At 40.7% G+C, this 503,971-nt stretch overlaps 1 protein-coding gene, 1 long non-coding RNA gene and 1 pseudogene across 21 annotated transcripts; 1 reads left to right on the forward strand and 2 right to left on the reverse strand.

Annotated features, from left to right (window-relative positions):
* Window positions 1–48,014: 48,014 nt before the first annotated feature.
* RAPGEF2 (Rap guanine nucleotide exchange factor 2) lies at window positions 48,015–321,066 on the reverse strand. 19 transcript variants are annotated; one of them, XM_086346931.1, is made up of 31 exons: window positions 320,160–321,066; window positions 236,687–236,757; window positions 229,286–229,342; window positions 210,225–210,308; window positions 172,989–173,064; window positions 170,980–171,147; window positions 168,604–168,621; window positions 103,936–104,067; window positions 94,395–94,572; window positions 88,313–88,449; window positions 87,540–87,698; window positions 79,920–80,072; window positions 79,490–79,654; window positions 77,267–77,374; window positions 76,975–77,178; window positions 76,766–76,874; window positions 76,037–76,283; window positions 70,376–70,533; window positions 69,520–69,760; window positions 67,222–67,605; window positions 64,987–65,198; window positions 64,771–64,894; window positions 64,133–64,156; window positions 62,823–63,046; window positions 61,014–61,214; window positions 57,029–57,181; window positions 56,013–56,135; window positions 54,633–54,858; window positions 53,545–54,104; window positions 51,079–51,357; window positions 48,015–50,045 (listed from the first exon to the last, which is right to left on the reverse strand). In XM_086346931.1, exons 1-31 carry the CDS (start codon window positions 320,226–320,228, stop codon window positions 50,020–50,022), a joined length of 5,070 nt encoding a protein of 1,689 aa, XP_086203057.1. In that variant the 5' UTR covers window positions 320,229–321,066; the 3' UTR covers window positions 48,015–50,019. The 19 variants fall into 19 exon arrangements, with proteins under 19 accessions (XP_086203057.1, XP_086203039.1, XP_086203047.1 ...); XM_086346930.1 differs by having other exon boundaries at window positions 48,021–50,048; XM_086346913.1 differs by lacking the exon at window positions 56,013–56,135 and having other exon boundaries at window positions 48,015–50,048; window positions 51,079–51,354; window positions 320,160–321,065.
* On the reverse strand, window positions 318,053–319,174 carry LOC147355216 (uncharacterized). Its single transcript, XR_015144374.1, has 2 exons — window positions 319,038–319,174; window positions 318,053–318,423 (listed from the first exon to the last, which is right to left on the reverse strand). It is a non-coding gene; the product is annotated as an uncharacterized LOC147355216 (long non-coding RNA).
* Window positions 321,067–358,261: 37,195 nt separating the features above from the next.
* On the forward strand, window positions 358,262–358,612 carry LOC147355217 (small ribosomal subunit protein eS27 pseudogene; annotated as a pseudogene). Its single transcript, XR_015144900.1, has one exon. The product of XR_015144900.1 is annotated as a small ribosomal subunit protein eS27 pseudogene (transcript).
* Window positions 358,613–503,971: the final 145,359 nt, after the last annotated feature.

The following is a 503,971-nucleotide window of genomic DNA, read 5'->3' on the forward strand; positions in this document are numbered from 1 at the left end:
CTAGATTTTGTTAAAGGAAAAAAAAAAAGCCTGTGAAAGGGTTTCACCAGTTAGTCTAATTTTAGAAGAGCATTTGACAGTTCAGAGGGAAACAATTAACACTAGCTAAGTTGATTCAAGTTGGTTTGATTGCAAAGAGAATCACGTTCTCCGGGGAAGTCAGACGAGCCCACCTCAGGCAGAAAGGGCTGTTAGGGTCTGTTCTGAGGGTCAGTCCCACGTCCATTCCGCACTCCAACCCCAGCACTCCAGCTAGCAGGACAGCCTCCTCAAGCAATCGGGTGGGGGCTGAGTCACCCGGCGCCTCCACTCTCCGATCAAGGGAGCACATGCCCATGGACGTGAATGGTCTCAGCCACAGATTCCCTTTGGCTTGGAAGCATCATTATCTATTCTTTCTTTTTCAGCTGTGCTGGCTCTCCATCGTGGCACTCGGGCTCTTCCTCCTGGCACACAGGCTGCTCTAGTTGTAGTTTGTGGGCTTAGTGCAACTAACATGTGGGGCCTTAGTTAACCCACCAGAGATTGCACCCTGCATTGGAAGGCAGAGTCTCAACCACTGGACCACCAGGGAGTTCCCTCAGGATCTATTCTTGATTGACCCCGTGACCCCCCTTTGGTTTTCCTCCTGTGACTCTAGACCTAGTTGGCCTGGGTGCCTCCAGCATTCCATCTGTTAGGTGGGGAAATGACAGGACTTTCAACACAGAGATGCCGGGTGGGTTAAAGCTTGTAAAAGACCACCTCCCCTTGAGAGCAAGCACCCAGGAAAGATCAGCTGTGTTTATGGGGAAATCTTTACTTGCCAACTGGAAGCCTCTGTCTACTCCTGGTCTCTTCTTTGCAGCTGCTTGTCTTGAATCTCGGTTCATCTTTCAGTTTAATGAGCACATAGAACTTCAAGAGTTTTGCTTCACACACACACTCCTCACGCCTACACCTACCACCACCACCAGCCCTTGAAGACTCTAAGTCAGAAAGGAGAAGGAAAAAAAAAAATCCTCCAGTGGCACCAGAAAGTTAAATATCTGAAACCATTATCCATCCCCTCCGATACTGAATCCATGGACAAGGCTGGTTTATTTGGACTCCCCACCTCAGGGCAAGAAATAGCTTGGCCAAAAATCTCACTCAAAAAAAGAATGAACATTTTGGCCAGCCCAGTATCTGTCACTGCTTGTCCACAGCCTGGGAGTTTAAGGAGAGACTTATTTTTCAATTGAAGCGTATTTGATTGACAGTGTTGTGTTAGTGTAAGGTGTACAGCAATGTGATTCAGTTATACATACGCGTATGACTTATTCTTTTTCACATTCTTTTCCATTATAGGTTATTATGAAATATTGAGTAGAGTTCCCTGTGCTGTACAGTAGGTCTTTGTTGGTAATCTATTTTACCAACAAGTTTAGTTAATCCTTCTCCTCCCCCTCCCCTTTGGTAAATAAGTTTGTGCTATATGTGAGTCTGTTTCTGTGTTGCAAATGACCTCATTGGTACCCTTTTCTTTCTTGGATTCCACATATAAGTGACATCATATGACATTTATCCTTCTCTGTCTTAGTTCACTTAGCACGATCATCTCCAGGTCCATCTGTGTTGCTGCAAATGGCATTATTTCATTCTTTTTATTGCTGAGTAATATTCCATTGCATATATGAACCACCTTTTCTTTATCCAGGCCTCTATGGATACTTGGATTGCTTCCATGTCTTAGCTGTTGTGAATAGTGCTGCTATAGACATTAGAGGTGCATGTATCTTTTTAATTTAGAGTTTTCTCCTGATATATCTCAGGACTGGAATTACTGGATCATAGGATAGCTCTGTTTTTAGTTTTTTGAGGAACCTCCATACTGTTCTCCATAGGAGTTACACCAATTTACATTCCCATCAGCAGTGTAGGAGGGTTTACAAGAGACTCTTATCCCCAGATTTGCCCAAGAGTTACTGTGTTGAGGCCAATCTAAGGATCAATTTAGCCAAGCCTTGTCTCCCAAAGGACTTACAGCAGAGAGGAACTGACACAGAGGCGGCTGACAGGCTTCTGTGCTCTAGGGTGGGTTTCTTCTGGATCTCAGATGTCTATGCTCAGGATGGTTCTTTTAAACAAAATGGCATTTCCCCAAGCTAGGACAAGGCATCTGTTACAGTTGAGGTGGAAGGGGAAGTTTTCAGCTGAGGCTGCTCCTACTGTGCAAAGGTCAGCAGGAATACGGCCTGCATTTGTGGGGACAGGCCCGGGGCCCTCACCGCTCTCTCCTCTCACAGGCAGCGATGGGCAACGCCAGCCTGCGCAGAGCCACATCTGTGACTGTCCTCAGGCCTGATGTCCCCAGAGTCCAATGTCTGCTCACGTCCAAGAACATTTTCAAAAGCCAAAGTCAATAAACAAGAGAAACCTTTCTCCATGGCTCACAAGCAGATTTTCCCAAGTTTTCCCCAGCTATAAAAAGATATGTCAACGGACAGGAAATAGTTTCCTGACTGACACTGTCTCCTGAGGGGAAGTTTAAAACTTCTTGTCTCTCCCTGTTTCAAGTTAGCTGGAGAATCATCCCCGTGTCCTTGGAAGGCCTCCTAACATGTTTGTCTTGGGTAATAATTAGGTGTTCAGATCACGAACACCATGATATAATCTGAACCCGGTAATTCTTTTAAATCACCCAACCTCTGGGAAGTCCCCATCTTTCCCCCTAATTAGAAATATTGTTTTAATTAGCTCAGAGAATAAGGCCCAGGTATATCTGGAGATTGTTCTCCTGCTAATAGGTGCCAATAGTTCAAGTGGCAAAATATTTGGCCCATTTCAAAAAGATCCACTTACCTTAATGTGTATTAGTTTCCTAGTGCTGCTGTAACAATTTGCCACAAATGCAGTGGCTTGAACAACATGAGTTTATTCTATTATGATTCTAGAGATCGGAAGTCTGAAATTCATTTTACAAGGAAAGCTGATTCCTTCTGGAGGGCCCAGGGGAGAATTTGTTCCTTGCCTTTGCCAGAAGCTGCACTGGAATCCTTTGGATCAGAGTCATATCACTCCAAACTCTGCATCTCTCTTCTCTTCATCTTTATTCTCCCTTGTCTTCTTGTCTTCACTCTGATCAGCGCCTTCTGGTTACATTTAGGGCTCATCCAGGTGATGTAGTATAATTTTCCCACTTCCAGATCCTTACCTTATTTTACTCTGTAAAGTCCCTTTTGCCAAGTAAAGGAACATTCTCAGGTCCTGGGAATTAGGAAGCAGATATCATTGGGAGACTGTTATTCAGCCTTCCACGTACGGCTTTTATTCTTTTTGAACAATGTGGACCAGCCTGCAATATTTTTTTAAACAATGTCTTGTTTCACACATTATAATATGGATCAATTGATAAAACCAAGTTTTTGCTGTCTGGCAGGAAGCCTCACTATTATAATAGCTAATTTGAAATTCTGTCCTTTACTCTGATTTTCCTCCATTATTTTTCTCTAGGACCGTAAAAACCTCATAAAAATATTCATTCCTCACCATGACCAATTATTCCAATTCACAGAAAAGAAGTTGTGTTAATCAAAACTCTTTTGGTGGCCAGTGTAACTCAGTTTAAACTGGCTTAAATTAAAAACATAAAAATAAGTATTGGCTCACAAAGCAGTGCAAGGATATGGATGGGATTGGGCCCAGGGTGAAGCAAGTACTTAATCTCATTTTCAGCAATTTCTTACTTGCCTGATCTTTTTGATTTGCATTCTTCTGGGTTGGTTTTTTCTTGGCAAAGGCTAATGCTTACAAGTATTTGCAAAGAAAAAAAATGGCTATCAGAAGTGCCAGGTATCAGGTTGGGCACTCTAACTGAAGAAGAAAACACTGCCTCATTCCTAAAAGTTCCAGTAAGAATTCTCCTAAACTCAGCTGAGGTCAGGAGCACATCATTAATGGGACAGGGTACTCTGATTGGCCAGGCTGAGTCATGTGCTCTCCTTGAAGCCTGGAGTGAGCGTATGTGTGGTCCAGGCTACATAATAGAGAGGAATGGGCTCACTCACCCAAATAAAGGTGCAGTTAACAGAAGAAGGATTCATGGATAATGACCAAACAAAATGAACACGTCCACTACACCTCTGTCAGATTCAAATGGCACCTTTTATGCAGAACATCTAATGATAAATCTGGACTGTCTCTGAAGGCAAAAGTAGCCGTTGTTTCTGAAATCCAGACCCTTACCTCCGTCCTTGAGCTACAGTGCCAATCAGTTGTTTGTGGAGTCTCAGATAACACTGGAGTCACGGGAGACATGGTCTTTTCCCAGGCTGAATCATGAAAAGACTATTTTTTTTTTTTTACTAAAATGACCAAATACTTTAGGATTGCAAAACCACATCACAAAAATCTGAGCCCATAGTCAGATCTATAAAGCCTGGGGAAATTTAAGCAAAAATAAGTAATTCAGTTGTCCAACAGATTAACTAACAACAATGAAAACATTATGTATAGAGCACAATACTCTCATCTTCAGTAAGACAGAGAATGGTAAGAGTAATTGAACCAAGAGTAATTGAATCAAGTTTCTTGATTTTCAAAACTCTCCTGACTAAATGAAGGAAAAAAGAGACCAATAAAGCTTTCCATGTCATGGTCTTCATAGACTTTTAGATTTTCATAAACTAGTCCTTAGATTCTTGAAGTCAAAAATCTATTTCTAGATAGGGTATTCTCACTTTATCCAAGTGTAGGTATATATTTGTAGTTTGATGTAAATTTTTCTTTTATTTGGAAGAGAAGACGTAGAGAAATAGGAAAAATTATTATGTGGATAAAGGAATCCGCAAGATCACGGTTAAAGCATTTTTCATATTGATAAATTTGCTACTTCTACTATGACATTATAGCCTTGGTTTCTCCGTTTCTTTGTTAAATGATTGCAACGTAGTATAATCAGACACGTGTCTGCTGAATTATGGAATCAGCCTGAAGGGGGAGTTGCTTCCATGATTTTTCTATTTTGAGTGACAGAATTTTACTGCACTTTACCCAGTGGGATTAACTATGAAAATAACAAAGGGGGAGTTTATAATGAGGATGTCATATAAACAACTGAAAAGTTAACAAAAGTAAATCTGAATCACAAATTCTCATAAATATATGTTGTACTAGTGCACAAAGGATGCACAATAAGTAATAAATCTTGAGATTTTGACATTCCTGTTCTTCTCAGAAGCCACTTCAACCCATGCACAGTTAAAAATATTTTACTCTTTTCTGATTAACTATCTTTTTCTTGATTTGGGATTCTTCTGTTTCTAATTTTAAGTGAAGTCTACAAAATTTTAACTTACAGTTGCATCAACTTGCAATCTTAAATACAAGGTATCTATTCTCTATCTGGTGGCTCAGTGGTAAAGAATTGCTTGCCAATGCAAGAGACACTGGTTTGATCCCTGGGTCAGGAAGATCCTCTGGAGAAGGAAATGGCAACCTACTCCAGTATTCTTGCCTGGGAAATCCCATGGACAGAGGAGCCTGGTGGGCTACAGTCCGTGGGATCGCAAAAGAGTCAGACACGACTTAGTGACTGAACAACAACAACATAGCTGGTTTAAAATGTTGTGTTAGTTTTAGGTTATAGCACAGTGATTCAGTCATATATATATATATGTACATTTTTTATATATGCATATATATTCTTTTTCAGGTTCTTTTACCTTACGAGTTACTATAGAATACTGAGTACAGTTCCTGTGCCATACAGTAAGTCATTGTTGATTTTCTATTTTATACATTATAATGTATATATGTTAAGTTTTATCCCTTCAAAACATTCTGTAAAATCCCTGCTATAACCTGTCTGCCACTGGAGTTGTCTTTCTCTAGCAAACTATGGGAAACCCTAGTAAAACAAGGGGCTCCTTGTTGCAGCAGGTTTCTGCTCACAGCTGCATTCATAAACACCCAACCAGAAAGCAAAAATATTTTGAAAGGGAATCCAATATTTTCTTGCACATAATGAATAATATTGAGAGAGACTAACACTGGGAAACCCAGAAGCTAAGTTAAAATAATCTCCAAAAGGCAAGGAATAGTAGATTCTTTACACAGAAAATAAAATTTCCTGAAGCCAGAGAGAGGTAAATGGGAGATGTGAACAAGGAATATTACACAGCACTGAGGCTTGTCCATCAAGTTTCCATAGCTTTCAACATGATGTATCAGCATTTTCTGCTGCTGCTTCTTATTCAAGCCTGTGAGACATCAACCAAGAACAGGGTTAGAAGGGATTCGACAGCCATCTGCTTTTTGTAAAGAAAAACTCCAATCTGAATCTGAACTGAAAAGTCTTCCCTATTGCCCAGAAATCATGGGTGCCAAGGAAATTTCAAGGAAAACAATTTGTGCGACATTTTTGGATGTAGCAATTCAAATGTCTACTGTCTAACCATTCACAGAGCAATGATTCAGAACATGGAATCTGGAGATAAGCTGGCTGTGTTCACATTCTGGTTCTAAGCATCCTAACTGCAGCTTCAATAAGATGCTTACCTTTCTGTGCCTCACCCTCTTCATCTGATAAGTGGTTAGAATAAGACCTTTTGTCTTTCAGGGTTGTGACAGATAAATCTGTCCCTAAATGTTACCTGATTATGCCAGTGCCAAGCACACAGGAAAGGCTCAGTGAACCTTGGGTATTACCATTCACATCCACTCTTGTGGAGGCTATGTAGACACAGTGCTGTAGGACATTAACATATTGTCTACTGTTCACGGTGTAAGAAGATTTCTATAGGCTCTAAAACACATATGCTGTGCACTTCTGGGTTCATATAAAGTATTTACCTAGACTAGAAAACCATAGTAATAATCAGAGTCTCCTGCAAGCAAGATTACCTCTCCTAAGAGAAAAGCTAATGTACATAGATGTCCATTATACATTAAAGGACAGAAATGGTAAGAACCTAACAAAAGCAGAAGAGATTAAGAAGTAGTAAGAAAACACAAATGAACTATACAAAAAAAGTCTTAATGACCCAGATAACCACAATGATGCGGTCATTCACCTAGAGCCAGACAACCTAGTGTGTGAAGTCAAAAAGGCCTTACCAAGAACAAAACTAGTTTTTGGAACAAAGCTAGGTGATGGAATTTCAGCTGAGCTATTTCAAATCCTAAAAGATGATACTGTTAAAGTGCTGAACTCAATATGCCAGCAAATTTGAAAAACTCAGCACTGGTCATAGTACTGGAAGAGATCAGTTTTCATTCCAATCCCAAAGAAGGGCAATGCCAAGAATATTCAAACTACTATACAATTGCACTCATTTCACATGCTAACAAGGTTATACACAAAATCCTTCAACCAGGCTTTAGCAGTACATGAATCAAGAACTTCTAGATGTACATTCTGGGTTTAGAAGAGGCAGAGGAACCAGAGATCAAATTTTCAACATTCATTGGATCATAAAGAAAGTAAGGAAATTTCAGAAAAACTTCTGCCTCATTGGCTACACTAAAACCTTTGATGGTGTGGATCGAAATAAACTGGAAAATTCTTGAAGCAATGGAAATATTAGACCATCTTACCTTTCTCCTGAGAGATCTGTATGTGGGTCAAAAACAACAGTTAGAAATGGACATGGAATAACTAACTGGTTCAAAATTGGGAAAAGAGTATGACAAACTGCATATTGTCACTCTGCTTATTTAACCTATATGCAAAGTACCTCATGTGAAATATAGGGCTGGTGAATCACAAGCCTGAATCAAGATTTCCAGGAGAAATATCAACCACCTCGATATGCAGATGATACTACTCTAATGGCAGAAAGTGAAGAGGAACTAAAGAGCCTCTTGATGAGGGTGAAAGAGAAGAGTGAGAAAGCTGGCTTGAAATTCCAACAATAAAAAGCTAGGACCACTGCATCAGTTCCCATCACTTCATGGCAAATAGAAGGGGGAAAAATGGAAGCAGTGACAGATTTTCTTTTCTTGGGCTCCAAAATCATTGTGAACAGTGACTACAGCCATGATATTAAAAGACACTTGCTCCTTGGAAGAAAGCTATGACAAACCAAGACAGCATATTAAAAAGTAGAGACATCACTTCGCCAACAAAGGTCTGTATAGTCAAAGCTATGGTTTTTTCCAGTAGTCATGTATGGATATAAGAGTTGGACCATGAAGATGACTGAGCGCCAAAGATGTTTTCTAATTGTGGTGTTGAAGAAGACTCTTTAGAGTCCCTTGGACAGCAAGGAGATCAAACCAGTCAATCCTAAAGGAAATCAATCCTGAATATTGATTAGAAAGACCGATGCTGAATCTGAAACTCCAATACTTTGGCCACCTGATGGGAAGAGCCAACTCACTGGGAAAAAACCCTGGTACTGGGAAAGATTGAAGGCAAAAGGAGAAGGGAATGGCAGAGGATAAGATGGTTAGATAGCATCACCAACTCAATGAACCTGAATTTGAGCAAATTTTTGGAGACAGTAGAGGACAGAGGAGCCTGCCATGCTATAGTTCATGGGATCACAAAGAGTTGGACATGACTTAGCAACTGAACAAGAGAAAAGCTGATATACATGGATGTTGCTTCCATAAATAAATCAGAGTGAAACCTTGATTGAATTTACCATTTGGCATACATATAGTTGGCAGGTGTCCTGCTCTTTCCAAATCTGAAGCTGTTGCAATTCCAGGTTCTGGGAACATGGATTTGGTGCTTACATTCCAATCTGAAATTTCAGTCTTGACCCCCAGAGCTGCTTTGGGATCAAGATTAGGCTCCATGATCACCTTGTTATAGCCCTGTTGGCCCAGTTTTCCTCTTTAGAGTACTTTATATTATTTGGCATAGAGCCTCATTCAGTGTTGCCACAGACTCCGATTCATTTGGTTAACTCCAATTTGCTGATTCTGAAGGTGGCTGTGTTTTTGGACTTTGATGCTTTTATTGCTCTTGGAAGTATCTTTAGTTTCTTCTCTTGTTTTCTGCTCCAAATTTGGACTTACGTTTTATCCTTTACTCCAAAATTACCATCCCAGATTATATGTATCTCTTCTTTCCAGTAGGAAGCAACAGATAATATGATGCATTGGTATTTTTAATTTCAATGAGAAATGGTTAATGTAAGAGTTCTGTATGAGTTCCACTCGATCACCAATAATGGGTAGGTCAGTCCACATTTTGAAATCATAGTGTTTTTATCTAAGGTTTTATCCAGAACTGAAAACATGCCTTTAGCAAGGTGAGGGTGCGCCTGTTGGTTTCTATTTTTCTGAGATTTTTATCATGAAAATGTATTGAATTTTGTCACATGCTTTTTCTGCATTAATTGATATCATCATGTGACTTTTGGTTTTGTCTGTTACTATGGAAAAGTTCGCTTTATAACTAAAGATATGGCCAAAAAAGGTTCGTCTAGTCAAGGCTATGGTTTTTCCTGTGGTCATGTATGGATGTGAGAGTTGGACTGTGAAGAAGGCTGAGCGCTGAAGAATTGATGCTTTTGAACTGTGGTGTTGGAGAAAACTCTTGAGAGTCCCTTGGACTGCAAGGAGATCCAACCAGTCCATTCTGAAGGAGATCAGCCCTGGAATTTCTTTGGAAGGAATGATGCTAAAGCTGAAACTCCAGTACTTTGGCCACCTCATGCGAAGAGTTGACTCATTGGAAAAGACTCTGATGCTGGGAGGGATTGGGGGCAGGAGGAGAAGGGGATGACAGAGGATGAGATGGCTGAATGGCATCAGTGACTTGATGGACGTGAGTCTGAGTGAACTCTGGGAGTTGGTGATGGACAGGGAGGCCTGGTGTGCTGCGATTCATGGGGTCACAAAAAGTCGGACACGACTGAGTGACTGATCTGATCTGATCTGATCCGATGGTCATTTTGGTATATGTTCCAGGGATACTTGAAGCTAATGTGCATTTGTTGTTGTTGAATGGACTGCTCTATAAATGCCAATTAGATTCTGCTGGTTGAGGGTGTTCTTTTACATCTTTGCTAAATTTCAGCTTATTTGTTCTATCAGTTATTTAAAGAAGGATATTGGTAGTTCCCTAGTGGCCTAGTGGATAGGATTCTGGATTTTCATTGCTGTGACCCAGCTTCAATCACTGGTTGGGTACTAAGATCCCTCAGAGCCATTCAGTGTGGTCAAAACAAACAAAAAACAAGGGTGTTGAAGTCTCCAATTATAATTATAGATATATCTATTTTTCCTTTCAGTTTTATCAGTTTTTGCTTCATGTATTTTGAAAGTCTGTTGCCTGGCAAATACCCATTCAGGGCTGCTATGTCTTCTTGGTAGATTGATTCCTTTACCATTATATAATATCTTCTCTGTCTCTGGCAATTTTCTTTGTTCTGAAGTCTGATTATCTATTACTAATATAGCTATTCCTTCTTCCTTTTGATTAATATTTGCATAATATATCTCCTCCCATCTTTTTTCTTTAAACCTGCCTATATTGTTGTTTCAAATGCATTTTTTTTGTGGACAGCTTACAAGTGGTTCAGGTTTTTTAATGCACTCAGCCAATCTTTATTTTTTATTTGATGTATTTAGGCCATTTACATTTAATGTAATTATTGATGTGTTAGACCTTGCCATTTGTTTTCTGCTTGTTCTGTTTTTCATTTCTTGGTTTTCTCTTCCCTGCTTGCTTGAGTGTTACTTGAATGTATTTTAGTATTCCAGTTTGGTTCATCTAGTGTTTTTGTTTGTTTGTTTTAAATACTGATTTATTTGGCTCCATCTGGTTTTAGTTGCAGCACAGAGGATCTTCTTTGTGCCATGTGGGATCTTTTCTTGTGGTTCATGGACTCCTCGTGGACTTAATTGCTTCAGGGCTTGTGGGATCTTAGTTCTCCAACTCAGGATTGAACCTAAGTCCTCTGCATTGCAAAGTAGATTCTCAACCCCCTGGACCACCAAGGAAGACCCCATCTAGTGTTTTTTAATGCATCTTTCTGAGTAGTATTTTAATGATTGCTAGGTATTACATTATATTTTCATAGCTTCATCCCCCGATGTCATTATTTTACTAGTTTAAGGAAAGTATAGAAAAGTTATCTTTATGTCATTTTACTCTCCCTTGTTAATAGTATAATTCGCTTAATTTTTTTTCTACTCTCATTAAGGACAATATCTAGCAGTGTTGTGACTTTTGTTTCAATTCTCAAACATAATTTGGGAAATCTAAAAGGAGGGGGAAATGTTTTATATTAATGACATATTTATATTAATGACATATTTATACTTTCCAATGTTTTTTCTTCCATTCAAATTGTTGGAAATTCCCTTCGATCATCATTTCTTTTCTGTTTTAAGAACATCTTTTAGCCATTTTTTTTTAGAATTGGTCTATTGGTGAGAAATCATCCTTTTTTCTCCATCTGAGAATGTCTTGATTTCATCTCCTTTCCTGAAGGATATCTAGCTGAGTATAGCATTGTGTTTACAGTTTTCTTTTATCACTTCAAAAATGTTGCATCACTTCCTTCTGGCTTCCATGGTTTCTCATGATAAAACTGTTATTCGAATTGTTTTTCCTGTAGAGTTAGGATGTCTTTCCTCTCTCACTTTTCAGCCATTATTTTTCAACCTTAATTTTTTAAGTGCTTTTTCACTTCTGTCTTCTTTCTTTGCTTCTTCTAAGGACTCTGGTGACAAAAATGTTAAATGTTTCATTATAGTCCCACAGGTTCCTGAAAGCTTGTCTACATTTTTAAATCTATTTTTCTCTGTTGTTTTAATTGGGTAATTTCTCTTGCCCTGTCTTCAAGTTCACTGATTCTTTCCTCTATACCCTCTATTCTGTTATTGAGCTCATTCACTGAGTTTTTAATTTTGGTTACTATATTTTTCAGTTCTAAATGTGCCATTTCTCTTTTGATAGCTTCTATTTCTTTGGTGATATTTTCAACATTTTTTTTGGTTCAATCACATTTGCAATGTTTGTTGAAGTATTTTTATAATGAATTCTCTAAGACACTTATTGGATAGTTTGAACATTTTTGTCATTTTAATGCTGGCACCTATTCATTGCCTTATTTAATTCAGTTTGAGACCTTTCTGGTGTGTAGTATAAGTGATTTTTTAAAATTGAAATCTGGACATTAAGTAATGGGATTTTGGATTTTATTTAAATTTTCTATTTTAGGTAATTTCTTCCAGAAAAGCAAACTGAAGTGGAGGGTGCACTGCCTCATTCTTCCAAGTGGGGTGGTCAAGGTTCCCACTTGACCTTCGCTGACACCTGAGGGGAAGGACTGCTCATTACTGTTGGAGCCTCTTTCCCACACTCAGCCTCCACTGCTTCCTCCCTGTGAGTGAGGTCAAAAGGCCTTGCTACTGCTCCCCTGTGGCCTCCACTGACATCACAGGGGAGGACTGGCCTCATTACTACTAAGTGGAGCTAAAAGTCCCAACTCTCTAGTCAGCCTCCTCTGAAACCACCCCAGCAAAGAGGGACAGGGCATATCGTTACTGCTCATACTGCTGGGCAGGTGTGGAAATCTATGTGGTCCCCACTGACACTTCCTGGGAGGGAGGAAAGCCCCAGCTCCTCCTCAGCTCTAACACTAGACCAGTAAGGGTTTTAGGGAGGTTGATGGCACTGCCATTACAGCCTGAGGGCAATGGAAGCTAGGCTCCCAACTCTGCCTTTGCTGGATTGGGTAAAGTGGGGCTCCAGTTTTTTCTGCAGTGTTTCACTGGAGCAATGCTGTTGTAGCCACGCGTTCTGGGAAACAAACTCACTCAGAAGGACAATGCAGATAGTGGAGTGCAGTTTATTACACCCACAGGCCCAAAGCAGAGTCTCCTCTTAGCCAAGGACCCCAACCAGTTTTTGTGAAAACCTTATATACCCTAAGTGTACTTGCTCAAACCCACCTCCCCAAATTCCTTGAAACTAGTCTGAACAAGGTAAAAGAGAGATACGATCAAAGTTTAACCCATGATTCATGTGTCACAAGACTAGATAAACAGTGGACATTTATCAATAGGACTGTGGTCATATCCCGATAAACATAATGGAATTTATGACTTTGTTCTGTTACAGAGATAATTAGCATATTCTTTTAGGCATCAGAGAGTCCAAGTCCTGAGGCTCTTTTATCCAGGGAGTCTGGTTTCCCATTGGTATGACGCTTCTATAGACATCGGGCACAAAGTTCAGAGTCCATTGGGAGGGTGACCATGCATGTAGCTTAATGTTTGCAGCCTGGCCTAAGATGGAGTCCAGTTCTGTCTGTTTCCTCCTTCAATGCAATTACTGCCTAACAGTTTTCTGTCTTGCTAGCTGCCCATTCCTTGGTTCTTTGGCTACAGAGCAGGCTTGTTTTGTTTGGTCTGAATTCACCGGCAATTCTGGGTTGCCGGCTCCTTTAGCTCCAAGTCAGGGATATATGAAGCAAAAAGAAAACACAGAGAGCACATTACCTCTGACCCTGAGATCTCAAGCCAGCTTGTCTTCTTCTCTCCACCTCCCAGAGTCATCTTATGTTGGCTTTATATATAATGTGAGAGTTTTTAGTTCTACTTAGTCAGGAAAAGTATGCACCCATGCTAAATCATTTCAGTCGTGTCTGACTCTTTGGCACCCTATGGACTGTAGCCCGCCAGGCTCCTCTGTCCACCGGATTCCCCAGGCAAAAATACTGGAATGGGTTGCCATTCCCTTCTCCAAGGGATCTTCCTGACCCAGGGGTTGAATCCACGTCTCCGAGGCTCCTGAATTGCAGGCAGATTCTTTACCACTGAGCTACCAGGGAAGCCTGCGAAGAGTAGGAAAAATACATTTATTCCATCCTCCCAGAGGAAGACTTTATTAAAAATGAAACTGCAGTAAGCTACTATAAACACCAGAGGTCTCTTCTAACATACTTAAAAAAAATTTTTTTTTTAATTGAAGAAAAGCCAGTTTTCATCATTTTCAGGCATAATCCTGAAGGACTAAATCAGTGTATTATTTTTCAATTTTTAAATATCCAGCTTTTCTTAAATTTCATCTTAAAAAAAAAAAAACAGTTTTATCTAATTATTTTCTCAAGATAACATTATCCAGTGGGAAAGATTATAGGCCCAAGTAAATTGTGGTATTATATTTATTCCCAGATGGCACTAGTGGTAAAGAACCCACCTGCCAATGTGGGACACATGAGAGACACAGGTTCAATTCTTGGATCAGGAAGATCCCCTAGAGGAAGGCATGGTGACCCACTCTAGTATTCTTGCCTGGAGAATCCCATGGACAGAGGAGCCTGACAGGCTATAGTCCATAGGGCCACAAAGAGTCGGACATGACTGAAGTGACTTAGCACACATGCATTATTATTCATCCACATTAATCAGTTTATTTTTGAAGTGTTATAGTCATTAAAGTTTTTGAGGGGCTTCCCCCGTGGCTCAGTGGTAAAATATCCACCTGCAGTGCAGGAGCCACAGGAGATGTGGGTTTGATCCCTGGATCTGGAAGATCCCCTGGAGGAGGACATGGCAACATACTCAGTTACCAAGTCCAAGCTCACTCTACTCACTACATGACAAGCCAATGAATCTGAGAGATAAGGTATTGAGACAGGGCAGAGACTTTACTCTGGGAGCCAGCAGACCAAGAAGACGGCAAGCTAGTGCCTCAAATTAACCATCTTATTGGGGTCTGGATTCCAGGTTCTTTTATAGATCAGAGACAGAAGCAATGAGAAACTAAAGTCAAGATGCAGAATAGAGAGGGAGAGGAAGTGGGGAAGTAAAGTGAAAGGGTCTTCAGTCTTGCAAAGCATCTCCAAGGAAATGGCCAGCCTTTGGAAGGGGTGTGTTAATCTCTTCTATTCACAGATGGCCAAGCACAAACTATCTCTCCATAAGCTGAACAAAGGCACTTTAGTTTACAGTCAAGAAGAGGGGCAGAGTCCCCAGGCAAGCCATTGAGTATGATTATAATAACAAAAGCAACAAAAAGCAAATCAAAGAAACAGTTTACAACATGGAGTCAGAATTGGCTTCCTCCCTGAAGGAAAGGGAATAGACCTCATAGTCAACAAAAAAGTCCGAAATGTAGTACTTGGGTGCAATCTCAAAAGTGACAGAATAATCTTTGCTCTCTTCCAAGGCAAACCATTCAATATCATGGTAATCCAAGGCTATGCCCCGAACACTAATGCCAAATAAGCTGAAGTTGAACGTCTCTTGGAAGACTTACAACACCTTCAAGAACTGACACCAAACAAAGATGTCCTTTTCATCATAGGGAACTGGGATGCAAAAGTAGGTAGTCAAGAGATACCTGAATTAACAGGCAAGTTTCACCTTGGAGTACAAAATGAGCAGGGCAAAGGCTAAGAGTTTTGCCAACAGAACACACTGGTCATAGCAAACACCCTCTTCCAACAACACAAGAGACGAGTCTACACATGGACATCACCAGACGGTCAATAACAAAGTTAGATTGATTATACTCTTTGTAGCCAAAGATGGAGAAGCTCTATACAGTCAGCAAAACACAAGACCAGCAGTTGACTGTAGTTCAGATCATGAACTCCTTATTGCCAAATTCAGACTTAAATTGAAAAAAGTAGGCAAAACCAATAGGACATTTAGATATGACCTAAATCATATCCCTTATGATTATACAGTGGAAGTGAAAAATAGAATCAAGGGATTAGATCTGATAGACAGTGCCTGAAGAACTATGGATGGAAGTTCGTGACATTGTATAGGAGGCAGTAAGACCATCCCCAAGGAAAAGAAATGCAAAAAGGCAAAATGGTTGTCCGAGGAGGCCTTACAAATAGCTGAGAAAAGAAGAGAAGTGAAAGGTAAAGGAGAAAAAGGAAGATATACCCATTTGAGTGCACAGTTCCAAAGAATAGAAAGGAGAGATAAGAAAGCCTCCTAAGTGAACAATGCAAAGAAATAGAGGAAAACAACAGAATGGGAAAGACTAGAGATCTCTTCAAGAAAATTAAGAGATACCAAGGAAATGTTTCATGCAAAGATGGGCACAATAAAGAACAGAAAGAGTATGGGCCTAACAGAAGCAGAAGATATTAAGAAGAGGTGGCAAAAATATACAGAACAGCTATACAAAAAAGATCTTCACGACCCAGATAACCACAATGGTGTAATCTCTCACCTAGAGCCAGACATCCTGGAATGCGAAGTCAAGTGGGCCTTAGGAAGCATCACTATGAACAAAGCTAGTGGAGGTGAAAGAATTCTAGCTGAGCTATTTCAAATCCTAAAAGATGTTGCTGTGAAAGTACTGCACTCAATATGCCAGCAAATTTGGAAAACTCAGCAGTGGCCACAGAACTGGAAAAGGTCAGTTTCCATTCCAATCCCAAATAAGCACAATGCCAAAGAACATTTAAACGACTGCACAATTGCACTCATTTCACATGCTAGCAAAGTAATGCTCAAAATTCTCCAAGTTAGGCTTCAGCAGTACGTGAACTGAGAAATTCCATATGTTCAAACTGGATTTAGAAAAGGCAGAGGAACCAGAGATCAAATTGACAACATTATTTAGATCATAGAAAAAGCAAAGAAATTCCAGAAAAACATCTACATCTGCTTCATTGACTATGCTAAAGCCTTTGACTGTGTGGATCACAACACTGTGGAAAATTCTTAAAGAGATGGGAATACCAGACCACTTTACCTGCCTCTTGAGAAACCTGTATATAGGTCAAGAAGCAACAGTTAGAACAGAACATGGAACAATGGACTGGTTCCAAATTGGGAAAGGAGTATGTCAAGGCTGTATATTATCACCCTGCTTTTTTAACTTATATGCAGAGTAAATCATGTGAAATGCTGGGCCAGATGAAGCATAAACTGGAATCAAGATTGACGGGAGAAATATCAATAACCTCAGATAGGCAGCTGACACCATGCTTATGGCAGAAAACGAAGAGGAACTAATGAGCCCCTTAATGAAAATTAGAGGAAAGTGAAAAAGTTGGCTTAAAAGTCAATATTCAAAAAACTAAGATCATGGCATCTGGTCCCATCAGATCAGATCAGATCAGTCACACAGTCATGTCCGACTCTTTGCGACACCATGAATCGCAGCACGCCAGGCCTCCCTGTCCGTCACCAACTCCCGGAGTTCACTCAGATTCACGTCCATCGAGTCAGTGACGCCATCCAGCCATCTCATCCTCTGTCGTCCCCTTCTCCTCCTGCCCCCAATCCCTCCCAGCATCAGAGTCTTTTCCAATGAGTCAACTCTTCACATGAGGTGGCCAAAGTACTGGAGTTTCAGCTTTAGCATCATTCCTTCCAAAGACCCCCCAGGGCTGATCTCCTTCAGAATGGACTGGTTGGATCTCCTTGCAGTCCAAGGGACTCTCAAGAGTCTTCTCCAACACCACAGTTCAAAAGCATCAATTCTTCAGCGCTCAGCCTTCTTCACAGTCCAACTCTCACATCCGTACATGACCACAGGGAAAACCATAGCCTTGACTAGACGAACCTTTGTTGGCAAAGTAATGTCTCTGCTTTTGAATATGCTATCTAGGTTGGTCATAACTTTCCTTCCAAGGAGTAAGCGTCTTTTAATTTCATGGCTGCAGTCACCATCTGCAGTGATTTTGGAGCCCCCAAAAATAAAGTCTGACACTGCTTCCACTGTTTCCCCATCTATTTCCCATGAAGTGATGGGACCGGATGCCATGATCTTCGTTTTCTGAATGTTGAGCTTTAAGCCAACTTTTTCACTCTCCACTTTCACTTTCATCAAGAGGCTTTTGAGTTCCTCTTCACTTTCTGCCATAAGGGTGGTGTCATCTGCATATCTGAGGTTATTGATATTTCTTCCGGCAATCTTGATTCCAGCTTGTGTCTCTTCCAGTCCAACATTTCTCATGATGTACTCTGCATATAAGTTAAATAAGCAGGGTGACAACACACAGCCTTGACGTACTCCTTTTCCTATTTGGAACCAGTCTGTTGTTCCATGTCCAGTTCTAACTGTTGCTTCCTGACCTGCATACAAATTTCTCAAGAGGCAGATCAGGTGGTCTGGTATTCCCATCTCTTGAAGAATTTTCCACAGTTTATTGTGATCCACACAGTCAAAGGCTTTGGCATAGTCAATAAAGCAGAAATAGATGTTTTTCTGGAACTCTCTTGCTTTTTCCATGCATCACTTCATGGCAAATAGATGGTGAAGCAATGGAAATAGTGACAGACTTTATTTTCTTGGACACAAAAATCACTGCAGATGGTGACTTCAGCCATGAAATTAAAAGACGCTTGCTCCTGGAAGAAAAGCTATGACAACCCTAAACAGCATATTAAAATGCAGAGATATTACTTTGCTGACAAAGGTCTGTCTAGTCAAAGCTATGGTTTTTACAGTAGTCACATATGGATGTGAGAGTTGGGCCATAAAGAAAGCTGAGTGCTGAAGAATTGATGGTTTTGAACTGTGGTGTTGGAGAAGACTCTTGAGAGTCCCTTGGATTGCAAGGAGATCCAACTAGTCAATCCTAAAGGAAATCAATCCTGAATATTCATTGGAGGGAACTGATGCTGAGGCTGAAGCTCCAATACTTTGACCACCTGCTGTAAAGGCGGACTAATTGGAAAAGACCTTGATGCTGGGAAAGAGTGATGGCAGGAGGAGAAGGGGATGACAGAGTATGAGAAGTTGGATGGCATCACCGACTCAACGGACATAAGTTTGAATAAGCTGCGGGAGATGGAAAGGACAGGGAAGCTTGGCATGCTTCAGTCCATGGGATCCCAAAGAGTCAGACATGACTGAGCCACTGAACAGCAACTGCAACAACTCCAGTATTCTTGCCTGGAGAATCCCATGGACAGAGGAGCCTGGCAGGTTATATACAGTCCATAAGGTTGCAAAGAATGGGACATGACTGAAGCAACTTAACACAAATGCATGCAAAGTCTTTGAAGGAAACACATCACTGCCTGTAGAAACTTTACAATCTGAAACTGTTAGGGGAAGCACACTGACTGAAACCACCCACCCTGGCCAGGCACCATAGTAACCATTTGCATGAGTTGTTTGACAGGAGATCCTGATAGGAATACGGAACAAATAAGCCACCACCAACCCGAAGAGTTTGGGAAAGGTCAAAAGGAGACACCGCGTGTCTGTCCACTTCCCAGAATCCCTCTCGCTAGCATCCATCTTGGCTGGGCAATGCGTGCACCACCAGGAAAGACTCTGAATTAGAATGATTGGCCAAAGACCACTCGGAAACTAATCCCATCACCATTAAATCCGAGACTGCAAGCCACGTAGCAGAGCAGTTCTCCTGGGTTCCCTTACCCTACTGCTCTCCACCCAGGTGCCCTTTCCCAATAAAATCTCTTGTTTTGTCAGCACATGTGTCTCCTCAGACAATTCATTTCCAAGTGTTAGACAAGAGCCCAGTTTCTGGCCCTGGAAGGAGTCCCGCTTCCTGCAACAAAACTACAAAGTAAAACTTAAAATAATGTTTCAGGATTTTGAAATTGACTTTATTATTTTATGTATCTTTAATTTAAAAATTCATTAAAAACCTAAATTATTCCCACAACCTGAAAAAAGGCAATTTACACACACACACACACACCTTTTCCATTTTAGCAAATCTTGCCAGCTGGAATGAGGCAAAAGATGTCACAATACTTGATTTTCTAAATTTTTGTTTACCAAATGCAGACCAGAACATGAGCTAAATATTGCATCTAGAAAACCTGAGAATTCTTGGGGCTATTCCAATTGATTGTCAGCTCCCACTGGCAGTGTTGCTGTTATAACCTCTCATCCACATTCTTTCATTTCCTTTCAGAATAGAGTGGTCAATCTTTTCAAGTGTCACCACAGAAATTCCAGTGGGAACTCTTAGTGCCTTTGGAAACATAGATTATCATTAGAGTTCAAGTGTAGGTAAAGGTCATAAACTTCTCTAACCCTGCTCTCTATCAGCCTTCGGCCATCCCAAAATTTTAAATCAATTCTTTCCCTTCAAACAGAGGCATTCCTATGATCTCTAACTGGACCAGCAAGATTTTACTGTTAAATCTCTTCTGAATTTAGAAATCAACAATTACCATAACAAAACCAGGATGCCATTTTAAACAAAGCTTCCCTAAACTTTTGACCTGTGTGCTTTTGTTAGTGAAGACAGTGAGGGAAAAACTGACTTTCTTCCAATAGAAAGCTTTTCAATTGCCTGTTACTCAGAATTAGTGGTCCCCCTTGACGGCTTGGGGTGGGGGGGAAAGTCTGCATATTGAAAGACATCCCTGCAGTGAGTTGAAAGTGATCCATGAAACAAAGGCAGATTTGCTTGGTATTCAGGATGCACTAGAGCGAACCTGCTGGGGTTTTCCAGTACCTTCTTCTACAGCCACCTGCTTACTGCTGCTTCTTACTCACCCACCGAAACCAATGCCTGCCTTACCTGCTTCATGGAGGGTGTGGAGGAACAAATGAGGTAAGGAATGCAAGTAGGATGTCGAAAAGTCCAAAATAATGTTTACGTTTTTTTCTGTGAACAAACTTTAGTCATTTTACCCTATAAGATAACTTTTTTCCGAAGCTGCAAGAGCCATTGCTGGAACTTACAGTTGGCTAGCAGTGTAGGGGAAGGAATCTGGTAAAAATAGAACAACATATAAGAAAGCACAGTCTTCTTACTTAACACACTGAAGGAAACACAGGTGGTGTTTGTACAGACAGAGGAAGAAGGGAGATTGAAGAAAGAAACAAAATCCAATTCTCAAGAAGCCTAGTTTATTTCGAAAGGAGTGTTTTCCTTATGCTTCAGTGACAAGAAGCCACGAAGTGCTTCTAAGCAGAACAGGCAAATGAATTGATTTACATTTAAGGAAGACCTTGATGTTCGTGGAGGAGCAGCTGATGGGTCAGACTGGAGGTCCCAAGATGCGTTGGAGGCCTGTTGCCAGGGTCCAGGAAGGAAATGGTGGAGTCCTGAGCTAAGGCAGTGAAGATGGGAACAGAGAAACTGGATTCAGATGTTGAGTAGAGAGAACTTTAGTGCTGCTTCTGTTGGGGGAGAAAAGAGGGAAATGAGAATGCCTCCCAGATTTTCTGACTTAGAAACTGGATGGATGGTTTTAAATGTTGTTGTTTATTTTTGTCCTCTCATAAATCTCTACGAATAGATTTCTCCCTAATTTTGATCTCACAATTTTCCTACAACATATAAAACTAAGGCTCTGCTATGCACTTGTACTTGTGTAAAGTTGTGAATCATCTCACCCTGATGTTATCTATGCTAAGTCACCTCAGTCGTGTCTGACTCTGTGCAACCCCATAGACGGCAGCCCACCAGGCTCCGCCATCCCTGGGATTCTCCAGGCAAGAACACTGGAGTGGGTTGCCATTTCCTTCTCCAATGCATGAAAGTGTAAAGTGAAAGTGAAGTCGCTCAGTCGTGTCCAACTCTTAGCGACCCCATGGATTGCAGCCTACCAGGCTCCTCCGTCCATGGGATTTTCCAAGCAAGAGTACTGGAGTGGGGTGCCATTGCCTTCTCCGATGTTATCTATAAGATAAATAAAACAGCATTCAAAAATAATTGAAAAAGGAGAGCATTTTATGTTGAAATGACATGATGTCTTAACTTTTTTTCAAAATATTCTGTCGAGAGACCAGGAGTACAATATGCCTACACATGAAATAATGTTGGCCATCTGTGAATAATTGATGAAAATGAGCACATGGAGGAGCAGCAGTATACTATCCTCTCTACTTCTGTGTATGTTTTAAAATTTACATAATGAATTGTGTGGTGCGTCGCTCAGTCATGTCCGACTCTTTGCGGCCCTGTGAGTCCTAGCCCGCCAGGCTCCTCTGCCCATGGGAGTTCTCCAGGCAAGAATACTGGAGTGGGTTGCCATGCCCTCCTTCAGGGGATCTTCCCAAAATAAAAGAATACTTATTTTTAAACTAATTAAAAACAAATTAGATAGTTGCACAAATTTCTTAAAATTTTATAAGGAAATTTTGTTGCAAAAAAAAAAAAACCAAGATGCCAACTTTAAACAAATGCACAACTTGAGAGTTGAGAGTTAAGTGTCATTTGGGGGAAAATGATGACTGCAGCCTGGGAGATAGCATCTCAGATAGCTCGGTAAACTGCTCCAAAGAGGCGGGGGAGGAGAAAGGTTAATATAGATGTGATTTTGGTGAAGGGAGAATACATGCAATCAAGCACATATTTTTCCAGATTTCTGCTAGTCTCATGAAGCTTTCTGCTAGTCCTGAAAAACAGTCATCACCATGAATAATTTTAGTGCTTTTCTAGATATGAGGAGATACAAAAATTGGACTCAAAATCAGCTCCTCCTGAAAATATGTATCTGAAGACCTGTCCTACCAATTTTCTCCCAAGCACAGAGTACCTCATTTCTGCTCTCCACCCTGAACTCCTTTCAGGGGTATTGAAGGTCAGTAGCTGCAGCAGCACATTGTTTAATCCTTGTGGAGGTAGATGGCAAGTGACAATTTGTAGTTGACAAAGAAAATGCCATTCTGAGAATCAGGTAGTAATGGCATTCAGCTTTTTGATCTCTCTGAATTTCCCTATAAAACAGAGCAACCAAGAAAGCAAAACCAATGACAGACCTACTAAATTACTATCACTGACTCCCTGAAAAGCGTGGTAGACTATTCCGAGAACCTCGGCAGAAATGGGAGGGCGCTTTGCGGGCCTTAAGGTGGGGAAGGTTCCAGCAGGGCTGCAGGAAGATTGAGGATGCTGGGTCCATCCAGGAGTTGGTGCCTGTGAATTGCTGATGGTAACAAACCAGACATACTCTCCCTGGCAAAGCCCTGTGCTGAGGAGAAGGTGCTGAGAACAGAGTCCTCAATAAGTAGGACAGGAACAGTAGTGGTGAAGCAAGGGAAGGTCCACATACGATCAGGAGGAGCAGAAGAGAAAAAAAAAAATCCCAGGAAGTTCACTTTCTGAAAACAACCAAACAGAAAAGCCTAGAATCGAAGTTAGAACCGCTGTCCTGCCTCATCCATCCCTCTTAAAAAGACAGAAATACTCATCTCACTTAAAAATGAGCTGCAGAAAAGGACTTGCTAAATCTCAAACCCAAATTCTCTGGTGGTACAGCAGATAGGAATCTGCCAGCCAATGCAGGGGTCATGGATATGATCCCTCATCCAGGAAGATTCCACATGCCGAAGAGCAACTAAAGCCCATGCACCAGGACCACCGAGCCTGAGACTGAAGCCCATGTGCCTGGAGCCCATGGTCAACAGCAAGAGAAGCCACGAAAATGAGAAGCTCACACACAGCAATGAAGAGAGGCCCCATTCAGAGCAACTAGAAGGAAGCTGGAGCACAGCTGCAAAGACCCAGCACAACCAGAAATGAGTAAACTATAAAAATAAGTAAATAAATTTAAAAATTTAAAAAACTGAAACCAAGATGCTATTATTAGAAAAAAGAGAACTAAGAGTTTACTAAATCATTACATGCTATGAAATAACGCCAGAAATTCAAGTTCACAGAGTAAATGAGAACTGTAAACTTAATATTTCAAAATACATTAAATAATATAAGGAAAACTATTGTATATTCAAACTAATATAAACTTGGATAAAACATAAGAAATCAGAATTTTAAAAATTGTATAAATAAGAGTAGAAAAAAAGAAAATGCCAAACAAAAAGTGAAAGAACTCAGAAATTACTTAGAAAAAAAATCATTTGAGAAACAAAGATAAACCAAATGAAACACAGTAAGAAACATAACACAAGATGCTTTAAGGGACATAGAAGACAGCAAAGAAGGAAATTTTTAAATATCAAAAGAAAATGAAGAAAGAGATAAAAAGATGGATCAAAAGTGGTAGCTATATATATATATATAATAGCAAAATAAGATCTAACCTGTATTATAGGGGACTCTGGGCTTCACTGGTAGCTCAGCTGGTAAAGAATCTGCCTGCAATGCAGGAGACCTGTGTACAATCCCTGGGTCAGGAAGATCCCCTGGAGAAAGACATGGCTACCCACTCTAGGATTCTTGCCTGGAGAATCACCATGGACGGAGGAGTCTGGCAGGCTGCAGTCCATGAGGTGCGAAGAGCTGGACATGGCTGAGCAATTAACACTTTCACTCTTCACTTTCACTGCAGAGGAAAACCAAATAACTTGAATAAACAAATGCTGAAATCTAAAATTCAATAGAATTTTCTTTAGGAAGGATATGAACTATTTACTGAATGTGCCCCCTGCCTGTATGAAATAGTAGCCAACCAATCACAGTGCAAGATTTATTTGAACAAAACTATAAATTTTCAGGGGGAAAATGTCCTTTTGGCATCAATGCAAAAAGACCACAGTGTAGTCAGCCCTCCATATCGAAGGGTTTCGTATTTGCAGATTTCAACCAACTTTGATTCAAAGATATTGGGAAAAAATTCAAGAAAGTTCCAAAAAGCAAAACTTTAATTTGCCATAAACTGGCAAGTATTTACACAGTATTTATATTGTATTTAAAGTTATTTACAAAATCATTTACATTGTATTGTAAAGTAATTAGCTTCCAATTAAAATAAATAAATTTATATTTAAAAAAGTAATCTAGAGATAATTTTAAAGTATACAGGAAGATGTGTTTATGTTATAAGCAAATACTACACCATTTAATATTAGGAAATTGAACGTCTGTGGATTTGGGTATCCAAGGGGGGTCCTGTTCCCCATTGATACCAAGGGGCGTGCATGCGTGCATTTGTGTTCAGTCGCTTAGGCCATTTCTGACTTTTTGTGACCCTATGGACTGTAGTCTGCCAGGCTCCTCTGTCCATGGGATTCTTCAGGCAAAAATACTGGAGTAGGTTGCTGTGCCCTCCTCCAAGGGATCTTCCCAACACAGGGATCAAACCCGAGTCTCTTATGCACTGCATTGGCAGGCCGGTTCTTTACCACTAGCGCCACCTGGGAAGCCCACCAAGGGATAACTGTACTTAAAAGGAAAAGAAACACCATTTGTCACCAGATTTTGAGTTAGCACTACATTATGCAAGAAAACAATGGCATACTCTTTTTAAGATGCTAAAGACAAGAAAAAAATGTGAGCTACGAATTTTAGATTGAGCCAAACTGAATTTTGTATGCCAGATCTTCCTCTATGAATCTTTCCTAACAAAACTTCTAAACAACTAACTTCAGGTAACCAAAATGACCAGAGAAATAGTATCTTAAGGATTGTGAAATATACCTAAGACTGTGAGCCTGGCCCATATCTTTCAGGAAAACATCTATAATTTTGCACCAGACCACAAACTTCTGGTTTCAAGCAAAGAATTGTTTGCTTTAGTGGATTTGACATTATTAGTTTAGATTCAGACAACTAGGTCAACTTTTACCAGCTTTCTAGGGAAAAACATTTCTGGGAGATTCAGGGTATGTTTCAAATAATGAAAGTAACCTGTTAGCAAACTGTAGATAATTAATACCTATTGCTGCCCAATAAATTACTCCTAAAACTTAACAAATGATTTCTGTGGTTAAGAAATGGAGCAGCTTAGCTGTTTTGTTGCCTCTCAGGCTTTCACGATGTTGCAGGCAAGTTGCCCACCAGGGCACCAAGCACCTCAAGACCTCAGTGGAGCTGAAACATTCTTCCAAGCTCACTCGCTTGGTTCTTGGCTGTTTTTCACCACATGGCCCTCTGCCTGGGCTGCCTAAGTGGCATCAGGGCATGGCACCTGCTCTCCCCAAGAGCTGTGCTCCAAAAGAAAAGCAAGAACTCAAGACAAACATCATCTTTTATAACCTAATCTTGGAAGTTATAGTAAGTTCCCAACATACAAATGTTCTGTTCTGAAAGTACATTCATAAGTCCAATTTATTTGTAAGTACAACAAATTTAGTCTGGTACCCAACTAACACAATCATCTATACGGTACCATATTGTAGGAGGTTATACTTTTCAAACAAATAATACATAAAAAACAAACAGAAAATAAAGAAAACATTTTTAATCTTATAGTACTGTACCTTGAAAAGTTCCCTAGTACCAGCTACAATGGGGCTTCCAGGTGGCACTGGTGATATATTATCCCTGTCTCTAAGTCATATATGACTCTTTCCTTCTCCAGGGGATCTTCCCAGCCTAGGGATCGAACCCCTGTCTCCTCCTGTGTCTCCTGCACTGCTGGCAGATCCTTTACCCACTGAGCCATCAGGGAAGCCCCAGTGATAAAGAACCCACCTGCAAATGAAGGAGGCATAAGATACTCAGTTTGGATCCCTCGGTCAGGAAGATCCCCTGGAGGAAGACATGGTAATGCACTCCAGTATTCTTGCCTGGAAAATTTCATGGCAAGAGGAGCCTGGTGGGCTACAGTTCATAGGGTCACAGAGTTGGGCACGACTGAAGCAACTCAGCACAGCACACACCAGCTACACCACCACTGCTTTTACTGGACATCCTGGGTGGGCTTGGAATAAAGACACGGTACTCTTGTACTCTATATACTGTATACAGTACTATACAATAAAGTGTGCGAAAGCACCACCACTTGTAGAGTATGCACACAGGAGACAATGTACACCAGACAAGTGAACTAACTTACTTGATTGGACATGTGAACATACGTTCATATCTTTGAAAATTCACAACATGAAGGTTTGTATGTAGGGGACTTAACTGTGCATAACTTCACTTCTGCCATACTCTGTCAGTCAGATGAACCAACACCCATTATGAAAGGGACACAAGAGTATAGAAAGCAGGAAACAGATTATGGAGGGCTATTTTGGAGGCTCAGAGATATAAATTTCACACAATTAGAAGCATGGAGATTCGGGTTTTAAGCCAAGATCTATGTGACTCCAGAAATTATTCCAGGATAATCAAATGAAGATAAAGTGTGGATTGTTAAGGTTATAGGTCTTTCTCTTACAATGAAATGACAAGAAAAATGGACTAAGTTTTATAAGACTATAATGACTTTTATAAGAGTCCCATATCTATATTTTCTACACATAAACAGGTTTTATCTTGTTCTCACGTAACCCTAGATATCTACACTCCTTCAAATTTCACCCTCACAGCTCAGCTGCTCATTGCTCTCAAGTAAAAACTCATAATTTTCATGTGTGTAACTTATGCCTAGTTGGTTTTAGTCAGGAAGAATAAAAATGCTCTGGATAATAGGATCTCAACCTAATTTATGGAAGTGGTTTTCAATCTTTTTATGTTGACACATTTCCTTATGTCTTAGTCTGGGCTTCTGTAATGAATTACCATAGACTGAGTGCTCATAAACAACAGAAAGTTATTCTTCAGAGTGCTGGAGGCTGGAAGTCTGAGACCAGGTTGACAGCATGGATGAATTCTGGAGAGAGCTCTCTACCTGGATGCAGACTGATGAGTTTTAATGTACTGGTAGGTGGAAGGCAGAAAGAGGCAGCAAGCTCCCTTTTGGTTCTTAGAAGGGCACTAACCCCTTTCAGGAGGGCTCCACCCTCATGACCTCACTTAACCCCGATTACCTCTCATAGGATCCTCCTCTTAATAACATCATATGGTGGAATAGGGTTTCATCATATGCATTTTTGGTGACACCATATCCAGTCCATAATATCAAATATCCAAGTCTGAATAATAACCATCATTCTCTTGGGGGAAAAATAAAACAACTTTATTCCTGAAGTTCCATGAAAAGAAGCAGCCAGTTAACCTTGTGGTAAATCAAAAAGTTGCACTTGATTTTTTTCAAGAAAGTCCCACTTTATTGAAATATGATTGACATATAAACAAAAAAGTGCTTTCTCAATCACTGAAATTTGGTGTGTAGCAGAAGTGCTTTGCTTATATTTCCGTCTCTTCATCCAGAATGTTAAAAAGACAAGTACTCAAGAGACATAATTTCATGAAAATTTAAACATTTTACTGCCTCATCAAACATTGATGTGTTTTTATTTGTTGGCTTGTTTGTTTTACTGAAAATACATGATTGTGAAAAACAATTCAGTTTGGTGTTGTTGGTTTCATTCTTGTTAAGGTACCACCTTTGCTTTTGAATGTAAGTAACATCAGTGCAAATGTCAACAAAGAGAAAAGAGCAAAAGATGTATTAGTGTTATTTCCATAATAATAAAACTTGTGAATTTTTTGACCATGCAGAATTTGAATGTCTTGAGAATAACTGCTTTCAAATTGGGACAACTGTTAGACTCTGATCATTTAAAACTTCTGCTTGACTTTGTGAGGGCTTCTGAGACATTTTCCTAATCCTGCTGCCTGAGCTCTTGCTCTGGGCTCACACTCCCACACCTGCCATGATGGTAGCCCAACCACATCCCATGCCAGGCAGACCATGTCAGCTGGCCCCATGCTCAGTCCAAGCATTAGGGAACCGGCAGAAGCGGCTACTATTCTTGTCCACCGTGGACCTTCACAAGAGGTCTGCTCTGTATTGGCCTCAGGTCCAATAGCAGAAGCTGTGGATTCCAGTTGTGCATCTGGCTTCGGGCCATGAGGTGATCTATTGCCAAATAATGAAAATCCATTGTCCTTAGGCATCACTTGTTCATTCACACTATTGCGTGTATTTGTGCACTTGTAAACTTCCCTCCACATTTCAAGAAAAAAGTCTGCAAATAATAAATGCTGGCTGCTGCTGCTGCTAAGTCGCTTCAGTCGTGTCCGACTCTGTGCGACCCCATAGACGGCAGCCCACCAGGCTCCTCCGTCCCTGGGATTCTCCAGACAAGAACACTGGAGTGGGTTGCCATTTCCTTCTCCAATGCATGAAAGTGTAAAGTGAAAGTGAAGTCTATCAGTCATGTCCAACTCCTAGGGACCCCATGGACTGCAGCCTACCAGGCTTCTCCATCCATGGGATCTTCCAGGCAAGAGTACTGGAGTGGATTGGAGAGGGCATTAAGTAAAGGGAACCCTCCTACTCTCTCAGCCACTATGGAGAACAGTATGGAGGCTCCTTATAAAACAAAAATAGAGTGGCCATATGATCTAGCAACCCCATGCCTAGGCATATATTCAGTGAAAACTCTAATTTGAAAAAATACATGAACTCCAATGTTCATTGCAGCACTACTCACAATGGCCAAGGTGTGGAAGCAATCAAATGTCCATCAACAGAGGAACAGATAAAGAAGATGTGGTACATACATACAATAGACTGTTACTCAGCCATAAAAAAGAATGAAATAATGCCACTTGCAGCAACATGGATGGACCTAGAGATGATCATACTAAGTGAATTAAGTCAGAAAGAGAAGTACAGATATCATATGACATCACTTGTCTGTGGAATCTAAAATATGATACAAATGAACTTAGTTACAAAACAGAAACAAACTCACAGACATAGAAAACAAACCTATGATTACATAGGTGAAAGGGTGGGAGGGAAGGATAGTTAGGGAGTTTGGGATTGACATGTACATACTACCATATTTTTAATGGATAACCAATAAGGACCAACTGTATAGCACAGGAAACTCTGCTCGATATTTTGTAACAACCAATATGGGAAAAGAAATTGAAAAGAATAGATACGTGCATATATTTTAAAAGAATTATATATACAATGTGGTGTGTATATTATACATACAATTATATATACAATGTGTGGTGTATAGCACAAGGAACTATATTCAATATCTTGTAATATTCTATAATGGAAAAGAATCTGAAAATATATATATATGTATATATATATATATGAAATAACTGAATGACTATGCTATACACTTGAAACTAACACAATATTGTAAATCAACAGTGTTGTTGTTGTTCAATCATCAAGTCCTGTCCAATACTTTGCAACCCCATGGACTGCAGCATGCCAGGCCTCCCTGTCCATCTCCTGGAGTTTGCCCAAGTTCATGTCCATTTATTTGGTGATCCCATCCAACTGTCTCATGCTTTGTTACCCTCTTCTCCTTCTGCCTTCACTCTTTCCCAGCATCAGGGTCTTTTCCAATGAGTTGGCTCTTCACATCAAGCATCCAAAGTAATGGAGCTTCAGCATCAGTCTTTCCAATGAATATTCAGGATTGATTTCCTTTAGGATTGACTGGCTTGATCTCTTTGCTGTCTAAGTGACTCTCAAGAGTCTTCTCCAGCACCACAGTTCAAAAGCATCAATCCTTTGGCACTCTGCCTTCTTTATGGTCTAACTCTCACATCTGTACATGACTACTGGAAAGACCATAGCCTTGACTACATGGACTTTTGTCAGCAAAGTGATGTCTTTGCTTTTTAATACACTGTCTTTGTTATAACTTTCCTGCCAAGAAGCAATCAGCTTCTGACTTCATGACTGCAATCACCATCCACAGTGATTTTAGAGCCCAAAAAGAGGAAATCTGTCATTGCTTTCACCTTTTCCGCTATTTGCCATGAAGTGATGGGACCAGATGCCTTGATCTTAGTTTTTTAATACTCAGTTTTAAGCCAGCTTTTTCACTCTGCTCTTCATCATATCAAGGGGCTCTTTAGTTTCTCTTCACTTTCTGCCATTAAAGTGGTACCTGCATATCTGAGGTTGCTGGTATTTCTCTCAGCAATCTTTATTCCAGCTTGTGACTCATCCAGCCTGGCATTTCACATGACAATAAACAGCCTTACTCCCCTCTCAATTTTGAACCAGTCGGTTGTTCCATATAAGGTTCTAACTGTTCCTTCTTGACCCACATGGAGGTTTCTCAGGAGACAGACAAGAGGATCTGGCATTCCCACTTCTTTAAGAGTTTCCACAGTTTGTTATGATCCACGTGGTGAAAATTTTTAGCACAATCAATGAAACAGAGGTAGATATTTTTCTGAAATTCTCTTGCTTTCTCTATGATCCAGCAAATGCTGATGATTTGATCTCTGGTCTCTCTGCCTTTTCTAAACCCAACTTGTACATCTGGAAGTTCTCAGTTCACAAATTGCTGAAGCCTTACTTGAAGGATTTTGAGCATAACCTTAGTAGCATGGGAGATGAGTGTGATTGTCCAATAGTTTGAACATTCTTTGGTACTGCCTTTCCTGGGAACTGGGATGAAGACTGACTTTTTCCAGTCCTGTGGCTACTGCTGGGTTTTCCAAATTTGCTGACATATTAAGCACAACACTTTAATGCCATCATCTTTTAGGATTTTAAATAGCTCAGCTGGAATTAAATCATTTCCACTAGCTTTATTGATAGAGTGCTTCCTAAAGCCCACTTGACTTCACACTCCAGAATGCCTGGCTCTGGGTGAGTGACCACTCCATTGTGGTTATCTGGGTCATTAAAATCTTTTTTGTACTTCTGTGTATTCTTGCTATCTCTTCTTCATCTTTTCTGCTTCTACTTCAATCTTTTAAAAATGCCTCAAAAACTATGCTAAAATTTGTTTTTTAGGAAGGGCTGTGTGATACTAAAAACCAACTACAAAGCTGAGACTCCGACCTCAGCAGAGCATTTATTTCCTAGAAAGACACAAGTACTGGGGGGCGTTACGAGGGACCCAAAGGACCACAGGTCAGTTTTTAAGGATCTCACCCATCATGAGCAGAGGGAAAGTGTGCCTGGAGCATCATCACTGATGAAGAATGTTTCATGAATGTTCCTTTGAGCCACATAGGGGCTCCTGCCATCACAAACCTTAGAGCTCCCTCTTTACCACCTGGTGGTTCAGTGGCCTCTGCTATGGATTGAATGGTACCCCCTTAAATGTATACGTTGAAGCCCCAATCCCCAGTGTGACTGTATTTGGAGATGGGGCCTTTAGAGGGGTTGTTGGGGTTACAATGAGGCATAACAGTAGAGCCCCAAACAGTAGAACTTGAGGTCTTTAAAAGGAGAAGAGAAGAGACACCAGGGATGCACTCACAGTGAGGAGGCAGCCGTCTGCAGCTCGGGAGGAGGCCTCAGAGAACCACACTTGCCAGCACCTTGACCTTGGACTTCTAACCTCCAGAACTATAAGAATATACTTCCCTGTGGTATTTTGTTATGGCAGCCCTAGTACACTAATTCAGGGAGCATAAAGGAAAGAGAGCAATCCAAGATAAACCCAGGGGCCTTTGTTTTCTAACCCCAGCCCTCTCCCTCTGCCAGCCCCCAAGCCATTATATAAACATAAATATAAATATACACATAATTATAATGTATGTTATATATAAGATACATTAATACAATAATATTAAAATATATTATATGTATATATATATATATATATATGTGAAAAGAAGTCCCCTGGTGAAAACAAAGCTTGTTCTCAGCTATATATATATATATATATATATGTGAAAAGAAGTCCCCTGGTGAAAACAAAGCTTGTTCTCAGCTATCAGTTGGATGCTCTGTGTATCTTCTCTTCCTCTTTCTCTCTCTCTCTAATATATATAAATATGTATTATGTTAATATTAATGTATATTATATTATATACATATTAAAGTATATTAATAATATACATATTAATGCATAGTAATATATAGCTAGAGAGAGAGCAAGCATAAAATTAGTCTACTCTCTTGGAGGAGAAATTCTGTCTGGAAGCTCATTTATGAGACAGGCTGAGACCTGGGACCTGGGACCCTTTGTTGTAATGGTTGCACCTGGACAGATGTCTCCTCCAGCAACAAAATACAAAGAAACTATTTAGGACTAAAAATAACTGCCTGCATGAGCAGTTGGGGCAAATTATGGATTTCTGGTTGTTCACTCACTATGCTGTGTCTGACTCTTCCCCATGGACTGTAGCATGCCAAGCTTTTCTGTCCTCCGCTGTCTCTTGGAGTTTGCTCAAATTCATGCCCATTGAACTGGTGATGCTATCTAACCATCTGCACACAATACCACCAAAGACATGGGCAGACCACCTAAGTCATGCCTCTGGCCTGACCCATGGACACACCTCTACCCTCACCCCATTTAAGGAACCTGCCTCCACCTCAGATAATAAGCAAGGAAACTTGTTATTTGGTTTGGCTTCCTCCTGCTGCAGCCAGGCCCCAATAAAGCCTTACCTGAATTTCTTGTCTGTTATCTGAGCAACTTCTATTGATTAAGTAGGCTAAGAAGCCTGGTTGACAACATCGATGCACAGTTTTATGTACACACACTACAGGAAGAGTAGGTACAACTGAAAAATTTGAGTCACTCACCATCTTGTACCTGACAGAGTCCTCAACAGACAAACAGTCCCTTTGAAGAATGCCCACAAACAGTGCACTTAATTTTCCAAGATAAAAGTTTATCATCATTTAGAAAGAAGCCAGGAAAAAAAAATGGTCTTAAGGGCTTTAGAATGTTTTCCGAATGCATTGTGGTACTTTGACAAAAAGACATTTTTTGAAGCTATAAAACATGGAAGTGTCTATTGTTTCCTTTTTTTACCCTCTTAACTTATCTTTTTACACCCCTCCCCGCAATGGCACCCTACTCCAGTACTCTTGCCTAGAAAATCCTGTGGATGGAGGAGCCTGGTGGGCTGCAGTCCATGGGGTCGCGATTGAGCAACGTCACTTTCACTTTTCACTTTCACGCATTGGAGAAGGAAATGGCAATCCACTCCAGTGTTCTTGCCTGGAGAATCCCAGGGCCGGGGGAGCCTGGTGGGCTGCCGTCTATGGGGTCGCACAGAGTCGGACACGACTGAAGTGAGTTAGCAGCCACTATATTTACTCCTGTCCTTCCTCGCCTGCACTCACACATAGAAACACACCTCATCTTCTCTCTCACACTTACATTGCATCAAACACACTCCCAGCTCTTCCACACTGCCAGGAGCTTCTCAGAAGACAAATACCAGCCTGATTTAACAAAGTGATAAATTAATTTAGCTAAATGCTGATGCTCATTTCTTGTGAGTAATAGCTTAAAAGGGGGAGAGACAAATGCTTATTTTGTTGTTGGGATGGAAAGAACTTTGTCCAGGCTTCTGTGTGGGGTGATGAGAGGAGGTCCTGAGCAAGAATAGGCTGCCAAGAGCTTCACCTGGGTTGGAAACACTGGTTTCAAAGATCCTTTTGATTTGTCAATAGAAGATTCACACTGAACCTGAGGAACTCATGTGTTTACAGACTTCTGCGATGAGAACCACCTTCAGTAAGGTATGGATCAGAGCAGAAGAATCCTTGAAAAGATGTGGGGCAGAATGGGAGGTGGTGAAGGAGGTGGAGAACACAGAGAGAAGGGTGGAGTGTAGAGAAGGGAAAAAGAACTGTTTTATGGTAGAAATACATTAATAGACTATTCAAAAGAGAAAGAAGTACCACAATGGTTAATAAGTATTACACACTTCTATCTCACTTGATCCCAAAAACACATTTAAAATGCTGGCTTGAAAGTCACTTCAGTTCAGTTCAGTCACTCAGTCATGTCCGACTCTTTGTGATGCCATGAATCGCAGCACTCCAGGCCTCCCTGTCCATCACCAACTCCTGGAGTTCACTCAGACTCATGTCCATCGAGTCAGTGATGCCATCCAGCCATCTCATCCTCTGTTGTCCCCTTCTCCTCCTGCCCCCAATCCCTCCCAGCATCAGGGTCTTTTCCAATGAGTCAACTCTTCGCATGAGGTGGCCAAAGTACTGGAGTTTCAGCTTTAGCATCATTCCTTCCAAAGAAATCCCAGGGCTGATCTCCTTCAGAATGGACTGGTTGGATTTCCTTGCAGTCCAAGGGACTCTCAACAGTCTTCTCCAACACCACAGTTCAAAAGCATCAATTCTTCGGTGCTCAGCCTTCTTCATAGTCCAACTCTCACATCCATACATGACCACTGGAAAAACCATAGCCTTGACTAGACGAACCTTTGTTGGCAAAGTAATGTCTCTGCTTTTGAATATGCTATCTAGGTTGGTCATAACTTTCCTTCCAAGGAGTAAGCGTTGTTTAATTTCATGGCTGCAGTCACCATCTGCAGTGATTTTGGAGCCCAAAAAAATAAAGTCTGACACTGTTTCCACTGTTTCCCCATCTATTTCCCATGAAGTGATGGGACTGGATGCCATGATCTTCGTTTTCTGAATGTTGAACTTTAAGCCAACTTTTTCACTCTCCACTTTCACTTTCATCAAGAGGCTTTTGAGTTCCTCTTCACTTTCTGCCATAAGGGTGGTGTCATCTGCATATCTGAGGTTATTGATATTTCTTCCGGCAATCTTGATTCCAGCTTATGTCTCTTCCAGTCCAGCGTTTCTCATGACGTATTCTGCATATAAGTTAAATAAACAGGGTGACAATATACGGCCTTGAGGTACTTCTTTTCCTATTTGGAACCAGTCTGTTGTTCCATGTCCAGTTCTAACTGTTGCTTCCTGACCTGCATACAAATTTCTCAAGAGGCAGATCAGGTGGTCTGGTATTCCCATCTCTTGAAGAATTTTCCACAGTTTATTGTGATCCACACAGTCAAAGGCTTTGGCATAGTCAATAAAGCAGAAATAGATGTTTTTCTGGAACTCTCTTGCTTTCTCCATGATCCAGCGGATGTTGGCAATTTGATCTCTGGTTCCTCTGCCTTTTCTAAAACCAGCTTGAACATCAGGAAGTTCACGGTTCACATATTGCTGAAGCCTGGCTTGCAGAATTTTGAGCATTACTTTACTAGCGTGTGAGATGAGTGCAATTGTGCGGTAGTTTGAGCATTCTTTGGCATTGCCTTTCTTTGGGATTGTAATGAAAACTGACCTCTTCCAGTCCTGTGGCCACTGCTGAGTTTTCCAAATTTGCTGGCATATTGAGTGCAGCACTTTCACAGCATCATCTTTCAGGATTTGAAATACCTCAACTGGAATTCTATCACCTCCACTAGCTTTGTTCGTAGTGATGCTTTCTAAGGCCTACTTGACTTCATGTTCCAGGATATCTGGCTCTAGGTCAGTGATCACACCATCGTGATTATCTGGGTCGTGAAGATCTTTTTTGTACAGTTCTTCTGTGTATTCTTGCCATCTCTTCTTAATATCTTCTGCTTCTGTTAGGTCCATACCATTTCTATCCTTTATTGAGCCCATCTTTGCATGAAATGTTCCCTTGGAATCTCTAATTTCCTTGAAGAGATCTCTAGTCTTTCCCATTCTGTTGTTTTCCTCTATTTCTTTGCACTGATCGCTGAAGAAGGCTTTCTTATCTCTTCTTGCTATTCTTTGGAACTCTGCATTCAGATGCTTATATCTTTCATTTTCTCCTTTCTTTTTGCTTCCCTTCTTTTCGCAGCTATTTGTAAGGCCTCCCCAGACAGCCATTTTGCTTTTTTGCATTTCTTTTCCATGGGGATGGTCTTGATCCCTGTCTCCTGTACAATGTCATGAACCTCATTCCATAGTTCATCAGGCAGTCAGAGCTCACCAAATCCTTCAATGCTCTGTCACCATGGGCTGAGCCCTCCTGTCTGGTTGGATAAAGCATGATTTAGGGGCACAGCAATGCCTCCAGGGCATTAAAAGCAGGAAATGGTGGCATTCCGCATCACTGGCATGAGAATAATTCCTCCAAGAATCTGCTACCATAATGTGATCTCCAGTGGGAAGTTCTTGATCAGTGTGAAGAGGGTAAAGGGGCAGCTTCCAGGAGAGCTGAGCCAGGAGGGAAAATCTCCCTTAGTTAGAGTCATTGGTCAGAGATTAACTCACAAGTTGAAGGCTTTTGGTGTGTAAAGCTGATCAATGCTGGGTTCCTTACCAGGTCTAGAGAAAACAATTGAAAACATTTATAAATATTTTGTCTCTAAAAGCCATAGATAAAGCTCATGCTTCTGCCTGAGCTGACCAGGTCAAGTGCAATGTCAAGTGAAGTGGGCCTGTGTAGCCTATTGTACCCTCCCTGTAAAGACCCCATCATTTGCGGAAACTCTGAGGATCTTGAGCTCCATGGGAGTAAAAGGAAATGTGGTTATTCAAATCTCTTAGGTTCAATCATACTTGACTGACCTTCAAAGGTGTTTGAAATCAAAGAGGAAGCCACTCTCAGTGCAAACTCTGGATTCTGCTGCCATGTGCAAAATTATGTACTCCAACCCTCAACTAATTCAATACACTGAGAACTGAAAGACACCATTTTTTGCTATTATCAGATGTATCCAATAGGTAGGCCACATTAACTATTATTAAAGGGTAAATCTCAGTGTCATTACTACAACTTCAAATGAGGAGGGTGCCCTGCTCTATACTGTGTATGTCAGCATTTTAATTTTGAAAAGAAGGTTTGCCATAAACCCACATCTGAATCACCATGGTTATTCTTTCAGTGAAGAAAGTGAGTGCAACAGAGTTCCTTACATTTTTTCTATTAAATGCCACAAAATACAACCAAAAGAAAAATCCGTTTCTTTTATTGATTTTTTCTCTTTGTTGTGATAATCATATTATCAATCAAGTGGTAAGATTTTCATGTATTAATACATGATATTGACTTAATTGGATGAATATGAACCCTTGTGATGTTTTCTTCTGTTTTGAAGATATTATTAATGTATTTCCACCATATGGTTCTTTCATATGGTTGCTTTTTCTTCCCACTCTCCCCTTACTCCTTCTTTCCCTGCCCCTCACACCTGCTTTCACCACTATTTATTATTTTTTCCTGTTTTTGTCCATGTCTTGTAATATTTGGTTATATTCTTGACATCATGTAATCAATGATAACATTGTAGAGAGTCTGGATTATGTTATTTGCCTCTGAAGAGCACTGGATTTTTTTCTTCAAACAGATTACACACAGATGCTGAGTTATGGGCTTTGTTGGTCAGAGGACATAGCCCTCAGTTTGGGGACATGGTTTTCACTCCTGCTAATGGACCTTTGCAGTTTTCACTGGAAGCCCCAGGTGCTCATGAAGTCCCTCTAACTTGATGAAATCCTATCCCCAGTCTCCATCTTCCTGGGCCCAGACAGCAGCTGGAGTGTCTGCTCAACTCCTCAGCCTCCCAGCATCTGCTTTCTGCTAGATTTCTTAGGGCCTCACTTTGGATGTGCATGGTTCTAGAGTCTGCCAGAGACTGGAAGGGCATTGTTATGCAGACTCAGCACTCTCTCCTCTGTGAGTCTCTCCTCTCATCTTCTGGAGATGGAAGTCTGACCTTCTTGAGCACAGTGGGACTGACCCTGAGCTTGAACTGTGTCCCAAGTGGGCCACAGTGACTGGGAGGGGCCACAAGGGAAATGCCAGTTCAATGTAGAGGTGACCTCATTTGCTTCCCTTCCTTCAAAGACTGTTGCCTGATCAATCCTGCTTTGGGTTGCTCTCCAGTGAATTCAAACTGTTTTGTTGTTTTTATATTTTGTCCAGCATTTATAATTTTTATCAGCAAGAGGGATAATCTCATACAAGCTATTCTTCCACTACCAGAATTGGAACTCCTACTTCTAATATTAAAGAACAGAATTTGAATTCAATCCTAATTGATGCTATACCCCCAGCTTGATTGGTTAGCTAGTAGATTTTCTGTTTATTTCCTTGCATCACACATATGTAGTATCTTTCTCCTTTCTTAAAGCATCAGTACAATGTATTGGACACAGGAAGTAAATAAGCAAAGCGTTTTTATTATTTTTTTAGATTCAAATGTTCTGATTCACAGTGTCTTTTTCATTAAAATGGGTGCAAATGCAAACCAAAAAAAAAAAGACTCACTTTTTATTTAATTTTTTGGCTGCACTATACAGCTTGTGGGATCTTAGTTCCCCCGACCAGGGATGGAGCTCATGCCCCCTGCTGTGGAAGCATAGCATCTCAACCACTGGACACCAGGGAACTCCCCTGATTTGCTTTCTTAGAGGGTAACATTCCTGGTTTCCTATTTTCACTCTGAGAAGGGGTTTGTACAATTTTGTTTCTACATCTGAGAGATGGGTATGAGGGACAGGATGGTTAGAATTATATATATTAATAGATGTCACATTACTTAAAACTAATGATAAACTAAAAAAAAACTTACGGTTGTAACATACACATAGCATAAAATTTGTCATACAATTGGACCACTTTTAAGTGCTGTTCAGCGGTTGTGAGTACATTCACTTGTGTCGCCAGCATCCCCACCATCCACAGACATGTTCTCACCTCGCACAACTGAAATTTCATACCTATTATACCATCACTGCCCCTCCCCAGCCCCTGGCAATTGCCATTCTACTTTCTATGAGGGTCATGATTCCATGCACCTCACATGAATGAAATCATATAGTATAGTATGTCCTTTTGTGATGCCTTATTTCACTTAGCACAATGTCCCCACTGCCATCCATTTTGTAGTGTGTATCAGAATTTTCTTCCTTTTTAAAACTGAGCAATATTCCATTGCATAGATACACATTTTGTTCATCCACTCATCTGTCAATAGACTGTTTGCTTCCACCTTTTGGTTAATATGAATAATGGCGCTGTGAACATGTGTGTACAAATATCCCTTTGGGTTCCTGTTTTTAGCTCTTTAGGGTGTAAATCCAAACATGAAATTGCCCAGTCATGTGATAATTCAATTTTTCAATTTTTGAGGAACCACTATATTGCTGTTTTACATAATCTCTGTACCATTTCATATTCCCCCCAACAGTGCACAAGGATTACAATTTCTGCACGTCTTATCACAAACACAAGTTACTTCCTGTCCTATTGCTACTTACAGTAGCCATCCTTTTTGTTCTTAAATTTTATTGATGTGTAGTTTATTTATAATGTTGTAATAATTTCTTCTGTACAGTAAAGTGAATCAGTTACATTACATATATATATATATATATGCATTCTTTTTCATATTCTTTTCCATTATGGTTTATTATAGGATACTGAATATTGTTCCCTGTGTTATACAGTGGCACTCCGCTGTTTATCCATTCTATATATAATAGTTTGTGTCTGCTAATCCCAAACTCCCAATCCTTCCCTCTTCCAATCTTTCCCCTTGGCAACCACAGTCTACTCTCTATATCTGAGAGTCTGTTTTTGTTTTGTAAATATGCTGACTTGTATCATATTGTAGATTCCACATAGAACTGGTATCATGACAGTAGCCATCCTAATGGGTATGAGGTGATATCTCATTGTGGTTTTAATTTGCATTCCTAAAATGGCAGACATCTTGCTGAATTGCATAGAATTTTATGCTTAACAACATGCTTTAATTACAAATCAATGTCTAGGTTATTAATGTGCACATACTATTTAGGAGAATACTTTGATATGATATAAAACCTAACGGCAGCTAACATTTTTCGATGACCTGTGCCACACGCTGTTTCTGTTTGCTTTACCATGGAGACAGATTCTATCATTTCATTCATTTTACACATCAGGAAACTGAGGTGTAGAAATTCAGGTTCTTTTCCAGGATCTCATGGGCGAAAAAATCAAAACCAAGCAGTTCAACTTCAGGATTCAAATGCTTGAGCCTAAAAAGAAAGGTAACAGGATTGTGAGAGAAACCTTGGCATCTATTCATTGCAAAGCTAACTTTTGGGGGGAAACATTTTTTTTTGGTTTGTTTTCAGCAACCTGCATCCTGCAGATTGGGTCAGGTCCCAGAACTCTTGGGTGGGAGGTAAGGATTTTAGCAAAGAACACCTGCCCTGTTTCCTGGGTGGTGGAGGGCATGATAGTGGCATGTGAAAGGCCAGATCACCTGTCTCTCCTCCCTGCCCTGTACCCCACCCCCTGCTGCCTCCTCGTTGGAGAGTTCAGGATGAAGGACCCCTCAGAGATTCCGGACTCTCCACTAGCAGGCCTTCATCCTCCTGGCCCTCCGGGTATGCCCTTTTGAGGTGAATCTTAGAAATTCCACATGGTAAATGTTCCTTTCTGGGCCTCATTTTGCATGCCAGTAAAGAGTTACACTTTAAAAAAAAAATTATTTTAATTGTGTGGGTCTATGGCCTAACCCACCCTGCTCACCTTGCCTGTCTGACTCTTTCTATTCTATGTATTCACATTCTATTTGGCTATTTTGTTTGGTCTTTTAAAGTGCTATAAAAAAGCCTCCCAGCTCATCCAAGATTACACCAATTCTATCATTGAAGAGTAACCCTGGGGTCCGCAGGGCTGGAAATAGCTTGGTTGGATGTAGAGATTTGAAACATAGACAGTGACATAAAAGGATGAATTGAACATGTGTTGGCAAATGCAGTGAATAAGCCATGTAACCTCACTAGGGTCTGTACCTCTGGAGGGGGATGGGGGTGTGAAGCTTCTTCTTCAGCACACACATCCCTTACCCAAGGATGCAGGAACTAAAATGGAGACTGTGCGGGGCTTTGAACCCCTGGACAAGAAGACTTCTTGACCTTGTTTTGAAAATTAGTATCACTTTCTCTTTAAATTTTTTTTATTGGAGTATAGTTGTTTTACAGTGTTGCTTCAGGTATGCATGTTCTTGTCCTCTGTGGTGTCTGACTCTTTTGTGACCCCCTGAACTGTAGCCCACTAGGCTCCTCTGGCCGTGAGATTTCCCAGGCAAGAACACTGGAGTGGGTTGCCACCATCCCCCAGGAGATCTTCCTCTTCCATCTCCTGCGTTGTTAGGCAGATTCTTTTATCACTGAGTCACCTGGGACAGCAAAGTGATTCAGTTTTATATATAAGTGTATCTATTCTTTTTCAAATTCTTTTCCCATTTAGGTTATTCCAGAGTATTTAATTTTTCCTGTGCTGTACAGTGGGTTTTGTTGGTTATATCTATTTTATACGTGTGTGTTAGTTGCTCAGTCATGTACGACTCTTTGTGACCCCATGGACTATACCCGCCAGGCTCACTCTGTCCATGGGATTCTCCAGGCAACAATACTGGAGTGGGTTGCCATTTCCTTTTCCAGGGGATCTTCCCAACCCAGGGATCGAACCCGGGTGTTCTGCATGGCAAGTGGATTCTGTACCATCTGAGTCACCAGGGAAGCCCACTTTATACATAATAGTGTGCATATGTTAATCACAAACTCCTAATTTTCCCCTCCCCCTTCCCCCTTTGGTAACTATAAGTTTATTTTCTACATCTGTTTTGTAAATAAGTTCATTTGTATCTTTTTTTTTTAGATTCCACATGTAAGTGATATCATATGATATTTGTCTCTCTCTGACTTACTTCACTTAGTATGGCAGTCTATTCATGTTCCTGCAAATGGCATTATTTCATTCTTTTTGGCTGAGTAATAAGCCATGGTCCAAAAGGATACACGCACCCCAAAACTCACTGCACTGCTGTCTACAATAGCTAACACACAGAAGCAACCGAAATGTCCACTGACAGATGAATAGATAAAAATCAGTATCATTTTCAGCAACGTCTCCACCTTTGTCAATGTTGCTTCTTTCATCTTAAGCACTCAAGCCAGAAATTTTAAGTTTCTTTCAAGTTTTTTCCTGTGTGTGGCAGTGGGAGAGGTGGCTTGATTTTTTTTTTCTTTCATTCCTCATATCCTGTTGGACATCAAGTACTACTGATTTTTTTCCCCTTGAATTGTTTTTGTTCTTCCCTCCTGTCTTGGCCCCAAACCTCCCAGCCTGGGCGACCCCCACTTCTCCTCTCTCACCCTTGAATCATGTTCTCCTCCAAAACAGATCTTCTTTCCAGATGGTTTTCTCATCAGAGATCCTTTCTTCTGCTCATTTCCTTCCTTCCCTTTCTCTTTTTATGAGCATTGACTGAGCCCCTCAAATAACAAATACAGTATCTAAAACATTTTTGTCCCATGTAATCGCACCCTTCCTTGCTCGTTCCAAATGATTTCTCAGGGTCTCCTAGTCCTGAAGCCTCAGCTAGTTAGGGTGTTTCCTTGATGTCCAGGCATCGCCCCAGTCCATCCCATCCTCCCGGATGCTCAGGAGGAGCCGAAGACTCTTCTCTGGATGCCTCAGCCTCTGTCCATTTTTCATTCATCTGAACATCTGTAGCCACACAGAACTTAGCTCCTAAACAGCCTCTTAGTCTTTGCTCCCCTTGTTAATCTTAAATCCTTGCTAACCTTGTCAGGAGTCACTTATTTGCCAAATATACTTCCATAAAGAAATTTCTGCTATTTATTTTACTCTAAATATTCACCAGTACTGGCACAGTTATAGACACCCTTCAATAAATGCATGTTGTAGAATGTATAGCACCAAGAGTGAACCTAATGTAAACTGTGGACTTTGGGTGATGATGACCTGTCAGGGTTGGGTTATCCTTTGTGACAAATGCACCACTCTGGTGCAGGATGTCAAGAGTAGGGGAGGCTATGCATGTGGGGGAATGAGGGGTGTGTGGGACCTCTGTACATTCCACTCGAGTTTGCTGTGAACCTAAATGTTTTCTAAAATATAAGTTTTTAAAGTAATAAATGCATGTTGGCTGATTTTGATGGCCCAGTTTATCTATAATTTGGGCATCTGGTCCCATCACTTCATGGCGAATAGATGGGGAAATAGTGGAAACAGTGTCAAACTTTATTCTTTGGGGCTCCAAAATCACTGCAGATGGTGACTGCAGCCATTAAATTAAACAACGCTTACTCCTTGGAAGGAAAGTTATGACCAATGTAGATAGCATACTCAAAAGCAGAGACATTACTTTGCCAACCAAGGTCCGTCTAGTCAAGGCTATGGTTTTTCCAGTGGTCGTGTATGGATGTGAGAGTTGGACTGTGAAGACAGCTGAGTGCCAAAGAATTGATGCTTTTGAATTGTGGTGTTTGGAGAAGACTCTTGAGAGTCCCTTGGACTGCAAGGAGATCCAGCCAGTCCATTCTGAAGGAGATCAGTCCTGGGTGTTCATTGGAAGGACTGATGCTAAAGCTGAAACTCCAACACTTTGGCCAATACAAGAGTTGACTCATTGGAAAAGACCCTGATGCTGGGAGGGATTGGGGGCAGGAGGAGAAGGGGACGACAGAGTATGAGATGGCTGGATGGCATCACTGACTCGATGGACATCAGTTTGGGTGAACTCTGGGATTTGGTGATGGACAGGGAGGCCTGGCGTGCTGTGATTTATGGGGTCGCAAAGAGTCGGACACGACTGAGCGACTGAACTGAACTGAACTGAAGATGTTCATTTACTAAAACCTCTACACTATCCCAGGCACTATTCTAGGTGCTGAAGAGAGTGGTAACCAAGAGAGGATGCACAAAGAGCAGAAATGACTCTCCATCTGTGTCTCAGGAAGAACAGCTCACAGAGCCCAGCTGCAGGGAGTGGTTCTGGGGCCAGACACTCACCAACCAAAGGCAATGACACCCTGACATTTGGTTGCTCCCCAGGAGACAAGTGTCTGCTGTACTCGGCTTTGAACACCCCTGCCATCAATGCATCACTTTCCTGACCTTGTAACCCTCTTCTCACGGTTTTTGCATTCTTATCACTTCTCTCGTCTCACAGCTTCTGCATCTTGACTAGACACAGCATTTGCTCTTTTTGCCTTCACGTAGAAATTCTCCAAAGAGAAAGTGATGAGTTCAAGTCAGTTTACTTTTCTTACCAGTCACGGTGTCCTTCTAGGAACTTCTTCTAGATGGTTGGCAAGCCAGGCAATTTTGGGGTCAGGCATCTCACATCTTCGATCCAGATGTGATCAAGGCTGATTGATAAGATACTCACTTACGATTCTGAGGTCATGACATTTTCCCCTCTCAGGTCTGAGAAATGGGAAACATTCAGCTAAAAGAAGACTATAACTGGAGGGCACTTTGGTGATATTTATTGGTGTAAATATCTGGCATTGAGAAAAGTGCCTGCACCATAGGAAATACACACAAGTAAAATTAGCTCATTAAACTACATCTGATAGGTTTGTACATATTTCACCTTCATGTTACATGTGACACTGACTTGATCAATTTTCAAATATTTATTATTTTTTTATTATTCATTTTGGCTGTGATGGGTCTTTGTTGCAGCTCGAGGGCTTCTCTAGTGGCAAGTGCCAACTCTAGAGCTCATGGGCTTAGTTGCAGTAGGAGAATCTTAGTTCCCCAACCAGGGATCGAACTGGGGCCCCCTACATTGGGAGCGAGGAGTCATCCCCTGGACCACCAGGGAAGTCCACCTAAATCAATTTTATAATTTTACTTGAAAAAAGGTTTCCAATCTATATAAATTAAGGAAAACTTCAAATGCTGGGATATGCCTTTACTGCATTGGTTCCCATCAGACCACACCACACGTCAACTATGGTCAGAGTTAATACTAAAAGTTCCTAAATTGTATTAAACTAGCTACAGAAAAAGAAAATGAAACTAGCTTTGACTTTTAGTGTTGAATACCCCACATGGAAATTACTTCATTAGTTTCTCTCTTCTGTAAAAATTGGTCATTTGATTCTAAATTTACTTCAGATTTTTAAAAAATTTACTTCAGAAATTATAGTCTATGCTTACTTTTTCCCATAATGAAAATTATTATGATCTTATTGAGTGCCCATAAAACAAAGCCATTTCTAAGATTTTTTAGCCTTTCATGCAATGTTTTGATAGCTTTTATAAACGTTCCTGTTATGTAGCCATGGCATTGTAAAATCTATGGGCAACATCATTTCAAAAACAGGCAGGAATTTTACTGTGCTTGCTTTGTCCTTGGCTAAAATGTGAATGTTGAAAAAAGTGCAATTCACAAATTATTATTTTGTTCCAATCAGTGTTTTTTCTCTGTCAGCTGGGCAAACCCTTATTCACTGTCAGATCTTTCTGAAGGGCCCTGCCCCCTTGGCTGCAGTATGCCCTACTCATTTCCATTCCATTACTGCCCACTTCAACCTCCGCTGCCTGACATTCTTTGTGAATATTTGCAAGATCATTCGCCTCTCCAATCAACAACTTGACCCTTCCAAGTGCAGTTGCTTTATTCTCTGAGTAAGCTATTTTTCAAGGAGAACAGCATCAGGGAATCAAGGACAGAGCTCCTCTTTTTCTTTGGCAAGAATGGAAGTGTGGTAATTCCTTGAAAATCCATAAGCACACAGGCCTACCAGATGTGCTGATACATGCTTGTTTAGCAGCTTGCATCTTTCAAGACCAGTTTGAGAGATTATCAGTGACTTGGAGATCAAATATATTAAAGTATGCTGCTGCTGCTGCTAAGTCACTTCAGTCGTGTCCGACTCTGTGCGACGATGAGCATAAACTCTACACCCCCCAGGAGGAGGAAAGGGTTAAAGCTGAGGGAACTATTTGGAGGGCTTTGACCTGCAGGTATGAAAACAGAACAGGTATGTTTAGTCTTTTTGATTAGGGAGGAGAGCTTTCTGCAATATTCCTAAAACACGGCAAAGTTCTGTTATTAATATGACACTAACAATGTCAGACTTTATCTTTCTGGGCTCCAAAATCACTGCAGATGGTGACTGCAGCCATGAAATTAAAAGACGCTTACTCCTTGGAAGGAAAGTTGACTAACCTAGATAGCATATTGAAAAGCAGAGACATTACTTTGCCAACAGAGGTCCGTTTAGTCAAGGCTATGGTTTTTCCAGTGATCGTGTATGGATGCGAGAGTTGGACTACGAAGAAGGCTGAGCGCCAAAGAATTGATGCTTTTGAACTGTGGTGTTGGAGAAGACTCTTGAGAGTCCCTTGGACTGCAAGGAGATTCAACCAGTCCATTCTGAAGGAGATCAGCCCTGGGGGGGTCTTTGGAAGGAATGATGCTAAAGCTGAAACTCCAGTACTTTGGCCACCTCATGCGAAGAGTTGACTCGTTGGAAAAGACCCTGATGCTGGGAGGGATTGGGGGCAGGAGGAAAAGGGGATGACAGAGGATGAGATGGCTGGATGGCATCACTGACTCGATGGACATGAATCTCAGTGAACTCCGGGAGTTGGTGATGGACAGGGAGGCCTGGCGTGCTACAATTCAGGGGGTCGCAGAGTCGGACACGACTGAGTGACTGAACTGAACTGAAAACATAAACACGTAAGAACAGGCATCATGGCTGACTGTCATTTTCCTTTATTTTCAGCAGAATACAAAAAATGATTAAGAGGTTATTCTTCAAAACATTAGTTCCTTAATATTTTTCTGAACACATTAGAAAAGAATAAGCTTTTAGAATGACAGAAATTGACAGCATGGGTTGCTGTTGTGATAGGGTATCCCTGAGCAAGGGTTTTTACAGTGAACAGCTGATGGTGGCGAGCACACGAGAACACAGGTGTCCACACAGGGCACCTGCATTCTGAACAGGTACAGCTGAAGCTACAGAAATGGTCTTAATTCTCCAAATTGTTGTGGTGGCCAGATTTTCACAAGACTGCACAAATGTCTCAGTCAGACTTTTAAGTTTTGGCCATCTTCCCTTTAGCATCAGGACTGAAGTCTGCCATCTTTCTAGACGCCCTCACATTTCCTCACGTTTTGCTTAACTGACTCTCACCTTTTTAAATATAAGTGCCCTTCTCATAGACTTAAGTATTATTCAGACCTACGTTACATTAGGACTCACAGACAGAACAAAGATATTTGATACACTCTTTGTTGCTATTTAGTTTCCAAGTTGTGTCCGACTCTCTTGTGATCCCACTGACTGTAGCTCTCCAGGCTCCTCTGCCCATGGGATTTTCCAAGCAAGAATACTAGAGTGGGTTGCCATTTCCTTCTCCGGGGGATCTCCCCGACCCAGGGATCAAAGCATGTCTCCTGCATTGGCAGGCAGATTCTTTACCACTGAGCCACCAAGGAAGCCCTGATGTACTCATTAGAACTTCCAAATTACTCGCTAGGTTGTACTAACTTACTGGTCATAATCTTGAATGCCAGTTTAAATTCTCCGAGGTCCTATTTCTTAGTATATATATTGGGAATTAAAATATTACATCCTGCAAAGATTTTTACTTGAAAAGAACTGGGAAGAGATAAATGCTATGTAGATATACAATGATACCATTTTTCACTGAATTTCATTAAACACTATGAATTCTGGACACATGAATGATCTTATTTTCTACTAACATGAATGATATTAATTTCTTCTCTCTTAGGCAATGTCATCTGTACCTCCTCAGTGCCCTGAGGACTTGCTCCTGCACAGCCCCAAGGGCTTTCTCACACTTCAGTTGGAAAAAGCATGCACGAGTCATTAAGAATACAGACAAGGCGGTATGTTATATTTATTTATTTTCCAGCTTGTACAAACTGGATGTAGAAGCATAAACATAGTACATTTCTACCATTTTCAACAAAAATATAACCAATATGTACAATTATTGTATTAAAAATACAAAAGGGATACAGACTCCACCAATGTCTTTCTAAAAGACATACAGGTACAAGTAGTATCAAAAGTATGAGGAAATCACCAGTTAATTGTACATTCTGCACTTGACATCACAGAGCGAACTGAGGTTACAGTCCTATGTTCTACGGTGACTTAATGCTTAGATAACATTTGTGCAACTTGTGTAGAGCGAGAGTTCTGTCTTTCTATATGCACATGAGGTCCATAGCCTAGAGAAGAAAACTGGCAAATAATGCATCTTACATGTAAAATTACAAATGCATCATTGACAATGTAATATATAAGCAAGTAGACAGATGCCATGATACAGGAGAGAATCATTAAATAAAGCACTGACATTGCTTTGATACAGTGAAAAAACACTGCAATTCGACTTTTAAAATTGGAAGCTATTTACGTTTATCTACTGATCAATATGATCAGCTGAATTTAATGGAAAAAAAATCCAAGACCAGCAGTTCCTCACATCTGAGTACTACCCGGATTGGCAGCCTTCACTTTTCCGGAGTCTGTGCAAAAACAACACAAAAATAGAGTGGAGGGTTCAGTCCTTCTGGGGTTAATAGCAGCTGTGAGCAGGTGGTTGCTACACTCAGGCCTTCTCCATCTCAGCGTCCGTAAAGCCACTTACGGGTCAGTCTTTGGCCACCAACCTGCCTTGCAAAGGCTGGCGGATCGCACCGGGTTTTGGACCTTTTTGATCTTTTTCATGTTAAAGGCTCGTGTGTTCCCTCGTGCCGATCGATCGATACAGGGAGGCTGTCTTGAAAGAGCAGTATGAACGGCTGGCGTTAGTGCCAACACCCCAAGCTGCTTTCACTGCAATGCTATCCAGTTATAAACGTTTCTCTTTAAAAACAAACAAGAGAAGCCCTAAAGCTAAATGAACAGAAATCAAAGAAACATAATTTAAAAAACAGGGGGTCTGCCGTCCGTCTCGATGGAGCAGGGCACGCCCAAGGGTGACGCTGCCCTGTGCTCCATAAGGCTCAGACACAGGACGCTAGGGTCCCAGTCCCTCCCCGGCCATGTGCAAACAGTTTGTACAGTAGAGCTCCAGCCCCTGGGGAAGGAGGGGCGGGAGCCCTGGGATCTAGGTAATTGGCTAACATCTCATGCTTCCAGGATAGGGCACTTCTGGGGGCGGCCAGGACACAGGAAGAGGGGCTGTGCCCCGCCTCCTCTCTTCCTGGTGTGGCCACACCCTGTCCGGCATATTTGGTTTTTGAGAAACCCAGGCTGGCAACCCTACTTAAAGGTTCAAAATAATACTGTAATCATTAAATGGATATAACATTTACTCTCTGAACACAATCTTTAAACTCATTAAAAAGGAAAAAAAAAAAAAAAAGAGGACATTGTAAACAAGCGGACGAGCACTGTACTCAAAGGATTTCGTTTTTGTTTTCCTTGGTGGGTTAAAGGCCCCAAGTAGTTCCGTGGCTGACTTTTCTCACGATTCCAATGAAACCAAGTGCTAGGACTGGATTGAAATCTAAAAGGGAGATTTTTAAAAAATCCTTCCCGGCGTGGGTAAGTGCAGCCAGGTTGAATCATCGGTGGCGATGACCTTGGAATCTGGAATGATGCTGTGTTACGTGGCAGGCAGCGACGGGGAGCTCGGAGACGGCTGCACTGTGCATTCAAGCAACGAAGTCGGAAAAGTGCCAGGGCGGTTTCTTCACAGTATTTCACATGCAAAGGGGACAGGAAGAGGGGTCAGGAGCCCCATGCTGCTTTTAAGGCAGGAAAGGAGGCAAACTGGTCCACCATCCTCAGAGTGTGAGTTCCAAGGCTCCGACGCTAGGGGGCGTCTTCTTGTGCTCTCCTTTGGGCGGTTGACTCGGGTCCAGAGAAGCCCGCACCTCAAACAGCAGACACTTGTTCATCTTCTGCTAAAACAACCGTCAAAGAAAGAAGGAAATCAATGAGTAAGCAAGTCATTTTCTTGTGCTTAGAGAGAATACATTCACCGATATGCTAAATAAAAACACCATAGCTATTTTCTAAGTCTAGGTCACTATACTGCAGCTAGTCGGACACGACTGAAGTGACTTAGCAGCAGCAGTCACTTACAATACTCATCTTTTTTTTCTCCCTAATGATTCACAATGAAAAGTTTAAAATAAAGTATATTGTATATTTACTGATTGGAAATTCACTGACGGTAAATTCACTGAAGTGAAGTAGCTCAGTCGTGTCCAACTCTTTGCGACCCCGTGGACTGTAGCCCACCAGGCTCCTCCGTCCATGGGATTCTCCAGGCAAGAGTACTGGAGTGGGTTGCCATTTCCTTCTCCAGGGGATCTTCCCGACCCAGGGATCGAACCCAGGTCTCCCGCACTGCAGGCAGACACTATAAAGCAGCACGTGACCTTTTATAGTATACACTCACACATAAAGTCTAGAAGGATGTATAACAAAATGCTAATGGTGGTTGTCTGTAAATGACAGGATTATAAGTAATTTTCATTAATTGTTTTGCTTTCTTCTATAACAATTTTTTGCAGAATAACGTAAAAGCAGAAGGGGGAAGGGGTGGCACAGTCTGCCCCTCTGCATTCCCACCCCAAAATGGCCAGCTGGGTTCACACAGAGAAGGCATAAAAAGCTCTAGAGAACTGGGTTTTTCTTCACTAGACTTTCATTTGGAACTTGTTACAAGTCCAAACATTCTCCCAGAAAATTGAGGATTAGGGAAGGAAAAGGAGCCATGCACACATGTTATTACAGGGGACCCCGCTGCAATGTTTAGTTATTCCTCAAGTTGCTTAGGAAGAAGCAAAACGCAGCCCAACTGCGCACACTAGGTTAGGGGTATGGGGTGTGGAGCCCTGCATGGGGAGCATCCGGAGGGAGAGCAGACCAGCCAGGATCGGGGATGCTAGAGGTGGGGCACAGGGGCGGGTGCGGGGGCGCATGTACCGTCCTCCTCGGCGGTGAGGCCCGGGGGTGCACAGGGGCCGGCGCGTGGGTCACCATCACCAGGCCGGTGCCACTGCGGCCTGGGGGCAGGCCTGGCGCTGCCTGGGGCGGGGGGTTCGGCCGGCCGGGCCAGCATCCTGGACCGCTGCAGCGCCACAGTGTAGTCCGGCGGTTTCCGGGCCGGGTGCGGGTGGGCCTCGGGGAAGTCAGTGATGGGGATGCCCACGTAGCCTGGTGGAGTGGGCGGCGGCTCCCGGTAGCGGCCCTCCTTCCTGGCTGCTGGGAGAGAAAAGGCACTGCAGTCAGCATCTAGGGAAGCGCATCCTGGGCCATGCGCACTCATCCAAAAGGATGAGGACCATGATCAACAGTGTGCCTGTGTAGCTGCACCTAGGCCTGCGGAGCGGGATGCGCGGGTGGTGCAGTGGGAGGCAGGACCTCTATCAAACTGGCTATTCACCGGTCATCTCTGGTGGCACAAGTGACTAAGCAATCTCAGTATCTGTAACTCTAACCGGGTGACTGCAGAGCGTCTCTGCTGGTCACAAAGTAACCAACGCCCAACCCTGGGGTTTACTGGAAACACCAGGCAAAGGAAACAGAAAGGCGCCCAGGCCCAGGCCAGCAACCCGGGAGAGGGGCCTGGCCAGGCAGGCTGTCACCCTGTGCTGGGCACCCACCCTCACCAGGCAGAGGATCAATTCCATGTTACTTTCAAGCCTGGGGTCTCACTTCGGAAAACAGGGAGTCAAAGTTGGAAAAGTGTACCAAAAATGATGCAAATTTCAAAACTTAAGATTGTATGTATGTAAGGTATGTATTTTTTCTTAAAATCCTTTTATAGTAACTTCATGACATAAAGGCAGGTGAAGGCCAAGTTTTCTTATATTGAACATTCTAGACTCAACTGTTAGGACCTTAGATCATTCTTTCTTTTGCAGTAAAAATTGTGTGTATTAGTTTGTTAAAGTGCTTTTTTACTTGTAATTGTCATGATATGGAAGCATTCCAAGTGTCCATCAACAGATGAATGGATAAAGAAGATGTTATACACACACACACACACACACACATACACACACTGGGATATTAGTCAATAAAAAGAATGAAATAATGCCATTTGCAGCTACATGGATAGACTCTGAGGTTATCATACTAAGTGAAGTAAGCCAGATAAAGACAAATATGATATCATTTATATGTGGAATCTAAAAAATAATACAAGTGAATCTATATACAAAATAGAAATAGACTCATAGACATAGAAAACAAATTCATGGTTACCAAAGGGGAAAATGGAGAGGAGGGATAAATTAGGAGTTTGGGATTAACATATACATGTGTATAGCACAGGGAACTATATTCAATGTCTTGTAATAGCCTATAATGGAAAATAATATGAATATATATATATATGAATCACTTTGCTGTACACTTGAAACTAACACCGTATTATAAATCAACTATACTTCAGTTTTTAAAAAGTGCTTTAAAAATTGCAACCTAAGAATAGGTATTGTTTTTTCCTTATTCATCTTGAAAAGACAAATTATATACCAGATTTCTCACTCTGTATCCTATAATGCATCCCTACACTTTAATCATGCAGATGTTGAGCATGCCATAAAGAATATATTCTGATAGGGTTAAGGGAAAATAAGAGACCTTACAACAAAAACAGCAGCAGCAAACTGAAAGTGACTTTCATGTACTTAGGAATTATTATCTAGGCACTAGTGTTCAGTGTTTTGCAGATATTTCCTTTAAAACTCACACCAACTGCACGGATAGAAATTATTAAACTCATTTTACAGATGAGGAAACAGACACCATTTAGTGACTCACCTAGTGTCACAAAACTAGGACAGTGGCAAAGCACCGATTCAGCACGACCCCAGCCAGCCTGACTCCCAGGCTCTTACTGATGACATTACCTCTTAGCACCCTCCCCACCATGTTCTATCCTGTGCAGAGGGAATTTGTGTAGCAGAGAAAACAGCTTACCTACATAAAAAATATCAGTAGGAGATTTTTAAATATGCAATGTGTAAAGTTCTAAATACAATTCAAGGGAACAAAATAGAATAATAAAACATTTAAAACCGATTCCAATTAAACAGAAAAACTTCCTCCTCTAGAGAGAATGACCACCCTTTCTGGTAACTTTCAGCCTAGATCAATACTAGAGCAGAGAATACCCATAACGACAACCTACTGATCCTGACAGCTACAACACATGGAAGGTTTCCTGTGCTGCAGAGTATTTATAAGCACTAGCACGCAGAACGTGGGCTCTTGTAACCATCATTCACTTCAAAATGCTGAGTGCACTGCTAACTTGGAAGCCCTAAGGGGCAATGGGTGGGACAGAACAAGGAGAAGACCCACAAACACATACTTTTACTTTTGAAATAAGTCAGGGTGCAGCCATGACCCACACGCGACAGAGCCCGGCGGTCAGCTTACCGATGAGCCCCTTGGCAGCACTGGGTGTCACGGCTATGTGGGCAGCCATGGCGGCAGGTTTGGCTTCCTCTGCGGTCACGGCTGTCATGCTGCTGCTGTCAGCGTCAAGGGAAACGTCCTTACCCCCCCTTCTCTTGATGGTGCCCGTGTCCCCTTCCGAGTCCTCTCCCCAGTACCCTGTGGACGAGGCCCAGCTGGCCCGGGACTGGGCCTGATCGAGACTCTCTCGGCTCTGACTCTGCCTGCTGTACTTTGCACTGTGGTCGGGAAACATGATTTGGTCCATATGGCTGCTCGAGGCCCACAGCCCTGCAGCATCCCCTGGGTAATCAAAGTGAGTGTGCCCAAAGGGGAGCGTCTCCCAGCTCCTCTGGTGCTGGATGGTCTGGATGTTATCATGGGAGCCGCTCGAGCACGACGTCCAGCTCCCCCGGCCACTGTCAGCAGCGTCCAGGGAGGCTCGGTCCCCCTGGTCCTGGGAAAGCTCCTCCGTGCTGGGGGAAGAGATCACGGTGGCTGCAGCATACAGGCCCCTGCTCTCAGACAGTGGCGCACAGGAACTAGGCGGCCGACGGGAAAGAAAAAGGAGAAAAGAAGATGAGAAGGAGGGGAAGAAAAGAGCAAGATTAACTAATCAGTCTACAATAAAACCCCCTTTTCCCTCAAAAGGTGGCTTCCTTTCCTCCCAGGAAGAAGATGAAGGCTCCACCGACAGCAGCCACTCTGCCCTGTTCAGTCTCCTCCCCCTGGCCCTTGCAATGTCAGTACACTGACACAGTGCGGAAAAGAGCAACCAGTTCTTATAATAAAGGAAGCTTCCCCTTACAGGGCTCACCACAGTCTGATTATTTGGGGAGGGCAGCTCATACAAAAGGACTGAGACACATCCCAGAGTTGCCCCCTGCCCTCAGCACAGAGAAACGGATCCCGGTGAAGACCAGCCCTAACTCGAAAGCATTCTGCCTGGCAGAGACAGCACAGCGCTTTCAGGAAATGCTGAGCATCAGAACTGGGATGGGAGAGCACCCACCACCTGGGCATCACACATAGTAAACAGCAGTGCACATGTGGAGGAGAGGAGCCCCTACCCCAGGCTGTACTGGTCAGGCTCCACCGCCGGCCGCCTCTCCAGCCGGCCTGAGGCCAGGCTGGTCTCCACGATGCTGACCGACGGCCTCTGGCGCCGCTCGTCAGGCAGCGAGACGGGCAATGAATCGAAGGAGGAGTTGCTGACGATACTGGATCGCGAGGAGATTTCGCTGTGGCCGGAATCTGAGAAGTTATCCACGGTGCCACTCGGAGCCAAAGTGTAGCCTGTGTAGGGACACACCAGTCCTTAGACACTGAAAGTTCATAGCGCCCACAATGCAGGCCACAGAAGTGGGGACTAAACACTCTACTTGTGGACTGAGATATCGCAAATTTTTACTCAAATGAATTTTAGCGTGTTTAATGAACGTTTAGAGGATGAAAGAAAACGCCATTATATGAGCCAGGAACTAATGCAGAGATTATGGCATGACCTGACTCATCTTAGCACTCTTAAATATAAATTATACTACACCCGTCTATACAAATGAAACTATGAAGAATGACTAGGATCATATTTAAAAGTATGTTTTTTTCCTCAACCTGAAAAGTGAGCAATTTTGCCTTCAATGGCATTATTATTTTTTAGAATTTTATGGCAGAGAATAACTCCATTGGGAAGATCCACATTATAAGTGGACATATAGGAATAATAAATAAGACCTGAAGAAGGTATCTTTGGGTTTTTGCCATTTGATTTTTCAACATTAATAATATATTGGATAAATCACATAAAAGCCAATTGTTTTGAAGGATTCAATGTACAAAATCTCCACTTTCTCCCTGGACCATCACCATGTCTAAACAAATGTCCATTTTCTGGTATGAAAGACACTTAACTCTCCTTTGTTGCTAAAAACAATTCTGAAAGCCACAAAGGAAGAAAGGCTTGTCCTGACATTTTTAATAACAACAAAAAATTCAAATCTTCCTTCTCAGTACTCGTTTCTTTTTTAGCATTACTAAGAATCTAATGCTACTTAAAATACTGATTTTATATGATTATACGTGTACAATGCAAAATTTTCAATGCCACCTACCTAATTAAAAAAAAAACAAGAAATCTAGAACACCTAAATGTTGCTCATTACTCTCTAAAGAGTATTTTCTCATCGTTTCAGTAAATTATGAATTCCTGATTTATTTTTTTAAAGGTTACACAGGTCTTGATATGATTTAATGTGTCCATCTATGAAATGTCTTTTATAAACCACACTATAAGTTCTGACAGACAAGATTTCCTAAACAGTCTGCCCAAAAAACACCTGAGAAAACCATCACTGAGGTGGTGCCCTGGACACGTGGCGGGAGGGACTGTTTTCCTCCGCTAATGAGCCAACTCCTGTCCTGCCCCCTGGCTCTGGCTCTGTAAACCCCACCTATCCCATAGGTCCGTGGTGCATTGTTATTCTTGTTCCTGTTCTCACTTCCAAGAGAAGAGGAGGAGCTGGTTAAATCCAACTGCCCGGAGCCAAAAGATCTCAGCTGACTGCCACTGTCACCTAACAAGGGACGAAAGAAGAGTTCAGACACACCCACCGAACACGGACTACAGACTGACACCACATAAAATGCACAGGTGTCCAAAAAAGCTAGAAAGTCAAGCAGGAACGGTATTTGTTGTACCAGTGAACTCTCACAATGGATTAATCTCTTTGGCCTTGTCTAGTGAGAATGGTCTGGCCGTTTATTATGGACTTATGCCCATTCACTGAAAGGGTAGGGGGTGGAAATAATTCTGAGGTTAGGCAGCAGAGAATTACCTAGTATTTTAAGATAAGAAAGCATTAATACTGGAAGGCGAGCCTGAGTGTCTAAATAAGACAAGATAGTAACAAAAAAGATAATCAAGACCTGTGTTAATACAATGAAAAAATAAATCAGGAAAATATTAGTTTTTCTTATGTTTATATAGCCCTTTACTCCATAATTAATGCTATATAATCATATTTAGTTAGAACTGTTAGTATAAAAAGAATTATTCCCACACTTATAATCAGTAAAAAATGAATTATAAAAATTATAATTATAACATTACTAAAAATGAATTTTATATAGTTATATAAGCTTAACACTATTTATAGTTATAATATTAAAGAATACCAAAATTCTTCAAGATTTATAAACTGAGGAGAAAAAAATCCATTGGGTGTTACACATCAGGTCGCTTTTGTTTTTCTGGTTGCAACTTGTGGGCTTGAGGAACCTTAGTTCCCTAAACAGGGATGGAACCTCGCCTCAGCAGCAAAAGTTTGGCATCCTGACCACTGGACGGTCAGAGAATGCCCAAGGTCATTTTAAGTGACTATATTGTCAGAAATGATGGAATCTCTAACTGGAATTTATCATGGCTGAAAGAACAGGTCACCAAGGAGAACATAAGTCACCCAGTCACCTTTCCGTGGGGAGCTCTGTGGGGAGGTGGGCGGAGAGGAGAGCTGGGAAGACGTGTTGGATATCGTGTCTTCTGCTGGCCTCCTATGGCGCTCCAGGCTTCCTTCTTCAGACAAAGAAAGAATTTTCTTTAAAGCTTGTGGAGAGTTGATGCCTGGAAGAGAAAGAACTTCAATGTGCAGAATAACCGAAGAACCCAAACACCTTTCTGTGCCAAGACTTCATATTCTATTCTGTTGCAGGCTGTCTGCAGTCTCAGAGGTCTGTGTGCTCTCCCCAGGTAAACTGAGGTACCTCACAGGAGGCACCAGGGACCGCAGCACAGCTTCTGACGCCCTCGGGGACGAGAGAGGCTGCTTCCGGTATTCCGTGCTAGGTTCTGAATCTTGGCCACCACATTATTCAACAATATGTTGGGCAGCAATGAAGACAAAAAAGAGACAATCTGGAAATACTTTAAGTTAGCATGAAAGCAGTGCAGCTCAGAATATTTATCAGAACTCAAGTTTGGGTTGGAAAGAGGTATTTTGGTGTTGGAAAAGCTAGCGTGTGGGAAGTGGGAGTGATGGTAGGAAAAGGATTGAGCCAAGAGGCAAAAGAAGTAGCAGGAAAGAGACTGAAGGAGCATTAAGGAATTCCTCACTAATATCTGGTCAATAAGCAGATGAAGGAGCAGCAGCAGGAGGGGACCTTGAAAGTGCCCGGAACCAGAAGTTGAGGGAGAAGGTGTCTGGGGGGAGCCATCGAGCACCAAGTGCAGGATCAAGCAGGAGGATGTAAGGCAGAAGAAAAAGGATTCCGTGTGCTAGTATCAGGTGGTTTTCCCCCTAAAAACTACTTTAGATGTGAGGAAGTCACATGAAGAGATTCTTACTAAGTCTGTAGCATTATTATGAGGCACTCTCAATTACCATATTTTGAACAACAAAGAGACCTAAGGAGAGGCATTAGAGGCTGAAACTACCTCAATTAATATTAGTTTTGTGGGGTTTTTTTGGCTGTGCTGGGTCTTCATTGCTGTGTGTGGGCTTTCTCGAGTTGAGGCCAGCAGGGACTACTCTCTAGCTGTGGTGTGGTGGCTTCTCATTGTGGTAGCTTCTCTTATTGTAGAGCAGGAGTCTAGGACTCGTGGGCTCAGTGGTTACAGCTCCCAGGTCCTAGAGCACAGGCTCGACAGTTGTGGCATCCAGGCTTAACTGCTCCAAGGCATACGGAATCTTCCCAGGTAAGGGATCAAACCTGTGTCCCCTGCATTGGCAGGAGGATTCTTAACCACTGGACCACCAGGGACGTCCTTAAATATTTACTTTTGTCAGCTTGGGTCTCAGTTGTAACATGCAGGCTTAGTTGCCCTGCAGTATATGGGATCTTAGTTGACCAGGAATCAAATCCTCAGCCCCTGCATTGGAAGGCAGCTTCTTTACCACTGAACCACCAAGGAAGTCCTTATGTTAGTTTTGATGTTCTCAGACTTAACAGAATCCATTAAAAAAGGAGGAATGAAATTTAACCAAGATTTAATCCTTCATTTCACCTCATGTAAGTGTCTGATACTACTTTTTAATACAATCTTTTAAAAATCATTTTTCAAGCAATCTTTTAATTATGCATACAAATAATAATATACACAGGATACATCAAAACACTAGTTACACTAAAGCTACATGAATAAATAGCTTTAATTTGGAAAAAAAATTCCCAGACAGCATCACACACAGAATGAAAAAGTGCTGCCTTTGAATAATGCAGATGGATGTGAAGATGCTATGCCTCAGAAAACTCTGTTCCACTCTGAAAGTACTTTGATGACAAAGACGTTAAAATAAGAAATGCATGAAGGGAGACCTCCCTGGCAGTCCAGTGGTTAAGACATAGCCTTCCAATGCAGGGCTTGCAAGTTTGGTCTCTGGTCATGGAGCTAAGATCCTACCTGCCTCATGGCCAAAACACCAAAATATAAAACAGAAGCAATATTGCAACAAATTTACTAAAGACTTTAAAAAATGGTCCACATCAAAAACAAAAAAATTTTTTAAGTGTATAAAGTATTCAGAATAAAACTTGGTTCATGAATGGGGGTGGTGGGTGAACTCAGCAACTCTAAGTTAATATTTTATAGTATGTGACTTTAAATGTTTATTAAACTCTCTTAAGAAGACACATGACTATTTCATCCATACTCCTGAAGCTCATAAATTCAAATAGGCCTAAAAATATTGGAGGGAGAGTCTCCTTGGGAAAGGGGGGGATGACTCTCTGTTAGGTGTGCCTCCATGTGGAGTAACAGGCTGTGTGCAGAAAAGAAGCAGAAAAGAGGCAATAGAGGTTGACTTGCAGGAGTACAGGGATATTCATAACAGGGAAGTGGAGGGACTTCCCTGGAGGTCCAGTGGTTAAGATGCTGTACTTCCACTGCAGGGGGCTTGGGTTCCATCCCTGGTGGGGGAACTAGATCCCATACGCCACATGGTACAGCCAAAAAATAAATAAAATTATATTTAAAAAATAACACAGTGGACAAAGGAACATTAATTCAGTTTGTTTGTGATAGAGGCAGCAAAACAAATATTTCGAAGAGGAAAATGTCCCATAAAGGGAAGATATTTCACTTTTCCCCAATTCAACAAATGGGACACCTGCTGATCAGGAGGAAGGAGCCAGTGACAGAGTACTCATGACAGAGCACATGTCACAGAGCACTCGTGACAGGGCACACAGAGCATCTAGGACTCCTGCCTGATGCATGGACAGCCTGCAGCCGGCCGGGAACTGTCCCAGCTACCAGTACCCTATTCTGTCAAGAGTCAGCTCTGCTGCCAGTTGTTTTTTAAAATTTCTTTCCTTTTATTAATATTGTTTCCTGTCACACAGACACACACACACATATATACAGACAGAAAAAAGAACTAGAACATTTTATGAAAAATAATTTTGCTCCATTTACATAAAAGGACTAAACTAGTCCATACTTTACTTTTAATAGGAAAGATGAAGCTCCTGTAACTGGAGCTGACTATTTTCCTCCCAAGTTACAGAACTGATGATTCAACAAATGAAAGTTACGCCTCCAGACAAATCATTTCACTTAGAAATATTCTGCCTAAATTCCAGCAACTCATTGATCGAAAGGTTAAACTAGTTTAAATAAGGTATATGGGCCAAGCAGCTTCTGTACTTGCTAAAAGTTAAATGAGTAAAAGCCCCATGGCCTGCCTCTGCCCCCATCGCTATGACAAAGGAGCATGACTGAATGAGATGCTCTATAAAAACAGTTCTTCCCACTAGCAAAAGTAAAGTTTAACTTCATCAACATTAATGTCTTATTAAGAGGGGACAATCAGGGAAAACTCAGGTATATCAGATGAGGTTATCCAAAATAAGCACTGTTCCCTAATCTGAGCAGCAGGCGGTGAATGAACAGTGCCAAAAGGGCGTGTGGGTTGTTTGCATTTTTGTCGAGTTGTGTGAGTTGTTCGGATAGTTTGGAAACTAAGCCCTTGTCGGTCACATTGTTTGCAAATATTTTCTCCCATTCTGTCAGTGGTCTTTTCATTTTGTTTATGGTTTCCTTTGCCATGTGAAAGCTTGTGAGTTTGATTAGGTCCAATTTGTTTATTTTTGGTTTTGTTTCAATTGCCTTGGGACACTGACCCAAGAAAATGTTGCTATGATCTATGTCAGAGAATGTTTTTGCTTATGTTCTCTTCTAGGAGTTTTATGATGATAGGTCTTATGTTAAAGTTTTCAAGCCATTTTGAGTTTTTTATTTGTATGGTGAGAGGGCACGTTCTAACCTGACTGATTTACATGGGGCTGTCCAGCTTTCCTAGCACCACTTGAAGAGACTGTCTTTTTCTTAATGCATATTCTTGACTCTGTTGAAGATTAACTGACCGCAGTAATTAACCCAACTTTGTAATTCAACTATACTTTGATAAAAAAATAAATGGGGGAAAAAAAAAGAGGGTGTGAATGGAGTCACCTACCGAAAGGTGGGAGGTCCTTTACGGGAACTTTCTTCCGTGAAGGGTAAAGGGACACGGCGGGAACCTGCAGTCCCTGGTTGAGTTTGTGTGGCGGCTGCGGCGGCTGGGGCTGCGGCTGTGCTTTCGGCTGCAACCCCGCTCTCGGGGCCACTGGGGAGGTCTCCGATTTGACAGGCTTTTTGTCAGTGGGATTCTTAGGCACTGGTAATTGTTTGGTTTGAAAATAGAACAAGAAGTTGAAGAGGTTAGTGGCCACATATAAGATAATTATAGAACTGCATGAGCGTTTTCTGCAGTTAGAATACAGAAATGTGTATCTTTTTTCCTGTTCCTCATAAAAAGGATAGAAACAAGGGCAGGGGGAGAACTTTTGTTACAGAAAAAAGGCATAGCAGGACAAGATTTACTTTATGAAGCTAGCCATCTCAAAGGATGATTATACTATTAAGTACCACATTAAAAAAAAAACTGTGGATAGTTTAATATGTTATGTCTATAAAAAACCCAAATATATTATAACATTGTAAGAGGAAAATTGTTAGAAATTATTTTCCTAAAATGGTACCCCAAATCCCATGATATGTTTTAAGTTAATGGATAATATTAGCTACAATCTTTTTACTACCAAATTCTCTCTCCTATGGGTTAGAATTATCTACGTTGCTAATAGCACTCAGTACTGCTTGAGTATTATACTGAGTGTATAATTCCATGGCAGATAGACGGCAAGCCAATTTTACAGGGCAATCAAATGCTGTATTTAAAGTGTATTAATATTCAAGACAACTCAATGACATATTTGACTTCCTCCGTTTTACACATTAAAGGAGCTTAAATAACCTGCCTAAGGTGGCATTGTTAGGACAAGGAACAAACACGATTTTAATTCAGACCAATCTGACTGCTGAGGACAAGCTCTTCTCCATGATACCTGGTGCTTTTCTAGTACTTGGGTAAATCTAATATAATAACCTGAATCGTCTCGATCATCCAGCATTTAAACTCTGTAGAAGGTATCTTCAAACTTGCCCATTGTTGTTAATTAGTTGCTAAGTTGTGTCTGACTCTTTGTGACCTCATGGACCGTAGTCCACCAGCATCCTCTGTCCATGGGATTCTCCAGGCAAGATTACTGGAGTGGGTAACCATTTCCTCCACCAGGGGATCTTCCCAACCTAGGGATCGAACCTGTGTCTCCTGCACTGACAGGTGTATTCTTTATCACTGAGCTACCAGGGCAGCCCTAAAAGATCCCGAAGTGTCCTAAATGGAAAATGCCTCTGTCTTACAAATACAAATGCCAAGAGAAAGAAAGCAGCCCCCATTTCTCACCAGGCCAGATCTATGCATTAGGCTGAGCTGAGGTTCCCTATGGAGCAGAATTTCCGCTGTACGTGGCAGCTGAACTGACTACTGGGTGCCTTCTGGGCAAAGGGGTAAGGGGCAGCTAGTACACCTCGGTCTGTGCCCCTCCCAGACTGCCCATCACTTTGCAGGTATCTTTGTGAGAAAACAAGGGATGGGAATGGGCGCTGCATCTACCCATGTGTCCCTTGCCTGCACCCTGGTGGCACTGGGATGAAACCAAATAAGCCAGTCACCCTGAAGTAGTCTATGGTGTCATGGTCTCCACGCTAAACCCCACTGGACACGAGCCCAAACCCAGGACTGCGCTGTGTGCTGTTAATTACAGGAAAGGCTAGCGTGTCTCAGGATGCTATGTGCCCCTGCAACCTGCCCTGCTGTGCTGGCACAGGAAGCCTATCTGCATTCCAACTGGACCTGCAGCCACTTTAAGGAGAAACTCACGTGTGTTGGTGGCCGGCTCACACTGCAGGGATAGCGTCTGAAGACTCTCCTCATCCATCTCGAGCTCCAGATTGGACAGGTACTGCTTCACTTTGCGAGCCATCTGGGCATCTTCATATAGCTTTTTGGCATTGAGAAAGGAGCTACGACGCACCCGCTTTTTATGCCCACCTGTCTGAGCAACATCTAGCACGGTTGCGTTTGTACTACCCTGGCTGAGCGACCTGGAAGATGAAAAGGCAGAGATGCAGCTTGCTCCAGTACAGGGTCACCGTACCCACAGAAAACGTGCCAAGACTTCTCTAACAGTCTAGTTCAAGAGGCCACATGCCTCATTCTGGTAAGTAAACTGTCACAAAGGAATATAGAATCATATCATATTTATATAGATTAAAATATAATATATAGATTTAAATGATTTTTTTTCAAATTAAAAAGAATTCTACATACACTATATGTATACATATACGTTTGGTACTTGTTCTGTTTGAACTAAAAATTCTACTTTTTTGCCTATAGAAAGCATCCAAGGTAGTTCTCTTGTAGAAGCCAGCAATTAATAATTATTATATATAAAAGCTCATGCAAGAATACACAGTTACAATAATTAAGAGTGACATTAAATTTATTTCTTCTAAAAGGGATGTCTTACATAGATTTAAAGAAATTTACCCACAATGTTCACAATAGTTTTCTTATTGCTTGGGTTAAGTGTAGTGAGTTTTTCAAGTAATATGGTCAATTTGTTAATAAAATGGTCATGCAAATGTAAAAACACATGTACAGGAACTAGCATATGAGTTGTTAAGAATTATTTTTGAAAAGGACTGGTTTATAGAATGAAAACAGTAGTTAGCTGAGCTGTAAAAAATTTAGTTTTAACATGTAGGGGCACCTTCTGTATTACATAGATTGACTTCACAAAAATCTGTGCAACAGTATTTAAATTGCACAATTTTCCCTTCTAACATCCTTTCTCCCCTCACCCCAGGTTAGACTTTTCTCATTTCAAAACACACAAATTGTATTAAAATTAAATCTTTTTGAAAGCTCAGGAGTAAGGCTTGGCCTGTGGTTCCCCAGAACAGTCATCAGTCATTTCACAGCTCTCATGGGTCATGACCTCAAAAGCAAAAGCCCCAGTAGATTAAACTTGAAGTCAGTTTGCCAACTGAAATTCTGCTAGAGCAAGAGGGTTAAGAAAAAAAAATGCAAAAATGCAAAGCGTCAGGAAACACAGCGGGTAAGAAAAACACAATGCCATGAGCAGGATGAGAACTGTGTGGGTGTGCAGTGCCCCCACCACTTACCCCAGACTCCTCCACTTCTTCTTCCTGTAAGTGAGAGCCGTGGAGGTTGAAGCATGGGTGTAGAGAGAGACAGAGAGATCACAAGCTCAGAAAGAAAGGACCAGACTTCTGGATAAGCAGTACTAGAAGCCCACAAACCATAAACTGCATAATCGCCTCACGCACACACATAACTGGACCAGCAATAGCTTTCTGGCTCAAAAGACAAATAAAAGTAAATATTCTGTTGTAAAGACTTTTTGTTCTCTCTTTCACTGGATTCATCATTTTTGGCTACACTGACAGCTCAATCCATTGTGTGGACAGTGAGACAATACCACTTGGATCATTTACATATTTTAGTTCATACTATCAATTATGCCTTTTAGCTCTGTAAATCAGCATTCTGAAAAATAAGAATAGTTGTGTCTCATGGTCAATGAAAAGTGTCTGAGGGACAAACTGTTTTCACTGACAGCCCAAAGTGCACCAGATGTGGAATCAGACAGTCATTCTGAATTACAGCTCAACAGAGATTCTGTACACACCCTGATAAATCTCGCCACAGATGGATGTATTCAAAACCTTCTCTCATTGATTAGGAAGCTCTAAGCTCAACCTTCTCTAACCCCAGGAACACTGCTGAGGGAGACACTCACCGAGTCCTGAACATGAGGGCAGGGTCCATGTTCACAGAGGCCATTCGGCCAACGTGACGTATTTCCTTTGCAATCATTCTTAGCTTCTCAAAATTGACCAGCCCGTCAACCTTGGAGTCATTCCCTGTAATTGGTAAAGAAGGAAAGGGGAATCACATGGCATTCATCCTATACCTCCACCGGTGGAGACAGAAACCTTCCAACTTACATATTTACCTTCGTGAAGGAACGTAAGATCCTTCTTGATCACTGGGAACAGGGGGATGATAGGAGGCTGCAGGTTCTGACTGTTGAGGACATTGCGGTATTTTGCCATGTTTCTGGAAGGATCAAACAGGTCTTGGAGATCTTGAAACAGCTTTTCGTATTTATTGGGAAGTTTCTCCCAGGTAGTTCGCAGTCTTGCCACCGGCGCCAGGTTTAGGCCACTGAGAGGGAAAAAGAAAAGTGGTATAAAATTAAATGACTTGTCCTATTGAAGGAAGGTAAGAATGTATTGCTTATTTATTAACACAGAACACTTCTGCATGCATGCTGTGTATACACAGGAATGTACAGGATTCAAAGGACTATTAATAATTCTGGGTAATGAGAACTGAAGATGGAAGCAGGGACAGGGCCTTGGGGTTTTCCTCTTTTTCCGTTTATAGCCTCTGGTCTGTCTACCGCAGGCAGAACTACTACAATGTCAAGTGTCATGAGGGCAGCGCTGTGTTTCACTGCATGATCTCCGTACATCAAGTACTTGGCACCAAGCAGGCATTTGATAAAGCAGATTAACAAATATCCTGTGACACTGGGTCATTTGTAGAGACGTGGATGGACCTAGAGTCTGTCGTACAGAGTGAAGTAAGTCAGAAAGAGAAAAATAAATATCGTATAATACTGCTTATATGTGGAATCTAGAAAAATGGTACAGGTGAACCTAGTTCTAGGGCAGGAATAGAGATGCAGATGTAGAGAATGAATGTGTGGATATGAGAAGGAGGGGGATGAATTGGGAGATTAAGACTGACATATATTAATAAACACTACCATGTGTGAAATAGAGAGCTAGTGGGAAGCTGCTGTATAACACAGGAAGCTCGCCTCTGTGCTCTGTGATGACCTAGAGGGGTGGGATGGGGAAGGAAGGGAGGGAGGTCCAAGAGGGAGAGGATATATGTATCCTTATGACTGACTCACTTTGTTGTACAAAAGTAAGGAACACAATGTTGCAAAGCAATTGTACCCCCAAAAATACGTATATATATATATATATATCCTATGATAATAATTTTAAAGCTATAAGAACAATAATAGTATGATCAAATTCTTAAACAGAAAAAATGACTAATTTAATCATCAGCATCAATTTTGTTCGTTGTTTCAAGCTGTATTTTCTTCCAGCCTCTAAGCACTTAGAGGAGAAGAAAATTAACATTTAGTAGGCATCCATCTGCCCTGTGCAACTGATGGAACTCTATACACATCATACTATTTAGGTTACTTGATAACTCTTTGGGTCATTGTTATTTTATATAGAAATAAATTGACATTCAGAGAAATTCAAATAATTTGCCCCAAGTCACAGAGCTAAAAAAAAAAGGCAAACACAGATTTTCTGGGCTTTAAATCAGCATACAAGGTTTTTTTTTTAAACTGAAGTACAGCTGATTTACAATGATGTGTTAGTTTCAGGTGTACAGCACAGTGATTTGTCATATATCAGTACACTCACATACACATACATATATATCTGTTCTTTTTCGGATTCTTTTCTGTTACAGGCTATTACAAAATACTGAGTATAGTTCCCTATGCTATACAGTAGGGCCTTGTTGTTTATCTACTTTAAATATGTTAGTTGCTCGGTCGAGTCCAACTCTTCGTGACCCGGACTATACCCTGCCAGGCTCCTCTGTCCATAGAATTCTCCAGTCAAGAATAGTGGAATGGCTTGCCATTTCTTACTCCAGAGGATCTTCCTGACCCAGAGATCAAATCCAGGTCTCCTGAATTGCAGATAGATTCTTTACCATTTGAGCCATCAGGGAAGCCCATTTTATATATAATAGTGTATATATTTTAAACCAAACTCCTAATCATCCTTCTCTCTCTCTCTCCCATTTGCTAACCATAAGTTTATTTCGTATGTCTATGGGTCTACTTCTGTTTTGTAAATAAGTGCATTTACACATAGATATATATATTTAGGTTCCACATATAAATGATACCATATGATATTTGTCTTACTCTGTCTGACTTTACTTACTATAATAATCTCTAGGACCATCCATTATAAGAGACTTTAAATAAAGCATTACAATTAGGATTCAGAGAAAAAGAATTATTCCATATGACGCAATTAAAAAACTACTACACTCCTACAAATTGTATGGCTTTCCTGGATTGATATAATATTTTTTAACCTGCAAACTGAATCAACTCTTACAATGAACGTGCTCTCACCTGATGATCGCAAACATGGAGTTAAAATTCTTGCACTCCCTACAGTGCAGAGCTATCTTGATGAAATGCTTAATGATCTTCATCCTCTTCAGCTGGTTTGTCTCCCGCAGAATCTCAGATGCTACCCAAAACGTCTCCTGGTTAATGACTTCCTCAAATGTCTTCAGGTTGGCACAGCTGGTTTTTGATTTGAGCTTGAATAAGTCATCGATGTACTCAGTGGGCTCGATGTTGCGGAAAAGCTCGAAGTTGCGCATGGAGAGCTGCGTGGCCACCTCCACGGTGCTGAGCTGCAGCAGTGAGATCTGGCTCTCTCGCAGCAGCTCCTGTGCATCCTCATCCGAGCAAAGGGTTTCCGTCTCCATGTTGTTTTTCAAGTAATACCTGTGAGAGACACAGAATCCAAAGCCTGAGCAGCAATCTCAAAACATTCCTGGAAGAACGCTGCTGTCTACAGAACAGCAATGAGAACGTGCTGCTGAATGATGCAGGGACTCTGCTTGGCAGACGGAGGAGGCAGTGGCTCCTCAGACGCCAGACCACAGAACCCCATCCAGAAGCCACTGATAGAAGCAAACACATCACACGGAACTGCATTTGTATCAACTGCAATCCATTTTCTACTACTCTTCCTTCCTTCTAGATTATTATTATTATTATTTTTTTTTTTTTTTTGGCTAATAAGGACAGAAAATAGCTGAACTTAGATAATCGGTTTAAATAAGGAAATGGGATCCAAGGAAGGAAGCGAGAATCCAACACAGAGTGACCACTCTGTTCCCCGGAGATTCTCTGTGACTACTGGTCCACCCAAGTTCACCTATTTATTTAAATACCAAAGGAACCTGTAAGCCATTTGCCTCTATTTGATGCTATGAGGAGAACGATCCTAAGACGGACTTTGACTTTCGAATATCTGATTTTCACAAAAACCCTACACATAAGTGGGGTGTGTGTTTTTCCTGCTTGTCAGATGAAGAAACAAAGGCTCAGAAAGATGAACACCAGCTGTAGAGAGAGCACTCAGGGTCACTGCGCCTTTCTCTTTGTCAGCAACTTGTCCAAAGAGAATGCAAATGTTTACTCTGTTAATTTTTTTTTTTTTTTACCGATTTTATAGAAAGATGCTTTCTTAAGCCAGACTCCATAAAGGAAGAAGCAGAATGAGAATTGTGGTCCTGTCAAACTGGCCTTCTGCATATTTCGCCAAAGCTGACGTGACAGAAGACACAGACCTCGGGGCTTGACAGTCATAGATGTTCTCAGCTTTGATCACTCACGAAGCCTGTGATGTGAATCCATTTATAATTTTGTTGAGCAAGGACTGTGAATCAGGACTCTGCACCTCAGTGGAGATCTGGAGAACTCCATCATGATCACAGACAGATCAATGATATTTAAATGATAACAAGAAAAATGGACACTACCTACCAGGGTTGGGGCTGGCAATAAAGTGAAAGTGAAGAAGAGCAAGAAAGTTATAGCTGACAGAAAGAAAACAGAAGTTCGGAATGAATTAAATCAGGTTTAGATGTTTAACACAAAAGGCAGGAATACAATGAAACACTCCATATGATGAGAAAAAAAGAAAAAATGTGATTTATGAAAACACTCATTTTTCAGAAAGTGCAAAATCTAGTCATTATACGAAAGCCAAGACATAACTACTTTTCCAACTTTCCCTAATTTGTGATTTGAGAATATCAATGGAAACACCATTTAAGAGACACAAAACCACCTGAGAGGCTGACAAAACCCCATACAATGTTTTCCTGCAAATACAAGGCAGCAGAAGACCAAGCCCTGAAGCAACTAGGCTTTGGTTCCAGTGTTAAGGATATTTCATTAGTGTCATGAACAATAATAGGCAGCTTTAGCCAACCACACTGTCATAGATATCTCCACCTAAACAAATGGAGCTCCTAGAAAAGTCAGGTAGGCAGAAGCAAATGGCAGAAGATGGTGGAAGGTGTGTTGTGAATGTGCATCTCCCAGGAGATGGCTGTGCCTTTCTGCCAGCCCCGTGTCCTGATGGGAGCACAAGCACTGGTGAGCAGCAAGGAACGGTCAGGTCACAGCACCCTTGTTTTGCACAAGTTCCTAAGAGATCCTTGTGAGGGTCAACCGTCTACTGTGTGCATTCCCTTTGATATGGCAATGCTCAGTGAATGAGGCAAATCTTCTTTTTAATCTTCAGGGATACTTATTTTAAAAACCCTTCGAAAGTGTTCACCGGCCATTGGTGTGGGATTTGGGGAGGTAGGGGTAGAGAAATCCAACAGGATGAGGAACGTCTACCTTCCGCTCAGCTGTATTCTGTCAGCAAGTTTGGAAAGCTGATCTGGAAGCCTTCTTTGCTTGATCACTCCCTCTGGTGTGACAGAGACTTCACAGAGCGAGTACTGATCTGGGGTGGCGGTCACGGCAAACTCCCGGATGGCCTGAACGACCACTTCCTTCGCCGTAGTGTCCTTACTGATCATGATGTATCGGCTTTGCTGGTCAGCCTTGAAAACCCTTAGCACTTGATCTGGCAAATCTGGTGGAAAGAAGAGTCATATGTCAGTAGAAAGGATTTCAGTACATGGTAATAAAATTAAACAAAGCAATGTGAAAAAAATTCTCAGAAAAGACAATGCTAAACTTCCATCTCTCCCTTACATCAGCAATTCTTCTTCAAAGATTGATTCAGTCAACATATAGGCACACCGAATGAACACATTTGCCCTAGGATAACCAAATGATCCACAAACAAACAGATCAGATCACAATAGCAGCAGTTAAAGTTGTCAGGTTGGCAGCAGAAAGGAAAAAATTTAAATCTAAAGTTCATCTTTATTATATTGAAAAATCCAGGAAGCTGATCTAAAATATGCCTCTTACTTTTTATTTAATATGACCTGATAATATCTGCATGATACTATATTAACTTCATTTTATGAAAGGGAACATCTGAGAGATCCATTTGCTTGTGGGCATACTAAATTAGTCTGAGTAATAATAAAAAAACCAGTTCCAACTGTTTGAAATTTAATCATGACTTTTAGCATCTGACAGAGTCCATGCCAAAGCAAGAGAGATACATATAGCACTACCATTACATTGGGGGGGGGGGGGGAAGAGAAAAAAACAAATCTATACGAGTGGTGCTCACCAGGAGTAGCACTGAAGTCTAAAATGCGATGGTGTGACTGCAGTAAGTCAGGATTACTGGACGATAAGGTTCCGCTGACAGGCAGTGCAGTTGGGATGTGCTTAGTCTGCCTTAATCCTACTATGCTGTCATCTTGAGACTGACCAATCCCGATATCACTGAACCAAGAAAAAAGGTACAAAATAAATGATCAGCAACTTAAAAAGTTATGACTCACCAATAGATAGTGCACGGTTTAAGAAATAAACCATATTTCAGAATACTAGCAGTTAATGTACAAATATTAATAAATTTGATTGTAAATTACAAAAGCTGCTACTGCTTGTGTATCCAACTCAAGTGCATGTTTCTTTAAAACCTGTCTTTTTAACTAGATGAGTCATAACGAGTATTAGTAGTTTCTGAGTTACAGACATATATTTAAGAAAAGATAAGTCCGAGTTAGTCATGGAAATAGAGTTAAGAAAAAGCACATTTTAAGAAAGGCATTTAGTCACTCAATTGATGACTTCTGCCTCAGAATGATAAGTTGTTTTATAATCTTATCTTTAAGAACTGAAGAAATTGAGTAAAATGAATGGAGGAAAAAAAGTCCAAACTGTCCCAATTTCATCCTCCAGTGTTTCAGAGAGATAAATGAGATCACGATAGAGTCAAATGTAAAGAAAGCCTGACACAGACATTATTTCTTAATTATATGGAGCATAAAAAAGTAGTGGTGCATGGTGACATTTCTTGGCACCAAAGAAGAGGCAGTGGAAATCCAATGACTCACTTTTACTTTTAACTCTCTACTTAAAATTTCTAGTTCTAGATTTAAGCTCCAAGAGTACTGCTTACTATTGATAGCTACAAACTCACTTCCATTTATAAAAGCCTGGGCATAACTCTTGAAACATGATTTAATAATACATAAAAACTATTTCTAGATTTGAAGGGCCAACTATTTCCAAAACAAAACATCAGAATAAAGCAGTAAGCACAAACACAAAATTAACAGAACACAAGCAAATGGTTATAGTTCTGACCAATTTCTATAAGTACCTTGAAGAGAAAGAAGATCATACTACGGTTGCGACATAAATCAAGGTGTCATAAAATTAAGATGCAGCATCATTACGTTTTTAGACATGACAGCTTGATCATAATACCTACTACCTACCATTTTTAATGGCTGTGCAAAAGAAAGAAAGAAAGAAAAACCTAGCAGCATTCTTCCTTTTTATTTGGGAGAGAAATGGAAATTACAAAGGCAAGTAAGTAAGGACAAGACTTGGGATGATGTTAGTATAAATTCTTCAAAACTCATATGTGAACATGGTCCAGAGATCCCACTCCTGGGCATATATCTGGAGAAAACACCAATCTGAAAAGACATATGCACTCCATTTACATTTACACTGCAGCACTATTTACAATGGCCAGGACATGGTAACAACCTAAGTGCCCATGAACAGAAGAACGGATAAAGAAGATGTGGTATACACACACAATGGCATATTTCTTAGCTATAAAAAAGGAAGAAATAATGCCACTTGTAGCAATATAGGTGGGACCTAGAGATGAGCATACTAAGGGAAGGAAGTCTGATGAGAATGACAAATCTACTATATTGCTTATGTGTGGAATATTAAAAAAAAATGATACAAATGAACTTATTTACAAATCAGAAATAGACTCATAGATATAGAAAACATATGGTTACCAAAGGAGAAAGGGGAGGGGGAGGAATAAATTAGGAGTTTGGAATTAACATATGCACACAACTATATATAAAACAGATAACAAGGACCCTCTGTATATAGCACAAGAAACTATACTCACTCTCTTATAATAATAATGGAAAAGAATCTAAAAAAGAATGAATACACAAACATATATACTTATAAAACTGAATCACTTTGCAGTACACCTGAAACTAAGAAATATTATAAATCAACTAGATTTCAATAAAAATTTTAAAAATTCTTAGCTATATTCATAACAAAACTATATTTCTATTTAAGTGCATAGAGGTATGTATATATAGACAAAAAGGATTAATGTCCATTAAAACATTCACATTATTAGTGGAATTTTATCTTTCAACCTTATAAAGCAGCCTTTACTGCCCAAAATATGAAAGGTCATACAGGACTCGAGACAACTGTGTGGACTCAGGCCAAAGACAGAGTCAACCGGGCTCCTGTGGCGCAGATGCTATCAGTACTGGTCAGACACTCTGGGCATCCCCCAAAGGTGGCCTTCTTCAGACCCGTTTCCCAGCAACATGTCACACCCAACATGGTGATCTAACACTCTACTCTCACCTATGTGTCTGCCATCCAGACACAAGAGTACTCCTGGATTGAAACTGTGTTAAAGTACAGATCAGGCTCAGAAAGGTCCAGCTCTGAGCGCAGCCTCTTCCTGCTGGACCTCTGGAACTCTGTCGTTGTTACTGAGATTTTTTTGACCTTGGTTAACTTTGTATGTAGTCTGTTGGCTTATTCTCTCTTTCCTCTGGGTTCAGCAGTGTTTCTCCACTTACTCAACAACTGGCCCTGAGCTCTACTGTCCTCTACTGTCCTCCCCCCTCTACTCACATCCCTCTACTAGGGCTGTCCTTGCCAGGTGGCCACCGTCTGGCACCTTAGCTTCTGTGATACTGATAATCTTTGAGAGAGAGAAAAAAAAACAAAAACAAAAAAAACAGTGTATCTAGAATATTTATCTGCTTGACTACTTTGATAAGCTTTGTTAGAAAAAAAAAAATCTTTGTAAACATATGCTGATTATTAGGAAAGATTTGCAATTTTCAGGCAAGAGTACTGGAGTGGGGTGCCATTTTCTACTCCAGGGGATCTTCCCGACCCAGGGATGGAAGCTGCATATCCTGCATCTCCAGCACTGGCAGTCAGAATCTTTACAACTAGCACCTAGGAAGCCCCAAGTAATGACTACTATTAAATCAAGTCTCTGCTGCTGCTGCTGCTAAGTCGCTTCAGTCGTGTCCGACTCTGTGCGACCCCATAGACGGCAGCCCACCAGGCTCCCCCGTCCCTGGGATTCTCAAGGCAAGAACACTGGAGTGGGTTGCCATTTCCTTCTCCAATGCATGAAAGTGAAAAGTGAAAGTGAAGTCGCTCAGTCGTGTCCGACTCTTCGCGACCCCATGGACTGCAGCCTACCAGGCTCCTCCATCCATGGGATTTTCCAGGCAAGAGTACTGGAGTGGGGTGTCATTGCCTTCTCCAAATCAAGTCTATATACCAACATAAAAGATCCTACAGTCTACTGAGCCTTCTTTTAAATATAATTATTCTTCTCAATTATATTACATATATAGATGATTTCAAATATTTTTCATATAAAATGTTTATTTTTTTTGAGTTACAACTGCTTTACAATGTTGTGCTAGTTTCTGTTGTACAACAAAGTGAATCAGCCATATGTATACATATATCCCCTCCCTCTAGGACTTCCCTCCCACCACCCGCCACCCCGCCCTCCCCCATCCCACCCATCTAGTTCATCAAAGAGCAGAGAGATCCAAATTTAAACTACAATGAGGTATTGTAAACTCACACCAGTCAGAATGGCCATTATCAAAAAACCTCAAACAATAAATGTTGGGGAGGATGTGGAGATAAGGGATCCTCTTGCACTACTGGTAGGAATGTAAACTGATAAAGCCACTAAGGAGGTTCCTTATAAAACTAAAAACGGAGCTACCATATGACCCAGCAATCCCACTACTGAGCATATACCCTGAGAAAACCATGATTCAAAAAGACACATGTGCAGCCTCAATGTTCACTATAGCAGTATTTACAATAGCCAGGATTGTAACTGACATCACTGACAGATGAATGGATAAAGATGTGGTCCATAATGAAATGTTTAAATGAGTCATATATGTTCTTCAATGTAAATTATTTAACATGTCTCCTCGGTGCTTCCAAATCAACGATCTATTTATCATCCTTTTTTCTTTTCCCTTTTCTAGATTTTGAGTATCTTTCCAAATACACATAATAATGTTATACATCCAAATACACAGAGTAATGTTATGCACAGTGTTCTTATCCTGTGTCCTTTGCCAACACCCTGTACTAGGGATGGATTTCAACTCAGCTCTTACATGTCACATTTCTATTAATACTCACCAGGGTCATGCTGACTTGTGTTAGATTGTTTTAAAGGTTCATATTTAACTCATGGTCAGATATAACTCTGTTTTTTTTTTTTAGTTATTGTGCTGCTAATAATTCTACATTTAAGTAATTTTCTTATCCACTTAAAAATGTGTTTTTCATTATGAAGGGTGACTTAAAAAATCAATTCCTATTTTCTGTAATGCCAGCAGGCCTAATCCACTGTCTCTTAGAAACTTACTTGGTACAAACACACTCTCAAGTCTATAAATACTTCCATTGTACACACTGCTGATCCTTAGGACTCTGCTGTAGCAGTCTTTTCTAGCTAATATGAAAGAATCAATCATTATAGTTTAATAGGGACACAAGTTTGATATTCAATCCACTAACAGCATATTCTAGAACATAGCTCTCAAATCTTTGTATGAAATTTTTATCAGAAGTGGAATTAGAAAAGACTCGATAAAGTCTGAATGGTTATATGTATTGCTCCTTTGTAAGACCTATTAGATCATGAAAGAAAGAAAAACAATAACCCTTATGTTTTCAACTTATCTCATATTACTATAGTTAGAGGAATATATAATAAATAAATTTTGGGCACCCATGTAATTTAATATTTTAAAAAATTTTGACTGATGGCAATTGGGATTTATGGGGCTTCCCAGGTGGTTCAGTGGTAAAGAATCCACCTGCCAAGCAGGAGATGTGGGTTGGATGCTTGGGTTGGGAAGACTGCCCCGAAGGAAATGGCAAACCCATTCCAGTCTTTTTGCCTGGGAAATCTTATGGACAGAGGAGCCTGGTGGGCTCAAAGAACTGGACACAACTTAGTAATTAAACCACCACCACCAACTGAAGTTTATAAAACATCCACAGACCTAGAAGAAGCTAAAGTGAAAAAAAAAGTGAGCAAACAAGCAAAGTTTTAAAAGTGTGACACTTGCAACTCTGTCTGGTATGAGCTGTTGGCATAAACGAACAGCCAAGAAGAGATTCAAGAATACACCTGACATGCTGACTGCAGAGCCCAGCAGGAGGAAAAAAGGAGTTCTGTGCTTGGTTGGTGATGTCTTGTCAACAGTTAAGTAACTGAAAACAGGAGAGAGAAGCAAAAAGAGAAAGGCAAGAGTAGATAGTAGCAGCTGGGAGCCGCAAAAACTCAGTTGGCAAAAGCAGATGCTGACGGTGGAAAACACACCTAGAAACAAAGAAACAAGAGCAGAAACAACCCCATCATGCCAGGGGGGAGACAGGAGTAAAGTCACATTCTTGCTTTTTAAAAGTCCAAATGAGAAATAAAATAGTTCAAACAAAGAAATGCTAACTATCTCTAAGAAGATTGGAGTAGGCAAGCAAGTGGCAAAAATGGGGTAAAAACAATTGTCCAGTTGCCTCTAAGATAGCTCTGCCATAAAAGCTAAAACAATTTTTACACTCCTGAGTAAACATTACATCATTACCTTCGCTTATTATTTTAATACAATAATAGAATGCAGAGAAAATTTATACAGACACTTACTTATATGGTTTCTGTGGCAAGATACTGATCCGAGTCTTGTCGAGTATCTTTTTGAGCTTGTTCCTTCCCCCAACAGTGTTGGCTTTGCTTTTCTTATTTACTTTTTCAAGTCCTATCACTTGCTCTACATCTACTGCGAGATCTGGAATGGAGTAGCGACTGGCCTTTTTGATGTCTCCAATTTTAGGGAGATGAGGGGCACCATTTCTCTTCTCTTCTGATAATCTTGTTAGAAGTTCTTTAAATACTAAAGAGGAAACAGACACCAAAAAACATCCATTACTGGAAATCTGAATAATTCAAAGACAACTGTAGAACTTGGAAACAGATACTAAGTATAGATTGCCATGATCAAAACTGTAATCCTGTAGAAAAACACTCCTACAAGGAATGAATGACACCAAGAATATGTTTTGTATGTTTTCTGCCATGTCTACTCAGAATAAGTTACAGGTATTTATTGACAGATTTTTATTCTTTACAATAAAATATTTATCAATAAAAATATCAATAAAATTAAATGTTATGGTCCTCAAGTAAGTAGGCTTTTATTTAAATCTAATTATATGCTTATATAATTAATTCTGTATCTATGCATTTTACTATAAATTTTCAATTCTTATGATGCTTGAATTATAAGCAATGACTTTTCATGATTAAGACATAAATGTTTAAATAAAAGACCAAAAGGAGAAAAATGAGACTATGCAAAAAATGCAAAATACTTACCAAATAAATTGGTTTTCACAGTGATAGATAAATGTGTGTTATTTCTAAGAATTTCCATGGCTTTTGATAGCTGAATATTTTCAAAGTTTTGACCATTTACTTCTAGTATCTAAAAATGAAGTTATAAAATTAATTTCAGTTTCCCAATTGACTGAAGGAAAAGAAGACACCAGTGTTCACCATTACGTTTGCAACTAGAAATGCCATACCTGATCCCCTCGTTTCAAGCCTGCTTCTGTTGCTTTGCTAGCTGAATCTACACTGTCAACAAAGATTCCAAATCCTTTCTCTGAGCCTCCAAGTAAGATAAAAGGCAAAGGAGCTTCTCGGGCTGGTTTCGTTAGCGTCATCAGTCTTCTTTTTGCTTTAGCTGCACATGCAATATTTAACAGCCTTAGATGTCCACCCATTTTCTACAAGAGTTCAAAAAGAGTGGTTTCAAGGATGGGCTGAATAAAATGAACTGAAAGCTGTGATTAAAAACAAAATCACAAATATTACCTCTCTTTCCAGATTATTTTCAAATTCTTCTAGAAATCGAGTCATTGCAGGATCTCCTTCAAAGTCATTGAAGTGATTATTCACCCACAATAATACTACCCGCGTAACCTGAAAAATCAATTAATTTTTAATAGGTTTTCTTCTTTCTAGTGCTAAAGATTTGTGGTTAAGGTCATTGCAAAAAAAGATATCCAACAAACAATTTACCTAACAACAATGAACACGAAAAACAATAACAAAACCTTTAGATTTTATTGATGAGGATACCTTTCTGAAAATATATATTAATACTTTAAATTTGGACTTTATATTGAAGGATGGTAATTAATATATATCTGGCTTACTCTCAAAATATATTTGAAACAGGTCACAACAAAAACTAAAGGGAAAAAAAGAATCAAAATAAATTAATACACAAGAAGACAGAAACTTTAATATCTACAATTCTGCACGAAAAGTGAGTTGCCTTTCCTTACTCTGCTCACATGTTTTCACTGAGCCCTACACCTTTATACATCACAATACACACACTCAGCTATGGAATATTTGCCTTATACCAGCAAGAACTATGCAACCTTCATTAGACTATAAGTTCCATGAAGACAACCTTATCTGTTATGTTCTAAGGGCATCCTTAATATTTATAACAACACCTGGCTCAGAGTAAACTCTCAATAAAATTTTACCAAATGAAAGGAGTATAACTGCAACTTTAAATTAAAAAGCACTTGTTTTACTTTATGTGAGTTTAACTTTCTCAATCTTGAATAATAAGATCAAAGAAATTTTCTGTAACATTGTTTTCAAGCATTAACTAACCTCTTAAAGCAGGAAAATGAAATATGCTATTCTAGCAGGAAAGAAACAGATGTGACAGTATGCATTTAATCTTTAAACTACAGTTAAAATACTGTTTACAGTTAAATACAGTGGGACAAAGTATAGTATATAATCTGAGAAAACACTCAGGAGTCAAGTTGATATTTATATTAATTTTTTGTCATTTATTATCACTATTGACCATTTTTCAAGTTGAAGAAACCAAGATTATTGTCTCTCCTGAACCTATATCCTTAATACCTGACCTTTTCATAAAATTAAAATTTTGTAGCTGAGACGCCACCTTAAACGTCTACTAGCCGTATTCCAGGTTAGAAAAACGAGATTTGTAAATCATGAATTGAATACTCCAACTACCGCCACCAATACCTTTAAGATTCAGTAAGAGATTGCTGTGAGCCAGACAGTACCAAGTTATTCATCTTCACAACAACCCCAAAATGACACAGATTACTATTTTACAAATAAAGAGATGAGTGACAGGAGAAAAATGGCAGAGGAAATACTCAAAGCAAGTTTTACAGCAGAGGACCTTAGCTGAGGTCTTCTACGCCTGTGACTCTCAGATGATGATATGAAGAGCATCACTGTCCAATGACTGCTCTCAGGCCAAGGGGTAGTCAGCAGCAGGGCCAGCACTGGAGCTGGAAGCCTTTTGCTGTTTGTCCCCAGTTCTGGGTTTCCCACCCTGCCTCTCCCATGTTGGGCCTCATAGAAACAAGGCCATCATATGGAAGGAGAAATGAGTACAGGCTAGTTAATTCTCAAACCTCACAAGACTAGGAACTTCATCACCCTCTCTGGCCTTGAAAAAGAGCCTGACTCAAGAGCTGGTGAAGAGGATCAGTTTATAATTATAAGACAGGGCCCTACCCACCCACACTGGTTGAGAGGAGATGCTGTTTTGGGGCAACTGAAAACCGATAACTTCTATGTGGTGTACACTGGCCAGCTACTGAACCAGAGGATGCACATTCCCAAGGAACCCAGGTGTTTGGGGGTTGTGTTTTAATAGAATTTTCAACAGAACTAGAGTCTAAACATTTGTTGAGGGGAAAGGAGATAGCAGAGGAGGATATGAAGCTCACTTCCTCCCAAAAATACATCAACATATGGAATGATTCTCACGGAAAATCTACTGAAACATTTGTTGTCCAATGTATTGGCTTTTGTGTTAAAAGAGAAAATTCTAGGGCTGAACTTAGAATCTATAACAAGAATTAGTATTTGTAGCATCCCTTTTCTTTTGCTTAAAAAATACATTCTCTTAACCCACCAACATAATTTGAACATAACTGGTATAACAACTGTATATATTAAAGTTCTTTAACTTTATATATGAATGTTTCACATTTGAAAGGAAACTAGAACGTATCTTCCAACCTTATCCCTGAGGCTCGGGTCATTAAACCACTCCAACAACTTTTTGCCCACTTCCATAGGGCTACAGAGAAAAGTCCTATAGGTCAACAGGAAGTCTTCTATGAACGTTGGATCCACCACTGAATGTTCTTCCACCAAATGCATCGTTAACCTTTCTGAGGTGCCCTGTAACAAATCAAACGTGTCATAAGCATCCTGCATGCGTGGTATCTACATGTACCTTGATTTCAAATCTTCAGCATAAGATGAACTGGGTAGGAAGATATACAATAATGAATAAGACTCCTATTCATCACAGAAATTCAAAGAGTCTTTACAACTGATACATTTAAGAGAAGTTACACTGAAAAATGAGGAGGGGGCATCCTAAATCATCACAAGCGATACTACCAAAACCCTCCTCCCTCGGGATGTGGCACGTTTGTCTCACCTTGATGACAATGTGCCCCTTTCTTGTTCCAGTCCGATCAAGCTCTCGGTGTTCCTTCACCATGACGATCTCTCCTTCCTCTTCAACTTTTTGCATGTTCTTTTCTACTTGGTTGAGGATACGGCAGTAATCTTGCTGGGCTATGCAGACAAACTAGAATAAAATGTAAGTCACATGTTAATGATAAAGTGCTTGCAAGAGACCTAGCTGCGCTAATGATTCAGTGTTTTAAATATTTAAGACTGACATTTTTCCATGTCTTTCCCATACTTTCTAAATGAGCTCGGTAATGAACCTTCATCAGACTTCTCTGCTTTTTAATGTATTTCTTCCTTGGTCAAGAAAAGTTTCATTTTTAGAATAATTATATGTAATTTATATTAAAAATCCTAACAATTAAAAATAATCAGAAGGTAAAATTAGAATATTCCTTCCTCATGTCCCTTTTGTGATGATTAGAAAACACTGGGGGAGTAGAGTGGACTCTTAGGATAGATACCTAAAAAAAAAAAAGATAGGATATATGCATGTGTATATATACACATATATATCTAGATATATGATTTACTTTGCTGTGCACCTGAAACTAACACAGCATTGTAAATTAACTATACACCAATAAAAATTAGAAAAAAAAAGTGCATATCCTTACAACTGTGGTCAGTCAGTCAGTTCAGTCGCTCAGTCATGTCTGACTCTTTGCAACCCCATGGACTACAGCATGCCCGGCCTCCCTGTCCATCACCAACTCCTGGAGTTTACTCAAACTCATGTTCGTTGAGTCAGTGATGCCATCCAATCATCTCATCCTCTGTTATCCCCTTCTCCTCCTGCCCTCAATCTTTCCCAGCATCAGGGTCTTTTCAAATGAGTCAGCTCTTCGCATCAGGTGGCCAAAGTATTAGAGTTTCAGCTTCAGCATCAGTCCTTCCAATGAATATTCAAGATTGATTTCCTTTAGGATGGAATGGTTGGATCTCCTTGCTGTCCAAGGGACTCTCAAGAGTCTTCTCCAACACCACAGTTCAAAAGCATCAATTCTTCGGCACTCAGCTTTCTTTATAGTTCAACTCTCACACCCATACATGACTACTGGAAAACCCATAGCCTTGACTAGACGGACCTTTGTTGGCAAAGTAATGTCTCTGCTTTTTAATATGCTATCTAGGTTGGTGGGCAGAGCAGCAAAAAACCTTTGGAGAGAGTCTATAGGTGGTTGTTTAATTATCTGTTAGGCTCATGGTCCTAACAGAAGAATATGGAAAGAATTCAGAATAGAAGGATGCAATAATGGATTTTAATCAGTCCATCAGGACAGCTGCTGGGCGCTGTTTCTGGTTTAAGAATTGTAATGTGCCACCTGAATCCAGGGGACTAAGCTAAGGAGCCACCACTTTTTTTAGGCTGTGACTTTTTGTTTTACTATCAGTGGGCAGGTAAAAAACTGGGACTCTCTGGTGCTTAAGAAATCCTAGCCTGCTAATCAAATCATCACAGAATTGCTTTTAAGAAGAAATTCTCTTAACTGCCCCCATCCTTCCTCACTGCGGCTTCTAGGGCCAGGTGAACTGATTCAGACATGAGCTTTACTACCTCTCACTGTGGAATCCTGAGAAAAGGATTTTTCTCAGGATTTTTTCACTGTGGGTCTTATTTTGCATCTGAAAAGGGGAAATAATCCTAATAGCACCAGCCTCAAAGGGTTGTTGTGGAGGTTTAATGAAATAATCCAGGTGAAGCTCCTCCACTGTGCTAGATACATAATATATGCTTGATAAATTTTATTATGTAAAAATGATGTAAAAACATAATTATCACTTAGTGGGTTTTAAGAATTTGAAAAGATTTTGAGAGCAACAATTTTTTAAAAGATAATTTTAATAAATGATATCGAAATTCAAAGATATCCATGCAGTAGATATTATAAATGTGTGATTATATTATAAAAGAAATCAGCTTAGAAAGGCTGTTCAAAAAGATCCACAAAGGAAGCCACATACTTTTTAAGCTCAAATCATTATTTCTCATAACTGATATTAAGGTTAATCCTTGCTCTTAAAGAAGTTAACAAAAATGTGCACATCAAACAATTACTCCTCCATGACCTCAAAGATAAAAAAATTCAGGACTCAGGGCAATCCATATAATTATATTTCTTAGTAGTTTTAAAGAAAGTGAAGAATGAATTCAAGAAATCACTTATTACACAAAGTAACCAGAAGCCAGTGAGGAGGTAAGAACAGATTTTTAACTTAAAATTTTTGTCTTCTCTGAATTTTGAATAATTTATTCTTATTTTAGAAATCATTTTTAGGGTAGGTCAAATATACTTCAATAAAATATACATATTTAAAATTGCAAAAAAATCATTTAGGAATGAAGGAAGAATGAACATTTCTTTTCTCCTTTAATGTGAAAGATTAAAAGAGAGGGAATGGCTAAATTATAGCACATGGCAGATAAAAGATGCTGCTGATGCTGCTAAGTTGCTTCAGTTGTGTCCGACTCTGTGTGACCCCATAGACGGCAGCCCACCAGGCTCCCCTGTCCCTGGGATTCTCCAGGCAAGAACACTCGAGTGGGTTGCCATTTCCTTCTTCAATGCATCAAAGTGAAAGTGAAGTCGCTCTGTCATGTCCGACTCCATATTCTTGATGTTACATCATTTTTTAAAACATTTTAAACCAAATATTGTAACAATGATTTTAATAGTGATGATGACATCATTATTATTACATTGTGGCTGCCTGACAGGAACTTTCTCACTTTATCCTCCCAACCTCCCATGGCATTCATGGGATGCCATGAAGGTGCTATTATCCCCACTGCACAGATGAAGAGACAGCCGTACCAACGTCATGCTAGTCTCCCAATGTCTCATAAGCATGTGCTCGCTAATTTAATATTATATACATGCATATAAAAATTGTGGAATATAACAAAATCAATTATTACTTTTTAAGAATTATTTATTTTTAAATAAAAAACGATGAATATTTTTAATGATAAAGGGTACCAATCACAAAGGAGAATGATTATTATTTCTGAGCAATGCAAATAACAAGCAATTTTCATTGTTTAACATACTTTTCTATATTTTACATACTTTCTGCATAATCAACAAAGCTTTTTTACAGAAGTAGCAGCAGCAGTTCACATGGAAGAAATAGCATACTACAACATTGCTTCTTCCACTGAGTTGGTTGATATAAAAAACTAATTTTTTTATTCGTTTAGATCAAAAAGTTAAAATTCAAAAAGCATAGGCTTTTGTTGTAAGCAATTATGGATAGCTAAGTAAAATTTTTTTAATGCCAAAAACTACCTCCAAACTCATATCTTTAACACTGACCACAGGTTTGCGTATATTTGAAACATGTGGTTCTTGCCTGAAAAATATTTTTAATTTTTTTTCTTTTTACAGGACAGCAAGTTGTTCTCAGTCTCCAAATAATTTTAGGTGTTCTTTCTTATACTAATTTTTAGAGAACATAATTATATTGTTTATCTCCTAAAAAAGAAATATATCCTTGAGTTAAAACAAGTAGAGAGATAAAAAGAAAATGAATTTTGAAATGTACTATAATTAATCCTCTTGACTAAGGACTTAAAGAAATTAGAATAAATTTGATTTGAAATTCTTAGTGTCTAGACAGACATTTTTGGCATTTCTTCTGCAGCAAACTGAAATACCATCCAAAAATGAAAAACAAAAAAAAAAAGGAATCCCAAATTGAATTTCCAATATGGCCACACAGCACTGACATCGCAAAAGAAATACACTTTAGATGAAAACATTAATTATTTAATTAGCAAATTTATTTTTGCTTTAAGAAATTTTTAGATATAACATTAAATTCAAAGAAAAAATAGGTATGATAAAGCCAGTTGAAAATTTGTGAGTTGCCAACAAAGATCACCGACCCAACGGACGTGAGTTTGAGTAAACTCCAGGAGTTGGTGATGGACAGGGAGGCCTGGAGTGCTATAGTCCACGGGGTCACAAAGAGTTGGACAAGACTGAGCGACTGAACTGAACCAAGGTGTGTCTAGTCAAAGCTATGGTTTTCCCAGTTGTCATGTATGGATGTGAGAGTTGGACTATAAAGAAAGCCGAATGCCAAAAAATTGATGCTTTTGAACTGTGGTGTTGGAGAAGACTCTTGAGAGTCCCTTGGACTGTAAGGAGATCCAACCATTTCTTCCTAAAGTAAATCAGTCCTGGATATTCATTGGAAGGACTGATGCTGAAGCTGAAAATCCAGTATTTTGGCCACCTGATGCGAAGAACTGACTCATTTGAAAAGACCCTGATGCTGGGAAAGACTGAAGGCAAGAGGAGAAGGGGACAACAGAGGATGAGATGGTTGGATGGTATCACCAATTCAATGGTCATGAGTTTGAGTAAACTCTGGTAGTTGGTGAAGGACAGGGAGGCCTGGCGTGCTGCAGTCCATGGGGTTGCAAAGAGTCAGACATGACTGAGCGACTGAACTGAAATGAACACAATTGTTTTAGAGAGGTTTTATACTTTAAGACGGCTATTCACCCTGTATGATCTTGCCACTCTGATATGAAATAAAAACTCAACTAAGCTTTCTCTTATAAAAGGGCAAAAACAATTTATGTCACAAGATAAGTTTCTTTTGGGCATATGACCTCACAGCTTTTATTTAGTAAACATATTGAAAATGACAAAATGAAGTAAAGTTAACAGCTCTCACAGTCTCAGGAAAAGCTGAGTCTCACAGATTTACCTTAAGAGGTGAGCTCTATTTAAATTGGTACTCTGTGCTTGCAAGGGAGCTATACCTAACTGTTCACATAGGCATTCAAGTGTTCCCTATCTGCTGAAGGGTACAGTGCAGGGTTAAGCCATGCCTGGGTGTTTCTGGCAGGCCCAAGACTTAGGTGGGGGAGAGGGGACGAGGAGACAGAAAGTGGAAGAGCAGGAAAGGAAAAGAGAGACAGGCAGAGGGTGAAAAAAACAAACACATGGATGGGGAACAGAAAACCCGAGCCATCATCTGGTACCAAAAGACGTCTGCCTGGTTCTGCCTTTGTCCTACAAATCCAACAGGGGACAAGACTGGGAAAAGAAGCACACAGAAGGGAGCAGGATAGAGCACGGTGTTGGGGGCATCACGGGACCTAAACAGGCAGAGATAAACATCATTTGAAGTATGGTTTTAGTGCTCTATGATGACCTAGGGGTTGGATTGGGGTGCAGGGAGCCTCAAGAGAGAGGGGATATATGTGTTGTAGCTGATTCATGCTGTTAAACAGCAGAAACAACCCTGTAAAGCAATTACTCTCCAATAATAATAATAGAAAGAAGTGTCCAGTTGAATCCACTCACACTGTGTCTTCAAGATTGATCATGGGCTCCATTTTAACCACACTACCCAAGATGTATTTTTGGAACCCACTGAGAGGCCAGCAAATGAGGGTCAACCTGCTAAGGTTGCTTCCTCTCAGAATGGACACCACCTTTGTTCATTTCATTCAATCAATACTGATTATCTACAGTGTGCTCAGTGGAATGACACTCTTGTGGAGGTCATTTTATGGATAAAAAATGTGATTCTCACTGTTGACTTTCCCCAACAAGAGGAGGATGAGATATGTGCACTTTCTGACAAATAACATGACATTTTAACAGAAATACAGTAAAAATGCTATCTCAGATAAGCATTAAAATATCTAATTTTTTTCTCCAAGCCTATTCTAATAAGGAAGGAGGGAACTTAGGGTCTGAGAGGGATGTGGAAGCACAAGGATGACTCTTGAACCTGATTTATTTCATGTTCCTTTTACAGCATGCAGAGTGGCCTACAGAGTAAGAAAAGACTTTCTCTAGCAGACACTGCACCCATGACCCTCTCTGTACATCCGGAGTCTCATATCAGGAGCTACAGGAGCCTAATATTACCTTTATCAGAGTTTTCATTCTAATTCAGAGTTTTCTCCTGGCGTCTACTTTACGGACCATCACTCTGGGTTTCCTGCTGATTCCTTATCCAGCAAATACATGAACTCTCCTCCTAATATCCACCTCCTCTTTTCTTTTCCACACACTTCCAGATAAATATTCAATGTTACCTAGTATGTCTGACATTAGTTAAATACTCTGTAATATTAACTCATATAATATCTTTATCAATTACTCTGAAACATTTCTAAGCCTCCTGTATCATTTCAGTTCCATGATTACAAAATTTCTAATAAAAGGGGTTGGCCAATTACCAGGTGATAGCATAGTAGCTGAATTCTCAGAAATAACTTTCACTCGCACTTTAAGGACAGAGACAGACTCGGGTGCTGTAGTAACTTGTAGAAGGGCTTGGGTTGGGTGTCGGGGGCAAGACTGAGAAGGACAGAGAAATCCTTAACAACTTTTCTCTTTATTTTGACTCACAGGTTGGCTTTGTTTTTTGGGGGGGAATATAATTCTAAAGCTGAAATGTCATATATGACCCTCTTAAAAGAAACAATTTGAGATTTTGAGGCCAAATACTTTGAGATTTATTTAGCATTTTGTTTGCCTCTAATATGCCAAATAATTGAGAGCCGGCTATATTTAGAATGCTCCTCTGGCATTACATATTCAACACACTGAATTCATAGCCATTTTTTTTGTTCTCTATAGTGCTCACTGGAGGAATTATTTAGCAAAATTATTCTCTAGGTAAGACAATTTTATTTATAGCCATGGTCATTTTTCTTTTTAGTAAGTAAACCACTTAAAATTGAAAATTTAAATGAACACTACTTTACATTTATCAGACACTATAAAAATTCAATGATGTTCTTTTAGTATAAACTATTTTCAGATGTATTTCAGACTGTAGACTAATAAATACAGTGAGCATATAACATTAATTAAGTCAACTTTTTTGGTTTACTATATTAAATATTTTACCTTTCAAGGTCAGTTTTTAAGACATGGAATTATAAATATGCAATAATAATAAAAGCATCTTAAATTTGTTTTGCACTAATATAGAGGTTACCTGTTAAATTGATCAAATTATATTTCACATTTGGTCTCAATATACTCTCTAGTCTTTTATTAAATGCTTTTATATAATGAATATTAACATAATATCAATACTGACATTGTATTTTTCATTGGCAGTCATTTCTTAACTAGCAAATATTTTAACTGATTCAACTATGATTAATTTTCATGACTTCTAAAGTCAATTCCTTATCTTGCATGTATTTAAATAAAAACACCGTGTAACTGTATCACAGCAACTTTACTATAATCTCTATATAATTTCTGTTCATGATGGGCATTTCACTTCAATACTTTCTGTTGACTAGATTATCTATTATTGATGGCAATTTTTAGATATCATATTTATAGAACACCTGTTTTTTAATAGAACACATTTATGGAATGCTTAGTTTTGTGGAGTTCAAATAACTTTATGGGAGATTTATTTTTAATTTCCTGGAGTATGATAACACTAAAAGTCATAGTTGTACTTTAAAATCTTCTTTATAATTCTAAAAGATGACCTATCTATACAGGTCAAAAAAACCTTACCACAACTACATATGTAAGTGTTCTTTGTTAAGCGTAAGACATACATTTTTAATGACAATTTATACCTGGCAGTCATCCACCTTTGTCCTCATCACGCCTTTCATGTACTCCTTGTCCATGGTGGGGGAGACACCAAAACTATTTCCCATACAGAGTATTTCTGCTTTTCCATCTGGATAAGTCACTTCCACAGAACCATTCAGGATCACTGACCATGAGTCCAGCTAGTTTCAAAAAACAAAGACAAAGCAGAAAATAATCATGATCATGAAGCTGTAAATCCTGGAATGCTCCCTACAAATGATTTAGGTCTTTTATTTTAAAGAGGGAAAAATACCCCAAGTACAGATGACCATTCGCCAAGTTCACAGAACAAGAACTAAAGCTCAGCCATCTACCCACAGGTTTCCAGATGCCTGCACGGGGTCCACGGCATTCCACTTTCCTAATGACTGGGTATTCTAAAATGCCACAAGAGAAAAAAACTTCTTCTGTTCCCCAAAACACACATGTAAACAAGATAAAATGACCGCTATTGCCTTGATAAGAACATCATTTTGTTCTGACAAGAGGCATTACATTATAAACATTTAAACTGCAAAATCTGAAAAGCTAAAACCTCAAAATGTTTCTATCAATATCATCTAAATATTGCAAATAATAGAAAATAAAATAGTGGGTTTGGAAAAGACTGACACAACAATGAGTGTATCAAAATTCTGAGTGATGCAAACTTATTGTTGCTCATTGTTTTTAAAGAAGAAAGAGTTTTTGTTCATTGCTGCATTGAGCGAGCCTCACACAGAGACATTGTTAAGTGGTATAAATATTTCCTAACCTCTTCACCGTCGTTTAACACGATGGTCCCAGCTCTTTCCACCACAGCGAACACCATCACAGCACACAGCTCCCGCCTCACCGACATCGTCATGTTGGCAAAAGCAGGCAACTGGTGCATGAATTCCAGAAGTTGTTCTGAAAAGCAGAAGGTGCGCAAAGAAAATGACAACTAATTTCAAAAACAAGCGTTCAGAAAGAAGGCTCTGGGGTCCTTTCTTTTTAAATGCTCTACAATTCTGCCTGTTGAACAACACAATTACTTTAAATATCTTTAGCACACTGAATTTCTTGCAGGTATACAAAGAATTCTGTCACTGTGGAAAGGGTAACACTTCCTTGTTGATTCAGGAGCAATAGGACTCAGTGCGATTCAAATTCCAATGAAGAGATCAATAAACTTCAATGGGGGATTGCTACTGAAAATGAGCTGTGATCTTGTTAAGGTTTATTACAGGATGAAATAATAAGCTGAAATGAAACAGAGCACTGGGAATTCTCCAGAAAGTCAGCAGGTCCATTCTGGTGCCTCTGGGCAACTCGGTGCCCAAAACAGATGGCAGAAACAACCACCCTCACTCTAAAGATACTCCAGGATTTAGAAAGCAGGGAATATTTTCTGTGGATCAGACAAACCCAGAATCAATTAACATGCTCACAACATTATGTGATGAATGCAAATGAAATGCATGTGCTAATTCGGATCTCATAGACTGACAAAGTCTGCTCATTCTTCCCAGTGGCAATGCTGTGGACAAGCAGATTCTTTTCAATAAGAGCTCCTTTCTAAGTTCCTTCCTCCTCACCATGGCTCTATGAAATGCATGGTTTCTTTTTCATTTCACAAGGAGGAAATCGAGGCTCAAAGGCACACAAGGAGGAGGTGGCAGTGAGATGATTCAGGACTGTCTACCTCCATGCTCAGGCTGGACCTCACAGGTAATGATGAAGAGCACAGGGCATGTGTTAGATAGCGTGTGGACACTTACTGGCTGAATTACTTTGGGGAAGTCGATTCGTTCCCTTTAGACATGTTTCCCTCACTTGAAAAAGAGTAATATAATACCTACCTTCACTGGACAGTTCTGAGGATCAAATGCAATTCAGATGATAAAGTCCTCAGCAAAGAGTAAATACTCAACAAATGAGAACCACTATTATTGTCATTATTATATATATTATATGATTATATATTCAATATTATATTCATGGCATTGTTCAAACTTTTGGCTAAATGAAAATTTCACTCCATTTTCCTTGTCCTCACATACTGACATTGTCTCTATGCACATTCCTTCTGTTAGGATTTAATGACAAGTTTTATGTTGTTCGATATAGTTTGCTAATTGCAAAAGCAATGTATAATAATACAAAGATATATTTTATGAAAACGTTACATTCCTACAAGGTCAGACGAGGCGGTGTTTTCTGGTCTAGCTTGGTAATGTCTGTTCTGTGGAGACCCTACGTCATCCCTGCTGTGTAAGGCTTTTCATTATGGGGGTGGCTTTGGTAATCAGAAGAATAACAGTGGTAAGTGGTACCCAGGGACTCTGTCCAACAAGACAGTGCTCTTCAACCTGACCCAGACTGATATATCAGGACATCAACTGACTGTTGCAACCAGCATTTTTTAAAAAGAAGGAACAAGAGTATCAAAGTGCATCAATCACAGAAAGAGTTAAGTTTTATTCAGTGAAACTTTTATTCCTGGAATGAGTAGATGTGTTTGTGTTGTGTCATAAAATATACCTGAGGGCGGTTGTGAGGCAATTTTGAATATCACTGTAAAAGATAACCCACATCTACTATGTACCTACTACAGGAGGCAGGACTCCTTGCTTTACAAATGCATATGTTTTGATATGCAACATAAAGGCAGATGAAGCAATCGTGGTCCTCTGGCTGACACATCACAGTTAACACTGCTGTTACCACTCTCAGTTTTCTTTAGCTACCATCCCCCACTAGCTCTTGCCTGGAAAATCCCATGGATGGAGGAGCCTGGTAGGCTGCAGTCTATGGGGTCGCTAAGAGTCAGATATGACTGAGCGACTTCCTTTCACTCTTCACTTACATGCATTGGAGAAGGAAATGGCAACCCACTTCAGTGTTCTTGCCCAGAGAATCCCAGGGACGGTGGAGCCTGGTGGGCTGCCGTCTATGGGGTCGCACAGAGTTGGACACGACTGAAGTGACTTAGCAGCAGCTAATACTAGCCATTAAAATCACAGCTAAAATACAGGTATTAAAATCTAGCTATAATATACATTTTATTTTTTTCCCTCTCCTGGTAGGAGCTAAACTTCCTTGGACAAAGACGTATGATGTTAAGAAAAATAGGAGACTACAAATTAATTGTCAGAAATATTTTAAATTTAACATGTCTAGACAAAAATAAAAGTTAAAGTACCACCACATATGGTGGGTGAATATGAAGCATATGAATGTATAAAGCATACTCACTAATAGTTGCAATAATGATTTGAAGTGCTTGCATGGACATTTGTCTTATTTTTCAGCAGTGTCCTACTCCATTAATGGGTCATGAAATCAGTCCATGATATATGAGTAAGTGACTAACATTAATAAAATACAATGGGATAGAAAATATCTGTATATCACATATAATAAGGATAAATAACAAAGAAGACAAAGAAGATATAATAATAGTAAATACACATTTTTCTCCAAGTTCAATTGAAAAATTAAACACTTAACCAAACAATATGCAAGGGCTTTTAAAACTCTCAAGGATTCAATAATGATATCATCAGTTGTGTGATAACTTATTTATTACATGAGAGGATTATAAGAATCTAAAAAATAAAGAATTTATATCACCAATCTTTAAAAAAACATAATAATGTAAAATAGAAGCATTTGATTCAGGAGCTCAACATAAACCCTGATGTCACAGGAAACATACAGAGTTACAGGGGTCATGGCAGCTGAGGATTGAGAGCATGCGACAGGTAAGGAGATAGCTCCTAGGGTACGGGGAGAAGTTTTGTGGATGGAGAAAGAGAATCACTTTATTCTAAATGGCTTGCAAGACTCTGTCTGAATAATACATCAGTGTGACTTCATCAGGAAAAGAATAATCCTGTTTGTAAAAAATATTAGACGCTCAATAAAACATTTTTTCTACTCAATGTAACACAAAGAAAAGCCTAAAATCAACTTATAGACACCAGAAGCTTTAGCCATTTCAGAAAAATCCTTATCTTATTGCTTTGGTTTAATTTTACATAAGAAATAATTACGGTAAAACTTGTGGATTTGTGTGTGGGGTACCAAGTGAGGAGAAGAAAAAAAAAAAAAGAGTTCCTTGAAAGGGATCAAAGTAGTTTTCTACCTTTATATGTCAAGTCCTCAAAATCTTTAAAAAAAAAAAAAAAGTATTCAATAATTGAGTACCTATAGAGTTACAAGCTGGAGAGCAAACACGAATAATGTGTCTTTCTTCAAAGTACGGAAACAAAGGCACACCCAAGAATCTATGGAACCCCAAGGGGAAATTTTTTAATTCCTGAAATTTTAAAAACATATTTAAATATAAGCAGCTTGATTTGACTAAACTTAAAACACAAACACACCCCATCCCTTGAGTCGAGGAACGTGGTTAGGCAGAGAGGCGTTTAGACAAAGCATCAGTTACACAGATGTCTGCAGTTCATAAAAAAGGTGTCTGCTTTAACTAAATGCTGGAGAATGATTTAGATTTAACAACAGTAACGGCAAACAAGCCAAAGTGTTCTCACATGTGGCGATATTTAAAGGCGATGGAATATAAGATCCTCCAAGCCCTTGTGTAGATCAAACAATGCCATTATGCCTTATTGTTAATGACCAATATTTACTACTTTAAATAAAAATATATTTGATAGGAGTAAGCGTCTGAGTCATCACTGCTTACAAGTGTATTGGTATTCAACTACAAGTAATTCATCCAGGGATTATATCAACAAGCACCTTAAAATAATTAGCCTGGTATTCATTTGTAGGAATCAGCATAGATCTTGCTTTCTAGAAATTCTAGAAGAGAAAACTTCTCAGATATGAAGTGATTGCCTTAAATTTCCAGGAATGACATGCTTCATATATTTTACTAATCATAACTTTCTTCCATAACTATACTAAAATGAGCATATTCAAACAAGGATAACCTTCACATCAATCTGTTCATAAGCAATGTTTAATCTATTTTTTATAAACTCTATGAGCAAGAATTTTTAAGATGGCAAACCAAACACACTACTTCCAACTTCATTCTCTCTTTAAAGCTACAATAAAGAGACAATGAAAACGAAGTCAGATCTCAAACTCAAACTTATGGTTACCAAAGGGGAAATGTGGGAGGAAGTGATAAATTAGGAGTTTGGGACTGACATATACACATTACTGATATATGCATAAGTGGTTCACTTTGCCATACACCTGAAAGTACCACAACACTGTAAGTTGACTACACGCTAATAAAATTAAAAAAGAGAGAGAGAAATCACAAAGACAAAGAGAAGTGAAGAAGGAGAGTGAAACACATTTTGGACAGTGGAAATCAGGTGAATGTGAGTTATCAGATGCAAGGAAGCTAAACCCTAAGTCTTCAAGGATGACACAGGACCACTTGACTTCATGCTGCAGAAGCCTCAGAAGACTTGTGACTATGAGAGCCTTTAGACCAGAGAGTGGAGCAGGTGGAGGAGGAAGTGGGATAAAGTATGGAGGAACAGGGATAGGTATGTGAGAAGCAGCTACATCCTCCAACAGAAACCCAGTAACCCACAAAGGGTTACTGCAGAGGCACTTCTGCGCTGGAGGTACAGGCACAGCTGGCTCCTCCTTCCTCTCTTCCAGGTCTGAGCTTCCAAAAGGGCGCTGACAGTCCTTCATTCCTGCCACAGCCTCCTGTTCGGTGCGCACCCTGAGATTATGACCCCAACCCTGACTCTATTCCTCAGAGCCAGCAGGATCAGGGCCTCCATGCTTCATTTCCACTGGGCTGCCAGGACCTAGGAAACTCTCAGTCCATACAAGGTGCAGCCACATTAGCCAGTGACTGAGTGCTCACCCCACATAACAGTCATCTCTAAACAGCTGGCAATTTCTATCAGTGCTTTCAGTGGTATTTTAGAATACCTGGCTTTCCAACTTCAATTCCCTAGCATATGTACAGATCTTAAATGGTACAAGGTTCTCCTCATACATAATGTTTGGCTCCCTTCAAACACAAGAAACAAGCCACTCACATATAACAATGGCCGTACTGTCCTATATCTAATCCTACTAGACTCAGTTCCTTGAATTTCTTTCAAATACATATTGGCCCCCAAAGAGCTGGGGGCATGGAAGAGCAGATAATTGGGGCTCAGGCAAGGGTGTTATAGACTCCAGACCTGCAGGGCAGAGATGCTCTCAGAGGAAGCTGGTCTCACTCCCAGCATCTAAGGAAGAAGAAGGGTCTGGAAGGCAGAGTCAAACACTAAACAATCATCACACAATCAACTCTTATTCTGATGGCCAAGCTGGGTCAAGGGAACCTTGAGGAAGGGGAAAGCGACGCAAACCCACTTAGACCCATAATCTTAAGGCACACTTAAAGCCCCAACCCCTAGGCTCATGTGGGGCTCACTTGACATTCTGCTCACTTCTTCCTCTAGCCTCTCCTCTCTATGGAACCACAGAGAGAGCACAGTCACTTAAACAACAGCTCTACCAACTGCCACCCGACTGATATTCACACAGAGAGAAGCTCGAGCTTACTAGGAACAGTGCTCACAAGAAGATTAACGAATGTGATAATGTTTGGAAGATGACTTTGACTTTTTTATTTTATTTTTTTTGCCCTAGAGTAGGCTAAGAAACAGCTCATGTTGGAAGGTTTTCATTTGGGAAGTTTTATCAGTTGTGGCCTCTTGAAGCTATGGACTGAGTAAAATTAATTTTTTCAAAGATGTTTTCAACAATGTTAAGAGAAATGACCTTTTAAAGCCTAATATCCTTGGGCTCTGTTGCACCAGATAGTCTTACTTCTAAACTCTTTAAATTGCTCTGAGATTTGTTTTCTCACCCAGACTCACCAATGTCATCGTCTGTCCTATCAATGGGGTCCTTCTCCAGGCAGTCTCTCACGATGTCTCTGCTCATTAGAGGGTCTGAGGCCCTCTCGATGTCCTCTTCATCATCGTCGTCCTCAGAGTCCACTGCTGTTTCTGGCAACCCACTAAGGTCCATATCACCAGCCTCACTCTCTGTGGCCTTAAAACACACCAAAAATAAATAGATGGACGGATGGGCAGACAAGCTGTTTTTAAGTAAATCTTATGTATCCAAAAGAAATAAGCTTGTTTGAAACATTAAATTTATGATATGAATCTTTCCATAATTAAGCTACATGTATTCAACATTAACAAATATTCATGCACTGGGCACTATGTAAAATCATGACATCAACAAAATATGAGTGATTTTTATCTCATGGAATTTTTAGTTAGAATTAATGGTTTTATCACAATCATTTTGATTTCTTACCTGAGTTGTCACCTGGCATTTGAAACACAGTAGAATAAGAAAAAGACAGTACCAGTTTTCACTCTATTTTTCAAAGAGGATGGCTTAAACTAAGAGTGTGAGGGTGACAATTCTGAACAATTCCTTCCCCCAAAGAAAAGGTGTAGGTTTATTAATGCCAAGAAGACTGAACCACTTCTCTCTTACTAAGAGTCTTTATGAAAAAGTGAATCCCAAGTCAAAGGTAATTTAATAAATATGCAAATAAAACATTATTAGCTGATTACTCCAGTGTCCACTTTCTAACTATAAAACACCAAAGGTGTGAAAGACCCTACATGTCTATAGGTGACAGTCTTTCTTCCCATTCCTCAACACTGCTGACGGCAGCACCAACCAAATTTCAAGTAATCAAGATCAAGAAAGAATGAAGCAAAAGTAAAATTATTTGCTCAGGAATGTCTTAAGGAGCCAGGTATAACAGGAATGAAAAGAAGGAAGAACATCTAAGTATACTGATATCTTTAGTCATAGCTGGAAATTGGTAGCTACCCTCTGCGGCTGAAAAAAGTGTTGTTAAAAAAATATGCAATGATCCAATCTCTTAAATTTTTTAGAACTATCTTTTTTAATTCTAGAGAGAGACTCTTATCAGGTCTAACATGGTTCTGTGATTAAAAACAGAAATATTTAGCCTGTATATATATATATATATATAGCCTGAATAAATATAAAAATATTTAGCCTGAATCAAGACTCACAGGTTTCAAAACAGTCTCTTCTGTTGGCTATCTCAAGCCTACAACCATCATCCTTGAAGGTTGTTCTATACGTTTTTGTGATGCTCATCTCAACAACAGTACATATGTGTCATATGTACTTATCTGTACTTATATATGTCATCCTCGCCTTATTTGACATTAGGTACCCAGATTTCACTAATTGCTTAAGAATAGTAAGAATGAGTACAATTAAATATTAACTGTATCAATCTCGAGCATCATAAACATGGCTTTCCAGAAAAAATAAGGAACTCTTAGAAACACTTTATTATAAAACTATTAATTTTGTAGAAAACATAAAGTCTACCAGCTTCAGATAACTCATAGCCCATATGACTTTCAAAGACACTAAGACATCTTATATTTAAGAATAAGCAAATACATATTAAAATATATAAACAAAAGAAGAAAATATAAAATGTTGAACCCAATAAATAAAAAGCCAACACCAAATACTGACAATATGCCAGGAACTGTTCCATGTGCTTCACATGTATTAACTCATTTAATCCTTCAAAAAAGTCCTATGAAGTAAGTGCCATCATCCACATTTATTATTCTCCAAACATTCAGGTAAAGAGAAATTATTTTTCCAAGACTGTGTTGCTGGTAACTGTGGAATCAAGAACAGAACCAAGAACTCTGGCTCCCAAGTCACAACTACAACCTAATCTGTTTCTGTATAAGAGATACTTAATACATGAATGCACCTTATAGAAGGATTTATATATGTATTTTTCTATCATTTAGCTTAAGTCAACATAAATAAATTGTATTATTTTCTTATCAACAAAATTTCCCCTTTCTAAAGTCTTAGTTTATATTATAGAACATACTATTTAATTCTATATTTTGAAGCAACACAAGCATGTGTTAATATTTTCTAAACTTTAACAAAAAGAATTTCAATCTTTAGGTATAATCTCCTGAACTAAAATATATACATTATAAGAAAAACATAAGGGGAAAATAACTGAAGACAGAATAAATGAAAATGGAAAACCCAACCCCTACAAAAGCTCTTTCAGCAGTGGCCTCTGAAAGAGCAGTTGAATACTGCTGCTCGTGTTAGAGCACGTGAGCAGAGATGCTCCTCCAGGTCGAAGAGCAAGAAGGCCTTGCCACCAAGGCTAGAGAATTAATTGTGTAGTGCTCAGCAGTACATCTCTAATTTATGATGTTTTAAAAACATGGAATTCTAGTTGACTTACAATGTTGAGTTAGTTTCAGGTGTACAGCAAAGGGATTCAATTATATGTATGTTACATATTTAACAATATATAATACATATAACATATATAAATCATTTATATATATATATCATATATAATTTATTCATATATATACACACACACACACATACATACACATATACATATTCTTTCTCATATTCTTTCCAGTGATGGTTTATTACAGGATATTGAAATACAGTTCCTAGTGCTGCAGAATAGGACCTTGTTGTTTATCTATTTTATGTATAGTAATTTGTATCTGCTCATATTTCTGACTTAAATTGTCTCTAGATTTTAGAATGAAACTGAAGCAGAACCGAGTGTGATATGGCATGCCAAGGCTGTGAGCAGAGAAACTAGGCCAATATTGTTGTTATCATCACCTTATTCCTAAAGCCTAGAAATGTGACAATTTGTTAATGCTTGCTATGATCACATTTCATCCCAGCTTCATCTTAACATTGGTGATTATTAGTCATCACCTCATATTTTCAAGTATACAGTCCTCTATATCCACATTCTTTAATATCAGCCTGGAGTGAAGAGGTAGTACTAAAGATGGAAATAAGAACAAAACATTTTAAAATAATATACAACTGGAGGCTTTTTAAAATTTTTGAACACTTAACATATGGTAGGGGAGAAGTATATTTTATACCATCCCAAAGAAGTCATTACTATCATTTAAATGAATTCTATTTAAGTCTTAAATAGAACAGATTTTCCAGTGTGAGTTGGATTAATCTCTGCAAAACTGAACCCCCACCCTACCTGTGTAAACAATCATTATTAGTTGTTTTCTAGTCCTGCTATGTGTATTCCATTCTTTAAGAAACTATTCATAAAATAACATTCATGAAACCAGTAACTTAGATTATTTTTATTTGAAATAAATATTCCTTTCAAACTAAAATATATATCCCTCTTATATTAAAATACTACAAAATTCCTTTTAGGGATACATCTTAAATAGAACTTGAACAGATTTTTAGGAATCTATTAACTTCACGAACAATGAGTCACTTGGAGACTGAGCTGAGTTATACGTTTAGTGAATGCTGACTGGCCAACAGGATGAGAGGGCTAAACTTGAGGGCCCAGAACTGAGGGGTCACTGGATTTATTTCGGCTGAATGAGCAGACAAACCAGGGGTCAATAGTTCAAATCCCGGCTCCAGCATTCATCGCGTGACTGTAACACAGTCCCTGAACCTCTACAGACCCAGTTTTGTCATCAGTAAGCTGGAGTTGTATCTCATCATTCATAGGACTGTTCTTGGATCAAACAACAGGAAAGGGAGCCAGTTACAGACCACATCAAAATGCCCTACCTCAAGGGGACAAGTTTCCACCTCTGTGCCTGCATCCCTTTACCTGGCCCCACCCTAGCAATGAGCCTTGAATAAAATTTACACTGGCAGAATTTGTCCTAAAAAAGAAAAAAATTTTGTTAAATATTCCAGACCCTTACATATTGTAAAAATCTCTCTCAGGCTAACGGCACCCCTTAAGTTCTGGCTAAATGACTCACACAGTAATTATAAAACCAGTGATCCTATAGTGAATGACTACCATGTATGCAGCACTACATCTGATGCTTTTAGTACATAATAATTAATCCTCATAACAATTCAGCAAATCAGGATTATTACCACTATTTTTCAGATGAGAAAACATGAAGGGAAACTAAACTGTTCAAAACAAAACCTAGTAATTGTGCAAGTAATCAAAATCAGGTTCAACTAACACAAACTACTAAACACTTTGTACTTTAATACTTCGCCAAGTTTTCTAAATAGACTGTATTCATAAAGAAAACAGTTAAAATATAATACAGCAATAAAATGTGTTCTGCTTTGCTTGGTCATAAAACACAAAATGTTTAAAAAAATTTTACATACAAATATTTATTTGTATGTAAACATAAACAAAACACCTGCTATTTTCTATCTTACTCCAAAATACAATACTACTGAGATTTATGCTAGTCTTTAAACCCTTTCATTCTAAATAAAGATATGCATACACTTTATATGTAAAAGATATCTGAGTAATTTGGGATTAACATATACACACTACTATATATAAGATAGATAAACAGCAAAGACCTACTGTATAGCACAGAGAACTATATTTAGTGAGTGAACTGCTTTGCTATACACTTGTAACAGATTTCCCAGGTGGCACTAGTAATAAAGAACCTTTCTGCCAATGCAGGAGACATAAGAGATGTGGGATCAATCCCTGAGTCGGGAAGATTCCCTGGAGGAGCGCATGGCAACACACTCCAGTATTCTTGCCTGGAGAACCCCACAGATAGAGGAGTCTGGAAGCTACAGTTCATGGGTTGCAGAGTTGGACATGACTGAAGTGATTAGCACACATGCGTACTTCAATAAAAAAGAAATAAAAGGCATCTGATTATATTGGTCTCAGGAGCAAGAATAAAGTCACTTAGTCAAATAACTCCTGTCCTAAATTAACTTATCTTCCATAAGTAAAACACAGATTTAGGTGCATATTACAGGGGCTTCCCTTGTGGCTCAGCTGGTAAAGAATCCACCTGCAATGCAGCAGACCTGGGTTCAATCCCTGGGTTGGGAAGATCACCTGGAGAAGGGAAAGGCTACCTACTCCAGTATTCTGGCCTTGAGAATTCCACGGACTGTATAGTCCATGGGGTCGCAAAGAGTTGGACACAACTGAGCGACTTTCATTACAGTTAAATAGTAATAGTCTCAAAAAACAGTAATATTCTCAGATCAATATTGAAAACTCTGATTTATTAAATCAAACATATACTTGTTATTATGAATACAGTTCTTAAAACTAGTTTATTTTGCATTTTTAAGGATATCAAGTAAATGAAAAAACTGAGGAAATATTAAACGTCATAAAGATCTAGAGAAGAATTAATTTAAAACCAAAACAATATAACTACTACATTGTTATCATTAAGTACTTAAAAATGATTTACAAAAAAAGTTTTTGCTTATTAAATATCCATCATTCACACATATCCTTATGTTTGAGGGCTGCTTAATAAGTAATTTTGATGGAAATAAATTTTGTGAGAATTTCAAACATACATATTTAACCCAAAGTCAGATTCTGATATAAAGTTAGGCTAGAAAGTTATATTGATGCTAAATTTAACTGAGATAACAAAGTAAGTAGGCACTGCAGACAAAACCATGTATGTGCAGAAAATATGAAAATGTATTTGGAAATAAGTATATTTGCATTAAGTCCAGTTTGTTCATCATAATTTACGCTGTTTCTAATTTTATACTAGGAATGCTTTTCTATAGGACACATACTTAAAAGACCAATTCTTTAAATCTCTTAATGGAAATTGTTAGGTTTCTTTTCAAGACCTACAATCCTAACAAGTGTAAAAATGCCTATAAATATTTATTATAAGTAAGAAAGTCTGTGCTAATTTGATAGGATAAATAGCTTCATGTTTAAATCTTTATATACTCAATTACTTATGTCTTAAATATTTATTTAAGGTATGGACATTTGCATGTTCTTGTGCAAATTACTACTCCTGCCTTTGAATACTGTTATAAAGTATTTTTCTTATTAATTTGCATAAGTGAGTTAATAGCCTGATTTTATATCTTTGTCTCAATTGACCTTTTAATTATTAAAATTTTTGATCATTCACTATACCATTAAGAGTTTGCTAAATTTTTAGTTTATCTGGAATGTAATCTTAATTGTGATATAAAGTAAGGTTATAATGTGGGCCCCCGAGACCATTTTTGAATAACCCATCACTTCATTATTTGTGAGGTTTCCTCCATTACATATCACATCCTTACTCATGAATCTCATTTTGCTTGAAGTCTCTGTTCCACTGATCTATTTTCATACACTTATTTCCAACCCACTTAAGTCATTGTTCTGATAATCACACCATTTAACCAGGACCTTATCATGGCTGGAAACTGTCCTGTCTCATGTTACCAACTCTGGCATTCTGCTTTCTATCATAACCTCCTACTCTTCCACTTGCTTCCATTCCCTTCTGAGGCAGCTATCTGTCCAAACACATATGATCCTCAGTCTTCCAGACTCTACCTCCTTCACGCTCTCATACTCCACCTTCAATTCCCTAGTCTAACACTACAATCCCATTCATCCAACACATCTTTCCTGAATGCCTATGGTTTCCTGGTGCTATTCCAGGCTCTAGAGAGAAGGTGGAGACAAGATAGAGATGTTCCTGCCTTATTCTGGGGGGACAGACATAACAAATTAGAAAGTAATAACTGTTTCCATTAAAGCTTAAAAAAAAAGACCAGCCAGGAAAGGAATCAAAATGTAGGATCTACTTTTCAGAGAGTAATAAGGAAAGAATTCTCTAAGAAGATGGTCCTTAAAAATGAAGGCTGAAAAGGCCATAAAGCTAGGAGAAAACATCCTGGACAGAAGGACTGCAAAAACAAAGCCCTGCATTAGAAAGAGCTGGACGTGCAGCTCCATCCGTCTTTCTGCTACATTTATTTAATAAGGCGTCAATCCCAGGGGAAGCCAAATCTTTGCTTTCTTTGTGCTTGCTGTGAAGAAAATTATTATCAGGGCAGAGGGAAATCACTCTGTATTTGAGTTCACCAACTCAATTGAGCTTCTAATGCTCTGGTCAATTTGCTCCCCTGCTCTCTGAAACTATTACTTCAAAATGTGTCTTTCCATGAATCTATCTGCCAACCCTCTTACTCTGAACAAGGGAATTCAGGTACAGCAGACACAAACTCCCCACTCCAAATCCCCTATTTAAACAGAGGACACTTCTTTTCTTAAAGCTAGTGACTCCACCTTGCTCTTGAATTCCTCCTCTCCAACCCTCTCGGAAAAATTATTCTACCCTTTTCTCTCCTGCACACAGCATTTCATTCCAACCTCTTTGTATCCACCTCATGAGCATTTAGACCACTCCATCATGACAGCTTTCTCCCAAGTCAGAACTGTACAAAGGTGGAAGGGGTTGCGATGGGAGCTGGTTGTCCATCACTGGAACTGTTCAAGAATCAACTGGATGCTTGATTGACAGGAAAGGAGTAGGGGATTCAAACAGAAGACTGGTCACTGAACCTGGTGCCTCTGCCAGGTTTCTTCCCACTTTAAGAATTTCTGATTTAAAGACAACAGAAATGGTGTCCTGGGGATCTTTAGTTAACGTTAGTCTTATATAATCAGTAGCCAAATCCTTGGATATAACCATGGATTTTTCCTTATGTAGGATGTAAACTTAACAGGATACATGCCTGTCATCAAGTTTGAAATGAATGGCCTTGAAATGCAACAAAAATAAATCAAAATACACAGGAGTCTTCTTTTCCAACTACATCCCCAAATAAAGTCAAACTGCAAGCTGTAAACACCAACCCCCTCAGAGCAAGGTGGAGTTCTCACCGTGGTCTGGATCTTCAGACATCCTGACTGGGGGGTGGGGGGATGAAGGAGGCAGCAGAACTACCATCAGGTATCTCTGCACACCTTTTCCCAACCTACCCAAGGTAATAACACATAAGCTGAAGTTCCCCTCAGCACATGCCTCCATAAAGGATATAGACAACTCACTTCATTCTTACTATAAATTGACCTTCTGGGCACTCTGTTCAGGCTGATACTATACCTGAAGAAAACAGGAGCAACTTCTATGATCTCAATCTGTGTTCTTACTAAAGATCTTCAAAGTGTACGATCATCTCAAAGTGTAGAAGGCAAAGGCTCTATCATGATGTTTTAATTAACACAAGCCAAAGCAAGACTTTTACTTACACTGTTCATTGTTCTATTGTAAGGAATACTCTTGAATAAACATTAAAAAAAAAAAAAATCAACTTCTAAAAATAGGTATTATGGGGGGGAGTGGGGAATGAAAATGAGATTACTTCTGAAAGATTTAATTACAAGTTAACATATAATGCATCAAAGTAGAAGTTTGAAAAGTTACTTTAAAGAGTCAGATAATTATATTTCTTTTTGCAAAATTTTTTTATAAAGTTCATAAATCAGCCAAGAATCTGCAAATAACTGCATTCGTGGCTTTCACTTATTAGTCCGTGAGCTCTCCACAACACTTCTGAATTACAGAAAAGTGGGTACCTAGTGTGTCCTGAAAAGAAAATTAATTTTGTAAGAGCTACTAAATTTAAGACTTAGAAAGAAATGTTTTGCCTGGACAGTATTCTGTTTAGTTACTTTTAGTTAAGTTGTTGTTGTTGTTGCTTTAAATAGAAACTGAGCATCATTTGAATACATCGACTATAACATTTCCAAGAAAGGTTCCTTTATGGACATCTCATATCACAATTCCTAAGGAGACAAAAATTATACTTTATAAGGTAAGTACTATTATGTTCTTTTGTCTGAAACCATCCAAAATTTCATATTAGCTGTGTGTACTGAGAGACTACCAAAAACAGGACCTTTTTTTTTTGCCTATTTTAGTCACTTTTCCTAAATTTGCATTTTCTAATCAAATGAACTCTACCTTGAAAACTAAAATTGTTTTGCTTTGAAAATGTTTTTGAAATTCCATAGTTCTAGTTTCTTTTCTATCCATAAGTATCATAAGAATTCATTTTAAACAAATAACCAAGTCTACAGTTAGTAAAAATAACACAAGAAAAATAATTCAGTGATCCAATCTTAATAATCTCTTCCTTTTGTCATACCCAAGGCTTTATTAAGAAAAACTTAGCATGGAAGCATAATAATGATGTCTCCCCCTACAATTTTAGTCAAGAAAGAGGCATAAACCTAGTACGTCTATAGTCAAATTATTAAAATATTTACTAATATTTTGGTCAAGGAAAACATTTCCATTGCGACCACTCTATTTAAAATTCTGGTAACAGGGCCTAGCAGAGGCAAATACAATCAGACTGTAATCTGACTTCCTAAAACAAACGTACAACATACTATATGTCTGTGTGAAGCATAAACAGTAACATTTATGTCCACTTGTGCACATATAATATAAACACATATATTTACCTTACAGATTCCATCAATGAAGAATCACAGAACTCCTCAGAACACATGAAAATGAAGCAAATGATAGGGAAATACCTTCCTACCTGGTAGATATCAGAAAGACTGCTGCTTCCAGAATCACTAGTGATGCTACATCCTGAGTGGCTGGAGGAGACGTGGGTCACCTGTGGGTGGAGACTGTCAGTGAGGTGTAGCTTTGTGAAATCTGCAGGAAGCTGGGGAAGGAGCAGGAGACACCAAGTTACAACTGGAATCAAGAACTCTAAGAAGACATTTAAAAATCATATTATACTCTATTTCACACCATTTAGCCAAAAGTACTATGAAGTTCCTTCCTTTTTTAAGTTCAAAATTACTAAACACTGTCCTATTTACCAAAAATCACAAAATTAAGCTTAAGGGCATTCAATGAGCCTTAAATCATATTCAATTCAATGCTTAAATAGGTGGGTTTAGTGCTTAAGATTAACTTGGTAAGTACTGAATCCAATGGGCTACAATTTTCAAATTATACATCAATGAGCAAATTAGTCTACTATTATTTGTCAGCCAGCACAAATGCAACTTTGTGGCAAGAGACAGCCTAAATAAGAAAACAGATTTGAGGTTCATGTATGCCCCAGTGACATTTAAGGGTTAAAAAGATGAGGATCTTAGAACTGAGGAAGTGTATGGTTACACAAGTTACTATGCAGGCACTATGGAGAAAACAGAAAAGAATGCTCTCAGAGAATGCAGAATCGAGAAGGTTATGGACAGCATTCATCTATCTCTACACAAACACATAAAAATCAAGATTCTACTCGTTCATGATTAGACTTCACATACAAACTGCCTCTATTGAACAGATTTACTAAGCGTTCCTCAAACGTTTCTATCAGTTCCCATATAGCAGAGAAAATGCACTGAAAAAGGAAACATTCACACATTTACCCATTCAACAAGTATTTACTGAGCCCCTTTCCTCTTACTATGTGCTAGTCAGTAAATGAGATGCTAAGAAAATGCTCCCTGTAAGATCTTAGACTCCTATAAGTTATTATTAATTCCTTTGAATTCAAAAAGGGTGCTGTTTATCTATAATATCACACAAACTACTGACCAATAAAAAACCTGATATTTCAAAACATATGTTAACCGACACCATGCACACTGATAACGTCTCTCTTTCCTGCTGGCATATTGATCCTATTTGGCTATTGAATAATAAAGACTAACTTCCAAAATAAAACTCAAGTAAGAGTTTGCCTTGGCAACACTCCCTTCTCTTTTAGGACCCTCTGCCCTTCTCTCCTTCCAAAACCAAGAGGCTATTTCTTCACAGGGGAGGTGATTCAGGTTCATGGCAAGGATCAACGAGGTTCATACCTGGCGTTCCAAACAAAGAGGTACAGTGTATCTATGCCCACCACCATTCACACCTGACTTAATAAGCAGATCAGGATATTTAATAGTACATAATACGTGGATAGACTGGGATGGCATTACGCTAAGTGAAATGAGTCAGACAGAGGACAAAAGTGGTATACTATCACCTACACGTGGCATCTAAAAAGCGCGACTAACTAGTGAATATAACAAAAAAAGAAGCAGACTCACGGCTATAGAGGAGAAACCAGTAGCAACCAGCGGTGGGGCGGCGGGGCAGGGAACCAGAGGAGTGGAAGAGAGGAAGGCAGAAACTACTGCGTGTAAGACAAGCTCAAGGGTACACTGTACAACATGGGGAAATAGTCTATATTTTGTAATAACTGTAAGTGGAAAGTAACCTTTAAATCATATAAAAAGTTTAAAAATTTAAAAATAAACTCTCTCTCTTCATAAAAAAACATTTAATAGTCTGCATAGAAATTGTATTTTTTAACATCATGGGAGACAAAATATACAAAGAAATTTAAACATAAATTTATTAAGGGGCATATAAACAGATGCCAAATAAACAGATAAAAAGACATATGCTGTAGAAGCTCAGAGAAGTGAGATATTTATACAAATGTGTGAAATCATTGCAAAAATGATGTATGTTTCACTATAAATGCTTTTTTACCCGATAATTGAAAATGTGAAATAGATAAAATTGGGAAAATAAGTTTCCCAACAAAGAATAGATATGCAAAAATTCCTAAATTGAGAATTTATATATTTTATCCACAATGCAGAATATATGCAGGATAAATCCCCTTCATCACCCTGGCTACACTTTGTTTAATGCAGTCACTTGCCACAAAACGTTCCTGAAGAAATGTGACTAAGTGGCTCAGTGACTTTAAAAGGCATTACTCAATACATGCAATTACAGAACAATAAATTGATTTCTATTGTCTTTTACAGAGATAACTCAGGTTGACATGTGCCACACAGTGTGACTTTTTAAAACTTAACTTGAATATGTCAAATAAAGATGTATCTATCTAATGAACTCTCTAATGAACTCATTAGACAGTTATTTATTCAAGTCTCAAAGGACACGCTTCTTTTCAGTGTCCACCAGCTGGTCATCTCTCCTGACTAAATGCACCATGAGAAGAGCACCAGGAGGCTTGAGCTCTGAAGCTAACAGTAGAGACACTCCACAATCTATTCATCTACGCTCACTTACACCACAAGGAGCAGAATTACGTGGCTTTGTCAGGCTAAGAACCAAAAAGACCACGTAAAGAGGGAAGAAGAAATACTTCCATGCTTAACTCGATTCTATTTTGTTAAGACTTATTGAGTACCTGCTATGTCAGACAGTCTGTTGGGAACAGGAAATACCAAGGTAAATATGACACCCCCAATTCCAAAGGTAATTCTGCTATCCCAAAAGTCATTGCAGTAGGTGTCATGCACAACAGAAAAATAAATCAAACATAGTTTTTTAAACATGGCTTTTCCTCTCCCCACCACTACTTTTGTTCTTTGCAGACAATGAAACGATGTTAAATGAATATAAATGAATATAAACTTCAGCATTAACTATTTCTTTATATTAGAATAGATGTCATGTTTGAAAAAGTGAAAGTTGCTCAGTTGTGTCTGACTCTTTGTGACCCCATGGAATAGTCCATGGAATTCTCCAGGTCAGAATACTGGAGTGGATAGCCGTTCCCTTCTCCAGGGGATCTTCCCAACCCAGGTATCCCGCATTGCAGGTGGATCTTTACCTGCTGACCCACCAGGGAAGCCCAAGAATACTGGAATGGGTAGCCTATCCCTTATCCAGTAGATCTTTCCAACCCAGGAATCAAACCGGGGTCTCCCACATTGCAGGTAGATTTTTTACCAGCTAAGCTACCAGAGAAGTCATGTTTGAGAAAGCTTTAAATGTTTTCCCACAGACAGGGATAACAGTCTCACGATTAAATGTTACTGACAGGATACATCAGTCAAGGTTATGGAATGGGAGGAGTGTGGAGGCTGTTCCCATAAGGGAAGAGTCTGAAATGCTCAGACGGGGCCCAGCCACACAACCAACAGACTAGACGCCCGAGTCCAGGCCTAGGGAAATGGGTCTTTCAGAGGGAAACAAACCAGATGGGAACTGGAGGCAGGGGGCAGACGCGGGCACAGACACCCACGTTTCAACCTCAGGCAAGAGTGACACCTGAACCTTGGGAGACAGGAACTCCCTGTTTGAGTAAATCATACCAAAAAAAAAGTATAACAGGCTAAAAATAAAAAATTCACTTATTCCTAGCTTTTCTAGGCTTGATCAAGGGCCTACTTAAATTACTACTATTCAGTCAAATTTCAGATTAAAATGAGGTTGTGAATTATCTTATGACTCTAGTCACCACTTATCACAGAAATTCTGTTCAAAAAATAAAAGTTTTTGAAGCCAGGACTACACACAGTAGTTACCTGAATAAAATTAAATAATAAGTAAATGGGAGATTAATACATTTTACACGTTTTGATCTTAATACCAATATATTTAATAGCAATTCATTAAGAGCACAGTTCAAAGGAATCTATTTATATATTTTTAAAATATTTGATTATATGAATACATTACCACTCAAATTTTTTCTGGATCAAGTAATCTATATTCCTAAAAAATGGTACTTGTGAATCACAATTGTATTGTCAAATGACTGAATCATAGTTTAACTATAAACACTACTAATTACATAAGAAATAGGAATGGTAAATGTATTTAAATCAGATTCTTAAATGCATAAAGTAAGCATAAACTTAATATGAATCACCAGGTATCAATTACTTAATAACTTGTTTGTTTTCTTTTTTCTGGAGAAACGAGGAGGCTCTAACAATTAGCTTTAAGTAAGAAGTGTTACAGAAGACTTCAGGCTCATATTAGAACAGGCATTTGATAGTCTTTGATTTATTTATTAATGTAATGATTGGCATTTATAAAATCACAAGCTACTGAATGAACTCTGTTTTGAACATAAATGAAATGAGTGATTAAGAACTGAAATCTCTGACATCTCTGGATAAATACTTTGCTGAATTGGTAAAACTACCCAAAGTTGTGCTAACATAGTAGAGACTAGGGTTTTACCCTTCCTCCCCCTCCTTCCTTCCCAGAAAAAAATTATATTCATGTTTTCCAGCTCTGCAAGAAAGGGCCAGTGTATCCCTGGATATGTAACAGAAACATAATAGAGTTTTACGGGCTGCTGAGAAATCCAATAGTTCAAAATAAAACAAAAAATACACTGTCACCATCAGTTGAAACTTACCTAACTAAAAATGTTCCCAACTAATCCCAGAATCACTTCATTTCAAAAAGTAGTTACAACACAACACACAAGGTTTGGAGTGACTGTCAGAAACTATCCAATCCTCCATGGCAGTTCATCTCAAGTAAGGACACCACCTAACGTAAGTGTTATCCTCCGTGACTACAAACTTCTTGTCGTTTAGTCGCTCAGTCGTACCAACTCTTTTTTGACCCCATAGACTGTAGCCTGCCAGGCTCCTCTATTCATGGGATTATACAGGCAAGAATACTGGAGTGGGTTACCATTTCCTTCTCCAGGAGATCTTCCCCACCCAGCATCGAAGTCACGGTTCCTGCCACATCCTCTGCATTGTAGGTGGATTCTTTACCACTAAGCTACAGGGGAGCTTCATGTAAGCTGTATCCTTAAGAATTTACCCAAATGAGTGGTCTCCCCAGATCATCACTGGAGTCCTGTGAGCACTGTTCATGCTCATGTTTCCAAGCTGGGTGGGGAGGAGCTGGTATATCCCTGAACACATTTCCCATTTTTTTCCTGAGGTGTTAGTGAAAATACAGTCTCCTATATTTCCCATTCATTCATTCATTTATGAAAAGCCTGTGTTGTGAGGATTAAGTGAATGACCGGGTATAAAGCAGGCAGAGGAGGGCCTGGCACTCAGAAACTAGCAGAGTGGTAAGTCGGCCATAAACTACCCCATGCAGACTCGGGGAGACACAAGGTCCCCCCAGTTCTGGATTCCTGTGGCTGGAATCCAATCCAGATGCCAGCAGGTACTGAGCAGCTCCCAGAAAGGGCCGCAACAGTCAGTCATCACCCAGCTCCAGACACTGTACCTCACCCACAGTAGGACTAAAGTTGTGCTTTCAAATCAAGTCATATTGGGACTTCACTGGCAATTTAGTGGTTAAGACTCCATGCTTCCACAGCAGGGAGCATGGGTTCGATCCCTGGTTGGGAAACGAGATACAGTATTGCACGGTGCAGCCAAAAATAATAATAATAATGATAATAAAATTTAAAAAGCAAGTTATATTTTCTGTGTGTGTGTGTGTGTATATATATATGTATACACACACACACACACACACTCACATACAGTTTTTCTTTTACCAAAACTCATCTAACACTGAGTTCTGACACACTCTGATCTATTTCTACATACAGCTTGAATAGGCAGGAATAATATTTGGTAGCTCAGTTTTAAGACCACTTTATACTATGGTCAACTTTTATTTCTATAATTCATAGTACTTAAGAACACCAGAAAAACTGAGCATTTAGATGAATATTATTCATCAGAAATCACTTTTACTTCTCATATCCCATTAAGACATGCTCTAGACGCAGGACCTATCCTTGAATAATACATCATCCATCACCAGTATTCCTGAACAGTACACAATTTCTTTTGTTCATAAAATTAAGGCAAGAAACACAGCTTTCCCCAAAGGGTCATGAGATAATAATGCAATAAATCTAATAATATTTCTCATTAAAATATAGGTAAGCATTTTAAAACATTGGTATGACTATGCTTTACAGGAACAGTTCTACAAAAATCTGCTTTTATCTAGTGGAGAAACCTGCCAACAAAAGATTAGAAATTTGTAAGAACTTAATATTCTCCCAGCTTCCTGTCAGGCTCAGAAGGCATAAGCCTCATTTTATATAATGAGTTATCTTCTGTCCAACTTCCTCCTAAGTCAAGCAACAATGAGCAAGTTAATGAACCCATGTGCACCTTACTTTCTTCTATAAAATGAATATATTCAATAACGTAGTCCAGTGGCTAAATAAAATAACCTGTAGACCACACCTAGTGGATTCCCAGATGGCAAGAGTGGGAAAGAATCCACCTGCCAATGCAGGAGACAGAAGAGACGTGGGTTCAATCCCTTGGTCAGGAAGATCCCCTGGAGAAGGAAACGGCTACCCACTCCAGTATTCTTGCCTGGAGAATTCCAGAGACAGGAGCCTAGCGGGCTACAGTCCATAAGGCTGCAAAGAGTCAGACATGGCTGAGTGACTAAATAGCAGCAGCAGATTCCACCCGCAGCTGCCCCTCTCCCCTCTCCCTTTCTATTCTCTCTGCCATTTTTCTACCAGCTTAAATCAGATAGTTTTCAAATTCAATGGGGGAAAAAAAAATCTTATTTTCGACAATGTCCTACCTACCATCACCTTTACAGTAATTTACTCATTATATCCCCCCAAAGTTTACATGTCACATTTAAAACAAATCACATATCTATATGGAAGAGCTCACTGTTAGACTACCATACTAAATTTTGCAAAGTAAATAACCTCATTGTCATGATAATGCTTACAGTCCAATTACTCTTTTGTATAAAAGTTCATAGTTGAGAATTCTCTCAAAGTGATAACACCTTGGAGAGTTTGTGCTTTTGTGTGAATAAGCCCATCACATTTGTTGTGTGTTTGGCCAGAACACAAGGTGCGTGGTTCTTGCCATCCTAGCACACCACCACTAGAGGACAGGGGAGGGAGTGGTGCAAGTGTGGTCATGCCTTATTCCCAAAGTTCCTTGCAATCTCCCTATATTAAAACAATGTTTTGGAGCAAGGTATCACAGATAGGACTTAATAATTAGTTAAAGTTTATATACATTAAAATTTCACTTTTCTGTCCAAACATATACTTCTATATGTGAGAATTAGCTCCTGAATTGCCGTGGTCACCCAGCCCTCTCTCCAGGGCAGAAACACCACCCTCATGTTTTTAAGGGTTGGTAGTACTCTTGCCTGGAAAATCCCATGGACAGAGGAGCCTGGTGGCCTGCAGTCCATGGGGTTGCAAAGAGTCAGACAGTACTGAGAGACTTCACTTTCACTTTACACTTTCATGCATTGGAGAAGAAAATGGCAACCCACTCCAGTGTTCTTGCCTGGAGAATCCCAGGGACGGGGGAGCCTGGTGGGCTACTGTCTATGGGGTCGCACAAAGTCGGACACGACTGAAGCGACTTAGCAGCAGTAGCAGCAGTAGCAGCAGCAACACATGAATCATAAACTTCACTGGCTAAAGTGGTATGTATTACAACCTAAAACTTAATTCCTACATTCATGAAATAAGCACAATCTGAACACAAATAGAACAACTAGGATCCCTGTTGAGGAAAATAAATAATTAAAACTAGTAAACTGATTGAAAGGTTGTTAGTCATATAACTGGTATTTTCCAGCAAATACCTTTAAGAAGCCTTTTCTATTGGATGTTGATAGAAAGCACTGAACAGAAAACCTGTGTGAACTTCACTTCAAAACAGAAAAGTAGACTCTTTATTAGGAGGAGAAAGTGTATGATCTAAGTACCATATATTACAAAATGTAAGGCTGTGGCCCGTTTTCTCCAGGAGTAGCCAACAGTAAGATCACCTATACACCAGTTTCTGTGTGCCAGGCCCTGTTCTTACAAGAATCTCATGAACTAGGTATTATTATGACTATTTTAGATAAAAGTACAATAAGATACAGAAAAGTTAAGTCATTTCCATCAAGACTGTAAAGTGAAAAGATGGCAGAGACAGATTTCTGGATGCCTGGCCCTGCAATGAATACACTTACGCATTAAACTTTAATGTATTTATTAATTTATTGGTTGACTTGAAAACTCTCATGGATATTGATGAAATGCTCAAATGGCTGCTTATAACAATTTATGAATGCCGTTTCTTATGCAAATTTCAAAATCAAATAGAAAAACAATAATCTGAAACAATTGCTCACTCTTACTTTCATGAAACAAATTAAAACTTTACATCTTTACCTCCAATACCAACAACATCACAACACCACTTTCTGAGCCATCCAGTAGAGTTTCCATTCCTTCTAAATTGTTTGAGACCCACCATTTTTTTGAATAGGTATGTGATATACCTTAAAACATAAGTGAGGTTGGTTTTTCATTTGTCCTGCAGGTTCTTTACAACATCATTTACTATTTATAAGCTAATCTTTAAAATGTTATGGTAATAGCCAGTATTTGCAATTTTGAGATCACATATCCAAGAATCAGGATTACATCTGTACGAAACAGGAAAATTCTGTAACTACTCTGTTCCAGTTCCACTGCAGACCCTTACATCACTCCAAGCTGGCACTGTTTGAGGTCATCACTCCTTATGTTCCTTATTGAAGAGTACTTCATTGTTTAAAAAATACAAGTAACCTGAATTGAGAGAGAACCTCATAATGTAAGATAGCAGTCCCCAACTTTTTTGGCACTAGGGACCGGTTTCACAGATAGGGGAGCAGGGTTCAGTTTTGGGATGATTCAAGCAGACTACATTTATCGTGCACTTTAGTTCTAACCTAATGCCACTGCTGATCTGACAGGAAGTACTGGTCCACAGCCCGGAGGCTGCTTTTAAGAGACAAAAGCAACTTCTTCTTTGGTAGTTAACTCTGGCAGAACAAAAGCTTGCCTAATATACAGTAACCCTAACATCTGACAATCAGAGAAAAAGTGTGTACCTGCATACACACACTCAGAGGCAGAGTCACTTATAAGCTCGTCAACTAATTTCACCACCTTAAAGAAAGACACCTGGCAGAGTGAGAACATTTATTATAGAACTGTTCTATAGAACACTATAGAACACTGTTCTATAGAACCCAGTTCTATAGAATCACTGAAAGTTTGTCATTTGAAAGACAGTTGCATTTTTTTTTCAAAATGAGAAGGTTTATGTGGGATCTAAAATAAACTATATAATCTTCCACAGAAATACTGAAGTAGTTGATTAATTAATCTGTATATCCTATTGTCTGTTAAGAAACATAGCTTCAGAATGGTTTTCAAGTTACAGCCACTCCATTCTCACTTGAAACACACACACACAGAGCATATAATCCCTTTTCTGAAAAGCACACCTTTCTATGAGAGATTTAAAAAAAAAAATTCTAGATCATTTAGTCTAAGACACTTTCAATAAAATACAGAGCAACTGTCAGCACTGAGTCAGGTAACTGAAAAAGCACTTTCTGGGTAGCATTTCACCTACAGAAATCCAACTCCTTTGTGCATATTCTCCACATGTGAGGAATAATCACCACTATTATTTGGGGTTCATGTATTACATGGCGATCAATGTGGGGAATATCTGAAGACTGCTTGTTCTAATATATATTAAAAAGTCCAGATACTACACTTAATTGTTGGAGGAACCAATGCCAACAAACAGCTCAAGGGGCATGTCCAAAGCTTCCAAGTACAAGGCTCCAAAAACTACACACTTTTCACTTTGTATCTTGACTCTAGAAATTTGTCATTTGGGGCCATATTCTAATTCAATCTTGATATCCATCTTCTTTCTCCCTTATTTAAACAGAAAAAATCCAGAAAAACATTACACTAATATAACCATAGCTTCATTTTCTATTACAAGAACAAATCTAATAGCAGTATTTTTTAGCAGAATTTGTGATTATCCATATGATAATACTCATCAGCAGTTACTAAAACTTGAGTTCTCATATTTTCCAGGACCAAGTGGGATCAATGCTCTGTAAGGAGTGATCCCCAGAGATGAAGTGGAGCCACTGGTGATATCAGAAGACAGGTTCTAGGACCAATTAGACAACACCCTTGATGAGCTCCCGAGGGAGTGTGGGCAGTTAACCCAGCTGTGAAAATGCTCATGGGAATGCGGAATTAGGGAAATGAGCGTTTACAGTCAAGGAAAAAAAAAAGATTCCTACGGGATCCCCAGATGTCTTAAGCTGCCTTTTTTTCAAACAAAAATAAATTTTAATAATTGGAGTGGAAAGAAAGCCTCGCTCAAAATTAAAGATGTTACCCCACAAGTATTCTTCAGCTCGTAACTGAGTTCATGCCTCTGGAGGATGACTATACAGAAGCAATGGACACTGTGTCCACACCCTACTTATTTATGGTTCCTACAGATTTGCCATGACCTTCTCCTCGCATCATGAGAGGCTCTGGCAGATGACACCGGAGCTTTGCGGGAAGGTGGGACTACTGAGACATCATGTGGAGGGGCCCAGACCCTGGAACCCTGCTTAGAGGGTAACTAACTGCCCACTAAGTGATCCAGAGTTCTTGCTTCAGACTCTATGCAACAGATAATAAACTTTCATTGGGCTTGAACCCTTGTGTTTTGTTTGGTTTGGTACAATGGCTCACATTCTCTGAACTCATACAAATACAAATATGATGATACTTTTTTGTGATTTATTTATGAAAAGTCTTCCATGGTGAAATTCCAAACCCTAAGGAGAAGTAGGTAGGGCTCTAATAACACCCTGACCTCATAGTCTCATGTATCATTTGGATAAAATCTACATTGGAGTTCCTTTACTTACTCAGTCAAACACACTTACTGAAAACCTACTTTATGCCAGGCACTATTCCTGGCTTTCTAACATAGCACCGAGTGAGATAAACTCCCTGCTCTCATGGATCTTACAAATAGTGTACAAAGACAAATAATAAAAGGTTAATGAAGAAAACTGTCAAATAGTGCTAGGTACTGCACTCAGCAAAGATTAAGAGAGACTGATGTGACAGAAGGGTGACTGGACAGCCAGGAAAGATCAAAGATATGACAATGACAGGAGAAAACTGGTTTTTATATTCTCAGTTGCTTCCTAAAGGGGCCGTTCTAATCATACTGCTTTATTAGATATATATGTCATTTTACTAGATAGATAAATGTACACACACATACAACATACATTTTATATCTTACACATATACATCTAATACACATATATATCTTATATAAATATACATACACATATACAGACATACATCTGAGCCACCAGGGAAGCCACACAGATGTATACACATACTTTATACATGTAATACATATATTACATTTCATATATTTATAAAGTATGTATTTGTGGCTGTGTAAAACACTCAATATGCCAGCAAATCTGGAAAACTCAGCAGTGGCCACAGAACTGGAAAAGGTCAGTTTTCATTCCAATCCCAAAGAAAGGCAATGCCAAAGAATGATCAAACTACTGCACAACTGCACTCATCTCACACGCTAGTAAAGTAATGCTCAAAATTCTCCAAGCCAGCCTTTAGCAACACGTGAACCGTGAACTTCCAGATGTTCAAGCTGGTTTTAGAAAAGGCAGAGGAACCAGAGATCAAATTGCCAACATCCGCTGGATCATCGAAAAAGCCAGAGAGTTCCAGAAAAACATCTATTTCTGCTTTCTTGACTATGCCAAAGCCTTTGACTGTGTGGATCACAAAAAACTGGAAAAGTCTGAAAGAGATGGGAATACCAGACCACCTGATCTGCCTCTTGAGAAAACTATATGCAGGTCAGGAAGCAACAGTTAGAACTAGACATGGAACAACAGACTGGTTCCAAAAAGGAAAAGGAGTACGTCAAGGCTGTATATTGTCACCCTGTTTATTTAACTTATATGCAGAGTACATCATGAGAAACACTGGGCTGGAAGAAGCACGAGCTGGAATCAAGATTGCTGGGAGAAGTATCAATAACCTCAGATATGCAGATGACACCACCCTTATGGCAGAAAGTGAAGAGGCACTAAAAAGCCTCTTGATGAAAGTGAAAGAGGAGAGTGAAAAAGCTGGCTTAAAGCTCAACATTCAGAAAACGAAGATCATGGCATCTGGTCCCATGACTTCATGGGAAATAGATGGGGAAACAGTGGAAACAGTGTTAGACTTTATTTTTTGGGGCTCCAAAATCAATGCAGATGGTGATTGCAGCCACAAAATTAAAAGATGCTTACTCCTTGGAAGGAAAGTTATGACCAACCTAGATAGCATATTCAAAAGCAGAGACATTACTTTGCCAACAAAGGTCCGTCTAGTCAAGGCTATGGTTTTTCCAGTGGAAATACCATACATACATTCCAGTCATGTATGGATGTGAGAGTTGGACTGTGAAGAAGGCTAAGTGCTGAAGAATTGATGCTTTTGAACTGTGATGTTGGAGAAGACTCTTGAGAGTCCCTTGGACTTCAAGGAGATCCAACCAGTCCATTCTAATGAAGATCAGTCCTGGGTGTTCTTTGGAAGGAATGATGCTAAAGCTGAAACTCCAATACTTTGGCCACCTCATGTGCAGAATTGACTCATTGGAAAAGACTCTGATGCTGGGAGGGATTGGGGGCAGGAGGAAGAGGGGATGACAGAGGATGAGATGGCTGGATGGCATCACCGACTCGATGGACAAGAGTTTGGGCGAACTCCGGGAGTTGGTGATGGACAGGGAGGCCTTGGCATGCTGCAATTCATGGGGTCACAAAGAGTCGGACACGAATGAGTGACTGAACTGAATTGAAAAAGAGAGAAATCTAGTATATCCTTAAGCCAAAGGAATACAATTACTAAACATCTTATGAAAAATTACTGGGTTCTCTGTGCAACTGCAAAACAAAATCAACTTATGATGGTACCTTATGACCCCAAAACAGTATAAAATAGATTCAGGTTTGTTCAGCACCCTAGGGCTCAGAGGGCACCTGGCCAAATTTCAATATGCAAATATTACATGATGGGAATGTAAGGCTTCCAAAATAATTATCTGTCCTCTAAAAGTACCACTTAACAGCTTTAATGGAAAATTAAGTCTAGAAGCCACCTACTTAGTCAAGTGATTTTAAGTACTCAAAAATTCATTGAACAGACTGATTGCTTGGGGGAAAAATACTTCTATTGAAATATAAGCTATATTCTTTGGAAAAATAGGAATTTATGAAACTTAATCTCCCTAGGAAGAAACTTGAATGCATTCAAAACCCTTGATTCCATAGAATCCTTTATTTCCTAGCATTTGTGTGCGGGCTGTAGGATGGTGGAGGTGGGGAGGGAAGACTATCAAACAGGTAAGAATACATCACGCAGAGGTAAGTAAATTGAAAGTGAAAATTAAGCAGGATATGGGATGTAGAGGGTGAGAGGCCTTACTCCTAAGATGTCATTTGAGTAAAGACCACAGTGGAGCGAATGCCTGCACCCTGCAGACACTCATGTGAAAAAACAGGCGTTTCATCAAGGGCACAAGCCACGGGCACGGCAGCCTTGGTATGTTTAGGAACAGCTAGGAAGTCAGCACCAGCCCCAAGATGACCAGAGGGAATTAGGGCAGAGAGAGATTCCATGGGAAATCATGTGGGGAAGCTGCAGGAATGATGTTGACTTTCCTCCTGAGTAAAATGAAAAGATCGGAAGGTTCTGAGCACCATGCAGCATCATGAATTTAAACATTTTCCTTAAATGGTTAACGTACACAAGTATTATTGCCATTTGGAGAAACATTCAACAGTAATTCCACATAACTTAAATACAAAGAAGATGTTTATTACAACTTGTACCAAGAGACCATCGACAAACAAGGGCCTCACAGCTCATCTTAGAGGATGTCCCATGGCAACGACTCAGCTGTGAAGCTGTATCTAGTCTAAGTCACGTTTTCTGGGTACATTGGCTATATACCTCTATTTACTGAAAAATCCCACCCCGTTCCTCTTATATCTATGTCTCACACACACACACACACACACACACACACACACACATGAGAGGAAACCACCTAGATTTCAAATGATATCTCAGATTCTACTGCTCGTGGTTCTAGATTTCACTCAAACACAACCACAACTGCTGCTTTCCCAGTGAGGAGTATTACAACCTAGCCAGACAATAATCTTTAAACCAAAAAATAATTAAATGTTATCCCTCTTAAGTTACTCACAAAAAAATAGTAGGTATGTGTCTAGTATTATCAGTTTTTCCCATTCCTGCAATGATAAAGATACTCATTTTAGCATTTATTTCCAAGGACTTCAGAGATAAGACATTTAATTTAACATCTATTTTCAAGGGCTTTGTGTGTCAACCCTGGCACACCAGATAATGTCATTGCTTTAGCTCTGTCTGGAGGGCACTGGGGGAGAATTAACTGAACATTTGCAGTGCATTACTCATTGCCTGGGGCCAGCAAAGACACGCTGCCAAAATTGCACAAAGGCTAACAGATTTTTCTTTTCCTCCAGTCTTCCTTTTTCATTTGTTTGTTTGCTTAGATTGGTGAACCTCAGACAGCATATCACCGGGCAAATAGTATGAGTGACCAGGAAACAGTGGAGCACATGTGACCTCACAAGAAGACTCCTTCCTAACATCCTCACTTCCGTCAAGGCTCCAGCATTTCTCAATTACTGTACTAAGTCGTTCAGTCATGTCAGACTCTTTGCAACCACATGGGATGTACCTGCCAGGCTCCTCTGTCCATGGAGATCCTCCAGGGAAGAATACTGGAGTGGGTTGCTATGCTCTCCTCCAGGGGATACTCCCAACCCACGGATCGAACCCAGGTCTCCCGCCTTGCCCGTGGATTCTTTACCATCTGAGCCAAGGGTCTATTTACAACATCAACTGAGCAACTGTCTTAGAAAGCACACTCTTCCTAAACAAACACCAACATCTAGTACTCTACAAAGCTTTTACTTGCCTAAAACTTCAACTACTTTCTCTGAACTTCTAAGTCTGTATGTGTATGCATATTCATTTATTAATTCCAAGTTTAAATTCAGGAAACAGAATCGTATTAATCAAGAAGATACACTTAGGGAATCTTATTATGAGTTTCATATAATCTGTGGTGTCATTAGTGCTTGCATGTGCATGCACACACACACACACACAGCATAAACAACCTGGAAACGTTCTCAGATACACACAGCTGACCTTCCGCAGCCTAGAAGTTACAAAGCCTCAATTCACCCTCAGCAGAACCAAGACCGCAGACAACTGGCCAAGCACCCACTGTGCACCAGAGCCTCTGATGGGGCTTCTCCCACTTCATCTACCACTGGGACACCCCCTCCTGCATCAATCTCCCATGTCCCTTTTATCTCCTCTCCAAGTTGCAACCAAGTAAACATCTAAAAAAGGACAGAAAAATATGCACCTGATCATGCCAATCCCCGGCTGGTAGCCAGTGAGGGAACCTCTTTACCGCAGGGAGAGGGTCACACCTCTGACCTCCGCACCCACCTCTTCTCCTGGTGATCTTTGCACACTCCTCTCAGCCCCTCATTCTCTGCCCTGGGTGTGGAAGCTCTTTATGGTTATTTAGTAATAAATATCATGCCGAGTTTCTCTCTCCTCAGCCTCTGTTGTTCCTTTCTCCTAGCAGAATACCCTCAGCCAGGGCAGCATAATTCCTGAAGCCTTCTCCTGAGGGCGGGTTCTTGTCAGACACTCCCGTGTTGCCCAGAGCTCAACACCCTTCACAGAAGCCACTGCTCCACCCTCCCCAGCCTTCCCTGGGTGAGTCCAAAAGGGCTCATGCGTGCCTTTCCATCATTCTTTCCTGTGCCTCAAAGAGCCAGAAATGCAGTCACTGCTGAATAAACACACAAATCACTGAACTATTAACCCTAGTCTAGAGCTGAAGACTCTGAAGGCCAAGACAAAATGAATCAGGATGCCTCTCCCCACCCAGTTCAACAATCACTCCTGTGTTTCAGCAATTACAGGTAAGACTGCCAGCAAAAGGTGCGAAGACAAGGAATAGAAGGAGACTGATGAGATTATACTAAACCCAGGCTAACAGTAAGCACAGTAAAGCAACGTATTTAGTTTGGATTTCCTGCAAGTCAGGACAAAACTTGTGGACTCAAAACTTTTTGAGTTCCTGTCTATATAGATTCCTATATAGACAGAGGAACCTGGCAGATGAAGAGTGTTTGAACTCAGAACTGTTAAGATTCATCCATCTACTTAATTATTTAACAAGGATTCACTGACTGACTGCGATAAGCCAGGCATGGTTTTAGGAGCTTGTCATTTGGCAATGACTGGCCCTGGTCCCTGGAATTGACACTTCTGGAGGTGGGAGGGTTTTGGGGTGGAAGGTGAAGAAGGGTTGAGTATAATAAACAAAAGAATTATAGATATCATCGGTTCTATAAAGAGAATACTGAAGGGCAGGTGATGCGATGGACCGTGATACCTATGACTGGGGAGACTATTCTAGATGGGGCACCTGGGGAGGCTGCTCTGAGAAAGTGACATTTGAGACAAGAGGTGAATACACACAAAGGATCCAGCCAGACAGGGAACCAGGGGCGAGCTTGACAGCTGGAAGGAACATAGAGGGCAGAGGCCCTGAGGTAGGAAGAACTTGGGGATGCTCAAGAAACAATCATGCTCAAGGTGACTGAAGGGCAGAGAGGTGTAAAGAGGTTCGGAGTAGTAGGAATCAGTCCTACTACAAAGGAGGCTTACTGTAAGGGCAATGGGAAGTCACTGGGGTTTTAAACAGGCAACTAACAGGATCCAGTAAGGTTTTCTACATCATTGTGTCTCGGTGAATGCATAAAGAACACGTGTACACAAATACAGTGGAATCCCAATGGACTACTCAGCCATGAAAAGAATGAAATAATGCCATTTAAAGCAACACAGATGGACCTAGAGATGATCATACTAAGTGAAGCAACTCAGACAAAGGAAGACAAATACCATATGATATCACTTATATGTAGAATCTAAAAGATGACACAAATGAATTTATATATCAAACAGACTCACAGACAGAGAGGAGACCTGTGACTGCCAACTGGGAGGGAGTTGGGGGAGAGATGGATTGGGAGTTTGGGATTAGCAGATGCGAACTGTTAGATGCAGAACAGATAACCAAGGCCCTACTGTATGGGATGCAGAACTACATTCAATATCCTGTGACAAACCACAGTGGAAAAGAAGATGTATATGAATAACTCACTTTGCCGTAAAGCAGAAATGGACCCAAGAGTATAAATCAACTATATTTCAATAAAACAAATTTTTTAAAAAGATAAACCATCCTGTTGGGGTGGTGGAGAGGGAGAATGGGAGGACTGTCAGGATGGAGTGGGGTTTTCCTTCAGGACCACAGCAAACAAACTTAACGACGGACTTTCAAAACCTAACCTAATGCTTACAGGTGCTTCTGGAACCAATTGGCTAACTTGCACAAAAGATAAAATTCCAATTATGTAAACTGCTATTGAGGTGATTACCTATGTGTCACTGATGGCTACACCACTTTTGTAATTAGCTGTAGCCTCCTGTAAGAGATGGGGGTGCCTGACCAAGTTTTCCAGGAACAAGGGATCAGATTATAAAAACTCAAGTTCCTAACTACAGAGTGATAATTTATTAAATATCCTCACAAAATGAGTAATTATTTTGACCAAGCTCCTAACCAGCAATTAGCATTAGGAGGTCATAAATTATAACATGAAATTGTAGAAACAGTACATGGCTGGTTCCAAGTGGTTTATGTGACTCAAGAAATCATTTTAATTCCTTACAGCTCAACTTCCTCACCCATGTAGAGGAGATATAACAAGGTTTGTCCTGCCCACCCCACAAGGCAGTTCTGAGAATGTAGGACCAATGTGAATGAACTCTAGTAATATAAAGCATTATGCAAATGCAACTTTTTGTATAAAAGAACCATTACAGACCTGGAAGGGTTTTTAGGGATTTATTTAGCATAATCTTCTCATTTTAAGTTGTGGGAACTGATGTCAAGAAAAGGAACTAGCCGTGGCACACTTGATACTAGAATCCAGATCTTACTTTCATATAATAAAATTAATTTGAATATTTTCCAATTTTTCTACAATGTAAATTGTAGCATTAATGTTTTTAAACAAGTATTCTGAAAAAAAAAATAGTAAAAGGGAAAAGAAACTTTTCTTTGAAAAAAGTTTATTTCTATTTATTCACTTATGCAAAGACAATATCAACACAGGAAGGAACACACTTTTAAGTTTAAAATTAATTTTCCATTTTGAAAGGTTTAGGATTTTGTCTCTTCTTTCTACCTTACTCTTTTAAATACTTCAGTCCAACAAAATTGCAGACAAATAAAAGTTTACTTTTTATTTTCCCTTACTTTTCTTAAGGTCATATTAAGATAATTAGATTTGACTGTTTAGAGTTTAGGTATCATTTACAGTAATCTGAAGATTTAATCACAGAATAAATACATGTAAGAATGTTATAGCATGCACACATAACAAAGTACAGAGAATTTTAAAAAGAACAAATTTCAGGGTGCTTTCAAATTCTGAGGCACAAGAAAGCCCTCTTGGGGATGCTTAAGTTAAAAGACTCTTCCCCTTAGATTCAGAATGAAGATTATTAGGGATTATAAAACAATGGGCACTGCTGATATGGCCCATAGAAGTTACATCAGGACAGGGCGATATAAAGCTCCCATTATGAGCTATTATGTTGTATAGACCAAAATTAAGGTAGGATTAGTTTTAACCTCAACTTCATGATTTATGTATATGAAGACAAATACTCTTAGAAGTGCAGGTAACTTTCATCATCTTAGACAGTCACGTTCCCACCACATAAAAACACAAGCAAGTACGTTAACCTGTTTCTGGCACTGAATTAAGACCTTTGGAGATTGATCTTCCATATGATCCATATTAATATTCTTTCCAAATAGACTGGATCTCTACAACTTCATGTTGTCCAAAATTCCTAAACAGTTTATACCAGAAAATTTTTGCTATTTATTTCCATATTTTATTAATTTTAATTAATTATAAAATTTCCACATTTTATATAATATTAAAGAATTGCATGACTTATTATAAAAAAAATTCTTATAGGTAACAGTGTTAGTCCTAATTGATTATAAGGATCGCTAATGCATTAGAAAACATTCAAGGGTTGATGTCTGCTGGGTCCTTACTGCCTTCAGCCTTTAGAGCTTATTTCGTTTCACCTAAGTTCATCTAACCAAGGGGGAAAGAATCTTCTCAAGGTGAAACAATGATGTCTGCCTATATCTGCATTGTTGTACTTTTTATTACTTCATTGGTCACATACAATAAATACTTATTAAAGGGCTTTTTCATGGTAAACATATCCTGGACACTCTAGATAAAGTGCTGTATCTCACAGTTGAAGTCCCTACTCTTGTGAGGCTTTACATTTCAACAGGCACATAATAAATGAGCAGTCAAACCATAACAGCAAGAACAACACGATCATATGAACATGCCTGACATGTTCACACAGGGTGAACATGCCTGACAGATCATGTTCACCCTGTGTGAAATGTCTGCATGGCTATCCCAGACTCACCTGGCAGGAGACCCTCCTGCACCTGGGATCAGAGAGTCTAGGAACCAGAAGGTTCCAAGAGACTGAACTTGGGCAAAAAAGAACAACTAGTGGAAAGACTCCATGGTTTGGTCTGTTCAGTGAACAAAAGGAAAGTCAAGGAGCTGGGGGAGTGGATAAGAGAGGAAACTAAGATGAGCCCAGTTCGTGCCCCAGCTCTGAAGGGAGTACAGATTTCATTCCAACTACTAAAGAGTTTTAAAAGAAAGGACATGGTCTGATTCATCTTTTTTAAGATAAGGTGGTTGCTCTGTGAAGAATGGCATGGAGCAGGGCGAGCACAGAAATCAGGGAAATGCAGGAGTCAGTGGGAACCGTCCAAGGAAAAAGATGCTGGTGTCCTGGACCAGGGTGATGACATTGGAGAAGGAACCAAGGCCAGGAGGGTGGATAAAACAAGACTTGCAGAAGAGCATGGAGTCTGGAGTAACCCAAAAGACCAAAGGTAACTCATGGGTTTGGGACTTTAATCTCTCAGTAAATGGTAATGTCAATAATGGGAGGGGAGGAAAACTGTACAACTGTAAGTCTTTGCAGCCTGCTTGGTTAGCTGGGTTTGTTTCTTGGGTTGGTGACTGAGAAAACACTCAGAAGTTTTATTTTGGTTGTATCAAATTCAAGGTGACACCATCCACATCACATCTCTTGGACAATGAAATATACGGTCTTGAATTTTATTATAATCAACCAGTGGATGTCTGGTTGTATGTGTGTGTGGGGGGGATCTGTGCAAAAGTTTTCACCTGCTCGTTAAGTGTTTCCAGGTTAATATACACACAAATAATAATAATAAATGATGATCCAGACAATTATGACAATGAGGAAGAGGATACATTGTTCTTCTACTGTGATGAGGTAATGATTCTGGAAGTCAACAAACAGATGGAGGAATAAGAGGCAGAAGGTCTCAAATTTTCTGTCCCTTTTGAGCTAAGTCATTAATGTAAACATATTAGATGTTGTTGTTGTTGTTCAGTCACTCAGTTGTGTCTGACTCTTTGCAACCATGGACTGTAGCCTGCCAGGCTCCCCTGTCCATGGGATTTCCCAGGTATGAATACTGGAGTGTATTGCCATTTGCTCCTCCAGGGGATCTTCCTGACCCAGGGATCAAACCAGTGTCTCCTGCATTAGCAGGCAGATTCTTTACCACTGAGCCATCAGGGAAGCCTCAAACATGTTAGATACATACTAGCAAAAAGCGGAAGTAACACGTGAATTCAATTATTTTAATGTAAAGTTAACTTCAACATCTTATTTTGCCTATGTCAGAAGAAGGCAGGGGCCTTTCTTGGTTGATTTGGGGGAAACAGTCCTGAAAGAGCAATGGTTATTCTCCTGGAGGTGCTACAGGAAGTAAGAAAAGAGACCAATAGAGCCAGTGTCAGGAGATTTTATGCCACTTTCCAGTAAAGAAACTTTAGCCTGAAGATGGTCACTTCTCTTAAATGAAAATATCAATGATTTTACTGAGAAACAGCCTGATATGGAGTATGTTACACTTAGCATATAAGAATTTCAGCACTCACACCTCTTCTGGCAGCAGTCTGTTTTGATGGCATGCAAATTTTGGGGGGAGGGAGAATGAACTCATGGCTCAAGAATCTGGCAACTGCTTGAATTTCACTGTAAAGAAGCATCATTAAGAAGCTAGGAATCTGAGTCACTTAATATCAGGCTTCAGCTAAATTCTTAAATGGTTACATAACGCCGCTAATTTTTAAGAACAAGAATGCATTTTTTAAAAATGTCAAAGCTTTAGGATTTCCTGTTTTTCATACTATAAAAATGTCCTGTCTGACCCCTCCAGATATGTAGATATTGCTTACTGCTTTTTCCTAAGAATGAAAGCTCTGCATCTTAAGATCCATGTCCATTATTTCCTGACTCTCCAAGATCAAGTCTTTCTTTAGGTTAATAACTCATCTCTCTTTGATAATACTTTATGTCTATAAAGTCAGGCAAAATATAAAGAACCCCATTGCAAAAACTAAAATATCACTAAAATCCCAGTTGGCTCATACATTATCAAATAACTGAGTTAAAAATGATAAATCAGTGCCTCAAATTCTGGAAGCTTTACCCCACACAGATAACACATTTGAATGAATAACAAAAGTTTTCACTCAAACTTTGACATTTTAGCATGAATTAGATATAAATTTTAAATTTTAGAGAATGAATAAAGAATATTTCTGAACATTAATTTTAAAAACCTTTTGAACTTATGAATAGCTTTCCCAAATTAACAATAGTAAAATCAGAAAAACAAATACATAAGTTCTATGCTTGTCATTAACCAAAGACATCTTTTTGTGAGAACAAGTGCCACAAACAACTAACATAATTTGCTTAAGCTGCAAGAGCTTCTTTTCCCAAAATTTTAAAAGGTATGAAAAAAAAGAGAGAAAACATATCATCACAACTTAATATATAACACTGTGTTTAGAACAACACGAAAGCAAATAATCACGTTCTCTTACATGCTCAGCATGAAATTATCTTTCACCAAGCAAAAGGCATTTTTTTGAACCGATAAAGCAATATGTACAGTTAAGAGGTATAGAACTCCCACATCCTGGCCTTTAAAATGTTCTTCTTCTAAGAAAGCAGCATTTATGAGTCCATAATGACTATTTTAAATCCCCTGAACCACACTGCAATAGAGAAATACTGTGTAGCATAATATATAACGGCATATTTAAATATGACCCAAAATCCCCTGCTCCCATAATCTATATTAAGTTGTGAGCAAATAAAGCCATTTCTACCTTGATCATTTCTCTAAGCAAAGGTTAACCAGAAAGGCCAGCCTTAGGAAGAAACAGAATACATACCATGATAGAGTCTCTTTCGTTAGAAACGGCAAGAAGAACAGATTTAAATTAAGACTTGGTGTATAAAAGCTGAAAGCATAGAATTTGTATCCACATAATGAACTGATGTCTCCTCTAAAGACGTCAGATTGCTGTTCAGCTAAACTATCTAAAAATACCTCCTTGCAAACACACACACACACACACACACACATGAAATGACTACAAAGACAGGTCTTACTAAGCAGCTCTGCTTGCACAAAATCACTTAATAAGTGGGGAAATTTTTTAAAGTACTTGTGAAAAATGAAATAGGAATTTTTCTTAGCAACTAAAATCTATTATGAGCTATTTTGAAAACCAGTACCAATCTGCAAAAAGTAGTTAATGATGAACCTGAAAGCAAATCATCACAGCTCTGTGATGTCCAACAGAGAGAATCGTATTCCATGAACTTAAAATTAGATAAGGGAAAACACATGTCTGAATCGCTGTCAACATTCTGTTTAAAAACGAAAGAAGGGAAATTTTCTGGCTGTAAAAGGGAGAGTCCAGTTCATGGATGCCACCATGAGCCAGACCCTGTGCCAGACATGGAACCCAGTGCCAGTCTATGAAGTGAGCACCACGAAGACAGCTTTACAGACTAGGAAAAATGGTTCAGAACACTTAATTCACCTGCTTAACGCCTCACAGCCATGAAGAAGAGGCAGGACTCCAACCCACACAGGAATGACCCTGGAATGCTATCATCTAACATTGATAACTGACACTCACATAGGCTTTATAGTTTGCAAAAAGATTCTGAAAGAATTATCTCTTTTTATATTGTTCTTATTTAAACTTCAAGTTTATCACCTGTAAGACTCAGAGAATCTCACTTCACCCCTAATCTCACTTTGATGACTGAAGAAAATACTATTATGTAAAGCACGAAGTATTACCATAATCATCCATAATCTTCAAATAATGTTGTGGGGGAAAACCAGGTATTGTAAGCATGATCTCTTTTGTGAATTGAGAAAACAGAAATTTCATGACTTGCCTAATAGTTGCACAGCTAGCCAACCTCAGAATAAGGGCTCAAAGCAAGTTCTCGGTATGTATTTTATTGTTCTACTAAACAAAAACCCTCGCCGGAATAGTTCCTTCCTTTCTACCACTATGGAGAAAGGCTCACAGCTGAAATGAAGCCGATTTTGCTCTAAATGCCCTTATCAGCACGCTTGACAATGCCAGGCACTGGAGCAGTGGTAATAAGTGAGTTTTGAAGCACATGACACTTCACTGTGCATCCCTTTTGCTGTGACTCAGGCTAATGCTGCAAAGCCACTCATTAATTTTATTATAAAGCAATTAAAGGCAGTATCTTTTTTCCCACAGCATCTTTGGATAATACTTGAAGGAGCGAAGAAAGGAGAGAGAAGAAATAATATATAGTAATGAATATACCCACAGCTAACTGCACCAGTACTTCATATCTATGCCTTGAAGGATGTTCTGTAGTCTGGCCAAGGATGAGGCCACACACACCCTTCTCTTTACTGAGGATTACACTGAACCCAGGCCCAGGAGCAGAGCCAAGACAAGAATTTTTTTTTTTTTAATTTTTATTTTATATTGGAGTATGGTTGATGTACAACGTTGTGTTAGTCTCAGGTGTACAGCAAAGTGACTCAGTTATACATGCACATATATGTATTCTTTTTCAGATTGTTTTCCCATTTAGATTATTATAGAATATTGAGCACTGTTCCCTGTGCCATACAGTAGGTCCTTGTTGGTCATCCATTTTAAGACACTGTATACATGTCAGTCCCAAACAAGTAAATCAAAGATAAATATCATATGATACCACTTATAAGTAAAATTAAATATATATATTTTATATATATAATATAAATATATATACACACACAAGACTGTTCTTAACACAAGACTATCATTGGATTTTAGATCACTTTGTGATGTTCAGTTGAAAGTACAGCTTTCTACAAGTTATAATTATATTCCACGATCCCAAGAGTATGTGTTAACAATGATGGAGCCTAAAGAGAATGTCAAAATTGTAATAAAGATGGACCTAATTATTATTCACTTATCTGTATTTTAAGATGGCTAAGACAATGTTGCTAAATCTGTCTGGATAAGAAAACTCTTTCATCTGGCCATATGCTAAAATGAGCTCCTTATAAATTACTTACGTAACTGGAAACAAGAGAGCAATCATATCATCCAAACAGTAAGTCAAAAAACAGATTCTTTTCTATTTTCAACTCTAAAAACAGAGTAATATAAGAGACCTCTGGAGAACCATACAGATGGGAAATCTCAGATAAGCATGGTAACCTTCCAGTAAAAAGCTGCATTAAGAAAACTTCCATGTAAAGAATTAGAGTATTTCTTCAATACAAAATTGTATCCTTGTGATTCTAGTCAACCTTGAAGGAGGATAAAATACATTCATTTCCTTCAAGATCAAAGTACTCTAGATTTTATGTTAAGAATGGTACTTACTACATCACGCATATGCAATCCTTTTGAAATTTACACTAAAGGAAATCAACTCAATGTAGGGGAAGGAAAAACCTGATCTCAAACTTTCTGATGAGGACTATAATCTGCAGGGCACACAGAAAACAAAGCATTGGTCCAACCTTGCAATAACATAACAGGAGCAAATTTAGGTACTTCACGGAGTTTCCAAAACTAGATCTGCATGTGCGCACATGTGTGTGAGCGCGTGTGTCTGCACATACAAGAAAAGACTGCCACTGGCTCCACCATGCATCAGCTGCGCGACTTTGGGAAAGTCACTTTAGCTCTCTATGCCTTCATTTCTTTACATATAAAAAGAGGATTACATTGTTGTGAGGACTAAATGATAATATATGAAAAGTATTTAGAACATTGCCTAAGAACATAGGAAGCCTTCAACTGTAGCTACTGACATTATTGCTATTTTTTTTAAACTCTAATGTTGAATTGATAAACAGAAGGTAGCTTTCTGAGTATGGAACTGTAGCGAAAATAAAGCAAACCATCTTACGGACAGGTCATCTAAGCAAACGGAAAAACTAACACAGTCTCCGATTCACCTGCACGACAGACTCCATTCTCCTTACTTCCTGGATGCTGTACTACGCTTAGTCGCTCAGTCGTGTATGACTCTCTGTGACCCCCATGGACTGTAGCCCGCCAGGCTCCTCTGTCCATGGGGATTCTCCAGGCAAGAATACTGGAGTGGGTTGCCATTTTTTTCTCCCAGGGGATCCTCCCAATCCAGGGATAGAACCCAGGTCTCCTGCAATGCAGGCGGATTCTTGACCAACTGAGCCACCAGGGAAGCCCACTTCCTGGATAAAAAGTACCTTTAAAAAAACTTAAGAATTGTGCTTATGGGCCATGCTTTCCTCTAAACATTTTACAGCGTTTACCTCTAATCTTCACATCACCCTTTATCTCCAGTTTACAAATGAAGATTTCATGTAGTAGAAAAGCTAAAGAACTTAGCCAGGTTCATACAACTTGTAGTGAAGCCAGAATATACTGGGTTGGCCAAAATTTCATTCAGTTTTAAGTAAAACATAAAAAAAAAAAAAAAACACATTTTTCACCAAGAACTTTATTGAATGTATTCCCCCTAACTGAACGAACTTTTTGGCCATCTCAATAGATCCAGGTTCCTGGCCTCTGGAGCCTTGCTCTGAGCACAAGGCTACAGTTTTTACTAACCTTTCTCTTCATGTAACTTTCTTTACAAAGTTTACAACTGGTCAGACTACAGTTTTCATCTTCTACACTGGTTATGTTTATAAGTGGGTTACTAGGAATACCATCACTTTCTCTGGGAGATTTCCCTCCCCTATCCCCTGCTAAGTTCTGGAAGCTCCAGTGGATTCCTGGATAGTTATTTCAATGTATTTCAGGATTCAAGTTCCTCCAAGGTAGGAACAACAGCATCTTACAAATGATGAGAGTATGGTATTGAAAGCAATGTGGGAGCAGGCATCTCCAACCATGTTTCACCTTGGGCTTCTCACTCTCCTATCAGGACAACCCTGATGCACTACTTGAAATCTCCGAAATCTGTCTGCCTGAAACACCCTTATTTCCCACATCCACCCTCACCCACTTGGCAGGCTCCAGCTGCCTGGCACATTCCCTGCCTCCCATCCATGAGACTTAGAGTAAGTGTCAGCAGGTCTCCTTCCTGCTACTCGTCTATGAGTAAGCCTAAGATAGGGACTAAGAACTGCTCACAAATATCCAGGATCAAACACAGGACACATTTCCCTAAAACAAGTGTTGTACATTTAGCTCCACAACTTACTGCTCACTACTATTATTGTAATACACAAATACCGCTACATTAAGCACATCGTTATACTAATGGGGCTAAGAGTACATTTCACAGATTCTAAGATGCATAGCTTTTATGTCAATCCCAATCATATATACACTACTGACACTATGTATAAAATAGACAACCAGTGACAACCTACTGTATAGCACAGGGAACTCTACTCAGTGCTCTGTGGTGTCTTGAATGGGGAGGAAATCCAAAAAATAGAGATTATATATATAAAATCTCCTCTCTATATATATATAAATATACACACACACACACATATACACATTACACAGAGCTGGCTCACTTTGCTGTTTGGCAGAAACTGTTCCTGCTTCTAAGAGCTTCAGTCATGTCCAACTCTTTGTGACCTCAGGGACTATAGCCCGCCAGGCTCCTCTGTCCATGGGATTCTCCAGACAAGAATACCGGACTGGGTCACCATACCCTCCTCCAGGGGATCTTCCCAACCCAGGGATCAAACCTGTATCTCTTATGTCTCCTGCATTGGCAGGTGGGTTCTTTACCACTAGCGCCACCTGGGAAGCCCATGGTAGAAACTAACATCCAATAAAATGTTTTCAAAAAATAAAATTAGTTTCTATACACCAAAAATAAATAAATAAATAAGATGCACAGCTTCTTTCTTATTTTAAGATCTTTGAAACTGGGATCCACCTCACATCAGAAAAGTCTGAGAAGAAAATACTGGGTCACTGACAATCAGGTGAACCAAGCCACAATGTCTTAAGATTGGTCAGCTAGGTGCAGATCCACAGAGACAGTGTGCCTACCAGCTACCCTGAAGGAAGACCTAAACATAAAGCCCGGACTTCAGAAACCAAAATCACGGACACTGGAATCCCGCATAACACTTCTATTTCCTTATATTCTACAGTGAATGGCTTTTTAATTATCACATAAGTTGACAGCATTAAGCCAAAGCTCTCTGACTGACATTCAAAGGCCTCTCCTGCATCCACCCACGTCCCCCAGGTGCCCCTCCACACCAGTCACGCCAGTCCACTCACTCTTCCTTGCTTGAATATGAACACTTAAACTTCAGTGCTTCAGCTACTCTGTTTGTCTTGCAAAAAGCTCCCCCTTCCACCACCGGTTTCCTTTTATTTTGTTTCCTACCCCTGTTTGTGGCACAGTCAAAGTCTTATTTCCTTCTTTGTCTAGTCGAATCACATCTGACAGTCCTGCCAGGGCTCTCCTATGTATTTTCTGTCCCAACTGCTCACCCACCCAGCATTTAAATATATGCTACTCCAACCAGATGCATGATTTTCAAACCACATTTTAAAATTATTTTTATATAAACCTGGATAAAACCCACAAGAAAACATTCAAAATACATTGCTTCATTATTAATCTTCTCTTTTCAAAAGACAATTAAGTAGAACATATAATTTCAAAACAAACACAATTAAACTTAGATAAACGAAGCACAAGAATAATGTGAGTAACTTTTTGTAATTTTTTATTCCCATTACAGTTCATGTTTCACAATGATTTGAGAATGCTGCTGCACTAGTCAAGGGTGTTCTTACAGAAGGATGCATTTCTTTAAATCCACATACTTTCGTATCAACATAGACTTCTTACCAGCTAGTAATTTAATGAGCGCTCAATTTATTTTGACATTTTATTCCACTAATACTGAAGATGCTTTTATTAAATGAGAACTACAATCTATATTCTCCTCTTCTGTTCTCTTGCTCTGAGAAAAAATGAGAGGCACGTAGTTTATCTATAGCTCTTCTTCTAGAGCAGAATAATCTTTTCATTTAATAGCACTACCATCAACCTTTGTGACACTTGTTCATCAAAGACATTCTTTAAATCTTAGTTATAAATCAGGGTGTTAATTTTGGGGGGAGGAGAGAGGCAAAATAAAACAGGAGAAGAAGTCTAGAAACATGCCCAACTAAAAGGAAACAGAATTTCAGTGATAAAAGACACACTCTACAGTGGAATGGGAAGAGGAAAGAAGCATTGTCACAGATGTTTATATTTTCTTTAGCTATTTAAAAGTTCACTTTTTCTTTTGACACTTTTGTATCTTAAAATTTTGCATAAGCTTCAAGAAAAGCACAACAGGATGACTACAGCAAACTTTATTAAAATTAGGCTGGATTCTTTTTTTCCCATATTGGAATGGAATTCTAACACTAATTAAAGCAGCTCTTAAGTAAATAACATTTCCCTCAATGTTTAATTTCTATATATTTCATATGCTACATTATCTACAACACACATGCCATGTTACATATTAATATATATTATATGGCAAACTTGAAAATTATAAAACAGACAAGGCAGATTATGACAGACGTTTCATAATAGTTAAAACGTGTCTCTTAAATAAGTTGGCCATATATATATATATGTATACACACACACATATCTTCTACATATATTTGGGGGGTGGGGGGAAATACAGAACAAATATTATTGCCAGATTTTATGCTATGGTATAATTCTACAATACAAAGATATGTATCAAAATGTTACCAATGATTTTATCTGGGTAGTAAAACAGTGATCCTTTTCCTGTCTTTGTCTATTTCGCTTTAATAAGCATATGTATAGCTATGTATTTTTAAATTACAAATGATGAACAAAACAAATAACAGACAAACCACAGACCAAACTACCACCTAAAACAGCCATAACACAAGACAAAACAAGCAGTAAAATTTACTGTATCTATTCGAAGGGTACCTCTTGTAAATAAAATGGTTTAAAATTATTTTTATATTTGGGTAAATGCTGCTTCTCTATTGGCTCAGCTGGTAAAGAATCCCTCTGCAATGTGAGAGACCTGGGTTCGACCCTTGGGTTGGGAAGATCCACTGGAGAAGGGAATGGCAACCCACTTCAGTACTCTTACCTAGAGAATCCCCATGGACAGAGGAGCCTGGGGGGCTACAGTCCATGGGGTTGCAAAGAGTCAGACACAACAGAGAGACTTTCACTTTTGGACAAATGTTATCCCTAAAGCTGTATGATCTGGGGACTTCCCTGGCAATCCAGTGATTACAATCCTGCACTTCAATGGCAGGAGGAGTGGGTTTGATGCCTGACTGGGTACCTAAGACTCCTTACGCTGCATGGCATGATCAAAACAAATACAGTAGTATGGTTTTGATATTTGATTATTCGCACAAATGGAAGGTTTCCATAAGGAACATGTGTGTGTGTGTGTGTTAGTTGCTCAGTTGTGTCTGACTCTTTGCAACCCCATGGATGGTAGCTCGCCAGGCTCCTCTGTCCATGGAATTCTCCAGGAAAGAATACTGCCACCCACTTTTCCAGAGGATGTTCCCCACCCAGGGATCAAACCCAGGTTTTCCACAGAGCAGGCAGATTCTTTACCGTCTGAGCCACCAGGGAAGTGCTCAATAAGAAATAGGAGGCCTTATATGTTAGTATGAAGGTATTATAAAAAATTCATATTTTTAAATTTCCATTTAAAAATGAAGAAAATAAAATAAATAAGTCTAATTAGCCATAAAGAAAAAAATTAATTTAATCCCTGACATTCTCAATTACTGGAAACCTGATGTAAATTGTACCCATCCCTCAACTTCTGCAAACCTTGCACCCTGCTGTACTAACCCAGCCACTGTAGCTCAGTAACTATAGAATCCTTCTGAATTCTTACTGACATCCCTAGGCAATCTTTTTCACTATTAAAGGTACTGTGAACATCTCAGTTCCAGAAAACTCAGAAATACTACATGGCATAACACTCCCATTTAACTCCAAAGTTTTCTTAATTACTGAGAAAAATGAAAAAAGAGTGACTTCACTTATTAAAAATACTAAGGAGTAAAATTGTTAGGTTGAACCCAGTCTTTTTTTTTTTCTTAGAGAAGAGAGACAATCAAAAGATTATAATTATATACCTTTTCTATAGCCATATTTCACTGTCTCTTATTATCAAAGGCATGATGGTGTACACTGGAACTTAAAATTAGTGAAATGTTGACCTATTGGAGATAACCCATAATAAGGGGCTCTCATCTTAATCCGTATTTTTCAGATCTCTAAAACAGAGCTTTCCCAGCTGAGCCACAAGCGAAGCCCAAGAATACTGGAATGGGTAGCCTATCCTTTCTCCCGACCCAGGAATTGAACCAGGGTCTCCTGCATTGCAGGCAGATTCTTTACCAACCGAGCTATGAGGAAAACCCCTGCAATGTCGGAGACCTGGGTTCGATCCCTGGGTTGAATCCCTGGGTTGGGAGGATCCCCTGGAGAAAGGAAAGGATACCCACTCCAGTATTCTGGCCTGGAGAATTCCATGGACTGTAAAGTCCATGGGATTGCAAAGAGTCAGACATGACTGAGCAAACTTCACTTGAAAATAGAGCTATAAGAAAATAAAATGGTTATCACAGAAGATCACACACATTTTCAGATGTCCCTGAAAACTGTTATTGTTACAGTTGCTAAGTTGTGCCCAACTCTTTAGACCCCATGGACTGCAGCATGTCAGGCTTCCCTGTCCTCTTCTATCTCCTAGAATTTGCTCAAATTCATGCCATTGAGTAAGTGATGCTATCTAACCATGTCATCCTCTGCCATTCCCTGAAAATTAGCCTCTGCCAATAAACTTACAGAATTCTAAGCTTTTTCTATATGTGTAAATTAGAAATAAATTTTGGATCCATCGTATTTACACAAACACACACATGCATGAAATAACATGTATACATATGGGGGTGTGCTTTATTTTACAATCAAACCAAGTCAATGTTATAAACCAATAATGTACTTCTCTATAGTTCACTAAGAATATGTACCTTAGTAGTTCAAAAGTGTTTTGCAGATTGGCACTTTACTGATCAAATATTGTAAAGTGAGTCTATGCCCACGATGGCTCTGAGAACAACCTTTATAATGAATATGTAGTATAGGTGATAAAGAGGGCATGGTATACTGATACAAAGTGAGAAGATTTGTAGCATGTGGGGATATTTGCACAATGACTTAAAGTACAGAAGAAACACTGGAGGTTGGTGGATAAACTGTGCAAATATGACATATCACAATTGGGGGCAGGAGGAGAAGGGGACGACAGAGGATGAGATGGCTGGATGGCATCACTGACTCGATTGACGTGAGTCTCAGTGAACTCTGGGAGTTGGTGATGGACAGGGAGGCCTGGCATGCTGCGATTCATGGGGTCGCAAAGAGTTGGACACGACTGAGCGACTGATCTGATCTGATCTGGTCTGATTGTTATATATGGCTTCCCCGATGGCTCAATGGTTAAGGATCTGCCTGCAATACAGGAGACACAGGAAACACTAATTTGATCCCTAGATCGGGAACATCCCTTAGAGGAAGAAATGGTAACCCACTCCAGAATTCTTGCCTGAAAAATGCCATGGACAGAGGAGACTGGTGGGCTATAGTTCATGGGATCACACAGAGTCAGACACAACTGCGTACCTGAGCATATACAAACGCACATCCTTATATTTCATGTACACTCTATATATAGTATAGATAGATAGATACAGATATGAGACAGAGAGAACACAGAATAATTAACATAAAAGATCCATGCTAGGGACTTCCCTGGTGGTCCAGTGGTTAAGAACCTGCCTTCCAGGATAAGGAGAAGGGATAGTTAGGGAGTGTGGGATGGACATGTACACATTGCTATATTTAAAATGGATAACCAGCAAGGATCTACTGTAGAGCACAGAGAACTCTGCTTAATGTTATGTGGCAGCCTAGATGGGAGGGGAGTGTGGGAGAGAACGGACACATGTATACATATGGCTGAGTCCCCTCAATGTTTACCTCAAATTGCCACAACATGGTTAATCAGTTGTAACCCAACACAAAATAAAAAGTTAAAAAAAAAAAAGAGTCCGCCTTCCAATGCAGGGGACACGGGTTTGATCCCCGGTCAGGGAACTAAGACTCCCACATGCCACAACTAGAAAGAGGATTGCGCGCAGCAACAAAAACCCGATACAGCCAAAAGTAAATAAAGATTTTTTTAAAAAGACCCATTCCAGAGGTTTGGTCAACAAGCAGAAATGGCCGAGGCTGACAACTGGCCCATCCTATGTGGCCAGGGTGTTTCCAGACCAGCAGGAAAGGGAGGGCCAGGGACCTCGGGTCTGAGAGGCCAGTGTGTGCCACGGTCTGCAGAAGGACAGGATACTTTATGAGGGGAGCTCTCTTACATCATTTCTCTACGTGCTTTAGTGTGTAAATGTGCGTTTATGGTCTCGTGTGTTTCTGAACAAGCTTCCTATCTATGTTCCCCAAAATAGACACTTTTATTTAACTCGTTCTGTGTAACACCTAAGGTAGTACTAATAGTCCTGGCATTTTAATACTGTACGTGGAAACAATCATAAGCATGTGTCAGGTCTCCAAAAATAAAGACCATTTCTTAATGGTGAAGAAAAATAAGGAGGTCATAGGAAGTAAAGATCTTAGAACAAAGAAATTAACAGAGACCTGGAGGACACTGACTAACCTTCATTTAAATCACACACACACACACGTTTGCACCCCACTTTCTCTCATAGGTATTTCTCTCATCCAGACACTCATTCTCCTTTGTTTTTAAAATCTTATTTTTTTTAAGTTCATAACTAAATCATAATACAAATAAAATACGTGGATAATGATAAAGTGGTCATTTGCTTTTAGTAGGAAAAGTTTTGAAAAGACTGCTACATACACAAGTTACTTTTTTCACTAGGTACATAAAGTAAGGGCTTCCCTGGTGGCTCAGAGGTAAAGAACCCACCTGCAGGGGACGTGGGTTCAATCCTTGAGTTGGGAAGATCCCCTGGAGAAGGAAATGAGAACCCACTCCAGCATTCTTGCCAGGGAAAATTCCATGGACAGAGAAGCCTGGTGGGCTACAGTCTGTGAGGTCACAAAAGAGTCGGAAACAACTTAGTGACTAAACAACAACATAAAGTAAGCACTAAAATGTACTTCATCAAGGATTTAAATTAAATAAAAATAATTTTTAAATGACTATTAAGCACAGGAAAAAGAAAACTTGAGTCATCACTCTTAGAAGGATTCTTAAACAGATTACCTGAATAAAATATTTAAGAGTATGGTCAGGCCCAAAATCAAGGACTGAAGAAATTTCAGGTCATAGTTCAGGGATAATTATATCTGCTGCTGCTGCTAAGTCGCTTCAGTCGTATCTGACTCTGTGCGACCCCACAGACAGCAGCCCACCAGGCTCCTCCATCCCTGGGATTCTCCAGCAAGAACACTGGAGTGGGTTGCCATTTCCTTCTCCAATGCATGCATGCATGCATGCTAAGTTGCTTCATTCGTGCCCGACTCTGTGAGACCTCACGGACAGCAGCCCACCAGGCTCCTCTGTCCACAGGATTCTGTAGCCAAGAATACTGGAGTGGGTTGCCATTTCCTTCTCCAGTTATATCTATATGACAGAGTATTTACTTTGGCTTAAATACCAACATTTCAAACATATAAAATATGATATTTTAAATGAGAAATTAAAACTATAGTTTTCATTTTACCATGATTAAAGAAGTAATTGATATTCTAAAAATATGCATTCTGAGAATTCTCTTTCCTACTAATCTTAATTGGTTTTATTTTTATGTAGTCTGTATTTAAATGAGTCATTACTAAACATTTAAATATTTAAATATTAAAAATATTAACTAAATATTTAAAAGCAAAGGTGGAAAGTATGCTTCTTCTTTTGACCAAAAGTAAGCATTTTTCTTTAATACGTCCTACAATGGGACAGAGCTTTCTTCAATCTCACACACATAAGCAGTGTATACAATGCACTAGCAAGTCCCTACAATATATTTCTTTACTTCTAACAGGGTAAAAAGATCTATTATTTGTTGTCAGGCTTTCTTGGCCCAAATCCAAGACAAGATGACCTTCTCCTTGAATAAAACAATAGTATATTGCTTCCTCTCAGGCCTCTGTGAGCTAGCACAGTGGAAAACCTCCCCCAAGAGATAAGTTTATTTCATCTCAGGAAATATATCTGTCATAATAGACAAAATGAAGATCAGATAAAGAAGAGGTGGAATCTTAACCCAAAAGAGGCATAGTCTAACAGCTATGATTAATCTCATCACTATCTTCCACACTGCTAAGGAAAATGCATCAGTAAAATTATTAAAAAGACACTCTATCCAGTGTTTATAGACAAGGTCAGACTGTCATGGTAGGATAAAAGCAATTTTTTAAAAATTAAGTTTTCTTAGCTCTTTTCTAGTTAAAGACAGACAGTTGGGAGTCGGGAAAGAGGTGGCTGGTTAACTCCTTTGCTGGACCTGCATATTATGGCCATTCATTTGTCAGGTTAACACCTTCCTCTGCCACCTGTATTGCCCTATTCTCCCTGACAATCCATTCCAACAGTGACGATCTCATTGTTTTTCTCATAACCTTCTAATTCCTCATATCCTTGGAAGCCTCACTTGTGACTCTTCCATCCTAAAAAAGCCTCTCCATTCTGTACTCTCAACAGCTGATAAACTGTTTTTCATTCCAACTGTATCCTTCACACCTGGTACCAGGAAGGTGGATAATTCACTCCGAGATACAATGTCTCATCTAACTGCAAAGACCAAACCAATTACAAAAATTAATAAAATTAAGAATTACATATTAAGTGCCACTAAATCATTCAGAGGAAGCAGAGATGAATAGAAGCAAGGAGCAAATGAAAGTCAAGCACACAGCACTGCAGGCTGAGAAGCAAGAAAAGAAAATGAGCCCTTAGTGTCTGTAATCAGAGCATCTTGTCCTAAATGAAAAAAGCACAGGTGGGGGAAAAAACGTGCTCCTTAGTTAGAAGGTAGATTACAGAGGGCCTTGGTGACCAGTAGGAACTTAGGCTCATAAAATGATGACTTGTGGCTACAGATGAGTCATGGCCAGTGTGGACTTCAGAGAGATGGTCGTGAGCAGAAATGGGGCTGTGGAACAGCCTGGTCAGAGCTGCCTATGGAGCACAGGTAGCCAGGGGCAGGCCATCAGAAGTTACAAAGGAAGCCGAAGTTGAGGCATCAAGTTTATGCTGAAAGAGTTAAACAGCAATTAAAACTGTTTGGTCCCAACAGGACCAAACACAGAGGAGCAGGAGGAAAAGGAATCGGGCCAAATGAGAACTGTTTCTGATCATCCCAACTCCAGCCTCAAGACAACATGGAAAGACACCTAAGCACTATTTTTTTTAACATTTTAATTTTCTTTTATTATGGTGAAATATAGAAAGCAGTGTACAGTTCTGAGGCATTAAGTACACTCACAATGCTGGGCAACTGTCACCACCATCCACCTCTAGAACTCTCTCATTTTCCCAAAGTGAAATTCCATACCCACAAAAAGTAGTCTCCACTTCCCCCTCCTCCAACCTGTAACATCACCATTCTGCTTTTTGTCTCTATGAATCTGACTGGTCTAGAGACCTCCTATAAGTGGAATCATAGAGTGTTTGTCCTTCTGTGACGGGCTGACAGAAGTATTATTATCTATCAAATAGTTTTACAAAACTATGCTTTTAAAAGTCTGTAAGATAATTTTGATCATAATATATGAACTTTCCCTGGTCACACATACCAGGAGAAACAAGAGTAGCAGGAGTAAAGCAAGCCTTTTTTTAAAGTTGTGTATTCCAATAGTTCACATCAGCTCTGGTAACTACACAATCCACACAACTGATTTAGATTAAACTTGGCCATAGAAAGAGAAGCAAGGCAGAGTGGTGGGTAAAGCAGGGCTATGAAATCAGACACACCAGGGCTCCAATGATGCTCCACCATTTACTAGTCCTGAGGAAAAGTATTTTTTTAATCTTTCTAATGCTCATTTTCAGCATATCTAAAAGGGTGATAATGAATCTTTCTTTAGAGGGTTGTTATAAAAATAAAGTCAGGGCATGTGGTACTGTGCCTGTCATACAAGTGCTCAATAAATGATAGCTATCACTGTTTATTCCCTGCATTTAAGTAGGCATTTTCTTATATCAGCCACTTTTTTAAAAGTATCATTTAATCACAACTGAAGTTTCACTTACTGTAAGAACAGAGCACTGCTGCTGCTGCTAAGTCGCTTCAGTCGTGTCTGACTCTGTGCGACCCCATAGACGGCAGCCCACCAGGCTCCCCCGTCCCTGGGATTCTCCAGGCAAGAACACTGGAGTGGGTTGCCATTTCCTTCTCCAATGCATGAAAGTGAAAAGTGAAAGTGAAGTCATGTCTGACTCTTTGCGACCCCATGTACTGCAGCCCACCAGGCTCCTCCGTCCATGGGATTTTCCAGGCAAGAGTACTAGAGTGGGGTGCCATCGTCTTCTCCAACAGAGCACTACCCATATCAATAATTCTACCAAGAAGTGCAACTGGAAAACAGATGATCAGTTCAGTAGTATCAAGTTGACTTATTTTAACTGACTCATTTAAAAAAAGGTACAAAGTTTCCAAGTCACTCTATAGGGCATAACTTTCAAAAGCACACTTAAGGAACCCTCTTCCCGCTAGTTCATCCAAAGTGGGTGAAAAGGAGGGTGGAAGGCAGAACAGCTCATAAACATAGTAACAACCCCTCACATGTCCCCCAACTTACTAAGCCTGTGAAGCTTTTCTCATATAACATCTATTAACAGTCTGTACCCCTAGTGTCCCATAGTAGTCTATTGGAAATGCAGTTTTATCACACATTTAAAATGCTAATAATCTCTTATTGTCAAAATTCCTCAGATCACAAGGCTCCCCTGGAGAGTGAACATGAGGTGGTGAGAAGAGAGCCCAGATGTAGGCGAGGTCTTGGTGACGCCCAGGTGTTCACCTCAGTCTTCACGCCTGGCCAGGTGGAGAGGACCAGTGAGAAGAGGTGACAACACATACGAATACACTAGTGTAAAGGGTTTAGTTCCAAACTCATGCACATGAAAAATCTGACAATGTTTAATGTGCGCCTATTAAGTGCCAGCAGCTGAGATGACACACAGAGTGTGACGGAGCAAGAATAAAAAGCCCCTAAGATCCTAAAGATTCTTACAAGGTACAGAAACTGAGTTCACCCCTTGGGCTCAGCCACAGCTGCAGCAAAAAAGCCCCCAGTGTAATGGTGTTGCCTTTCAGCATCTTACTCCCTTCTAAGTCAAAGAAACAAAGCCACTTAACAGCCACAAACTTTTTGAAGAGGCAAAAAATGGAAGTTACTTTTGACATTACTAAGTTTTTACTCACTTAAAATTAGCTCTGACATTATCCTCGTGAAACCTCATAAAACCTCACAGGGCAAAGAGGGGCGTCCCACTCACGTTTGCTCAACCACTGTTTACTGAGTCACCTACTATGTGAGAGCCGGAAAGTTATTCCCCTGTTCAACTCCTGCACAAAATTAAAATCTTAAAAGATTCTCCTGTTTCAACTCCTGCAAACATTCAAATCTTAAAAGTCCGCTCATTAGCCAGCAGAGCCTAGATAACCAAAGGCCTCATCAACGAGGACCAGGTAGCAAGACCCTGACAACCACGCCCCAGAGGCTGCTCTGGACAGAGAACTCCAGGACTTCAATCTGTCACAGAAGTGTCATGGGAGACACCCCTGACATGTTTTCTAGACAGCACTTGACTCGCAGAAATCTTATGGCTAGGGCTACTTTTATCAAAGCATTACCCTGGAATTTAGTAAAACATAAAGCACTTGTTAGGAAATAAATATGCTTTTGGGAACAGGCCTCTATGCACTGTTTGAGTGGTTGAACAGGTAATACCATATTCACAAATGTAGTCATAACTTTTTCCTTCCCCACCAGTAAATAGTTTAACAATTTTCTCTGCTAATTAAAATCATATTATTATTGCGACTTCCCTGATGGTTCAGTGGGTAAAGAATCTGCCTTCCATTGCAGGGAAGGTGGGTTCAATCCCTGGTCAGGGAACTAAGATGCCATATGCTGTGCAACAACTAAGCCCACAAGCCAACTAGAGAGTCTGAGTGCCTCCGCTACAGAAGACCACGCGCCTCAGTGAAGACCCAGCACAGACAAAATAAAATAAAATAAAAAATAATTATATTATTATTAGTTTCAGTAACCCCGTCTCTCCATTCTGAGAAAGGACCCATGAAAAAGGTAAACAAGGAGCCTGTGATTTGAACTTTGCTTCTAAGGTTCCTCAAGTGCTGTTTAAGGAACGTGCTTACTGGTCCCTGGAAAACTCCCGAGTGCAGAGCAGCTTCACGTCAGAGGCCCTGTTAATAAAATCTAACCAGAGTGGAACTTCTCTATAACAACATTTCTTATTAGTGAAATTAAGTATAAGGCTGGTCTTTTTTTGGATCTGATCCGAAGAGATTTAATTAGCGAGGTACCACAAGGATCTCATTATGACGGGGCTGGGCTCCGAGCCCTGCATCATAACACGCCTCCAACACGGCCACAGCCCAGGAACATCCGTGGCTCCCACCCTGGGACTGCACTCGCAGGATCCCAGAAAGCCTCTCAGATTTAGTTAATAATGTTGTTCATGATGGTGAACAAAACCAAATTAGACAAACAAATCCAGGCATCTAAATATTCTAATTCATGGCCTTCTGTCTATACATTTTTAAAGCCTCAGTGATTTATCTCCATTTTTGAAGTTTAACATCTCAACCATTTTAGTATACATAAAAGATAATTCCTATACTCTAGTAGAATACTCACCAGATGCCAGGATATAAGAATAGATGTTTTAAAAATATTTAGACTAATGACTATATAAGCTGCCTAAATATATGCATTTTCATTCGGGACAGTTAAATATACATATTTACACACATATGAATCACTGTGATGGCAGCAAACTTCCAACATGGTGATACGAAGGCAGCAAAGTGAGAACTTGCATTCCTGGAGCAGGAGGCTGGGACTTGGGATTAACCAGAGAAAAGTGTTTCTCGCAAACAGCAGTAGCTGCCTGTGGGATTTCAGCATGACAAATGCACGGCTGACTCATGGGATCAATTATAAAGAAGCAACACTCGTGGCATTAAAAAGAACCCTGTGTTCTCATCACCTGTTAATACACATTAAGAAGTCAGATGAGTCTCACTGATCATTTTATTACCAAATCAATAGCCAAAGCTCTCCTCCCTCCCCCAAGCCTACATGTGAATTCCGTACTACAGATGCCTGTTCCCAATAACCTTTTAGTGATCTCTCATGAAATTCAACTATGCAAATATTTTTAAGAAACTATTCAAGTATTAAGTTAAAGCTGAATTATCAAGCTTTAATTTCTGATTATAAAAAGCAGCCGTCCAATATCTACCAATGTTCGTGATCTTGCTTTAAGTGGACTACTGGTCTTGGCTTTAAAAAAAATTTTGTTAATCACAATAAAATTGGAAGAACAAGCCAGCTGTAACTTACCCTCCCTCCTCCAAGCAGAATGTCATACCCTCTAAAAACCCTGCCCCCCCTCGAAGAGAAGCAGTGATCATCCCCATTTTAAAGCCGTTCTCTATGACGTGCGATGGAAGCACAAGCAGCATTTGAGGTACTTACTGAATGTTTCTCCTGCTGGCCCATAACTCCATGGTTAGCTGGGATTGCTAGTGGTTTCATAATGAAGAAACATATGCTGGGCTGAATTTACACATCATGTAACAGTCTCTCATGGACGGCAAGTCACCCTTGACAGCAATGAATTAAAAGAAAAAACAGAAAGCAAGAAGAAAAAAAAAAAAAGGAGGAGGAGGAGAGTCAGCTGCAGCCTCAAGTCTCACTACCGGTGAGCTGAAAACCCTCACACTTGCGGACCAGAAAAGGGATCTGCCCGACCCTGCTGGTCTCCATTTTTATAACACAGAAACTCTAACCATCTCAAGCTATGGCGAGACCCAGGAAACCTTATCCAGCTTTCAGTCTTCCCTGAGAGCAAGATCATTTCTGAGACTGAAGAACAAGAGGCAAAAGAAAAGGAGGAAAGAAAAAAAAAAAAAGCTAAAATGGCTGACTGCACACAGACTCTCCTCCAAAAGGCTTCCTACAGAATGATATTAGGGTGGTGGAGGAACCAGTCTCCAGCATTCAGCCAAGCATTGTTAATACTCTTGTCTCATTTGCAATCACACGTACGGACCCCTCCGACCATGGAAAAAAGAAGAAAGAGGAAGAAAGAAAGAACCAGGGCAGAGCGTGTGAATCGGGACCTCCTCCCTGGCTGCCAGTGATGCTGACGGAGCAGTGACCAGTGATCTCTGTCCCACTCCGCTAACCAAGTTTGCACAATTAATCTGAGCGGCATGACACTGATGGACATTTGATCTAATGATGTCTGTCCCTCACACTCAACACAACCAGGACTGCCAGCAAAAGAGTCACTAACAGAAACACGGCACATGCACACACACACACAGTCTCAGAAGCAGGAGTCTGAATGCAATACACCAATATAATTACATTATTGTGCTTACTTTGGAGGACCATGGCTGCAGGCAGTTGGCATAGCAACGCACAAGGAAAGCCATTTCCTGGGTAGAGAGAAAGCTTCCTTTTCTAAATAAAAAATTCCTCTTAGGAAACAGGCGGCATTGCTGCTTCCTGCAGAAAGCAAGACACTGGAGTCTGTCTCTTAACCTGCAAGGCTCACAGTCAATGCAGTTCTAGTGATGTAAGTGGATTTCTCTCTCGCCCTCCCTCCCCTATATACACTGAAATATTCAGCTCAAATGGTACACACGTTCCTTAAGGCTCGCCCCCTCCTCTCCTTAACCATTTCACTCATTAAGGTAGCGATGGACAATTCAGATAAAGTAACGTGCTCTTGCCTGTGTGGTATCAGCAGCTGTAGGTTAAGCAAGTCTCAGAGGGGTGGAATCCATTGATTGCTGACTCCAAATAATATCACTGAAGACAGGGTGGGAAGGCAGAGCAAGGACTTACTTGAACAGCTTTGAACTAAAATATGATTTTTTTCACCAAGGTGAAGAAACAAGAACGGATGTGACCACTTTCCCCACCCTCAAATATCGCTGTGCTATAGGAAACCACCAAAAATTCACAAAATGCAAGCTCTGTACAAATTTAGAAGATGTGATTTTTCACAAACACCCATACATATGCGTGCACACACACACACACACACACACATATAGCACCTTGCAAATAATATCAAAATAAACCTGCTCAGGATTAAAAACAAAAAAACAAAAAAACTTAGAGGCAGAAAGTTAATATTTAATAAGGTTGTATTATTCTGCCACAGACTCTGAACTCCACCCAGGTAAGTAGGTTATGTGAAAAGAGAGTATTATGGTGGACATCTTAATCTGGAAGCCCTGGTCCATTTCTCACAGTCATCTCTACCCATAAATGGAGGACATAACAGAAAATAAATACGGAACATCTAGACTTTGGAGCTGCTGGCGCCTGCTGACTCCCGTTTCCCTCTCTCCCTACCTAAGCCACACCCACAGCGCTTATCTTCTTTCCTCCCCTCACACGTGAAGGCAGCCGGGCCCCCCACATCTCTATTTTGGATCCCCCTCCCCCAGACATGCCCTGTTCACAGACTTCTTATATTATCCATTACCCCTTCTCTCCCACATATACTCAACCTCTCTCTCACCACTAGAGGTTCTCCACACTGACTTTTGAACCAGTCAGGTCCTTCCCATCTCAAAAGCAAAACCAAACCTAGAAATCCTGCCGAGATCCTGCATTCTCCTGAGGTTACCAGGCTACTACTGTCTGATGGCTTCCCCACTTAACAACCTGACCTCTTGAGGAATCACCTGCTTTGGTTCCATCATCCGTCATCCCACTGCCCTCTCAACAGAGGACCGCCACGGTCCTGAGACATGACTGAGACATTGGCAAGTCACCCTCAACACCCTCTCCACATCCAATCCACCACGATACCCCAGTAATGATGTTCTCTCTAAAACTCAGATTTCTTTCCTCTCCATCACTATCATCACACTACAGTCATGATTTTGTTGCCTGGAAAACCACAGAAGTCTCCTTAGGAAACTCTCTGGGTTCAGTTCTAACTTCATCCACTCAACCAGTTTAACAAATGACATCTGAGATATTTTAAAGACTAAAAGCTGGTCATTTCACCTGAATCCACTAAGCCCCCTTTTCCACATCAAGAAAACCCATGGCTTCCCACTGCTTCCTTGAAGAGGAAGAGGACCTTTTTGCACCCTATTTCCTCTGCCTTGACCTCTCTATCCAGACTGACTCCTACTCCACCCCTCCCAACACCCTGGTGAAACGCCCTCAAGTTTACCACCATATTGTGGATCCCTTCTCTGCCATGCTGTGACCTTACACTTAATTATTTGAGCAGTTAGTATGTGCTTACCCTGCTACACGCCCTTGTCTATGAGGACTGGCATCATGCTTGCCTCTGTGCCCCTGGTATTGCAGTGTACAGCATGCTACATGGTTTTTGAATGAATGAAATCCTCAGTGACTAGGAATGGACACTGACAAGATCATATTTGATCCTGTAAACCAGTCTCTATCAAAATACCAAATATCTTTCTATAACAGACAGATAAACTACTTAAAAGTAGTCAGTGCTGATATCTGACAAAGGAGAAAAGGCAATGCAATAGACCAAAGATAGTCTCTTCAACAAATGGTGCTGGAACAAACAGACATCCACACGCAAAATAATAATAATAATCTAGAAACAGGCCTTACACTGTCTACAAAAATTAACTCAAAATGGAACACAGACCTAAATGCAAAATGCAAAACTATAAAACTCCTACAAGACAGGAAGAAATGACCCTGAGTACACTACTGCCTTTTTAGCCACAACACCAAAGACACGATCCATGAAAGAAATAATAAATAAGCTGGACTTCCCTAAAATTAAAAACTTTGGCTCTTTAAAAGACAATATTAAGAGAACTAGAAGACAAGCCACAGACTGGGAAAAAATATTTGCAAAAGACATCTGATAAAGGACTTGTCCAAAATGTGCAAAGGACTCTTAAAACTCAACAATAACATAAAATTTGATTTAAAAATGGGCCAAAGACCTTAATAGAAACCTCATCAAGAAGATGTACACATGGCAATAAGGACATGAAAAGATGATCCACATCTCATATCATCAGGGAAATGCAAATCAAAACAACCATGAGATACTGCTACACACCTATTAGGATGGGCAAAATCCAGAGCACTGATAACAGCACCTCCTCTGGTGAGGAGACGGAGCAGCAGCAACTCTGAATCACTGTCGACAGGAAGGCAAAATGGTACGCCACTTTGGAAGGCAGTGTGGTGTCTAACAAAACTAAACGTGCTTCTATCTGACGATCCAGCAACCCACCCCTTGATGTGCACCAAAGCAGTGGAAGACATATGTCCACATGGAAACCTGCACACAGGTATTTAAGCTATTTTATTCATAAGTGCCAAAACTTGGAAGCCACACCAAGATGTCCTTTAGTAGATAAATGTATAAATAGACGGTAGTATGTCAAGGTAGTAAAATATTATTCAACATGAAAAAGCAACCAGCTACGAAGCCATGAAATGACAAAGAGAAACATTAAGTGAGTATTACCAAGTGAAAGTAGCCAATCTCATAGTTGTATGATTCCAACTATATGACATTCTGGAAAAGGCAAAACTACAGAGACAGTAAAAGATCAGGGGTTGCAGGCGGGAGTGACGGGCTGCAGCTAGAATGAAGAGGTGGTGGACAGAAGACTTTTAGGACAGAGAGGAGACTTTTAGGACAGAGAAAATACTCTGTATGATATTAACATGATGGACACATGTCTCACTATACATTTGTCCTAACCCATCTGCACAACATCAGGATTGAACCCTAAGGTAAGCTAAGGACTTTGCATGAATATGGTAGGCTCATCCTAGGTTTTAAAAAAGGATGTACCATTTTGGTGAGTAAGACTATGATCCATGGAGGAAGAGATATCTGTGAAATCTCTGTACCTTTTTCTCAATTTTTCTGTAAACCTAAAACTGCTCTAAAAAAATAAAACCTTGAAAGAAAAAAAGTAAAAGCTAGTAGCAAACCAAGTACCCACCTATGAATGAATGTATATATAAAGCATGGTATAATTTATACATATGATGGGATATTCAGTCTTAAAAAGACCAAGATTCTTCACAAGCTACAGCAAGGATAAACCTTGAAGATACTACGCTAAGCAAATCATTTACTCACATAAAGACACTGTATGATTCCACTTATACGAAGCACCCAGAATAATCAACTTCATAGACACAAAGGAGAATGGTTGTTGGGAGGGGCTGGGAGAAGGGAGAAATGAGGAGTTATGTTCAATGGGTACAGAGTTTCAGTTTGGTAAGAGGAAAACATTCTAGAAATGGACGATTATGGTTGCATAACAAGGTGAATGTACTTAACACAACTGAACTGTACACTTAAAATGGTTAAAATGATCAATTTAAACATTATGTGTATTTTACTACTAAAACCACCACCACCACCACTACACACACACACACAGACACACACAGACACACACAGACACACACAGACACACACACACACACACACACAGAAAGTCAATGGCAACTCAAGAACTAAATGATCAAGTCACACGACGCTCACCATCTAGCCCATGTCCCACAGGTTCAGAGGACAGAAGCCCCTCTCCAAGATTAAGTCAAATGACCGCCATGCTGGTGGCCGCCGACCTTAGGAAGAAAGTTTCACATTGCTTGTCTTGGTGGAAAAACCTGTCACTTCTCTTAAAGAGGAAACTAAGCTCATCGGGGACCCTGGTAGATGAAGTCAGAATCACACGGCCTCAGGCACTGGATGCTTTTTTGTGCTAAGACTGCTGTGATTTCTCTCCCAAGCTGGCTCCACGCCTACAACCTCCACATTTTAAAAAACACATGATGGCAGTACTGAAATTCTACTATCCATACTACCTTGTACACAGAAATTTAATTACACCAGGTTATGATATGCCAAACAGAAAATATGAAGATTTAAGAGAACCCAGTATTACAGATTTTACACAAATAAGAAAAAAATCACACTTAGGCTGAATTTACTTATACTTACCCTATTTCTTAACCATCAAGGTTTAGCAAATAGCACTCAATAGATTCAGCTACTGAAAAAGGACCACGTAACAACTTTCTGCCTGTGTTGAGAACGTCTGTGTGCGTGCATGCTTAGTCACGTTCGACTCTTTGCGACTCCATGAACTGTAGCCTGCCAAGCTCCTCTGTCCATAGAATTTTCTAGGCAAGAATACTGGAGTGGGTTGCCATTTCCTTCTCCAGGGGCTCTTCCTGACCCAGGACTGAACCCATGAACCCATGTCTCCTGTGTCTCTTGTACTGGCAGGCAGATTCTTTACCACTGAGCCACATCAGTAACAATGACCCGAAAGACAGAGATTACATACACATCAAGAAATCACTTAATGTAAATCTCCATGCTAATGTAAAACCATCATATTCACTTATACTTTTTTCTACCTACAGTATTCCCTTTTAACTACTATGAAGTTGAGAAAAATGGTCTGCTCTTCTCAGTAATCATTAACCACATTTAGGATTAATATGTGTTTATTTATTTATAATATCTACAGTGCTATCCATAGATCTCCAAGTGCTTTACAAACATTTAATTAAGCTTGGTCAAAACCCAAGGGAAACAAAAAAATAATGTATTCATCTTTCACAGAAAAATAAAGTGTATAAGATTACACAGTTAGTAGTTTGGAAGAAGATAAAATAGAAACTACGTTTCTAATATCATTTATTTTACTTATCCACTATCCTATGGCCATTTTTCTTTTCCTCTCTTCTCCCTTCCTCAGAGGAAAAACTACAGAGGTTGGAGAAAATCTGTTGGAAAGGAAGGAAGAATTTATTCTTCAATATTGGAAACATAAAATTTTATAAACATAAATCCTAATGTTTTATTGTTCATCAAAGAAATGCCATTTTAAAATGCTATTTTCTATACGACCACACCAAATCCAGAAGCACCAAGCCAATGCAAAACCGTGCTAGGTATGGTCAAAGTTTCACTTCTCTTTTCCTAAACCCAATATATCCCATTAGTACTATGATTTCTTTCTTGAAAAAAAAGAAAGAAATGTTGATTTCACATAATCTAGTCCACCTTTGGGCAAACTTCAGACAGGTCCCACACATACATCCTTCCCACAGAGGAAATCTGGGCTACAATTTTTTATTTCTTCTACTTTGACCAATAAAAAGGAACTTTAGGTTCTTTGTTTAAAATAATTTATGAAATAAAATGAGAGATATCGACACTATGCCTAACGTAATAACTGCTGAGTAAATATCTGAGTTTGGTTTAATGCAGGCTTTAGAAAATACTTGGAACCATTACTTGACTTAGCACTTATTATCAGAAAGAGTCTAATTATGAGTTCAAAAAAGACATATGCTCAAGCCAGATATACTTTCTAGATATATAAACTTCAGGCGTTTAGGACTCAGCACTTTCACTGCCACGGCAGGGGTTCAATCCCTGGTCCGGGAACCAAGATGCTGCAAGCTGCACAGCATGGCCGAAAAAAAATGGCATGAAATGGAGACATAGAGACAAACGAAAAAATACAGAAGTCTGTAAGCAAGTAAGAAATTCCAACACACAGAATGGAGCTTTTCAAAATGCACTTATTTGAAAAATGAACAGACTTCAACAGCTGATTTCATAAAGCTTACCTCACTCTCTAGAACCTGTTTAAAGAAAAGACCAAACTTCATCTCAAATTGCTCAAGTTCAAAGGCAGAACCCTTGTAACTGTAATCATTTCACTGCTTTTTCTAAGGACAAGGCCTCAAAGTGGGCTCCTGACTGCAGTATTTCATAGAGCAACACTACTCCAAATATAAATGGCAATTGTTGTCTTTACTAGTAATTTGGCATGTAACCTATTCCATTATGATTAGTATGTTTGCATGAGCACAATATATTGCTAATTATCTATTTCTATTCAACAAAAGGAGAAATACTGACCACAAACTGGAATGTAAATTAGTTGAAGCCAGGGACCATACACATTTTATTTGTCTGATATGTTAATGATAAATTATGTTTTATCTCTACTACTTAACACATAGTAATTGTTTAAGTGAAGAATGAGTGCATGATTCCACTTAAACTTTTTCAAAAGTAACCTGTGAAATGTTATTGGATTCACCGAGAAGTTCATTCATGCTGTTCATGGGGTCGCAAAGAGTTGGACACAACTTAGTGACTGAAAACAACAAAAAGTGTGTTCAGTTTTAAGTAAAAAATAAAAGACACATTTTCCATTTTCACTAAGAACTGTATTGAACAATGTATTCCTCGAACGAATGAACTTTAGGGGCAACCCACTATTACACCAGCTGTATAATGAGGAAATAGACACAGGATAGTTGTGCAACCAAAAAATATGTCCAACTTGCTAAATGACAAAATTACGTGTTTTAATTAACTTGACAGGTGAAAAGAGTAGATGAAAACCAGCAAGTCTAAGTGTAGAGATTCCTTAAAAAACTGGAAATAGAACTGCCTTATGATCCAGCAATCCCACTGCTGGGCATACACACTGAGGAAACCAGAAGGGAAAGAGACACGTGTACCCCAATGTTCATCGCAGCACTGTTTATAATAGCCAGGACATGGAAACAACCTAGACATCCATCAGCAGATGAATGGATAAGAAAGCTGTGGTACATATACACAATGGAGTATTACTCAGCCATTAAAAAGAATTCATTTGAATCAGTTCTAATGAGGTGGATGAAACTGGAGCCTATTATACAGAGTGAAGTAAGCCAGAAGGAAAAACACCAATACAGTATACTAATGCATATATATAGAATTTAGAAAGATGGTAACAATAACCCTGTGTACGAGACAGCAAAAGAGACACTGATGTATAGAACAGTCTTATGGACTCTACGGGAGAGGGAGAGGGTGGGAAGATTTGGGAGAATGGCATTGAAACATGTAAAATATCATGTGTGAAACGAGATGCCAGTCCAGGTTCGATGCACGATACTGGATGCTTGGGGCTAGTGCACTGGGACGACCCAGAGGGATGGTATGGGGAGGGAGGAGGGAAGAGGGTTCAGGATGGGGAACACATGTATACCTGTGGCAGATTCATTTTGATATTTGGCAAAACTAATACAATTATGTAAAGTTTAAAAGTAAAATTAAAAAAAATTAAATTAAATTAAAAAAAATAATAAATAAATAAATAAATTCAACAGCTTAAAATGTACACCATCCAAATGTCATTCATACAAGTATTAACATAAAATAGGGAAGATCAGGCTAGAGGAAAAATTCATGGCGGGGTATGAGGTAGCAAAGGTTATCTGCAAAAGTGAGCTCCACAATGTCTGGAAACCGTAATATAATCTCAAGTTACATTATCAGACATATAAGGCGCACAGTAGGGACACAGTAAGGTCTGCTGTAGCTAGGATAGGAGAAGATGAAGTTGCACAACTTCATGTAACTGACAGCAACCCATATAGACATCAGGAGAGATAATGAGTAACTTGTTATCACATTCGAACAGCAGAAAATCCAGATGCTAAGGTGTCGGAGAAGTTACAAGAAGTTAGGAATGTTTAACCTAGATGACAGGCTGAACAAAGCAGGGTGTCCTGAAGCACAGTTACAGGAAAATGGAATATGAATATTTATTTGTGCTGCTTTAAGAGATATCTAGAACCTTCAAGAAGCCTAAACTAAGATTATAGAGAGGCAGATTTCAGCTAAGCGTGAGGAAAATTTCTGAATAATAAGGCTTTTCCTACAATAAACTATAACTGGTATGATTTACAAAACTTTCTTTGTACCAAGCAGTAGTGTGCAATTTTGACACATTGTTACGTATGGAATCTCACAAATATCAGCGCTAAGTGTAATTATTAATAAAAATATAATAAAAGCAAAGGATGAATGTCAGTGATTACATAGGAAAAAAAATAAATTGTATTAAGTGGTTTGCTGGCAGATTCCTAAAATCCTTTTAGGTTCTTAAAGTTATCTTACCTAACATGGCAGTTTCCAAACATTAGCTGGTAGCAAGATGGGGGTGATAAGAAGAGACAGGTAATAAGATAGAGAAGACCATCTGAATGAAAATGAATCTATCATGGGATAAGATTTCCTGGTGGCAACTTTCCTTTATTCTGAGATCTTTGTCCTCCTACTTTGGCAGCTGTTAAGGAAATACTAAAATGTCCTTACTTTAAAAAAAAAATTATAGTGATAATTGGACGATAGTTTAAAGGTTTTCTTGTTAACATCCCTTCATTTGCAAATTAAATGCTGTCAAACCTAGAAAAATGTAAGTAAAAGGTGTTTCTCTTAATGGTAGCAATAATTTGAATTATTAAAAGCTGTATATAACTAGACGATCAGTTTTATAGAAGGCACAATAGTCTTAACTACTACCAAAACACTACCAATATTTTCTCATACACAATTTTGTGGCAGTGTTTTTATCTCTAAAAGAATCATTATTTTTAGACAGTTTAAGAACTGTTTTGGTTCATTAGAAAGTCATACTTTTTACAAAAGATCTTTAAGAAAGATTTGGCTTAAGTGGATCTAACTTTTAAAATACACTAATTAATCACACAGTCATCCTTTGTTATGAAATGGTACTAGTTGCCAGTGAAAACCCATTTCTGTATTAGAATGAAGCTGCTACTGCTGCTGCTAAGTTGCTTCAGTTGTGCCCAACTCTGTGCGACCCCATAGACGGCAGCCCACCAGGCTCCACCGTCCCTGGGATTCTCCAGGCAAGAACACTGGAGTGGGTTGCCATTTCCTTCTCCAATGCATGACAGTGAAAAGTGAAAGTAAAGTCGCTCAGTCGTGTCCGACTCTTAGGGACCCCATGGACTGCAGCGCACCAGGCTCCTCCGTCCAAGGGATTTTCCAGGCAAGAGTACTGCAGTGGGGTGCCACTGCCTTCTCCAGCTAAATAGCAGGGGTCGGGGTTGGGGGGTGGGGGCAGGCCAGGAATGGTTTGCTTTCCTAATGAGAGATGCATGGTTCAAAGAGGGAAAACATCTAATTGCAACAACAGCAACAAAAAACTGATCAATCAGCCAGCACCTATAGCAGTGGATATTCTTGTTGCTGCTGTTCAATCATGTCTGACTCTTTGTGACCTCATGGACTGTAGCATGCCAAGGTCCTCTGTCCTTCACTATCTCCCTGAGTTTGCTCAAAGTCATGACCATTGAGTCACTGACACTATGTAACCATCTCATCCTCTGCCGCCCCCTTCTCCTTTTGCCTTCCATCTTTCCCAGCATCAAGGTCTTTTCCAATGAGTTGGCTCTTCGCATCAGGTGGCCAAAGTATTGGAGCTTCAGCCTCAGCTACAGTGGACGTTCTATGCTCCAGTCTATTTCTTTTAAAGGTACTTAAACTGTAGGCATCTAAGGTGGTTGAAGTATTTGAGATATATCTTTTAGATCAAATTTAAAATTTAAGTTACATAAAAGCAATATATGTTAAATTCATTTTAAAAAATAAGGAATTTCATGTACCAGGGACACAAAAGACCTATGTCTTTGTTCAACTCTATCTGTGTGACCATGAACACTGAACACATTACCCGATACCTCTGACCTTAGGATGCTTATCTCCTAACAGTGGAGACACCATCACCAAGCGTTCAAAACTGCAGAAAGATTGAGAAAATATGTGAAAAAACACCCAGTCGATGGACGGTCCTAGTGGTAGAGATGATAGACTCCTATCACTGGTGGGCAGTGAAGGGGGCATGGGTTCAATTCCTGGTCCGGGAAGATCCCACATGCCCTGGAGCAACTAAGCCTGTGCACCATGACTACTGAGCCTGTGTTGAGCATTCAAGTCACAACTACTGAAGCCCTCATGCCCCAGAGCTGCACACCACAACAACTGAGCTTTCATGCTGCAACTAAGCAAGCCCGGGTACCTGGAGCCTGTGCTGCACAACAGGAGAAGCCGCTACAGAGAGAAGCTCGCTCACTGCAACTAGAAAGCAGCTCCACTCTACAAACTATAGCAAGCCTGCACACGGCAACGAAGACCCAGTGCAAGCAAAACTTAGTAAGTAATCAGGAGAAAAACACCCAGCTGACTGGTGTATGTCATAAGTATTCAATAAGGGTCAACTTTATTCCTTCCAAGAAAATCGAAAAATTCATTGGCACTCAAGGTTTGGGCAACCCATTAATTAATGTTATACAGATGGCATATATGCTTATGTAGAACTGTCAATGCAGGTGGACCTGTGATGTCTCTCCTAGTGATGTTAACTCATGCTAATTCTGGGAATTTGACCCAAAGACCTCAGTACAGAACCACAAGACTGCTGAGGACCTACTAAACAGCATATATGTGGTGCAAAAGGTATGCAGTAGCATACGAGATACTATCTGCTTCTGAAGCCTCTGCTGACTCTTCAGGAAATTTAATTTTTAACAAACATATTTTCATTTTTTTAATCTGTTTTCAAATAAATATCAATATGTATGAGTTTTCATAATGGTTCAATAATCTTCACTCTACAAGAAAATAACAGTATTTCTAGAAGGCAGAATTCATCAATGGACTTCATGACCAGGAATAGAACTGTGACTGCCTGTCTGATGTAATTAAATATATTCCAGACAGGAAATGCTTCCAAGTTAATTTGCCTGGAAAATAATTAAATATAGAAGAGATGGTCTCAATATAGAAGATATTTTAGGTGCCACAGAAATTCTTTAAAGAAGCCAGCCTCCCAATATGACCAGGGGAGCTTAAGATAACAATATTCAATTTTCCTTTCCATAACTAAATGAATAAACAAACAAAGCCCAAACCACACATCTACTTTCTTCCTCTCCTTAAAAACTAAAAACACAGAGTACTTTACCTATTCATATTTTAGTTGTGCTTTGAAATTTTCAATTACTACCATGCAGATATTTTTAAAGAAAAATATTATAATTATAATATTTATTTGTACATATCAATACCAGGTAACTACAATTGTTAAAACTACTCACAACTGGCCAGATGAATCACATTTATGGACAATTATATCTCTTGATCACACTACACAGTAGCAGTTCATGGTATTAACACATAAACATAAATCTTATCATGAAACACTAAACAGAGTAAGTAGCATTCACTCATTCATTCTACACTTGACCTCCAAGACAAACTGGGATAGGAGAAGAAAAAAGAAATCAGAAAGAAGAAATGACCCTCAGAAATCATCCTGATTAGTAAACAGTGTGGTGGACATAAGCAAAATGTACAGTGTGTCACATGAAATGCTTACTAAAAGACTGCCCTGGAGCAAATGTATAAGAAAACCTACTTTTCTTGATGGCATGTTATTTTACAGGTAATGTTTTTTCAAGGAGGTAAAGCAAAAAACAAACAAAAAAACCTGTTGGGCCAAAGTTTTAAAACACACGATTCAATCCACTGGACTTTTTAAAGATAAAACCCAAAACTAATAAAATATTTATACATGCAGCTAAAAAAAAAAGAATGAAATAATACCATTTGCAGCAGCATGGATGCAACTAGAGATTATCATACTAAGTGAAGTGAGTCAGACAGAGAAAGACAATTACCATATGGTATCACTTTTATGTGGAGTCTAAAATATGACACAACGAATCTATCTATGAAACAGAAACAGAATCAAAACATAGAGAACAGACTTGCGGTTGCCAAGGGGGAGGAGGCAAGGACTGGGAGTTTGAGACTACCAGCTGCAAACTAGTATATACAGTGGCAGTCCTCAATCTTCTTGGCACCAGAGAGTGTTTTTATGGAAGACAATTTTTCCATGGACTGATGGAGATGGGGCGGGGTCGGGGGGGTGATGGTTTCAGGGGGTGGTGAGTAGGGCAGTTTTAGAATGATTCAAGCGCACTACATTTCTTATGCACTTTATTTCTACTATTATTAGATTGTAATATATAATGAAATAATTATACAGTTGTCACTTGCCACTCACTGATAGGGTTTTGATGTGAGTGCAAGCAACTGATTTATAACTGTCTCTGTGAGGTCAAATCTCTCTGCTAATGATCATCTGTATTTGCAGCCACTCCCCAGCGCTAAGCATCACCACCTCAGCTCCACCTCAGGTCCTCAGACATTAGATTTTCATAAGGAGCACACAACCTAGATCCTTCGCATGCGCAGTTCACGTTAGGGTTCATAATCCTATGAGAATCTAATGCTGCTGCTGATCTGACAGAAGGCGGAGCTCAGATGGTAACGTGAGCAACGGGGAACAGCTGTAAACACAGGTGAAGTGGCACTGGCTCAACTGCTGCTCACCTCCTGCTGTGCAGCTGGGTTCCTAACAGGCCACCGGTAGCGATCTATGGCCTGGGGGGTTGGGGACCCCTGATACACAGGATGGATAAACAAAAAGGTCTTACTGTATAACACAGGGAACAATATTCCATATCCTGTGATAAACCATAATGGAAAAGAATATGAAAAAGAATGTGTGTGTGTGTGTATATATATATATATCTGAGTCACTTTGCTATATAACAGAAATTAACACAACATTGTAAATTCAACTATACTTAAATAAAAAATAAACTTAAAAATTATTATACAAACTACTAGAAAGCATGTTATTTACAATAAAGGAAAAAATGCAATAAGGAAGAAAGTGGGACAGTCAGCTAAAGGGGAAATTTCTCTAAGCAAGAAGCGATGCAGTGACCAATGACCCTATAGGGAAGGCACATGTAGACAGACACTCCAGCTCTTACCAGGGCAAATCCACCATCTCAAAGTCAGGAGCAGGGAAAACTTCCAGCCCCTTCCCAAAGACAGCGCTACCCTTTCAGACATCTTGCCGGAGCAGATGATTACTGAGTTGCATTGAATTATAGCACAACCATGAGAAGAAAATCTTGTGAAGACAAAAGAAACTAGCCACAGGTGTCTTAACATAAGCAGGACAAGTAGAAAAGAGTGAAGATGGCATACTGATTTAGACCAAAAAAGAAAAAGGAAGCCAGTAAGAAAAAAAAAGAAGAAATACTCAAACTAGAGGATAAACACAGAATTCTAGAAAACTAGTAAGAAATTTTGAGAAGTTTTAAATACACTGCTAGGTACTGTTTATTTATTTTGCACTATCAAACCGAAACAATTTGTAATAGATTAAGTATTAATCATCCAAAGGAGGGTGTTGAAATAGTTTCAGAAAAAGATCCTGGTGATGATCTTTTTCTGAGGGTATGGGGGTGGTTAGGGACACCAAACACTAGTTTTATTAACATTATCATAAGACCAAAAATTCAAGTTTTGTAAAGGTGATCTAGTGACATTACCATTACAATATCATACTTTCATACCACACAAATGTTTGCATTAAAATTTTAAATATGTTATAATTTCACATAATGGCTCATAATTATCTTAATAGGGAAGAGGAGTCACAGAACTTTCTGGGGAGACCCCAAAATAAAATTCCTAAGGAGAAAAATGCTCTAAATGAGAAATGCTAAACAAATAAAGTAAAAAACATCTACCTTTAATGTTTTGGGTTTCCCTGGTGGCTCAGTTGGTAAAGAATCTGCCTGCAATGCAGAAGACCCGGGTTCAATCACTGGGCCAGGAACATCCCCTGGAGGAGGGCATGGCAACCCACTCCAATATTCTTGCCTGGAAAATCCAGGCAAGACCGAGGAGCCTGGCGGGCTACAGTCCATAGGATCACAAGAGTCGGACGCAATTGAGTGATTAACACTTTCACTTTCAAACAGTAACTGCAAAATGAACTACTGGCAACCATCCACTACAATTAATATATTTAAAACAATTATTTAATGTGAAACATTTTTAAATTCTTCTGATTCCACCCCAAGTTAGATTGGGACCTTTCCATTTTCTCCTAGAATCTATACGGGGATTAAGGAAGAAGGAAGAAGAGGTAAGGGGAAGAATTTCACAGGAAACGAGGACAGGCAGCCTCGCAGGTGTACAGTCTAAGGGCACTGCTCTCAGAAGGGCCCTGCACTTGGTTTTCCATGAAAACTAATTTTATGTGAAAGAAGACAAAATGGACAAGCTGGGGTTACTCAAAACTGGGTACGTGGCCCATATTTTCTTCTAAGTGAACAAACTGAGCTTGTCACCTTGAGGAAAATGGCTTATAGAACTTTGCCAAGGATAACATTTTAGCTTTCAAGTAAAAATTAGATGTTGGGAAAACATATCCAATACCATAAGCTTTATAGTTTCCCAATAATTAAGGCCTTTTAAAATGAGACTGGTAGTGTTATTAATAAACATGATATTTTTTAAAATATTGTATAACATGCCAAAATTTGGAAGACCTAAATTTAACGACCAATGCATGATATTATAAAATCACACATAAGTGGAAAGACCTATTCCATGTGTCAGTAAGGACAACAAGTTTTAAAAGTTTATTGACAGGGTGTTATATTCCTCATGGCAATGGAACCTTTGAGGAACTACCACTTGTCAAATTTTGATGGAGTGTAACAGTAAAATTATTTGAAGAAGCTGTTAAAACGTTCCTCCCTTTCCATACTTTATACACTTTAACCCAAAGAACAACATCACAACAGACTGAAAACAGAAGCAGATATGAGAATCCAGATGTGTTCCATTAGGCCAGATATTAAACATTCATAAAACTATAAAACACCACCACTCTTCTTATGTTTTTTTCTGTTTTGTAAAATATAGTCATCTTTCACTTTAAAAAAAAAAAACCTTAAAATGGGTTTATTATGTTTCATTAGCCAATAAATACATATTTTTAAGTTTTTCAGTTTCAATTTCTAACATGCCAAGAAATGATACAGATAATTCATATGACAAAAGCTGATGGAGCCCTCAGAAAGTTTTAAGAGTGTAAAGAAAAGAGTCCTCAGATGGAGAAGTTTGACAACTGCTGCTCTGAGACATGAACCAGAAAATAATCAGCCTCTTAGTTCTTTTTTTTTTTTAATCCAGTTGTCAGCTGTCCTTACATTCCTTGAAGACAAAACCCAGTAAGATTCTACCTCAGCTGAACTTCTAAACACTTAACCCACTTGCAGAACACTCGCTGCCCATACTCTCCCCATGGAACTGAAGTTAGTCCCAAAAGTTAGGCAAACTTTGCACCAAGGAGCAATATAAAGACTGAAGTACTTGTTAAGAATGTCCATTATTCAGGCTGGATAGGAGGGGAGATTGGGGAAGAATAGAGACACGTATATTTTTGGCTGAGTTGTTCACCTGAATCTATCACAACAATGCTAATTAGCTATACTCCAACACAAAATGTTTAATTAAAAAAAAAAACTGTGAATGTAGATGCAAAAAATTTAAACAAAATTTGAGAAAGTTAAATTCATGCTGAAAGGATAATGTGTCAATAATCAAATGGCTTTTACCCTAGGAACTCAGGGATGGGTTAACATTTGAAAAACAATATTTTGTAGTAAGTATAAATGGAGTATAACCTTTAAAACCTATGAATCACTACACTGTATACTTGTAATATGTAATATTGTACATGAACTATACATCAATAAAGTAAAAATTCATCCTTGGAAAAAAAAAAAAAAGAATGCCCATTATTGTCAAGGGCATCAATATCACCAAGAATATCACTGAGGCCCAAGCATTCTCTGCATTAGAGAATTGGGATGTGCTTATTTCAGAATTAACAAATGGCAACATGGTCTTTTTCCTAATAACATTTCTGAGTATTCTGAAATTCCTGATAATTCAAACAGGTTTTTTGAAGATTCAGTTTAAAATTCTGTATAAAGAAATGGATAAAAAGTAGAAGTACACAAATCAACTTATTTTAAGATTTAAACCTATCTTCTGACACTCCTAAATGCCTTCTGGACTGTACCAAAACCACAGGTGACCAATTAACACTATCTTCACAGATATCTGAGTAAGAGTGAAGACAGCCCAAATACTTTCTTTCTCATCTTCAAATTTTTCCCTTCGGAATTACCCCACCGTTTACTGCAATTAGCATTCATTTTTCAGATCCAGCCCACTCTGAGGTCATGTCATTTCTCCTCTAGGCTAGCAGTTCTAAACCCCATCTCACATCCAACCACAACCAATATTACACCTGAGAGAGAGAGAGGAAGACATAGGAAAAATAAAGGCTACTGACTGCATACTAAGTCCATAAGAAACTGTTCTAATACAAACAATTGTTCAGTATGGCTTTCTTCCCCAATAGATTCTATAATAATTTTTTTCTAAAATATCTTAAAGTTGTTTTTCAGCCTACATGTAAACAATCACCAAGGCTGAAAGGTACATCTGTTAACTGGGTATGCTCAAGTCAGTCGTTACTACTGATACTCTTAACACCACTGAATTGTACACTTAAAAATGGTTAAGATGGTACATTTAGTGTTACATATTTTTTATAAAACAAGAAAAAAAAAAGCTAAATAGGTGAACTGTGCGGCATATGAATTCTAACTCAATAAAGCTGTAATTTTTTTTTTAATCAGTAAGTTTGTTCCTAGTTTTTGTTAAAGAAAGGGAAAAAAGTTTCCTACTGAGATATAAATAATGACAAATTTTTTGAGAGGATAAGGAGGAAAATTTATATACATAAAAATGTACAAAATCTAGTAGGTGTTTAAAAACTGTTTTAATATGAATCATTAATATTTTCATTTCACAAGTAATGTCAATCTAACACCCATACATTGAATCACATGCTAGAGTTTCTCCCAGAGGTCAGTCAACAATACCTTCTAACTAACACAAAGGTATTTCAAGTCAATGATGTTTTAACACAGGATTCAAACCAAAAGAGAACATTTCTAGTACCCCGATATTGCAAATAGTGAAAACAGACAACTTAGAATGGATAACTTAATCCATTCAGTACTGGTAGGAAGGGTTCATTCAGCACTGGTAGGAAATAGGTCTGAATATCACAGTACATTTTTCCAAAGAAAAAAGACATTTTTCAAATCAGCATGTAACACTGCAAAATCTCATGACAAAAAAATAAATTAAAAAAAGGAAGGAAAAGAAAATATCACATAAGAGATGAAATGGCTGAAGACGAAAGGACCTTTGCTGTTGAAACTCAAAGTTAAATTTTAGCCAAGTATATTTACAACATGAACAAGCACAGAGAGCCACCAGTGTTCACAATGTGAGGCAGGACAAAGTGGCAGTGATCTTTCTGACAAATAAATTGCTTGAAATATTGCATGACTTGCTACACAACACCCTTATTACTTTCAATTTCCAAGTGCAACCAAAAGATGGATCCAATTATGACATCAATACAAGCTTTCTTTCAGAATGGAATGAAAGAACAGTAAATCCCAGTGGCCACGGGAGTTCTGCAGCAGCGATGATGTCATATATAAAAATAGACATCCTCTAACAGAAGCTGAAACTTGTGTAAACAGCACACTCCACACTATTCTCAACCACCTTGCATGAATCTGCAATGCCTGCTGTTAATAGCGCGAGATAAATCATTTCATGTTGTACACCATCTCCTGATTTACATTTCGACTTCTAAACAGACTTGATAGGGTAATTTCTCAATCTGTATAAATTAAATCAACATAAATACCTGATTATAACTGCAAGAAAGAGAAATGCTCCCCCCAAAGTAAGGAGACTGAGACCACTGCAGCAGCTTTCAGAGGCTGCATTTTGCCAGGAATGCAGTGCATACGGCACAGTGCTGTTATGTCCACTATTGTTCAGAGACCTTTCCACAGGGAGCTTTCTGCAGGGTTTTAAAATGCAACATGATCCAGGTGAGGAAGGGTGAGTAAACCGGCTGAAAATAAGCATGAAAAACAAAGGGTACTCTGGACACTTTCCTTTAAAAAAGTCTTTGAAGTTAATGTAAAATATAAGGCATGCACACAGCAAATAGTATCTACCAGAATGTATGGGTTTTTTTGTGTGTGTGTGGGAGTGTATCTATCACTCCTCTCTAACAGTCAATGCACATCCCCTCTTTTCACTCTTCACTCCCCAATTCTGTTTTTACATTTACTTTTATTGCACTATTGGGGATGAAAGAAGAGTTTCCTTTGAGCCAAGATAGTAAGGCCATTCAAGAAGCCAAACCTGATTCCTCAAGAAGTCTGGTTTTTGAGCCTGCACAGTATCTGAATTCCCTTCAATTTCAGCTGCCCATTGATTTATCTGTATTCTGTGTGAGACTGTAAAGTCAATGAGGGCAGACTCTGTCTGTCCTGTATACCTTTATGGCCATGGAGTCTGGCACAACCTTGAAGTAAGGTGAACAGTCATTAAATATTCATTAAATGAATAAAAATATATAAATGGAAATACTGACTGAGCTTTCCTCTGTATGATACAAGAAATACAACACACAAATTTTCTGAAACTCCATCCTACTGTAATTCAGAGAGGTACTGATGACTAAATTGAAAGCAAAGTCTTTAGATTCAATTAAGCAAACACACACTTGATGAAAGATGCAGAATAAAACTACTCAAATAATTAAGAAGTTTTCCTATACTTGAATAATTTCCTTATATGGATATAAACAAATGGTGTATATCATCATATGAACAAATTTGTCAAGTGAGATATGAACTGACTATTATAAGTTAAAATCCTAAGACCTAGATATTCCAGGAAATTTAGTAGATACACAAGTCACTGGTACACAACACATGTTCTTACTGATAAGTAGCATATATTGGCTTAAAGTAGGAAGACCTCAGTAAGAAATTAAAGAATAAGTGACAAAGCAAAGCCATGACATGAGGGAAAATATTGTCTATTTCTAACACAAGAACAACAGTTCCAGTCAAAAAGTCTAGAGTCAAATAAACGTGCAATCACACAAACACTGTAATTTTTTCATGTTTCAATATCTGCTTTTTTATAATTAATCGGTTACCAAGAAGTCCTTAACTGAAGATGAAACCAACTTAAATCTTATCACTTAAAAAAAAATCTACTTCAGAGATATATAAGATAAATATAACCTAGGAATAATTCTATAACCATTAGAAGAAATAGGACTTGTCTTATATTATTATGAAGAATAATCTTATTAAAAATAGGACTCATTTTTATAGGGCTTATTACAATTGGTGCTACATGTTAAAGATACTGTCTTATCACTGACTATAATAAAAAATTAATCCCATAATGTTTTATAATATTACACTGTATTCAACTTAGATTTTATCAATTTTATGAAGTATTGTTATTACTTTTGTATACTTGCACTAAGAACTTTAAAATAAGCCTAATCCACTGAAAAATTCGATATATAATTATTAAACAGTGTCTTGAAGAATATATTCCCACTGTAGAAAAGGATTACTAACAGAATTTGTGGGAGATACTTCTTTCTATAACTGATGAGTGCAAGTCACTCAGCCGTGTCCGACTCTTGGAGACTCTGTATAGCCTCTGGAACTCTCCAGGTCAGAATACTGGAGTGGGTACTCCACTCCCTTCTCCAGAGACTCTTCCCAACCCAGGGACAGAACCCAGGTCTCCTGCATTGCAGGCAGATTCTTTAACCAGCTGAGCCATTGAGGAAGCCCAAGAATACTGGAGTGTGTTGCCTATCCCTTTTCCAGCAGATCTTCCTGACCCAGGAATCGAACGGGGGTCTCCTGCATTGCAGGAGGATTCCTTACCAGCTGAGGTACCAGGGAAGCCTGGAAGCTATGACCAATGGGTTCTAGTTATTTCAAAAATTTTTCATTGATCAAGACTTTGTAAGTTTCATGTTACATTGTTTTTGAATCCTAATTCAAATTAATATGAAGTAAAGCCACATTTTGGGAGTTAAGTAGGAGTAGGGGTGGGAAGTCAATAAGAACCTCAAAGTGTAGAGGGCATCTAGTTATGCAACCAGCCCAGGAAGGCTGCAGAGGTAGGAACCATCAGTTGGTACATATAAACTCCACACTGTAGACAGGACAAGCTTTCTTTAGTCTTTAGTCTAATCTCTGTATAATAGGTATTTGTTTTAATAAAATAAAACATAAGAATGCATTTAAGAACCTGTGGGCTTCCCTGGTGGTCCAGTGGTTAAGAATCTGCCTGCCAGTGTAGGGGACATGGGTTCAATCCCTGGTCCAGAAAGACCCTTCATGCCGTGGGGCAACTAAGCCCATGAGCCACAACTACTGAAGCCTGTGGGGCCTGGAGTCCAAGCACCACGACAAAGAGTAGCCCCTGCTCCCTGCAACTAGAGAAAGCCCATGCAGCAACAAAGACCTAGCGCAACCATAAATAAATAAATCTTAAAAAATAAAAAGAATCTGTAATATCTATCTATCCATCTATCTAATTCAAAGATCATTACCTTAATATCTTCATACACCAATAACAAAAACTATGGACTTGCGTGACAATGAGATGTCGGTGTGGGTGCATCCACTGTCAAAAATATATGCTGCATTCAGAGAGACAGCCTCTATTAAGTGTAAGAACACGCACATGAGAAGAACCCTGAACGCCATGATCAAACAGACAGGTCAACAGTCCCCATCAGCAGTATACTATCTCCATATAAGTTCTGCTCTTTCCAAACTAGAAAGAGGACAGAACTGTTCTTTTTCCTTTTTTCTGCTTTAAAAAAATAAGAGGAATAAAAGATGATGAAACAGGCATGTGCCAGCTTCCCAATCCCTGCAGTCAGGTAAAAGTAAGAGGGTCCTTCCACCTTTTAGGGGCTTCCCAGGAAATGGCAACCCACTCCAGTATTCTTGCCTAGAGAATTTCACAGACAGAGGAGTCTGGTGGGCTACAGTCCATAGGGTCGCAAAGAGTAGGACATGGCTGAGCACGCACTCATATCTGCCTTTTAAGTCCTTCTTTCCACTTCTCCTCTCCATTTTTATTATGGAACTCATATTTTCTTACCCATCCAACTTCTAAAATACATTACCCATGACTGCAGAAAGAGTCTGTAATTAGGGGTAAAATAAACAGGTTTCCCCATCCTATTCTGAACCTGTTGACAAGATAAACTTGCCCAAAGTTCCAAATCAGTCTAGGAATGACCTCAATTTTCCAGCCTCTGCCAAGAATTTTATCCATGACCTGCCCCTCTACCACCTTTACCCACTAGAAGACTGAAAATTCATGTCACATCCTATTTTCTGGCATTCTTAAATACAGCTTCAATTCAACTCATCAAAATGTAAGAAAATGCTAATGAAAGCCATCTCCAATCTTGCCTTCTCACTGCATTTTAAAATGCTTATTCTCTGCAAATCTCGTACACTTGCCTTGAAAAAGTGACCTGAAAACACTCTACATGGACTATATGAGTATTCGTGTTACTGAAGAAAATTATTATAATCTGCCAAACTGTTGTGACACATCTAAGTTTAAAAAGTGTACATAAGGTATACATTGTAATTTAGTGCACATTTTCAATTAAATTCCTAATTCTAAATGGGAATTAGACTAACTGGTAATTTCTCATATTATCAATGAAAAAGAAGAGGATTAATTACATTTTAAAATAGTATCTTTTAAAATAGTAAAGTTACATACTTTTAAATATATACCAGACAAAAGCTCAAAACACAGGCGCAATGAAAAAAAAGTATATAATTTTATCAAAATTTTATCAAATTTAAAAACTATCATTTTTTAAGATTTACCACATCACTGAAAAATTAGCAGTGCTTCTAAAACACAGTAGAGCAATCATGTCACCTGTGCCATTTTAATATGCATCTTCTTACACAGAATGTAAAGTAACAGCCTCATTTTAATTTGAAAAGTTATCCAAATATTTTATGCTTTTAGGTGACGTTACTATAGTAGCCAAAGACATTATACTGACAGTAGCCCTCCTCTAATGTGAATTAAATTATCCATGATCTTTTTCCTGGGCAATAAGAAAACACAACCATAAAAAGTTTTTAGAGAGAAATCAGTTTTTCTTCCCTGACTCCAAATTCCCTGATAACCCCAAATTTGACTGAAAATTTCAAATGAGTAATACTGAAAATATACATTAGTTATGTACTGGCATGAAAGAAATGAGCAAACATATTACTACAGGACTCAATTAAAACAGAGAATGAATAAAAGCATGAAATCTGGTTAAAAATCAAGCACAAATAAGAAAATACAAGCGGATTTTAAATTCTTATTTCCTTTTTGACTAAGCCTTTATTCTGACTAAAATTTTACCAGTGGTCTCCCAAAATGCTCTTACATTGGGATTCCTGAAATTTAAAGCTTTCACCTATAGCCTTTAATATGTAAATGTCTAATGGATTTGCCATAGAACTTTCACACAAAAAGCAATGAAACATCCATGATGTCTATCAGCCTGTCTTTCTTCATTTTTTTAAGCACAAAGCAGGTTAGTTAAGAATAATGCTCCACTCATTCTTAAAACTATGTAGGCTGCAGTTTTATTCTTTCTTCAAACAAAGTGGGCAATTTATCCCTAAGTCTGCACAAATAAAGCAGCCTGTGACATCACTTAAACCACTGATAGTTTCAAAGTTGTAAGAGATTTTACTAAATCAGGGCAAAATACAAAAGAACAAGACCAAGCAAAACACGTCAATATTATAAACTTGTTAGTTACAATGCAAACTCACAAATGAACTGAGGTTAGTATTAGGAGACCACACAAATTACAATACCTGAGATTTAGTGCATTCCTTTGAGCCAAAATGAAATGAGTGCCATAGAGGAGGAAAGGAAAAGATGACATTATCAGACATGCTACAGTACATCTGCCAAAATGAAGATCATGTTAAATCAGGTTAAGAATGACCATACAGCATTGACTACATGTACGACGTCCTTATGTTCCTTAGCCATGCACCTGAAATGCACCTGCCACCACTGAGATCATCGGTGATGTAGGACCATGCACCTTTTCAAAAAAATTTTCACCCTGGTTCCTACCCTAGTTCTTTCAAAAGGAGTATTTCTGCTCAGAATAAGTAAAGGTGACTTAGGGCTAATGAAGAATAATGATCTTCTTCACTTAATTCTTTATACCCTGAGGTACCAAAAATTCAAAACAAAATGTTGTTGTTCGTATGTTAAAATCTTGTACTTCGATACAATAATAATATATGAATAAAACACAATTTGCATGAAAAGATGGGATTCAATATTTTCAATTATGACTCTGTTGTTGCCCATCTGAACTCATTTAGGAAAATTAACACGTCACATATATTAGTAACTGGTGCCTGATCCATCATTAAGCAAGTTAAATTTTTCACCATAGTACTAAATTTTCTGGCCTGTTGACCAGATAAAACACTTTTTTAAACCACTAAAAAAAAAAAAAAGTAATCTTGTTAAAAAGTACACATTTTTTAAAAAACTCAGATTAAAAAAAGAGAAGTCATGTATGGGAGGTGAGTAAAGAATTCCATAAAGGGGGAAAACGCAGGGATAGGAGAAATAATTATAAAGTGACCCTCCCAAGTTAAGTGAGAGGAATATATAACTATAAAATCATACCAATCAGCCTTAATACTAAATTTTTAGTAACTCACATTGCCGCTAAATATCTTAGCATGGACTATGATTTGGAAAAATAATTCCAAAGCAGAAAGAGTGTTAACAGTATGAGTAGTCTGTACTATTAATGTGTATACTATTTTTAATCCGTATTTCCTTATTCCATGATTCTACATCAACACTAAAAATACTACCTTCTTTTATAGACAATAGTAACAAAAAACCTTTCATAGGTTTAAAAAAAAAGAAAATACTAAGTCTCTCCAAAAGGCAAACAAAGCTGGCTTTATGATGAGCAAAAGCAACCCTTTCCAAAGGAGCTCAATGAAATGATTCAACTATGAAATTCATGTTAAATTAAAATTGTGCATGGGCAGCAAGAGGAGTAGGCAGATAGCTGGTGGTCAAAACTGCTTAAATATTCAAATACAAAGAGCTCTCAGAAATAGAACACATGAAGTGTGGGGATAAAATACATCACTTCAAGTTACCAGAAAATTAAGTTCATAATTTTACATCTATATACATTTTCCCATGTGTTTTACATTTATACTTATTTTCAAAAGAAAGAGGCTAGGTGAAAAAAACAAATGAGAAATTATAAAATAGCTGTGAATTACCTACTTTTATTTTTTCACATTTCCATTTTAAAATTAATTTCAAAAAATGAGTACTTGTTTAATGGTATTGTAAGTATAGATAAGCCATCTTTGACCTAATTATGATGTGGAAGAATTCAAGTTACTTTTTTCCTTGAAAACAGAAATCCTCAAATATATTTGCCACAATGTTGTGTGGGCCCCCAGAGGACATGGACGCAGTGCACCCAAGCAAAGAGAGAGGAGTCAGAAACACAGTCTCCCACGCTGACTACGCTGGGGTCTTGTATAAATCGCTCATTATCTTTGCCTCAGTTTCCTCAAACATAAAAAGTAGCTTATTAATCTAATGTGTATAAAATAAATGACAACTAGGTGGGTAAAACCATTGAAGAGAACCTCTGAACCTATTATAAATGCTTCAGATTATCTTTACACTGGAATATAAAGACACAACCTTTCAAATTAAGCTCTCATGTCATCATATTAAGCAAATTAAACAATTTAAACAAACAAAAAAATTCTCAGATAATATTCACACAATGGTATGAAAAGCTACGAGAATAAGCAAATTTTAGCTATCTAACTTTTGAATAAAAAAATAGGTATGATACCAGTCATTGGGAATGGGGAGGATGGTGACAAAATTTTACATTAAGGTAAGAAAAAGTATCCCAGTTACAATTGTACATGCTGATCACAAAATTGATCCTGAGAGCATTTTAAGAAATTAAAAGGCTAAACAACATCTTTTGACAATTTATTTCAAGGTTCCTTTAACTAGTCATATTATGTGTGTTTCCAGAAAAATCTGCACTTTGGACAAGTAATACCACAAAAAGAAATTACTGGTCAAAAATAGAAAATTCACATCTTTTCACAAAACTCCCAGCAAAAAATTATAAAGATAAATACAATTATTACACTTATATAACTTACCGTATGATAGCCTCTAGGCAAAGGTGGTTTGCCCACAGGATAAGGATCCACAGTGTCAATAATAGTTTGTCTTTCCCCTTTCTGGTTGATTTTTCTAAATCTCCTTCGAGACTGTCGATGAGAAGCTTGACGCTGAAAATATTCTTCATTTTCATCCATATAGTCTACCTGAAATAAAATCCCCCAAAATTTCATTTCCTCAAACACCACGTTCCATATTAAGATTAGACGCAGAATAAAACTTACGGGTAGTCCACATTCATTCATTGTGCAAAGACATTTGTAGACAAACTATCTCGACAGACTTCAACTGCTTTTGAGCTTCTCTGGAACTAATTGCTTTTGAGTAACTTTTCTTTATGAGAGGCATTTTCAGTTCCACTTAGGACAATATGGTTAACTCCTGAATTTCCTGTAGTTTCAAAGGGTAGGATATTTTCAGTAGTCTTTGACCTGATTTATTAGTGAAAGATCTCACAGGATTCATCACCATGTATTATGAAAGCAACAGCTCCATTGTCTTAACTAAAGCACAAAAACTCTAATGGAATAAATCTGGTTTTTGCCTTTAAAAAAAAAACAAACCCAAATCCCTAATGACTCAGACACTAGCACAATGACTTTGGTAGATTACTTAAGGGTTTTTCTTCCTACTTTCGTTCTATGGATTCAGTTTCTTCTTTTTATAAATAGCATTATTTTCAAAAAACAATTTCCTCATTTTAAACATTTAGAAAGTGATGAATGGACTAACAGAGAAGAAAAGTTACATATGGCTAATCCTCATCATGCTTACATAAGGAAAACGGGACTGCTCACAGAAAGAAGTATATTTAGATTCTCATATGGTTCTCACACTGGCAAACTTAGTACTTGGTATATGGACAAGTATACAATCCTCAAGGAATTCTACAGATCAAAAATCCTTCAGATAAACACAAAATAGCAGTAACAGAGACCAGATTCTTGAGGAAATATCTAAAACACTTTTTAAGACCCATGGCTGGAGAGTCTAACATATCTGCCTACACTCTTCCAATCCTAAATCTTTTCTCACCACCATGCCACATTTTTACTTAACAGTAAATTTTGTGAAACTTCACCCAAAGTTTCCACTGGCTTTGTGAGGAAGTTCCCATCTCTGAGGAATTCCTCTCCTCCATCATGGGGGAAAAAACCTACCTCTCATATGAAAACAGATATATTTACCAAATACTTTATTAAATGTGAATGAAAAACTCCCAACATCATCTCTTTTAGGACATCACTTATGGACAAAGTTTACCCTCCCAGATGGGTGCTGGATGGGAAACATAATGCACTTCAAATCAACTAAGTCTCTAGTGAGTGCTCTCTCCAACTTTATTTTTGTGGCTGATTTTTAAAAGGGGTACATATTATCCTATCTTTAAATCATGTTTATATATTAAGAATGTGACAAGCTTTTTTTTTTTTAAAAAGCATCAATAAAAATAACTATGTTGCTAATATCTTTTAACATTATCTTTTTTGCGTGTACCTTATCTCAGCACATTTTTTAAAAATCACACAGTTAAAACGAGAGGTTAAAAATCTCAACAGAATGTTTAACCAGCATAAAATTTCCCCAAATTTCTTTCAATTAGTTAAAGGAAATGAAGTGATTTCCTTATATTAATTGCTGCCTGAATACATACCACTGTAATTCATTTAAAGTATCTCATTCCAGTCAATATTTGGAGATCTAAAACCCTACACTTTCTCCCCAAGTTTCAATTAAATGGCATTTTCATAGATTTATAAAGTTCAAGCACCAAATACTTAGGTGCTTGCCCTCCTTTAAATTTTCTTTTTCACTTAACTGAATCCCATAAATAATTATAATGATTATGAACTCAAACTCAAAAGTTATGAAATAAATATATCTAAAGTTATAAAATATTTAATACACTATTATATACAGTTTGTGAAAATGCTTTTATTTCATAACTTTTTTCAGGGGGAAAAAGTCTTCACAGAAGTTTTCTTACCACAATCATTTCAGAAGGCTCTAACACAATGCATTCACAGCCACGCCTAAAGCTTCCTGCAGAACGCTTGCCAAAACTAGAAAGAAAAAAAAGATTTAAGAAATACAAATTGTGAATTTAGGCTAACTCTTCAGATGAATAAAAATAAGAAACAAAACAACTACAAAAAAAATGCACATTGAAGAAAGAGAAACTATCTCAAACCATTATTTACACAGAATGACAAGGAACCATTCAAATTTTTAAATCTCAGACACATTTTTCTGGAAAATTCCAAAGTAATCTTTTTGAATTCACAATGTAAGTACTGAAGAATCGCTGCGAATATGTTTTGTGTTAGTTGTTTTAGTTCACTCCCAGTTAAGTGAAGATTTAGAATATCCTAACAGGGGTGGGACCACTGAGGAGTTGCTAACTATCTAGCCATGTAATAACCAAGGGAAAAGACTGGACGCCAAGGGAATTTTACAAATTTAAGGATTGTGGCCTCTATTTCCTTATACACAGTTTCTAGCTGTTTATCATTTCACAGATGAAGCAACGTAGGAAGGCAAGAATTCCTAAATAATTGGAGTTGAGACCACTTATCAACTCTATAAAAGTAAGCTTTCAAATAAAAAGTATATCAATAGCAAATACAGAGAAACAGGAGACATAAGTCATTGCAGCCTATACTGCTGCTGCTGCTGCTGCTGCTAAGTTGCTTCAGTTGTGTCCGACCCTGTGCAACCCCACAGACGGCAGCCAACCAGGCTCCCCCGTCCCTGGGATTCTCCAGGCAAGAACACTGGAGTGGGTTGCCATTTCCTTCTCCAATGCATGAAAGTGAAAAGTGAAAGTGAAGTCGCTCAGTCGTGTCCGACTCCTAGTGACCCCATGGACTGCAGCCCACCAGGCTCCTCCATCCATGGGATTTTCCAGGCAAGAGTACTGGAGTGGGGTGCCATATGATTTTTATCAAAAATAGTTAGAACACATTTCAATTTTATATACTAGAGTTACTAAGAACTTATAAAAAGAATCGTACAAAGTGAATCTCAAATAAAAAGCTGACATACGCAAAGAAGCAAAAGGGGTGTGGGGGAACAAACCTGATTTAATTCCAAAAATGGGATCCTAAGGAAAACTACAAGTATGTATATATTTACACAGTCTATGAAACAAGTAGTAGTAACACAATTAAATAGAGAAGGAATTGGCAACCCAAGTATTTTCCAAGTATTCTGGCTTGGAAAATCTCATGTACTCCACTAGGAGTCTAGTGGGCTACAGTCCATGGAGTCATGAAAGAGTTGGACACAACTCAGCAACTAAACAATAACAGGCGTGGGAACTGGATCAATGGCAAACCATAACAACATACAGAGTATAAAATGCATATAATTCTCTTCTATAACTTAACTTGCTTAGGTTAAACATTTCTTTCACTTAAAAATGTATTTTTCTAAATTTTCATATCTACTTATTCTAAATCAGCTTAAGGAACAGGTATTCAACCCAGGAGTTTCAACTACAAAGTGACTTGAGTGGACATGCACTCTTAAAAGCCCTTTTTCTCCTGAAAACTGTACTGGTGACCTCAGACAGGGTACCTTGCCTTATCTATGGAAATATCCACCTAACACTAGAGCAGATTCACTCTCTCTGACATAGATATATGCCAACTAGAGCCACGAGGAGTTCTAAGTAGTCATGACTTGTTCTAACATACCACCTACCCCTGCCCATTCACTACTCCAAAAATTCTCTCTTCCTTCTAGTCAACATTTTAGTAACTTTAATTTTTGGGGGGTGTAGGGGGAGAATATGGCACCCCACTCCAGTACTCTTGCCTGGAAAATCCCATGGACGGAGGAGCCTGGTAGGCTCCAGTCCATGGGGTTGCTAAGAGTCCCCATGGGGCATGACTGAGTGACTTCACTTTCACTTTTCACTTTCATGCATTGGAGAAGGAAATGGCAACCCACTCCAGTATTCTTGCCTGGAGAATCCCAGGGACGGGGGAGCCTGGTGGGCTGCTGTCTATGGGGTCGCACAGAGTCGGACACGACTGACGCAACTTAGCAGCAGCAGCAGGGGGAGAATGTACAGTGAGGCATGTGGGATCTTAGCTCCCAATGATGAGGGATCAAACCTGTGTCCCCTGCAGTGGAAGCACAGAATTTTAACCACTGGACTGCCAGGGAAACCACAGTAATCATGCTTAATAATCTACCTTTGAGAAAAATATGAGAAAATAACTCTACCAAAAAACTATTTTATCGAGCATTTTCCCCCCAAGTAAATTAGATATTTGAGTGGCTCCTATGAAAATTTCCATAGGAAATTCATAACTTTCTCGGTGTCGTGGTAGTACTGAATGTTTCACATATTAGAACACAACTTGGGTTAGGGAAAAAAGTTGGGGCTTTCCAGGTGGCGCTAGTGGTAAAAAACCAGCCTGCCAATGCAGGAGACTTAAGAGACAAGGGCTCTCTTCCCTGTGTAGGGAAGACCCCCTAGAGGAAGGCATGGCTACCCACTCCAGTATTCCTGCCTGGAAAACGCCATGGACAGAAGACCTTGGCAGGCTAGAGTCCACACGGTTACACAGAGTCAGAGACAACTAAACTGACTAAGCTTGCTTGCTCGCTCAAGGAAGTAAACAGGTAAGTCAACATTCTCACTCTATCAGCTTGTGACCTCCAGCAAACCAGCTTGACTATCCTCACAGTCTAAACTACACTCATTTCTAAGGTTATCAGTGAGAATAGGCCATCACTTAAGTCATTTCCTGCTCCAAAATTCTGTTTCTATGGAAATCAAAGAGTCATACTTAGCATTATCTGAAAAATCCTTTAAAAATATTCACACATACACATTCTCATAAGCATACAAATATTAAAGTGCTTTTTTTAAGCTGAAAAAATAGGAAAACTATAACTATCTTATCCTGTTTGTTATGTTATTTCACATGTAATTAAAATGACCTAAAATTGTAAATATTCTTCTCTTAGTTTAACAATTAAATACCACTAAAATTACAGAAAATCCTCAACACACACAAAAATTTGCTTCTAGCTTTTTAAACTACTTACTTGCAATTTAATTTTTTTACAATGATGCTTATAATTTAATGATACACTACAAATTAAGAAATAATCTCAATGTGTTAGCAAAATATGTAGTAGGTTTCAAGCCATCATTGCCCATTTAATCCTGTTACAGGACTGGGTAAAAACATATGTTGCATGCTTAAAGTTTATTACTAAATAAAACAACATTAAAATCCAAAGAAAATCATGACTCTAAGCTTTTTTCCTATTTTATTACATTACAGAACCAGACAAGCATCACAAAAGTAATGATAGAGTGGTTTTCTTTTTTAAAAATTTCATGTAGTAAAAAAAAAAAAAACCCAAATGTATGTAATGCATACAACGTTCATATGACTAAATAAAAAATAAAAACTGTTAGAACTGGGCTTCCCTGGAGGCTTAGTGGTAAAGAATCTGCCTGCCAAACCAGGATCCCTGATCAGGGAAGATCCCACGTGCCATGGAGTATCTCAACACGCCCATGCACCACCGCTATGGAGCCTGTGCTCTAGAGCTTGGGAGCCACAACTGCTGAGCCCATGTGCTGCAGCTACTGAAGCCCGCATGCCCTAGAACCCACGCTCTGCAAAAAGAGAAGCCACCGCAATGAGAAGCCTGCACACGCACCTACAGAGTGCCCCCACTCTCTGCAACTGGAGAAAGTCTATGCAGCAGCAAAGACCCAGTGCAGCCAAAAATATAAATTATTTTTTTAAACTGCTAGAACTGAGTTGCTTATAAATTTTAGCAACAAAAGTAGGAACATCCATACGAATAAACTACATGGTATTTATTTTATGCCTAATTCTTACAACACCAACTCCCTACATCAGAATTAAGGCTGTTAATCCTCTTACAATTAGCTACTTGTTCAACAGAACTTTATGGCTGAGGTGATATTCACATATTTAGTTGCACTAACACTATTACTTCAGAGAAGGCAATGGCACCCCACTCCAGTACTCTTGCCTGGAAAATCCCATGGACGGAAGAGCCTGGTGGGCTGCAGTCCATGGGGTTACTAAAAGTCGGACACGACTGAGCGACTTCACTTTCACTTTTCACTTCCATGCTTTGGAGAAGGAAATGGCAACCCACTCCAGTGTTCTTGCCTGGAGAATCCCAGGGACGGCGGAGCCTGGTGGGCTGCTGTCTATGGGGTCGCACTGAGTCGGTCACGACTGAAGTGACTTAGCAGCAGCAGCAACACTATTACTTTAGAGATGAAACATGTGCATCCCCTAAAATGTGCTACCAAAAAAAAAAAAAAAAATGTCTACACCTTTTACAGTGTGAGCTGTGCTAAAATCTAACGAAACTCTTTTGGAGCCACAGAAGACTCAAGTTCTACGGACTGTCACAAAGATGTAAACCATAGGAGAAATAGTAGACTCCTGTCAGATTAATTCTTTGACTACATTGAGGGGGAAAAGGCAAATGCACAGAGAACACACTCTACCAAGGGAGAATAAATTACATCACTTATCCAAAAGTTTATTGTTTCAAACACAGTTAAGAACCTAAAAGGAAAGAGTGGCCTCAAAAAAGACAAAGCATAGGGAATTCCCTGGTTGTCCAGTGGTTAAGACTCTGGGCTTTCATTACTGAGGGTGCAGGTTAGGTCCCTGGTTGGAGAGCTACGATCCCACAAGCTGAGTAACGTAGCAAAAAAAAAAAAGAGAGAGACAGAGAGAGACAGGTATAGTTCACGAATGCATTCTCTGGGCTAATGCAAGGCCTTTTGGCTCCACTGCAAAGAGGAGTTACTCTTAGCTTACAATCCAGAAGCTATAAGGTAGGAATGAAATATGTCAGCTACAAATCCATTAAGCCACAAAATACTTCTGCTTCTACTATCTGATTCTTTGACTCAAAAAATATATGAACAAAAGGAAGTAAACACCATTATCTACTAAGTTTTGATCAAGTTGTATATAAATAAACTTTTAAAAATATGATACTGGAAAACTTAAGTATAGAGACAAAAAAAAAAACCCCAAGGGGAATTCCCTGGTGGTCCAGTGGTTGGGACTCTTGTGTTTTCCAGGCCCTGGTTTGATCCCTGTCAAGGAACTAAGATCCTGCAAGCTGCATGGCACAGCCAAAAAAAAAAAAAAAAGAAAACCAGATAGAGACATATAGGAGACAAAACACCCACAGATAATACTAAGATCAATTCGTTTAAATATTTAGATGATTTAGTAGAAAGAATTGCACAGAAATCTTCAGGTTTGCAAATGACACAGACATTTAGATAGTAAAGCACAGAACAAAGCTAGTAAGAATAAAGTACAAGACATTTTTATAAAGTTTTATGTGCATGTAAAACAGCAGTAAGGACCCAATCTGCACAAGGAAATACTCTATGTGAAAAGTGATCAAATATACACAGTATGTAAGATAAGACCAAACAACAAAGGGTTCTCGGGTTTCAGTTAGAAGTCAAATGAAAACTAGAAGTCTTTCAAGTCATTAGCACAGCAAACTGCATACATAATAAATAACAAATATTAAACAAAGACACACCTCAAAAGGAAAGACACAATAGGAAAAATAAAACCTGAAAATTACCATACGTACCATCATAGAAAACCACATAAATCTACAATAGAGCACTAGGCTAGAAAAGTTTCTAAGGGGAAAACCACAGAGCTGAAAACTTTCCAATGAAAAATTTAAGGACAACCAAAGGGATTCCTGTAAAACCAGAGGCATAATTAAAAGAATATTTCACTCAGTCTTATTAACAGCAGCTGAAAGTTGGTATTATTTAGATTGCTAAAATCATGACTTAAGGAAATTTAGAAATGATACAGACTAAATAAGAACTTGGTTAATTTTAAAAGTACAGCTACAATCCCCGGCTTCCCTGTTGGCTCAAATGGCAAAGAATCTTCCTGCAACGCGGGAGACCTGGGTTCAATCCCTGGGTTGGGAAGATCCCTGGAGAATGGAACGGCTACCAACTCCAGTATTCTTGCCTGGAGAATTCCATGGATAGAGGAGCCTGGTGGGCTACAGTCCAAGGCTGTCACAAAGAGTCGGACACAACTGAGTGACCTGTACTTCACTTCACTTCATAATACCTGAGGGCTTTAAGAAAAGTCAGAAATAGAAAGACTGTTCCAAAGTCATTTGACTAAATTCTCCTCCAAATGTTCCTTGGTGCGACTGTCAGAAATGAAGTTACTCCTATCAAACGCAATCTTTTTTGTTTTTAAGCCTTATAATTAAGGCTTTCTTTTTAAATGAACAATGCAAAGAAACAGAGGAAAACAATAGAATGAAAAAGACTAGCAATAGCTTCAAAAAACCTGGAGATACCAAGGTAACATTTCATGCAAGGATGGGCTCCATAAAGGGCAAAAATGGTAAGGACCTAACAGAAGAAGAAGAGATTAAAAAGAGGTGGCACGAATACACAAAAGAGCTATACTAAAAAGGTCTAAAGGAGCCAGATAACCACAATAATGTGGTTACTCAACCAGAGTCGGACATCCTGGAATGTGAAGTCAAGTGGGCCTTAGGAAGCATTACTATGAACACAGCTAGTGGAGGTGATGAACTTCCAACTGAGCTATTTCAAATCCTAAAAGATGGTGCTGTTATAGTGCTGCACTCAATATGCCAGCAAATTTGGAAAACAGCAGTGGCCACAGGCCTGAAAAAGGTCAGTTTTCATTCCAATTCCAAAGAAGGGCAATGCCAAAGAATCCTCAAACTACCATACAGTTGAGTTCATTTCACGTTAGCATGGTTAGGCTCAAAATCCTTCAAGTTATACTTCAATAGTACGAGAACCAACAACTTCCAGATGTACAAACTGGGTTTAGAAAAGGCAGAGGAACCAGAGATCAAATTGCCAACATTCACTGGATAATGGAGAAAGCAAGGGAATTCCAGAAAAAAACATGTATATCTGCTTCACTGACTACACTAAAGCCTTTGACGGTGTGGAAAATTCTTAGAGACAGGAGAACCAGACCACCTTACCTGTCTCCTGAGAAACCTGTATGCAGATCAAGAAGCAACAGCTAAAACCAGACATGGAACAGTGGACTGATTCAAAATTGGGAAAGGAATACAACAAGGCTGTATAATGTCACCCAGCTCATTTAACTTACATGGGGAGTCCATCGTGCGAAATGTCAGGCTAGATGACTCACAAGCTAGAATCAAGATTGCCAGGGGAAATATCAACTACCTCAGATATGCAGATGATACCACCCTAATGACAGAAAGTGAAAAGGAACTAAGACATAGTAAGCCCTTACTGACTTGGGATTTAGAGTCCAGGGGATGATATAATGGAAAGAGAGCAGCTATTGTAGTTGAGAATATTGTTTCTCAATACACTCTACTACCAGTTAGCTGTGTGATCTTGGGCAAGTCACTTCATCTCTCTGGGCCTTGGATAAGTATATTAAATAATAATGAAGAGTGAAAAAGCTGCCTTGAAACTCAACATTCAAAACACTAAGATCATGGCATCTGGTATCATCCCTTCATGGCAAACAGAAGGGGAAAAAGTGGAAACAGAGACAGATTTTATTTTCTTGGGCTCCAAAACCACTACAGACAGTGACTGCAGACATGAAATTAAAAGACACTTGCTCCTTGGAAGGAAAGCTGTGACAAACCTAGACAGCACATTAAAAAGCAGAGACATCACTTTGCTGACAAAAGTCTGTATAGTTAAAGCTATGGATTTTCCAGTAGTCATGTACACGTGTGAGAGTTGGACCATAAAGAAGGCTGAGCACCGAAGAATTGATGCTTTCAAAATGTGGTGCTGGAGAAGACTCTTGAGAGTCCCCAGGACTGCAAAGAGATCAAAACAGTCAATCCTAAAGGAAATCAACCCTGAATATTCATTGGAAGGATTGATGCTGAAGCTCCAATACTTTGGCCACCTGATGCAAAGAGCTGACTCATTAGAAAAGACCCTGATGCTGGGAAAGACGGAAGGCAAAAGGAGGAGGCAATAGAGGATGAGATGGTTAGATACCTTCACCAATTTAATGGACATGACTGAGAAAACTCTGGGAGATAGTGGAGGACAGAGGAGCCTGGCATGCTGCAGTCTATGGGGTTGCAAAGAGTTGGACATGACTTAGGAAGTGAACAACAAAGAGACTACACAAAGTGGCCTACAAATTCAATGGAATCTCCATCAAAATCCTCCCCAAAACATTTTTTTGCAGAAATGGAAAAAGCAATCTTTACATTCATACAAAAATGCAAGAGGCCCTAATTAGCCAAAACAATCTTGAAAAGCAACAAAGTCAGAGAAAGTATGCTTTTGATTTCAAAACTTACTACAAAGCTGAAATCAAACTACTGGGTTAAGTAGTACACCAAAACAATGAAGCTGGATCCTTACATCTCGTGACATACAAAATTAAACTGAAAATGGAGCACTGACTAAGTAAGAATGCCAAAAATGATAAAACTCTAAGGGGAAAAAAAAAGAAAACAAACAAGGATGAGTCTTCATTACCTTGGATTTGACAATGGACTCAGATATGACATCAAAAGCATCAGCAGCAAAAGGAAAATTAAATGAACTTCACCAAAATTAAAAACTTTGGTGCAAAGGACATTATCAAAAAATGAATAACACAATCTACAAAATAGGAGAAAATATTTGTAAAGCATGTATCTGAGAAGGGTTTAAGATCCAGAGTACATAATTCCTACAACTCAATAACAAAAAGACAACCCAATTAAAAAATAGGCAAAGGACTTGAATAGACTTTTCTCCAAATGGCTGACAAACACACGAAAAGTTGCTCAACATCCTTAGTTATTAGAAAAAAGTAAATCAAAAACACAAGGAGCTTCTCACCAAGTTGCCCACTCTCCCTCAGACTGTAGTGTACGGCTGCTGCTGCTAAGTCACGTCAGTCGTGTCCAACTCTGTGTGACCCCATAGACGGCAGCCCACCAGGCTCCCCCATCCCTGGGATTCTCCAGGCAAGAACACTGGAGTGGGTTGCCATTTCCTTCTCCAATGCAGTAAAGTGAAAAGTGAAAGTGAAGTCGCTCAGTCATGTCCGACTCCTAGTGACCCCATGGACTGCAGCGCACCAGGCTCCTCCGTCCACGGGATTTTCCAGGCAAGAGTACTGGAGTGGGGTGCCATTGCCTTCTCCCCTGTAGTGTACTACAGCTTAATAAATCTTGGCTATGCTTTCTACAGAAAAATAAATAAATAAAAACACAAAATGGGCTTCCCTGGTGGTCTAGCAGTTAAGAATACACCTGCCAATGCAGGGGACACAGGTTCAATCCCTGATCTGGGAAGATTCAACATGCCTCGAGCAACAAAGCTACCGAAGCCCATGTGCCTAGAGCCCATGCTCAGCAACAAGAGAAATCACTGCAATGAGAAGCCGGAACACCCAAAGAGTAGCTCCCACTGCAGCAACTAGACAAAGCCCGAGCACAGCAACACAGACCCAGACAGCCAAAAATAAACAAATCTTAACACACACAAACATACCACACACGAAACAAAAACTCACAATGAGATACCATTTCACATCTGATACTGCATGTGAATGAGATACTAGAATGGCTATAATAACAACAAAAAATAGCAAGTGTTGAAGAGAGACTGGAACCTTTCTGGAAATGTAAAACGGTGCCATAACTGTGAAAAAGAGTTTGGTAGTTCCTCTAAAAGTTACACATAGAATGAACAGAAGACCCAGCAATTCCACTCCTGGATAAACATCCAAAAAATATTAAAAATACGGACCCAAACATTTGTACACCAGTTTTCACTGCAGCACTCTCTGCAATAACAAAAGGTGAAAAACGCCACAAGTGTCCATCAACAGATGAGTGATAAACAAAATGTGATATATACAGACAATGGAATATTATTCAGCTATGAAAAGGACTAAAGAGCTCATAAGTGTTACAACATGGATAAGCCTTGAAAGCATTATGCTAAGTGCCACAGCCAGTCACAAAATGACAAATATGGTATAAGATTCCACCTACATGAGATATCTAGAATAGGCAAATTCATAAAGACAGAAAGTAAACTTGAGGTTTCCAGGCCTTAGGGGAATGCCTAACAGCTACAAAGTTTCTGTTTGGAGCTATGGAACATAAGTTTTGGAGACAAGTAGGAGAAGGCAACGGAGAAGGCAATGGCACCCCACTCCAGTACTCTTGCCTAGAAAATCCCATGGATGGAGGAGCCTGGTAGGCTGCAGTCCATAGGGTCGCTAGAGTCAGACACGACTGAGTGACTTCACTTTCACTTTTCACTTTCATATATTGGAGAAGGAAATGGCAACCCACTCCAGTGTTCTTGCCTGGAGAATCCCAGGGATGGGGGAGCCTGGTGGGCTGCCATCTACGGGGTCGCACAGAGTCGGACACAACTGAAGCAACTTAGCAGCAGCAGGAGAAGGCAATGGCACCCCACTCCAGTACTCTTGCCTGGAGAATCCCAGGGACGGAGGAGCCTGGTAGGCTGCAGTCCATGGGGTTGCAAAGAGTCGGACAGACTGAGCGACTTCACTTTCACTTTTTACTTTTATGCGTTGGAGAAGGAAATGGCAACCCACTCCAGTATTCTTGCCTGGAGAATCCCAGGGACGGAGGAGCCTGGTAGGCTGCCGTCTATGGGGCTGCACAGAGTCGGACACGACTGACGCGACTTAGCAGCAGCAGCAGTGGTAATTAATTGCACAATAGTGTGATTGTAAGTAACACTATTTAAATGATTAAAATAACATATTTTATGTGCTACACATGAGCATATTCACAATTTCTTTAAAAATGTATTATCAGAGAAACTTATCAAGACTTTTGTTTGTTTTAGGGGTTTTGAGTTTTTTGGCAAAATTCAGGACTTCAATTTAAAAAAGTAGTAATTCCACTTTGCCCAAAAAAGAACACACGTTAGGGGCAAAGGAAGTTAAGTTTGATGACTGAACTACACCACTGATTAACTTGGAATCAATCTCTTTTCTATACTAAGTCTGCAATGAAGTGATAGAACCTGGACTGGCAATCCATTTCATATATGATAATATACATGTTTCAACGCCATTCTCCCAAATCATCCCACCCTCTCCCTCTCCCACAGAGTCCAAAAGACTGTTCTATACATCTGTGTCCCTTTTGCTGTCTCGCATACAGGGTTATCGTTACCGTCTTTCTAAATTCCATATATATGCGTTAGTACACTGTATTGGTGTTTTTCTTTCTGGCTTACTTCGCTCTGTATAATAGGCTCCAGTTTCATCCAGCTCATTAGAACTGATTCAAATGTATTCTTCTTAATGGCTGAATAATACTCCATTGTATATATGTACCACAGCTTTCTTATCCATTCATCTGCTGATGGACATCTAGGTTGCTTCCATGTCCTGGCTATTGTAAACAGTGCTGCAATGAGCATTGGGGTACACGTGCTCTTTCAATTTGGTTTCAATTCTGGTTTCCTCGGTGTGTATGCCCAGCAGTGGGATTGCTGGGTCATAAGGCAGTTCTATCTCCAGTTTTTTAAGGAATCTCCATACTGTTCTCCATAGTGGCTGTACAAGTTTGCATTCCCACCAACAGCGTAAGAGGGTTCCCTTTCCTCCACACCCTCTCCAGCATTTATTGTTTGTAGAGTTTTTGATAGCAGCCATTCTGACTGGCGTGAAATGGTACCTCATTGTGGTTTTGATTTGCATTTCTCTGATAATGAGCGACGTTGAGCATCTTTTCATGTGTTTGTTAGCCATCTGTATGTCTTCTTTGGAGAAATGCCTGTTTAGTTCTTTGGCCCATTTTTTGATTGTGTTGTTTATTTTTCTGGAATTGAGCTGCAGGAGTTGCTTGTATATTTTTGAGATTAATTCTTTGTCAGTCGCTTCATTTGCCATTATTTTCTCCCATCCTGAAGGCTGTCTTTTCACCTTGCTTATAGTTTCCTTGCTTATAGTTTTTATTTTATATTGGAGTGCAGTTGATTAACAATACTGTGTTAGTTTCAGGTGTGCAGCCAAACGTTTCAGTTATACTTACACATTTACCTACTCTTTTTCAGATTCTTTTCTCATTTAGGTTATTACAAAATACTGAGCAGAGTTCCCTGTGCTATATAGTAGGTTAGTGTTGTTTATCCATTTAATATATGTGCTCAGTCACTCAATCGTGTCTGACTCTTTGTGACCCCATGGACTGTAGCTCGCCAGGCTCCTCTGTCCAAGGAATTTTCCAGGCAAGAATACTGGAATGATTGCCACTTCCTACTCCAGGGGATCTTTCCAGCTCAGGGATCAAACTCTTGTCTCTGTGTCTCCTGCATTGCAGGCGGACTCTTTAACACCAGCACCACCTGGGAAGTCCAATTTTACATGTAACAGCATGTATATATACCTACCCCCAAATTCCCAATTTATCTTCCATCCTTCATCCCTGGTAGCCTGAAGTCAGTTCTGAAGAGTCAATTATACCCACATTTTCTTTCACCCAGCATTATTCCATTTTTATTTTATTCCTGGTCATAAATTAGAGGGTCTCCCCATTGTGCCAGCCCAGTCTTCATATATATATGGAGAAAGTGGGAGAAAGAGAAAGATGCTCACTCATGTACAATTCTGCTTCCTATTTGTCTTCCAAAGCTTACTGGACACAAACTACATAATCAATATTGTTCACTTGCTAAGTCATGTTCAACTCTTTGCAGTTCCATAGACTGCAGCACCCCAGGCTTCCCTGTCTTTCACTATCTCCCAGAGTTTGCTCAAACTCATAAACTATGCAACCAACACAGAGGTTACAAGAAACTCACTAAATGTCACCCCTATTCTTAGTTTATATTCTATGGAAGATGAGTACACAAGAGGTTGGTGATAACAGGCAGAATAGCGAACTATGAGTTTCATAAAAAGAATGTCATATTTCCTGACTATAATGCATCTCAAAAACAAAATGAATTTCTTGAATGTCAGAGTTGAGAAAAAAAACTTAGAAAATCATATAGTACAGGGTCTCCTGGCCTTTTTTTCCCCTTCAGCTTCACACATGAAGCTATGCCAGAATCCAATGTGCTACATCAAAGGCCCTCAAACATTTTGATTTAGAAAAAGGCCCCCAAGGAGTTTTAATATGTATGACCCACCATCCTACTCTGCTCATGAGAAATGTTCAATTTTCATTCCATAAGCGGGAAAACAAAGCCAAGCTACCTCAAAATAGGTTAAAAGAGATGCCCCAAATCACCATCAGGCTTCATGGCATGGTTCTGTGATCTACACTGACCTCAGCCTCTCACTTTCTTCAACAGCCCTTTTCCACACTCAATAATATAAAAACTCTGGTCCTTGTAAGCTTGACATGTATGAGTAATAATTCCCAGATATCCTCAGGAATACTGCTATAGGGCATCACATTTACCTGTAAAGCATAATGCAACAATAAGTGGGGAACAGAGCTCTGTGGAAAGGTGGATTCTCAGGGGTTGGCTCACTCACTGGCTAGTTGAGTGAAAAAGACAAATCAGCTTTTGCGATTCAGAAAGCAATTCGAATTCAGCAAAATTACAAATGACCATCAAGTGTTTGAGGGTTACCCTGGGAGAGTCAAAGGTTTGAAAGTCAAATCTATAAAAACCAAGCCTCCTCAGGCAGCTGCTGCCAGAAATTCAACTACTAGCACATCTGCTTCTTTGAAATGGCACTCATAATATGGCGTTCCAAGATAAACAAAGATATTTTTAAAATTTAAGCTCCTTAATTTTTAAAGTGACACAGCTTTTTTTAAACTCTGAATTTAAATTCTTTAAAAAATTGTCTTCTGGCAACTTCAGCCTTTCTATGTACACATGCATTTGTGTATGAGACACAAATATTTATTTAACTGTCTTTCAAAAAAAGATGTAGGTAACAGTTATCAATAAGACTTGGTCTGAATAGTTAAAAAACCTGTTAGCTCTTTCTACACTTGATGCCAGCCTTTCACAAAAGTCCACAAAGTTAGAAAGAGATAAGGAGAAACAGAGAAGTAGGGCATTTGTGTTGTAAGAACACCATTAGGCTTCTGATTCTACACAGTGTGAATATTTAACTACTATAGTCTCTAAATCCTTCTAAATTGTTCTGTCAAAGGGCAGCATATAGCCTGGCTTTCAACTATTAATCTCAATGTAATTTCAGAACATCCTGATAATCTTAGACTAAACCACCAAAGATGACAACCAGAAGTGATGCAGACTCACTTTAGGTCAACTATTGGTTCTCTGTGATATTTTTTTAAGTTAAACTCACAGAAAATGATTAATGAAAAGACTACCTGCAGCATAACAAATACAAGATAGCTAAATGTTCACAGTCCTCAGTAAAACGAATTGAAGAATGGTTGTTCCAAAAACAGTTTAACAATCCAGATTTTCATTCCCATTAAGCTTTTTTTCCCTTACAGAACAAACTAAAAATTAAAATATACACGGACAAAAAATTTACTAAATGTAGTCTCCTATATAATGTAAAATAGAAAAAAAAAATGTTAATAGTCTGATAAACTTTCAAGTCCAAGGTTCACGACAAGAAACCCCAGTTGTCCGCAGGTATCAAATCTTACCTAGTTGTCACAGATACCCACAAGCCGTGATTCACCGGGCAGGGTTCCGCAGGCTCTTTCTGAGGTCAGGCCACCTTGCCCTGTGCTTCTGTGACCACATTTTCCCATCCAAGTTGAGTCCTGAGCGCTTCTAGCACTGTGTGTGTCTACAAAAGGCAGTGAGTGGCTGAGCACAGAAGCCTCTTCTGTCAGTGTCCCTAAACTTGCCCTTTGTATACAAGGGCCCCCGCATTCCTGCTGTGCGTCAGAACTGCCCAGTGGAATGCAACTCCTCAGTACTGGAATGTAAACTTTTTCATGTCAGGCTACATCCACACAGCCATCAGACTGCGTCTACACTGGTGGGCAGTCCTAATTTACAGAATGTTTAAATATGTGATTCTCCGATACCGATTCTTCATATCTTCATTTCTAAAAAATGAGTACAGTTGCTAAAATGTACTGAGATTTAAAATAAATGACTGGCCTGATGCTCCTAAAACAAAACCAATAATATCTATGTAGGACTTACCAAAAATACTCACATGAAAAACTGTCTTTAGATACCAGAACAGCATAAACAGTTAAGAAAAAGAAAAATCTAACAAGTAACTGCTGATGCAATCAATTCCATTCTCAAAATCAGTAGACTCTACAGGAATACATTTTAACAGAAGAGCAAAATGGTTTGAAAGGCATCACTTAATCTTTTAAAAAATATTTAGTCCTCACTCATTAGTTTAACAAACAAGCCAAGAAAAAAAAAAAAAAAGTAACAGCTATTTATACTAAAAACGTACACACTGAAGTTGTGTGTGTCTAAATTACAAACGGTTCTTAAACTGTGGCCTGGAACAGGCTATTTCAGAAGTAACTGGGAAAATGAAACAGGCAGCTTTTTGGAGGCTCATTTAGAAGTATTCTAATAATCATCACCCCGCACAGATGAACAGAGGTTTGCTCCTCTGCAGAGCGAATCTCCACATTTAACCTTTGCTTATAAAAATAGAGCGCAATAAAAAAAAAAAAAAAACCTGTTAGGGGAAGGCCTCAGAGCTATGTTTTATGTTTTCCCCGCTCTGTAGCCCGTGGTCTATTTAACTATATAAGAACTAGACATCTGAACCTGCACTGTCTTCAGTACCTCTGAAGCAAGAGCGCTGCCTCCTGCTAGAGGAGCCGGGTCTCTGCAGCCACCAGCTCGCCCCATCGTCCCTGTGTTTTCTCTCCCTGGGTGCACCGAGCTGCAGCCTGTGTGGGGAGCCGGCATTCCTCTCGGCGGCCAATTTCCTGCTTCAGTGACCCACCCACCCCTCCTGGCTGCAGTTCAGAGTTACGCATGCTGTGCAAGCGGGCACTGTTTCCGCATACCAGCCTCATGACCACAGCAGCTGCCTGACAGTCACTCCTTATCAATTTCTATTAATTCATTATCCACTCTTGTAAGTCAAGGGCAAGTAGGGAAATCTGCAGTGTCTGTTCTCCTCTGTGTCTTCAAGGTCAAATGCTTAGATGTGCCGAGCAGGGCGGTTTTGGTACTGACATTTACCCAACCTGTACTACACACACTACTCTCAACCACCAAAGGGATGCTGAACTGTACACCTGGCTGGAACAATTATCCTGGAAAAGATGAGCATACATATACATCCAAACAACATGGGAAAAGTTGAAAGAGGCTGCTTTTGCCCTTATTTTTCCCTTCTAGAGAAAAAAGGTGGCTCTTACCTCGCTGTATGGGGGTGAAGAGAGCAAGCAGCTTTTGTCTCTGCCACAATCTACCCAGCAAAGGATTGAACAGTGATGATGACTACACTTTGGTGGGGTCTGTGTCCTCGTGACCAGCTGCTGGAGGACAGCTCAGCTAAACTGATCCGCTGCTATCAGTCTACTCAATGCCATCAGTGGCACGAACGGGTCTCTGCTGATCACAGGGCTTTGCGCACAGATGGCAGCTGATCAGTTTGTATAAAAGTTATGGTCCATACAGCTCTCCCTTCAGCTTCTGGATGCATGCCTTATCCAAAATGCCTTTGTTACAGGGTGCTCCCTGTTTCATTGTGCAAAGCTCGCTGTGGAGAAGTTGGAAGAGGCAAGAAAGCTCTTAGCTCTGAAGTCTTATTTTACAATGTCTTGACTTTTATAAAATTCATTACAAGTAAAATAATTAAGAAGAAACTGAGGACTTCATTGGCAGTTCAAGGGTTAAAACTCTGTTCTTTCACTGCAGGAGGCACAAGTTAAATCCATAGTCAGAACTAGAACCCCATATGCCACAGTGCGTGGCCTATTATATAATTTTTTTTTTAATTTTAAAAAAGAAATAGCTTAACAGACCTATGTAACTTGCTAATGAGAAAAATGGTAGATGAATTCAAATGAATGGTTCGGATTGATCCTAACCAGTAAGAACCTGAATTGATCTCAAGAATCAAACATCTCAAGTAACTGCAACAAAACATCTGATATTCTTTTAAGGCTCATATAAATGGCACCAAAACCCAACCCCAGCCTCCCCCAAATCTGGCACATATCATAAAATATGCTGAAATAGCACATGTCTTTGTAAGATAGGACCTCAACAAGAATTTGGGTCACTTGAATAGTACTGCATTCATGAAACTCTTGGAAGTTAAAAGAACACTTTTCTAAGAAAGGAAAAGCATATATTGACACATGACTAGTTTCTCACAAAGATATCAAGTTACAAAATGTCAATTTTTTGAATTCATATGAATGAAATGTGAACTTTTCTCACAAATCATACTTATCCTGTTTTTCCTTGTTTTATAAATAATTGTTCCTTCTAATTCTACCAACAGTAACCCTGGCAATACTGTTTAACTTATTTCAAATCTGCTTTTATAGAATGAAGTAGTTAAAAACTTATCACGTATCATCAAAAAATAAAATACTTAGGAATATATTTAATGAAGGCTATGCATGACCTGTACACTGAAAACACAAAAGGATACTTAACCCTACAAAGAAAAATAGTAAAAGACCTAAATCAATTCTGAGCTATACCATGTTCATGGTTTGGAAGGCTCAACATTAAGATAGCAAACCCTCCCAAACTGATCCACAGATCCAACACAATTCTAATCAAACCCTAATACTGACAAGCTGATTTTAGAATTTATATGGAAAAGAAAAGACATAGAAGAGTTAAATAATTTTAATACAGAAAAAGGTGAGGGATTTACACTACATGGGTTTTACTATAAAACCACAGGGTATTGGTATTAAGAACTGACATGTAGATCAACAGAACAAAAGAGAGTTCAGAAACAGACCTGAAACAAATATAGTCTAAGTAAAGCGTGAAGAGTCCCTCAGTTGTGTCCGACTCTTTGAGACTCCCTGGACTATAGAGTCTGTGGAATACTCCAGGCCAGAATACTAGAGTAGGTAGCCTCTCCCTTCTCCAGGGAATTTTCCCAATCCAGGGATCAAACCCAGGTCCCTGGCATTGCATGCGGATTCTTTACCAGCTGAGCCACAGGTGAAGCCCAAAAATACTGGAGTGAGTAGCCTATCCCTTCTCCAGTGGATCTTCCTGACCCAGGAATCAAACCCGGGTCTCCTGGATTGCAGGCAGATTCTTTATCAACTGAGCTATGAGGGAAGCCCAAATATAGTCTACTGATTTTTTTAATAAATATGCTAAGGTAACTTAACGGATAAAAAATATTCTTTTCAATAAATGGTTCTGGAACAGGCAAATATAAGTATCAAAAAACATTAAGAAAACCTCAACCCTTATCTTACATCATACATAAAAATTAAATCAAAATGGATCTCAGGCCTAAATGGAACAGCTGAAACTTTAAAATTTCTACAAGAAAAACATGAGAAAACCTTTATGACATCAAGTTAAGAAAAGATTTCTTAAATAGGACACTACAAGTAGAAACTAAAAAAGAAAATGCTGACATAAATGAACTTCATGAAGGTGAAAAAGTTTTTGCTTCTAAAACATATAGTTAAGAAAAAGCCAAGCCATGGACTGGAAGAAAATTTTTGCAAAATACATCCAAAGGAATTGTATGCAGAATATATAAAGAACATACGCCAAAGTAAGACAGTCAATTCAATTTTTTTAGTGTGCAAAATCCAATTTAAAAATATGGTTTCAAATGGGTGAACTAACACTTCAACGAAGATACATGAATGGCCAATTAACACATTAAAAATTCTCAACACTAGTCTTCAGAGAAACACATAATAAAACCACAGTGTAATTATCACCATATATATGCTGAAGTGGCTAAAATTAGAAAGACAGATAATACCAAGTGTTGCAGAAGATATGCAGTAACCAGAACTCTCAAACTGCTTGTGGGAGGGCTAAATGTTACAGCTGGTATGGAAAACAGTGTGACAGCTTTTTACCAAGTTAAACATACATTTACCACATAACCCATCCATCCCACTCTCAGGTATTTATTCAAGAAGTCATGAAAACATGTCCACACAAACAGATGTCCATGAATACTGACAGAAGCAAGAAGTGGAAGCAACCCAAACCATCATTTTCAAACGGTGTTTTGTAAATGAATACTATGACTACTGCTGCTGCTGCTGCTGCTAAGTCGCTTCAGTCCTGTCCGACTCTGTGCGACCCCGAAGACGGCAGCCCACCAGGCTCCCCCGTCAGCGGGATTCTCCAGGCAAGAACACTGGAGTGGGTTGCCATTTCCTATCTTGCTTATAAAATTCAATAGGATTTATGAAATCTAGCACCCCTTTTATATAAGAATTGGCAATATACTGCACGACTTGCTTACAATAGTACATGAGATAATTTTACATTGGAATGAACAGTAAGGCAAAGTTTAGTTGTCAAAGCCTGTCCCTACAGCCTTCTGACCTGTACGGGCAGGTCAGAAGACCTTCTCTTTTTTTGCCTCTGTATTCTCCCTATTTACCTGCCCCTCCACCATATTCATTTCATCTCTGATATCCACCTACCTCAGTTCAGTTCAGTTGCTCAGTCGTGTCTGACTCTGTAACCCCACGAATCGTAGCACACCAGGCCTCCCTGTCCATCACCAACTCCCAGAGTTCTCTCAAACTCACATCCATCGAGTCGGTGATGCCATCCAGCCATCTCATCCTCTGTCGTCCCCTTCTCCTCCTGCCCCCAATCCCTCCCAGCATCAGAGTCTTTTCCAATGAGTCAACTCTTCACATGAGGTGGCCAAAGTTCTGGAGTTTCAGCATCAGCACTGTTCCTTCCAAAGAACACCCAGGACTGATCTCCTTTAGGATGGACTGGTTAGATCTCCTTGCAGTCCAAGGGACTCTCAAGAGTCTTCTCCAAAACCACAGTTCAAAAGCATCAATTCTTCGGCGCTCAGCTTTCTTCACAGTTCAACTCTCACATCCATACATGACCACTGGAAAAACCATAGCCTTGACTAGACGGATCTTTGCTGGCAAACTGATGTCTCTGCTTTTCAATATGCCATCTAGGTTGGTCGTAACTTTCCTTTCAAGGAGTAAGCGTCTTTTAATTTCATGGCTGCAGTCACCATCTGCAGTGATTTTGGAGCCCAGAAAAATAAAGTCTGACACTGTTTCCACTGTTTCCCCATCTATTTCCCATGAAGTGATGGGACCAGATGCCATGATCTTCGTTTTCAGAATGTTGAGCTTTAAGCCAACTTTTTCACTCTCCTCTTTCACTTAAATCAAGAAGCTTTTTAGTTCCTCTTCACTTTCTGCCATAAGGGCAGTGTCATCTGCATATCTGAGGTTATTGATATTTCTCCCAGCAACCTTGATTCTAGCTTGTGCTTCTTCCAGTCCAGCATTTCTCATGATATAGTCTGCATATAAGTGAAATAAGCAGGGTGACAATATACAACCTTGACGTACTTCTTTCCCTATTTGGAACCAGTCTGTTGTTCCATGTCCAGTTCTAACTGTTGCTTCCTGATCTGCATATAAGTTTCTCAAGAGGCAGGTCAAGTGGTCTGGTATTCCCATCTCTTTCAGAATTTTCCACAGTTGACTGTGATCCACACAGTCAAAGGCTTTGGCATAGTCAACAAAGCAGAAATAGATGTTTTTCTGGAACTCTCTTGCTTTTTTGATGATCCAGCGGATGTTGGCAATTTGATCTCTGGTTCCTCTGCCTTTTCTAAAACCAGCTTGAACATCTGGAAGTTCACAGTTCACATACTGCTGAAGCCTGGCTTGATTCAGCTCAATTCAGTTCAGTCGTTCAGTTGTCTCCGACTCTTTGTGACCCCATGGACTGCAGCACGCCAGGCCTCCCTGTCCATCACCAATTCCCAAAGTTTATTCAAACTCATGTCCATTGAGTCAGTGATGCCATCCAACCATCTCATGCTCTGTCGTCTGCTTCTCCTCCTGCCTTCAAATTTTTCCCAGCATCAGGGATTTTTCCAGTGAGTCAGTTCTTCACATCAGGTGGCCAAAGTATTGGAGTTTCAGCTCCAGCATCACTCCTTCCAATGAATACTCAGGACTGATCTCCTTTAGGATGGACTGGTTGGATCTCCTTGCAGTCCAAGGGACTCTCAAGAGTCTTCTCCAACACCACAGTTCAAAAGCATCAATTCTTTGGTGCTCAGCTTTCTTTATAGTCCAATTCTCACATCCATTCATGACTACTGGAAAAATCATAGCTTTGACTAGACGGACCTTTGTGGGCAAAGTAATGTCTCTGCTTTTTAATATGCTGTCTAGGTTGGTCATAACTCTTCTTCCAAGGAGTAAGCGTCTTTTAATTTCATGGCTGCAGTCACCATCTGCAGTGATTTTGGAGCCCCAGAAAATAAAGTCTCTCACTGTTTCCATTGTTTCCCCATCTATTTGCCATGAAGTAATGGGACCAGATGCCATGATCTTAGTTTTCTGAAACTAAACCACCCACCTCAACCCCTCTAAATTATGTTGTAGCTATCAAAGGCATCACACTGCCTGATATGCAAGTTCAAAGCATCTTTTATTCCATCCTCTCCCTTCTCTGTAATTCAAGTCACTAAATTCCATCATTAGTCTTCCTAAATTACTCTCACATGCACCTCCTATCAAATTCTATTTCTATGAAAACACTAGTCAGGTCCATAGAGATAGGGTTCCTGTCTCTGGTCCCAGCTATACAGCATCTTCCAGGATCTCTTCGTTCACTCATCATAAAACTGCAGTGTTTACTGGTGCCACAGTCATCAGCCCAATTGTTCAGTTAAGATCTGACTGACCACCTGCTTGTGAGCTTTGAAAAGAGAGGGTAAGGTCCAGCCCAGATTGTGGTGACTGAAAGTCTCCAGGGTCAGGGCCTCAGGGTAGTACCCATCCTAAGCCAAGGGAATCTAATAAGTGGCCCAGCTTGGTCAGTTATTGTTCATATTACCTCCTAACCATCTTTATTGCCAAATGCATACTCAGTCGTGTCTGACCCTTTGTGGCCCCATGGACTGCAGCCCACCAGGCTCCTCTGTCTGTGGTATTTCCCAGGGAAGAATACTGGAGTGGGTTGCCATTTCCTCCTCCAGGGGATCTTCCTAAACCAGGGATCAAACCCACATCTCCTGTATTGGCAGGCAGATTCTTTACCATCGAGCCACCGGGGAAGCCCCTTATTGCCAAATACAAGGACTCTAATCCAGGATCTTTTCTACTTTTTGTCTCACAAGCACTTTTTAAGAAAAGTTAAAACATACTGCTTAGGCTTGGATCATTATCAGGTAGCTCTTCTCCATATATCTGAAGGACTATGAGCGTCAGTCACTCAGTCGTGTCCAACTCTTCGAGACCCCATGGGGTGTAGCCCACCAGACTCCTCGTCCATGGGATTTTTTAGGTAAGAATACTGGAATGGGTTGCCATTTCCTTCTCCAGGGGATCTTCCTGACCCACAGATCAAACCCAGGTCTCCTGTAACTACTCTATACTCTGACATAGATAATAAAACCACTGCTTTAGCCACAATGATGCTTCCATATGCAACATTAACTATATATGTCTATATATTGATATGCTGCTAAGTCGCTTCAGTCGTGTTCGACTCTGTGCAACCCCCTAGACGGCAGCCCACCAGGCTCCCCCGTCCCTGGGATTCTCCAGGCAAGAACACTGGAGTGGGTTGCCATTTCCTTCTCCAATGCATGAAAGTGAAAAGTGAGAGTGAAGTCGCTCAGTCGTGTCCGACTCTTTGTGACCCCATGGACTGCAGCCTAGCAGGCTCCTCCGTCCGTGGGATTTTCCAGGCAAGAGTACTGGAGTGGGGTGCCATTGCCTTCTCCGCTATATATATTGATATAGACACACATTAACTATATATAAAATTAACATATAAAATTTTACTTAATGGGATACTTTATACTTAATGTGTATTGATATTACCTCAATTTTTTTTTAAAGTTCACTTAAATAAGATAATGATTTAAAAACCCAGAAGACCCTAATCACAGATAACTCTTCATTCTGTGCTTCCAAAATTATATAATAAGTTAAAATCCAAGATCAGATGACTAAATGGTAAACTGATATGGTCTCAAGATTCTGAATAATAATTATTATTTTAGACTATATACAGAACCATGGCAATAAAAAACTTTTGATATATATACATAAACACACATATGCATACACATATCCTGTATATGATTTAGACTGAATAAAATATTAATAGTTTTATTAATAGTGAAATAAAATACTAATAGTTTTCCTACTTGTAAAACTGAATTAAGTGTGAATACTTAATGGTGGTTTTCTAAATGCACCCTTTTAAGTATGCATTTTAGTTCTATATTTTTAGAACTAAAAATATAATAATAAAATATAGGAAAATGTTGGACAGATTTTGGGCAATGCCTGAGTTTTTAAAATTACCTGAAAATGCCCAAGAAATAGCAAACTTATCTTAATGAAACTGACACATTAAGCAGCTTATAGCTATAAAATGTAAAATAAGCCATTATAAAGTAAAAATTATCCTTAAATATCAGACTCATTCAAAAAATTTTAGATGAAGGCTAAACTAAGAACATCCAGTTATTAAATGTTTGTGTAGACCTGTAACACATCAACATTCAATACCAGAAATTATACATTTAATTGCAAAAATATCCAACACCTATTAAGCCATATATGTGACAAAAGAAAGAAATATCTAAGAAAACAAATCTTTTTTATTTTAAACTTACATTTCAATATTCTAATCAGTAATAAATATTAAGCATATAGTTTTTAAAGCCACATTATACTTAATTAAATTTTAACATAAAAAGGCAGTGATATACATGTCTAAGCTATATTTAAATTTATTTTAACTATTTCTTAATTCTTGAAGTACTTTTAAACAATTTTTAGCATATCTGAAAAACAAAATGTGGTACATAGTACAGCATAAAGTCATTTTCTTTAACATTGAAATATACAGCTTTGCTGTCTATTATATATATATATATAATAGATACCTATATTTCATACACACAAGTTTACAGTCATAGTAATTTTATAGTCATAGTAAAATAATAACAGAGGGTCCCGGGACTGTGATTAGTTAGAAATTGAATTTTAATAACGACATTCCTATTTTACGAAGTATAATTTGCTTCATCTATCAATTTCTCTCTTAGCGATAGCCTTACTCTTACCATTTTCGCTCAGTGTTCCCAACACTGAAAGGGTATTTCTTTATACAAAACCAAATTGAGCTGCTCTGTATTTTAAGACACCATGAATTCATACAGATGGAGCAGTAATTCACACACCCCTCCAAATCAACCCTTCCCCAGAACAACTGTGCACACACAAGGGGTGCGAGCTCCTTTGCCCTTAAGCAGTAAACAATTCCGACATTTTACGGAGAAAAACAATGTTGTATTTCATTGTTGTATTTCACTGACACATATCAAACTTTGAAACCTTTATGAAGTATAATATCTACTTTTGCAAGAGAACCAAACATCACTGCCAACACGGACTTCCAGGGTGAAATCACAGGCTTATTTATGCAAAGGTCCTAGATGACAGGCCCCCTGACTGAAGACTTTAAGCATCAGAGGCGCTAGAACATTAACTCTACATACATATACGTCAGAACGCTTCCCTTGAAGACTACTTACTGTATTAGGACACCACCAACGCTGGTATTCCAAGGACCACAGAAGCCTGACTTTTATGCACAGCTCACCTGTGCAGCTGTAGTTATAGCAACCGAATTCCCAACTTGACCCAGCCACGAGCTCCCTCTCCAGAGAACCACACTGCTCTGTGCATCAGGTATCACACTGGAACAGGGTCAAAACAATGCTAAATCAATGCTAGCTTTCCAGGATGAAGATGCTGCGTCCTACAGCAGAGAGTACAGCCAATTCCCAAAGGGGGAATGTTTTAGTATATCCCATTGTAGTTTTTAACATATTTCACTCTACCTTTAGACATCTACCTTATTTCAAATTTAACACAGGATATATTTACATCAAGCACAACTAAACTCTGCCTTCAATAGCATTAACTCTAGTCTAACCAAGTTCACATTTGCTTCAAGATGTATTTGCTTTATTTGGAATTCTTTCCCAGCTTCCTTAAAAATCTTTAACACATATGTTTACCTTCTGTGTGTGTCCTGGGAATACTTGAACCTGAGTCACCCTCAAGTAGCACAGGCAGGAGTTACAGATGATGTAAGGGCTGAGAAGGGAGGCACAGGGCTGAGGAACAGAGGATCTGATAGAGAAAGCTAACAGGGAGAGAGTGAGGGAAACTAACAGGGGCTGCTGGCTTCCTGCTCTAATCTCTCTCCGTAGAAGGATGAAAAGTCAAAGTGAAAGTCGCTCAGTTATGTCTGACTCTTTGTGACCCCATGGACTTCTCTGTCCATGGGATTCTACAGGCAAGAATACTGGAGTGGGTCGCCATTCCTTTCTCCATGGGATCTTCCCAACCCAGGGATCAAACGTGGGTATCCCCACTGCAGACAGATTCTTTACCCTCTGAGCCACCAGGGAAGTCTCTTAGAAGGATATTTGTAATATTATTATTTTCAGGGACACAATGCATCTCAGAATAAGACAGATCTTAGGTTCCTGGGTGACTAGAAGTGGCCATATGACTCCACCTGGACAATGTGATGTGAAAGGAAACTTTGTTTCAAGGACAGAAGTTAACTTTTTGCTCATCTACTTTTCTGCTGCTTCTGGCTCCCACTGCAGATGTAATGGCTGGAGCTCAGCAGCCAGTCTGTGCCCTGAATGGATGCTGAGTACAAGAAAGCTATGAGCCAAGAAGAAAGATGGGACCTGGGGCCATTCTGGCTGGTGATCTTCAGGGTTCTCTCACAGGAGAGAAAAAAGTAACTTCTACTGCATTTATGTGATTGCTTTATGTAATCTAAATTAATAACTTCACTGTAATTAATACAGAGAGCAAACAATATACAGTAAGATGCCACCTGCCCTTTCCCCTCTTTCACATCCCAAATGGATTGTGTGCTGCCCTCAGCCCAGGCTCCCCAGATGCCTTCTTCCAACATGCTGCAGCCCCATTCCCGCCTGACTTTTCTATACTAACCTGACTTTCAATAAATTATAGCTTGTTACAAGTGATTTCTCAGGGATTATGTTCTTATAGTATTGTTAAGCTCTTTTTTTAAGTGATTTTTAAAAGGGCACAATAAAAATAGAATCCTGAACCAATACGATTCAATGAATATTTATTAAATGCATGTTCTGGGCTAGGCCCTGCAGCAGTAAAGATGAATATACACAGCAGAGGCCTTTAAAGACTTTCACAATTGAGAAAGCATGTGGTTTTCAGTGGGTGAGGAGGCATGAGGGGCTGGAGGGGAGGCGGCAACAGTGAGGTGACCATCCCAGCAGAGAGCAGCAACCCAAGACCATCTCACTAAGGAGGCTGGGTGTTGCCTATTTGGCAGCTGAGTATCATTTAAGCTCATTATGCAAGGGATCAACAAGAAGAGTCTGGGCTTTTAAATGATGATATGGTTTCACTATGGAAGAGTCTTGAGAGCAAGTAGGGAGCTGCACAGAGCAGGTAACAATAAAGGCATTGCTGGTGGGGATGAAGGCAGGGGACCTGGCAAATGTGGTCACTGCTAACTCTAAGGTGTTATTAGCTAAAAGGAAAAGAAAAAACAAAAAACCTGTCAGAGGAGAAAAGAAAGGTCAGAGCTGAGACTCAAAGAAATTGCTCGAGTAGGTGACAAGCTGTTTATAAAGCCATTAATGACAGAAGCAGCATTCCAGATATGGTATCTCCAATCCCAGGGCCTAGACACCCTGCTCCCCTCGCCCCCCCGCCGTGTGCAAGAGTAACAACGCCCAGTAGTCCCTACACCCACCTGCCCCATGCCTGCCCCAAACACTTGCTGGGCTGGGGAGGGACATAAATGATCACATGTCAGTGACCACTGATATCAAGTGGGCACTCAACACTCCTTTTGTTTCACAACTTCTCTCTTGCCCAAACTCCTCAGCACCCACTGCGCTTCACAACCATACCTGGACCTTGACTCTGATCATGGGCCTATAAAAGGGTAAAGCGCTTTCACTCTTTCCAAAGCCAACACTTGCCCCGTCGTGGGCTTCACCCACTTCTGCACAACCCCCCACCCTCCTGTATAAGCCCTCTTCGCGGGGTTACTCACGACATACAAACACACTCTGGCATCTGCTAAAGAGATACATCCCCCACGACCCCTTAACTCCAGCCAAAACACCACTTCCTCCCTCCTCCCCACAGTGGAATTTCTGGAAATGATAAAATTTCTCTTTCACCAGTGCTTATCTCCACAAGTAGCCCCACCGCTTCACTGAGATGTGCTTACTCAGTGATCCAGGTCACCTGTGACCTTCATGTTGTTAAATCCAAGGTCATTGTCCAGTCTCACCCTAGTGATGCTCCATGAAAAAGCAGACTAACAGACCACCCCTCTTCTCAAAATGCCGTTATCCCTTGGCCTTGGTGACACACAGCAAGATCTCCATGTGTCAGCTCCGTGGTCCAGGCAGGCATTTGGAGGCTGAGTTACATTTGTAGGGTGGCTAAGACAGAAGATGCATATGAACAACTGCAGGGGAGCCACTCAGGACAGAGGTCACCATAGAATGGCCCATCCATACTAATTAAGCACCTCAGAGAGACATAACCAGCAGCCTAGGGTGATAGTTGATTCTGGAAGTTAGCTCCAGGCACTATGCTCATCACATCTGAGCACCATTATGGTCAACAGGTTCACGTATGCTGAAGCCTGGCTTGGAGAATTTTGAGCATTTCTTTACTAGCGTGTGAGATGAGTGCATCTGTGTTGTAGTTTGAGCATTCTTTGGCATTGCCTTTCTTTGGGATTGGAATGAAAACTGACCTTTTCCAGTCCTGTGGCCACTGCTGAGTTTTCCAAATTTGCTGGCATATTGAGTGCAGCACTTTTACAGCATCATCTTTCAGGATTTGAAATAACTCAACTGGAATTCTATCACCTCCACTAGCTTTGTTTGTAGTGATGCTTTCTAAGGCCCGCTTAACTTCACATTCCAGTATGTCTGGCTCTAGGTCAGTGATCACACCATCGTGATTATCTTGGTTGTGAAGATCTTTTTTGTACACTTCTTCTGTGTATTCTTGACACCTCTTCTTAATTGCCAACATCCGCTGGATCATCGAAAAAGCAAGAGAGTTCCAGAAAAACATATATTTCTGCTTTATTGACTATGCCAAAGCCTTTGACTGTATGGATCACAATCAACTGTGGACAATTCTGAAAGAGATGGGAATACCAGACCACCTGACTCTTGAGAAACCTATATGCAGCTCAGGAAGCAACAGTTAGAACTGGACATGGAACAACAGACTGGTTACAAATAGGAAAAGGAGTACCTCAAGGCTGCATATTGTCACCCTGCTTATTGAACTCCTATGCAGCGTACATCATGAGAAACGCTGGACTGGAAGAAGCACAAGCTGGAATCAAGATTTCCAGGAGAAATATCAATAACCTCAGATATGCAGATGACACTGCCCTTATGGCAGAAAGTGAAGAGGAACTAAAAAGCCTCTTGATGAAAGTGAAAGAGGAGAGTTAAAAAGTTGGCTTAAAACTCAACATTCAGAAAATGAAGGATCATGGCATCTGGTCCCATCACTTCATGGGAAATAGATGGGGAAACAGTAGAAACAGTGTCAGACTTTTTTTTTTTTGGCTCCAAAATCACTGCAGATGGTGACTGGAGCCACGAAATTAAAAGATGCTTACTCCTTGGAAGGAAAGTTATGACCAACCTAGACAGCATATTAAAAAGCAGAGACATGACTTGGCTAACAAAGGTCCATCTAGTCAAGGCTATGGTTTTTCCAGTAGTCACGTATGGATGTGAGAGTTGGACTGTGAAGAAAGCTGAGCGCCAAAGAATTGATGCTTTCGAACTGTGGTGTTGGAGAAGACTCTTGAGAGTCCCTTGGACTGCAAGGAGATCCAATCAGTCCATTCTAAAGATCATCGGTCCTGGGTGTTCTTTGGAAGGAACGACGCTAAAGCTGAAACTCCAGTACTTCGGCCACCTCATGTGAAGAGTTGACTCATTGGAAAAGACTCTGATGCTGGGAGGGATTGGGGGCAGGAGGAGAAGGGGACGACAGAGGATGAGATGGCTGGACGGCATCACCGACTCGATGGATGTGAGTCTGAGTGAACTCTGGGAGTTGGTGATGGACAGGGAGGCCTGGCATGCTGCAATTCATGGGGTCACAAAGAGTCGGACATGACTGAGCGACTGAACTGAACTGATGGTCAACGGGTATGTCAATTTTTTCACTGCTGCTGGGCTGGATGTGGGGAAAATAATTGTAGAAGATGGAGGGAAAACAGTCAAGTCCCAGAGGACCGGCTGACACTCATACACACACACACACACACACACACACGTGTACACTCACGTGTGTACACACACACACACCTTTATGCCTATAGGTGTGTATTTAATCCAATTATATCCAGTTATACATATGTTTATATGTACAGATCACATTAAAGCAAACAGAAGTACATTTCTATGACTCCCTGCCTAACCAACTATTTCATTAACTGGCCAAATACAGGTCCCAATCACCTGCTCCTGAAGGTGATAAAAGAGCATGATAATTGAGTACACAAACAATGCTTGAAATAAGCAGTTCTTATAACTTAATTAAAAGACGCTTGCTCCTTGGAAGGAAAGCTATGACAAACCTAGACAGCATATTAAAAAGCCAGAGACATCGCTTTGCCAACAAAGGTCCAGACAGTCAAAACTATGGTTTTTCGAGTAGTCATGTACAGATGTGAGAGTTGGACCATAAAAGAAAGCTGAGTGCCAAAGAATTCAGGCTTTTGAATTGTGGTACTGCAGAAGACTCTTGAGAGTTCCTTGGACAGCAAGGAGATCAAATCAGTCAATCCTAAAGGAAATCAGTCCTGAATATTCACTGGAAGGACTGATGTTAAAGTTGAAGCTCCAATAGTTTGGCCACCTGATGTGAAGAGCCAGCTCCCTGGAAAAGACCCTGATACTGGCAAAAGAAGAAGTGGGCAGCAGAGGATGAGATGGTTAAATGGTATCACTGACTCAGTGGACATGAGTTCGAGCAACCACTGAGAGATAGTGGAGTGTTAGTTAGAATAGACCACACAACAGCAACAACATAACTTATTAGCCCTTCTAACTCTGTTGTTACCTACTCACTTTAGGTCACCTCAAATATCAAAGTCTTATGGTTTCTCTTGGAAGGGAGCAAAGAAGGGAGAAAGAAGGAAGGGATGATGTTTTCTTTTAAAGAAATACAAGAAACTTCTAATAGTACTGGCTATAAAGGAAACTTTTGAGAAGCTTATGTATCACCTCATTTAATCCTGTTATACGTTACTGGTATCTCCACACGTGAGCAGGTATGTAAGATCAGTACATTATTTTTAAAACTCAGTGTGGCAGTTTAAGATGATTCATGGTTTTCTTTTGTTTTTCTATTTTCCCATCCCTCCTTTCATAACCTTCTGGGCTTCATCTGTGCTGCTACTGTTGGGATGTTGCCAATGCTAGGGGTAAACCTCACCTGTGATGAACAATTTCCAGCACTCTGCCTCTCACTGCCCTTCACACCTTTCGGATACAGTTCATGCCCAGTAAAGGTGCCCTTCCATGACATAATTCACCAGGCACTTATTTTTAAAATGCCAGCCTCCATCTCCAATATGGCATCACATGACAAAACAAATCTGTGCCCTTTCTGGAATATGACGTTCTAATCCTATGCAGCCCTTTACGTGGAATAAGGAACATTTAACCGTACCTTAAGTCCCTACTGCACAGACACAGAATCATTCTCCCATTGTTTCACCCCCTTTCACTACTGAAAACAACCAGCGAGTTCTCAAAGCGATCAATTAACTTATCACATACACTGGCAAGCAGAAGGGAGGCCCGCAATTTTTAATCTCCAGAAGTCATTGTTTGTCACAGGAATCAAAACGAGAATAGTTATTTCAGCCTCTCAGAACTGATTAGTTAAATGTCTTGTTTCCCCACTTATCCTCATTAGAGCTGCCAGATCTAATTTAAAATGTGATTATTGAAAGCACCCTAGCATAATTTTAATTTTTACATTGTGGGTGTATCTGGTATCAATGGAAGGGAAGTGCTAACGGTATGTGGACACGGCCACCGAGGTGCAAACCAACGCTGTACTTCCTCTTCAGCCCCTGCCAATGTCACCTGAGACCTAACCAACCAGCGGCCCTGGGCTGCCAGCCAAGGGATGCAGGCTTGTAAACTGGGCTCCCATCACCGCTACTGTCATCAATGCCTGGCAACTCACTACTCCATGCCTGGAGGTGCACTTCTACTCCAGAAAAACGATCCTGTTCGCATGGCCCTGTTGGACCTACTGCCCAGGCTTGGACTCTCCTTCACTCGTGTTCCTGAGCTGTCACTCACGCTTTTCTGCATCCAGATCTCCTCTCCAACCACTGCCCGACAGTCTAAACCATTAACCCAATTCCAAATTCCCTCCCTTAGGACTTCCCTAGTGGTCTAGTGGCTAAGAGGCCTAGCCCCCAATGCAGAGGGCCCAGGGTCAATCCCTGGTTGGGGAACTAGATCCCACATGCTGGAATTAAGACCAGGGCACAACCAAATAAATAACTTTTTTTTTTTTAAGATAAAATTCACTTCCTCAAGAGCCACACTTAACTACCATCTACATACATTAAAATACTCCTGTCTCAGAGAGGATTTTGCCTTTGGTGTGGCCTTAGCTAAACTGATTCACACTATACCATTTAATGATCCTATACCATTTAATGCAGTTCTTTCACACTGCACATAGGACTGCCTCATCTCCCCAGGCAGGTATTCAACTGCCTGCCGGCAGGGTGGAGACCACCATGCTTCCGTGTAGATGCCAGAACACAGAGACTAAATGGTAGGGCTTAAGGCAAGTTTCAACTAACATTGGAAATAACACAGAAATAGGCCTCAAAATTGGAACTCTACCAAACCCACTTCAGAATAAGAGAGAAAAACCCACAAATACGAAAAGCGTCAGTAAACCAATCCCAAATTTTGATGGCATTTCAATGTTTAGCCATTCCCACCAACAGCGCTTTCCAGTTACTGATCTGACTTCTTATGCCACATGCAGAGCACAGGCTGCTTCACCTACTACGTCTGCCGCCAAACAAAATCTGGTCCCCAGACCCTAAGACCCATGCGTGAGAAGCCTTCGCCCTTCTGTGTAGCCTCTGTCCCCAACCTTTTTTGGCGCCCAGCTTTCATTATGAACTTTCCCTTGTCATCACTCAAGTTCCAAGGCTCACAGCTAGTCTGGGCTTCTTTTCCTTCAGCCTGACATCTGGTTCTTCGTTGATACAGAAGGGTAGAGACTGCTGACTGACTCTATATTAAAAATAGAGAAAGTTTTTAACTGTCAGAGCAATAAAAATATTATCTGTTTACAATTAAATATGGTATGCAAGATCATTTCTATGGAAAGGCCCTTCCTTGGAGGCCTTTATGATTAAATTTACTCAAAAAATCAGATCCAGTGTTTTATTTGGCTGCATGAGGTTTTAGATGCGGCATGTGGGATCTAGTTCCCTGACCAGGGATTGAACCCAGGTCCCCTGCCTCGGGAGCATGCAGTCTTAACCGCAGTACCACCAGAGAAGTCCCTAGATTCAATATTTTAGTAGGAGTGTTTTTTATTTTCTTTTTGCCCCAAGATTATGACCGACATAAATTCAAGAAGAATCTGTATAACAGTAGAGCTTCATGTCTGTAACATCTAGTGTACTGTTTTGTTTTTTTTTTTTACTTTTTTTTTTTTTACAAATAGGTGTAAAAATGATTTTTATATTAGTAGAAAAAGAGTCCAATCCTATGAGTTAACACAAAACCTAGGTAAGGGAATTCCCTGGTGGTTCAACAGTTGGGACTTCAAGCTCTCAACGCCAAGTGCCAGCATTCAATTCCTGGTCAGGGAGCTAAGCTCCTAAGATCCCACAAGTTGTGTAGTGTGGTCAAACAAAAACCTAGGTAAACTATGTCCTTCTCTATAAACAATCCAAATCACGTTGAAAGTTTAGAAACAGTCTGGGCCTATCTTTAATACCTAAAATTATCAGCCTTTCAAAGAAGTCAGCAACTGAAAAATAATATTAACCCAAGTTACTTTTCTATGACTTTACTATAAATAGGCTTTGGTATTTGTAAAGTGGGGCAGTTTTAGAAGTAAGAAAATTTAAGAATATAGCAATTCCTATTACAGTTCCTTAAATACATGGATTTGGAGCACATTAGGGCAGTGAACATTATTAATATTGTCCTGCCCATTAAGTACAAAAAACCAAATGTTCCTTTAAAAACTGTTTTTACAACTGCACCTTCAGCTGAGATAACTTTCATCCACTGCTTACCAGCCCCACTGTAGCTACAAATGATGCCTCTGAAAACCTTAAGGGGAAAAACGCCTTCCTCAAGACACTTCACTACCCCTTGCCTGTCACTGTCTAAATATACCAATCCAGCTACAACGATGGCAGATGTAAACAGCAGGGCAAAGCCTGGACCACTTAGTGACCACAGCTGCTCTGCTTATAGGCTTAGAAAAATACACACAGTCTATACCATTTCCATTCATCTATGCAAGTGTCCACTCCGGCCTTTTCCTAAATGAGAGTGAGAACAATCCCTGCTGTACTCCTGCCTTACTTTGCTCACCCTCCTTCTGATCATACAAAAACACTAAATTTATTTTAAATAAAACAAAAACAACGATATGTTGTACATTGCTTCGAGAACCCAAACTGTACTCCAAATAAGAGTTTAGCTTTATATGTAACATTACTAAGTGATACGACAGCCACTGTGCAAATATCCATGTTTCAAAACTTGGTAAATATCTAATAGGTTTACAACGAAACTCATAAAACAACATCTCATTACTGACATGGTTTACAGTGCGGCAGAGTGGGCATGTTGTCACTGACAGCCACAAAGGAATTCATGAGCTCCACAAATGTTAAACATCTCAAGGAACAATACTCATGTTTGAACAACCAAAATAAAGAACAATCCTCATCTGTCTAAAAAGAAAACAAAAATAAAAAATAAACCCATAAAATGCTGGCCTAAATGTCAACTGAGGAATCCAATAAAGCTCATGAAATCTGGAAGCCAAACGGCAGATTTTCTTCATGGACACCACCCTACCCACTGGGCAGTATCAATGCAATTTCAGGAGAATTAGTTAAAAATATGACAATGTTGTTCAAAGTGTTTTGATACAGAACTAGCTGTTTAGGGTGAATCACTTTCAAAATGAGTTGAAACTTTCAAGAGAATGGTCAGGTTACTGATAACCAATTTCCAGGCTAATGTGAGAAAAACATGGTAAACAGAGAGAGTCACCCATGAACTGGACGTTTTATAAAACCAGACTGCTCCTAACACCTAGTCCACAGGATGCTCTGGCCAAACCTCAGTGTTTGCTGGACAGGGAAGCGCCTATGACTCAGTGTCAACCTTTAAGGCAGGACCAGCGGAGGGCCCTTCAGGACTGTTCCTAAGGCAACATCCCCAGAGGAAACAAACAAGTTGGACGCAGCAAAGGCCACCAGGTGCAACATGAAGAAACAACCTATAAATAGCTCTGGCTTGTCACTCAGTTGGAAACACCGTCCCTCCTCATCCCATTACAGCCCTGACTCGCCAGCATCTGACAGCCAAAGAGTAACTTGTGTCATCTTTGAAAATAATTAGAAATGGGAGCCCATGTGTTCATGGAATAGGTCTGAACTGCAAGTCCTCTTTCTTGTAGAACAGCAGTTTTCAGAACATTCGGTTCCCTTTTCACAAGTTACAACAAGCTGTCACTTGAAGCTGACGATGGCTGGCAATCAAGAAAGACAGCCATGGGGTTCCTCTGCCATGCTGGGAACTCAGTCTATAGATTTCAATCATAAAACAGACCTGGTATCACAATGATGAAGTTGCTAACCTCGGTTCTCTCTAAGATGCATAAACTTCAAAGCACATTCATTATAGCATTATTTATAATAAAAGGTATCAAAAACTTACCCTTTACAATTATTAACCAAATTGTGGGAAGTTCAAATAACTGAACATTAAACAGACATCAAAATGCATAATGAGTAAGCCTTTATAAAGAGTTTCTGACATTATGAGCCAAGCACATACATACTCTTTAATTGAAATTAGCAAGACCTTAAATTGTTTATTAAGTATGTTCTTAAGTATGTAGAACACATACATGTAAGGCTAAGTGGGAAAAGACTAGAATATTAAAGGATCACTATCTTGGATGAGACTTCAGGTAATATTTTCCTTCTCTTTGATCATTTAAACGGTAATTACCATTATTTTTTACATTAAAATTACATTTCATTTTTAACATATAACAATGCTTAAATATGTTTTGCCTCTACTCACTTCCAAGTTCAGAAATAGAGTCAGAGCCCCCAGAAAGGGAGCAGATAGTAGGTCATATGTTTGAAGGAAAGAGAAGAGTGTTCTAGTCAATTCTCTATCTCTTTGGGAAACAGAATCCCAGGGATGACAGGGCTCTCTCACAGGGTCACACCAGGCCTCCCAGGCAGAATTCCAGGATGGACGACCACCCACCAGCCTACACTGCCATTTAAATCAGTTATGAAATGCAGGTAACAACCACACCTACCTCAAGGGACAGTTATGAAGTTAAATGATTTATATATAAAGCTTTCCAAATGACGCCTGGCAAAAAAAAGCACGACTGACAAAGCCTGGTTCTCGCATCACTGCAATACCGCTACAACTATGACTTCTGTTACGATCAAGGCCCCATCAGCACCCTCAACGTCCCACAACTGGGATCAGTTACACTGTGAGAACAACAAACGAACAGGCAACAGCGCTTCCTTCCCTCATGGGCCATTCTCCCAGGAGAGTAACGCTGGCCACCAAGAGGGCGGGGAGGCTGGAGGCTGGGGGATGCTCCCATTGGAGGCGGTGCCTCTGGCCCTCCTTTCTGCCACCCCGACACATCCCCACACCTCTGTACCTCCCCCAGCCAATAAAAACTTCCTCTCCCTATCCTGCACACTCTTTCTTAGAAAAATGTGTAAAATACCTTCTTCACATGCCCCTCATCCATTCAGAATGACTTATCAAGAACATATCATAGTATGTTTTATAAGAGAGTTAGGTTATAGAAGGTGGAGCTTGGAAGGGCACCGATTGCTACCCTTTAATAAATTTAAATAAAGTATGTGTTCAGTCATTTTAAATAAAGATAGTTAAGATTTTAAAATCTTTAGACAAAATTAAAATATTTAATTGTAAAAAATATACAATCAGGCGGAAAAAAACAACTCCTGAAACTCAGTGGTCCCAGGAGGCCTCAGAACCCACCCACAGGCAATTGCATTTGTGGCTGGGGAGCTCTGACCCTCTCTGGCTATAGCTGATTGGAACCAGGTAACAGCTGTCCCCAGCCCACACCCCAGATTGTGGCCTGAAGATCAGAAGAAAAGACACAGACACAACCATCAAATGGTACGGATGTCAATGACACAGGTCACAAATCAACAGTCAGTACCTGGGAGCCAAAGCCACAGCAAGAGCCTGGGAGAGGGGAAGGGTCCCAGAGATGAGACCACAGGGGCCTGGGGGCAGCCCCAGCCAGCTGGGTTTCTCATCCCACATGGAATGAGAACCCCCTCGGCCTCTCGTTAGATGTGCAGGAGACTCCCTGTTACAGAGGCAGTCTTCAGTCCCTCTGAACAAACATGACCTCAACTAGCCTGCCAGGTTCACGGAGCATATCACAGATGTGTTCTTCACCCTTGCCCTTCGTTACAGAGGTTGGAACAGTGTGTACAACACAGAAGAGTCCTTTCTTAAGATTTACATACCAGCACCCCAAGGTACTGCCCTACTTTGTGTCAGTCAGTAGGATAGGAAATTAAAGCAGAGAGGAATTCTGCAAAAATACTCATTCTGCAAAAGGATTTCAAGCTCTATGGATCATCTACTCCAGAACGTCTATAGAATACCTGCTTCGTGGAAGAAACATGGATTCCTTGATGAACACGGAACCGGAGAGAAGGATGTACCAGCAGGTCCCAATATCATCAGGACTGGAAAGAAAAGACAGTAACATCAGATGATTATCTCCAACAAACAGAAATAAAAATAAAAACACACAAAGCACACTGTACCCATGTTAATCTCAGAATCCTGAAGAACAATGAAATATCATAAAACATGTACCTAAAATACCAGTCTTCAACCACTGGAATAATTTTTTTAATGATTTTTCACAGCCAAATAACCTAAAGATATCTATCAGTATATTTAAACCTACAGCATGTGCCATTTTCATTCCAAGTTTTATTTTTAATTTTTTGAGCTGAAAATATTTTATTTTGTTTCATAAAAAGAAAAATACAAAGAGGTAAAGAGTAGAACTGAGTTTTCCCAGCCATCTCCCCCAAGCCCCTACATTTCTCTACCACAGTTGTGAGCATCATTTAGAACTTCCTTATGCACATAAGGATGGACAAACACTCATTCCCTCCACCCTCTTTTCTTTATACAGAAAAGAGGGCATATGCTACGCTGTTCCTTCCTATGTGCTGACGCAGAGGTCTTTTCATCAGAAGACAGCTCTCTTATTAGACGTGGCTTATCTGACTTAAGCAAGTCCCTGCGTGTGTGCTAAGTTGCTTCATTCTCATCTCACTCTGTGATCTCATGGACTGTAGTCCACCAGGCTCCTCTGTCCATGGGATTCTCCAGGCAAGAATACTGGAGTGGGTTGCCCATACCCTCCTCCAGGGGATCTTCCTGACCCAGGGATCAAACCCAAGTCTCCTGTATCTCCTGCACTGCAGGGGGATTCCTTATTTATGACCACCAGGGAGCCACGCAAGCCCCTACTGGCCATCATTTCAGTGGTTTCTAATGTAGGCAATCATTGAAAAATAAAATGAAAACTGTAATGAATGATCTTGTACCTACAGGAGTAAATGTGATTAGTAACTAGATGTGCAGCTGCTGAGTCAAAGGGCACAGACAGTATAACTCTGATAAATATCGGGTGGTTATTGAGTAACTCCGGAGAAGGCAGTGGCAACCCATTCCAGTGCTCTTGCCTGGAAAATCCCATGGGTGGAGGAGCCTGGTAGGCTGCCGTCCATGGGGTCGTGAAGAGTAGGTCACGACTGAGCAACTTCACTTTCACTTTTCACTTTCATGCATTGGAGAAGGAAATGGCAACCCACTCCAGTGTTCTTGCCTGGAAAATCCCAGGGACAGGGGAGCGTGGTGGGTAGCCATCTATGGGGTCGCACAGAGTCAGACACGACTGAAGTGATAGCAACAGCAGCACTGAGTAACTCAGGAGCCTACCACCTCCCTAAGGCCATGCTAGTGGAGTCTATTTATGTAATAAATATTTAACAAATTTTCAATGAGGGCTGTTCTAGGTGCCTAGGGGACTTCAGGAAACAACAGCAACAAAGATCCCTGTCCTCCTGGGGCTTATATTTCGGTTGGACAATACACACAAAAATAAATACACTTAACTTCCCTGGCTATTCAGTGCTTAAGAGTCCGTACTTCCAAGGCAGGGGGCGTGGGTTTGATCCCTGGTCAGGGAACTATTAATAAGAACCCACATACCATGTGGTATGGCCAAAAAGCTAAAAAATAAATAAAAGAAGAAATAAACAATAAATATAATAAATTAGTAAATTACAAATCCATGCTCTGAGGAATAAGTTAGTGTAAGGCAAGGAAAATAGGAGTGGGTTGTGATAATTTTAAATGCTCAATGAGCAGAGCACAATGGTCTCATTGAAAAGAGCACATCTGAGCAAAGGGGATGAGGGGCCAGTAGCTCCCAGATGGTGAGGCTTGTCAGCCAAGGGCACGGAGGTTGTGTAGAGGCCTCTCGCCGGGCAGCCTGGCAGGGCGGAGGGGGTGCGGAGAGGCGAGGGGTGAGGGCATTCCATCCCTGAACCTGGTTGTTTATCACACTTTGGGGGTTTTGCCAATCTGCTCAACAAAAACTGTATCTCGGTTCACTTTTACTTTTCCTCTCATTATTGTAAAAGCACCTTTCTTCTTATGTTCACGAGCCCTACGCACTCCTTCTTCTGTGAAATCATAACTTTCAGCCAATGCTCTACAAGCCGTGGGACTTTTTCTTATCTGGAAGCACTTTATTAAAACTATCAGTTTGAAGACATGAGCTGTGACAACCTTCTCCCCAGGTTGCTGCTTCAGCTTTGACTTTGTTTAGTGTGCTTTTTGCCATGTGCTGAGTTCTTTGTATTTTAAAGAGCCAAGCTTATCAAATTTATTTGTCAGGATAGAGCTCAGCTTACTATGAAAACAGAAAGCCAAACACAGCAGTGGCTGAATCGCAGAGAAAGTTCATTTCTTTCACATGTACAGTAACAAGCGGTGTTGGAACCAGGCTCTTCCTGCTGTGTGGCTCGGTCACCCCAGCCCGTGGCCCCCATCTCAGACTCTAGGGGGCCGCTCCAAACCTCCGCACCGTGAGCACATTCCAACCACTGGAAGGAGGTACACACCCACCCATCTTTCCCGAGAGGACAGCATGGAACCTGCATCCTGGCAAACCACACTTGAACAGTCTGCAGCAACCTCTGCCAAATCTTCTGCTATTTTGGCAAACAGATTCTAAAGTTTTTAAAGGACACCAAGACCTCCCAGGTGGCTCTAGTGGTAAAGAACCTGCCTGCCAATGCAGGAGACATAAGACTGCGGGTTCGATCCCGGGTCAGGAAGATCCTGGAGAAGGGAATGCTAACCCACTCCAGTATTCTTGCTTGGGGAATCCCAAGGACAAAGGAGCCTACATGGCTACAGTCCATGGGGTTGCAAAAGAGTCAGACGTGAATGAAGCAACTTAGCATACAGGCACGTACACAAGTGCTATTTACAATTCTGAATAAGCTACTTAAAACACTAATTAACATCACCTAATCGTTTTCATTGCTATCTGCTTCTAACTCAAATCAACAATTCACTGTTTCCCCCTAAGTCCATACTCTGTTTTACAACTGCTCAGTCCTCAATAGCAAAGCCTCAAGAAAACATGAAGGAAAATTACTATCAAGTTTAGTTACAAAGAAACCATCAAAGTAAAATGATTTCACAAATGAAAATATAAAGTACTTCAAAAAATAATTTATACCTTTTTCTCTCCAGTCTTTAGTCATGAGCTTTTGCAATTAACACCGACTCACCTAATTTGGGGGGATGGCAGGGCAAATGTACTTCTCTTCCTATATGGTGACAATATATATTATTAATTTATGATTTCTGTCGAGTAAAACTCTGTTCTGTCAAATGCAAGAATGGTTTAAATTTTTTAACGACAAGTAATAAATCACTGAAACAAAAAGAAGAAAAAGAATTATCTTGTAAACTTTTCTGCTCTTGCACTTACAAGCTCCCTTTATCACCAAAAGACTGGTCGACAGAAATGAGATCTAGAAAAGTAGGTAATTGAGGCTGATCACCACTGACTGACTAGGCACGTGACGCAGTAAACACAAATGATGAACTATTATCAAGGGAAGAAGCACGATAAATGTCCCCATGGTCCAGATGAACCATGACACAGACAATATAACAAACATTCCCTGGCTTTTTAGTTATTCCATATAGGTCCATTTAGAAGGTAAAACTACTCTGGACAAAATGAACACAAGGTTTGTAAACTCAGCTTTCCCAGTGCTGATCAGAAAACACGCATGGAGAAGCAACCCACGTCCAAAATGGACAAAATACTGTGACAGTAAACACTCTGGTCCCCTGAACACCCACCGATTATCCTACGAATAGGGCTGATGCTTCATGCCAGGAAAGCCGCGCAAAGATTTAAAACGTGAAGATAAGAAACTGGTCCTCTAGACCTCTCCCACTTACTCTAATGTCATTTGCCTGATGGATGAGCTGCTTCTCTCCCTTTTCCAAAAAATTCAAATCTTAACTCACAAGAGCTGTGTTTGTTGCAGGAGGTATTTGCAGAGAATGACCATTGCCAACACTTGACTGGATTTGGTGGGCACATACTACTTGCCACGCCAAATATGACAGTCAAAATGCCTTGATTTTTAAAAAATTTTTAAAGTATATTAATCAGAGTATATGGATTTACAATAGCTTGTTGGTTTCAGGTGTAAAACAAAGTGAATCTGTTTTAATATATACATTTGTGAAAATGAAAGTTGCTCGGTCGTGTCCGACTCTTTGCGACCCCATGGGCTACACAGTCCGTGGAATTCTCCAGGCCAGAATACTGAAGTGGGTAGCCTTCCCCTTCTCCAGAGGATCTTCCCAACCCAGGAATCAAACCAGGATCTCCTTCATTGCAGGCAGATTCTTTACCAACTAAGCGACGCGTGTGTGTGTTTAAAACATAAAGTTATCTATTTTATACACAGTAGTGTGCATATCTCAATACCAATCTCCCAATTTATCCCTCCCCTCCATTACCCTCTGGTAACCATAGCTTATTTTTCTACATCTGTAACTCTATTTCTGTTTTGAAGATAAATTCATTTTGTACCACTTTTTGTAACATTTGTGGGTACCAGTGGCAAAAATTTTTATTTTGAAGTCCTTACTCTTTTAAAAAAAACAAAAACAAAAAACTTATTTTATATTGGAGTATGGCTGATGGCATTAGCTTGGCTCAGTGGTAAAGAATCTGCCTGCCAATGTAGGAGACACAGGTTAGATCCCTGGGTCAGGATGATCACCAGGAGAAGGAAATGGCAACCCACTCTAGTATTCTTGCCTGTAAAATCCCATGGACAGAGGAACCTGGCGGGCTACAGTCCATGGGGTTGTAAAGAGTCGGACATGACTAAGTACTGAGCACACAAATAGCCTATTAACAGTGTTGTGATAGCTTCAAGTGGACAGCAAAGAGACTCAGCCACACACACACACACACACACACACACACACACACACACACACACGTGTAACCATCCTCCCCCAAACTCTCCTCCCATCTAGGCTGCCACATAACAGTGAGCAGAGTTCCGTGTGCTATACAGTAGGTCCTTGTTGGTTATCCATTTTAAATACAGCAGTGTTGTATCCTTTTTTAGATTCTACATTTAAGTGATATCATATATTTGCCATTCTCTTAGTTCACACAATATGACGATCTCTAGGCTCATTCATGTTGCTGATAATGTCTTTATTATTGAGTTGTCTTTTTTAAAGATTCGTATCTTATCAGTCAGTTCAGTCGCTCAGTCCTGTCCGACTCGTTGCGACCCCATGGACTGCAGCACGCCAGGCCTCCCTGTCCATCACCAATTCCCAAAGTTTACTCAAACTCATGTCCATTGAGTCGGTGATGCCATCCAACCATCTCATCCTCTATCGTCCCCTTCTCCCCCCGGCCTCAATCCTTCCCAGTGTCAGGCTCTTTTCAAATGAGTCAGTTCTTCTCATCAGGTGGCCAAAGTATCAGAATTTCAGCTTCAGCATCACTCCTTCCAATGAATATTCAGGACTGATTAATTTTAGGATGGACTGGTTGGATCTCCTTGCAGTCCAAGGGACTCTCAAGAGTCTTCTCCAAAACCACAGTTCAAAAGCATCAATTCTTTGGCGCTCAGCTTTCTTTATAGTCCAACTCTCACATCCATACATGACTACTAGAAAAATCATACCCTTGACTAGACAGACCTTTGTTGGCAAAGTAATGTCTCTGCTTTTGAATATGCTGTCTAGGTTGCTCATAACATTCCTTCCAAGGAGTAAGCGTCTTTTAATTTAATAGCTGCAGTCACCATCTGCAGTGATTTTGGAGCCCAGAAAAATAAAGTCTGACACTGTTTCCACTGTTTCCCCATCTATTTCCCATGAAGTCATGGGACCAGATGCCATGATCCTTCGTTTTCTGAATGTTGAGCTTTAAGCCAACTTTTCCACTCTCTTCTTTCACTTTCAACAAGAGGCTCTTTAGTTCTTCTTCGCTTTCTGCCATAAGGGTGGCGTCATCTGCATCAGTTCAGTCGCTCAGTTGTGTCTGACTCTTTGTGAGCCCATGAACTGCAGCACGCCAGGCCTCCCTGTCCATCACCAACTCCCGGAGTTTACCCAAACATATGTCCATTGAGTTGGTGATGCCATCCAATCATCTCATCCTCTGTCATCCCCTTCTCTTCCTGCCCTCAATCTTTCCCAGCATCAGGGTCTTTTCAAATGAGTCAGCTCTTTGTATCAGCTGGCCAAAGTACTGGAGTTTCAGCTTCAACGTCAGTCCTTCCAATGAACACCCAAGACTGATCTCCTTTAGGATGGACTGGTTGGATCTCCTTGCAGTCCAAGGGACTCTCAAGAGTCTTCTCCAACACCACAGTTCAAAAGCATCAATTCTTCGGCACTCAGTTGCATATCTGAGGTTACTGATATTTCTCTCAGCAATCTTGATTCCAGCTTGTGCTTCATCCAATCCAGCATTTCTCATGACGTACTCCGCATAGAAGTTAAAAAAGCAGGGTGACGATTTACAGCCTTGATGTACTCCTTTCCCAATTTGGAACCAGTCTGTTGTTCCATGTCCAGTTCTAACTGTTGCTTCCTGACCTGCATACAGATTTTTCAGGAGGCAGGTCAAGAGGTCTGGAATTCCCATCTCTTTCAGAATTTTCCACAATTTGTGGTGATCCACACAGTCAAAGGCTTTGGTGTAGTCAATAAAGCAGTAGAAGATGTTTTTCTGGAACTCTCTTGCTTTTTCGATGATTCAACGGATGTTGGCAATTTGACCTCTGGTTCCTCTGCCTTTTCTAAAACCAGCTTGAACATCTGGAAGCTCACAGTTCAGGTATTCCTGAAGCCTGGTTTGTAGAATTTTGAGCATTACTTTACTAGCATGTGAGATGAGTGCAATTGTGCGGTAGTTTGAGCATTCTTTGGCATTGCCTTTCTTTAGGATTGGAATGAAAACTGACCTTTTCCAGTCCTGTGGCCACTGCTGAGTCTTCCAAATTTGCTGGCATATTGAGTGCAGCACTTTCATAGCGTCATCTTTTAGGATCTGAAACAGCTCAACTGGAATTCCATCACCTCCACTAGCTTTGTTCGTAGTGATGCTTTCTAAGGCCCACTTGACTTCGCATTCCACAATGTCTAGCTCTAGGTGAGTGATCACACCATCGTGATTATCTGGGTCATGAAGATCTTTTTTGTATAGTTCTTCTGTGTATTCTTGCCACCTCTTCTTAATATCTTCTGCTTCTATTAGGTCCATACCATTTCTGTCTTTTATTGAGCCCATCTTTGCATGAAATGTTCCCTTGGTATCTCTAATTTTCTTTAAGAGATCTCTAGTCTTTCCCATTCTAGTGTTTTCTTCTATTTATCTGCACCGATCACTGAGGAAGGCTTTCTTACAAAAAGAGAATAGAACCAAGAATACAAAAAGAATGAGTCGCTTAAGTTTCTCATAGTGAGATGCCACCAATAAAATCTGTTTTACTCAACTGGCCAGAAAAGTCTCCTGAGTTCGTTAGAAACCACTGTGATACCCTGCCCTCTCCTGCATTTATAATAATTATGTATCAGGCAGGCAGTGTTTCAGTGTAGACATAACCCATTTTTCTTCAACATCTGCAACCACGCCCCTTCCCACAGGGCACCTGTCATCGCGAACTCTATATTGCCAAGTAATGACTACTTTTTAAAAAGAAATGAAGAGAAAGAAATTACTTAGCAGTAACAGCATCCAACTTGTCTACACTCAGAAGGGAAGCAAAATGAATCTGAGATCTCGCTTGCAGACATATGTGGCAACGCAGCTGGCTAACAGAAGACTGACTAGTAGAATAATAATTACAAGCCTAACAGGAACAAATGGCCAGGGGTAAAAAATACCTCACGTCAGTCACTGTGGATACAACTAATTTTACTCACCAATGTTATTTATATTTTTCCCAGTTGTTTAATGTTTTAAAATTATGAGCTCAGGAGTCCCATAAAGGATTGCTGAAATGGTAAAAGCTGAATCTCAGAGTAACTGACCATTTGCAAATAACTTTAGTGTTACATCACCAGTAACAGGTAGAAAAGAGACACCTAGAGATTACAGAGGCCCCTCTGATCACCAAAATGGACACTCAGAGAAGACCTAGAAGTTTTAGACAGAGCTAAGAACTCCAACAGACAAAGATTTGATTCCAACACCTTCCATCCTACACCCAACAAGATGAAAGCCACAAAGCCCAGGGTATGATAAGGCCCTCAGCAGAGCTTCTGTTTTGATTCTGTCAACAGAGAGAAAACGAATCAAGCCAAACAAAACAAGCAAGCAAAATATAAACAGGACATCATAAAATGACCGATCCGCTATGCCGTGTGATCAGACAGAAGGACCCTAAAAAGCCATCACGACTGACCAGTCTAGGTGCCCACATCTCCTGGGCTAAACCAGAAGGGCAGGTGTAGCCTTGGAATGTGTAACCTGGTCCCTTTCCACCTCACTTCCCTCTGCTCCTCAGCACAAACCCCCTTCCTAGATGGTATCTCCCTACCTTCTAAGTCACCCTGCACCCCAAAGGAATGGCTCTAACACCACTTCTTCAATAAGGTCTTCTCACTGATTCCCACACTCCAAAATACTTACCCCGTCTAATTCATTCTGTTTCGTGCTTTTCTCTATCCATTTCTCATCCCTGAGCAACCTAGGTGTCTCCCTCCACCTGCATGGAGGCCCCCTGCAGGCAGGGCCAGGAGCTGCAGCTTGTGGGAACAGGTCAGGATCTTGGCAGCATCTGCTCAGGGAACCGAGATCAAGCCCCCACAACCAGCACCTAAAAGTAGCAGTCTGATGCCCTGCAAAGAGCAAAGGTTTGGAACACACATTCTGTCACACCAGCCATGTGATCCTGGTGACGTCAGCTCCTGAGGCTCTGATTCCTCAACTGTGAAATGGGGATATTAGTCCTTCACAACATCACTCTGATTTAAAGACACAATACGTACCAAGCACCCTGCATAGCAGGGACACAGAACACTGGTCTCTTCCTCTCTCTCACAACCACCTCTGAAAGGGTCACCTACACCTTTCCTCTCTGCTCTCAACCCCAAGAAGTCCTGGGCTTCAGACTGCATGCCACTCACCAACCTACACCATTTCCTTCCCCTATGCCTCAGGGCCTTCGAACAAACCTGCTCTTCCAGCTCCTAAAGGGTACCTTCAGCCTAGTAAACTCCTTACTCATCCTTTGAATTCCAGGTTAACGACCACTTCCTCTGAGAAACATTTTAGTACCTTCCAAATAAAGTGAGTCACTCTCTGCTGGGTTCCCAGCCACTTTGGACTTGTTCACAAGAAGCAGAGTATCATCATCTCAGAAGTCTTTCCTCTACTCTTCAGTAACTCCACGGACACACTGGACGATGCTCAACTTGCACTCAGATATTTTATTAATAAGTTAATTAATAGTTGAACAGACACTAACTCTGGAGAAGGAAATGGCAACCCACTCCAGTGTTCTTGCCTGGAGAATCCCAGGGACAGGGGAGCCTGGTGGGCTGCCATCTCTGGGGTCACACAGAATCGGGCACGACTGAAGCGACATAGCAGCAGCAGACACTAACTCAAGTGAGGTGTTAAAGTGTCTGAAAGTCAAAGCCATGAGTTTGAATTTACCAGGAATTAGAAAAATGAAGTGAGGGTTAAAGAACGTCCTTGACAATAACCTAGATGTCCACAGGGTGGCAGTGTCTCCCCATGAAAGGGCTTTGTGAGCAGCTGTGTTGTCCCAGGTTCCCCTTTAGGAAGCAGACTGAATACAGGGACCAAGCGCAAGTTGATGGAGACAGGGGAGTGGGGTGAGGAGGGGTGAGGATAATAAGCTAATAACTCAAAAGAAAACAGAATAAGTCAGAAAGGGAATTATCGAAGGGCAAAAAAGTAATTGGAGAGAAGCCACTTAATTCAGTTGCTAATAGAATACGAAAATTTAAGTGAAGCCCAAGTGGCCAAAAGGCTTCAAAAAGGGTAGGAGGAATGGGGTGAGGAAGGGGCTTCAGGCAAGGGCACTCCTGTCCTTGTGGAAACAGAGCTTCACACCCACCCCTGCCAGCCACAAACTGACATCTGGTCTGTGTGTGTGTGTATTTGGAGAGAGGGGATGTCAACCAACAGAAACTAGAGGAATGGTCCCCATGCAAAAAACATCATCAGGATGAGAATTTAGTGCCCAAGGAGTGCATCGGGTCTACAGGAAGGTTGTCTCCCGGGAGCAGGTGTCCCCCGGTAGCACAGGCAGAAGGGACCAGAGTGGAGGATGCCCTATGGGGCTGTATGGGGTGACAGCCACTGAGCATCAGGACACACAGATGCACAGAGGCGGCCACCACACAGGAACACGGCAGGTGATACGGCCAGAAACCTCCAGGGCCGGTGGAGAGAGCGCCCACTCAGGAAGGGGCAGGGACACGCAGCCACGTGGACCCATAAGCATCAGGTTTGGGTTTAGAACGGAGGCTGCACTGCATTATGCACACCACCCGGACGCAGCCCCAAGTGCACATAGCAGCGCCGGCATCTGGGAGCAGTGTTACCTCCCGGGCCTACTGGCTTCGTTCAGTAGGAACCAAAATGAAGACCATCCAAATTCCACCAAGGAAGTGGAGCCCACAAGCAAGGAATTCAGAGGGCCGGCCACCAGAGACCACGACTACGAAAATACTTGTTTCTTTTCCTACAGCTGCTGTCCTGGTAACATCATCCAGTCGAAGGATAAAACAGAAAACAGAAAGTCTTCCTGAATTTCTTCCTCTGCACAACCCACCACCACATCCTGTGGGGTCCCCTCCAAAGCCCCTGCTGAAGTCTGACATCTTATTCTAACCCCCTTTCCCCTCCGACACACACACACGGTCACTAGTCTCTCCTGACTGGTGCAGACGTGTACTCTCATGTATACAATTATACCAAAAACCAGAGCAGGACTAACTCTGCCTTCTGACACCAGATGACCCTGTACCTTCTCACGGGAGCCCAGCAGCAAGTTCAGACCAGAGATTCTCAGTAGGGACATGACCAGCCCCAGGGGACAGAAACTCATCCAGCTCTTCCACCACTAACAACCACCACGATGGAATCGAGGAGGATTTCCCATGAACGAAGTGTTTCAGGGCTTAAAATTGTAGCCCTGACAATTGCCACCTTCCAACATGCAGATAGAACAGATACGTAAGAATTGTGCTCTTTTTCACAAATGTATTACTACTGTCACTTCTGCTACTGGATTTACCAAAAAGTTTAATAAAATTTTTTGTTGCTCCCTGATGGGACTCTAAGCCTTATGCTCCAAGACAAAATATGTATGATACATTTTTGTGCAGCCAATGGCAGAGAGTAAGCTCACTAGAAAAGTTAAAGGAGCTGGGCAGTGTGCAACCCTGACAACACCAGATCACCGTCCAAAGAAAGCCATCAAGTGTAGGACACATGACAGAAAGAGTCCTCTACCAAGGGTTAACACACACATTCCTGACGTAAAGAACAGCAATACTGTTCTATAAAATTATATACTTCATAATATTTAATTATATACAAGCACATAACCACAAATTTCCACACTTATGAAAACACATATTACAAGCAGAGGCTGACTTTTTGTTCCATTTCCTAAAAGTTCCAAATCCTAAGAAGCTACTTCACTTTTATCACTAAAAACTCTGATGGAAAAACAGCATCATTATAACATTGTTTTTCAGAAAGTCCTTAATTTTCTCTCAACACACTATAGTGGCTTAAATCCAACAAATAGGATAAATCAGTAAAATCAGTAAGAACTCTGACAACTGATGGAAGTATTGAGGCTATTTCAGCTAAATACTTTGAAAATATTTTATTTTGAATATATTAAAGTATTTTGAAAATATTTTTATTTTTAAAAAATTAGTATTTTGAAAATGGGGGGAATATGTGGACATAATTTTTTTTAACCAGGGTAATTCACTAAACCAGCAAAGGGAATGATATAAACAACTAAAGAACTAGTAAAGCCAAAGATTCTACAGACTCAACATATAGTCATTCTTAACTTTATAAAATTCATTTTAAAAACAAAATGAAGGAGTGAGGTCTTAAGTGTCATGAAGTTACTCAATAAACTTTTTCTGAATTAAAGAAAAAACATCGACACAGATTACAATTTATGACAATCCATTCATCAGTGATTCAGCTATATTGAGGGCAGACGGCTAAACCCAAGGACTTGAGGGACAATTTCTCAAATTTAACAGCAGAAACTCTTCTGAAAAACACCAGTGGGTCATGAAATTCACACATCTGCATCTTTCAGTTACACACTACAGTTTCATTTTCAGGGTAAACCTGCTCCTCACCTACAGCAAACTGGCACCAGAATTTCTAAAAAGAACCTGCAGCCGTCCAGAAACAAACCCACACCAAACCTGCCCACCCCACTGCCAAGGTCAGGGTTGACACATACTGCCAGCTCAGAGCACTGTGGCCACACCAATCAGAAAGCACAGGGAGGAAACCTCGTTTGCTGACCACATGCAACTTTAAACAGCTGAATTTAAGAAGAGTTCAGGTTTTTACTAAGTAGTTTCATAGAAAATCAATACAAAGGACTTAACACTTAACCCTAACCCTAAACATGCATGCTGTTTTACCTGAAAGACCATAAAGAAGGTCTTTCTCAGCTGATCTAGCAAAGGAATAATTCCTTTCAAGTAAATGCAAAAAAATAACAATGAGAACAGACAAGATGCAAATGTCTGTGCTGGGCAACACAAGCGTAAATCTAACCCAATGTAGTTTCTGCCCTAATGGAGTTCACCAACTAAATACATTTTTAAATGATTTATTTTACTGCTCTTTGATTCATCACAAAAATAAAACATTTTCAAAGATTAAAAGTAAATATAAAATATTGTATTTTTTAAAGTATTGCTGCTGCTGCTAAGTCGCTTCAGTCAGACTCTCCGCGACCCCATGAATTGCAGACAACAAGACTCCTCCCGTCCATGGGATTTTCCAGGCATGAGTACTGGAGTGGGTTGCCATCGCCTTCTCCAAAAAGCATTGCTGAGAAACCTTAAACTATCACCATATGTACATAAAACAATCTTACGTAAGTCTATTTGTGGGTAGGCATGTATCCACGAGTATTTGAATTTTCGTACTTACACACAGCACATGTGTACATCACAACATACCAAGCTCACAGTTGAGCATCTTTATCCTATGAGTTTGGGCAAGGAATCAGAGGTGAGGGCGGTGGGGGAAGCAGCAGTGCAAAGCCATAGCTCCTCCTCCAGGGGGAGGAGGGACCAGGAGAGAGGAGGACCAACACCACAGAGAAGGGGCAGCTCCTCCTCCAGGGGAGGGAGATCTGGGGGAGAGGAGCAACACCACAGGGAAGGGGCAGCTCCTCCTCCAGGGAAAAGAGGATCTGGGGGAGAGGAGCAACACCACAGGGAAGGGGCAGCTCCTCCTCCAGGGGAGGGAGATCTGGGGGAGAGGAGCAACACCACAGGGAAGGGCAGCTCCTCCTCCAGGGAAAAGAGGATCTGGGGGAGAGGAGCAACACCACAGGGAAGGGGCAGCTCCTCCTCCAGGGAAAAGAGGATCTGGGGGAGAGGAGCAACACCACAGGGAAGGGGCAGCTCCTCCTCCAGGGGAGGGAGATCTGGGGGAGAGGAGCAACACCACAGGGAAGGGGCAGCTCCTCCTCCAGGGAAAAGAGGATCTGGGGGAGAGGAGCAACACCACAGGGAAGGGGCAGCTCCTCCTCCAGGGGAGGGAGATCTGGGGGAGAGGAGCAACACCACAGGGAAGGGGTAGCTCCTCCTCCAGGGAAAAGAGGATCTGGGGGAGAGGAGCAACACCACAGGGAAGGGGCAGCTCCTCCTCCAGGGAAAAGAGGATCTGGGGGAGAGGAGCAACACCACAGGGAAGGGGCAGCTCCTCCTCCAGGGAAAAGAGGATCTGGGGGAGAGGAGCAACACCACAGGGAAGGGGCAGCTCCTCCTCCAGGGGAGGGAGATCTGGGGGAGAGGAGCAACACCACAGGGAAGGGGCAGCTCCTCCTCCAGGGAAAAGAGGATCTGGGGGAGAGGAGCAACACCACAGGGAAGGGGCAGCTCCTCCTCCAGGGGAGGGAGATCTGGGGGAGAGGAGCAACACCACAGGGAAGGGGTAGCTCCTCCTCCAGGGAAAAGAGGATCTGGGGGAGAGGAGCAACACCACAGGGAAGGGGCAGCTCCTCCTCCAGGGAAAAGAGGATCTGGGGGAGAGGAGCAACACCACAGGGAAGGGGCAGCTCCTCCTCCAGGGGAGGGAGATCTGGGGGAGAGGAGCAACACCACAGGGAAGGGGTAGCTCCTCCTCCAGGGAAAAGAGGATCTGGGGGAGAGGAGCAACACCACAGGGAAGGGGCAGCTCCTCCTCCAGGCGGAGCGGGACCCGGGGGAAGAGGGCCAACACCATTTCCTCCAGGGGGAGGAACCAGGGGAGAGGGTGACCAACACCATGGGGAAGGGGCAGCTCCTCCTCCAGGGGGAGGAGGGGACAGAGGTTCAGGCAGATCTGAGCACAAAATGGCCACTGCAGTAGGAAGGGAATGTGGAGGGGACAGGGAGATGTGACATCTAGACACAGGGTACTGTGGAAGCCAGAAACCGCATCACAGACTGAAAAGACTGATAGGTCCTGGGAGAGGGGCAGCTGGGCCAAAGTTCTCCAAGATGTAGATTTAGATGAAAGGAACCATTTCCTCTTCTGCAACAGAGGGAGATGATCCCATATCTAAGTGCTATGAAAACTTTTGGAAACCAAAGCACCCATTCCAACATGTGTGTGGATAGCGGGCGTGCAGTACAGTTACCTGAGTTTATAGTGTCTGTGTGTGCTTTAAATTTAAGAAAACAAAACACATTTTGATGGTTCAATTTCTTATCCAAAGGTTTTTTTAGCACTTCATTAGATACTAAACCAAAATGGTGAGGATGGCTGGCCATTAAAGAAAAAGAGAATGGACACGTGTATTTAGCTCCTTTCTTAAATTCTCTGAAGTCCCTCAGGTATGAAATGTGTACTGTCCCACTCAGCACTTCCAAGCCAGCAAAACAACCATATACTCAATAACAAATGAAAGGAAGGGAGAATTTACCTGATGTTTCTGTCCACTGTGTAAAGCTCAACTAACGATACCTAACTTTCTAGGATAACAAATATTACATCCTAAATGGGCAAGTCTACACTTTAAAAATTCCATTTCATCAGAATCACAATTCTCCCCTGAATCGCAGTACAACTTAAAATGGCATTCTGCCTTACTGCTTATGTTAAAATAACGCCAGGGGAGTTATTGATAGAAGTTATAGATAGTTGTCATAATTCCTTCCTAAACAAAGCTTAAAGCAGCTAAAACAATGGGAGAACGAAATCTAAACGATGAGAACAGTGGATGGAGTGAGGACGCTGCCCACCACTGGCATTTCTGACTGCGCGTGCCTGCTCTGTGTTCTCCACACAGGGCCCTGCATATCAGCCTCACACTGGCACCAAAGCGGGGACCCTGTGATCATTCTTCCCATTTGACAGATGAGAACAGTGAGGCACAGAGGTGGATTAAAAGAGTACTAGATTTACCTGGTGAAATTATGATAGTCTTGATATTATGACATTATTATAGTCTTCGAAGTCACCAGCACACAAACATAATAAGGAAAACAAATACTCATCTCTTGGTTATAAAACCAAATTCTGAAAGTCTCTGATATTTCGACTACACTGCATTCTCCAAGCTCAAGCAGACAAGTCAGTCCCCCCATGAGGTAAAAACAAAAGGTCCCTAGAAAAGTAGTGGTATTACTAAATCATCACAGGAGTTTTACACACCCCAAATACAGACGTTCTTTCATTTTTAAAACTGGGCCTACACCAACTGCTCAGAGCAGACAAGCCTGTTCACGGATCATCATCCTTCACAGGAGGTCGGCCAAAGCCTGGGAGTGTGACCGGGTGAATCTACACTCAAGTCTCTGAACTTTTGGTCTTATGAAATCATGACCCACAGACTCGTCACTGCTCACATTGCCACCTGATTCTAATTCATCGAAAGGAACAATTAACACAATCAGCTCGGGCTGCAAATTCCAGCCCAAATGCAGTCAATGTAGGATGTTCCAAGTCATGGCTGTGTGTGATCAGCAGAGCTCACGGCCTAAACTGACTCTATTAAATTAAAAAAAAAGTATATTTAAAACACTGTAATCTACCTTCCATTTAAATGGATAATAAATAATAACTGTTAGGAAGCCAGGCCAATGCAGGCAGAAGGGCTGGTGAGTTGCAGGGGCCGCCCTTGCCCCTTGGCGAGATGCAGTCCTCACCCACATGCACAGGACACCATCTTCTATGGAGGCATGAAGGGGGTGGGGGTGCTGCTGCGTAGGGGGACAGCTGAGGCTGCAGAGTCACTATGTCTGGGGGGGCTGAGTGCAGACCCCAGGTTGAGCTGTGCTCTCGGGGCAGCTTTCTGTTCTCTCCAAGCCTCAGGGCCTTCCCACGTAAAACAGCAGTGATGAAAAGATCCGCCAGGGCGGCTGGAAGGAGGAAGTAAACTAATACACACAAAGCTTGGATTCACATATGTGGGATGGAGAGAGGGCTTGTTACACGTTTGCTGTTATCTCATCGTCAACACGGCCCAGATCATGTTTCAGGGGAAAAGGACAAACCAATAGAAAGCTGACACTGACTGCCACTGGACTGCTGAAACAAATTAATAATACTCATCAGAGATCATCAACCCTAACATACGTACACCCATTCCACAGGTAGCTTTTAATTGCTCCTAAAAGAGAACTAATAGTCTAAGTTATTTACATCTTGATTCCTTCAAGGATAAATATATTAAAGGCATTTGCCCCCATTGTGAGTTTTCTCATTACCAATTACATCTGGTTATTTTGTACTCTACTCCATCGGATGTACGTACGGCCTTTGAAGCCTAAGATGGATGTAGACAGCCAAGAACCATCCTGCATCAGATCCACCCGTGTCTTCTTCTAAAATCCATCCATGGGACTTCCTTGGTGGGGTCCAGTGGTTAAGAATCTGCCTTCCAATGCAGGGGACTCGGGTTCGAGCTAAGATCCCACATGCCTCAGGCAACTAAGCCTGTGCATCACAACCTCTGAGCCTGAGCACCACAATGGAGACCCAGTGCAGCCGAAATTAAAAAGAAAAAAATCCACCCCTGACTGTCCAGTGTCTGCTGTCTCTGCCCCAGATCAAGCACCATCATCTCAGATTCCGGCAGTGGCCTCCTGACAGATCTCCCTGCCAGTCCACTCAATCCAACGCTCCCCCTGGGCTTTCAGGCAGACACAGAGCCTATCTTTGAGGGAATGAGTGGGGCTGGAAGGCCTCTGGTCACATCATTTTGCTGCTTGAAAACTAGCCACTTACCTGCAGATTAAAAGACACTTAAGAAAGATACCAACCAATAAACAAACTGTACCAAAAAATTTAATTTTCATGGTATGAAAGAACTATGTTTTGAGGTTTGATGATAATACTGTGGCTAAGCTTTTTTTTTTTCTTCTTGGGTCTATCTTTTAAAGATAAAAACACATATCAAAACAACTTTGGGTGAATTGATATGTCTGGATTTCCTTCAAAATAATCTGCTGGAGGTGGAGTAAGAGATAAAGCACTGTTGGTGATCAGTGGGCAGTGTGGCATGATGAATCCATGGGGGTCTGTTTTATTACCATGTCACTAATACTGTGAACATCTGTGATTTTCCATAATAAAATGTAATTGAGAAGGAAGAGCACTCATTTTTAGTTGCCTAAAGAAGCAAGGATGACTTTTCTAACAGTACGTTCACAAGCAAACGTGACTGTGACCCACCTCTTCTCTTGACCCCACAAAACCCCAGGCCACTCGCACTATACTTGCCACACTGTTCAAAACGTGAGGCCAGGCCCTTCCCTCTCTGAGCCCCTGTATACATGGTGTCTCCTGCCAAGTCTCTCGAGACACCAGACACACCAGGAGACGTAGTACAGAGGGCCACTTCTCCCAGACCCTCCCCTGCACCCCTTCTCTGCAAACCTATAGTCTCAGTCATCCTGGTTGGTTAGTTTTTGTTGTTGCTGTTTTCCATTTTTTTCTGTTTGTATTTCTACCAAAAGATTAATGTCTCCTTAAGTGCAGATGCTGTATCTTATTTATTTCAATAAAGACTCCTTATAATATGCAGGAAAAGTAGTATTTATTTGCTAAGTGACTTGAAAAACAGGAAGAAAAGTCAACAGAACAACCATCACTCATGGCAAACATTATCAGCAGAATTATATGTCTAGTAGATCAGAACCCACACATCCTTAATACACCAATAATTATCTACTGCGTGCTTATCACATTCTTTAAGAAACTAGTTGCCATTGTTTCAAGGAGTGTGTCACACACCTTAAAAAGAATATCAACATGATTTAAGGAAGAAACTAAGCCCAGAGAGACACGGGCAATTCATTTTCCTGTTGCTGGTCCAGTGGTTAGACTGTATGGTTTCACCATGAGGGCCCAGGTTCAATAGCTGGTTGGGGAACTAAGATTCCATATGCCACAGAGTGCAGTCAAAAAAAAAAAAAAAGACAAGCCAAAGTATGGCATTTATGCTATCATTACCTCCCACCTGGTGTGATGGTGGCAATATATGCATTCTGTTCCTTTGGAAAGACTCCAGTCCAGACTATTTCTCATTTCATAAAGATAAAAGTCAAAATACTCCATAATGTCAAATACCATCTCTGAACTACACGAGAGACACATAAATGCATATTCGGACTTATCAGCAAAGGGCTGCAAACTTCTACTTTATGACCGGAAACAGCTGAAATGCTTCCCATTGCTACAATATGCAATAAAAGTTAATGCAAAATTAAGTAACGCCGACTTGACAAGGTGTCCCTAGTAATTCTCCGATACTCTAAGTGCATCATTTAGCTGCCATATCACGCACGGTGCAAAGAAAAAGGAGACACCTACTAGTACAAAACCTCATTGGCTTCATGTCTTTCGTATCTCACAGTTTCACACATCAACCTGTAAAACAAAAAATAAAGACATGAGTTCACCATTTGTCATTAAAAAACACACTAATAGTTTTAAATTGTAAATGAGACATTATGTAGAAAATTAAGATTATTTCTATGAATTGTCACAACCATTTACTGGCCTCAAGGTAAGTATTTATGGTACCTAGGTTAACAAAATAAAATGAATCTGGTAAAAAAAAGCTTGAAAAGAAACATTTCGTTAGATGTCAGCTTCACCAGATTCATTTCATAGAGAACAAAATTGTATGTGTTTTATACTTTGTAAAGGACATGTGGACAAATTAATGTTCTCCAAGGTAAATAGAAAATGAAAAGGAAGCTGAAAACCAGAAAGGAAACCTATTAATTTATAAAGTGATAACGTCATCCACAGTTTAACACTGATGTTACTTAACAGTATGGAATTTCAGACAAAAGTAGGCTTTCATTAAAGTCATTATTTTTATGACTAAAATGACTAAGCATATGCTTTATAACTTAAAGATTTGTTATTTCAGCTGATTCATCTCTGAAGAAAAAATTATGGAAAACATGAATGTTTAAGTATTCAAAATTACCTCAAGAACAGCATCTTCAAAAAACATCTTATTATATTAAGCCTGAGTAAAATGTCCCAAAAGTACAGAAATGCAAAAGAGAAAATGACTATTTCTTCCTAAGGAGAAACTAAGAAGGAATAATAAGGACTGGCTATAAAAGTGATTACTTCAACAGCATCTGCACTTTGGTCACTGGGGCTACCAACCAACCTCCAACCTGTGAAACACTGGGATCAACACACACAGATGTGTTCCCTGTCTGCAAACTCCAAACCATGCCACTCACTCTTGATTTCTTTTTCACTTGAAAACACTTCACCTGACTTCTTTTGCCTTGTTCTTCCTGCGACCACCCGAAACATTCGCTGAAATCCGGGAGGCAGCATGGGTCCTTGAACACACATTAAACACAGAGTTTTAAGAGACTGAATCACACGAATTCTTCCCAGGAAAGGATGAGACTTAAGTCATGGGTCTAAAAATACCAGGTCTTAAATTATATAACAGGCTCTGCCCTGTTTCCTGTCGCATCCTCTCCAAGATCTCAGTCCTGCTACAGTGGCTCCTGTGCTCCTGCACGCTCATCTCCTCCCTCCCCATCACCCGTTTCTCCCTCTTTCCTGAATGGCTTCCTTTGATACATAAATACACCTTAGGTCCATCGCCCATACAGAGGGAGGGGACACTCTTGAACCCACAGCCCCTCCAGCTACTATCCACGCTCTGCTTTTCCCATGATGGAAATTCTCTTTTTAGAGTTGTCTACATAAACTGTCTCCATTCTCTCATCCTCCTCTCCCACTCCCCAATCACTAGGTCCTTGAAACTCAAAAAAAAAAAAACCTCCAAGAACTACCAGCATCCTCTCTGGTATCTCAGTCTTTTCTGACCTTGTATCAATTCCACTTCTCAGTAGCATGTGATGACTCTCTTTTCCTTACAGCATTATCTTCTCTAAGTCTCCTGGTTTTCCTCTAATTCAATTCAGTTCAGTCGCTCAGTTGTGTCAGACTCTTAGCAACCCCATGGACTGCACCATGCCAGGCCTCCCTGCCCATCACCAACTCCCAGAGTTTACTCAAATTCATGTCCATTGAGTCGGTGATGCCATCCAGCCATCTCATTCTCTGTCGTCCCCTTCTCCTCCCGCCCTCAATCCTTCCCAGCATCAAGGTCTTTTCAAATGAGTCAGTTCTTCGCATCAGGTGGTCAAAGTATTGGAGTTTCAGCTTCAGCATCAGTCCTTCCAATGAATATTCAGGACTGATTTCCTTTAGGATGCGCTGGTTGGATCTCCTTGCAAACCAAGGGACTCTCAAGAGTCTTCTTCAACACCACAGTTCAAAAGCATCAATTCTTTGGTGCTCAGCTTTCTTCATAGTCCAACTCTCACAGCCATACATGACTACTGGAAAAACCATTGCTTTGACTTGATGGACCTTTGTTGGCAAAGTAATGTCTCTGCTTTTTAACATGCTGCCTAGGTGAGTCATAACTTTTCTTCCAAGGAGTAAGCATCTTTTAATTTCATGGCTGCATTCACCATTTGCAGTGATTTTGGAGCCCCAAAAAATTAAGTCTCTCACTGTTTCCACTGTTTCCCCATCTATTTGCCATGAAGTGAAGGGAGCAGATGCCATGATCTTCGTTTTCTGAATGTTGAGCTTTAAGCCAACTTTTTCACTCTCCTCTTTCACTTTCATCAAGAGGCTCTTTAGTTCTTCTTTGCTTTCTGCCATAACGGTGGTGTCATCTGCATATCTGAGGTTATTGATATTTCCCCAGCAATCTTGATTCCAGCTTGTGCTTCATCCAGCCCAGTGTTTCTCATGATGTACTCTGCATAGAAGTTCAATAAGCAGGGTGACAATATACAGCCTTGACATACTCCTTTCCCAATTTGGGACCAGTCTGTTGTTCCATGTCCAGTTCCAACTGTTGCCTCCTGACCTGCATACAGATTTCTCAAAAGGCAGGTCAGGTGGTCTGGTATTTCTGCCTTTAAGAATTTTCCACAGTTTGTTGTGATCCACAGAGTTAAAGGCTTTGGCATAGTCAATAAAGCAGATGTTTTTCTGAAACTCTCTTGCTTTTTAGATGACCCGATAGATGTTGGCAACTTGATCTCTGGTTCCTCTGCCTTTCCTAAATCCAGCTTGAATATCTGAAAGTTCACAGTTCACATACTGTTGAATCCCTGCTTGGAGACTTTTGACCATTACTAGCATGTGAGATGAGTGCAACTGTGTGGTAGTTTGAACATTCTTTGGCATTGCCTTTCTTTGGGACTGGAATGAAAACTGACCTTTTCCAGTCCTGTGGCCACTGCTGAGTTTTCCAAATTTGCTGGCATATTGAGTGCAGCACTTTCACAGCATCATCTTTCAGGATTTGAAACAGCTCAACTGGAATTCCATCACCTCCACTAGCTTTGTTTGTAGTGATGCTTCCTAAGGCCCATTTGACTTTGCATTCCAGGATGTCTGGCTCTAGGTGAGTGATCACACATCGTGATTATCTAGGTCATGAAGATTTTTTGTACAGTTCTTCTGTGTATTCTTGTCACCACTTCTTAATGTCTTCTGCTTCTGTTAGGCCCATACCATTTCTGTCCTTTACTGTGCCCATCTTTGCCTCAAATGTTCCCCTGGTATCTCTAATTTTCTTGAAGAGATCTCTAGTCTTTCCCATTCTATTGTTTTCCTCTATTTCTTACTAACCATTTTTTCTGACTCCTTTGGACTCCCTGCCCCCGCCCATTCCTCTACCTGACTTATTTTTTTCGGCCACATCATGGGGTTTGTGGGATCTTAGTTTCCTAACCAGGGATTGAACCCAGACCCTCTGCAGTAACAGTGCAGAGTCCTAACCACCTGACCACCAGGGAAGTCCCTACTTGACTTCTAAACAGACCACCTCCAGGGGCTGTTAGTCCTCTTCTCCTCTGTACCACGTAACCTCATCCAGTCTGTGATTTTTTAACGTCATCCATAACCTGATGGCTTCCAAAGCCACTCCCCACACCCAAGCCCTCACTGTGATACCCACTCTTCTAAATGCCTACTTGGTGTAATAGCCATTTCATCTTCAAAACATCCAAAAAGATCTTAAATTTATACCCCACAAATCTGCTTTTCCCCAGTCAGAACCCAACTGTTTAGGCCAAAAACTTTGGCATCATCATCCTTGACTCCTCTCTTTTGTTCACAGCCCGTCTTTCCACCAGTTCCTGTTTCAAAGAGACATCCTCCCAGGCTGACCACGTTCACCACCCACCTGTGAAAACCTGGTATCAGTCATCGTGCTCGCATGGCTCAGTCGCTCAGTCTTGTCTGACTCTGTGGCCCCAGGGACTATAGCCTGCCAGGCTCCTATGTCTATGGAATTATCAAGGCAAGAACACTGGAGTGGGTTGCCGTTTACTCTTCCAATGGATCTTCCCAACCCAGGAATAGGACCAAGTTTCCTGCAGCTCCAGCACTGGCAAGTGGATTCTTTACTGCTGATCCACCTGGGAAACCCGTCTAAGCCATCATCCCACTATTATCTCCTAGAGGACTACAGAGGTAGCATCTGCTTCTATTCTGCACACCTGTTGCCTGTTCTCCTGACATGCAGTCACAGCACCTCACACCTGCTCTTAATCTCCACTGCCTTCAGGAGAAAATCCAAGCCCCTGTCCTTGAATACACAGCCCTGCGCTGTTGACTGCACTGAGTATCCCAACCTACATTTGCCTTCCCACGGCTCCTGCCTGCTCCCACCCAGAGCATCAGGACCCATTGGCACCGTGGGGATCTCTGAGCGGCTGAGCTGACACAAATGTTCCCTCTTTTCAACCACAAAGTAAGAGTAGCCCAACATGCTAACATCTGAATGAAACAGCAATGGTCTACACCCCTAAATCCTGTCTGCCCCACTAGGAACATAAGCTCCGTGGCAGCAGGGGTCTGGTCAACTTCACTGTGGCATCTCCACGGCCGACCTGATTTCCAGCACATAGCAGGCTTGCAGGTGACAACTGCTGACTGCATAAATCAGCCTAACCAGCACCAACAGAAGATCAAGGCAAAATCATCTATGTGACAATGCTGTAAATACATGGGGAAAGTACCAAAATTTTTTTTCTTAAATGCTGTTAACAGATTGTTTGATCTTCCCCGAATTCCTAAAGAATATACTAGCCACATTTTAATTGTTCCTTAATGTCTAAGATTGCCTGTGTAATAATAATTATGCTCATCCATAATGCTGAAGAATGTATACATGGACACACACACATATACTATATACAACTATATATACAGCTTTATTTTATATATATATATACACACACACACATATATTTCCCCTCCCCAGCAATCTCTTGTTTCCAACACTGAATGGCCGCAGTTACTCTGCTTTTTAAAGATATTTTGGCCTCAACTCCCAACTGGAGCTTCCTCCTCCCCTTTGCAAATATGCTGCTTCTAATCCATATGGATTAAGGGAGTGAACATTAGAAAAATGACACTGTGTGGAAAGACATCCAGGTTTTGAGTGAAGCTCTGAAACCTTCAGATTGTGTGGAGTGAGCAACCTCACAGCGACAGAGCCAACTGACCGCACGTGGATCCGCTCGAGATGCACGCACTGGATGGCCCACAGCGCACCAAGCGGGGCTCCCGAAGAGGAAAGCCTCCCCACCTGCCCCTCCAAATACCAGTGTCCTGCCGCCCAGTACTGAGGAAACAGACTTGGAAAATCTTACGAGCTGCTATTTTTTGTTGTTTTCCTAAATTTGGAAAACTACATTACATGGAAGTCTTAACTGCTCTCTGTTAATCCCACAGGGAAAACTTTATTTATAAAATTCAAAGGAAGTAACATCTAAATAAGATGTATTTTTCCCAGAAATGGTGGTTACTACAAAGCAGTTTATCCAAGTCATTGAGTTCATCTGTACCTCTTTTCTCGCTATTATTCATTTTGGTATTCCAATCTTGTTCTAAAAAAGGACTTAGTTTCAGCTGATGTTTTTCATAAATATGAGAAACAAATAAGCAGAACAAGATAAACATCCTAAAGGTGTCTCCTTGTAAGTTCATGCCAACAAAGTTGAATGATCTCCAAAATGGACTTTTTAAGGTACAAATACACTAAACTATACTGTTGAAGTAATCAGTTATTTCCAGCCAAAATTTACTTTCGAAACAGCAGGAAATTCATGGTTCTGAAGCAGGTTAAGGGGTGTATGGGGCTTTATTATATTACCTCTACTTTTTTAATCTTGAAAATCTTCATAAGATGTATTAAAATTTTCCTTATTTTATTGCATAGAATTACTATTACCTTAAATAATTTTATGACCACATATACTACAGACACATATTATATAATCAATATAGTCTAATTATCAAAATATCACCCATGTGAAGTTTTATATGCATATGGCAAAGTGACATTTGCATTTGTATATTAATCAATTTGCATTTGCAGGTTAACTGCACTCAGTACAACAGATAATTGGCACTACAGGCTTTTCCTAGGATGCTGCTGCTGCTGCTAAGTCACTTCAGTCCTGTCCGACTCTCTGAGACCCCATAGAGGGCAGCCCCTCAGGCTTCTCCATCCCTGGGATTCTCCAGGCAAGAACACTGAAGTGGGTTGCTATTTCCTTCTCCAATGCATGAAAATGAAAAATGAAAGTGAAGTCGCTCAGTCATTTCCAACTCTCAGCGACCCCATGGACTGCAGCCTACCAGGCTTCTCCATCCATGGATTTTCCAGGCAAGAGCACTGGAGTGGGTTGCCACTGCCTTCTCCTTTCCTAGGATAGCTGCCATCAAAATTCATAAAATGAAAATTTCACACTTTAGAAATTATCCTAGCTTTAATTTGAGCCATCTTCTAAATTCCCAATGGGTTGGCCCTTTCTAATAAAACTTGACTGAATTTTTAAACACTTAACCTACAATCTATTTTAAATGATTTTCATTAAAAATTTAATTTTAGAAGTATTCAATCCTCTTGATATGTTTTTCAATTAACAACTAAATATGAAATTGACATGCTCAAAAATTAATTAGTGTTTAAAGAGTAAAAGGGAAATACATAGAAAAAGTATTCCTTTCATAATTAAAAACTGCTGGTATCAAAAGTTATCTGGAGATGGAGGAAAGAGAATTTTCCCATAACTTCCTAGTTGGTGTTTACCTGCAATCCATCTTCCCAAGGTCCTTTCTTTTCTGTTTCAGTTAATCACTAGATTATACAAGATGTTTTGATCTTTTAGTATAAGCCCAGATAACCACAAATAAGGCTGATGTATTGCTGTACAAGAGATGTGATGAGATTTTTACTAGTGGACACGCATAAAACCAACTATGGTATAAAGTGAGTTTCCCAGAAACGGGCAGACAACTTAATGCAATAAATATATTCCACACAAAGACCTAAAACAGCGAACTGAGTCATTCTCTGAACACTTAAAAACATTCTGGTTTCATATGTATCTGAGTGCTAAGAAATTGATTTTTATTTACCAGGATGGCAAACAATGCTCCTTCAGTGTATTCGCCAACTGGTGTTTATTACTTTAGGTGAGGAGATGGACAGGAAGGAGAGAGGTGATCACTCTGGCAGAAATGTCAAAAATTACCACATGGATGTAAAACTTACAAGGCCAGGTACAGAGGCCAGATGAGGCAGAGTGTTCAGAAGTAAGTTACCTTTAATCCCACTTCTACAGGATAATAAATGATCATATCAAATTCTAGCATCCCACTGTTATTCATCTTAGATTGACTTACCTAAGCTGATGCTCTCTCAGGTTGGACAAGGCTTCCATTCCATGTAAATAGGAATACACTATTTCCAGATCCTGTTTGAAAAAAAGACAGGAATTATTAGACTTATCAGGAAAAGAGGCTTCTAAAATAAGTCATTATATTTACAGACCAAATTAAAGATAGCTTTTTTCAAATATAAGTTTTTTAGACATCAAAAATCACATTTATATTAAGAGAAATCCTGGGCCTACACAATGTCATCCATCACAGCTGCCTTTGGGACACATACAAAGGCCATAAAAATATAAATGACACTGGCTCGAAGTTATGAAAATAAATTCCTCATAAGTTGTTACCAATTATTTTCTGGCTTTAACAGTAAAATATCAAAGGTAAGGTTTTAATAGGAAAGTATAAGTATTTGCCAATTCAGTCATTATTTTCTTAATTAATGCATGTTACTTCATGCCTACACTTAAAGATGAGCATGAATCCAATTTTTCTTTCCAATTCTTACCAAGTGACATTTCTTACATACAGAAATATTTAAATTTAAATATTCTTTTTAAAAAAGAGACACATGCCTTGTTTTTCCAGATCATGTTACAATACATAGAAAAAAGAGTCCTAGTAATTCATGAAAGTTTAAAACAGGTAAAGATTCAAAATCCTGTTTATATTGATTTACATGACAAGCCAGCAAGGAACCATCATTTTTTTAAATTGCGGTACAGTTGATGTATAATATTATGTAAGTCTTAGGTGTACATGAGTTAGTATTTTAAGACTCCAATGAATAGCAGCTTCTGATCTCAAGAACATGAATAGATATTTACTCCTCCTCCAAATCTTGGCCAAAATCTAAAACAAACATATTTTTAAATATCTGTAAAATTTTCCTCTTCCTTTTTAAAACAAAAGCCCTATTGAGATATTCACACTTTTTTTCTGGTGGGAGACCACAGGACCAGGTAGGGGGTGCAAAACCTCCACCCCCACCCCACACTGAGGCTACACCTCCTTCTAAAGACTCCCTGTAAGCAGGCCCAGAGGTTCTCAGATATGTTAGAACCCAAGATTTATCGCTTGTGAATGATTCCATGGTTGTCTTTGTCAAACACCACCATAATTCCTGGCATTTTACCACCCAAAAAGCAACCCGATAACCATTAGTACTCTCTCCCCATCCTCCCTTTCCCTAGCTCCTGGCAAGTATTAATCCGTTTTGTGCCTACGGAATTGCCTATTCTGGACATTTTGTGTAAATGGAATCTCACAATGGAATACACGCTCTTTTGTGACTGGCTTCTTTCTCTTGGCCTAAGACCTTCAGGGTTCATCTACGCTGCAGCAGGTAATGATACTTTCCTTTGTATTGCAAAATAATATTCCACGGTAGACAGATGCCACATTTTGTTTATCCATCCATCAGCTGATGGACATTTGGGCTTTCCCTGCTTTATGACTGGTATGAATATGCTGTTATCAACTCTCATGCATACATTTCTGCTTGCACACCTGTCTTTAGTTCTCATGGGAATGTATATACCTGGAGCAGAACTGCTCCTTCATAAGATAACGCTTGTCTTTAGCTTGTTTACCTAAGTGGCTACATCACTTACAATCCTATTAGCAGGGTCTGAGGCCTCTAATTTCCCCACATACATCCTTGCCAACACTAATGTCTGTCTTTTCTATTTCAGCCTTCCAAGGTGTGTTTGAAGGTGTTGCTCTGTATTTCCCTAATGACAATTTTTCATGTGCTTACTGGCCATTTACACGTCTTTGGGTAAATATCTATTCAATTCTTTGTTCACTTTTTAATTGGGCTATTTGTCTTCATCACTGCATGTTAAGGATTCTTTATGTATTCTGGATAGAAGGCCCTTTCCAGATACATTATTGGGTAACATTCTCTCCCTTTCAGTGGGCTGTCATTTCACTATCTTGGATAGTAACCTTTGAAGCACAGGGTTTTTAATTCTGATAAAGTTCAACTTACCTACTCTTTTGTTGTGTATGTTTTTATAGTCATATTTAAGAAACAGTTATCTGATCCAAGGTCACAAAGATTTATTAAGATATTTGCTTCTACAAAGAGTTTCTTCTTCTACAGTCGTAGCTCTTATGTTTAAGTCTATACTCCATTTTTAATTATTTTAATTATTTTAGTTATTTTACATATACAGTAAGGTAAGCATTCAACTTCATTCTTTTACATGTAGATATCCAGTTATCCTATCACCCTCTGTTGAAACACACTATTTTCCCCCAGTGAACTGTATCGCTACCCTTGCTAAAGATCAAAGGATCACAATTGTCAGTATTTATGTCTGTACTCTGAGATCTATTCCATTGGTCTACAAGTCCGTCCTCATGCCAGAACCACATAAGGTCTCATTTATGCAGCTTTGGAGCAAGTGTGAAATCAGAAATTGTCAATGTTTCAACCTTATTCTAGTTTCTTGGGTACATGTGAATTTTAGAATCAGCTTGTAAATCTTTGCAGAAAAGCCAGCTTTAAAAAGGATTGCAACGGAACTAAACATCAATTCAGGTAATGTTGCTCCTGTAACAATATTAAGTCTCCTAATCCATGACATGGGATGTTTTTCCCTTTACTTAGGTCTTCCTTAATTTCTTTCAACAATGTTCTGTACTTTTCATTGCACAAATCTTGTACTACGTCGGTTAAATTTAATCCTCTGTCTCGGGTAAGAAAAAATTTTTGTAACCTTAAGGGTACCTTTGAGAACAATTCAAACTATGCGTGCAATTAGATTTCATATATTAAGGGCACAGATAACGGATAATGATTGAAAGAATAAACTAGGCAAGGAAATTAAAACCTTTCTAAGAGGATTCCAAGAAGATTTTAGAACAATATTATGATGTGCTGAGGGTGGGGGTGGAGGGAAGACCTCATTTATGATTCTCAATTGCCCCAATTTAAAACTTACCAATACAGAAATTTAAAGTAGCACCTTCTGATGTTAAACTTTCAGATAAGGTGATGGACTTTCATTTTATTCATCTGCAGCTTTATTTACCACAAACCTTATGAAAGCTATTTACAGACTGAAATCTACATGTAGATCTAAAAATTCAATACAAATAAGAAAGCTAAAACAAAACCATCCCCACTCTCCAGTCCTAAACCCCTTCCTACCCCAGTCATAATATTTTTTGTGCAGGTAGGAAAAGCCAATACAAATGTCTCAAATAATGAGTTTTCTTTAATCCTCATAATGGAAAGTCCTTCTGAATAATGCTAAGATTCACATTTTATTTTATGTATTATAAATGTGTGTGCTGCTGCAGTCCTTAAATAGTAACAGAGAAACTACCCTCCCATTTCTGAAGAGTTTATAATCTGAGTCTAACACGAATGTCTGACATTTTTTTCACTGAAATATTGATCAGCCTGTTATAAGCTGCCCAAGGCCCACAGTACTTCTAACAGGCAAGACTATTTACATTCATTAACCCTAATCAGGCACATACATTTACACTGAAAAAGTCTATTTAGCAAAGGAGTAGAAAGAAATAGGATTTTTCAAAACTGCAGATCTCTGGGTCAGGAAGATCCCCTGGAGAAAGGAACGGCTACCCACTCCAGTATTCTTGCCTGAAGAATTCCATGGACAGAGGAGTCTAGTGGGCTACAGATCATGGAGTCGCAAAGGGTCAGATGACGTCCAGGGTTTCCTCTATTACTCTTAGAGTGAGTCTAAGAAAAGAAACTTGTGTCACATGGTCTGTGCCTCAAGGAGCTTGGAAACTCCAGGACAGACACCATGTTTCCACACGAAGCTGTCACAGGGAAGGCCGTTTCATCTAGCTGGAATTAGGTGACTTTACAGAGAGTCCACCTCAACCTGAGATCTCTTCTCTGTAACTAACAGAGTCAGTGTAACACTCTGACGTCTGCAAGCAACAAGTAAGTTGATGTAATGTTTCGCTTGTGACCAGAACAGGTTTGGGTGAGTCGGAAAGCTTAGGAAAAGGCATCAGGAAATCTCCGGTCTCAGACTCCCAGGGATGAAAGACAATGAGCAGAGAGGAGCCACAGAGATTCAGACTAAGAAAGGGGAAAGCTGCTGGTAGCCAGGCTTCCAGCAACACAGAGCCCAAGAGCCAAAGACTAGGTTTACTGGAGATGAGGGATTGCAGAGGACTTAAAGACACTGAAAGGCAAAAAGGAAGACAGGTTTTCTTCTCCTCTCCTAGGAGCAAGGTGGGCTGGGTGGTATTTTGAAATAGGCAATGTGGTCTTTTCTTTCTTATCAATTCCTTCTACCCTTTCCCCAGGTGTCCAGTGACCTGAATCACCCCCACCTTCAGTCTAGGTCCCCCAGGCTGTCTACAGGCTATCGAGAGAAGACCTGAAGCAAATGTGAGTGATCAGAGGGGTCTTGTATCTTCCCAGGGGAACTATCGGTCGACATCTACATTTCCACAGTCCAAATAAATCTGCAGGTGGTCGGAGGTTTCAGAAATGAAATACACTGGGGCGTGAGGGACAAGACCCAGGGATCCAGGCTCTGCCGGGAGCCCCCTCACTCCTCAGCACCTTCCCCTCACAGTTCCCCCACTTTTCACGCAGAGGTTTCAACCCTCATCACCCCTTCAGGGCTGGCCTTTGCCAAAATCACCTATGAGCTGGTACACGGAACTGCCTTCACCCAGCAAGGAAACAAACAGGCATAAGGGCAGGTGCTGAGGAGACTTACTGCTCAAACCAATCAGAGACCTGCCACATGGATGGCATCTCAGAGCAAACTCCCTCGTAAGAGGAACAAGGAAACACAGGCCCTTCCAGGACTTACATTCGTGGATGCTTTTTTTTCCCGTTTCTACACAAAGAAACATTCAGAGTGAAGTTTTCAACAAACTTGACTATAGGGAAAAAATTCTGGAGCCTTACATCACCTGAAATACTCCAACTGTCATTTGTCAAGAAACCATGATTTGCAAACAACCTTCTAACCTCCCGTTACACTTCCCATGACAAAATCCACATAACCACTGCTATTTTAAAAGGCCCTCAAAAATATAAGTGATCCTCCCCCCACAAAATTCTCTAGTCTTAGACACAAACAGGAACATGTTGCTTTAACCAGGAAGCAGCATTTTTCCAACAATAGATCTTTTCGAGGAAGGACATCCTTTTTTTCAAAAATAGATGTTATTTGAAAGCAACGAAAAGTCATAAAACTGCTATAGCCCTGTAGACAAAAACACTGATGGACCCACAGGAATGCAGTATTCCATGAAAAAGACTTTTTTTAGCCCCAAACATAAACCATGTATCAAACCCAAAAGTATTCTCTAAGTCAGAGGTACTCAACCTTCTGGTCAGTAGGGTCGAGTTTCATGGAAGACAATTTTTCCACAGACTGGGGCAGGGGGGAGGAATGGTTCGGGGGGCGGGGGTATGGTTCAGCCAGTAATGAGAGTGATAGGGAGCTGCAGATGAAGCCTCACTCACTTTGCCCACAGCTCACCTCCTGCTGTGCAGCCTGTTCTTAAAATCTGACCCCGGGGTTGGGGATCCCTGCTGTAGGTCACTGAGGAGAATGACTGCTCACAACCTAAGGAATCCTCTTGCTCAGAGTCTGTAAACACAACCCAGGGCCAACGTGAAGAAGTCAGGAAAGCTTTCCACATCCTGGGCGCCTTCTCTGGTACCTCTTAAGAGCCTCGCTCGGGAGGGAATCAGCCTCAGAGCAAACTTAAGATTCACCAGAACTAGGTTTTAATTCCCCTTGTTTACCAGCATGAGGACTGGCTAAGCACTAAGGGTGTATTTTAACATGACCTTTGAAGAGCTGAGAGAGGAGACCATCCCTCACCTTTCCTGTCCTCCTCCTTCAGAGATGCTCTGCAAATGCAAGCCTCCTCCACAGATGCTCTGCAAATGGAGTGGGCGGGAGGGGGAGGAGGTTTGCTACACTCTACTATGAGAAACAATATATCCTTCTCCTTTAAAGTGAGTTCTTATTTCATATATGAAGCTACATATTTGAACCAGAATCACAAGTAAGGTACAACCTTCCAGTTAGTTACAAGATCAATTTAAGAGGTAAGGTTGATTCCTTTAAAAATACTGCATCTCAATCATCACAGGAACTAAGGCCAAGACCACGCTAGAGGTCCAGGCCCACATGGTGAACCGCCGTGCCAGCCTCTCAGGACCAGAGACTGCAGTGCTGACCCACCGCTCTCTGTTGCCAAGACAACGAGGTACTGCATCTTTCCAGCCTTAGACCACTAGCAAGGAATTACAGTTCTGTCCTGCACAACAATGACAAGGAGGTTAAAAGCCAAACTATCCAAGGCTCAAGCTCCCGGCCACAGCCAGGAGGTGGATGACCGAAGTTGGGGGGACATCTGCTGGCTTTGCTGTGTCTACCCACACCAGGGTAAGCTTAAAAGTTAAGGTAAGCTTAACCACTAGCAGAAGCCGTGGTTCTCTAACTAAAACATTTAAAAACCACCCTTGGAAGGTAATGAAAAGAACATGTGCTCTGGTGTCCTCCTCCCCAATGCTGCAAAGGCCTGCAACCCTGGATGTGTTACTGAGATACTATTTGCATACCAGCATAAAGGTCATCTGGAAGAAGGTATGACAACCCACTCCAGTATCCTTGCCTAGAGAATCCCATGGACAGAGGAGCCTAGCAGGCTACAGTCCATGGGGTCGCAAAGAGTTAGACAGGACTGAAGTGACTGGGCACACGTGCATGCACGACTCTTCTTCTTGACTGGGTCATATGACTAAAAGACATAGAGCCTCATAATGACACATGGCACATACAGACCCTCGGGAAGCAGGGCAGCTGATTTCATGACCTGTGAGATTTGCAGAAAGGCAGGCACACAGTAACATCAATAATTACAAACTTTTAAATACTACCAAAACTTATATACTTTAGAATTTGTATATATCAATGCATCCTTTTCATATGTTTATGTGGCCAAAAAATAAGTCAAATTAATTATTTATAAAACATGCAAAAGGCCCCTGGATGACCATCTGTATTAATCCAGCTTTTATACCACGGATGGTATAAAGGGAGCCCACCAGCCTCAGAGCACAGACCTGCCTGCGCTTTTCGAGCCTGTCACCACCTGCTCCCAAAGCCCCCCAGGCTGCCTTCCCAATAAAGCCCCCACCAATAGTCTTTGCACCGCTCCCATACAGACAGCTGGCAGGGGGGGGCCCAGCCTAACACAGAGTCCCTCGAACACACTGGCCCTCCTCACCCCTGGGAAAGTGTCCTACAACTCTACCCACCGGCAGCAGGGACTGCTTCGTGAGCCACCCACATGGGCCCCCACGTGAGATCTGTGCAGCCACTTTATATTCCATCTCCTCCGACAGAGAAGAAACACCTCAAAGTCACTGTTTTACATGTTTTTCTAATCTCTGCATCTAGCAACAGGCTGTGCCGCAAAGAGGGAACAGGGCCACACTCCTGCAGAGCCGATGGTATCCATGACCTGCACACATGGTGAGCTCGACCCCGGGGAGTAACTGGGACAGAGGGCAGGGGAAAAGCTGTTCTCAGCCCCTGTACCCAGACAGGCTGAGGCAATTCTGCATGTGGCCACCAGGGGGCAGAGAGGACTAGCAGTTCTTCAAGGCCTTACACACCTAAGTAGGAGATGGATCTTCACATCATCCCTTAGGGTTGTGCAGAGACCACGACCATCCTTTCTCCTCTGTCCCTAAAGAAAGGGCATGGGGGATGGGAGACAGGCCCACCAGCACTCTTGATAAAATCATTTCATTTCTATCATCCCCACGAGGAAAAAGTCATATTTTAAACCTGTCCTCGACCCCAACCCCTCACAACTTGGTAAAGTACCAGAGCCTTTAAAACAAAAATATTCCATACTGTGATAACTGCTGTCATCACATACTTCAGGGAAATGTTACGGAAAAATCCATGGTGGACTGTTATGCTTTTGAGTAAAACTTTTTTTTTTGACTGTGTTATAATCAGTTTTTTGGACTTCCCTGGTGGCTCAGACAGTAAAGCATCTGCCTACAATGCGGGAGACCGGGTTCGATCCCTGGGTCAGGAAGATCCCCTGGAGAAGGAAATGGCAACCCGCTCCAGTACTCTTGCCTGGAAAATCCCATGGACGGAGGATCCTGGTAGGCTACAGTTCATGGGGTCGCAAAGAGTCGGACACATCTGAGTGACTTCACTTTCACTTAATCAGTTTATTAACTGTGTACAGTATTGTAAAATACTTGTAAAATATCAATAGGAGAAACTGTGAGGGGATATATGAGAACTCTTTGTACCAGCCTCTCAACTTTTCTGTAAACCTAAAACTGTTCTAAAAATAAAGTACCTTTAATTAATTTTTATTGGCGTATAGTTGATTTATAAGGTTGTGTTAGTTTCTGCTATATGGCAAAGTGATTCAGTAAACTTTGCTCTTAAACAAAGTTTAACTTTGTTCTTAAACAGCAATTTCAACCTAAATCTTATGAAGGCTGTTTCTGAGTTTACTATAACTTACACCCAAAAGGAAGACCATGCCCCAGAGCTGCGATTTCATTCAAATTCACAAGTCAAAATGCAGGAAAATCTGTGATTATATTCCAGTCATCTACAACTCGGTTTTGAGGCATTTCTTCAGCCCTGGACTCTTGAGCAACTGCATCTTTTTAAGACAGGCGGATAAGGAATTCTAGAAGTAAAAGATACTGATTTAAGTTATTGCGTTTGTCCAAAACTACCTCAAGGGTTCTTTAGAGCTTTTAAAAAAATAAGAGTTTTTGAATAGTTCCTAAACTTCACACAGAAGTAATTCTAAGGTAATTACCTTTTGAATTAACCATGAAAATTACAAAAGAGACCTCAGAGTTAGGCCGAGCACACCCTTGCCCCATGCTTCCTCTGCTTCCAGGTGGCAGGGAGCCCAAAGTGTCACATTTCAGGGGAGATGAGCTGAAGAAGGCAGAAAAGTACTTCCTAAATTCTAAGAAGCAGTGGAAGTACCACATCATCCTCAAAGTTTCTCTCTTATTGAAGAACACTTAAGAGTTAAATGATTCAGCAACAACCGCCATCCCGAGGTAGTTTCTATGCTCCTAAATGAGCAGTTATGTTTAGCAACTTAGACACCCATCGCACGCTGCGTCCATTGCCCTGTCCCAGGGGAAAACAGCCATGGAAGCAAGTATTGTTTTTGAGGATTAAAATTTCTCACTGTGTGTGTGTTTGTCACTCAGTCGTGTCCAATTCTTTGTGATGACACAGACTGTAGCTCACCAGGCTCCTCTGGCCTTGGGATTCTCCAGGCAAGAATACCAGAGTGGGTTGCCATTCCCTTCTCCAGGGAATCTTCCAAACCCAGGGATCAAACCCAGGTCTCCTGAATTGCAGGTGGATTCTTTACCATCTGAGCCACCAGGAAAGCCCAAAATTCCTCATTAGAAAAATCAACAATGGTAACTAAAAACTCATCCTGGGGACAGATAAGAAAAATATCAAGTGGCTAAATCACAGAGTCAGTATGAGCTTCAGAGCTGATCTTTCCCCTTCAGAACAATGCCCATGACCAAGCCGACAGCTCCCCGGAATTCACATCTCTCAGGCAGCGAGAACAAACATCAAAACAGATCTTTTGAAATAACTCTCTTATTTTAATCTCTCAGACTGCAAAATACGTAGTCAAATGTTAACTGCCCATGTATATAGATTAACACTCTAGAAAATGATTTGCCACGAACTGAATGCCAGCCTGGCTTTTGTTCTCTGTGAATAAGTGAGCAGGTAGTGAATGAGCACATTTTAAGTTAACATTTAAAATGTTGATTAAGTACAACTGAAAAGGTAAATCAGCTATACACACACATGCACACAATGCCCCCAACTCATATAAAATGATTCCTGGACCATCTTCCATTTCTTTTTTTTTTTTTTAAAGGAGCTATACATGCCCCCTGTGCCCAGTCCTCCTCTAAGGACACAGTTAAAACCTTGGGCCCGGGGTGGCACTCTTTCCCAGGGATGGTGTGGCTCCGATTAAGCCCTGCAGAAAACGAGCTGGTGTGGGGTGGGAGGGGGGGCCACGGCCCACTGAAAACCTGGCAACAGGGGCCCAGAGCTGCAGAACCACCCTCAGGACGCCTGCAGGTCCAAAGACAACCTAACTGCAGACGACCGGGCCCAGGTCAGCATCCCCACAGCGGTGGGTTCACACAGTCCTGGGAAAACAAAAGCCAAGCGGAACAGGTCACCGAGGACGCACAGGCTCTCCGCAGAAAGGAAGCGCTTCCGGATGAAAGCAGGTTTTAAATATAGAAACCTCATTGCTGCCATTTTTCTAGGACAAAAGACAAAAATAATTGGACATCTGTTTTTCCCATCTTGAATGTTTTACCAAGGAGTCAACCACCAGGAGTATTACTTAGTCTCAAACTTCTCTGTTTCTCAGGAGGACAGGAGAAGCACACAGAAATATTCTGCAGACACGGTTAAGCTTTCCAACTCTGTTTGTCAGAAACGAACTAAATGCTAAAGACATTTTAGGTACCGTTCAAAATTGATCTCTTTCAGATCTGTCCATAGAGATGAAGTGGCTGGGCGAGGGGAAGTTTAACCATCCCATCAGATAAACACTAGGGGCGGGGGCGGGGTGGGGGCACAGTTCACAAAAAAGGAAGTGCATTACTAGACTGCAGAGAAGACGTAAGGACCAGTAAACATACATATACAATACTACTAAGGGAGTGCTCCTTTAGAAAGAACCACAGCTGTAATTTCTGAAGCATCCTGCCTCTTGATGATGTTTCAAACTCTGCTTGGACACTAACGTCTAACATCTTTATCTTACATCTGTCCTACCTCCCACAACTGTACAGGGGGTATCACCCACCCCTGACAGCCTAAATCTGCAGATGTGTCCACTTGATCTATATGATGGACTCCATCACGTTCATAATTATGCAGCATAAATCAAGAGACCTTTGGCCGTCACAACAGCAACGTGCGCTCGCTCGCTCTTACACACACACACACACACACACACACACACACACACAGCCCTTTGGGCATCATTACCAAGATGCTCCAGAAACCAGAAGGAAGCAAAGAGCCCTTGGTGAATTTAGTTACCACAGAGGAGCCATTACAGCCAAAAGGGGAATGAGAAGGAAGGCAAAAGGGGCCCTCGCCCCCACATTTCCTAAACTACGTTCATAACCCAGAATGGCTGGCACTGAGATCAAAGCAACAAAGGGGAGATGGGTTTGCTGACCAGCTACTTCATCCCAGAACTAGAACATCCCCGTAGAAAGAAGGAAATGGAGGCTGTGAAATTTCCTTTTCCAGGTAAAGGACAAATTTCAAAGAGGCCCAGTGAAGGGGTTCCAAACATAGGTCCATAGCAAAGTTTTCACCAGCATTTGGCAAAGTGAAAGAACAAAGATGCTGCGTGAGATTCCTGATGAGCTGAAGGTACTTAACTTACAGAGCTCACTGGTCCAGTGGTTAAAAACGCACCCTGCAATGCAGGGGATGCAGATGTGATCCCTGGCCGGGGAACTAAGATTCCACATGCCATGGAGCAACCAAGCCCACATGCCACAACCAGAGTCCGCGTGTCACAAGGAAAAGAGCCTGCATGACGCCACAAGGATCCTGTGTGCCCCAACTAAGACCCGACCGACACAGCTGAATAAATAAATACAATATAACTTTAAAAAAATAAAGAGCTTGACTTTTGGGGAAGATCATACCATTTTTTTTGCTTTTATAATGTCATCCTTTGAAATCACATTGATACGAGATGATATAACTCATTGCTCTGTCTAGTATCACTAGTACAAGAAATTTTCTATAATTGCCCACATTATGTTGGCACCTCAATTTCTGAGTGGTGGTCAGGAAGATCAAGGGTCTGATTCATGAAATCCAAGAACCTGGGGCACCCACCTAAGAGCCTGCTAAATGTGGGGATGAGAAGTGACTACAAAGTCCCCGAATTATTCACTTCTTCCAAATCTCATTCTCAAAACTTTCCAGAGAAAAAGCACTCTAGGCATTTTGACCCTCCCCCAAAGAGACCCTCCCTCCAATACATTTTTATTAAAGAAACCTCTAACATTATAATCTTCTGGTGGAATACTGGGCCTTCAAACAGAATGGAAATTTTGCATAAAACATGGCAAGATGCTCTGGGCAGGGCAGGGGGTTGTGGCGAGCCTGCGGGCACCTCTCCCCTGGCTTGGCTGAGTGACTGGTCTCAGCCCGCTGCCCAGCCCCAGCCTGGCTCTGCGCCCTCAGCAGCCACTCAGCCTCTCTGGTTGTTTGCTCACCTGCAAGGTGGAGATGGTGACAGTACCTGAATGAAGATTTTCGCAAGGCGCTGAGGGCAGCACCCTGCATAGAACAGTCACCTTTCTGAGCACCAGCTACTATTTTTATTACTCCGTTTTGAAGGGCAATGATGGAAATCTTAAGACAGTCCGGTGCCACAGGGTGGAGGAGACAAGCTGCAGAGACCTCTGAGGGATGTGCTTGGAACAGCACTGGAGTTTTTCCTTTTTGTTTCCTCCGGGAATTTCTCGTTTCAGAGCAAAACACAATGCTGCAAGTTCAATGATACAGAGCTTAAGCAGCAGCAAATGACTGGACTTGAAAATAAAGAATCCTAAACACAATTTGTTTTTCCTAACACCAATGATGACTTCTATTTAGTTCCAGGTTTCAACAGAGACTAGGGGGAGAGACGATCCTAAAATCTGGTTTGTTTAGATGTTACCCCTCCCCGGCTCACAGACAAGCCAAGGCATGGAAGACCCACTCTGCACAGCCCCGCATGGGTGCCGACCTGGAGATGCGAAGACGGTACCATACAGCCTTGGTCCTCAAAGACACACTCGTCCATACAGAACAGATGACTGCTGAGGACCTAGTGCACAGCACAGGGAGCTCTACTCCACATCCTGTGATAAACCATCACAGAAAAGAACAGGAAAAAGAATGGATACATGTACACGTATAAACAAATCACGGTGCCGTATGCCCGAAACTCACACAACACTGTAAACCAACTATACCCTAATAAAAACTTTAGGGAAAAAAAAACAGGATAATCAACAAAGAATTGTTGTTGTTAAGTCGCTAAGTTGTGTCAGACTCCTTACGACTCCACAGACTGCAGCACGCCAGGCTCCTCTTTCCTCCACTATCTCCCAGAGTTTGCTCAAATTTATGTCCATTGAGTTGGTAATGCCATCCAACCATCTCATCCTTTGCCACTCTCTTCTCCTTCTCCAACAAACAGTTAGAAATAAGAAAAAAAAAAAAGTCACTCCGTCTATAAAAGCAGATAAAACTCCCTCACAGACAACTACAATGTGAGACAGAAATTCACTTAAAAGTCACGAGCATCAGAAAACGAGCTTTCTAACTCCCAACTTGAACAAATGCTCTCTGCCAACCCACCATCACTGCCAGCTGTTCATCAGAAGGTTTATCTGAGGACTTCCCTGATGGTCCAGTGGTTGGGGTTCTATCCCTGGTCCAGGAAGATCCCACATGTAACTAGAGTAGTCCCCACTCTCTCCAATTAGAGAAAGCCCACATTCAGCAATGAGGATCCAGCTCAGCAAAAAATAAATAACTTAAAAAAAATAGTAATAATAAAGTTTATCTGAATCACATCACACACGTGCTCCTGGGGGCCCGGAACCCTCACACATGTACGATGTGAGCTAAGGACACCAGAAATCCTAAGTATCTGTAACCTCACTCTTCACAACTTGCCATCAGGTACCCACCACGCACAGGAAAATGTGATTAGACTCTATATTTAGCTTCAAGTCCTTTTACTACTAAAAAAAGCAGTTCATTCCCAAAGCACATTTTTATTGAGTTATTTAAATTTATTACACTTCAATAAGTAAAATATACAGCAATGCCCTGTGACAAAAAGTCAAATAAATTCGCATGCCTCTGGGGATGAACCCCAACAGAGCAGAACCACTGGCCATGCTGAACTCTGGGGCCTGGCCTCTCACTGCCCTGCATCCCACCTGCTATCAGAGCTGAGCGCCAGTGATACAATGAATTAGGGTCAGAGTCAGACAGAGGAGATGGGCAGGTTGGGGCATAACCGCTCCCTCTCTGGGCACGGGCCTCACACCACCATCCACGGTCACTTCCAGCAGCTGACCAACCACAGAAGCTGCAAGTGCCTGAAGAGTATCTGTACGGCCAACAGGCACATGAAAAGATTCCCAGCGTTGCTAATTACTAGAGAAATGCAAGTCAAAACCACAATAAAGTATCACCTCACACCAGTAGAACAGCCATCATCAAAAAGTGTTTAAATAACAGTAAATTTTTTTCTCAGCCTAAGATGCTTGTCTCCAGGATACAGAATTCTGACGGATGGTCTCTTAATACTTTGAAATTATTCCTGTCTTTGACTTCCATTATTAAGAGTTAAGTAGTCTTGTGTCATTCTAACCATCATTTCTTTGCAAGTAATTTGTCTTTTTCACTGATTTCTTTTAAACTATTTACTTCGGAGATGCAACTCAAAAACTACAATAAGGTACCACCTCACACCAGTCAGAATGGCTGCCACTAAAAAGTCTACAAATAACAAATGCTGGAGAGGGTGTGGAAAAAAAAGAAACCCTCCTACACTGTCAGTGGGAACGTAAATTGGTGATGCTCCTGTGGAAAACGGTATGGAGGTTTCTTTAAAAACTAAAAACAGAGCTACCATATGATCCAGCAATCCCATTCCTGGGCAGATATCCAGAAAAAACCATCACTGGAAAAGACACATGTACAACAATGTTCATTGCTTCACTATTTACAACAGCCAGGACATAGAAGAAACCTAAATGTCCATCCACATGCGTGCTAAATCGCTTCAGTCATGTCTGACTCTATGTGACCCTATGGACTGTAGCCCACCAGGCTCCTCTGTCCACAGCGATTCTCCAGGCAAGAATACTGGAATGAGTTGCCATGCCCTCCTCCCCAGAGGATCTTCCTGACTCAGGTATCAAACCCACGTCTCTTTTGTTTCCTACACTGGCAGGCAGGTTCTTTACCATTAGGGCCAACTGGGTAACCCATCCATCCACAGAGGAATGGATAAAGATGTGGCACATACATGCAATGGAATATTACTCAGCCATATAAAAGAATGAAATAATGCTATCTGCAGCAACACGGATATACCTGGAGACTGTCACACAGTGAAGTCAGACAGACACAAACAGATACCATATGATCTCACTTACATGTGGAATCTAAAACACGACACAAATGAACTTATCAACAAAACAGAAACAGACTCAGACGCAGAACAGACTTGTGTGCCAGGGGGAGGGGGTTTGGGAGTGGGGTGGACCGGAAGTTTGGGATTAGCAGATGCAAACTATTATAAATAGAATGGATAAACAACAAGGTCCTAATGAACAGCACAGGGAACTATGTTCAATATCTTTTAATAAACCACAAAGGAAAAGAATATGACAAAGAATGTACACATGTGGATAACTGAATCATTTTGCTCTACGGTAGAAATTAACTCAGCATTGTAAATCAACCACACATCAATAATTTTTTTTAAGACTATCTAAAAACACATTCTTTTTGCATATTATCACTAGCAGTTTTTCTGAATACCCAACACCCAGAACTAAGCCTAGTGAACAAGTTGGTTCTTTGTTCCAACAGGGACAAAAGTAAAATACAATGATATGAAGTAAAGAGATAACCTAAGATGTTCACAAGAAACAGTCTAAAAATATTCTGACCAATAGCACCAGGTTTTCATACAAACTGTATCACTTGGAAATATGACAAACGCTAGGGATGACATTTAAGTACATTAATCTCTGCCTTACTTTAAATTTCACTTCATGATAGCAAAGCCTCATTTTTAGTAGAAAAAGTTAATAAATCAAAATCAAACATGAGATAATTATGGAATTCAATCTACTACATTAGACTACTTGTCCAATGTGTCATTTAAGCCTCCTGAACTCTAAAATATATGGTGGATAAAGACTATCTGTTACATTTCTTATTCTTCTGGGCCCAAAGCACAGTTTTATTCCTGAAGGTAATTATTAGAGGTTATTGAAGTGGCCCAAGTGTAACCTTTGAAATCCCTTGCTTCATCACGCAGGTGAGATTCTACCAGTTACATACATAGGCCTCACCCAAGGGGGCCAACTACCTTCTGAGTAGAATATTCAGTGCAAAAATCTGAAACACAGAAAACAGTCTGGTATAGCAGTAAAGTCCTGCTCACACCCCCAAACATTCATGTTGATCCTACCTCCAGTATGAGTGACCTGAGTGAAAATTAAATGTTTACAAATTTTAAAAGACCAGGAAAAAAAAAAGGGGGGATGAGTACTATTTCTTCTGTACCATCTTTTGTTAGTCTTTTCTGAAGAGTAAGCCATCCAAGCACACATACAGAATCACACACACAACAACCACACCCCCAGGTTTTTCAACTCTCAACACTGCACTCTCCCCATCACTTCCAATTCTCTTCTTAGAAACACAGGAGCTTCTGGCCGACCATCCTTCACTTGATCTTCAAAGTCCTCACAGCAAAGGTCTGTCTCTGCCAGGGTTCTGGAGTGACAGGTATATCCCTTTTCTCTACTATCTGTTTATTAAACAACCTTTTGGAATCTGATCTTTGCCCTTAAGTCTGCAGAAATTCCCTTCTCTGAGATCACCAACAATCACTTTTCAAAAAAGTAGCATTGCCTGTTCCCCCGTGCCAAGCACTGTTCTAGATGCTAGGGGTATCCTCACATACAAACCACACAAAACTCCTGACCTGTTGATAGGCCAGTCCAGTGGGAGGGAAGAGACTGACTAAGCAGTAAGAAGGCAAGACAGCAAAGGGAGGAGAGTACAGAACGGCAGGGAAGAGGCGGCACTGCCCACCCTTCCCCCGGGTCTCCGGGCCCCTCAAGGGGGCGTGAAGGCTGCACAAGTCTCCCTAAGGTCAGTACTGGGCTGGGCTCCTCTTTATAAGGCTCCTTTCACTTAGAAACTGTGCCCACTCTCAGCCCATCTTTACAAGTAACTCCTCAACCTTGACTGTCCTTATAAAGGACCAGTCACCCCCGATTAGTTACTGGAGCATCACTTCAAATGGCAGCTGAAATGCACACTAAATCCTCCCCCATCACCAGGACTAGCTACGTATTCTGATTCCTCTTCTGTCCAAGTTCAAGTTCTGCCCAGCCCTTCCAACAAAAACCCAGTAAGTTATCTTTCAAATGTAGTCACTACTTGAAGCAGCTCTTCTCTTTTTTCACACATTTAGTTTTTGCAATCCTGTTAAGCTTCCCATCATTCTTTTTCCATTCTATTTCCAGTGACATGGGCAGTTTCCAGGCTCTCTCCCCGATTATGCATCACACAAACAAAATAAGGGGCCTGTACAGCTTTACAGGCTGTTGTCACTTCCATTAGGGGAACACTTTGGTCCATCACTGATCTCCATCTCATCACACAAGCGGTTGGTGCACCTGAGGCCCCACCTCAGCCTCCTCCCACTTCCTGTGTCCCAGCCTCCACTGGAGGCTCTTCTGCCTCCCAGCCTCCTACCCAGCCCAACCTGATGGGCACCTCAATGCATATCCTCCGAGATGCCCATTCATACCACACTGCTGTGGCCTGACCTTCCTCATCTTTTAAGCATCAGCCATAAGCAACTGACTATATGTTTGTTTGTACCGCTGGCATTTTTCAACATACATATGAAATGTCTCTGGGAACAAGGCAATATGGGCAATACTAGGTAAGACCATATGCTACCAGGAGGAACTCTATCTTGTGCCTCTTTCTACTTGACATCAACACTCAGAAATGTCTAGAAATGGTGGAATCCAGAACCTGAGCAGATGAAAGCTCTGTGGCCGGCAGCCACACCAGCTTCTGTAGTCTGGCTGGTCCTGAGGCTCGGATCACTTCACCAAGTGATGCACTGAGATCCTGATGCAGAAGAAAGATGCACACACGAGTCTGGTCACTATTACATGCAGAACACGAGGAGCTTTCCTCCCAGGATGTGCACCCTTCACCTGCCACCCCCCGCCCCACCACACTCCCCACATGTCTCCTACCAGAGCTGCTAAGGGCTCCAGTTTGAGCCCCTGCTCTTTCCTTACCTCCCTGGTGGACTAACTCATAACTGGCCAGTTCCGACGCCCAATTTCTTATTTATCTTCCTTCAATTATTTTGGTTTTAACTGATTTCTCGTAATCTCTGCAATTTTTTTCTTTTAAATCTTCCACAATATCAACTGCCTAGAGTTTGATGGTACAAAGTCCAACATGCTTAAAAACAAACAAAAAAAAAAAACCTGCTTCTTCTATACTCAATCTGACATGAATTCTTCACTAATGATAATCCGAGTCTGAAAATTTTTAGACAAAGAGTTGATATGTTTAATTCTATTCATGTATACACATATACGTTCCAGCTGAGCTATTTCAAATCCTAGATGATGATGTTGTTAAAGTGCTGCGCTCAATATGCTAGCAAGTTTGGAAAACTCGGCAGTGGTCACAGGACTGGAAAAGGTCAGTTTTCATTCCAATCCCAAAGAAAGGCAATGCCAAAGAAATGTTGAAACTACTGCACAACTGCACTCATTTCACATGCTAGCAAGGTAATGCTCCAAATCCTCCAAGCTAGGCTTCAGCAGTACATGAACGGAGAACTTCCAGATGCACAAGCTAGATTTAGAAAAGGCAGAAGAACTAGAGATTAAACTGCCAACATTCGCTGGATCATAGAAAAAGCAAGAGAATTCCAGAAAAACAACTACTTCTGCTTCATTGACTACACTAAAGCCTTTGACTGCGTGGATCACAACAAACTGGAAAATCATTAAATAGATGGGAATACCAGACCACCTTATCTGCCTCCTGAGAAGCCTGCATGCAGGTCAAGAAGCAACAGAACTGGACATGGAACAACAGACTGGTTCCAAATCGGGAAAGGAATACGACAAGGCTGTATACTGTCACCCTGCTTATTTAACTTCTAAGCAGAGCACATCATGTGAAATAGTGGGCTGGATGAAGCACAAGGTGGAACCAAGATTGCTGGGAGAAATATCAATAACCTCGGATATGAAGACGATACCACCCTTATGGTAGAAAGCGAAGAGGAATTAAAAAGCCTTTTGATAAAGGTGAAGGAGAGTGAAAAAGCTGGCTTAAAATTCAACATTCAAAAAACTAAGATCATGGCATCCAGTCCCATCACTTCATAACAAATAGATGGGGAAACAATGGAAACAGTGACAGACTTTATTTTCTTGGGCTCCCAAATGATTATTGCAGATGGTTACTGCAGTCATGAAATTAAAAGACGCTTGCTCTTTGGAAGGAAAGCTATGACCAACCTAGATAGTATATTAAAAAGCAGAGACATCACCTTGCCAACAAAAGTTCTTATAGTCAAAGCTATGGTTTTTCCAGTAGTCATGTATGGATGTGACAGTTGGACCATAAAGAAGGCTGAGCACCACAGAACTGATGTTTTTGAACTGTGGTACTAGAGAAGACTCTTGAGAGTCCCTTGAACTGCAAGGAGATCAAACCAGTCAAACCTAAATGAAATCAACCCTGAATATTCACTGGAAGGACTGATGCTGAAGCTTCAGTACTCTGGCTACCTGATGTGAAGAGCCAACTCATTGGAAAAGCCCCTGATGCTGGGAAAGATGGAAGGCAGAGAACAAGAGGGTTGGATGGCATCACCAACTCTGAGCAAGTTCCTGGATATAGTGAAGGACAGGGAAGCCTGGTATGCTACACAGAATCAGATACCACTGAGCGACTGAACAACAATGCATATATAACATAAGAAAATTACTGCTGAAACATATCTGAGCTATATGTTTTCCTCTGAGTTAACTTTAGAGTAACAGTTACACCAGAAAGAATTAAAACTAAACTTTGCAGCAGGTGGCTCATTTTCTATGTTCTATTTGGGGCAACATTACTTTAAACAACACTCCTTTACAGTAAGTATTCATTTAGTCAATATCCAAATACCTTGAGAGCCAATAATAGTTCAACAAACAGCTGGAAATCAAATATCAGATATAATTACTCACAGCTGGCTTTATTCAACTGATGTCATATTAAATAAACTTATCCCACAGACCCTATCCCTAATCCCAATGGGAAACAAATTCCTTCAAGAAACATAGAAGGCTCTTTGTGTTAGATTTTTTTTTTTTAAGTTTACAGAATATATTCTAGTATTAAAGATTTTCAGCAAAAGTACATAAATTGAAGATTTTCAGCAGGGAACACTCTTTTTGTTTTTTAACATTCTGTGTGCTTGCAGTATTTCGGAACCTTGGAGCCTTGTTTTCCTTAAGACTAATACAAAAATAGCAAACCGGACTAAGTCACAAAACACAATGGACATTTGTATTTTTATGATGTGGCATCCAGTTAACTGTTTTGATATTGCACTTTACTATTTTTGTAGTGATGCCATGTCTCCACAGCTTAGTGATACTAATTATGAAGAATATTGGTTTCAAACCTATTGTTTCAAGGCATCAGATCATTTTCCTGTAACCTCCCATGTTATATGAAGGATAATGTTTTATTTATAAACAATAACAACTACCTATTATATGGAGGCATTGTACTGGATGATCTACATCTATTATCTGTAATTTCTGTAACAATTCCCCATGCAGATACTTCATATCTAACAATTAACAAAGGGAAAGAAATCAAAGACAGTTTGTAAACTGCTGACCCCACCCCACACATACACAGGCAAACATCAGACTCCACAATACTGCTACAGCAGTTTTCAAATCCCAAATAGACATCCTCAAATTCACTCTTCTCATTCTAATTTATTATCATACTCCCAGATTCATTCACACTCTCTCCCCACTCCTCCTTCTTTTCTCTCCCCTTTGAAAGAAAAAAACCAGCAGTGACACACGACATGGAAACCTAACCAACAAACTCAAAACTCAAGGAATATGTACTTTGTGAAACCTTACAATTAGTCCTGGTGTTGTTTCAACTATGATATAACATTCCGACAATCACCTCTCCAGAAAGCTAAGATTAAATGCATGCCTGTACCATTCTGTATTTAGCAATACGAGTCCAATCATAATATATAACTTCAAAAAAAAAAAAGCTTGTCATTTTAAAATTACTATGTATCTTGACATAAACCGAACTAATTTTAATTATACTCAAAGCAAGCGGCCACTTCCAGAGCCTGGGATTCAAGCTTTGGTCATCTTATATGTCCCACTGCATCCTCACACTCCCCGGACGCCCGCCATGGCTCCCACGGTTCCATGTCCACTCCATCTAGATCCTCTTTATCTTTTTATACAAGACAGAACATCCATGTCTACATCTTTTTATACAAGACAGCATGACTGAGCAGACTAAAACACACATAGGCCGATAATAAGCCCTCAGTTAAAATGTGTTGTCAATGAATAGAATGTTTCTTCAAGGGCACTGAAAAAGGTAGTTCTCATTTTCATGCCCACCAAATCGTATTTAAAGAAATTGATTTCAGACTTCCCTGGAGTCCAGTAGTAAAGAATCCACCTGCCAATGCAGGGGACAGGGGTTTGATCTCTGGTCCAGGAAGATCCCACATGCTGCGGAGTAACTAAGCCCATGCACCGTAACTACGAAAGCCCACGCTCTACAGCCTGGTGCTCCACAACGAGTGAAGTCACCGTAACGAGGAGCCCGCAGACCACAGCTAGAAAGCAGCCCCCACGCACCCCACTAGAGAATGCCACGCAGCAGAGACCCAGCGTAGCCAAAAATGAACACATCAATACAATTTTAAAACATAAATAGATAAATAAATTGATTTTAACACCAAATTTCCTTGGATTACCTTAGTCCCACTGGACTGATTTAACTCATGGACTCTAAGAAGGGCAAACATCATTTTTTAATCAGATCTTTCATTTTTCAAAGTGAAAGGGCTTCCCTCATAGCTCAGTTGGTAAAGAATCTGCCTGCAATGCAGGAGACCCGATTCGATTCCTGGGTTGGGAAGATCCGCTGGAGAAGGAATAGGCTACCCAATCCAGTATTCTTGGGCTTCCCTTTTGGCTCAGCTGGTAAAGAATCCACCTGCAATGTGGGATAGGTTCAATCCCTGGGTTGGGAAGATCCCTTGGAGAAGGGAAAAGGCTACTCATTTCAGTATTCTGGCCTGGAGAATTCCACGGACTGTGTCCATGGGGTCACAAAGAGTCGGCCACAATCAGAGTGTAAAAAATATGGACTCAATGCAGCATTATTCACAATAGCCAAAGTAACAATTTAAGCGTCTGTGGTTGAATGAACAGATCAAGAAAATGTGATATATATATATGTAGATATGTATATATCACATTATATACCTCACATTGTATATATCTCCTATGTGTATATATATACACACAGTGTGTTACTCGCTCAGTCATGTCCAACTCTTTGTGACCCCACAGACTGTAGCCCACCATGGCTCCTCTCTCCATGGAGTTCTCCAGGCAAGAATACTGGAGTGGGTTATCATTTACTTCTCCAGGGGATCTACCCAACCCAGGGGATGAACCCAGCTCTCCTGCACTGCAGGCATATATACACACACATATATATAATTGTGAGGTATTTTATTTATATATGTATAATGGAATATTATTCAGCCTTTAAAAAAAAAAGGAGGGGTACTCTTTCTACCCCCTTCTGATGCCTATGTCAGAAGCTTTCTCTATCTCCTTTATACTTTAATAAAACTTTATTACACACACACACACACACACACAAAAAGGAAACCCTCTCATTTGCAACAAGATGGATGACCCTGGAGGGCATTATGCTAAGTGAAATGGACCAGACAAAGAAAGATAAATACTGCACGGTACAGTATCACTGACATGTAGAAACAGAAAAGTGGATGCGGAAATAGGGAGAGGATGGCAAAGGCCCAAACTTGCAGTTGTAAGATAAATGAGGTCTGAGATCCAACATATAATGCAGTGACTATGGCTGACATCACAGTCGTGCTCAGTATTCTGTCGGGGAGACAGGGTGTCCAGAACCCCTCCAGGCACCAAATCTACAGACACTCAAGTCCTTTCCTTACAGGCAATGGGGAGGCACAGCTGACCCTTAACAACATGGATTTCAGCCGTGCGGGTTCACTCATACTCAGATTTCTTTCACTAAGCTCCTCCTGCAGGACCACAGGCTCTGGGGCTGGTTAAACCCAAAGAAGGGGAGCCACAGATACAGGTGCTGTGTGCTAAGTTGCTTCAGTCGTGTCCAAATTTATGTGACCCCATGGATTGTAGCCCATCAGGCTCCGCTGTCCATGGGATTCTCCAGGCAAGAATACTGGAGTGGACTGCCATTCCCTTCTCCAGGGAGCTTCCCGACCCAGGGATCAAACCAGCGTCTCTTATGTCTAACCTGCATTGGCAGGTGGGTTCTTTACCACTAGCGCCACCTAGGAAGCACCAGCTGTAAAGTCACCATGGATATTAAACTTACAGAGGGTAGGCACCCCTAAACTCCTCAACTTTCAAGGGGCAACTGTATTTGCATATAATCTAAGACTAAGTCATCTCAAGATTATTTTAATACCTTATACAAGATAAATGCTATGTAAATAGTCGCCAATACTAGGAAAACTCAAGTTTTGCTCTTTAGAACTTTCTGCAATCTTTTTTCTGAATATTTTCTATCCTCATTCGTGGAACCCACAGATACAGAGGGCCAGTCGTACTGAATAATTGAAACGTTAAGAGTAGAACTTAAATATTCTAAAAACCAGTAATAAAAATAAATCTATTAGGTGATAGATGTGACACTTAATTTCATGGGGGGACTCCTTTCACAATGTGTATGCATATTAAATCACCACAGTGTTCACTAAATATCTTACAATTTCATATGTCAATTATAGCTCAATAAAGCTGAAAAATTTTAAAGATAAAAAATGAACTGTGAAAAAATAAGGACATATTTTGAATGCTCTTTTGCATTTTTCTTGAACTTCTACAATTTTTCTTTTTTGCATTATTTTATCAATATAAACAACCAATTTTACCCTCAAAAAATAAAGAGAGCATCCATCAGTAAGTACAACGAACCCACCATCAAGATAAAGTGCTTATTAAACATTCACTGTTTACATTTCACAGTAAGATAACATTTCCAAGATTACCTCTCATTATATGAAGGACCAGCAGGATGTTATCGGGGTTGGGGTGTGGGGGGAGGTGGTGGGGAGCAGCATGGATTTTACTACAGTTTTATAAGTCTGTAAAATAGGTACAATAATAGCTTAATTCACAAAATTATTTGGGTAGAAGAAACAGTATTGCTATAAATAAAAAATTACTCAGCCATCTACTTCAGGCTCTCATCTTCTAATAGGCATAAATATCTAGTAATTAACCATTTTTTCTGGAATAATATGGTACAAAATTTTTAAATTAAAAAGAAATTACACGGCTCAGCAAGTGGTGCACAAGTCATCAGAAATGCTTCCTGTTCGAGGGGTCTTGGGGAGTATGAGATGGCAGGAAGCAAAAAGACCAGGGGTCCAGTGCATTGGCTGCACACTGACACTGCCCCAGCTCTCCCTCCCTGAGCCTCGTGATGAGACAAACCTATGACAAGGGGTGCTTGTAATAGATGCTTATTATTATCCTATTAGATGCTTCTGCAGAAGTGTGTCCTTGCAGGCTGGCACAACGAGTGAGAGATGGCCCTGGTGTCAGGCTGTGTTCAAGGCTTTTCCCCTCGCATGTTTTTAAACTGTGGACCAGTTTCTTAACCAGAGAATCAGTTCCATTTGAAAAAGTGGTGCTAAAATTAACATACGGGTCTTTGTGAGGATTAAACGAGATGATGTCAGCAAAACCCAAAGGTTCTGAGTTGATGGCTTGGGAGCCCAAGATGAAGACGTGGGCAGGGTTCATGCAGGTTTTGGTCCAGTTCATTACACAAACACCCCAAATTTTAAGTGTAAAGATTTAAGAGTATGCTTCCCTGGAGGCTGAAAATTATTTTCTAATAGTAATTATGATAGTTATCATAAAGGAATTTTTGCAACATAGAGAGACCAGATTTTTAATAAACACTTGAGACTGCAAAAAAATGAGCAGAACGAAAGGTTTACAGATGCCGGCATGCTCTGTTCTGAGGGTGTTCCTCTCCAGAATTTTACAATACTTGCTTTAAAAGATAATGAACAGTTAGAACATATCTGGGAAGTCATCTAAACTACTAAAGCTCTCAAAAAACAAGTCTTAACTGCCTCCATTAAGCAACCACTAGATTCCTGAAATGGATCACATTCCCTTATCCATTCATCAAACCTAATCACACACCAGGGATCAAATTTAATATGTAGGAAGATAAGCTATTCTGTAGGGCTATGATTAACAAACTACCACAACTGCCATCACACCCTAAACTATTTATTTCTTTCCATCAAAGAACACTTTCACAGAAAGAAAAACGATCAGGACACTACAAATTATGTCTGATGCAAACTTCTGAAAACACAATTTAACAATTTTAAAAGAAAACTACCTTCAAAAACAGCAAAGATCTCTTCTAACCACTTGCTTTCTGAATCCAAAATCACAGAAGAAATTCATTTCAAAATTTTGTTTTACTAATGGAATCTTTGTGTTAAGTAGTCAACTCCTGAAAATAACTGAAAAGAAAAAAAAAAAAAAAACTATCTCAAAATGTTTAAAGTGCTACATAACAATAGATTTTTAAGTTTACACCCAAGATTTTTTAAACCATATACATTAAAGAATGTCCTCAAGTGATTATCCTTTTTTCCTCTTTCCTTGCCCCACCCCATATAATTTACATATTATCTTTAAAAAAAAAAAAGCATTTATGTATTCAAAACCAAAGAACTTTACTTTCCAACTAGCCCTAAATATATGATCACAAAGAATTAGCAGAAGACTGAAAACACAGCGTGGGCGCCCCTGGTGGCTCAGTGGTAAAGGATCTGCCTGCCCATGCAGGAGACCTGGTTTCGATCCCTGGGTCAAGAAGATCCTCTGGAGAAGGAAATGGCAACCCACTCCAGTATTCTTGCCTGGGAAATTCCATGGAGAGAGGAGGCTGGCGGGGTACAGACCATGTGGTTGCAAAAGAGTCAGACATGACTCAGAGACTAAACAACAACAAAAATATAGAACAAACTATAAAAGAAACTGTTGAAGTATTTTCACCTTTTAAAGGTCAACATGGGTAAGTAAAACCAACTTGAATATGAATTCCTGTCTTGTACTCAAAAAGTTTCACTGTGAAAAAGACGATTTACAGCATTATATAGAGCCTACATTCCAACTAAACCAAGTCGGCTTCCTTCTGAAGGCACTACTTTAAAGCACAGAACAGCAGATGTTCACCCACACAGCTTCTAACATACAGAAACAGGTAAATTGCATACATGTTAAGAATATGCACCTGCCTCTGCGATCCCTGGGTTGGGAAGATCCCCTGGTGAAGGGAAAGGCTACCCACTCCAGTATTCTGGCCTGGAGAATTCCATGGACCATACAGTCCATGGGGTCACAAAGAGTCAGACGCGACTAAGAGATTTTCACTTTACTCACTCACACTGGTCTAAGCTCTACAGCCGGCACTGCAATCAACCAAAGCGGACTTTCTTCACGTGTGTGCTGTTGGAATAAAGGCAACAAATGCCTTTCAGCCACAGCCCCAGATCCCCACTACAGGGATCTCCCTCTGTTTTGAGCAGGGCTTTCAAAAATCAGGAAGAGATGGGTTTGAGGCTTGGTTCTACCATTACTAGCCATGTGACCCTGGCAAATTCCTCAACTTTCCTCATCTGTAAAATAAGGATAAAAGGTGTGTTCTTCATTCAGTTTGAAACAGGATTAAACCTGCCTAAATATTAGCCACTGCGAACATTTCATATAGATACATGACCATCAGTAATTGATGGGGAATAACAAGGAAGAATCAGTCAGTAAAAGGTACATGTCATAAAATATATAACATTTTAAAATGATAGACATGTCATTTACATACAGTTTACTTGATACACAAAGACTCTTCAAAGTCGGCCCAACTAGAATATTAACATAATGTTGACAGTTTCTTCATGAAAAAATCTTGTTAAACTAAAAATAATGTAAGGGTATAATTATGAGTTCAAAGCCACATTTCATACTTAGGTTTTAGAGTTAAAAGGGATTCTCCCTCCTTGCAGATTTACAATAATAAGTTGGACTAGAGGGAGATCAATACTACCTGTGTTATCCTTGTCTCACATTTTCCCACGAGCGTCCACCTGGAGATCTGAGAACAATGGGATTCATTCCTCCTAAATTAAGAAAAAGGATGCAGCTGCTTCCATCTGGGCTAGGACGCTGCTACACAATCAGACCACCATTGTTCGAGCCGTCAACTAAAATTACCCCCACATTTCTATTGAAGAGTTCCAGTTGTAGAATTGTTATCTTCTGTTAATTTTTTCAAAAGGAACAAAACTGTTAGAACTATGAGAAAGTACCTAACAAAAGAGCAAAATAAACCACAGAAAGCAATGAATGGGTTGATAAACACATGGGTGTTTCCACCTTGGCCCACCCAACGTACAGATACTTTTTAAATAGCAGATCATTAAAAATTCAAAGACTGGAAAATCTAATTTGTGAAAACACATCCATGAAGAATCTTGCAGTGGTCAAAGCTGATTCTGAAACAACGTTTTTCATAGACGCGTGGACACTGTGTGGACTTCCCTGGTAGTCCAGTGGTTAATAACCCACCTGCCAGTGCAGAGGTGTCACTCAGTCGTGTCCAACTCTTAGTGACCCCCTGGACTGTAGCCTACTTGACTCCTCTGTCCATGGAATTCTCCAGGCAAGAAGACTGGAGTGGGTAGCCATTCCCTTCTCCAGGCAATCTTGTCAACCCAGGGACTGAACCTGGGTCTTCTGCATCGCAGGCAGATTCTTTACCATCTGAGCCACCAGGGAAGCCCACCAATGCAGGGGACATGGGTTCGATTCCTAGTCTGGGAAGATCTCACATGTCATGGAGCAACTAAGCCTGTGCTCCTAGAGCCCACACTCCGCAACAAAGAGTAGCCCCCACACAGCAATGAAGACCCAGCAAAGCCATTAATTAATTAATTCAGAAAAGAACAACACTGCGTGTTTTTCTTGGAAATTCCTGTAAGGCTGACTCCACTACAAGTCCTAATATCAGAAGAATATTCTCCACACAGATTCAGGCAACACGTTTTCCCCAAGAGAATAATATGGGGGATGTCCTGCCACTTCGTCATATATTGGAATCTCAATTTACGAATTCTTGTTTGTAAAACGGAAGAAGGATGGTGCGGAATGTAAACAGCTGCATGATCCATAAGGAAAAAGCCTGAGGGAGACACTGCAAATGCCAGGGGCGGCAGAGGGTAACAATTAAGAGGAAGTACCTTGGCATTAGAACCCAGGTTCCGTCTCCGCTATTTATTTCTGAGAGATGCTGGGAGACTTCCTTAACAACTCTTAGCAGAAGCTTCACCATATGTGAATTGAAAATACCTACTATAAGCAGTGTGTATGAAGGGAAAGAGACACGTGTACCCCAATGTTCATCGCAGCACTGTTTATAATAGCCAGGACATGGAAGCAACCTAGATGTCCATCAGCAGATGAATGGATAAGAAAGCTATGGTACATATACACAATGGAGTATTACTCAGCCATTAAAAAGAATACATTTGAATCAGTTCTAATGAGGTGGATGAAACTGGAGCCTATTATACAGAGTGAAGTAAGCCAGAAGGAAAAACACCAATACAGTATACTAACGCATATATATGGAATTTAGAAAGATGGTAACAATAACCCGGTGTACGAGACAGCAAAAGAGACACTGATGTATAGAACAGTCTTATGGACTCTGTGGGAGAGGGAGAGAGTGGGAAGATTTGGGAGAATGGCATTGAAACATGTAAAATATCATGTAAGAAACGAGTTGCCAGTCCAGGTTCGATGCACGATACTGGATGCTTGGGGCTAGTGCACTGGGACGACCCAGAGGGATGGTATGGGGAGGGATAAGGGAGGAGGGTTCAGGATGGGGAACACATGTATACCTGTGGCAGATTCATTTTGATATTTGGCAAAACTAACACAATTATGTAAAGTTTAAAAATAAAATGAAATTTAACATGCAAAAAACAAAAAAAGAAAAGAAAATACTTACTATACACTGTTGCCATGAAGATCAAATGAATTACAGAAGGCACTTCCACATTGCCTATCATATGGCTATTGGCACTGTGTCAAATTAAAGGGAAAAAAGGATTAACCAGCCTCTACAATGCCCCAGCAAGACTGAACCCTTCCAGCAAAGTAGCCAATGACAAACTCTGGTTCCTTCAAGATTCCAGGTCCAATTTAACAAATACTGCTAGTAAGATTTCATCCTTTTTAATGAAGTTAAAATTATACAAAATGAGCAAACTGAAGACTAAATTTTGTGTGCTTTTCAAGACACTCCGGATGCTCATCTGAATGACTAGTAATCTCTGATTTTTTTTTTTTTTTTTGCAAACACCAAGGGGTGCCATTCATTGGTACTTACTTACATTTCCCTGTCCACAAAGAAGAGAACATTTGCACAAAACGTCCGATATGGAACTCTGTACATGACAGGGGTCCTGTACTTAAAACTAGAGATATTTAGGTAGGACATGGTTGGACACCTCTGATAACCTTTTAAGCGCTTTCCATAAAGATGGTTTAGATGGCAATGAAGAGTGGAGATTCACTAGGTGCGAGTAAGTCCCTACACAGGAACCTTCAAGTTTCAAGCTTTCAAAGAGGTGAACACGCGTTCACACATCCAATCACATAAGTGAGTTCCCGTGTCTTGTGTACACTGTCGTGTGCATGCATCCTCTACCAGTGGCTGTGCTTCTGTGTACCGTGCTGTTCACCACTGTAAAGGCTCCTCCCTCCATGGGATTCTCCAGGCAAGAGTACTGGAGTGGGTTGCCATTTCCTTCTCTGAAAGTAAATAGCACAGTATCTATCTCAAGCTGGATGTGCACAAGGACAACTTCACTGAACTCCTTGCTGTGCAACACGAGGAGCTCACTACTAACGACCTGATGGAATTGGAGGCCCAGAGACAGGACCGAGAGACAAGAGGAAGAAGCAAAAAGTGAAGAACTGAAGGGATTCATGATGCAGGAAATGGCAAGGGGATTTTATTTGAGGAGGCACTATGAGACTTTGAGACACAGGACCTCAACGGACAGTGGTGCATGAAGGTTGCAGCAGCCGTTCAGAATGCAACCCAGTGCAACAGCGTCATCTATGACAAGAAAAAAAAGAATTACTACCAGACATCACTGGATCGTTCATTCAACAGGGTAAACAGAACTGAATCCAGCAAGGAACCAGAACCTATGCCATCAACGTCAGGCATGAGTAACGCTGCAGCTTGCCCTCCATCTCCTGCTGCTGATGACCCTTCAGCTCTACCATCTCCCACCTCCTCTCCCTCCTCCAGTCAGTAACTCATCTTATCTGTTCACTCAATGCCAGCCCCTGTATTCCAGCAATATTGTATTGTACTACTGTACTGATCAAGGTACTGTACTATAAAAATGTTTTCTGTATTTTGTGTTTGTCTTTTGTGCATTATTTGTGTGAAAAGTATTATAACCTATTACAGTACAGCACTATATAGCTGATTGTGGTAGCTGGGTACCTAGGCTAACTTTGTTGGACATACAAACTCAAACAGAGCTCATTCGTTATGCAGGGGATGTGCTGTGGTCTTAAAAGCCTTCCAGACTCAAAGCATAAGAAAGAGAGCTAAGGGACGCTCTATGTCTTTTTTGCTCTTTGTCCAAACATAGTGTCTGTATCTGTGTCTATATTTACATCTAAGTAACAATGTTTTCCCAGAGGACAATGAGAGAGAAAAGAGCCCTGAATTGCAGCTCCTACAAAGTATTGTTGGGTGGGGAGTGAAGAGAGCCAGGAATAAACAGGAACTTTTCCTCTGCCCACTTTTGGCAAAAACGCAACACAGACACTCCTAAGACTAAAAATCATGAAGACTTTCTAGTCGACACATATCTCTTTAAGTAGAAAACATTATTCACTTTCAGTATAATTCTGAAATGCTGGATAAACCAATCAGGTGAACAATTACTGGGGCGAATCAACTTTTTACATGAAATGACCATATGCTACTTTTACTACAGGACTTCATTATGTCTTGCTGTCACTGCCCCTGCCTTGTTCCACACCCCAACGCCCCCAAACCTCACCTTCCCACCACTCCCACTGACACACGAAGAAAGGAAAAGGAGGGTGGAACGGTTTCAATCACTTAAGGGATTCTCACAAGAAAGAGGATTCCCTTCTTAGAATGCAACTCTAGAAGTAGATATATGTGAGGTTTTTTTTAAAAATTCAAAATGAGAAAGTCGACATTTTAACGGGCAGGGAAAGCCATCGCAATACAGAAATTAAGGTGATGTCTTAAGTTTCCCCTCCATCCGAAAAAATGGACTTAGTGAAGAACTGCTTTTCACAAGTAGATTATACATACCAATGCAACAAAACTGGTAGCCTTGTAAAACCTGTTCTTCCAAAAAGCCATTCATTCATCTTGGCTAACAGGTACAGTCAAGTCAAAGGCATGACTCTGAAACCCTAGAAACCATTTTAAAGGGTCACGGGCTAATGATTCCCAAACTGGAAAGTGAAGAATACAATGAACACAAAATTCAGCAATAGAGTATCCAGTAGTCACAGATGGAAACATGAATGCCCTCTCTCTCCCAGGCACTGGTCACCACCCTGCACTGCAACACCCTCCAGGCTAGCATTCCGCTTGGTATTGCATCCTGACTTCCTTCAGGCTCAACAACAACTGTCTTTGGGAGGCGGGGTGGGGTTGGGGGTGGGGGGCCTGACGACAAAGGCAGAGCTGCTGCCCTAACCTCAGTGGAGTCTGCAGAGCTTGAGACATTTACAGACCGTCCAGTCCCTTGTGATGATGTCTTTCCCTCACCTTGAATGGACAATACAAGAATTCTGATGGGCGAGACACAGCGGACAGCCAATGAACCAAGCTACGTGCCACGTGGGAAAGCTTCTTAAATAACACACATGCCTGAGCCCCTCTCCAGCTGTTCTAAATCACTGACCATGTAAGTCTAGGAATCTATATTTTTTACAAGCAGAATCTGTTCCCCCAGTCAGGGAATTCTGGTAATCAGATGAGTTTGAGAAAAACAGAAAAGAGGAAACACTTGAAGGATCACTGGCATCTTATATGCGACTTCTTCCTTGTCAAAAGCACCTAATCACTGCTGTCCTCAAGAATCTCATGCTGCTGGGTCACATTTGGAGGCCAGAATTTTCATTTTTTTCCAGATAAGGTATAAAAATCATGGTTTTTGTTTATGGTGAGTCAGTTTTATAGCTATAATATAGCAACATAAATAACCAAAGATGCCATAAAAGTTAAACAGAAAAAGTTAGCATAAGACATCTTATCTTAATGGTTACAGTGAGCTCCCACTAAATTTTTGGAATAAATGCATATAAGAATTTGTTAGTCCTTTAGGAAAACAGATACACAGCATAGCAGAGCATGGTAACATTAGCCTGACTTGGGAATTTGAAAGCCTGGATTTCAATCTTGGCTTTCCTACAAAGAAGCAAGTTACCGAACTTCTCATTTATAAAAAGGGATAATAATGATTTTACCATTATAATTAAGTAAGAAATAAGTATACCAGGATTTGCCTGGTGGTCCAGTGGTTAAGAATCCACCTTACAATGCAGGGGATGTGGGTTCAATCCCTGGTCAGGGAACTAAGATCTCACATGCCTTGGAGCAACTAAACCCACGTGCCACAAGTACTCAAGTGCGTGCTCTCTGGAGCCTGTGTGACACAACTAGAGAGTTTGTGCACCCCAATGAAAGCTCCCAGAGGAAGCAACAATATTCCACTTGGCAACTAAGACCTGATACAGCCAACTAAATATTAAAAAAAAAATAGCTGCGTCACTAATTAAAACATATTTGAGCACTCTTTGTGTGTGTGTGTGTGTGTGTGTGTGTTCAGTCATGTCCGACTCTTTGCAACCCCCATGGACTGTAGCCCGCCAGGCTGCTCTGTCCATGCAATTTTCCAGCCAAGAATACTGGAGAAGGTTGCCATTTGCTACTCCAGGGGATCTTTCTAACCCTGTGTTTCTTGAGTCTCCTGCACTGGTAGGCAAATTCTTCACCACTGCACCACCTGGGAAGCCTTATTTTGTACTAGACACTATTCTAAACTATTCTAACTATGCTCTTTTAATCAATCAAAGATGTATTCCATTAATTTTAATTATTTGTTTATAATCTCTCCTCTACCCAACTCCTCCCAAGCTAAAATATAACAATCATACAAACTCAATTATTACATTCAATAGTATCATAAGCCACCTGTTTGAAAAGAAACATTTCAATCTTCAAAGGAGTGTTAGGAGGCAGGTTCCTTCATTCTCCCCTATTATATAAATAAGAAAGTTCAGGCAGATTAGATAATTTGCTCCAGACCATACAGTTTGTAAATGAGACAATCTAGCATCCTTAACCACTGTGCTAAATGTCTCCAGCACAAAACATGCAGAATAGATTGTAGTCCTTTCTCCCAAGCTCCACTAATTCAGAATCTTGGGTGGTAAAGACAGATCTCATGCTTCTAATTAGTTTTACACATATTCCTTCCCCAGAACATTAAATGGAATTGCCTCCTGAAGCCATCTACCCACCCCATCTGGTTGAGCAAGGATTCCCTGTTGTCTCTTGTTAAGTCTGCTGCTGCTGCTGCTAAGTCGCTTCAGTTGTGTCTGACTCTCTGAGACCCCATAGACGGCAGCCCATGAGGTCCCCCCATCCCTGGGATTCTCCAGGCAAGAACACTGGAGTGGGTTGCCATTTCCTTCTCCAATGCATGAAAGTGAAAAGTGAAAGTGAAGTCGCTCAGTCTTGTCCGACTCTTAGCGACCCCATGGACTGCAGCCTACCAGGCTCCTCCGTCCATGGGATTTTCCAGGCAAGAGCACTGGAGTTGGCTGCCATTGCCTTCTCTCTTTTTAAGTCTATATAAGCCTAAATTTCAAGCTGAGGATGTCTTCTGCCTGTGTTTGTGCGTGCATGCTCTGTCGTTTCAGTCGTGTCCAACTCTTTGAGGCTCCATGGACTGTAGCCCGCCAGGCTTCTCTTTCTATGGGATTCTCCAGGCAAGAATACTGGAGTGGGTTGCCATGCCTTCCTCCAGGCAAGCTTCCCAACCCAGGAATCAAACCCACAGGTGGATTCTTTATCACTGAGCAACCAGGGAAGCCCTGCTTGTGTCTACCTGCCCTTTATTATTAATAATTATAATTTGTATTTACAATTAACACAGTCAACATTTCAGCTGGACCACACTCCACTAACTTCATACAAAGCAGTGATAACCTAAAAGCAAGCACAATTACTCTGCCTACTTTTGCATTTATACAGTGCTTTGTGAAGTGAGTGAAAGTCGCTCAGTTGTGTCCAACTCTTTGCGACCCCATGGACTATACAGTCCGTGGAATTCACCAGGCCAGAATACTGGAGTGGATAGCCTTTCCCTCCTCCAGGGGATCTTTCAAACCCAGGTCTCCCTCACTGCAGGCACATTCTTTAGAAGACAGCAATTCTCAGCAGGTTAAGTGTGACACCACTGAATCCAGTAACTGAATTTGGGTGTTAACTTCATTTTAGGCTAGAATCTCTCAGGAAGGGTTGAGTAGAACTACAAAGGGGAAATTATAAACAAAAAAGAAGTCAACTTCATAATATAAAGTTTTGATTGCCTGGAAAATGTGCAGCTGCTGCTGCTAAGTCGCTTCAGTCGTGTCCGACTCTGTGCGACCCCATAGACGGCAGCCCACCAGGCTCCCCAGACCCTAGGATTCTCCAGGCAAGAACACTGGAGTGGGTTGCCATTTCCTTCTCCAATGCATGAAAGTGAAAAGTGAAAGTGAAGTCGCTCAGTCATATCCGACTCTTAGCGACCCCATGGACTGCAGCCTACCAGGCTCCTCCGTCCATAGGAATGCCTATTTTAATTAAGTCAATCTTTCTCAAAGGTTTCAGGGCAAGGCAGTTAGAAAGTGACCATTTTCAAAGTAACTATTTAGCTCATCTACACTTTACAAAAAGATACATGACAAACATCTATTGTTTTTCAAGATCAATTAATCATCTTGCTCTTACTTTTAAAAATGAATCCACCTTGAAGTTTAAGGATGCATTCACCAATTGAATGACACAGGTGTGCCAAGACACAGACGTATATGCTTTTATTCCTTGAGAAGGAATCTAAAGACATACTTGAGAACTGTAACATCTGCAATACTGCTCAAACTAATTCCAGGAGTTTCACTTGTTCTAAAGAGAGAGTCAACTTAGCTGAACAATAAAATAATGCCCAGTTATAGCCCTACTAGAGAAACAGATAACATCACCTGTGCTCCGCTACCTGGAAATATCTCACAAAGAAGTCCACTATCTTTTTTCCACTAAATATTTTTCTTCTCAAGATAGAATTATACTCCTATCTTTGTTCAAAGCCAAAGGGAAGAAAAAATACCTCAACATTTAATTTTCTAATCCTCTTAGATCTTGCCAAAACAAGGAAGAGGAAATAAAAAATGGGCAAGAGGCTGATTGTCAATCAAAATGGAAAATTAAAACTGCTCAGCTTGAATTCCACATTGGCTTTAATTGCCAAGTGTCTCAACTTTTTCCTACTCATCTACACTTTTGGAAAACTTAAAAATCTGTCTCCACTATAGTTTAAGATTGTCCTCTATTTCCAAATTAAAAATCACTGTAGCCACACCAGCTAAATGTTTTCCAGTGTTAATTTCTGTGGTTGTGTTATGGAAATTACTGGACATCTGAATTCCAAATATCAATTCTTTTAGTACTGCTGAGTGTTTCATCCCTAAAAATTATTGCTTTAAATTAATATGTAGGCTACTGAAAAGCCATATATTTATAATAGATTATACAGTGGTTGGCTCCCTAAAGAGAATTGTTAACTATGGCACATGGGTTATATACTACTATCAAAACAAAACATCCATCTCCACCCTCTCGGTCTAACACAGGATTCTTATGAATCAGTGTGGTGACACAGAAAGGAATCCGAGACCCAGAATCAAATCTGAGGTCGTGAGCAAGACTTCAATTCCCTCTGGGTCTCTGATTCCAAAGGCATTTCTTTTTCAAATGGTGAAACCAGGGTCTCTAAATTCTAAAATCTCTTCAGTCAGTCATTATCAGTCCCCTATCCATCTCCAGAAAGTTTACCGTACAATCATCAAGTACATTAACATGGCCAAACATCAATCTCTAGGTCTTTCTTAAATGCCACATGCTATCACCGATTTCTGAGGCAATTTGAATTAAAAACAAAGGAAAAAAAAGAAAGAAACAAAGAAACAAACATAATGTAAGTAGAATGAGCAATTACATAAGAACGTGATTGTAATCTGAGTTCAAGGATACTAGGCATGTGCATTCACCAAAGCACAAAGACAACTCTGTGAGTGAAAGGATTTCAAAAGATGGGAGTGCAGATAAGAGGGTATCAGTCAGGCAATACTCAGCCAAAGGAGCACTCAGAATGGTGCAGAGGGGACCTCTACTGCTATGCTTTCCAAATCCCACTGTTGCCTTTGCACCAGGGGACTAATCCCACTGGCTTCTCTCAGAATTCTGACTCTTCGGGGACAAACTCTCCTCTGGGCCTCCAGATGAACTATCATTTGCTTACAGTTATACCATCATGCGTTTACGGCTACAGAGTCATAAATTACTAGAATCTGGGACTTTCCTGGTGGTCAAGTCGCTAAGACTCTGCACTCCCAATGGAGCAAACCCAAGTTTGATATCCGGTCAGAGAACTAGATCCCACATGCAACTGAAGATATGGAAATGCTACAACGAAGACTGAAGATCCTGTGTGCTGCAGCCAAGACCTGGTGCAACCAAAATAATAATAATAAGATTTTTAAAACAAAAGAATTATTAAAAATAAAATACTAGAACCTATCCAACTCCTTACATTATAAGGAAACTAAAGCCCAAAGAAGTTAATCAACTTACTGAACACAGACTCATTACCTTGCCAGCCAAGCAAGACAAATATCCCTACTGGCTATATTATAAAGGACTTAGAGGCAGAGACATGTTTAAAAATTAAAACAAACACATACATACTGAGTATCTACTATACACCATGCCAACCACTGAGACCTGTGTGCTTCCTTCCGATGAAAGGTTAACTAATTTGAAGTCTCATTTAAAACATGCACTACAAATTTGTACAGTACCCTTCCTTGAACAGTTTACAAGAATTACATAAATAACTTTCAAAGAATGGACATTTTTTCAAAAAAAAAAAAAAAAAGATCCGACATCAATAAGTTTTTTTAAAAAAACGCAAGGGCAGGGAAGGAAATGCTACATGTGCCAGAGAAAATCTAGGCACCCCCACACTCATATTCAAAGCTCTCACTTTAGAAAACCATGGCGAGTTCAGCTGAAAGAAGAAACGAGACTTACTACCTTTAGTTAGCTTCTAAATAATTAGAGCCACCGTTGTGGACATCTACTTTAAGACTGATGCTAAATGCGTCCCTGGTGACTCAGATGGTAAAGAATCTGCCTGCAATGCAGGAGACTCGGGTTCAAACCCTGGGTTGGGAAGATCCCCTGAAGAAGGGAATGGCAATCCACTCCAGTATTCTTGCCTGGAGAATCCCAGGGACAGAGAAGCCTGGCGGGCTACAATCCATGGGGTTGCAAAGAGTTGGACACGACTGAGCGACTACACTTTCTTTCACTTTAAATGCACCAATTTCATTCATGATTTGGGATACGCAAAGTAGAAATGACCTGGTAAGTCTGGGTCTTACTGCACCTTATTCACAGAAGGAAGAATTGTAATAGTGGTTCTCAAACTTGACTAGCATTAGAATCACCTGGGAAAACTTTCAAAGCCAGGTGCCAAGGCCACACTCCAAATCGATTACATCAGAATCCCTAGGGTGGGACTAGGAGTAGCTTTTAAATCTCCCCAGATGTTTGTAACATACAGTCAAATGAACGTTGACGATAGCAAGAGTCAATCTCATTCCAAAATTCTACATCTAAATCAACTCATGTCCACTGGAACAGGTAATTCTAATGTTAATAAAGGCTGGCTGCTGTAACTAAATCTCTGCTAAAAGCTGTAGTAATTTACCAACATAAAAGTGTGAACAATCAAAGTGAATGGCATATCACAAGCATTCAAAGAGTCACTGGCCACCTAACCAGAAAAATCTAAAATTAGAAAGTGAAAACAGAAGACAATTTGAGCCAAGAACACATTTCAGATACATAACACTTAAACAATTTGAGATAACACATGAGATCCAATTGTAATTTCCTAATTTCCCTCTCTCTAATAAATACTCATAAGACCTTAAAACGACATACCAAAGAATCTTTCTCTCAATAATCTCCTACCATAGTTGATGCTGAAAATAAAAGTCTTTAAGATGAAATTCTGTACCTGTTTTGTAAAAATTTATTTAAAGCCCTAGTGTTGGGCTTAACTTTTCTCATCTTCTTTATGGGCTTTCATTGCTAATTCACCTCACAGTGTACTTTGTCTGCCATATCCACTCCCCAAGAAAGAATAAAAACAGCAACAACAAAAAATTAAAATAATGATCTATAGTTTGTGTTTTATTCTGACTGATCTTTTCTTGAGCACTAGGTCAGAAAAAATATAAAATATGTTCTATCATCATGCTTTCTAATACCCTGCCTTTGCAAAATGAGACAATTATGTTTAGTCACTGAATTATTTTAAAATAACAATGCACACAAACCTTCAGTCCTTGGGCATCTAAAAGCCGATTTCTTCCCAACGTAGTGGGTCACAGAAAATACAAACGTATTTTAATATTGCAAGTAATTCTTACAAAGTCAGTAAGATAAGCATACTGAAAAACATATATATATATATGGACAGAGTGTTTATGCTCGTTGCAGCAAACACAGCACTATGTAAAGCCCAGATCCCTTAGCAAACACACACGATAGACTGATTCACCTTGAGATCAAGCCATCAGTCCATTCCATTCCATAATTAAAGCTTAATAGTCTGATATGATTCAATATTCCCCAACAATAATAAAATGCTGTTAATCTCTGCTTCCTAACCTGACTCTATGCTTCTGCTGCTAAGTCAATTCAGTTGCGTCCGACTCTGTATAAGATATTCTAATAAATCTTTGGGGACAGAGTCTACATAAGATTTTGAAGCACAGTGCCCAACTTTTATCAAATGGTCCCTGGAAAATATTTGTTCCAAAAAAGGGTGAACTTTTAATTCAACAATAAATGAGAAGGGGGTTATCAGGTTCAATGAAATTGACAATAAGTTAGATGACTATACTATTACAGTATCAGGAGAACAAACTGAAACAAAAGCCTGGCTATTATCTGGATTGTTTGTGGTTCTGAACCTGCTGTTATGTGTTCTGCGGAATATGGACGGGACGCTTTACTTTCATTGAGCTAACTCTTCTCACTTAAACGATGAAATAGAATAATACAACTTCTTAGCTTCTTTTTTAACATACAAAATTTAAGCAATTTAAGTTTGTTAGAAAGTCTGAACAATTTTATTTAAATGATTACCATGAGAAAGAGGCTAAAAGTGGTCAACATAAGTCAGCACCTGAAATGCTGTACTTCACTGCATTCTATATTTACTATTTCTTGTCACGAAGCTGAAAATATTTCTATTAAATCCACAGGTACCAGAGACTGCTTACTGCTTGGGTTTATGACCAATGGTAATTAAAATGAGAAACAGAAAGACTACAATAAACTTGGGATTATTTCCCTATTTTTATTATAAAAACATCATATAAATAATGATACTTATACTACCAGTAATTTATTTAAGGGGGAAAAAACCCTACAAGGTCCTTTACAGCAGGTTCATACTGAGCTTCTTTGAGATTTTCCTCATTTATGACAATAAGATAAAGCAATTCTAAAAATATAGTAAACAACTTTCAAAACTGTTTTTCTCAAAGTTTGTATCAAATATCATTACATTGTTAGGAAACTGCCTTACTCTAAAATTAAAGTTCTCTATTTTTATTTAGAAAAACATTAACAGAGTATCTCACAGTCCAGAAGTGATGATTAACTGTTCAGTTTAAATATAGTTTCTGAAAAACTATTACTATTGTGAGTCCAAAGGCTAATGTGGAAATCCATGCATGTGAATTCCCTTTTCATAATAAACTAGAGCAAAAAACAATTAACCCAGCTTGTAACTTACTAAACCCCAAAATGACAGATAGTCAAACATCTCTTCATCTTTGAAAAAATAACTATTCTTTAAGGCAGCAAAAAAAAAAAAAAAAGTGAGCCCAAATTTTCATACCAAAAGAGTTTACAGCAGAAAACGTAATAACTTTATATGTTTATAAGAAAGAGAAGATTTTGGGGGAGACAACTAACAGTCTTGTCTAATCTACTTACATAATTTAAAGACACTGAAAACTGCACCCAGAGAGACATCATTTTGCCTGAGAAACATAACTTTAATTTCAAAATTTTAAGCTTCATAAACAAAAATCTCTTGACACAACACAAAACTATACCTATGTGTATGAGTATGCATACATATGTATTTACTTCTTAAGCTCTGTCCTGGAACAGGAAACGTGCTCAGTCACCTCAGTTGTGTCCAACACTTTGTGATCCCACGGACAGCAGCCCACCAGGCTCCTCTGTCCATGGGGATTCTCAAGGCAAGAATACTGGAGTGGGCTGCCATGCCCTCCTCCGGGGGATCTTCCCAACTGAGGGATCGAACCCCCCTCATCTGTGTCCTGTTCACTGCAGGTGGATTCTTTACCCACTGAGCCACCTAGGAAACCCAGAAGAGGAAATAACCCAGTAGCAGGAAGCAAATCCAGCACCCAGATCTTAGTTAATCCAATAAAAGGAACCAGGGATCCTCAACGAAACAGGTGATTCTAAAACAGGTCGGGAAACACAAGATGAACCCAGAGCATTCAGAAGTACCTGAATGTAAGAAAGTGCCCAAGAGGAAAAAAGGCAGGGACATGGCAAATGAGCACAAGAGCCGCAATGTCGAGCAATAAAATAATGTGCTATTAAATTATAACCCAAGAATAAAATGAATATCCCTGAATCCATACTGGCATAAATAACCGACTGAATACAAATGAGGAAAATAAAATGCATAAAGGTGAAAAAATATTCATATTCTAATGTCAAGTGAACAAAGGCAAGATAGAAACCCATAAAAAAAAAGAAAAAGAAATATAATTGAGGGAGAAGAGGTAACGTTCGTTAGAGAAGAATTTCAAGTTATTTACAAAGATGTTTCCTCCATTGGGGTGGGGCAGTTAACAGCAAAGAAACCTGGGAGGCACCAGCCCAGCCAGGTAATCAAGTCAGCACCAACTGTGATAGGTCACGTGGACAGGATGTATCCTCGATATCGTATGATCAAACAGCACGGTCTTCCTCCCAGAACTTCACAGCCACACTCTAGTCATGAGAAAAACACCGGACAAACCCAACTGACAGACATTGTATAAAAACAACTGACCATCAGGCCTGAAGCAACCAAAGTCAGGGGGAGCAAGGAAAGAGTGAGAAACACACAGTCTGATGTCCTGGTTGCTCCTGGAACAGAAGGCGCATTTGTGAGAAACTGAGAGTTAACAGCAATGCACCAGAGTTGGTGCCTTAGTTCTCACGGATGAATCACGGTAATAAAAGACAGGGCAACAGGAGAAACCCAGTGAGGCACACTCAAGGACTTGTTACAGTATCTTTGCAATTCTTCTATAAACTAAAAATATTCCAGGATGAAAGTTTACTTTTGAAAAAACTATACTCATATGGACAGATCTATCCGAAAATCACTTCACGTCACAGCTAAAAAAACTACAACAATGCGAAAAAACTTCATAGGTTCAGGCTGTGGACACCCAACATCTGATTCTTTGATTTTTGGATTCTAGTTTGGGAATGATTTGCAGAGTAGAAACATTCATCATTTCAAAGACCTAAGAGCTTAAACCACTTACTCTCTCCTTTCATCTTAACCACATCCAGGGATCAAGACCTGGTGATTCTTCACCCTCAACACCACCTCTTCCGTCCCTGAGAGGTTAGAAATTTGTTTCCCACGATAGTCTTTTCCTCCTAGTCAATTTCACACAACTGTTAAATCTCTGAAACACAAAACCTGCAGACCTTTGATGACACCCTAGCTTAAACACAGATACCACACACACACACACACACAGATGCTCTTACTAAAAGTCATAGTACAGAGTAATAACTAATCTTCACCTACCTCTCACTACTCCTTCCCCAAGCAGCCCACTCTCTAGTCAAAACAATTTCTTTCCCAAAGCCCACAGCACTCTGGGGCTTTTTTATTTTTCTGTTATGCGGTTTTGTGGGGATTTTTGGTTTTCGTTATTTATTTATTTGTCTGTGTTGGGTCTTAGCTGTAGCACAAGTGATCTTCATTTCGGCATGCAGGATCTTTCGTTGCAATACAGACTCTCTGGTTGTGGCGCACACACTCAGTGGTGTGGCATGCAGGTTCTCTAGTTGTGGCACTCAGGCTCCGGAGCACATGGGCTTAGTAGACGTGACGCACAGGCTTAGCTGCTCCAGTGGGATCTTAGTTCTGCAACCAGGGATCTAACCTGCATCCCACTCATTTGCAAGGTGATTCTCTCTTCTCTTATTTTTTAATAGCTTCTTAACCTGCACTTTTTTAAACTTTTTTTAAAATGTTATTTATTTACTTATTTTCAGCTGCACTAGGCCTTTGCTGCTGTGCACAAGCTTTCCCTAGTTGCAGCAAGTGGGGGCTACTCTCCAGCTGCAGTGAGCCCGCTTATTGAGGTGGCTTCTCTTGCTGCAGAGCACAGGATCAAAACCGTGTCCTCTTCATTAGCAGGCAGATTCTTAACCACAAGGAAGTCCCTGGAGCTTGTTTTTTTTTTCCCCAATACTTTTCATCCTGTGTTGGATTGTGAACCCCTAAAAACCAGGAAATAGCCATTCTTATTTATTCAGATTCATCCTCCACCATCTAGCACTAAAGTTTATGCATAACAGGTACCTAAAATGCCCTTTAATTGTCTTGAAAATATTTCCACATTAAATCAATATGAAAATCTCAACCAAAAAAGAAAAAAAAAAATCCTCAATCATCAGTTAACATGTTCTCTGTTCAAAACGATCATTTGACTGCCTTCAAATCATCTTTTCCATTTCACATCAAATCAAATGACCAGCACTGAACTGAACAAGTTACTGTAGATAAGACAGTATCTTTGACTGCAGCTGTGAGCAACTGCTGGGGCTACCCAGATGGCTCAGTGGGTAAGAATCCGCTTGCAATGCAGGAGACTCGGATTCGATACCTGGGTTGGAAAGATCCTCTGGAGGACTGCATGGCAACCCACTCTAGTATTCTTGCCTAGAGAATCTCATGGACAGAAGAGCCTGGAAGGCTATAGTCCACAGGGTCACAAAGAGTCAGACACAACTGAAGTGACTGAGCACACAGGCACGCGTGTGAACAAGTGCAGAGTTAGTCACTCAGTCATTTCCAACTCTTTGCAACCCCTTGGACTGCAGCCAGGCTCCTCTGTCCATGGAATTCTCCAGGCAAGAATACTGGAGGGGGAGCCATTCCCTTCTCCAGAGGATCTTCCTGACCCAGGGATTGAACCCAGGTCTCCTGCGTTGCCAGCAGATTCTGTACTATCTGAGCCACCAAGGAAGCCCAAACAACCATAGGGCCACAGCCAAACAGCCACACAATAGAACTGAGAGTGCTTCAAAGCTTCCATGGTATGGTCGACCTTTGGAAGCAGTATTTACGACTCCCTCATAGAGCACACTCACACCCAAAGTAAAGGGAACAGGAAAGCACAGTACAGACCTCTGATTTATCCTCCAAGTGTTGGCCAAATGAGGAGCAAAGCCCTAGCTCTAAGCACTGCTCAGGTTTCCTTGCTCCATCACACCCTGTTTTTCTTGCTTACCAGAGCGGCAGCGATCAACACAAAACTCACACAGAGGCTGGGACGAGAGCTTGAAAGGCGGGAAGCAAGGGACAGGCAGCCAGCTGGACAGCAGCCAGGCTGACCTGACCCTGAGTTCCCAGGTCAGCAAAGGATCCCAAACCAACCCATGCATACACGACCCTCATTACAGGGGTGTCCACATGTGTAAAGGTGCCTACTCACTAACTTTATCTGTAACCCCAAATTATGGACATCCCTGGTGGTCCAGTGGTTAAGATACCACACTTTCAGATTTCCCTAATGGCACAATGGTTAAGAATTCTGCCTGCCAATGCAAAGCACACCAGTTTGATCCCTTGTCTGGGAAGATCCCACATGCCACAGATCAACTAAGCCCATGTACCACAACTACTGAGCCTGTGCTCCACAAGAGAAGCCATGGCAATAAGAAGCCCTCTCACTGCAATAAAGAATAGCCCGAGCTTCCTGCAACTAGAGAAAGCCTGCACAAAGCAAGGAAGAGCCAGAGCTGCCAAAAATAAGCAAATAATTTTTTTTTAAGCAAGCCTGAAATAAAAGACCTCATTGGAAAAAAAAGACTCCATGCTTCCACTGCAGCCTCCTTGGATAGGGAACTAAGACCCCAGATGCCACACAGCATGGCCAAAAAAACCTTAAAATGTAACCCCAAATTGGATACTCAAGGTCCCTTCACAGTCATTCAGGGATGTGTGCAGAGCAGTAAAGATGAGTCACCCTCTGTGCAGGGTCCCAGCTGGGTGGGAAGGGGGCAGTGCTCGCCCACCCTCTTACTGCAGCTCCCACGCAGTACACAAAGGTCCTTGACGGCATAAATTTTGTGCCCCTCCCTTTGGTGATTTCACGGCTTACAGGCCCCCGTGCACGATGCTGAAGTGCTATCTAGTAATTCCAAGTGCAAGAGAGCTGTGACATGCCTCAGGGAGAAAATACATGTTAGGCGAGTTTTGCTCAGGTATAGGATACAGTGCTGCTGCCCCGAAGTTCAACATCAGTGAAGCCACAGATTTATACTGAGTAACATGTCTTTAAACAGAAACACAGACAGAACAAAATTATACACTGATCAGTTGATGAAAATGTGACCAGAGGCTTGCAGAAACCTAGCTGAGTATTTGCCAGGAGCAACAGTCTAGTATTGGCTAAGTCAGTGTTCTCTGTAACTATACAGAGTATAACTCCCATGAACACAGGATACATTAATACTACTACTTAAAGTAACAATATAACTAATGACAACAAATGACAGTAAAAAATTAGTACTACTTGATGAACCTGCTCCTAGGATGTGCAAAATCCAGGGCAAAAACAAATAAAATATTCCAAGTAAAAGAACCAGGATCACAGAGGGAATTTTCTAGACCCAGCTAACACCTGCCCCAACTGCTTTCAGAATAACATTAATGCCACATTTTACAGACTTTTAAAATTGTGTTCTAAGGCACATCTCTGTGTGATAAGTCTCCTATGAACTTCTGATTATTTTAGCTCTCAAACAAACAAGTGGAAAACCTACCTAACCCGAAACAATTCTGTTCTATCAAGTGCTTTCACAAACTGGACAGTCTAACACTTAACACTTAAAGCAATTTTTAAGCACTCATATTATCAATACACGTAGAAATGACCTATTTAGGGGAAAAACATAATTCTCCAGTTATGTTCCATCATTTACATAAAACAGTCTCATTTTTTAAAAAGGAGGGATAGATGTAGGGAGAAGAAAGAAGAAAAACTGCAGCTGAAATTTTAACTAAATTTGCTATTTTTTTTAATGTCCACAATATAGCTTTAAGAGCCAACTTTGCTTCTTCCTCAATAGGTAGGTAGTCCAGCTCTTTTTCCCTTCTGCTGCTGTCCATATTTGTATTGAAAACACTGCTTCCCAGAGTGTGTTCCACGATGCTGTGCAAAGAGGCAGCTAGGCACAGAAGTTTAGGGAACACATACTCCATCCACCCACTCTCACAGAAGAGAGGCAAAATACAGACTTGAAAACCAGGGGCTTCAAAAATGCTGCAAGGAATACATTTGTTTAATCCAAGTTTAATTCAAATCCAAAAAAATAATTTGATCACAACACCCTCTTCTGGGGGCTTCCCAGATGGCTCAGCGGTCAAGAATCTGCCTGCAGTGCGGGACTTTGTTATTTTCTTGGGCTCCAGAATCACTGCAGACAGTGACTGCAGCCATGAAATTTAAAATCATTTGCTCCTTGGAAGGAAAGTCGTGACAAACTTAGTCAGCATATTAAAAAGCAGAGACATCACTTTGCTGACAAAGGTCCGTGTAGTCAAAGCTCTGGTTTTTCCAATAGTCATGTAGGGATATGAGAGTTGGATCATAAAGAAGGCTGAGCTCTGCTTTTGAACTGTGAAAGTCCCTTGGAGTGCAAGAAGATCAAACCTATCAATCCTAAAGGAAATCAGTCCTGAATATTATTTGGAAGGACTGATGCTGAAGCTGAAGTTCCAATACTTTGGCCACCTAATGTGAAGAGTCAACTCACTGGAAAAGACCCTGATGCAGGCAAAGACTGAAGGCAAAAGGAGAAGTGGGCAGCAGAAGATAAGATGGTTAGATAGCATCACTGATTCATGTGATTTTGAGTATGAATTTGAGCAAACTCTGAGAAACACTGGAGGACACAGGAGCCTGGGATGCTGCAGTCCATGAGGTCGCAAAGTGAACAACAACTCCACAGCATGGAAAGTGAAGAGTTACACAGAAATACAACAGGAGAATATACTAAACACCCATCACTAAGGAACTGGTTTAATTATGCTACAATGACATTCTAGATACCAACTAAAATAGAAGAACCAGATACACATCAACATGTGAAGTGAAAGTGAAGTCGCTCAGTCATGTTCAACTCTTTGTGACCCCACGGACTGTAGCCTACCAGGCTCCTCCCTCCATGGGATTTTCCAGGCAAGAGTACTGGAGTGGGTTGCCATTTCCTTCTCCAGGGGATCTTCCTGACCCAGGGAACAAACCTGGGTCTTCTGCATTCCAGGCAGACGCTTTAACCTCTGAGCCACCACACATCAACATGAAGAGACCACAAAAAACATGGCTGAGAAAAAGGCAAGTTGCAGAAAGATATGTGGGGGGAGGGGGAATTATGGCTTGTGGAGATACAAGTCGGGTAAAAGAAGAAAAATGTGGACTTAAGGACATGTCCCACGTTCTCAAGAGTGTTTGGACCTCTTCTGAGAGGAAGAAAGGTGAGGTAAGAAGAGGAAAAGGTCTTCGCCTATGCTTTTCCCCAGTTTCTTTGTCACACACACAGTATGCAAAGGGAAAAGAGAATTATAAGGAAAGGGGACTGCAAGAGAGACCCACGGGCTCCTGGCTACTGAAGAATAACTTCGTTCAACAGATTCTACACATCAGGACTGCATCTGCTCTCAGAGCTCCCACACACAACCCAAGGGCACATTCTCATCTAGAACTGGAGGCTGAGTTTACAGTGTCTAAAGTTCTCCATGGCAACAACATGGTCTGTCAAAAAGAGAGGCGTTTGTTCACAGTCAGAGAAAATACTTCTCCCTGAGAGCCCCCTACCCATCCCCCCAAAAAAGTCAGAAATGCCATCTCCATATAACTCACTCCCTATAAAATATCAACTTTAAAATAATCATGTAAAATTTGATGCTCTTATGCATTATATCCCTGCAACTGTAAAAAATTTATAAACTTTGATCCAAGCCCTCAGTCAAGATAAACCACTATTATTATATGGTTCTTGCAAATCCTCCTTTTATTAATCAACTAGTCATGGGCTCAATGGAATATTCTGTGCCAGAAAGTATATTCTGCATGAATATACAAGATGGAAAAACAAGACATTCCAAAACATATATTTTTATGTCTCTGTTGCTTTATGGGCTTTCATTTAATGTAAGAGTATGTAGGAGACCCCAGTTCAATCCGTGGGTTGGGAAGATCCTCTGGAGAAGGAAATGGCTACCCACTCCAATATTCTTGTCTGGAGAATCCTATGGACAGAGGAGTCTGGCAGGATACAGTCCATGGAGTCGCAGAGAGTAAGACACAACTGAGCAACTAATACTTTTACTTTTCACATAATCTTTGGGCCCAAACAAGAGAAAATTCAGACCTGAACCAAGAGTAGCACAAACACCAATACTTTTTACTAACAACATTAGAAGAAATGGGTATTCATTGCAGAAAGAACAAGTTTCTTCTTAACCCTTCAAAGCACTCTAGGAAAATTTTTTAATGTTTTAAAATAAATAGGTTTTCATTCTAATTTCACAAATTACATATACTCCCCATGACTAACTTGGATACAACTTAACACAGTGCTTGAGAGTGAAAGTTCTAGAACAAGAGACCCTGGATTCCAACACCAGCCCCACCACCTATGATCTACACCAGCCCTGACACGTCACTGCTCTTCCAAACCCTCTTCCCATGAAGTGTCCTTTATATAATGTAGGTGACGTGTTTTACATGGGAAGAATTCAATCAATGTTTGCTATCATTAGCTAGAAGACTTTTAAGAAATTAACCATTGTTTTCTGTAATTTAAAATGCTGAGACACTAAAAACCAAAAAGAAAGAGGGAGGGTGGCTCTGTTTAAGAACTCGTATGTTTTCCAGAGTGATCTTTTTATTTATTAACATTAGCAACAAACTCGCGTGGTTTACCCTTTTATTGCCAAATGAGTTTCATGCTATTTTTCTCTTTTCTTTTTTTTTTGTATACACCATGAAGTATTCTGGTAAATCAACCCGTCCTCCACAACAGCTGCTATGCGAAACTGACTCATGAAATGTAGACACAGAAATGAAGTATTTGATCATCTGGGTCCATCCATTTGCCAATGCACCAACAGGATTTTTCCATGCTACAATCTATTTTCAAATATTGCAAATAAATTGCTGGTGAGTGTTGTTAGAAATCATTCACTACATATGAGAAAAATGTCCCTCATTTTGTAAAAGCTATAAATCCATTAACTTCTGATTATAATAAAAAGGAAAGAACAAAAGATGTTATCCTAAATTTCAATGTCCTGAAGGGCATGAAGGCCATCTCTTTTTGGCTTTCAAAAAGAAAATTATTCAAATTAAGTCATATATTTCAATTGTTCTAGACAACATTTTTTGCTATAAAGAATACAATTGCTAGTCCTATAATCTTAGATGGAGATACAATGTAGAAAAATGTTTGGTGTACATATTCAAACGTTTATAGGAAATTCCTTCTGTCTTCCATTCTGCCCATAATGTCCCCAAACAACACTGGTACAGGCACTTCTGTCATATTGTTATGTTATTAATATGTTACATTGTTATTTTATGTTAGCATTTCTCCTATGTGGCTATGGGCTTTCAGAATCCCACTGTTTGTTGAGCTTGCTTCACTTAGAAGGAAGCATTATTGACATACGGGTAAAACTGGTTAAAATTACCTTCAGTACTAGCCTGTAAACCTATGAAAGAAAGTTCAACTTCATAAAATTAATGAAATGTTATTTGAACCCTGAAATACAATTTTTCACTTCTCAGACCGGCAAAATTGGAAACATTTAATGGAAATCCTTTGCTGGCATGGATTTTTATACACTGTAGTGGAAATACAAATTGGTGCAACTTTTTCAAGGAGCCATTTGGCAATATCTATCAAAATGTTAACTAACATATACTTGGACTCAGTAAAGCACTACCAAGAATCCAATCTAATGTATCTTCTCAAAAAAGCATCCACACACACATACACACACAGATACAGTGATGCTCGCCACAGCCTTATTTATAAGGGGATGTGGGAACTGGCAACACCATGAATGTCCATCCTGGTGGGACTACGGATATAACTGAGCATGCACTGGACACCAGCATGTCCCCTAAGCAGGATGAGGCTGGCCTCAGGGTCATGCACAAAAATCACTTAATTTTTTTAATCAAAATGTGCTGTGGGATCATATAACTTTTTTCTAAGTACATAAAAAATTATTAGAGACTTTGGGATGGTGATACCTAGGAAGGAGACTTAATTTTACCTACATTGTTTTACATCAAGATGTTTGCATCTTCTTAGTTTAAAAAAAAAATACTTAAAAAAAAAAGAGGTACAAAACCGATCCAGCAATAATACTGCTTATAAGATCTTCCATTAGAGTTTAAAAAAAAAAGAATTATCTTCCTTCTTTTTTCTATTTACTGTTCATTTATTTATTTTGGCTGTGTTAAGTCTTAGTTACAGCATGTGGGATCTAGCTTCCCAACCAGATATCAAACCCAGGCCCCCTGCCTTGTGAGCGCAGGGTCTTACCCATCGGACCACCAGGGAAGTCCCCATTAGATGTTATATTGGCATCATCCATGTGATATTTTCTCTTCCCAGCCCCCATCTGCTAAGTACCAGGCTGGCCTTGATTTCATTTTCTCCTCATCTGCTAGAGAATCAGCACAGAGAAGGTCCTCACATCACCACCCCCAGCCCCTGCAATGAGAAGCGTACCCCACAACACCGCCAGGCCATCCAGTTCTGACCCAGCCCACAGCCAATCCTGAATCCCCTGGCACTGCTGACCGTACAACATAACACTGTGCAATTACAGAAGAAATACCCTCCAAGTATTTTGAGAACTAGTAGTGTCATTGAAGTTCAAATATAGCTTCCAAATAACAAAGTGTTTTAAAACAGAAAGGTAAACCCAGGTTTGCATGCTATTTACCTGCTGGGATTTCCAGGAGGAGGGGAGTGCATCTTAAATACTAGCTGGCATTTTCCCAACTTTCTTCAATATATATAGACATATATATATATATATATATATATATATATATGTAAAAACATACAGTATACCTAACTCTATGAAAGTATATTAATCATTCTAAATGATACCAAAACTACCTCCATCTAAAATGAAGAAGTATCTCCTTGCAGTATAAGGTGTTGAAAACATGGCTAAACACCACCACAGATTCATCCCTGAAAATCCAACTGAATTAACTTTCAAACTACCAATCCGCAACATGCAATCCTAGCAAAGATCATTTATCATCATAGTTGTGAGGAGGCCCCACCAGACACTGTCAAATCTAACATTCTCAAAAATATCCTCATAATCGTGAAACATTCCATTGAAATTCTCAGAGCATGGGTATCCATTTCCCTTTCAAAAACTTGCCTCTCTGCACGCAATTCCTGTTTACTGGATTTCATTCTTCCTGTTTAATGACTCCTCCACCCCTGGTGTGACAAAATAAAAAACCTGAAGGAATCTATTTTTAGCACAAATATTCACTTAGGTATTTTCTATGTAATCAACAGGATACAAAGTTGTTTATGCCTAACCAAAATTTGCCTGCTTTGTTCACTGTCCACTTGCTAATACTGAACAAAGGAAAATCTTTCAACAAATCTCAATTAACAAAAGATAACTTGAAAATAATTTTGAACTTAATGTTGAGTGTATACTTACTCATTTCTGATTCTTTGCGACCCCATCCATGGACCGTAGCCTGCCAGGCTCCTCTGTCCATGGAATTCTCCAGACAAGAATACTGGAGTGGGTTGCCATTTGCCTCCTCCAGGAGATCTTCCCAATCCAGGGATCAGACCCTCACTTCCCTGCATTAGCAGGCAGGTTCTTTACCGCTGCACCACCTGGGAATCCCATTTGAGCTTAATATCCCTCCAATAATTATAACTGTGGATTTTAAATTACCTAAATAGCCTGTCAGGAAAAAGTGACAAGTGCTCTGTATCATTTGGGGTGTGTATGAATGACAATACAGGAAACACTGCTCAAAACACCTTAGAATCTTTTGTGTTTCTATGCCCTAAATGTGTGCTCTACATTTGGCAAGATCCTCTTCTCAAAGCCCTAAGTACTACCGAATTATCCTCTGAAATGACCTTGAAGTCAATGTAGTAGAGAACACCGTCAATACAATCCTTTCGATAGAAACACCCCTGAGTCTGTGATGGGACACCTGCTAATTAAAGTTCCTTCTCTTTTTTCCCAGGCCCCCTCATCACAGCACCTCCGCATAGTCACACAAACTCTCCCCTATGGGCACTGCCCTCCCTGGGCCCTGAGCTCCTGCTCCACGTCCTGTTCATCTGTGTTTCCCGGCGCACCTGGCAGAACAGTGCCATGCACACAGATGTGTTCTACGCACATGTGCAGAGTGCCTGAAATGCGCAAGTGTGTGCCTCCCAGAATTTTACAGTTATGACTTATAATACATTCACCAAAAATGTGGCCCAGCCAGATGCACCAGAACCACGAGAGACTCTATTCCCTGGAAACCGATAGCGTTTCACTGTCACACCTATTTTAGTTCATGCCTGTCTGGAAATCCCCTTCGGGTAGTAGTAAAGATGGTGTCCTTTCAACGTATATGGACTAACTCTAATCTAGGATTAGGTGACTGGTATCCTGGTCCAGTTATTTCTGATTCAGATGGTCTCAGGGAACAGTAACCAAGAGATGAAAATACAGCTTATGATTATGATACTGGGGGACTTCCTTGTTGGTTCAGCAGTTAAGAATCTGCCTTGCAATGCATGGGACATGGGTTTGATCCCTGGTCAAGAACTAAGATCCCACATGCCTTGTAATAACTAAGCCCACGCGCTGCAACTCATAAGTTTATGCAGCACTACAGAGACCATGCGCCACAACTAGAGAATCCATGCACAGCAACTAGAGAGTCCATGCACCGCAACGAGAGAGTCTGTGCGCAGCAACTAGAGAGTCCGTGTGCCACACTAGAGAGTCCATGTACCACAGTGAAAGATACTGCATAACAGGACGAAGACCCCACACTCCACAACTAAGATCTGACAGAGCCAAATAATTTTTTTTAAGAAAAGAAAGATTATTACACTGCTTTTCCCTAACCCTTCCAATCAACCAAACTTAAAATATAAATTCTAAATTCCCTTATCTTCATCATTAAACCAACAACAACAAAGCTGGGAGGAAAAATTCTCCCCAAAAGAAAAATTCTATTCCTTCATATGCATCTATCTGTCACATATTAAGTTAACTAATGACCACCAGAGAAGTGAGTCACTTTACTCTCATTGGCATCCTAGAGTCCTTGCCCAGCTCAAGATGTGAACAGAGTGGAATTTTAACAACAAAGGTTGGCCACATCCTAAGGTATCTATATTTCAAAAGCTGATAAGAGATAAAACTTTATTCAATGTAGCAGTAAAAACTGTATCCAGACTACATGTATCACTGTGTTTGTAACTTACGCTAGATAACATGGAGTCATGAAAGTACGAACTTAACACTTCCATTTTTTATCAAAAAGAAGGGAATACTCTCTAGCTTTTAGGTGTTCTGTGGTACAGACCCATTCTGTATATGTATGTGAGTATAGCTCTCCATCCACCCCTGGTCACTGGTCCTTTCAGCAGTGCCAGGCTGGGATGAAACAGTTACCCAGGTAAAATCTCCATGGAGAAATTTCTCATTCCAGCACCTCCCTTGTAAAGTTTGTGGTTGATGCTTTTGGTTGATGTATTGGGCCACATTATATGGTAAAATTAAACCATATTCACTCAGGTTCCATTAGTAATTCAGTCTGGACTAAAGTCGATTATACCATGAAAATGCTAAGCAAGTTAATAATGCAATTAAATCCGTGTGCGGGCACATTTACCCTACTTAAGAATTTAAGAGCCCCAGTACATTAGTTGAACATAAGTTACAAATGAACAATTTCTTAATTCACTAAATCAATTCCAAAAGGATAGAAAACATTTTTTAAAGTATTATTGTTGCTCTTTGTGCTTACAGATAATAATGAGTTGCATGTATTTAAATACTCTAAGATCTGAGCATTTCAGAAATTTAAAATATCCTTCCCAGTAAACTTAGATCTTTGAATTATTTTTGCATTTGCTTTTTACAAATTCATCCTCCTTTCCCAGAATGATGCCTCAGGTATAAATACCTTTAAAGGGTGTAGGTTTTGTTCCCCACCCACCTCCCCCACCAACCCGCCCCGCCACATACATACACACAGACACACACACACACACACGAAATGCAAAGTAACTCCTAACTGCGGAATTGAGAGATGCAGCCAGGGTGAGTGTTATGAACTGATGGGATGACGCCCTGACCCCGGTGTGATGGCATCTGGAGATGGGTCTTCAGGAGGTAATCAGACTGAGATCAGGTCTTGAGGGTGGAACCGTGGTCCAATGGTACAGGTGTCCTTATCAGTGAGGGAGCCATACCACAGCTTTCTCTTTCTCTCCCTCCTCCCCAGACCCCTCCATTCGCACAGAAAAGTCCATGTGAGGACAAGGCAGCCCTCACCAGAAAGCAAGTCAGCCGGACCCTTGATCTTAAACTTGTAGCCTCCAGAACTATGAGAAAATGAATTGCCATTGTCTAAGCCACTCAGTCTATGCTATCTTGGTATGGCAGCCTGGGCGGACTAATATAGTAAGTTTCTTAAATCCAGCAAAGTTAAGCCAAAGTAAGATTGAAACGCACATGAAATAAAAAGAACAGAGCCAAAACACCGATACTACCAAAACCCTCACTTTTACCGACTGCGAATGACCTAGGATGCATATACATTTAGCTTCTTCCGTAGTCTGAGATTAGAAACCAATGGCCGTCAGGGACCAGAAGCTGAAGCTGAGGATGGCACCATGGACGCTGGTCAGGAACCAAGGTTGTGAGGGGCAGCGTGGACACCCTCAGCTCAGCTGCGTGCTCTCCTTTCTAACTAATGCTGCTCAGTCCCAGAAATCACTGTGTAGGAAAAGCTGTCAAACTTCCTCGCAACTTGACAGAATTACACTGTATTATACTCAAGCTCATTTGAAAGAAAATAATACATACTTCAAATCCCAGAAACTGTTATTACAGTAAAAATATATCACTAGAGAAAGCAGTATGGAAATGTGCACTTCCAATCTGTTCAACAAATATTTTATTAAGCACACTTCCCCCCAACCCCCACCTTATCCCCAAGCATGGGGGGGGGGGGGCACTCATGTCAGTCACTAAGAGATGAATTTCTGATGATAAAGAGATATCAGGTGTCAGTTCAAGAGCACCAGAGCCTCAAATCTCCAGCCCAGTGAACTCCAAACTACTTAATGATGATAAATTACTTTTTTTTTTTTTCAACTTTTTACTTTATATTGGAATGTAGTAGATTAACAATCTTGTGTTAGTTTTGGGGGGACTGCAGAGTGACTCAGTTATACACATACATACATCTATTCTTTTTCAAATTTCCCAAGTAATTTGTTACATAACATAGAGCAGCGTTCCGTGTGCTATACAAATAGACCCTTGTTGGTTATCCATTTTAAATACAGCCAAGTGTGTACATGACAACAATTCTCTGGATCACATAAGGGCATTCCAAACTCCACTCATTCTAAAACTGAGCTCCCGATCACTATTTCTTTCATCAAACTTGATCTTCCCAAAGTCCTTTTCTTCAATAATTCCATCCTTCCATAAACTCTAAAGTCATGCATGAGTCCCCTTTCTTTCCACTCAAATGGAACACCTCGTCTGCTCTCTTTCATTGTACACAACACACGAGATAATTGCTCTCTTCCATCACTTGCTTCCACAAGCTGACAGCATGAGCCCCAGACTGGCCTCCGTAATTCCATGCTCTCCCCACCACTGACCATCCTCCACCCAGCATTCAGTGACCTCACCACACCTCTACCCAAAGCCTCGAACAGCCCCCAACACACCCAGAATGAATCCAAACTCCCTATGCAATCAGGGCTCTCCACCAACCTCTGATGTCAACACCTTCCACAAGTCACTACCTCACGGCTCCTGCCCTGAAGCCTCCACCCTCACCAGCCAAGACCCCCTCTAGGCAGTCTCTTCCCTGGAGGAGGGCACGGCAACCCACTCCAGTATTCTTGCCTGGAGAATCCCATGGACAGAGGAGCCTGGTGGGCCACAGTCCATGAAGAGGAAGCCCAAAGAGTTGGACATGACAGCAACTTTCACCTCAAGTGAAGCAGTCTCTGACTTTTCCCCTCCCTTCCCCACAAGGCAGGCCCTCTTCAAATACCACTTCATTATTAGTGAAGCCTTCCAAATGTGGCCTTAATCACCTTAAGCTTTTCCTGTGATACCTGTCAACACCTGACTTACTGTATAGCCTGTTTGCATGATTCCCTTCACAAGCACTGTGTACCAAACAGGCAGGGCTCAGCTGTTCACAGCTGCATCCTTAGAGCCTGACAGTGAGTGGTAACACAACGGACTTCTGATAAGCGTGTACTGAATTAATTTATTTATATTATAAGGACTCATAGGACTAGTGAATGTTTACCAATATCTGTTTTACCAATAACCTAAAAATATTTCTGCAGTGAGGTTCACTATAAAAGGAAAACACTAAACTTAAAAAAAAAACCAAACGTCTGCTTCAAAGTTCAAAGTCCCTGGGCCAGACCCCCCTGACCTTTCTGTGTTGCCACATCCTGGTGCTGCAAAGAGCCTTTCCCCATGTTTGTCAGAAAAGTTATTCACATCACACAGGGAGTATTTCAGTACTATGAAAATATTCTCCCTAGAACATATCTACAGAACTATCTATGGTGGAATCTGGAGGAAATATTTTCTCACAATTTCTAGAACATATCCATTTGTAATATAAATGGGGAAACTACAGACCTCTAATATCACATAAATTAAATCAGCATTTAAAAATACACAGATTTGCATTTAGCCAAAACAGTAAAATGACTAACGATTTTGCTACAAATAAAAACTATTTGCAAAGATACAAAGTGGCATTCAATCTGATAAAGAATTGTATCCAAAATATAGAAGTCTCACAACTTCAGGAAAAACGTAACTTTTCAAAATGATAAATGTAATATGGTACCTAGGTTGGATATGGAACAGAAAAAATACATTAGTGGAAAACTGGTAAAATGCAAAATAAAGTCCATAGTTGAGTGACCAGTGTTTTTTCAACATTTCTTTCTTAGTTTTGTGAAATATACCTGGTTCTGAAAGGTGTAAACAGTAGAATATGAGTGACAGGTACACAGAAATTCTCTATTTTGGCGCCTTTTATGTAAACCTAAAAGTATTTCAAAACAAAAAGTTAAAAGGAGGTGAACAAAATACTTGCAAAGACTTGTACCAAAGAGATGTGGATAGCAAATAAGTAAATGAAAAGATTCTCATCATTAACTGTTAAGGAACTGCTTGTACATGAACGTTTATGGCAGCGATATTCAAGGCAGAAACATCCCAAATGTCCAACAACTTATGAACAGATTAACAAAAAGTGGTATGATGAAATACTGTTGCTGTTGTTCAGTCATCCAGGGGTGTCTGAATCTTTGCAACCCCATGGACTGCAACATGCCAGGCCTCCCTGTCCCTCACTATCTCCCAAAGTTTGCCCAAGTTCATGTCCATTGAGTCTGTGATGCCATCCAGCCATCTCATCCTCTGACACCCTCTTCTACTGCCCTCAATCTTTTCCGGATCAGGGGCTTTTCCAATGAGTCAGCTGTTCACATTACGTGACCAAAATACTGGAGCTTCAGCTGAGTACTCCAATGATTTCCCTTAAGACTGACTAGTTTGATCTCCTTGCTCCAAGGGACTTTCAGGAATCTTCTCCAGTACCACAGTTTGAAGGCATCAGGTCTTCGGCGCTCTGTCTTCTTTACAGTCCAGCTCTCACAATTGTACATGACCACTGGGAAGACCACAGCCTTGACTATACGGATCACTGTCAGCAGAGTAATGTCTCTGCTTTTCAACACAGTCTTGGTTTGTCACAGCTTTCCTGCCAAGAAGCACTCATCTACAGATTTCATGGCTGCAGTCACCATCTGCAGTGATTTTAGAGCCCAAGAAGAGGAAATCTCACTAGTTCCACCTTTTCCCCTTCTATATGCCATGAAGTAATGGGGCATGATGCCATGATCTTAGTTTTTTTAATATTTAGCTTTAAGCTGGCTCTTTCACTCTCTTCCTTCACCGTCACCAAGAGGATCTTTATTTCCTCTTCACTTTCTGCCATTAGAGTGGTAACATTCGCATATCTGAGGTTGTTGATGTTTCTCCCACCTATCTTGATTCCAGCTTGTAACTCATAATATTTCATGATGAAATATTATTTGGCCCCAAAAAGGAATGGAATGCTTTATACATTTTACAACGTGGATTAACCTTGAAAACATAATGCTAAATCAAACAAGCCAGGCACACACAAAAACTGCGTATTACATTCATACAAAATGTCCAGAATAGGAAATTCTATAGCAACAGAAAGTAAACTCCTGATTAGTTAGGACAGGAAGCATAGTGCACAGTGGGTAATAGCTAAAGAGCACAAGGATTTTCTTTCTGAGGTGATAACAATGTTCTAAAACTGACTGTGATGGTAGCTGCACATTCCTGTAAATACACTAAAATTCACTGATCATATGCTTTAAATGAGTGAATAATACAGTATACAAATTATACTTCAATAAAGCTGCTTGTTAAAAAACACTAAGATATCAATATAAGCTTATTAATAAAATGCCTTAAAATATAACCTGACATATCCAAGTGCTAATTAGGATGCAGGACAACTGGAATTTTCATGCACTGCAGATGGAAATACCATATGACACAGCTGCTTTGGAAACAAGAATTTGTCAGTTTCTCATGAAGTTAAACAGCATGTAGCCCCAGGAACCCCACACCTAGGTATTTGCCAATAAAAACAAAAATACATGTTCACATAAATTCTTACATGTATGGTTTACAGCAGTTTTATTCATAATTGCCAAAAACTAGAAGTAACTCAAATATGGATTGGGGATTAACAAATTTTGGTACGTCTATATGATGAAGTACTACTCAGCAATGAACAGGGAAAAAACCAAAAAAAAAAAAAACCACTACTGATACATGTCACAGCATGGCTCAATCTCAAAAGCCTGATGCTTGATGAAGAAGTGATGCCAGAAGATGGCCCACTATATGATTCCATGTATTAATATATGACATTCTGGGAAAGGCTGCTGCTGCTGCTGCTAAGTCACTTCAGTTGTGTCCAACTCTGTGCGACCCTACAGACAGAAGTCCACCAGGCTCCCGCGTCCCTGGGATTCTCCAGGCAAGAACACTGGAGTGGGTTGCCATTTCCTTCTCCAGTGCATGAAAGTGAAAAGTGAAAGCAAAGTCACTCAGTCGTGTCCCACCCTCAGCGACCCCATGGACTGCAGCCCACCAGGCTCCTCCATCCATGGGATTTTCCAGGCAAGAGTACTGGAGTGGGGTGCCATCTGGGAAAGGCAAACCTGTAGTAAGAGACATCAGACCAATGGCTGCCACAGTCAGGGCTAGTCAGAGGAGACTGACTACAGACAGGGGCAGGGAGCTTTCCAGATGATGGAAACATCTCTGACTGTGGTGACTGGTGGTGGTATGCCTGTACACATGTTAAAATTCATAGAATTTTATACTGGGACAGGATAAATCTTACTATAGATAAATTACATCTGCAGACTTCCTGCTAAGACTTCATGCTCCCAATCAGGGGACCCAGGTTCTATTCCTGGTCAGGGAACTAGATCCCATTTGCCACCACTAAGAGTCTGAATGTTGCAACTAGAGATACCACATGCCACAACTAAGACCCAGGTCAGCCAATAAATAATATTTTTAAAAAAATTATATCTGACTGTTGTAAAAGTTGCAACCAACTTAATTACAATTTGTGTTTTTAATTCCTAATACAATGTTGACAGTAGTATGCTACTACAATAATTATCGAAATTAGAAATGCAAGAATCCTTTGGCCCAACAGAAATTTATCAGATCACATATGTAAGGGATATTCCTTACTGGGAATACACTGTACTGGCTAAACTCACAGGCACACCCCAGAAGCGAGCTCTTCGTTCACTGTTCCAGAAAGATTCCCAAATTATATTTTACAGTAAGTAAATAAGCAAGGGACAGATAGATAAGTAGATATAATCTGGAGGTTGGGGAAAACATTTTGTATGGGTCTATGCACATATCTTCAAAAAAAAATCTTTGGAAGAATAAACAAGCAACTAAGACCACTCACTCTGTTTTGGGGCTGGAGACCAGGCACATGTGGAGCAGAAGAGGAAGGAAGGCTCTCCTTTGCATACCTTTTTATAATGTTTGATATGTGAACTATGCACACGTGCACACACACACACACACAAAACCTAAGTAAGTATTATTTAAAACACTAGTTTTTAAATATATAGTCTAAGTACAAATGATGAACATTTGTGGTACATTGCAAACATTCCAGAGACAGCAACACATTATCATGTACACTTACAATGCAGGGTGAATTTTGAGCAAACCACTAGGAGGTTGCACTTAACCTCTCTTTCTGATCCCAATGCCCCTCAAAAACAGGAGCCTGTGGAATGGTCAACATAGAATGTTCTGGAAGGAAATGATATGGTTTTGTTTTTTAAAGGAGCCATAAATGAGAAAATTCAGAATTTAAAAAAAAAGAAAAAAGACCTTGTTACCCCTTTGAAAAACCTCCTTTCTGCCCTAGAGTACTGTGTTCTTCCATCCCAAAGGAAGGGCATTTTCTATGTCTTGTAAGGACAAAGGGGAACAAACTGGACTCGCTACCAGACACAGTGACACAGGTCTCCTCAACTGAAACGACTAGAGCACATCACTGAAACACAAATACATCCCCAGAACCACCAAAACATCTGGATTTCAGCATTTCAGAAGCACTTAAGACTCCTTAATATCTCACATTCCAGAATCTAGCATCTGTCTTTCATTATATAGTTGAGATCAAGAAGTACAATCATAAAATAGTGTCGGATAATGTCAGATAACATAAACAGTATCTCTCTGCAAGATACAGGCTTATGAATTAATTCTTAGCATATCTGGGTAATTTCTGAACATTTCTCGATTCTGGTCAAATTCCAGTTCAATTAACCCCTTTCTAAATAACGTACTCAGACAACAAAATTCACTTACGAGTTAAGACATCTTCATGGCAACAGTCAGAGAAGCAGAAGCGCCAGGAATGTTTTACTCTCCAACTTGCTAGTTCCGAATACTACAATCCGTTCAAATCTGGTCCCTGGGAGCAAGCCCCTGAGCCTTTCCCTCACCTTTTTCAGTCAGCACTGAAAACCAAGGCTTCCAACTATGTTTCCAGACAGAAAGGAATTATTAATATAATTCTATGTGGAAATGTCATAAGCAACAGAAATAGGAGGTATGTCAAGTCTGTGTTTTTCTGACAAACAAGCAGATGCATGGATATACTACTGCTGAGAAAAACTGGTTAGTTTCCCCTGAACCCCCACCCCAGTACACAGCAACTTGAAAGGCATCAAGCTAGCCCAAACCAAAGATCAAAGAATTCTAATTGTAATCATCACTTTCATTCTCTTCAACTGACAAAAATCCTTAATATAGTTGATTATTAAAAATAAAGGAAACAAAAACCAATAACAACTAATCAGAAGAAGATACCAAGATAATATATTTATCATGTTACTATGTCACTGGATAAAACAAAGTACTGAAAAGGAGGAAAAAGAATAACACATTTACATCCTTAGGGCTTCCCTGGTGGATCAAATGGTAAAGAATCCGCCTGCAATGCAGGAGACCTGGGTTTGATCCCTGGGTCAGGAAGATCCCCTGGAGAAGTAAATGACAACCCTAAGGCAGTATTCTCCAGGCACTGTTCTTGCCTGGAGAATTCCATGGACAGAGGAGCCGAGCGGGTTACAGTCCATGGTGTCACAAAGAGTTAGACATGACTGAGCAACTAACACTTTACATCCTTAAAACAGTATCCAGTGACAAAACTGTCAAGAAATATTAGATGCTACTAAAACCATCATGTAAAACTCTGCATTTTTTCAGATAAACCTAATGACTAAGACAAGCTACTTAAAAGACAGAGTTAATATAACAATATCTAATACTTACTGAGACTTATCTATTGGCTAAGTACCTGGACCTAAGTTAAAAATAGACCTTCCAGTCCTACTCTACTAACTCCAATTATTTTAAAAGTTAAAATTTTAATACAATTATTTATTTGACCACACTGTGTGGCTTGCAGAATCTTAAGTTTTCCACCCATGGATCAAACCCAGGTCTCCTGCAGTGGAAGCACACAGTCTTAACCACTGGACCACCAGGGAAATCCCAAAATTTCAATAAAATGAGATTTTAGAGCTGAAGCTCATCTCTGAAGTACAAGTAACCTAGTGAAACATTTTATATAAAAAGAAATGGGCAAATAAAGAGAAAGACCTTAAGCAAATTGGAACTTCACTTTGTAACAGTCCTTACTACAACAGTCCAGATATTGACACTCAATTTTATTTCAGAAGGAGTCTGGTAGAGTGGAAAAAGTGTGGACTTTGAAATCAGACAGTTTTGTGTCCTTAAGAAAAAGAGTTAACTTCTCTATCTCAGTTGCTTCTTCACTGGTAAGTTAAGAGCCGCATCTCCTGCTTAATTGGGTTGATGTAAAATCCCATGGATGGAGGAGCCTGGTAGGCTCCAGTCCATGGGGTCGCTAAGAGCCAGGCATGCCTGAGCGACTTCACTTTCACTTTTCACTTTCATGCACTGGAGAAGGAAATGGCAACCCACTCCAGTATTCTTGCCTGGAGAATCCCAGGACAGAGGAGTCTAGTGGGCTGCCCTCTATGGGGTCACACAGTCAGACACAACTGAGGCGACTTACCAGCAGCAGCAGCAGCAAAAACTAAAAATGCTTTTGAACTGTGGTGTTGGAGAAGACTCCTGAGAGTCCCTTGGACTGCAAGGAGATCCAACCAGTCCATCCTAAAGGACATCAGTCCTGGGTGTTCTTTGGAAGGAATGATGTTAAAGCTGAAACTCCAGTACTTTGGCCACCTCATGCGAAGAGTTGACTCATTGGAAAAGACTCTGATGCTGGGAGGGATTGAGGGCAGGAGGAAAAGGGGATGACAGAGGATGACAAAGGCATCACTGACTCGATGGACGTGAGTCTGAGTGAACTCTGGGAGTTGGTGATGGACAGGGAGGCCTGGTGTGCTGTGATTCATGGGGTCACAAAGAGTCAGACACGACTGAGAGACTGAACTGAACAACTCAAAAATGAGGGGAAAAAACCTAGCTGACTTTCTGACACATAATGAAGACTTAATAAATGTCTATTGCTTTTCCATATCGTCCCTCAGTTCTTCTAAGTTGCGTTCTCCCTAAGTATAAATGAAGAGCAAACAACACAACTCTAAGTATTATGTATTATTATACTAATGGAGACTTGAACTTTCAAAGGGGCAGCACTACAAAAGTAACTCAATAAAAGATAATTAGAAGCATAAAGATTCATTTACTGTTGTACCTTTTAATAGTGAACGTTTATATTATGAAGGTAATTTCAATTCCTTTTCAAATTCTTCAAAAATAGTCATGAAATTTCTATTCCACATTCTTATACTTATTAACACTCTTCTGCAAGTTTTGGCTAAATCTCTAAGTTCACAGAACATTCAAATGTAAGTACAGAATGATGACAGATTTCAATAATCAGAAAAGAACAGAAAATCATATCTATTCACAGCACACAAATATAAAGCTTTTATTTCAAAAATATGTATTCCAATAAACACTCTTAGAAGAGAATACATATACATGTTACACATATGGAAAGACTTTGCCACTTGAGTACTTTTGAAAGTGAAAAAATTTTTGGTTCAGCTTTTCTATTCAACATAAAATAATCAAAACTACTCAAGATATATTGGTGTAGATGAGTTCTTACACAATGGTTCTTTGAAGTCTGAAAGTGCTTTACAAAGAAAGCTCTTTAGAAAGCTCAACATGAAGCCTATAATTCTAAAATGATCCAGATAAGTATTAATCTGGACAACCAAATAAAGAAATAATTTTAAAACATGGTCTTACTGCCTCACTCACACTGAAAAGAGGCATATTTCTATAAATACTACTAGCCAAATAGTATTATTTGTATAGCCAAATAGTCTCTTATCTTTTAAAATGACTCACAATTTCTACTGGCACTAATACTTTCATTGTGTCAGTGATTGTAATGTCTTACATTACTGTATAGACTTTTCCCTTTGAGAAGTACTTTCTCATACATTATGTTCATTTAACCCTTAACAGATACCCTCGAAAACAGTGTACTGTTTTAAAGACCAGAAAGCTGAGGTCCAAGGAAAGCTGCCAAAGTCACTCAGAGAATAGAGAGTACCACACCAGCCCCTCTCTCTCACCTACTTTTCCTCATTACAGACCCCAAAATGAGTGACATCATTAAAGCAACATCAATATAAAAGAAGCTAAGGCATTACAAATACTGTTTCTCTTGGATCTTACAAGAGATTAGTTATACAATTTAAAATACTGTCGATCTGACTTACAAAGGCTTACAAAGTAGATGTATAAAACAAAAAGTTCAGAATCCAGTAAAAGCAAATGTATACACCCCTCGAATAAAATCCAAGGCAAAAAACTGAAGTCCAGGGCTTAGAAATTCATAAGATCATGCCTAGAGTTTCAGGCTTCTATTTTTGACTTACTTATGTGACTGACCAAAGTCATGGTGGCTAAGTAAAACTTGAATCACATCACCTATCCAAGCAATTCTGAGTTAATTGTGGCTGTCTTAAAATAATAACAAGCCTAAATTATGTTATACTCAAATAGTAAAAAATAATCTCCCAGGAGTTAAATTTTAAAATTATACCAAATTGGGTCGTGCCCTGTCAGTACTGCTTATTGAATTACATGGAAATGTCTGATGCACACTTCATAGTTTAAGTATTTGTGAAACGCTCAGGTATTATAAAACACCATGGAAACACAAATGTCTATAAGATAGATTCACCTTCAAGGAATTTTTTGCAGTTTAAAATAAGAATAAGGTACACTAAAAACTGTAAGATGAAAGAAACTGAACACACCAATAAAATGAAAACATATTTGGGGGAGGATTAAAAAAAAGGGGGGGTTAAAAAAGGGGGGCGTTAAAAAAATTAGAAAAAAAAAGAAAACATATTCCACACTCATGGATTGAAAGAATTAATATTGTTAAAACGATCATATTACCCAAAACAATCCACAAACTCAATGCAATCCGTATCAAAATTCCAATGACATCTTTCATAGAACTAGAATAAATATTTATATGGAACCACAATAGAGCCCAACTAGCCAAAGCTATATTCAGAAAGAATAACAAATGTGGAGGTATCACATTCTCTGATTTCAAATTATATTACAAAGCTACAGTTATCAAAATAATATGGCCCTGGTATAAAAACAGACACACAGATCAATGAAACAGAATAAGAGCACAAAAATAAAAGCATATATACATGGACAATTAACTTACAACAAAGGAGCCAAGAACACACAACGAAGAAAAGACAGTCTCCTCAAAACTGGTGTTGGGAAAGCTGGACAACTATATGCCAAAGAATGAAAAGAGACCAATTATATGTCACCACACAAAAATTAACTAAAAATAGATTAAAGGCTGGAATGTAAGACCTAAAAAGCATAAATTTCTAGAAGGAAACATAGGCGACAACCTTCCTGACATTGGTCTTAGCTATGTTTTTGGATTTGACTCCTAAGGCAAGGGAAACAAAAGCAAAAAATTAAAAATGAGACTTAGATTTCCCTGGTGATCCAGTGTTTAAGACTCCATGTTTCCACTGCAGAGGGTCCAGGTTAGATTCCTTGTCCCCCTGCTCGGGAAGTTCCACATGCCACACAATTTGAAAATTAAAATGGGACTACATCAAACTAAAACCTTCTACCATGAAGGAAATCATCAACAAAGTGAAAAGGAAACCTACTGAAAGAGGAAAGGTATTTACAAATCATAAATCTGACAAAGGGTCATATCCAAATATTTTGGTAAAATCCAGATATTTTGGTAAAATCCAGAATATACAATTCAAAATATACAAAGAACTCGTACAACTCAACATTTCAAAACACAAGGTCCAATTAAAAAATAAGCAAAGGACTGAATGGACATTTTTCCAAAAAAAAGACAAAGACATGGCCAATAGGTAAATAAAAAGATGCTCAACATGAGCAATTATTAGAGAATTGTAGTCAAAACCACGATGAGATATCACCTCCCATGGGTCAAAATGGCTATTACCAAGAAGATAACAAGCAACAGGTCTTATTAATACCAGGTGTGTGGAGAAAAGGGAGCCCTTGTGCACCGTTGATGGGAATGTAGACTGCTATAGCCACTGCGGAGAACAATACAGAGATTAATGGAAAAATTAAGAACAGAACTGGCATATGTTACAGCTATTCGCTGGGTATTTATCCAGAGGATATGAAAACAGTAATTTGAAAAGACACATGTACCCCTATGTTCAGTTAGCATTATTTACAATACAATAGCCAAGATGTGGAAACACCCTCAATGTCTACCAAGGGGTGAACAGATAAAGTGTGTGTGTGTGCACACACTATATACACTATAGAATATTACTCAGAATATTACCAGACAATAAATGCTTTCCTGAGAGGCGCAAGTTAAAACAATAAAAATTTTCACAAAGAAAGACTCAATATCCAGCTCAAGTGACTAGAAAAAGCTTCACAGAGGAGGAAACATTTAAGTTAGTCCTTTTTAAACGCCCAGGACAGGTCTGAGGGAAGAACAGCAAGGAATGAAGGGACCCTGGGTAAAAAGGGTCCCTTTGCTTGTGGCATGCAGACAAAGACCTGAGGATGACAGCAGTGAGAATGAAAGGAAGAATCAGGAAGGAAAATAAATAGATGTTTTCCTTCCCAAACTCCATGGTTAGCTTTTTACTAAATCAGTTGGAACATAGGAGCAGTTTACCCAGAAGATAATGCAAGAGTATTGTTCTTTGTGGTTACAAGTATCATTCTTGAAAATTACCATCCACAGGAATGGCTTCTACTTGTCAAGAAATAAGGCCTTTGGAGTTCTCTCTCTGAAATACCACCCTAAATAAACAGGTCCACAGCAGTGTTTCTTTTCTTGTACTATTGATCTTACAATCAACTGAGAAGAGTAAAAATGAAGGAAAGTGTAAATTACAACCTAGCCTAAAAGCAGAGCAGGGAGGACCAGCATGGGTTCCCATAAACATATTTAACTTGCTCATTCTCACTATCAGCAAAGGGGAATATTTGCCTAATAAATTAAGAAAATTATGAGAAATCCTTATAACCTTCTGAAAGAGATGATCGAGATTGGCCACTTTTTTTTTTTTCTTGTCTAAACCTTGGACAAGAGAGAGTAAATGATATTTTACCAAAAAACAAAAAGTCACAACCTATTTCAAATATAAAGAAAACTGTAAGATATACAAAAGGGGAAGACAGAGGATGAGATGGTTGAATGTCATCACCCACTCAATGAACAAGTTTGCACAAACTGCAGGAGACAGTGAAGGACAGGGAAGCCTGGCGTGTTCTGCAACATGGGGTCGCAAAGAGTCAGGCACGACTGAGTGACTGAACAACAACAAATACAAAAGGCTAGACTTTAAGTTATGGGGGAGATCTTTCTTAATTCTAAAAAATCTCAAAAAATAAAATAAAAATAAAAATAAAAAATCTCATCCAGTTTGATGAGAAGTATGGTTTTCTTTTCACCAGACTTTCAAAGATTTCCAGGAGATGCTAGTTTCTTTCTTCTTTCCCCTGTGCTAGTCTGTATTTTCCTCCAACCAATTTGAAGGTAAATACTGTCTTCCTAAAAATTGGCTCAAAATGTGTAACATTTACTCCCTTCCTTAAAAAAAAAAAAAAAATCACAAGCAAAAATGTTCAAAATTCCGTACAATATCCCTGAAGTTTTAAATTAAATAGTTTTTAATCCTTTCCAGAAGACTACATTAATTCTAGTCTTCTGGAAGACTTTTCCTAGACAACTGAGGAGGCAACTGACAGTATGAAAACTGATTATCCTCTAAGGATGAAGTAAGGAAGCAGCTTAAATACTAGGAATGTTTCTACTAGGAAAGAGGAGGTCTGAAACTGAATACATTGTAATAAGATTTCCATTAACATTTTCTACAAAGTTTCACTGAACACTGGCAAGACTGTTGCAATTTTAGAGACCTTAGTGTCTCTCTCCTAAACCATAATGAAAGCCCATCTTCTCAAGAAAGTAATTTCATTTCTAACCCCAGAAGCCTCATTGAAATAGCCTCTTTTCTTTACTCACATCAATATAACTAATTACCATACCCGTACAAGTTATCATCTGTTAATTAATTAAGTTATTTTTGTGATTGCCAAGAAGTAACAGCTACTGAGGACAATTCTGCAGCCACTGTGAAAAGGAAAGATCAACTCAAGCAAGTTCCTGTTTGGGTGCAAGACAGAGAAAGGTAAACAATATAATAAAAAGCAAAGAGTTTTATCTCTGAATCCAATTTAAAGGTTTAGATAGTATGCCTACAATCATTTTTCAAAAGCTAAAGGTAGTAGTACAATCATTCTTGATTGCAAACACAATGGAAATAAAAGCATCTTTGAGTACAACACAGAGTTATTAAGCAGAGCACCCAGCTGATGCCAACAGGGGCTGGTATATCTGATGGGCTTATATAATTCAGTTTTGTTTCATTAATGAAAGCCTAATTCAGGAAGAGGATTTTTCTTAAAACTTCTCACCTAACTCTAGATTTCTTGAAAACCGAGAGAAAGACAACACAGTTTAAATAAAGTCAGGCTGAAAAACTGATGAATTAACCTATACAAAAATATGTCCTTCCTGGGAGCAAAACTGTAAGACTCAGGAAAAAAAAAAAACATATTGGGTAAACATCAGCAGATGAACAATAATAACACATATTACACCCAGTGCCTTTAAGACATTTTATGAACTGTTATGTTAATAATGTTACTATATAATAAAATTTCTTTTCTCCTTTCAGATTGTATTTGTAAAGAACACCAGGAGACACTTTATTAGAATGACTAAAAGTCCCAGTACTCTTTTGGCTACATCTCAAAAGAAGAAAATAATTGAAATTGACAAAATAGCTTTGTTTTCGCCGCATTTAAATAATAGTGCATCTAGTGTTCTTGCCTGGAGAATCCCAGGGACAGGGGAGCCTGGTGGGCTGCCGTCTATGGGCTCGCACAGAGTCAGACACGACTGAAGCGACTTAGCAGCAGCAGCAGCAGGCTGGGTTGAGATGCCTCTACTTCACTCCCCTTTGTATAAAGATGTGTGCATGCTCAATCACCATCAGACTCTTTGTGACCTCATGGACTGCAGCCTGCCAGGCTCCTCTGTCCATGGGATTTCCCAGGTAAGAATACTGGAGTGGTTGCCATGCCCTCCTCCAGGGGATCTTCCCGACTTAGGGATCAAACCCACGACTCCTGCATTGGCAGGCAGATTCTGTACCACTGAGCCACTTGGAAAGCCCCTTGTGTAAACATACCTCTTTGATTACAGACCTGCAATTATAAAAGACATATTAAATCCTTGAGCCCTGAAATCAGTTGGAAGTTCTCAGAAATGAGGAGTCTGTAAGGCAGAGGACAAATTTCTGTAGAGCCAGACAGTAAGTATTTTAGCCTCTGCAGGCCATACTCAGCCTCTGAAGCATGAAAGCAGCCACAGACAACAGGAAGAATGAGCCTGGCTGGGTCCCAATAAAACGTTATACACAAAACCAGGCTATGGGCTGAATTTGGCCCAAGGGCTAAGTTTACTCAGTCCTGATCTAGGAGATTAAGTTTTCAACAGTGTGCTGGCCCTGTCCCTGTGGCATGGGGAAATTCAACAACTACTCTTGGTGTTTATTTTCTCAGGAGTCCCAAACTAGATCAGAGAGTTGCAGCATTTTTTTTAGTGGTAAGTCTCCCTTTTCTAATAGAAGTTAAAGGTGGAGGCTAGGCCAGATTTCCAGGACTCTCCATAGGCCCCTGGAAGCCTCCACGTCTGTGGTACAATGATAGCTGATTCTAAGGTTCCACTCAGCGTCAAGAACCAACATTGACAAATCTGTTTTCCTCAAGGTCCCTTCAGGCATCATCAGGTAAGGGAAGCAGTCTATGGATTACATGCCTTACTCATGCTCCGGAATCACACTATCCCTCCCCATAAAGAAGAACATTATGGGAATTCCCTGGTGGTCGAGGGGTTAGGACTGTGTACTTTCACTGCTGAGGACCCAGGTCCGATCCCCAGTTGGGGAACTAAGATCCCACCAGTCAGGCAGTGTGACCAAAAAAAAAAAAAGATCATTACATGACAAATTAAAAATTACAAAGTACTGATAAAAAGTAGAAATCAATGAAGTTAAATTCTACTCTATACATGTATTTAATTAAGATGTCTTTTACTACAAATGTGTAAATATTTTACCCAGAATGAGTGTTAGTACAGTTTACTTTTTTCTAAAGTTTTATATATAATCACTAAGTAAAGATCTAAGCACAGGGTATTTAATCTATTTCTGAAACTGCCCCTTAAGAAGTTAATGTGTGTGTGCTCAGTCACTCTCTGCAACCTCATGCAAGTATAGCATGCCAGGATCTTCTGGCCATGGGATTTTCCAGGCAAGAATACTAGAGTAGGTTGTTATTTCTTCTACTCCCTATCTTTCAGACCCAGGAATTGAACCGGCACCTCCTGCATTGGCAGGTGGATTCTTTACCAATGCAACATCTGGAAAGCCCAAGGAGTTAATCTATACAAATAGTCATATCTAATAAAATGGATCAAAGCTGAGATCTCTACTTAGTAATGCTTTATCAGCAAATTGGTTCTAAATACTAATTTAAGTCTGTCATTACACTACTGTCCCTGACCATAGTCAAAAATCTCAAAGTAATTTTTAAAAAAAGGTACTGCAAAGTAGAACAAAGATGTCACAGGAGCTCAGAGGAAGAATTTATACACTCTGTTAAATTACAATCAAATATAGTGTAAATGACAGTTCAGTATATCAACACCAAAGTGATTAAACTTATGGGGAGGCAACTGCCTGATACTCAAGAAAAAAAACTCTGCTCCACAAAGTTACATGTTTCTATAAAGGAGGGCTTCTGTGTTACAGAAACTGAACTACTGCTCCTATTCAGCTTTTACCCAATTCACTATTAATGTAGAAGTATATAATTACATTTTCCGCTGTATCTCAAATTCTCAGGGGAAAAAAAAATCAAGTCATTAAACAGCATTTATTAGCTCCAGTTCTGTGCTATGGGGTGTGCCAAGACCTGAGTTTTAAAGACGCATGGCAAATTCCAGCCAAGCAATCTCTCCAGTGAGGCCAACAGACACCTTACACATTAATCCATTTTTTTTTTCACATTAATCCATTTTAAATGAAATCAAAGTCTTAACTTATACTCCAGATTCAGGCATATTTTAGACCTTAGCCCCCCTCCCAGAAACAAATAACTTACAAAAAAACACAGACTGTTTTAAAATAACAAATACCCCAGACTCTTTCAAGTAACATTTCTAGCTGTGAGCTTCTGATATCAAATGGTTTAACTGACCCCACTACACATAAGAGCAGTTTATCTACATAAATCTTGAATGCTATCATTAAAAGCCCATAACTATTCACATCTACTCTAAAGCAAGACATACTGCATACTTAAAGTTTTAATATCAAAGTCTGTCTTCTCAGACAGTAAAGAATCTGCCTGCAATACGGGAGACCCGGGTTCAATTGCTGGGTCAGGAGGATCCCCTGGAGAAGGGAATGGCAACCCACTCCAATATTTGGCCTGGAGAATTCCATGGACAGAGGAGTCTTGCTTGTTACAGTCCATGGGGTCACAAAGAGTCAGACACAAGTGAGCGACTAACACTTTCACATACTTTCACTAGTCTCATATAACATTCAATATGAAGTCACTTTTCTCAAAAACATAAGTTTATAAGTATGAATTCAACAAGTTACAGAAAACTATTTAAACTGCTATCTTTTATAAGTATTTTATATATGATTGCATATTTATAAAATGATGATGATTCAGCTTGTATGAGGAATGACAAATTGAAAACTTAAAAGTCCCAGAAAAATAACAAAGCACTGCTATACACAAAAATATCAGAACACAAAACTGAACACACAAGGAATGAAATAAAATTTTAAAAGAGTGCAACTGATGCAAAAAGAATGTAGAAAATATAATCCTATGTTTTATTTTAAATCACTACATAAATCAATAGTTTCCACTTAAAAACATACTTAAAAGTCACATTAGTATTTTATTTATATTTATATATAATGTTCACACACTGGTATTTTTACCTCTATTTTCAAATAAGAAACTGTGCTTCAGAAAATTAATAGTCATACATCTAATAACTGAACTAAAAAGTTAAATATATCTATGTGACTCCAAAACTGCAATTACAGTAATGTAGCTCTATATGTTACTGTAAGACCTCTGGAAGTAAGACTTTCAAAGAGGTCTCCTGAGAATCACTCTGTAAACTTTTTACAATCATCCATTTCCTACACAAAGTAAGTTGGACAAATACTATCAGCTCATAGCGCTCATTCATCTTAACCTCCTTCTTTCCTGCCTTTCTGCAATATACAGGCTTAAGTGCAAAATATATTTCCAGCCTCCTTTGCAACTAGGAGTAGCCATGTGACCCAGCTCTGGTCAATGACAAACACCTGGAGAGGACGTCCCTTCAAAATAACAAACTCTTACCAACAAAAGAGCTAAGAATTTCAACCTTCTCCCATCTCTCCTGCTTGGGATGCAGCCATCATCCTGGGACTCTGAAACCTAAAATCACTTGCTAAGTAGCATGAGCTAGTTTCCTTGATGAAATCTTAGAGCTTCTCCATCAGGCCTGAACTGCCTAACTTGAGATTTCTTATTTTGTGAGAAAGATAAGCCCATCACTAGGCCTCTGTGTGTGTGGTTTCTGATAACCTGCAGACTAATGCAATGCCAACACAATCTAAGCCATGAATCAATTCTACCAATTAGATTTATGTTATGATCACTTCAGTGAGTTAACTGTAAGATACATGAATGATGAAAAATTATCTAAGGGAAAAATAAACACCAACAACTGAAAAATAATAATATGGGAGGGGAGTTTGAGGGAGAATGGATACATGTGTATGAATGACTGAGTCTCTTCGCTGTCCACCTGCAAGTATCACAACATTGCTAATAGGCTATACTCCAATATACAATAAAACGTTTTAAAATACAACAAATATTAAGCACTCAAGTCAGAGACTGTTAAAAAAAAAAACTAAAAATACATGAACATACTTAATCTATACAATTATACAAGGCTGGTAATATGAGTTGCTCAGTCGGGTCTGACTCTTTGCGAACCCATGGACTATCGACCAGAAGGCTCCTCTGCCCATGGAATTATCCAGGCAAGAATACTGGAATGGGTTACCATTTTCTACTCTAGGGGATCTTCTCAACCTAAGGATCAAACCCACATCTCTTCTGTCTCCTGCTTTGGCAGGCTACTTACCACTAGCACCACCCGGGAAGCCCCATACTCATCGGTGGCAAAATTTTAACAATCCTTGACAAAAACAGAATATGGTGAAACAGAGCTCAATTTATTCTGAGATTATAACCTTTCTGTCTTTATGATATTAGAATGTCCTTTCTTTTATGAAATGAGAATAGTGGAGAGAGAGTTTAAATTCACTTTAACAAGCTTATTTCTCAAAATAAATAGATGACAAATCAATATCAGAAGCCCAGAGTTTTATGATTTTTAAAAAGCCCTTGAAATCCAAAAGCCTGAGACCCCATGAAGTGAAGTTACCTCCACAGGACCACAAAGCTGTCTGTGGTCTGGATACCAAAGTTCAGGATCATAGCCATCAGGTTAGATGAAGGGAATATACTCAATAAACTCAAAATAACTATACTGTGAATGCACTTAAAGACACAAATGTGCAACTACAAAGGAAAGCAGCCATCCCACCAAATGTCAAGTGGGAACAAGGACTTTTAAAGTGAAATGATTTTACCATGCTGACCCCCACAGAGCTTCCTCTAACTGATGTAGATTTAAACCATACCAGAGAAAATGGAATCAAGATAGGAATTCTCACCCATTCCAACTTAAGTCTCAAATGACTTTAGGTTTGGAGATTCACATCTGGGATTGAAGAACTTGTGGGTCTCGGCATACACTTCTGCCTCGGAGAGAAGTCTGTGGTTTCCCAACTGAAGGAGCAGGGCAGTGCTTGATAACGCCAGCCCTAAAGCTCGCCCCTCAGTTTATTCCAGTCCCACAAAAGTAAGGGAATCTGACACCAATGAAGACTAGAAAAAACTGAAATGCAAAGTCTTCTTCACCTCTATTCTTGGCATTTCAATCTTTTTTTTAACTCGTGAGTTTTTAAAACTCAGCTCTAGTTGTTTGGAAATGTATAAATTTGATCAAGCACTTTTTTAATACCGTAACTAATTTAACTTAGCTGAACATTTCTAACAATTTTACCAAAAATTTTCTAATTTTGAGTGTGGAGCTTGCAAGACTGCATAATGTCACTTACAGAAGAAATCAGAAACTTTACTGCCTTGAAGACTTCAAATACTTAACTTACATACAGAACAACTGGACAAATGTTAAATAGGGCTAGTTAACATCTATATATTTTCACTATTTTTTACTTTATTAATGTAAGATTTTAGTTACTTCACAGGCTGGCCAGCTCTTCTTTTTCAGTTGTGCCCTCAAATGCAGTTACTGAAAACATCAAACAAAAAAATCCTATTGAAATATAGAAAACAAATGGCTTTATCTTTATAATTGAAAATAGTAAATATCTCCCAGCTTATAATTTATTTGTAGTTATCTCAAATGTTAGCACCTATATTTTTTAATCTAATCTTCCAGCACTAGTTTCAGTTACAGAAAAAAAATACATAGTATAAAAAAACAACATGTATTCTCCAATATTTACCACAAGAAAGAAAGGTAGGTGGCTGGCAGAGGAGGGGAGGTTGTAAAAGAAATACAAAGGCATTATATTATAATGTCTTTGTGTTTCAATTTTCCATTTATATATATACATAAAATATATATATATATATATGGGAAAAAGATTTGTATTTCTGTCTTGAACTGATTTTAATGAAACGCTGCACACGCAGCTCAGAGGTCTCATCAGCTCCAGCTGTAATAGGGCCTCTGACCTGCCTCTTCAACAGTCACTGCCACCCTCCCCCTCCCTTCCACCTCCTCACTCCTACCAAAAGTAACAATTTAGAGACTTTAAGTTCACAGGAGAGGAAAGAGAGGGGGATGCTACAAACTTGATTTCACCTCAACTGACTTCCTTAAACTACTACCACAGCGTCTTTTCTACTTGCCTCATGCGCATGGAACATTTTATCTCCTGCACATTTTTTTCATATACCAAATATTCTAATTCACTTACATTTGGGATCATGAAACCGTCACAACTGGTAAAATACACTGCATTTTTATGGGAATATCTACAAAATTTAGGGAAAAAGGTGAATAAATTTTAGCTCTTCTTGTCCATTTATTGCAAGCTTGGATATGTGTGTGTGTAATTTCCTCTAATATATTGATTCAGCCATGTCACTAATGGCCTAATGTACGCAAAATATTTAGCTAAAAGGTACTGAGCTCTTCATTAAGATTAACTCAGGAAAAAAGATTATTTTTTTTAAATATCTTAATTTGGTGGCCTCTTGTCAGAGTCACAACAACCCCAAAAGCTGGTTGTTGGTTTTTTTTCACTTTTAATTTTGACATAGCTTTACACTAAAACAAGTTATTTTTTTATAAAAGGTAGTTCAGAGATCCTATACACTCTTCATCCAGCCTGCCACAGTAAAACTATCGATTCAAATGTCACCGGCTGTCCCAGTGTTCACTTTCTGGTCCGAGACCTCACTCAGAATCCCACAGTTCATTTGGTTATAATGCTTCCTTGGTCTCCTTCAATCTGTGGCTCTTCAACAGCACTTCATCCTTGAACACACTTCTGGGTACTGCCCATCTCGTGTGTGTAGTTGCTAAGTCGTGTCCGACTCTTTGTGACCCCATGGACTGTATAGCCTGCCAGGCTTCCCTGTCCAACGGATTCTCCAGGCAAGAATACTAGAGTGGGTTGCCCTTTCCTCCTCCAGGTTGTCTTGTAGAGCATCCTAAAATTTGAATTTGCCTAGTGTTTTATGACACTCAAATTGAAGGGCTTTTTAGTAAGAACACTGCTTCAGATGTGCCCTTCTTGGTGCATCATGTCGACACACCTTGTGATATAACTTTGATCACCTAGTCAATTTGGTATCTGCTAATTTTCTTCACTTTAAAAGTACTGATTTCCCCTTTGTAATTAATTAATTGATCTTGTGGGGAAGACACTTTGAGACTAAGCAAATATTCTGATATCCGATGTATACATATTTGTCATCACACTCTCACCCACTAGTTCTGGCATCTGATTCTTGTTTGCAACTATTATTACTGTAAGGTTTGCCTACCAGTGATTTTCCACTTCTAGCACACCTTCTACTTTTTTGGGGGGGGGGGGGGGGGAATCCTACTGTAACAAAGAGCTGTCTCTTCTCCCCTATTTATTTATTTAATAATTTACTTATGTTGGCATGAGTTCATGGATATTTTTTCCCCTAGAGGTATAATTCCATATTTGGTTGTTCAAATTGTCCCCCTGGAACTCCTTTGTATAAATACATCCATCAGACTTCCTTCTGAATTGTAAAACACCACTTCGGTTGAGGAAAACCAGGTAATTTCTTTTCATGACATATTCTAGATGGTAAGACTACCTTTACACTTACATTATATACACAGAAAAAAATGTTTTTATGGAAAAAAAACTATATATATTGAAATATCCCAAATGTGTTGTACTCTCACAACTCTTGCTCATCCAAGATCTAATGATCTTCGGTCTTTATTTTATACCTATGTTTATTAACAATTTCTCACTGTTACTGTTTTAAATCCACCTTACCTTGTGCTGCCCCCATCCCCAAATACTTTTGGTATCTCAAGAACACAGCCCAAACCACTCAGAGATAATAGTAACTAAACTCATTTTGGCCAAAAGGTAACATGTCTTAATTATGCTAACTGAAAAATAGCCAATCCAAAAAGTCAATCTGTGTATGATTCCACTTACATGACAGTCTTGAAATGACAAAATTATAGCAATGGAGAAGAGATTAGTCCTTGCCAGAGGTAGGGCTGGCGTGATCGTGCCTATAAAAAGGCAACAAAAGGAATTCTTGTGGTAATGGAATCTGCACCTAGGCTTTATCATTGTCAGTATCCTTGTTGTGATATTCCACTACAGTTTTGTAAGATATTTGTAATGGGGAAAACATTACAAACGTTTTTGTAATGAGATCTCTGCATTATTTCTTATAACTGCATGTGAATCTACAATTATCTCAAACTAAAAACAAAAATTATTTTTTAAAAAGAATGAGTTTCAACTCTAGCATGAATACTCAGGAGAGATCAGAACCACCATCGTGCATCCCTTCAGTTCCACTGATTGCTAGCTGGCTTCTAAGAAAGTTACTATCAGCCCTCCCCAGAATAAACCACCAACGGCTAATTCTTCTTCAGGGTCTCTTTTCTGATTAGCTTTTACATGAACACACACCACAAGCTAGAGAACAGAAAGCTGCCAAGGGCCAGAAAGTACTGGTTGGTCAACTGAACTTCCAGCAGTTAACAGGATCAAATAAGTTCTGATTGCAGTTTATCTAGCTCTTATTAAATATTTGAGAAATTCTAAACCTCTAGAAAACTGTTACCAGGAGAGGGAACAGCTCATATAATACCAATATCATGGAACTATCACCGGGGTCCGCACTTCCACATCTCTTTACACAAGTCTAGACCAAAGTTCTTTGAGGGAATTATAATTCCTTTTCATTACCTATAAAGCTTACAAAACAAAGCTAAAAACAAACAACAACCAATTTTTTCAGAAGAGTCAAGAAGGCAGTCTTTCTGTTTTTCAAAAAGGTTACTCTATCTTTATTTCAAATAATTCATTTACGTCGGAAGCAAATGCTGCTATTACTTTATGTAATACGACATTATATGACTTAAATTTCAAAATCAAAGGCAGACCTTACTGTGTTTAACTCCCCCCCGCCCCCAAATCTACCTGGATGAAGTTTTCTCAGGCCAACAGAAAATTAAGAGGAAAAAAAAAAAAAAGAACAGACTTATGGTTTCAAACAGGAGGGAACTGGGGTAATGGATTGGGCATTTGGTGTTAGCAGATGCAAACCATTATATATAGAATGGATAAACGAGGTCCTGCAGAGTACAAAACTTTATTCAATATCCTGTGATAAATCATAATGGAAAAGAATGTTTTAAAGATCTTCTAGGGACGTCCCTGGTGGTCCAGTGGTTAAGAATCCTCCTGCCAAGGACATGGGTTCCATCCCTGGTCCAGGGAGATCCCACATGCCAAGGAGCAACTAAACCTGTGCGCCACAACGACTAAACCTGAGTGCTGCAACCACTGAAGACCACGCACCCATAGAGCGCGTGCTCCACAAAAGCAGCAGCCACAGTGAGAAGCCCAAGCACCGCAACCAGAGAAAGCCTATGCAACAAAGACCCAGTGCGGCCCCAAAAAATGGTTATATATATACTGAACTGAATCACTTTGTTGTACAGCAGAAATGACCACTGTAAGGCAACTATTCTTCAATTACTTAAAAAAAAAAAAAAAAAAAACCTTGGTGAGTTTTCATACGTAAAATTATAGTGTTAAGAGGTTATAGCTGGGTTTTTTTATTTTACATCCTTTCTTGAGAGGAAGAAAACTGCACCAAGTTGGCAACCAGGAAGTCCTCTTCATTTTTTTTTTTTATTTGGGGGGGAGGGGGGTGGGGTTGAGTGTCTATGAAAATCCCAGGGTCTGGGAAGGACTATATTAAACCAGCCTCCACACAGCACTGCAGTTAGATTCATTTTGAATCTCAGCCAAGATATGCAAAGCTAATTATGGAACTGTTAATTACTAAATGTTTAAAAGGTTATTTGAAGGCAACTAAGTTTCCACCAATAATGCATAAGAATGTTAATAATTTTTACCACAAACTTAAGTCCTCACTTGTTTAGAGCCACATGCTAATACAGTCTGAAATTAGCTTTTCAGTAATAAATGTGCATTTTTTTAACCTCCAAATTCAAATATCATTGCTATGAGAGCTAAATGCTTGTACCCAAACAGGTATTACTTTGTGAGACATGCTTTTCAAAATTGCACCCAGATCATTCAGTTGTGTTTTATGAACAAAAACTACTTAAGACAAATTATTTATTACTAGAGCCCCAAAACGAGCCAAAATATAATCAAAGTATAAGTTGTCAGATGAAAATATAAGACTGCTAATAAACAATGATAAAAAGAAATGGAAATTTTTATGTGTCAATTTTTATGTGAAAATAGACAATTCTTCCACTAGATTTGAAAGTTAAACATCCACCAGAGAAACTCTTTTTGTGCAGATTCGCACAGTTTAAAGTTCCCTGTGCTAAAGGCACTTTTTCAACCCTCTTATTAACACTCAAGAGGTATTCTACCAAGTGACTTTTGCAAAGAATAGTCTTGCACTGTTATGAGCTCTCTGATGACAAATTCATGAATTTGCAACTAAATCAAAAGGTGTATAGCTACACACTCCCCCCCCAAAATCAGTGAAGAACAAAGTAATATTATTAACTAGGAAGAGGCGAGGCAGGAGCTGTTTTTTAAAATACTTTTTAAAATACAAACCATTTTAACACAAATGGTTTAACATAAATTAAAACACAAATATTTTAAAAAGTAACTTTTACAACTAGCTAAAAACACATATTAAATCTTTAAAGCAGAAAAAACAACTCTGCAATAGATGTTTCACCTGAAAGAGTAAAAACAGGCATTTAAACACCCTACCTAAGCAATCTGAAAGGGTCTGAACTCAGTAAGTTAATAAAATGGTTTGGAAAACTCATTTTATTGTTTAAAGCCTTGGGGGCGAAGCTATTTGTAATTTATTTACATCTTTTACTTCACTAAATTGCTTAGGTGACCAAGCTTCCCACTTAAGTGATTAAAGACATAAACCCAAATAGTTTAATAAAGCAATTACTTAAGAGTCCTTTTTTTCAACAAGAGGTGCACTGAAAAATATCAATAGAACGTGCAGTGTTCCTTATTTTCAAGGTTTGTTAGTGAGAATACAGTGCCCCATTGACTACAACTTAGCCATTTTCCAGACACACAATACTGGATACATACTGGATTAAAGATAGTTTTTTTTCCTCCTCCCAGAATATCAGGAGAAATAGTGACAGCCCCTTAAATCTGAATGTGCAACATCTGGCTAAAAATTCAGGTGACAATTTTGCTTGCTTCTCCTTACCATCCCCCCTCTAGTGAAGTGCCTAAATAAATGGGGAAAATGGATTCCATTTCCCAGGTGGCTATGAAAAGCTTCCTAATTTCATAGTAATTTTCAAAGTCCCTGTGTCTGGCATTGAGGTTCTCCCTGCCCCCAAAACCTCTTTAACTTCTTAGCTAACTTTTTAGGTTGTACAAGTGACAGCATGATTACTTCTAGGCAACTGACCGACCTGGTACAAAAGTATGTCTTCTCGGGTTTTAGGAGACTGGGTTGGTGGGATTAAAAAAAAAAAAATGAATGTAACAAAACATATATATATATATATATATATGTTTTTTTCCTCTATCTTTTTTCTTAAAGCGCCTTTCTTTTGCTTGTCGTAAGAATCATACAAACTCTTCATAAATCTATCCTGAGAAACAGAAGGAAGCACAACATCAAAACTTTCCTGATCCATGTGTGCCTGTTCATAGGTTTAATAACTTTGCTTTTATATTACAAAATACTAACTCTCAAGTAGTCATGAGAAGAGTGCAGGAAAACTTCCAGTCCTCACATTCACAAAGCACTCAACAGAAAAGGCACCTGATACCAAAGTTGTTTTGTTTTTTTTTTACTTCTGAGTAAATTTCAAACTTTTAGAAGAAAAGTAATTCTTTTTAACAAGCCAGGTAAAGATGGGAAGCAGTCACCTTACCAACTACTTTCTCTTTAAAATGATAAACATGGAGGTTTGCATTGAGCATTAAAATTAATAGGGTGGACACTCACGAAAGTTCAAAATGTTTGGTAAGTTTCTTGAGGGTGACTTGTTCTGTGAAGGTGTGTGTGGAGGGGCGGGGGGAGGGAGATAAATATGCTGCTTTCAGGCTGTCAGTGAAGTTTGCACATTGTTGGTGTCGGTAGCAACTGGCCCACTTCTGACTCAGGCCAAGTTCTATGTTGGTCGGTGTTCACTCTGTTCTCCACAGCTGGCACGGAAAGAGGAAAGTTTAACAGTTCATTTCTTTGGCACAATCCACGCACTGTCACAGTGGACATTCTGTCTCTTTCAGCCTTGTTTGGTGACCGACTACCCCCCCCCCACCACCTGATAGTAGGTATTGAGTCACTGCTATTCTAATCAACCAACCAAACACACCACTTCCCTCTCTCTAATTTCCACCCAAGGCCTCTGACATCATTTTCTGACCACCTTACTGAGTTCTAATACTCTCAGCATGTGTGATTTCACTTGGCACCTCAAACACTGAAAGGCATTGAAACACCTCACTGAAATTAGCTTTTCCATCACACTGTGGCTGAGAACCTACAGTTTCAGATGCAGAAAACTGAGTGATTGCCAACCACAAAACAAACAGTAGGTGGAAAAGGCACAGGAGAGGCAGTGCAACAGGACCTGAGCAGCACAGTCCTTGTTTTTGGTAAAGTAATCCTTCAGAACGGGAACTTTCCGGTGACAGTGTGAACTGAATTTTCCTTGTAAAATTTACCACCCATCTTCCACATGTTTGGTAAATATGCGCACTCTAGCTACACTCCCCAGATGTGACGGCTGCCTCAGAAAAAAAATGAAAAACGGTACCAGGTGCCGTTCCTGGGCCTTGCCCAAAGGCAGCCGGTGGAAGAGTCTATTTTATCCTCTTCTCCCCGCATTAAATAACAACCGTCAACGGCAGAGGAGAGCATTTGGATGTGAACAGATGGCATCCAACACCTAACAAGCGAAGCCACTCTTTCAAGCACTAGATCCTAAATATCTGATGGTCCCAAGGATCAGGAGGGCTTATTTGTCTTAAGAAGGTTGGCAGCAGGATCCCCTGGAGTCACCATCCCAACGCATGCGTCATTATCCAGTCAGCAACTACAAGCAAAAAAAAAAAATCAAACCACCACATTTTATAAATTTCCCCCTTTCTAGTCCAACTAGAGACGACCAGATCCAACACCATCAGCAATTCCTCCACTTAAAGCCAGAAAAAAATAAGCCTGAACGTAAATGAAATGTATAAAGGTTAACCAACTTACCTAATTTTGACAAGGTTGTGCAACACCAGAAGAATCCGCAGGGTGCCCTTCCCGGGGGCGGGGGGCGGGGGGGGGAGGGGGATTAGTATTTGAACATGCCTGATCTGCAGTTCTGTCTGCAATTGAAACTACAAGCAGTAACCTAGCTATCCAACTTTCTTCCTCCCTTCCTTGGAAAGCGGCATCCTTTTTCCCCCCCAAAAAAGCAAAACAGTAAATATACAAACATCTCAAACGTTTCACTTTAGAAGGCCACCGCGGATTTGTCTTTCGCAGAGCCCTTTAAGTTTCCTCAACACCTCTGCAAACACCCAAGAACTCTGAAGGCAGAAGGGGCCATAGGCTCGCGGAGGAAGGGAGCACTGCGGCCGGTGGGACAAGAGGGACGGCCGAGGAGAGGTCACCCCCGCTGACTCGCAGGCCCAGCGCGCGGCTGGGAAGACGGGACGGTCGGGAAAGACCTCTCTGTCCCGCCGGACAATCGCGGGGGCAGGACAGCACCGAGAGGGCAGCGAAAAGAAGACCCAAGAGAGGGGAAAATAATGCCAGGAGGACCCGGTGAAGGCTTGGAGATGGGAAGCCACTGGAAGTTGGGGACCTGATGGGAGGCGCGGGTGCGCGGGGCAAACGGCGTCGGGAGGGGTGGAGGCTGGGACGGCGCAGCCGACGCGGGTCTCACCTGGGGGGTCCTTTCGGCCGGGTTCTTCATCACCGCCTGGCGGAAGCTGTTATCCACGTAGGACGCCATCTCCCCCCGCGGCCCGGGCCGGGGCCGCTCCGCGCCCTCGGCCGCCTCCTCCCGGCCCAGCGCCGCCGCCGCTGCCGCCGCCTCCGCCCTGCGCGCTCCGCCCGCCCGCCTCGGGCCAACCAGCCAAACCGCGGCGGCGGCGACCGGGCGGCGGGGCCCCGGGCGCGCAGCGGGGCGGGGGGCGTGAGGGCCGAGGGTCCCCGAGGCGCCCGGCAGCCGGGAGCTCCTGCTTCCTCCGCCTCCTCCGCTTCCTCTGCGCCGCGCGGTCTGGAAGGCTCCCTCCGGGCCCTGGATCGACACGCCTCCCCGGCTCCTCTCGGGGACGGCGGCGGCTCCTCCCGGCCCTCTTGGGCCTGAGTTATTTTTAGGGAGTTCGAGCCGCGGTGAGGGGGGAGGCTGGGGCGCGCGGGCCTCCTGCTCCTCCGGGCGCAGGGCCTCCCCCTCCTCTGGGGGTCTCCGGAAAGCACTCCGGCACCGCGGCCGCCGTCTGAGGACTGGCTCAAGTCTGGGCGCTCCGGAGCTGAATCGCCTCGGTCTCCGTCTCCGCCGCGCCGGAGCTCTGTCTACTGAGCTCCGCCGAGCCCCCCGACTGCTGCTGCATCCCCTCGGGCCGCCTCGCCGCCGCCGCCGCCCCGGCAGCCGCCGTGCGCTCCGCCGCCGCCGCCTCCCCCCATCAGCGCGCGCGGAGCGGCCAGAGCGCCCCCGGCTGCGCCCTCGGCCGCCTGACTCTCGGCAACTTTGTTCCCGGTCTGAGGGCGCGGAGGGAAGGGGCCGTTGGCAGCCGGGTCCGGACTCCCGGCGGCGGGCGTCGCGCACAGCCCCCCGGAGAGTGTTTGGGAAGCAGCGACTCCCCTCCTCTTCCCCGCCTCTTCCTCCTCCTGCGCCTCCGCGCCGCCCCGCCGTTCCTTAGGGAGGAAGCGGCCTCCGGGGCCGGTCGCTTTGTGCTGCAACCATGGTGAAGAGTGAGTGACGGGTCTGCGGCCAGTGGGCTCGCGCCGCGTCGGCGGGGGCCGGGCGTCCTGCGCCCGGGCCCGCCCCCGGGCCCCCAGCCGGTAGGCCCGCCGGCCGCGCCCTCGCTGGTGAGCGGCACCTTCGGCGGCCCAGGTGAGCCGGGCGGCCCGGCGGCCCGGGATGGCAGCGCCCTGGCGGGGCTGGCGGGGTCCCCGTTCCACCTGGCCTCGGGGAGGCGACGAGTCTTAGCGCCAGGGCGGAAGGCGCAGACTCCCCTCTCCCCTCTCCCCACTCCCATCCCTTCCCCGGCTTACGCCGCGCCCCCTACCCACATCCCACTCAGAATCCCGGGGGATCTGCAGCGTCCCCTCGCCTCTCCATACTCCCCCTGCCGCCAGGTCTCGGCCGCCGGGGCTGAAAGTTGACCTGGAACAGAAGTCCGGCCACAGCTTGGGCCGCCCTGGACAGTCGTTTTGAACCCAGGGGTTGGGCTCCGAGTCGCTGCAGAGGCAATCAGTCCTCTAGGGGGTTATTAGGTGTATTTGTGACTTGCTTCACGGAAAGCGTTCCCTCCTGCCTCAGTGTTCAGCAGGCGCCTGACAAGTGACCGCGAAACTAAGGAGGTGGAAACGTGCAGGTTCAATACTGGACTAAACACCGCCTCTAGACTGGCAAACACTCCAGATTTAAAGGTGATCAGCCTTTTGCGCGAGACTCAGACAGCAAATCCTGTGACATAAGCAGAAACCCTTGCAGGTGTGCTTGGCATGAGGCAGAGTAAACCTCCAGACCCCGGACCCAAGTCGGACTTACTTGGTTCAGAAACACTAGGACAGAGCCCTTTAAGATGTCACTGTGCCTGCTGTGTTCCGCCCCCACCTCCCCCACCCCCACCCCCACCCCCGGGGCCAGGTCGAGAAGTGTAAGGTCAGCCAACCAGCGGCCACAGCTCTGGAGTTCTGGTCCTAGGGTTTTATTTTTACCTGCCTCCCTTTCGCTCACCCTCAATAAGTTCATGTTTTGCTGTCTGTACGGAGGCCATATTCAGAGGATTGTTATTTGCACGACCTACTACGCTGGACTTTCTTCCAATTTTCAACCATACTGTTTCAACATCTAGTTTATTTTAAACAGTTGGAATAGGTTATGAACAAACATTTTAGGTTCCTGAAATCATCTGCGTGGCATTAAACAGATTGTGCGGCTTCCAAGAGAAGAAACCGTCCTGGCCCAACCTTCTGAAACTGAATCTGAGTTACAAATTGTATCTCTAGACCTTTGTATTTCTAGATATTACCCTTGCCCCAACTGCTTCCCCATATTTCTCTCAAACTCCTCACTTGGGGGCCAGCATCAGATTCTTTATGACATAGACCACCACCTTGAATAAGTGTCATTACCACTCTGTGAAAAGAGAGAAGAAGAAAAATCAAGTCCAATGAAGTGAGAAAACTTACCTGACATCTCCATCTGGTGCCCAGTAGATGTCTCAGAATTAACATGTGCAAACCAGGCTCCAGATCTTTGGCCCCAAACATGCCCCACCCACAGCCTTCCCCATTCCAGCCAACAGTCATCTACACCAGTCACCCAGTGCCCAGGTGAAAATCCTTGGCATCTTTCTTGACTCTTTCTCTTACACCCTACAAATTTCAATAAACCTGTCAGCTCAACCTTCAGAGTACTGTATCTGGAATCTAACCTCTACCCACTGTCTTGACTGCCATGACCTTGGTCCACGCCAGCATCATCTTTGGCCTAAACTTTGCACTTTGCAATAACCACCTACTTGGCCTCCCTCTTTTTGCCCCTTGCCTCCAATGTGTATAGTGAATCTGTTCATTCCTGTTCAACTTACTCTTCTACCAGGCTCCTCTGCCCCTGGAATTCACCAGGCAGGAATACTGGAGTGGGTAGCCATTCCCTTCTCCAGGGGATCTTCTCGACCCAGGGATTGAACCCAGAACTCCTGCATTGCAGGCACATTCCTTATGTTCTGACCCACCAGGGAAGCCCTATTCTTCTGCTAGAAAAGAAAGAAAAGTTCATTAGTTATCCATCACATTTACAGTAAAAGCCAAGGTCCTTATTTATTATGGCCTAAATTACCTACAGAGTGGTCCTCCCTCACTTGTCTCTCTGACTCATCCCCTACAACTCAACCCCCTACTCATTTTCCAGCTACATTGGCCTCCATACCACTTTTAGAACTCGCAGTCTCATGGCCTCTCCCTTTGCAGTTCCTCTCCCACCTGCATTGGTGACCGGCTTCCATAGGCCACCAAAAAACAAAACAAAGCCTGGAATGATGTTCCCTCCGCTTCTCCTTTGTATCTTTATTCGAATGTGACTTTCCCTCTATCTCCACATGCCCCTCTTTCTCTCCCTTGCTTTCCTTACCACCGTCTGACATGCTACATATTTTAATTACTTGATTTATTTCTTGTTTGTTTCCCTCCATAATGATGTGAGCTTCTGAAGATCAGTGATATTTGTTCCTTTTGTTCACCCAACATGAGGTAAATAATGAATAACTATAGTATCACCTTGTATGTGTAGGAGACTGTTACATACATTATCTCACTTGTGCCCCTGATGGAGGAGGAGAGGCTAAGAGAGAAGCAACCTCTCTGAGCCTGTTTGCTGCTCTTTAAAAATGGGATAAAAATTGCATGCCCTCAAGATTTTCAAGGATCTAATAGAATCCATTCAAAGTGCCTTGCAGAGTGCTTGAACCATGCTGTGTGCTCAGCACAGTAGTTAATAATATTTTAAAGATCATTCTTATCCTCCCAACCTTTTGAGGTTAGTGGAACAGTTACTACCATCCTGTTTACAGATGAGGAAACTTAAGACTAAAATAGGCTAAGTGACTTGCCCCAGTTCTAGGCCTGCCTTGAAGTTTGGAGGGGTCAGGGGCAAGCTAGTATAGACCTCATCATAAATTCTTAAAGCTAAAAATTAAATGGAACACAATGTCACAGACTTCTGGCTTGATACTCACACCTCATTTTCCTCCCACCTCGGCTCCATTATCTTCTACCCAAAGATTCATGCACTCAAAAACATCCCAGCCTGTACATCCAAACAACATCATACCCCTCACAAAAGCTTCCCGTTGGTGATTTTTCCAGCTGTGGTCCAGAGTTGGATGCTGCTGCTGCTGCTGCTAAGTCACTTCAGTCATGTCCGACTCTGTGGGACCCCATAGACGGCAGCCCACCAGACTCTTCTGTCCTTGGGATTCTCCAGGCAAGAACACTGGAGTGGGTCACCATTTCCTTCTCCAATGCATGAAAGCAGAAAATGAAAGTGAAGTTATACAGCCGTGTCCAGCTCTTAGCAACCCCATGGACTGCAGCCGTCCAGGCTCCTCCGTCCATGGGATTTTTCCAGGCAAGAGTGCTGGAGTGGGGTGCCATTGCCTTCTCCCAGAGTTGGATGATCAGGCCTGAAAGTGGCACAGCAGTAAGTTCCAGGCCCCAGGGTGTTCCAAGAGCATGGAATTCCTTGTCCCACAGAGAGGGTAAAGCTAGAGCAGAGCCCCAAAGCCCAGGCAGTGGGCAGGAACCCACTCACCCAGACTGCACACCCAGAAAATTGTGAGTTACAGTTGCAAACCCAGTTTTGTTTTGTTTTGTTTTTCTGAGTGCTCTATTGTAATACAGAATCACCCCAATGACCTCAAGTGAGGCTTAATAGTGTCTCTTATCCACCAACAAAATTACTAACTCACTGTCAACCTCTAAGCTATCATTTAATTTCAATTAAAGTTAATTCCCCACTATTTAGGATCTACTTATCTAAGTATGTCAATAATGCTTATCGCCCTTCAGCATCTAGGACACCTAACACTTAGCATGAACTGCTTTTTTATTAACATTTGAGCTCCAACAGTATGCAGTGTATACCATAAGTGACAAAATCAGACACAAACTTGCCAGTTTGCCAGTTAGTCTAAACCAAACTGTCAGTCACCATAATCCAAGTAAGCCATCTATTAGGCTGCCTCATAAAGGCATGTTAAAGGCATGTTTAAGGCATGTTCTGTCATATTATCTAGGAAGTCATTAAGGGATAAATAGAACATTGAGTTTTAACTCTAGAAATACATTTCAAGTTCCGGTCTTAATACCATTCTACCTATAACTTCAAAAAGCCTCAGTGATTACAACAGTAAATTCTAATACATCTCTAAATACATTATGTAAGTTAGGTGTTTAAAGTGAGTAAAATAACTTTCTAAAATTCATATTGGTCCAGGTATGACACAAGAATAGAATTGATACATCTCTATCAATCTATCTATAGAGAGTCATTTTGTTCCAAAATAGCACATTAAACGTTTACTATTCAATCAGTCAATAAGTATTCATTGTGTGTGATGTGCCAGGATCCACTGTTGTCTGTGCTTAGAGTCCTCGTGGTGGGTAAGACAAACATGGTCTGTTCCCTGACCTTTGGGGGCTGGCTCCATGCGTTAGACATCTGCCTAATTTCTTCCCCTTACCTAGGAGAATGACCAGGATGCTAGGATCCAGGAAGCTTCCCTGTTCCAAGACAAGAGATCCCTCTGGTTACCATTGTGTCTAGTGATTACAACCCTCTGGAAGCAAGGCTGAGAGCTGAAGGAGGTTGAATTCTATTAAAAAGCTTCCTCACATACATCCCCCTTCTCCTAAACAATTTTTATTTACAATGTTTTGCAGTTACTTGAATCTCAAAAGAGTGGAAGGCTGTAGTTTAGACACTGGATTGCTGTCAATGAGCATACTCCACTAGGTAATATTGTATCTACCTGCAAATAGCATTCCAGAGAGTCCCAGGTGGAGAATACAATTACAAGCCCAGGGAGAAACAGTGAGTACATAGCAGAGAGCTCAGGGAACAAGTCAGATGAAGTGTATCAAAAGCACAATTAGACTCAGACTCTTAGGTTTGATTTTTTAGGAATCCTAGTAAATTCAGAGTTAAGGATGCTGTCTTATGACTAAGAAAGAGGCTAATGTAGTGTCATGTTAACGTGTGGATATTTTAGAACTGATTCTAAAAGAGAGAAACCATTTTCCCAAATGTATTTATAATGACCTTGGTTCTGCTCTGACCACAAATTTTTTTTTATAAAAATATAAATCAGAGAACAATCTGGTTAACAAATAAAACTGTTCTATCATGATTGCATCCCCCACACTGAAAAAACCACTTTCTTCCGCTGATGTGTTTGCATTTGAACTATTGGGCTGGTGGGAAAGTACAGACTTCTGTATTTCCTGATTATGAGAAAGCTGGTGCTGACATTTCTAAAAGGAAATGCGTTGTTAAACTTCTGATCCACTGTCAATTCCTTCTATTGTTGCCTAGGGTTTGGCATTTATTTTTATGAATTGCCCTGTGAAATTGTAGTCCGAAAATCAGTCTGCCAATTTTAAGGAGACCTCTAAAAGCATTTAGGTAAAGTATGCAGATTCACAGTTGCTTTAAAGCCTGAAAATCGGTAAACTTAAGGACTTTGTTTTAAAACCTAACAATATAAATGCCTTCACACAGTCAAGGAGTGTTTAATGCATAGATTTTAAAAGCCCATGTTGGTTATCATGAAGGCTTAAATTAATAATGCAAAGAGGAAAAAAAACAAAACCCTTCCATTTCAAACATGCAAAATGAATCCCACAAGATAATTCTGTCATAATGGAACATTGTATATTATTGAATCTGGGTTTCTCTGGTTATGTTAAGGTGGTTACATACACTAAAATTACATCCACCAGAACACTGGTATGCAGTGCAGAATTTGTAAATGTGTTCCAACAAAGAAAAGCAGCTACAATTATCCCCAACCCTGATCTCTAAGTAGTAGAGACCTTGCTTGCAAAGGGGCAAGCAAGCGAGTTATAATACACCTGTCTGCTTTAGGAGCGTCCAAACCAGTGAAGGTCATGTGAAAAAAGAGAAATTCAATATTCTTGACCAGCTGTGATTTTTTTTTAATGCCAATACTAATAATAATCATTCTGAAGTCATGATTATTTTGTATTTGTTAAACCCAAGACTAGTGCTAGGCACCATATGTACATAAACAAAGGAAAGAATCTGTGCATTGAGCTTACACATCTAAATTAGGCAAAGGAAGTGAAGGGCAAACAAGGGCATGGGAAACATGCACTTAGGGCTGGTCTGGAAAAGGAGGCTATTCCATTGCACTGTATTTTAGTTTAACTATCAGTGTTGCAGGATGGGGGACCCCTTCAAGGGCCTGGGAGTGGGCTGTGGTCTAACACTTGGAAATAAACTGTCCAGGGAGACACCTTAGAGTTAGTCGTTCAGTTGTGCCCGACTCTTTGCAACCCCATGGACTGTAGCCCACCAGGCTCCTTGGTCCATGGGATTCTCCAGGCAAGAATACTGGAGTGGGTTGCCATTTTTTTTCCAGGGGATCTTCCCAACCCAGGGATCAAACCCTGGGTCTCCCTCACTGCAGGCAGATCCTTTACCACCTGAGCCGAGACACACTGGCTGACAAAGCAAGAGACTTTATTGGGAAGGGTGCAAGAGTGGAGAACCAGAGGATAAGAGAACCCAGGAGGGCTGCTCTGCCATGTGGTCCACAGTCTAGAGTTTTGTGGTGATGGGATTAGTTTCCTGGTTGTCGCTGACCAATTATTCTGACTCAGTGTGCTTCCTGGTGGCCCATCCACTGCTCAGACAAGATGGGTTCCAGCAAGGAGGATTCTAGGAGGTGGAAGGACACATGATGTCTCCTTTTGACCTTTCCTGAATTCTTCCTGTTGGTGGTGGCTTGTTAGTTCCGTGTTCCTTACCAAGACCTCCTGTCATAAAATAACTCACACAAATGGTTACTGTTGTGCCTGGCTAGGGTGGGCGGTTCCAGTTAGTGTTTCCCCTAAAGTCAAGGGTGCATTATTTTGCAACACAAAAATTTAAAGGTGGTGGGGTACCCTGCCTTTATAGGGGGTTAGGAGAAACCTTCAATATGAAGACATATCAAGTTAGAGATTTAAAAGAGGAATGCACAAGTAAATGGCAAAAACAAACAAACAAGAAAAAAAGCCTCTGAACATTGGCTGGGATCTGATAGAGGAAGCAGCCAAGATGGTAGAAGAGAGCAGCTCAGAAGAAGAGAAACTTCCAAGCTCTTGAGAGGCACACCATGATGGTCCCGGCTATCCTTCATGTTCTTATATGAACATTGTACTTATCACAAAAGTATGACCAGTGATAAGCGCTGGTAAGACATATAAAACTGAGTTTGGTTTCGCCTCACACTTATCTCACCTACCAGGAATGAGCCTGTGGCATCATAGCTGTCTGTAGAATCCAAAGGTGATTAAATCAGGTTAAAGACTGGTGAAAACCCTCAGCACTCCACCCCAACCTGACTGGGTGCGTCAGAGACAGGATTGTTGACACAGGAGATAACACAGAAGTGATTGGACTAGCAGAACTTTAGTTGCTGCAGAGGAAGAAAACGTCATTCCCCACCCCCACCCCCCCCACCGCCAATGGAGTCAATAAAATACAGCTTTGCAAGGGAAACAGAATCTAATGTCAGACAGTCTCAGATTTGAAAACCTTTTCTGATAGACAGGAGCTCTATGACCTTGAGGAAAGTGCTTAACCTCTCTGAGTCTTAGCTTCTATCTTTATAAAGTAGTTTAAAAATATCTTCCTTGCTAGATTACTATGACAATAACTCAAAACAGGATTTATAAAAGTAAATACTCTGTCTCATCTCTCCCTTCCCCTGAAAGTAAAGAGCTTTGGTCAAAGAATTGTGATATGGCCCTTCAAATTACAAGAGAGATTTTAGGTTAAAAATACATTGACCTAGTTGACTTTATATTACAGAATTTTGAACTTAGATGTAGTTCTTTTATTTAGGCTATTTTAGTAAATAAGCTTTAATCACTTATTGCAAGAAGCCCAGAGCCTCAAATGTAAATAATGTTCTATCTGGGGCAGAGGTTCCAACTGGGGACGATCAGCAGCTTCACAAGGCTGAGAATGCTGGCAGAGCTAGGCAGGGATGCCATCTCTAGAAAGAAAGCCTCCTGCGCTCCACAGGGGAGAATAGGAACTGCTTGTCAGATGCATCAAAACTCGTGTCTGAGGGATCTCTGCTCTTACCAAATGAAAAAACACAATTGACTATTACAAGTATTGAATCCATTACCAGGATTATCTCCATTTCAAAAAGCAAGGGATAGTTACCATCTATTAGTCTGCATACTGTTTTCCCAGGTGGCTCAGTGGTAAAGAATCTGCCTGCCAATGCAGAAGCAGCAGGAGACACGGGTTCGATCCCTGGGTCACAAAGATCCCCTGTAGGAGGAAATGGCAGCTCACTCCAGTATTCTTGCTTGGGCAATCCCACGGACAAAGGAGCTTGGCCAGCTATAGTCCGTAGCCCGCCAGAGTTGCAGAGTTGGATATGATTGAGCTCACAGTCAGTCTGTGTGTTATTATCCCTTTTTTATTATACCATTTTTAAATGTCACAATTACTGATTCCAAATATTAATATGTATAAATCTGCACCTCACATTCAAAAGACTAAAAAGTATGTATCATAAGATCAAGTGAACCAGAGATGCAATTTAATTACAGACTAAGATAATATTTACAGAAGTGTTTTTGTCTTTTTTCTTTAGTTTATTTTATTCAAGTACAGTTGATGTACTGTGTTGTGTTAATTTCTGCTGTATAGCAAAGTGATTCAGTTATATGCATATATACATTCTTTTTCAGATTCTTTTCCTTTATGGTTTATAACAGGATATTGAATATAGTTCCCTGTGCCCTACAGTAGGACCTTGTTGTTTATCCATTCTATATGTGATAGCTTGCATCTGCTAATCCCAAACTCCCACTCCTACCCTCCCACTCCCCCTTGGCAGCCACAAGTCTGGTCTCTATGTCTGAGTCTGTTTTTGTTTCATATGCTATGCTGTGCTAAGTCGCTTCAGTCGTGTCCGACTCTGTGCGACCCCGTAGACGGCAGCCCGCCAGGCTCCCCGTCCCTGGGATTCTCCAGGCAAGAACGCTGGAGTGGGTTGCCATTTCCTTCTCCAATGTATGAAAGTGAAAAGTGAAAGTGAAGTCGCTCAGTCATGTCCGACCCTTAGCAACCCCATGGACTGCAGCCTACCAGGCTCCCCGTCCCTGGGATTCTCCAGGCAAGAACGCTGGAGTGGGTTGCCGTTTCCTTCTCCATTTGTTTCGTAGGTAAGTTCGTTTGTGTCATATTTTAGATTCCATGTATAAGTGATATTATGTGATATTTGTTTTTCTCTGTCTGACTTACTTCACTTAGTATGTTAATCTCTAGTTGTGATCATGTTGCCAGTAGCATTATTTCATTCTTTTTTATGGCTGAGTAGTATTCCATTATATAAATGTAACACATCTTCTTCATCCACTCATCTGTCAATGGACATTTGGTTGCTTCCGTGTCTTGGCTATTGTAATTAGTGCTGCAATGAACACGGATACATGTGACTTTTTGAATTATGGTTTTCTCTGGATATATGCCCAGGAGTGGGATTATAGGATCATATGGTAGTTATATTTTTAGTTTTTTGAGAAATCTCCATACTGTTTCCATAGTGGCTCCACCAATTTACATTCCCACAGTGATATGCTTGTGACAGTTGCAACTCCCATGTTTTTAATAGATTTTCAAATCAAATCAATCTGTGCCTTACCTGGCCCATCACTGGCCAAAGAACAATACCCCTGGAGCTCTCCACAGACTCTGCTCAAGGTTAATAGCAGGGTTACAAGCTGTGTAATTGAGTAGAATTTGAGCAAACTACTTTGAAACATTTCTGCATGCCCCCCCCCCATTTATCTTTATGGTGATTAAAAAAAAAAACCCACAGCACTTTCAACACACGTTTTCTGCAGCCTAAGACAACTTCCATCAAGAACTATGGCAATCTATGAACACAAAAGCACCATAGACTTTGGGGCTTCCCTGGAGAAGGCAATGGCACCCCGCTCCGGTACTCTTGCCTGGAAAATCCCATGGACGGAGGAGCCTGGTGGGCTGCGGTCCATGGGGTCGCTAAGAGTTAGACATGACTGAGCGACTTCACTTTCACTTTTCACTTTCCTGCACTGGAGAAGGAAATGGCAACCCACTCCAGTGTTCTTGCCTGGAGAATCCCAGGGACGGGAAGCCTGGTAGGCTGCCGTCTATGGGGTCGCACAGAGTCGGACGTGACTGAAGTGACTTAGCAGTAGCAGCAGCTGGAATCTCAATGCAGGAGACAGTTTCAATCCCTGGGTCGTGAAGATCCCTGTAGGAGGAAATGGCTACCCACTCCAGTATTCTAAAATCCCATGGGCAGAGGAACCTGAAGAGCTGCAGTCCATTGAGTCACACAGAGTTGAACACAACTGAGCTACTGAGCACACACGCACAAGTACCTGCAGCACGGACACTGGGTCCCAGACCCATTGGCTTTCTCCCGACAATAAGACCACAAGAGATTTCAGAGGAGCACCTGTTCAGCTCCTCTGTGTGATTAAAGCAGGTGCAGTCGATGCTACCATGTCAGTCGCAAAGTTAGCTGTGGGTCTCTTTCCTGGGGCCTGTCAATACTAGAGTATACTCCTTTTCCTGGCGAGGACATTCCTTTGACCTTTCTTTTAAACACAATGAAATGGAAATTGGAAAAAAATAAAGACTTTCTGAAAGAGTTTAAATTCTATCATCTCCCCCCAACCCCTGCCGCCACCCCACATCAAACAAAGCGCAAAGCAATGTCCAGACCATACAGTTGTCAATACACAATTTCTGTCCTCCCCTGAACTGGGATTCTTTTGAAGAACTCTGGGTCCAAATTTGGGCCAACTCATGCAAAGCTTGAAATAGGCTAAACCAGGGAAGTAACCCCTGTGAACAAGGCTAGGCAACCACTGGTGGTGAGGAGGCATAGAAATCAGGATATGAGTTCCAAGCACTTTCCTTGTTTTTCCTTCAGAAAGAAATTGTGAGTCCGTGGTGCTATCCAGTCACAATCCTCACACTTCATTTGGGAAATGTTGTAAACACATGTTAAAAATCACAAGCAGGCATGGTTTCTAAACAAAGAGCTTTCAGCAGGAAATTTCAGATGTTATATATTCTTTCTTACATGCAGTTCATCTTCAGAAAGAGGTGACCAAGTCCTGGGCATATATTATGCAAGAAAAATTATCACAGGCAATGAATATCATCTTTTCTTGTGAAGATCAATAGTCACTACCTAGCAATGCCAGGACCCTCAAAGACCATTAAGGTTTTTCCAAGGCATCTCCCAAATGGGGTTCTGGCAATTCAGTTATATAACTAATAACAGTTACTGACAGGTATTGAGGATTCACTGTGACAACCACTGTTCTGTGTCCTCAGGCCTTAGGTGCACTGCCCTAATCAATCTTCCAGTGACCCTGTGGGGTGGGCACTGTTATCAAACACGCTTTACACTTAGCAGGACCTGGGACTTAAAGTCCCAGAGCCAGGAGCTAAACACATATGCTCTCTGGTGCCAAAACCCATGTGTTCAGTCATCACTGTGGTGTTCTCAGGTCTTCTTCGACTTATTTCCTAAACTTAAAATAAGAATCAGAATTAACCATTTGATAGTGATCGTGTTGACTTTTAATCCTCAATATTATTTTCTTCTGCCCCTGAGAAATATGACAGTCATAGTCATAACAAATGTGATTCTATTAAACCCAAATTCCAGCCCAGACAGTACACCAGACCCCCAGGCCTGCCCACAGGACCTCTCCACAGAGAAGTATGCAGGCTCCTCAAAATACACACAGCCAAGAGAAACGATGAATTACTTGCAGAGCTATATGCAGAAAACTACAAGAGCTCTACTACAAGAGATCAAAGGCTTTTTCTGCATCTATTGAGATTATCATATGGTTTTTAATCTTTCAATTTGTTAAGATGGTGTGTCACATTGGTTGATTTGTATATATTGAAGAATCCTTGTACCCCTGGAATACAAAACCCAACTTGATCATGAAAACAACAAAATTCTGTAAAGCAATTATCCTTCAATTAAAAAAAAAACAACAAAAAATAAATAAAAAATATCGAAGGAAAATGGGGAAGAATATCATGTTCATAAATTGTAAGACAATATTAAGATGTTCATGTTTCCCCATTTAGGCAAAATTAACACGTTCAAATTTGAACTCAAAATATTTATTTCAAAATCTCTCTCCAAATACACCTGTATTTTGGAGAATGACATTACCATCCACCCAGTTGCTCAGGCAAAACCAAGAACCATCTTTGACTCACTTTCAGCCCCTGAGTTCGATCCTTAAAAGTATGTTGAATCAGAGAATTCCCTGGTGAGCCAGTGGTTAGGACTGTGCTTTTACTGCTGAGGGCTTGGGTTCAATCTCTGGTCAGGGGACTATGATCCCACAAGAGGCATGGTGTGGCAAAAAAAAAAAAAAAGCTGAATCATTTATTAAATTATGTTGAATTGCAATCCAATCCTCCCTACACCTCTACTTCCCCCTGAAACTTATCTCTTAATCTCTAGTTCCTTCTCCCACCGCACCCCACCCCCCCAACACAAAATCCCTCCAAAGGAGCAACATGGGAAGTTGAGAATATTCCCATAGAAGTAACAGAGGAAACTATTGATTCCCAAACACCATTTGCAAAAGCGATACCTAGTCATCATTTTTAAAAGAATGTTTCCATGATGCTTTTTATGATTATGATGAAAAGATACTGTGTTTAGTCATGTTGAAAGCAGGATCAGGTAGAAAACAGCAGGCAAGGATAAGACCTCTTTATCCTGCAGCTGTCTACCGTCAAAGTGCAGGCTCCACCTTCCAGTGGGTACTGGCTCCTGCCCCTCGGGGGGCTCCCCTCCTGTTAGAAATTGCCTGGACCTTTGCACAGAAGGATCTTTGAAAAAGACAAATTGATCATATAATCACAAAGTTGAAAGCTGAATCCCACCAGAGTCTTTTCAACATTTCCTCCATGAGATACAAACCCCTTGTATCTTTTTTTTTTGCTTCACTGGGTCTAAGTTGAGGCACGTGGGGGTCTTTCAATGCAGTATGTGGACTCTCTAGTCGTGGCGCGTGGTCTCAGTAGTTGAGGCACTCAGGCTTAGTTGCTCTGCAGCTGGTGGGCTCTTAGTTCTCCAACCAAGGATAGAACTCATGTCCCCTGCACTGCAAGGCAGGATTCTTAACCACCAGACCACCAGGGAAGTCCTAGGTCCCTTGTATCTTACTCAAGAGCCCTGTCAAGTTTTCTCTCCTCCTCAACTCTCTACCAGGATAGCGTCTATTCCAATCATTCCTAACAACCAGGTCTACAAGGATTGCCAAACTCTCTTAATTCTTTAATGCCTTGTGGGTTCACCTCTTGCCTAGAGCTCCTTCCCTACAAGGTTCACCTATGAAATTCCTACTCCTCCTTCAAGATCTTCCTGGGCAAAAGTCTGTGGGCACGTGATGTTACATAACAAGACAGACACACGAGTCCTAACCTAGATTCTGTCTTGCTACATACCAGCTGCTTGTCCAGAGGTCACTCACATGCCTTTCATGAGCCTCGGGGCCTGTTTAAATGGGAAAAAAAAAAAAAAAAACCAGTATCATCTAGATAACACTGGAGGAGCACCTGGGAAAGGAGTTTATGATCACGGCAAAATAATTTAGCCTGGCAGACCTATTAACATTTTCCTGAGATTTGTATTGATATGTCCAGGCACCTTCCCTACTGGTCATTTGAGTTGACTTCTGCCAACGCCACCCTTCTCTACTCCTTCTTTATTTATTATTTTTTTCTGCACTGGGTCTTTGTTGCATCAGCTTTCTCCGGTTGCAGTGATCGGAGGCTACTCTTCATTGCAGTCCGAGAGCCTCTCGTTGCAGTGGCTTCTCTTGCTCTGGAGCACAGGCTCTAGAGCTTGAGGGCTTAGTTTCCCTGAGGCATGTTGAATCTTCCTGGACCAGGGATTGAACCTGTGTCCATTGCCTTAGCAGGCAGATTCTTAACCACTGGACCACAAGGGAAGCCTCTCTCTCTTTTTTTTCTCCTAAATAAATGTCAATCCTATTTTTAAATTTTTATTTATTTATTTTTGGCTATAATAGATTTATGTTGCTGCACAGGTTTTTGGGGGAGAATAGGGGCTACTCTGTACTTGTGGCCTCTCATTGCAGTGGCTTCTCTTGTTGCAGAGTACAACTTCCAGGCACACAGGCTTCCGTATTTGCAGCTCACAGGCTTGAGAGTAGCTCAGTAGCTCTGGTGAATGGGCTTAGTTCCTCCAAGGCATGTAGGGTCTTCCCAGATCAGGGATAGAGCCCATGTCTCCTGCTTCGGCAAGCAGGCTCTTTACCACTGAGCCACCAAGGAAGGCCCCCTCTACCTCTTCTTAAGTACAGTTATTATAGAGTTTCCTGGTCTAGGACCACAATTATTGTTGCTGTTATGGTTATTGTTTAGTATTGAATGTTTATCCTCTGATTCCTCACTACCATTACCCATCCACCAGGCAGTAGATGGCTTCTTACTCTGTGGTCCCAAAGCAGCTTATGTGTACCATAATTACAGTATTTTTTACAGTAGTCTTTGATCATGTGTCATACGACTGCCTCTCCAGGTGACCCTGAACTCCTTGAGGGCAGAGTTCATGAATTTTTTGTGTGTTCTGAGCCTAATGCTGGCCCTGGCGCAGAGCAGGCAGTCACTAAATTTTTAATAATTGGATGAATAAAGAAAGCAACATATTTTATTGAGTGGGAGAGTAAAAGAAATATTGCTTTATTGATTCCTAGCAGTTTCTGAGCTCCTAGAAAGCTGATGTTGTAAAAGAGATTCATCAAAAAAAAAAAAAAAAAAACAGCTAGCTTTTAAAGAGCTGGACTTCCTCAGAAAGCAATGGGCATTTGGACAGTGACTTGTAGGGCTTTTGAACTCAAGTCTTTGTGTGCTCATGTGTGTGCTTACGTGGTTTTTCCAGGTGTTGCAGTGGTAAAAAATCTGCCTGCCAATTTAGGAGACATATGTTGGATCCTTGGGTCGGGAAGATCCCCTAGGGTAGGAAATGGCACTCCACTCCAGTATTCTTGCATGGGAAATCCCATGGCGAGAGGAGGCTGGTGGGCTATAGTCCATGGGGTTGCAGTCTGTTACGACTGAGCACACACACGTGTGCTTAAATCTGTTTATCTAAATGACTTAAAATGACTGAAATGATATTTAAGTCTCAGATTTCTTTGATGAATCTAACAAATCAAAACTATAGTCCTCCAGCTCTCTTACAGACTATGGAAAACCCCAGAATATTAGCTCCACATACTATCAACTGTGTCTTTTCTGATACTTGGCATTCTACTTTGAATGATTATGTGGTTTCTCCCCTATAGAAAAGTTGAAATAAAAGTAAATATTTTATCACATTTTGGTCACACTTTGGCATTCTCTATCTCTGTCTTTGTCTTTCCCTTCCTCTCTCTCTCTCTCTCTGTATGTGTATGTATATATATAAATATATATATAAATATAACACACACTTTTTCTTTTTTTGCTGAACAACTTGCAAGTTACAAATAGCATGACAGTGACAGTAAACCCCTAAATATTTCAGCATACACTTCCTACTGATGAGAACATTTCCTATATGATCACAATACAAATATAATTTCTAAGAAATTTAATCCAATAATATCTAATTTTTGGTCTATAATCAGTCACTCAGTTACCCCTAAAATACCTTTTTATTGTTGCCAATGATCCCACCAGGTTTATGCATTTCGTCTGGTTTCTTTTCCCTTTTGAAGGAAGAAGAAAAGAGCATCAGTGGACTCATTTCATGAATTGAGTGAGCAGAGCCATTAGACATATTGAAATTTATACTAGAGATGGCTTGTAGGGGCTCCAGCAGGGACATTTTGAGGTGTGTTCCTTTGTATGGAGTGTTGAATAACCAAATAGACTGGCTAAACAAGTACATATTTAGGGCACTAGCATAGCAGGGAAATTTTTAAAAATATATTTTGAGAGAATTCAATAGAAAGAAAGGAAAAAATAAACCAAAGGGAGGGAGAGAGAAAGGAGAGAAGAAAGAAAAAAGAAAAAGTGTCAAAAGGAAAAGCAGAACTTTTCAGATGCTATCTTGTAAATGGGTGTTGTTTTTGTTTAGAATCACATGTGGAGATGAGGTATTGTGGGTTTTTTCGGTGTTTAGGATTTCTTTTTCTTTTAATTTTTCTTTTATATTGGGGTATTGTTGAGTTACAGTGTTGTGTAGTTTCAGGTGTAGAGCAAAGTGATTCAGTTATGTGTATGTGTGCTAAACTGCTTCACTTGTATCTGACTCTATGTGAGCCCATGGACTGCAGATCGCCAGGCTCCTCTGTTCAAGGGGATTCTCCAGGCAAGAATACTTTAGTGGGTTTCCATGCCCTCCTCCAGGGGATCTTCCTGACCCAGGGATTGTATCTGGGTCTCTTATGTCTCCTGCACTGGCAGGCAGGTTCTTAACCACTATCATCACCTGGGAAGTCCAATTCAGGTATACATATGCATATACTATACATATATCTATTTTTCAGGTTCATATCCCATATAAATTATTACAGAATATTGAGTGGAGTTCCCTGTGCTCCACAGTAGGTCCCTGTTGGTTATTTATTTCGTATACAGCAGTGCAGAGTTGGACACGACCAAAGAAACTTAGCAGCAGCAGTGCATATCTGCTAATCCCCAAATCCTAATTTATCCCTCTTCTCTCTGCCTTTCATTTTTGGTAAGCAAAAGTCTGTATTTGAAGGCTGTGAGTCTGTTTCTGTTTTGCAAATAAGTTCATTGACGTTATCCTTTTAGATTCCACGTATAGATTATATCACATGATATTTGTCTTTTCCGTTACTTCACTTAGTGTGATAATCTGTAGTTCCATCCACATTGCTGCACATGGCATTGGTTTGTTTTTCATGGCTGGGTAGTATTCCATTGTGTGTGTGTACCACATCTCTTTTATCCATTCCTAGTGTTTAGGATTTCTAAGGATCTGTGACCAGGGACTATGAAAAGACAGCCCAGCATGATCTGGGGGCACCTGACCTAACTGGGAACTGTGATACTCCAGTGTGAGTTAGCTTTTCTTCTTCAAGGACTACAATGGGAGAGTGATAATCAGCCAAAAGAGTGTCCAAGTTCAAATGTATATTTTTTTAAAAAGTAATAATTTCTTATGTAACAGGATGAGTGATAGATTGTTTCCAGGTAGTTGCAGAGAGATTTCAGCCCTGTTTACCCTCAGGTGTCAAGCATTGTTCTGGTTTCTTTGAGGAGGCTTTGTACCACAAAAACCATTTGGTGTCTTTGCCCCACACATATCCAAACTCTATGATCGCTCCATGCTCTATAGAAATAGTGCATGAACTTCTGTAATTGAACCTCTCCTTTAAGCATACCTCTTTATTTCACACAAAAGATAATCTATATTCATTTGTACTCTTAAATGTGTAGATAGCTAACTCGTTCAAAAAACATAACATATGGACAGGACCTAATCCTTAGTTTTTTGACCAAGCAGCTTTGAGTAGCTTCAATGAGTTTCTTAAATCCAAATACCAGACTTCCCTAGTGATCTAGTGCTTAAGACTTTGAGCTTCGCCTGCAGGGCTCATGGGTTCAATCCCTGGTCAGGGAACTAAGATCCTGCATGTAGGGTGGTGTGACCAAAAAAAAAATTTTAAGTCAAAATACCATAATAACATTTACTGCACTTACTTGTATGTAACTATGCAGTTAGACCAAGGAATGTCGTCCCCTGTGGTTCCAGAAGCACTTTAAAAGTAATGGAAATTACAATGCACTCTGGAGAGACTGATGAGAATGTTAATTAAAGTCAACTTGTCCTAGCTTTCATCATTTTTCCAGAATTGAAAAGGATGATGACTATGGCAAGCTGACATGTTTTCAAAATATGACTGCTCCTCGAAGCTATGGTTTTAAACAAAGTCTAATGAATCTTCAGAAAAAGATGATTTCTTGGAGAACAGCATTTTTACCTCAAAAAATTACACCATCATTTATGCTTAGGATACACGAGAACTCTGCTGAATTAACGAAATATGAAAGACAGACAGCAGTTTCTGACAGTCTCTGTGAAATCTGTAACATTTTATCTCCCAAGGCATGCCCTATTCATAGCTTTACTTTGATGTGCACAGATAATATGTATTAACATTGACAAGAGTTAAGCATGCGATTTAAAGGAGAAAATTGTACTGTTTCGAATCTATCTCCCAGATGATTAAAAACCGTCAAAAACTGCATTGGAATAGAAATACGAATATAACTTAAAATACCAGGAACCAAGAATTCCATCTCAGATTTTGCTGTCAGGTACTTAACAAACGGAAGAGGGTGGGGTTAGGGAGATTAAACGGAAGAGGGTGGGGTTAGGGAGATTAAACGGAAGAGGGTGGGGTTAGGGAGATTTGAAAGCTCCATTTCATACCTAGTAAGTGCTTAAGCCGTGAAGGTGAATCAACGACTTACCTGCCAATTCAGAGCCACAACGGCTCCTGAAGCCTAGTTTTCTGATTGTGAACAGATTCATTTCATTATGAAAATGTAGTTGGCAATTTTTTTTTACTTAAATTGTATGTGACATAATTGAAGGTAATACTTCAGCACTTCAAAATACTATTCTGTTAATTGTTTTATTTATTAATATACATTGATTATATTAACGTATCATTAAATAAAATAAATGGAAAAGTAATTGAACAGATCATCCAAAGAGTAGAAAACACATACAGTTTAAAAATAATTGTAAAATTTTTCATCTAAAGCATATGTAATTTGCCCCTTCAAATTTTCCCTACCTCACTGCAGATACTAGAATCTGAGCATGCTCAAGTTCCTTATGCAAAATGGTGTATTTTCATATAACCGATCCACATCCTCCCTGACACTATTTTTTTTTTTTTTTTCAAATACCATTCTTAACTTCTCACTGCTAGTCTTGAGACCCTTTATATTTTCCAGGCTCATTTTTGGTCCACCGCCCCTCACCCACCCTGTCAGGTCCAAATACAAAACGAAGCAGAACACACACACAAAGGAAAGGTGAGTGGTGAGATTCACATTCTCCTTGATTTTTTCCTTTAGGATTATTTTCTCCTTGATTAGAGCAGAAGCACGATTTTTAAATCATGCTTGCATAAGCCAGCTGCACGACACGCCTGTGTTGTGTCTCAACAAGGAGGGATGGGAGGAGATGGGAAAAGCAAGATTCTAACATTTTTTAAAAAAATATTCATTTATTTGTTTGGCTACACAGGGTCTTAGTTGTAGCATCAGGATCTAGTTCCCCGACCTAGGGTCAAACCTGGGTCCCCTGAGTTGGAAGCATGGAGTCTTACTCAGTGGACCACGAGGGAAGTCCCAAGATTATAACACTTTATACATTTAGAATCCTAGGCTCCTCTTGTCTCATCATTTCATTTCCAGAAATTGATTAGAAGAAAATAATTGAGTTACTTGCCGCGCTGTTTACAATAATAGTAAAAAAGGGATAACAAGGAATTCCCTGGCAGTTCAGTGGTTAGGACTCAGGCCCTCAGTGTGGGGTGTTGGGTGGGGGTGCAGAAGGAGGGGACCAGGTTCAATTCCTCATCTGGGAACTAAGATTCCACAAGCTGCACAGTGTGGGGAAAAAAAAAAAAGTGATAGCAATCTAAGTATTCAGTAATAAAGGGTTTATTAAACAAAGTATCCCAAAGCACTGTAATAGAATACTATGCAACTATTAGCACTTCCCAGGTAACGCTAGTGTAAAGAACCCACGTGCCAATGTAGGACACATAAGAGACACAGGTTTGATCTCTGGGTCTGGAAGAGCCCCCTGGAGGAGGGCATGGCAACCCACTCCAGTGTTCTTGCCTGGAGAATCCCACGGACAGAGGAGCCTGGCGGGTTACAGTCCATGAGGCTGCAAAGAGTTGGACAGGACTGAGTTGGACAAATGCACACAGAAGCAGCTATTAAAACCATGTCTTCAATATTATTTCCTAACATGAGTATATGCTTACATTTTATTTGGTAAGAATCAAAAAGTAGGCTCCAAACCTAAATTTACAATGAACTGCAAAAATTTTTAAGGGATAAATAGAGACAAAGAAACAGAAGTAGGGGCAATTTTCATGTGCTTACTTATGCATACGTGTGTGCTGAGTCATTTTAGTCGTGTCCAAATCTGTGCCACCCTATGGACTGTAGCCTGCCAGGCTCCTCTGTCCATGGGATTCTCCAGGCAAGAATACTGGAGTGGGTTGTCACATCCTCTTCCAGGGGATCCTTCCAACCCAGGAATCAAACACACATCTCTTATGTCTCCTGCATTGGCAGGCAGGGTCTTTACCACTAGTGCCACCTGGGAAGCCCATGCTTACTTATACAGAACATCAATTTAAAGCAAAGACAAAAATGAAATTTAGCATTCCAAAAATTGTGCTTTAAAGGCAGGGTAGAGCCCTTGCTGGTAAAATCAACCAGTATACCAACCAGACAGCAACAACAAAAATCAGCATGTTTCAATGCATTTAGATGAAAAATTGGTTTATCAATTTGAGATATTGCTCTAGTGACCAGGTCTTGTTTGAGTTGTGTTATGACTGTCTCTGTCTCTGCTGGGGAAGTGAGAAGTTTGTCTCTTTACAGTCCTACCCATGCATTCCTCAAGCTTCCTTCACCTCTTTGCTCCCAATCCATTCTCAGCTAAAAATTGCCAGGCTTAGGAAGCGTTCTCAAAAATTCACTCAGCTTAAGATGAAGTGATGATCAGCGTATTTGTTCATTTAGCTGTGTAGGTTCTTAGTTGCAGCACTCAGGGTATTCCATCTTTAGTTGCAGCATGTGGCAACTAGTTCCCTGATGAGAGATGGAAACAATTGCACTGGGAACATGGAGTCTTAGCCACTGGACCACCAGGGAAGTGCTGAAATGCTTAAATAAGTACCTTCACTACAGGTATTTGCACTTAGCAATGGGTTTCCAAAGTGGCTCAGTGGTAAAGAGTCCACCTGCCAGTGCAGGAGATGTAGGAGACGTGGGTTCGATCCCTGGGTGGAGAAGATCCCTTGGAGCAGGAAATGACAACCCACTCTAGTGTTCTTGCCTGGAAAATTACACAGACAAAGGAGCCTGGCGGGCTACAGTCCATGGGGTTGCAAAGAGTCGGACACGACTGAGCAACTAAACATGACTCATGACCTCAGGTATTTGCATTTAGCAAGAAAAAAGCCCTGAACCCCCCAAGTTTCTCCTCTGGGACACTATTTGCATTTGGGGCAGGGCAATTGGAGGGTCAGGGGAATTCCCCACACCCATCACCCTGAAAATCACAAAGTTCTTTTAGGTCCAAGATCATTGTGTTCTATTCTGGACACTGCTGGTTGCTAAGGACTTAATTTGTCTAAAGAATATGTACTGGGGATCCATTCCAGGGCAGACAATGTTCTTGGATTTCAGAGCATCCTCTGGTCCTCCCAATTCCTGCACAGGAATCATGGAATAAAACATATTAGACATTGAAAACTTCATTTCACAGAAATGTTTCATATGCTCTTCATTCTTTTTTTTTTCTTTTTTCTCAGTTTAGTTTTTGAAGCAAAATTTTAAATCAAAGGTTAGATTTAACTTGGAAAGATCTGTCTCACCAGACCTCTGCTTTAGTTCATATTTAAGAAAATATTTTGAGATACCTTGAATTTCTTGCTTTGTCATTTACCTATGGACTTGAGATTCCTGATCACATCCCCTCTGACAAAATGAACAAGAAATGAAAGTACCACTTGCTTGCTACCACATAGAAGTTTGCACATCTCAGTTTCAAGAGTGCATTTGAGAGGATGATGCTCTGTTCCATTAAACTGGAGCCTCTGGGCTTTGGGTTGTTTTTTTTTTTTTTTTTCTGCTTTTATTTTTTTCTCCCAGATGTTAATAACCACTGTTCTTTTACTTAAGAGGCTTTGTCTAGGTAATTAAAGATCTCGTCACATCTTGCTTGAATATAAAGTCTAAGTGACTCATGCAGTGAACTTGGGTCCTCTGAGCATAATGAAGTCTGTTTTAATGAAGGAAATTATTTTTTGACAAATTTTAAAACTGTAAAAGAAAACTTCGTGTATACATTCCTAATACAGCTGGGTTAAAGTAGCATTTAAGCTTATTAAATAATGTGACTAATTTATAAAAACTATTATGAACCTCAAACCTCGGGTTAAAAAACAGAGAAGAAACCTCCCCCACCAAAACTCGATTCTAAGAGAAAAACTCATGAAAAGAAAAACTGTTTATTATTATCATCATTTATATATATGTTATCTTTTAAAAAATGAACATCTGGATTTAACCCCACTTTTTTGTTTTAAATAATGAGGTATATTCAATTTGAGGATTAAAAAATTGTTTTTTTAATACAGAACTTTCTTTCTTAATATAATAATTATTCTGTTAATATTCTAGTGGCTTTGTATGTGTATGTCAACTAATAGACATAAGAACAATTACAAAAATAATCTGAAATAACTGTGAAATCAACTATAGGTTGCTGTATGCTGTATACTCATAACATAAGCATATTCACTCAAAATTAAAGTAGTAGGTCAGAAGAACTATCAACTGGAAGTCAGTATTCTACAGCCATCATGACAAGAATAGGAACCAGAATCTGAAAGTGGATTTTACACTTATTAGAAGTGTCATTTTGAGAAACCTGTATGCAGGTCAGGAAGCAACAGTTAGAACTGGACATGGAAAAACAGACTGGTTACAAATAGGAAAAGGAGTACATCAAAGCTGTATATTGTCACCCTGCTTATTGAACTTCTATGCAGAGTACATCATGAGAAACGCTGGGCTGGAAGAAGCACAAGCTGGGATCAAGATTTCCGGGAGAAATATCAATAACTTCAGATATGCAGATGACACCACCCTTATGGCAGAAAGTGAAGAAGAACTAAAGAGCCTCTTGATTAAAGTGAAAGAGGAGAGTGAAAAAGTTGGCTTAAAGCTCAACATTCAGAAAACTAAGATTATGGCATCCGGTCCCATCACTTCATGGCAAATGGAGAAACAGTGGGAATAGTGTCAGACTTAATCTTTTTGGGTTCCAAAATAACTGCAGATGGTGATTGCAGCATGAAATTAAAAGACGCTTACTCCTTGGAAGGAAAGTTATGACCAACCTAGATAGCATATTCAAAAGCAGAGATGTTACTTTGCCAACAAAGGTCCATCTAGTCAAGGCTATGGTTTTTCCAGTGGTCATGTATGGATGTGAGTTGGACTGTGAAGAAAGCTGAGTGCTGAAGAATTGATGCTTTTGAACTGTGGTGTTGGAGAAGACTCTTGAGAGTCCCTTGGACTGCAGGCAAATCCAACCAGTCCATCCTAAAGGAGATCAGTCCTGGGTGTTCATTGGAAGGACTGATGCTGAGGCTGAAACTCCAATACTTTGGCCACCTGATGTGAAAAGCTGACTCATTTGAAAAGACCCTGATGCTGGGAAAAATTGAGGGTGGGAGGAGAGGGGGATGACAGAGGATGAGACGGCTGATGGCATCACTGACTCAATGGACATGAGTTTGGGTAAACTCCAGGAGTTGGTGATGGACAGGGAGGCCTGGCGTGCTGCAGTTCATGGGGTCGCAAAGAGTCGGACACGACTGAGCAACTGAACTGAACTGAATCTTGCTTTTACTTTTTTTTTTTTAATTGAAATATAGTTGATTTACAATATTTTGTTAATTTCTGCTGTACAGCAAAGTGATTCAGTTACACTTAGATATATATATTCTTTTTCATAGTTTTTCCATTGTGGTTTATCACAGGACATTGAATATAGTTCCCTGTGCTACACAGTAGGACCTTGTCATTTATCCATCCTGTATGTAGTAGTTTGCATCTGCTAATCCCAAACTACCACTCCATCCCTCCCTTAACCCCTCCCCCTTGGCAGCTATAAGTTTGTTCTCTGTGTCTGTGAGTCTGTTTCTGTTTCACAGACACATTCATTTTTTCATATTTTAGGTTCCACATATAAGTGATATCATATGATATTTGTCTTTCTCTTTCTGACTTACTTCACTTATTATGATAATCTCTAGTTACACCCATGTTGCTGCAAATGGCATTATTTCATTTTTTTTTATGGTTGAGTAGTGTTCTCTTATATATACATACATGTGCATATATCTTTTGGAATTAGAGTGTTTTTCTGGATATATTCCCAGGAATGGGATTGCATGATTATACAACAACTCTGTTTTTAGTTTTTTTGAAGAACCTCCATACTGTTCTCCACAGTGGCTGTAAATGTGACTTTGTTTTAATCACCCTCTCTGAGCTACACGTTATTCACTTGTAAAATGGGTATAACAGTACCTAAGTCATAGTTTTAGTCTTAATTACCATGTGTGAAGTACACAGTACATAGTACTCACAGATGTTAACATCACTATCATCTTCCTATGTTACCATCAAAGAAACTAGAAGCCAACTATTGGCTTTAAGGCCTCAGTTCAGTTCAGTTCAGTTGCTCAGTCCTGTCCAACTCTTTGCGACCCCATAAATCACAGCACGCCAGGCCTCACTGTCCACCATCAACTCCCGGAGTTCACTCAAACTCATGTCCATCTAGTCGGTGATGCCGTCCAGCCATCTCATCCTCTGTTGTCCCCTTCTCCTCCTGCCCCCAATCTCTCCCAGCATCAGGGTCTTTTCCAATGAGTCAACTCTTCTCATGAGGTGGCCAAAGTACTGGAGTTTCAGCTTCAGCATCAGTCTTTCCAATGAACACCCAGGACTGATCTCTTTTAGGATGGACTGGGTGGATCTTCTTGCAGTCCAAGGGACTCTCAAGAGTCTTCTCCAACACCACAGTTCAAAAGCATCAATTCTTCAGCACTCAGCTTTCTTCACAGTTCAACTCTCACATCCATACATGACCACTGGAAAAACCATAGCCTTGACTAGATGGACCTTTGTTGTCAAAGTAATGTCTCTGCTTTTGAATATGCTATCTAGGTTGGTCATAACTTTCCTTCCAAGCAGTAAGTGTCTTTTAATTTCATGGCTGCAGTCACAATCTGCAGTGATTTTGGAGCCCAGAAAAATGAAGTCTGACACTGTTTCCATTGTTTCCCCATCTATTTCCCATGAAGTGATAGGACTAGGTGCCATGATCTTAGTTTTCTGAATGTTGAGCTTTAAGCCAACTTTTTCACTCTCCTCTGTTACTTTAATCAAGAGGCATTTTAGTTCCTCTTCACTTTCTGCCATAAGGATGGTGTCATCCGCATATCCGAAGTTACTGATATTTCTCCCGGCAATCTTGATTCCAGCTTGTGCTTCTTCCAGCCCAGCGTTTCTCATGATGTACTCTGCATAGAATTTAAATAAGCAGGGTGACAATATACAGCCTTGATGTACTCTTTTTCCTATTTGGAACCAGTCTGTTTTTCCATGTCCAGTTCTAACTGTTGCTTCCTGACCTGCATACAGGTTTCTCAAGAGGCAGGTCAGGTGGTCTGGTATTCCCATCTCTTTCAGAATTTTCCACAGTTTATTGTGATCCACACAGTCAAAGGCTTTGGCAAAGTCAATAAAGCAGAAATAGATGTTTTTCTGGAACTCTCTGGCTTTTTCCATGATCCAGCGGATGTTGGCAATTTGATCTCTGGTTCCTCTGCCTTTTCTAAAACCGGCTTGAACATCTGGAAGTTCGCAGACCATGTATTGCTGAAGCCTGGCTTGGAGAATTTTGAGCATTACTTTACTAGCATGTGAGATGAGTGCAATTGTGTGGTAGTTTGATCATTGTTTGGCATTGCCTTTGTTTGGGATTGGAATGAAAACTGACCTTTTCCAGTCCTGTGGCCACTGCTGAGTTTTCCAAATTTGCTGGCATATTGAGTGCAGCACTTTCACAGCATCATATTCCAGGATTTGAAATAGCTCAACTGGAATTCCATAACCGCCACTAGCTTTGTTCATAGTGATGCTTTCTAAGGCCCACTTGACTTCACATTCCAGGATATCTGGCTCTAGGTGAGTGATCACACCATCGTGATTATCTTGGTCGTGAAGCTCTTTTTTTTGTATAGTTCTTCTGTGTATTCTTGCCACCTCTTCTTAATATCTTCTGCTTCTGTTAGGTCCATACCATTTCTGTCCTTTATTGAGCCCATCTAAAGGCCTAGTTAGTGACAAAAACTGGTAGACTATAGAAAAAAAAATTAATCCCACTCATCAGAGTTCTTTTATCCTGCTACGAAGAGTTAAACAGAATTTTTAGTTTTATAATGTCTGTGAATGAACATAATCAAAAGCCCAAAACACTCACTACAAAATGCTAATGAACTTTCAAAAACATAAGTCAAATTATATTCTGCTTGATAGTCATGGCATCACAATTTTAATTGGAGCTAACCATTCGAATGTTGGTGTTTTATATATAGTAGAAGTTACAGAACATTGGTCTGTGATTCATGCTGTATGGAGATATAATTGCTTTTTAAAAACTGTATTGGAGTATAGTAGCTTTACAGTGTTGTGTTAGTTCCTGCTGTGCAGCAGTGATTCAGCTATATGTATACATATATTCCCTCTGTTTTGGATTTCCTTCCCATTTAGGTCACCACAGAGCACTGAGTAGGGTTCCCTGTGCAATACAGTAGATTCTCATTAGTTGTCTATTTTATACACAGTATCAGTAGTGTATATACGTCAATTCCAATCTCCCAATTCATCTGACCCTTCCTTTCCCCACTTATGCAAATATAAGTTCTTTGGTCTACTCATGGGATGTGTGTGCCAAGGTGAGGTGACTGAGATTAGAGCATGGGATTCAAATCCGAGTTAGGCTGCCTCCAAAAGCTTTCATTATGACACACCATTCCTTTGAATTTCTTCTAGGAATTATATTCGTTCAGGTTTTCCCAAACCACCTTACAGAAAGAAACCGAACGAACTTTCTGGCTAGCCCAATACATAATATGTGATGTAGAATAAGGGCTTCCCAGGTGGTGCTAGTGGTAAAGAACCTGCCTGCCAATGCAGGAGACATAAGAGACTCAGATTCGATCCCCGGGTTGGGAATATCCCCTGGAGGAGCCAATGGCAACCCACTCCAGTATTCTTGCCTGGAGAATCCCTTGGACGGAGAAGCCTGGTGGGCTACAGTCCATGGTATATTAAAGAGTCAGACATGACTGAAGCGATTTATGCACACACACAGTGTAGAATAATATTTATTGAATATTCAGTTGCATTGTTGTTACTTTTATACTAAATGTGTTTATATGTAATCAACAAGGACCTGCTGTAGAGCACAGAGAATTCTACTCAATATTCTGTAATGACCTGTAAGGGAAGAGAATCTGAAAACGATTCAGTAAATATATAGGTAAATCACTCTGATGTACATCTGAAACTAACGTGTGTGTGCGTTAGTCCCTTAGTCGTGTCCGACTCTTTGCGACCCCATGAACTGTAGCCCACCAGGTTTCTCTGTCCATGGAATTCTCCAGGCAAGAGTACCGGAGTCAGTTGCCTTTCTCTTCTCCAGATGATCTTCCCGACCCAGATATTGAACTAGAATCTCTTACATTTCCTGAAGACTAGCATCTCTTTCAGAGAAGGCAATGGCACCCCACTCCAGTACTTTTGCCTGGAAAATCCCATGGACGGAGGAGCCTGGAAGGCTGCAGTCCATGGAGTCGCTAGAGTCGGACATGACTGAGCGACTTCACTTTCACTTTTCACTTTCATGCATTGGAGAAGGAAATGGCAACCCACTCCAGTGTTCTTGCCTGGAGAATCCCAGGGACGGGGGAGCCTGGTGGGCTGCCATCTATGGGATCGCACAGAGTCGGACACAAGTGAAGCAACTTAGCAGCAGCAGCATCTCTTTACCACTAGTGCCACCTGGGAAGCCCCGATATAAAATTTAAAAAATGTAAATGTGTGTGTATGTGTGCCTGTCTGTCTATGGATATGTGTAAGGCTGTGCTGAACATCTGTTCTGTTGGTCCATAGCATCACTCCTTTCGACTCTGGCCTCTGCGAGGCAGGCTGACCTGTCAGGATGACATCTGCGGACTCCCTTAGTCACTGGCCTCTTGATAGGTTCAGCCAATAGGGTGTATTGGCAGGAGATGGGAGGCAGGGGACAGCAAGGGCATGGAGTATCTATTCCTGGGAACACACCCCAGTGTGGTCACTGCACAGAGCATTGGACCACATGCCTTGTCCAGACTGAAGCCTGGCAAGACCTTTGCTCTTACCATCCCAGGGAGGTGCATTGCTATGTCCTCCTGCATCCTCTTCACACTTTTGTAAATAGTCTCTTTATTAAGGTCTCTTCACATTACCCAACAAGAGCATTTCTTGTTTCTTGTCCTTACCCTTTATTAATATAAATCCTTAATAGAAATGATAGAATGGACTATGTAGGTAATATTGTCACCTGCCTCCCAGCTTGAATATCCTCATTCTTCTGGCTAGTTTTCTTCTTCTGTGGATGTCCTAAAATATATGCCCTTTTTCCACTACCTGTCTGCAACCACCACCCCAGGGCCATGAAGGGCCAGCTGTATGAATACCTTGCCCCTAAGCCAGACCATAGGGATTCTTCAACCAGATCTTCTCACATTAGGGGTCAAGGTTTCCCTCTTCTCAGACCCAGAACTGATGACTGTAATCCCAGGGCTCTCTGACCATCTTCCCTCATCTCAGGTTGAGCCTCTGTAGACCAGGGCACAGCAGAGACAACTCGGGATGAGAGACAGATGGCTCCTGGGGTCAGTGTGTCCAGTTCCAAACCCTGAGCCCCTGGTCCCTCCAACCCTCTCTTACAATTGCCTTCACCTTTTCTGTGAACTAACATATTGTATTCTCATTTTGCTTGAACTAGTTGGAGTTCCTGTTACATGCAATTTTTTTATCAAGGTACTGATTAAAACAATGGCAGAACTTGGCGACCTGATATGTTTCTAATATTTGAATCCAGTTGTTTTGAAGAATTCAGTGATGCTGGCAAGGAATGCACTAGAAAAGTTCTGATCCATTCATATATGTGTCAGAATCCGTGGAACTTTTTATTACCAAGAGCCTTCAGAAAGCCTCTCCTGAAATTCAATACACTCTAGGGCATATTTTGGACAGGTTCCTAGTCCAGATTGCTTCCCAGAGAGGAAAATGATTGGGTTGGGAGGCAAGGTATGTCAGTATGGTGTGCAAAGAGAGGAGAGCTTTTCTTTCTTCTAGCTTTTTAAAAAAATAATTTTATTTATTTATTTGTTTTTGGCTGTGCTGGGTCTTAGTTGCTGTGCGGGCTTTTCTCTAGTTGCGGCAAGAGGGGGCTCCTCTTCATTGCGGTGCATGGGTTTCTCATTGCAGTGGCTTCTCTTGTTGCAGAGCACTGGCTCTAGGGCATGTGGGCTCAGAAGTTACAGCTCCCGGGCTCTAGAGCAAAGGCTTAATACCTGTGGCGAATGAGTTTAGTTGCTCCGAGGCATGTGGGATCTTCCTGGATCAGGGATCGAACCCGTGTCTCCTACATTGGCAGGTGGATTCTTTACCACTAAGCCACAAGGGAAGCCCCTTTCTTCTCTCATTTTTAAACTAGCAAGTATGGTTGGGTATCAATGACTAACAATGATGTCTTGGTTTTAATGCTCATTGTGGAGTTTTCCTTATTTGGTTTTTGGTTGAGAGAGCCTGAATGACTGTTAAATTGAATAATAGACGAAAATTTATTTTTCCTAAACACAGTTGCTTCCCTCTGTAGGTATTACATTGTATGGCTTCAGGAAAACTACAAAGGCAGCACAAAAGGCAAACGGGGCGTGTGCTCCATTGTAAAAGTGTCCCCCACCCTCTCTCCTTTTGCTCTGTATTAATAGTTTTTCCCTGGCAGCACCATTGTGAGGCTAACAAAGGCCTTGGAAAGATAGGAAATGGTGTGCAGCTATTAATAATAGTTTATCTTCCTACATTTAGAAGTAGTAAGCCAATACAACTTGCTATTTTTGTTGTCACTATCAAAGGACATCTTTTCACTAAAATTCTAAGTGTACTTTTGGATCATTACTGATAAAGCTATTCTCTGGAGAAGTTAGGACTCTGAGTTCATAATATTAATAATGAGCATCATTAAAACACCATAACAGGAAAGACAAGACCAAGAAATAAATACAAGGACTTCCCTGGGTGGTCCAGTGGCTTACAACTTCACCTTCCAGGGCAGGGGATGTGGGTTCCATCCCGGATTGGGAAGCTAAGACCCCACATGCCTCATGCCGAACAATCCGAGACATAAAACAGCAGCAATATTGTAACACATTCAATAAAGACTTTAAAAATGGTCCACATTAAAATAAAAAAAGAAGAAGAAATAACTACAAAGAAGGGTGGGGGAACATTGGAAAAATATTCCCCAAGGAGAGGATGGGCTAGGGAAACATCCAAATCCAGTTGTTCTCAATCCACCAACTGCTGGTTTTACTCTTGAGGGAGATATTTGTGAATTCACTTAGAGCTTAGAAGAACATGTTAATGTTGAATATGCTGTTTAGATCTCCAGCACAGAGCATTAGACCACATGCCTTGTCCAGACTGAAGACTGGCAAGACCTTTGCTCTTACCATCCCAGGGAGGTGCATTGCTATGTCCTCCTGCATCCTCTTCACACTTTTGTAAATAGTCTCTTTATTAAGGCTTGCAGAACTGCTAGCCCCCATGGAGCTACACTAAAGAACTCTACTCCCCTACTGGTTCCTGGGGGTTGAGTAGAGACTTTCCAACCAGCCACCGGGTGCTGGAATATCCCCATTTCCCAAACTGCCTCCATCGTGATCTCACAGTTTGGCAAGCACTTTCTTCTCCTTCTGGGCCACCAAAGAAGAAGAATTCCTGGGACTTCCCTGGAGGTCCGGTGGTTGGGATATGGCACCTTCAATGCAAGGGCACGTGTTCCATCCTGAGTTACGGTACTAAGGGCCCGCATGCCTCTCAGTGCGGCCAAATTTAAGAAGAAGTGGAGAAGACGAGTTCTTTCCCTCGTGATGACAAAAGAAGAAAGCATTCTCAGGTAGCCAGTGTTAACAGGAAGGGCACTGACTGACATTTGGGGATGTTCACTTACTGTGTTCAGGGCCTGGGAAGGGCTGACACCAGGGCCTTCCTTCAATTTCATTCACAATAAGTGTATCATTGATGCACTGTGTCTGGTTGGGTTTACAGAAATAGCTGTGTTGCTTGTCAATCATGGGAAGTGGCAAGTGTTTGATATCTCCTTCATTGTGGGCACAAAATAGCATCTAGACATCCCAGGCTACTCCACTCCCCTGGTCCTTTGTCCTCCACGGAACCTCAAGGGGAAGGTCACCCTGGGCGACCTGAACTGAGGTGCCAGAAACTGCAGAAATGTCCTACCAGCCTCCTCACGAGATTCCCTGTTGACACAATGTAACACAACCCCCTTTACAGTATTCTGGCAACAACCAAAACCAGAAATAACTCATACATTAAAAAAAATAAACCTCAAAAGATTTTCTTTTTTTCCCCTCAAAACATTAGCATGCAAAGTAGTTAGCTAGTAGTCACTAATAACTTTTTTCCCTGCAAAATTATTGGCTAATTATACCAATTATTGCATTCTCAGCCTATCAGGCCATGCTTGGATCATCCAGAGACAAAAGTGTTCCTTGGAACCGATCCACAGGGCAACAGATGAAGTCTGTTTTGGTGGTTCTTTCTTGCCAGCCGTGCTCAGGATCAGTGCTGACCATGGAGGCCTGGCCTCGGTCCACAGTGAGTGGTTCCAGCTTGTCATCCAGAGTTCTTAGGAGGTGAATCCTCCATTGGCAGCCCTCTCTTCTCTGAAACGTTCATAGAGATGAGTAACTGCCGCATACACGTGAGCTCTAACACAGACCAATCACTCCTATCTTTCAGGACACTGGAAACCCTGATGACACGGGGATGGACACGTTTAAATGATATAAAGCCTATCTCCATTTTAGAGCATCCTTCCCTATACACTGTATTACATTACATACAGCTATACTGAGGACAATTTCACCTGGTTTATATATGAAGAAGCTGAGAAATGTCTACAAAGTCAGCAAAATGTTCACACATCTATCACGTGGTTGATATTAATAATTTAAGGTTCTTCCAAAGTATATGTGTAACTTTACATTTGAAAGCATCCAGGCATTAAAACTTGGACTTCCCAGGTGGCTCAGTGGTAAAGAATCTGCCTGCCAATGCAGGTGACGTGGGTTCGATATCCCAGTAGGGAAGATCCCCTGGAGAAGTAAATGGCAATCCACTTCAGTATTCTTGCCTGTGAAATCCCATGGACAGAGCAGCCTGCAGGCTACAGTCCAGGCGGTCACCAAGGTTGGACAGGACTTAGTGACTAAACAACGACAGCAAGGCATTAAAACTTAATCCCCATTCAGAAAAGTTTACTCCATGGAGCTCAAAGCTTAGTGAACTATTAAAACTTTTTTAAACTTAAGTTTAGGGTGGAATTGTCAAGATTCTCCAGACAATATGATAGGACTATTAGGTAAATCTTAAAAAACAACTTAAAACATATTTACATCTTATCACTTGTCAGTGTCTATATTACGAATTTATGTATTTTTGGTTGTGCTGTGTCTTTGTGGCTGCACACAGGTTTTCTCTAGTTAAGAAAATGAGCAGAGGTTACTCTCCAGCTGTGGTGCGGTGCTTCTTATTGCAGTGGCTTCTCTTGTGGAGCATGGGCTCTAGGGTGGGCAAGCTTCAGTATTTGCCAAACACAGGCTTAGTTGCCCCCTGGCATATGGTATCTTCCCCAACCAGATCGAACCTGTGTCCCCTGCTTTGGTAAGTGGATTCTTAACCATTGACTCACTAGGGAAGTCCTCTATATTACTTTTTAATCAATTAAATATTTGATGAAAATTGATGTTTGTTATGCCCAAAGTTTTTCTGACTCTGCTGTATTTGCTGTATTATACATGTACTCATCATTATATTGTGGCTTTAAATCACTTGATAGCACAACATATTGGAGATTTTTATCTCTGATGATTCTTTTCCTCTCATGGTTCTGGTACAAACATTCTATTTATGGCCGGGCATGGTAAGGCAGGTTAGGGGCAGGTTGTAACAAGAACCATCTGTCCTCTCCCCCTATCTGAGTCCTTCTGTCATGATTAATTGTTGTTACCAAAAAAAAAAAAAAAAAAAAACCACCTCTTTGCTGGAGTTTTGCAAGAGGCAGTAGCCATGTCCTCCCTTTAGAGTATTAGAGCTTAAAATATGACATGCTTTATTCCCTGTGGCCTTAAACACACAGTTTCTGCTATCGTGGTTCCCAAGCCTTTCAGTAGATTGTGAGAGACAGGTGGAAACTACCCTTGGTAATGTCAGAAAATGGCAAGATGGAGACAAAATTGAAATCGTTAGTAAAGATGTTAGTCAAGAATATTCTACTTTGTATTGAGCATTTCAGGTGTTTGCTTGGTAGGGAGTAAATACAACTGAAGAAACTAGCATACGTATCATGTACACATTGAAATAAATGAGCTCCTACTGGGGGTGAGAAAATGTTGATATTGCAAAACCGTATATCCAGGTTTGGTAGAAATTAAATTGAAAACATAAATCCACATTTCCTAAAGACCTCTGCCATTGCTTAATTTCAAAAGCATCTCAAGGGAAAGAGGAAGGGGCCAGAGCTAGGATTTAATTTTAATTAGAAGGAAACATGTTTTAGGAGGGACTTTCCAGGTGACTCAGCACTAAAGAATCCTTCTGTAAAGTAGGAGATGCGGGTTTGGTCCTTTGAGTGGGAAGATCCCCTGGAGAAGGAAATGGCAACCCACTCCAGGGTTCTTGCTGGGAAAATCCCATGGACAGAGGAGCCTGTCAGGCTACAGTCCATCTATTGCATCGCAAACAGTCAGACACAACTGAGCACTTGTAGTATGTTCTAGGAAGGACCAGCATGGGAGAGAATGAAGGACGAGCAAGTCTGCTCAGAGGTCTTGCATCATTACCCGTGAAGAGGTGGATCCCAAAGAATGCTCTACAGTTCAAGAGGAAGAGTCACTGAGTTGTGGTACAAATACTCAAAAACACTGCCTGTTTCCTAATCCAGCCAGTATTTATTAAGCACCTTCTATGATTCCAGGACTGGATATAGGGAAAGGGAAAGAAGATGCAAACCTGATGGAGGATGTTATTGATTTTGTGTTTAATCATCAAGGAACTTTAGTCTAATTGGGAAACTGAGACATGAAACCCAGGACAACCATCTCAGCCTCTAATGGTGCAATCTGAGGGATCACAAGGCTCCCTTTTTCCCAGGACACCCTGAGTCTGACCATTTTTCTAAAGTCCTCTGTGTTAGAGCCATCCCTCCTGTTCAGGCTTTCTATTTAGGTAAAGATATGAAGAACACACACGCACTCACTGAATCCCTAAAAGCCTTTCTTACAATATTAAATATGTTACTTACAAGGGCTCATACAGTTAACAACACCTTAGTCTTGGTAAGAACCAAACAAGGTTCTCAAGAAATGAGACACAAGACATGAAACAAAAATACAGGTAAGGAAGGCAAACCAGAATGGCCCTGAATAAGATGTGAGAAGTAGCTAGGGGCAGTTGTTATGAGATTGATTAAGTGAGTTCAAACTACAGGTCTGGTATATGGGGACCTTCTGGGCCAATACAATAAAGCTGGACTTTTACTTATGAAGAGTGAAAAGGCAAGGAAGGTGACTACCAAGAAGAAAGTGTTGATAACCTGGTGATTGTCTTCAGACTGGAACAGAAGAGATGGAGACTGGGATCAGGGAGGTCAATGAGGAGGCTGTTGACTTTTTCAGGAATAGAGAGAAAGAATATCTGAATTAAGCAAACTCATAAGAATAATTTAATATTTTGAATAAATGTAATAATCTGAAGTGACAGATTGAATATGAGAATTGAGGTTTCCCTTGGGCAATGACTCCCAAGTTTTAATGTTCAGTTCAGTTCAGTCGCTCAGTCATGTCTGACTCTTTGTGACCCCATGAATCGCAGCATGCCAGGCCTCCCTGTCCATCACCAACTCCCAGAGTTCACCCAAACTCATGTCCATTGAGTCGGTGATGCCATCCAGCCATCTCATCCTCTGTCGTCCCCTTCTCCTCCTGCCCCCAATCCCTCCCAGCATCAGAGTCTTTTCCAATGAGTCAACTCTTCGCATGAGGTGGCCAAAGTACTGGAGTTTCAGCTTCAGCATCAGTCCTTCCAATGAACACCCAGAACTGATCTCCTTTAGAATGGACTGGGTGGATCTCCTTGTAGTCCAAGGGACTCTCAAGAGTCTTCTCCAACACCACAGTTCAAAAGCATCAATTCTTCAGCACTCAGCTTTCTTCACAGTCCAACTCTCACATCCATAAATGACCACTGGAAAAACCATAGCCTTGACTAGATGGACCTTTGTTGGCAAAGTAATGTCTCTGCTTTTGAATATGCTATCTAAGTTGGTCATAACTTTCCTTTCAAGGAATAAGCGTCTTTTAATTTCATGGCTGCAATCACCATCTGCAGTGATTTTGGAACCCCAAAAAATAAAGTCTGACACTGTTTCCACTGTTTCGCCATCTATTTCCCATGAAGTGATGGGACCATGATCTTAGGTATCTGTAAACCAGTGATGCTATTGAAGAACTTGGACAGAGGGTAGCAACATTATACAAGAGGCAGTGACCAAAACCATCCCCAAGAAGAAGAAATGTAAAAAGGCAACATGGTTGTCTAAAGAGGCCTAAAAATAACTGAGAAGCAAAAGAGAAAAGGAAAAATCTATCCATCTGAATGCAGAGTTCCAAATAGTAAGGAGAGATTAAGAAAGCCTTCCTAAGTGATCAATGCAAAGAAATAGAAGAAAACAATAGAACAGGAAAGACAAGAGATCTCTTCAAGAAATTTAGAGATACCAAGGGAACATTTTATGCAAAGATAGGCACAATAAAGGACAGAAATGGTATGGACCTAACAGAAGCAGAATATATTAAGAAGAGGTGGCGAGAATACACAGAACTATATAAAAAAAGATCTTAACGAACCAGATAACCATGATGGTGTGATCACTCACCCAGAGCCAGACATCCTGAGGTGTGAAGTCAAGTGGGCCTTAGGAAGCATCACTGTGAACAAAGATAGTGGAAGTAATGGAATTCCAGCTGAGCTATTTCAAATCCTAAAAGACGATGCTGTGAAAGTGCTGCATTCAATATGCCAGCAAATTTGGAAAACTCAGCAGTGGCCACAGGACAGTTTTCATTCCAATCCCAAAGAAAGGCAATGCCAAAGAATGTTCAAACTACTGCACAATTGCACTCATTTTGCATCCTAGAAAGTATTGCTCAAAATCCTCCAAGCTAAGCTTTAACAGTACATGAACCAAGAACTTCCAGATATTCAAGCTGGATTTAGAAAAGGCAGAGGAATCAGAGATCAAATTGCCAATATCTGTTGGATCATAGAAAAAGCAAGTGAGTTTCAGAAAAATATCTACTTCTATTTCATTGACTACACTAAAGCCTTTGACTGTGTTAGTCACAGCAAACTGTGGAAAATTCTTAAAGAGATGGGAATACCAGACCCTCTTACCTGCCTTCTGAAAAATCTGTATGCAGTTCAAGAAGCAACTGCTAGAACCAGATATGGAACAACAGACTGGTTCCAAATTAGGAAAGGAGTACATCAAGGCTGTATATTGTCACCCTGCTTATTTAATTTATATGCAGAATACATCATGCAAAATCCCAGGCTGGATGAAGCAAAAGCTGGAATCAAGATTGCTGGGAGAAATATCAATAACCTCAGATATGCAGATGACACCACTCTTATGGCAGAAAGCACAGAGGAACTAAAGAGCCTCTTGATGAAAGTGCAAGAGGAGAGTGAAAAAGCTGGCTTAAAATACAACATTCACCCCTTTCTGGCAGTGACGACCTCCTCACGAGAACATGCCTCTCGCAAAGGATCTTCTTCATCCCTCTCCAGAAGAGGAGAAGAGGAAACACAAGAAGAAGCGCCTGGTGCAGAGCCCCAATTCCTATTTCATGGATGTAAAATGCCCAGGATGCTCTAAAATCACCACCGTCTTTAGCCATGCACAAGCAGTAGTTTTGTGTGTTGGCTGCTCTACTGTCCTCCGCCAGCCTACAGGAGGAAAAGCAAGTCTTACAGAAGGATGCTCTTCCAGACGGAAGCAGCACTAAAAGTACCCTGTATCAAGGTGAACGGGAAACCATCCCAATAAACACGTTTTGGATTAAAAAAAAATACAACATTAAAAAAATGAAGGTCATGGTATCCAGTCCCATCACTTCATGGCAAATAGATGAAGAAACAATAGAAACAGTGGCAGACTTAATTTTCTGGGTTCCAAAATCACTGCAGATGGTGACTACAGTCATGAAATTAAAAGACAGTTGCTCCTTGGAAGAAAAGCTATGACAAATCTAGACAGTATATTAAAATGCAGAGATATTACTTTGCTAACAAAGGGCCATACAGTTGAAACTTCCCAGTAGTCATGTATGGATGTGAGAGTTGGACCATAAGGAAAGCTGAGTGCCAAAGAATTGATGCTTTTGACATGTGGTGTTGGAGAAGACTCTTGAGAGTCCCTTGGATGAGTTGCTAAAGAAAATGTGGTGCATATATACAATGGAATATTATTCAGCTATAAAAAAGAATGAAATAATGCCATCTGCAGCAGCATGGATACAACTAGAGATTATCATACAAAGTGAAGCAAGTCAGACAGAGAAAGGCAAAATCACATGATATCACTTATGTGTGGAATCTAAAATACGGCAAAAATGAACCTATCTCTGAAACAGAAACAGACTCACAGATATAGAGAACAGATATGTGGTTGCCAAGGGGCAGTGGGGAGAGAGACAGATGGAATGAGAGATTAAGTTTGGTAAATGCAAAATGTTACATTTAGAATGGATAAACAAGGTCCTACTGTATAGCACAGAGAACTATATTCAATATCTGTGATAAACCATAATGGAAAATAATTTTTTAAAGAAATTATATACATGTTTAATTGAATCACTTTGCTGTATGGCAGAGACTGGTATAACATTGCAAATCAACTATACTTCAATAAAAATAATTAAACTCTTCTCTTTGTTTTTATTCTAAAACTTCACTAAAATATATTTTTACTTATAGTGCTTAAGACTCACTGTGAATCATGAATCTGAGGATTATGTCTTTAGCAATTCTAAAAGTTTTTCAGATGTTATCTCTTTAAATATTCCATGCATCCCATTCTCTTGATTCTCTCTTGTAAGAGATACGAACATTTCATAAGGGTAGTACTGAGTTAGGCCTTATTATTTTTCTCTCTACTCCAATCTATGTCTCTTCATCTCTCCACATTGGAGTGCAAATAATTTCTTTAAATGTAATTTACAGTTCACCTAGTTTTACTTCTGCTCTTTAACCTTTTTATTGGTATTTCAATTTAATTACTTTTGCTTTTTATGTTTATAGAGGCTCTATTTGATTGTTTCTTTCAAATCTATGTGTTTCTTTTTCATAGACTCATTATTTTCTCACATTTCATTTTATTTATTTACTCATTTTGGCCACCAATGTAGGATCTTCATTTCCCGACTAGAGATTGAACCCACAACCCCTGCACTGGAAGCACTGGACTTCCAGGAAAGTCCCTATTTTTTTTCATATTTTAGAGTCTTTCTTTTATGCCCTTAATCACATTACATCTATTGCACAAAAAAGTGCAAGTGCTAGTTGCTCTGTTGTGTCCGACTCTGCACCCCCATGGAATGTGGTGCCAGGCTCCTCTGTCTTGGAATTCTCCAAGCAAGAATACTGGAGTGGGTTGGTTGCCACTCCCTTCTCTAGGGTATCTTCCCCATCCAGGGATAGAACCTGGGTCTCCTGCATTGCAGGCAGATTCTTTACTGTCTGAGTCACATAGTCTCTATTTAATCATAGTTCTGTGTTAGCTGGTGGTCTCAGGAAACTGAATCCTTGTAGGCATTGCATATGCTGACTCTCAGCCATGGTGAGTTGTTTCCTCGTGTGCATTGTATTCAGGAATCTGTGTTCACCTTCCTCAGGGGAAGCCCTCACAGCCTGAGCAAACAAGCTGTCCCTTCAGGACAGCTTTATGTTTGCTTCTTCCAGGAGCCTTAGGTGTATCTATCCAGTAGAGCCTATCATCAGACAGGACCAAATTTATATCAGTTTTTCAACTTACAGATACTTGGCCCAGGCAGATAGTATATCAACATTTAACAAAAATCTGCTTTTGTAAATAAAGTTTTATTGAAACACATACATACCCATTTATTGACATATTGTCAACAACAACTATCCATCTCCAAGGACAGAGTTGAAGAGCTGCAGCAAAGACTACATGGCCAACAGAGCTGCTAATTCACTTTGTGCCTTTACAGACAATGTCTGTGAACCCCTGGTATAAATTCAAACCCTAAACCAGAGCAGAGCTGGTAGAAGCTTACAGACTCTCAGGAGACACTAGTTTCCTCTGCTCAGAGTCCAAGCTGACGAGTTTCTTTGCTAACTCTATGTGTTAGTTGGAGTTTGGTTTTGCTTTTATTCTTACACTTCATACTTTCACTAAGAAGATAATTTTTTGATGGTCCTGAACTCATGCAGATTTATTGCATGAGTTTATTCGAACTCTTTCTTGCGTGAGTCCAGAGTCCTCGTATCCTGCGGACATTTAAATCCATATTCCTAAAATCTAGGAAAGCACATTTTTCTGCCATACCAACACCCCCTCCACAGCACTGGTTCACCCACAACTCCTATCCTAACTGCCTAGTTTTGAGTCTTGCAGATATCACTTATAGATCAACTCTGTACTAGGGTTGTTGTTTTTTTTTAATATTCATTAATTTTTTTATTCGGCTGCATCAGATCTTAGTCGTGGCATGCAGGCCCTTCGCTGCAGCATGCAGTCTTCTCTCTAGTTGTGGAACACGGGCTCCAGAGCTCGTGGGCTCCGTAGTCGTGGCACACAGGCTTAGGTGCCCTGTAGCATGTAGGATTTTACTTCCCCAGCCGGGGATCACACCTGTATCGCCTGCACTGGAAGGTGGATTCTTAATCGCTGGACAATCAGGGAAGTCCCTATATTAGATTTTTTCACCAATTATAGGTGTTTTATAGCAAAATATTTCTCAAGTTACATAACTGGTCATGAAAAAGTGAAAGTGTTCGTAGCTCAGTCTTGTCTGACTCTTTAGGACCCCAGGCTCCTCTGTCCATGGGATTCTCCAGGCAAAAATACTGGAGTGGGTAGCCATTCCCTTCTCCAGGGGATCTTCCTGACCCAGGGATTGAACCTGGGTCTCTTGCATGGCAGGCAGATTCTTTACCACTGAGCCACCAGGGAAGCTCCTAAATGGTCATATTTCTGGGAAATAAAAGTTGTGTAAAATGTAACTGGAATCTTGGAGAACTAAAAACTTTTAAACTTTACTAAAAAATGTAGGATTTTGGATAAGAGTATTCATATGGAACCATAAAGGTGAAAGCCATCTAGGAAAATTGAGAGAGAAGTGAACAATGAGGAAAGTATAGATATATATTTTACGATGATGACTGGAGGCTATGTAGCAGATGGGACCCTGATATTGGACTTGTTTCCGTTTGAATTTCCTATCTAAGTAACCCTTAGAAAAGTTATTTAACTTCTCATAGCCTCACTTTCTTTATCTGTAATATCAGGATAGGGGCTTCCTTGGCAGTTGAAAATCTGCCTGCCAGTGCAGGGGCCATGGATTTGATCACTGGTCCAGGATGATCCCAATGCTGCAGAGCAACCAAGCCTGCATGCTGCTACTAGAGGATCATATGGTGGCTCAGACAGTAAAGAATCCACCTGAAATTCAGGAGGTGTGGATTTGACCCCTGGGTTGGGGAGATGCCCTGGAGAAGGGAATGGCAGCCCACTCCAGTGTTCTTACCTGGGAAATTCCATGGACAGAGAAGCCTGGTGGGTCACTGAAGAGTCAGACATGACTTAACTACTAAAAAATAACAACAACACAGTCTAACATACAGCAAAAATTTCAAAAATTTCAATTGCCCTTGCAATTAACTGGAGGGCATTACACATCTTGAGAATGTTATTCACTCTTCTGAATACTCCTCTCCTGCTTTGAAGGAAGGAAAGAACCATGTGGCACATAATACAGCAAATATTTCTGGCTGAATTTAGCCATTGTCATCATTTCCATGGCAACTACCTTACTCTGAGAGGAGGGGCAAAACACATAAAGATGCTATCAGAGATTTATAGTCACTTATTTAGGATGATTTTCATAACTCTTTCAGGGCTATGAGGGAAGGAGTTATCCCAAAGATGAGGTAATAAAAACTTAAAGTACTCATCAATTCTTTTCCTTGGAAAATTATTTGGTGATTTCCAGTCATTTAGCAATCTGGCCTCATTTGAAATCATGCCTACACAACTGTCTTAGGAGAGTCTCAGACTGATGTAAGTTATCTGTCTGAGTCTACTCATTAGGTAGGATGAGAAGGGAAAATTATCCAGAAAATACTAGATGAGGGCAAAGGAGATGTTTGGGTTTGGGAAAGAAAGGCAGGGTGTTGCTTCAGGTTGTGGGGTTTGGGAGGTATGGTGCAGCCTAGAAGGAGCAACATAACTCCCTGGGCGGCAGGAGACCATTTGTGCACAAAGCAGCTCAATACTGTGCTGATCATACAAGGGGTGTACAGCCAGTACGCATGCTTTGTTGGCATCTTATTTATTCAGACACAGCATTTTTTTTCCACTAAAGAAAGCAATGGCTCATTTCTCCAATAAATTCTTTAGATCAGCTTTGTTTTCAAATTCAATATTTTCAAGCAGTCTTTTCTTTCAAAAAACTTTTTCACTGGAGTATAGCTGCTTTGGAGAAGGCAATAGCACCCCACTCCAATACTTTTGCCTGGAAATCCCATGGACGGAGGAGCCTGGTAGGCTTCAGTCCATGGGGTCGCTAGGAGTCGGACACGACTGAGCGACTTCACTTTCACTTTTTACTTTCCTGCATTGGAGAAGGAAATGGCAACCCACTCCAGTGTTCTTGCCTGGAGAATCCCAGGGACGGGGCAGCCTGGTGGGCTGCCGTCTATGGGGTCACACAGAGTTGGACACGACTGCAGCGACTCAGCAGCAGCAGCAGCAGCAGCACAGCTGCTTTACCATGTGGTGTCCGTTTCTGCTGTACACCAAAGTGAAGCAGCCATTCATGTAACTAAATACCTTCTTTTTTGTTTGTTTGTTCCCTTCCCATTCAGGAAAGAGCACAGAGCACTGAGTAGAGTTCCCTGTTCTATACAGGACGCTCTCATTATCTATTTTATACATATATCTATAGTGGATATATGTCAATTCCAATCTCCCAATTCACCCCACTGTCTCCCTTTCCCCCTTGGTGTCCATATGTTTGTTCTCTACATCTACATCTATTTCTCAAGCCGTCTTTTCTGGTATAATTTTTCATGGTCTGACACAATTCACAGAATACAAATCATTTTCCCAAATGAGTTTTCTCTACCTTACAGTAATTTAACCAGTAGCTTTATTTTTTAAATCTTAGACTTGTTTTCAACTATAACATATTTCATCATAATGAATATAGGGATACAAGTTCCCTTGGCTTATATATTTTTAATGATTTCTAAACACATAATTAACATGGTGTGATTTCATTTCCAACCACACGAAGAAAAAAAAGAAAGCAATAAAGTGCTTGAATACTCTGTCTCTAAAATACAAATCTCCTCAATCATTGTAAAACATGTGTTCCCTAGAGAAAAATGCTTTTCAAAAATTGACTGCATGAATAAATTCATTAAGAATCAATTTTTATTTACTATGAAAAGATATTATTCCTCATGGTAGGAAATGTAGGTTAGGATGAACTTAGCTAGAAATATCCAAGACATCTACTCAGAAGGTAGAGTAAATTCCATCCACCCCACCCCTCTCTTTAGAATAGGTGTCAAAAAGTCAGAACGACCTCAGTTTGCTATAGACTGAATGTCTATGCATCCCCCACCCCAATTCATATGTTGAAACCCAATCTTCAATGTGGGGGTATTAGAAGGTTGTGCCTTGGGGAGGTGATTAGATCTGGACCGTGGAGCCCTCAAGAATGGGATTAGCACCCTTATAAGAGAAGACAGGCACCTATGAAACAGGAAGCAGGCCTTCCTCAGAAACCCACTCTGCTGATGTCTTGATCTTGGACTTCCCTGCCTCGAGAATTGTGAGTGATACTTGTCTATTGTTAATAAGCCATGCAGTCTATGGTGTTTTGTTATAAGGAATTCAAACTGAGGTAGGACGCAGTGGGCTTCAGGGCCAGGACACCTGCTATTTTTCAAGCTTTGTTCTCACCCAGACTCTCCAAGGACTAAGCTAGTGGTAAAAAGCTGAGTTCTGCTAAAACAAAGATAAGCTGCCCACTTCTGAGGTCAAGGAAGACTTTCCTGTCTATACTTACACAGGAAAGCTTCTTGGGGGTTGAAAAGGGAGGGATCCTCACCCCATAAGAAGTGTGGACATGCACCCACAGGCCTCTGCAGGGGGATCTATCTTAGCAAAATGTTGTACATGCATCTTGGGGAGGATCCATGGATTAGTCAGATACGAAGAAAGAAACAAGATTGGCCAAAAGTAAACAAAGACCCAGAATAACTGTCCTACATAAGGGATTTATGTCACCTCCTTACGGTGCTTCTTCTCATTCAGGACACCTGCACTCCTCTCCAAGTGAGTATCCCTGCCAGTTTCTGACTTACTGTGCTCCTCCTCATTAGAGAGGGTGCCTATACCCTTTCTCTCTGGGTTTGTATCTCTGCCTTGCTTCTGAGTTGGATAAGCTGTTTTCCTGTGTGCTCTCCCATGCATCGTGTTTCATAATAAACTTTGTACCTGTTTTTATGGTTGTTGCCTCCTTGAAACTTTCTTGTTCTCAAATAGGGGCAAGAGCCCGGGCCACTTTGCTTCTAGCCTCTAGCTCCTAGTGGTTTGATGGCTAGGACTCTTGGTTTTCATGCAGGTTACTCAGGTTTAATTCCTGGGCAATGAACTTCAAGACCACTCACTGCTCTCTCTTCAAAATCAAAAGGATTAAGATAGAGTTCTAAAAGTATACCTGCTTATGAGGAACCAGCAAGACACTTTTGTCAAAGTTGCTCAGTACTCTGTAGTGGCAAGCCTGCAAGTGCAGGGGTGGCTTCAGTTTACCTGAGCAGGTACGAACTGAAACACCCTAAAAAAGTCCCTGACCAAATATATCTTTCCAAGAAGATAAAATTCTTTTTGCAAATAACTGCATGCATTATTAATGCAAATATATATACAATAGGACCAAACAGAAAACACAATGTTGTGTTACATTAATGTAACTTGAGAACTAAGCAATGCTTCTTTTTATACCTTTGGTACAGATCTATATCCTTTTCATGTTTAGAACTAGATTTGAAAAATCTATGCAACTTCACAGGTAAAAGAGAGTTATCTCATTGGAATTAAACTAAGACATTTTCATGAAAAAAGCTTTAAAAATCAATATACATGTCTAAAAGTTCTGAATATATATATCAGATCAGATCAGACCAGATCAGTCGCTCAGTCGTGTCCGACTCTGCAATCCCATGAATTGCAGCACGTCAGGCCTCCCTGTCCATCACCAACCACCAGAGTTCACTGAGACTCATGTCCATCGAGTCAGTGATGCCATCCAACCATCTCATCCTCTGTTGTCCCCTTCTCCTCTTGCCCCCAATCCCTCTCAGCATCAGAGTCTTTTCCAATGAGTCAACTCTTTGCATGAGGTGGCCAAAGTACTGGAGTTTCAGCTCTAGCATCATTCCTTCCAAAGAAATCCCAGGGCTGATCTTCAGAATGGACTGGTTGGATCTCCTTGCAGTCCAAGGGACTCTCAAGAGTCTTCTCCAACACCACAGTTCAAAAGCATCAATTCTTTGGTGCTCAGCCTTCTTCACAGTCCAACTCTCACATCCATACATGACCACAGGAAAAACCATAGCCTTGACTAGATGAACCTTTGTTGGCAAAGTATCGTCTCTGCTTTTGAATATGCTATCTAGGTTGGTCATAACTTTCCTTCCAAGGAGTAAGCGTCTTTTAATTTCATGGCTGCAGTCACCATCTGCAGTGGTTTTGGAGCCCAGAAAAATAAAGTCTGACACTGTTTCCCCATCTATTTCCCATGAAGTGGTGGGACCAGATGCCATGATCTTAGTTTTCTGAATGTTGAGTTTTAAGCCAAATTTTTCACTCTCCACTTTCACTTTCATCAAGAGGCTTTTTAGTTCCTCTTCACTTTCTGCCATAAGGGTGGTGTCATCTGCATATCTGAGATTATTGATATTTCTCCCGGCAATCTTGATTCCAGCTTGTGTTTCTTCCAGTCCAGCATTTCTCATGATGTACTCTGCATATAAGTTAAATAAACAGGGTGACAATATACAGCCTTGACGAACTCCTTTTCCTATTTGGAACCAGTCTGTTGTTCCATGTCCAGTTCTAACTGTTGCTTCCTGACCTGCATACAAATTTCTCAAGAGGCAGATCAGGTGGTCTGGTATTCCCATCTCTTTCAGAATTTTCCACAGTTTATTGTGATCCACACAGTCAAAGGCTTTGGCATAGTCAATAAAGCAGAAATAGATGTTTTTCTGGAACTCTCTGGCTTTTTCCATGATCCAGCGGATGTTGGCAATTTGATCTCTGGTTCCTCTGCCTTTTCTAAAACCAGCTTGAACATCAGGAAGTTCACGGTTCACATATTGCTGAAGCCTGGCTTGGAGAATTTTGAGCATTACTTTCCTAGCGTGTGAGATGAGTGCAATTGTGCGGTAGTTTGAGCATTCTTTGGCATTGCTTTTCTTTGGGATTGGCATGAAAACTGACCTTTTCCAGTCCTGTGGCCACTGCTGAGTTTTCCAAATTTGCTGGCATGTTGAGTGCAGCACTTTCATAGCATCATCTTTCAGGATTTGAAACAGCTCAACTGGAATTCCATCACCTCCACTAGCTTTGTTCGTAGTGATGCTTTCTAAGGCCCACTTGACTTCACATTCCAGGATGTCTGGCTCTAGGTCAGTGATCACACCATTGTGATTATCTGGGTCGTGAAGATCTTTTTTGTACAGTTCTTCTGTGTATTCTTGCTATCTCTTCTTAATATCTTCTGCTTCTGTTAGGTCCATACCATTTCTGTCCTTTATCGAGCTCATCTTTGCATGAAATGTTCCTTTGGTATCTCTGATTTTCTTGAAGAGATCTCTAGTCTTTCCCATTCTGTTGTTTTCCTCTATTTCTTTGCATTCATTGCTGAAGAAGGCTTTCTTATCTCTCTTGCTATTCTTTGGAACTCTGCATTCAGATGTTTATATCTTTCCTTTTCTCCTTTGCTTTTTGCTTCTCTTCTTTTCACAGCTATTTGTAAGGCCTCCCCAGACAGCCATTTTGCTTTTTTGCATTTCTTTTCATGGGGATGGTCTTGATCCCTGTCTCCTGTACAATGTCACGAACCTCTGTCCATAGTTCATCAGGCACTCTACCTATCAGATCTAGGCCCTTAAATCTATTTCTCACTTCCACTGTATAATCATAAGGGGTTTGATTTAGGTCATACCTGAATGGTCTAGTGGTTTTCCCTACTTTCTTCAATTTAAGTCTGAATTTGGCCATAAGGAGTTCATGATCTGAGCCACAGTCAGCTCCCGGTCTTGTTTTTGCTGACTATATAGAGCTTCTCCATCTTTGGCTGCAAAGAATATAATCAATCTGATTTCGGTGTTGACCATCTAGTGATGTCCATGTATAGAGTCTTCTCTTGTGTTGTTGGAAGAGGGTGTTTGTTATGACCAGTGCATTTTCTTGGCAAAACTCTATTAGTCTTTGCCCTGCTTCATTCCGTATTCCAAAGCCAAATTTGCCTGTTACTCCAGGTGTTTCTTAACTTCCTACTTTTGTATTCCAGTCCCCTATAATGAAAAGGGCATCTTTTTGGGGTGTTAGTTCTAAAAGGTCTTGTAGGTCTTCATAGAACCGTTCAACTTCAGCTTCTTCAGCGTTATTGGTTGGGGCATAGACTTGGATTACTGTGATATTGAATGGTTTGCCTTGGAAACGAACAGAGATCATTCTTTTTATTAATATTTAACATAGTTTTCGTAAATTTGGGGGTAATGTAATTTTATCAATATGATTAAAATAACAGAATTTTGGGGGAGAATCCCTAAACATTATAAATGTTAGAGGAAAAGTTAATATAAAAAGCCAAAAATGCTTTTTAGAACAATCCTGCCAGTAATCATTTTTGGGTAAAATAGAGGGAAACCATTCATTTGTGTTTCTTTCAAACAAGAAACAATGAAGAATTTCAAAAAGATTACTGACACCAGAAATATAATTTTCCTCAATAATTATTTTTTTAGCTTACTTGACTTGTCATCTTTCAAATTAAAATAGAAGATAAGATGGAAGAATTTCTTTCAAACTAAATTAGATAAGCAGTGAGTAAATAAACTAAATAAGCAACTGAGACAGAATAGCAGTGAAGCTACTCATAGATCACTTTTGTTTCCATGTGAGTTTCTGTTTTGAAAGATTTTAGAGGCAACTTACTTGAAATGTTTTAAGATGTTCTAATACATGTTTCTGTTTCCACAGGATCTTTTTGCCTTGATAAAATTGAAAGGTGCAAATCGCTGACACCCGAAGCATCAGTCACTCTCTTCCAACCATTTCTCAAACCAGTTTTGTTGATTTGAATATATTCATTGTTCATCTTGCTATGCATTATTTATTCACCAACTCCTATTAATAATACATAGTCATAAATGACAAATATCCAAGTTAACACTCTTAGGGCTTTTGACATTATCCCTGCAACCACCTAAATAAACACATAAGCTAAAGCTTAAGGAATAAGCTTCAGCGAAAAAAGGCAAGGAAAATGCCAAGCTCCTAAAGACAAGTTAATTTATTTTTAGAGTACAATGAAACTGAAATACGACTGAGTCAGCCCAGCTTTTAGGCTGTAAACCTCTTATTTTTTCTCAGTACCTTCCCTTTTGTTGATCTTTAAAACAAAAGCATTGAAACTTGGCTTGCAAAGCCACTCTCACATCTTATTCTGTGACTATCTTTGTGGGATTGAGTCATAAATAGATAAACTTAGCCCAAATGGTAATTCTTTCATTCATTTTTATCAACTTATTGGGTATAGATAAAGTAAAATGCAATCAGTCGGAATGAACTGAACATAAGTGGAACAATATCATAGACAGTGAATCAGTTTTCAAGACTAGTCAAGAAAGTGAGATGAGGCACCAGAGCTTCCCTGGGAGAAGTTTAAGGAGAGGGTGGGGAAACACTGGGGAAGGCAAGTTCAGGAACTAGGCATCAGCAGACCTGAGTTTGAGTCTCAGTTCATCTGCGTGTCAATTTCCTTGCCTAAAAAGGGGGGATAGCTAAGTCTATTATTTGTGTATAAATACCCTATCTATCATAAAAACTAGCACGGAAGAGGTGTTTTAAAACAGTGTATAATGCACTATGAAAAATAGTATGGTGTTTCCTTTAAAAACTTAAAGTAGAGCTACCACGTGATCCAGCAGTCCCACTCCTGGACATATATGCAGAAAGTACAAAAACTCTAAAAAAGATACATGCACCCCTATGTTCTTTGTAGCACAATTTATAACAGCCAAAACATGGAAGCAACCTAAATGCCCATCAACAGATGAATGGATAAAGAAGCTGTGGTGCATACATGCAATGGAGTTATTACTCAACCATAAAAAAGAATCAAATAATGTCATTAGCAGCAACATGGATGGACCTAGAGATTATCATACTAAGTAAGTCAGACAGAGAACGACAACTATCATATGATATTACTGATTTGTGGAATCTAAAAAAATTATACAAATGAGCTTATTTGCAAAACAGAAACAGACTCACAGACATAGAAAACAAAGTTATGGTTACCAAAGGGGAAAGGGTGGGGAGAGGGATAAATTAGGAGTTTGGGATTAACAGATACACACTATATAACATACATAACCAACAAGGACCTACTGTATAGCACAGGGAACTATACACAGTACTTTGTAATAACCTATAATGGAAAAGAATTAGAAATGTGTGTATATATGTATATAATATATGTATAACTGAATCATTTTGCTGTACACTTAATACTAGCACAACATTATAAATCAATTATACTTCAATTTTTAAAAAGTCAGTGACATATTAATGAGGAAAAATATAATAATTTAAACTGCTTTTGCAACTAATGGAGAAGGAAATGGCAACCCACTCCAGTATTCTTGCCTTTAGAATCCCATGGGCGGAAGAGCCTAGTAGGCTACAGTCCACGGGGTTGCAAAGAGTCGGACATGACTAAGCCACTTCATTTTCACTTTCACTTTTGCAACTAAAGCCAGTTATCTTTATTTCAAAACCATGTAATCCGTATTTCCTAGGCCAGAGCAGCCTGGCAGGGAACAATTGAGGGATAAAGTACCTCAAAGAGAATTAAACTAGCGTCTTGCTTGCAGTTGCTCACATCGGAATCACCTCAACTGTTTCTCTGCTCACAGGTTCCCTGGGTAGCCGGGTCTACCCTTAGCAGGCAGGTGAGGTCTGGCTCTCTGCACATACACCTGTGTGTGTGCCATCCCAGTGCCCCTGCAGATGTGGGTTGTGCTTGCCCACTGTCGCTCTCTGGTTTCTGTCAGCCTCTGTGACACCACATTTCTGCTGACGTTGTGCCCCCCGCTCACCCCATCAGTCATAAGACTTTCACCATCTCTTGGAGGGAAGACCTCTATTTCCATGGTGCTCCTGGTGTTTCTGCTCTGTTAAGGGTTCAGCTCTCTTACAAACCTGTCATTTTGTTCAAAGGATTCACGGAGGACCCACAGCTCTCCCACCCACCATGAGCAAGTGTCTCAGGATCCAACCAAGGGCTAGCTGTGTCCCCGGCGTCAGGGTGAGCAAGTGTCTGTGTTTGAGGAGGGAGGGCTCAGGTGTCTGGCTTCAGGCCTGAGGGTTCAGAGGGGACAGAGGAGGGGCCCTGTGCAGTGGCTAGATCCTCCCAGCAGAGGCCAAACTCCCAGGCCTGCCCTCAGGCAGTGGGTTTCTGGCTGTGTGCCTTTCCCCAACTTGTCCTGTGCAGTCAGCATATACAGATACATTCCAAGTACTAAATTCTACTCCACTGAGGAGATTTGGGGTAAGATTTACACCCACTTCCTGCCAAGGCGTTTCACAGATGAAACATATATTAGCTAGTTTGCTTTGCAAGAAATTAAACCCAGGATGACCTGCACCTCTCTGGATGCCCCTAAGTCCCCCAGGTTTGTAACTGTTCACAGCCCCATCCAAACACAACTATTCAGAAGATGCTTATCTTCCAGGTCTACAAGGCCCTTGTTACTCAGTCTCTTCTGATGTCTGGAGGATAATCTCTTTCCTGTTTGGTGCCCAGGTGCTCTAAACCCTGGGCTTCTGGTTCTGGCTCCATCCCTCTTCGCCCCACCCTGACACTGGACTCTTCCCTAAAGCTCCAACCCAAGCGTTTCCTTATCTGGCCTGGCTGGGAAAGTCAGAAATCCGTTGTAATCACTGTTAACGGCAACTTCAGAACATACTCAATTCCTTCTGGAAATTTACATGGTCCACCTAGTGCCTGGTGCCCTTGGCAACAGTTGGGCAAGGCAGGATACACTGTGCCAAGCTCTGCACACCTGGGGGGCCCTGCACTCCACCTTAGGCCTGCATGGGCCTGGAAATGACCAAAGAGGAGAATCATGCTTGGCTCCTCTCTCTCACCCCAAAGACTCTCTGAGGTTGGCCCCTGCAGCCAAGCGTCTATACACCCCTCGTGGGGAAGGGGGAGATGGTGCCCCTCTAGTCTCTGCCTCATCTTTGGGAGGCCATCGGCTACATCTCCTCAATGAAACCTGAGGTGGCCGCCCCTCCCAGCACTAGCTTTATCTCCCCGAAGTGTCCCATGGAGATTTTCACAAAACTCATCTGCGTTTTAAAATCAACTCTTAACCAGGGGCCACAGTGTGTTAAAGATATTTGACTCCATATTTTATCATGCCTAGATTCAGTCATTCTTGAGGATATAAAGTCTCAGGAAAGCTTGCTGTCTGGTGTCTGTGGCAAAGAATAGACCTGGCTCCCAGCCTCTGAAGAACTGGCAATCCACTCCAGTATTCTTGCCTGGGAAATCCCATGAACAGTGGAGGGCTACAGTCCATGGGCTCACAGAGACTCAGGCACGACTGAGCACTCACCCAGCCTCTTATAGGAGTCCCGTGCTTAGGGAAGTGTCACATGTATTGTGTTTTGTATAGACTCATCTGTGTGTCTACTGGCAGCTCTCTCACCCCTGCTGTTGGTTTTTTCCCCTTTGTTCTCCTTGCTGAGCTGTCTCAGGAGCTATGTTTACATTCATGTTACTCTTTTTAGAACATAAACTCTCCCAGATTACATTGATGTTCAAGATGTATTAGGCTATACATTTAAAAACATATTTATTTGGCTGTGCTGCGTCTGAGTCGTGGCATGTGAACTTAGTTACGGCACATGGGATCTAGTTCCCTGACCAAGGATTGAACCCAGGCTCCCTGCATTGGAAGCGCAGAGTCTTAACCACTGAATCACCAGGGAAGTCCCTAGGCTATATGTTTGCAGCAACATGGGTGGGCCTAGACATGATCATACTAAGTGATATAAGTCAGAGAAAGACAAATACCACATGACATCACTTGTATGTGGAATCTAAACTATGACGCAAATGAGCTTATCTATGAAACAGGAATAGACTCATAGACACAGAGACAGATTTGTGGTTGCCAAGGGGGAGGGGAGGTGAGAGAGGGATGGATTGGGAGTTTGGGGTTAGCAAATCAAACTATTAAATTTACTAATAGAATGGGTAAACAAGATCTTGCTGTATAGCACAGGGAGCTTTATTCAATATCCTGTGATAAACCATAATGGGAAAGAATCTGAGAAAGAATGTACACAGTAGAAGCAGTGACAGAGTTTATTTTCTTGGGCTCCAAAATCAGTATGGACCGTGATTGCAGCCATGAACTTAAAAGACACTTGCTCCTTGGAAGGAAAGCCATGACAAACCTAGACAGCGTATTAAAAAGCAGAGACATCACTTTGCCAACAAAAGTCCATATAGCCAAAGCTATGGTTTTTCCAGTCATCATGTACACATGTGAGAACTGGACCATGAAGAAGGCTGAGCATGGAAAAATTGATGCTTTCGAATTGTGGTGCTAGAGAAGACTCTTTTTAGAGTCCCCTGGACTGCAAAGAAATCAAACCAGGCAATCCTAAAGGAAATCCACTCTAAGTATACATTAGGACTGATGCTAAAGCTGAAGCTCGAATACCTTGGCCACCTGATGTAAAGAAGTGACTCATTGGAAAAGACCCTGATGCTGGGAAAGACTGAGTGCAGGAGGAGAAGGAGGAGACAAGATGAGACAGTTGGATGGCATCACCAAAACGATGGACATGACTTTGAGCAACCTCCGGGAGATAGTTAAGGACAGAGAAGATGGGTGTGCTGCAGTCCATGGGGTCACAAAGAGTTGGACGTGACTTATTGACTGAACAACAACAACATATGTACAGCTGACTCATTTCGCTATACAGCAGAAACTAGCATAACATTGTAAATCAACTATAATTCAATGAAATAAAATTTTCAAAAAGATGTATTAGGCTATAGAGTACCTATCACAAGGACATTTGCACTACTGTATTTTCATTGCAATCACTATCCTAAAATCAAATTGTCAAGGCAAATTAAAGGTCTGATTAGCTATAGGTGGGTCAGTATTTTACTTCCTGTAAAACTAAACATAATGAGTAGGACCGTGCTTTGCAAAATACTGTTCAAGTTATTATTTCAGTTGTTCCTATATTATTATTTTTCAGAAATGTGCCAGTTAAAATGAAGAAGTGTATTGCCCTCTGTATTCTAATTATGTTTTTAACTGGAAAGAAGCCACTGTTAGCCATGTTTTCATTATTTTTCTATAGTTATTTGTTTTCTTTATCCTATAATAGCTGTGGTTCTGGAATGAAGTCATATAATCACACACCTAAAGAGACTCTAAAGCTCTTATTCATTTCCCTGGCTTTAGGTAGAGCTGCCCTTAAATCCATTCAGGAAGATGAAGACATACAGAGTTGGAAAAAAAATCAAGTAAATGTTTTTCTGCTTATAAATACAAGGTATACATTTTTAAAAAGAAGTTCTAAATCTTCCCTTCATTCAGTACGAGATATTTCTTTTACTGCTGTTGTTATTGTTGTTGTTTGGTCACTCAGTCCTGTCTGTCTCTTTGCAACCCCATGGACTGCTGCATGCCAGGCTTCCCTGTCCTTCACCATCTCTTAGAGTTTGCTCAGACTCATGCCCATTGAATCGAAGGTGCCATCCAATCATCTCACCCTCTGTTGTCTGCTTCTCCTCTTGCCCTTATTCTGGTTTAACAATACAAATAATGATCAAATGCAAAACATAACAAACTGAAATTTGTATTTCTTTTGCTAGTACTTGGCATAAGAAGCACTGATCGTGATCTCAATGGTACCCCACTCCAGTACTCTTGCCTGGAAAATCCCATGGATGGAGGAGTCTGATAGGCTGCAGTCCATGGGGTCGCTAAGAGTTGGACAAGACTTAGCAACTTCACTTTCACTTTTCACTTTCATGCATTGGAAAAGGAAATGGCAACCCACTCCAGTGTTCTTGCCTGGAGAATCCCAGGGACAGGGGAGCCTGGTGGGCTGCCATCTATGGGGTCGCACAGAGTCAGACACGACTGAAGCGACTTAGCAGCAGTAGGATAGGTTTGGTTTTCTGCCCCCTTTCACCCTAGCTACTTCTGCTGTCAACCATGACATTTAGAAAATAATACCATGAGAAGATGTTCAAAACAAGAATTATATGGAAAGGATGCAGAGAAAAGGGAACCCTCTTACACTGTTGGATGGAGAACAGTGTGGAGATTCCTTAAAAAACTGGAAATAGAACTGTCATATGACCCAGCAATCCCACTGCTGGTCATACACACCGAGGAAACCAGAATTGAAAGAGACATGTGTACCCCAATGTTCATCGCAGCACTGTTTACAATAGCCAGGACATGGAAGCAACCTAGATGTCCATCGGCAGACAAATGGATAAGAAAGCTGTGGCACATATACACAATGGAATATTACTCAGCTATTCAAAAGAATACATTTGAATCAGTTCTAATGAGGTGGATGAAACTGGAGCCTATTATACAGAGTGAAGCAAGCCAGAAAGAAAAACATCAATACAGTATAATAATGAAAATATATGGAATTTAGAAAGATGGCAACAATGACCCTATATGTGAGACAGCAAAAGAGACACAGGTGTAAAGAACAGACTTTTGGACTCTGTGGGAGACGGTGAGGGTGGGATGATTTAAAAGAATAGCATTGAAACATGTATATTACCATATGTGAAATAAATCGCCAGTCCAGGTTTGATGCCTGAGACAGGGTGCTCAGGGTCGGTGCACTGGGATGACCCTGAGGGATGGGATGGGGAGGGAGGTGGGAAGGGGGTTCAGGATGGGGGGACATATGTACACCCATGGCTGATTCACGTGAATGTGTGGCAAAAACCACTACAATATTGTAAAGTAATTAGCCTCCAATTAAAATAAATTAATTAAAAAAAGAATTATAAAGAAAATTCTTTGTATTGACTTGGGAAAATCAGTACAATGACCCTTTCCATATTATGCTCCTGTAGTTACTAACTCATAAACTGATATTTAAAAAATTATGATATATTCAGCTTTTTATGTAACATTACATCATAAATACTATTATTTCTGTATTCTGACATGGTGCTGGTTTATTTTGGTTTTATTTTGCCATGCCATGTGGCTTGTGATATTTTAATCACCTGAACAAGAATCGAACCTGGACCTCAGCAGTGAGAGAACAAAGTCCTAACACTGGACCACCAGGGAACTCCTGGTATCTTTCATTTTAATAGCTTCATTATGGGTCATTAACTGAATGTACTATGACTGTTTTCTATGATTACCTAATTAGACAATAAATTTGTTTGGTTACATAGTTTGCTTCAAGTGAAGTAGTATTTTAATATAAATCTCCAAAAATTTATGCTTTTAAGGCTAGGACTATAATTCCAAATTGCTTTTCTAAATGATTCTTCTGGTTTCTCTAACCCTCACCCAAGCATGGGGGCTCTGCACTGAATGTTTCAGTGGTTTTATTTGCACTAAGTGTGGGATGGATGCACTAATGTCTCTGATGGAATTAATCATTTGGGAATTAAAGGGAGCTGCTGTACACAGCAGATTCTTTAAAAATTCAGATTAACTTCAGATGACAGCAAAGGGCAGGTAGGAAGTGAGAACACTGTTTCTTTCGTGCTAGCTGCTCCACCTGGACCCCTTGTTCTGGAGACCCTTTTTTTTTTTTTGGCTATGCTGGGTCTTCATTGCTTTGGGCAGGCTTTCTCTAGTTGTCGTGAGCAGGGTCTACTCTTCATTGCCGTGAGCAGATTTCTCATTGCAGCGGCTTCAGTTGATGCAGAGCGCTGGCTGTAGGCACATGGGTTTTAGAAGTTGTAGCACGGGGCTCAGTCCTTGCGGCTCACAAGCACGGGAGCACAGGATCAACAGTTGTGGTGCAGGGGCTTAGTTGCTCCGTGGCATGTGTTTTCTCCCCGGACTAGGGATCAAACCCCTATTCCCAGCACTGGCAGGCAGACTCCTATCCACCACACCACCAAGGAAGTCCCAGTGGCCCTTTTATAAATGCAAGAACTGAGCATCCTAAGGATTGTTCTCCCTTTTCTGATCTGACTGTATCTCTCCCTTTTTGGAAAAATTTTCAATGGCTCCAAATCTTCACAGATAAATTTCAAATTCTGAGACCTGGCTCTGGCCACAGACTCAGAGGACCTGGATCCAAGCCCCATCCCTGTGCTTTTACTGAAGCTTACAATTTCCTTATCCGAACAGTGAAAACAATCATATTTATTTCACAAGTCTCTGTAGAAGATTAAATGGGGATTTATTTGAAAGGGCCCAGAACGAAGGGCCTCCTGGGTGTGAATTCCTTGCTTTCTTTCCTTTCCAATCTAGGTTCAACCTTGCTCCACCCACCGCAGATCCCCAAGTCCACGTGTTGCTTCTCTGTGTCTTTACCTCTGCTTTTTCTACTTTCTCCATCCAATGCTTGTTCCTCGAATCTTTACAGTCTTTCCTAAGGCCCAGGTAGGAAGCCCTTCTTTCTTTTTTTCTTTTGGCTGTGCTGGGTCTTTGTTGCAGCATGCGGGTTTCTCTCTAGTTGTGGTTTGTGGGCTCTGGAACTCGCATGCACTCAACAGTTGTAGCACACGGGCTCTCGAGCTGTGGTGCTCGGGCTTCATTGCCCCACGGCACGTGGGATCTTAGTTCCCCCACCAGGGATTGAATCCATGAGTTCTGCATTGGAAGGCAGAGTCTTAACCACTGGACCACCAGGGAAGTCCCAGGGAGTCTTTTCAGACTCATCCCTTTTAACTCAAACAGATTTCTCTCTATACCACCATCTCCCTCCCAGCATTTATCAACTTGCTATGTTGATGGTGGTGTACGAGGCTTCACACACCCTTGGCAATGGAGCCGGTGTCTCAGTCCTCAATAGTTGTGCATTCCTGCATCCCTTTGTGCAATGCCTGGCACAAAATAGGTACCTGCTTACTGTTGACTTTATTTAATTCTATCCCATTATACTCCATGCCTTTTTCTACTGTTCTCCCATCTCTGCTTTTATTCCTTATATTTCACACTCATGGACCCTCTACATTGAACATATTCACCAAGAACCATAGAGATGGAAGGCTGTGAACTTCTCCTCACCTCCAAATGGGCACATAAAAATCCCAATAAGCAAATGAAATGATGGTTCTAAGAGGAGAGGGGACTAGCCTATCAAAGAAGCAGCTTTTGCACGCCTAAACCTGCCTGCTTTGGGATGGGAGCCAAAGTCAGGAGGACCAACTCTGTTCCATCCTCACATTCCATTTATTATTTATTTGGTGCATAGTCTCCAAGCATTTTACAGTGAAATAAAACATACCTCTGGGAAGGAAAAGGAAATGAGGAAGGGGGAAGGGGTGTGCTGGAGCATGGGTTATGTTTGTAAGCTGGGGAGATCTAAGCTGACACACACAGCCCCTCCCTGTCTGACACAGGTGTGAGCAGCATATTGACCACCGTCAGTGGCATAAATTTATATTGGGAGCTGGATGCCAGTCTCTGCAGAGAAAGCTTTATTTATCCTTGGCTTGAAAAACACACAGTACCCGGGACCGGGAGGGACACCTCTTCCCTGGAATCCACCTGGAATTCAGAATCTGATCAGAATGTAATTGACACTGATGCTCACCATATAAGCCTCACATTTCATGAATTCTTTTTTTTTTTTTTTCTCCTTACTCCTTGTGGCAATAGAGACTATAAGAGCTAAAACTTCTGGATGCGGAATTTCCTTCACATGGTTCAGTTTTCCGTAGCATTTGGAAGTTCTCAAAAGAGGAAGAAAACGAAAGAGTGGGCTGGTGCCACCAAAGCACCACGGAACACCCCATGTCCTGTCGGTCCTTTCGTAGGTGATGCCAGAGATATGCGTGCATCAGGGCTCAATACATGCTTTTCTTCCAAGCAAATCCTTCACGGAACTCCTGCTAATGTGCCCTTCATTAAGGAGGTTGAAGGAAGGTTGTTCCTGAAATAGAAAAGCATTCAGACACTTTGATCCCAGACTTCCACATTTCTGATGGCTTTAAATGTGATCTTCAGGCAAAATCAGACTTTATGAGATGGGGGAGGCTTTGATAAGCCTTTTCAGTCATGCAGATTCTCTTGTGGAAGTGTTGGGTCTGGGGAATCTGTTAAATTGAGCTGCCTCAGCCTGGGGTGTTCAATATTGTCTTGAATGATTAAAAACTCTGACTCCAGTGGGAACGGAGCACGTGCTGTAGAGATTATTATGGTTTGAAGCGTTTTCTGGATGAGTGAGGAGGGCATGGTGGGAGGGGCCAGGGAACAAGACCCTGAGAGACGTCAGGTCCAAGGGGAGGAGGCAGGAGGGTCTCGGGGTTTCAGCCACTCAGCTGGGGAAGGACAGGGGTGGGCAGATGGGGCGCTGAGAAGAGGGTGGCCACTATGCTTCACAGACAAGGTTTTTGAAACCCAAGTCTCAAGTTGTTTCCCATGATGTGTGTGATGTCCCTTTGCTAACTGCCTACCTTTCAGTAGAGAATGTCAAACAGAGCTGCTTTCTGTTCTCAGTGCACTGAGGAAGGGTGAGGATTGGAGGATTGGAGAGGGAGGGGTCTCGGCAGAAGAGGAAGAGGCAGGGTGTGGTTTGGGGTGAGGGGACAGTGGCAGCCAGATGGGCTTGTGGAGCACGGACACAGGATCCCTGGCTTCTTGGAACTGATGGTGTTAGGGCAGCATTATCGCATCCATGTAAAGTGGGGGAGGCATGGGAATGAGAGGACAACCGTTACTATGTGGATTTTAGAGAAAGAGTTGAGCTGACATGGTGATAAACTGGAATAAGAACGACTACAGTACAAATCTGTTTCTAATTGCATAAAATAAAAAAAAGGGAAAGAAAGAGGGATGGGAGGAAGCATCTCTGCTGGCCTGTCCCTGTGCCATGCAGGGCTTCTGTCTGCTGACAATGAGCCCCGGACAGCAATAGCATGTCCGCGTCTCCCAGGAATGGCTCTGAGTGATGTGGAGTGGAGAGGAACTTGGAAACAAAACACACTTGGAGCTTGGGGGACCCATGCTACTACATCCCTGGAGGGGACCTGAAGGAGGGGGTGTGGGCCAAGGGAACCCAAGGACGTGAGGTGCTGAGTACTGGGTCCCCACCAAGTTTGTGTTCTCCTAGGTGTTACTACAAACTTGGAAATCAACATATTACTCATTCATGTCTGTTTGTATCTTAAGAGAGTAGCTAACAACCCAAAAGAATGACCAACAAAAACAGGCAGCCTCACAGTTCAGTGTGTACTCGGTACATTCACTCCAATCGTTAAATAACAAATGATTGATTCATGCAAGCACAGATGGCAGCCCCCTACAGAAAGCAAAGTCTACCAGGTTACATGTTTAGAAAGTGGAGGAGCCCAGTTCTAAGCCCCAAGCTTTTCACCATTCAGTCTGCTTTATCCACACAACTGGATAGTTACAGTCTGTGGCATTGGGTAGATAAATCCTTTATTATGTGCAAGAGATGTGTGTGCATGTATATGTGCGTGCATTTGTGTGGACATGTGTGCATGTATGTACATATGCATGTGTGTGTGTGGATGCGGGCATGTGTGTGTGTATGTGAGTGCACGTGAGTTTGTGGGCATGTATTTGCATGTGTGTATATGTACATGTGTGTATATCTGTTTGTGGGTATGTATTTGTGTGTGTGCACGTGGATTTTTATGTCTGTGTCTGTGTACGTGCATATGTGTATGTGTGTATATATGTATATGTATGTGTGTGTGTTTCTGTGTATGTGGGTATGTATTTTATGTGTGTGCATGTGTGTATGTGTATATGTACGTGTGTATATGCCTATGTTTGTGGGTATGTATTTGTGTGTGTGCATGTGGATATTTAATATGTGTGTGCATATGTGTATGGTGTGTATGTGTGTATGTACATGTGTACACGTCTGTGTATGTGGGTATGTATTTGTGTGTGTGTATGCACTTTTGTGTCCAGGGTCTTCCTAAGCCATGGGATGTGGGAAGCTCTGCTTAGCACTAGGTGACTATTACCCTGCAGGAATGTGGGCCTGGGTCTTCCAATTTTTCAAGAGAAGCCGGACATTTATATTTGTCCACAAAGTCTGCTATTTTAACTTACACACGTTGAAAAGGAAAAGAGATCTAAATACTGGGAGGCTTCTGCCTTCAGTCTGTGTCCCTGGCCCTCCCAGGGTTACACCCCGCCCCCCACCCCTGCCAGAGTAAAGGTGATGTCTGGAGTCTGCTCCCTCACCCCTCACCTTTCTCTCCAGTGGGCTTACCTGGTTGACCATCTGCCCAGAATTCCTCCTCTCTTTCGCCTCTTTCCCTCCACCTGAGTCTTTGAGGAGGACCCTAGGAAATCAGGTGGTGGCCAGGGAGGACTGTTTTGTTTGATCTAGCATCCTAAGTGGGGGGAGGCGGTGGGCTGGGGGGCAGGTAGCTGAAAGGGTGGGAGTGGGGAAGAAGGAGCAGGAAGGGTGAGGGAGCGCCAGGCAAGGCGCTGCTCTGGAGACAGGAAATGAAAGGATGGAGCTGACACGCTCAGTAAATATTAAACAGCAATGAAACAGAGAGGAATGGGCCACAGAGCTGCGGCGATAAGCATGTGCTGGTTTGCTGTCTTCTGGCACACAGCTGGGGACCAGGGCTTAACACGTCTCTTCCAGCACTGCTGACGGTTTTACTTGGCTGGGAGAGAAACTTGAGCAATGAATTCAAGGCCAATGTTCTTGCTATTACGGAAACAAATAAATGATGGAATAAAAATGACAATAAAACAAAGATACTCTCTTTCCATCATTCTAAATAGATGTTACATTTCATGGCGGATAAGATTTCATTAATTAGCAGCAAGAGATTTTGGAAATAGCCATGGTGTAAATGGCTTCTGCTCTGCATTTGATAATGAAAGTGCTTCTGAATGTGATGCTTTAGTAATTCAGGCAACAGTATTTCTTAGCTCCTATTATGTATGCTGTGGTGGGACGCAGGGAATCGGTAGATGTAATCTTTTCTTTTGAGCAGCTTATAGTCGAGTGGTGTTAGTTTTTAAAGAAGGACAAAGCTCCCCACCCCAGCTCATCTCAAACCTTAAACAGTTTCACACAATAAAAAAAATGTATGCACTACACATCTCTCCCAGAAAACACAGCACTCTTCATTCATCTGATCATAATTCAAACCACATTTACTAAAACTCTGTTACCCTGTTACATAGCCAGTTGATTTTTATGTTTCTGCAAGAAATGCAAAGAAGAGCATTTTCTTAGAAGCATCTTTAAGATTTTATTTATTTATTTATTTTTAAAGATTTTAAGCCACAGATTTATATTTATCTAATTTTAAGGCTGAGTCCAGGCTGAAGGTTTCAACTATTATACACAGTGACCCTTTTTCCTAATCCATATACCTTTTTTCATCACCTTTCTTTTTTCCGATTATTATAGTCATGCTATCATGAATTGTATACATATTTTGTCTAATAAAAATGCTATCACTTCCCTCTTTGGCTTGGCACGCCAACTTAGGTAGTCACACCTGTCTGCCACTTCTCAAGCCTGGTGAGCTTATCAGTAAGCACAAACGGTTGAAAACTAAAGCAGAATGGTGGTAGCACCACCCAGCAAGAAGAATGAAATCCAGATGCTGTCAAAATTAAGAGAGGTTTAAAAAAAATAAGAGAGATTTGATTAATGCCACTGTTAACTTTATTTTCACTGCCTTCCCAGCTGGGTCAAAAAAAAAAAAAAAAATCGAATGTGCTAACATGGAGGGGTATCTTTCAGCAAGACACAGTTTTAAAAATAATATCTATGTTACTTAATGTGTTATCAAAATACTGTCTTTTTTCACCTAGAAGCTTTAATTCTAGGAATCAGAAGTAGCCCATACTCCAATGCCCACTCCCTACCAAGATTTCTGCAATATTAAATTTACTTTTGTCTCTTCTGTGACAGCTAAAATAACAGGGCTGTAACATGGTATATATTTGGGATCTCCAAGGCATCTGGGGAAGTCAAACCCTATTTTCCAGACAGACACAAAATTCATGTGGCTTTTAACTCATTTTTAAGTAGATCCTGACCTAATATAAAAAATTGAGAACAGGTGACCAATATTCCCAAAGAATCATAAAAATTCAGAACATTCTGAAGAATAAATACCTTCAAGAAACGTTGACTGAAAATCCTAAGTTGGGATCAAACTTGGTGACTGTTTAAAATCACTTGGTCGGCATTCCATTCTTTAATCAATCTCTCTGAATCTCAATATTATTTACACATTTTCAAGCATCTTTCTTACTTCGTCTCAACAGTTTTTAAAGCTATTTATTGTCATGCTTTCAGGAAATCAAAACCGTCCAAGACTTTTCTGTGTAGTGAAAGAAAACACAAAAAGAGCTTAACAGGTCCAGCTGTGCTTTCTTGTTTCTGTTTGCTTGTTTTTGAATTTAATTGATTTTTTTTTTTTGTCCACCCTGCCAGACTTGCAAGATCTTAGTCCCCGCGCCAATAATCAAACCTGTGCCCCCTGCAACAGAAGCGCAGAGGGCTAGCCACCAAGCAACCACGGGAATTCCACCTTCTTGTTATTAAATAGTAATAATAAAAAAACTAATCTGTGTTGGATGTAGACCCCATTGAAATGTGACAAACTGATGTTACTTTATCCTTCTTGACAGTAATTTTTCAGAAATCTCTTATCATTTGAAAAAAATTACAGTAGAGAACTCATATTTTCTTTCTGTGAAAATCAGTGATGGGTAATTTTTTATAAGTATAACCAGTGTATTCGGTGAACAGTTGACATCTATATTTCAAGTAATTCGAATCTCCTATTTCAACCTAAAAGCTTACCTTTTATATTCTGATGTTTGAACTCTTTATCATCTGGTAAATTATCTTGGTTCTTAAAATTGTTAGTTATCATTGTAAACAAACTTCTTTGACGTATCCTCATAAGTAAACTGTAGGCATTTTCAGGGAGGGTCCTTCCGCAGGTTGACCGTGCGGGGAGCCTGGGGGCACCCCTTCCCTAGTACTCGTCGTTTACAAACGCCAGCGGAAAGAAAACTAGTTCTGAGACTGGTCAAAGACGAAAAGACAAAAGGTCACCATTGTGGATGGAACTCCTTTAGGACTATCTCCAGGAAACCTGGGGTTTTGGATGCTCTGCTAGGGAAGCCGGCGTTGGGGGGACCCCCTCGGCCAAGCACAGACCTGACCTTGCGCTTGCGCGCACCTGCCGGCGCCCCCGACCCCGCGCTCAAGGGGAGCTTCCTTCCTGCCCCTTCCCAGTTAGGATTTAATTCGAGATGAGCATCTCTCCTTTTTGAGACCGAGGCCGGGTCTGACCTCCAGCACCACGCTCTGGAAGTTGGAGGAGGATGTCAGAGGGCTACCTGAGCCAGTTCAGGGGGTTATAGCGAAGACAAAGAGATTACGCTTTGGACCACAAACATCACATTGAGAAGAACCAGCATCTCTGCGAGAAGGTAAGCGCCCACCAGGTAAGCGGCATCTTTCCCGCGTGTTGGAAGTTGGAGCCCTTTTAAATACTTTTCCTCTTTGTCCAGTTCTCTATGACATGCTGTCTTATCATGGTTCTCATGTGTGAAACCCTCTCTTCTTGTACGTTTTAACTTATTTCACATCATACAGAACCGCAAAAAAGGACAAAAATCACCGAACATCCCGTAGCAGGGCGGGCATCCTATGCTTTAAACATCCTTCTTGTTCCTGTGGGCTCCAGACTGCTCTTTCCTGCAGGGCTTGTCTGGTGGGTGCAGGGACTTTTACCCAGTGGGATTTCTAGTTATCTAGGAGCATCTTGGTATTTTTCAGATTACCAAGAGTCTGTTGTAATGTGACTCTGTGACATGACAGATAAAGAGACCGAGATAGATGTTGACGGAGGCTGCCGTTTTCTAGGAATGGATGATAAGCATTGGCAGATAAAAATGCAATCAATCAAGTCACGGAACAAGGCAGGAATGAGAAGAATGTTTTTCAATTTTAAAGTCTAGTGTAAATTTTGTTTTTAACAAAATCAGAGACAATCAGGAGGAATTTTTAAAATATACAAATAAGGAAGAAAAGTTCTGCTTAAATAGATGAATAAATGGTTGTCAACATAAATAAATAAAGGTACATATGTATCTATGTATTTGGGAGTTTTTTCCTTTCCTGTTAGGATTAATTAACTTTTAGAGTACATTTAGAGTTATTTAGGAGTTGATTATTTAGTCAGCAATAACAGCCTGCTTTTTACAGCTCTTAAAAATTACTTTCAAATGTACAAGAATTGATGCTTGCTTTAGAAAAACATGAAGAATGTTTTTAACCTTTCTCAGTGGAAGGTTCCAGAATACTAATGATCTAACAGGGCTGATAAGATCCTGATCACTAAAAGTGGAATATTCCAAAAGGCCTCAGAAAACACAAGAATGGAGGAGTGAGACGTGCAAATCCAAGTCTGGGTAACTTCCAGCTCTCTACCCACCGGTGCCATTCCTTCCACACCCACACCACCCGATGACCCCACCTCTTCAGTGGTGGGTTGATCTCCGAGCCCTTGATGGATGGTGCAGGAATTGGTTTTGATGTTTAAGAGGCTGAAGCAGCTCTATAAGCAACTGAAAGCTTGTAGTGAACACCTTTGCTCTTGAAATACCCCAAGCCACACCACCACTGTGGGGTTCTCACTGGCTACAGGTCCACAGACAGCTTCTCAGGGCTCCAGTGATCCCCGTTGCCTGGTATTTGTGCTGCTGTAGAATGCCCTACCCTTCAGCATGACTAAGTTACTGACTTGCATCTAGCAGATAGAATGTGGCAGAGGGGATGAGATGTCACCTCTAAGAGGAGATCGCACAATGGCTGTGGCTCCCTGTCTCTTGCTCCATCTGAAGACAGCCAGCCGCCATGTCAGTTCAGTTTATTTCAGTCCAGTTGCTCAGTCATGTCCTACTCTTGTGACCCCACGGACTGCAGCATGCCAGGCTTCCTTGTCCATCACCAACTCCCGGAGATTGCTCAAACTCATGTCCATTGAGTTGGTGATGCCATCCAACCATCTCATCCTCTGTCGTCCCCTTCTCCTCCTGCCTTCGATCTTTCCCAGCATCAGGGTCTTTTCCAACGAATCAGTTCTTTGCATCAGGTGGCCAAAGTACTGGAACTTTAGCTTCAGTATCAGTCCTTCTAATGAATATTCAGGACTGATTTTCTTTAGGACTGACTGATTGGATCTCCTTGCAGTCTAAGGGACTCTCAAGAATCTTCTCCAACATCACAGTTCAAAAAACACCAGTCCTTCAGCACTCAGCTTTCTTTATGTTCCGACTCTCACATCTATACATGACTACTGGGAAAACCATAGTTTTGACTATATGGACCTTTGTTGGCAAAGTAATGTCTCTGCTTTTTCATATGCTATCTAGGTTAGTCACAGTCTTTCTTCCAAGGATCAAACACCTTTTAATTTCATGGCTGCAGTCACCATCTGCAGTGATTTTGGAGACCAAGAAAATAAAGTCTGTCACGGTCCATTGTTTCCCCATCTATTTGCCATGAAGTGATGGGATCGGATGCCATGATCTTAGTTTTTTGAATCTTGTATTTTAAGCCAGCTTTTTCATTCTCTTCTTTCACTTTCATCCAGAGGCTCTTTAGTTCCTCTTTGCTCTCTGCCATAAGGGTGGTGTCATCTGCATATCTGAGATTAATGATATTTCTCCTGGCAATCTTCATTCTAGCTTGTGCTTCATACAGCCTGGCATTTCACGTGATGTACTCTGTATATAAGTTAAATAAGCAAGGTGACCATATACAGCCTTGATGTACTCCTTTCCCAATTTTGAACCAGTCTGTTGTTCCATGTCCAGTTCTAACTGCTGCTTCTTGACCTGCATACAGATTTCTCAGGAGGCAGGTAAGGTGGTCTGGTATTTCCGTCTCTTTAAGAATTTTCCAGTTTGTTGTGAAATGGCAACCCACTCCAGTACTCTTGCCTAGAGAATTCCATGGACAGAGGAGCCTGGCAGGGGATCACGGGTCCATGGGATTGCAAAAATGTAACATGACTGAGCAACTTTCGCTCAGAAAGTCAAAGGCTTTAGAGTAATCAATGAAGCAGAAGATGTTTTTCTGGAATTCTCTTGCTTTTTCTATGATCCAACAGATGTTGGCAATTTGATCTCTGGTTCCTCTGCCTTTTCTAAATCCACTTAAATATCTGGAAGTTCTCCATTCATGTACTGTTGAAGCCTAGCTTGGAGAATTTGGAGCAATACTTTACTAGCTGTGTGAAATGAGTGCAATTGTGCTTGTGTTTGAACATTCTTTGGCATTGCCCTTCTTTGGGATTGGAATGAAAACTGACCTTTTCCAGTTTTGTGGTCAATGTTGAATTTTCCAAATTTGCTGGCAAATTGAGTCCAACACTTTAACAGCATCATCTTTTAGGATTTGAAATAGCTCAGCCGGAATTCCATCACCTCCGCTAGCTTTGTTCGTAGTGATGCTTCCTAAGGCCCATTTTACTTTGCAGTCCAGGATGTCTGGCTCTAACTGCCACATGGAGAGGCACAAACATAGCCCAGGACCCCTCAAGGAGCCAAATTCTACCTGGAAACATGCTCTTAACACCAAATCTTCACTTGAGACCTCAGCCCCAGCAACGGTTGGGCGGTGACCTCCCAGGAGACTTTAAGCCTGAGGCACCCAGCCAGGCAGCTCCCTGGTTCCTGACCACAGAAACATGGACATAGTAAATGGTAGTTGTTTTAAGCTGTTAAATTTTGGAGTCATTTGCTATGCAGCACCAGGGCTAATAGCCTGCTTTTCCCCGTCTAGCCACTCCCCCCACCTTCTACCCTGTTCCTCTCAAGGCCATCCCCCACCTCATTCCTTTACTTTTCCTTCGGACAGTTTTAAACCATCTCTGCTTCACAGGCCCCTTCAGGCGTCACCCTCAGAGTTTCCCCTTTCCCACCTGAAATGACCCCAAAATAATGAAGTATAAGAAACTCTAGTACAGGCTGCTGTAAGCATAGTTTTCAGCTTATGTATTTTTTTACTTTTAAATTTTTATTCAGTTTATTTTTTTGACCTCCATATACGGCATGTGGGATCTTAGTTCCCTGACCAGGGATCAAACCCATGTCCCCTTCAGTGGAAACTCAGAGTCTTAACCACTGGACCACCAAGGAAGCCCCCAGCTTATATATTTTTTAAATTAAATTAATTTTTTATTGAAGTATAATTGATTTCAGCTTATATTAATAAATGGAATCATGCAAACTAAATAATGTGTATATGATTTCATTAACTTAAAAATACTCTTGCTTTGGTACACTTTATAAAGTTGAGAATAAAACACCTGATGATTAAATAATCAATTCCCTGATCACTTAAAATGTTTATAATAATAAAACTAATTATTCTCAAATATTTTAGTTATTTTTGGCTTGCTGTTTGATTTGAATTATTGCTACCCATTACTTTGGGGTGTCTGCACCCAAAATCCTCAGGTTGTCAGAATTTGGGCTCAGCAGTTACTTCAGAACTCCCAATAAAATACCTTTAAGTAAATAAAGTAAATGCTTTTATTTAGCCAAATTAAATTAGTTATTTTATTTATTATAAACGATAAATTTATATGATATTACAATTAATTTATTAAAATTATAAATTAAATAAATACAGTAAATAAAAATGTGAATAAATATGCCTTTAAATAAACTGAATTAAACTAACATTGTTTTATTTATTATAAATATGAATTTGTATTAAAATAACATTAATTTTAAATTATAAATTAATACAGTAAATAAGTAAAATAAAAATAAAATAAAATGTACTTATTTAAATAAAATAAAATGCCCCAATAAAACCCCTTTCCTGCAGGTTGTGGACATTGCTCTCTCTCTGTTCTGAGATTTCAGAGGATACCCTGAAGGTTCGCTTTCCCATGTGTCTCCTCTCTCTGGAATTACCTCTCCCCCATCCTTAGGCCCCTGCAGGCTGAGGTACATTTCCTGCTGAGTTTTGCTCTACAAAGGGCCTGTCCTGCATTCTTCAACTTCCCGACAAGGCCACCAACACATGCTGCCAAATGGAATTACATGCAGCAAAGTCCGAGATAACAAACAACTTGAAATTAAAAGGGGTCACTTGCTGAAATTAGACTTCGCTGGTTTCTTGGATAACCAAGCCCAGCCCCCTATGTACCCTGCCCTCAACTAACCATCCCCAGGCTACCAAACCCTTCATTTTAGTCCAAGAGCCCCCAGATCCATTCCCCACCACACCTTTAACTTTCCTCAGTACAAAACATTTTACCTTGGTTTTGCATTAACTTCTCCCATCTATTAACAGATGGTGTGGGAATGGGTGCAGGGGTGGATTCAACTTCTTCATCAAGGAGGACCCATTCATGTGTCATTTCCTAGATGTTATCATCCCACCCCATCCCCCCAAACTATTCCTAGACATGTTTTCCCTAGAGGTTTGAAAGAATGATTTAAAATGCTACATTGTTATTCAGTGGCTGAGTTGCTACCCTCTGGCTCTTTGCCACCCCATAGGCTGCAGGCTTGGAGAAGGCAATGGCACCCCACTCCAGTACTCTTGCCTGGAAAATCCCATGGATGGAGGAGCCTAGTAGGCTGCAGTCCATGGGGTTGCTAAGAGTCAGACACGACTGAGCAACTTTACTTTCGCTTTTCGCTTTCATGCATTGGAGAAGGAAATGGCAACCCACTCCAGTGTTCTTGCCTGGAGAATCCCAGGGACAGGGGAGCCTGGTGGGCTGCCATCTATGGGGTCGCACAGAGTCGGACACGACTGAAGTGACTTAGCAGCAGGCTGCAGGCTTCCTTGTCCTTCACCTCTCCCAGAGTTTGCTTAAACTCATGTCTATTGAGTCAGTGATGCCATCCAACCGACTTGTCCTCGGTCACCCTCTTCTCCTCTTGCCCTGTCTTTCCCAGCATCAGGATCTTTTCCAACAAGTCAGCTCTCGCATCAGTTGGCCAAAGTATTGGAGTTTCAGCTTCAGCATCAGTCCTTCCAATAAATATTCAGGGCTAATTTCTTTTGGATTGACTGCTTTGGTCTCCTTGCAGTCCAAGGGACTCTCAAGAGTCTTCTCCAGCTTCACAGTTGAAAAGCATCAGTTCTTCAGTTCTCGGCCTTCTTTACAGTCCAACTCTCACATCTGTACATGATTACTGGAAGAATCGGGTGTGTATCACTGTAGTCGTGACAGACTCTTTGCGACCCCATGGACTGTAGTCTGCCAGGCTTCTCTGCTCCTGGGATTTACCAGGCAAGAATACTGGAGTGAGTTACCTTTTTCCTCCTCCAGGGGATCTTCCCGACCCAGGGATTGAACCGGCAACTCTTAGTTCTGCATTGGCAGGCAGGTTCTTTACCACTAGCGCCATCTGGGAAGCTCCATGTGCTATGAAAAAACCATAGCTTTGACTATATGGACTTTTGTTGGCAAAGTGATGTCTCTGCTTTTTAATACACTGTCTAGGTTTGTTATGGCTTTTCTTCCAAGGAGCAAGCATCTTTTAATTTCATGGTTGCAGTCACCACCCTCAGTGATTTTGGAGCCCAAGAAAATAAAGTCTGTTACTGTTTCCATTGTTTCCCCATCTATTTGCCATGAAGCCATGGGACCGGATGCCATGACCTTTGTTTTTTGAATGTCAAGTTTTAAGCCAGGTTTTTCCCTCTCTTCTTTCATCTTCATCAAGAGGCTCTTTAGTTCCTCTTTGCTTTCTGCTATTAGGCTGGTGTCATCTGAATATCTGACGTTATTGATATTTCTCCTGGCAGTCTTGATTACAGCTTGTGCTTCATCCAGCCTGGCATTTCACTTGATGTACTCTGCATGTAAGTTAAATAAGCAGGGTGACAATATACAGCCTCAGCGTACTCCTTTCAGTTTAATAAAAAGATTAAGTGAAAGATTCTAAGAAAATATATAAGGAGAAAAGTTATTTTCCCATTTAAACCTAAATGGGGTTTGCTAAAAAAATGAAAATTTTCAAAGCAGTGTAGTTTTTTCTTAAGACTAGACCGAATATTTTTACTATAAACCAGTGTATAATCCATTTCAAAAGAAAGATAATAGCTATTTTATTATTTTAAAAAACTTTTATTGAACTGTAGTTGATTTATACAGTGTTTCAAGTTTAATATTGCAAAGTAATTCAGTTATAAATGTATAATAAATATTCTTTTTCATATTCTTTTTCATTATGGATTATTACAGGATATTAAATATCATTGTCTGTGCTATATAGTAGGTCCTTTTTGTTTATCTGTTTTATATGTAGTCATGTGTATTTGTTAACCCCAAATTCCCAAAGTATTCCTCCTCATTGCTTTCCCCTTTGGTAAATGTAAGTTTGTTTTCTATGTCTGTGGGTCTGTTTTTGCTGTGTAAATAAGTTCCCTTTTATCAATTTTTTAGATTCCACATATAGGTAATATCATATGATATTTGTCTTTCCCTGACTTACTTCACTTAGTGTGAAAATCTCTAGGTTGATCCATGTTGCTGCATTATTTCATTCTTTTCAATGACTGAGTGATATGCTGTTTTTAGTTTTTTTTTGTAATTATAAGACCCTTTTTGCAGATCCATATATTTGAAGGCTCTATGTCATGATTTGCCAAATGATTGGCAAATGCCGAGGAGCTACATCTTCTCTTCCAGTATCAAAGGTCAGACATTGAAATCAATCCTGGGCTGTAGTGCTTAGTCTCAGGAAACTAGATGAAAATGAGACCCTGCACTTCAGACATTTATCCTAAGGAGGAATTTAAGAAGAACTCATAGAAGGCACACATATCATTCTAAATGACATTTAATTGCTTTTCTCCCCCTTAACTATAAATATTTATACTCCATGGCAAATATACATTTGCTCAGAAAGGTAAGACGGGTTGGTTCCTGGCTGTTCTCTGGGGAAAACTTCACTCTCTGCTATTCCTCTGTCATTATTCAATGTTTCCAAAGGAAGCTGGGAGAGTCTCAGGAAAATAGCTTGAAGTGTGTCTGACTGACTGGATGTGGGGTAGGAAAAAAGTTGCTGGGTAGAGGGAAGTACTGATGGGAGAATTTCCCACAGGTAGATGTATCCAGGCAGGAGGAAGACTTCATCCAGACCAGAGATGAAGCGTGGTGCGATTCACCGGATTCAATGAAAGCCCGGGGTATTTCCAGATCACCAGTGCCTCCCCTGATCTACCCAGTCTGTAGTGTGCTCTTTGAATAATCAGAAGAGGAATTCCCTGATCGTCCAGCGGTTAGGACTCAGTGCTTTCACTGCTGAGGGCCTGGGTTCAATCCCTGGTCAAGGGACTAGGATTCCACCAGCATGACAAAAAAAAATCAGAAGAGCTTTCATCCCAGATTGTGTTGCCGATTGGGGTCCAAGAATGTCTGTTGGCAGCCTTCCAAGGGAGCATCTTGTAGAGGAAGGAATTTTCTCCTTCTTGCTGCGTCAGAACCTGCGTCTGAGTGGCGGTACAGCGAGTGCCTCAGGAGGCTAAGGTTGCTGGGGAGCAGAAATGAGCAGAACTTCACTTTGGGGGAGACCATTGTGGAGAGGCATACTTACCTACACAAAGATGAGTCTGCGCGATAGCCACAGTAAAACTTAAAGCCTCTAGGAACACAGAGGAGGAAGTATGGGCATTTGAGGATCTCAGGAAATTGGTGCTGGTGGAAGGGGAAGAGGAGACATTTGGAAGGGGATTGATTTTCTCAAAGACAAAGGTGGGGGGAGTTCCCAGGTGATCCAATGGCTAAGACTTCAGGCTCCCATTGCATGGGGCCTGGGTTCGATCCCTGATGGGGAAACTAGATCCCATATGCTACAACTAAAAGAATTCACATGCTGCAACTAAGACCCAATGCAGCCAAATATATATATATATATATATATTTTTTTTTCTTTCTTTCTTTTTTTAAAGGCAAAAGTGAAAGAGTATTAGCCAGGATCATTTAGGATGGAATGTTACTATCACAGGTTGAGAAGTTGTAATCACACGTAGAGAGAATTGTGTCTACTTATGGGAGATTTTCACTTGTATTCAAAGTTACCATATTCATAGTTTTGAGAAATGTTTGTGTTTTTTATTAGAAATTCTTATATTGTGCTCTTTAAAAATTATTTTATTGAAGTATAGTTGGTTTACAATGTTGTGTTAATTTCTGCTGTACAGCAAAGTGATTCAGTGATACCTATATATACATTCTTTTCCTTATTCTTTTCCAGTATGGTTTCTATCACAGGAGACAAATATGTTTATTGAAGATCAAAATTAGATTTCATTTATTTGACTCAGAAGTAATTAACCAGATTTGGGACTCCACATTCTCTGTTAGGTACAGTGAGACCAGACTTTGATAGCAAACTTTCTGGAATTCGCCAACCTCACTAATAAATCAAGGATAAACATTTTGTGTCATAGAATTGTTGTGAAGCCAATAGTATCTGGCACATTTAGAAGTGTCTAGTGATATTTGTTTATTGCTCACTAAAAAGCCTTCACCAGAAAATTCAGCTAGTGACAGAAGGAAGACCGCATGAACGTTAGAGCAGAACTCCAGGGAATTTTGACGTCCACTGCACCACGCCTGAGAAAACGAGATGACGGATTCTTGTACAAGACCGAGCAGGGAGAAGGGCACCCTGCACGGGGGGCCAGGAGGGTGAGTTTGTCCTAGTTCTGCAGCCAGCTCCCCTGAGCCTTGGGCTGGCACTCAGCTGACCCCTCCCATGATCAGATCGCTCCAGTGGAAGCCAAGGGGCTCTGTCTCAGGAGTAACCAAGGCCCCGTTTCACAATAACAATTCTCACATTTGTCAGACATCACCATATGGCTGCTAAAGCACCGGTTTAATTATTTGTTGTTTCTTAATGTAGACGATAACAGTTAGGTGATAGCAATTCTAATGTTTTGTGGTTTTAATTTTGTTAAACAATGTTTTTATAGAAAAAGCATGTGTGCTAGAATCCCTAATTGTATTAACCACACCATGGGAAGTTGGGTTGATTGGAGGGGCAGGAAGTAGAATTGCTGGTGTCAACTTACCCAAATTCTAACTGCAAGAAAAGGAGGAAGAATACAGACCCTTTCATGAACTGGCCAAAAAACCCAAATATAAAAAGAAAGGTTATAGTGGTCACACTTTATTGTTCTATTTACTTATTTTCCTTATTTATTTATTTTATTGAAGTATAGTTAATTTACAATGTTGTGTTAGTTTCAAGTAAACAGCAAAGTGATTCAGTTATGCATATATATATATATATTATTTTTCAGAATTTCTTCCATTATAGGTTATTACATGATACTAAGTAGAGTTCCCTGTGCTATATAGTAGGTCCTTTCTGCTTACCTATCTTATATATAATACTGTGTATATGTTAATCCTAAACTCTGAATTTTGGGCTTCCCTGGTGGCTTAATGGTAAAGAATCTGACAGCTAAAACAGGAGACACAGGTTGGATCCCTGGACTGGGAAGATCCCCTGGAGAAGGAAATGGCAACCCCAGTATTTCTCCCTTCTAAGTACTAACCAGGCCCAACCCTGCTTAGCTTTCAAGATCAAATGAGATTGGGTGCGTTCAGCGTGGTATGGCTATAGACCCACTCCAGTATTTCCTGCCTGGGAAATCCCATGGACAGAGGAGCCTGATGAGCTACAGTCCATGGGGTCACAAAAGAGTCAGATACAACATAGCAACTGAACAACAACAACAAAACTCCTCATTTATCTCCCCCCGCAGCCCCTGCTATCCCCTTCAGTTTGTTTTCTTTGTCTATAATTCTGTTTCTGCTTTGTAAATAAGTTCATTTGTATCATGTTTTAAGATTCCACATATAAGTGATATCATATGATATTTGTCTTTTTCTGTCTGATTTATTTCACCTCATATGATAATCTCAGTGTCCATGATGGTCACACTTTAAATGTATACTCATCACGTGTATTTCTAAGGGAAGACTGGGGAGAGGCCAATGTAAGGGGGAGCTGATGAGACTAATATTGCAGTGAATATTTACTGCACATATACTAGGCGTTCAGTACCAGAACAAGCATTTTATGTACATTACACCCTTTGCCCTACAGCGGGCACAATTATTCTCATTTTACAGAAAATCAGCTTGCCAATGACACATGGAAGATTGCTGGCATTTGAGGCCAGGTGTGTGACTCCTTTGTGTGAGTTTCCCAGATTGTTGCCTAAAAACGGGAATATAAGGAAAGGACCTAAAAATATTTGGCACTTAATGGTATAAAGAAAGATTCACTGGTGCAAGGGTGGCAAAGCTCCCCAGTTTGCAAAGTGTACTTAGTAATAGGGTATTTCGACATTACTATGTAATTTTAGCAAATTCTGACCTATATTCACCTGGAGGGAAGTTCCATTGCTGTATTATGCGAATTTCTAGTTTGTGTCACTTTCTGTCATTAAATGTACAGCCTGATGCCTTGCCAAATGCTGGACCAGGCGTTCTTGCAGGGCTCAGCACTGGCGTTCGCAGCTGTACCATGAAACAGTTTTCAACTCTCAAGTAGCTGTTATATTAGCAAAGTAAGACAATAGCCAACATTTCATTTGTGCCGAGCAGTAAACCCCGAGCGTCATCAGGGGATGCTGCTGCTGATTAATAAACAATAGGGATTTTCTCTAATAGAAGTGCATCTGGTAGCTGTGGGAAACCGTCTTTAATCCCCTGTAATGAGTTTAGAGGCTGTCAGAACATTTGATGACAATGTGGGCTTCATTTTAGCTGCTCAGTTAGCCTGTCGTGTCCACACTGAGTTAACACCATTGCTCTACTTATTGGCCTTGGTTTTCTCTCTGTCTCTTGTTTTCTCTATTTTATTTTGTGGTCCTACTACTCACCGTCACTGAGGCTGGAAAGCCCGGGTCCTCCCGACTCCTTACAACCTTGACTCAGCACATTTCCCGAATGCATCCCTTCTCTGCCCACTCTGTCACTTCTGCCTTAGCCTCACCTGCACTTGCCTGGACCACTTCCAGCCCTGCCTCCTGCTCCCAAAAGCTCAGTCTCCACCCAGCCTAGCAAATTCTGTTTAAACCCAAGACTGAGCAGTCTCTGTCCATATGAACCTTCGGGGAGCCCTGCTGCGTACAAACTCGAGTCTCCACTCTGGGCAGGCCTGCCAGAGCCCCTGCAGCCTCCTTACCCGTTACCCTCTGTGCCCTGCACAGTTCTGTGGGCTGTGTCTCCTCTCTGGGCCATTTGCTCAAACTGTCTTCTTTGTCCAGAACTCCCTCTCTGCCCACCCCATCCCCAAGCCTCCTTTCCTTGCTTGGATCCTCATCTTTGTTTGAGACAGTTCAGATGTGAGCCTCACCCTCTGTCCCAGGAACGGCAGGTGACGCTCCCCTTTATCCCTGTGTCTCTGGGAACAAACAGGATTCAATGTATCCTGTGACCAGTGTTCTTCTTCCCTGTGATTCTGTGAGTATCTGTCGGCATGTCTACTGTCCTTCTTTGGAATGTTAGATCATTCTTATACAAGTAGAAAAAGCCCAATGCCTGATAGTAAAAATTACACAAGAGCTATGACCAGAAGGGTTTTAGAAAACCATGCAAATAGCTCCTAAACATAGGAAAAGATGTTCGGACTTGCTGATAAAATAGGAATGTCAATTACTATGTGACCATTTTTTATCTGTCATAAATCCAGAAGTTTGATAAAACACCCTGTGGGTAGTGTGTGGAAATAGGAATTCTTGAACATTGCTGGTTGGAAAACAAAATGTTTCAGCCCTTAAGAGGGGAGAAATTTGGCAATGCCAAGCTAACTTATATATGCTTTTACCCTCTGGTCTGGGAATCACACTTCCAGGAATCTACCCCAAAGGTGTACTGCTAAATATGTAACAAAATGTTTGCACAAACTCATACTTTATGATGGAGAAGGAAATGGCAACCCACTCCAGTATTCTTGTCTGGAAAATCCCATGGACAGAGGAGCCTGGTGGGCTACAGTTAATGGGGTTGCAAAGAATCAGACACGACTGAGCAACTGGGCACATACTTTATAACACATTTTATAAAAGCAAGAGATTGGAAATACCCCAGATTACCATTAATAGAGGTCTAGTTGAATAAAGGGAAGGTGGAAAAACATGCATTTGGTTTGCTACTCTTTTTCTAAGAAAAGGGAGGATATGATTATAAATCTGTATTTTCTTTTAGTTTTTATAAGTTTTCCTTTAAGGAAAAAAAGGTAACAAGATGTAGATGGCAAGCTAGACTTCTCTAGCTTGACTTCTCTAAATATCCTTTATTTTAGGGATTTTGTCTTGGAACCATGTAAATATTTCATTTAATTATTTAATTTTTTACTAATTGTTTTCTTTGTTTTTAAACTGAAGTAGATTTACAATATTGTGTTAGTTTCTGATGTACAGCAAAGTGACTCAATCACTAACAAAATACAACAAATGAACCAAAATAAGTATTGAGTTGGTGAAATAGTCTCCCAGAGAAAAACTAATTCTCTCCTCTGTTTTTCTTTCCCTCCAGCTTTTTGCCATCAGCATTGCTGACCTTAAGCCCACAACAGACTGTAAAGTTTGTAACAGTCTCTAAGGCAAAGTGGAAGCCTGAATTTCCAGGGTAGGTTAACTGGAGGTCATTGGACAAAAGTGTATTTTACTAAAGAATTACTTTTCCTCATTCAGGCTCCTCCTTCCCTTCTCTCTCACCATCACAAAAACCCAAAACCATGGTGAGAAACCTGAATGGGTGGGCTCCTGTCTTCCCCTGCTGCTGCTGCTAAGTCACTTCAGTCATGTTCGACTCTGTGAGACCCCATAGACGGCAGCCCACCAGGCTCCCCCGTCCCTGGGATTCTCCAGGCAAGAACACTGGAGTGGGTTGCCATTTCCTTCTCCAATGCATGAAAGTGAAAAGTGAAAGTGAAGTCACTCAGTCGCGTCCGACTCTTTGTGACCCCGTGGACTGCAGCCTACCAGGCTCCTCCATCCATGGGATTTTCCAGGCAAGAGTACTGGAGTGGGGTGCCATCGCCTTCTCCTAGGAGATTTCAAACTTGACTGTCTTGGAAAGTGGTAGCTCCAAGGACACAAATAGGGAATTTTGAGAGAAAAGCTTTCAGCTGGTGTTAGAGAGCCCTTGATTATAGTAACAAGAACTGGCTAACCTCAAGAAGAGTCGAAAAGCCTCTGTGACTGCAGCAATTAAGAGTGCCATGCTGAACAGATCAGACTAGTAGCAAAAAAGAGTGACGTGATTTGCCTGTGCTGAAGAAAAAGAATAGCTTCTGGTTAAAGTGTTGAGTGGTTAAAGTGAGAAGTCCTCTGTATAACCCACTTGTGCATGTGCATCTGCTACTGAGACCAAGATGTTCCTGCTCACTGCACAACAGGCCAGTGAATCTAGAGTCAAGGTGCTGGAGCAGGGAATAGTGATTTTATTCAGGAAGCCAGTAGATGGAGAAGATGGTGGGCTCATGTCCCAAAGAACCATCTTAGCTGAGCTAGAATTCAGCTACTTTTATACTAAAGGAGAGAGGTTGTGACTGGTTGTTGCAAACTGGTTGGTGCTAGAATCCTTTGTTCTTGCAATTATCCAGGTAGGTCGGGCCACAATGTTCCTATAAACCTCCAACAAGACACATGTTATTCTCTGTCCTGCAACTTTTAATCTATATAAATGGAAGAATGTTATACCTTTAAAGATCAGAACCTTGAGAATGGGCTATATTTTAGGCAAGAGGCAACATTCTTTCACAAAGGTCAGAGCCAGCAAGACAGTACAGGCAACAGAGCACAAGGGTTAGAGCTAAAGGAACAATCCAATATGGAGTCGGGTCTGTTCTTTTCTGTTACACATCTGTGTGGTCTGGTCATGCTCTGGTCATGCTCTTTGGAAGCTGGTGGTGGGCAAGATGGTTATTTGAGATCTATACCTGTGGACAGAAAGAAGCTGAAGCAGGATTGGGCAGAGGAAGAAGCTGAACTGTGGTAAGGGCTCAACAAAGCCTTGGCTCAACAGATGAAAAATGGTCCCATGACAGGTGGAAACATATGACTTTATCTCCTCACCTCACTGAGTCTTCTGACCATGCTGCCCAGGGAGGGCTTGACCTCTGACAGAGACCAGCTCCCCACAACTACAGCAGCCCCTTTAAAACATTTATTTATGTTTTGTTTTCAGCTGTGCTGGGTCTTCACTGCTGTGCAGGCTTTTCTCTAGTTGTGGTGTGTGGGCTTCTCATTACACTGACTTCAATAGTTGTAGCACAGGGGCCCAGTAGTTGCAGCAGCTCCTGGGCTATAGAGCACTGGCTCAACAGCTGTGGCACATGAGCTTAACCGCTGTGCAGCATGTGGGATCTTCCTAGATTAGGGATCGAACCCGTGTCTCCTACATTGGCAGGCAGATTCTTTACCACTTGAGCCACCAGGGAAGCCCTAAAGCATACACTTGATGAGAGACCTGGGGGCACATCCCTTTGCTAGCCTGCTAGCAACCCTGTCTATAGTTAACATAGAGTGTTCTTAGTGTAATTTCTCTCAACAAACAAAAGGCATTACATTTTCAGTAAAGAATACATGCTGTATATTTAAGATTGAATTCAAAATTTCCATTAGAGTTTATATTCCATGGATTATCAAATGGTCAATATTATATTTCCAGGAAGGCTGGAATTAGCTGTTAATTTATTCATCCCACAAACATTTCTTAAGTATCTATTGTATAGTAGTCTCTGGAAATTGAAATATGAATAAAGATGCTTTTTGCCCTGAACTGGGAGTTGGATTCTAGTAGGAAGCAGAGAAAATAGACAAATGAAACAAAGTGGAAGGAATTTAACAGGTAGGTATAAAAAAAGATGCCATAGAAGTTAAAGGGGCATGAAAGAGCCAGTGGTCAGCTGTGTCTGCAGACCTCCTCCTGGGAGAGGAGACGTGGGCTCCACCTCTCAGAGGACAAAAAATTTCCCAGAGGAATGTTACAGGAAGTACAAATGAATGGGTAAAGGCTCAGAAGAACGAAAGAGCATCTCACATGATGGGAACCACAAATAGACTATGTGACTGAGGCACAGATTATGTTTAAGGAAGTACTGAAATGTGGGGGAAATACATAAGCAATTATCTTATTCATTCAGATTATGTTTAAGGAAGTACTGAAATGGGGGGAAATACATAAGCAATTATCTTATTCATTTATTAATACAATTTTTATTTGTATTTTATCTAGCCAGGTTTCCTCAAAAGCTTTTAACCACGAGTTTGTGATTCTTTGGTTTGGTTTTGTGATAACACCCTTCTGCACAACATTTTTTGTGGCTATGTTGAAAGATGGTGATGATTGAGTCTGCCAGGTCATGGGTGCCGTAAGGGTGCTCTATTTCTAGTACCCTAACAGGTCTGTTCTTGACTTGGTGTTGACAGATAAGGGAAAGAGATGATTGGGCACCATTCCTGGGGATGCTGTGGCTGTGTTTGTCTGTTCCTGGAGGCTGGAATACTGAACAGTGTTAGAAGGAACACTCTGCCTTCCTGTCATAATGAGTCCTTAGCAACCACCTAGTTCAGGTCACAGACAGGGAAAGGAGAGACAGCAGAGTCTTTGGCTCTTTCTGGTACAGATACATTGGTCTGAGGAAGTTGGGAAAGGAAATTCAGTAGCACAGCTACAACCTTGGCCATGGCGTGTGTGACATTTCGAGAACCAGTATCAGCCACAGTGGGAAAGCGGATGGTGTTCACAGGTAAAGGGCTTTTCTGTATCTTTCACAAGGAGACTGAAGCTTCCTTAATTGCTCACCTATGTGATACTCAAATGACAATGGACTTGAGAATGAAAGAACCATGCACACTTATTCTACACGATTCTGCTGCTTTTATTATGCACTCGGCCTAGGCTGAGTTGCCTTGAGAAGATTTGTGATGTCCTGTTCTCACTAATTTAGGAATTTTTTTCATATCATACAGTTTATGTTTTTTGTAACTGGGGCTGCTTTGATGTTAATACAAATTATAGTAGTGATCATATTTTCATTATTACTGATTTAAGTTTCTTATATTTTTAGAAACTTGACATATTTGATTGATAAAAATTTGAGCAAGATGTAAGCTTAGTAAAATGTTGGCTGGCATTTTGTTCCTTCAACTTGCTTTAAATGATTTGGATGGTATGTCTGTGTGGAATTATGTATATGTATAATGGAATCACTTTGCTGTGTACCTCAAACTAATGAAACATTGTAAATAAACTATACTTCAGTTTTTTAAAGGTAGTTAAATAGAATATGACTAATTGTGATTTCTGCAAGAAATGTCACATTTTATCTTATTTCCTTTATGTTTTAAAATCACAAGCCTATTTTTAAGCATATCCCTTGCTTATCTGTAAATTCTCACTGCAATCATGAGAAGCTTGGCTCCCATTCTCGCCACCCATTTATTTAACTGTTTAATTCCCACCAGGTCTCCCGCATTGCAGGCAGATTCTTTACCTTCTAAGCCAGGAGGGAAGCCCAAATATGAGTATACAAGTATCAGAAATGCTAACCAGTACTTCAGGAGAAGAAACTTTGTCAGCTAGAGTACAATGCTTCCTTACCTTCCTTTTGCCTTTGGGCTTAGGGCTCTGCTCATTTCCAAAGTTGCTTAAGGTCAAAGTTACCAAAAGTCAGCTCCTTTCACCCACTGCCTCCAGTGAGACTGGTTTATATATTTGTAACACAGTTACTCTCCTGTCACTGTCTGAATTCTATTCTAAAATCCCCCAGACTCTTAAGTGATTTTTAAAATTTGTGTACACCAAGGTTTGCTCTCTGTGCTCTAAGTCTTCAGGTTTTGACCACTTCGTAAGGTCACATACCCACCATGACAGTACTTTTCAACCCTTTAAATGTCCCTGTGCTTCACCTACACATCCCCCCTCTTCCCTCATTGAGTTCCTGGCAACCACTGATCCTTTTTCTCTCTCTAAAGTTTTGCCTTTTCCTGGATATCATAGAGCTGGAATCATACAGTGGGTAGCCTTTTCAGATTGACTTCATTCACTTGTCAATGTGCATTGAAATTTCCTCCATGTCTTTTCATGGCTGGAGTGTTCACTTATTTTTATCGCTGAATAGCCTTCCATTGTAGGGTTGTATTACAATTTGTTTACCTAATCATCTTGGCAATTCTGAGAAAAAAAAAAAAACTTCTATGAGACTTTTGCATGGATATGTTTTCAGATCAATTTGGTACATACTCAGCAATGTGATTGCTGGATCATATGGTAGGACTCTGTTTAGCTTTGTAAGAAACTGCCAAGTTGAAATAAGTCAGAAAGAGAAAAACAAATATTGTATCTTAATGCATATGAGTGGAATCTAGAAAGATGGTACAGATGAGCTGTTTGCAGGGAAGGAATAGAGATGCACACATAGAGGACAGATGTGTAGACACAGGGCAGGAAGTGGAGAGTGAGACGAACTGGGAGAGAAGGGTTGACATATATACACTACCATGTGTAAAGAAAATAACTAGTGGGAAGCTGCCGTATAGCACAGGGAGCTTAGCTCTGTGCTCTGCAATGACTTAGATGGGTGGGGTGGGTGTGAGTGAGAGGGAGGGTTAAGAGGGAGGGGATATATGTATACATATAGCTGAGTCTGTTGTTCCATGTCCAGTTCTAACTGTTGCTTCCTGACCCGCATACAAATTTCTCAAGAGGCTGGTTCCAAATAGGAAAAGGAGTTCGTCAAGGCTGTATATCGTCACCCTGTTTATTTAACTTATATGCAGAGTACATCATGAGAAACCCTGGACTGGAAGAAACACAAACTGAAATCAAGATTGCTGGGAGAAATATCAATAACCTCAGATATGCAGATGACACCACCCTTATGGCAGAAAGTGAAGAGGAACTCAAAAGCCTCTTGATGAAAGTGAAAGTGGAGAGTGAAAAAGTTGGCTTAAAGCTCAACATTCAGAAAACGAAGATCATGGCATCTGGTCCCACCACTTCATGGGAAATAGATGGGGAAACAGTGGAAACAGTGTCAGACTTTATTTTTCTGGGCTCCAAAATCACTGCAGATGGTGACTGCAGCCATGAAATTAAAAGACGCTTACTCCTTGGAAGGAAAGTTATAACCAACCTAGATAGCATATTCAAAAGCAGAGACATCAGTTTGCCAACAAAGGTTCGTCTAGTCAAGGCTATGGTTTTTCCAGTGGTCATGTATGGATGTGAGAGTTGGACTGTGAAGAAGATTGAGCGCCGAAGAACTGATGCTTTTGAACTGTGGTATTGGAGAAGACTCTTGAGAGTCCCTTGGTCTGCAAGGAGATCCAACCAGTCCATTCTGAAGGAGATCAGCCCTGGGATTTCTTTGGAAGGAATGATGCTAAAGCTGAAACTCCAGTACTTTGGCCACCTCATGTGAAGAGTTGACTCATTGGAAAAGACTCTGATGCTGGGAGGGATTAGGGGCAGGAGGAGAAGGGGACGACAGAGGATGAGATGGCTGGATGGCATCACTGACTCGATGGACGTGAGTCTGGGTGAACTCTGGGAGTTGGTGATGGACAGGGAGGCCTGGCGTGCTGTGATTCATGGGGTCGCAAATAGTCGGACACAACTGAGCGACTGATCTGATCTGATCTGATAGCTGAGTCACTTGGTGGTACAGCAGAAACCAACACAACATTGTAAAGCAACTATACTCCAACAACAACAAAAGATCAGAAAGGAAACTGCCAAAGCTATACCGTTTTGCCATCTCACTTGCAGTTCAGTGAGAGTCCTTGTTACTTTGCACCCATGTCAGCATTTGGTGGTCTTTCTGTTCTCACCTTTAGCCATTCTTACCAGATGTAGTTATGTCTCATTGCTGTTTTAGTTCATAATTCCGTAATGACCAATGATCATATACTTATTTGCCATCTGAATATTTTCTTTGATGTGATGTCTGTTCATAATGTTTGCCTATTATAAAATAATTGTTTATTTTCTTATTGTTGAGTTTTAACAGTTCTGCATGTATTTTAGAGACAAGTCTTTTATCAGATAAATGTTCTGCAAATATTTCCTCCTGGTTTGTGGCTTGTCTTTTCATTTTCTTAACATAGTCTTTGATAGAGCAGAGCACAAGTTTTAGTTTTAATAAACAACTTTAATATTTAGTTTAATAAGCCACTTTAATATTTAACATTTATCAATTTTAATAATCGATTTTTCTTTCATTATGCTTTTGATATTGTATCTAAAAATCCATCACCAAATCCGGAGTCTCCTAGATTTTTGCCCTTGTTTTCTTCTAAAATTTTTTCCTATTTTGTGTTTTCTTTTGTCTATCATTCATTTCACGGTGATTTTCGTGTCTTTTAAACTTTTCATTTCCATCAGCCAATTGATTTCCTTTTCTCCTTGAGCCATCCTGGGTTGGCTTTTCTGTCACTTGCAACCATGAAAGAGTTTTAATGATCCTTAAAATTTCTTATAATCTGTGTCAGTGTCTACTTGGTTTCGTGTGTTTACATAGCTCAAATTCTTATCACTTTTGATAGGCTTCAGATTTTACATTATGTTGATGCATAATAATTCACTTCATGTTCTCCTATATTTTATATTTAAATTCCAAATTTCCTCTGTTACAGTTAAAGCTGCATGAATACTTTTGGGTGTTTCTCCTTCTCTGTTATTTTCTCATGATATATTTACAGGGAGTGGAATTAGGTGGTGAAAGATACAAACTTATTGAGGCCAGAGACTTCCAAGGATTGTCTAAAAGACTGTGAACAATATATTTGTATTTAAAGTCTGCAAATAGTTTTAAAAATCACTGTTGTTTATTTTTGATAATAGGGAGTTATATATCAATCTTTTTGACTCTAACATTAAAAAATTTTTGTTATGAATATTTTAGAACATATCCCACTTACCTGTAGCTCATGTTCAACAATTTATCAAAAACTTCCCACATTTGATCACATAGTTTTTTTCTTTTTCATTTGCTAAAATATTTTAAAGTGAATTTCAGATATTCAGATATTTTATTATATCCTACATATTTCACAAGCATGCATTCTAAGTTGCTCAGTCGTGTCTGACTCTTTGAGACCCCATGGACAGGCTTCTCTGTCTATGGGATTTTCCAGGCAAGAATACTGGAGTGAGTAGCCATTTCCTTCTCCAGGGGATCTTCCCGACCCAGGGATAGAACCTGAGTCTCCTGTCTCTCCTGCATTGGCAGGGGGATTCTTTACCGCTAAGCCACATGGGAAGCCCCACGTATTTCACTGTGCATCAGCACCCTGCCCCCTACCAAATGAACATATTCTTACATAGCCACATTGTCATTATCACATCTAGCAAAATATAAAACTATCGTCTGACAACAGGTAATGACTAGTCCATGGTAATATTTCCCTCATTGCCTCTAAAATGCATTTTTACAGCTGATTGCAAAAATATGGATCCGAATTAGGTCCACACCTAATTGCATTTGGTTGTGTTCTCTCCTTTGATGTCCTATAAGCTGGTACAGGTGGAAGTAGTGACAGACTTTCTCTTCTTGGGCTTCAAAATCACTGTGGATGGTGACTTCAGCCATGAAATTAGAAGATGGTTGCTTTTTGGAAGAAAGGCTATGACAAACCTAGGTAGCATATTGAAAAGCAAAGACAGGTCCATATAGTCAAAGCTATGGTCTTTCCAGTAGTCTTGTATGGATGTGAGAGTTGAACCATAAATAAGGCTGAACGCTGAAGAATTGATATTTTCAAACTGTGATGCTGGATAAGAGTTTTGAGAGTCCCTTGGATAGCAAGCAGATCAAACCAGTCAATCCTAAGGGAAATCAACCCTGAACACTCACTCATTGGAAGGACTGATGCTGAAGCTGAAGCTCCGGTACTTTGGCCACCTAATTTGAAGAGCCCGTTCATTGGAAAAGACCCTGATGCTGGGAAAGATTGAAGGCAAAAGGAGAAGAGGGCAGCCAAGGATGAGATGGTTTGATGGCATCACCGATTCAATGGACATGAACTTGGGTGAACTCTGGGAGAAGGTGAAGGACAGAGAGGCCTCGGTGTGCTGCAATTCATGGGGTCGCAGAGTCAGACACGACTTGGCAACTGAACAACAGCAACAATAAGCTGGTACAGTCTTCTTTCTTTTCTTGTTACAGAGACTGGGTTGGTCATCCAGCAGAAATACCCAACATTCTGAATTTGCCTGGTGTCATGTCATTTAATGTGTTCCTCTGTCCTCTTGTGTTTTCCAAAATTGGAATCTGGCTCTTGAGGTCCAACTCTTTGGGCAAGATTGTTGCTTGAATACTGCTGTGGTCAACATATGGTATGCAGATCAGATGTTACAATTTCAGTTTCTCCTAGACCCATCACTTAGGACCTAAGTTGTTGGGACTTAGTTCTCTTCTTTCTGAATTTGGAACTGATCTCAATGAGAAGCTCATGTTCTTGTAAAGATATTGGTGTAAGTGGGTATGAACTCTGGTTAGGCAAATAAAAAGTTGATGTGCTGCATACTTTATATCAAATATTGTATAATTGCAATAAAAACATGGAAAATATTTTGTCACTATTAATAATGAAAAAGCAATCAAATATCATGAGAAATCATTTAAAAATTTATGCTGAATGCTGATATGTGAGGAAAAACTAAGTGGATTATCAGAGGATGAGAAAATAGCTGAGAAGTTTTGCAGAAATTTTGAGGATGATTTCAGAGCGCTTTTAAGAGTTTAATAGAGTTTTTACTAAAGCCTAATTTAATTTTGGGGCTTCCCTAGTGGCTCAGATGGTAAAGAATCTGCCTGTAATGCAGGTGACCCAGGTTTGATCCCTGGGTCGCAAAGATCACATGAAGAAGGGAGTGAATTCCCTGAACAGAGGAGCACTGCGGGCTACATTCCATGGGGGTGGCAAAGAGTCAGACACAACTACACGACTAACACTTCCACTTTCAATTTAATTTTAAAATCAAATTTTCCCTTTTTGCTGTAACACTCTTCATTCTTATTAATAGCTATAATTGTTTTAATTTCAATCTCATCTCTAGTGAGACTCCATTATTCTGTGAGATGATTCATGTGTATTTACTTAGTGTACTGCCACTAACGAACTAATTTGCTGATTCATTACATTTTATTTTTCTGCCCAATTTTAATGTTTTTCCCTTTAAAAATATTTTTGATTCTAAATTTTTATCATATATATTTGAAATTGAATGTAACAAATAGAAATTGAATCCTTACTGAATACTGAAAAGTTGGCCATGAGCTTCGGAGGATACAAAAATGAACATGAATAAGATATTTTTTTGGTCTTTTAGATACGTATAATCTGTTGTTCTTGTTAGAACATCATGGGTTGTCCCATTTTCCTATTTAATCTAAATATTCACCACAGATGTCCTGGGATTGTAGTGTGACATAAAAAGGAGACAGAAACCCAATTCCAAAGGCCTTGAGGAATCAAATAGAAGAGGTGGGGATGGAGGACCATTACCTCATGGGATGCTTCACAAACTACTCCCTGTGCTTTTTTAAGTTTTGTTTCCTACTCCTTTCTTTTGACTGGCATAATTAGAGAAAAAATTGTCTCCTATATGATGGATGGATCTTAGATTTTATTTATTCTACAACTAATAAAGGGATAAAGATTCTTGTGGGAAAAAGTGTCAGTAGGTCCAACTTTTGAAACTTTTTTAAAAAGGTGAAAGTGAAAGTGAAGTCGCTCAGTCATGTCCGACTCTTTGCGACCCCATGGACTGTACCAGGCTCCTCCCTCCATGGGATTCTGCAGGCAAGAATACTGGAGTGGGTTGCCATTAACATATCCTTGAGTAAATATATTCACCTAGTGTCCAGCTAGATAACATTTTACAAAGTGAACACACCAATGCACTTACTTTTTAGATTAAAAACATGAATATTTTTGCCATCCTAAAATGTTCCTTTATAGCATTTCCCAACCAATTCCCTCAAAGTCAAACATCGTTTTTATGTTTAGAATCCATATGTTTTTGATAAATGTGAGTTTAATTTGATGTGGGGTACTTTTCTTATCTGCATATTTGAAACATTTTATTTGCCGGCTTATTCTTTCATGTAAGTTTTATTATCAATTTGCTAAGTTTTATTACACAGTGAAGAGATTTTATAGATAGTGTTATTTTGGCATTAAAATGGCCTTACTATGAAAACCAATATCATAAACAAAATTCTGAAGTGATTTTAAAGTATCTTAGAGCATGGTTATGTATTTTTACATCTGTCTGCAAACAAATGATACTATCTGTTTACTCAATTCCAGGTCCCGTGCTGCTTTTAAGTTATAAAATTACATTTTAAAAGGTACATTTTTTATTAAGATTTTTAAAATAAATTTCTACTTGGTCCAAATTGAGAGACTGATGGAATAATTCCTATGGAATATTAAATTAAAAAGGCCCCATAAAAGAGAATCTAATTTAACCTATCATTTTTCAGATGAGAACACTGAGGTTCAGAGAGCTGAGTGCCCTGCTCAAGGTCACATAGTCTTGATCAGAAGGATGACAGCCTAGGCCTGCTTCTTGTTTGTATGATGAATTATGTACGTTATACCCAGCAGGTGTGTGTATGCTCAGTTGTGTCTGATTCTTTGCATGGAAAGAATCATGGACTGTAGCCCACCAGGCTCCTCCATTCATGGAATTTCCCAGGCAAGAATACTGGCTTGGGTTGCCATTCCCTTCTCCAAGGGATTTTCCTGACCCAAGGGTCCAACCCATGTCTCTTGCATCTCCTGTACTGGCAGATGGATTCTTTACCACTGAGCCACCCGGGAAACCCAAGTTCTATCCAGATTACTAAGTAAATATATTAATGTATTTATTCAGCCATCAGAGATCTACTAGAAAATCTGTACATGTAAACCAGGAATATTGCAGAATTCCACCATGGGACTTTTGTTAGAAATATATTAGAATTGGAAATACTCTCTAGGAAATGGCCAAAAAACATTATGATGAATGAAGCTATAAGTAGTGAAAGAAGTACATAACTGTATGTGATTTTGAAAAGCTCGCTCCATTAGCCTGGGTTTCAGACCCATTTATTCATCTCGCTTTTTGCCCTGTGAAACTGTCACACTCATAGTTATATCTCAAATGCAGTTGTTTTAAAAATAGAAAATGACTTCATACAAAACTGCCAGTGGTTTCCTATTAGAAGAAAGAACCAAACAGTCCTCCTGGAAATTCAACTTAAGTCTCATCATTGTAATTCAGGAAGCAAACATGTCACCTTGTAAAAAACTAATTCATGATAAAGCTTACACATTTTAATGGGCCTGACACATTTTGTTGGCTAATCTGCATTTTATTCTGTAATTGTAGCATGTGATGTGCCTGAATCAAAATTTATCTACAAGTGACGGCAGTTTCAAATAAATCCTACCTTAAATAATTGGCCCGGTGAATCACCACCAATGTGACTTCCAGAAAAAAAAAAATCAGTTGCTGGCATCACTCTGAAAAACATCTAAACCAAGCCCTTAGAAGAAGACTTCAAAGGACAAGCTTTGTCTCATACTCTAGTTTTCTGCTTTGTTTTTTAGACAATATACAACTTTATGGTATCAACTAAAGGACAAGAGCTGATTTGCTTTTCTGGGCTTTGACTTAATTTTCCAAGGTTGATAATCTCTTCAGTCAGTTCAGTCGCTCAGTCGTGTCCGACTCTTTGCGACCCCATGAATCGCAGCACACCAGGCCTCCCTGTCCATCACCAACTCCCAGAGTTCACTCAGACCCACGTCCATCGAGTCAGTGATGCCATCCAGCCATCTCATCCTCTGTCGTCGCCTTTTCCTCCTGCCCTCAATCCCTCCCAGCATCAGAGCCTTTTCCAATGAGTCAACTCTTCACATGAGGTGGCCAAAGTACTGGAGTTTCAGCTTTAGCATCATTCCCTCCAAAGAAATCCCAGGGCTGATGGACTGGTTGGATCTTCTGGCAGTCCAGGGGACTCTCAAGAGTCTTCTCCAACACCACAGTTCAAAAGCATCAATTCTTCGATACTCTCTTAGGTTACATTAATATCACTACCTTAAATGATGGAGAAATGTGCTCAGGATTAAGTGAAAAATGTCTTGTGTTTTGGAGACAGGGTTTGAAAAAAGTAACCATTTTGTCAAAGGTTAGCAGATGGTTCACTGTGCCACCTGCTAGGAAATCAATGTGAGGAGCTCGATTCAAGAAGCAGAGCTATCAATGGAGCTGCCATGTCCTAGCTCCTTCTAACCTTTTTTCTTTCATTCTTTTTATTGGAGTACAATTGATTTTGAGTGGTGTGTTAGTTTCAGTTGTACAGCAAAGTGATTGAGTTACACATACATATACATTCCTTTTCAGATTCTTTTCTCATATAGGTTATTACAGAAAATTGAGTATAGTCCCTGAGCCATACAATAGGTCATTATTGGTTATCTATTTTACATACGTTGCTGTTCAGTCACTAAGCTGTGTCTGACTCTTTTACAGCCCCATGGACTGTAGCCTGCCAGGCTCCTCTGTCCATGGGATTCCCCGGGAAAGAACACTGGAATAGGTTCCCATTTCCTTCTCCTGGGTATTTTCTCAACCCAGGGATCAAACCCATGTCTCCTGCGTTGGCAGGTGGATTCTTTACCACTGAGCCACCAGGGAAGCCTATTTTGTATATAGGCATGTATATATGTTAATCCTAAGCTCCTAATTTATCCCTTCCCCTGCTCCTCTCACCTTTGGTAACCGTGTTTGCTTTCCACATCGGTGAGTCTGTTTTGTAAATAACGTCATTCGTATAATTATTTTTAGATTTCACATATAAGTGATATCATATAATTTGCCTTTGACTTGCTTTACTTAGTACAGTAATCTCTGGATCCATCCATGTTGCTGCAAATGGCATTACTTCATTCTTCTTATGGCAGAGTAGTTGCTGCTGCTGCTAAGTCGCTTCAGTCGTGTCCGACTGTGTGACCCCATAGACATCAGCCCACCAGGCTCTCCTGCCCCTGGGATTCTCCAGGCAAGAACACTGGAGTGGGTTGCCATTTCCTTCTCCAATGCATGAAAGTGAAAAAGTGAAAGTGAAGTCGCTTAGTCGTGTCCGACTCTTCACTACCCCATGGACTGCAGCCTACCAGGCTCCTCCATCTATGGGATTTTCCACGAAAGAGTGGGGTGCCATTGTCTTCTCCGGTGGCAGAGTAGTATTTCATTGTAAATATGTACCGCGTCTTCTTTGTCTATTCCTCTATTGATGAACATTTAGGATGTTTCCGTGTCTTGGCTATTGTCAGTAGTGCTGCAATGAGCATTGGGGTGTAAGTAATTTTTACATTTTTACATTTTTAGAGGTTCCATCTTTTCCAGACATATTCCCAGGAGTGGTACTGCTGGATCATGTGGTAGCTCTATTTTTAGCTTTTTAAGGAAACTCCATCCTGTTCTCCATAGTGGCTTTACCGATTTACATTCCCTCCAACAGTATAGGAGGGTGCCCTTCTCTCCACACCCTCGTCAGCTTTTATTGTTTGTAGCTATTTTGCTGATGGCCATAGATTTGATTTGCATTTCTCTAATAATTAGTGATGTTGAGCATCTATTCATATGCTTGTTGGCCATCTGTGTATCTTCTTTAGAGAAATGTCTTTTTAGGTTTTCTGTCCATTCTTTGAGTTCTTATTTTATTTTTTGATGTGGAACTATGTGAACAGTTTGTATACTGTTGGTTGCATCATTTGCAAATTCCCTCTCACCATCCTTACATTGTCTTTTCTTCTTAACCCTTCTGCTCACGGTCTTCTCATCTGTAATTTGAGGCTAGTAGTAACTATTTCAGGTCAGGAAGTCCCCTGGAGAAGGGATAGGCTACCCACTCCAGTATTCTTGGGCTTCTCTGGTGGCTCAGACAGTAAAGAATCTGCCTGCAATGCGGGAAACCTGAGTTCTATCCCTGGGTTAGGAAGATCCCCTGGAGGAGGGCATGGCAACCCACTCCACTATTCTTGCCTAGAGAATTCTCATGGACAGAGGAGCCTGGTGGGCTACAGTCCATGGGGTCGCACAGAGTCCGACACAACTGAGCGACTAAACACAGCACAGTATCTATTTCATGAATATTCTATGATGACTTAATGAAATGAGAATGCCTGATATAATAAGAATTCAATAACTTTTTGGACTTAAAAAATATTGTATGTTATTTATCTTCTTCAGAAGATCTTGGAGAGGACTCAAAAATCATCTTACAATCCTATTTTTTATACTAAATCAGCCAAGTACACATTATTTCCTGAAGTCTTAAGCTATAATTGAATTTTTAATGAGCACAGAGAGAAAAAAAATCTAAGACTATCTAAGCCCACAGTTTTTAAACTTCAGTGTGCATGTGAATCACCTGGGAAGTCTTGTTAAAATGCACATTCCAATTCCAGGCTTGAGAGCCTGCATTTTTACTAAGCTCTCAGAAGACACCCAAGCTGCTGGTCAAGAGACCACACCTTGAGCAGCGAGGACCTGAACTCTTCTGGCCCCTCTAGTCACTGTTGTGACCTTGGACTAGGTATTTATCTCTCTCTGCCTCATTTACATCATCTGTAAAACAGCAATATTAGAATCTACTTCATAGGGCTGCTAGGAGTTTTAATGCACACAGGAGTCAATGCACAGGAGTCAATGCACACAGAGTACTTAGACCATTGTCCGTATAATCTATTATCACAGGTTACTAGTGAGATAAACTAGTCGACTGCTGGCTAAAGGTCCAGAACAGGAAGTTATTTGTGATGCTAATACTTAGAGCTCACACACAAATACATTTTTAAGCTGCTAACTATTGGCCTTTTGTATCTTCCTATAAACCTGATCTAAATAATACCAAGGAAAGCAAGTTGCATTACAACAATGTTGTGGCAGAATGGCAGTTTTTTAAAAAAATTAATTATTTAATTAATTTTACTGAAGCATTATTGATTTACAGTGTTGCATAATATAGAATAGCAGATTTTGGAATTCTTCCTTAAGCCGCATGAATTCCCGCGATCTTGGTTAGGAAAACGACCCGTCATTTTGTGGTCAGGAAGGATGGAAAGGTCGCCTTGGGGGCTCTGGGTGTAAAGTCTGTCTCTTTGTCTCCCTTGAGTCGTGCTTCCCTCCCCTTTATCCCCGCTCCTGCAGAAGCCTGCTGTGGCAGATGCTAGGGAATTGTGCTTCTCAGCAGGTGATAAGGGGTGAAGTGCCTGCTATGTTACTAGCCCCAGTTGCTAGCAGGTATCTCAGAAAAGGTGGAACCTTTCACAGCTGCTACTAAAAGGCTGTTTTGACTACAGGTATCATGTTTTTTTAGTCACTCATTTATCTAACTTATTTATATTTGGTTGCACTGGGTCTTCATTGCTTTGCTCAGGCTTTCTCCATGTGCAGCAAGCCGGGGCTACTCTTGTTGGCGGTGCTCGGGCTTCTCATTGCAGTGGCCCCTCTTGTTGTGGAGTACAGGCTGTAGGTGCGTGGGCTTAGTTGCTCCAGGGCATGTGGAATCTTCCCGGACCAGGGATCAAATCCATATCCCCTCCATTGGCAGGCGGATTCTTATCCACTGTGCCACCAGGATAAGACACCTTACCCACAGGTGTCATCTTTAACAAAATTACACCCCAGGGAAGAGTCCCAGACAAGTAGAAGATTACCCACTCCTTTAAGAATAATGGTGCTTCTGGAGAAGGAAATGGCAAACCACTCCAGTATTCTTGCCTGGAGAATCCCCACAGACAGCAGAACCTGGCTGGCAAAGAGTCAGACACGACTGAGCGACTTCACTTTCACTTTAAGAATAGCAGCGGTCTGAAAGTGACCTCGAAACACTTACAGTGGTCAAATCATTTCTCTGAGGCAGCACTTTCTAAAATAAGGAAATAATTTCTGGAAGCTACAGAATTGCAGGCGAGGCAGTCATTCGAGAGGAGGAAGTTCTGTATCCGGGGTTGAACTGCACAGACCTAGCAAGGAGCTCCAGCACCCCATTTCCAAGCCGGGGCTGAGCAGGACTGACTTTCCCTGATGAGGACTTAGGAGCCTGAGGAAAGCTTCTGGAGGAGGAAAGGCGAGCTCGGGTTTATTTCCAAGCCTCATTCTTATTGTTCAAGGGACCTGCCTGGGAATGGAGGTGGGGGGACCAGAGGCAGAGCCAGGAACCCCAAGTGGGTCAGATGAGTGCAGCACCTCCTAGGTTTATTAGACAACGATGAACACTCACCGGCACACAACTGGGGGAGGATGGGGGCCCCTGAGGAACAGGGAGACTTGGTGACCCTGGAAATGGGAGCCACATCCACTTTCCACGAGCAATACTGAGACCTCCCTGCAGGAGACTCTGAACTAACCAGCTCCAGAGTTAGGGCACTTATTCTTGTAATGTAATGTGCAGAAGAATTTGCGAATGTAGAAAGCCCCAAATTCTGGGTTAGTTTTTCTGGGGGTTGGAACCTGCACTCAAACAAGCACATGGAGAGACTGTGACACAGGGGGTCACGTGGCACTCTGTGGGACACACATAGCCCCTCAGGCAGCAGCAACTATTGCTTCTCTGCCCTGGAAGGTCACAGTTCCTCCAAGGCTGGAGATCTAACTGGCCTCTAGTCAGAACGGAAGTCTCAGCTCAAAATCACTGGTTTTTGACTTTTTTAAATGAAAAAATTTGTTTTACCCCAATGTTTGTTGCAGTGACTCAAAGGTAAAGAATCTGCCTGCAATGCAGGAGATACGGTTTCCATCTCTGGGTGGGGAAGATCCCTTGGAGAAAGATAAGGCAACCCACTCCAGTATTCTTGCCTGAAGAAATGCCATAAACAGAGGAGCCTGGTGGGCTACAGGCCATGGGGTCATGAAAGAGTCAGACATGACTTATCAACTAAAAACAGTAATGTTCACTGCAGCACTACGGAAGCAACCTAGATGTTCCGTGTCCGTCAATAGAGGAATGAATAAAGAAGTTGTAGTACATATATACAGTGGAATATTAGTCATAAAAAAGAATGAATTTGAGTCAGGGGTAGTGAGGTAGATGAAACTAAAACCTGTTATGCAGAGTGAAATAGGTCAGAAAGAGAGAAACAAATATCGTATATTAACGCACATATATATGGAATCTAGAAAAATAGTACTGATGAACTTATTTGTAGGGCAGGAATAAAGATGCAGACATGTGAACACAGGGGGAAAGAAACGGTGGGGTGAATTGAGACAGTAGCATTGACATATATACACTGTCATATGTAAAATAGCTAGCTAGTGGGAAGCCGCTGTATAGCACAGCGAGCTCAGTTCGGTGCTCTGTGATGACCTAGAAGGGTGGGACTGGGGGAGTGGGAGCAATAGTCAAGAGGGAGGGGATGTATGTATACATAGAGCTGATTCATGTTGCTGTGCAGCAGAAATCACCAGAACATTGTAAGACAATTATCCTCTAATTGTGAATTTAAAAAATTATAGTTGATTTGCAATGTTGTGTTAATTTCAGGTGTACAGTAAAGTGAATCAGTTATACATACGCATGCATGCTAAGTTGCTTCAGTTTTGTCCAACTCTTTGAGACCGCATGGACTGTAGCCCACCAGACTCTTCTGTCCATGAGATTCTCCAGGCAAGAATACCAGAGTGGGTTGTCATGTCCTCCTCCAGAGGATCTTCCCAACCCAGGGATCGAATCCGAGTCTCTTGTACTGGCAGGAGGATTCTTTACCACTAAGTCACTTGGGAAGCTCCAGTTATATGTATCTATGTATTTATTCTCACATGCATGTTTTTTAAATGTAAAGATTTCTAAGTGTAATTTAAAGGCTCAATTTTTTTGAAGATGGGAACATTTATATAGTCCAAATTAGTGTGTGTTATTTCATTCTGTAAATGATGATATAGAATGAAATATATCTTTCAGCCCAATGGATTCTGGCCATGACAACAGGATAATTAGGAATCTAAGTAGTCAAAACATGCAAACAAAGCTATCTGATGTTAAGATTAGTGATAAATGCCAATGGCAATCAGGTCAGATAAATTCTTTGTTTACAGCAAGGAAACAATACCACCCACATCTCTTTCTTTTACAGATTTCCAGACTCTTTCAAACTTCAATTCACAAGCTAAGTAGCCACCTTCTTTTCACAATGTGGAAGCAGAACAAAGTAGACATGCTAGTCACGTGGGCTAAGTAAAGCTGTTTAAAAGCACACACCTTTGATATGACAATCCTCTAAACTGACAGGGTAGATCTCATTCATTTCCTTTCCCTGGGGATTGTGCAGCCACTTAGGACATGGGTCCCACCACTGGACCACACTCCCTCTGGGGACCTCCTACAGGGCGAGTGGGTGCCTGGATGCACATCGCTCACACACACACTTTCACAGTGGAAATGACCCGAGGACTGTTAGATCCTCTTGTTTGCAGGGATTAAAAAATAAGATTTTCAGTTCCAGGTCACAGGGATTTTTTTTTTTCTCAATTCCAATGTCTTAGACTTCCTTGAGGGGCTTCCCAGATGGTGCCAGTGGTAAAGAATCATGCCAGTGCAGAAGACCTAAGAGATGCGGGTTTGATCCCTGAGTCTGGAAGATCCCCTGAAGGAGGGCCTGGCAACCCACTCCAGTATTCTTGTCTGTAGAATCCCATTGACAGAGAAGCCTAGTAGGCTACCTCCATAGTCTCAGAGTCGGACGCGACTAAAGCAACTTAGCACGCATGCACAGACTTCCTTGAAATGACCCCCCCTACCCCCGCCCAAGTTATAGCTTATCATTGACCTTGGAATATACTTACTCAGAAAAGACTGAATGAGAACTTGCAGTAAATCCCCAACCCTGTCATAGGGGAAGTGTTGTGGAAAGACCATCTGATGGTATGGATTTCTGACATGAGGACTATAAAATAGGAAGTTATTTACACTATGCTATATATTGGTCAAGAATCCCATCAATCATTGTTAAATAAACAGTTCCCACTGCTCCCCAACTAGAGGGCTTGGAGGAAGCAGCTTGTCCACAATCAATGCAGGGAATTGAAATCTTCTGCCTCTGTGATTTGGGGTTTGAGCATCTCTATTTGGCTTTCTTCAACTTAAGTCACACGGCCTTGAAGGATGGCTTTGGAAGATTTAGCCATGATTTTAAGCTGGACTATCTCTCAAAAATAATCTCCAGATTTAGGTGGGAATTTGTCTAGTCATTTTTGTCTGATGATATAACAAACAAAAACTATAGCTATAAACACTCACTTCATCACTGGGAATCACCTAAAAAAAAAAAAAAAAAAAAAGCAGGGTGTCTTAGCTAAAATGTTTGGGAATTGAAACAGACATTTGAGGCTGAGATTGTGCCCAAAGGCTGAGATTGAACAAAAAATTAGGACCATGTGTTTAAGTAGACAGTTCAGAGTTTGCAGAAAGTGGGATAGAGTAGGTGAAAGACAAATGGAAAGGAAAAGACCCCCACCCACCTGGCACAAAGGCAGAGGGTCTAAGCTAGAGAATACCTATTTTCTCACATCTTGACCAGATACAATTGAAAAGATGAAAGTGATTTGAATGTAAGTTGGCTCCAAAGACGACTTCTGCCATGATGGTTCTTCTTGCTGTCTGCTCATCCTAAGGCATCACAAACAGTGGGGCCTTCTATCAACTCCCACCTTCGTCTAATGACTGCTATATCTTACCCGCCCCATCTCCCTCATCTTCTCTTCTGTAGTTACGAAGAGATGGAGGAAGAATGAAGAACAAAACAAAAGCTGCACAGAGATCATCACAAACCTCTGGCCCTGAGCTGCTGCCCCACCCTGGCCAGCCTCCTCAACCCCAACATTTACTTGTAGATGGGGATAGAATTCATTATCCGAATTTTGCACAAAGCAGGGTGGTGAATTGCTGGTGCTGTCAGGGCACCAAGCAAGAGTTCCTTCCTGTGTAGGCCATTACTGCCTTCCTCCTGGCACTCAGGAAGATGAACAGGACCAGGCTCTGCCACAGAGTTCACTGGGTAGACGCACACCTCTGCTCTGAGGACATCTCGCTCAGTTCCAGACGTGTGTGTTCACCGGCCTCTGCCTCCGTCTCATCCGGGGCTGCTGTTTGTCTTAACTAGAGACTACGTGTTTTCTATGTCCGTGGTCCTATTTCTGTTTTGTTAACAAGTTCAGCTGAATCTTTTTTTTTCAGATCCCACATATAAGTGGTATCATAAGATTTGTCTCTGTCTGACTTCATTTAGTATGAAAATCTCAGGTCCATGCAAATGATATTTCATTCCTTATGACTAATATTCCATTATATATATATATATATATATATATATATATATATATGTACATATAGGCTTCCGTGATAGCTCAATTGGTAAAGAATCTGCCTGAGACCTCGGTTCGATTCCTGGGTCAGGAAAATCCACTGGAGAAGGGAAAGGCTACCCACTCCAGTATTCTGGTCTGGAAAATTCCATGGACTATATAGTCCATGGGGTCAAAAAGAGTGGGACACGACTGAGCAAATTTCACTTCATATATATGTATACCACATTTTCTTTATAGGGAACATGGGGAGAGGGATAAATTAGGAGGTTGGGATTAACATGTACACATGACTATATATAAATTGGACAACCAAGAAGGACCTACTATTTAGCACAGGGACCTATACTCAATATTTTATAATCTATTAGGGAAAAGAACATGTAAAAGAATGTATGTATATATCTGAATCACTATGTTGTACAACTGAAACTAACATGATACTGTAAATCAACTGTACTTCAATAGAAAAGTAATAATTTTTTAAAAAGTTATTTATGAAAATATAGGAAAAGAGGATTGTTAGACATGACACCAAAAGCACAACCCATGAGAGAAAACACTACTGTGTTGGACTTTGGAAATTTAAAAACTTTTGCACTGCAAAGATACCGTTGAGAGAAAAACATAAAATAAAATAGACCACTTGTACCAGATCATCTAATTAGTTCATCATAAACACAAGCAGAAGATCCTGAGTCTATCCTAAATTGTTTCCAGTAACCCAAGGTGGCCTCAAATTTTACAAAAGGGGCAAGAACATTCTGGGGTATCACGCTTGCTTGTTGTTCTTGTTCAATCACTCAGTTGTGTCCGACACTTTGTGACCCAGTGGACTGCAGCACACCAGGCTTCCCTGTCCTTCACCATCTCCCAGAGCATGCTCAAACTCATGTTCATTGAGTTGGTGATACCATCCAACCATCTCGTCCTCTGTCATCCCTTTCTCCTCCCGCCTTCAATCTTTCCCAGCCTCAGTCTTTTCCAATGAGTTGGCTCTTTGCATCAGGTGGCAAAAGCATTGGAGCTTCAGCTTCAGCATCAGTCCTTCCAATGAATATTCAAGATTGATTCCCTTTAGGATTGACTGGTTTGATCTCCTTGCTGTCCAAGGGACTCTCAAGAGTCTTCCCCAGCACTACAGTTCAAAAGTATCAATTCTTTGGTGCTCAGCTTATGGTCCAACTCTCACATCCATACATACCTACTAGAAAAACCAGAGACACTTCTTAGAGGCAAAAAGTAATAATGAGATCTTTTTTTACCGTTTTGTATTTTGGGCTGTTTTTCCCCTTGCTCTCAATGATCAGTTGTCCATGTATTTGACCAGTCTCTATCAGCAATAGGAATGTCCTACCTAACATTAGGTTTGGGTGAGTAAGGTCTTCCTTAGTGGCTCAGATGGTAAAGAATCTGCCTGCAGTACAGGAGACCTGGGTTCGATCACTGGGTTGGGAAGATCCCCTGGAGAAGGAAATGGCAACCCACTCCAGTATTCTGGCTTGGAGAATTCAATGGACAGAGGAGCCTGGGGGCCTACAGTCCACGGGGTCACAAACAGTCACACACGACTGAGGGGCTAACACTTTCACACTTTCACACTTTCAAGTCGTAAAGTGCAAACAAGGACAGCATAATCCTTAGCTATTCTGAACTTGCCACAACCTAAACAAGCTGGGTTTGTGCCTTGTCACTTAGGGAAACTGGAACTGCATTTTCCAGAACCTCCTTCTCCACAGTTTTAATCAGGAAGCTGTTTGGTGTGAGATCAGAAGCTGGAAGAAAAGCCGTCAACAATATGTCTGGGCCACCAGGTGCTGCTGTGGCCACTGACCTTGGATCACCTTCCATGTCTCCTTCATTCTCACTGACTCCTGGGCCAGGTGGTGTTTAGCCTCCAATCTGGGGTTCAGCTGATCTTTGTGGGTTCCAGTTTATTCTGCAACAGGAAAGCCCACTTTAAGTGGAGAGGTGCATCCCTAAAGCGCACCTGGAGGCAGTAGCCAGCATCCTGGATTTTCACAACTAACTCCTGTGCTCACCCCACGCTCGTTCCATCTCGCCTCCCTGTGTCTTACTGCCCCAAGACTCTATGTTCGCCATTTTCAAACCCACATTGACTTGACCACTTCCTCTGATCTACTGCTTGTCTTCCAGCATTTGAGTCACTTTCCTGACCATGCATGGTGTCTGTATTACAGGCAGAGTCTTTCCTGTGGAGCTGGGGGACCAGGACTCCTGGGACTCACCTTCTTTATGGTTCTGGCTTCAGAGGATAAGGAGACAGGACATGGCCTTAGCACCAAGGGCAGCCTAATGTAGAGCACGGTTTCAAAAACATTTCTGGAAGGAAGACGAGAAGGTACTGATGAACTGACAAGTCCTTGAGAAGTATACAGTCTGGCATTTTCCTTTATTACATTATTCCTGCACTAACTTACTCATTGGACCAATTGTTCTACTATCTAGAGAGTCATTCTGCATGCCTTTGAAACCCCTAACTGGGGTCAATAATTATCTCAGTATAAAAGGACAAGGCAGAGGGAACACATCAGTTACTTCTCTGTGCTTGATTTTTTTAAAAAAAAGTACTTATTTGACTGCGTTGGTCTTAGTTGCAGCATGCAGGATCTTCATTGTGGCACACAGACTCTCTAGTTGTGGCGTGGGGACCCCAGAACATACGGGATCTGAGTTTCCTGACCAGGGTTTGAACCCATGTCCCCTATATTACAAGGCAGATTCTTAACCATTGGGCCACCAGGGAAATCCTGTCTGTGCTCGCTTTGCCAGGAGTAGATGTATGTTTGTGGGAAGCATAGAAGTCCTCTGAGGTGTCGCCTATCTCTTTCTTACCCAAAATGTCTCTACCTCTCCTTTCTCTATGGTTTCTGTGGTCACTAATCGAACATCGCTGAGACCAGCATCAGAAAGAGATTTCAGACAAAGAGTTTCCACCTGCTCCCTTCAGTCTACATTCTGCTCACCCAACACCTCAAACCTTTCCAGGGAGGTGGTTATGTCTGTTCATGCTCCTTTGGAGGGGAGAGATTTGCTTTTTAGTGGAAATGGAAAATTAAGGTACTGTATATGCATTGCGGGCAGCCACAGGAAGGACTCATACAAGTTCAAAGGCAATGCATTTATCCTTCTCTTTTTACCAGTCGCCCAGCTGCTGCTCACCCAGCATCTCCTTGTGGGGGTGGGGGGTAATTTCTCTTGTAAAAATGAGAAATTGAGACCCCAGCAGGATTCCCCACTCTAGCATTTTTAACTGACAAGCAAGCATGAAGTAGCTAGGTTGCAACTACAGGGGGTTACCAGAGAAAAGGTGGGAAAATGAGACAGAAAAGATGACAATCTAGAAAGTCTCCCTAACAAAAAAGGAAAAGGAAAAAAGAAGCAATAGCAGAATGAATCTCCTTCCCTCTCATGTTAACTAGAAAATTGGAAACTAGAAAAAGACCTGTCATTTTTAAATTATTGCATTTTCCCCAAAAGTAATTAATATGAAAAAGTATTCATAGTCATGCAAAGGCACTGTTATTTTGTAATTTGAATGCTGCAGTAGTTCAGTTCAGTTCAGTCGCTCAGTCGTGTCAGACTCTTTGCGACCCCATGAATCACAGCACGCCAGGCCTCCCTATCCATCACCATCTCCCAGAGGTCACCCAAACTCACGTCCATCTAGTCGGTGATGCCATCCAGCCATCTCATCCTCTGTTGTCCCCTTGTTCTCCTGCCCCCAATCCCTCCCAGCATCAGAGTCTTTTCCAATGAGTCAACTCTTCGCATGAGGTGGCCAAAGTATTGGAGTTTCAGCTTTAGCATCACTCCTTCCAAAGAACACCCGGGGCTGATCTCCTTTAGAATGGACTGGTTGGATCTCCTTGCAGTCCAAGGGACTCTCAAGAGTCTTCTCCAACACCACAGTTCAAAAGCATCAATTCTTCGGCGCTCAGCTTTCTTCACAATCCAACTCTCACATCCATACATGACCATTGGAAAAACCATAGCTGTAGTAAGTGGTTTAAATAGAGGGCAGCTAACTGGTCCACCTCATGCGAAGAGTTGACTCATTGGAAAAGACTCTGATGCTGGGAGGGATTGGGGGCAGGAGGAGAAGGGGATGACAGAGGATGAGATGACTGGATGGCATCACTGACTCAATGGACGTGAGTCTGAGTCAGCTCCGGGAGTTGGTGATGGACAGGGAGGCCTGGCGTGCTGCGATTCATGGGGTCGCAAAGAGTCGGAGATGACTGAGCGACTGGACTGAACTGAACTGAACTGGTCCCTGGTTATTGATTTGATTTCTTCATCTGCTGTAAGGACTAGCCAGCATTGGCAGAGGGTGGAAAATTCCGAGGTGGTTCTCTATGAACCTATTCATGTCGTAGTGGTCTGGTTAATGGAGATAGTTGGCAGTGATGCTGGGAATCTGTTTTTCATTCCATTTCTCCTACACAGGTCACAGGAACATTGAATGGATTCCCATCCCTACATTTCATCATGTATTTGATTGTATATTAATTTTTTAATATTTTGGCCATGCAGCACAGCATGTGGGATCTTAATTCCCCGACCAGGTATTGATCCTGTGCCCCCTGCATTGTAAGCGTGGAGTCTTAATCACACCGAGGAAGTCCCATACTTATATTTTAAAGTTACAAATTCTAATTTTTCAGACTTGTGTGTTGACTTCATCAACCTGTCCAAATTCTGCTCAAGACCCACATTTCCCCTGACAGAAGCTGCACTCCTTCTCAGGTGGGACTCAAACACAGCCGCATCTCAGATGGGGATTTAAACCCACAAACCCTGATTTAGGAGGGGATTTGAATCCACTTTCTTTTGATTGAAACCATTTGCCTAGTGTCAGGACTTTTGTCCTGATGAAAGCTCAGGTTCTTTGGCCTTGATGCACAAATAATTCATCTTGAGGCAAAGCAATAGGCAAAGAGTGAGTTTATTAGCACAGGATGCTTGTGAGAGATACAAGCAGGCAGGCGAAGGAGCGCAGCCCTGAGAACACAGAGGGCTACACTTTTATCATCAAGGAAAAAGTGGGAGTGGAGAGGACCACTTTCGTCCTCATTTTTTGGTAAACGTCAAGGCTTACATCATTAGTTTCTCCTTTGACCCTATACTGTCCAATGGGGATCTTCATGGCACTATTTAAATCATATGTATATTAGCAGAAGAGTGGTAACATATAATAAAATGTGGTAATTCATCTTAGGTTTCAGTATAATGTCCCCTTTCACTTAGTTTCTTTCCCCTTTGACCTGTATTCCTATCTTGGCTACATGCAGAAATGCTACTCTTCAAGGACAATTAACTCTCTGACTTCCTGTAACAAGATTCAGAACCCGAATCTATTGTCTTGTGTTTTAACTATCAGGCTTTGTGGCCTGATTGTTCCTGGTGCTTGGAGGCACCTTCCTTCAGGGTAGAGTAGATTGTTGCTAGGTTACTGGGTTCTTTCCTTGAGTGGTCATTAGCTTAACAGTCTCCTTAAATTCCCTGAAAATTCCCTTTCTGTCTTTAATCTCCTAGTGGAATTTCTACACTAATTATCCTGCTCTCTCCCTGTCTTGACTACTTCTCACTGCTTCTGCCCACCTCTGAATTTTCCCCTCACTGCAGGGCAGCGTCACCCAGCTTCACGCTGTTTCCTCAGTGGCTACCACTCCTTGCTTAGATTATCAGCTCTCTGAGGGCTAGACCAAATCCTAGCCTTTTCCTTAGCCTCGTTGGACAACATAACACTGCACATGTAGTAAATAGTCACTATAATTTTTAAACATTAATCAGTCTAATCACATAAAGTGCTAGGTTTTAATCTTTTGTCAACATCATAATATATATTATTCACATTTATATATAAACTACAATGCAAAACATTACAAAAAGCTGAATTTCTTTGTTCCAACTCTTTTCTTTCTAGTAGATTATTTTTCTTCCCTCTATCTAGCAAAACTTGGAAATATTGTACTACAGTATCTGCAAAGACTTTAAGACAGATACCCAGAAGCCATACCAGTATTCCTGGCTTTGACTTTATTAAAGGGACTAAGTAGTACTGAAATCTCATTTCTTTGTTGTTGTTTGTTTTTTATTTTAATTTATTTTTAATTGGATGATAATTGCTTTACATTATTGTGTTGGTTTCTGCCATATATCAACTCATTTCTAAATGCCTTGCTACGCTTGAAAAAGATTCTTTCTAAATGGAAAATTTTCAGCTGTATTTTAAAAACTGCATTATTCCAATAAGAATATGATACTATTTCAAGATGTGCTGATCTGGAATCCATACTTGAGCTGGTTTGCATGAGACATTGGATTTCTCCCTTCCTTCAGTAAGGGAATTCTTCCTGTAACCTGCATTTCACACGTTTATTCATTCAGTTCACAAATATCTACTGTATCTCAGAAAACAGACATTCTCTGCATTTGTATATTGGTTGAGGAAGGGAAAGCAACCAAGGGCAAAACAAGTCTGGGACTTTCCAATTTTGCTAGAGTCAGCTCACATAAAAAAATATTGTTAAATTATTTACATTCTTGTAGAGCTTTGGAAGTACCCAAAATGATTTTCCTATAATTCAGCAAATAGATAATTTTACTACTGTCCCTCTGACGCAGACACATAAGAAAAATTAAGTTGCAATTCATACTAAAAATTTAGGAGGTTCTGTGGTGAGGTTGACATAGCCATCCTCTACATTCAAAAGGACAATGTAGAAACCACTGTAAACAAATAATTAGATCATTGGTTGTTGGACTGAAGGCCCATCATGGCAACATAGTAAATGTACTTGTTTCAGTGCGTTTCAGGACAAACAGACTCACCAAGAGTAAGTGCCATTTAGTGTCACACGCTAAAGCATGAATGTTTAAGAGTACTCTTCTCATTTTTTATTTAAAAAATGGTGGTAAAATGAACATACGTAAAATGGTACACTTAAAAATATTTAAAAACATGAAATGGTAAATACCTTAAAATGTACAGTTCTACAGCATTAAGTACATTTACATGGTTGTACAATCATCACCCAGTTTCCCCCACAGTCAGTCTCTCCCATCAGGAAGCTTCTATAAGCCTCTTATCCTTATCCATCAAAGGGCAGACAGAATGAAAACCACAATCACAGAAAACTAACCAGTCTAATCACATGGATCACAGCCTTGTCTAACTCAAAGAAACTATGAGCCATGTAGGGCTACCCAAGACAGCCGGGTCATGATGGAGAGTTCTGACAAAATGTGGTCCACTGAAGAAGGGAATGCAAACCATTTCAGTATTCTTGCCTTTGAGAAGCCCATGGACAGTATGAAAAAGCAATAAGATAGGCCACTGAAAGATGAACTCCCCAGGTCAGTAGGTGCCCAATATGCTATTGGAGAAGAGTGGAGAAATAACTCCAGAAAGAATGAAGAGATGGAGCCAAAGGGATAACAATTCCCGGTTGTGGATGTGACTGGTGATGGAAGCAAGGTCTGATGCTGTAAAGAGCAATATTGCATAGGAACCTGAAATGTTAGGTTCATGAATTAAGGTAAATTAGAAGTGGTCAAACAGGAGATGGCAAGAGTGAATGTCTACATTCTAAGAATCAGCAAACTAAAATGGACTGAAACAGGCGAATTGAACTCAGATGACCATTATATCTACTACTGTGGGCAAGAATCCCTTAGAAGAAATGGAGTAGCCATCATAGTCAACAAAAGAGTCCAAAATGCAGTACTTGGATGCAATCTCAAAAATGACAGAATGATCTCTGTTCGTTTCCAAGGCAAACCATTCAATATCACAGTAATCCAAGTCTATGTCCCAACCAGTAACGCTGAAGAAGCTGAAATTGAATGGTTCTGTAAAGACCTACAAGACCTTCTAGAACTAACACCCAAAAAGATATCCTTTTCATCACAGGGGACTGGAATGTAAAAGTAGGAAGTCAAGAGATACCTGGCGTAACACACAAATTTGGCCTTGCAGTACAAAATGAAGTAGGGCAAAGGCTAACAGAGTTTTCCAAGAGAATGTACTGGTCATAGTAACACCTTCTTCACCAACAACACAAGAGAAGACTCTACACATGGACATCACCAGATGGTTGATATCAAAATCAGACTGATTATATTCTTTGCAGCTAAAGATGGAGAAGCTCTATACGGTCAACAAAAACAAGACTAGGAGCTGACTGTGGCTCTGATCATGGACTCCTTATTGCCAAATTCAGACTTAAATTGAAGAAAGAAGGGAAAACTGCTAGACCATTCAGGTATGACCTAAATCAAATCCCTTACGATTATACAGTAGAAGTGAGAAATAGAATCAAGGGATTAGATCTGATAGACAGAGTGCCTGATGAACTATGGACAGAGATTTGTGACATTGTATAGGAGGGCAGGGATCAAGACGATCCCCGAGAAAAAGAAATGCAAAAAAGCAAAATGGTTGTCTGAGGAAGCTTTACAAAAAGCTGAGAAAAGAAGAGAAGCTAAAGGCAGAGGAGAAAAGGAAAGATATACCCATTTGAATGCAGAGTTCCAAAAATAGCAAGGAGAGAGAAGAAAGCCTTCCTCAGTGATCACTGCAAAGAAATAGAGGAAAACAATAGAACGGGAAAGACTAGAGATCTCTTCAAGAAAATTAGAAATACCAAGGGAACATTGCATGCAAAGATGGACTCAATAAAGGCCAGAAATGGTATGGACCTAACAGAAGCAGAAGATATTAAGAAGAGGTGGCAAGAATACACAAAAGAACTGTACAAAAAAGATCTTCATGACCCAGAAAACCACGATGGTGTAATCACTCATCTAGAGCCAGACATTCTGAAATGTGAAGTCAAGTGGGCCTTAGGAAGCATCACCATGAACAAAGCTAGCAGAGGTGGTGGAATTCCAGTTGAGCTATTTCAAATCCTGAAAGATGATGCTGTGAAAGTGCTGCACTCAATATGTCAGCAAATTTGGAAAACTCAGCAGTGGCCCCAGGACTGGAAAATGTCAATTTTCATTCCAATCCCAAAGAAAGGCAATGCCAAAGAAAGTTAAAACTACTGCACAATTGCATGTCTGACATGCTAGCAAAGTAATGCTCGAAATTCTCCAAGCGAAGTTTCAACAGTACATGAACTGTGAACTTCCAGATGTTCAAGCTGGATTTAGAAAAGGCTGAGGAACCAGAGATCAAATTGCCAACATCCATTGGATCATCAAAAAAGCAAGAGAGTTCCAGAAAAACATCTACTCCTGCTTTATTGACTACTCCAAAGCCTTTGGCTGTGTGGATCACAAGAAACTGTGGAGAATTCTTAAAGAGATGGGAATACTGACTACCGTATCTGCCTCCTGAGAACTCTATATGCAGGTCAAGAAGCAACAGTTAGAACTGGACATGGGAGGATGGACTGGTTCCAAATTGGGAAAAGAGTACGTCAAAGCTGTATATTCAGTTCAGTTCAGTTCAGTTCAGTCGCTCAGTCGTGTCCAACTCTTTGTGACCCCATGAACTGCAGCACGCCAGGCCTCCCTGTCCATCACCAACTCCGGCGTCCACCCAAACCCATGTCCACTGTGTCAGTGATGCCATCCAACCATCTCGTCCTCTGTAGTCCCCTTCTCCTCCTGCCTTCAATCTTTCCCAGCATCAGGGTGTTTTCAAATGTGTCAGCTGTCTGCATCAGTTAGCCAAAGTATTGAAGTTTCAGCTTCAACATCAGTCCCTCTGATGAACACCCAGGACTGATCTCCTTTAGGATAGACTGGTTGGATGTCCTTGCAGTCCAAAGGACTCTCAAGAGTCTTCTCCAACACCACAGTTCAAAAGCATCAATTCTTCATTGCTCAGCTCTCTTTATAGTACAACTCTCACAACCAAACATGACTACTGGAAAAACCATATATTATCACCCTTCTTATTTAACTTCTATGCAGAGTACATCATGCAAAATGCTGGGCTGGATGAAGCACAATCTGGAATCAAGATTGCTGGGAGAAATATCAATAACTTCAGAAATGCAGATGACCCCACCCTTATGGTAGAAGCGAAGAGGAAGTAAAGAGCCTCTTGCTTAAAGCTCAACATTCAGAAAACGAAAATCATGGCATCTGGTCCCACCACTTCATCGGAAATAGATGGGGAAACAGTGGAAACAGTGTCAGACTTTATTTTTCTGGGCTCCAAAATCACTACAGATGGTGACTGCAGCCATGAAATTAAAAGACGCTTACTTCTTGGAAGGAAAGTTATGACCAACCTAGATAGCATATTCAAAAGCAGAGATATTACTTTGCCAAAAAAGGTTCGTCTAGTCAAGGCTATGGTTTTTCCAGTGGTCATGTATGGATGTGAGAGTTGGACTGTGAAGAAAGCTGAGCAATGAAGAATTGATGCTTTTGAACTGTGGTGTTGGAGAAGACTCTTGAGAGTCCCCTGGACTGCAAGGAGATCCAACCAGTCCATCCTAAAGGAATCAGTCCTGAAAGTTCATTGGAAGTACTGATGCTAAATCTGAAACTCCAATACTTTGGCCACCTGATGTGAAGAACTGACTCCTTGCAAAAGACCCTGATGCTGTGAAAGATTGAAGGAGGCGGAGAAGGGGACAACAGAGGATAAGATGGTTGGATGGCATCACTGAGTCAATGGACATGAGTTTGAGTAAGCTTCGGGAGTTGGTGATGGACAGGAAAGCCTGGCATGCTGCAGTCCATGGGGTCGCAAAGAGTCGGACACGATGGAGTGACTGAACTAAACAATCATCACCATCATCCATCTTCAGAACATATTCATCTTGCAAAATGTACCCACAAATCACTCACTCCATTTCCCCCTCCTTCAGTCTCTGAACCACCATTCTGCTTTTAAAAAATATTTATTTACTCATATGTCTAGAACAGATCTTAATTGTAGCGTGCGGGCTTCTCTAATTGAGGCTCGCAGGCTCAGTGGTTTGGAGCACAGGCTTAGTTTTTCCGAGGCGTGTGGTATCTTAGTTCCCTGACCTGATGGAACTCACACCTCCTGCATCGGAAGGCAGATTCTTCACCACTGGACCACCAGGGAAGTCCCTCTGCTTTCTGTCTCCAAAAGAGATAAAGTTCTATCTTTAGTTATTGCATAGAAGTGGAACCATACCTGTCTTTTTGTAACTGGTTTATCTCATTAAGCATATTGTCCTCAAGGTTCATCCACGCAGCAGCTTCTGTCAGAATTCCCCCCTTTAAAAAGGCCGAATAATAATCTATTGTGTGGGGTCATCATCCTCTGAACTGTTCCCCCCAAAATTCATGTATTGAATCCTCAAGTCCTAATGTGGACTTCTTTAGAGATAGGTTCTTCATGAAGGTATCTAAGGTTAAATGAGGTAGTAAGGTGGGATCCCGATCCCAGAGAACTGGTGTCCTTATAAGAAGAGGGACACCAGAGCGCTGTCTCTGTGTGCAGAGGAACGATTGCAGGAAGACACAGAGAGAAGGGGACTTGCAGAACCAAGGAGGGAGGGCTCACCAGAGACTGACCCTGAACGCACCTTGACCTTGGACTTCCAGCCTCCAGAGCTGTGAGAAAATACATTCTGTTGTTTAAGCCACCTAGCCTGTGGTACTTTGTTATGGCAGCCCTGGAAGTCTAAAGGATACGTATATATCACATTTTGTCGAGCCAGCTAGCCATTGATGGACACTTAAGCTGCTTCACCTTTTGGCTGTTGTAAATAACGCTGCTCTGAACACGGGTGTACAAACATCTGTTATAGTGCCTGCTTTCACTTCCAGTGTACACCCAGAAGTGGAAATGCTGGATCACATGGTCATTCTGTACTAAATTTTTTGAAGACTCATCACACTTACCTACAGCAACTTCACCATTTTACATTCCCACCAGCACTGCCCGGCGTTCCAGTTTCTCTATCTCTTATTTTAAAAACATATAAGTTTGATATTTTGGTTCCTGGGAAGAACGTGTAGTCCTACAGTAATAACTGTAGTCCTGGGACCCCCGACCCCTTGTTCAAATATGTCAGTTAATTTGCTTTCCTGAAAGCAGTAATGTACCAGTGCATAGTACTGCTTTTGAAGGTGGGATTCAAAATAAACAGGAACTTTGGTGCCGTTTTGCATCAGCATTGCTTCACCAAAAACTATTGTAAAATTCTGAGGTGCTTGATTAGCTTGGGTCACTCATGTTAAAAGTGAAAAAAAGTCACACACACACACACACCTCTTACCCAGTAGTGGCCTCACCTGTGTCCACAGAAGCCTATTTTCTGCCTTTCTTCTCCAGGTGGCCCAAAGGTAGCAGATGGTATGTTATCTGGGGCTTTCCTAGTGGTCCCGTGGTTAGGACTCTGCACTTTCACTGCAGGGGGTGCAGGTTCGATCCCTGGTTTGGGAACTAAGATCCTACATGCCTCCCTTCGTGCCTTGCCCCCATCTCAGAAACCATTCCCTGAGCTGAATGCTGATATTTGTGATCCTGATATTATCTGCTTTCGGATTCACGTTTCACAGAGTCATGTAGCTCATACGTAGAGTTCAGGAATATATTTCTTCGTATAACCTGTAAACTCTATTAATACTCTCTGCTAAGTAGGACAACTTTATGAAATCTGTCTTTATAATTATTTTCACTTTTCATAGATTTAAGGAGCCACTGGAGGAATAATTTTCACAAACATAAAAATAATTACCTCAAAAAATTGCTAAAAAGCAAAAATTTTTTATCATGGTTTCCCAGTGTAGTATTATTCATTAAATACTTCAATGAATCTGGGATCATGTTTAAAGCTTTTAATTATTCTCTACTGTTCTTAGACTGTCTCCTTCTGCACATATCAAAGAATGGGGATATATATTTCAAATAACTCTGCGAGATTCTAAATATTCCCTAGGAATTATTTACAGTGACTGCAGTATTTTTATTTCTCAGGCTACTTCAGCTGAAACATGCTGGAGTAAAAATGGCGAGTGAGCGTCAATATTTAACTGGCACTTCACTTGGACATTTTATTCTAGTTTCAAGCTTTGATGTTTAATAATTGATTGAGGGAGGGGGCAGAGGTTAGCTCATTCTACTCAATGGTTTTCTGAGTGATTTGAACATAGGAAAAGCACACTGTTTAGTTTGCAGAAGAAATCAACCTAGGAGAAAGAGAGTGAAAATTAGATGATAATTTAGGTTGTAAATGATAATATTTTCAAATTAGAACTGAAACCAACAAGACTATAATTTAACAGAAAGAAATATGAACCTTATACTTATGGCTAAAAATTTAGTAACGTAAGAAAAGATATATCATGGTGTGGTATATCATGATGTGGTTGGCTGATGCAGAGTTTGTAGCTGGCTATAAACTCAGGTTGAGCCCAGAGGTGAGCCTCCTTGCTGACAAAGCTGGTTAATCCAGGGTGTCTGTTTAACAGTCAAGGGGGCCACACGGTAGCAGCAGTTGTGAGGAACACCATGTTTCTCTAAAATTTTTATTTTAGATTGGGGTATCCCCCATTCACAATGCTGTGATACTTGCATGTGGACAGAAGAGGGACTCAGCCATACATATCCGTGTATCCATTCTCCCCTCCCATCCAGGCTGCCACATAATGCCAAGCAGAGTTCCATGTGCTATACAGTAGCTCCTTGTTGGTTACCCATTTAAATATAGCTCTGTGCACACGACCATCCCAAACTCTCTATCTATCCCTTCCCCCATCCCTCCCAGCAACCATAAGTTTGCTCTAAGCCTGTGAATCTGTTTCTGTTCTGTAAGCTCATCTGTATGGTTTCTTTTTAGATTCCACATATGAGGGATATCATATAGTATTTCTCCTTCTCTGTCTGACTTACTTGACTCCATATGGCCATCTCTGGGTCCACACATGTTGCTGCAAATGGCACTGTTTCATTCTTTTTATTACTGAGTAATATCCCATTGTATATACGTGTCACATCTTCTTTATCCATTCCTCTGTTGATGAACATTTAGATTGCTTCCATGTCTTGACTGTTGTAAACAGTGTTGTGTGTTTGTGCTTAGTCTCTCAGTCATGTCCGACTCTTTGCGACCCCATGGACTGTAGCCAGGCTCCTCTGTCCATGGAGATTCTCCAGGCAAGAATACTGGAGTGGGTTGCTGTTCCCTTCTCCTGACCCAGGGATCGAACCCAGGTCTCCTGCATTGCAAACAGATTCTTTACTGTATGAGCTACAGGGAAGTTCCTATGAGCAGCATGTTTTAAGGCAGATGTTGATGATAGGACGGGGAGGCACCAGGACCACATCACACAAAGAAAACTGTAAGGAACTGGGGAGCCCAACTTGCAAAATAACTTAGTCTGAGCCTTTCTCCATGTCTGACAGGTGGTCCCCCAAGAGGGGGATTAGTAGCTAAGATTCAGAATTCAGACCATATTACAGGAAGGCATATTTCAGTTCAACATAAGAAAGAATAATTTGACCTGTCCAAAAATGGAATGTGCTTCTGTGCTGGGAATATTTTGGCAGTTGGATGGACACCAGCCTTGGGGGGAGCCCTAAACTAAGGGTATGAGGTTAAACCTGCTGACCAATCCCAGACCCCAAACACTGGAAATGTGTATGTCTCTGCCAATACTGTGGGTGCAATAACTGGCTTTGGGACTGTATTAATGTGATGGCCAAAACCTACTGGCAACCCAAGTAGATTAATATATCACTAATGCAACAGGGCGTCTGTTTATTTTACATAGGAATGTTGCCCTGGTCTCTGAAGCAGAAGCCACAACCGGTAACTCTTCATGACCCGTTCTCAGAGGCTCTGAACAGCAGCTGAAATGTGGATTCTCCTGCATTGAAGGCAGATTCTTTACTGTCTGAGCCACCAGAGTAGCTATTTTGTTCTTCAGGGGATCTTCCCGACCCAGGCATTGAACCCAGGTCTCCTGCATTGCAGGCAGATTCTTTAACCAGGTCTTCCCAGGTGGCAATACTGGTAAAGCATGACCCTGCCAATGCAAGAGAGAGACATAAGAGACACGGGTTTGATCCCTGGGTCAGGAAGATCCCCTAGAGGAGGGCATGGCAACCCATTCCAGTATTCTTGTCTGGGAAATCCCATGGATAGGGGAGCCTTGATGGCTACAGTCCATGGGGTCTCAGACACGACTGAAGTGACTTAGCATACACACATGATGGCTCTAACTTCAAAACCTTCTGTCTTTAAGGTTCTTTTGTGTCTGTGTGATCCCAATGACTACAGATCCTGAGGATTTCTGCTTGTCACCACCTAGATTGGCTGTCCTGCTCGCTGCTTCATTTGAAGCCATCATGTGACCTAACATGAGTATTATGCAGAGTGAAAGCGTAGATGCTCTTGAGCTGTCAGCATGTATAACACATCCTGTCTGGAGTGTGATCTCATTTTAAAAGGGATCTGACTGTGAGCAATTAGCTACAGAAACCTGGGGCGCAGGTTTCAGGGATGACTAACAAGTCACACAGTATTTGCAGGGACAGGGTGTGGTCACACAGCCAAGCCACCAGCTCTTCCCCTGCATAAACACGGTTGCTCACTGCAGTTTCGTTTTGGTCACCTGAATAGACCCTTCCAGACCACTTCTGTCTGACTCTTCAGCCAGTTATGCGCCCTGAAGACCTCGCCCTCTCTAATAAACAAACATTGCAACAATTTCCCCACTCATCATGAGCCACGTTTATAATGACCCACCAGCTTAAGTACCATAGAATTTCACAGGTTTCCAAATTCCACACCAACACCGTTCAATAGGAATCATACGCAGCCCACATATATAATTCAAAATGTCTTAGGAACCAGGTTTTTTTTTTTTTTTTACTGGAGTGTAGTAGTTGATTTACGATGTTATGCTAGTTTCGGGTGTTCAGCAAAGTGACTCAGTTATACACACACAGTTATATATTCTTTCTCAGATTCTTTTCCCTTATAGGTTATTACAAGATATTATAGTTTCCCCTCGAAGCCACAGTCTAAAAGTTAACTCAGGTGAAATCACTTTAATAATGTATTTTATTAATCCAATATATCCATATGGTTATCATTTTAATATGAAATCAATATCAAAAGTTACAAATAGAAAATTTTACATTCTTTCTTTTGTACTAAGTCCTTGAAATCTGGGATGCGAATTTAACTCACAGCATGTCTCAGTTTGGACTGGACCCTTAACAAGTTCCCAAAACCACGAGCATGGTTACCATTTTGGAAAGTGCAGAGTCAAACTTGTTAAAGTTCAGATGCATATTTTCTTAGAACATCCAAAGATACAAGCATTCAGTTGATGTGTTTTAAACTAAGTTTCTGCAAAGAAGTATCAAAACACTTTTGGCCTGTGACTTCTCTGTGAGGTCAACTTTTATAATTAGGATGAAAAATAATTAATTATGGTGAAGAACATCTAGACACTTGCTGTGTATAAATAAAAGTGATTAAACTTATTACTGTGGTGATATACTACAAAAATAGAACAATTATACAGGCTACCAGAATTTCAACTATGATCAGGTAGGGTCTACCTAGACTAGGAATCTAGGAATTCATAGTGTGGCTCCTATATTATTTTTAATGTTTAGTGAAGAAAACATAACACATATAGAGTAGGCTCATAGCTCCCTGTCCTTCTTCACAAAGGACTGAAAGATTCACTTCAGTTCAGTTGCTCAGTCGTGTCCGACTCTTTGCGACCCCATGGACAGCAGCACACCAGGCCTCCCTGTCCATCACCAACTCCCGGAGTTTACTCAAACTCATGTCCATTGAGTTGGTGATGCCATCCAACCATCTCATCCTCTGTCGTCCCCTTTTCCTCCTGCCCTCAATCCCTCCCAGCATCAGGGTCTTTTCAAATATGTCAGCTCTTCGCATGAGGTGGCCAAAGTATTAGAGTTTCAGCTTCAACATCAGTCCTTCCAATGAACACCCAGGACTGATCTCCTTTAGGATGGACTGGTTGGATCTCCTTGCAGTCCAAGGGACTCTCAAGAGTCTTCTCCAACACCACAGTTCAAAAGCATCAATTCTTCAGCACTCAGCTTTCTTTACAGTCCAACTCTTACATCCATGTATGACTACTGGAAAAATCATAGCCTTGACTAGACAGACCTTTGTTGACAAAGTAATGTCTCTGCTTTTTAATATGCTGTCTAGGTTGGTCATAACTTTCTTTCCAAGGAGTAAGCGTCTTTTAATTTCATGGCTGCAGTCACCGTCTGCGGTGATTTTGGAGCAAGATGATAGCTTTTAAACAGGGTCCGATTTGAATCTCATTTCCCTTTAGAGAGGAATATTTTTCTGTTCACCTTGACAGTGGGAGGAAGATTTTAAGGTCTTCTTTGTGGAAGAAGAGTATTTCTTTTTAGAGAAAGGTTAAATCTGATGTTCATCTGTTTGGCACCATGATACTTCCTGTGTAATATCATTAAACACTTCTCACTGTAACAGTTCAGGGCATTGCATTCAGTTATCTCAGGCCTAATCTTGTTTATTAGCATTAATAGAGAAGATACAGGGATGGCAAAAAGTGATGGAAATAGCAGAAATAGTTAGAATGAAGATAATATGGTAATAGCTGCTGCCAGGCATGTGCTATGTGCCAGGTTCATGTAGAGACACAGCTTACCTACACACCATAGCTCCCAGTTCTTACGACAACTGCATGAGGTTGTCAGATGTGGTTTCATTTTTCAGATAAGAAACAACCTGAGAAGCAGTCTTTGAGAAGGTTACAAACTTAGTCTGCAATAGAATTCAGATAAAGTATGGTCCGTTTTCTCTGCTGCACACCAGAAACCACCCAATAAAACAAAATAAATGAAAAAGTAAATGGTTTGCTGTAAACCAATTGCAAGCCTCAAGACATATTGAATGAAAGGGCAGAGTGTAAATTATATGATATAAACTTGGTGGGGAGAAATAAAGCATTTCATCACTTCCCTGTACAACAAAGAAGAGGGAACAGTTGAAGGGGCAGTGACAACAATGGTGTCCCGAGACAATCATAAATACAGTCCACGGAAAATGAAATTTCAGAGAAGCAGGGAAAACTGAAGAATAGGAAGGACTGAACGTGTAGGTGATAGGTATGATTAAGACACCAAAGCAGAGGGAAAAAAGTAATTCAGGTGACCATTATATCAGTGGCTTTCAAACTTTCCTGACTACAGCCCGGAGTAAAAAATATATTTTACACAGGGACCCAGTTAACTAATGCTGTGTGTGTGTGTGTGTGTATACAGGTGCAAAGGGAGTTCACTGGACAAAGGATAGTCTTATTTATTTTTTTTTATTTCAAATATGTTTTTAAAATTTTTATCTTATATTGAATAATAGTTGATTTACAATGTGTTAGCTTCAAGTGTACAACAAAGTGATTCAGTTATACATATATACATGTATCTATTCTATTTCAAATTCTTTCCCCATTGAAGTTATTACAAAATATTGAGTATAGTTCCCTGTGCTATACAGTAGGTCCTTGTTGGCTATCTGTTTTATATATAGTAGTATGAACACGTAAATCTCAAACTCCCAGTTTATCCCTCCCCTCTCTTTTCCCTTTGGTAGTCATGAATTTGTTTTTTATGTCTGGGAGACTATTTCTGTTCTATAAATAAGTTCATTTGTATCATTTTTTAGATTCTGCATCTAAGTGATATCATATGATATTTGTCTTTGTCTGACTTGAGAAGGGACAGTCTTTTAAACAAGTGTTGCTACAACAATTGAACAGCCACACACACAAAAGTTGAACATCAATGCATGTCTCTCATCATATACATTTTTTTTTTTTTTTGACCATGCAACTTGTGGGATCCTAGTTCCCTGACCAGGGATCAAACCTGGGCCCCCCTTCAGTGGAAGTGCAGAGTTCTAATTGCTGGACTGCCAAAGAATTCCTGACATGTACAAAAAATGACTTGAAATGGATCATAAACCTAAATGAAAAACCCCAAACTATAAAACCTCTAAAGAAAACATAAGAGAAAACCTTTGTGACCTTGGGTTAGGTAAATAACTTTTTAGACTCAACATCTTAAAGATGATCCATAAGAGTTAATTTATAAATTGGTCTTTATCAAAGTTATAACTTCTATTCTCCATAAGACACTGTTAGGAGGATAAAAATAGAATGACAGACTAGAAGAAAATATTTACAAAATACATATTAATAAAGGACTTGTGTCCAGAAATAACTCTCAAAACTCTCCATAAGGAAACAACACACACACACAAAAGGGCAAAAGACTTGGACCCTTTATCAGAGAAGACCTACAGATGGAAAATTAGCACAAAATGCTCAATATTATTAGTTGTTAGAGAAGCCAGACCAAAATTGCAATGAGATAGCATCACCCACTTATTCGAAGGGCAAAAAATTAGGACAGACTCTACCATGTTTTGGTGTGGATGCTGAGAACACTGCAGTGTTCAATAGAAAACTGCTGGTGAGACTATAAAACAGATGACCACTTTGGGGATCAATTTGACAGTGTTTTAGGTTAATACACCTACCGTATGACCCAACCATTCCACTCCCAGGTTTTACCGAAGAGAAATGAAAGCCTATGTCCACAGAACGGTCTGTACACAGATGCTCACAGCAGCTTTATTTATAACAGCCCCAAACTGAAAACAACCCCACAGTCCATCACCAGGAAAATGAATACACTAAGTGTTGCATATTCATACAAGATACTGTTTATCGATAAAAAGGGATAACCTATTGGTATATGAGTGATCTCAAAATAATTATGCTTAGTGTCAGTAGCCAGACAAAAGAGAGTGCAGCTATATGATGCCATTTAGGTAAACTTGTAGAAAATCCAGTTAATTTATAGTAACTGAATGCAGATATGTGGTTGCCTTGGTATGGGAAAGGGTAGGGAGTGAGAAAAAGAGAGGATTTATAAAGTGGCGTGAGGAAATTTGGAGGTGATGGGATATGATTTTTATTTTTATTGTGATGATGGTTCATGGGTAGGGTTGCCAGATTTACCAAGTGAAAATACAAGGCACCCAACTAAATTTGAATTTTAGATAAAGAATATTTTTTAGTATAATTATGTATCATACAATGTTTGGAATATGGTTATGCAAAAAATTACTTATTGTTTATCTGAGATTCAAATTTAACTGGATGTTCTGTATTTATCTGACCCCCAGTTCATGTATGTACACATTTGTGGAGGGTGGAATGGAAGGAGGAGAGGGAGGGGAGGGAGGGAAGGGATATATGTATACATACAGCTGAATCACTTCATTGTATAGCAGAAGCTAACACAACATTGTAAAGCAATTATCCTCCAATTATAAAATAAATTTAAAAACCTTAGGATGCAGTTTATTGTATGTCAGTTACACTTCAATAAAGTTGCTAAAAACAAGAAATTGGATTAACCAAGGAGGATGTGATGACTTTCCCAGGTCCTCCCAGCATCGGCAGCCACACCAGGACCAAAGTCCTAATGCCATTTTCCCTAGTTCAAAGGCTCTTCTTGCTCTTCCAAGCTGATTCAAGAAGAAATGTTTGCTCACAAGGAGGGAAAAATAGACCCCCAAAGAATGGACATTCAGAAATGGACTGACCAGAAACTTTAAATTAGTTTATAATGTATAATCTCTGCTCTCATGTGTGAAGTCTAATATTTCACCTATTTGCAAACCCATTTATTTATTTTTACTTAAAACAATCGTTTTATCACGTTCACAGATTACACATTCTTTGGGTCAGAAATTGGGAAAGGGCACAGCAGGGTAGCTGGTCTCTGCGTGATATCTAGGGTCTCACCTAGGAGGATTCAGTCTATGGGCAAGAATCCTCTTGAGGCATCATCATTCACAGGTCAATGGCTGACGTTCATCGTCTACTTAGACCCCTTCTGGGGCCGTCAGACCGAGGCTGCCCCTGGTCTCCCTGTGTGGCCTGGACTTCCTCACAACATGGCAGCCTTGAACTTCTTAAATGGGGACCAGGGCTCCAGAGGTGAGTGTCTCAAGAGGCAAGAAGTGGTAGATGCCAGTTCTAAGGGCTGGACCCAGAGATGAGAGCAGGGTCACTTTTGCCATATGCTACAAACTCATTTTAAAAGCAAAATGCCTCAGTATTATGAATTTGTTCTTGAAATAAACAAGGACTTGTTTCATTTCAGTCCCCTTGACTAGTACCTGGGAACACAAGCAGTCCCCTGGATGGCTGAGGAGAGAAGTGTAAAGGTGTAATAAAAGGATACAGGGAGCCTGGTAGTCCAGTGGTTAAGACTCCATGCTAGCATTGCAGGGGGGATGGGTTTGATCCCTGGTTGGGCAGGGCCAAAAAAAGGATTTTTAAAAAAACGTATCAAATGGATAAACAACAAGTTCCTACTGTATAGCACAGGGAACTGTATTCAATATCCTGGGATAAAAGAAAATGGAAAAGAATATGAAAAAGAATGTACATATATATAAATGAGTCACTCTGCTGTACAGCAGAAATTAACACATTGTAAATCAACTCTGATAAAAAATGAATTTAAAAAGATACAAAAATGTAGAGAGTACCAATCTGTTGATTACTGCTTACCTGCTTTCTATAATCAAACATTTCTCAATAATCCCAATAGGGGGCTCACAAGTTTTTCTTGCAACCTACTTTTGGTCATTTTAAAGCCATTCTTATTTATTTATTTGGCCATGCAATATGGGTCATGTGGGATCTTAGTTTCCCAACGAGGGATCGAATCCATGCCCCCTGCAGTGGAGGCACTGGAAGTACTGAGTTTTAATCGCTGGATTGCCAGGCCAGTCCCCTTAAAGTTATCTTTACGCATTTATTATATAATTCACAAGGTGGAGAAATATCACTTTCTAGTCTAAATTGCCCCGGTCTAAACTGGAGTCACTTATGGCCATCTAGAAATAAACAACCCTTTCCTGGTGTCCTGTTTATCTGGGGGATAGAGAAGGAATGGCCATATTTCATTGAGGCTAAAAAGTGTTAATTTCATAAATTGCATTCTAATTCCTCTGTAATTTTGAAGTACTTTGCTATCAATGCCTACATTTAAAGTGGTAAGTTTCTTTTCTTTTCTCTTTTGGAAGCAAACCTGGTATTAAGTCAATGGTATGTTTTACAACCCGTAGCAGCTGTTTCTACCCAGCCCTGTGTTAGTTAAGCTCTTCTCTCTGGATTAGGCAGTAATTACCATCATTACTCAGAGAATGAACAGAGAGCAATGTGTATCCGCTCAGCTCTTCCAGGGGTGGGTAAAACCAGTGCCATTCTTACTCATGTTATTATTTCCAGTCTATCTATATCGTTTATCATCCCACCTACTTTTCTGTTTTTATCTGCACTGGCAGGTTAACTACATTTATATCTCCTGACTGGTCACTTATGCAATTCTTAATAATATCAACAATCACAGAGTCAGAAATGAGATGGGGCCAAATTAACACCAGGAAAGTGAATAAAGCAATGCTCTCTTCTGGGACCTTTTGTACAAATAAAAAGTAACCTCTTTTGGACTTTGTGGCTAAGACTCTGAGCTCCCAATGAAGGGGGCGGCCCAGGTTCAATCCCTGGTCAGGGAACTAGATCCTACATGCTGCAATTAAAGATTCAGAATGCTGCAAGGAAGATTGAAGATCCCGCATGCTGCAACTAAGACCCAACTCAGCCAAATAAATATTTTATTTTTTTGAAAAGTAACCTTTTTGATGTAAAATAGTCACTTCAATAAAGTGTTTATTTTTGCAGCAATGTAACCAACTTTTTGATTCTAGCAAATAGAGAAGCTTTCTGGTTTACCATGCATGGAGAAAGTGTCAGATAAAAGACACATATGACAAAAGTGTCAGATAAAAGACACTTAAAGACCCCTCCAGATCAGGGATCTTCAACTGTACCCTGTGGACCAAATCTGGTTCAACCCCTGGTTTAACTATAGCTGAAAATGGTTTGACTTCCTAAGTGGTTGAAAAAATTCAAAGAATACTTTGTAACATGTGAAATTATGTAACATTGCAATTTTAGTGTTCATAAGTCAAGTTTCATTGGAATACAGACACACTTTCATCTACATACTGTCTATGGTTTGTGCTGCAAAGTCAGGGCTGAGATGCTGTGACAGACATGGCAAGGCCCCAGAGCCTGAACCGTTTCCTTTCCAGCCTCTCCTAGGACAGTTTGCCCACCTCTGCTCTAGCTTGGAAGGTCTGAGAGGAACACCACCCTCTCTCCCTTGCACTGTGTGAAGATGAGTTCATCTGGGGCCCCTGGCTTGCCTATTCTTTTCTGTTTCATGTAAAGTCATCTCTTCAAGCATGAGAACATAAACACTAAATGAATTATAATTCATGTGATCAAGAACCAGATATTAAAGTAGCCACTTCAAATAATGCTGTGTGTTATAAAAGTAGATTTTAGGACTTCCCTCGTGGTCCAGTGGTTAAGAGTCCACCTGCCAATGCAGGGGACACGGGTTCTGTCTCTGGCCTGGGAAGTTGCCACATGCCTAGGGGCAGCTAAGCCCATACATCCAAACTGCTGGACCTGTGCTCTAGAGCCTGAGAACCACAGCTGGAGAAGCCACCACAGTGAGAAGCCTGCTCACCGCACCTGGAGAGTAGCCCCTACTTGCAGCAACTAGAGAAAGCCCACTTGCAGCAAATAAATAAAACTGTAAAAAGTGGATTGCAAAGCAGTAAAAAACAATTTTGCATTGGGTGTGTGTTTTCCTTTTTTTCCTGTGACGAGTTTCCCAAAGCTCCGTAGCAGACAAGTCAGAGGGCTCACACACTCCTCCTTTCCAGGTAGCCGCCGTCTTGTTTAGTCGCATACTTTGGCCTCATATGACTCGGAGTAAAACCCTGATTCATCCATGCCAGTCACTGAAATCCAGTCCTCTTGCCAGGGCTTGGTTTTAGGAAGAGATAAATGACTCAATTCCCACCAATAAAATGAGAGAATAATTCACCTGGGTTTTCAAGGAAGAGCTTCTCCACTGATGAAACACCCCCCCCCCCCCACCTTGGGTAATACGGTACCTGCATATGATACCTGCAGCTGTGACAGCTTCCCTGGAGCCTCAAGGGGAGCTTGCCTAAAGGCAGCCTGGTTCCCTGGGGATTGCAGAGCACAGATCTAGGTAAAGCCTGTTCTTCTGAAAACAGTCCTGGGCTACAGCATTAAGCAAGTCTGGATTCTTTAAACCTCAGAAGATCTTACTATATGACACAATAATTTCCCTTATTATTTAATTCATTTGCAATGAATTTCCTGTTACTTGCAGTGCAGTTTTCCGGTGGGTCTTTAAAATTAGTTCTAAATACGTATGTCTTGTTAATATCTTTTCTCATGGGAACATCTTGAGCCTGTCTTCATGAATGGCAAAGAGTTCCTTATCATAAATCGACCATTTTGTGCACATTTATACAAGAAAATTCCAAGTCAAAACCAAACAAAATGAAACCTATTTATTGTCTACTTAGATTTTCTCTTCACACAAGATAAACGTGGAGAATCATCTGGTTGCAGTTTTGTCAAGATGAGTGTGTCTGTTTTATTTTCTTTAAGTGAAAGCCCCGAGATGTTTACAGAAGTTTTGCTCTTACCTTCTTTCTGTGCTCACCAGGAAAAACACGGAATTATATACTTTTAGATTACATCAGCAAGTTCATGATAAAGTAGCTATTCTTTAACAAACATTACCAAGCTTTTGCTTAGTGCACCGCACCGCCTAGAATGCTGTGGAAGTTTCAAAGCAAATAGAAGACAGTTGGAGTCTCTAAGGGAACTAACTTGGGGCCACTTGATGAGCAGAGAGATAGGAAGTTCCTAAAACAGCTGAGAAGCCTGAGCTCACACATGAAACATGGATCAAGCTGTACTTTACAGTTTCAGGGAATAATAAAATCTGTCCTGAGAGCAGGCAATGCTTTCTGAATGAGAACGTGATCTCTTTAGACTGTATGCTATCCCAGTCCATTCAGGACTATTCTCCCATCTATTGATCTGGGGATACTGGGTCTCCTTCCCTTGTGTACATCTGATTATGATTCCTTCTTTATATATCTAGTTGTAGATGATCTTTTCCGCTTGTCTTCTGAATTTTTGCATCAACAGTTGGTCTTTAAATAGTTGTAATTTTGGTGTGCCCATGGAAGGAGGTAAGCCCTGAGTCTTCCCCACGAGGCTCCCCCGTCCCTGGGATTCTCCAGGCAAGGACACTGGAGTGGGTTGCCATTTCCTTCTCCAATGCATGAAAGTGAAAAGTGAAAGTGAAGTCGCTCAGTCGTGTCCGACTCTTAGCGACCCCATGGACTGCAGCCCACCAGGCTCCTCCATCCATGGGATTTTCCAGGCAAGAGTACTGGAGTGGGTTGCCATTGCCTTCTCCCATCTTCCAAATACATATTGACAAATTGAGTCTTTCAGTTCACTCAGTGTTTAGATCTATCGAATGATTGCATGAATTTGATTGAAATATGGTTTTAAAATGTTCTAGTCCATGAGTCCATCCTGTGCTAATAGTTGGAAATGGAGAATCCTGTGTACATTAGCAGTTACAACAATTAATCTCTATTATTGCCTCTTCTCCTTTCCCCACGTGCCTGTGTGTGACAGGTGTCCCTTAGAGTTTAGTATTTCGCATCTTGCCGTCTGACCTCTGTCTTGGTGTGATTCCCCCAAGTCCTGCTGTTCTTCATGGTGCATTTGCAATGGCCTGTTTATGCCCATATTGTCAACATATTTTCAAATATATGTATTAAAACAGTTCCATGTTCCACTCAGTACCTTTTGACTTATTTCCTTGGTGTGTTTCATTTTGGTCACTGAGGTGGAGAATTAGCCTCATGAGGCCATATTATGGGATAAAGTGATATTCCTGTGAGCATCCACCCTTCTCTGTGCCTCCAGCTATTCAGAATAAGTGTTGGGAAAAGCAATTCTTTCTCTGACCTCACCCTAAACTGTTGTATCATGAAGTCCAGGGTCCAAGGGAGTTCTGAAAATTAGAGAATCACTTGCTTTTCCCTCAGTATGACTTTATATACTTGCCATCCTATGCTGGAATTCTTTTTTTTTTTTAATATAATTTATTTATTTTTGATTGTGGGCTGGGCCGTCATTGCTTTGCGTGGGCTTTCTCTTGTTTCGGAGAGTGGGGGCTGCTCTTTAGTTGCAATGCACGGGTTTCTCACTGTGCTGGCTTCTCTTGTGGAGCACAAGCTCTGGGTTGTGTGAGCTTCAGTAGCTGTACTGGGTAAGCTCAGCAGTTGCAGTTCCCGGGCTTGAGGGCACAGGCTCAGAAGTTGGGGTGCCCGGGCTTAGTTGCTCCATGGCATGTGGGATCTTCCCGGACCAGGGATCAAACCTGTGTTTCTTGCATTGGCAGGCAGATTCTTTACCATTGAGCCACCAGGGAAGCCCTTTGATGGAATTCTTTAATTCCTTTATTCAATAAACAATTCTCTTCAGCATTCAACACATGTTTCTTGAAGACCTACATGTTCCAAGCACTGTGTTGGTCATTAAGACTTTTATAGAGATTACATGCATTTAATAAATAAATAAATATATGCATATAAAAATAAAATAAATAAATAATAAATAAATATTATATGCATGAGAAAGAGGACATTTGTCATTTGCCACTTGGTGGGTATTATGCTTAGTGAAATAAGTCAGAGAACGAAAAATGCTATATAATATCACTTATATGTAGAATCTAAAAAAGTCACACACTTGAAGAGTAAAATTGTGGTTACCAGGGGCTGGGAATTGGTGCAATAAAACAGATATTGTTTAAAGAGACAAACTCTAAAAAAGGAGATACAAACTCAAAGAATAGCAAATAACCCTAGAGATCTAATGTACAGCATAGTGAATATGGACAACAATATGGTATTATCAAAATTGCTAACAGACTAGTTTTAATTAGTTTAGTCCAGCCACTAAAAGGAAATGATAGATGTGCTGATTATCACTACAATGGTGATCATATTAGAATATATAAGTGTATCAACTCAACACGTTGTACACCTTAAATGTATACAGGATTTATGTCAAATCTATTTCAATTAAAAAGTTTTTAAGTATTTACAAAGATAAATAAAAACCTTTACCCTCTAGGAGTTTACAAATAGAGTAGATCCAATTAATACAGTATTGAAAAGATGAAATCAAAAGAAACTACTGTGAAGGCAGCATGCTGAGTGTCTAATTTGGACTTGGCAGGATTAGAGATGTTTTCCAGAAAAGGCAGCACTCACAGTAAGCCTTAAAAGATGAGTTCTGATCATGAGAAAAGGTGAAGGACAGTAAGACTCCAGTTTATGAAGACACTAGTCAGCCATCCTAAGAAATCTGGATGAAAAAAGATATAGGCCCCGGAGAAAACCATTTCATGTTTGTTAGGAGACATGAGAGCTGAGACTAGTTAGAAGGTTATAAGCCAGATGAGAGATGCTGAAGGATGGTTAATATCACCTGCCTCTCAGTGAGAAGAGAAGCTCCTTGAAGGCAGGTCTTGGCTTTGTTCGCTGCTCTTTGCATAACACTGGGAACAGTGCCTGGCATATAGTTCAATAATTATTTGTTGAATGAATGAATGCATAAGTCAGTGAGAGAAGAGTGAATAAAGGATTTACTTCATTAATTAACGGAAACACTGCAAATGCAGGAGAGAAATCAGAAAGAAACACCTGCCTCAGGATGGAACTTTCTTTCTCTGCTGACACATGCCACAGCCAGGGCCTTTTCAGGTTGGCAGCAGGTGACACTTGGTGGAAAGCCATCAGATTTTCTGATCTGGGCTCTTTCCATCCTCCATGGCACCTGCTTCCTTCCTGTCCCTCATCTTCAGAGATTGATAGACTATGGCTTCTGGGTCAAATTTGTCCTGCCACCTGCGAGCAAAGAATGTTCTTTATTTTTTCAAATGGTTGGGGCGGGGTGGGGGGGCAATGGGGAAGCAAAAGAAGAATAACAGCTTGTAAGATGTGAAAATTACATGAAATTAAAATCGCAATGTCTATAAATAAAATTTTATTGGAACCCAGCCGTGCCCATTTGTTTACATGGTGTCCATGGAGTTGAGACAGAGGCTGTATGCCCCAAACACAAAGTGAAAAATATTTCCTCTCTGGCCCTTTGTGGGAAAAGTTTGTCAACCCCTGAACTAGAAGAGCTCTCAGGAAAGGCTTTGAAGTTTATTCACAATAAGAAATAAATTATTAGTGAAAGTTCCTAAAATATCCTTTAAAAATATAACAGGTAAGACAAAGCATCAAATTAAAATGAGAAACGAACAAACAAGAAAGAGGAAGAGACATAAATAGTCATGTTGATGTATATTATGTGTCAGATCATCAGATAAGCACTTCTTTCAATAAAATTATCTCCTCTCCCTCCAACAAGGCCATCACACAGGCATCAGTGTTCTTTTTTTTAATCATTTTTAAAAATTAAAATTAATTTTAATGCTGTTACTTCATGTGTACAAGATAATGATTCATATATATATATATATATATTATTTTCAGGTTCTTTTCCATTATAGGTTATTGAAAAATATTGAACATAATTCCCTGTGCTATACATTAGGTCTCTGTTGATTATCTATTTTATATATAGTGGTGTGTATATGTCAATCCCAAACTCAATTTATCCCTCCTCCCCCTTTTTTCCTTTGGTAACCATGTTTTTTTTTTCTTCTGTGTCTGTGAGTCTATTTCTGTTTTGTAAATAAATTCATTTGTATCATTTTTAAATTGGATGACAACTATAAGTAATAACATATGATATTTGTCTTTGTCTGCTTTCTTCAGTTAGTAAGATAATTTTAAATTGGATGACAACTATAATATCATATGATATTTGTCTTTGTCTACTTTCTTCAGTTAGTATGATAATCTCTTGGTTTATTCACATTGTTGAAAATGACAGTTTCATTCCTTTTAATGGCTGAGTAGTATTCCATTGTATATTTGTACCACATCTTTTTTCCCATTCATCTGTCAATGGACATCTAGTTTTCCTTGTCCTGCCTATTGTAAACACTGGAGTGTGTGTATTTTTTCTCATTTTATAGATGAGTCTAAATTCAGAGGCTGAATAACATTCCCTGGGTCACAAAGCCAGCATAAGACAAAGTCAGGATTTGACCCTACAGTAGTTTAGCTTGTAAACTACATCCTCAACTGTAACTTTAGAATTTCAGACACTAACGAGCAGGTCATGTTGGGCATGTACAGGGGAGAAAGGGTCTACCCTCTGCCCTTGAGATCATAGTTTCTCCAGGGCAGGAAGATGAAGAAATAAGAACCCATGAAGTTGGCCCAGGTGTGAAAGGAAGTACATCTCCCTCCCACATCATGATGTGAGCCTCTGGGCAGAGGATCAATGCTGGGCAGCTCTGTTCAAACATTACAGCTGCAGGTCATCCACTGGAGCTGGTCTTCAGGTGTGAACGAGACCTCCAAAACAGATGGGCACATGACGATTTTATTAACCCAGGAGCTGACAACTTCATGATTGGCAAATGAGGGGTGGAGTTTTGGGGAGAGAATGAACGATCCAAAAAAACTTCCCATAGGATGATAAACAAATAGGAACTCCCTAAGGGGTATAGCAACAGTGGTTGAATGGACGTCTTAGTTGTTAAAAGAAAAATAAAGAGACTGTGGATTGGACAGGAATTGGGAGTTTGGCTTTTAGGCAGGGAATTGGATCCAGCAGAGAGTCTTGGCTCTGGAGGATGAGGGTCAGAATAATGAGCCACACAAAGCCAGACACCTATGGAGCTGCCCATCAGGGTAACCCCATGTCTGCATTGCTGGCTGGGCAGTCACGGTGGATCTTTTGATTATGTGAGCACTGGGCTGGCTCCAGGGGATGGCTGTGAATCTGGCCCATGGAGGATGGTGGTACCAGCTGGCTCTGCTGTGAAGGTGGCTGCCTGTGTCAGCTCCACAGCCTGGGAGAATTGTCCCAGAAGTTCCTGTACCACGCACACTGTATCACGCTATTTCCAAAGCACACAGGAGATGGGTGGGGGTGGGGTGGTGGGGGTCAGGAAAGTCCAATGGCTCGATTGAAAAGCCAAAGAGAAGCTTGATTCTCTGGGGAGCCCCTCTCCCCACGCTTGACTTGCAAAGCACATGCACTTTCCACGATTCTGTCTAAAATGAAGTGTTTAGACTCAGCTGTCAAGAAAGTGTTCTTTTAAAAAATGTATTGCGGTCCACTGAGTGAGGAGGAGTAACTACAGATAGACATCTGCTCTCACATTGGCAGTGGCGTGAGGGGACGACAACATTTCAGCAGCAACTGAAACATTACAAAGAGGATCATTATTTCCCCAACGCTGCTGGTACCTGCAGGACGTGTACAGGTGACCCAGTGGAAAATAAGATACACGTTTAAATCAGTTTGGTAAAAGCTGGGTTACATAATTGCAAACAGGTTCATTTAGTGCAGGATTTCTCAGAACTTTTAAAATGCTTTTTGGAGGCTGGGAATTTCTCAAAGGCAAATGGACATTGTCCCAAATGTACCTGATGGTGGAGCACCCCCGCCCCCACCCAGGCATTGTCATATCACTCATGGGAGCAGCATTAGGGGAACATTTGGGAAAACACCGGTCTACTCTAGTGGCTCAGATGATAAAGAATCCGCCTACAACGCAGGAGACCCGGGTTCGATCTCTGGGTCCAGAAGATCCCCTGGAGAAGGAAATGGCAACCCGTTCCAGTGTTCTTGCCTGGGAAATCCCAGGGACAAAGGAGCCTGGTAGGCTACAGTCCATGAGGTTGCAAGTGGTCGTCTGAACTGAACTGAACTGAACCATTCAGTTCAATTCAGTATAGTTCAGTCGCTCAGTCGTGTCCGACTCTTTGCGACCCCATGAATTGCAGCACGCCAGGCCTCCCTGTCTATCACCAACTCCCGGAGTTCACTCAGACTCACGTCCGTCGAGTCGGTGATGCCATCCAGCCATCTCATCCTCTGTCGTCCCCTTTTCCTCCTGCCCCCAATCCCTCCCAGCATCAGAGTCTTTTCCAATGAGTCAACTCTTCGCATCAGGTGGCCAAAGACTGGAGTTTCAGCTTTAGCATCATTCCTTCCGGAGAAATCCCAGGGCTGATCTCCTTTAGAATGGATTGACTGGATCTCCTTGCAGTCCAAGGGACTCTCAAGAGTCTTCTCCAACACCACAGTTCAAAACTACTGAGTAACTAACACTTTCACTTTCACGCTTGGGAAAACACCAGCCTAAGCATACCCTGAAACTTCAGCAAGACTAAAACAGTCACAATTTCATCCTGTTTGGAGGAGATTGCAAATTTGTGTTTACGGCAGGAGCTTTGTAAGTGAGCCCTCAGCACTGGTTAACTTGGGAGAGAAAACAGTTTTTAATGCTCGGTCACCCTATACAGAGTCCTTTTGCCTGAGTGAGAATGTGCAGTCATAATGGATTCATCACAGGAAACGAGCCAGTCGACACGCAGGCATCCCAGGGGGCACGGTGATTAGGAAGCTGGGGAATCATCTGCCGGGGTCTTGTGTCTGGAGAGCCATTTCTCATGTTTGCTTTTTTAAAATTTTTTAAATTAATTCAGTTCAGTTCAGTCGCTCAGTCATGTCCGACTCTTTGCGACCCCATGGACTGCAGCAGGCCTGGCTTCCCTGTCCATCACCAACTCCCAGAGCCTACTCAGACTCATGTCTATTGCATCAGTGATGCCATCCACCTATCTCATCCTCTGTCATCCCCTTCTCCTCCCACCTTCAATCTTTCCCAGCATCAAGGTATTTATTTTGATGTATTTATTTTTGACTGCACTGGGTCTTCATTGCTGAGCGTGGGCTTTCTCTAGTTGCGGTGAGTGGGGACGCTCATTGCAGTGGTTTCTCTTGCTGCGGTTTACGGGCTCAGTAGTTGTGATGCACTGGCTTAGTTGTTCAATGTTATGTGGGATCTTCCTGGATCAGGGATCAAACCCACATCCCCTGCATTGGCAGGCAGATTCTTATGTGCCCCTAGGGAAGTCCCACTTCTCTCATTTCAGTTTCCTTGGAAAGCTTGGAGGATTTTTCTAGGCACAGATTTGTTACCATACTGACCTCTCCATCAGAGCACTTAGTCAAACTCCCGACTACTTGTACTCTCTGAAAACCCTCAGTTCAATGACCCAAGACAAAACCAGAGGGGCCCTGGGGCCAAAAGGCACCAAGTAACACCATGACCATAGCAAAACCTCTGTCTCCAAAGTCTGGGCTTCCCTTGAGTAAGAGGAGTGATGCTCCTTTTTGTGTCTCCAATCTGCCCAGACAGTGCTTCAGCCACTTTGCTTCTGGGTCTTCTGAGACACTTCCTGGGCCGCAGTTCATTGTCTGTTCTAATCAGACCCTTCCTGGCTTCACTTTACACATTTACATCATCAACTTTCAACACCAGTTGTATGTAAGTGATCTTTTTCCAGATCTCCTCTTATGTTTGCTTGTTTTGCCCACTTCCACAATTCATTGATTCCTTTTTGTTCATTGTCTTTCATTTAAAATACCAGTATTTATTTAATGCCCCTGCCTTTGGGCCTCTTCATTTGACATTTTTCTCCATCTTCCTATGGCTTCTAATACATTTGGGGAATTTTCTAATCCTCATTTCAGGATTTTATCTCTCTAGATAAAACATTCTAATGTCTAAAGACCTACATCCTTAAAATGTGGTATACGTGAGAAGTTTTAGTGTTTAGAATGTGTCAGCTATTCACAACAGCCAAGACATGGAAACAGACAGTGGAATATTACTCAGCCACAAAAAATGAAATAATTCCATTTGCAACATGGGTGGATCTAGAGATTATTATACTAAGTGAAGTAAGTCAGAGAATGACAAATATTATATATAATGGCTTATATATGGAATAAAAAATGATACAAATGACATCATCTATGAGACAGAAACAAACTCACAGACTTAGAGAACAGACCTATTGCTGCCAGGCTGGACTTGGAGCAGGGAAGCATGGATTGGGGGTTTGGGATTAGCAGACAAACTAGTTTATGTATAGGATGGATAAACATCAAGGTCATGCTGTGTAGAAAAAAATAACACAATACTGTGAATCAACTATTTCAATAAAATAAAATAAAATAAAACATGTTTGTATTAAATTGGTTATAAAGAAAGCCATGTAGTGGGGTGATTAAGAGCCCAGTCTGTGAGATAGCCTGTCAAGGAGTGAAGGGCTTGTTAGCTATGACTCTGGACAAGTAACTAATCTTTCTGGGCCTCGTTTTCTCCAATTATAAACTGGGGAAAATAATACCCCATACTTCATTTGGTTATTATAAGGAGCAACTGAATTAACATATCTAAAAAGCTTATGGCAGCACCTAGAACATAGTGCACGCAATCATTACTGAATGCACAAAATCATTAGCTAGAATTATCTCCACCTTTTAGAATAACCAAAGCATCTCAGAATAAAGTGCGGAGGTTTTCAGGGTTTTTTTTCTTTCTGTTTTAAGGCCCAGCTTATGTAAAGGATCACCTCCCTCAAGTCGCTCAGCACACTGCCTACATAGGAGAAAAGCGTCCTGCATTAGAGAAAACTGGAGATCTCAGATATTTATGGAGGCCTGCCTCGAACAGAAGCTTGCCAGCTAAATATAAACCTGAGTATGTTGGTGAAATTGGCTGGGGAATACCAGAGTATGATTTTATCAACAAAACAAGGCTTCAGACTGGCTTTCACATCAAGGTATTGCTTTTAAATTTATGCTCCTCCTCAAACATTGTTTGCTTTTTTATTTCTCCCAATGAATAGTTTATTTTTTCCAGACTAATTTTACAACTAATTTATTATTACAATTAATTGAAGCAGATAACAATACAGTCAAAATCAAGTAAGCCGAAAAAGTTTTAAGTCCCTCACTGTGATTTCTAGCCTTGGGTATAATGTCATAAGGACTGTTACTAGTAAAATGCTCCATCATGTATTGAAAAATCTGTATGTCAGACTTTCAAAAAAAGACTTGCTTTCAAATAAACACCTGGAACCATCAAAAAACAAAAGCAAAAAAAACTCTAAGTGGCAGCTCTTTGGTATCCATAATATTAAATATGTCTCCAAGACTTCTTCACATTAAACTTTTTCACATCAAATGTATTGATCTAGGAATCGGAAAAAAATCATTATATTTGTAGGGCTTCTGTTTCATCATCAGTACAGTAAATGATAACAGCTTTCACTTGCCCTCCCTACCATTTTCTGATTTAAATGCTTTCTGAGTTTGCTTCCATAAGAAACCTTGTGTCCTGGACTTGTCCTTGAGAAGCAATGAGATTGGAGTTTGTGCAGAAAAATGACTGTGTGGATAAAAGTACTTGGCTGCCATCACCCTCTTTAAGTCCCTTGAATACATGAGAGGAGGGGTGTGAAGAGAAGGAAGCCGGAGGGAATCCAAAAGCATTTGCACTTGGCTTTGGCATGCATCCAGATTCCCGTCTATTCGGTGACATTCACACACATTCCCCCGCTCTTGAGCGGCTCGGTGAGTGGGTGGTGGTAAAGCAGCAGTCTGTGCTGGACGTCATCCACAAACCTAGAAACCAGCCCCAGAGATTCAAAACCCGGATCGTGCCTCTAAGTCAGGCCATCTAGGGCGGGTAGCGGGAGGGCTCTGAAAAAGCCTGCCTTACCTCCCTTCAGTGATGTGGATGCAGGCATGAGCACAGCCAGTCTCCTCTGAAACAGAGAGCACAGGTTATTTTAGAAGCAAAATCTGAGGATTCAGACTTTTTTCCAGGCAGGTCTTTCCCTGGAAATTGAATATGTATCAATGATGCAGCAACAAATTGAATATGTATCAATTGCCTTAATTCCTGAGGCAATTAGTGCCATCTTATGTGCATGCGTGCTCAGTCGTGTCCGACCCTACGACCCCATGAACTGTGGCCCTCCAGGCTTCTCTGTGCATAGAATTATCCAGGCAAGAATACTGGATTGGGTTGCCATTTCCTCTTCCAGGGGATCTTCCCAATCCAGGGATCAAACCTGCATCTCCTGCTTTGGCAGGCAGATTCTTTACCACTGAGCGACCTGGGAAGCCCACAGTGTTATACAGAATGGTTAACAAAGTTAAAGCCTTTTTCTGGACCAACCTTCCTCAGTACCTGAGAGCAGCTGGGAGCTCAGGCTTTGGGGTCATACAGCGTGGGTTCCACTCCTGCCTGAGGTCAGGTTCAGCTCTGTGATCCTGGGCTCTGAGTTCACCTCCCTGGGTCTCTGAGCCTCCTCTGCTCCATGGTGGTGTTTAGGTGTCCACTTCCTGAGACCACTTGAATTCCTACCCCACCCTGCCACCTCCTAGCTGTGAGAGATCTTGGGCCAGTTCCTCAAGAGCGCTGTGTCTCTTCATCATGAACCTGAGCATTTGCCTTACTGGGCTGTCATGAAGAAATATCTGCCAACTGCTGGCTACAGTATCTGCCACACAGCAAGCTCTAGGTCTGGTATGCTTCTTAACTTCCCAACATAATGTTTTCCTACTTACATATTAAACCCCAAAAATGAAAACACTTTTAGCTTAAGTTAGGAATACAAGGGAATTTCCTAATCTGATATGGATTATCTATAAAAAAGGAGATTACAATAGAGATACTTGATAAAACAGTGAAAGCATTTCTCTTTAAGACCAAGAACAAGACATGGATGCCCCAAATCCTGATTTTTTTTCATTTAGCTTTGTCCTGGAGGTCTTAACCATGGCAGTAAGGAAAAAAAAAAGTATAAAATGTGTAAAGATTGAAATAGAAGAAGTAAAACTATCATTATTTGCTAACATGTTTGTCTACCTAGAATACCTCAAAGTATACGCGAATTTGGTAGTCAGATTAGATCAGATCAGTCGCTAAGTCGTGTCTGACTCTTTGCGACCCCATGAATCGCAACACGCCAGGCCTCCCTGTCCATCACCAACTCCCGGAGTTCACTCAGATTCACGTCCATCGAGTCAGTGATGCCATCCAGCTATCTCATCCTCTGTCGTCCCCTTCTCCTCCTGCCCCCAATCCCTCCCAGCATCAGAGTCTTTTCCAATGAGTCAACTCTTCGCATCAGGTGGCCAAAGTACTGGAGTTTCAGCTTTAGCATCATTCCTTCCTAAGAAATCCCAGGGCTGATCTCCTCCAGAATGGACTGGTTGGATCTCCTTGCAGTCCAAGGGACTCTCAAGAGTCTTCTCCAACACCACAGTTCAAAAGCATCAATTCTTCGGTGCTCATCCTTCTTCACAGTCCAACTCTCACATCCATACACGACCGCTGGAAAAACCATAGCCTTGACTAGACGAACCTTTGTTGGCAAAGTAATGTCTCTGCTTTTGAATATGCTATCTAGGTTGGTCATAACTTTCCTTCCAAGGAGTAAGCGTCTTTTAATTTCATGGCTGCAGTCACCATCTGTAGTGATTGGAGCCCAGTCACTACATCTGGAGCCCAGAAAAATAAAGTTTGACGCTGTTTCCACTGTTTCCCCATCTATTTCCCATGAAGTGGTGGGACCGGATGCCATGATCTTAGTTTTCTGAATGTTGAGTTTTAAGCCAAATTTTTCAGTCTCCACTTTCACTTTCATCAAGAGGCTTTTTAGTTCCTCTTTACTTTCTGCCATAAGGGTGGTGTCACCTGCATATCTGAGGTTATTGATATTTCTCCCGGCAATCTTGATTCCAGTTTGTGTTTCTTCCAGTCCAGCATTTCTCATGATGTACTCTGCATATAAGTTAAATAAACAGGGTGACAATATACAGCCTTGACGAACTCCTTTTCCTATTTGGAACCAGTCTGTTGTTCCATGTCCAGTTCTAACTGTTGCTTCCTGACCTGCATACAAATTTCTCAAGAGGCAGGTCAGGTGGTCTGGTATTCCCATCTCTTTCAGAATTTTCCACAGTTTATTGTGATCCACACAGTCAAAGGCTTTGGCATAGTCAATAAAGCAGAAATAGATGTTTTTCTGGAACTCTCTTGCTTTTTCTGTGATCCAGCGGATGTTGGCAATTTGATCTCTGGTTCCTCTGCCTTTTCTAAAACCAGCTTGAACATCAGGAAGTTCACGGTTCACATATTGCTGAAGCCGGGCTTGGAGAATTTTGAGCATTACTTTACCAGCGTGTGTGATGAGTGCAATTGTGTGGTAGTTTGAGCATTCTTTGGCATTGCCTTTCTTTGGGATTGGAATGAAAACTGACCTTTTCCAGTCCTGTGGCCACTGCTGAGTTTTCCAAATTTGCTGGCATATTGAGTGCAGCACTTTCACAGCATCATCTTTCAGGATTTGGAATAGCTCAACTGGAATTCTATCACCTCCACTAGCTTTGTTCATAGTGATGCTTTCTAAGGCCCACTTGACTTCATATTCCAGGATGTCTGCCTCTAGGTCAGTGATCACACCATCGTGATTATCTGGGTTGTGAAGATCTTTTTCTTCCGTGTATTCTTGCCATCTTTTCTTAACATCTTCTGCTTCTGTTAGGTCCATACCATTTCTGTCCTTTATCAAGCCCATCTTTGCATGAAATGTTCCTTTGGTATCTCTGATTTTCTTGAAGAGATCCCTAGTCTTTCCCATTCTGTTGTTTTCCTCTATTTCTTTGCATTGATCGCTGAAGAAGTCTTTCTTATCTCTTCTTGCTATTCTTTGGAACTCTACATTCAGATGTTTATATCTTTCCTTTTCTCCTTTGCTTTTTGCTTCTCTTCTTTTCACAGCTATTTGTAAGGCCTCCCCAGACAGTCATTTTGCTTTTTTGCATTTCTTTTCTATGGGAATGGTCTTGATCTCTGTCTCCTGTACAGTGTCACGAACCTCATTCCATAGTTCATCAGGCACTCTATCTATCAAATCTAGGCCCTTAAATCTATTTCTCACTTCCACTGTAGGTCATACCTGAATGGTCTAGTGGTTTTCCCTACTTTCTTCAATTTAAGTCTGAATTTGGCAATAAGGAGTTCATGATCTGAGCCACAGTCAACTCCTGGTCTTGTTTTTCCTGACTATATAGAGCTGCTCCATCTTTGGCTGCAAAGAATATAATCAATCTGATTTTGGTGTTGACCATCTGGTGATGTCCATGTATAGTCTTCTCTTGTGTTGTTGGAAGAGGGTATTTGTTATGACCAGTGCATTTTCTTGGCAAAACTCTATTAGTCTTTGCCCTGCTTCATTCCGTATTCCAAGGCCAAATCTGCCTGTTACTCCAGGTGTTTCTTGACTTCCTACTTTTGCATTCCAGTCCCCTATAATGAAAAGGACATCTTTTTTGGGTGTTAGTTCTAAAAGGTCTTGTAGGTCTTCATAGAACCATTCAACTTCAGCTTCTTCAGCGTTACTGGTTGGGGCATAGACTTGGATTACTGTGATATTGAATGGTTTGCCTTGGAAAAGAACAGAGATCATTCTGTCGTTTTTCAGATTGCATCCAAGTACTGCATTTCGGACTCTTTTGTTGACCATGATGGCTACTCCATTTCTTCTGAGGGATTCCTGCCCGCAGTAGTAGATATAATGGTTATCTGAGTTAAAGTCACCCATTCCAGTCCATTTCAGTCCACTGATTCCTAGAATGTCGACATTCACTCTTGCCATCTCTTGTTTGACCACTTCCAATTTGCCTTGATTCATGGACCTGACATTCCAGGTTCCTATGCAATATTGCTCTTTACAGCATCGGACCTTGCTTCTATCACCAGTCACATCCACAGCTGGGTATTGTTTTTGCTTTGGCTCCATCCCTTCATTCTTTCTGGAGTTATTTCTCCACTGATCTCCAGTAGCATATTGGACACCTACTGACCTTGGGGAGTTGCTCTTTCAGTATCCTATCATTTTGCCTTTTCATACTGTTCATGGGGTTCTCAAGGCAAGAATACTGAAGTGGTTTGCCATTCCCTTCTCCAGTGGACCACATTCTGTCAAATCTCTCCACCATGACCCACCCGTTTTGGGTTGCCCCATGGGCATGGCTTAGTTTCATTGAGTTAAACGATAAGGCTGTGGTCCTAGTGTGATTAGATTGACTAGTTTTCTGTGAGTATGCTTTCAGTGTGTCTGCCCTCTGATGCCCTCTTGCAACACCTACTGTCTTACTTGGGTTTCTCTTACCTTGGGCGTGGGGTATCTCTTCACCGCTGCTCCAGCAAAGTGCAGCCATTGTTCCTTACCTTGGACGAGGGGTATCTCCTCGCCGTCGCCCTTCCTGACCTTCAACGTGGGATAGCTCCTCTAGGCCCTCCTGCGCCCCGCAGCCACGGCTCCTTGGACGTGGGGTTGGTCCTCCCGGCCACCGCCCCTGGCCTCGGGGGGTTGCTCCTCCCTGCCACTGCCCTTGGCCTCGGGCTTAGGGGCATGGGGTATCTCCTCCCGGCCGTCTCCCCTGACCTCGGACGCGGGGTAACTCCTCTCGTCGCCGCCCCTGACCTCGGACGCTGGGTATCTCCTCTCGGCCGCCCCCCCTGACCTCGGACACGGGGTAGCTCCTCTTGGCCGCCGCCCTTTGGGTATGGGGTCCTCCCGGCTTCTGCCCCTGACCTCGGATGTGGGGTAGCTCCTCTCGGCCATTCTTTGGCGTGCCCGTCTCAGCCGCCTGCGCACGGGACACAAAATCCAGGTGTAAAAATCAATTTTATTTTTATATACCAGAAACAAACAGAAAATGCAGCAAAACAGGATACTACTTACAATATCATCAGCAAATATAAAGTATGTAGGAATAGATCTTAAAAAAAGATGTTCTGGTACAACCTTGTAAATCAACTATACGTCAATAAAAAGAAAGGTGTTCTATACATGGAGAAAAATGATAAAACTATTGAAACAGGATGTAAATAAGTGGAGAGATATATCGTGTTTGTGAACTGAAAGATTCAATATCATAAAGACTGAATCATAAAAATTCTATATCATAAATTTATCAGATTGATAAAAATAATTTCCATGTAATTACAATAAAAATTTCAACTTTTTTTCTGGAAAAAAAAAAAAAAAGACTCTCTAGGTATCATTCTTGTTCTGTTGTGAGTTATAAAGGACACAAGGAACACACTCAGCACAGTGTCCGGCAAGAGGTTAACACCCCGATGTCAGTAGTGAGGACTGTGGTTTTGTATTTAATGTCACCCAGTGCCAGTACTCTTGCCTGGAAAAATCCCATGGATGGAGGAGCCTGGTGGGCTGCAGTCCATGGGGTCGCTAAGAGTCAGGCACGCCTGAGTGACTTCACTTTCACTTTTCACTTTCATGCATTGGAGAAGGAAATGGCGACCCACTCCAGTGTTCTTGCCTGGAGAATCCCAGTGACAGAAGAGCCTAGTGGGTTGCTGTCTATGGGGTCGCACAGAGTTGGACATGACTGAAGTGACTTAGCAGCAACAGCAGCAGTGCCAGTGACACAGAAAGAGGGCTCAGGTTCCTAAATTGCACCCTGTTCCACTCAGGCAATGAAGACGAAGATCAGAAGCTTGGTTCAATATCAAAAGTGATCACTAGTGAGAAGAGAATGCACCAAGAGCAAGGCAGCTGATTTGAAGAGAGTCTAGAACTTGGGTGGCCTTGTGGTTTTTCTCAGGTGATGCCCAGCTTTTGTGCACAGCCCTCGAGTTGTCTCTGTCTTGAGTGCGTGGGGCTGTGAATCCAAGATCCACGTCAGGCACGACTTAGCCTTTCAGGAAGGGATTTATTCCATTTCTTTGGATGGAATGTCACAGACGGTTCTAATTCTCAGCCCTACATGGTTGTGTGGTTCTCATAAAATGGTGGGACTGCGTGTAAACCAGACAGAGCTCTCCCCACCCAGGCTCACGTGGAAGCTGGCCTTGTTTGGCACAGGCTGTGACAGCTTGTCCTGTGCCCCAGCATTTGACAGTATATGTTTTCAAAGATGTATCTGTCTTAAGTTTGATTTTTTTTATTTATTTTTTTGGGGGCTGTACTCTGCGGCATGTGGGATCTATTTCCCTGATAAAGGATCGAACCCATAACCCCTGCATTGGAAGCATGGAGTCTTAACCACTGGACCACCAGGGTTAAAGGATTCCTTGGACTTAAAACTTTATCATGAGAACAAAAGGATGCACTGAGAATGACTGTACATACTGTACTCTTGCCTGGAGAATCCCATGGATGGAGGAGCCTGGTAGGCTGCAGTCCATGGGGTCGTGAAGAGTCGGACATGACTGAGCAACTTCACTTTCATGCACTGGAGAAGGAAATGGCAACCCACTCCAGTGTTCTTGCCTGGAGAATCCTAGGGACGGGGGAGCCTGGTGGGCTGCCGTCTATGGGGTCGCACAGAGTCAGACACGACTGAAGCAACTTCACAGCAGCACAGCACAGGTCAAGAACCACATATGATTTACCTACCAGTTAAGGCCTAGGATTTGTCACCAAGTTTATTCATTCCCCCTCAACTCCCTGCCCAACCCCACACCCAGGGCCTGGCTCCATTCCCCGCTTCCTCTACATCCAGGACAGCCCCAGATTCGTACTCCTTATCCTCGTAAGTCTCTAGGCAGCCTCTTCCGATCAATGAGAAGAAAGTGCCATTTGAGCTGATACACACACACTCATCCTCTATGCCTAGAAACGAGTTCCTGCTGCTGCTGCTGCTGCTGCTGCTAAGTCACTTCAATCGTGTCTGACTCTGTGTGAGCCCATAGACGGCAGCCCACCAGGCTCCCCAGTCCCTGGGATTCTCCAGGTAGGAACACTGGAGTGGGTTGCCATTTCCTTCTCCAATGCATGAAAGTGAAAAGTGAAAAATGAAAGTGAAGTCACTCAGTTGTGTCAGACTCCTAGCAACCCCATGGACTGCAGACCACCAGGCCCCTCTGTCCATGGGATTTTCCAGGCAAGAGTACTGGAGTGGGTTGCCATTGCCTTCTCCGGAGAAATGAGTCCCTAATCACAAGTAAAATGTGAGTGCCTGTGCCATGAATTCATGTCTCCTCGCCTAAGAGCTGGACCATTCCTTCGTGCGATGTAACACAGGGCAGCGTCTCCATCCATGCCCTGTTTCCTCTCTGGCTGCGTGTCCTTGGTGGTCTTCGATCCCATCCCCAACCCTCTGCATCTGTAAGAGTCCCACTAAGGTGGCACTTTGTTTCTGATTGCAGAGACTCTTCAGCGGCTCCCACTGCAGTAGCTCAGAACCTGGATTTTAATCACAAACTTTCATCTAGTGGGTTTTTATAGCCTGAACAGCTGCTCTTCCTAATTCACTGCTCCATGTTCCTGTAAGACCGGCTGCTAAGAAAGCTCGGGCACCTGCAGTAGACTTGGTGACATGCCTGGGGCAGCTGCTTCCTGCCCAGTCATGGTCTCTCCTCTTTGGAGGCACTGGAAAGGGGTTGTAGATCATCTGGATTTAGGTAGAAAGATAACTTCCAGGTTGAGTGACACCTGAAATATTTCCCCACATTTTCAGAGGTCAGTAAAAATCACATCAGGTCTCTCTTCTGGGTCTTCATGTGTTTAGCTATTTCCTACTCTGGTAGCGGGCCACAATGCAATGATGATACATGTGTAATAAACCAGTGAAGATCACTGCTTTTGTTATTTTCATAGATTTAAGAGCAGTACATTTTTGTTTTTTTAACGGATCTGGTCTCTGCCAAACTGTATGTGTTGTTTATACAACAATACATGGAGACCAGGACTTCCCTGGTAGTCCAGTGGTCAAGAATCTGCGTTCCAATTCCAGGAGATGCAGGTTCAATCCCTGGTTGGGGAACTAAGATTCCACCTGCCTTGGTGCAACTGAACACTTGCAGCACAACTAGAGAGAAGCCTATGCACCACAACAAAGATCCAGAGCAGCCAAAAATAAATAAACAAGTAAATACATAAATATTTTAAAAAATATATGGAGACTATTGAAATCTTTGGTTTCAAACTGAGGAGCTTCTCTAAGTGGTTCATAGGTGGGCATGTATCCCACGCACGGGCTTTCATTAATCCAGGTCTTGTCATGTCTGTTTTCTGCTCCTGCATCTGACCTCATGGCTAGATAATTTAAGACACTTGGCTTTCCCGCAGAAACAATGTGATACTGGACTTGAGGACTGACTCTTCTTAGGTATAATCCCAATGACCATATTAAATCAATTAGTCATAACAGATATTACAGCCAATATATCATACAGTATCACACCTTGAATGATGTGTAGAAGGTAATAAAGAGAACCATGGGGATGCATCAGTAATATATGTATATGGGATACAGTGTGATATAATAAAGACAATTTTTTTGAGGCTTTGAAACTTCTGCCTCCTGTTTGACACAAGTTCCTGATTGAACTCAGAGGGCTTCTCTGAGTTTGATGGACATGGGAACAGACTTCTTGATAGCTGTTCAATAAATTGATCCAAGGTTGGTTTCTTTATGAAACATTTTTCTCACCATGAATTTATTTAGAGATTCCATTCTAAAGAAGATCAGCCCTGGGTGTTCTTTGGAAGGATTGATGCTAAAGCAGAAACTCCAGTACTTTGGCCACCTCATGCGAAGAGTTGACTCATTGGAAAAGACTCTGATGCTGGGAGGGATTGGGGGCAGGAAGAGAAGGGGACGACAGAGGATGAGTGGCTGGATGTCATCCACTGACTCGATGGACGTGAGTTTGAGTGAACTCTGGGAGATGCTGATGGATGGGATGCCTGGCATGCTGCAACTCATGGGGTTGCAAAGAGTCAGACAAGACTGAGTGACTGAACTGAACTGAACTGAACTGAAACACAAAACAGCTGTAAACTGCGGAAAATTCTGAAAGAGATGGGAATACCAGACCACCTGACCTGCCTCTTGAGAAATTTGTATGCTGTCAGGAAGCAACAGTTAGAACTGGACATGGAACAACAGACTGGTTCCAAATAGGAAAAAGAGTACATCAAGGCTGTATACTGTCACCCTGCTTATTTAACTTATATGCAGAGTACATCATGAGAAATGCTGGGCTGGAAGAATAACAAGCTGGAATCAAGATTGCTCGGAGAAATATCAATAACCTCAGATATGCAGATGACATCACCCTTATGGCAGAAAGTGAAGAAGAACTAAAAAGCCTCTTGATGAAAGTGAAGGAGGAGAGTGAAAAAGTTGGCTTAAAACTCAACATTCAGAAAACGAAGATCATGGCATCTGGTCCCATCACTTCATGGGAAATAGATGGGGAAAGAGTGGAAACAGTGTCAGACTTTATTTTTCTGGGCTCCAAAATCACTGCAGATGGTGACTGCAGCCATGAAATTAAAAGACGCTTACTCCTTGGAAGGAAAGTTATGACCAACCTAGATAGCATATTCAAAAGCAACATTACTTTGCCAACAAAGGTCCATCTAGTCAAGGCTATGGTTTTTCCAGTGGTCATGTATGGATGTGAGAGTTGGACTGTGAAGAAAGCTGAGTGCCGAAGAATTGATGCTTTTGAACTGTGCTGTTGGAGAAGACTCTTGAGAGTCCCTTGGACTGCAAGGAGATCCAACCAGTCCATTCTGAAGATCAGCCCTGGGATTTCTTTGGAAGGAATGATGCTGAAGCTGAAACTCCAGTACTTTGGCCACCTCATGCAAAGAGTTGACTCATTAGAAAAGACTCTGATGCTGGGAGGGATTAGGGGCAGGAGGAGAAGGGGACAACAGAGGATGAGATGGCTGGATGGCATCACTGACTCGATGGACGTGAGTCTGAGTGAACTCCGGGAGTTGGTGATGGACAGGGAGGCCTGGTGTGCTTCGATTCATGGGGTCGCAAAGAGTCGGACACGACTGAGCAACTGAACTGAACTGAAGTTGTTGTACCCACTGTGGAGAACAGTATGGAGTTTCCTCAAAAAACTGAAAACAAACTCAGCAATCCCACTCCTGTGCATACATCCAGGCAAAAACATAATTCAAACAGATCCATGCACCCCAGTGTTCATTGTGGGACTGCTTACAATAGCCAAGACATGGAAACAACGGAAATGTTCAACAGATGGATGGATAAAGAAGATGTGGTACATACATACAATAGATTATTACTCAGCCATAAGAAGGAATGAAGTAGTGCCACTTACAATAACATGGAAGGACCTAGAGATTGTCAGACTAAGTGAAGTAAGCCAGATGGAGAAAGAAATTTATCATATGATATCGATTCTCTAGTTGTACTGCATGGGTTTACTTGCACTGAGCATGTGGGATCTTAGTTCCCCAACAAGGAACTGAACCTGCAATTGGAAGGTGGATTCTTAACCACTGGACTACCAGGGAAGTCCTGGTCTCCATATTTTTGTATAAACAGCACGTATAATTTGGCTGACCAGATCCATTAAAAAAAAAAACAAACAGTGGAATCTAAAGTATGACAGGAATTGACTTATTTATGAAACAGAAACAGACTCATAGACATACAAAGCAAATTTATGGTCACTAAAGGGAGAGGGGATGGAGGGAGGGATAAATTAGGAGTCTGGGATTAATAGAGACACAAGAATGCTCAAACTACTGCACAATTGCACTCATCTCACACGCTAGTAAAGTAATCCTCAAAATTCTTCAAGCCAGGCTTCAGCAATATGTGAACCGTGAACGTCCAGATGTTCAAGCTGGTTTTAGAAAAGGCAGAGGAACCAGAGATCAAATTGCCAACATCCGCTGGATCATGGAAAAAGCAAGAGAGTTCCAGAGAAACATCTATTTCTGCTTTATTGACTATGCCAAAGCCTTTGACTGTGTGGATCACAACAAACTGTGGAAAATTCTGAAAGACATGGGAATACCAGACCACCTGACCTGCCTCTTGAGAAACCTATATGCAGGACAGGAAGCAACAGTTAGAATTGGACATGGAACAACAGACTGGTTCCAAATAGGAAAAGGAGTACGTCAAGGCTGTATATTGTCACCCTGCTTATTTAACTTCTATGCAGAGTACATCATGAGAAACGCTGGACTGGAAGAAGCACAAGCTGGAATCAAGATTGCCGGGAGAACTATCAATAACCTCAGATATGCAGATGACATCACCCTTATGGCAGAAAGTGAAGAGGAACTAAAAAGCCTCTTGATGAAAGTGAAAGTGGAGACTGAAAAATTTGGCTTAAAGCTCAACGTTCAGAAAACTAAGATCATGGCATCTGGTCCCATCACTTCATGGCAAATAGATGGGGAAAGAGTGGAAACAGTGTCAGACTTTATTTTTGGGGGCTCCAAAATCACTACAGATGGTGACTGCAGCCATGAAATTAAAAGACGCTTACTCCTTGGAAGGAAAGTTATGAGCAACCTAGATAGCATATTCAAAAGCAGAGACATTACTTTGCCAACAAAGGTTCGTCTAGTCAAGGCTATGGTTTTTCCAGTGGTCATGTATGGATGTGAGAGTTGGACTGTGAAGAAGGCTGAGCACTGAAGAATTGATGCTTTTGAACTGTGGTGTTGGAGAAGACTCTTGAGAGTCCCTTGGACCACAAGGAGATCCAACCAGTCCATCCTAAAGGAGATCAGTCCTGGGTGTTCTTTGGAAGGAATGATGCTAAAGCTTAAACTCCAGTACTTTGGCCACCTGATATGAAGAGTTGACTCATTGGAAAAGACTCTGATGCTGGGAGGGATTGAGGGCAGGAGGAGAAGGGGACAACAGAGGATGAGATGGCTGGATGGCATCACTGACTCGATGGACATGAGTTTGAGTGAACTCCGGGAGTTGGTGAAGGACAGGGAGGCCTGTCGTGCTGCAATTCATGGGGTCGCAAAAAGTCGGACACGACTGAGTGACTGAACTGAACTGAACTGAACTACATATAAAATAGATGATCAACAATAACTTACTGTATAGCACAGGAAACTATATTCAATATTCTATCATAAGCCATAAGAATAAAGCCAAAAGAATATGAACATATATATATATATATAAGTGAATCACTTTGCTTTGTAGCAGAAACTAACACAACATTGTAAATAAACTGTACTCCAGTAAAATAGATGAAAAAAAAAAAATGAACTCCTCTTGACTATTTACTGTTTGAGGAAGGTACTATGATTCTTCTCCCTTACAGAGCAGGGAATGGAGGTATTGGCAGCTGAGGCCCCTTGCTGAAGCTGCACAGGGGGTCAATGATGGAACCAGGATCCCAGCCTAGGCTGTGGGTTCAGGGACTTAGTGGGAGTCCAGCATGTGAGAGGGGAAATGGAGTCAGAACATGGGGCTGGAGCCCCAGTGGGAGGCACCTAGCTGGGTGAGCACTTTTCCACGAGGCAGGGTCTGGCCAGGTCAGTCCCAGCTGTTTTGTCTCATAAGCACCTGCCCTTTCTTCCCAGGGCCTCAAGTGTCTACTGGCACCCCATTCTGCATCATTTGCACACAAGATGCTTCATTCATAATACCGAAATGAGTCATCAGTAGTAGATATAACCCACTTATTTGCTATAATAAGAAAGAGCTCATTAATAGTTATTTTCTGTATTGTTTGTTCCTTTATTAAATCTTGAAAACTTTTTATTGGAGTATAGTAGATTTACAATAGTGTATTAGTTTGAGGTGTACAGCAGTGATTCGGTTATACATACAGAAGTACATATATCTATTATCCCAAATTCTTTTTCATTGTATGTTAATACAAAATATTGAGTATAGGTTCCTGTGCTGTACAGTAATTCCTTGTTGCATAATTGATATAAAATGATATTTGTCTTTCTATGTCTGACTTCACTCAGTACGATAATCTCTAGGTCCATCCACGTTGCTCTAACTGGTATTGTTTGATCCTTTTGAATGGATGAGTAACATTCCATTACATATATATGTACCACAACTTCTTTATCCATTCCTCGGTTGATAGACATTTAGGTGGCCTCCATGTCTTGACTGTTGCAAATAGTGCTGCAATGAACACTGGAGTCCCTGCATCTTTTCAAATTGTGGTGCTCTCCAGATATATGCCCAAAGTGGGACTGCAGGATAAAATGGTAACTCTATTTTTAATTTTATTATCTTCAAGTTTCTATGTAAAAAGTTATATACAGTGTTTCAAAACATATCATTAAATATTATCTTTGGAAATTTGGAAAAAAAGAGAAGTGAGATTCCTCCCAAACTTCCCTCCAGCCACACCCTGTGCATTCTTCCAAATCCCACCCCCACCCAACAGTGTCCTGGAAATTTTTCAAATTAACGAGAAATAGAGAAGTATTGTTGGTATGGAGTTGATCAGTATGTAGACTCACACAGACACACACATTTCAGAAGTTCTGGGTGTTTTTCACCACAAATTTCTCATTTATGTTTGGGTTCATTTAGGTGAATCACAGTCTCATTCAAATTCCTAAGATCTCACACTCATGTTGTTAGCAACACAGAAGACTTTTAAAAGATAACAAAGCTTCCTTTTTCAACCAAGTTATAAAAGCTAAATAGAAAATAGCTTTTCTAAAATTAGGTGTGCCGTGGAATGGCTGCTGTTTCTTTCCCAGATGGGTGTGTGTGTGTAGTTCTCACGAGTTATTTGAGTCCTAACAGTCTGTTGTTTAATATAAAAATAATTACATTAGCACCTTTCATCCTTAAGTGCTGTATAAAGTAGTGGCTTTCTTGATACCACAGGAAGCAGCTAGTTTGGGAAGGCCACACAGTGACCATCTGTGAGCAAGGAGAAACCTTGGCTACAAAGCCCAAATAGCCCTCCATTTTTGGGAAATAGTATATTGGATTGGCCAGAAAGTTCGCTTGGGTTTTCCGCATGATATTATGGAAAAATCTAAACTAACTTTTTGGTTAGCCCCATATTAACATTAACTTCCTAATACACAGGTGTTAATATTTCCCTATTTCATAAAACTCGGCTTTCTATTGTTGCTATTGTTCGGTCGCTAAGTTGTGTCTGACTCTTTGCAACCCCATGGACTGTAGCCCACGAGGCTCCCCTGTCCATGGGATTTCTCAGCAAGAATACTGGATTGGGTTGCCATGTCCTCCTCCCGGGGATCCTTCTGACCCAGGAATCGAACCTGTGTCTCCTGCATTGCAGGCAGAGTCTTTGCCACTGAGCTACCAGGGAAGTCATGGCTTTCTATATTATTCCTCAAATAGATTGAAGGAATTACTTGTATCTGAACTCCCAGAAAATAAATTTTAAGTTCAGTGTTTCCTTCCTGGAACAGACCATGAAAACAAAAAGCAAGATAGGTATCACTGACGTGCACTCTCTGTGCTGCGTCCAAAGTGGTTCTGTGGACAAGAGATTGGTACCTGGGGCACCGCCTCTCCACGTGTCACCAGGCGCCCCAGCCCCAGGTAACTGGCTTCCCAGTCAGTGTGGGCTTCCTCCTTCTGGCTGTGACTTTATGGATGATTTTTGGTGAATTGGAAAAAAACAGACATCCTGATCCTCACATCTTCTGTTAGGATGTGGAAATGTGAAAACAAAAGAAAGGATGGAAAGAAAGAGAAGGAGGGGGGAAGGAAGGAAATAAACTCAAAGCAATTTAGAGCCTAGTGAGTGATTTTATTTCTAATTAAGGAAGGCTAAAAATGCGCCATGGTGGTTACCAACTTCTGTAGGGCTTAACATACACATTGAGAATGTTTTTCAATGAAAATATAACCTTTTTAAAAAATATATTGCACTTCTTAAAATTAGTATTAAGCATACTCCATAGGTTTTCAACAAATATTATTTGATGATGCTAACAAGATACAAAGCTAAGAAAAATGTATAAATTAGAATGAGTTCTAGTAAACTTGACATTTAACTCCACAATCAGGCTTCTTTAAATATACTGTCAAGAATTCAGAAACTTGGGCTTGATCTAATATCCCAGGCACAGGTGGCTAAAATACCAGGACATATGTTTTCTGAATCTGGCATTTATCCTGGCTTTTTGAGATGTTTGGAAGAAATTCTAATATTATTATAAATTTAGGACTATAGTTTTCCCTATTATTCATATATAACACTTCTGAAGTATGTCAGCTGTGTTGACGAAAGTGCTTAGAATGCATAGCAATCTGGATCTAGCTATTCTCTTCCCAGGACTCAGGAAATCTTAATTGAGCAAATTGAAAACAACCCATTCAATAGAGAGGCCCCTGGTATGTGGTCCCACTGTCTCTGGACACAAAGAAAATGGCACTGAAAATAAGCGCTTGGGGCCCATATGGGCTCTTGCAGTTAGGGAGGAGTTCGTAGGAAGTTTCTCTGTGTTGTCATCATTGTTGAAGTTTTTAGTGTGACTATTGGTCTGCATAGTGCCAGCCACATCTCAAATGGCTGTGAGTAACTTGAGGTGTGAGATCTGTCTTACTTGACTTTCTATTGACAGCATCCACAGCCTTCTTCCTAGTACTTAGCACAGCCTAGCAGATCATGAAAAAATGATAGGAAATGGAGACTGAAATCTCGTTCTTTTTTCATGCAGAGTCTTTGATAACAAACCAAGTTGCAGAAGGAGGTGGGGGACAGGGGTTGTGGAATGAGCTTTTAAGTGTGCGTGAACTTGAGAATTATTCTCCTTCTCGGTTATTCAGTAGTGATTCAAGGACTACTTAGCTTTTATTTATTTTTTCTTTTGCTGAAACTTGGTTATACTCTTATGTTCACAATGCCTGTGCTACCACCCCTCGTGCGATTCTGTACTGTAAAGCTAATTGGACAATTAACTTGGGAGGAACACACTTCCTAACCTTTGAATTAATAACAGTGCCAACACATTAGAAAACTCCGAGGGTGAGGGCAGTCGCCAACCAGGCACTTAATTATATTTCAGGAACTGTGGCCTGGGCACAAGCAGAGACTTGGGAACCTCCTGTGTAGCTTTCCTGTAGCTTGAATATTTGAGTCCACTCATATTTCAGACCCTGGTAGGGACCATCCGCCAACTATGGGTAAAAGACTGGTTGCAGAATGATTGGGTACTCATCACAAATCCTAACAATTCCCGACAGAATAAGTTCTAGTGTTGCTAGAAGTCCTCATGTATCTTGAATTATCGCCTGGATAAGGAAAACATTAATCTCCCTGGAGAAGTACAGAAAAAAAAAAATAGAAATGTACCTTCTCTCTAAGGATAAATAAGGCAGCATTTATAATGCTTTTCATGACAAATCTACGTGTGTGGTCTTAATGAAAAACTGAATATGGAAAAAGAGCCAGTTGAAGAATTTTTTATTTTTCCCCTATTTACATGCTAATCTACCCTCTATTCTTTATAATGTTTCAGTTTTCCCATTGATAAAATGAGCATTGCATTAGTTTTCTGTTGAGCGTAATCTATTGCCACTAAATTAGAAACTGAAACTCTGGTACTTTGGCCACCTGATGTGAAGAGCTGACTCATGCTGGGAAAGACTGAGGGCAGGGGAAGAAGAGGATAGTAGAGGATGATATGGTTGGATAGCATCACTGACTCAATGGACATGAATTTGAGCAAACTCCAGGAGATAATGAAGGACAGGGAAGTCTGGGTGCTGCAGTAAACAAGAACATCTTAAAGCAACACCATTTATTTGCTCACAGAAGCAAATCATAGATTAGAAGTAGATTAGAAGTCCAGGGAAGTCTAGGCTTGATTCTCTTCTCAGAACTCACTAGGCTGAATTTCAAAGTGTCAGGTGTGACAAAGATCAAATCTGAGGTCTGGGGTCTCTTCCAAGTGTATGTCTTTGTCGCAGATCTCAGTTCCTTGTGGCTATAGGACTGAGGGCCTATTTCTCTGCAGCTGTCAGGCAGGGAACAGTCTCAACATCAAGAAGCTGCCCACATCCCTTTGTCGATGGTCCCTTCTATCTTTAAAGCCAGCAACAGACACCCTCCCTCATGTCCAAATCCCTCTCACATTTCAAATCCCTTTTACCCAGAGGAGCCCAGGTCCTTTAAAGAGCTTGAGTGATGAAGTTAGGGCCACCAAGGAGAAACTTCCTTTCTTAAAGTCAGTTGATTTGAAATCCTAACTACACCTGAAAAATCCCTTCACAGCAGTACCTAGGTTAGTATTTGGCTGAATATCTGGAAGAAGGTGTATATATAAGGACATCTTGGAAGTCTTTAGAATTCTGTCTTCCACGGGGAAAATAATGTTACATAATATTATTATAATCTTAGAGTATTGTCAAATGGATTAGTGAGATAAATGTGTAAAGCACTTAGCATAGTATCTAGTACAATAAGTCTAAAGAAGTGGGATCTAGTATTCTTAATGCCTCACTATACTATGTTTTCATAACTACATGAATTTTAAAATTATATTATGATAAACACTTTAGAAATGTAATGGAATATGTTTCTCATTAGTTGGATACTCTACAGAAAACACGTACTATGGTCAGAGTCAAGGAAACAGGAAACTTTATGTTTAGTCTGTTTGTTAAAATTTGATAAACCAATTCAAATTATTTAAAAACAGTGCAATAAAAAAAGGGGAGATGGGGATATAATTCATATTGGTACTCAGCTCAAGCCTCCATATCCTTTGGCATAAAATGAAGTATGGGCGTCTGCATTGTTGTTCACTTCTTGCTTTTTAGTAAAAAAAAAAAATGCACCACAGAATCCATGCCTTAAACACTGACATTTTTCAGGGAGATCTGTTTTGTTTCTGCTCCTGCTCTGAATGTAAAATGAATGCTTCAAATGCTCTATCCACACAAAGGCCTGATGCCCCCTTTCTCCCTTCAATAGTTCCAGTTGAGAATAGGCAGCATTATGCAATTTGGTGACCGGGCACCAACAATGAGAATGCTTCTCCCTGGCTGTGGGAAGAAAAGCAGCTAAGGGGTTAACAGTAATATTTTGCAAATGGAGGCAAGTGAAGAAAAAATTACATTAGCATAAGAAAAGGTAGGCTTAGGGGATTTTCCACTTCACTGTTTGGTATAAGAGCTCCATGTTACCAAGGAGGAGGATGGCAAGAGAAACCCTAATGTTTATGCTGTTCTTGAAATGCATGGCCATTGTACTCATTGGCTATATTAGGAAAAACATCCTGAGTTAAGCCTGGCAAGAAAGTAAGAGGATTCCTCAGTTAACATCGCTTCTAGAGGAGAGGTGGTTTGTGATTAAAAGTAAAAATATTAAGCAATGATTTTCATTATTAACTAGAATGGACCCCGATGTCTGTAATTAATTTCACTTAAATTTAATAGCTCATTTGAGAAATTGTGCCTAATTCACAGTATCTAAATGTAATTAGCAGATATTTCCTTTTCCTTAATACCTAGACTTATTTAAAGATTGCTTAATAGGGAATATCCAATTTCAAGTTATAATTATTTTTGCTAGTTGAAAGCATACAAAATAACTGCAAAGATTCTTACTGATCTCCTTAGCGTAGAACATGTACTACTCAGTTGTCACCTGTTTCTATGAAGGTGCTGAATTTGTTATTGAATCAGTCTTTGCTTCACTTTTATGAATAACTGATCAGTAAAAAAAAAAATTTTTTTTATTCTAAATTTCATTAGATTTAATAACAAAGTGAGCACAACTGTCCAAATAAATCATGATGAATCTCATTAATTAAGACAGAGAAAGGTCAGCTTATTTTAGGTAAATTTCTATGACATTATGTGCTGATAACTATAGGAAAAATGGGGTAGGGTTAGAGGCTAATGAATGCATTTTGTGTTCCTAAGGAAAATCTTTCCAGATTAAACCAGTGAAACTTTGGGTTATTAAAAATGAGAACAAAGATCAAAGATTATCCCAGTCCTGGGAAATTTGCCCATAAACTGATGATAAAATTATTTGTAAGTCAGTTGATAAGATTGATATTCAGGGAATAGGTGTCAGAAATCAGTTGAGACTCAGGAGTTTGGGGGAGAATGGATACATGTGTATTTATGGCTGAGTGCCTTTGCTATCCACCTGTAACTATCACAACATTATTAATTGGCTGTACCTCAATATAAAATAAAAAGTAAAAAAAAATCAGTTGAAAAAGATTTTACTATTACAGACAGATGGTTGTTATTTAGTCCTAAGTAGTCATGTCTGACTCTTTGCAACCCCATGGACTGTAGCCTGCCAGGCTCCTCTGTCCATGGGATTTTCCAGGCAACAATACTGGGGTGGATTGCCATTTCCTTCTCCAGGGCATCTTTCCAACCTGGTATCAAACCCACGTCTCCTGCATTGACAAGAGGATTCTTTATCACTGAGCCACCAGCGAAGTCCTAAACACAGATTATCACTTTTCAAACTTTTGGAATAGTGGCTTAGCCTTTCATTTAAATCTTGTTTATTTTATCCCTTCCTTTGTTTATTATTTTACACATGGACATTAAAGATCTAGAAGTGATCAAGTTTTCAGATCTTCGTCACTGAGAAATGACTTAAATAGATCTGCTTTCCCAACACAACCCTTGATCAGGAAAGGCATTATAAGCCAAAGCTTGAGGAAAAGGGAAGAAAACAGGGGAGATAGAAAAGGGTACCAGGTGATTTATCTAAGGTTAACATTATGATATGATTTTGCTACGTTTCCCCCTTTTTGTCTTTTTTATTGATGTATTTGAGGTTGATTTACAGTGTTCTGTTAGTTTCTGGTGTGCAGCAAAGTGGTTCAGACAGACAGACAGATGATGGATTCTCTTTCAGATTATCTTCCACTATAGGTTATTACAAGGTATTGAGTATAGGTCCCTGTGCTGTACAGTAGGTCCGTGTCAGTTATCTATTTATACAAAGTAGTTTGTATCTGTTAATCCCAAGCTCCTAATTTTTTCCTCCACTCTTCCATTTCCTTTGGTAACCATAAGTTTTTTCCTATGTCTGTGAGTCTGTTCCTGTTTTGTTAATAAGTTCATTTGTATAATTTTTTTGGATTGCACATGTGATATCAAATGACATTTGTCTTTGGTTTATTACACTCAATGTGATAATCTCTAAGTCCATTTATGTTGCTACAAATGGCAGTATTTCATTCTTTTTATGGCTGAGTAATAGCTCATTGTACATATGTCCCACATCTTTAACCATTCATCTGTTGATGAACTTTTAAGATGCTCCATAACTTGTCTATTGTGAATTATGCTGTAATGAACATTGGCGTGCACATATCTTTTCAAATTATAATTTTCTTCAGATATCTGCCCAGGAGTCAGATTGCTGGATCATATGGTAGTTGTATTTTTAGGTTTTTAAGGAACCTCCGTACTGTTTTCCATAGCAGCTGCACCACTTCACATTCCAAACAACACTATAGGAAGATACCTTTTTTCTACTTCTCCAGCATTTACTATTTGTAGACTTTTTGATGATGACAATTCTGACCAGTGTGAGGTGATACCTCATTGTAGTTTGGATTTGCATTTCTCTAATAATTAGTGCTGTTGAGCATCTTTTCACATGAGGGTAAAGTGATGTGAAAAAAGCTAAGCTGAGACAAAATGATGTCATGTTATAGTTGCTGGGGGGAAGGGATTGTTAGGGAATTTGGATGGCTGTGTACACAGTGCAATATTTAAGATTGGTAACCAACAAGGACCCACTATGAAAAACAAAAAATAAATGGTAAGTCCTGGTTTTGAGTGCCTGCTCATGTAGATATAGAATCATGAGATGTTTAGAGATTGCAGATGACACTCTTCTGCAGACCAAACAGCTGTCCTTTTATAGAGAGGGCAGGGAAAGCACAGAGGGTCAGATTTATTTTACTTCTTGTATCTTTTCTTCTCAGTTCAAGAATCAAAAGACCATGTTTCCTCAACTGAATTTAGCGTTTCTTGTTTAATTGCTCCACCTGACCTCCTCTTTGACTAGGAACCCAGACTCTCAGACATGTTCATGCAGAGTGACCTTGGAATCAGGGGACATTGATTTTCTTCTTTTTTACAGTATGAAGAGTTCAGTCAAGCGGCTATTGACAAACTAAGCCACAGATACCAGAGCCCATGGTAAGTATATTTACATCAATTAATTAATCTTTCCTCCTAAATTAGTAACAGAGTTAATTTCTTTTTATTGGAGTAATTTGCTTTACAATGTTGTGTTAGTTTCTGCTGTACAGCAAAGTGAATCAGTTATATGTTTACCTATATCCCCTCTTTTTTGGATTTCCTTCCCATTTAGGTCACTACAGAGAATTGAGTTAGAGGTCCCTGTGCAATACAATAGGGACTCATTATCTTATTATGTACCTCATTATCTATTTTATACCTGCATTGCTCTTCAATTACTCAGCTACATGTTTACCTATATCCCCTCTTTTTTGGATTTCCTTCCCATTTAGGTCACTACAGAGAATTGAGTAGAGGTCTCTGTGCAATATAATAGGGACTCATTATCTTATTATATCTCATTTTCTATTTTATACCTGCATTGTTCTTCAATTACTCAGTCGTGTCTGACTCTTTGCAACCCCATGGACTTTAGCACACTAGGCTTCCCTGACCTTCACCATCTCCTGGAGCTTGCTCAAACTCATGTCCATTGAATCGGTAATGCAATCCAACCATCTCATCCTCTGTCATCCCCTTCTTCTCCTGCCTTCAATCTTTCCCAGCAGCAGGGTCTTTTCTAATGAGTCAGCTCTTCACATCAGGTGGCCAAGTATTGAAGCTTGAGCTTCAGCATCTGTCCTTCCAATGAATATTCAGGATTGATTTCCTTTGTACCTACATGTATGTGTGCTAAGTCACTTCAGCACAGTGGTGTATATATGTCAGCTCCAATCTCCAAATTCTTTCCATTCACCCTTTCCCCCTTTGATGTTCATATGTTTGATCTTCAAGTCTGTGCCTCTATTTCTGCTTTGCAAATAAGATAATCTATACTACTTTTCTAGATTCCACATATATGCATTAATATACGATATTTGCTTTTCTCTTTCTGACTTACTTCACTCAATAACAGAGTTAATTTTTCTTAATTTTTTTATGTCCTATAGGTTTATTTGTACATTTGTGAATTTTTACTCCTAATAAGCACAGAAAATCTTCACTATCTACTCGGTCAGTTCAGTTGCTCAGTCGTGTTCGACTTTGTGACCCCGTGGACTGCAGCATGCCAGGCCTCCCTGTCCATCACCAACTCCCGGAGATTACTCAAACTCATGTCCATTGAGTCGGTGATGCCATCCAACCATCTCATCCTCTGTCGTCCCCTTCTTCTCCCGCCTTCACTCTTTCCCAGCATCAGGGTCTTTTCAAATGAGTCAGCTCTTTGCATCAGGTGGCCAAAGTATTTGGAGCTTCAGCTTCAAGGTCAGTCCTTCCAATGGATATTCAGGACTGATTTCCTTTAGGATTGATTGGTTGGATCTCATTGCAGTCCAAGGGTCTCTCAAGAGTCTTCTCCAACACCACAGTTCAAAAGCATCAATTCTTCAGCACTCAGCTTTCTTTATAGTCCAACTCTCACATCCACACGTAACTACTGGAAAAAACATAGCTTTGACTAGATGGACTTTTGTTGACAAAGTAATGTCTCTGCTTTTTAATATGCTGTCTGGGTTGGTCACAGCTTTTCTTCCAGGGAGCAAGTGTCTTTTAATTTCATGGCTGCAGTCACCATTTGCAGTGATTTTGGAGCCCCCCAAAATATAGTCTGTCACTGTTTCCACTGTTTCCCCATCTATTTGCCAGCTGCCATGATCTTAGCTTTCTGAATGTTGAGTTTTAAGCCAACTTTTCCACTCTCCTCTTTCACTTTCATCAAGAGGCTCTTTAGTTCTTTGCTTTCTGCCATAATGGTGTTGTTATCTGCATATTTGAGGTTATTGATATTTCTCCCAGCAATCTTGATTCCAGCTTGTGCTTTCTCCAGCCCAGCTTTTCTCATGATGTGCTCTGCATATAAGTTAAATAAGCAGGGTGACAATATACAGCCTTGACGTACTCCTTTCCCAATATGGAACCAGTTTGTTGTTCCATGTCCAGTTCTGTTGCTTCCTGACCTGCATATAGGTTTCTCAAGAGGCAGGTGAGGTGGTCTGGTACTCCCATCTCTTTAAGAATTTTCCAGTTTGTTGTGATCCACACAGTCAAAGGCTTTGGCGTAGTCAATAAAGCAGAAATAGATGTTTTTCTGAAATTCTCTTGCTTTTTCGATGATCCAGTGGATGTTGGCAATTTGATCTCTGGTTCCTCTGCCTTTTTTAGATCCAGCTTGAACATCTGGAAGTTCACAGTGCATGTACTGTTGAAGCCTCAATCAGAGAATTTTGAGCATTACTTTGCTAGCATGTGAGATGAGTGCAATTGTGCGGTAGTTTGAACATTCTTTGGCATTGCCTTTTTTTGGGATTGGAATGAAAACTGACCTTTTCCAGTCCTGTGGCCACTGCTGAGTTTTCCAAATTTGCTGGCATATTGAGTGCAGCACTTTCACAGCATCATCTTTTAGGATTTGAAATAGCTCAATTGGAATTTCATCACCTCCAATAGCTTTGTTCATAGTGATGCTTCCTAAGCCCACTTGACTTCACATTCCAGGATGTCTGGCTCTAGGTGAATGATCACACCATTGTGATTATCTGGGTTGTGAAGATCTTTTTTGTATAGTTCTTCTGTGTATTCTTGCCACCTCTTCTTAATATTTTCTGCTTCTGTTAGGTCCATACCATTTCTGTCCTTTATTGAGCCCATCTTTGCGTGAAATGTTCCCCTTGTATCTCTAATTTTCTTGAAGACACCTCTAGTCTTTCCCAGTCTTTTGTTTTCCTCTATTTCTTTGCTCTGATCACCGAGGAAGGCTTTCTTATCTCTCCTTGCTATTCTTTGAAACTCTGCATTTAAATGGGTGTATCTTTCCCTTTTTCCTTTTCCTTTCACTTTCTTTTCACAGCTATTTGTAAGGCCTCCTCAGACAACCATTTTGCCTTTTTGCATTTCTTTTTCTTGGGGATGATCATGATCCTTGTCTCCTGTACAGTCACAAACCTCCGTCCATACTTCTTCAGGCACTCTGTCTATCAGATCTAATCCCTTGAATCTATTTCTCACTTCCATTGTTAATAGTAAGGGATTTCATTAAGGGGAGGAGTGGGGCAGTGCAAGTGAGATGAGAGCACAGTGCAGGAAAAGGGAACCAGCCTGTTAAGAACAGCAGCTGGATGTTGGAGGGTGGGGCCTTTAACTATATAAATGGTTGTTTTCAATGAAAGAACAAAAACATAACTTTTTTTGGTTAAAAGCCCCTCATTTCAGGCTGTTGGCCTAGAAACCATCATAATACATCATGTTAGTTAATCAATGTAATCCTATTAAAGTCACACAATGGCTTGAACTGACACTCTCTTGAGTGACTTCACTTTCACTTTCACTTTAAGGCAGTGGTAACCAAAATGAAACCTGTATGTTCAGTTACAGGCAAAGAGCAAAACCTAGGCTTGTCATCTATTGGAACATATAATTCAGATTTCTAAGGGAAAAGAGATCAGTCAGCATTGCTCTTACAGGAGTACAGATTCAATAATGTCTTTGTTTTCCTTAGATTTTTGGAGGTCAGGGTTTCTGCACTTTTGGGACACTAAGCACAACCTCTGCTTAAAAACCTCCTGGCCTCACTCTCAGGCTTGGCAGAGGCTCTGAAAGAGGATGACTCTACAAGGTCCAGGTGTGCCCACCTGATTACATTCTCTCAGCTGTGCCAAGAGCCATCTCCTTCCTGGGCAAGGTTTGCGTTTAGCCTCCCCAACCGTTCGCATGTTCTGTCATCAGTCAACTGCATTCACTCAATAAATCCAGCATCTCTTGTATTCAAAGCACTGCTAGACTCTGCAGCCATGGTGCTGAACAAGCCTAAGAACTAAGAGAAGTCACTGGGGACTTCCCTGGTGATACAGTGGATAGGAATCCACCTGCCAATGCAGGGGACACAGGTTCAATCCCCAGTCTGGGAAGATTCCACATGCTGTGAGCAACTAAGCTCATGAACCTACTGAGGCCTTGTGCAGAAATTACTGAAGCCCATGTCCCTCGAGCCTATGCTCTGAATAAGCGAAGGTGCCACAGTGAGAAGCCCATGCATTGGCAACTAGAGAGTACCCCCGCTCACCTCAACTAGAGAAAGCCTGTGTGCAGCAACATAGACCTAGCTCAACCAAAAAATAAAAATAAATGAATAAATACATTTTAAGAAAGAGAATTCATTGAAAGATTTAAAATAGGGAACAATGTGATCCAATTAAAAAAAATCACTCTGGAATATTGAAGTGCTGCATGGAGAAAAAAATTGAAATGTGACAAGACAGTTGTAGGAAGCTCAGCCAGGAAATAATTTCGTTTCAACAAGTCGCTCTTGAGTTTTCAGTGCGTTCTGTAAACAATCCAAAATCAGTTGTGATGAAGAGAGTTGTGAGAAGGAAAGGATTTGAGCTCAGCTTTCAAAGGAACGCAGGCTTTAAATAAATGAGAAGAAGAGACGATGTTTGCTGTGACAATGGGGAGTAAGAATGTATTCAGAGACCGGACGAAAGAGATTTTAGGGCGGGGTGGGGCGGGGAGCGGGAGGAGTAAAAAAAAAAAAAGAAAGAGATTTTAGCATTATCTTAATTTTACAGGAGAAGAAATTGAACTTCAGATGCTAAGTAAGGTACACAAACCCGGGTTACAGAGCTAATATCTAGGTCCAAGTTGACTGATTCCACAGATCTGGGTTGGGATCTGGGCTTGAATCTTTTCAGAAGGCTCTTCAAGCGATTCTGATGATCATTCAGGGCTGAGAATGACTTGTGAGGACTGAAAGAAGAAAGGGATGAGCCTGGGGGCATCCACACCAGGAAAAGGTGAGTGAGCATCATGGAAGAAGGAAAGAGCCTCAGAGGCAGGGACCTGAGGACAATGGGAGGCTGTAAAAGGCAGGGAAGAACTCAAGGAGGAGGGTTTATACAAGGAAATGGAAATCCAAGAAAACAATAACAGACAAATATTTGGAACTTATCAATGGACTAAGAAAAAGCATTGGAGGAAGAGAAGAATGAGTTGAGGGCATATAAGCGGCATTGAAGAATTTTTGTCGGCTGACGTAAGAGAGCCAAGAGACTGCTCTGATTCTGAGACCAGAAGTCCAGTCAAGGACAATGACAGGATTTCCTCCATTCTGGGGTATACTTTGAAAATCTAACTCCTTGAAATCAGGATGTGTTTTATGGTAGTTATTTATGGTAGATGGTAGTGACTCTCTTTCTGCCCCCAAGTTAATCTGTTATTGAATCAACGGTGTGCTATCCAATTTATTGCATCTAAAATTGTCGTTGTTATTTGAATAAAGCTCCCCTAGCAGTTCTGACCTTGAGGGTAGGTGGGGGAGATCCAAGATTTTGAACCTCATTTTCAAGTGTAAATACTAGAGACCTGGGTTCGATCCCTCAGTTGGGAAGATCCCCTGGAGAAGGGAAAAGCTACCCACTCCAGTATTCTGGCATGGAGAATTCCAAGGACTGTATAGTCCATAGGGTCACAAGGAATCGGACACTACTGAGTGACTTTCACTACTACTACTAAAGACAGGTAAAAACATACTTCAGCAAACTTGAGATGAAGGTCTGCCATGTGACAAGTTCTCAAAATTTAAAAAGTAATAAGCAGGGTCCTTGCCCAAGTCACTCACAGACTTTCAGGACAGATAGATATAAAAAGAAGATTTCAATACAACATCCACTGATGGAGAATGACCACAATAACGGGGTGTGGGTTGACTTTATTCTTTTCCCTTCTGAATTAAAGGAAACATTCTTTTGTTTTAAATACATAAGTTTCTCTAGACATGAGGTCTGATGATTAACTCATTTTTATGTGGTCTCTTCTCACAGCTAGGTGTTTTCCAATATAAATGAACAATATGTCTAATTTCAATAAGAAGAATAAAAAGCACAGATTGGAAGTGGGAGAACAGTTTGCAGTCAAATTAAGAGTCAGTTTATAAGAGAATGCACTGCAAATAGTGAATCAGTGGGAATTTTTGTTTTGAGAAGTGAAATCTGTTAAAGTTACACGTTACTGAAAATTATAGAGCATAGCAGCATCCTGCTTTCTTTCCCTTACCTTTAACATAGAGTTTGACATGTCAGTTCAGTTCAGTTCAGTCGCTGACTCTTTGCGGCCCCATGAATCGCAGCACACCAGGCCTCCCTGTCCATCATCAACTCCTGGAGTTCACTCAGACTCACATCCATAGAGTCGGTGATGCTATCCAGTCATCTCATCCTCTGTCGTCCCCTTCTCCTCCTGCCCCCAATCCCTCCCAGCATCAGAGTCTTTTCCAATGAGTCAACTCTTTGCATGAGGTGGCCAAAGTATTGGAGTTTCAGCTTTAGCATCATTCCTTCCAAAGAAATCCCAGGGCTGATCTCCTTCAGAATGGACTGGTTGGATCTCCTTGCAGTCCAAGGGACTCTCAAGAGTCTTCATATATAATAAGAGTTTGACATATAGGGGTACTCAATACTTGGTGAATCAGATATAAAAGACAAAATCCCTATTCTTAGTGTACTCAGAATGGCACAGATTGGTACAGCTCAAGCCAGAAAAACTGGAGGACTTTGGTCATGAGGACTTCCTGAGTGAGATGAAATTTAAGCTGGGTTTAGAAGGAGAACATTAGGAAAATCTCTGTTGCCTCCCTGGGTAAACTTGTTATCCATTGCACATGAAAAGCTTGCTGAGATTATGAAATCAACAGACTCGTTCACAGGCAAACTTCCTTCCAGAAAGGCACTGCCAACATGACTATGCCCTAATGTCACTATGAAGTTGCCTCTTTGCCATTTATTTGCCAATGTATCATTTGTCTTAGGACTAATGTCTTAAGGACTGGTTCACAGTCGGATAGCCACTGTCAGTAGATGGTGGGGTTGTGGGTGTGGATGTCAAGGATGCTGCAGATTCTAAAGTGAGGGTGACCAGACTAGGTGTCAGTCAAGAAGAGAGGAGCAACATGACTTTTAAAAAGTCAAAATTAACTACAACGTCCCCTAACTTTTCATTTATTTGAGGGTCACAGCTCTTTTCAGTGTGTTGGCTCTCCTGTGTCTGCCTTCTTATAATCAAAGGATTTGTTCGTCAGTTCCCATTCTCAGGAGGTGTACAACGTGGCAAGTGGAAAGAGTGCTGAAATGAAAATCAAGAAAGGCTGGTTTTACCAGGCTTTTTCCTGGTGAAGGAATTTATCCTTCACCAGGAAAAAAATGAAGGAGGTTTAGCTAGAAAGGAGTACAAAAGTGTTTGCAATGATGCAAAGTCAGAAATAGCCTGCTAAGTCACTCAGTCGTGTCCGACTCTGTGCGAGCCCATAGACGGCAGCCCACCAGGCTTCCCCGTCCCTGGGATTCTCCAGGCAAGAACACTGGAGTGGGTTGCCATTTCCTTCTCCAATGTATGAAAGTGAAAAGTGAAAGTGAAGTCGCTCAGTCATGTCTGACTCTTAGCGACCCCATGGACTGCCGCCTACTAGGCTCCTCCGTCCATGGGATTTTCCAGGCAAAAGTACTGGAGTGGGGTGCCATTGCCTTCTCTGAGAAATAGCCTAATATCCCCCAAATAAGGGATTGTGAGAAGTGGTGAAGTGGAATCTATAGTGATTAAGAGATGTAGTATATATATACAATGGAATATCACTCAGCCATAAAAAAATGAAACAATCCCATTGCAGCAACATGGATGGACCTAGAGAGTGTCATACTGAGTGAGATAAGCCATAGAAGGACAAAGAGCATATGACACCACTTATATGCGGAATCTAGAAAAATGATACAAATGAACTCATAAATAGAACTCAGAAATAGACTCACAGACATAGAAAATAAACTTATGATTACCAAAGTGGGTAAGGGGAATAAATTAGGAGTTTGGGGTTAATGCACACATGCTACTATATATAAAATGGATAAACAACAAGAACCTTCTCTATAGCATAGGGAATTTCACTGAATATTTTGTAGCAACTTATAAGGGAAATTAATATAAGAAGAATATATATACTCATATATATATACATATATACACACACACATGTGTTTTTATGTATGTATATATATATAGGAGAAGGCAATGGCACCCCACTCCAGTACTCTTGCTTGGAAAATCCCATGGACAGAGGAGCCTGGTAGGCTGCAGTCCATCCGGTCGCTAAGAGTTGGACACGACTGAGCAACTTCACTTTCACTTTTCACTCTCATGCTTTAGAGAAGGAAATGGCAACCTACTCCAGTGTTCTTGCCTGGAGAATCCCAGGGACAGAAAAGCCTGGTAGGCTGCCATCTCTGGGGTCGCACAGAGTCAGACACGACTGAAGCGACTTAGCAACAGCATATATATATATATATATATATAACTGTGCTGTACTGCTGAAACTAACATGATACTGTAAATCAACTACACCTCAATAATAAATAAATAAAATATTTTTAAAAACAAATAAATATTGTTCATAGAGGGGAAAGGGGAGATTCTGAAGACACTTCCCACATTCAAGTCCCCATTTTAACATCTGGAAGCTGTGACTCCTGTGACAAGTTATTTAAACTCTTTATCCCTCAGATTTCCAATCTGTAAAATGATTATAACAGAGTCTACTCTTCTGGAGTAGATATTTTATACAGATGTGTTGTTACACATGTAACACTTCGAACAGCACTTGGTATATATAGTAAATGCTCAGTAAACAGTGTGACCATATGTTTTATTACCTAAAATAGGACACTTTTGAAAGTAAAACAGGAAGCTAATGGAATTAGGTCACTTGGACAACAGACTAACCTGTAGGTATCCTGAGCAAATCAGGCCACTCTGTTAATAAACATTCCCAAATTAGTTAAATAAATGAAATGCATTGAAATAAATAAATTTAAATAAATCTGTTAAAATTCTTATTACACTGTTAGGAAAAACAATCAGTATAGAGATTCAGTATGGGAGAGAAATTTCACACTGTAGAGTTAATCTTACAAAAGTGGAACAGAAATTCAAAGAGACAGAAAAGAAGAAAAGAAAAAATAAGAAAGAAAGAAAGAAATTAAAAATAAATTAGTCTAGTGTTTAATAGACCTCAGAAGGGATCAGAGATAATAGAAGAAAGAAAATCAATAATGTAAGAAAATTTCTCAGAAGGGAATAACATGAATTTCCAGATTGAAAGGCTCTATCAAAGAAAAATGACAACAACTGTATTAAGACATGTCACTGTGAAACTTCACTTCTGGGATGAAGACAATTGCCAAGCCTTCCAGAGGGAGAATGGGACATGTACAAAGGATCCAGAATCAATCAGGCATCACACTTCTTGCCAGGGATCCTAGGCTCTGGAAGACACTGGTCAATGACTGCTCTGTCTGCTAGAAAGTGACTGTCAACCTGGAATTCTATACCCTGCTCAACTATCAAGTGGGGAGGTAGAAAAGAGACATTTTTATGCATGTATGTATTCCTCAAATGCATTGTTTCCTGAGAAGCAACTGGAGAATATCATTTAGCAAGATAATAAGGGAAAGTCCAGGAAAAAGAAAGGAATATGATCAAAGAAACAAGAGACCCAACAAAGGTGGTAGGCAAAGAGGATGCTCAAAATGGTAAAAGAGAAGACCAGGAAAGTGGACATGCAGGAGCCCAGAGGAGGAGCAGGGCAAGTGGGGGCCCCCCAGGGGGCACTTACTTTATACAAATATTGAGTGAAGTCCTGAAGAAGCAAATGAGCTGAAAGTGGCTGATTTTGGAGAAGACAGTGCTGGGACAGGGAACAGAGAGAGATGGGAGTATTGTTAATTATAAACATTTTAGTACTACTTATTTATTAATGGTTTTTCCTGTGGTCATGTATGGATGTAAGAGTTGGACTGTGAAGAAGGCTGAGCGCCGAAGAATTGATGCTTTGGAACTGTGGTGTTGGAGAAGACTCTTGAGAGTCCCTTGGACTGCAAGGAGATCCAACCAGTCCATTCTGAAGGAGATCAGCCCTGGGATTTCTTTGGAAGGAATGATGCTAAAGCTGAAACTCCAGTACTTTGGCCACCTGATGCGAAGAGTTGACTCATTGGAAAAGACTCTGATGCTGGGAGGGATTGGGGGCAGGAGGAGAAGGGGACGACAGAGGATGAGATGGCTGGATGGCATCACCGACTCGATGGACGTGAGTCTGAGTGAACTCCAGGAGTTGGTGATGGACAGGGAGGCCTGGCGTGCTGCGATTCATGGGGTCGAAAAGAGTCGGACGTGACTGAGTGACTGAACTGAACTGAATAACTGATTACAATATTATGTAAGTTGAAGGTGTACAATGTAGTGATTTTTAAAAATAATTAATTAGGCTGTGTTCATTCTTAGTTGCAGTATGCAGGATCTTTCATTGCAGCTCAAAGACTTTTCTAATTGTAACTTGCAGGCTCTAGGGCATGCAGGTTCAGTAGTTGTGACGGGGGGTCTTAGTTGCCCTGCAGCATGTGGGATCTTAGTTCCCCAACCAGGGATCAAACCTGCATCTGCTGAATTGAAAGGTAGATTCTTAACCAGTGGACAACCAGGGAAGTCCCACAATATTGTGATTCACTTTAGTACAATTTATCTGTATTATGTATATGTACCTAAATGATCACATTCAAATGGAAAAAAATTAGGTTCACATTATGTGCAGTGTACAAGCATATTATTTGATAAAAATGAAAATTAATTATAAAATGAGAGAAATAGAAACTCAGTTGAGTTTTAGTAGCTAGGGTTCCTAAGTTGAAAAAATTTCTAAAAGTAAGACTTTCAGTACTAAAGAAATATGCACTGACCTGAATAAACAGGGCTTTCTGTTTATTCAGAAAGGTAGAAGGTGTGCCTGTATTTGGCATGAATTAAGGGGTGTGTAGAAAATTGCCTGTTTTCTTTCATAATGAAATACTGCCAAAGCCAGTTGTTAAACTAGCACAGACTTAATGACAGCCACTATTTAAAAATATATTGGTACATAAATACTTGCTTTTCTCTTGGAGTTGTTTTCCTCAAAACATCCGTAAATCTTGACAACTTTCCATTTTTAAGGCTGTTGGTGACTGGCACTTTGGAGGGATTCCCGTGAGCATTAAGGAGCAAAGTGCTGCAATTTAAAAAATTTTTGTTTTATTGAAGTATAATTAACTTACAATGTTGTGTTAATTTCTACTGTACAGCAAAGTGACTCAGTTATATACAAATATATATAATATTTATATATTCTTTTCCATTCTGGTTTATCACAAAATATTGAATATTGCTCCCTGTGCTATACAATAGGCCTTGTTGTTTATCTATCCTTTTAAAAATTACATTTATTTGGCCCTGCCAGGTCTTAGTTCCAGCACCCAGGATCCTTGATCTTGATTGCAGCATGTGGGATATTCAGTTGCAGCATGCAAACTCTGAGTTGTGGCTTGTGGGACCTAGTACCCTGGTGCTGCTGCTGCTGCTGCTAAGTCCCTTCAGTCGTGTCTGACTCTGTGCGACTCCATAGACAGCAGCCCATCAGGCTCCTCTGTCTCTGGGATTCTCCAAGCAAGAATACTAGAGTGGGTTGCCATTTCCTTCTCCAATGCATGAAAATGAAAAGTGAAAGTGAAGTTGCTCAGTCATGTCTGACTCTTAGGGACCCCATGGACTGCAGCCTACCAAGCTCCTCCATCCATGGGATTTTCCAGGCAAGAGTACTGGAGTGGGTTGCCATTGCCTCCTCCCCTAGTACCCTGACCAGGGGTCAAACCCAGGCCCTCTGCACTGGAAGCTGGAGTCTTAGCCCCTGGACCACCAGAGAAGTCCCCTATCCATTCCTTATATAATAGTTTGTATCTGCTAATCCAAATCTAACCCTTCCCCACCCGTTTTCCCACAAGTCTGTTCTCTATGTCTGTGAGTCTGTTTCTGTTTTGTAAGTACGTTCATCTGTATTATATATTCAATTCTATGTATAAATAATATCATATGGTATTTGTCATTCTCTGTCTGGCTTACTTCACTTAGTATGATCATCTCTAGGTTTATCCATGTTGCTGCAGGTGGCATTATTTCATTCTTTTTAATAGCTAAGTAATATTTCATTGTATTCTTTTGAGATTACCTGCACTCATTCTTATTTTTGTTACCTAAAAAATGCCTCTGTACTTCTTCCTCTGGACCTGCCCACCCCCAGCCTCCTCCCCTGAGATTTCTCTCCAGCAGGTTGGTGCAGAGGGAGGCCTCTCAGGAAGCTCCAGTGCAGTAGAAACAACTCAGAGCTCCCATGCTGGTCACCATTGTGGGGCCACACAGATGGTAGAGGCCCATTTATTCATTCAGTAAATATCCAGCTGCTGACCTCATGCCAGGCACTGGAGGTTCAGGAGTGAACAAGATAGACATCATTCCTGCCTTCCTTATATTCTATCAGGAAAGACAGGGCAGACACAGCCTAATGTAAGGCCAATCATTTCATTGTAGGACCTGTTGTAAGGGAGAAGAACAGGCTGCATATAAATGTTTCTTGTTGGATGAGAGGTTATTATTCATCCCGGGATGGAGCACTTAGAGCAGAAGAATATGATACAGCTGTGTTGGAAGAAGAGACAGTGCTGTTATCCTTAAGAAGAAAACTTACTGGGCAATCACTATGTCCAGGTGGAGAAAATTCAGTTCGTGTCAGAAGAGGACCCTTCACTGCAAATTACTTTCTGTGGAACTTCTGAAAGACACTGAAGTCCAAAGTGTGTGCAAAAGAGGCACTTCTGAGTTGCTGGCCTGTTTTCTTCCCTTTCTCAGCATTACATACATCAGAACAGTGGCTCTTAGGGCTTGTTTCAGGAGACCAGTGTCACTGAAAGAGCAGCTGCTGATACTAAAGTAATAGCTTATGGTGTTGAAATCCAAGCATGGCCTGCAATCCAGTACAGATGTTAGCAAAGACAAAGACAGTTGATGTGCTGAAAAGAATACAGAAAAAAAAGGGGCAAGGTATGTTAGTGTTTTAATTGTTTCATTTTTCTATGATCGATTCAAGATGTTTTTTAACTTTTTATTCTATATGGGGATATAGCCAATTAACAGTGTTGTGACATTTTAGGTGAACAACAAAGGTACTCAGTCATACATATACATGTATCCATTCTCCCCCCAGTTCCTCTCCTATCATGGCTGCCACATAACATTGAGCAGAGTTCCACATGCTATATAGTAGGTCCTTGTTGGTTATCCATTTAAAATATAGCAGAGTGTATATGTCCATCTTGAACTCCCTAACTATCCCTTCCATCATCCCTCCCCCTGGCAAACATGCCCCAACTGTGGTCATTTCAAACATTCTGTTATTACTGTGTTCATGGAGAGAAAGGAACTTCAGTCCTTGTCCTCTTTGAAGAATTTGACAAAGAGCCCAAGACTGCAAAGTAGGTCCAGCATTTATTAGAAGTACAGTACATGTGGGAGAGCACAGGGGTGAATTCTCAGAGTGAGGAGCACTATATAGGGGTAGCTTAGGTTGTTAACTCATTGTTAACAACCAGGGGGTTTTTGCAGAAACTAATGCCTGTGGCTGGCGATTTTTCCTTTTCACTAACACTTTATGGGTCACTACATTCAATAGTTACACCTGACACACCTGTAAAGTCTTCTAACTTTCATGAAATGTTGCCTTCAACCCACGCTGTGTAGAAGCAAAGGTGCCTCCTCTAGCGGCGTGTGTTTAATGTTCACTTTCAGTATCAGAATCAATCACCAAAGTCTTTTGTCTTTTTGTTTGCCTAATATTCACATCGTATGAATCAGAACTATATTCTGAAGAACTATCACTTCTGAGACATTGTGTTGCTCGGACAATCAGAGAAAGTACCTGCATAAAATTCACTGAAAAAATTCTTCACTCAAAATTTCACCATGCATTATTTTTAAAAACTTGACATTTATAATATACACAAAGCTGGAACAAAAACCTATCCACAAAATGTGAATGATAACAACAATCACGTGCATGCATGTGTGCTCAGTCATGTCCGACTCTTTGAGACCCCATGGACTGTAGACCACCAGGCTCCTCTGTCCATGGGAGTTTTCAGGCAAGAATACTGCAGTGGGTTGCCATTTCCTCCTCCAGGGAATCTTCCTGACCCAGGAATTGAACCCATGTCTCTTGTGTCTCCTGCGTTGGCAGATGAATTCTTACTGGTGGTTGTATAATGAAACACCATATATATACGTATATAAGTTGTATAATGAAACTTTGATCAATTTTAAACCCTAATGACTTCACATGCTGCTGTTAACTGTATCACTATCTAAAAAATGTATTGATACATCTCAGGTAAATAATGTGTGATTATGGGGTTAGTCTTCTGGGGTTTCCTCCCCTACAATCATGTCACCTGTAATTCCTTATCTGGGCTTCTGCCAGTCGCCATTTTGAATCTTTTGCTGCAGTATCCAAGTGAAACCCACAGGGGTCAAAACCACAATGCTCTTTTAGCAGCTGAGAAGTTGGGTAGATGGCTCACAGAAAGACTTCAGATCTCATTGTTCTACCAGCTTTTCCACCTTCCCCCAAAGCCCCCCAATAAAATGGTTTGATTCTCCACTCCCAAAAAAATTCACAATGCTAATGATATGGTTACTAGAGGACAACTTGAGGCCTCCTTTGCACATGTGTTAGGCTGGGAAATCCTTTCCATCCCCTCATTCCAAAAATGAGGGGGCTGTAGTAGGCAGCTTTGTCTTTCATCCAATCAGGAGGTGTCATTCCCATTGGTAGTTTATCTCAAAGAATCAGAATGAAACCTGCGGATTAACCAGAGGCCCCTCTACCTCTTACTTCATTAGCAGTATCTGTAGAAGTGATTTGTGACTGCCGAGTTACCTCAGTCGTGTCCTACTCTTCGTGACCCTATTGACTGTAGCCCGCCAGGCTTCTCTGTCCATGGGATTCTCCAAGAGAGAATACTGGACTGTGTTGCCATGTCCTCCTTCAGGGGATCTTCCCGACCCACGGATGGAACCCGAGTCTCTTTTGTCTCCTGCATTGACAGTCAGATTCTTTACCACTAGTGCCACTTGGGAAACCCTAGAAGTGATTTACAAAAGACCAGTACTATCACTTAGGGGACTTCCCTGGTCGTCCAGTGGTTAAGACTCCATGCTCCCAATGCAGGACCCCAGGTTCGATCCCTGGTCAGGGATCTAGATTCCACATGCCACAACTAAAGAGTTTGCATGCTGCAACTAAAAATCCATCATGCGGCAATGAAGATCCTGCATGTTTCAACTAAGACCCAGTGCAGCCAAATAAATAAGTTAATTTAAAACATGTCATTAATATCATTTCTGTCTACATGACCAAATGAATAAACACCCAGTCCATTTTACATGCACCATTTACCATCCTCTGTGCTTTTCACTATCTTGCACTTGTTCTTTGAAACCTGCTCATAATTTTCAGGTTTTCTGATGCTTACAGAGTTGGGCAAAATTCCTCCATCTTGTGAACATAGATGCTCTCAGACCTCAGTTTCAAGGGCAAAAGGGGAAATGGTAACATTGAACTCATAGGGTTGTCTTGAGGATGGTGTGTGAGTGTGTAAGGAACCAGCATGGATCTGATACACAGGAGAATGGCTTCCTTCCCCGTTTTGTGAAAGTATCAAGATAACTGTAGGATGAGGCACTTTCTTAAATATTTCTATTCATTTTTACCGCTATCACATCCAAGTAGATTAGTTTCAATCTTACTCTTTTCCATAAAATTTTGTCTAAGGGCACTAAACTCTTTGGAGATACATTATTTGCTTTCTGCTTTAAAAAACACAAAGTTACTAAAAGTTTTTCCTTTAAAACATTTTTTGCCTTCTATCTTCCCGATAGTAGTCAAACCACTTTAAACAATATGAGTTTGGAAAGACATCAGCTTTTGGTGGTTTTGAATTTATCATCTGGTGCATCATTTCTCATCAGTGTTATCAAGTTCCATGATTGAAGTGTTTCCCCAAACATTCAGTGATAGGGCAGAAAGGTGTACTGCTCAGAGGGGATATTTGAAGACTATGAAATAAAAATCCAAGGGTCCCTGTAGCTAGGATGTTTTGAAGTTAATAGTCAGAAGGAAAGGTTTTGTTCAGCATTCTATTTGCATTTTTCTTGAAATTCACTTTATCCCAAATTAAATGGTCCCATTGATATTTGAAGAAGAAGAAATACCATTTTCTGACCACTTTGGTTGATAGCCTTTAATTGGACCACATGTTTACTGAATCAGTAAGTCAATAAATCATTTTGGAGCACTGTCCTTTCTATCAAGCAGCTTCTAGTGTAGAGGGGAAAATAGACACATCACTAATTTTAACACACAGCCAGATACATGATACAGCCATGCTGGGTATTGTGCGTTTAACAGGAGTGAGGAGAAGAGGTGGATGGGGCAGGGGAAAATGTTCTGCAGAGGAGTCTGAAAAGGTGAGATTAGATAATATAGGATGAGCAGGGATGCAAGGAAGCAGTGTTTCATCAAGAAGAGCAGGCATCAGTACAAAAGCCTGGCTTCAGCTGGTGCAGTGAGTGTTGCAGAGCTGCCAGATCTCAACATCCAGGGACACGTGAGACCAGAGGAGTTAGGAGTCAGATCAGGACCAGTTCACTCTTGCATCTGACCTTTAGAGCATCCCCAAAAAGGGATTTACATTTTACCCATCCATCCTTTTACACAATACCCAGAGTGACTAAGTAAGGTTTACGTTTCGAGTAGAGGGTGGGCATAGGGGGAATCAGTGGAGACAGGGGGACAGCCAGGCATCTATGAGAGAAGGATGGTGATCTAGGGGAACAAGAGGGCAAGACGGACAAGGGAAACAGGTTCCAGGATTATCACAGAGTGTAGATTTGGCAGGACTTAGGTATCGGATGTGGGGGATAAAGATAATGATGGAAGCAGTGGCAGTTTTCAATTTCCCGTTTGTGTGAATAATTGGATGGTTAGTGGACTTACTGAGACCACTGCTATATTTAGCTTCCAAAATGCTATCATGAGATGGAACTTCACACGTCCAGATGAACTACCTTGTAGCATACGACCACACATTTGGCAAAAAACCGTTCTTTTCTAGCCTCTGCAGCAAAATAGAAAGATGGCAGAGTTTAAACAGAATAGAGCCGTTGTTTTCTGTCTAGCAGCCTAAAGGCTAACTCATTAAAATTCAAAGAAGAATTACATGGTGGGCGGCGGAACAAATGTTTTCTTCCCTGAGCAGAACTAAGGGACAGTTTCTCTGAGAATCTAAGTCGCTCTTTGCAGCTGTTTGGTAAGACATGATTCAGGCGTCACCTCCTCCTCGAAACCCGCCACGACATAAACCAGCCCTTTCTCTGGCTTAGACACATATGGTGACAAGAAAAACAGGAAAGCGGTGCTGGTGTCACACTTGGCTTGACTTTGAAAACACGTGCATCTCTTACCTTCAAGGTGCGTGCATGCGTGCTAAGTACTTCAGTCACTTTAGTCATGTCACTTTGCGACCCTATGGACTATAGCCCGCCAGACTCTTCTGTCCATGGGATTCTCCAGGCAAGAAAACTGGAGTGGATTGCCATTTCCTACTTCATGACCCAGGGATCGAACCCACGTCTCTTGGGTCTCTTGCATTGGCAGGTGGGTCCTTTACCACTGGCACCACCTGGAAATCCCCTATCTACAAGGTATATACCTTATTATCTTCAGTTCAGTTCAGTTCAGTTCAGTCGCTCAGTCGTGTCTGACTCTTTGCGACCCCATGAATTGCAGCTCGCCAGGCCTCCCTGTCCATCACTAACTCCCGGAGTTAAATCAGACTCACGTCCATCGAGTCAGTGATGCCATCTAGCCATCTCATCCTCTGTCGTCCCCTTCTCCTCCTGCCCCCAATCCCTCCCAGCATCAGAGTCTTTTCCAATGAGTCAACTCTTCACATGAGGTGGCCAGAGTACTGGAGTTTCAGCTTCAGCATCATTCCTTCCAAAGAACACCCAGGACTGATCTCCTTCAGAATGGACTGGTTGGATCTCCTTGCAGTCCAAGGGACTCTCAAGAGTCTTCTCCAACACCACAGTTCAAAAGCATCAATTCTTCGGCGCTCAGCCTTCTTCACAGTCCAACTTTCACATCCATACATGACCACAGGAAAAACCATAGCCTTGACTAGACGGACCTTTGTTGGCAAAGTAATGTCTCTGCTTTTTAATATGTTCAATTAATTAATATATAAAATGGAAAAAAAAAAACGAAATATGTATCCAGTTGATAGTTTAACCCATAAAGAAGAAATACTCCCAGGGGTTCTTTTATTTTAATTTTTAATTTTACTTTATTTATTTTTTGGCTGTACTGGATCTTTGTCACTGTGCGTGGGCTTTCTCTAGTTGTGGCAAGCAGGGGCTGCTCTCTAGTTTCCGTGCAAGGGCTTCTCACTGACGTGAATTCTCCTGTCTCAGAGCAAGGGCTCTAGGTGTACAGGCTTCAGCAGTTGCAGCACTTGGGCTCAGTAGCTGGGATGCATGGCCTTAACTGTTCCACTGCATGTGGAATCTTCCCAGACCAGGGATCAAACCCTGCCCACATTGGCAGGCAGATTCTTAATCACTGGACCACCAAGGAAGTCCTTCCTGGGGATTTTAAAACATGGTTATTTGAGTAGAAATCTAAGAACAAAATGAACTGCAAAAAGCTAGGCGGGAGTGTTAGCTGTGTGACCCTGGCTTTGTTGTGGATGTGTCGTGGGTAAAAGTGAGTGGGCAATAATGCGGGGTTCTCAGTCAGTTGTTCCTGGTATGGTTGAGACCAGGATTCATGGAGTGGGAAAGAGGAAATGAGGATATTAAGATAAAACAAACCCTGAACTTGACTGGAAGGTGTATTTGTACACGTATGTATGATTGTGTGTGTTTGTACATGTATTCTTTCATAATTGCACTCACTATGAAGGCCTGAACGTGGGAACCAGCTGGTAGTAGTGAGCTCCCCTGGTGCTCAGTTTCTACTATTCAAACCCTAAATGGTAGAAACCACCAAAAGGAACGGGAACTTCTTGGATCTGGAGAAGGAAATGGAAAACATGAGCCTGGTACCTCATGCTGCACCAGACAAGGAAGTGCTCCAGGCCTCCTGCAGTCCTGTCTACGAACTTAGGGCCAAGCGCTGAGCCAGGCTGGGACCTGGGACCCTGTGCTGCAGGGCTGGCGCCTGGACACACCTCTCCTCAAGGTACAATACACAGAGGAACTGTATGGGACTAAAATAACAGTGTGCATGTGCATTTGTGGCAAATTCTGGACCCAAAGATACAAAGACAAAGGGACCCAACTGCCATTTCTGAGGAGCCAGGAGCAAAAACTGGGTTTCGGGAGCAAAAGCAGGGTACTGTGCATGCCCCTTGCACATAATGCCACTTAAGGGGTGGGTAAACCACTTAAGCCACCCCTCCACCTTGTCCCCTGGACAGACCCCTACTCTCACGCCACATAAGGAAAGAGCTTGATACCCCACCCCCCACCCACACACTGTGAGCCAGCAAGGGAACCTGTTACTTGTTCTCGCTCCCTGCTGCTGCACTAAAAGCCTCAATAAAGCCTTGCCTGAATTTCTTGTCTGGTCTCTAATCAATTTCTATTGATTGGGGAAGGCCAAGATCCCTGGTCTGTATTAGCTTGAAGAGCCTCCCTTGGCCGAAAATACAACAGTTTGAGGGAAAGGTAATAACCACAGTAGATTACTATCCATTACACTATCATACACACAGATGTGAACATCCATGAGTTCAACGTGTCACTGAGAAAACCACAACAAACTGATCACACTGGAGGATTTCAGTGAAGCAACCTATTATTTTGAAAATGAGTAAATAGAATCAAATATTAATTCTGCCTTTACAATAAAATTGCAAACCAAAGAGAAGATGAAGCAACTTTAAAAAACACAAAGGAATCTAGCTAATATATAAAGAAGGAACACCAGAATTAGGATATATCACCACTTTGCAAACTCAAATTAGTGAATCTAGGCATTGATCATCAGTGGCTGCCAAAGCCACAAAAAGATAAACAACCTGATTTTATGTACCTCTTGAAGGAAGGATATCACATGGAAAGTTGTTATGGGTTGAATTGCTCACCCCTAAAATTCCCATGTTGGAGTCCTAACCCCCAGTACCTCAGAATGTGACTGTATTTGAAGAGAGAGATGTCAAAGAGGTAATTAAATTAAAATGAAGTCATTAGGTTAGCCCCTGATCCAGTCTGACTGGTGTCTCTGTAAGAAGGAGATTTGAACACAGACACACGCAGAGGAAAGATTATGGGAAGATACAGGGAGAAGACGGCCATCTACATACCAAGAAGAGCAGTCTTGGGAGAAACCAGCCCTGCTGACCCCTGATCTTGGACATCCAGCCTTACGATGGTGAACAGCATATTTCTGCTGTTCAGCCACCCATCTGCAGCATGGGGTGATGGCAGCTCTAACAAATCAATGCATTGGTCTTGCCCCTCAAACCCAGCCTTAGATCAAGCCTCTAAATCCAACCAACAATGGATGGGAAATAAGATGATAGCAGAAAATGTTAAATGACCACATAAAGATGTCAGGTTGTAGGAAATTTCATAGGACAAATGGAAACATTTTTATAGAAACAAAATGTGTTTCTTCAACCAATAGTGAGGAGAAGGACAAGGAGGAGGAGGTAGAGGAGAAAAGGGATGAAAGAGAACCTATGAATTAAAGAAAATATACAGGACTTCAGCAACTGCAGGTGTGAAACTTATTTGGATTCTGTTTCTATAACAAACGGGCTGTTAAAACATTATAACATTGAGGAGACAACCAGAATTTTCAATGCTGAACATTTGGTGAAATTACTAAGACCTTAGGAGAAATAATGGCATTGTGATTATGTCAAGAAAAAGTTTTTACGTCTTTCAGAGTTGCTGTCTTGGTGGCGGGGTGAAGTAATAGGAAGAATTGAGGTTTAATAAAATTAGCTATAAATTGATGAGTGTTTGAAGGTGGTGATGGGTACTTGGGAATCTTTAAACTATTTTGTCTAATTGTGTGTATCCTTAAGTTCCAAAGTAACTAAAGTGAAATTGTATCAAATTTATCTTTAGTTAATGAAGGTCAGGCTTCACCATCTGGATGTATAAACTTGTCCAAAACTAAATTGAATCAATACTGTTATAGCCTCCCAACCAGCCTTCCCTGGGAAGGCTGCCAAGCAGCCGAAGTACATGTTGCTGCCTTTTCTTCCCCTTGTGGTTTTCTGATCCTGACACAAACAAGCATCACCCAGGAAGTACCAGCTTGGAGAGATGCCTTGCGCTGCTGAAACAGGCAGGACTTCCTGGGTGTCCTACAGAAAATCGCCCATACCTGCAGCAATATCAGGGATTCCATCCAGCATTCCTCACAGGTGATCCTAGAATGGTCTAACACGCTGCTTTGCTGAAAGGTTTTGGACAGCTGCCTCTGAGGCTGTGGGCACGAGTGATAGTCACTTTATATAAATTATTTAAAATACTGAACAAAAATGAATAAACACCTCTGTGTAGTCCCCGTCATGGACAAACTCTTGGCAACAAGAACGTTGTGGAGTGTGTTGTTCGGCACAGGAAGACAACATGCTTGATTTTTATTGCGTGGCCCGTGTTCCTGGAAACCCAGCTGGCACCCATAAGGGCAGCCAGCCACGTGCTGGTGACATCACTGTGGCAAAGACAGTATTTTTCACATTCTGGAGCTTGGAGAAGACAATCCGGCAAAATAATGAAAAAGCGTTTGTCCACTTAGGGTCATGAGAGACCTCTCTTGTTCCAATTAGTTCTTTACTCCAGCCAAGTGGTAGAATATTTAATAAGCCTTTGGGGTAAAGTACTTGTGTTTCCTATGGAATAAAAGCAGTAAGTCAAACCAAAATAACCAGAATTTGAGGTTGGAAGCATATGGTGGTGTATAATTTTACAGAACTGCATAAGCCTTACATGCTCTCTTTCCTGAAGAGGGCCCAAAAGTGTGGATTTTTTTTTTTTTTTCCTACCTAAAAGAAAACAAATATTCTTATATTTAGTTATCTCGTTCTGTCTTTTAAAAATAGCATTCAAGCAATGTTCCTATGTCTGAAATTGTTACACTGGCAATCTGGGGACACGCCTCTTGTGTTCTCCCCAACACTTCTTTGGGAACTAATTTCATTTTCATCCTTGAGACAGTATGTTTCATGCTAATGTGAATTTCACAGTCTTGTTTATAAATGTAAGTAATCCTAGCTACTTTGCAAAATAATTTGTGCCCGTAGATATACAGACCTCCTTTCAATAAACTTGGTTTCGACTTGTTTCTTTTTTACCTTTTTCTTTTACATTGGAATATAGTTGGTTAATGATGTTGTGCTGGTTTCGGGTGTATGCCAAAGTGATTGAGTTATGAATGCACGCTAAGTCACTTCACTCATGTCGGACTCTTGGTGACCCTGTGGACTGTAGCCCCTCAACCCTCCTCTGTACGTGAAATCCTCCAGGTAAGAATACTGAAGTGGGTTTCCATGCCCTCCTCCAGGGGATCTTCTCAACCCAGGGATCAAACCCACATCTCTCATGTCTCCTGTATTGGCAGGCAGTTTCTTTACCACCAACACCACCTCGGAAGGCCTCAGTTATGCATATACATACATCTGTTCTTTTTAAAATTCTTTTCCCATTTAGGTTGTTACGTAATATCAAACAGCATTCCCTGTGCTATACAGTAGGTGGATTATTAATGATGTAAAATTGATTGTAGTCATTTTTTCTATTTTGCTAAGGAGAGAACTACTAAGCAAGAATAAAACCAATGCTTTATTCAGCACTTTTTACAATAGTTAGTACATGGAAGCAACCTAGATGTCCATCAACAGATGGATGGATACAGACATTGTGATACACATATACAGTGCAATATTACTGAGCTATTAAAAAAAAACTGATTCGAGTCAGTCCTAATGAGGTGGATGAACCTAGAGCCTATTACACAAAGTAAAGTAAGTCAGAAAGAGAAACACAAACATTGCGTATTAATTCACGTGTATGGCATCTGGAAAGATGGTGCTAATGAACCCATTTGCAGGGCAGAATGGAGATCCAGATGCAAGAGAGCAGCCTTGTGGAGGCAGTGGGGGAAGGAGAGGGTGGGGCCAATTGAGAGAATAGCATGGAAACATGTACACTACTGCATGTAAAATAGGAGCAAGTGGGGATCTTCTGTGAGACACAGGGCACTCAACCCTGTGTGCTCTGTGACAACCTAAAGGGGTGGGGTGGGGTGGGACGGGGTGAGAGATGGGAAGGGGGGGGTTTGGAAGGGAGGGGACATGTGTATACCTGTGGCTTATTCATGTTGATGTGTGGCAGAGGCCAAGATGATGCTGTAAAGCAATTATCCTCCAATCAAAACATAATAATCAAAAAAAGAATAAAGGATTCAAACAGGCTAAAAATATATCTTCTGCATTTCATCATGCATGAATATTAACACTAGACATTTATTGTAATCAAATAACCTCTTAGTAGCCATTGACAGGTACAGTGGTAAATTAGCAACTGTGTGTTCCTGCACTGATGTTTGGCCCTGTGATGTGCATCCACCTTGCATAGACTGTTAGCCTCTGTGTGGGACACTGCTGTACACATACTAGTGTCTGTTCAAAAGGCTTGGGCTCAGACTCTTGTCTCAAGACAGGACCAATCGTGCAGGTGGCATTTGCATCTGGAAGGCTGTCTGTCCCCTCACATCGTCCTGATCACTCAGTTACATTTAACCTTGGACCTTTAATGTAAACTGATTAAATTGCTACTCAGCAGTAGAAGCTTGATTTTCCCAGCATCTTGAAGGCAGAACATTAAATGGGTAAACTTGGCACATGTCTTCTAGACAAGTCTTTTTAAGCAGCTCTGGGTATGAATTACTAAGAATTTGCTTTTTAAATAAGTCTCTCTTTCCACTCAACAAGAATCTCCTGGGCAACAACCAACCTAGGATAAATTCCATTTGCATTAAAAATTTTCTCTATTAAGAATTGCTAAGTATAGCCATGCACTCTCTTTCTTTGTCCAAATATGAAACATCAAGATAATTTCATGTTTTTCAATCATCTCCATGACAGCTGTTGATCCAGTTCAAGTAAGTGTTACCCCAGAGGATTAAGACGGCTTTTTCTGAAAGCAAGCCACAACATCTTCATGTATGATTCTCTAGGGCCTCACATACGATTCTCTAGGACTTCATGTGTGATTCTATTGGACTTCATGTATGATTCCATAGGGCAGAGAGACAAGGAAGGTCAGGGGGTAAAAAATAAGTTCTGACAGCTAACTGACAACACAGCTAACACTGAGCTGCAGCCCCCAATCTCCCAAGGTCTGCCTCCGTGGTATCACCCCTTCAAGATAAGTTCTCTTGGCAAGATTCAGGGGACTTCTGCTCTATATGACCTCTCCCAACTGTAGGCTCTGCAAGACGTTGTTGTCTGTCTCCAAAGTCATACGATATATGTGGCCCCCTTGGTTGGGAGCAACACTCCATCAATGCAGAAGGCCAGTTTAGAAGAGAAAAACACAATTTTAAACATCTTTAAAGCCCTAATTGTAATTCCTTGGCAGATTCTAACTTTGTGCTGTGCTATGCTTAGTTGCTCAGTTGTGTCTGACTCGTTGCGACCCCATGGACTGTAGCCCACCAGACTCCTCTGTCCATGGGATTCTCCAGGCAAGGATACTGGAGTGAGTTGCCATTCGCTTCTCCAGAGGATCTTCCCCACCCAGGGATCAAACCTGGATCTTCCACATTGCAGGCAGATTCTTTACCATCTGAGCCATCAGGGCCATTTGAGATCTTTAAAACACTGGGGTCTTGTTTTCCTGCAAATGTCCTATAGAAAGGCTGTTCTCCAAGAAAGAAGAGATCCTGCTGAATGCTTTCAAAATGTTTCTCAAAAATTTCCATGTGCCACCAATGGCTTTTGAGTACTTCCAGAAATGGAAAGGTGCAGAAATCAATGATCCTGCAAGAAAGCACACAATTAAGCAAACTAGCTTGCTGGGAGAACAGGTAGTCATGTTTTTAAGCCACTGTACATATACAGTTCAGGCCTCTACATGGGCTAAAAATGCACAGAGCTACATCACTTTACGATGCTACAAGGAGATGTTAAGCCCAACAGGGAAGTTTCCACATCTTTCTCTATTAAAATTCAAGTGAATAACTGTCTCCCGGGTATATATGAGGCAACCAGACTGACTCACCAGGACTTAAACAGCCATTTATTTCCTTAACTTTGGAATGGAAAAGATCATCATTTTACCACTTATTAGAACTATTTTTATTCAACCAGAGGGAACACAGAAGATGTCCAAACAGTAGAAAAAGCTGTGCTCCTGGACAAGACTGATGCCCAGTGGTCAGTCTCCAGAAGAACCAGCTGCTTTGATCAATTTAAGTCAACATATTAATTCAAGCTGGTTATTTGGCAAACAGACTGAGAGTTCATTGAATTGTTGGATCATGAATCAAAGTGACTGCCTGGGAGTCTCCTGTGGGCTCAGCTCAGACAAAAGGGCGGGAACCCAGGAGCCTAAGCAGAGCACCGCCCTCATAGGGCCCCTCTTCAGCCACCCAGAGTGTTTATTCTGGCACAAGTGTCAACATGAAAGTTCAGTTTGTCCCATTGGTTCTAGACAGTTATACAAGCAAGTCTTAGGCAGTCAATTTTTAACCCATTGCTGGAATCTGTTTTATCTTATTGACCCATTTCTCTGCTTTCCAGCCTGCTAGGAAAATTTTGATCATTCCTTATATAACCAACAGTTTTTAAGAAGAATGTAGACATCTTTTATTATTAAAAAACTTACATACTCACAGTTTTTTAAAGTCATAATAACACAAGAGCGTGTGAACTTGAATCCCACCCTCCATCCCATGCAGTCACAGGCTTCCTGGCTGGAGGTGGTGATAGAACATCTTTTGGTACCTTGATCAGCTCAGTTCAGTTCAGTCGCTCAGTCATGTCTGACTCTCTGCAACCCCCATGGACTGTAACATGCCAGGCTTCCCTGCCCATCACCAACTGCCAGAGCTTGCTCAAACTCATGTCCATTGAGTCGGTGATGCCATCCAACCATCTCATCCTCTGTCGTCCCCTTCTCCTTCGGCCATCAATCTTCCCAGGATCAGGGTCTTTTCAAATGAGTCAGCTCTTCACATCAGGTGGCCAAAGTATTTGGAGCTTCAGCTTCAACATCAGTCCTTCCAATGAACACCCAGGACTGATTTCCTTTAGGATGGACTGGTTGGATTTCCTTGCAGTCCAAGGAACTCTCGAGAGTCTTCTCCAACACCACAGTTTAAAAGCATCAATTCTTCGATGCTCAGCTTTCTTTATAGTCCAACTCTCACATCCATACATGACTACCGGAAAAACCGTAACTTTGATTAGAAAGACCTTTGTTGGCAAAGTAATGTCTCTGCTTTTTAATATGCTGTCTAGGTGGGTCATAGCTTTTCTTCCAAGGAGCAATTGTCTTTTAATTTCATGGCTGCAGTCACCATCTACAGCAATTTTGGAGCCCAAGAAAATAAGTCTGCCACAGATTCCATTGTTTCCTCATCTAACTGTCATGAAGTGGTGGGACCAGAGGCCATGATCTTCGTACTTTGAATGTTGAGTTTAAAGCCAGGTTTTTCACTCTCCTCTTACACTTTCATCAAGAGGCTCTTTAGGTCTTCTTCACTTTCTGTCTTTAGAGTGGTGTCATCTGCATATCTGAGGTTACTGATATTTCTCCCAGCAATCTGGATTTCAGCTTGTGCTTCATCCAGTCCAGAATTTTGCATTATGTACTCTGCATAGAAGTTAAATAAGCAGGGTGACAGTATACAGCCTTGACGAACTCCTTTCTCAATTTGGAACCAGTCCGTTGTTCCATGTCTGGTTCTAACTGTTGCTTCTTGACTTGCGTACAGATTTCTCAAGAGGCAGGTCAGGTGGTCTGGTATTCTCTTTGATAATTTTCCACAGTTTGTGGTGGTACACACACTCAAATGCTTTCAGTTTAGTTCAGTTGCTCAATCGTGTCCGACTCTTGGTGACGCCATGAACTGCAGCACGCCAGGCCTCCCTGTCCATCACAAACTCCCGGAGTTCACCCAAACCCATGTCCATCGAGTCAGTGATGCCATCCAACCATCTCATCCTCTGTCGTCCCCTTCTCTCCTGCCCTCAATCTTTCCCATCATCAGGGTCTTTTCAAATGAGTCAGCTTTTCGCATCAGGTGCCCAAAGTATTGGAGTTTCAGCTTCAACATCAGTCCTTCCAATGAACACCCAGGACTGATCTCCTTTAGGATGGACTGGTTGGATCTCCTTGTAGTCCAAGGGACTCTCAAGAGTTTTCTCCAACACCACAGTTCAAAAGCATCAATTCTTTGGTGCTCAGCTTTCTTTATAGTCCAACTCTCATATCCATACATGACTACTGGAAAAACCATAGCCTTGACTAGATGGACCTTTGTTGGCAAAGTAATGTCTCTGCTTTTTAATATGCTGTCTAGGTTGGTCATAACTTTCCTTCCAAGGAGTAAGCATCTTTTAATTTCATGGCTGCAATCACCATCTGCAGCAATTTTAGAGCCCCCAAAAATAAAGTCTGTCACTGTTTTCGCTGTTTCCCCATCTATTTGCCATGAAGTGATGGGACTGGGTGCCATCATCTTAGTTTTCTGAATGTTGAGTTTTAAGCTAACTTTTTCACTCTCCTCTTTCACTTTTACCAAGAGGCTCTTTCTGTCTTCTTCACTTTCTGCCATAAGGATGGTGTCATCTGCATATCTGATGTTATTGATATTTCTCCCAGCAATCTTGATTCCAGCTTGTGCTTCTTCCAGCCCAGCGTTTCTCATGATGTACTCTGCATAGAAGTTAAATAAGCAGGGTGACAGTATACAGCCTTGAGGTACTCCTTTTCCTATTTGGAACCAGTCTGTTGTTCCATGTCCAGTTCTAACTGTTGCTTCCTGACCTGCATACAGGTTTCTCAAGAGGCAGGTCAGGTGGTCTGGTATTCTCATCTCTTTCAGAATTTTCCACAGTTGTAGTGATCCACACAGTTAAACAGGCTTTGGCATAATCAATAAAGCAGAAATAGATGTTTTTCTGGAACTCTCTTGCTTTTTCGATGATCCAATGGATGTTTGCTATTTGATCTCTGGTTCCTCTGCCTTTTTTAAATCCAGCTTGAACATCTGGAAGTTCGCAGCCCATGTACTATTGAAGCCTCGCTTGGAGAGTTTTGAGTATTATTTTACTAGCGTGTGAGGTGGGTACAATTGTGCAGTAGTTTGAGCATTCTTTGGCATTGCTGTTCTTTGGGATTGGAATGAAAACTGACCTTTTCCATTCCTGTGGCCACTGCTGAGTTTTCCAAATTTGCTGCATATTTCCAAATTTCCATATTTCCAAAGTTTTCCAAATTTGCATGTTGAGTGCAGCATTTTCACAGCATCATCTTTTAGGATTTGAAATAGTTCAACTGGAATTCCATCACCTCCACTGGCTTTGTTCGTAGTGATGCTTTCTAAGGCCCACTTGACTTCACATTCCAGGATGTCTGGCTCTAGGTCAGTGATCACACCATCATGATTATCTGGGTCGTGAAGATCTTTTTTGTACAGTTCTTCTGTGTATTCTTGCCACCTCTTCTTAATATTTTCTGCTTCTGTTAGGTCCATACCATTTCTGTCCTTTATTGAGCCCATCTTTGCATGAAATGTTCCCTTGGTATCTCTAATTTTCTTGAAGAGATCTCTGAAAGTGAAGTAGCTCAGTCGTGTCCGACTCTTTGTGACCCCATGGACTGTAGCCTGCCAGGCTCCTCCCTCCATGGGATTCTCCAGGCCAGAGTACTGGAGTGGGTTGCCATTTCCTTTCTCCAGGGGATCTCCCCGACCCAGGGATTGAACCCATGTTTCCCGAATTGCAGGCAGACGCTTTAACCTCTGAGCCACCAGGAATGACCTAGTCTTTCCCATTTTATTGTTTTCCTTTATTTCTTTGCACTGATCACTTAGGAAGATTTTTTTTTTTAATGTCTCCTTGCTATTCTTTTGAAATCTGAATTCCAATGGATCTATCTTTCCTTTTCTCCTTTGCCTTTTGCTTCTCTTCTTTTGTCAACTATCTGGAAGGCCTCCTCAGACAACCATTTGGCCTTTTTAACCTTGATAGCAGCAAGCAAACTGGACTGGAAACAGATTCT

The sequence above is a fragment of the Bos grunniens genome, chromosome 17 (assembly GCF_055505025.1).
Source record: "Bos grunniens cultivar Pamir isolate PY7600 chromosome 17, Bosgru_T2T1.0, whole genome shotgun sequence".
Classification (NCBI taxonomy): Eukaryota; Metazoa; Chordata; class Mammalia; order Artiodactyla; family Bovidae; genus Bos; species Bos grunniens.

Coding starts and splice junctions, on each gene's coding strand:
- RAPGEF2 (XM_086346930.1), bottom strand. CDS start 320,228: ATGGCGTCCTACGTGGATAACAGCTTCCGCCAGGCGGTGATGAAGAAC. Junction 171,148..172,988: donor AGCCTTCTGAAATGATTGTG/GTAAGAAAACTT, acceptor ATTTTATTTCAG/GTAGACTATATGGATGAAAA. Junction 79,655..79,919: donor AGGGGCACATTGTCATCAAG/GTGAGACAAACG, acceptor GATTTGTTACAG/GGCACCTCAGAAAGGTTAAC.